The sequence below is a fragment of the Lagopus muta genome, chromosome 11 (assembly GCF_023343835.1).
Source record: "Lagopus muta isolate bLagMut1 chromosome 11, bLagMut1 primary, whole genome shotgun sequence".
Lineage (NCBI taxonomy): Eukaryota > Metazoa > Chordata > Aves > Galliformes > Phasianidae > Lagopus > Lagopus muta.
The window spans coordinates 7,200,366-7,674,493 of NC_064443.1; the positions used below are offsets into that span (position 1 = coordinate 7,200,366).

General features: G+C 35.6%; 2 protein-coding genes across 10 annotated transcripts; one reads left to right on the forward strand and one right to left on the reverse strand.

Annotated features, from left to right (window-relative positions):
- The first annotated feature begins 1,001 nt into the window (after positions 1–1,001).
- CACNA2D3 (calcium voltage-gated channel auxiliary subunit alpha2delta 3) lies at positions 1,002–467,112 on the forward strand. 9 transcript variants are annotated; one of them, XM_048957969.1, is made up of 38 exons: positions 1,002–1,108; positions 71,122–71,203; positions 153,538–153,654; positions 193,005–193,064; positions 227,026–227,188; positions 247,692–247,823; positions 249,166–249,226; positions 249,317–249,467; positions 257,967–258,041; positions 267,502–267,591; positions 269,619–269,732; positions 317,271–317,349; positions 324,406–324,539; positions 344,954–344,971; positions 355,104–355,175; positions 355,956–356,036; positions 359,834–359,908; positions 372,255–372,338; positions 377,512–377,583; positions 377,836–377,897; positions 379,665–379,732; positions 381,512–381,557; positions 381,705–381,802; positions 382,598–382,691; positions 384,097–384,192; positions 385,454–385,575; positions 386,166–386,246; positions 419,409–419,470; positions 420,353–420,397; positions 426,090–426,152; positions 429,746–429,816; positions 438,836–438,911; positions 442,003–442,055; positions 443,634–443,689; positions 447,260–447,371; positions 464,621–464,733; positions 465,532–465,614; positions 466,484–467,110. In XM_048957969.1, exons 3-38 carry the CDS (start codon positions 153,616–153,618, stop codon positions 466,574–466,576), a joined length of 2,994 nt encoding a protein of 997 aa, XP_048813926.1. In that variant the 5' UTR covers positions 1,002–1,108; positions 71,122–71,203; positions 153,538–153,615; the 3' UTR covers positions 466,577–467,110. The 9 variants fall into 9 exon arrangements, 7 of the variants coding, with proteins under 7 accessions (XP_048813926.1, XP_048813925.1, XP_048813927.1 ...); XM_048957968.1 differs by lacking the exon at positions 1,002–1,108 and adding an exon at positions 1,242–1,446; XM_048957970.1 differs by lacking the exon at positions 1,002–1,108 and adding an exon at positions 17,196–17,239 and having other exon boundaries at positions 466,484–467,111.
- On the reverse strand, positions 393,521–401,724 carry LRTM1 (leucine rich repeats and transmembrane domains 1). The gene is made up of 3 exons (XM_048957974.1): positions 401,172–401,724; positions 399,154–399,750; positions 393,521–396,377 (listed from the first exon to the last, which is right to left on the reverse strand). The coding sequence occupies exons 1-3, from the start codon at positions 401,176–401,178 to the stop codon at positions 395,944–395,946; spliced, it is 1,038 nt and encodes a 345-aa protein (XP_048813931.1). The 5' UTR covers positions 401,179–401,724; the 3' UTR covers positions 393,521–395,943.
- Positions 467,113–474,128: the final 7,016 nt, after the last annotated feature.

The window sequence follows — 474,128 nt, forward strand, 5'->3', positions numbered from 1 at the left end:
AGCTGTTGTACAAGCTGTAGATACGTTTGCCAAGAAGAGCATGAACACAGGGCTGATGGCAATGGGAACATAGAGGCAACACTGTAGTTTAGACAGAAACATGGTAGCAAACATGAATTAGTAATTATTCCACATGAACTTGTACTCTTTATGCGGTTGATACTGGCCTGCACAAACTCTTCTAACAACATTTTGAACAGCTCATTCCTACTTTTTAAGTATTGATTTCAAAAGGAACATGTTAGTCCTGTGGAAAGGAACAATGTATTTTTTGTTTTTCAAATGGCAACAAAACAAGCACAACAACAAAAAAACAAATGGTTATTTTTAAAAGGTTAAATCGCATGTGAGGTGATCTTGGCTTATTTCACTAACTTACCATCTCAGTGTCATAAATTTAGATAATTGCAATACAAATGTTCTATGAGAAATGTGTTTTTGATAAATATAAATCTATTAAAGAAATACATTTTTTGAACTCAGATTACTTGTCGTTGTGTATTCCTAGTGTAGACAAATTTTGTCAGCATATCTGGGTAATTAAGAGTGGTAAAAATAAGTTGCCACTACATAAAATGATACGTGAAAATGTAAGCATTTGTAACAGTTTTTGTTCAAATATGCACTAATTTTTTATTTATGTACATCTTTGAGATTTAGACATGAAAATGTGACATTTAAAAGGTACGGTTAAAAATAAATTGTAGCATAGTGTTATTAAGCATGCTACCTGTTGGTCTGTGTTTGGGTCAAGAATGGATTAGAGAATAGGAATGTGAGGAATTACTTGTGTTTTGGTGCTGCCGAGGAAGCATACCGAGACAAAAGCTCAGGTTGAAACTGTTTAATGGTGGCTGCCCTGCCCTCGCCACCTGCTCACAGCAGCTACTCCCTCCTAGGGTGGGCTCTGGGGAATCTTTGTTATGTTACAACTGTTGCCATGCCTCTGATATTTTCTGACCCTCCCTTGTGCTTTCACTCTGTGTGCCTGGCATTGGGGAGTTCAGAGGACAGCAGCAGCTGCAGCGCACCTGCTCTTGAAACACAGCAGGAGGCATTTTTAAAGTTCTAAACAGAAATAGAAAACTGTCAGATTGCCTTCCTGAACGTGAGTACAGCTGTGCAGTGCTTTGTGGTTGGTGTTTTTTTTTTTTTTTTTTTTTTTTTTTTTTTTTTTTTTTTCTGGCCTGTAGAATCTCTTCTCGTCATATAATTTAAAAGGAAACGTGTAGTGGAACTGCTGAGTCACGGCCTGAACCAGTGATTGAACACCTGGTGGGAAGGCGGGGCCAACCCAGGGGAGCTCAGGAGTATGCAATGCAATGCACCTGAGTGACTAGAAGGGATAAAGCCAGGATACACCCCTTCCCAGACTTCTTTTAAGGGTTGGCAGTGGAGCTAAGGGTATTTTGTTGGAGATCCCTGTATGCCTGAGGCCTTCTGAAGGTAAGCAGCTGTTTTCCTTTGTTTTTGCATCTATGGATGCTCTATTTGAGTAAGTTCTCACTTGCTGTGCCTTAGGACATACTATTCCACTGTTACTGCTATGCTTTCAATTGCATTTCAATGTTTCAACATGCAAAATTGACGTTTGAATTACTCACGGAAGAGCTGATTACTTTGTTGTACTTGCCTTTTGTATACACAGTTAATGCTTTATGTATTAAAGGAAGAAGGTCTTCTGAACACACGACCATATTTCGAATGTGGAATGTTACTTGCATCCTTAAAGATGAAATTTGGGTGATGTGTCATATTATTCTATTTTATTTAATAGCTTTCATCAGGGATAGATATATGCATCTATATATATATTTTGCGTGTGCATATGTGAAAGAACTAAAATTCTGTTTTCCTTAGAGCAAAATAACATTGATTTGAAGTCAAAATTTTAAACAGGTTACCTGTTTAGATAAGCTTCAGTTCTGATTAAATGATTAGAAAACTACTTTTTCTAATTTTTTTGTTTGCCTTAGCCAAGTATATCCTTATTTGTACTGTAGGGCTTTAGTTAAAGGGGAAAATAACTCATGTAAATTTCATCTTGAAGATGTGTTTTGCAAAATCAGGAGCACAAAAATCAGCCAAAATCAGTCAAGAAAACAAACTCCTGATGCTAAGAACTGTTTTTCTCCCCACCTGGGTCAGAAGCCAGGTGTTCCAGTGAGAGTGTGTCTGAGATCTGCTTTCATTATCCTACTTGTTAGTATCTGAGTAACAAACATGATGAGGCTTTGGTGTAAGATTACTATGGTTAGTGGTCTGAAAGCAAATATATTCTGAAGTAATGTCTAAAGATTGCCTTTATGTTTATTTTGCTGATTAGAAAGTAGCATATCTATATGTGTAGGAACACGTAACTTTCTGTAATGTCATGTACTTTTCATGGTAATAAAGCCTTGAGCTCTGAGTAATGTGAAATGCTTGGTTTTGAAGTTATTTGAAATTCTAGGAAAAAGCTTCCTTATTCTTCCACCCAGAGGGAACAGTCTGCTACGTGTTGTCTGCAGGTGTATTCTGTAAGAGGCCAAGCTACATGAGCAGTAGTGAAAAGAACACCCAATTCACTGAGGAGCATTGAGTGGTGGTGATACTTCAAATAGCCGTTAGGTGGCAGCGTGTCAAATAACACGAACTGCTTTGTCAAATTACAGAGCAAGTTTTCTACCAAGTTGGTAGAAAACATAAATTAGAAGCATAATATAGATATGTTTAATATTTTTCTTTTGAAGCACAGTAGGTAGGAAACATAAGCATCAGGTAGGTCTTCTGTAAGTAAAACTCGTTTCCTCAAAGTTATTCAGCAAACGAATGACAAACCCTGTAACAGAACTTTTTTCATCATTCATCAGAAGTTCCCATGTGCTATCATGGGGGTATTTGTCTAACTTCTTAGGACAAGTAATGTTGGATTCAGTTCTAATCAGCAGCAGTAAGCATCAGTTCATATCAATCTTATGAATGAAGTCAAGTGCAGATGTGAAAATGTAAGCATTTTGAACCAAAATGTGCCATGATTATCTTTATTAGTTGGGGTCAACCTGCTTCTTCAATCAATCTATGTTGATGCTATCAGGATAGCCAGGCTACAGAATCTATTGGAAATTCTCTAAATGATGTTGGATGTCATTTGTAAAGAGTGTAGTTGGCTGTGACTCATGAAGAAAATATTCCTGAGCATTTCCCATCTGCAACAAGGTTCTAGGCCAGCCTTTACCCAGCACTTTCCTTGATGTGTAAAAAAGGGAAGGCGATCAGTATTTGAATCTCCATACAGCTGCTAGAGTACACAAAAAACAAGGATGCTGCTCTTCACCAAGCAGAAGATCCCTAGGTGTGTGGCAGCAAGATAAGCAGGTGACTATTTGGTAATCAAGTTCTCTTGGGTGTTTCCTTAACTTGAAAATCCTTACTGATCCCTTCAAACTGTCACAATTTTTGAATCATTAAGAAGGAGAGAGAAAGGGTAAAGATATAAGATTCCTTTTTGCTTTTAGTTCCACCTGAAGTATTCTGGCTCTCTGTTCTGCCTGTTTTTCAGTTTCAAAAAGATTCATTCAGTCGTCTTCATCCCTAATGTTGGAAGATTTTCTTCTAGGCTGTTAGCCAGGTGCATGAATCACTGCTGTCCTGATCAGAGAAACGAGAATTAAAATGGTACGAAGGAAGCTTTCAAATCATTGAATTTGTAGTAGATAACAATGCTTTATTAGGCTAATAGGCTTTAGAAAGTACTTGTTTACAGATTACAGATTCTCCTCTTGAAGCACATACATATGCGAGTAGTTTTGGCCATCACTCACCACTCTGCTGCAGTGTGAGTGGCCCCACCTGACTTCACTTGTTCAATGCTGAAAGGCGTAATCTAAATTCTGGAACCAGTGAGCTATGTTTTGTCAGGTTGCTTTCTTTTGTCAATTATAGCTGTCCCAGAGAGACAGAAACTTCAGTAATAGCTTCTTAACGTTCTTTCTGTTACTTTGGTTTAGTAGCTGTCTGTGCCTAGAAAGTGACACTGTTGCCTTCAATTTGCAGATGTATTTCTTTGCTTGACAGCACTACGTTGATTTGACTTCCTTTCTTTTTCTTTGCTTAAAGGCTTATTTCCTATAGCTGTTTTTAAGATGACACCTGACTGCAATACTACACTTATTAAAATGAGATTTTAGTAGTAGTATATGCAATCTATGCTTTTGCATGCAAATTGTATCATTTGATACTAAACTACCTAATTTCTATAGCTAATAGTACACTCCTGCTATACTAATGAAAATCACATATACTTTGGGGGCACAACTGTAAATATCTCTTCATAGGCTTTTCTTTAACCAATAATGCAAAATCTGAAGACCTCTTTCATTGGGCAAATTGCTTGTGTTGTTCTGTATCTTTCCTGAACGTTAGCTTGAGCAGAATCTGGTATGTTTGCAAATCCTACATTAATAATATATCCAGCATTTGGATACTCATGAAGTAGTATTTCTGCAGAGAAGGATCATTCACAGAAATCTGTTCTTTAATAAAACTGACCTATAAGAAAAAACTGGAAGGCAAAATTTCGCTCTCCAAAACCATTGTTTGAGTCTCTTTCTGCTGAGTATATCTGCCTTTTTTTAATTCATGATTCCCTTTTGATGATCTTGAGGCAGCTCTTCCCTCAGTGTTTTTACAGGCAGAAGTGGTGATAGTGTACAGATTAGGAGCACTTAAAGATCCAGATTCCTGATTACAGCATCCTTCCCTCTCTTTCCATTAATTTTCTAATTAAGTTAGTACTGCATTTTTTGTGATTGTTGAAATGCTTGTGGTCAGTTCAAGCTATGTATAAAATGAAGTTAGAGTATCTAACTATGCTGTGTATTACATTTTAAGGATGAAACTGAATAAACTTGATGCTTCTGGCAAAAACCCGTTTCCTTAATAAGAATAATCAATTACATTTTTCTCTCTGCCACATGGGCAGACATGCAGAGCGTATCTTTCCACCTGAGTTTTTCTCATCATTTGAAAAACCAAAATTAAAACAGACAGAAGAGGGATTGCAGTCCTCTCTGCTTCATCATGCAAACTTTCCCTCTGTGCAGCTGGTTCTCTGGTAACATAACAGCTTCGGAATGGACTTGATACATATTAAATGTGAGGGGAAAGAACTTTAATTCTGTACTGTGGTTTTTGTTGTGGAGACTTTGTATTGTTGGAACTGATAGTCATCTCAGCGCTTCAGTATAAAACAAGATAAAATGAATTTCCTTACATCTTTCTGGAAATTTTCTGGAAATTGTTTTTTTCCTTAAATTTCTGTCAATTGTCTGTACAAGGTGGGTGTTCTTTGCAATGCATTATCTGTAATAATAAATGCCCTCCAAATTATTCTTTCCTTTATTAACTTATGGCACCTGCATATAGCAACTGGCAAGAATGAAATAGTTGGGGTAAGAAATAAAACAGAAACAAGGCAGAACGAAAGTGCTTTATGCATAAGTGTTTGTTAATGTCTGTGGTACAGCTACTTATATCCTCTGCTGCTGTGGATGGCACTCAAGTCTCACCTCATGCTGAAGTCTGTGGGCACTTCCTTTGAAGTAAGTGTCTGTATGGCTCTTTAAGCCTCCATGAGTAACTGGAGGATTTCTGTGAGGCAGTGTTGTGACTTACTGGCTTGTACAAGGAAAAGATAGATCTCTCTTGGCTGAAGAAGTTATTACATGTGTTACAGTTTTCTCTATGTTATGTAGACAGAGTAATTGTTCTAATTCAGAGTTCTTCAGGTAGGGTCTTTACAGAGCTCTTAAGTGTTGATCGTTCTTTCATCAGAATGTGTTACTTTTCAAAATCATGAGGGACTTTGAACTCCTGGGCCTGCTGTGATTGAAATTCTGTAGATTGGTGCCAGTGCTTTTGCAGCACCTTTCCCACTCTTTGCATATTGATATATTGTGCTCATCTCACTTACAACAAAATGCTGCACTAGTTGTAAAATGTTGTTATAAATCAGCTTTATGTTTTCAAATGTCGTTGCAAGGTGGTGGAATGACTTAGCAGAAAATAGTGCACTTGCTGACAGCAGATTCTTTCCTTTAAGAGATAATGCTTGCAAAAACATAATATGGTAGTGTAAGCAGAAAAAAAATCTGGAAGATGTGTGGCCTACTTCAAGTCTCTGACCTTGGATACAATCAAAAGACTTCTCAAGCGATCCATAGATAGTCCTATATACAATCTTAGCTGCCTTTATGAAAAAAGAGGTAAAATAAAGCAGAATCTGGACACTTGACATGAAAGATAACTACATTGTTTTTTCTTCTCAGGTTTGGTTTTAGTTTTTAGTGCACTTTGAGGTTAAACAAAAACAAATTTCACTTTTTAAATGTACCAGCTCCATCTAATACAGTGAACATGCAAAAGAAATCAGAAAATAAAGTTTTTCTTTTCCAAGCAAACCTTTATCTAATTAAAAAGGCTAAAGTTTCCTCTTTATTCTCTAAAACTACCTGTTTAATTATGTATATTATTATTAGTATATGTCTGTCTTATTTTCATTTGAATCTGTTCATTTAATCAGGGGAGATTTTATTAATCTTTACCTCTCTTCATTCTGTGAAGGATCCTAGTTTGTATCCCTACAGGCTGTGGCATCAGTCAGGTTATGTGAAGTCTCTTTCAGATTTTCCTAGCACATATCCTGATTGAGAAATCTTTATTATTATTAACTAAATGAGTTCTGAGTGCTGTCAGACATGATCTGTTTTTGTTTTATAGTATTCTAATATGGTTCAGATCTACCAAGTCTTTTCCATGGTTGCATGGAGATTAACAGGGCAGCACTATTTGTCTTCTGTTTTTTTTCTCACTGATCTCCTCATTCTTTTGTTTCTGGGTCTCTGAAAGAATTGTGGGAACTGTCATGTGTTGTTTGAAGTCTCAGGAGAGCTAGGTAGTCTTGGGGAAGGAGAAGATACGGGACTATAAATTTATTGGTATACTTAGTCTGAAATTATCAGAAGGCATCAGAAGCATCAGGCTCTTCAGCTGGCTGTGAGCAGCTTGAGGCTGCAGTGTTAATCATTAACAAGCTGCTCTATAACCACAGTATAACTGCACAAAATCATCTTGAAACTTCACACTTAAAAAAAGAACGTGTGAAACTCGCAGGCTGCTTTGACCGTGACAGAGCTGAGGTATGCATGGGGTTACTTCCTCAGGAATGGCTGCTGCTGCCTTCTGTCAGACCTAGCTCTTTTAGGATGACACTTCTCAGAAGAAGTACTTATATTTTAAGCAGAGTGCCAGCTATCCTAGACCAGTAGCACTGGATGACATTTTCCTTTCCTTACCATCTTATCCCCTGTCACTAATACCCTTGGGCCAGTACTGCTGTGATTAGGAAAGAGGCAAATTGCTTTTTAAGGATACTTTACTGAGTATTTAAAATAGAAAAAGACGACTATTCAGTTTAATAATTCACAATTAGCTGATAGCAGGGCAAACTAAGTGGTCTTGAAATTCTGGTTACCTGAAGATCATGAAAGTCACTGCATCTGTAAGATAACAGACAAGATGCTGTGTCAGGACATTCAGGGACAGTGTATTCACTATTCTTCAGTTGTCCAATGTAGCAATTAACATGATTAAGCTAGTGTCAAATCTGTTTTAAATACTACTGCACCGGATCATTAACTTTAACGCTGTCATCATGTTCTCCCTACTGCATTTACCTTATTTAGGGAAGATACTGATGCTTACAATTCACTTGAATCACAGTATATTAATGCTTCTTTAATTCTCAAGATATTACTCAGCTGTTTCTTGTACTAGGAACTGAGCCAGTAAGGGGGGGGAAAAAGATCAATCCTATATCCCTGAGTCACTTATAACTCCTACTGAAAAGGTAGCAAGAGTTTCTAGGTCCATAATTTGCAAACCTGTTGGTGGTTAGCCAGGTGTGTGTGTGTGTTTGCAGGGGAAGTTGATGTTTGTTTACTTTCCTGATGGATGTTCCTTTAGGTGACCTTTTGTCTGTCTGAAATAGAGAGAGCTGCCTATAGATCCTATAAAGGATATATTTTGAGGTAATTCAGAAGATTCTCAAAAGTTCTTATTCAAAAGGTTACTTAAGGCTGGCTTTTTAGTAGGAGCAATGGAGAATGGCTGGAAAAGGATATAAGGGGTACCTGAAGGTGCTCTGTGAGTCAACAGTAAAAAGTAGATTTAGAAATATGTGAAACTTTTTTTTAAAGAAATAACATAAATAGTGGCAAAAACCATAGAGAAAATTAGTCCATTGTTGAAAACTAGATTTTGTTTAGAGATCTTCGGGTGATCCCTGTAAGTGGATTTCATTCTATAGGACCTGGGGAATGATTCTGATGTTATTTACACAGTAATGAACCTACAGAAGCATTTATTCAAGTAGCACTTGGTGTAGTGGTTTCTAATCTTATTTCAAGTATATTTCATAAAGGAAGTGGACTTACATGTACGAAACCATCCTTATGCTAGGGACTTGCTGTAAGGAAAGAAATGCATCTCTTCGTTAACATAAGCACCAGTCAGGCACCACTCTCATCTTTCATATGTGGGAACAAGAGTAACAAATGTCTGAATTGAAATCTTAGTTTCAAATATCTATTTGCTCTTAGGAGAATAAGTACTTGGATTTCTTTTGAACTTAAAGTGGGAAGAATATGTATTGTATGTTTGAAGTAATTCCTAAAAAATTCCACAAGCATTGAATACACATTCCTGTTACTTTATTAAAATCTCCCAACTGAGATCAGATACAAAAAATCTCAAGGCTTTAAGTCCACCCACCATGACACATGTGAAAGTCTTTTAGGAACTAGAGTGGAAATTAGTCTGTAAACCCATTTCTGCTAAGATTAGAATATATTCACTACTCTAAGGTGGGAGTTCTTAACTTAATGATGCAAAAGCACAAGCTCCAAAAAATTGTACTCCTGTCATCTGAAAGAAATAGAGAAATTAATAACAGGGTCAGAGGAATGGGCAAAAGGTAGATGTGGGGATCATAAGGTTCCTTTGCAATGTGAAGAGGATGAGAACAGGGGAATTCAACAGGAATATGGGAAAGGAAGCAGAAAACTTTTACCATGTGGGAGCACAGACAGTTTGCAGCTAGCAGATTGTGTATAGGGACCTTGCAGGGAGGGGAGCTGAAGGAAGTATGTAAGTAAGCCACAGTTTGTGCAGTTTGCTCTGCAGTGGAACAACAAAATAGTACCTGAGTAATTAGGCCTGGAATGATTTTCAGGGGAGAATAATAAAGAAAATTTCTGGTTGTGAATTTTAGCTTGCTGACTTTCTATTAATACCTTGTATGTATCTTCATAGAAATCAGGATAGGCTGATTGTTCATAGCAAATTGCAAAAAGAGTGCTCAAACAGCTAGAGTGGACTGGTGAATGCTCTATTAAGTCCTTTCCCAGTTTATGTTCCATATGTAGAAAATCATGTAGATGTCTAATTGTGCTGAATTCCACCCCCTCTGCCAACCCCTGTGGAGTCAGAATGAATTGGATACAAAACTGTTGCTGTCTCCCCAGTGTGGCAGTAGAAATATTGTATTAACTTCTTTAATAGCTGCTTCATTCCCTAACGTATGTGTCTTGGAAAACCTATGGTAGTTTTAGGTAGAGATCAGCTTCTTTTTCCACTTTCAATTCTGATGCACAGCATAAACTACATTACCTTAATAAACTCTCTGCTCTAAACTTGTTTTTTTTTTTGCTCTTGGAAGCCTTTGATAGCGTATGTCTGTAGTAGTTTATATCTAGAAATAAACCAAAGAGAGAACTTTCACAGTTCAGTAGAACTATCTGACTTGATTTGTAGTGAAGAAGAATGAGTTTTTCTCATACGCTAGCCAGATGGGTTCCACAGACTCCATATTGTGAAGTCTAATCCATAGTTCTGGCAATAGTCATTTTCTGATGTGCAGCTTAGCTTCAGTTTTAAATTTGGGATGACTTTTGCTTTTTAAGTTTGTGTTTTTTTTTTTTTTAAGTGCACTGTTCATCAGCTCTTTGTTTAATCCCATAGCCTTATAGTTCTCAAAATTCCTTCCCAACACATTTTGTGTTCTATGATTTTTAGAGAGTGGGAAGGAAGAAAGTTTCTTACACCTTGGGCACACAAAATTTTTTACAGAATTGGAATCAAGAGTATACAGTGCTTAAAAATGCTTCTCTTTTAATGAACTAATAGTCCATGTCCTTGTCACAAAATTGGACCTGTTCTGGGCAAAATACTTCAGAAAATAGACTTTTTGGTATATTTATTCTTCTATCTTTTGCATCTGCCTCCAATAGTAACCAAATCTGTCAAGTTCCACGTTCTGTGGAGTATTTGCCACACAGAAAATATTCTTTGGATATTCCCTTTTCCATGTAGTTAAATGGAGAAAAATGTACTTTTTATCTGAAATTCTAGGTGGTCATCACTTCTGCAATACTTAATGAGAACTACAACTACTTTCACAGTTCAGTTCAAAGTATAGTAGTCTGGGCAGTGAACACTGGTGATAGTGCTGGAGGCAATCTGAATAACCTAGTTTATTCAGGTAATTGGCATTCAAATCTTTCTGAAGCTTTATGATGCCTTTAAAGGAAACAAAGGCTTTCCCATGCAGCACCAAAGGACAGAGTTAGAAATGTCTCAGCTCCTTAGAAGACCTGCTTTTCCTGTGAATGCTGAATTCTGACTTTCTATTTTTTTACAATGTACCTGTTGTGACTGATAGAGAGGGAAGGTGGGCTGGGGGAAGTGGGGAGGTGCTTGTCTACATAAGGGATCCTGTGAAATCTACTGATGCAAGAGGAAAAAAGACTTCTGTGAAAGTTCTGTGAGCTTCACTTTTGGGTAAAAGTAGAGGAATGATGTTAAAGCGCACCTCTCCAAGATAAGGTGGTATCAACCTGCTTTGTGTTTAGTCAGCTATCTGTGAAGCGTTATACAAATTCAGAGAGGTAAGAAGCATGTTGCAGACAGCAGTTATCCCAAGGCCTTTAGGTGGTATTTTCTTCAGCTTCAGTGAACAATTACCAAAATTTTGGGTATTACACATTTTCATAAATGAGCTCATTTGTTCCTCAAGAAAAATAGAGATCTCTGAAGATAAGAAACTTTGGGTCCTTGAGTAGAGGAAAAATTACTCCTAATGTCAAAATTTCAAATATTTGAGATGGAAGTCATGCCAACTGGGGGGAAAAAAATAAATTTGAAGGTTCTTAAACTAAGCTTTTTAAACTGTTATTCTTAATACTGTTGCATTCATTATTTATAATACAGAATCAAAGAGTGTTTGTGTCAGCTTAGACAATTTGAAGAGCAGTTAATGTTATTTGCAGGCAGTCACTGTCATTTAATAACAACAAAGTCAGTGTGCCATGGCAGAGGTTTTGTGGGCATCTATTGGCTGATGCTAATTCACTACTGGGGCACTGATTTCCTTCACTGGACAAATATGAAGAACCTGTAATCCAATTATAAAATATGACACTAAAGGAAAACCTGAGTTTTATGAATTATGCAACAGTGCTTTGGTTCTTGCTCCTATTACATTGCTTTTATTATCTTCTTAAAAAGAACGACTTCAAGCAGCTGCATTTAAGTTAAGGTGGAAGTAGGTTATAAGCAGAATAAAACAGTCATAATGTTTCAAATTAGTAAACAATAACTGTACCTTAGAAATGAACAAAGTACAAAATCTTACGTAAGATTGCTGTTTGCATTCATTGTTCCTTCATCATGAAGACCACGTCTTAGGGAATTTGCTTGCTCTGCAACTATTGTTAGCACTTTAAAGTGCATTTTGCCTTAGACAATAAATACAGTGGTATGTCTGGAGATTAATGGTTGTCATGCAAAACCTAGATTCAATAAATGGCATGAATATACAGTATAAATATCAATATGTATGTATAGATAACTCACATAATTATCATTAACTAACGTGGAATTATGGGGGCTCTAGGCACTGAAAGTAACCACCTTTTTTTTGCTTCTCTTAGTGCTTATTCTATGTGGAAACCATGGGTTCTTTTCCAGGATGCTTTTGTATGTGCTATTACTTTCTGTAATAGAGAACACTCAGAGAAAAAATTCTGAGAAATGGGTATTTCTCAAGCTTTCACTGATAATCCATATTTGACCTTTAAAGCAAGGAAGGAAAATTTATTATAGATCAGATAATTTCAGGCAGGAAAAATAAAATAAAGCCAATGCAATGTCTGTAATGGGTTTCCAGCAAATTAGCAGGAGTGATCTAGCATGAAAAAAATCAAATATACCTTGTGATATTTAGTTGATTTTGCAGTTAATAAATTTATTTATTTTTTTTTTAATTTTTTCATTCATAGTGAATACTTCTCTCATGGCATGGCTTGCCCAGCATGGATTTCAGTTGCATATTATTACATATAATGGATTTTGATGTGCTTGTTGGGACTTCAGAATTTTGTGGAGCAACAGTATTTCATTGTCCCATTTTCCCTTGTTGTGTTACAGACTTCTTTACAGAAGCACATCAAAGTCATCAGAAGACCCAAGCAAACAAAAACTGGCCCCAAGTGCTAAAATAGAAAGTATAACTTCATGTCAGTAATATTATCTGCAAGTGTATGAATACAAAAGCTACTTGTGGGCTATATTTTAAAATTCCTATTACAGAGCAAATTATAGAATAATCAATGAGGTAGGACAAAACTGTCAGCCCTTAGTATTGTTTGAGAAGGCTCGTGGTAATGATACTCTTTCATGAAGTCATTTCAGATATGAGTCACAGTATGTTAGATATGTTTCAAACATGAATAACTTATTTTCACTGAAAAATGACCTTTTATACTATCCTCCTCTGCTAAAACAGATATACAAGACACAATTTTTTATTTCAATCTGTAGTTAATGTACGTGCATTCACTGACTTGTCAATTGTAGCTGCAGCTTATTTCATAATCTCAAGGATAGTGATTCAGTTATTTACTAAATGTGCAAGTCATCCATGGCATCACTTATCTAACTGTATCCTGGTGACTTCTGTACAACAGGTTCACACTGCATGAATCATCTCCAAGTAAGTGATCAGTGATTTGTGTGTAGTACATGCTATAATAGTTCTGTTTCAGCACACAGTGAAGAACTAACTGCAGTTAATGTCATCCCTTTTGGTGTGGAAGAGCTGATGATGGCATTATCACTTGTTTCAATTGTTGGGACATACTGATAGCTTATGATTTCCTGCGGTTTCTCAAGGAGATGCAATGAACGGTTGGATGAAGATCTTTTGATAACTGAGCTTCTCTTGTGTAAGCTCTAGAGCTCCCAGCTTTAGTTTACTTAAATATGCTAAATGTTCAATTGAAAAAGATGTCCAAAGAAACAATTATTTTCCTTGCATTAATTCCAAAACCTTTACTGCTTTACTACTGCTAATGAATCTTACCTGTGAGTCTGTTTTTCAACTTTGCAGTGCACAGAGCAAAGTAAATTGTTCACTGCTGAATTCAATGCAGAGTAGTAATATGTGAGGGCTGGTCCAAAAGTAATGCCTTCTATGTTATTATGTTGGCCCCCAACATCAGTGGTGGATGTTGGTGGTATGGCAATAGAAACTGAGTTTTCCCTTCAATATTTCATTACATTTTGTTGTTCCATAACAGACAGCAGTAGAGGGACGGTCTGACAAATTGACATCAGACGTGGAAGTGTGTATTAATCAAATGAATGGAATTGAATTCCTTCTTGTGGAAGAAAATGCTACCTATTGATATTCATCGATGCTTGCTGAAAGTTTATGGAGATCAAACCTTCTTACTATAAGGGCAATAATGCATAATGGGCAAGTCTGTCTCTAATTGAACATGAGAAAGCATAAAGATATCACTTCTGGATCAAGATGTCTGAGCTGCAAACTGGTGGAGTTTGAGAGAGTATACTTAGGAACAGTCATTCCAAGTTATTATTTAGATCCACCCTTGGTATCTTTTGGAGGCAGGGTACTGAATTGGCTGCTTGGCTTAGTGCAAAGATTTCTGTGCTATGGCCTGACATTATGTAAAGGATTTCCACTAGAAAATTTGGAATTGTTTGCATTCGAACTCTCTTGAGTGCTTCAGTACTTAGCAGACAGGTAATAGCCACTGAAGAGAGGGTAAATCTGTTTATATCTTCTTGATTCCAAGTGTCTTTGTTACTGTCCCTTTGTTGTTGAACAAACTGAAGTTTTTCAATGTGGTCAGTGGTAATCCAATTGCTAACCTAGTATGGAATGAGAAGTAAAATGAATTATTTCATTTATCAGGTGGAAAAGCCAAATAATTGTAGTACAGATGAAATTCAACTGTATCATGCTGTCTCCTTCCCTGTGGGTGCTTGGACTTGTGACAGCATATTGCCTGGTTTCATCGGTGTGAAATCCAAAAAACTGTCAGGTTTGCATTATCACTATCTCTTTGGTACATGTGGTAGATTTTCAGTAGATGATTCATGAGAATGTGTTGTTGGAAAGGACTGCTCTGAAATGTGTGTGGCAGATGTCAAAGGAACATTTATATATTTTAAGCTGTTTCCAGTTGGGCATCTTTGAAGTGTAAACATCCTATAGCAAAGAGGAATAAAGTCCTGTGCTCATCAAGTTGCTTTACAAATGGCTTTCTGGAGTCAGGCTGAAGTTTTTATGATACTGACTATATCCAAACCTTTTTCTGATAAGGGACAAAACTAGAATAATGACTGAAGCCATCCTTCTGAACATGATTCTGAATCACATTGCTGCACTTCTATGCTACTTTGCAGCTTTTGCATAAAGGTTATGTCTTCACTGCCTTTAGTTATTACTTATTAAATGTGACAGTGTTTGGCTTGCAAAAACATTTGTGTAAGATGCCCAGTGTTTCATAAGCACTTTATAGATGACAAGAATAGTATCAGAAGTAGGAGGCATAAAGTGGAGATCCTATTGTATCAGCTAAATTTCCTCGTACATATATGTATATATGTGTATGTACATATATCTGTGCGAGTGTAACAGCTTGGAAAAGTTTATCATATGGAAATGTTCTCACTAATAGCAAGATTTAGTTAAGCCTTCCAAGATATTCGCTCCTTAATGTGTCTTGTAGACTAAAGTATCACTATGATGGAAGCTGTTTATAACAAACCAACCATGGAATCTTATCAAATGGTTTAGAGGCTCCAGATGAGATTCTAAGAGAGCAAGGAGGAAAACTGTATAGGCAAGGGCAAAGGGAAATGCATGCAAAAATCTAGTGTGAGAGTTTTTCTCTAGGGAGCGTTCTTAAGAGCCATAAAATGGGAAAGCAGAAGTGAATGAGTTGGATCAGAGAAAGAGTTGTGAATGGTTGGAGACCATTGTGTGTTGTCAAGAGCTTTGCCAGGTACCTGAAAATAGTGACAATAGATGGGAAGGAGTTATGGAAACTCTGCCAAGACTGTGTGAATTAGTAGGTTACCTCACATACTGAACTTGATCAGCTTGATTTTATTGGAAGTTATTCTTGCCAGATAACAGAGCTGAAATTTCTTTATTCTTAATAATGTTTAGCAAGCGATAGGACTGTTAATGGCACTGAAATGAAACCTTTTTGCTTTTCTGAGTCAGTAAGATCAGTTTTTCACCGCAAAATAGCAAGGGAATTTAGTGGAGCGGAGTAGAACTGCACTCAAAACCACCGTGATACTGAAGAGCAAATGTAAATGATGCAGCATTAAAGTAGAAATACACAAAATATCCAGGTATTAGAAAAAATGTCTAAAACACTTTTTAATTTCTCCTGATTGTAATTCCATGCCAATAGTTTGATAGACTTGCTCCTTCCTTCTGCTTCAGATGTGTTTTAGGATGACCAGCAACATTAAATCTCCATGGATTGTGCGTGAAAGAACTTGTCATAGTATAAAAATCTTTTAAATGTTCAGATACAGATTATCTGCTAATCTAAAAACATTCAATTCAAATATGACAAGAAACTATTAGAATAAGCAGCTCAGTCTTCTTGGACGTTTTTCTAGACTCCCGTAAGGAAAAATAGGTTTATACAATCCATAAAAGTTAAAATTCTATCCAAGTTTGTGCAGTGTATACTCATGAGAATACAGTAAGTGCCAGAGCTAGAAAAGCTGCTGCAATCAAGGCTAGTTCTAGCAGTGGCATAGCTGTTGAGCTGACTGCTTACTGTGGATCCAGTTTACATCTGTTGGAGGCAGTCACTAAACTTTGATTCAAATCTTTTGCTCTTGGATTTATCCAGAAAAATAAATAACACCAGAAAATGCAAAGAGTTCTCTTCAGCTGATACATTCAACTTAGACACGTTTTGTAGTTAGGTTATGTATGTTGTTATAATGGGTGTGAATGGAAACACTTCTCCTTAAATAAAGAAACAAAATATACTGCTTATTGTTTAATTAAGATGAAAGATTTTACATCTGGATCTTTGACATGGAATGTGTGTTGGTGGCTACCGTAGCAGCAACTCTCCCCTTTTATTAGCCAAGAATTAATAAAGAAGTGAATTAATTCTTTTTTTTTTATTTTTTTTTTGTAAGGAGTCAAGTTTTGTAAGAATTCTAGGAATCATTGTTTCAGATTCCTCTCATTCATCAAAATGGTTCTAGATGCCAGACAAAGTCAAGTCTGATACATTATAATTAAATGAAGAATTCAATGGTAAGATAACTGAATAAAGGCAGTAATTTTAAAATACATTTTCACTCCCAGTCTTGCACTGGGACTTAAAGAAATGTGTGAATGTGTTCTCCATAGTACCACCTTCAGTGATGGTCTCAGTACTGTGTTTTCTTCAGCAGCAGGCTAGCTTTTAATTTCATCCAAGATTATCTAGTCTTTTCACATAACTAAGACAACTCTACTGGTTTGAAGTATACGTAGGGATGTTGTAAAGGTGGCTTTGTTGTCTAACCTTTCTGTCACCTTAGTATAGTTATACAGGATATAAAACAAAAAATGCTAGGAATGTAATCATAGTGAAACGGAATAAAAATTATTTTTTACTAGAGAACTGAACTTTATATAATAGTCAGTGCTTTACTTACAAAGTGGTTAATGGAAGATGGGGCTGTTTCTTTAAGGAAAGGAATAAATGAGTGTAAGCATACTGTGCCTGCTTAGGCTTACTAAGCACTGGTACCAGCTGAGGTACGTTTCAGCAGGATGGGTGAAACCTGGGGGACAGTTACATCTGTGAGTTTTGTTTATGTATCTTGTTATTTGCAGTGAAATGTGTTTTATGGAGGTCATTAGCATGAGCTACTATACTGTGCACATTTTTATACCATGCATATATTTCTATTTCTCAACTATCTCTATTTCAAAAATCTTATTTCTTGCAGTGTCTGACTATATAATGATGCAATTTCTGTGTTTTTATGTTGTATAGACCATGCTCCAAGTAATGGTCAGAGAAATAGTCTTTCCTTTTGGTTTCTGTCTGCAAGTTCAAATGCGTTCTGTGATGTGATGCTGTCAGCTAGTTTTGTGCTTTCATGTATTTGCTCAAAAAGAAGCGCACTTTTGATGTTGCTCTACTTATGTCTCATCAAAGGTTTTGTGGCAGCTGCATTTCATGGTTCTCTGCAAAACCACCTGGAAAACATCCCTCCTCTGAAAGTGATATTCTTAAGAGGGCCTTGCAGACTCAGATTTGCAGGTTGCTGAATGCTGCTAAATTGAAAACGACCTTATTTGAAAGTAAATGGATGCCGTCAATCCTTTAAGAATATCAAAAGCTACAGTACAAACAGCTCACAAAATGTAATGGGTGCCTGGAGAACCAGCTGTAAAGCTGCAGTGCTAGTGTAATCTGTTGAATTCTAGTCATATAGAAGATTTTGCACATCTCATTCAAAATAATGTTATGCTGAATGCCTATTTTAAAACTTTACTGAATATGTGATTACTTGTGCTAATTGAAAGAGACAAGACCTACATTTAATGGAATTGTGGTTAAGTACTCCCAGTACCCTCCTGTTTCCCCCCATGAAGTTGCCAAGGAGAAAACCATATACATTCAGTTTTAATTTGCTTTTCCCAAATGTGGATAGCTGATAAAGGATCATCAGGATTTTCCAATGATGGTTTAAAAACAATTGATATACCTTTTAAAGAGGGATAATAAATTATGAATGTTCATGATAAAGTCGCTCATGAAATCTCACAGGGATCTGGACCTATGTTGTTCTGTGTCATTCTATACATTGCTGAATTACCCAGAAAAGGAGTAAACATACATCAGCAAATTTCATGTCTTCAATTATTTTACATAGTTAAAACTTCATTTGCCTGCAGACAGTTACAGAGATTTTTTTAGTACCTTTTATTTTTTCATAAAGTGCTAAGTAGTATGAAGAGGAAAACCAAGTAATTCTGCACAGATATGGTCCTCCAAAGATGCCAGCTGAATATTTACACTGGATTAATCCTAGTGGATTTAGAGAACATGCTTTTTGGTGAAACAAGTATCCTTTTGTAACAAATCAATTTTTGGAAGCGAAAAAAGCAAGCAAAAACCCCATCACCCTTCATTAAAACCATTTTCCTATCCGTCTCATTATTTTCAGCTAAATTACTCAAGGAAAATTAAGATGTAAACATACTTGAAATGAATGGAAAATTTAAGGTGTTCTGTTTTTCTTGTTGTGTTAATCTGCTATGTATTTCCATCCATCATTTCTAGTGACACTTAATGTTGTGATTCATACCATTAATTTATTCAAAGTATTACACATACAGCATGTAATAATTATCTGCTACATCCTCTATTATTGGTTTCACTAACTGCTGCATGAAAGGACAGATAACTCTGCACTGATCTGACATCTTTTACTCCTCAGGTGATGTAAAGGAGCCAGATGCCAGCTGTAATTAATAAGCAGAGATTTTTCTGTTGATGAAAAGCCCTCAGCTGGAATAAAGCACACAGAGCTGGCTGCTGCTTCTCATGCTTGTGCTACTCTGACATCAGAAGAGGGGCAAAATTTTAATCCCTTAATCCTGCTAATGTGTAATGTCCTATGAAAGACACGTGTTGCTAGGTCACTAGGGTGGTGTTGACTTACCCATGGAAGCATGAAGCTGCAGTTACTTCCTTGTTTTTCATTTGTTCTATTGAGATGAAGAATGTAAGGGAGAACATAACACACAGAGAAACTTAGACTGCATTGTTTTTCTGAGTAATGCTGGTCCAACTGGGGAAAGCAGAAGTAAACAGTATAAGGGATATATGAAACTTTTGTTTTCCAAAGTATTTTTTCTACATCTACAAATATGCATGATGATCTCACTAGTCATGAGATGTATAATAAGAGAGTACTTAATTTAGGAAAACTATTTCTTTAAAAATATTGTTTACATTTCTACACAGAAAAGCATCTCCTAAGTTGCCCTTCTCTGGGTCTCTCAGGCCAGCAGTGTGCATATGTTTTCTGTTAAACTGTTTCTCTCTTCTTGCATTACAGTAGAAGTTAAAGAAAGCAAGAATAAATTGGATGAGAAAATAGAACGAAAATTAGAATCTTTATTCAAAATGTAAAAATAAAGCATTCTGGGGAAAATTTTTATGACTGTTCAGAAAGAAGCAGCATCGGTTTTTAATTTATCTTTAGTTTTGTATAATCTATTCATTTCAAATCGCAGAGAAAGGAACGTTTCTTCAAAGGAGTAATTGCTCTCTAAGTTGACATGTATCATTTTTTTGAAGCATTGTTGAAGCCTTTTTAAACGAGTTTCTGAATCTCATGATTGATGGCCAAGTGGTAACAAAAATTTTTGGAAATTGCAGTGTAAGAAAAATTTAAACCGTTTTCCTGAACAGCAGCTTCTTACCCTTTGGATTCTGTGCTACCTGCATTTTTCCACTGGGTGTCTCCACACTACATAGGAAGAACACAGTGTTTCTTTCAAAGGGGAATGCATGAAGACAGAGGGAATATACGAATGCAGAAAAAGATCGTTTGAAATACAATTCAACGGCAGGTTATAGAAAATGGGCTTATTTGAACTAATCCTGTCTTTTCAGATTTGAGGGGCAGCTGACTTTTACCTTCGTGTATACTGGTATAGATACCCTATGTTGACCTCACTTTGAGAAAATGAGATCTGCCCTTAAGTATGTAACTTAAGTATGTAGTGCCTCCTATTTATTTCCCTGGAAATTATGGCAGATACAAAGAGCACAATAGTATTATTAAATATAACAAATTCTCAGCTTTGAAACTATTTTTTCAATGAAGCTACCACCATTAGCAGTGCATTTTTGACAGCAGTGAGAGCCTGCGTGCCCCTTTCATAAACGTGCACCAGTGGAGGTGCCTTGCTTTTGGTGCTGCTGAAACACGCCACCCACCACCTCACCTTGCCAGCATCCACTGTTTGATTCTCCATTAACAGGCAGCAAGTATTGATGAATGTCAATAGATGCCTTTTTTTCTGCATGGAAGAATTCAAGTACACACTTCTGCTTCATCTGTGCACTTCCATGTCAAATGTCTGGGGGGGTTAAACCATGACTGCCAGATTGCTGATGTAGGCATTTTCCTCAACCCTAGCTCACCTACTATCTCCAATTTCCTTTCTAATGAAAATGCATTCAACTTCCTATTAACTCCTCTTCAGATTCTGCCACCTTTCTCCCTCTGTTACAAGTACATAGCTAAAATACAGAGTTTTTCTGCCACTACAGTAGAAGTTGCAACGGAGTTAGTGTTAAGAAATGTGGAACTTTTTATTTGTGTACTTTCCTGTGTTTTTAATTGTTTATCTCTTGCAAGGATACCAAAGTGTTTCTGAATGACTTGCTCAGCTTGAAGCTACTTCCCTATTGCTTTGGTTACCTTCTTGTCGCTTCTGTTGTGCCAACTGGGAGACAGCGTTGTCTCCTTTTACTGACTTAACCAATTAGGACACAGAATACAAAAAGTATTTTTGTTTATATAAGCAAACATCTATATAAAATTTTTTTCGGCAGTATTCATATCAAGACAATTTTCCATGTATTTCATGCATGTTCATGTAAGAAAAAGCAGTTTTCAGCTAAGGACAGTTATTCATTTGCCCCCAAAATGTACAATGCACTCTTTAGATGAAGAGGCAGAATAGATTTCTGTTGGGAAGCCTTTAATGGTTGGTTCTTTTCACTACGCACTGTGAATTGATATGAGAAAATTTATTAGCTTCAGTACAATCGTTTTAACAGGAAGTTTCAGGGTGCAGTATCTAATTGCTAGATAGATGGATTTATAGTGAATGTGATGTACTTGACACACAGCAGATATCTCATGCCTACTTTGACACAGATCTCCAGCTGTATGCTGCCAGGTTTCTTATTCCAGTTGATGGACACTGTCTTCTGAGGTCTCTCTGCATGAATCAATAAGGAAACAAAATCTTGCTAATAGTCCTGTAATTCAGTTATAATTTCTGGCCCTTCTGTTCAGCTATACTAGAATAAATTGAGCAATATTTGTTTTTGCAAATTCCTTTTGTCCATATTCAGTTGGATATCCACTGAGACATGCTTGATGTAAAAGATGTCAGTTGTAACCATATTCTTATTTTACTCATACCTAAGAGTACAGCATGTATTAAACTTAGTGTAGAACTTCATTATTTCACCAGCAGTGCATGACAGTCTCACACACAGCATTTTCCATTCAAAGCCACTAGAAGTCTTCTAACTATTACTATCTATTTCTAAGGAGAATAGTTTTAAAGGAATGCGTACTGCATTATTTTGTTAGGTATCTTAATTTGTTAACATTTATTTCTATGACTGTATTATGGCTCTCATAAATCGTTCTGTCAAAATATTGCTTCCCTGGGTTATTAAGGTTTGAGACATTTATGCTGGGTAGTCCACTTGGATAAAGAGTCTACTCCCACTCGAGGAATACTACTGTAAATGTGGAAGCATGCAGGCTTATCTGGCTTTCTGTGTTTGCTCTCCTATCAAGGCAAGTAGATGATCTGGGTTTGAATTCCGCACTCTGGATTCTATAAGCTTCTCAATTTAGCCTACTTCTGCTGTTCCCTGTTTTTGTCCTTGCTTCTTGCCAGGAGTACCAGATCCAAAATCAAAGTATGTTACTAATTGAAGCCTCACCTATGTAAAGTATTGAATAAATTACTGTAATGTTAATAAATGTAGAAAATTTTGTTTTAAAATCCGGACCACGATGTGATGCAACGGAAACATTAAATCAGGTTCAAGGAAAAATTATTCGTGTATGAAATGGGAACAAAACTAATTGATATGTTTAAGGTACAATTCTAGCATTTCAAAGGAATAGTGGTCTACAAAAATGTGCTAGTATTAATAAGTCTACCACAACAAGAAACATTGCTGTCCAGCATGTTAAAAAATATGCCTAAAATTTTTTTTGCTGTTTGACAACCATCTGTATTCTGTGGTGCAGTTTTGCTTTAGTTCAAAAATTCTGCATAAAATTGACCGTATTTCACTTCTAGTCCAGGTGAAATGTTTGCATTACGATTTTGAAAGCTGCTTCCTTCTTCCTATACCTTCCAAATAGTTATAATGTTTTTATAAGGTCCTTGAGGTTAGAGATGACTGAGTCATTAGATTTTGCATCTTCAAAGATGTGAAAGTCTGTGAAGTCAGCTGCTAGACTTCATTGTTTCTATTTGCTCTTTCCTTAAAATTTCAGCTTTCTCAGCCTTCCCCAGACATATGAACTACAGGCTGGTTTTCAGCTCTAGCGAATTCTTCAACAGCTGCTGCTGGTTAGTCAGCATTTTATAGATGATTGTCATTGTATGATATGGCAGTAAGAATGCTGTGTTGAATAATGCCATATATTGAATAAGTGTAGAACTTCAGCAGGAAGCATTTAAATGTTTCATAAAAAAAAAAAAAAAGCTTTCTAAATTTCATCTGTTGTACCTACAAAAGATATGCATAATACGTTCTGAAGCATCTCTTAAAAATTTTTGTAGTCTACATCCATAACCATGATTTCCAGTCCTGCCTTACTGGACTATTCTGTGTTGAGGTGCTGTTAGTTCATTAGCTGCTTTTGTCATGGAGAAAGCTTTTATTTCACAAGAAGATTGTGTGTGTGTGGTTCTCTTGCAATGAGCTGCAAAAGTAACTCTGTAATAGAGCATTTCCCAACCTTAGGATCAGAACTGACAACACCTTGGCTCCAGTCCTCAGCTGCACTGCAGGCTCTTTGCACCATGCCAGCAGTGCAAGGTGACTCTGACGCCAAATTAATTGGCCGTGGAGGGATCCTCTTAGCATAAGGGTTCTCCCTGGAGGCTGTACAGTGTGTGCGCGTTTGGGCCTTCCTTACAGAATTGCCAAGCTGGCTAGAGCAAAGCCTTTGGGAGCATTGGCAGCCAGTGTAAATCTGATTAGAATTTGGACAGCTATGATTTATGTGAAAAGACTGGGCCAATTAATGCATGGCCAGCCCACTCCTCAGCCAGTGTTTGCGGAGAAGTATTTACTGTGCACTCTGGTACACAGATTGTTTTGCATTTTTATTGTATGTGAAGTCCATACCATGTTTAATACATGATAGTTTCCATTAAAATTGTGGAAAAATAATTTAATCAATGAATTTCTATTGTTTTGCTGTATAATTCTCATTGGAATAGAAATGTCCCAGTTTATGAATTTAACCTCTAAGTTATTCATGGCTAGGGTTAAATATAGCCCAGTGTAGAGAGCTCCTTGTTCCACTGGAAGGAGTTAAGAGATGAAGAACAAGGGATGTGCAGTTAAGGTATTTGCATGAAATTGTTAGGAGAGTTGTGGGAAGCATTTTAATTTTATAATCTTTCATAAATTATTCATTTTTTAAATAGCATCACAAATTTCAACACAGCTAAAAGGTACCAGGCGTTAGAGCAAATCACAGCTTTTGCAGTCACAATGGGAAGTGTGCCCTTTCAGATTCTTATGTTTTCTCCAGCCATTTGTTAACAGAGAAAGAGTAAAGGAAAAAATATTCAAGCTTTTCCCTTTTCATTTACTCCTCCTACCTAGAAAATTATGGCACTGAGTCAGAAGGATATTTGAGAATAAAAAGAATAGCTTTTGTTTACATTCTTTTACTAGTTTTCAGAGCTCTTTTTTATATTTCAGAATTACTTTTTTTTTTCTGGTAGTTCTGAGACTATATTTTTGCAGGCTACTCACACTGCATTTGTTGATGATTCAAAGCCATTTGCTTTTTGAAAGGTTAGGGTGTTTTTTGTTAGTTTTTTTTTCTTGTTCCTTCAGTCCGTTTTAGATGATACTCATTAACGTGAGGAAACAATAATATAAAATTTTCTTGTGACTCTGTACAAGAAAACAGGGCTGTGTATACATGGGAAACTCCATATATATATTTTACGTGTACTAGAATGTAAATGGAGAATCAACTGTTAGTTTCCCCACTTCTGTCAAAACTGTGACAATGCAATTGTTGGTATAGTAATAGGATATGAGACTTGTCACTAATTCAGCTGTTTTTACTTTGCCCATAGTTGATCAGAGTTGGACTGCTATGTAACACCTGAGTTGGTGTTGTTGTTCCAAACTGTGGCAATATATATCTTTTGGATTTCTAAACCTTCAGGTAGACAAGTTACATGCTTATTTTAATAGAAAGACTGGGGACTAACCAGTAACAGAAATGGTTGCATCCAGGCACTTAGTGAAGCATAAGATGCTAAGGCAGCTATGGCTGTTTCCTGATGTAGGACCTATCATCTTAATCGTGACTGTTAGTTTGCATTCTTCTCCATAAAATTCTTCTTCTGCAAAGTAAACTCCATTAATCTTTATAAAAACATGTCTATTGAGGGGAAAAAAAGTTATATTTCTATCTGTGTACATAACCCAGCTGGAATTTTTGCTTATCATGATGTAATCAGTTTTTTATTTGTCTTCTCAAATAAAAATGTGAAAAACTCCTCCTACAAGAGATCCAAACAAACAAGGGATGGAGATGCAGGTCATGTTTGGAGAAGTATGCTGATAAAGAAGGGTCTGAGAATAGCCTGTTTTAGTTGCAGAACATGAACATCAAAATTTTCTGAGCAAAATGATACAGATCTTTGCCTGGACATTGTTTATCAATCACTATTTCTCTGTTTCAGCAATATGTTTTGTGACTATATTTTTCAGTTTTACAATTTGACAGAGCATGAAATATTTCTGTAATTGCACTCGTGGCAGTATATTCCTTCAGTATTCCTGTTGTTGTAGTAAAAAATAAAGCTGTATGTTTTCTTTTTTTTTTGTGTATGAGAACTTAGTACTGGAAATTTTGATAACGTATGTTAAACCACATATTTTTTTCCTTTTTTTTCAAATTGAATATAAAGCATAATTTGCCATTTTATTTTAGTTTTGACTTCTGTCCAAAATAGTGATGCAGGGGTTTCTAGCAGACATTTACCATGTGCCTTTTTTCACATTCCAATTCAGAAAAAAAGCATTTATCTCTTAGACATAAAATAAATGATGATAGCAATGGTGCAGTTAGCATTATGAGGGAATAAAAGGGTCTCTAGTTTAACAAACAGCTTGGTTCACATTTTTCCTCTATTCTCAAATGCTAATTGTGACTTCCAGTTGGACCAAATAGTCCAGCAAAAGATGTAATATTACCTGAAAAATATACCCCTGTAACATTTCATAGTGGGGAACACAGTGGTATGTGAAATTAAAGGTACGTCACAAACTGGCACATCAGGCTTTGTCACTTCACCCACTCTGTAGCACTGCAGACTTTAGGTGACATGCCACAGTTGAAAAGCCAGCATGTGACAAGCTCTTCATTTAACTGAGTATGCCAGATGCTAGGAAATACTGCAGTCTCCACTCATCTTTTGTATAATCAGCTTTCCTGCCATTGCGCTCTTTCAAATCTGGTGTTTTGAAACACCCGTTAGGCAGAACAATGATTTTCTATACTTTAAGTATGCATCTGGAATAAAAAAAAAAAATATGAAAATAATCCTCTCCACAAATCTCTTGCCTCTACATCTGCAATCATTTAAACCTAACCACTTATTTCAGGACCCTACATTTGCCAGTGAATGTCAGAAATCCACATGACGTCCCAAGTGCCAGATTTTGTATTTAGATCTCTGATTTAGATGAATAATGTGTAAAAGTTCATGAGGTGTGAAACTGCATATAGATAGTTCCTCACTCGTTTATGCACATGAGGACATTAAGGTTTCTTCCAAGGTCAGTTTAATTTATGCTCACCAAATGCTATCAGAAATGTCACTTGCCTCAGAGATAGGAAATGACTAAGCATTTTGTTCATATTAATTTACTGTTCCACCATGGCTGCTTTTGGACCTCTTTGGAAATACAGAGGGTGTAAAGGCAAAGCTGTCATGATATGTTGTCATTGTAATTAAGAAACAAGACTGCTATCTATTGTGACAATCTTAATTTTCCATACACCTAACAACTATGGACTGGAGTTAATGTTATAATTTAGTCTTTAAACTATTTAAAAAATAGTCACAACTGTGGAAGGTATACCTATACAGCTTTTCACAGTTGTTTTAAAATCAGTCAATTTTTAATTGGACTCAGCCTATTATTTGGTTTACAGTTTTTTAATAAAATGTATTTTATTCTCCTGTTCAAAGCAATTAGTTGACAATGTAAACTTTCTCCCAATGTAAATTTTCTCCCAAAAAACTTATTGTAATTAATATGATTGTTGGTCTTTGAGTATAGTTTATAACTGTGAAGTATTGGAGATACTATAATAAAGAACTCTTAAAATGCAGCTGTACACTGAAGAACTCTGAACACATGCTGAAGATTGGATTTGACTAAATTGGTTTTGGTTTAAAAAAAAATAAAAATGTGGCTCACACAAGGTAGAAGCTGACCAAAGGATGCAAGAAAATTAAGTGGTCATGAGCAACACAAGATAAAGGAAAATATTCATTGGTGGAATCCTAAGAGGAGAACTCATTCCCTTTTTTTTTTTAGTTTTTATGTATTTACTATGCTTAATTTTATAATTCACTGATTCAAATCTGTTACAGAGACAGATGATTATTGACACTTGAAAAATTCTAAACCTACTCTCGTGTTAGCAGGCCATAATAGTTTCCTTATCTAAGTTTTAGATCCCTTGCTCATGACTCATCAGAAGTGCAAAGATTAGCAGAAATAATAAAGATTTATGCCTTTATCTATGAATGTTTTCTGAAAAAGGATAAAACATGCAAATCTCCAGCAAATGTGCATAGGGAAGCTTTTTCTTTGTAAGTGATCAGGTACACGTGTCACAAAATACGAATACTAAGAGAACTCTAAGACTATGTGCTTTGTCTTTAGTCAGCATTCTTCTTGTGCCTGCTGATAACGTGAGAAAATAAATGTTGCTCTGTGCTGGTCTTCTGTTATTTCATAATCTGTGACAAGTTCTTGATGGGAACAAATGATTCTGAAATTCTGATTACAGATCTTTGTGACCACATTCTCTTTTGGAGAATGGGACATGAGGACTAAACCAGTAGATACTACAGTGAAAGAAATGACCAAATGAGGCATTCTTTATGTCTCACATAGTCTATCCCAGAATCACAGATTTTTCAAGTTTGGAGTGGGACCTCTGGAGGGCATCTAGTCCAATCCCCCTGCTCAAGCATGGACACACTGACTGGGCTCCATATGCCCATGTCCAGCTGGATTTTGAAGATCTCCAAGCAGGGAGACTCCACAAGCTATCTGGGCAACTTGTGACAGTGCTCCATCATCTGCACATCACAGAACTGCTTCCTCATGTTTTGGTCATGCCTCTTGTGATCCATTTTGTATGTGTTGCCTCATATCCTAGCATCACCAAAAAGGCCTGGCTCCATCCTCTCTGCACCCTCCACTTGGGTGTTTATACACTTTGATAAGATCCTCCCTGAGTCTTCTCCAGGCTGAAGCTCTTCTCCAGTCTAAGCTCTCTCAGCCTCTCCTTTTTGGTGACTCTACATTGGACTCTTTTCAGTATGTCCATGTCTGTCTCTCTTGTACAGAACTCTGGACATTCACCCTTTTGGGGCCTCACCAGTGAGTTGGTAGGAAGGATCACTTCTTTCCTACTTTTCCTCATGCAGATGAGAATATCATTAGCTGCCTTAGCAGTGGGAACTCACTGCTGATTCATCCTCCCTGCTGTTAAGTCATGTATGTTGGTTACCTGCTGTTTTAGTTTAGTTACCTGATACTTCTTATTTAGAGAACTAGATGAAAACAAGGGCAGAAATTAGGAGAATTTCTTGGGCGGTGCACCTGTCACAGAGAAGGAGCGTGATTCTCTGAGAAGTGAAGTGTGTTATAAAACAAATGGACGTGGTTTAGTGGCGAAATATTGATAGCAGGTGAATGGTTGGACTGGATCCCTTTGGAGGTCTTTTGCAAATACGGTGATCCTATGATTCTATGAAATATGAATCATATTGTGGTGTCTACTGCTTAGGGGCATCTCAGGAGTATCCTGAATGCTGTATGCTTGCAAACACTTGGGTGAGATACGTTCATTTTGGATTATTAATCCAAAGTTATTAATATGTATGATGATATATATGTTAACTAAGATGTAGTTTTTGCATGTAGACAACAACGTGTCCTGTATACTTCACCAGAAGCACAACATTGCTGATGCAGTAGGACTAGTTTTTAAATTGCTCAGAGCCATAGCTGTAGTAAAATCGTAAGTTTTTAACATATTGAGATATAAGCACACAGTCTATCTTATACTAAGTTTTTAGTGTTCATAATTACAGACTTCTGGAAAATAGAACTGTTGGCTTTCTGTGGAAATTTGTTTTTGGATTTATTCAGTTATAAGCATATGCTGAGAGTGCTGTGCCACGTTAGCATTCTTATCATTCTGAATTTTGAAAGACTTGTACTTGAGCTACAGTGATATGAACATGATGTGATGATTCAGTGGAGATGCAAGTTTCTCTAAATATAGGACATGTTTTCTATTGCTTTTCTTGGTTTCATTTTGCTTCTGTAAAATGATTTTTTTTTCTCTTATATTGCTATCTATATTTTCAAAAATACTTGACGTATATTTCAAACATATGGAAAAATAAATAAAATATCGTTTTGATCAACGCTTAGAAGAGAAACAAAGTTTCTATTATCTAGATTGCATTTTTGTTATACTTCGGGCTGAAAATAAGTCCTTTAACAGTATATGTGGACTGAAAGTTCATGTTTCTCTAGCCGTTTTCTTAGTTCCTCAGTATTCTGAGTGGATTTTTAGTGGATCTCAGTGAGTACTGAGGTAAGAGATTGAATTCTGAAATTTGAAATCTGATTTGAAATCTACTGATTGGTACCTAAATGTAATGCCATTCAGAAGGTTAAATATCAGTATGTCATACTGAAGCAAACTATTTCTATGGTATAGACATGGGCGTCTGAGCTTGTAAACTCTACTCTTCTCTGTTTAAATTCCATGTTTTTTTCCTTCTGGAACATCTACTTTTTTTCTGTTGTAATCTTTGTCAGATGTTGACAATGACACGTTGTTAACGACCTTCTGAAGAGGCTTAAATATGCATAACTGAAATTAATGTATTAGGATGACCATGACTTTAAATCCAGATGCTTTGTGAGTGCCTCTTTACCGAATATTTATGAGTCCAGAGATGAAAACTAAATGGAAAGAGAGCAGCTTGAGTTTGCACAGAAGTAGACCTGGGCAGAAATTATCTCATAAAACCCCATTCTATTAGAAAAAGGTACATTGTTAAATCAATATTATATGAAAACTTTTATTGTAGGCCTTTTGCCTCTGACTGTTCAGATTTGTCACAGAGTTGGAGACTGAGCAGATCCAAGACTTGTCCTCGTCTATATCTTCCCATGGTTTCCCTTGCATCAGTGCTGATGATCATGTGGCTGAAGGGATAACGTTTGCCAAATCAGCAAGTTCATCTGACGTGTCACACAGCCACATAATAGCTAATATCTGAGCCAGCTAAGGGGATGGATTCATATAGCTGTGAATATTAATGAAGACTGCACTTGCCCTTCTGGCTGTTGTTTTCCAGAAGTTTTAATGGTGAAATGTTAGCTCAGGCTCCATAATTCATTACTTCATTATTATTATTGTTACTGCACAAACGGTTAAAATGTTAATATTACAGTGGCTCTGTTTTAGAAAAAAACTTAAAAATAATAATGCTACATTTAGTACATTTTTTTTCTAGTTTTGTTAACAAATATTTTGAAATGTTTGAATATAATATATATATTCAAATGATATATATTATATAATCAGTATATTTATATATAAATGTATATATATAATATATGAATATTAGAATAAGACGATGCACAGCAAATATTTTCTGAATTTTAAGTTAGAATTACAGAATGGCCCAGGTTAGCTTATTAGCTCTTGAAAGAAAGCTTTGAGAATACAAACAGAATCCTCACCAGTGTGATGGCCATTAAAAAGCTGACAACCTACATAGTAATCATATATTTTTAAGGAAGTGGATTTTCTCCTTACCCAATCACCACAAAATTTACGATGAGCTTCTGAGCCAGATCTAGAGCAGGAGTTCTAGGGACTGAGAACCCATTGCTTAGGATCAAATCATGAATGCTTTGTACCTGTTGTTGTTTATTCCTATCGTTGATCATGTTTACATTTTTCCTATGAAGGGTTTTATAGCAAGGGATAAATTTATGATTTTTGGTCTTCTATAGTTATTTCTTCAGCAGTAGGTGTGAACTGAAAGGGTACTCATTTGATATACATTTTTGGGCATATGCAGGCAGTTCTGTTCAAGTTTGAAGAGAATGGGAGAAGAGAAAAAGGAGGTTAAAAATACTGCGAGCATAAGACATGAAGATTTCCCCTATTTTTCTCTAAATACATATTTATCTGTACCAGTTTTTTTAATACTTGAATACTTGAATCTTCAGTATTTGGCTTCATTTTTCTATTTGCAGTTGTGAAATTGCCTCATATGCTAAAACCTTGCCAAAAAGGATATAGACATCCTTCCCATAAGTAACATATGTAGATGAATGTAAATTAATTTAATTGTATGAGAGGTAGTTGCCTTTTGGTGAAGCTTCCTCTGTAAACTTGCAGTGTATATTAATCACATTTCTTTGACTCTCCAGCAGTTAATCTGTTGTAATTCTCTCATATCTTTTGTGGTAAGCTTTTTTTCTTTTGTCAGAAATAATTGCTCTTAAAATAATGTACTGCTCTAAAATATTCAGATCATCCAAGGTGAATTCTTTTGTGATGATGCAACCTGATACTCTGATGAAAAACTGTAGATGTGGCATTTTACACATTAGGGAAAAACAGGCTGACTGTGTGAGAAAAGGAGGGGTGAGTCAGAAGAGGGAGAGATGAGTGACCTTTTCCTTTTTTGTTCTACACGTTCATCTCATACGTGGGAAACATAGTCATCGTTTCAAGAGGATATAAAGTCACCAGCTAATTAATTCAATGTAATGTAGAAATGATTTCTGAAGTGAATAAACAGCATTTGAAAAAAATAATTGGGATTAAGAACTTTAACAATAGTGGTTTGTATGTTATCAACAAATAATGTCACACCAACATTACTATAAATCAATTATTTCAGTTTTCAGTCAAAAAGTCGTCTGCTCTTTGTTCAGGAGCAAATTAAAATGAATGCCAAGTGGGTCTGCATTTTCTTAAATTCCTTTTCAATGGAATAATTCTTTGCCATCAACAAGATAATTGTGACATCCCAGAATGGACTTAGTTGTGTAAAAAGAAAATCCAGTCAAACTAATTGTACGAAAAGGCTGAAGCCAGATTCTTTTCACAGAATCACAGAATCACAAGGTTGGAAACGACCTGCAAGATCATCCAGTCCAACCACCTCCCATTCCTATCAGTGCCACAAGCTACTAAACCATCTCTCGTAGCTCCTCATCCAGGCACCTCTTGAACACTGCCAGGGATGGCGACTCTACCACCTCCCTGGGCAGCCATTCCAGTGCCTGACCACTCTCTGGGAGAAAAAGTTTCTCCTAATATCCAACCTAAACCTCCTCTGGTATAACTTCTTGCCATTTCCTCGGGTCCTACTATTTGCCTGGGATAATTTTGTGATAATAGGTTCAAAAGTTGGTCTGTCTGAATGTGAACCAATCCTGAACGTTTGACTGTGCAATGATCCTACCCTAATTTGCAAACATCTGGAGTACCTGTGACAACAGAGATAGCTTACACTGGAAAATATTAGAAAGAAGTTATCTGGAACCACCTTTTTATAGATTCATACAGAGCGATATCTTAATGCATGATGAATGATCCTAATGATTAGGAACAAGTGTCCTTTTTTCTTGCTGAAACTTCAAAAGAAAGACTGTGACTGGACTTGTATTAAACGTGGCCTCCAAAAATATTCTTTAGGATTTTCTCAACTGTTCAACCTTTAAGAGAGGATGTAATCTAAGTTCCTCATTTATTAATAAAATGTTATGGGAGACCTGTATTAAAGTCTTAGATAAATAAAAATCTATCACATTTACAGTTCTCTCATGTCCATCAGGTCCCAGCTTCCCTACACAGGAGGAACGTGACTACCCTGTGATTTTCTTATATCAAAGATGCTGTCAGCAAAGTAATTGTCTAATTCTGAGATTAATGCATTCATCATGTTTGTTTATGCTAACTTCTGTATTCAGCCAAAAGTAAGCTACTTGTCCTTTTTCAATAGATAAGTTCTGTTTCCACTCATGATGTTTTCAATGGCATTTTCCTGTATAAGTTTTGGATAGGCAACATAGGGGATGTTTTAAAGAAGGCATTTAGTGTGAGGAAGTCAATATGTAGAAAAAAAATTGCAAAACATTTGAGGTATCAGAAACTTCAAGGTAAATTGAGGAAGCCTACTATCTTGGTATGTTTCATCACGATTCCAGAGCATAAAGTAGCATAAATTAAATGATTTTTTGCCTTAATCCAATTTAGAATTGTTACTCAAATCACTGCCAGTAAAACCTCCACTGTGTAACTGTAAATGTTTTGGCTGTGGACTATTTTGCAATATCATTGCAAAATTGATTTAGGTTAGATATATGGAAAAAATCTTTTGCACAGGGAGTGGTGAGGCATTGGAACAGGTTGCCCAGTGATGTGGTTGATGCCCTGTCTCTGGAGACTTTCAAGGCTGGATAGGTCCCTGTGGTGTCCCTGTTCATTGCAGCAAGGGAATTGGACTAGACGGCCTTCAGAGGTCCCTTCCAATTCTGCAAATTCTATGATTCTATATGTGAAAATCATTTGATACAAATTACAAAAAGAAATCCATACGTATGCTGATTTCCGAAAAAGTCTTGTAAACATGCGTAGTTGAGAATGCTGGAAATTGAATTGGAACGTGTGTGAACATGCTGGGTTTTGGCTGATGTTCCGTTACTTGGTTTATGGTCACTGCTAGGCTTACGTAAAGGTTAGGTTAAATCTTGTTACTGTTCTAAAATCTACCTATGTAAAATTAGAGTAGAAGTGAAGCATGGCTAAGGGGCTGCACACGTGAATAAAATGTCATTCTTGAATGATCTTATGAAAAAATGTATGTTCTGTTGGATGTATATGCTCTGTTAGTAATGATCCTTCCTCCTCATGTGGATTTCTGATGTTACATTGGTTGAATACAATAAGAATATAAATGCACATAACACAAACCTTTGCAAATAAAGCTTTGAGATACTTCCAATTAGTATTTTTTCCTTAATAGTTGCATCCTTCAAACAGTTGAAAATCTAGCTTAAGAGCAATTCGTAGCGATACTCTCTGTTAAACAGTTTACACAGATAGATTCCAGTGATTTTATAAAGGAAATTGCTATCATAATGTTGCCTGTATTCTCTTAGTAGTTTTTCCCAAGGTGTGTGTATTGTTGAAGAACTCCTGTGAGATTCAGAATTCTTGGAGAAGCCATTGATACATATAAGTATGTGTCTGTGTACCCATACACCTGCACACAATATGCACTGAGATATCCAAGGCATCTGAAATATGTCTGAATAAGTTATTAGACCTTTCATATGGTATTAATCTGACTAGCTTGAATGTTTGATTTAGAAGAACTTGATGAATTTATCATATTGATAAATGCATTTTCCTTTTATGTGGATGTTTTGTATCCATAGGGAAATACATGAGGTTGCCAGGGTAACCATGAATTTTTCTGAAGTTCTAGGATGAGCAAATATTTCAATAACTTTATGGCTTTGTATGGTGTGAAAAGTATTCTATTTATGGTCATTTTGACAAATTCCAGGATAGAGGGCATCAAGTATCCCTTATAACTAGGTATGTACTGACTAGGTCATAGAATCTCTATCAGACAGGTGATGGTTTTGCTTTGAAAGTTATTTAACAGACAAATCTGATAGAGTCTGCCTGACTTTACTTTCTCTGAACGAGGTTAACTTGCTCTGAACTCAGCGTATTGCAGCCAGCAGAAATGTGAGCAGATCCCAGAGCTGCTCTGATGGTTTGCAAGAGTGCAGACTGGCTACAATGAGCAACTGGTGATTTGCCATCTTAAATTACAGAGAAACCACTTTCATGTATTGAAGTATTTTACTGCTTTTGGAAAAAAGCAAAGAAAACACCAGAGGTGCCTAATGAGAAAGATTGAAAGCCAAAAAATTGTGAGCCTTAAATGCATCTTGTGATGGGATTGTCAGTCTCACAACTCTGCTTGGCTGGGAATTAATGGGAAAGCTTTTGCCATGTAAACGAGTTAATGAATGTAAAGACTAGCTGCTACCAATATCCATAATCATAGCTACTGCTGTAGATCTTACTGATGTTCTTAATTCTATGAAGGTAATTAAACTTTCCAGATCTAAAAATATTTTGTTTCCCAAAACCGTGTAAGTATTAGCCTTGGAACATTTACATTTGGAAATATGAAGCAAGACAGTGGACATAACTGCATTTGCACATTCTGTGTAAAAAGGTGAAACCTAGCAATCTTGAAGATGGAAGTTATGATATATCATCACAAACATTTTCCATAGTAGTAAAAATTCAGGTTTAGGAAAGCCAGATTTAATGTATTATAAATATTGGCCTTAAATTTTTGTGGTCTTTACAAAACATATTGGTGTAAAGCCACTGCCCAAGTTCATATACATTACTTTATACTGATGAGACTGCAAATGATTGACTCTGTTTTCGTTACCTTTGGTTGTAATACAATGCTAGTGCAGTTTGGAGCTGTAGACCTAAAATGGCTTTTTTTAAGAGTAGTATTAGTTACTTTAAAAAAGTGATGCAACTCTAGTAAGAAGGGATTCAAAGCTGTCTGTCATTCTCATCTCTGAGATCTAAGCAAAGTTAAGAATTTTATCTTACTGCATAATTTAGAAGCCTCTCTCTAGAGGAAGTGAATTCAGCTTTAAGATGTTTAAGACGTTTTAAAAGATTTAAAATGGTGGAGACCTTTGTTTAATTCTCTTTGGACATCTCAAATCTGCACAAATTAGGAATTAATTTAATAATGTGTTTAAAACCTAAAACTCCATTATAGATGTCTCCTATGCTATTTTGCTTAATTTTATTTCCTTATTCCTTCTTTTGAGGGATGGAATCTTTTTTTAAATGCTGCCAAGCCGTGAATGACTGATAAAACTTTGCTATTTTGGTGAAATACAACATGGCCAATTTGAATAAGGAATATCACATGCTGGTTAAAATGCTCTGGGATGGAGAAGAAGGGGAAAGGAGAAAGGCTGGATATTGGAAGGACTGTGGAAACTTTGTTTTCAACTTTGTTTTAACAAAACCATAATAAAATGATTTGCCAAGGTCAAATACTTCATTATAATATTACTTGGAATATTTCTAAAATACTTCAATGAAGTTGTGTGCAAGTCTAAAATAACTTCACTCCTCTCGTGAAAGTTTTACAGTGAAATAGAGGATGATAAATCCTTAAGAGAAAGCACATCAGAAACAAATCTATAGATCTTAATATATATATATATATATATATTTTTTTTTAAGCTTATTCTACTAAGAACTAGAAAGACTTGATCAAAAGGGACTTTGTCAATTTTTTACAGTTTCCTAGCTGGATCTGTGTGACTACATTGGATGGCTATTATTTGCAATGATTTCAGATATTTCAGCACTGAGCAGTCATTGAATGCTGTGGCAGGTGTTCATGCATTTAATACAGAAATTTACCAAGTATTTGGGGCTGATCTGAAAGTAATGTTATAATTTTATGGCATTGGCCCACAATGTCAGAGGCAGATATGGTGGTATGGCAGTAGAGGCTGCACCTTCCCACCAGTATTCTGGGATGTTTTGTTGCTGTGTGACAGATTGCAGTAGAGAGGCAGTCTCACGTAATGGTGTCTGTGGCATGGAAGTGTGTAGGAGCAAAGGTGTGAAACTGAATTCCTCCAAGTGGAAAAAATGGCACAAATTCACATTCGTTGATGGTTGCTGAACATTTATGGATACCGAAAGGTAAATATTAGCACAGTGAGGTGGTGGCTGGTGCATTTTAGCAGTTGCTAGAACAATGTGAAAGACAAGCCACATTCTGAATGACCACATGTAGCTGTCACACCACGAAATGAAGAGTGTCTAGGACTGTCCTACCACACACACCACACAGTCCAGACTTAGTATCTTCCAGCTTCTGTTTGGGCTGGTGAGCGATGGACTGCAAGGGCAAGTTCTTCCTAGCAATGATGCTGTTGAAGCAGCTGTGATCACAGTGGATCACCTCTGTCAGTGAGTATTTTTTTTTCAAGCGTGGCAGACTCTTGTTCGTTATCAGCGAAAATGCATAGCCAGTGGTGATCACTATGGTGAAAAATTGTATTTTGTAGCTGAGAATTTGCTCTATCAAACTGTGTTATTGTGCTGTTTGTGTCAGTTGTAGTTTCTCTTGAGATAAATAGGAGACATTACTACATAATTACTTCATAATTCCCACCTGTATCCACTCCTGAGTCAGATCTTCTCTTGTCAGTGCTTTTCATTGCGTATGTGTTTTACTGTAGTATAAACATTCAACACTAAAGTATGTTGTACTTCTATAGGATCTTGCTCCCAAGAAATCTCATCATAGTGCATTATCATTAGAATTAAGGTATGTCTAAACAGAGCAGTGGGGTATCATGTGATGAGCCCTGAGCAGGCTGATAATTCCTGATAAACCAGGAGAGAGTCATAGTTTAGCTTCCATTAATCATCTGATATCTCTTTATCAAGATCAACAAACTTGTGAGATGTCAATATAGCTGTGAGATTTGATAGAGAATGTTTTAGGTAATACATTGAAATGTGAGTTGTATGAAATATTGTCCTACTGTATATTTAACAATCAATACCTGTTCTGTGCCAGTCATATGGAATACTTTTGACAAGTCTCAGCTGAATTGTCCAGAGTTCATAGAAACTGAAATCACTCAAGTTTTCTTTGACTCCATTCTTGTTCGTGTTATCATTTATTCTTTAGGATTTATGTTTTATGTATAAATACAAATGCCTTTGCTGCTATGCCTAGGCAGGTGCAAAAGGCAAAGTAGAATTAAAAATCATTAGAACAGAATGGAGAATTTCCAGCATCTTCCCCAAAAGGAATTTTCTGAAGAGAATAAATTAAAACCACTTATTTCTTCACTAACGTCTTTGTCTTCTCCCCTATGCCATTTCACACCCAGTCTGTGTTATCTTCTGAGGAGCTAAGCAGCACTGAACTTGTGCAAGAAACTGACAGTGACACAGTGTAGGGTCTGCATTCCTTTCATCTGGCTCACATCAAGCCATCACTTATCTCTGAGTCTCTCTCTGCCCTGCTCAAATCTTTTTTCAGTTTTATATTAAAGCATTTGAATATCATCATCATTTTATGAATATTTTCCAAAGACATATTTAAAACACAGCTAGTGATGCAAGTCTCTTGTGCTTTAGGAAGTGGGTGAGAGTAACTGTGATTTAATCGGGTTTTCTTTTCCTAACATGCATATTTCCCATCTGTGCATCTTTTTTTCTTTTTCTTTTTTTCCCTCTAGGAGTTTAGCAGGAAGCATAGTGTACATTTGAACACTACTAGAGCCAAATAGTTTAGTAATTTCTATTCTGGTCACATCATAAATATTCCTCTGAATGCCTGTGGAACACTTACTAAAGGTGTTTGGGAACAATATGCACAACTGGTGATCTTGGAGATCTTTCTTTCCTAACCTTAGTGATTCTGTGAGTGTACACAGTAGTGGTTGGTTGATGGTTGGACTTGGTCTTAGAGGTCTTAGCCAGCCTTAATGATTCTAGGATTCTATGAACTGTGTTGAGTGGAATTGATTTGGAATCACTAAAATACTATTAAGCCAGCATGCTCATAATTACTTCTCAAGCTTAAAATTTTGCTGTTATCTATAACCATATGGGAGATAGAGATATCTAAGGCTATCAGATATACAGTAATGAACAATGGCACTGCATTGCACTTGAAAAGCCAATTTCTCTTATGGATCCCATAGAGGTAAATTAAGAGAGGTCTCATATCTCTCTGTGTTGCATGCACATACAGAAGTGACAAAATGAGACACCAAGCCAGAATTAAATATTATAAAATATGAACACCTTGTTCATAGTAAGAGCCAGAACCAAGGAGCAGAACTACGTACATCTGAATACCTTAGAAAGGTGAGAGTGTCAACAATAAATTTAAATTTTGTAATGTGGTGACTCTACCAAGGTATAACCTGTAAACAATAGTATGTATCCTTTTTAAAATGGCAACTAATTCTATAAAAGTTGAAATAAATTTGAATTTTATTTGATTGGTTTGGGAAATGAAAACAAGGAACATGAAGAATCTCAGACTTGTACAACACCAAATATATCTTGGAGAGGTCAGTTGAAATATTCATGTATACAAAAAGATACATTCAAATACTTTTTGATGTTTCCATTCTTGCTTTAATGATTGCAGCAGATGAATTTGAGAGGAAGCCTTATTTTTTTAGGGGTTGTAACAGTGACTTTGACTAAGGTGTTAGCTCTCACATTTCTTTTACTTTTCTTTTTTACATTTCTTTTTTAAATTTCTTTTTTTACATTTCTTTTGCTTTAAAACTGAGAAAAAATAGTAAAATATTTATGTTTAATTCACTGATAACAATCAGGAAAAAATCAGGAAAAAATCAGGAAAAAAATCAGGAAAAAATCAGGAAATCTTGTTTCAGTGCAGACATCACATTATGGAAGATTTAGGGTAACACACCCATTTAAGCTTATCATAGAATCATAAGATGCCTTGGGTTGGAAAGACCTTAAAGCCCACCCAGTTCCAACCCCCTGCCGTGGGCTGTGAAGGGCCTTCCAACCTTGCATTAAAACCCACCTCCAGAGATGGGGTATCCACGGCTTCTCTGAGCAACCTATTCCATGCTATGGGTAAAGTATATCCTTCTAACATCTGAGTAGTTCTTGTACTTGAGGTACTGGTAAAGTTGCTTAATACACATGTTGCACACAAAAACTAAAATCAGGAGATCTAAATGCTGTTGAAATAGTTGAGGTATGTGTATTAGACGTTAAGTCGTAGATGTCAGTTCTCTCACATACATACGATGTCTTCGGATATTTTAATTAGAATTAACTGAAATATATTTTTGATTTATTCAGTTATACTGAGTGCCAAATTATATATTTTATGCATTTTTGGTGTGCCCTGTTTTCAGCAGCACTTTAAGATAACCCACATTCCTGAGTTCAGATTACTCATGTTCATTATAGTAGTGCCTAGGGACCAACATATAGCAGTAAAAATGGTAGAGATAATATATTTTGATATTTTATCACACAATGCAGTTGCCTGTCTCTGCCCTTAAGCTGCCTTTAAGATCTTACACTGGGTCTTCCATTAGAAGGAAAGATTTTTTTCTGCTTTTTAAGACAGAGGACTCTCTTAATTATTCAGGACATTCAAATTGCACCTTTTTAGTAAGATAAGTAAGTAAGTAAGACAAATTGCAATTAAAAACAAAATCTTCACCTGAAGAAATCAAGAAGGTTGCATCCTTTATTATCCACAGTGTTATGAGGTAGGCTTTTTAGTATATAGTATCTCAGCCCTCAGCATCCTGGCAGTACAAGTGAAACAACACAGTTAGCTCCCTATGATCACATGTGTTGAACATCCTACCAAGAGCTGAAAACTGTCAGAAGTTTTAAGGGATGTTTCTAAAATAGCCATTAGTTTAGAACATACAATACAACATTCACTTAATCACAAGAAACTTAAATACAAGTTTACAAGATAACTAGCAGGGATAAAATTTGTAGTAAGTAACACTTAAAAAGGTACAAGTTTATAAAGGATCTTGTAATGAATTCTCAGTTTCATGGCAACTTAAAAAAATAATAGATGGGCATCATTAAGTTGAGTGCCTCAATATCTTTTCCATTTGGAGGCCAGTAGGTACAGGTGCTCTACAAGCAGTTCAGGTATCAGGAGATGTTGAGTATAGAAGGAGAACACACTGGAACAGAAGTTGAAGAACAGAGACTATAGCGTGTAATAGTTAGGGCTGGCTGAGGTCTGTCTTCTTTAGTCTTCCTTGTTGTAAGAAAGATGCCGTCTTGTGATATGTGAGAGTCCTGCCTGTAGGTTAGTACAGATTTTTTATTATCTGCAGTGAGGGTGTATATTCTGTCTTGATTTATTTTGTTTCCATGGTGTTTAATGGTGTGTTTATGAAGCTAAGTATGCTTCACATGTATGCATGTAGTTTTCCATTAGCATTTATAGTACACACATATGCAGTTAGCAGAGTATCTAGCAATACACCTGCTTTTTTATTTAAATACAAGAAATAGTTACCCAGTGGTCATTCTACAAAGATATCTTGATTTTGCTTCCCTACATGTCGATAGTAAGAGCATGAGCTTGGCCTGAAAACTAGGCTTTATATAACAACTTTAACTTTATACTGGGAAATAGTGTATCTTCATACTGGCAGTCTCCAGTTGCTACTTCAGGCAAACTTCATGTATCAAACTGTAGCTTTAACTTACTGTTGGACAAGGTTAGCTCGAGCTGAATCTAAGAGACTGAAGGTACCTCACTTCAACCTTCGAAAATCAGATGTGCTTTTTGATTTTTTTTTCTTTTTTAGGAAGTATTCCTTTAAAGCTGAACTCTGTAGAGCATCAGTGCTGTCTACCTAGACTTACGAGACCTTACTAGAAGGTTCTATTTTATCTTAAGCAAATTAGGAGAAGTTGAAAATCTCTGCTTAGACCTCCAGTATTTTGTTTCTGATGCAGCAATATAAGTTAAGCAGACCGGATGTCACTTTGCAATATAAGAAAATTTCAGTAATTCATTATTAACTTCTAAGTGCTGTTTATAATGATAATTCTTTGCATTTATGCAGAACAAAAGTGTAAAAGACCAGGCAAGGGAAAATATTCTGAGGTTTTTGGGAGTACAATATGTAGGTTTGTCACTTTGGTGCAGGTCAGACGTTACCCCAATAGCCAGCCTCTTCCTTCCTTAATATTTTTTGGCTTTGGATGAATACTGTGTTCGAGTCTCCCAAACCATCAGCCTCCAAAAGTAGAACTGTGCTGTGTGATTGAAGTACAGCGCTGACAGTTCCAGTCAGCTGTTACCCAAATCTTTATGGGGTGCAGTGTATGCGTATTAGTGCAGAGCTGAGTCTTGGCTAAACATTTTGTCCCATACTTTTTAGGCCTGTTTGGAGATGTTTCTTACACCAGTATACATTAACTGCCTATCTAGTTGGGCTGTCTAGGGCATTTCCTCATTGTGCTCAATGCCTTAATATGATTTAACTGTGGACATATGCTTCATTTAAAATTTCTCCACAAAGAATGAAGGTTGATAGCATGATACTTCTCACATCCTTTAGTAACCATATCCTATCCACATCTGCTCAGTGCTGGCTCTGCATGGAAAATAGACCTAATATCTTAGTTACACCATGTACCTTATGTCATTATGCACTGGAAATGTGTATAGAACAGTGGTTTTGGCAGGCAATTAGTGGGCAATTGAAAAGTAACTGAGGAAAATGTAGCAACTGTCAGTAGGCTTGTATGTGCTGTATGGGGAGTCTTTTGAATGCATCTGAAAGTCGCTGATGTGCACTGAGGTGCACTGATTTGCCCCTGAACAACTTCTTTCTTGCAGTCTTCTTAGCTGCTCGAAAGCCCTCTGGCTTAGGCCAGAATCCTCTAGGGAATATCTTCTTCCTCCTCTGCATATAGCTATCCTGCTGAATCACAAAAGCTCTTATTCTCTGGCTTTTTCAGCTGATGCCCTTCTTGTTTCTGAAGTGATAGGAGCTCTTTTTATTCTTCCAAGTGATAGCTTCCTTTCCAAAATTTTCATGCAGTATATTTGCTCTGAAAGTCCAAGAACCCATCCTACTGGGTATGTAGTTATTCCCTTGTAGTTCTGATATGCAAAGCTTGTCTTGCCATTAGTTATAACCAATTTTAGTGTGCTGGAATGCATAACCCGATGCAAAATCTAACACTTGGAATTCAACTTTTACCTTTTAAAATATTTTATAGCAAGCCATCTGATTTAGTCTGAGCGGTAAACCACTTTCTCTTCTTCTCCCACCTCTCCCAGTGCTAATTATGTCTCCTCCTAGAAGGATCTGTTCCAGTCTGAGTCCTACTGAGGAGGCAATTGTGGCTGCATTGTTGTTCTGTTATTATCCTCTAACTGCTTGTACTGCTGAATCATCCTGTCTCATCTACTAGTGCCTTTGCTTGTGGTCAGGTGTTGCAGTGACCTTGGCACCTATAGGAATTTTGCTTTGAGTTGCTGTGGAAAATACAAAGTTAAATAGAAGTTAAAGCTTCTTTGGTACAAAGATGTGATCCACATACTGGACAAAGAAAAGGATTTGAAGCCTAGGAAGCTGTAACAATACCTAGCTTATGCCTGGCATTTAACTCCAGTTCTTCTTACCTTTGGCATCCCATGTCCAGTTCCCTGGGGACAAAATTACAATCTGCTAGCTGCAGGCTCTGACTCTGTTAGATTACTGCAGCTGACAGCTGCAGAACTGAGGACTGGCCATTGAGCCAGCAGCAATGAGTTTGCAAACATACTTATGCTCGGTATGTCTTAATTTTAACATAAAAAAACCCCATGGGCAGATAATACTTTTGGCATCAGTGATGGCTGAGTCTATCTGATATAAGGAAAGTGGATATACCTGCATGTGTATGCACATTTTTTCCCCCCATGAGGTTGATTTTATCTTGTTGTTGGTGGGTTTTTTTTTCCTTTTTCTTTTTTTTTTCCTCAGAGCCCAAGTTCTTGCACTGTCATCCCTTTATTTTCAGGTAAATGAAAGGATGACATGTGCAAGAGTTGAGGGGAGATGGGGGAAGAGGATAGGTAAACTGGAAAAGCATGATTTCTTAAACTTTGGAAATGACATTAGGAGTGAGTACATGCCAACATATGTCACTGTCTTAGCATCTACAAAGGAAATTTGAAAAGTCTGTACCATGCATTACTTTGTATGAGTAGAAATAAAAGCATGAATATTTTTAACTTATGAAGGAAGCAGTCTGGTTCAAAAATTAGGAAGTTTTGGATTGAAGATAATCTTCTCACATACCTTTACTGACTACTGTGTATGCATCCTGGTACAATGTTATTTCACAATTTAACTTGTTTTTAATATAAATCATTACTTCATTATATCACTAGCTTTTTAAAAAATTACTCCAATATATAGTGGGTTCTTTTGCTTTTCTTTTTGCTTTATTACAATTAGTAGTAGTTTGAAATTTGACAAAAATGGCTGGTTAGGTTTTCATCTAAAGATAGATACTTGAAAGACAGTATTGTGTTTGTATAGGAATTGCTAAGTCATGGCCTGAACCAATGATTGAGCACCTGGTGAAGGGACGCAACCAGCTCTGGGAGCACAGGTGAAAGCAATTCAGGTTCCATCCCTCTCTAAACCCAGTTTAAGGGCTGGCTGCCCCAAGGGAAGGATCTCTACTTGGAGATTCATCCTTTTGGAGTATCTGATGAGCCCTGATGCTTGGAATAGAAGAGCAAATCCTTCTTTCTTTACCTGGATTGTGACCATCGCCCTTTTTTTGGGTAATTTAGAATTGGTTATCTGCCATCATGCTTCCCTCCAGTTTTCATCTGTCAGTAGGGAAGTATTCATTCTTCTGAAATCTGTCAGTATGTTAAGTGCGCTGTGCTGAAATTACTCTGCTGTTTGGGATGTCCCAGAGTAGTGATTGCTGGCATTCTGTCTGTGCTTGGACTTTTCTCTCCTGTACGTGTGCACACACTTCTACCTTTAAATAAGATGAAACTAGTGGAATGGTACTATCTATTTAAAATCCTTTCTTCCAGTTCTGACTGAAAGGAAGCTGGTATAAGAACTTAACTTACTCATTTTTAGCTTCTTTATTTGATACATACATCTTGTGGATTTGCTTTGATGCCTTTGAACGTTCTTGTTGAACTCTTTCTAAAGCCTGTGAGCTTTGTTTCCCCTCTAAAACAGGGGAAATGAATTCATATTCTTCTGCCTGGAACGCATGCTGTGTATTTACAGTCACCTATATGAAGAGTAGTAGCAGTAGTGGAATGTGACCTGCAACTGTTGTCCACTTACTGGCTTCAATAGCCATGCCATCTAACAGCTGAAATAATGGTAACATTGAAACCAGAGCAATAGCTATACTATTGCTATTCACCATAGAGAAAGTATTCAAGGAGTTGAGGGCAGCTTTCTGGAACTTGAGAATATCTATTGCTTCACTGAGGAAGGAAGAGCTGACTTCTGCACAACTTAGAAACCAACGCCTGAAAACCTTGCAATTAATATGATTCTGTGTCTGCTTAATTTTCCTTTTAGTAAGTATGCTTCAAATCTGATTCCTTTCCTTTTGTTGTTTTTGCCTTTGCAGTTTTCCTACTTCCCTTTTCAAAAGATTGCTTTAAAAAAGAACTAGTTTAAAATTTAAAAAAAAATCCTTCCAGTAGTGCCAAAAATATGCATAAATTCCATTTAAATATTAAAGTTAAGACTTATTCACATATTCATCATTCTATCTTTGCTGCATTTTTTTTTTCTACCGTTGCTGAATTTTGACCTAATATGAGAAATTGATCCGTCTCTCTTGATTTGATAGCTTTATAGATATTAGATAAGGAAAAAATCTTTTCAAATACTTGTGTTTTTTTTTTTTTTTTTTTTTTTTTTTTTTTTTTTTTTAATCCTTGGTCAGTCTGGATGTATATTCTTCAAAGCTTTGTTCATCCTTTTAAATGACTGATATTGAACAGCAATGACATCAACATTTTACTACAAGATAATCAGTGCTATTGAACTGTAGCTAGTATCTGATATTTGTCTTTTTATTCTCACTTTGAAAACTGTATGCCTTTTGAAGGATACTAGCTCTTCTTCAGTGCACTGATTCTTGTCCTATCTGTGGCTTCTCCATTTCCCTCTTACACTATTTATATCAATGACATTTTTTATCTTCATTAAAAAAATGAAGAAAATAATAGATAAAAAACTCATCTGGAGCACAAAAACCTATTCCAGGGAATAGATTTAATAACATGCTTCAAACCTGTGGATTTTTTTAGGCATCTCTAATGGAAAAAATATCAAGTCCCTTCTTTCCAAAAGTGATCTCTGGTACTTGAGATTCTGTAAATGGTTATAAACCACAGGAATCACTGACTTTTCAATTATGAAGCTGTAAGAACATTTTGTTCTCCTTTGAAGCTTGAATAGCTTTCTGTTGCTGAAAATAAAGTGAGTTGTCTTCTTAAAGGTGTTTTGTTTTGTTTGGAAATAAAAGAGGAAATATTCAATAATAATTTGTAGCTTGACAGGCTGAACCTTGATATTTTAAATAGGACAGCAAGCCCTGTAGTAATGGAACCTTTAGCTAGCCTTCTTATGAAACATCATATGCCATAGGGGATAATGCTTTCCTAAAATTGACTTGCTACTTCTATTCCATTTTTTCCAATTTTTTGCTATCTGGAAAACACTTCAGTCTCTTACTTCTCTTTTTAATAAGCGAAGGTCTATGGGCCAATGCTAACTAGAGCTGAAAGAGTAAGATCTATTTTTGTTTCTTAAAGTGTGAGAGAGGAGAAATGTGTAACAGACTGTAATTTTCTTTGAAAGGTAGGTTAAAAAGGTTACAAAATGTTCTCTTACTGTCATTCAAAAAAGCTAAGCTGTTTCTGTGAGTAATGTGGAAAATCATGGTTTAGTTTGGTAGACAGTATTATCAGTTTTCCTAGAAATCACGTGTTTTTTTTTCTGTACAATATTTAGTGCCTTAGAGACTTCGTATATAGCTGGCTTCATTTTTATTATAAATTAAAAAATGAGAATAAAAACCTTCTCTGAAATGCTAATAGCCTGCACAGCTGTAATTGGCCTGGCTGGGAGATATGGGGGGAAAGAAGAGGAACGCACACAACTTTAGTAGATGGGTGTTTGATTTGCAGTACTCATGAGGAATCTGGATATCATGGAATTCTGAGTAAAAAAAGGAGAAGGGTGTTATGGTTTTAATTTCTTAGCAACAGATACGGATCATTTTGGTTTTTTTGAAAGGCCTACAATTAGTGTGGAGGAGGAAATGGTATGTTTCAAAATACTTTCTGGAGATTACTTTAAAGACTGGTAAGTGAAAATCAAGTACAACAGACAATAGCTTTTATACGGTCTTGGAACTAAAAGTGACTCCATAGGCATGTTTTCTGTTCAGTTAAGCAGTTGTACTTTACTGTAAAGACAACAATAGCCAATGATTGTAAAACATTATTTCAAAGGTCCTGCAACTGCTGATATTGATAACTTTAAAATTTCTGCTTTATCTACAATGTTAAATTATTAACATTGTCTACTTAATACTTCCATTTATAGTTTGCAAGGCATATGGTATGATATGTAATAACCGGCTTGTGTCTCCTCACAGAAAAACTGTGATTTAAAGTTTCACATAATTCAAGTAATTAGTTAATGCATGGGAACTATATTTGTATATCAAATTAAGATTTGCTATCTAATTTAAAAAAAAATCCATCAAATCGGACAAGATTAGATATAAGGAAAGGATAGTTGAAGATGCACATTTTAAATGGCCAGTTGAAAGAAGCAAATGTTAACTTCCTGGAAGTGATGATGGTGGAAACAACTTATGGATTGTCTTGGAATAGAAGAAAACAAATGCTGAGCAATACAGGTAAACAGAAGTAGTTTTTAAGTTCCTAAGTATGAAGTGGAAGACTCATTCGATGAAAATAAAAGAGTGGAAGCTAAGTATCCAAGTGCAGTATTGTTTAAAAGGTGGCTTAGATCTATGTATGTGGGAAAGAGACTAAGAAGAATGCCAAATGATCTGTTGCTAATGCACATATATTCTGTTCTTTGGTTCCATATGTTAGTAGGGAGCATTTTGCACTTCTTTTTGCAGCAAGAAAAAGATGGAAAATCTGCCAGGCAACGTTTTAAAAATGTAGCTAAACAGTAAAAAGATCCCTGACCTGCCTAAAGCATTTTCTTGTGTTGTAGTATTTCATTGAGTTATGTAGGTCTTTTGGTGGCTTTTTGTATGAGGAAGTATACCTTTGTAAGGAGCAATCACCTACTCGTGTTTGACTTCTTGAACCTTATATATCTTCAAGTCCTTGTTCAGATATTGAACATCCTTGATTTGTAGAATGTGGCTCCTGTTTGAGAAGCACATCTACAAAATAGTGCCTTCTGACACATCAAATCAGCCTCAGTAGTGATTTTGTAGAAGGTAATCATTGAGGGTAGTCATTGTATTTATTCTTCATCTAGACCGTTTTAGACGAATTAAATATCTAACAACACTTTTTGGCTTCTTCTACTCTAGTTTTCAGTAGTAATTTACTGAACCTAGTTTAAGAATTCTCATGACATCTATTAGCTGAGTTAAGAAGGCAAAATATATTTCTTATTAAGTGAGCGTGTCTTCCTGCTTAGTTTAAGATTGGAAAGTTGCTTTTAAATTTTTGCAACTTGGTTATCCTAGATTTCTTTTTAGATTATCTCCAAACAATATAAGGCCAAGATTATTAAAGTGATGTATTTGGCCCATTGCTTGTATCAAAAGAAATGAAGGTAGAGAAATTGAATGTTTGTCTTGCTACTTTCCAATAGCAGTTTCTAGTTCCTCTTATCCTATCCTTTATTTATCTTAATCTCTTATTCTGAAATGAAATGAGGTGGAGTTCAGAATAGAGCTTGCTTTTTCCCTTTCCAAAATGAGTATATTCTACAAATGAATGCACATAGTAAGCTTTATCAAAACTCTCTAACCTTGAAATCAAAGGTAAATGCTGTAATGCTGCACTCAACATGGATGATTCCACTGCAAACTTGAGTCTTATTTTTTCACATCTTGAAAAAATGTGAGAATAACAGTGGGTGTAGGTTTGTTTTTAGGGCAATACTAGCTGTATTTCTTGCACTCGGAGGTTTCCATTTTCTTTATGTTAACTGTATTTCTGATTTTGGGCAAATTACTATATTTCAGTGTTGAGGTCAAGGAGATGGTTGTAAAGTTTTCTGTCTAATTAAGGGACTCATAATAATTTAGAGACCTTTTTCCTGATTGCTATATGGATGACTGCAATGGAAATGAATTAGACTGTTTGTGATTCAAGTTTTTATTTCAAATATCTAGAGATTCAACATCACCATTTCCTTTTGAGTGATTACTGAAACTGTGTATTTGATCTGAAATTAGTGGTTCTTAATTCAGGTGGCTCTTCAGTGATACCAGCTGAGGGAAGCAATTCAGGATGATAATCAATTCTCCTGAATTCAGAAAGGGACATCGTGCCATCATTTGGATGGAGAAATGTTAAGTTATGTGATTGCTCTTTAATAACTAAAAGCATGAGCTACTCTAAATATTTTGCAAGAATGAAGGGTTGCAACTTCTGCTTCTGTCTGTGGTTTCACCTGCTTGTTCTGGTTCTTGACTGTTATGTGCTAGCCAAGGGACACGACAGTACTTGCTCTTGGTTTAGTACCCATTAGTTTGTTGTTTTTGTCTCTTGTATGCTTGTTAAAATAAAGAAATTAAGTTAATCTGACCATATTTTGAAACAAATGGTAAATTATTTTATTTACATCTTTCTGAATCATCTTCATTAGGGGAACGTTAAAATGTTAAAATCTTTACTGAGAAGCATGTTTTAATACAGTGGTTCACTAAGCTTTAATAGTTTCTTGCTCCTGCTGCTTTGGATGATTCCTGCTTTCTCTCTCTTTTTTTTTTTTTTTTTTTTTTTTTTTAAATCAAGGATCAGGAAAGCACTGTGGGCTCTTGTATTTCTGAACAAATTTCCATATTTCTCGACTTCTGAAATTAAATCATTTTGAATTTGTTTTTCATCTTTGTATGCAAGTAGTTGAATAAGTAGTGGCTTGAATTCCCATTAGAGAATAGAATCTCAGTAACAGGCTTTCAACATTGCAGGGCTTGTGATGCAATCATTAATGGGGACATTTTGATATGTTTCTTTCCATGACAGGCATAAGCTGTAGCCACGAGCGGCTCTTCTTTTTTTGTTGTTTGTTTTAATTCTTGAGTTTTCATGTTTTTGATGAATGGATGCTGCCTTTGGATCATTTTAATATATACTGGAAACATTAAAACACATTCAAGGTCTCTTAAGTGGAAAGAGGATAAAATAAAGCATCAGAGCATTTTTTTTTTTTTTTTTCTGGAGATGTACGTCACACCTGTTGTGGCATTAGCATTGTGAAACTTCAGATCCATTTCTGATGAGGAACTAGAAGCTTGCAGCTGGTAGTGGAGAGTGGTTGGTACAGAGCTGTCAGGAAAGAAGAACTGGCATTGAGCAAAGGGACTGCTTCCTCTTGCTGTGTTCAGGGAAACAAGACTTTATGCTGTCTCACTGAGGATGAACAGGATTGCATCAAGAAACATTTGGCTCTGACATCTGTTTTGCTTAAAAACAATCATCTCCAGGATTCTGTAGTTGATATCTGGCCCAGGAAGTTGTTTCTGTTCTCTGGTGTTGTGATTGTAAGTTGCTTTTGAAGCCAAGCTTTGCAGCTGACCTCTCAAATTTGAAGTGTTGTCTTCTGTAGCAGAACGCAGTACTCCCTCTACCAAGTAATACTGGTTCATTCAGCCCTGTTTTTTCTGTTTTGGGACTTTTCTAAACTTGTAGTCCACTGTAAAGAAAATAGAAAGAGAACAAAGTAGTGCAAAATACTTTTAAAGAATCAAACAGTGCTGTAAAATTATTTTTAAATGTTACTTAATTCCAGTTACAATTATTTTCTAATTGTAGCATCCTTAGAGTTGGCAGGTACCTTTAAATGTCATCTAGTCCAATACCCCTGCAATGAACAGGGACATCCAGAACTAGATCAGGTTGCTCTGAGCCTGTAATAGTTAAGTTGGCTGCACTAATTCTGTACAGGTCAGTTGTAATGTGAAAATAGCTTCTGTCTAGAATTTGAATCTCATCTGACTTTTTCCATTTGGAGAAAATGCTGACTACAGCAGTAATTCTTCTGCTCTGCTACCTACACCTGGTAGTGACAAGTGGTAGATATTTTGGAAAAAAAAAAAAAAAAAAAAAAAGTATGACAAAATAAGCAAAACTATGTTGGGAATATTTAAAGCAACTTTCTCTCTGAGGAATGTGTTCTAAAATACATGCTGATGTGGAAGGAAAAGAATGGAGACCCTAGGGCATTCAGTAGCCAAGATCTGTTCTTACCTTCTTGCCAAGATTTGGTAAGATTTACAAAGAAAACTGAAGTAAAAATTCAGGAGCCAAATCTGTATCACCTTCTAAGAGGTGGATCCTGGTAGTGTACAGATTTGACTCACTGTAAATGAAGATAATTTTTGTTACTACTTGCTCTACAAACAGCTAATGAACTAGCTGAAATGTATTTGTGTAAGAGACAAGTATGAACAAATGTATTTTTCTGGGATATGGGGGTACAGGATGTGTAGGGTGAACATATGTGTTGATGTTGGCTAGTACAGTGTATAGTTATTGCTATTCAAATATATTTTTCATGCATACGGTATTAATGAAGGTGACTTGCATTGTTTTGGAAAAAGATATTGAGTTTACAGCCTGTTTTTCTTTCTGTGTGACACTTAAGATGAAAAAAGAATTACTACTCTGGGTGGGAGATGCTGGCTGCTGTTTTATACATGGAAAGCAATTGTAGTCAATTCTCACCAAGTACAGCATCTGAGCAGATAGATGCTTCTGAAAATCCTAGCAGATGTTTATCTCTATTTATAGGTGCTTGAACAACATTTCAGAATCTAGTCTGAAGTTAAAAAAGAAAAAACAAAAGCCAACTCTAAAAACGTTATAGGGATACTTAAATCCTGATTTGAAAATGGTGATTTGGCAGACACCTTGTCTTTTGCCTCCTTTGGTTTAAACTCCTTTCTAAGACGGGAAGGAAGACTTAGGAAGAGAGTGGAAAATTTTTAGGCCTTGATATGTGGTGACTGACCTCCACGATGAAATTGATTGATGTTCTGGGTAATGCTGTCCAGAACTCTCTGCCAAGCAAACCCTGGCCATTGTTCTACAGGAAAGATGGGGGGGAGGGGTGAGGGAAGAGAAGGCTTGGGGGTGAGGTTGAATAAGCTAGATTGTTGATTTTTCTTTTTTTTTTTTTTCTTTTCTTCCCATTAATAACAAAGAATAACAAAATGCACAGAAGTAAATCAGGTATCTTTTGGGGAGTGATGCCTTCAGATGAGTTGCTGTTAAGTATCTGTTGATAGGTTGTCAGCCCTATACTGTTCACTAGATAAGTCGTCTAAGTTTTATCCTACCAGAGTTGAAGTACTAGTGGTATAATCAAGGTCTGCTTTGCAAGATGAACTACAGCTGAGAATACTTGTATCTAATTTTTATGTGGCAACAGGCAATAACTGTATGGGCTTTATGCAGTACTTAGCTCATCACCATGAAATCCCACTTCATTAATATGACTAACTTCTATTTCCACCAAGTCTCCTGAAAAAAAGTATAAATTTCTAGCCTTCCTCAGAAGGAAGAATTTAGTTATTTGTTACTGTGGAAAAGGCATGAGAGGTGAATTAGAGATTGCAGTTGTATTTCAGTTCTGTGAAAATGTGAGGCTAGGGAGAGGAAGTCACTTTGTCCTGTGGCATATTCAATAAATGTGTATCTTCTTCTGCAAAAACTTACCTCACCTACTATGAGACTAAAACTCCCATCTTGCTTTACTAGTGATAAAGTGAGGGGACTGTTGAGGCAGCATTCATAAAAATGGTTTATGAGATATAGCAGACAAAAGCCCTTTAAGTATTGTTTGGTCAGCACCATCTAATAATGTGAAGCATGTAGTTTACAGTACTGTTCTGGATATTTTAATAAAGCTTCTGTCATTATGCTGCTTAATAAATTTAACTTAGAGTCTACATAATGACGAGTTTTGGAATGAACACTATGTATGAAAATATATGGTGAATAACCCCTTAAAACCAGGCTGGCTAATTCCTAAAGACCAAAACAAGCTATTTTCGAGTCTTTTTGTGTCGCTCCTGCCTTTGACTTCCTTGTTACATAGAAAGAATGTCATGAACAAGTTACACTTATTTCTAGCTGATTGGTAGAGGTCTTTGAATGGGATGACTTACACCTATGGTTAATGTTCTTGAAGACAGCCAAAGTCTATGATGAATCTTAATAGGATATTAAGTGATTAAATGTATGTAATGGCTTTTACATTTTAATATTGTTGCTTGGAAAGATTTATTTCAATATGACATAAAATTTACAACTTGTTAGTTTAAAACTCTAGAGGGAAGTCTGCTTGCTTTGTATGTTTTCTGTAGCTGTAGTAAACAAGGAACTAAAGCAGATTGAAATAATAAGAAATACAGAAATTACAGTAGACTGGAACTTTAGCAAAATACTGTTGTTTTTCAGCTATAATTTTTGCATATAGCATTTGAGCAGAGAGTTTAAATAAATAAATCAGTAATGTCCACAATGTGAACATAAATGTGAAGGTAAACAGAAGGTAAGTAAAATGTAGGAAAAGTGGTTCCAAAAATTAATGATGGGACAGAACAGACAAAGAAGACTCAAGCCCCCAAGCCAAATTGTCTTAGCTTAATGAAGTGGGCAACTGGGAGCAATGAAGTTTAAGTCAGAAACAAGACTGCATGTCTTTTTATTTTTATTTTTATTCTCCCAATATGCTGGATCAGAATAAGGTACTGGCTTAAATTTACAAGGAAAATCCAGAGATTAACAGTTTTCGCTTAACCTTCAGAACTACTGAAATAACTTCTTGGCAGTTCTGGTTCTGTGCTTCCCTAGGAGTTGTTCTGTGGAAGCACTGCACTATGAGTCTCTTCCATTGCTAGTGGTTGCAATTTTGTTCCTTTAATGGAATCAGCATTTCTTAATCTGCCCAGAATACACAAATGTGGGAGACTCCACAAAAAATAGACTGGACTTGCCTTTTAAATAAAATTCCTACTTACAACACATGTAGAATACACTTGGTATGACTGCTGTGCTGCTTAATTACCAGATGGTTTAAAGAGCAAATTAATATCCTTGGGACTTGAATACCTTATCTCAAAGTGTTCATGTGGTATATTGCTTTTTGACTCCTGAAGAGCAGGAGATGATCGGGAACTGCAGCCTGCAGTGATTCTCTGAGAGATTGCCTGTGGCTTTTTCTCTTAACACATGGTAGGATGGGCTTTTTTGAATGTACCTGTCCTTTATGCACGTACGTTTCATAGCACTTTCTCTGCTATCTTTCTACCTCAGAAGAACTGTGAAAGCATCAAGTACAAAGCATCCATTTTCTTTCTGTCTGAGTCTTTAGACTCAAAAGAATTAGAAATAGCTCACTGGTGTTGTAAGAAAAGATTAAGTTGCCTTCCTAAGCAAGTCCATTGTGGCTGTAGTACTGAGGTTTAGTAACCAAAAGTAAAAATATGAAATCCTTGGAAAGGACTGTAATTTTGTATTTAATATACTTTTTCACTTGGATTGACACTTTGTAACAGCAAGTTTTTTTCAGAAGTAAATATTTCCTTTGCTGGTTTCAATATCAAAAGTTTTAACTAGCATTTACTTTTGCTGATACTGCAATTTTTTTTCCTTTGCTCTGTTTAAGCAGTAACACACTTATCCTGATAGCTATTGATTGGGTTCTGGTACTCCTTCCAGCATCCTGGTTCACATATTTAGTGTCCAACTGGTAGATTATTCTGCATTTTGTATAGTGTCATTCTAGAATAATTTCCTCCTGAAGGGACTCGGCTATTGAAATGAGAAGGTACCATGAATTTGCTAATAGTAAGTAATAGGCTTTTTTCAGTCCGAAGGTTTACTAGCCTGTTCCTTAGAGACTGACAGCTCTGATTCGTCTCCTGCAGGCATGTAACTATTACTAAGATCGCTGTTTGCCACTTTACAATTTAATTAACACAAAGTTGCCAAGTTTTTAAGTAGCTTAAGGCTTCAGCTAAGACGAAACATGCTAAATATGCTCTACTAATGCCACCTGCTGATGCTTAGAGTACATATCTGCTTGCAGTTTCATTTTATGTGAAGTTATATCCAGTATCCATTCAATGAATAACTTTTTGCATGCTGTCTTGGTGTTATTCTAGTTCCATAGTAATGAATTAGTTCTGCTTCTTATTGTAGCTTGCAGTAATTTAGTTTTAGCTAGAGTACAGCTCCTGAATTATAATTCTGGCTGTAAAAAAAAAAAAAAAAGTGTCCTTGTTCTTTCTCGCTGTGTAGTAGCTGCATGCATTGTTAAACAGAAGAGTTAGCGATCCTATGAAACTGTAAGGAATTGTTCATTGTATCTTACTATCTATCAAAGACTGTGTGTGTCTATGAGCACGAGAACATGCTTGTAGCTCTTGGACTTGTATGCAACACTAAGTAAAATGTTTCTGTAAGTAACTCAACATTTTGCTTTCTCTCTCCATAGTAGAGAGCACGTGTCTGATGTATCCGTGATGATTGATATCACGAGTGCAGCATAAAATGGTGATTTTTGGGGGGAAAAAGTGATAGACTAAAATACATTGTGCATGAACTTAAATTACTGCACAAGAATTCACACCACATTGGCAAGAAAAAAAAATTGAAATAATGTGAATAATGAAAAATTGAGCTAAGCAGGTGTCATTTATTGGATGATTTATTGTTTGGATGGTTTTGTGTATCTGAAGAACAGTACTTTTTTTTAAGTATGCATTTTGGAAACTACTGGAAGTTACTCCATGTAAATGTACACTGAATCTGACACTGTAAGGCTGTCACTTTTGGTACTTAATCTGCTCTCTGTTGGGATGGATACTGGATATTCCTGGATCTTCTAGCGGATTAGAGGAACATGTAATCAGGTGGCTGCTCAAAGCAAATATTACAACTGATCTGTAAAGATGGAAGTGGGTGTAAAAAGTGAAGTTAGAGATAGGTGGTAATGATATGGCAATGCTGCTTTTTTAAGGCATCCTTTATTCCAGTTTCCCATAAATTTCACAAATTCTGTTCTTGTAAAATATTCTCTTCTATCATCTTTGATTGTCCTATGTGAAGTTTCTAGTAATTAAGAGAGAAATATCCAGACTTCTGAGTTTTCCTGAGCTTTTCTTGGAAACACATCTTGCGGCTTAAAGTTCAAGAATGGGTCAGGACTTCTGATGAGTACAGTACTAAATCCCTAAGTACTAAGTCAAACTGAGTGCTTCTTGTGTTGGTCTTACTCTGGGGCAAGGTGAGTGTATTTAACAGGGATATTGAACTTGTGCTATAGTGCTTGCTCTCTGAATTTGAAAAACACTTCTGCTGTCAACAAAAATAAAGTAATGATATGAGTTAGACATTTTCTTTGTTACGTTAAAATTATAATTCACCTCCCCTTTTTTGAGAAGAAAATAATTATTTTTTCTTAATTTTTCATCTTAGCGCTATTAAATTCTACTTGGCAGATGATTTCTTAATTATAAGTTCAGCTGTAAATCCATCTCTTAATTTCTGAAAGAAAAGGGGCTGAGAGAAGGAGGGGAAAACTGAATAGCCTGATTTCCTTGAAGTATCCTGAAGCTGTTTTTGGTTGCAGATTCTTTATTAGAGAAGTTGATTCTGCTGCCTTTTAATTTTGTGAAACCCCAGGCAAAATTAGGAGCAGTGTCTGCTTGTCCCCAGCTGTATTCCTTTCTTCTGCTTGATCACCTCTTTCTGTCAGAGAGGTGAGAGTCTACTGCTGGTCAATATCGGAATGCAGAAATGTATTGAGAAGATAAACTATTCATCTGAATTTTAGGCCAGATGTTAGGATAAATTCTTTGCTGTGAGGGTGGTGAGATACTGGCACAGGCTGCCCAGGGAGGCTGTGAATGTCCCCTCCCTGGAAGTATTCAAGGACAGGTAGGATGGGGCTGTGAGCAACCTGGTCTAGAGGGAGGTGTCCCTGCTTATGGCTTGGAACTAGATGATCATAAGGGTGGTCTCCTCCAACACAAATCACTCTATGATTCTATTAATTTAGGACTGTTGTGGGAAGGGAACATATCACTGACTTGGAATCCTTTCACAGTAGTTCAGGAAAATATGGACTATGTGGTACAGTAAACTGACATCTCTATTAATGTCAGTTGAATATTTGAAGCTAACTTAAGTGCTTGACATAAAGTATACTGAAATTCTTGAACTGTGGTAGCTGAGGATATAGGATAGTAGAAGAGACAGATGGGTACATTACCAGAAAGTGTAGTTTCTACCCTTTCTGATGAGAAGATCAAAGAAACTTGTAGCAGGGGGAAGGACCTCCTTGTGACGCCACACTCAGAACCAACCCTGACAGCTCTCAGCTTAGTGAGGAACAAGGAAAGGAAAAATAAAAGTAAATGGGAAGGATGGCTGCTGTAGTAGTATTTCTCTATTTTAGTTTAGTGTGTCGGGTAATGTGCATGTGTGGACCTGACAAGCATATGTTTGTGGTTTAGACATCCATGCCTACAGCTGCTCATGCTTCAGTTCACTCTGACCTGGAACATGTGCTTGCCTTCTGTATCTGTCTCTTCTCCCCTTCACTGTCCCCCAGCATGACTGAGAGTCACTGTGCTGTGAAATGCTGTACTAGCAGTTAGATAATGTCGTTACAAGAAATGTGAGGAGAGGAACTTGCACTGACAAGCAGAGAGAGACTTTATGTGTTTAGAGACCTGCTGCACCCTCACAGGTACACTGCAAAGATCAGGCTGTTTTAAAACACCATCATAAGAGAAAATTGATGCTGAATGATGGGTTCTGACTCTAAAGAGTATAATTAAGAAATTCAGAACCAAAACTCTAGACATACGTGATTCTTGCTTTGCAGTCTAATGATGGCTTGATTTTTTTCCTCTACATATCTTGATCTTATTTTTCTTTGCTGTAATAGAATACACAAGTATGGTCTTATTCTAACAAGTAAAACAAAGGGGTTTTGTGTGAGTTTCCCTGTACTTTTTCAAGAGAAGGAGAGATACTCAGTGATGGGGTAAAAGGAAGCCATGTCTGATCTGCATGCACTTCCTAGAGAATGATGGTTGGATTCTGAATGCACTGTTGGAAGTCCAAGGTAGAGTAGAGATGTGCATATCTAACTCGGAGGTCACTCAGATGTATACAGAAAATTGAGCAAACTCCTAATCCAGAAAGATTAAGAGGCAGATTTAAAATATGCTAACACAACACTTACCTCACCTTACTTTGCCTGTGAACTTTTGAACTGAGTAGGAAGAGCAGACTTTCTACTGACATGTTTTCATTAAATTTTAAAACACATAAACAGGTTTGTGGTGTCAGCAAAGAAAACAATTTCTCCTAGCAGGATTCAGAGTCGGGACCTTGAGATTTGAATAGGTATATTGCTGCTCCTATTGTCATGGTTGTGTTTTTATACTGCATTATACCTACTAGCTAGGAGCTGAGGGCTGCTCCAGTACAGGCATATTTACCGTGTGTGTGTAATCTTTGAAGTTCATGATGACTGTTGTCACAGTATTTTTAATAGAAAAAGTTTCCCTCTCCACAACAAACAGCTTGCGAGCTCACTGCACATCTCTTCTTAAACTCTTGCTGAGCCTTGGCAGCCTGGCCCAATGCAGGTTCTGCAGCTGTTTTTCCTTAATGACCTAGAAATGGCATTATATGGGTGCAGACTTTTGTTAACCCATGATTGATGTGTTATTTCACTAGGTAACTTCCTATGTGTGTATTAGTGCAGAACAGATATGTTTCACTGCACACAATAGGTTCATTCTTCACTAGATAAATATAATGTGAGTAATTGCAGTTCATTATGTAAATACCCCCATATGAGGTTTTTATGGAGTAATAATGGATTTTGCAGAATATTTTCCCCCATAAAGGGTATGATTCCATTGATTTTTTTTTTTTTTTTTTAATTAATTTTTTTTTTTTTTAAGCAATGTAACAGTGACTATCAGGAGAAAGGCTTTCAAGCCTGCTGCTTTCATTATAACTTGGTTTGACTTGATTTGAACTGAGTGGAACTGTTCTGTCTATTCAGACATTTAACCAGCTACTATTTGGGGGTGGGGGTACAGGAAAATGAGGCAGTCCTTTCTTCATAGCTTCTCAGTTTTTTTTTTTTTTTTTTTTTTTTTCAATAAACAGATCAGTGGTTCAATGGGGGAAAAAAACAGAATTAGATGATGCTTTTAAATTTTGTAAATAATACTGATTGAGCAGTGATTATTGGTTAAAAAGACCAAATGAAAGTCTGTTTGGTGTTGTAAAGACAGTGTGTTGTAGTATTTTTGTTTTTTATTTTATTTTTTAAGTACATAGATCTTGAAAAGAAGAGAAACATTTCCCTAAGCAAAGAGAAAGAAAGGAGAATTAAGAGAATGTGATAGAGAAGAAATGAAGGTCCAAGAGGTGCAACACCAAAAAGGGTATTTCTTTTAACCTCAGATATTAAAAATGTATATATATTTTTATACAGAATAATTTTAATTGCAATCTTCTCACATTTTGTTTCATTTAACTGCAGCTTTCTGGCTAGATTTTGCTTGCTGGCATGAAAAAAGAACAACCACAACAAAAACCATCCAAATGAATTGAAAATAACGAGAGGCCAAACACCCATTAAAAACAAACAAAAACACAACAAAAAGACCCAAAACAAAAAAGAATCCCTCCAAACTTGCTTGTTCTTCCTTTAAAGCTCTTCTGCTTGTGTAATGTAGTAGCATGTTCCTGGTTTCCTGGGCAATAAAAACTAAATAAGTGAAAATTTACTTTAGCATCACTTGTATATTCCTTTGTTTTGTAAACAGAAAAGTGGTGTTGTCCTTACACTTTCCAGTAATGGAAAGATGCACAAAAAATGCAGAAGTTGGTCAGCTCTGTGAAAGGGATGATTGCATGTTTTTTTTGAAGACAGATTTTTGTTGTGTCATGGAGAATCCCAGCCAATACTGTCATGCTTCTGGAGAGCTCTAACATATCTCTGAAACATCAGCGCATACAAAATGGAAGCTTTGGTATGCTTTGCTATGTCTAAGTTAGTTACATACTGAGCAAAATCTATAATGAGAAAAATAGTTCAAACTGACTTATAAAAACAGTTCAAGTCTATAATTGAATGGAGAAGCCAAATAGCACAGCTGCTTTATGTAATGGCTAGCCTGTCTTCAAACAACTCGGCTGTGAAATGATGCAAGCCTTGAGATTATTACTTGTCCCCACTGGCAATTTGTATTCTCGAAGTGTGTGTGCGCATGCACTTCTGTATTTTGGCCTTGGGTGGGGGAGGCAGGTTGCTGGGTCTTGCTTGCTATGCCAGTTGTGGTAAATAAGGCTGGCTGGAACGCTTGAGATTTTCTAAATAAGTCTCCTAGTCACTTCATCTACTATTTTTAAAAAATGTAAAACTCTGATTCTCTTGGTAATGCAGTTAGGGCAAGATGCCCAGGAAGATAACATATGTTGTCTTCAACTACTGCAGTTCTATGGTCTTACATATTTCTCGAAGCAGCAACTGCTGCTCTAAGGAATGCTGCTTGAGTTGTGGAGCACTGCTTCTCTGCGATAAGAGAAGTGTGTTATCAGATGTTACCTAGGACACTATGAGAGATGTTTAGCTTTGCTAAAGCATTGTACTGACTGTATGCATCAGTAGACTTAAGGCTGAACACATGCTGATTACATCCACAATAACATCACACATTGTCTCGGGAAACTGATAGCAGTTTTTTGTTTACCTGATTTTGGAGAACTTCTCTCTGAAAACTTTGCAGTTTCTCAGCAGTATGGTGGCTACTTTTCCTTACTTAGGGTCAGTTTGTTTGATTAACCAACTGAGGTGAGAGTAGATCCACTAGCATTAGATTGTAACAAATGCAATACCATAGGTTCTCCAGTTGTTCCTTTATTGATGTCAATAGCTTGAATTAAAGTTAATATTCAGAAAAAGCATTTAGCTGCAGTGTTTTCTTCCAACATCTCTTGCAACTCAGTGTTTGTGTGCAATCACGTCTCCTTTGCTAAAATTTTTTGATCACTTAGTAGAGTAAGAGAAAGGATTAGAGAATTAGTGATGCTAACCATTGCCCACTCCCACATGAAGGGAGCGTGATTTTGATGGAGGCAAGCTGTCTTAGGAGTGCAGTATTTGCATCAGGACTGAGCAGCCTGGAAGCTTGTTATCTGTAAGTAAGAGAACAACACAAACCTTGTAGAACGTGGTGTGCAGCATTCAGATAAAATGCACCAGCAAAAATGCAAACTTAGCAATGATTTATGTTGTTCAACTGTTACGTAGATTTGTGTATGTGGGGAGCTGAAAAAAAACATTCTTGTCTCAGTCTGTTCAGCGGCACCCATCTGAGATGTATTCTGTTTAGCAAGCCTTTGTGGTTTACAGTTACCAGGATCACAGTAGTAAGAGTAACATGTGGTCGAGTAACCAGAAGAAGCTGCTTCCAGCTGTAGCTTCTTCTGGCCCTCCAGGTAATGATTTGTACCTGCAAGAGAGCCTGGAGGAGATAAGAATGAGGCTGTATAAGCTCAAAACTCTGACAGCTCCTCCTCTCTCTGATTAAAAACTGAGTATACATATGAAGAAGGTGAAGATTGGTACTCTGATGTTGGTATCAAGGAAGTCCCCTTTTCCTCCACCAAGTTGGCCAATCTAAAGAAGGATTTTGGCTGCACGCCTGGAGAATCAGAGATAGAGAATATATAGAGTGTCTCTTACGGGGGAAGACCAGATCCTGTTGGCTGAAAAGGAAGTGGAGTGTTACAGGGGACCCGGGGTGACTTTACTACTGGTAAGCACCGTGCCCTGTAGACCCTAACTGAAAGAGTTGCTTATTGGGAAGGTGGATTAAATCTCCTGAAATGTGAAGACCCCCTCACTATTAATGGGACCATGGACTAACTAGTGGAAAGTGTCCAAAAGGCAGCCTGCCTTCAGAAGTACGATAGGGAACTCTGGACATATCAAGAATCCCCTGTGATTATGCCTGTGGATCCAGACACCCATTTTATAAGGGAACTCTTAGAGTCGTTAAAACCAACCGGCATACAATTGCAGGGTAAAATACAAGTGATGTCCCAGGGAGAGAGGATCCAGGCAGGCCTGGTCACTCTCAGTTCACAGTGCCTAGTTAGGAAGGGATGGACATCGGGAGAGGTAGAGTTGCAATTGATCAGTTATGGCTGAAAATATGATTATTGTTTTTACAAGAAGGAGTAAGAAGAGCTGTGACAGGGACCTCAACCAACCCTCCTGGGTCACGAGGAGATGGGTCCAAAAATGCCTCATTTGCAGTGAAGCAGAGTGGCAGAAATATTGACCAAGTATGTACGTAATGGCCTTTGGATCTTGGGATGATGAAAGGGCATTCCCAGGGAAGTTTTTTCTTTTGTTTTCCAGATGCTAATGGATGCTGTTCTTATCGCTGTGCTTTGCAAGTTCCCTTGTCACCCTACTCCTCTTCTTAGGATACCTGTGTGTTGCCAGCACCACTGTTTTGGGCAGGCATCTTCTTCAGGTTGATTTTAGTAACTGCTCATTCTGACCCTGTTACACACACTCGGTGGCCATGATCCTGTGCTCATGTTAAGCACACTGGAAGTATGTGGCTGCTTTCTAGCAAAGGCTTTGACCCTCTTAACTGTGGTCATGCATGGAAATGAAATATACTTGGAAAATGAATGGAGCTGCGATAGTATTGACTGACTCTGCCATCTCCTGGGGAGAGTTGACTTCATGAAAATAGAGAGGGTCCATTCAAGCAATGAATGAGATTTGGAGGGCTTGAGCATTGTGCTTTTCTAGTGCATCTTTTTTTTTTTTTTTTTGAGAGAGCTCCTTGGTGAGTGCCATATCTTATTAACTAAATATCACCTTTGTGTTAAGGATGGTGTCACTGGCCTTTCATAGCTCTTAATAAAACATAATCACTTTGCTCATATATATCAACTCCTTTATCTATGTGTAGTGCATTAGTCTTCACATTTAAGAAAAAATTGAAGATTAAATGACTTCTAATGACACACTCCAAAAAAAAAAAAAAAAAGGCAACTCAAGGCATTGGGGTAGGCTATTGCTTTTAATGTTCAGAAAATTTGACTCAGGGCTTTTTCATGTTCTTTGCTATCGCCTGCTTTATATTGGTTGTTAACAATTAGAATCACAGTGGCAAAATGGCATTTGTTTTTTGCAGTCTTATGGAAGAAGTCCATATTATGACCTGAGCTTGTTCATCATATAGTTTAAACAGAGGCTATTTTAGAAGTGATGAGCATAGCAGCCTGAGTGTCTTTCTTGCAATGTTAGTGACATTATAATGCATTAACAGCCCGTAAAATAGAAATGTGTGCTCTTGCAGTTATTTTTTCCTTTCACATACTTATGTATTAATTTTGCTTTTGCGTTATATCTTTTAAACAAACACCTGCTTTAATGTATTTTTCAAAACTAATAAATCTACTACTCTTAGGAAGTAAAGCCTGAACTTGACGTAATATGCAATATTGAGCACAGAAGTGGAATTGGACCACTAGACACAAGTCAGAATCTGAAACACCAATGCGAGAGACTATACTGTAGTTTTTCTGTGATAGGGTGGTGTTATTCTTTGTGATAACACAGGGAATGGCTAAGTTTGGCATTTCTGCGGACTTAGGGTATTTGAGGTGTAGTATCCTACTAGATCTAGTTCAGTTGTTAGAGGCAGCAAGGTTTCAGCTAATATTCACTAGGATGTGTAGCCTCCTGTATTGATGGGGGGAGCCAACCTAAACTCAGTCTTTGCCCATGGTGAAAGTAACTGCTGAAGATGGGAAACCTGATTCACATAAAGCAGTAAGTCTTAAGTAGGTTGTATCAGGCTGGTGTTGTGAACTTGAGGCAACTAATGAATTGCCTATCCTATTTTATTCAACGATTAAAAAAATTATCTTAAATGCTGCAGAGTTAAGAAATGTATTTAGCACTTTCTAATATTATTTTAATGCAATTAGAGCCCATTTGCCTTTTGATACTTCTTTGTTGTCTTAATTTGCAATTGTGATCAGGTATTCAAGAAAATCTAATATCTTCACTTTATGAAATTTTTTGTTGACTTTTTTTTTTTTTTTTTTTTTGGCAGTTAAGTCAGTGGAATTCATTACCAGAATGCTTGATTTCTAATGTATGCTATTTCCAATAGTATTTTAAGAGAACTTCGCTTTTTCAGGATCAGTGTTTATGGTAAATAAACAAGACACATCAGAATGAAAGAGCAGAATTATATCACAATTTATCAAGTGCTGCCATAGAATTATACAAAACTCATTTTCTGTAATATTCATAAGAAGCACTGCACTGAATAAAATAAGAGCTCATTGATCTGATATTCAGGACTTCAGAAAAGTCATGTTTCTACCTCAAATTCATCCTTGCAATTAATGAGAGCGGCAGAACTATAAGCCACTGAAGTGCTTATGGCTCTCTACATGATCACTTGGCATAGCACTGTCTTATGTACATAAGGCTGCTATGTTTCAACTTTGTAGTAAGGAAAGCATTTTGAAGATAATGAAACATTAGTCTGAACTTTGCATGTTGCGTTCAGCTGGGTGGTTGGAAGCATACCCTGAAGACAATGGATCAATAGATGCCATTTCACCCTTTGGTGCAAAAGAAGCTGTCTTTGAAAGAGGCTGCTCAGTATCGCTTTCCTCTTTCTGAGTAGGTTTCCAACCAATCATAATTTTTGGTACCCGATGTCTGCATCCCTAATCCTGCAAAGACCTGAAGTAACAGCAATGCTTTCCTTTACCTTTGAAGTCTATGCTTTGGATTCAGAGCCAATCTTGGGGGCCCTTTCAGAGAAATTTACAAGGTTTAGATGAACAGTCACAGACCATTGTAGCTGCAACTAAGGGTTTCATTTCAGTGTATAGACAGTAGTGGATTAGCACTGATATACATTTTGACCTTTGATCTCCATTTGTATCTTCAGAGGAAAATGCTGGTTTTGTTTGTTTCCATAGTATTGTCTCTATTATGTTAGCATTCTCAATTACAGTTTCTCATTTTTAAGGTTCTATCTTCAGTTTTGAAGTATTTTGAATGCATTGAAAGCACTAACGTTTACAACCTAGCAGTAGCCTTGGGAGATAAAGGGTAATTTATTTGTGTAGGGAAGAGTTCATTTCCTAGACTGATGCTCAAAAGAAACCAAGTGCAGCCTTTGTCTTAATAGTTGAAAATTCAAAATAAAAAAGAGAGCTTGTGAAAAATGGCCCAAACAGACTAGAGCTACAGTGGACTGCAGAAATTGGATTTGGTTAGCTATAAACATCATTAGCTGAAAGCATTCTAGCTTACCATGCGGTGTGAGCTCTCATAGGCTGGGATGTGATAATGCTTTGCTCTTTTACGTTTTAACTCCTTGTGGAGATGCTAAAAGCCAGCTGAATATAGGCTTTGTAGAAGCTAAATTAACCATGCATTCCCTGAGGGCTTATGGCAAACTGTGAGGTTTATTTGGTGGTAGAGCGTGCTGAAAATAACATGACAGCAACCTAAAATGCTGCTTATTAACTGTATTAGAATTTTGAGTCTTTTGAGGTTGTATTTATTTGTGTGTAGCAGATTTTGATTACCTGTAAACATGGGTTGTGTATCCTTCATATTGTGAACTATTATTTTTTTATTTGATGTAAATGGTATAAGCAAACTAGATGGTGACATTATGAACTTGCTTACAAAACACTGATGTGGTTTAGAATTTTTGCACCATTTTTATTTTCCCAAGGCACTAGCTCATGCACATAATGTGGAATTGTGTTCATTTAGTCCACTGGGTAACATTACTTGACCTCAATCTTTGTCGTAAGTGGGTTGGAAATAGTCAATAAGCAGGCATCCCCATACCAATGAAACACTTAAATTCATCCACATGGGACCTTCGTAAAATTCAAAGAGGACATGTACATCTGTGAAGTCTGTACAGAATAGGTCTAATAAGGGGCCTCTTGCTCTCTGTGTACAGCTCACTCGAAGCCAGTAAACCTGCATTCTCACTGCATGCAAACACTACTTGATGAATGCCTCCACCACGAGGTTGTTTCCCAATCTGGAGCGTTCAGATCTTGCATTTTATCTGACATTCTTGATGTGCTTTATAAAGCTGAGATGTCCTTTGTTATTCCACTATGTCTCCTATCTTCATTTTTTTCTTTGTATATAAAACATGCTAAGAAATAAGGGGAAAAAGTGCATACAGGTTAAAGGCTGGAAGGATTTTCAATAGAGAACATATTTAATTGCTTATTGCATAGGTGGCTACTTCCCCTTTTTTTTTTTCTATCTCTTCTACTTTCTCTACTTAAAGGGTCAATATTTTTGAAAAACATTTCAAAGGTGTAATTTTGGGGGCACGTTTTCAACTCTTAGCCCAAACAAAAAAATGCACTGTGGTGAGTAAGTCGGTAGATTTGAAGCTTGGTGTTTAGAACCGCTGTGTAATACACCACAGAGCAACTAATAACACCATCACATGCTGTGTAGTTAGGGCTTGTTTGTCTGTGTTTTGCAGTAATTGAATTTCATATATATGTTGAAGATAGCAAAACTGATGCATTTCCTCCTCCCCCACTCCTCCTTTTTTATTAATAACTTTCAGTAGATATCACTTGCATCTTCAGTAAGACTTTCAGCACTTCTGCATTTATTTTCCTCTTTGGTTAAAATTCATTGTAGATAAAAAGAATCCAAAAAGAAATACAATAAACATTTGTGTTAATTATATCATTTCCTCCTACTCTTCTCCCCTGCAACATATGTTATCCTCTCTCTATGCATCTCTATTGATTTTTTTATTATTATTATTATTATTTTTATTAGTGCTTGCTACATGTGTAATCAAAGACCTCAAATTATGCTCTGATGCTACAAATATGACCCTATTTCTGCACTCTTTTATCAGCTTAAATATATCTAGATGTAGGCAGAGGAAGTTACTCTGTGCATCTAAATACAGGACTTTCATTTAGTCTGCGTTCCCTACTTCAGTCTGAGTCAAATCTCATGTTATCCTTTGCACTGGACCTGTTTTGCAATTTTTTATTTAATCCTCTGGTTATTTCTTGGAATGTGATCCATAGCAAAAGCTCTGGAGATTCATCAGTGTTCTCTGACCATGCCTGTGACTTTCTATTACAACACTTGGTATTTCATGCATCCGTGTTTTTTTTTCTGCCTTCATGGAGAAAGCAGATTTCTCCATTTACTGCAATACTAATATAATGATACTTCATCAACAGAGAGAGTGTGAAATGAGGTGACATTTTCCCATTTTAAAAATGGGAGTGGGGGATGAGGTTCATATATGGGGCTGAGGTCCCTGGCAACTAAACTTGCCTACACGCACTGCTAAGATGCCACTTCAGTTTTGGTGGAATCACGTGCTTGATCAATTATCTATACATTACACCTTTGAAATGTTTTTGAAAAACACTGACCCTTTAACATTTTTTTTTTCTAGTGGGACCTGCACTCACCTGCTGAATCAGGAAGAATATTTTCTCTAAACAAAGCACAAGTACATGATAGAAAAGCTATATTACTTCCAAAATAGAAATTAATTATTATACTTCTCCAAAACTCAGTTTTCTTCTGACTTTGTTCCATGATATCTCAAGGCTATGCCTAATAACTGCTACAACCCCATTATAAAGAATTAAAAATCTTTCAGCATTAATTTATTTTTTTTTTTTCCCCCTCTTCTGTTGATATGCCTTGGTCTTGCTCATGTACACGTTAGGGGAAGTTTCTACATCTGACTCGTGAGGACATCTTGGTGGAGGGGCAGGGTGTAACGTCAGCTTTGAACCTGGTATTCTGGCTGCTGTGATCTGCATACCTGATGTAGCCAGTAGTAGTCAGGCCAGGATGCGATATGAGCCCTCTTCTTTTGTGACAGGAGATGCTGCCACTGCTGGAGGCTTATACATACATGCGTTAAACCTCTGCTGTGGCATATGGTGGCTTTTCAGTTACTGAACTATTGAAAAGAACCAAATAACTGCCTGGAGTTACTAGTGTGTGTCAGTGAAAGATGCAGAAAGTACTCTGTGGTATAATGCCTACAGTCAGTGCTACGTGTGGGGGCTGTTCTTATGCTGAATTCTATCAATGTATTTTTCAAGTTTTTTTTTTTTTTTTTTTTTTTTCCTGAGATTAGTGAGTAGAAATAAGATCTTTAATATAAAGTATAGAAAGGAATGCAATTTACCAGTTGTACATGGCAAATGTATAAACTGTGAATCTGACATGATATTGAATGTTCACTAAATGCAAATACTGTCAAGGTTGGACAAGTGCCTGTTGTGTTTTGATGACAATAATTAGTGAGGGTTCTAATGTGTGTTAAATCTCTCTGGCTATTGAACACAGACACGCTATATGTGCTTTCAGAAAGTTTCTAGAACTTCCAATAATTCTTTGAAGTATGAAGTTAGCTCTTGCTGGTCATCAGTGAGCTGTATACTGACCTGAGGCAGATAAAGAGTTATCTTAATGTAAGAGAACTTGGTGTCTCACAAGTTAGCATTACACATTTCTCTCCTGACATAGTTTTGAAAATATATTAAGAAAAAAAAAAAAAAGCTGAACAGCACAAGTGGTGAGGCAGCCCACTGCTCCTATTTCATCCTCCTCCTGAAAAGATAGTATCTCTTATATAACACATTCAAAGGAGCACGTAATTCATTATGTATGGTTAGTCAGCCATGTGCATTTTTACATTTCTGCCTGTAGGTAGGCTGAACACCTGGTGACATGGCAGCATATTTAAAACGCTGTTTAGAAAATCCACAGCACAGCTCTGAGCACTTTCAAAATGGTTGAATAATAGACAAAATAACCCCAGCATCCCTTCTGACAACTTCCTTCATAGGAAGGCATTAGTATGGGGAGAAACAAATACTTTTTGTCCCTGAGAGATGGGCAGCGTGTGCTGAAAGCTGCAGCATGCTATCCGACTCTTGTTCTGTACAGCAGTTTACCTAAGACAGTCTTTCTGTCTTTAAACTTCCAGCTTCTTTTGAGAAAGCAGATAGCTTTCATCAGCCAGGTGCTGAACAGAGGTTTTGATGTTTTAAAGCAAACTGTTCAGTGCTCTTAAAAAGGGTAATGTGGGGAAAAAATACAAGTATCTAAAGACAGAAAATGTTAAACGAGTACAGCATACAGAGGCAGAGTGAATATTTTGAGGAATACTCTAACAGGAATGGGAAGAAACAAGAATCCTGGAGCGGATGCTGGAGCAACGGGTGATGTAAGGATGACTCAGCCCGCGTTCGGCTCATCTCCAGGTTTTGCCATGCTTATTTACATTAAAGTTCAATTGTGCTATTCTTAAGTCTGTGTGTTTAGTGGAGAGGAAGGTGAGAAAGAAGCAGAGGGAGAGAAGAAGAGAAAGGAGGGAGGGAAGGCTTTAAAACGCGACAACAACAAAAATACCTGGACCAATCCCTCCTGCTCCCCACGCCGCTCGCTCCGTGGAGGAGCTTGTCATCCTATGCTCGCTCGATCGAGGGGATTCTTCTGCGAGCGCAAATTAATAATTTATTCACAGGCTCGAGTCGGTTAGCCCGCATTGATTCACTTATGCTGCGTTTCTTTTCATTCACGAGCCTTCGCTAGTCCCCATCTCTCGGATAGTGCCTCGCTGCAGCGCTCCGGCGTGGGAGGAAGCAGCGAACGTGCCGCCGTGCACAAGGACGGGCCGTGCGGGACGCGGTTCCATGTGCGAGCCTTGCCTAGAACCGGGGCCCGCCTCGCTCCGGCATCCCGCTGCCTGCCGGCACTGCCGTCTCGGCGGGGCTCGGCGCTCCGCTCCTGGCAGGGCGCGGGGTTTCAGCCCAGGGCTGGGCGGGGGCCGAGCACAGCCGTGCTGCCCGGCCTGCACCCGCCCGTCATGCGGCGCTGCCCCGCCTGAATTGGCCGCGTCCCCGCCGGGTGGGCACAGCCTCCCCCCCCTCCCCCTTCAAGCCGCCCTGGCTCAGCCCCCGGCAACGTGCGGCGTTCTGCTCTCCTCTCCTCCCTGCAAGGGCTCAACTCCACTTTCAGCACCTTCAGACTTTGGCTGCTCTTGCCATCCGGAGGCTCCCTGCCGCCGGTCCGGCTCCTCCTGTGCCTGCCTCTCTCCGCGCTATCCCGTTAAAAGGCTGCAGCTGCCGCTCGCTGAGCCAGTCGTTGGTTGACTCCGTCTGGGATGAAGGCTGGAGGTTACCGGCGAGGGAAAGGAGACCTCTAGGCAGCTTTCCATTTGCAAAGTGAGCGGTAATTGCGAGGAGACAGCCTCCCCAGTTGGAATCAATAGTCTGCTTTCTTGCTGCTAAGGGCACTTTGGAGCAGTAGTAGGTCACTGAAGTAACTCCAGCACGCTGCTGACTGCGGAGTTGTAAAGAACTACGTGCGAGTGGCTGCAGGAGTGCTGGAAAACGCGTCCCTGTTGCCAGGGACGGAATAGTTCTCAAGTCATTAGAGCTTCTGGTCCTCTCCTTCCATTACACAGAGAGGGTCACTCCTGGGAGGGATGAGGATGAAGCAGTGATTTCTCCAAGTGTCGCTCTCGTGGAGGGGCTTAAAGCTGGCTTGAGAAGCCACCCCCTACTGCTACTAAATTCAGATTTACCTGAATTGCCCCAAATCTCTTCAAGCACAATGCTAGAAAATCTGAATCTTCTTCGGACTTTTGGGGGTTTTTTCTTTATCTTCTGGACAGCTTTTAACACAGCCTTAGTGGATGTGGTTGGATCGGAGCAGCAGATCCCCCTGTCTGTGTAAGTGTTTTCATGGTATTTCTCTCAGGACTGTGCTCAAGGATGAGAGTTGACTGCTCAAGTTCCTATTTCTTACTGCAGATACTTAGCTGTTCGGGGCACCTTTGCTCCTCTGTCATCTGTTTCTGAAATTGGGCACCACTTTAAATTTATTCTAGTGCATGTGTTGATGGAGTGTACCGTAGTAGAGCTTTATTTTAAACACTTCTATTTACCGAAGTTCACATTGTTATGTTAACTCATTGTTATGTGAGAAGTTACCATTCAGAACCATTCTGCTGTTTTATCTGCTCCTTTCATTCGTGTGCAAACACATTGTGTCAAAGTGTGTTTCTGGGCAAGTTGATTGTTTAAATTTTAAAAAGTGCAGCTTGGGTGGTTTGGAGTCAGAGGCCTCACCTTGGCAGAGCATCTAGCTTGTGCTTATACTTGAACAGCTTTGCTAATCTTTTGCTGTGCCTAGGTTCCTTTGTGAGCTCCTCAATGCAAAATTGCTTGAATCCTTATGAGTGCAGCTGAAGCAGCTACAGTCTGTGTTGCTTGCTATGACATGTGTATTACATTTCTTCCTGCCTCTTTTTTTTTCTCCCTCACAGTGTGAAGCTCTGGGCCTCAGCGTTTGGTGGGGAGATCAAATCTATTGCTGCCAAGTACTCGGGTTCCCAGCTCCTGCAGAAGGTAAGGATCTTTTTGCTTGTAATAAAGAAGGTTGTAAAAGGGAAGATGGAGGCAGATTTAATTTTTTAAATAGAAAAGCAGAACAGTGCATCCTTTGGTCTAAGATCTATTTTTGTATTGCATACTGGTCCCTGATGACTCTTTGCATTGCACTGCACTGTTTGGAGACTCCTTGATTAAAATGAGTTGGTTTTGAGAGGTGTGGGTTTTTTTGCTTTCATTTGAAAGTAAACTCTGATGTGTTTTTTTTACTTGTACTCTAGATTGCGGGTATTTTGTCTGGTTGCTGCATTGTGATGATCGTGTTTCTGTGTAGAAACAGCTGCTGCTTATGAAAAACATTAACTTCATTCAAAGAGCAGAATTAGGGCATATTTTATTATTTTTACCCTATGCTGTATGTATGCAATTGACTGTATTGGGAGAAGAAGGCTGCACTGTTGTTTGTCATCTCTGCAGTTTTTACAATCCCATTATTCCCCAATCATCTCAACCCAGTGCTGGGATGTATTACATCATTACAGATAAAAGGAATGAATGTGGTTATCTTCTTGCTCAGCTGCACAGCTGGGTAATAAGCTAGTGAAGTATTGCGAAAACTTGAGAAATTGGCATAAGTCTACATAATTTGGGCAGAAAGGGATGAGAAAGCGGATTTGAGTATTAGGCATATATCAAAGACTGCATCTAGACTAATTTAAACGTGCAGCCAATAATAAAGTTCTATATTGTAGGCCGCTCATTTTTATAGCAATTGCTGAAGAAAGCATTGTGAAAGACTGAGGGAAATATGTTGAAGTTTTTAAGATTGTGATTTTCTGGCATTTATTGTGATCCTTAAAATGTGGTGTGGAAATGGAAAAATTTTGAGATGCTCTCTGACTACAGAAACCAGTCATTCAACCCATATGTTAAATTTCTGCTTGTTTTAGAGGTGATTTCTGGTTTTGAATAACACTTGTTTGTTTTTGTTTGCCTATGAAGGAAGAGCTTCAGCTTGTAGCACTTATTTTGAAAGGCTTGTATACTTGTGAGATTATGTAATGGACAGTAAAGGTAGCAGTTCACATAAACAGCTTATGCTGTCTGCAGAAAATGAAGCAACTAACTTAATACTTAAAGGCATGGGAGATCCTCAGTATTATGCCTTCTCATTGTTATGTACCCAGGATTGTGAAACCTGTCCTTAACTATGCTGCAATACAGAGCTATTAAGAACATGAATAGTTGAGGTCTTTCAATACTTTCAAGGCCATTAAATAGCTTCTGTTGAGGAGAACTTTTAATCTAAAAATGAGGACATTTAATATTTATTGTATTTTTAGCTCGTGTTCTTTAAAATCTTGGTGTAGTCTTGTATCTGTATAAACTCTTTAAGTTCATAATGCAGATGGACCTTTCAGTTTCAGTTAGTATCTGATCAGGTATTGTTAAAAGGCTTAAATTTTTTTTTCGGCCCTTAACAAGCAACTACATTTATTTAACTTTGGAACAGCTCCATGTGCAGCCATTTTTGAACTAAAATGACTTAAAACATTTTTGTCTATCAGGAAAATATGGAATATGCTGTGTTTGACAATGGTGCTAAAATCCACAAACACTAAGTATAAGATCATGCTTCTATTCCTCGTAGTAGATACATTGTAGATATAGAATATATGGTTAATCATTTCTGTAATGTGCTTTTCCCTTTGTAGTATCCACATTCCTCCCTATAGGTTATTATAATTGTAGGCAATAGGAAGCTATTCACTTTACGTTTTCATCAGCATTCTTTCTGTTTCACTAACAAAACCCTATTCCTGTTTTTAAAGGTAGACAGTATACATTTATTCCACGTTATTTTGTTTTTGTTTCCTGCATTTGTTATGGTATTTCATCACAGAATTAAAGGAGAAAGATGGAATGCAGATTTGAGGGTGTTTTGAATTCATTTGTTCTTCTATTGCATCCTCTACTCTTTTTTTTTTTACCTCTGTTCTTGCCTTCTGATGATAATAGTTTGGGGAAAACTCTGGTACCTTTCAATTTCATTGAAAAATTCCATTTGTCTGTCCTTTTAAACTTGCCATTTCTTAGTGTTGGCCATGTCAGATGAGTCTGGATGACAGACGATTTTAGCATGAATCTTTTTGTATTGTTGTGAAACATATTTATTTTGTAAGCTTCTATGAATAAAAGCATATCAAACTTGAAGATTCGCAAGCATTTTCATCATGTGAAGTCAATGGCAGAAGTTGTCATAACAATTCACCACAGTGATAGCACATTAGTGCTGTAAATCCAAGCATGGTTGTTTGTTGTTTTTTTTCTTCCTCTGCCACTAGCCAGACATGAAGAATCCATTCGGTGTTTACTGTGTGCTGAGTGATCAGAATTAATGTCTTCTTAAAGGCAAGATTCCACTTGTAGAGGCAGAATGACTTCTAATGTTAAGTGGATGAATCAATACTTTTTGATCATGAATTAAGCATCATTAGTGAATGAAGATATAAAAATGTGTATAATTACGTATTGGGCAGTATGGATTTATTAATTATCAACTGCTTTGCAGTGCCATTTAGTTTAATAAAAGCTTGATAAATGAAAAATTAATGTAAAGACTATTTGGTTCACTTTGTTAGCATAGATGATGTGTGCTACCTTCAAAGGAACGTGTGATAAACCGAGGTCCTATTGGCACAATCTTTTATGCAAATGCTTTACTCACTAAAATTCATGAGACCCGTCTTGAGTTTTCATTGAGAAAATGAAATTATGTGAGATCCTCAGTTAAAAAAACGGTCAGATTGTAACTCTGAGTATCGATACAGGTATTGCAAATCCTGAGTATCGCTGGGCTGTGAACAGAAAATGAGTAACCAGCATTGCAGTCCTGTTGAGTTTTGAAATGTGTAAGAATATTTTCATCACTTTTTTAAAAAAAGCAACGTTGTTTATCTCAACTGAGTGTTTTTATAATTTAATTCTGTTGTAATAATCTTCTCTGAGTACGTCGTTACGCCTTCTAACGCTGTGTGGGATATACGACTTTTCCTGCAATTGGCTTTAGATAAAATACAGGGACTGTAAATGCTTCAGAAAATAATAATAATAGCTCAGTAAATATTTTAGAAATGAAGATGAGATTTTTAAGCAAATTTACACTTTTAAATGTTTTATTTTAATGCTCTATTACTTTCAGAGTGAAGGAAGGCCATTCTGTGTTCAAAACACCAAGCATAAGAAAATAGGACAATATTATTCGTAAATTAGCTGGTTTATGGAGGTTTTACAGTTGTCATGTAGATTTGGCAACATAAATGAAGCTGTTTGGTGCATGCTCTTCACCTGGCTAGAAAATACTTCTGGGGCCTAAAATCTATTCAAATTTTAATTGTTTCTTAGGTTACATGTAGCACAGTATGACAGAATTTTTTCTCCTCATACTTGGAAAAGGCATCTGCTTTATTTGAATCCTGATGCACCTTCAGACTTTTTTTTTAAACACTGATCATTTTTTAGTTTGAATGTTAGCACAGCCTGGTGGCAAAGCCAGGCTTTTTAAGTATAGGATGAAAGCAAGGGTTAGGTCCCAGGAATGGATTCATTTCACTCTATGATTATTCCTCCAAAATTCTATGCTTAGGGAATGCTATTGTTCACGATACAGTGTTCATGATAATGATGTGTGTTCAGTTCTATATGCTATTGCAGAGTAATAGTAGCAGTAAAATGCAAGTAGGAAGTGGAGGTAATTTGCCTTCTGTTAATGTTAAAAATAATTGTCATTTGTGCAGTAAATCTCTAATATCAAATAAGTCCAATTATTTCTATGTGTGGTGGTTTGTGCTTTTAGATTTCTCTTGGAGAAAACCATGCATACTCTGAGAAATTCTTGATTTGGTCTTGAACAGTAAATAGTAATTTATTACTACTATAGGAACACTTAATAATTGAATATGAACTTTTTTTTGAGAGTTCTACCATTAAGGTTTCTTGCTGAAACCTCTTGCTTTTTAAAGCCCTCACAGAATTTCCTTATGTAAGTTACTTAAAGGAGTCTTCAGTGTTATGTAAGCACTTACAGCCCTAATTTCAAGCAGTTTGTCTGCACATGCCCACTCATTTCAACATTATCTTCATTGTATGAAGAGTTCTCAAATCCATTGTAGTTTCTCCAAGCAACTCTTTCCATCAGTACAGAATCCCTATTTATAAAGGTTCAAAATTACATTTTGACTTACCACCTAGTGCTGTATCTTGTTTCTTACAACTATGAAAATGTCAGTACAAAGCTAATAGAACAGGGTGATTTAGATCATTTTGCATTCAGCTGGCGTATCTGATTCATGTGGTACAGTTATCTTTAGTTTTAATATGTATAATAGTGACTTAAATTCTCACAGAAGTTTAGTACCATCATCTTGACATTAATTGCTTTTATTCAGCCTGATGTTTTTTCTGGTCTTTTTAGGCTGTTTTTTTTTTTTTTTTTTTTCTTTGCTCAAGACTCTTCAATTACTGCTGCTGCCTTTGAAGGAAGGGTCAATAGAATTGGGATGTGCATTTCAAGCTGCAGATATGGACTGCCTTTTTGATTATTAATTTAACTTTTGCCAGCTGAACTATTAATTTTAATCCTGCCAAAAAGTGATAGAAGAAAAATCACCTAATATATATATGTGTGTATGTATATTCATATAAATGATAGAAACAAACCCATCACCAAAACCCACAACAAACCTGTAAGACGTCTATGATTTTAAACAAACCGAAACAACAAAATCTAGCCAGGCAAATCATATTAAGCTTCTGAACTTTGGATTATGCAAAATGTCTCTTATCCCTGAATTAAAATCAAGCATTAAATGATAAAAGAAGTTTGCGTCTTAAAACACTTAAATTCTGATGGTTAACACAATGCTATTCTGCAGCTTGCAGGTCTTAAACCCTTTTCCTCTTCAATTTTTCCAGGCCGTGTAAATAATGGAGTTGTTCCCCATGTCAAACTAGTTGCTGAGTACGTTAGTGTTTTGGCTACGCACTTAGTATTATTATGTGAGGATACAGAGATAAATTATTTTGCATAGATATCTTCTTTTTTTCTTCTTTTTCAAGAGGAAAAAATGTGGTACTGTGTGGGGAAACCTGCTGGGTCCAATCCCGATTTTCAGTTAGTATATTGATCTGGAGAGAAAAACATCATAGTACAATCTAACTTTCAATAATGTGGTTTCCTTTTCTCAATAAGTTAACTGCAGTTTTCCTTCTTTCTTGTGATGAAGTCCTGCCTTTTCTGAAAGCATTGGGTAATTTTGTTTTGCCTTTAAGTTGGAACAGCATCTTGTGTGTACTTACTCTCATCTCTTGTTCGAATGTTTTTTCAGGAGAATGAATTTCTTAGTATGCTTTCAAGTACATGAATTATCAATCATCATTTTTAATATTTCTTTTTCTAAAAAAATGCATAGCCCTGCTTAAAGCTGTGTTGAATTTGTGCTCTTCTCCTACCAATACTCTGTGTTTTGTAGAATTTTTTTGTCTTTCCAAGTTTTGCACGTACAGCATGATCCTCTTGTATTATTAGAAGTAAATATTTTCTATTGCTGATGTATAACACAAATAGCAGATGACTTCTGTAAGTATGATAAGTACCTTCCACTTTCAATCATGTTTTTTTAATGTAGAAATTGAGCAGGCAATCCAACTGGAAAGCATCAGATCTTGAAAAGAGATGAATGCTAATTTCTGTACTTAATGCTTTTAAGGTTGGTTGTTTTCTCATCCTGCCTCAGAAAGTGCTTGCATTTCAAGGTGAAAAGTGCTGGTCTCCATGCAGATTGTTTTCACAGAGAAGGTAAACTGCTATGAGTTGAAGCTGCATTCTGATGGTGATTCACTTTTGAGCAACTGCTAATCAATACTCTATACTTTCAAATGTCATTACTGTTCTGTAGGGTACAATTTTTTGTTGCTGATAATAAATGGTTACATGTTGTACAATACAAATTATAGATTGGTGGCATAGACAGTATTTTTTTTTTTTTTTTTTTTTAGGTTGATGTAGACACTTCAATAAGAGGTCTTCATGAAATACCTTCATATACTATTCTCATGAAATTCCCATCCTGCTTTTTCTACGTATAAAACTTTTTTCCCAACTGTGGACGTTCTTGTGACACTATTGAGCATCTTCCCAAAGATTAAGTACTTATTTTGTGAATGACAAAATCATTACAGTCTTTGCAGTTGAAAAACAAATATGTGCAATAAAGCTTTTTTAAAAATAACACTTAGAATTTGAGAAGGGTCTTGGGTACCTTTCTAGGAGTGATAAATTCCAGGGACAGATGCTTTCCTAAAATATCCTGCCTTCAGATTCTAAAGGAACCAACAGAAAGCACTGTCAGACTTTCTGGGTTGTGCTTGGCATATCTTAAATGCTTGCAGTGCAAGGCTATTGCCATGACAGCCAGTTGAAGGCTGATATCAGGAAGTATGATTAAGTATCATATCCTGCCCTCTCAAAAAGATAGTCCTGCTTCTTACAAGAAAGTTTTGGCTATAAACTTACCTTTGACAAACTTGTTACTGTGAGCTTGGTTGCTCATGACCTTGGCGTGGTGTACCTGCAAACTTAGCAGGCGTAAGGGGATGCCTGAGGGAGACCCTGGGAGATTGTTATCTTCTTCATCTTTGTATTTTTGGTGGTTGTCATTACTGCCTATTGGTTTGAGACTATGACCTCTGGACAAGTGTGCTTACCCCACAGCCCTTCTCCAGTGCCGTAGGCCGACACTAGAACTCTTCAAACAGGCCTTCTAAATAGACCAGTGATCAATGTTTTTCCTGTCCATTTTTCTGACTCATTCTTTCTCCATTTTTCTCAGTTTTCTTTTTGCTCACTTTTTCTCATAAAATTATCAAGTAATTGCAGAACCTATTTTGGCTTCTTAAAACCCATTTGTCTCATTCAGTTTAGTTGTAAAGTTGCAAGGCTTATTTCAGCTCCCTTAGAGTTATGTTGTTTAGCCACAAAGTTTAAGTTAGATTCTAAGTATTAGAGTGCCAATATTTCAAGGGTAATTATGCGCCAGTATCTAGATTCTGTAGTATCTAGATGCTCATTAAAATTGATAATTATGTGTGGACTTCTGTATATGTCTATATGTATATATATTTTTACCTTAATCTAACTTGAGGTATTTGTGAATCTAGTCACCCCTTTCCATTCCTTATGGACAGGATCTGACACAGAACTCTTAGAACTTTACAAAAGCACTTCCATATCTTACAGCTCATGACTAGCACTTTGTTTCAAAGGATGATATTACAGTGCATGAAGAGATTAGTCAGGAGAGACAAAGGCTTGCTCTTACAGGTCTTCACAAATGTTAGAATCAGTGTACCAAGTTTAAGCTGGAAATGAGTAGTAGAATCCAGAGCACAGACCAGCATAATACTCTCTTACATGAGGGCTGGCTTATTGCACTCTTCAACTGGATCTTAGCTGCAGCTACGAATCACGGGTTTCTGCAACAATCTAGGCTTGGATTTACCAAGGATAGCAACTAAAATAGAGAAAAATCTAGATAGAGGTCTTAAAGCACCCAAATTAAAAATGAGAGAGATGTATACACAAACTCTTCTTGAGCCCATTAAAAAACAAAACATGGTGACCTAATCTAGTTTGTAAATTGGGGATATAGTACGATAAGTATGTGTATATAATTAAGTGTTTTAACTGAAGCATGACAGATGCTGACCTGAATGCTTGGGTGTGATCGATAGCAAATTTTTTTTATCTAGACTTTGTTTCTGGTTCATAGGAGAGCACTGAAAATATCTTTGAGCTTCTATTAGCCTCAGAACGTTTTCCTTTGGGGTACTCAAAATGTGGAACTGACAGACTTTCCTGAATTTTGTGCAGGTGGCAGTTTGCATTGATACTTTTCGAATTTGAACATTGAGTAGATCACTGATTAATATTCCTCTGAATACGTTGATACTGAATTTAGTTCTTGGGGCTTCATGACTCTGCCAAACTTGTTTTGAAAAAAAAAAACCAAAAAATTCAGCAAAACCCCAAACCAAAGAACTCCTTAATCTTTCACTTCAAGGTGTGAGAGCTATCTTCCTCTCTTCCACGATGGAACTTTTAATAATTTATGGGATCATGGAATAATTAGTTGTGGAAGAATGGTTTAGAAGGTCATTTAACACAACTTTCTGCTTAAAGTAGGGCCAGTGCTGGCTTGAGGGCAGATTTCTTGGGGCTTTGAGTACGATGTCCAGAATCTTCAAGGATAGAGATGTTAAAACCTCTTACTCCAAAATTTGACTCAGGGTGGAAAATTATTTGCTTAAGTTGGAACCTCTCACTTGAATTCCTTACTGCTGCCTGTCTCTTCTGTTGTGTTATGAGTTCTCCTCACTACAGCTCCTTACTACCCATTCCCTACCTTGAAGAGCTGCCCTAAACTGTTATGCACCATCTTGATGGATCTTATCCATCTTCATTTACAAAGGTCATTAATAAATATGTTAAAACCAGAATTCCACAGTATGCACGCTTGAGGAGCTCTCCTTGCAAATAGGCTTTGGGATCACTGTTAATGAGCATTGCCTTTTGAGCCTGATTAGTTTTTCCATCCATCTAGCTGTCCTACACAGACCATAGTTGCCATAATTTGAATACTGTGATGCTATGGGAGACATCAAAAGACATTCTGAAATAAGGTAAATAACATGTACAGCTCTTTGCTCGTTGATAGGTATGTTCTTTTTGTTGTAGACGGAAGTCAGGCTGGTTACATGATGCTGTATCCTTCAACATTAATAGAAACATCTACGCAAGCAGTTTTAAGCAACTCTACTAAGATGTCACTGGCTTGTTGCAAAAGCGGTTGCCCATGTTTTATTCAAAGGCCAAATAAATTCAATTTGAAATGTACTTGTTATTCTCTCTTATACCTTTTCCTCTTATATTGTCAGTCTGGAAGATCTATATGCTTTACATTATCTATGGTATATTGTACTATTGCCTTCCTTATTGTGAAATGCCCACAAAATGTAAGGCCTAATAAAAATCACAAGAAGTGCTGTGAAACTTAGCTGAAAAATTGTCAACTACAGTAAACAAATGGAAAACTTAGTGATTGAAATTTTTGTAAAAGTTTTTTTGATTGTTGAATAGCCATTGCCTATGTGTGTTTGGATATAAATTTGATTCAGTGAAGGGAACTTGTATTGCCACCATTCTCTTCTCTCTATCGGATCTGAATTTCAGCAACCCAAAAATTTGACTCTTGAATTAAATCTCTACATAGCAAAAAATAAGCGTTTGTCTGAAGTTTACTTTTTTAGTAGACTTACAAGGGAATTCTCAATTCTATCAGTTAGGATTTCAATTCTATTTCATTTGATATTTGTTTCTCCCAACTCCTAGTTGTCAGGGCAGGCTTCTATTAGGCCCCAGTCATAAACCATATTGTACAATCTTTTAGGTGTTTTAACAGATTTCACCATTTTCTTTTCAAAATCATTCTTTCAAAATACTTGCATTAATATTACTAGTTCATAAATTAAACTCTCTTCTGTCTAATATTCAGGTGGACCTTTCTTCCACAGATACTCCTCATGGTAAAGCATGTAACGCTTCTCGTGGTTATGAAGCTTTGAGACTAGTCTCAACTAACTTGATTGCAAGAACTGGAAGGCTTTTTTTTTTTTTTTTTAATTTGTCATGGTAACACGAGTACTTCCCTTGTAAGGGAAGCACTCCTTAGCCTTCCTTGGCTAAACCAAATTCCAGCTCCTAGTTACCTTGCTCCAGATGTTTTGTTTTGCTATGTTTATCAACCAGAGTACCTTAAATGAACTTGGTGTCGCACAGAAATCATTTGTCATCTGGTAGAAGGTTTAATACCTCGTATGTTTTCACTCCAGATTATTCTGCTGTAGCTTCAAGGAGCTTCTTCGTGCTTGTGCACAAACAAGAATTTGACTTGCTTTCCTTAAAAGTAGGAGTTGAACTATGCAGTCATTGTATTTCCAGCCTGCTAAATATAAGATACTGACAATGTTATTTGGAAGGTATTGTAAACAAATTTGGTCAGACAACAGCACATACACTTCCTATTGTTCCTCTAGGTTGCATTTGAACACTTGTTTATTCAGTAAACTCCCAAGAGTTTATCAAGCTAAGCTGCTAATTTTCAAGACATAAGAAAAAGGTTTATGTACTATGGATATTAAAGTTTGATGTGTTGGGAACACATCATTGGTCACAAAACCAGATAATTATCTTCTAAAGTGACAAAGCTTCAAAGATGAAAAGCAGGAATATTCAAACTTCAGCTTTACAGCTTTACCTTGAAGCAAAATGACTATCATTTTATGACAGCTGTGCCAAATCTGACTGCTGAGCTGTTTGTACATGATGCTATCATATTACATTAATAGAAATTTTCACTGATAATGAAAACTGTAGGAGGCTAAGAGTAAAGCTTTATGTTATGACTTGCAGCCATTGACTATCTGCATCCAACAGATTTATTACCCCCTACGCACATTGTGCCTTTTACAATATCTTCTGCAGTTTTCTTCAGTGAAGTACAACAGAGAGATGATATTATAGATGGCTCTGTACAAGAAGCTCCACGTACTCCACGTTTCGGATGTCCCCCTATCATTACAAACTGCAACATGATTTCACAGTACAAGTAGAGACGAGATCTGACGTTCCTCTGGAACTTACTGTGCAAAATGCTGAGTGAAAAATAAAAAACACATGAGGATTTCTTTTGACCACCTAAGCTTTAAATTTCCTGTTAAAATCAAAGTAGAGGCTGAGATTTCATCTGGATGTCTTTTTATCCTAGGTCTATGATAACTCCTTTGATGGTCTGTTCAGGCAGTGAAGTGATCAAGCATGGCGTTAAAATACACCCACAATATCGTACGTACGAAGTTCAGGACTTGTAGTAGTGATGCAGTTTTTTTCCAGAATGCCGTAGACCTTCTACTGAAAACTAGAACTGAGAGCAAGGTTTTCCACAGATCACTGCCCCTGACCCAGTGCAATCTTTGGTGAATTAAATAGAGCTGGCTATACTGTCCTTTGCCTCAAATTTCTAAATGTTAAAGGTCCTTGGATTGGGAGCAAAGTGCTTTTTGTATGGGGAAATTTATGTGGTAAAAAGAGCACTGCAGAGGTAAGGCTGAGTGTATGGAATTGGTCAGCTCTGAGAACTACAAAATGTTAATATGACAAAAGACTTTAAATAAAACTGCTTTCACTACTCAAAATATGTGTGTCCTTGTGGCCATAAATAACTACAGAATGCCCAAATACACTTTTTTTTTACTTCTGCTGTTGATTTTTATTATCTGTACACTTAGTTGTACCCTAGATGGCATGTTGAGGAAGAAGAGATGAGACTCCTTCCGAAATTAAATGGAAGTTTTTTGTTGTAGCACAAGTAGGAGGGTTTACAGCACTGTTCTGGTAGGACAAATTGCAGGGATTACTCACTGTCAAGGAGCTAAAGCAGTCTATGTAAAACAACTGAAGGTGGCAACAGGAACACATAAACAAAAACAGAATGCATTTGAGGGGCAAAGGAGCAGAAAAGTATTTTTCTCTTCAATGCAACTGGAAAATACATTTGTGTGAAATTCAGTTAATCTCTTTATTATGGTGGTTATTGGTTATTTTTCATGAAAATGTTAACTGAACAATTTTCATATTAAACAATTTTCGTATTAAAAACATTTAAGCCATAGAAAAAATTGTTATTTTTTCAAATAGATGAATGCCATGCAATTTTAAAACTTTTGTAAAAACTGGAAGGAAGTGGAAATTATGTGCTAATTTAGGAAAGGCATCTGAAGTTAAACTGAATGCTGCTGAGTAGAGAGTTAGATTTACCTTTTCTTTAACTTAGCTTCCCAGATGCTTAAAATTTGAATGTTTTCAATTTTTTTTTTTAAATGCATGACTTCGAATCTTATCTGCTGAAGTTATAATCTGTGCGCTCCAGTGTAATAAGAGTTCAAGTGTGTACAAAATTTGGCACTAATCCTGTCCAGTCCACCTTAAGCATGTTATTAATATAAATATATGTTTGCTGAATAGAATTTTCTCAGTATTACGTCTGGGGAGTTTCACGTGAATGAGAGCTGTAGAAAAATGTCGTTAGAGGTCCCAGTGTATGTGTTGGAATAATCCAAATGTTACTCTGTAGAATGATCTACGGCCATACTTCCATGATTGTGCTCTATCTTGGATTATGAGCATGCAGGAATCATGTAACTGAAAACTGTAATTATTCTGAATATAGATTCTCAGATAAAAGCAGCTGCAAACTCAATTTTTCACAAAAATCTTCAGTAAAACTGATGTTGAGAGGTGCAAAAATTCCTGTTCTTCACACATATCTTCAGTGACTATCAGATGTTTTCCTCTTGCTAGTCTAATAAAATCCTATGGCTTCCTGTTGTGAGCAGTAGAACAAGAAATCCAGGCAGGTCGTACCGTGGTTCCCATTGCATGAACTTTACTCATTTAATAGCACTATTTCCAATGGTGTCATTTAGCTCTTTAATTTGTCAGAGGTAATATTTTTATATTTTAGTTACTAACGTGAATGTTGATATGTTTGATGGCTAGCTGATGCAGTTGTTAAATGGAGTTGAATAATACCAGTTCTGCTTTGGAAATCTCCAAAAAAAGAACTCCCGTGGTCCTGGTTTTACTTCTGACCCATTGACTGACCATGTGCACATCAGTTCTGATATATCCATCGCACTTGGTATGCAGAATTTTCTACGTTGTTTTCTGTAGCATGTTTTAATGTTTTTCATTTTAAAAATCTAATATTTGGATGGCAACTTTATATAAAATTTACTTCATAAAGATATTAAGACACTTTCTAATTTGTATTGATTGAATGATTCATTGACTGACTAAACAGGTCTATTTTCTGAGCCATTCCATATAGTAGTAGTCCAGTCAAAAACAGGCTTTAAAACTTGAATGAAAACAAAATGAATGCAAACTTAATGCTGTTATTTCAATTTAATTTAAGAATAAACTAATTATCAGAAAATTTAAATTCACATTAGTTGAGGAGTAATTAGTTCAGGAGATATTTGTTCCTGTGAGTGGCACTTCTGCAGTAGTTTCGCACCTCAAATAAGGCCATTTTTGGTAAAAGCATGCATTCTTTTAATGAAAGGTACTGGCATAAAGTATTGAGTAGCACAAACATTGTATAGAAAAAAAGATGATACTGCATTGACCATTGTGTGCTGTCATGACTGTTGTCATAGGGTAGGGAACTGAGGAAAGGAATTTCTGCTGCACTGGCAGCTAGGTATGGTGCAGTCAGGTAGGTCTGTATCTATTACAATTGCATGTTTCTAGCAAGCTTTGAAAACAGTTCTTAGAGTGCTGACTATTGTATAAATCCCAAAATGATTTCTTTTATATTCACAATAGTCACGCATAGTAATTAGACAGCTATCTGTAATGAGACTGTATTCTATTGAAGAGATGCAGACTGTTTGAGGGTACAATGTTCTTCAGGCTGGAAAATGCTGTAGTTTTAATATGAGGAGTAATTATAAATCTCCTTGATGGTTTCATATTAACTCAAGATGTAATTTTCTTTAACTGCAAAAGTGTGCATTCTTCTCCAGCTTTTACTTCTCAGTGGATAGGAAGTTAGAATTCAAAGATTGCTTATCTTTCCTTGCTTATTTGTCTAAAGAGAAGAGTAACTAATAGAAGCACATTTCTTGTAGGTGAACAGTAAAATAAAATTGTCACCTAGTGATTTCAGTATTAGGGTTCTCTACTCTTTATTTCCATCCAAAGGAACGTGAAATCACTTTGTGACCCCAGCTCTTCTCCTTCCTTACGACATGTATGAAAAATTGTGTTTTTCCTTTTTATTAAGGAGTGGCTTGATATGTAACACAAATTCTAGTTTGTGCTCATTCTTTTCTTCTTTCTGATATTTTTTCATTTCCTTCTCCATCCACTGTCCCCACTTCAGAATTCTGATATTGCAATAAGTAATTTTTTTTAGACTGCAACTCTACTTAATTCCATTTTTACGTTTACTCTTGTGTTTTAATTTCTGTGCATGCATGCATTTGTATGTTATGTATTTTAAAGATTTATTAATGCGTCTTGTTTTACTGGAACAGTCTCAGTTCTTGAATATGTTTCAGTAGTTATATTTTAAGAAATACAGTATCTAATCTTAATGTTCTTGGATCTCTGTATCTCTAGAAGTCATCTTTTGCCTCTCCCGTGCCTGTTGCTTTTGACTAGAGTTAGTCTGCAACTTCTTAGTTGTAGAATACCGTCTCCTTTTGGAAATGTAAATGATTCTCCATTTGTTCATAGTGATCTCTTGCATACTGCCACTCTAAATTAATTGTACAATGTTTGATATGCCGCTGATATTTCCAGATAAAAGAAATGAGAGTTGTATTTTCATGTTTTACTATTTATTGCTCTGTAAGCTTTCTAAAGCTAGAAGAATTGCTCAGGATATGGGGTGATGTGGGAGGGTGGGATGAGAAGGAGAAGCATGAATAAAAAGGAAGATTCTGAAAATATTTTGAAAGATACTCTCAACAGATAAAATGTTCCCCAAATTTATCAAGGGCTTTTCTTTTTTTTTTTTTTTTTTTTCCTCCTTTCCCCTTTCTCTCACTACCAGCTTCTTAGTAGTAGCCTGTTAAATTTCTTGATTGATTTCTTGATTGCATTTGTCAGATCCAGGTTCTGTTAATGTGTCACTGGAACTGTTGGGTAAGCTTGAGCAAATGGCTTTTGTTCTTTAGACATCCTGTGTAGTAGTAGTAGCATCTGTGAGGCAGTCCTGTTCAGTTTGTGTAAAAATAGCTCTCTGCATCTACTGCACAATTGTGAAGGCGTTATCCAAACTTTGTTCTTTGTGCCTACAACTCTATTATCAGAGAGACTGCAGCCCAGTTCTCCAGCATGATTCATTCACTGTCTCTTGTCACTTGTTGCCAAATTTCTGAACCATGAAATGATTCCAGCTTTGGATAATTTGGATTAATTTGGATTACAGGATACACTTGCTTTTGTAACCTAGATAGCCAAATTATTACAGAACAAAAAATAACCACAGAAAAAAAGCCCGTAGAGCCTTCCCCACCCTTCCATTAGAAATGCAAAGATTTCTGTACCTGTAAAGGGATAAAAACACCCAAGGAAGGTGTTGCTGTGTAGGTGAAATTCATACAGACATGAAAGTATGTCCCTTATTCTGGCCTTCCTGAACTGTAGAGAAGGCATTGTTCTGTTGAAGAAAGAATTGTTCTGTTGTACTAAACTACAAATTAATATCTATTATATAATTAGTCTATTATAAAATGTAGAAGTAGCAGGGAAAAAAAGGCAGTAGGTGAAATTGGATATGTGGGCCATTATGCAAGAGGAGCCAAGTCTATTGTAGTCTGACCTTCAAAGAGCAGAATTGATTGATTGATTTGCTTTTATTTTAAGTTCCTTTGATCTTTCAAAAAATTCCTTTGCATATAAAAAAAAAATCGCTATTAATTCCCTTACCAAAATGGTGTTATATTCTTTTTAAAATAAAAAAAAATTACAGACCATTATTGAGTTAAGCTCTTTTAAGAAATTGCTTTCCATACATCAGTAAAACTTTTCTTTTTGTTTCTTGACATTTAAATTTTATAAAGTTTTCCAGCAAAACTAGCTGTCATATGGTAAGCATTCAAGGTATTCAAATAGATTGAATTCTTTTGTAGTTTCTTTTAATCGACAGTACAGGTATTTTGACTTTCTCTTAAAAGAAAGCTTTTGAATCCTTTATTTAGTATGCTGTCTATTTTTTAGCATCATTCAAGATGCTCCATTTGGGAGGTAAGGTTAATTTCTTTTAATATGTATTATTTTAAATAGAAAGTGATGTTTAAAATTAATACTAATGTTTCTGTTTCATTTTTTTGTGAGCAGGTTTCTTAAGCAATTGAAAATAATAGTGATTAGATACTTAGACCAGGAACATCAAGAAATGTCTTAGTGCTTAGCTTCTGTTGTAAGGAATTGCCTGGCCTGGAGCTGCAACTGTATGGCATGCTTAGGAGTGAACTGAAAATACGGCCCCTTCTCAGTAGTGCACTTTGGCAGAGTATAGGCAGGTAGTGTTCTCATTTTTTTGGTACGTGGTTCAAACAAAGAGTCAAACTGAAAAAGAAAACTCACAAGTAAATCAGACTTGAGGAATTACTACCTTGCTGAGATTTGATGTGCAGCTGACCCCAGAGGGAAGGACTTCTCAGTTGTAAGAATGGAGGCGTAGCCAGGTGCAGTTCTCCATAACTCTACTTGTGATGCTTCTGAATTTAGTCTTTGCCCCAAACACTGTTGAATCTGAATTTACGTATGTGCTCAAAGGAAGCAATTTGATTTGATTACAACTTTAATCAATTTAATCAAAGGCTGATTATTAGTGACTAATTATATGTTCCTGATATATTCTGCCAGTTATCTGTCCTACATGTAGATGGCAAATTTTAAAGACTGCCGTGTGGGTTTTCATTTCTTCATCTTTCCTCTGCACCAGCTTTGAGACACTGAGAGTTAGTCTGCTGCTGTCACATTTCCATGCAGGCTTGGAGTCTAGCCTAGGAAGAAAAGGCTGTCTCATGCTAGAGTACCTGGAAGCTATAATGTGTCTTTTGGCCTTTTTTGGATCAAATGAAACCTTTGGACACTTTACATTCTTCACTCTGAGTTCTTTGCTCTTGAAGTTGACCTATTTGCAGGTTGCTTTTTGACCCTTACTTAGTTCACTTTATTCATGCTCAGTAAACTTGCAGCACAATCCCTTCTTTCTGGATTTCTTGTTTATTTCAATCTCACCTTTACATTGCTCACACTTCTGCAAGATGAGGCCTCTTTTAAAGTTTGATTTCATTACCAAAATATCTTGAAAAGACATGACAGCACAAGGAATAGGTTAAAAAAACACAATACTTGCAGCTTTCCAAAATTTTTGTTCTGGATAGATGAAAACGAACAAAAAATGTAAGTTTCAGAGAAAGCAAATGATTGCAAAATGCTTTACTAACATATTGTTTAAGAAATGTACAGACTTGTTGCTGTTGTAACAAAATCACGCTTGTTTTTTTTCTCCATAGAACTCCCATCCATTTCAGTGTTATCCATCAGTAGCAACCTTTACACTGGTACCTGAAAGAAAAAGTACTGGATTTTGTTTGAGGCTTTGACAACATAGTGGGGGAAGTGGAGAACTTTCCATAGCAGTAGGTATCTGCCTTGCCATGGTTCTTTTTTCCTCTTGTAAAGAGTTGTCTGTTAATAAGCTGCTAATACTAGGAGGTAAAGTGTGACTGTGCCAGAAAGCATTAAGTCACACTGGGAATCTTAGTTGTACTGACTGGTAAGACTGACAGTCCCTGCAGTGAGTCCTTGGTGTCTGGCTCAGTCTAGTCCACGCTTGGTCTATGAGCAGATTTTTAATTAAATGCCATCAATTTTATGCTCATGTACCTGGAATAAAAACAATGGCAAAAAAATTTAACCCTCCTCCTTTCTGGGTGAGCTGCTAAAAAAATTCCTGCTTTCAGATTTTGCTGTTCTTCGTGTGCTGAGCTCTTTTCCACCTCAGTAGAGTAGTAAGCAGTGATAGTTACAAACCACACTTGTTAACATGCAACAGATATTTATGAGCACTTTACAATTTACTTTTTCCAATACTTTATTAATCTGTTTTTTTTCATTCAGCTAACTTACCTGTCTCCAATGAAGGGACTGCAAATTTTCAAGCATCCTCTTCCATCTTTCAGAATGTTTTTCTTAGCCAGTGCCATGTAGAAGGCAGGCTTTCTAGGTAACCCATCTTGTCCTATTTTCAAAAATAACCCCCTCAGTGTTTCTGCAGTTTCTTGAGCATTTTACTTCTGTGATCTGTGCTTTTTCTTTTTTTTTTTTCCCTCTTCTTTTTAGTCCTTGTTGGTGGCTCTGGAATTTGGCAGTTTCCACCTTCACTGCAAGTCAAAATACCTACAGCCTTTTTCAACCTGCCTTGACTCCACTAGCTTAACAGCCTTGTCTTTCTTCTTGAATAAGGTATAGGCTCAGTGACAGCCTTATAACAGGCAGCCCAAAGAGTGGCTGTGAGAGCAGCATGGCTTGCGATCTGTTCACTTTTCCATTTGTGTGCCTGCATTGGAAAGCAGCCTGCTTGCACCCTGCCAGTTCAAAAATCCTGGGCAGTGCACGAAGGCACTGAGCCATACTGTACCCAGAGCTGCCAGGTGGGGGAAAGTGGTCCAAAGGTATTCTCAGCCATATCTTCAAGCTGGCTGTCCACAAATCTAGTCTGAGAACTTCTCACCACACAGGATGTGCACAGTTGAATGGATGCATGCCTGCCGTTCTGCTTGTCCTCATGTTCCCTGAGGAACCATTGCCTGTGTTTTATCTTATTTTTTTTCCCCTGTAAGCTGTGATGTTATTTCAACCACTGAAGAATCTGAGGAATTTGTAGGAAACAAACCAAGCCTGATACACAGTTTAATGCTCTTATCCCTTTTGTCCCTGTCATTTGGTCTCAGTATCACAGCTGATGTGCTCATATGGAAGGTAACCTACGTTGCTATCAAGTGATGAAAATGCACAAACCCAGTGCTTTTTCAACGTGGTGAAAAAATTACAACTCCAACCTTTATAGAACTTATTACTACTTATTTATCTATTTATTTATTTATTTTTTTACGAAAGGTCAGACTAATGTTTAGATTTCCCTTACAGCTCAGTTCCAATTTACATCATTTCATGTGTGATGGGCACTATTTCAGCGTTTTTATTTTCTGATTCAAGGGTAGTTAGAGTAAATGTCACCTGTTACATTGCTGCAGCAGAGAGAAAGTACACTGGATCTCTAATAAGCTCTTATTAGCTTGACCTGTTTTGTATTTTTTTTTTGTTTTGGGGCAATTTCTGTAATGTTGTTTTTACACTATTAAAATGAAAAAGTAATTACACAGCTCTTTAAAGCATTGTGTTTTGAACTTTCATGATGCAAGACTTTCTTCTGAGCTTTACAAAAAAAAAAAACAGCCTGACATTTCTTAAGTATCTTGATTCTTTTGTTTCTCTCTTATGCAGAACTTTGTTCTTGCATCTTGCATTTACTGTTCTTTGTCACAGGATGGCAGCATGAGTAAGATGCTAAGAAGGTATAGTGGTGAGGCCTTGTTTATATGCTGTGAAGATTTGTACAGGGTTCACATGTTGCTTTTCAAGGTGAGGTGTCAGATGTATGTGGGTTGCTGTAAAAAGAATGTCTCCTATTCATTTTCATGAAAACTACAACAAAGAGCAAAATAACAGTCTTTGATAGAGCAAATTCTGAGCTATAAAGCACTATTTTTCAATATAGCTACCACCATTAGCTGTGTGTTTTCACCAGCCACAAATGAGTCTGCACGCCATGCTCCTAAAAATCTGCACCAGTGGAAGTGTGACCCACCGTTGCCACTGCTGAAATGCAGCATCCGCATAAAAACATACCTGACCCAAATGCCTCGTTCCCTAGACTTCATAGAAGTTTGCAGGCTGGATCCATTCTGAAATAAGTGATTTGATCACTGCCTTAATCGGCTCCTGGAGAAAAGCTCTTGCAAAATACTAGTTTGCACAGGACAGCTGTTCTACTAGTGATGCTCGTGTCAGGTGCAGTGATTGGATCTCAAAAACAAACCGCATTTCTGAAAAAATACGCAAGAATCTGTACATCTACTCAGGCGGAAAAAAAAGTTCCTGTTTTTCCAATGAAGTGGTTCTTAAACGTGTATTTATATGTTCAGATTCATACAAAATCACAGATCAAATTCTCTTGCCTTTGCCTTAATCCTTGAAACTGTAGGCTTAGAAACATTTGATATGAATTAAAGGAAGCCTTCTTTCCCTTTATGACTTAGCACTATTTTTTTATTGTTGTCACTTAAATCTAAACTCTTCAAACTTAATAGCTTTAATTTCCTCTGAATTATATTCCCTGCTGTTTTTGTGTCCTGCTTGACTGTTATATTTAGGAGCTTCCTAAGTGAAAATTCAGACTCTCAACGCTTGTTCCAACTCAGAGATACATTTTCCTTATGCCTCCTGGAAACTGTCTGGACTGCAGACTGAATTTTTCTCCCTAATTCCGTAGAAGAATTCAATAGAAAGATCTTAGGACATGTCATTTTGTCACAGTGCTATGCCTTGCAGAGGACCCAGACAATACAAAGAGCAACCTGGGTTCACCTGTGCTTTTAGAAAACAATTTGTCTGAAATAAATGTTTGCTTTCATAGCTATGTGATTTCTAGAATAGCTATGGCAGTTGTCTATTAGCAAATGATAGTTTTCAGTGCTGTGTCCACCAGTATGATAAAAGGACTTGTCTTCTTGTGAAATGTCTTTTCCTTTCCTATGATGTTTTCAACTGGAGATGAATGAAGCCATTTGTGTTGGGGAGAAAAAAAAACTGGTCAAAATTTTTCAAGGGAGATAATGCAAGAAAATGTAAGCAAGATTTTGGTGTATGATATGCAGAATTGACTCAGTTTATTTAGTTTCTATTATTTATGCATGCAGAATAACTGATTTTGCAGACAAATATTAGCAGTGGAAAGATAATATTGCTGTGCAATAGGTGGCAATCTCTATTTTCTTTACTTTTTTCAGAGGAATAATGATTATAATTATAGGATATTTGCAATTGAGAGGGAGGAATTGGTAAGATGTTAGACTTCTCATGAGTTTTGGGTAATAGATGTGCTAATATATCATTCAGTGTGATTCTGGCTGTGTGATCTTTCATCCCTTCCAGGCGTCTTTCATATCGGGTCTTCATTTGCCCCTGCAGACAGTTCTGCTGTAAAACACTTAGAGTAATATCTCACATAGAGCTAAATCAACCACAGAGCTAACAATGTCTTTGATCAGTTCTGTGATGTTTATTAGTCACTTTCCTTTTGAGAATTTTTGTGTCCCTTTGAAAGCGTAAAAGAATTCTATGATAATATCCAATCCTGCATCCAACCGAGACATCACTGCTGCTGAAGAGGTGTAGGGCTGGCAGTTACCCTCTGTCTCCCCAAAGATGCTGTTGGTGCTGGTCCTGAGTCTATGGAGGAGTTCAGCAAAAAAGCAATATGGAGCTTTTCTGCTTCTGCTTGGGATCTAAGCAAACTTGCTCTGTAATGCTCCCAGCTGTCAGTAATTTTTAGAAGCTTTAACTATATTGCTCACTGTGCAGATTTACAGTTACAAACTTTGTCCATTTTATTTTGAGAGTGGTTCATGTCACTTCTATTCATTTTTTGTGTATTGAGTGTTATTTCAGCTCTAATTTGTTTGACGTTCTTGCTAGTAGTATATTTGTATTCACAGAAAAACATGTGAACAATTTCATCTATTGATGCTGTACAATGCTCCTATTAGATATACAAGTAGCATTTGAATATATCCCCCAACCATTGTTAGGCCTCTTCAAATGATAATGTGGCCGTGTTCCTCTATGAGGCTGATGCTGCATAAGAATGAGTCTGCAATCTTCAAGGACCTGTGTGTTGTGCTAGCAGTGACCAGAAATTGAAAGTAATTGCTTCCATTACTTACACAGAGAATAGCGGAGAATCTGTGGTTTCATTATGTTCATTAGTTTCACTTGTAGATCAAAGCCATTAGCAAATCATAGCATTTCAGTCCAACAGGCTGTGCTGGGGAGCTCATCATGTTTCCCATGATGGTATCACAAGCAGAAATAGAGCAAAAAATACTTAGCCATTCCCTAGATGTTTCTACATGAAGAGGTTTGGTATAAATCAGTATGAGTTTTAAATCCTCTAGTTGTTCTATATTAGCTCCACTAAAAATGACTTTGTGCAGTGCAACTTGTTATGCAGTGGTAATATATATATATATATATATATATATATATATATATACACACACACACACAAATCTTATTGGCTTTTTTTTCTTTCTTAACAGAGCTGTTTCTGTCTGTTTGCGAAGAGGTTTGCATAGGAAGATTTATTTTCAATTACCCAGGGAAGAGAAATTATGCTTATTTTGTCCTTTTTGGTTAAAGGATCAAACAAGCAGTAACAAATTATCTTACATAAAGGCGATCTCATTGTAGCATAACTAGAGAGCTGCAAAGTTTGTGTATTAAGATCCCCTTGAAGGCAAGAGCTAGGAATGACAAAAAACACATTAACATTTACATCCTGATCTGAATTTTAGGCATGTCTGCTTCCTTTATGGAAGTAACTGGCAAGTGCTCTGTATGGAACAGCCAGCATGTGGGAGTCTCAGCAGGATCACAGTGTGCTACCAGTAATCTCACTAAAAAAAATAGTAATGAAATAAGAAGGGAAGCAAGTATCTACTGGTAACATATATTCTAGTGAGTGAGTTATTTGATATAAATAGTTCAAAGGCATAACGGTTCCAAAATGGAACAAGATTAACTTAAATAGAATATTAATTAGGCATCTACTTTAGGCTTGTGCAGCATCTCACTTTTGAGGGAGAATTGTTGAATGCAGGGTTCTTGGGATGTTTCCTTTGATTTGATTCTGGCTCAATGAAGTCAAATCCATTACTGCAGAAACTCTTGAAGACACTTTTAAATTAACCAGGTTAAAAGATGCATGTTAAATAGAGAAGGTAAACTCGGGGATGGTTGAATATTTAAATTAGTTATGCAGTTTTGGCAAGAAACAAAAAGTCAAGCTGGTATTGCAAAACATCTGAATGTTGCATTTTTACCCAACAGGTGACAACAGTAGAACTCAGTGCTCAAATTGCTAAGCTCTTTTGCTTATAGGGGAATGTTGAGTTATAAAGTGGGCTGTGAAGTCAAGCAATAAAAATAACAGAATTTGCCTTCTCAACAAAAATCTATCATAATTTGTTTCCAGCAGTCTTCTCCAGAACCTTCCTTCCACAAGTACTTTAACCAGAATGCCATTTTCAGATGTTCCCTGTGATTCCAAAGAAAATTAATAGCTTTGAATTCTGAGCTCAAAATTTGCCTTTTAATTAAAGGGGATGGACTCCATAATATTTCATTTGCTGTGTAATCGGTGGTGCCTAACAAATGCTGCTGTTAGTTGGCAAGTATGGAGAACAGACTTTATCCTTCTGCAGCGAGAAATGGTGGAGTGTCACTTGTCTCCTGTCCAGTAAGGTGAATTAAATGTTTCTGGCTTGAGAACTGATATTTCCTAGTGAATCTGAAAAGGAAGGAAACAAGAGACAAGAGCCTGTCAGACTAGTCAACTTTGTAGAGAAATACAGAAAACACATAGAAAAGGGAATTGGAGGGAAGAAGTAAAAAAAATAAAACGTGCAGAGGATGTACAAGGACAAAAAACCATAGCAGTGTGCGCTGCATGTTTTGGGTACTGTTTGTTGGGTGGTGAGTGTCTGGGGAAGAAGTGATCTTATGTGGAAGGCCAGTTCTTTGATCTTCTGACCTGAAAGTCCTCCAAGACCTCCACCACTCTCCTTCCTCTGCAAATATCCAGTGCCATTGGCTGCTCGTTTATCAGTGCAGATAAGTGACAAAGTGGAGGAGAGTAGATGTTGCACCTTGCTCACAGATGATGAGAAAACCAGCTGCTAAATGCTCTTTTAGTGCTCGCCCAAAGCTGATGTGAATAAAATATGTGTTACCTGTGCTTTAACATTTAGTTTTTATGAGAAAAACCTTAAAACAGACTGCCCAGAGTACAGGGGAAAAAAAAATTAAGCTCAATTCCTAGTGTAACTTACAAACGGATTAACTTTAAAAAGTAAATGAAGTAATCTAGAGGTGTCCTTTTCAGAGGCAGTAAGCTGCTACAGAATGAGTGATCCTCTTTTGGTATGTATTTGTCTTCAGAGGTTGCATTGATTTCCACACTACATTTATTAAAGCACATAGTGCACTTAACATTTCCTGAATTATATGAAAATTATTTAATGTCAGAGAACTTATATCTTGTCACAAATTGGAAAATGGGATCATCTGTTCAGATTTCCCTTTTTAATTGGAGAATTTTCGCTGAAAGCTATGTGAAAAATGTATGCAAAACAGATTAAATGTATTACTACGTCACTTTTCATATTGAAATGTATTAGAAGTGAAAATTGACACAGTTAACACTAAATTTCTTTGCTTATTTCCACAAAAAGAATTGTTGAACTATATAGTATATATTAAAATTTTTAATATAAAGTGATCTGAAAACTATGAATGTTAATTCTAATAATTTTATTCCTAAAGGTAGTTTTGTTTTTAGTAAAACCTAAGATGATACTTACTAGTGATTGGCTTTTTATTTTCCTAAGAATATTTTCCTTTTAAAAGATTTTTTTTTTTTTTTTTGTAATCTCATGAGAAAAATAAATCACTTTCATAAATTTTGAAATATAAAATTCTCGTATTCTTAATTCAATTTAAAGAAGGTTATGCAAAGAGAAAATTCTATTTCCTCATGTACTGGAACAGTTGAATCAGAATGAAGCATTTAAACATTGGAATTTATTGCTGAATGTCACTAAAGATTAATATTCCACAGACTTGCGTGTAAGTATGTTGTATTTTGTATGTAATTTATGTGTGTATTTAACTGCTGAGCAGTAGAATAGACTGTATGACTTGAAGTACTGCGCAGGATGCAGTGCTTGCTCCCGATGCTGCAATGCCTTTTGTGAATAGTAAATGGAATAACATCCTTTTAAATTGCGCATAGCCATCACCCAAGGGTACTAAAATCAGTAAATATCACGTGACTTCACTGGACTTTACATCAGAGTCATAATCTTTCAAGCTCAAAATTTGTTTGATCTAAACATTATTTGATTTGAATTACAGAAATAGCATGCTTAGCTAGTAATATATGCTTAAAAAGAAAAAGCCAATGCTCTGTGTTAGGAATGGGGAAGGTACTTTAATGGGCTCTTTAGGATAGCAGCAGTGAATTGCCTTCTCTGAACAGTTGAGTCCCATTGTTGTAAACTGGTGGACAGATGATCTAAATTGCAGAAGCAAGTACATGAATTTATTTTGTCCTGGGCATCTGTTATTCCAAAGGGCAAGCCCAAGGTTGAGAAAGTCACTTTCTCGTGCTGTGTGTGCGTGTTCCAAGGATCATTGGCAGATTTCTTTTATCATGTTCATTCATCCATATATTCTATGAAGGATTGCAGTGCTAAGTTGTTAGACTCTACACTCAATACCATTAATCTTGAGTGCGTAATTTAACTTATTGTAGGTTATTAGCTGTTCACCTTGAAATTCTGTGAATAAAGAGAAAATTATCCCGATGTCTAGCATTATATATTAATTGAAAAAGTGGTGACTAAACTCAGTAATTGTCATTAACATCAGAGAGAAGACAATGTCATTCATAGTATTGTTTTAGATTTCCTATTACTTAGTAACTGAAGTAAATTATACAGCTCGTATTTCGAAGGGGAATTTTCTCTCCTTCCTTTTCTCATCACATACACCAAAACATTTCAGTGTCTATCTAAGAAGAGTTATCCGCAGCCTCCCCATCGCATCTTGTTCATTTTGGAACAGTGCTCTGTGTTGCATTCTAGAAACAACTGCTTACTGAATTCATCAGATTTCTGGGAAAAGAATTGTCAGCTCTTTTCTGTGTTGCTTTCCTGTGTTCACAGGAAGAATTTAGCATCTCTACTATCAACCATTCAAAATTTTCATAAGAAATAATAAGTTATATACAATGGATAATGCCTATTGATTCAAAGTATGAAGGTAAACTTGTGAATTTATTAATATAACAGATAAATTAAAAAAAAAGAGAACTCTTCAGAAGAGAACGGGCATTTAAAAAGGTATTGTTTAACTTACATTTTAATTGTTAGTTAAATCTGTTCAAACTTTTTTGAAATGCCTTTTAAAACAATTCAAATTGACATAATTATTGCAAATCTAAATGAAAATCTTGAATTAACTGGTCTTGCTTTTTCCTTGCATTTCAGTTTCTGTTTAACAATGCAACTTCTTCCACATACTTAAAATTCATGAGTTCTGATATTTGATCATACATGCTTTTCAGTTATAGAGTATGACATTGTATTATACTGCAGTTATCATATAATGGAATATAACTGACTTTACAGTTGTTATTTCAGTCAATAAGAGATATGTAAGGTTTGCTTTTAAGGGTGTTTTTTCCCCTTCTTTCCTCCCTCCTCCTCCTTTCAGAAGGAAAGTTAGGGCATAGAAAATAACCATGGCCTGCTGCTCCTTCCTACATGGACATTTACTTTCCTGACCTCTTCTTGTCATGAAGTGTTCTGTCTTGACAGAAAAAAGTTGAAAACCTCTTACATCTCTTGATGCTATAGCAGTGATTGTAATTATTAGATAACAGTTTGAGCTAGAAGAGTTTCATGTAAGTGATTTATTTCAGGTTACTAATTTTTCTCCTTACCTCTGTTGTTGTTATGAGTACATGAAAATTTGTAAAGATTTTTTTCCTGAGTTGTTTGAAAACTGTAAAGCATAGCCATTCTCATGTTCTCTACCATAGTCTTACATAGGAATTAACCTTAAAAGCAATTTTTAGGATCAGTTCAGAGAAAGCAGGGAAAGGTGGTAGATCACATAATGTTGTTCAAGATTTAGAAGAGGCTTCTCATATCCATGGTATTTCCAAAGCTAAATCTAGTCACATTTGTTTGCAGTCTGCTGTACTAGGAAATCAAGGTTTTATTTCCACTATATATATTGTAGATGTACTGTTCAATATTTTGGAAACTACAGAAGGTTCTGTTATCACTGATGACTAGAACTCAACTTATGTCAAACCATTATTCTCCAAAAATGCTGTTGTCTCTTGAATGATATTGTTCCAATTCTGTAAAGGTTTTTAATACTTCTGAATCCACTGTGAGCTCTCCCTACGGAAAAGCCTGACCCAAAGTATGAGGAGGACCTCATGTTTACATGGAGCAATCTTACTGTTGCTTTGTCCTTTTTGGAAGGACGTGTTTTGTTATTAGAGATAGGCAGTGAGTCTGCAGTGCTCCTACATGTTGTGAGCTAGAAGTCTTGGAAATCTGGGTTCCTGCAGTTTCTGTGGCATTTGTACAAAGAATCCACTTGTTTGATAAAAAGAAAATATTTTTCTTTCAGGGATGGTGAAACTGTTTGGGACCTAAGCTTTTTCCCATTGTGGGAAAGCTTTTTCCCACTTTGTCTTGAAGATTTCACTACTACTAGAGTTCTGTCTTCCCCACGCATAAAATGCACAACTCACCAGACTTCTGGGGCAGCTCTACCTGAGGGTATCACGTGTGATTTCAAGCTAAATTATTGATAGTGTATGGTATCCAGGGACGTAGCATTCTTGGTATTTTGTTCAGGTTTGTTCTTTGTCAACAAGGATGGGAACTATGTTGTGGACAAACTATGCAGGTACTTTTACTTCCTTGTACAAAGCACCTGTTTCTTTTCCATAGTGCTGTCTCCATTGTGAATGGATTGCTGGCTAGACTGTCCCAATGTATACTTGCTCTTTAGGTTAGATTTCCATTTGTTTGTTTTTCTTACATAGTGCAAAAATGGAAGGACAAACAGTAAATGATTCTAAAGGGGTACATAAAGGCTCTTGAAATTTACAGAAAATTGGAACTACTCATGGATTTGTTACGTAATGTCATACTACATGGGGGTTATTTTTAAATTTCTTCTTTGTACACGAAAACATTGAGTTTTTGAAGGAAAAAAAATAATTCCTTACTCAAATGAATTTTAAAATATCCAATTTACTACTTACAAGAGAAGAAATTACAGGAGTCTCTGTTTGAAGATAAAAATTCTTAAAGTGAGGTGGCTAAACTGCAATATTAAGGGATAGTATAATGTTAAAATATGTATCTGATCATACAGGAAATCCAGAGTGAACTTTAAAATTCTTTCTTCCTCTAAACTTAATGACTTTAAAAAACAAAACAACACCAAAATCAAATAAAATAAAACAAAACAAAAAAGCAAAAAAAAAAAAATTCCAGCATATTTTCCCTAAAGCTTAAATATTCTGGAAACTCATTAGACAATGAAGCAATGTTTAGACTTGGTAGTTAGTAACTCAATATGTATCTGCAAAAAGCATTTGGCCTTCTTATCTGATCTTATCGTGGTTTGCAGAAATACAATTATCTTACAAAAAGGCAGTAGTCATCAGTGAAATTCTACCTCTAGGACAGAGTGATTTAAGACAACTTTGTGAATTACAGCTCGATTTCATGATAAATCATCATAATTAACATCAATGATTTACCATTTATTTCTAATGTTTTCTATATTGATGTAATTGTCAGGATGTAGCTTGGATTCTCCTCCAAGATTAGAAAACAGTTACTCTGGGATTCTGTCATTACATGTAGGGTCCTTCTTTAGATTTTTTGGGGTTTTGATTTTGATACTAGCAGAGACATGGAACAGCTGAAATGCATCAGCATGTTGCATGATCATCTTCCAATAACAGAGCAGATTACTGTTCATGTATTAGAGAATTATTCTGTTATATGTAGCAACCGTTTTCTATGGTCAAGCTGGTAATGAAATACTTCCCCTTTTCTCCCCACATTTCCATAATTTATGCGAGTTTAAAAGTCAGTGCTGACCATTTAAAATAAATGTTATTGGTTATTTTTACCTCTTGGAAAAAATTAAAGATCTGGTAGAGGATGAAAATCCACAAACGCTTCTGCTTAGGTAAGTGCTGGAAGTCTGATGTTAAATCAGACATCTTAATGTTTGAGCCATTTCTAATTCATTATTTTCTTAACATTTAAGCTCAAGGGCACCAGTATGACAGACAGAAATACAGTAAAAATTGATTATTTAAAAAAATAATTTCTTAATATTTGTAATCTTTCACTGTTTGTTCCTGGATTCAAAATATTATAGAAATGGAAATGAGACCTAACAACTTAGTTGTGTTGTGGACTGAGTCCCATCAGTTGCATGAATTAGTGAATGAAAAGGTGAATAAATTTAAAACGAGCTTAAAAATATCTCATTGTATTCCTTCAGCCCTTCTAGTTTTTTAAATGTTATATTTATATTTAAAAATTAAATGAGAACTCTTCCTTGGAATAGCATATTTCATAAATCTGAAAAATTTAAAAAGAGGATGGTTTTCTTTCATGAGCTTAAGATTACTACCAAAAGCAATAACTCCTTCAGGGAATAGTTATATGGGATAATATGAATGTGACCAAGAGCAATTCAGTGCAGTTGGTTATTAGCTTACGATTGAAAAGTGATGTAGTATGTACATTTTTTCAGTCACTTAGTATATCCTAACTTATTGAATATGACCTAGTTCATGCATCTCCTTGTTCCTTAGATGGTTAGAGCTAAAGTTGGGTCAAAAACCACAGAAGTGAAGTGTTACACTGCAATACAAATTCTGTGAAATTACATTTGCAACACTGAGCTGATGCTAGCAGGTTTTGCAAGACTTGTGTCAGCTCAGTAAAGAGGGTTGGTCTTGGTCTCTGCCTTTTTATAATTCCATGCAGGTAGCTTGCGATGGGGAAAACATGTCTTTGAGGGAATACTGAGAAACTGCGTGTTTGAAGAGAATGCATTACTACAAATGTAAAAATGAATGCAATACCTTCTCAAACTTCTAATGTCCTTCTCATCCTCTTACTACCTATGAATTTTTAGAAAAGAGAATGACTGGTGGTCCAACTGAGACCAATAGAATCATGCTTTATGCTGACTAGAAGTCAAAATTAGCAAAGATTATGTTGGAGATCATTTTGACCGAGACAAAGAATGGAACAAATTATCATGCTGTAATATTGATCTGTGTTTGAGCTCAAATCTGGAATAACGTGCAGTGCTGAATTTCTCTCTCGATAAGGATTCAGTAAGATGAGAAAAGATAGAGAATCAAATCTGTAATCTGCTGGAAAGGGACAACTTTGCAGGAGAAGCTAAGGCTAGCAAGATGAATGTACAATAGAAATGAAAAGGGAGGAGCTGATGGCTTGAGAGCTGTGTAAAGTCACTGTCAAGAACGAAATGATCAAGAAATTGCTCACTGTTTCTCTTAATAGAACAACTGAAGAGCATTTAAACATGTTGTTTCCATTAGACATAGTTAATCTATGCAATTCCTTTTCATGAGATATTGCTAATGCCAAAGTATGAATAAGTTCAAAAAGCAATTATATAGCAGTACAAAGGAAAAGTTTACCAAAGAATATTGAAAATTAAATAGATGTAAAAGCTTGTTTTATCGTAAGCTCATAAATCACAGATTACTGCTGCTTAGGAGAATATATCAGAAGTATATTAATATATACTTGTTTTATCTTTATGGCATGTTTAAGCATCTGCTGTGGGATGCGATATTGGTGAACACTGTTTATCCAATACAGTTATTTGTATGTTCATAAAGATTATTTCTTGGCTATGCAAAAAATGCCTTGTTTAATGCTATAGGTGACAACACAAGGTGTGATTGTTTCAAGGCAATAAATCATGTAGGATTTATTATGCCAGGCACTACTTCCTGGGCTGAACAGAAACAAATCCACAGTATGTCATTGGATCACTGATTTATAATTTGGTATAAGTACTTGTGTGTTAGATTATTGAATGGAGGAAGCATGACTTCAGCACTGTGTTAAGTTTTGGTAACATACTAGAATGAATAGTTTTTCACTGATGCACACCTGGACAGAAGAATGATTTGTTTGCATTTCTTTTCTCATGACTTGTATGTGGTAGTCTTTAACATGCACGAAAGTAAGGAAATTAAAACAGCTGCTGACTGTTTTACTGTACCGAACCATTTCTTACTGCTGCTTCTTCCAGTGATTTGCCATGTCGTTGTGGTTTGTATTTGTGAGTTCAGATAGATTTAAATTCCTTGATAAAACTACTGGTTAATCTGAGTATTTGAAAAGGTGGATTAAAATTATTTAGCTGTAGAGAAATCAATTGACATCTGAAAAGCTGTTTGAAGACACCCTTAAAGAGTTTGATTCAGTGACAAAGCTGAATATGTACTTAGATTTGAAAATCTAGCCGCAGGATCCTCCTCCTATTACAGCATTGAATGGGAAATGCACTGCTTATCTGCTGGGCATGCTGATGCAGTGGGAAGTGTAGCACGAGTGGAGAATTCCGTATCTGAATGTTCAGATGTTTCTTCTGTTGTTTCACTGGAGTTCCTTACTATGTATTGCTTACAAGTAGTTTTTGGCTTAAAAAAAAAAAAAAAAAAAAGCTGATATGGGGAGCCTCTGGTACATCATTAAAATAATTTGCTCTCTGTTGCTCTAAATAGACTAATTAAAGTCATGCCATTTTGCTGATTAGATGTCAGTAGTTTCTTTACATTTTCCTTCCAACTTGTAGCTTAAATAGCAGAGCTGTGTACACGTAATATTAATTAAAGAATAAAAAAGAAACAGCTTTTCACACTGTGTACACTTCAGCTCTTTTACAGTTTGTTAGTGGTGAAGAGTAGTAAATGGACTTGAAGCTGGGCTGAACAACTGACACTTAAAATACTTACGCTGTGCTTATTGTGTGAGAAACTCACTGTAGCATCATTAATCAAGCTGTCAGGTACAATCCAAAAGTCCTGTATTTATTACATAAAGAGGAACTCCATAAAGAAATGGATTCCCTATGATGAATAGGCACTGGACACCAATTATTGTGGTGCTATTAATCATTATAACTATAGTTAACACAGACTGGAAGCTGTGCACTTAAACTTCGTGAGGAAGAAATGTGAATGTTCACGTACGTATATACAATTTTGTGAGCTTTATAACCTTAAAGGTTCATTTGATGAGATGACAGCTAGAAGCGAATGTTGCCAGGCTAACTTAGAAGCGCTTTAATGGAAACTGTGATGAATGAGGAATTTTCATGCCATATGTCCTCTGTGAACTACATGTATCACAGTAACTTTGCCTTTCACAGTCTTCTTTGTGAGTGCTAATTTTATATTTTAAGGACAGATTTCTAGTATTCATTCTTAAGAATGATTTTATTTTGGTAGTTGAAAAAATCCTCAATGTATGCTTACAGTATGAAAAGAATACACTCCCAAATGACAGGAATGGGATGTAATGTATAATCATTTTTTTCCAGCTAATAAGTAAATTTGCAGATATTCTTAATGAAACTCTACAATATTAATTTGTAATGAATTTTCTTGTTCAATAGCAATCATCATGGCTTGCAGTTTTTCTGGAGGTTTCTGTACATAGTTTGGCGGCAGATACTTGTCATGTCTTATTCATTCATTCTGTAATTCCTGGAACTTGCCTGAGTGGTTTAGTAAATTCAAAAATAATTTGAAAAATAAAATAAATTTGAAACAAGTAAAAAAACTTGTGGGCAGTGCTTCTACTGCTGTGTAGCATGTGTGCCCTGTAAGGCAGTCAGTATTGTCTAAGTGATGTGTAATGAGAAAAGTGTGCTTTCCACTGAAAATGGAGGAAAAAAAAAAAAAAAAGACCAATATTCAAATAAACTGCAGATTTTCCAGAGAAACCTTTGAAATGTTTGTGACAATGAATGAACCAGCCTTTCCTCTTAAGCAGGAACTGTGCAAAATGGTTTAGGTTGCTTAACAGAAGATCTGCATGAATTGTTTCAGCTCTAAAATATGTATTTTAGCCATGTATTGTGCTCCAACAATAGCTTTTAAAAGCCTTTTTCATATATTAGTTTTTGAATTATTCTTTCATTTGCGTAATAGCAGAAGTATCAGAAATATAGGAATTTTGATGGCCACTGCCATAAACCAAATATTGAAGCTTAAACTCTCTCCAATTTGACTGCTCATCCTTCTCTAATATTTTCACAAATAATTCTCTGAGCTGTGACAGAAATCTGGAGTTCAATTTTACTCTGATATACACAGAACTATACGTCAAGCATCCTCTTTTTTTTTTTTTTTTATCAGGTTTTGAGTAGAAACTCTTTTCGGCTGCATTGCCTGTGCTTTTCAAATTATCTCTTGAATCCCAAAGAGTTTTTAGTTTTTCAGGCTGCTGAAAGCAAATGTTGCCATCTGAATGTCTCGCTGCAGAGAGGAAGCCAATCGCACGAGGCCACTTTCTGAACAATCAGCCGCGGCGCATTCAGCCAGAGCTGAGCAAAGCCCCAGTCAGAATTAATTGCTAAAATTATATAATTACAGCTGCACTGAATGAGACTAGACCACAGCATCTGTTCCAGCCTCAACTACATTTATTCTGGCTTTCGGGGGAAAATTGCAAATGAGGATATATTCTTTATTGTGCATATTTTGTGAATTGCTAAATGAAATAGCGTTATATTTGACAGGGTATTCTTAAATAAAATAGGTATTTTAAAAACACTCTGTGGTGATAAGGTTACTAAGGAAAGAGAAAATTTATCATTTAAATCCTGAAGGGATTTTAGTATTTATTTTCTTTTCTTGTTACTCAGTTTTCAGATTGCTTTTTGTAACTGGAGATTACTTTTATGTAATCATAAAATAAAATGGTGGCTTAAAAATGAAGACTCCCTACATCCTGAGTCCAGATGAAGCCCTATTACTTATAAGCATGATAAATTGAAAGTTTAAATACCAAGTGAAATAGAGCACGATAGGATGCTTTTGAATATACAGTGAGAATATGAAGAAGCAACTAACCAGGTTGAGCTCATGCTGGGCTTTAGCCTTTCTGAGATTCTCCCTGCATAAATGCCTGCACATTCCTTGTACTCTATGTGAGTTACACGGTCCCTCTTCCACTCTCTTCTTCTCCCAGTGTCTCAGCAAAAGTTCCCTGTTCAGCCACACTGGTCTTCTTCCCTGCTGGCTCATCTTCTGGCACAGAGGAACAGCCTGCTCCTGTGCATTTAAGATTTCCTTCTTAAGGAACAACCAGCCTTCCTGGACCCCTTTACACTTCAGGACAGACTCCCAAGGGATTTTTCCTACCAGTGTCCTGAATAGTTCAAAGTCTACCCTCAGGATAATCAAGGTAGCAGTTTTACTGAACCCCCTCCTAACTTCACCAAGAATACTGAACTCTACCATTTCTTGGTCACTCTATCCAGGACAGCTCTTGGCCACCATATCCCCAGCAGTCCTTCTCCATTTTGAACAGCAGGTCTAGTAGGGCACCTGCAGTGGTGGTCTCTCTTACCAGCTGTATCAGGAAGTTATCTTGCACTCACTCCAGGAACCTCCTAGACTGCTTTCTCTGGGATGTATTTTATTTCCAGTGTGTGTCAGGAAAGATGAAGTCCCCCATGAGAGCAAGGGATAGTGATAATGCAAATTCTTCCTGCTGACTGTAGAATGCCTCATCCATCTCTTTATTCTGGTTTGGCTGTCTATAACAGCCCCCCACCAGTGTGTCCTCCTAGATGGCTTTCCCCTTATCCTTATTCATAGGAACTTGACCTTATTGTTCCCAGCCCAGAGTTCTACAACACTGAAACACTTTCTAACACAGAGAGCCATCCACAATCCTGCCTTTGCTGTATATCTGTTCTGAAGACCTTTAGCTATAGCAACACTTCAGTTGTGGGAATGATCTCACCATATAATGGCAACTAAGTCATAGTTTGCCGTTTACACAGTATCTTCGAGCTCCTCCTGCTGCCCATGCTGTGTACATTGCTGTAGATGCACTTCAGCTGGCCTCACTGCCAACCCTGGTATCATTCACCCAGACTCGACTCAAATGGCATCAAACAGCTTGAGATTTGCAACGATGAATAAGAAAGCTTGGTGCACTTGGTTTAGTAGCATGCACTATTGAATCCCTGTTGCTTCTCTTGCTGTGCTAACACTAGTTTTGAGGATATTTTTTCACCTATTGGATTTGCTTATAGCCTGATCTTAATGTCTCAGAAACTAAACTGGGCAGAATGTGTGAGGCTCTCATTTATTGCCAGATATCAAGTAAGAACAGCAGCATCAGTTTTGTAATTTCATTCACTGCTCTTGCTAAGAAGGCAGTTTTTTATGGTTCACATGTGTAATAAATGTTGACAGTATTTGTCAAAAACTTGTTATTAAATAGGACAAAGAGATAAAATTAGATTTCATAATAGAAAGAGCAATCAAACAATCTCATTTAGAATGTATAATCTTTTTTGCACTGCCAATCTGCAGAGCTGTTTGAATGGTGATGAGTTCTGGTTACACGAACAAGGTATTTCACTGACTGAATTGTTAATGTGCTTAATTTTCAGCATGCTTTGCAGATGCAGGGATGCATGTTGTGGAGTTATAGCTGTTAACGTGCACATTTGTGATACTTTCTTGATCTCAGATTCATTTTCTATCCATATGTTAACTTCTTCCTACAGAGATCACAATTCTCTATGACCTGCCATTATACAATGGTGAACGCTTTAAACTGAAGTCAGAAAACAGTGTTTAAAATGATAAATAAACAATAGTTTTAATGTCATAATAATATTTCTACAGCCTGCCATAATCTGTACACCTGAATATGTGCATATTTGAGATATGAAGATATGGATAGGGTAGGAGGAGAGGAGATCAGTATACTAGGTTTAGGTATTTACCTACATATTTGTTATAGTTAAGTAGTTCTTAGGAAAATTCATTGTGTTTGTTATTGGGAAAAGACCACAGGCTTTTCTTCCTACTCCTATCCAGCTCCTGCTTTTTCTATAGCAAGGTCAAAGTCTAAGGCAAGAATTAGTGGGTCAGCTCACAGGGAAATGATAAAAGGTGAAGAAAAATGTGACACACTTGAGATTAAGGGACATTTTTAGGACATTTGCATATTCTTCAAAGCGTCTATGTCTATCTGTGTGTAACTGATCACATGTTCCACAGAGATCTTCAGTTCATACTTCAATCTGTTTTTTGCATAATGCTTTGTATTTCTGGATTAACTGGCTGAAATGTATTAACTCTTTTCAGCTGTAGTTATTTACAATAGAGTACTCAAAATTATTTTGATATTTAAGTAGATAGAGAACAGTTTTGCCTGAATTCTAATTATGATATTAATATTAGTTTTAAATTGTCTGAAGAAAAACTGGCTAATGTGGGTGGATATCCAAGAGGATATATAGGTCACAATGTAGATATGTAAGTCACAATAAAGGACTGTGGGCTGTCACAGACATTGGCTTAGAAAAGAAGTCCAGGGATTGGTTAAACATTGACTGACCTTTGAATGTCAGTGCAGATTTGCAGATGTGTGCTTCTTGAAGGAACTTAAACTGCCCTGAACTGCAGTTTGTCTAGGCGTGGCAAGAGTATGGCACTTCAAAGCAGCAGTGCAATCAGCATCTTGGAAAGTTACAAGGATTAAGTGAAAGATGAAGTCTGAATATTTTTTTTTCTTTCTCTTTTTATTTTTTTTTTTCCTTCTATCTTCAGGATGTATGGCTTTATAACTCACATATTTTAGAATGCTTCATCTCTCCCCCCCTCCCCCCCATCTTCTGTTGCAATTGCTTTGTTTGTAACTATGTTCTCAATTTGTGAGAATTGGTGAGTTAGTGACTTCAGTTGTGTCCCTTAATGTCATTGTTTTGCATAAATGGATAACAGGCATAATTTTTCTTTGACATATGTGATACTGTGCAAGTTTAAACAAGAGTCTGTAGTAGTTCCAATTACTGTCAAAATTCTTTTTTTCCTAAAATAAATCATAGGAACCAGTGCTTTCTCTAAAAAGAAATTTTGGAAATACTATAAGCAATTTTGATATGAGGCATTAGTCTTGTATTGTATAGGTATAATTGTATATTATAATTAGTATATGGTTCAATCCTTAAGTGGAACATATCACTGTATGTGAATTAGGGACTTTTTTTTCTGGCTTTCTTTGTTTTGAGTTGCTGTACAGCAGTGATGTACAAGCATTGGAGACCACCCTAGTAGAGGCAATTTCAGGAGTATGTTCCAATAAAAAAAAAAGTCACAAGTAGATTTGTACCTGGAATTTGCAAGAAGCAGATGCTGTGTGTGGATTAACAGTTTGATTTATCAAATGTTGGAAAGGAAATCCCAAACTCATTGAAGTCTACATTTCTAAATTTTCTATTGACTTTCCTGTAGTCATAAGGATCTGAAGGAAGATCATCTTCTCCACATCTTTATTTGGTCTCTCCCTGCAGGAATGTAAGCTCTTGCATTAAATTTTCTCAGTTTCTGTGAGGCAAATGTATATAGGATATCTAGAACTAGCAGTGTTACATTAATAGGTACATTCCTTGTGTCTTAAGGGTTAGGTAGGTTGTCACATAATAAGAAGAATCTAAAAATAATATATAATAGAGTCAAAAAATGAGCTCCTATCCATCTGTTATATAAAATTAGCTAAAGTACTTAAAGGCAACTATGAGGATAATAGTTATCTATTCTTTAACTTTCACAGTTAACAGTAAAATTTCTTTAAAGATGTTTTTAGCCTTTGTAGATTCCAAATGCTTCCATGATGGCTACTCTCTTTTTTATGAAAAATATCTCCCACATCCCAAATGACTTTTTCTTTGTGAAGATTCAAAAATCACACTGCAGCTACTTGACTCTTATTGCGTGGCCTGATATTAATCTAATACCAGACTAATTAGTCTATACAGAAGTCAGATTTTTGCCATAGAGCAAACTGTAAGGTACTCAGAAATGGTTCAGTAAGGCTGACTCCAGTTGATCGCTACACTCTTGAAATTAATATCTGTTTCTGTTTGTATAACTATGGTTAGTTCTGCCAAGAATGACAGTATAATATTCAAAATGGCATACATTTTGTTTCTTTGGCTTAGTTTAATTTTTCTTATTTGATATTTAACCTTTATGGAAAGGCAAATATTAGAATTATCTCCATTCTAGCTTGCCTATAATGCCAAGTCAGTCATTTTTAGGCTTTGGCGATCACTTTCTCACATATGACTGTGGAGCTCTGGAGCTCTCAGGCATAAGTAACAACTTGGTGACAGATGAACCTTTCTATGTGGAAAGTTTGGATCTGTTGCTGAGCTCTTTCCTCACCCTACCCCTCCCTTTTTGTTTACCAAAACAGTGCTACTGAAGATTGAATTCCCTGTTTAGCCTTATGGCCAGAAAAGTCACACATCCATGCTCCTGGTCAATTCCATATCCTACTGTTTTTCACTTTCAGAGGTTTCAGTACCCATTTATTTAGTAGCTGGGAGTTATTGACAGAACTCCATGGTGGTGGAAAGCCAATTAGTGAAGGACCTTCTAACCACTAATTCTTTTATGTTCTCTTCAGACATCAGACTATTTGGCCTTTGTCTTTCAGTTTGACAATATGTCTATAGTTCAGAGACAACAGCAGTCTACAGCACAAAGTTTTCACAGACATGCTTATTTAGTGCCTGACATTTATCCTGACGGTGTAATTTTCTGTTGTTACGGTGCTGCTATGGTTTTCCTTTTCTTCGCAGATTATGAAATTAGGTTTTATCTGAACTTGACGAATTGTCAGTAGGCATTTCTAGTGTTAAAGTGATTCTTGTTTTGATTGGGAGTCTGGAGCTGGAGATAGGTCTTTGACATTTTATAATGTCATGATGAACAAATGTAATCTATATTCTATTTTGCATGTAATGATTTTATGTTTGCATTTTTATTTGATTCATCCATTAATAGCTTCTGATGAAATATAGATGTTACTTATTTTCTGCATTATTAATATTTAGAGGTTGAGCTTCACATGATATCTTCCAAATCAACACTGACAATTAAAGGGAAATTAAACAAGTAAGAAATAGAAAACTGCTTGCAACTAACTGGGAGTCTTTTTGCTGGTTCAGATTCATGACTGAAAGATCTCTCGATGGAAGCCTTGTTATGATGTTATGTATAATTAAATTATATTATGTCATCCAAACTGTACTGCCCTCATAATGTATCTGTAAATTGCCTTTGTGCTTTTTTGCTCTTTGAATCTTTGGAGTAAGGGTCCTTCTTTCACAATGAAGGTTCATCTTTACCCACGTAATATTTAAAGTAGATACAATTCCAATCCAGACTTAGAAAGTTCATCTAATTTGCTCTACTTATTGCACTGATGAAAATGTATATATCCATATAAAAAAAATACAATTCTGTGATGTCTTTACAGAGTCCTAAAAATTTTAGTTAGCAAGAATAATTTTTTTCTTTTTCCTGATTAAAAGTGATTTTCTGTCAGTAGGAGGCTTCATTCAGCATGTATCTCTCCATTGATGGTTGTATTCTAGCATTCTGATGGCTTTCATTTAATATGGTTTGAATCCATTTATGACTAACTTGTTTCAGCCAAGTAAGCGTACTGGCTTTGGTCCTACACAACTTGACTTCCTTGACATCAAAAAGACAACTTTCCATTTGAATATTAGGCAACAGAAAATGGAAGGATAGATATTATAATGTTGCGGTCTTTCCCTACATCCTTTTTGTAATTTGACCAGGCCGAATCAATGAAAGCCTTCTCCATCCCGCCATGCTGTTGCTCAGGCTTTTCCTTTTGTTGGGTTGCTGGCATGTTTCATTAAGTGGTAAGCTGAGCAATGCTCTTGGCATTCTCTTCTTTCAGAGTGAGTCATGTTTCCATCTAAGGTTTGAAGAAACTGAGACACAGTTGGAAACTGGTCTTGCAGTAAACATTCCTGTACAAAAATAAAAGAAAGTGATTCTGGCAATTTGTATTATCTTTCAAAATGAATCTCAGGGGTCAAGTAAAATAATGTGAAAGAAATAGTTCTTGAACTATTTTTACATTTTCTATCCTCTAGAATGCCTTTAATGTATTCAAGGAGATAATTCATTTTTATAGGAGGTCATGCGAAGTAAGAAAAAGTGCTGTTATTCAGATGACGATGTACAACAAAAGGATGACAGAATATATGTTGTAGCTATATGAACTAGAGCCTAAGCCTAGTAGGTGAGTGGACTCCTTACATGTCTATAGTAATCATACAAGCATGTATAATAAGGGGAATCTAAGGAAATTAATACAAGTGTCCTTTAAAAAAAAAAGAAATTTCTGCTGACTGTGCTTCATCACATGCTTAATGTGGGTTTCTTGGAGTCCTCAAAGATGGTGCTTGTCAAGTTGTGTGAACTTCCATTAGATCACTTAAATAGATGACACCAGAATGATAAACTATGTGAGAAGGTATACGTTTCATTTAAGTTGTTCATATGAAATGTTATGTTTAGGCATATTTATTTTGAATGTGAAAACTGTCCTAGCCATGGACAATACAAGATCTATGGAGAGATAAAGTGTATCAAGTTTTGTAACCTGTATTGTTTTGAATAACTGCCAAACACTTTTCAGAAAGTTGAAAAAAACAAACAAGAGAAGTGAGCTTCTAACAGAAATCTTGTTTTATGTGCAGACTGAATCATCTGGGGATGTGATAAATTCAATTCCTTCTAATTTGAAAAAGGTAAATTGTTACATTTTAATGAAGATTAAATTAACTGATTTATCAGGCAAAATTAAAAAAAAAAAAAAAGAAATAATCTAAGGAAAACATCAAGCATGTTCTGGGTTATGTACATGCTACCATTTATTAGGAATTAGAACTGGTTAATAGAGATGAAAGTACCTGAGGCAATGGTGTTTCAATGAAACAAACCAATCCACCCACACTGAGTGCATGTTTGTGTTATGCTAGGATAGCTGCAGTGCTTTTCCTGTGATGGTAGGTGATTTCTTGAAAATGCTAGCAAAGACAAGGTTTTTGAGATGTTAATTTGCTCTTATGCAAATTAACCTGTCAGTAGTGCAGTGACTGTGGAAGACCCAACTCTTTTCCTAAAGTGGTTCCTATGGTTTCTGAGGTATGCTTTGTCAGTTTGGAAGATATGAATATTTATGGTGTACAGAAAACCTCTCTATGTTGCAGTTTTGATAATATTTATTTAATTTTACATTAAAAGATGTCATTTCTATCAATTGCATAGGTAAATTGTTTCATCAGCAATCATTTTATGCATGCAAGAGTTGGTCTGATTTACAGAATGCAAAACACAGATGGGTTTGTTCCTAATGCTCTCTGGTAGTTACTGTAGGAAATAGTGCACAGTATATGCCTAATACATTATTTACTGAAGATAAATGCCAGACATGATTATGGTAAATTAGACCTCTTGAATTATTTATGAGAGTCGGTGCTAAATGTTTTTCTCCTCCTTGTGTTACTATAAAAGCTGTTATATAATTGTTGGTAAACACTTTTTTGGTTAATTATTCAAGATACAGGAAATAGAATGTTTGGTTAAGTGAACCTGTTATTCACTTACAGCCAATCTGTTTTTGTTTTTGTTTTAAATGTTGCAACGTTTATCTATGCTTTCTGAGGTAAAAGATTAGTGTGTTAATAGATAACATTCCTTGTAGTCCTGTCATCACCTAGATGGAGAAACAGAACTGAAAAATAGCACTGTGTGGAAGATAGAAACAAAACAAAGCAATGCTTTTCTTCAATCATAATACTTTCAAATATTTTCATTACTCATAAGTGGAAACATTTTCCATGTATGAGTAGTAATCCTTCATTGGGTGGATGCAGTTTGGTACTTCAGCTGGTGCCTGGCCTGCATGGTATTTGCCTTCCTTTCCATTGAAACATTTGGTTGCTGGAGAAAAACAGGTCTGTGAAGTCCCAGTGCAGTACTTTTTACACTGCACTTTCTAGCTACTTTGATGGCTTCTGGTAAATCACCAAAGACAAATTCTGATCCTGAATTAAGTATTCTTTACAAGGTATTCCTTCTCCAGCCGTATTAATGTTTGTGGGTTTTTTTTCTAATTATATTTAGAAATTGAAATTCCAAGATGCCATCATTCCCTAAGGCCAAAAGCACATAATCTATCTGACAGCAGACTGGCTTTTGTCAGCAAGGAGCACACTGACAATATGGGCATATACATCTTTTGTCAGTTTTTATTTACCATGCAAAATAGATTTCCAGTGCTGAGAATACTTCTGCAGCAGTCTTAAAGCTATGCTAGTGAGAATGTGTTCAAGTCTCATTGCACATTTTTCATGGAGAGCACACTCATTTATTTATTCAAGCTGAAGCATCTTTAAGATTCTTCGCAATCATTCATGCACTTTTTAAATTCATTTTTCTCTATTTTTTCACTTGATTAAGACAGCAAAATTCACTTGTTTGCAGTTGTTTGTGCATCACATCTTAATCTACTATTAAAAGCTGCAATTCTGAGATGTGGCTTTGAGAAAATTAATTGTAGAAGAATTCTGCTTGTAATTAGGAGAACAAGATATTTTGCAAAGCTCATCAAAACAAGTATGAATGGAGAAATGCTCTAGCTGTACTGAAGACTGTTTTGCAGCTTTGGTCCCATTTGCACTCTCCACATTTTTGGCTGGCAGCTGGAAGGAAACCCATCTGAACCGATAAAAGGTGGAAAAAGTTGAGTTAGAAAACTATAAGGGTAATACACTTCTGTGTATTATCTTAGTATTCTTAGTGTTCATAAATACTAAGGTATTTATGATTCATCCTTCTTGTCAAATCAAGAACAACACAGCTTTCTTCCCAGCTAGGCTATTCTGGAAGGCTGCTACTCATTCTTCCTTCTCTGTTTATTTTCCCTCTAGTATTTACTGAATTCGAAAAGGCAAAGTAAATTCCATGACAGCCTGCAGTTTTCTGATAAACAACTGGTGTAAGGTTTTATCTAGTGGGAAAGGAAAAAAAGGCTTAGAAGGTATCTTAGCTGGAAAATTATTTTAAATGAAATTGTGAAGTAATGGACCCAGGGGGCATGATGATTTAAAACTGCACCGAGCAATAATTATGGTAAGGTTTGTAAATTGAAAAGGCATCAACATTTACAGGTTCAGACAAATGATAATTTATTGCAAGTGGTTAATTTGTGTTTTAAGTTTGCTTGAAATAAGACAGACAAGGCTTTGTGGCTGAAAACAGCAATATCTGCAAGAGTTGTGATATTTTCATGGGCTTTTTTTTTTTTAACAACTTTCTTTTCTGTATAAAAGCAACAGTCAGAAACAACAACAAAAACAAACCAGGAACAGCGTGCAGGGAGATGCTGAAGATCACTTCTGAGTGGCTGATAACTTTCAACTTGCATTTACCTAAAAATATGTTGGATGTACACAGCAAGATGTGTATTTGGAAAGAAGGTTGACTGGATGATCTTGTAGGTCTTTTCCAACCTTGGTGTTTCTGTGATTCTGTGAAGTGTGTTAACAGCTAGCAAGAAATACAAGGGAAACAAAAACAATCATCATAGCTTAGTGGTATAATTACACAGTAGCAATGCTTCTGGTTACCACAGGGTTAACTTCTCTCCTGCCCCCAGCAGTGCATTAATAATGCATTTAAAATTCCTGACTGGTAATTTTATCACTGGTACTGTGCTGTAATGGAAGTGTTGATAAGAGTCTGTGTGGAGAGGATAACAGCCCTTTTCCTGGGTGTCTGAGCGTGTGTGTGTGTGTGTGTGTCTGTCTGTCTGTGTGCACGCACATCCCTGCACCATTTTGGGACCCCCACGTAGGTCAGACCCTTAGTGCTACAGGGAGCAGTGGCAGCCCCCAACTTCAGCACTTCATCTAACTTCTGCAAAAGTTGTCTTCAGTGATGTTCTGTGCAGATGACCAAAGTTGAGACACTGAATATTTTTGTAACAGCAGTACCTATTCCTCATGTTCTATGAACGCCAGTATTGCAAGTTAGGTTTTTCCTACCATGTTCAGTAAGAAAATTCCTTTATTTCAATAACAGTTTCATTATAGAGAGAAGTAAATATCTGTCCTTCAGCATGTTATATAAAGTGAGGAGACTTAAGTTCAGTTCAAAATGCAGGAAATGTAAAATGTTTACATAATTTCTAATCTTCTTTTTAAATTATTTTATTTTGCATCTCCTCAATTAATTCATGAATTTTAATTTGAAATATTATTACAGTGGAGACTAACCACCAAAGTTTTGCCATTTCTTTTGACAATTATGTATTTGGATAATTTAGGTTTTTTACACTTGAAAATGTAGATTTTCAAAAATGCCTATATTTTTCCTTTTATATGCTGAAATATTTGGAAGAGCATGGATAAATAACCATTGTGAGTAAATTAAAAACATGAGATATTTGCTTTCTCTCCTGGAATGAAGACAGTGCTTAGCTATTTCCAAATTACTTCTGACTCTTCATCTAGTTGCATAGAAAATAGAGACATTCTAGAAAAGACGGATAATCTCTTGTAGACATCAGAATATTTGTAGTAAATTGTTAGGTGAAAAACTATTCCTAATGATGACAAGGGTTGCCTTCCATGCAGTGCTAGATTAAACTGAGATTTGCTGTATATGGGTTGCCACCCTCGCCCTAAGCTTTCCTTAGAAATTGCAGCTCCTGCAAAGACATAGAAAAAGTGAAGTAACACATAATGTCCTTTGTATAACTTTATAATTTCCCATCTACGTTAAAAACCTGACTGTGATTTGTGGTTGTGAAGGGTATTTGTGTGTCTCACCCAGCACCCCTATGGATGGGCAGCTGGAATCAAGCATCATTTCAGCCCTCTTTCTACTTTACATTCTTGTTTGCAGTGCCAGCCTGAGTGTTGCATTTGGATGATGGTATGGAAGTGCTGTATGTTAAGAGGCTGTTCTCTTTCCAAAACCTGAGAACTCAGCAGAACTGAGTGTAACCTGGCTTTTACTATGCTAAATTCACATTTCGTAGCTGTCATTTTAGCTGCTTTCAGTCTGTTTCATAGGGTGACAGAAAGCCTGCACTGACTATTTTTAAAGGCTAAAATATTCTTGAGTGTATTAGAGTATAATTGTATGTAAATGAAATAATTGCATCTACCTTGATTACAGTTAGTTTTGAGTTCTAATGTAAGTCAATCTTTACACTTGTTCTGAATCATCGCTACTTTAAATGAGAGGAAAACTGGGATGAAAACAGTCACAAAAATGCACAATTTTATAAAGACAGTCTCATTGGCCCCAGCAAGAATGTTGAAAGGGTTAGAGATTGAACAGATTAAGAGCTGAGTGATGTAATGTAAGGCTGCATTCACTATGTGATCTATAAAGCTCAGTTTCTGCTCCCAGTAAAGCTCGTAGAATCATTGGCAGCTCTTACAAAAGCATCTGCATCTTTTAAATCCTAACCACTCACAATATAAAATAAGTCCTGAACTAACCTAAACCCAAAAATCTAAAATCCACAAAAAAAGAATCCTACTATTTGACACAGGACTTTACTCAAGTTCAATATAGCTGAAAATCTGATGCAGAAAATATGCAGGCAGTATCACAAGGAGAAGCAACATAGATACCAGGAGACAAAATCACTTTGACTAGGTCTTGATTTTAACAAAATAAAACTGCTAAGGGATTGTCTTTAGTTTTTAGTAATTGCGTTTCCTATTTAAATATGGAAATCCAAAAAGTAAAATGAGAAAAAAAAAGAAAGAAATGCGACAGAAACTGGATCTTGCCAGTTTGCATCAGCATGTTCAACTTGCAGAAAGTGTCCAGAGGCCCCATAATGCAATCTAATAGAATCATAGCATCGTTAAGGTTGCAAAAGACCATTAAGGTCATGCAGTCCAACCCATCCCTGCCACGCACACTGAACTGTGTTGCTCAGTGCTACATCACCATGTTTCTTGAGTACCTCCAGGGATGGTGACTCCACCACCTCTGGGCAGCCTGTTCCAAAGCCTGACCGCTGTTTCTGGGAAGAAATTTTCCTAAAATCCAGCCCGAACCTCCCTGGTGTAATTTAAGGCCATTCATTCTTGTTCTGTCACTACCTGGGAGAAGGGACAAAACCATTTCACCACAACTAGGTCGTTATAGAGAATGATAAGGTCTGCACTGAGCCTCCTCCAGGCTGAACAATCCTAGTTCCCTCAGTTGCAACTCATAGGACGTGTGTTCCAGACACAGCTTTGTTGCCCTTCTCTGGGTGTGCTCCAGGGTCTCAGCACCTTTCTTGTACTGAGGGGAAGGGCCCAAAACTGAACGCAGTACTCGAAGTGTGGCTTCACCTGGGTATTTGTTGTGCCATAGAGCCAGACCTGCATGTCTGTTATATGACTGCAAAATGCTGAAGCCAGCAGAAGGAAGCTGCTGTTGATTAACTGCCGAAGGCGTGTGAGACATTAGAATGGGCAGGATGCACTGTAATGTCCAATGTAAAATACTTGCTCAAAATGAAACCCAACTTTTTAATTTTTCTTTTTTTTCTTTTTTTTTTTTTTTCCCCTCTGAAAAAATATCAGTGTAATGAAATGGTAATGGATGATTTTTAAATTATGCTCGGTATTTTTAGTGATGTGCAGTGTTTCCCCTAATCCATTTTAATAGGATTTACAATTCTTTTGATCACAGGCTTCGAGCATTTCTGGGTCTTCACTAAAGCTACAGTTGTAGTAAAGCCAAAAAGGGTTCTATGAATTTGGTTTACAGTCTCTTGATAGAGATTGTGTACATTCTCACAAAGTGAGTTACCCTAGCACAATATTTCTGGTGTGGAGCAATAAAACATACTTCTTTTTTTTTTTTTTTACATTATTTTTTTATATTTAAATATGTTTGTGCATCCCTCTTAATTCATTAGAAGGTTTTTGTGCTTAACGTAATATTTCTGAGATTCATCAACATACAAAAATTCATTTCCAGGTCCCAAATGTCAAAACTGAGTCCTGTTCAGAGTGTTTTACAATGAGTCTCTCTCAAAATCAGGGAGTGCCTCACAGTAGGATATTTCTTTTGCCATGGTTTTCTTTTTAACAGTTTTCTCCACTTTAACCTTTGTAATTAGATGTGAGCACGCAGTCTCCAGGGGACTGGGCCAAATAGAGGCTTCTATCAAGAAAATCAGCAATTGCACCAACATAAAATCTTTGACACGGATAGATCTGACCTAATGGTCAAGTTTGATCAGTGTGTAAACTCTCAGTAGCGATGTTTATGTATGAGCCAAAGCATGTTCTTGATGTGATGTAAAAGTCTTCTAGCAACCTGCATGTATGGCATGTCCAAAACATTCCTTTTTACTGGGTTTGTTCAGGAGAGAAAATAGCCTTTAAAAACTGACCTTAAAAAGATTTGTGAACACATAAATCTATTGTGGTATGAAATATTTGACCAGACCCAGGTTCAAAAGCTTCCTGTTACACCTATGAGGAGGAGTCAGATAATTAGTCTAAAAGTTACGAATTTGGTGCCGTGTGACTTTCCACACCTTTTGACCGCATAAATTCTTTCTTTTATTTCTGCAGATGTTTAAAATAGCTTTAAAACTATAAAATTACTCCTAGCTTCATTCCAGATAACAACCCTGAAGCATCATACAAAGCATGGAAGCACTACCATTCGATATTGAGTACAATGGACAGGAAAAATAGCTATTGCTCTTCTTTTCCAAACAGGAAAAGAAGAAAACCTCACGTCTGGGTTTATTCTTCTGCAAGTACTTGCTAAGAAAATGAGCTTTGCATCCTTCTATGAAACTCAGAGCTTCTAGTTACTGAGTGAGTCATTTCTGGGATGCTGGAAATGCCCTGGAAATGTCCTGTTATCAAATCTCAACTTTTATATCCTCCAAATGGTGTTGGCAACACCTTCCCCCTTTCAAGTTACTATAGTTACACTGAGTGTAAATTCATGAGCTAAACTGATGTTCACTTTGTAAGCATGTCAATTGCAATAGGCCTCACTGAGATACCAGCACAAGAGTTTGATTTTGTTTAGACTGTGGGAAGAAGTAGTTGGAGTCCAGGCATTGCAGCATGTCAGCTAAGAGTCGAGGTAAATCATGGGGTGGAGAGCATCCACACCATGGCTGGCAGTTTTGAGAACGTTTGTGCTATTGACTTACACAAGAGGAGGAGGAGAGATGGCAGCTTTTGAAAGAGAGCTTAGTGCATAGCTGCTGCAGGAAGGATCAAGGAATGGTCAGCCAGGGTAGAGATTTCTGCCGGCTGTCTTGTCCTGCCTTCAAAGGGAGGATTTTGTATCTTCTTCGCTTACAAAGAGGATTATATTTAAGATACCTGACTTGACCAGATTTTCTTATTTGGAAAAATAGGCATTCTTTTCCTTAGATGTTGAGTGTGTGCCTTTGGCCCTTCATCTGCCTAGGACACCCTTAGGATAGATGGTGAGTTCCATAGGGTGTTGCAATGGAGTAGAGCCCTGAGTAATATTATATTTGTTTGCTTGTTTTCTGATACTTAAACATTTTTACCATGTTCTATCCAAGGTAAATACAAATTTCACTGCAACCAGACTTTCACTGTTGGCTGATTAAAATATTTGATTTTTATTACTTACTGTAACAAAATTCCTCATTGGCAACTTCAGAAATGCAAAGACAGAGGATTATGACTGTCTGCTTCCTTGGAAATGCTCTAACTAACAGAGACAGAGGCTTTGAAAGAGCAGTGCAAGAAAAAGATATGGTAATTTCAGTGGTGTTTTTTTTTAAAAAAAAAACATCACCCCACTTTCTGTTATTTTAATCTACATGGGCACAAAAAGCACTGAGATGACTGTCATTAAAGAATTCTATTCCCAGCTGTGCCAAGCTTTATTCTACAAATTCTTCCTATTCATTTGGAGAAAAATTTAGCCTGATATTGGATGCATTCTGTAGAAAGAATGAACAGAGGAACAAGTGGGAAAGTACTTTAGAAATAATATTGCAAGCCAAGAAATACTGACAGCTTTTGAGGAATACTAGGATGAATACAAGGTTACTACAACACTTCAAATAGAAAAGGTTCTAGTGTCTAATCTAAAATAGGGCTCTAGTCTATCCCCAACATAATTTTCATTTCTTTTAGAGGAAAAGTCCGTAGGTTGCTCGGAAAGTAATGCCTCCTATTTATTTCCATGGAAACTACAACAGATACAAAGAGCACAGTAATGCTATTTGATAGAATAAATTCTCAGCTACAAAACGCTATTTTTAAACATACTCACCGCTGATCATTTTCTGAGTAGCCCTTGCAAATAAGCTGTTGCTGGGAGAAGTTGTTTTGGAATCTATAATCTGCTAGCGAATTCTTTTATTGCAGGTTGATATGGTAAACTAGAAATTCACTGTATCCTCTATCATTAATTAACAAGCTTGTCTCGCATGAACATTCTGTATACTGCCTACTTTCCCATTTTAAGCAGCAAGTTCCATGTTATATTTGGATACAAATAACTGTTCCACGTTGAGGTCAGTCACAGTATGTTGTGAAGGTACTTTAAAATCTCATATTTAGCTATTGGAGAGACTACACGTGTGGTCTCATTAAGCACATATTAGTTCAGAGTAGACTGTTTGAGAGAATACCCTGGCATCATATATATATATTTTTTTTTCAAAGAAAGCCATTCTAGATTAGTATTGTATGGCCGTTTCTAGATTTTACATTTATAGCAGCGTGCATCAATTACTTTTATTGTGTAATTTATCCACTCTGTAGAATTCTATAGTTAAATGATTTAACTTGCTAACCTCTTTAAAAGTCATAAGTTAAATAAATGCAGAATGTATGCCAGTGTTGAACTGTGGTCACTTTAAAAGATCTGTCTCTAGCTGATGCTGCCAATGATTATTGAAAAGCATTTAAGAACATGGGAAATTAAGTGCTGAGAAATCTGAAATTCTGAAACAAGATTTGAGTCACTGAACTGCCCATGGCTGCCCAGTCACAGCGTCTGAATAATGCTGCAGAAATGCAGTTGAGAGATTCTATTGGGAAAGCAATTAATCCCTTGAGAAAGATCAACTAATATGCAAATGAGGTTCATGACATGGTCAGCATGTTTAAAAGGGTTGTGTGTCACTAGCAGACACTTCCATCAGGCTGAAAAAAGAAATTTGCAGGAAAAAGGAGTTGTGAAGAAGGAAGCTTTGTTGTGTAGAAGATGATGCTTCCAGAAGTGCCCATTCTCTGCCTCTTTCTGACTGCCGTGGCAACATGCATATTGAACCAGCGTGCGCTTCTGGCATGAGCGCTGTCAGGTTGATGTAACTTATTCCTGTGGACACTTTGGCACCCAAAACATTTCAGAGTGCTGAATCTTGTACTACTGACCAAAAGTCAGGACAGATACTATCTTACCCAGGCAGATTTTCTGTGGTAGAATGGGACTTTGATGCATTAGCACACAGCCAAAGACTTTAAGGATGGAAGACAATTATCTGGGCTACCTGTACTCATTTGAGAAGTCTTAACATAGAAAATGTGTGTGAAAGGAAGCACAGAGTTTTGGAATAAATGATATTTCATTTCCTTTTTAAACATGTTTTGTAATTATAGCTCTAAAACACTTTCTGGAAAAGAAGGGAAAAAAGCCTGTCTGTCTACAGTGGAGTAGGTATGAAAGACATTGCTTTTGTACAGAGAATCTTAGAGCTTCCAGTAAGCATGTTAGAGTGGGAAGCAATGGTCTGAAGGATTGTATGTCAAGTATTAAAGGAAATACCTATCTTGTGCTGTGATACAGAAATTGTGTTCCCATAACAAAACACTTCTGTTTTCAGTAGCACTGGAAGAAATTCAGTACATCTTACACTGCTCCCATAAAATGTCAAGAGGCTGGGAGTGAGTTGTTCACATTGTGCAACTTACCATGGGAAAATAGTTCCTCAACCTAATTTTATGGATACAGTATTTCAACTATGATTTTATGATAGGCTTCAGCCTATATTGAAAAATAAGGTCTTAAAAGATACCAACACTTGTGTTTCTGCTTTCTGAACAGCAGCAACACTGCATTTTTTGCAGTAAAAGTAAGGAAGGTGCTGAGTGGCTGGGAGATGCTGGATTGGGTATCCGAAATTGCTGTCTTTGAATTTGTATAAAATAAAGTGAGTAAATAGCTAATTTTCATTGGCAGCAATGGTTGACAATGTAGTGAATGTACGTAATTCATAGGTAAGACAGGATGATTTGAAAATAAATGTTAGAAGTTGTAAGATGTGCTTTTCAAAATGCTTTTCTCAAGTATCAATATTTAAAATAATGAACAAGAAGGATTAGATTTGAGTTTTTTCTCCCTTAGAATACTTCTTTATTTTCTTCTAGTCTTGTCATACGAGTCATATTTTGATATGAAATGATGATTTTGTAACGTAGCATACTTGAATAATTTTCAGCCATATGCAGTTGTTGAATATTACTTCTTTAATACATTATTTGAACAACACTGATGCTATTCCTATGCTTTACAAAAGGAGAAGAGGTATTCTAGTATATCAAACAATGAAAATGTAAGAGGGAAGAAAAAGTCATTTGAATTATAATGAAGTGGTATAGAATTCACAGTACATTAGTTTTCATCTGTGGGATCTTATAATGAATATTATTCTGCCAGGCTAAAAATTAATGTTGTGAGGAACTCCCCTCAAGTGCTTTGTGGTGTTTCATATCTTTTCACTGTGTTAACCATCATAGGGTTTGACCCCAAGTTCCCAAATGTATCTAATTAACACAGAGACTTTTTGCTTTAGTTTGTGTAATAAAATCACTGTAGATGATTGTTTGTGAGTTCACCAGTAGAATAGGAATCTGGAATTTTTCAAAATGTTATTTTATTTTATTAATTAAGTGTATCTTGAGAGCATCAATACTTGCTATAGTAACTTTGGTGATTTCTCCAGTATTGGTGTATGAAATTTTAGATTGCCTTCCCCGCATTTCTACTAGTACAAAACTGGGAGACAGCATCCTGAACCTGAGTCCGAATCTACTTGCAGATTGAGTATTTTCTTTCAAGAGCACAAAGCCACCTTTCAGTCATCTTTGCATTCCCAAATTTCTTGTGTTGTCTTTGAAAGCTGAAGAATCAATCTAGTATCTCTGTACAGGTTGTAGAAGTTCTTTCTGTGAAAGTTATGCTGAATTGTGGAAGTTGATCTTAGTGGGTAGAATCAAAGCACTAGGCTTCTTTTGTGAACAAATAAGCAAAGGCACAGCTTTAGCTTTTATTTACAGTAATTTTCAGCTGTTGGAATTAGTGTCTGATTTTCTGTGGTTCTCTTAATGATTCAGATCTATGTCTGGAGCTATAAAATGTTGCTGCTTCCAGAGAAATGCTTCCTTGATGCAAAACATTAGAATGGCATAGACATAAAAGTGCAATTAAATATAATAATTTTGCATAAAAAGCATCATTAGAATTGCAAAACTGTACATTTGAAACCTTAGTTTGTGAGATTCAGTACACAGGGTGGCCTCAAAGTCACTGATCTAAGGAAGAAACAGCACTTACAGCTTGCTTCATAAAGTATTTGCATTAGCAAGTGCAAATGCTTTTGCAGATATAAATCAAGCTTTTCTTAGTTCACAAGTGGTCAGCTGAGTTGTTTTTTGATGTAGCTTGTTTGCTTCTTATTTCCCTGAGGGTTTTCATTCACACTTTTTAACGATAAAGCAAGATTCTCCCGTGTCCAGTTATAATTGCCCTTTGTTTGGATCAAAACGGTTGCTTCTGCTTGTGAGCACTCAATTTATAGGACTGATGGTATGGCAGACTTTGTCTTGAGAAGGCACTCAGCCAAGGGAAACAGACAGGCAGGAGCTGCGACCTGTGCACTAAGCTAGTGTGGCCGTGTGCTGATCCCACCAGCTGACTTACCTTGGCTCTTTGTCCCTCTTGTAGAAGTCCTGGTCACTGCCAAATGTTCTCAAGCACTCTATGGTGGTGCTGGTGGTGGGGGAGTCAGCCAAGATCAAGTGTTTTTCACTTGTCAGTGTTGACAGACAGTAGCAATTATAATGGCAAAGTTAATGAGTTTTATTTAAGGAGACTGGAAATGTGTTTCTGTCTTTCTACTGTAGAGCTGGATTTAGTTTGTTTCCTTTATGTTCATGAGATTGCTAAGGCAACAGTGATATAGCATCCTTAAAAATGCTAAGTATTTAATTATTGCATTTCCAGGATGTTTTGGAAAAGTCAAAATCTTGTGTTTTAACATATCAGAAACTCAACCTTATAAGTATCTTCACACATGCCCCACTTCTGTTTCAAAATTGACGTCTCTGTTTTGTTTTCAAAATAGAAGGAAAAGAAGGTGATAATACGATTTGACACAAGATGCAGTATTTAATTTAATGACTGAGATGAGAAGTATTATTTGTGCAACTTTTGGTGAATAACAGTAAAGGTGAATAACAGTACTGCTGACGAATTTGAGTCAATGCAAATGAAAATTTTTCATACAGTGTATATTTTATTAAATGATTCTAACTTGTTTTAGAGCATTCTGGAGTTCAGTTGTGTATAATTACCAGTGGGCAATGAGAAGACAGTATTCTCCCCTGAAGTCTGCAGTTTAAGTGTAATGTGAGAGAACAGCTGGACACTGCAGCAACATGGGTGTTCTAGGAGAGTGGAAGAGTTGAATTAAGTGTAATAATTGGTGGTCACAGCACACCATCTGTCTCACCAACATGAAGCAACTTCAAAATGGATTAGATATTCATGAGTTTAGATTCTGTGGTTTACTGTCTTAAAGCTTACAATTGACTTTATTACTTGTCAGATAAGTAAATGAGAAATTATTAGTGGCTGAGATGACATGAGAATATATCTTGGCAGCATGGTTTAGAAGAGTCTGAAGATAAGAGGATGACAAACAAAACTATTTGTGTCTTTAGAAAAAGATTCTCTGAACTAGCTGACTTAATCTGCACTGGTGTGCACTTCATAGAAGCACATGATATAGACTGGAATTGGAAATACTTTTATAAAGGTAGACTTAAATGTAGTGAGATAGCTTATTTAACATAAGGCTCTATGTAAAGAAGGAGAAAAAAATGATTTGTGCAAAGCTTTGCTCTTCCATGACATGCTGCAGTTCGCACAACCATGGTTATAAATGCCTGGGTTGGCCATGTTTAGTTATTGATGTTGGGGATTAAAAAAAGTCTTCCTTTCCTGGGATTCCTGAGGGCTAGTCTTAGCATTACAGATTGAAGCAAAGGAAGCATTCAGAATCTCTGCCTTCTCAGCATCCCCTCTTACCAAGGCACCCACCTCAATTATGAGGGGACCCACATTTTCCATAGTCTTCCTTTTACTGATGACGTATTTAAAATAACCTTTCTTGTTATCCTTTACTTCCTTTGCAAGGTTTAGTTCCAAGTGGGCCCTAGCCTTCCTTGTTGCATCCCTACAGGCCTTGACAACCTACCTATACTCTTCCCAGGTGGACAGGAACTTCTTCCATATTTCATGGATCTTCTTCTTTCCTTTCAGTTTATCCATGAGTTCCTTGCTCATCCACACAGGCCTCTTGCCACCTTTCCCTGGTTTCTTACTTACATTCTTAGGGATGCACTGACCTTGAGCTTGGGACAAGTGGTGTTTAAGTGCCAGCTGGCTCTCATGGGCGCCCTTACATTCAAACACTGCAGCCCGCGAGATACCTCCAAGTATCTTTGCTAGATGCTGAACTGATGACAAAAAAGGTCATCTCAGAAGGCAGTTGAAGTAAAGCACGTGTTTTATAGTAGAAATTGCATTAAAAATATAATAAAAGTAATCAGTGCCAAACTTCTTTGGTAAAGAAAAGCTGCTTCTCTTGTTTTGTATGTTGGTCTTCAAAGTGGAGGTTTCTGTAAGAATAAAATGAAACAAAAGAATCCAAGGTCTAGTGAAATATCGCACAAACTGAATGTGTTCCCACATAATTTTTAATAGCTTTTTGTCTTTTGAAGCTCTGAGCGATATCTGAGAAAGGTATTTTACATTCTTGCTTCTAGGTAATTTCCATACAAGGATGGGAATAAAATCAGCATGTCTCTTTATGTTCAGCAGGTTTTGTCAAGGCTTGCTCCATGTTTGTGAATCACAGGCTCTGTATACGAAGGAAGAATCCTCAATGATCAAGCATTTCTAAGCATCTCTTGCTTTCCAATTTTTAATATACTTATATATATTCTAATACCTATTCAATTATCTGTGATATGTCTGCTAAAAGTGCTTAAATTTCATTGGAAGACTATGATAAGTTGTTACAGAACTTAACAGTAGTGCCAATATTTGGCTAATCTGGTACACAACCTCAGCCCTTGGAATAGACAAGAAGAGTTAACATGGAGGATGCAGCTATAGTAAGTGGGTTACTGTGCTCATGCCCACTGCCTAAGAAATGCTTACACACACAGTGCTGCTATGCCTTTGGTCTCATCGTTTCTGATGGAGAGTTAACTGGTGGCAGAACTGAAGTTTATTTAAACTACGTGTCAGTTCTTCATATGCAGTACAGTTTGATGACTTTAATGGTTACTGTACTGCAAAATACCGATGTCTTTGCATCTCAACATTTAGATAACATTTGAATAACAAGTTATTAACATTCAGTTTTTATCTTTCCCAGTCGTTGGAAGTATTGGTTGTCCACTGCATTTTTCTTTCCCTCTTGCCATTGCCATGCATACCTAGAGCTCTGAAGCCAGGACAGGGAAGGTATTTTCTCTTGAATATAGCAGTGTCATATCAGCTGTGCCAAGTGCTTAACTTTTTACCTCAGCCATGTTCTCATACAAGTGGTATTTTGTGCCCATTGTAGAACAGAGTAATCTTGCTCTCGTTTTCATAGAGGACAGTCAGATCTTAGTGTTTGCAGTTGTAGTGCTGGCAAGTTTATCAATTTTTAAGGTTATTTATGCTGTGGCTGAGCAGAGACTTGTCAGATTTAACTCCTGCTGGCTTGTTGTAACAACATGATGTGTTCATTCCAAGCCAAAAGGTTGTTGCACATTTCAAGCCCCAAGGAAACAAGTGGTTTCTACGAACTTCTTTACCATAGTGATGTGGATTTTATGTACTTAATGAGCTATTGTTGAGTCAGCATTAAAATCAACTTGTCAATCAGCACAAGTGTGCACGCCTCTGCTAGAACTGTATCATTAGACAAAGGTTAAAGGAACAAACTGTTGTGGGAAGATAAAATTTTAGTTATTAAACAGTGTCACTATTCTCCAAAGCAATAGAATGAGACTGAATCTATAATATGAATTCTTGAGAAGCAGGGCAATTAATTGGAATAATAACCTGTCAACTAATTCTAAAGCTCTTAAATATTTTCCCAATTGTCACAATTTCTGCATAGATGTACACAGCCCATAGGTGGGCGCTCCTCAGCACTGACCCTTTCTACACCATGGCTTCAGGGATCTCTGCAGCCTATGTTGGCTTGGATTGCTGTCAGCAAAACCTTGCTTTAGGAGAGCATAGTTTGGGGGCTTGCAATCCATTTACAAAGCCGAGTTGCAACTGTCTTCTGTGAAATGCAGTTGAGCGGAAGGTGGTAATGCTATGAAATTATCTTTAGGAATTAATTACCTCCAGAGAATTCTGGCCATTTGGAATGAACAGAAATGAAGGGCTGTGGGACAAAGAGCTGCTTCAGCTCTAGGGAAACTGAATTAATTTGCCGTGTTTTAGTGAAGGTGGCTTTGCTCAGTAACAACCTGCGATGGTAGCAAAATACTCAAAGTACATCTCCGTGCTTAATAATGCTATTTGTCTTTATCAACATTAAATGCTGCTGTCAACACTTTTATTATGACTGTTAATGTTCAGTTTTAAATGATAATGATATAAATTGCTCTTTTCAATTCTAGAGCATATCAAGGAAAAAACATGTATTACTTTGGCACACATATATTGTTTTCAAAGCGTGATTTGTTGAAACAGTGAACTAATTCTGCATTAGTGGTGGCACGTGGACACCTCGGGCATCTTCCGTTGTTTTTCTCTGTCAGCTGTTTTGAGACAGCAAGGATTGCCTGACATTCATTCACCAGCTGTGCACAGCTTTTGCTTAAGGAAGGTTTTTTAATATTATGATGCATTAAAAGTGTAAATTGTAAAGACATAAGGATGCATATCCTGAATGCAGTGCGTGCATTTGATTTACACCTGAAACCTGACCTTGTATGAGTTATCCTATAGATTGTAAGTGACCTATAATTTATAGCTATCTCACAAGATTCTTTATTGTAGTATTTTGAAAGCTTTTTTTTTTTCATAAGTTCTTACCAAAATTTACAGAATAAATGTTCTTACAGTTGCTTTTATTCCTGTTTGAAGAGCCTGGGTTTCTCAAAGCTGGTCTTGCACACTGAGGCACACTCTGTGCCCTTAGCACAGGATAAACGTGTCTGCACGGTGAGCACTGCAGAAATACTGCTTCACAGTAGAGCTGCCATCTGTTCCATCTGATTCTGTGTTTGTGATATCTGTAGGGTATGTTTTTCAACTTAGTTTTGTACATTTTAAGCATTTTGTTTAGAAAGGCTTTTCCAAAGCCTTTTTTTTTTTAAGGATGCGAGATGAGTGGAAACAGCATAAATTGCTGATCGTTCACCTTTGTGACTGTAGGTTTAAAAAATGTGATGGTGCTTGTTAGAAGGTCAGCGTTTATCAGAACTGGTCTGGTAGTATCTGAATAATTATAGTTCTTTTCTGATTAAAATTTACAAGACTGTAACAGCAGCAGTGTCTGGTGGCTTTTGAACAGAGATTTCGAGACGATTTTAGTATCGCACTGGACAGTTTTTCCCAGCTGTTAGATGCAGGAAATGATTAAAGCATCTTAGACAAATGTAGCTCAACTTTCTTATGATACCATTAAGGTGGAAATGTAATCTCCTTGAGGAAAAAAAATCTAAGACAGCATTAGTAATACGGAACTAACTGGAGCATAATGTAGAGGGTATAAATAAAGCAATAAGGAAAAATTGTTTAACTAGATTACACTTAAAATATTTTGTATTCTTACTAATCTGGTGTTTATGAAGAGCTCTATTTTATAAGGCCTGATCCAAAATGTGTGAGAGAAAAAAAAAGAAAGGCAATTCCTCCTGAATTCAGTGGGATCTGAAACAAGTCCTATGCAAACTCATTTTTTTCATCGTTACTAATGACAGAATAAGTGGAGGCTATTATTTGAGATAATAATTGCTCCTTACTGTTCTTGCTTTTCAAAATTTCGTTTATTTTAACCTAATCATCCATGCTTCAAAATGTTCCATATTATTAGCTGCAGTTCTAACACTTTTAATGGTTTGCTAAGGATGTCAGAAAGAAAAGAGTCGGAATTCAGCCATGCTGTTTGCAGTCGTTACCTTTTCACGTTTCAGTTCACCTTTTCATGCCTGGAGATGCGCATGAATGTATGCTAACCTTGTTGGCAAAGTATTTTTTAAAAAGGTAATCTGGATTGCTGTCATTTCCTATGCTTTTGCTTTACCACTGAGAGTATTGGAGTATTGAATTCAACCTCTGTATTTAGCCACTGCAAAACTGGAACATTTAAGGTCGGCTGCTGTTTGAGGTTCTGGAAAATCTATTATAAGGCAGAGCATTTCATGCTTCAGTAAGCTCCAAATTAATTACATTGATGGTACATGAATATCAAAAGAAAGTGAGCATAATTAATGCTACTTCAGCAAACATCAGAGGAAATATTAGTGATTTCCAATTGATGATAATGCTAATGTGTTATATAAAATATTTTATTAGAAATGGTATAATACTGTCTCTTGCTATGCCTGTGTAATATGCTAGCTTATTAATTTAAAGATGTTTTTATTGGCAATTTAAGATTATATCAGCATGCAAATATATTTTAATATAGTCTTAATTAGCTGCTGTTCGTAAGACAGTTTAGATGTGAGGACAAACAAATTTAAAATGGAACAGGAATGTGTTACGAAGATGTCTTCCAGGGCTTATGGGGCAGCACTGGAAGCTGATACCACCCCAACACCATCTGTAATTTAGTGAATGACATACAAAAATATCCTGTTAATGGCATTATGCCCTCTATTGTTTACAATTTGAACGTTAATGCATTCCACCCTACCTATTGTGGAGTGCTGTAAGAGCAGCCACTGTAAAATGAGCTGTCGGCATCCAGAATGCAGTTTCTCACCCAGAAACAATGTAATAAGAAATATAATTAGATTCTCTGATTAGCAGAACACAGTGAAATTATATAAGGTGTTTCTGAATTTTTTTTGCAGACGTTAGCACTTCATGAATTTGCATTGGAATCTTATTTCAGCCACTGACTGACTTTCAAGCAACAGTAAGCAGGGTATAGTTAACCACTGAAGCAGAAATCTAGAGTCAATGAGTAATTATTAAGAGCTTTCCAGAATATTAGCTGTTTCAGTTGCTGCAGTGATGGAATAGTCCATTAGATATTTCTTTCTGGCAACTCCTTAGAATTGATTCTGATACGAAACAACCAGCCATTTTGATCAATACTGTAATTACTCTTATTGATGGATTGTTTTACAATGATAGTCATCATTGCAATATGTCTGCTCAGGAGGCATCAGGACTGTCCGCTACATGCAGTAATGCACCACAAATATCTGATTCAAATCAACACACTATTGAGTCTGGGCTGACAAGCGTGAAATTAATTGTTCCACTTCATGTAAGACCTGCATTCTTCTTTTGAGAGAGTAATTTGTTGCTGTATGTAACTTGGGAACAGTACAGCCTCAGTGCCGTGTTAGGTGTGGCTTTTTTGGTCTTTGTCTTTTTCCCACAAGATTGCTTCTTTCACCCTTTTAAGCATCATAAGTGAAGGAGTTCATGACTCAGGGGCTCTGACACAATTCATATCCTTTCTGGTTTCTGAGGGATGGATTGTGCATCTTGGTAAGAGAAAAATAGGCTTTGTGATCCAAGTTACTGAAAAGCTTTAAAATACAGAAATACCGCTGAGGCAAGAAAATCCCAAACTCTTGTACGTAATCATCTAGCAGAGCAGAGCGTGTGTGGATGCCTACTTTTTGTTTCATCTGAAGTGCTCTATTATTGCTAGGTTTGCAGATTTTTTTTTTTTATTTTATTTTTTTTTGTGTGTGTGTGTGTCTGTGTGTCTGTGTGGATGTTTATAGTGAAAATATCTTCAGATTGCCTCAGTGGAAATACAGGGACTGCATTTAGTGAAATAAAACGCTTACAAACAAAATAAATTGATGTACTGCATCATGCCATTGGTCTATCGGTTGTTGAATGGCCAAAAGGCTTATTAAGAAATGGAAACTAAGTCATCCAGTGTTTATTGTGATAATATAGTGATAGTTAATAGCACATTTCACAAAATTATCTTCCCATTACCACCCTGTATATTTCTACTTTAATACTGCTTTATTTTTAATCTTTGGGTTTAACTAAAGAATATTCATACTCTTAAAATACCTGAACTTAAGTGTTTTTAACGTTATTGTATTTTGTTTTCTCATTTTCTTCTTTTCTTATATTATTTTGTGCCTCACTGGAAAGGTGATGGTTATTTATAACAAACTAGCATAATGTAAATGCATTTGTACAGTTACTAAATCACTTCTGTTTAATGTTTAACAAAATAAAATAGTCATTGGGCAAGAATGAGCTAGAGTTTTATTATGAAAAATTTATAAGTGGCTATGGAAGTCACTGGCTAATTCTTTATCTACCATACTATTAGTGCTGGTCTTTGAGGATGGTGCTAGTATTTCCATTTTGGATACCCAGGAACAGCTCTCCTGCAGAAGTAGAAGGTCCAGCACACAGTGCCAGTTTATTTTCACAAAAGTGAATATCTGTCTCTTCACCGGAAAAAAAAATCCTGTGGAAAGACACTGAATTCTCTCACTAGCTCAACAGAGGTTCAGTCTTTCTAAAATTCTGCTTATCTCATTGACCTCACTGTGTTCTATGTGATGATAAAGTTGATGCTTTAACAACCTTTGACACATTTTAAAAATAATTCCAAACTGACTTGTTTATCTTCTTTTCATGTTAAAATTTTGTTGATTTCTTACAGTATTTCCACAGACTCTTCCAGTGATATATCACTATCAACAAAGTTTTGATGTACCCTAAGCAGATGCACATAGATGGTTTGTTTTTCAAAGATTATCACTAAACAGGTCTTGTCCAGCAAAGCTTTTCAGAGACCTGAGTGGTACTCAGTAACTTCTATCATACAGATCCCATGAGGCCTCTTCTGTGCCCTGTGCCACGTGCTTCAACATCTGTCACACCGTATGTGTTGGTGATGGGCAATAGTGTTGAAATGTAGCACAATCCTGATGCAGTCAGCACCAATACTCTTCAGTGCTGGTGATCTCACAGTATCTGCAGTGTGTCCTGGCAGATTCCATAACTTCACCAAAGGATGTCATCTAATCTGGCCTTACTTTGTCCCATCCAAATCCTGTTCCCATTGTCTTTTGTAGGAAGCGTTCAGGTCAGTGTACCCCTTGTTCATGGTTCTTTTTTTTTTTTTTTTTGGTAGCTGATTGAAACCTGTATCTGAGTTAGGTTGCGAAGTTCTACATTGTGGAGATGGCAGTGAGGAGCACCAGTGAGACCAAACGTGTTCTGAGAGCAGCTGAGGTCCTGTGCCCCGAGAATGGCACCAAGCTGCTTATGCTTGGAATTATAAATTTGATTTTGTTATGTAATTTTAGTTGTAGATCTATCAAAATTCGTGCTTTCTTCTAAACAGACATGGATAAAAAGAAAATATTGTTGTGCTTCTATAAATTAAGAAATTATAAAAACCAATCAAACAATCAAAAACAGCAAAAAAACCACATACCTAATCAGTTTTCCTTTTTGAAGGTTATTGTTTTCAATTATGCTGAATTTCAAGGACTGTTTCCTTGAAACTGCTTTTTGCAAAGAACACACTGAAATCTTGAACTCATGTGTAGGCTGAGTACAGAATAAAGTTCTTTCCTTAAGGTAGGTTATGCTGAGTTAACAAACAATCAGACTGTTCTCTAGGTCAGAAACTGATAGCCCAGCTTCCTGATGACCATCCAAAGTACAGCAGGCATTCTATCGACCTCTCTGCTCCTTAATTACCATGATCCTGTCTGTTTTGTTACTGTTGAGGTATGTGATGTGCGAATGCTCAGGTTTTATTTTATCTACTGTATAATGCACTCTCAGTTTCTTATAGTTCTAAGTTTGTTTCTACATGTATTGATCTTTAGCTTGTTTTATTAAATGGTAAGGAGAAGAAATTCAAGAGTGTGTTTGATAAATGTCTTACAATTGCAGTTTCTTGTAAGAAAGAAATATCGGCTACACAAAGTAGGGAAAGGAAATCAAAGGATTGGTTTGTCCTTAGAGGCCAGAGCAGAGATGGTTGCAGGGCAGAATAATAGGCACGTTGGACCAAGCTTACTTCAGTAGATTGTTGCCCTAGAGATACAGATAATAACTATTTATCTTCACTCTGGACAGCTTTACCTGAGACAAAAAAAAAAAAAAAAAAATTCGCAGAGACTGGTTGAATTTCAAGCAATGCTTTCCATTTCTGAAAGGCAGAAACAAGTTTTTGTGTTTAATGTCTTTGAAACATTTGCTTCTGATAGTCATGTTTTGTTTGAGCCACATTGCACAGCTAGTGCACTGCTTCTAATTTCTCTTTTAGGTGGGGTTTCCTGACTGTTTGTATGTCTGACAGTATACCTCTATTTATTAGTTGGATACTCTTTTATAATAAAGAATTGTTCACTACTTAATTTTGATATATACTGTTTAAGTGATCACTGGCAGTGGTACTTTAAGAACTGAAAGTCAAGACAAATTTAGGCATTATAAAGGAATAATGGTAAGCTTTGTCTGGTACTATTACTGTTGCCATTATTATGACTATTTATTGCTTGAAATCAGTATTCCATTTAGTTAATGGCTATTTGTGTGTAAAAAATAAAAATAAAATAAAAAATCCACTTGTAGCTAGTTTTAACAAAAATACTACCAAGAAAACATTTATTTTTCATGTGGTTAAGACTCAGCTTGTTGTCAGTATGCAGTCATTGATTCTTAATTTGATTAACTCTTCAGACCCCTATTGCAGTGAAAGCTACATATCTTTTAAAAATGTGGTTGCAGTGATGATAAAATGTGAAAATAAAATTGAGGTGCTGATTATTTTCTGTAATTTCCAGAGCAAACTGACAAATCAAGGAATCTGTGTGAGAGCTAGGCAGGTGCGCCCTGACTTTTTTCCTGCTATGGTAGTGCTGCAGTCCATTCTGCACTTTGATACACAGAGCGGAGTGGAAGTGCCCCCTCCTTGCCTGCCTGGCTGCCTACTGCAGAGAGATGCTTTTAAAAAATAAAGGAAGGAAGCGGCTATATAGAAAAACACAAAGCTGAGTACTGTTGAGTAGGAAACACTTTGACAGAGGGTTTTTTTTTTGTGGTTATTGACAGTCTGGATCTGGTACCATTATGAAACTTGAGTGTCTTATTAAAAATAAACCTAACACTGCCTTTTAAACCAGAAATTTGTCTCCATCTGTATTTGAAACAGCGAGTGCTCTGTGCTTTGATCTGATTAGAAGATTTGAGGATTTTATTTGTCCATTTCTGAGATGGAAAACACTTATTCTAAAACAAATAAATGAAAGCCCTGCATGCCTGTGTGTATATGTTAGTTTCTCAGAAATTTTAGTTTATTTCCTTACTCATGTTTTAATACAGGTGAGGGAGACATGCAGAATGCATAGAGAAAAGCAGGGGAGGGAAGGATTTTTTTAATTTGTCAAGCTGAAATACAGATAAATGTATATGCACATGATGCATTATATGAGTAAAACTTGTTTGAAATACGGCTCTGTATTCTGCTTTCATTGGCTTAATTCAGCCGCCATACCTGTCATAGGGGCACTGGTTACTCATCTGCCTTGGCCACAGAATATCCACTGTCAGCTGAGAATTGCTCGGCTGCATCGAGTTCAGTGCATAAAGAAGATTAATGTTTCATTTCTCCATACCTTTCTTCTTAGCACATTTTGGGAATAAAGCTAAGATGACTTAGGCTTGAAAAGCAGAGAAGCGTGCTGGAGTAGTTGAACATGCTAGTCTGCTATAATCCACTGGACTGCCTACACTATGAATTTAAGCTGCTCCCCAGTCCGTTCCAGAATGTTATTTTTTGGTTGTCTTAGTGAGCAACCAACTTGTTCCTTGCAGGATGAACTGTGTGCACTGGTTTGCTCTAGGATCCCATCAAGGGTTGCAGCACGCTGTGCTGTAAGAGAAGGAGGTGCCTCCACTTCGTATGGTCCTTCATGGTATCCCAGCAGGTCACGTATGCCTGGATAGTCCCATATACTCAAAGGGAACACCTTCAGCTTGATGCTGGAAAACTGGTTTGTTCTCCTGCACTACAATTAACAGAAGGTTGATGATCTGTCAGGAGCTGAGAGCACATGTAGGGTGAACAAAGCAATTTACCACTGCATACTGCTGGATTTAATTGATTTGCATTTACCCCAGTGTTCTGCTCTTAAATTGAGCAGAAATTTTGAATTCTTTCATATACTTTCTCTGGGCTGGAAATAGTGCAGCAGATTCTAAAATAGTTATGTCTTACGTATCTGCAGTATTAAAAATGATCCAAACCCAGGACTTAAGCATTTCTCCTTTTTAGGAGTGGAAAACATGAAGTCTTAGAGCATGATATGGACAATTTACACTGGAAATTTGAGGAAATATATAAACAAACTAAATGTGGAAATGAACCTGGTTGTTATGTTTTGAAAAGAAGCCATTGTGCATGTGTGGGAACTTGTTTCCAACACAAATTTTTCAGTGGTGGATTTATTGAGCAGAGCACAGTGCCAAATTGTCACAGTAAAATGCAGTCACTTATTTGGGTCTGGATCAATAATCCATATATAAAAATAGGTGATTGCCTATGTGCAGATGATTGAATTTTCAAGCTAGAATTATATGGAAGAATTAATCTGTCTTGTCACGGGTTTTTCAAGCAAGGGACTGTTTTGATACACTCCATACCTGCAGTACCCAAGTAATATTCAGTGCAATGGAGCCACAAGGAGGGAATTACACTATCAAGTCGTGGGGAAAAAAAGTTTCCTTGTTTATGGATTAGCCCTTAAAATAGTGCTAAAACTGATTTTGTTTTTGATTAAATAAAGTACAAATGCTATCTATAAATGTAATTGGGGAATCCTACTGCGCTTGATTTTCAGATTAATAGAAATTGGTGGTAGCAATCCAGTCAAGATACTATTTAGTACATCTTCAGCCCCAGCAGCAAAAGTACTGAATTCTCCTCCAGTTGCGAGACATGGGAGAATAATTGTGGGTTATTGCAGGCAAACGGAATCTTGAATCCTCTCATCTTTTCCATAGGCTGTAGTAGGTGAAGTCTTTGAATGTGGTAGATAAAATGTAAGTTTTTAGCAAATATGATCAAGATAAATGTTTCTGTTATCCCTCTGTCAAGTGCTGTTCTGCAGGTCTGGGGGTTCCCTTTCTTTAGTTGCAGCAGTATTTTGTTCTTTGTATTGTATTTGTATTGCATATAAGCCTGATACTCACTATGTTTGAATTATGGGTTCTTGTATTTCATACTACTTTTACAGCTTTTCAAACTCCTTCTTTCATTCTGTCTATGTGTACATTTAAACTGAAGCTCTGTGTGGCAGCCCCTGCTCCTGTGAGTGCTGTTAGCGCAGGCAGGAGCTGCGCTGCTGCTTTGATCATGGAGGTGAAGGAGGGTTTGCAGGAGTGTATCAGCTGCTGTATTCAAATCTCTTTGAGCTTAAAGTGATTTACAATTCTTACTTCTAATGCATTCAGCAATAAAATTTTCTTCACCTTAAAAAAAAGAAAGAAAAATACAGCCACAAAACCAGCTCCAATCTGCTCCTACCTTCAATAGTTCCTTTTTTTTTTTTTTTTTTTTTTTTGCTAATTAAATACTTTTTTAATTTATTCCTCTTTCTCTTCTCACTCTATGTTAGTATTATGAAGCTGGTAAAGTTGGGATTTTTTCAATCTATTTTAATAACATTAGCTTTACCTCTGTACCTCTTTCTCACAGAGGATTTTATCTATGGTTAATAAAAAGGCACAGTTTCTTTAACACTGTGGCTTATTTCGAAAGAATAGATGAAGCTTTTGCCCTTATTTTTGGTTTACTTTTGTGATCATTTCCAAGAAATTGAGTGAAGCTGGACATTTTGTATTTCTAAGTGGGAAACTGTTGGAAAAGTGAACAGTTTGTGTAGAGCTTTCTGTATTATTTTTGGACTGGAAAAATCTGACATACAAGAAAATTGCTTATGCAGTTAGGTTTTGTCGTTTCTCCATTAGGATGGATTCCGTAGTTCACCGTAGGGGAAAAAAAAAAAAAAAAAAAAAAGATGATTTATGCAAGTACATAATGGTCAGGGGTAATGAGTGCAAAAGCACTTGTTCTGTGCAAATGAAATCCAGGCAACCATAATGTATAGAATAAATAGTGAGAACACTGAATTACAGACCCATAATTCCACTGTGGACTTCTGTTGATGACATACCCTTCAAATGTGAAGCTCGAGTGGTTTGCATTGCTCCATCGCTGGACCCCAGAAGAGGAATTAATTCCAGTGCAAGGTCAATAATTGCAAATTCAAGTGATTTTCTTTTGTTTCTCAACATGTGAATCTCACCTCCATCCCCACTGTCAATTGTCTCTCTAAACATCTTTCTGTCTTATGGCAGTGCCCCACTCCTTACCTCTCCCATTTCTTTTTATCTTTTAACCTTATGAATAGGAACAGAAATACCTCTTGTTTTCAGTGTTCAGACTACTGAAAACTAAAATCTAAGCTATAACTAACATGTTTTAAATGTGTTTTTGAAATATCCAAAGTGTGATTACTTGTCAGTCAGCTTAAAGTCTTTTGACACTGTGCTTGATAAAAGCTTTTAGCTTGATATATTCTTGATTTTATAGAGTCTAAATAGAGAATAAGTGTTTTGTGATTGTAATTGCAATTAATTGAGCTTCTATTTCTTCTGCAGTTTTACAATAGTGGTTGGTATTTTCATGCTATGCAATTGTTTCAAGTTCCTTCTTGGAGGGAAGCGAAAAAAAGATAGAGCATTTATGTTTAAAATTGCTGTTTTTATTTTTAAGTGATATAAAGACCTTGTGATGCTTCATGATAGTTATTTACCATGTGCTTGAGGAGTGGATAACTATTTTTACAAACTGAGTAATAGATTATGTGCATAAACATTTCATGGTAGATAAACACAGAGCATTTCTCGTATTTGTCTGAATGTATCGCCGTACTTCAGAATGACAGGTATTTTGTGCTATTGCTACTTAAGAAGTGTTGCTGTAAATCTTCCTTGCATGTAAATTGTGCAAAGTACATTTTATGCCATTCGTTTCAGCTTTTACCCAAAATTCCATATTTCTTTCACTTTTCAGATATATACACCGAGCTCTGAATATACAGTAATGGATTTAAAATAACCACTATTTGTCTTTTGAATTTTTATGTTTGAAGGTAACTAGGTAGGTTTTTAAGCAATTGCTTTAATAAACCTTTGCCTTTCATGCACATACACTGTATATGGCATAAACCTTATTGCAGGAATAGTAGTTAAGCTGCAGTGCAGTTGTTGACTGTATCTATTACTGGAATTCATAGGGTTTACGATGATGCTTGAGATTACGCAGTGCAAATGAAGACTGGTGGCAAGTCTTCAGAACAGAAACTAATTCCCAATCCTGGCACAAATTGTTCTTGGGACTGAAGTACCGGATTTTGTATAAATCTTGTTTTCTATCTGATCTGCAGGACTGATACCTGTAAAAGCAAGGTGGAAACTAATTACGGAAATATTATCAACTTTGTTTAATATCTTGAGAACATAGGAATTAAATGACCAGTTCAAGGTTATGAAGAACTCTGTGGCAGAGCTGGGAATTGAGCCCAATTCTTTTGAGCCCAAGGTTAATCTCTCAACCACCAGACCATTCTTTCTCTAAGAATATAGCCGTTATTATAACTCCAAATTTCACTTATGCTAATTTTACTGCAAAACCCAAGTCCCTGTGACTTGTATTTTCCATCACTGCCCTCAAAAAGAGGGGATTTGAAACTGCTTCTGGAAAGTCTTCTTGACAGTGAAGCAAAATAAGTGATTTTTGGTAAAATAACTGATTTTTTTTTTTTCCAAAATGCCTTTAAATTTAACTAGTGAGATTTCTTATACTGTCAGTGAGATTTCCTTTCTTCTGTTCACTTATGGTACATTGCTTAAAATTATATAGATCTTGTTTTTCCCAGAACTGTTACAAAGCATAGTTTTGAAATAAATAGAATGAAGAAATGTATGTAAAATGAAGGCTGAATTAATAATGTGGTAGTTCAGTATTGTAAAATTTAAAGCCTCTGTAGCAGAACAATGAATATCAGGCGTGATTTATATTGTAGTCCACATTTTAAAGAATTCAAAGCCCTGTGCACAGGTAAAAAATGAAGCATAAGGATTTGCTGCCTGTCTAGAAGGTGCTTTATTATAGTGCAAAATACTGATTTCCTTAAATTAAAACTGTGGAAAATAAATGTGGAATAATGTGAGATTTTTATTTATTTATTTATTTTTTTTGGCAATTCAAGGTGACAAGTCAGGACTGATAAACACAAGACCAAGAAGTAATTAGGAGACTAAACATACCTGCTACAAATGACTGGGAGCAAAACAGAAATGTTAAGTCTAAAAGACTGTATACCTAGTGAGTATGTGTTGTTTAGAAAAAAAAATCTGCTCTTTCTATTACCAAGGTGTTTTTGAGGAAACTTGATTTTCAGATATACCTTCAAAGGTTTGGTCTCTTAGTTATACTGTTACAATATCCTACTGAGACAGAAATAAGTTTAACTTTTTGACTATTTATTCATTTATTTTCAGTTTATTTTTTAAATATATTCTAGCACTGGGTCATCTTAAACTGTTTCAGGAGACATTAAGTTTAAATATCATCAGATCTTTGTAAATATTTTACCGAGTGAATGAATAATATCTTTTAAATGTTTATACACCCTTTCAATACAAGAATGATAGTAATTTTGGCATCAAGCTATTCCTGTCAGACTGCTTTATTTTATGAATGAGGAAATGAAGATGGAAGTTAAAGTAATTCTGTGAGAAGAATGCTGCAGTGCTGGGAAGACTGCCGGAGTGCTTCGATGAGTTTTTTTCCCAATTGCCACTTGGCAAATGCTTCTTCTTTGTCTCTAAGATAAATGTGCAAAATAGGGGACTCTTTTTGTCCATATACACCCAGCTAAAAGAACAACAAAACCCCTCGAATGAATCTCAGTTTCTGGAACCAGAACAGCTCTTCATGGACTACCTGCAGAAGTTTGGCTTCAGGAGTCGTGGGAAGGGGATTTCTTTTCTAAATTTACTTATCTTTTTGTGTGTAGTTATAGTAAAAAGTATCATTTGGGAACTGTGTTAGAAAGAATTCCAGGCAAAGTCAAAGATGATGAGCTGATGGTGATCTTGACTCATTTGTTGTTATTAAATGTGTAAAATGTTTCTGCTTGTTAGTTAAATTATTATCTGGGAACAAAGACTTTTTCTGGGAGGATTATAGCCGCTGCATGCTAATTAATGGAACAAAGAGTTGAGGGCTACAGAAGCAATAACAGTAAAATATCCAGGAACAGTTGTTGGGGACATTATTTTCCTGTCAGCTGTGCTGCTGTGTGCTTTGGCATTTCTCTTGTCGTCCCACAGTAACCAGAGACTTCTGTGAGGGCCTCTCAGAAACATGCTGTGTTCTAGTCCTGTGGCTTTTCTTTTCCAGAGGGTAATCTTAGACACTGGGTCAACAGAACCAGATGGGGAGAAAATAATAGTCTAGTGCTGGTATTCTTAGTGGGAAGTTAATGGCTCACCAGAAGAGATAGAGGTTGGGTGATTTTGTAGCCACTAATTGAGGAATAAAAGTTTGTGGGGAAATGCGTCACTCTTCAGTAATATATACCTGGTGACTTTGGTATGCTCAGTCTTTTATGGCAGAAGATCACAAAATGTAGTGGAAAATATTTTCCCAGCTATCAGAGTCATCAAAGAGTTGTAATTCTGTAACCAATAGTTACCTTTTACAGGAAAGCTTGAACATGAGATAAAAAATTAGTTTGCTAAAAACTTGTGTTTTTATGTAATACTAACTACCAGAGTTTGAATATCCAACATTATTCAATTTCTGGTCCATCATCTTCAGTAACAATGGCTTCTTACTGGGGCACTGTTGGCTTTTTGCAGATTCCATACTATTTCACTTTTTGTGACACCTGAACAATTTCTACTTACTTAACCAAGTGGGTTCATTAAATTGCATACTTCTTGTTGCGAACAAACTTCCATCAACCATGTCTCCTCTAAGTCTATTGCCAAAACTTTTCATTTGAAGTAAAAATGTAAATGGGCTGGAGTGAATGGAATATTTTCATGCTTTGACTTTTTGAAGGATGCAGTATTGACAGAAAGCCGTAGAGTTTACAGGAATCAAATCAGCATCCTTTAATGTAAGCTGTTACTGCAAAATTATCTGATTTCCTGCAATAAATGTACCTTCCCTCTTTGTCTCTCCCATAAATGTATAATTCTATTTTCCTCACTTGCAAGAAGTTAGCGATGAAGTGATTGGCAGTGTTCGTGTGGTTTGACTCTTAATCTCCAGTTGGAAAACTGGAAAACTTTGAAGAATGAGCCAAAACCAAATTTCTTACTACGAACAGTGATTTTTAGTCTGTTTTTGTTTGTTTTATTTTAAGACCAGAAAACATTCCAATTTTATCTACAGCACCTTACAACATAGGCCTGCTCAGTGTGTTCTAGAGGCATCTAGAGACGTAAGATGGCATCATTGGTACCTTTATGGTATTGATAACACTCAGAAATCCCTACAGGTTTTGTTGATTATAAAATAGAAAAGTATTGCATGCAGCCTTTGCCTGCAAAAGATCATTTTCCGTTTAAAAAATCCCTTTAGATGACTTTTGGTGTAGATTATATATGAAAATATTATGTAAGCCTATTTGGGGAGAAGAAACATACAGCTTGCACGTTCCCAGCAACATTGAGACCAAGCATATCTGTACAAAGTCTTCTCCCTGTTCCTGTCTATAGCTCTCAGACATCACTGTCTCCTAAATGTGCATCTCAGCAGTACCTGTGACAGTAATCTAGAAGCTGCATTAGCCCTGCTACTCTAGAAGAAAATATGGTGGGCAACTGTTTTATCCTTCGACAATAACTGGAAGACAGGAAAAGGCTCCTTTAGCTGATGATAGAAATACTGCTCCATGTATGTAAATTTTTGGATCTTATTCCTGAAATTAAGATCCATGAGGTATCGTGATCTTGAAAACACAATTGTGTTGCTAAAAAGAAATGTGAAAAATGAGAAATTTATTTTGAACAAATCAAAGGCAGCATTCTGTCAGTGCCTTTTTAAAAATTTTTTAAAATTTTTTTGACTATTTTTTGACTGAAATGGAGCTCCTTGTTGATTTGCTTGGTGATGCCCCAAAACAGTGGTGAATCCAAGGTTGTCTTTATTATGACATAAAATTTGCATTTACAGAACCCTTTCCAACTGTGATACTGCCATAATAACGCAGGCTTTTTCAAAGGTAAGAATTTCAGTGCAAATATTGAAAGTTAATTTACAGTACATGAACAGTTTTTTAGTAATGGAATATGTAGTGACAGTACAAGGTAGAATCTAGTATAAGAATAGTAGGTAGCCCAACCAGTAGTTAAAATGGTGCTAGTGGATCGCTTTCAGTTTGCCTTTGAAAAAAAATAATGCTAGTGATCTTAGAAAGGCTTAAAGGTATCTTGTATCTTTGGGTATTGGCTATTATGCATTCAGGCACCTCTGGAACAAAGAAATGACAGTGAAATGGATGGCCAGGGTTTAACTAAGTAGGTGATGGTACAGATGAGGCCTGATAAGCTTAACACTTCATCTCTGTGCTGCCACTGCGGTTTGCGAGGAGATTAGAACTGTCTGACTGTGAGGAGGGCAAGCTCCACAAATTCACTCATACATGGCAGTTCTGTAATGAGGTGATACTTCATTCCTTAAACTACTGAACTAGAACTGCACAAACAGATGTATGCCTCTGGCAGTCCTGTGCACGCAGCACATGCTCTGTTCTACCTCCAAATGCAAACAGTGTCCAGTTGCCACAATTATATTTTATTGATGCACAATGTTTTATGTGTGTTCATAGCAATAAGGGACAAGTTGTATTTTTGTGAAAGAAAGAAACCTGCAAATAAGTTCAGAATTTTTTTATTGCAGAATGTAATTTGACAAGAATTTAAATATTTTACCTTCTCATTAGTTAGTATGATAAAATCTGATGTTGGAAATTAAAAGATGATTTTGCCCTTGGCTATATGCATTATTTCTTAAACAGAAAAGCTATTTCAGAAATCTGAGGGCCCTCATTTATGAATCTTTTACACAGTTGCTGGTAAACAACCAAAGGTCTAGCTAAGTCTTAAAGATTTTTGAGTTTGATATTACTTCAGTAAAATTGCTGAAAGCTATAAGTGGCCACTGGCAACCTCAGTGATAAGTAGATGGCTTTAAGTACCTGGCTTATTCTGCCTGCTTCAGTAGGAGCCCTGTGATTTTAACTTAAGTGTATGTTAATTACCGCTGTCTAAGAGATGTGAATGCAGTTCACCAGGGTCAGTGCTTTGCGGTGAGCAGGGAGGAATTTATCAATAGATTGACTAGTCAGCTCATGCAATTCTGGTGGTTTCCAGGTTCTGAGGGCTAGGCAGTTGTGGGAAAAGAATATTTCTATCAAGCAATGAAGTAGTAATGGATTGCTGACTGCAGTTTGCTGAATATTGTCATGGAGACGTATCTTAACAATGGAAATTTTAATTTCTTTGTCTTTATGAACACATTAATGGCAGTTTAAGTTTTAAAGTTTGGTTTGTGCAAAAATAATACTTAATGGAATTCCAACAAAATGGCTGTTAAAACTCTGCTTCTCAGAATATAATAAAACTATTTTTAAAGCCAGAGAACCAGGAGTTTTATCTTGTTTGCTCTTGCAGAGGCTGGCCAGCCTAGGGAAAGTCTCTTGAAATAACAGGACCACTTCTTTCCTTACAAGGAGAGATTGCCACTGCTAGGTGCTGATCACTTAAACCTGTTCTTTTTAATTTTAAAATACACATTATTTCATTAACCAGTGGAGCTGAATAGGACAAGCTAAGCCTCAGTGTAAGTGAATATAATTTCTCTGTGCTAAGGCTTTCTGTTGCATTATAATGAACCAAATCATGCTTAAACTATGTCTATACATCTCTTTCCAGTAGAGTATTTGTTGCAGAAATGTGACTGTAGACATCATCACTTGTTTATGATAATGAACATCCTCACTAGAACAAGATATTGTATTTAAGGAAACAAGCACTCAAGTGGTTGTACTGCAAAACATCACTCAGTATAGGCATATGTTCCTAAAACACAAGCTGTTTTCTGTAGATGTGTGCAAACAAAGTAATACTTTAAGTGCTTTAAGCATATGAACAGAAAAAATATGGTAGGGAGATACCACTATGTGTTCTCTTTCTAATTAGAAACTTTAATGTGATTAAAATGTTCCTTTATTAAGTTTCTCTTCTGTATGAAAGGAGAAAAAGTAAATTAATTACAAACAGGAGAGCACGCTGTATTCTTTATGACTTCATAGTATTGATTTGGCTATTATTCACAGCTTCTGTTCTCTGCTATGCAAATTGATACATCTTTAATTCTTAGGCACATTATCATCAATAGTGATCCACCGACAAGCAAAACGGAGCTCTTGCTGGATACTTTTTAGTACAAAAGCTCAGTGTCTTTTGATAAATGTTAGTTCATGCGTTCTATTATAGACTCTTGTGTTAAATGTTTTATTTCTATGCATTATGTCAATAACCTACATGTAATACACTGTTTATTTTTGGCAAGATAAACACTATCACTAATGAGTTCCTAAATTACAGGAACATTTTCTAGTTCTACAAGAACCAGTCAAAACCTTGGTAAGCATTTCCATGCTTGTGCTTGTAGTATTGAATTAACTGTATGTAGAAAGCACAGTACATAGAAAACGCTGTAAATAAAATGAACGTCCCTCACACTTCATGTGAGGTTCAACTTGGTTCAACAAGAACAAGTGCAGCATCCTGCACTTTACTCATGAGGAACCCATCCAGTGTGACAGGCTTGGGGTAGGGTGGCTGCCCAGAGAGGTGGCAGAGGAGTCACTGTACCTGGAGGTGTTTGAGAAATGTGTAGATTTGACAGTGAACAACATGGCTTACTGGATATTGTGCTGACAGTTGGACTAGATGACCTTAGAGGTCTTTTGCAGCCTTCATGATCCTACAAATACATCAGATTTCACTTTAAGAAAGTGTGCAGTATAGCTAAATGGTCAAAGAGAATAAAGATGTGGGCAAGATCTGTTGTACAGATTGACTAGTATCACATAACAATCTTTCAAAGGTATTTATTATATGTTGGATTGGGAATTGTTTAACAGTTGAACTCTTCATTTTTATTGCGTATTTACGTTTAGTTGTGGAGCTTTGAAAGAAATCATTGTGAATATGCCCTTCTAGACTAAATATACAGAAAAGCTACTCATCCTGTGCAGTTTCTTGGGAACTTTTACAAGTGACTGAAAATCACACAGGAAAGTGCAGAGCATCGTTGTCATGCAGTGCTTGTGATGCAAGACAACAAATGTGCATTTACACTTCCAGGCAGTGCCAAGTGCAATACTTTCGGTTTCCAAATTCTTAATTTTTATGGTTAGCCTGATAAATTCTTTTCAGGACATCAGCATAGAGACAACGTGGAGGTGGTCAAGTTTTCAGAGAGTCTGAGAACATATTGATATTGCTGGCTTTGATACAACAGAGAGGAGTTTAAATTTTTGTGAAGGAAATCATTTTTCATCTTCAGTAATTATAGTGAAAAATTGGAAGCCTAAATTTGGATGCCAGGGTTCAGCTATTCAGAAGTGACGTTCTCTGTTGTAATTAGGAGAGTCCACTTTGATATATAGTGTTCTGGTATCTGTCTAAAAAACGAAAATCAATGTAAATACTTTTATCACGTGGATACAGAAAAGTGCAATGATGAGATATTGCAGCAGCAATCAATGCCATGTCCTTCATAGGGACAGTCAACAAATTAAAACCTGTTTAGAAGTTAATGTCAAAGGTACCACATAATACAAAGAGTAAAGGTTTAAAAGTATTATCTGAGCAGATGAATGCTAGCTCCAGAAAGCATTGCAAATCATGAGCAGATTTTCAGTTTCCCAAGGAGTTGAAATTGCGTGTTTTTGTTTTGTTTTGTTTTCCTGAGGAAAAAATTACCCCTAGCTATTTTAAAAGACTGGCACCTTTTCATCTTGCCATGAGGTGTGAGATTTGTTACGCAATATTTCTCTTCAGGGTGCATTTTGTTTTTCTCTTTACTCCACCTTAATCTCTTGCTTTCTTCCTTACTCATTTTATTTTGTAACTAATTTAGGGGCAACTATGGAAGGTGAGGAGATGACTATCTAACTTGTTTTTTTGGAGTGGAAAATAGGCATTGTCTAATAAATGTATATGGGGATACTGATACCCAAAGCAGCGCCTGCGGATGAGACAGACATAGGTCTGCCAGAATGGAACAAAAAGGAGATGGACAGACACACTGATAAAAGGAAGCATAATGAGAAAAATGCTATAAAAAAAGCCTGATTGAATGAATTACCTTGTAGATGTGTCTTGTGACCTTTCAGCACAAAGCAAGCTATCTCTTTAGTTGTCCTTGTTTCCGGTAGCCATAAAGGCTTTCAGAGAAGGATGATACAGTTTGATGTGCAAAAGAAAATGTTGCAGTATGTTGTCCCAGCTGAGAAATGGATGTAAATAGTAGGTTATCAGGTTCCCTGCTTCTCAATCAGCAGTGACTCAGATCAGCTGTCCAGGATGAAAGGGCACATTCTCACACTTCTTCAGACTTTTGTGAGGAGCAGGTGAGATGTATGTGCTCCTAATAGTTGCTTTCACCTGAAAATGGTGGCTTTCCCTTGGATGACATACCCACTGAGTTATACTGTGGTCCTTCAGATTTATACCTATGTTTTTTTTATTTCATGTTTTTAAGTATTTCATGTGAAATACTGCAGTGGGTTTTCAAGAGCACATCTATGGAAAAAGAAGTCTGCAGAACAGTTTCAGAATGTTCCTTTTTGGAGCTAAATGATGACTTGACATTCTCTTCTAAGACAAAATAAAGGTGTATATAATTACGAGAATAGGCTCTACAAGATAAATTTCTAAAGCAGCTTTTAATGATTGTTTTTAACTGGCTCTTAAAACAACAACAACAAGAAAAACAATATCTACACTTTTCAAGTCTTCCAGTGATAACAAATCTCCCAGGTAAGCTGAAAGCTGATCTTTGGTTACTGTGTAAAATGTATAACTCTGTGCAGCTGATTGTAGTAAAATAATGTACAACAAATGTTTCCGTACTTCGCATTTCAAAGTGTACATTATTTTATGAAGTGGCTAAACTGGAGTTTGAGGTAGCAGGAGTTTCACCATAAGTGACAAAGGTTGAACAAAACAGGCTGGTGTAGAGTTCCTTGGAGTCATTTGATGAAGTGAATAAAGATTTCCCTGTAGAAAAGAAAATGAGTATGCCATCACACTGGTCATTGCTGATGGATTTCATCAACACAAAGAGGTTCAGTAAAGGTTAATAGGAGTGTGTAATGTGGTGTAACACAAACTTCCAATTATCAAGGAGGTCTTTAATGTCAAGGTAAGGAAAAATATGCCATTGTGACTCGTACTTCCTTATAGATCAAGCTGGAGTTAACAATGTTGTCTGTGGTCTATCAGGCAGGGCACTGGAAGAGTAACCAAGAGAGCAACTCTTTGTTGCTGTAAAGTACTGTGGGACTTTGGGCATGTTGCTGAATTTATCTGTCTCAATATTTTCATGTACAGAATTGAGGTTGTTAGGCCCTTCTTTTATAAAGTCTTCAGAGATCTGTGAATGACAAATCTTATACAGGCTTTAAACCAAAATGTTTTTGTTCATAAATTCTCAGCAGGCATTGGCTGCAAAGTAAGGACAAATCTAATATTGCTTATTTTGTTAAGACATTAAATCTTGCTCCACCAAGTTCATTTTAAAGTGAGGAGGAGCAGGCAATAACTTAACAGCGATATTGTTTAAACAAAACTGAAAAAACAACCCCCCAAACCACCACCCTGAGATTACTGCAATAATGGAGAAATACAGAAATCTTTTACTAAGGAGAGATTCACAGATGAGTCTATCAAAGGAGTGCACCATCTGTAGTTGATGTCTCTGCTGTGGTAGTGCCATCTGAGTACCCTTCTGCTCAGTGGAAATGCTCAGATTCCCACACTCATGCACATATAATTCTGGAGACTGCTATTTCATTGGCTTCAAATTCAGGTTTACTCAAACAGTACGTATTTAATTAGTGACCCCTCACTTGTAATGAAGGATTTAAAGACTATGCTTTGTTTTTTTAAATCACCTGCAGGAAATTGCTCTGTGAGCTCTTACATATAGAGCGGTTGTGTGCTAGTACGAAAGAGCACTGCAAGAGCTCAAGTGACAGAAGATTTGAGCTTTCCTGAGCTCTCCAAGTTTGTGTCTCTGTTCATATCTCCTCTATCCTCCATAGAATTATTAATGGTGGAAGGCAGCACATAGTGCAACTACATTGCCAGTCTGCTCCACAGTAATGGTGGGGTTGGAGTTTTATGACTAAATACAAAATAACTAAAAAATGAGTAAGAGTTTTAAAGCACCCTGAATAAATGCCATTTAAATTTTGTTCAGTAGAGCTAACAGCATGCATTTCAAAAATTCTTATATGAGGAAAACATTGAAAATTCAATGTGAGCTTTGTGTGTGTGTTTCTATAATCTCATTTTACATTTGAAGTTTTGAGACTTGAACATCTGAATGTGTTTTTGGTTTGTGTTTTTTATGAATGACATCGAATAAACATTTTTTTTCATGGAAGCAATCAATTGAAATGTATAGTTCAACTTTCATTTGCACGTTGGTTCTGCTTTTCCTTTATAAAATAATAATGCACTCATATATCAACCTGCAATGTATGCGTGACAAAAACACTATCTCAAATAGCCACATTTATAATTATGTACAAATATGTGAGATATAGTTATGAATACTTCTCAGAGGCTTATATCCATTCCTAAATATGCAACACAGATTGCTTTTGAAGGCTTATTATAGAGTTGGCGTTGAGTAAATATACTTCTTTAATCAGGATGGTGGTGATATTTGCCTCCTCTGAAGATCACTGGGAGTGGGAGGACTTTTCATCATAGATGGTTCTGCCTGTGTTCAAAGCACCCACATGTACAAAGAGTGATGCTGAGAGCTGCTTACACACCTGTTAGTAACTGGAAATGTTTTGGCATACAACACAATTATCTGGATTTTGATAAAAGTTTATAGGTAGATACAAACAGGAACACAATTATCACATTTGTCCCAGAAGAAAATAATTCAAACTGTAGCTGGTCTGTGGTATCTTTCTGAAGTTGTCTTTCTTCAAGAGAGTATTTCTTTTCCTTCTTATTCACTCAATCTGCATTTTTTTAATTTAAATCATAGTTAATGTTGTTATTGTTTATTTGGCGTTTGTTATACTTCAGTGCCAAATGCTTGGATTGCATTAAGTGATTCAGACATGCATTTTGTGTGGACTCCTTTATGGTATGCTGATTTTAGATGAATGCTTACCATGCAAGTGGGGGGAGGAAGGAAAACAAAACAAAAAAGACCCCTAAACTAAATCCATGAACAGCATTAGAAGTTCTGACAGTGAAGTGCTGTCTGTCTTTGCCTGGTACTTATGTGAAATGATGTGGCAAAACAGATATTGCAGAAATAACTTATTTTTTGTCTGCTGTGTCAAATGATGAATGTTCATGTCTCTGTGGAGAATTTCTTAGCAAATGTGGATTTTGCTAACAAAAAGAAACAAACCAGAAGTTGCTTAGTTGTATCTGCTCAGTCTTCTTGACAACTGGAAGACTGCTTATCGAAAGAAATGTCCAACCATGACTTTAACTTTTGATACATTTTTGTGGAAAAATCAGTTATTTACAGTTTACATTTTTGACAAAGGAGAGAAAATGGCTGATTTAAAACACTGTTTGGAAGAGTTATTCAGAGTGACTGTATGAAGGTAGTTTGCAACTAAGCAATATTAAGGATAACCCAGGCCAAAAGCTGAGTATTTTCCACCAGCATTTTCCCAGTAGTTTTTTCCTTAGGACTGTGCCAGTAAAATTGCAATTGTTTTTTTCAGGATTACATTAAAATAAAATAACTGTATTTTAAAATTTGTTTGAATTTATTTTGAGTGAACATCTGTGTTGTTTTAGCTAATTTATTTAAATTAAAAGCAAATGTATACTCTAAATTGTACTGTCAGGAAAACTATGAAACCCTGAAGATCAGACAGCAGTAGGAGTGGTGGGAGGAAGAGGATCCATTATTAATGACTTTTTTTTTTTGTCGCAGATTTATTGTGTTGGTTCTTTCATATCTGGTTTGATTTAGATTTCTTGTGTTCATACTTTTGTTGGTCAGCATCTTTCTAGACTCAAACAAAATTACCATCTTCCAGAACATTCAGTACTGAGAGGAGGTTCATGGATATGCACGAATGAAGCTGGCACCTCTCCCCTCCATGAACAGTCACTAGAGCGAAAGAATTCTAAAACCAGCTGCTGTTCTTTCTGGCCACATCATTTCTGCTGTCTTTGAACCTTCCACTGATGGCTGAATAAATAACAGAATTGTTTTTATGGCAATGAAATTCTGAATATAAAATACATATTAAGTAAACACCTCAGTTGCCAAAGTCTTGCAGATCAAGTAAATACTCCTGGCTTGTTGCAATTGCTCTTTAAGTTTTCCTACAATTGGCTGGATGAGCACTATGCAAGATGTGTGGTCTTTTGTTGTTATAATTTAAACAATATCTCTTTCTTCCCCTATATATTTTTTTTAATGCTGGAACTTTGGCTTTAAGTTAGGGAAAAATGAATCAATGTACTGAGTAGTATCACACTTATTTTGAATATAAACGACTTGTTAATTATCAAATAACAGAAGTTACTCAAAATTGAGAAATTTGAGTTTTTAATATGTTTCCTCAGTAACCTAAGATACTATATGATGCAATTCTCTGTGGCTAGAAAATGTTGACTTTCATTCTAAAACGTAATTTTCCAACAAATGCAGTGAATAATCTGATTTTCTCCACTTAACAGCAAAGCTTAAATCAATACAACTGGAGACCTGAAAACAGCCTCTTGAAGGGATGTATTTTAGAATACTTTCTAAGAATTCAAAGATCAATACTGCAGGGAGCAGTTTTTATCAGACTCTGATATGTTGAACATGACCTGTGCAGCTTGAAATAAATGAGTCAAATTTGTACTTAGTCCATTGACATAATAAATATGATGTTCATAGCAGTGCGTTTTGTCACTTGTTTTATATTCTCCAAAGCTTCTAATCCTGTAGGACATGAGCAGACTTTGAGATCATTAATTAACTGGGAGTGTTTTCAATTTACTGTTAATCTAGTCCATTTTATCACATTTCATTGCAGTAATATTTACCTCCCTGTTGTTTACTGCATTCTATTGTTTTCTCCAATAATCGCAAAAAAAGATTTATTTATTTTAGACAAATCACCATGCTATCCTATATGTCTACCTATCTATATTTCAGAATGGATAATAGAAGTTGAGCTGAATTTAGTAGTGGACTTGCAGAGTTGAAATAAAAATGTTTTTAGGCATGTGGAAAAAAAAGGCTAGAAAGGGGAAAAAAAAAATCATCCTGCTTTCCTCCAAAGAACAAAATGCAGGCAGTCTGCTTGAGGCTTCATAAATATTACAAGATTAATATTATATTAATCTTGTAAAATAAATAAAATAAATAAAATAATCTCATAGTAGGAAGCAATGTAAAAGTAAATAAATTAATTACCAGAATAGGAAAATTACAGAATACGAAAATTCAATATCCTAAATATTTTTGATGATATTGTTAACCTTCTTATGGCATAGTCTGCAAATGATATTTTATCAAATTTTCCTATCAAAACATGCATGCAAGCTTTTACAGATAAGTATTCAGATTAAAGCTGGTTCAAAGTGTCATTTGCCTTGAAAATTAGTTGAAAGAAATGAGAACAATATGCATAGGAATTCTCTTACAGTAAATTCCTTTCTTCTGTCACCTGCCAGGACATGACTGGTCCTTGTTCATTGTTTTGATCACTAAAATGTTCATCCTGATGCTTTAAGCCATTTTTCTTCTATCTCCTTATTCTTCCTTCTCTCTAATGTTGCATATGTTTTGGAGAAAATCATTATTGCAAAGGCAAATGTTCTTCATGAATTTACTTAGTATTACTGTCTTGGCACTTAGAGTAAAAATATAGTGGAGTGACGTGAGTAGGAGAAACAGTCTCTGTATTAAACACTTTGAAATTTGGCTCCAGAGAATATTACACTTTTTTTTTTTTTTTTGTACATTATATTCTTACAAGGTTCAATTATAAGCACTGATTAAAAAAACGGTTGTTTTGCAGAAAATAAAGAGGATAAAAATTGAATGTATTTTCAGTCTAAGAGTTATGTTGTGAAAGAGACCATAAGTTAATGCTCATCCATATTGTGCAAATGATGCTTTGCATTCAAATAAGGGCACATATTTCCGTGGTTTGTTGACGGGTTTTCCTTGCAAGGAAAGTTAAGGACATGTAGACATGCTTATAGTGTAAGTATTCCTAATCTAGGGATTTTGTAAACCACATAAAATAGATATTTGCAGGATCTTCATTGGCGAAGGAGGTTTCTAAATGGTGAAGACATATGTGTATCATTGGTTTAAAATACTTTTGAATGGAATACAGAGATTTTTTTCATCAATATTTTGATGTTTGGTTGTCTGGAGGGGTAATTTAACTGTTGTGAAGGAAAATATATTCCTACTATGCATAGCATAAATATTTCTATTGTATTTTCTTAGCAGAGTTCTGATACTAACCCCATTGTTTCTTCTGAATGTCAGTGTCTTTCTGCCTAGCAGCATTCTGTCAACAAATAAACATCAAATAAGTAGAGAATATCAGCAACAGCGTAAAAGAAACCAATCATTAGTTGTCAAAATTTCAACTGGTTCCTTGAATAATTTTTTACTTAACTCTTTTTTTTTTTTTTCATTTCTTCCCTCAGAAATACAAAGAATATGAGAAAGACGTTGCAATAGAAGAAATCGATGGCCTTCAGCTTGTGAAAAAGTTAGCAAAGAATATGGAAGAAATGTTTCATAAAAAGTCTGAAGCTGTGCGGGTAAGCAGCAGAGCTGTCTGATATTTCATTCTCTAATGTCAAACTAAGCATGGAATTTAGGCTCTGCTCTGGAAGATGTACAAGCAGTTGAAAATGAAATGGAAACACTAAAGTTTTTTTAGAAGTATTTTTAATGCGGAAGTATTTTTAGAATCAGTTCTCCAGAGAATATATATAAATGTTTTATAGCATCAATAGATAAACACAAAAGTGTGTAGCAAGGTTTGGACTACCTGTTTCCCATATGGATTGGTAAGCTATCACTTGTGTTTGGTAAAATATATCTATTACAAATGGTTGTGCATTATTATATTAGAATTCACATAATCAAACCAAAGCAGACTTCATATTATTGCTTTCTAGTACAAAAATATTATTGGGAGAAACTTCCGATTTCAATAGCTGTCCTCTAGATCAAATCGAGGAAAAGTTGAAAATGCTTTTATTTGTGGTAAGTAGTACATAGCTGTAAAGGCAACTTATCAACAGTCTATAGTAGCTACCTACTGTATGTACTTCTGCACGCCTGAGTAGTTTGTTGTTTTTTTTTTTTTAAACTCCATTCTGACACCTTATTTGTGCTCAGTATTTTATTAGATTTACTGTAGAAAAAGGAAAAAGTCTGACACCTGTGTTCTTCTGCATTAAATAGGATTTTATTTTATTTTTTGTAACACTTGTCCTAAAGAATATCAGGTATTCCTGTTCTACTCTTCATTTTACATTATTCTTTGAAATTTAGGTGGCTGCCTATAACTGTAGTTCCTGTTGTATCAGCAGTGTCAATGAGCTGACAATCTGCTGTGGTGATGCTCTGTGCTGTCATCTACCTTGCTTTTGGTCATATGTCTGTTCAGTTGAGATGGAGGTCTCAGCATCTAAACTGTGAAGCTAAAGGCATCACCCAAGGAAGGGAATTCCATTTGCGTAGCTGCAAATACAATTCAGCCTTTCATTTTTATTTTTAGTGCAAAAGGGAGGAAGGAATTTGGTGCTCTTTTAGAGGCTGAATTTTCTGGGTTGGCAGCAAACTAAAACATATTTCGGCTTGTAAACTGAGCATACTTGGCAGGGAAGCAAAGAAAGACAAAAAAACATGGAAACCCCACAGTGCCATTTTAATGTTCTGTTTTTCAGAGGGAAAACTGCACTTTAAGGTACATGCAACAGCTTCCAGAAGCCTGCAAGTTGCCTGCAGAGGTACACTGATTATATAGGGATGGTTTTCCGTATTCTCTAGAGAAAACTAGTGCCCTGATGTTGTAAAAATGTCCAAAAGTGTTAGAGCAGTGATCCTCTAGAGCTAGAAGTGACAGCAAGCTGTGTAGAGTGGAAGAGAACACCTTTTCTATAGGTGTGGAGCACTGTGGGGAAGAGCACTTGTTCTCTCAGTTACAGCTTTATAATGAATGTTTTCCAATGGTGGTGAAGTGTATAGAGCTGCTTTGGCCTCTTCACATAGATGGAGTTTTTCCACTCCTCAGGGAGGAAAATAAGCAACCAAAGCTTCCTGCACCAATATAGGCTATTGTGCTCTGTGTAAATCTTAAAGCACTTGGATAGTGCTATCTGAACGAACTTCAGTGCCAAAATAACCCGACTGATATCTAGAATGTTCTTAGGACAGTTTCCATCTTTGGAAAAGCATTTAGAAGCTTGGTTTGAACAGGGATGCTTCATTTTAAAGTTAATTTCTCTAGCATATCTTTCAGGAAAGTTACTTTTTGCAGAAATACAAGACAGGGCTCATCTGAGGTGGTTCTTTGTGGGATTCAGAGATGGAATGGGTGACTGCCCACGCTCTGGTAATAAGTTCAAAACCTGCAAGAGTTCCATTTGACAGTAGAATTTACTATTTTTTGTCCTGATAAGTTTTGACCAGATTCTTTCTTTGGCACATTACAGCTCACTTTCTTATGCCTGTAGAAGTGAGGTATATATAGGACTAAGCATATATAGGACTAAGACCTATTCTACAGTAAGACAAAGCTGTGCTGAATCCTTCTGCCTCTAATACGGTAGAGTTTTGACCTAAACTTTGAGTGGAAATGTTCTGAGCACTGAAACCTAGAGATTAGATTAATCTTTTAGATGATTAGGGGTTAATATCTGGTAAGTAGCAAATGAAGATCAACTCCTGCCCAAGGAGGTTGTGGATGCCCCATCTCTGGAGGCCAGGCTGAATGTGGCTCTGGGCAGCCTGGTCCGATGGTTGATGACCCTGCTCATAGCAGGGGGGTTGAAACTCAGTGATCATTGTGGTCCTTTTCAACCTAGGCCATTCTATTCTATGATTCTTAAATATCATTCTGCCTTAGAAATGTGGGGCAACGATTGAGAAGGAATGTGTGTCACTCCAGACCACTGGTTGAATTAGCTACAGGTAGATCATAATCCGTAGTGTAGTGTAAAATACTTTTTAAATGAGGCACTTTAATCATTGCACTTTCTCAGCTTTTAGCATATGCAGCAAAATCTGACAACATTTCAGGAAGCTGCAGTCATACAGAATGTTTGATTTGTGAAATAGGTCAACAAGAAAGATTAGGAGATACAGAAATAGCATGGCATGGAAAGGTCATTTTTTTTGTTGTTTTCTTGTTTTCTTTCTTTTTTTTTCTTTTGTTTTGTTTTCTGTTTTGTTTTGCTTTCTACTTTCAAACACATTAACTTGTTCTGAGGTACTAATCACTACTGGATTCTCTTCTCCCTCCTACTCATTTATGGTTGAATTTTTATCTTTGTCTCATCGCTTTTCATAGTGATTAGTTGGTTCAGTGTGATTTTTATCATATTCATCCCATTTGAATTACCCTTCACTATGCAATTATCCTATCACAGAATGTCCTATTTTTGTGCTGTCAGATACATAAAATAAATGGAAAACTGAAAGTGCTAAACCAATTATGTAACCTTTTGTCATCTACTTACTGATGGAAACCCTTGCAAGCAACTCCCCCTACTCCCAGTGTTCACTATTTACATTAGATTTATGTCAGATCAGGATATTCCTGTTAACTGTTTCTTTCCTAGCACTGCCCTACTTAATGAAATTTCAGACAGGCAATTTGCAAATCTGATTTTTAAATATTTGTGACAGGGTTTGTGTTAATACTATGGACGAATGGTTTTAATTCCAGATTGTTAACACTTACCTTTGGTTATAACTGGCAAATGCAGAGGTAAAACTACGGCATTCTGATTGGGAAAAAAAGTCTTACTGCCCATGAGGTGGGACAAGTGGAAATATTTCCTGAGTTGTTTGGCAGTAGGTTTAATTTTACAGCCAAACCCAAGTAATCAGTTGGAAAGCATTGTGCAGTCCAATGTCACTTGTGATATTTCTTCAGCCATCTTTCCTGGACTTTTACTGATTTCAGTCAGGGGAAATGGGCTTGCTCAGACTTAATGTAAAGTTAGCTGTGAGGTTTTTTTATTGTAAGATTTTTAGGAGGTATCATGACTGTCTCCAGTCATTGGAAAATGAAGAGAATAGAGTACGATGGCATGGTGCTTACAGACAAAGGTCTATTTTAAGAAACTTAGTGGCAGAAAAGAGGTAGAATTAAAACTGTTCATTCGCTGTTTTTATTTTTTTCTAGTTAATGCTGTCATAGGAATAAAAAAAAGGCAAAGAAAAGAGGGAAGTGAAAAATAGTAGTATGAAATATAAATTGCTAGGGATTTATTTATTTTTTTTTAAAAGCCAAAATTAATTAGCTAGGTAGCTAAATTTTCATTTTCAATAGTATCATTCTTCAAGAAAAGAGGATCCTATAAAAATGGTTGTTGATTTACTTCTAAGATGGTGAATCAAATGTTAAGGATTATTTTTCTTTCAGGTAACTACCACCGCTACAGTGGAAAATAAAAATTAAAGAATATTTTATTAACTTTCTACCGTAGCTACCTGGTGTTTGTTTGGAGCTGATTCTCATTATAACTGTGCTGTGAGAAGTAATTGCTGTTGTACAGTAATTCAATTTCAGTGCATTCATGCATCAGTAAGCCAGTGGGGCTTATCTCGAGAAAGCCGTGACTTTAAAGCTTTTTATCATGAAATTCCACATGCAGAGAAATGATCTTCCAAGGAGTAGAATATCAGCATTAACATTTAACAAACATTTAAAATGAGGAAAAATAGATTTTTATTTTTCCTCACAGGTGCTTTTTACACCCGTCTTCAAACTGTTTTCATATACTGTTAGAGCTGTATTGTTCATACATGGATTCAAATACACATTACACTTTTTAAAAAATGTTTATGTTTATTCATATACTGTCTGTTTGCACATTTTATTTTATGGATGTGTACGTAAGTGTGAGTACATACCTTTAAACACATCGAGGTTTACATATGTAATATTAACAGGTGCAGTTTATTGATTTGCATGTGTGTGTGCATGAACTAAGTAAGCAATATGTTAAACTCCAACATGCTGCCTGACAATTACTGATGACCCTGATCAATAAATCAATTTTGTTTTGTATATGTATAAAGGCATTCATGCAAATTATAATTTATGTTGGGAGGGCAAAATGAGCTTGCTTAGATGAACATAGAGCTGTGAATATACATATTTTTAAGAAAACGAAAGTAATCATACTGAATAAGCTAGCCAATGAATGTAGCTTTACTTACAAACTGCCCACAGGTACTTTATTCTTTCCTTGGCAGCATGTAGTATTTAACTTTTCAGGTGTGTTGCTTAGAGGGGAGTGCGTCCCCATTTGATCAGACACATTGATCGGGGAAGGTGGTGTTTGTTTTCTGGTTGGATAAGGGTGATTTTTAGAATTGGATTTGGAGTTAGCTCTACCAACTGCTGAAACACCTTTCCATTCAAAGAGTTATTCCAGTCATTCACTTTAATGCTTCCAAATGATGTCACTGGAATCACACAAAAAGTAATGACTGAAAATTAAATACTAACAAAAATTAGAAAGTTACTATTATTTTACATTTGCTTGTTAGTTTTGAATAAGAAGTTTTTAATATAAAGTTTTGGGAGCTTTTTTGGTTTTCTTATGTGTAGGTTGTTTTCAGTGTCTTCTTCACTTGAGATTTATTGACTACTTTTCCCACAGTTTGCATTTGTCTTCTGTCACTTTCGATAGATGTTAAATCCTTATGGGTGTTACAGAGTGTGGCCTCACTGATGAAAGTTAGAGAAAATTCAATCATAAGAAAGGCTTGGAGATTAGAGGAACCTAAATGTTTTTGTTTTGGGAAGCTAATTGAACTAATGATGGGTAAAACCAAGAAATATTATGATAAGATGATGTATTGAAAATGGATGCCTTCAGCAAGACAAAAATCCAAATAAAAATAATAAGCAAAAATAGCAAGACCCAGCTACCTTTTAAATCGAGGAAACAGAAGATGTCCCTGTTATGCCAGTATGCCAGTTCAGAGCATTTACTGAGGACAGGACGTTCCTGAATGGTGCTGTTTTTCATCTAGATTGTATATTGTTAGATTGTGTATTGTTAACTTGTGGTTGAAACATATTGGCTTCCAACAATATATAAAGAAAAAATTGAGGCTACAGTGAGGAATATTCCAGCGAGTTTTTGAACAGGTATTATTTTTAAGAGACTATTTTGAATGTGCACTTTCTACAGTGTCCACTGTGGGTTTTATTACTGTTATTTTTATTCTAATTTTCTATCACTTAGATCAAAGCTAGATTGAGAATGACATTCTTGAGAAGGAAATGGTCGTCAATATTTCATATTCATATAATAGAAGATGAGAAGGTCCTACGCTTCAAAGCTTATTACTTTACAGGCCTAGCTATATTAAAATGTATAATAAACACATTTCTACTGTCCATACTGTTCCCTCATCAAGCTAACTTGCATCTGTAGAAGTACAAAGGAAAATGAATATCAACATACGCTACTTAAAGCTGTGCTGCACAATGGGTGCTGTTTTGATCAACAGATGAAAAAAAATATATAGAAGTTCCTGAAGGAAAAATTTGTAAATGATTATGGGTGGAAGGAGATTATGGTGAATCATCCCAATGTCACTATAAATAGTTTCAAATAAATAATGAAGACAATGTAAGAGATAGCTACAACTGTGTTAATTACTGGCAACAAATTAATACTTTTCAGCAGTATTTTTGCACTCACATTTAGTGTTTTAATGTAATTGTTGCCAGTTATTTCTGCTGTCATCTGAATTTTGCTCACAGTTTGACTGGTTCTTCATACGTAAGCGTTGAATTTCTGTTCTGAAAGCATTAAGGGCTTTACTTAATTTTTAGCAAAGTAGACTACACTGGAAGATAATAAGATGGTTAATAATCCACTGACAGCCAGAAGATTATTTAGAAGCATAATATGTAGTAATCATAACTTGAAGAATATTTAAAGACACATTTAATATTTTTCTTGTTTGCTACCGTTCCATTTAACATTTGCTTTTCTTGATGTGCAGAAACTGAGATCTTCAAGAAATATAGTATTAGCAAGCTTATTTTAGTTCAGTTCAGGTAGATCACATATTGCTTCTTTGCTTTTGAATTCTCTGAGTTTTCCAACATGTATGTACATTTATAAACAGGTATTGCTGTGACTTCTGAGAGATAATAAAGAAATCATGAAAATCATTATTTCATTCTCATTGAACAGCCAGTAGGCTTCTCTTAGCCTACATTCCTATTAAGGAACTGCAGCCTGTCCTTGGGTACGTTGCAGGTGAATGAAGGGGAAAGCAGCAATCAGCTGATTGCACACCTGTGGGACAGAGCAGCTGGGTGCTGTGGGAGCTGGGAGCTCTGTCTGAAGCACTGAATCAGAGCAGGGAGCTAAGGGTATTGACCAAATCGCTGTCTAAATCTAAAATTTCTTAAAGCCTGGTTTAGTTGAGACTGTGGAAAACTGTTTGACTGGAGGACGACAGGGAGAGAGAAACAAAACCTGGCTAACTCAGTTGTTTGCCTTTTCTCACACGTACAAAGTTTGAATGTTTAACTTCCATAGAATGGAAAGAAATCCAACAAGAACTTCACTGATCCTTTACTGTCTGCTTGGTCATTTATTTTTAATAGTTCAGGAATGGCTTCATTACAACAACTAGGAAAGTCAAAATAATTTTGTTTATCAACCTTTCTTCATTGGTCAGAAAGAATTTTCTACTTTCAGCCTCTGTGTACTGATCTGTATTAAAGGTAGAAACTATTAATTTGGTAAATCTATTTTTAAGGAAAGGACAGTGGTTTCTATGATTATTTTAGGAGATTTGAGGAATATGTATCTCCTTAGATTTTTAGAGTCAGCAACATAATCTGGCACATGGTGCCTCCAGGAAGCATTTCCTGTATATACCAACTTGCATGGTACTACTGCAGATCTGAAGCTCTCGTTCTGCTGCAGCTTGAAATAAATACCCAAACAAAGTAAACTTAAACTGGGCTTTGAATTTTGTCTGGCTTTAAAATTCTAGGCAATTTGTCTGCTCAATAAAACCAATCTAACTAGTCCTAGTGAATTCAGTGAATTTCTTTTGCAAGTTTAAATTTAGGGAGAAAAACAAAAAAGACAAAAAAAGTCTTAAATACGAGGAAAGGGGAAAATGAAGAGAAATCTTAAAAGCATTTTATGCTGGAAATGATTATGATAGTTTTATCCTTACTGCTGAGAAAAGAAGTGAAAAGTATTTAAAGATAGCGCTTTCAAATCTAAAACACTTATCTGAAAATACAGGCAGAGAGAAAAATCAAACCAGACACTTCACAGAATAATTCATTTATTAAACTTCATTGCAAAAGTATATAACATTAAATGTTTGCCATCAACAACATAAAATAGCTTTTCTCACAGCAGGAACAAAAAAGTAAAGTAGGTTTGGAAGAATAAACTAGGAGAGGTTGGCCTTATGTATCCTTCTTTCTTATCACTGTTTGGAGAATTACCATATTTTAATATTTAACATTATTTTAACAAAAATAGTTGTATTTTCAACTTGATGTTTACCATCTGAATTATACATATAACTTCAAAGTTTTATATAGTGTGTTTAATTTCACTTGTATGTCACCTGTTCCATTATTTATAATTTTTAGTTCATTTTTTTTAACATACATATCATTAAATCTATTTTTTGGAATGATAAACACTATTCTCAGACATTGTAAGCATGACATGACAATGTAATTAAAAAAAATCAGGTTCAGCTCACTTAGGTTGTTTCCTGTTACATATTATTAATTGACTACTTTAAATACTCTCTTGAGAGAATACCCCATGGCCTGCAGTGCTGTTTGTATAATATTAGCCTGTTTTCTGCAACATGACACACATTCAGTGTAACGCTCACATAATGAACAAAGGTAACTTCTTGGAGAGAACCCTCTGGGGCATGCCCTGTGCTTGTCACAGCACAGCTGCTCATGCTGCTGTCTTTTCCATTACAAGATCTGGAAGCAAACTGGTAGCAAATTTTTGGTGATTGCAGTGTACATCTTTGTCCGCCCAAAACTGTTGTAGGTTCTCTTCCACAATAGCACATTTCAATGAAACATGCTCTAAGGAGAATCTATTAGTATTTTTAAAGGAAATTTACTCCTGGCTCTGTTCTTGCTTTACACTTTTGTATGGAAACTGTTGAGTCCTGGCCTGGAGCACTGATTGAGCACCTGAGGAAAGGACCCGGCCAACACCGGGTGCACAGGTGAAGGCAATTCAGTGTTGGGTGCACAGGTGAAGGCAATTCAGCTGTGTCACGGAAGGAGTGGAGCCTGGATGCACCTCTTTTAGACCTCATTTAAGGGCTGACTGCCACTGGGGAAGGGTCTCTTCCAGGAGATCCCTCCTTTGTGGAATTTTGCTAGCCTAGATCTTCAGAGATGGGTAAGTGCTTTTACTTTTTCTTTGTAATACCTTTCTATCCTGCCAGTCCTTTTGCCATTACGTCTCCTGCGTTACCATTCCATCACAGCGGTCTTTCTATTGTTCCAGCTTGCCATGCCAGATCAGCCAGGGGCTATGGCCCAGCCAAGATGGCTGCAGGAGCACCATAGAAAGGGAATGTCCTAAGGAAAGAGCTGAGGCAAATTGATTTTGCAACTTTTGCAGTTAAAATTAATCTTTGGCATATTGATGAATACTAAGAAAAAAATCTCATTCTATTTGTTTTGTTAACATTGAATTTTTTTAATGATCCTAGCCTATACTCTGATATGCTTGCAAATTGGTACTGGGTTCTATGATTGAAGGATTATTTAGTGCAATAACAAATGAACCCCAAACCCTAAGCTGGTAACCTGAAAGAGTCTTTCTTTTCCTTAAATAAACTCAGATTTTGTTCATTGCATGAGGTGAAAAGCCCATGTGAAAGGAAAGCAGAGGAAGGAGACAGGAGTGAGCCACATCAATTAAATTTACTTTGGGTTTTAATTTCTTTATTCGCCTTATTATGTGGCTTAAAACCACATCAAAATATCATCCTATCTGATTAGATGTGTGTCAGGTACTCTGGTGAATGCCCCAGTGTTTAGGGAAATTTCTGATCATCTGTGTGCAAATCAGTTGCTTCAAGCCTGATACTCCATATTGCATGCTGTACTAGCAGGTTAGCATCTCCTGTTCCAACTCATTTGTAGAGCATCAATTTCTTCTGTATGATAGCTTCAGGAAGTTGAACTCTTGAGCTCAAGATGTAGAGTTCTGATTAAAAGTGTTTTAAATTAAAAAAACTGAAATATCAGGGAAAAACCTTGAAAATTCACTTTTTCTGGGAGCAAGGCAGAAGTTTACTCTCCTGCTGAATGAAACGACTTTCAGTTTTGAGGCTTCTGCTAGACAGATGGGCAATATCATCAGCTCAACATAAACCTGCTCAACCCTGAATCTCATGGCTATCAAATTCTGTTGGTATTTGAGCCTTGGACACTGGAGATAAAGCAGCTTTAGAGGCGATAGAAACGATGTAAAAAATCCTATTAAGAACACAGAATTGCTGTTGATTAATTGACTGATTAATTAAAGTATGCTTTAAAATAATCTGATAAGGGATTTTAAATCACTTTCAAAGATGATTTTTGAAAGTGGAGTTTCACAAAAACGTCCAAGCAATTCTTCTCCTGTAGATGAATTAAGATCTTAAAACATTTATGTTGTCGAATTAAGATCTGCAGAAAGAGCAGCTGAGGCCAAGAGCTCTGCAAAGCTGTGCTGCAGTGCACTGGTGTAAAAGCAGGTACAGAGAGCGATGCGTTCGGCGTTGCTCTTCTGCTTTGAGATGACACCCAGAAAAGCAGAAATGTGATTTTGTTCTTGTGGCATTTGAAGTGTTTGAAAGAGAAAATTGCTGATCTTTTCATTTTGAAGTGTCTCCTTCTCATTGTGTCATTTGGTGCTTTTTCTTCTGTACTGTGGCAATAGTCATTTATTTCAGGTAGCGTCTTGATTTCAGTATCACACTATGATTATGGCTTGTTAGCAAATGTTTTAATATTAGTTACACATGGAAAAAATAACAAGTTATAGAGAAAACTATAACTTACAGTCTGTAAAAATAGATATGGCCTTGTATTCCTGGATCGAATGCATGTCTTTGTCCTTTTAGCTAGCAGAACATATCGTGGACGATTGCTTGCATAAGTACTGCAGGAGGACAAACAGTCTGAGCAAAACATAACAGAGAAAGGTATTTCGTGGAAGAAATGAGCGGTTCCGAAGCGATACTGTAAATTGAAGATTTATTGATGAAGCTTTTTTTTATTATAAAGGCTAAATTGCAGGAATTAGTGGGACACAATGCGCTACAGAAATATTGTGTTATAGAAAGTCTTGTGCCCTTCATTTCTGATTCCAGTAGGATGGAAAAATGCACCAAGAAACTTATTTGCAAAGGAAAAGGAAATAACTGCTCGATACCTGTGGGTGTATTTGTTCTAAGAACGAGCTGGAATTGGAGAAGCAGATTATACTGCAGCAAAATGCAGTTACACTGCACTTTTAGATCTCGTGCATTGTCATGTCCCCTTTGCCAGATGTGCTCTAGAACCTCCTGAAATAACTGCAGCACAACTTGCGTGTCAGAGCTCAGGGGGGCACATGTGGTCAGTTTTTCATATAATTCTTATGTGTAAAGGTGAGACAGTTTAAAACCACTTTCTGTAGTTCATTTGAAATAGCTGGCAAGTCTGTGTTGCAGACAGAGGGCACCTTAAGGGAGAGCAGTAAAAGACTACTTTGCGTTTCACAGTGTTTCAGCAGCAGATTGGGATTGTTGGGTTCTGGTACCCTTTGGGATTTTGTCCTGTTTCACACACTCAGCAGATGAGAATAATATCTGTAATTAAACAGGGTTGGCTTATGTTGAACTTTTTCCTGACACTGAAAAAGGATTTTTGTTAAGAAAATCATTATTATCATTCATTTCCCATATCTTGTGATGAGATGGTAATTTAACACTTTTAAATCTGCCAGTAAATTAGTAATTCTAGAGTTATTAATTTTGAATTTATCTTAATTATCTTACTTTTATGGATATTTATGAAGTGTTATTTTTTTACACATGGAAAATTACTACTGTTATTCTTAAGATGTGTCTAAAAGGAACTAAATTGTCCTATTTTAATGCAAATATTTCTGACATATAAAAATGGAAATACTGGCTTGGTTTTTGAATTAAGCAATTTTCATTTAAATGTCACTGAATCATTACAGAAATGGGAATAGTTATTTTCCTTTTGCTTGTAGATAATTCCATTCTCATGATCTCAAAATTAAATGACTAGACTCCTGGTCTTTATTTTTGACTGAAGTTCAATAAGGAATTAAATTAATAAAAGATAAGTCCACAGGTGGCTAATTAACATGCTGATGGACGATGTGTAGTTCAAGAAGTCCATTAAACACTTTTTTAAGTATGCATTGCTGACCACTGCTGGGGAGAGGCTTGGAGCTATGTACGAATGATTCCTACATGCTGACATCATGTGGTGTGGTGGCATACACTTGTTGCTGTGTTTCTATATGCATCATGAAAAGCTGAAGTTAAAATTCATTAAATCTGAGGTATTTGGTTTTTGTTTTCTTTGGCCATTGAAGCTTTGTTTGATATAGAACAAAGCTGTTAATGCTGGATTAAAAAAGATGTATACATGCATTTACTGTAATGATCCAGTTTTGTTCACCTCTTTTAACCTGTTTATATCTGTGAGAATGCAGGCAGTACTATGCATTTCTAGCCTGGATGCAGGTGATGACAGATTTGAACTTTTACCCAATACACTGCTTGAAAACAGTATAGATTGATAGAAATACATTTTATTACTCTATTTCTCTCGTGATGCCCATAATGCAGGATAATCACAAACACTCTGCAGACTCGCTTGCTGTCTTTCATGACTAAGTAGGTGGAGTGTGTAGTGAAAGCTGGAGGGATGGAGATTGGTTAATTACATTCAGCAATTCCATGTGACAGCCTGTGCTGAAGGAATTAGCAATGCCTTAGTAGACCTTACTTAAGCCAGAAGCTATTGTAATGCTCTGTTTTGGAGATTCGTGGAAATTATTTAATTACCTTGATTCTTCCCTCTCGTTTGTGTCCAAGTTCTCATTAAAAGAAAGAAAAGAAAAAAGTTTGATCGCTCTTTTGTGGTTTTTATACTAAACTTTGAGGCAATTACTTCACTTCTTCTGTGTTATATCAATACTCTCCACTACTTTTTTCCCAGTTCTCTTGTAGTCTGCCTCCTACCAGCATACTTACTATTTTTTTTTGAAGAAATTCTACTGTTTTTCTGCTGTTTTATATATATATATATATATATATATATATATATATATATATAAATGTTGTTTTATATATATATATATAACATATTATCTATAAAATAATTACTATATATATAAAAATTTGGGACCACATATTAATTTTTCTTGTTTTCTTGAGTCTTCTGAAAACTTTTAATCTTTATTAAGTCTACTTTGCACTGCTGCGTTACTCACTATGTGATGCCACATCTTACCTTCTAATCAGTTTTCTGTTTGTACTTACTGTTCCTTAAGTACCATTAAACTGGGATGGTGTACTTTCTTCTTTCTTCCATAATTAAGACAGTAATGTCTTTGCTGTTCGAAATGCAATGAAATCAGTAGATTGCTTACCATGTATGGTTTTTCAGGACAGGTACTTGGGAGGTGAGGAGGGGGAAGACTTTCTATCATTGATCATTACAAGTTGGCAGCTTTTCTTTCAGTCAGCAACAACGGAAGCGCTGGAAAATTCACAAGATTTTTTGTTAAAAATATACATCTGTTTTTGAAAATGTGGGTTTGAAACAAAGCTCCTGCCCTTTCGGAATGATGTCAATGATGATTGCAAAAAGACCATTTAAGCTAAATGATGCTTGTTGCAGTTGCTTTTTTTTTTTTTTTTTTTTTTTTTTTTTTTTAATGCTTCCAGTGTGGAAAAAATGCGAACCATAATCCTTTGACTTCTTTTGAAGAATCAGCTTTTGTAATTAGTGTATTCAGGGGAAGGCAGTGGGAAGGGGTGGGGGAGAAGGCACAAACAAAAAGAATTGTGAATCTGGAAAAGATTCCAGCCCCTGGATGATCATTATTTGATTTTGCACTTTTTGATTTTGCACATTTTTCAGTTACATTGCAGGTCTGCTGCTATTTGCAGCATGCAAACTACTTCTTGTGAAAGGAATAATAAGAATTACAGTGATCTAGGATTCAAAGGGAGAGGAGAAGAGTTTGTTAGAATATTTTAGATTAGTTCTCTAATGACAGGATTTGAAAGTTGGTTATTACACAAGTTTATACAGCCAAATGATGGCATAGGAAAGAATGTGGTTTTACTACATTATCAAAGTAGGCAAGGGTAATTTAAGAATGTTTTAGAAATAAAGTCAAATAATGAGTTATATATCACATTAAAATTTTTAATGTAACATATTATTAGGTAGGTCTGTAGCCATATACATTTTTAATATATTTTGAGTGCATGGCTTCTGTATGATCAACCTTACCATGCACAGATGCAAAATCATAAGCATCCAGTTGGTCTTTCTGAGGATTATATTTATTAAAGGAGATAAGACGTAGTCAATGTAAACTCTAGACTTTCTAATAGCTAAAATAGCTAAATATTTTTTTAGCTATATATAGCTATATATTTTTTAGCTATATTTTTAGGAAATAGATAAAATATTTCACCTAAAATAAAATAAGTAAAAAATTAGAAGTGTTTCATAACCTATACATGATTTAAAAGTAGTCTTAAATGGCTCATTCCATAGCAGAAAAGTTGAGAATCATGGCACAAAAGAGTGTGTCATGGCACAAAGATGAATTTTCTTACAATATTCTTATATTTTACACATTATTTTCACACATCTTAAAAGGCTGAAATCTTTGTGGGACCAATGTAGGAACAGAAAATATTCTTTATTTCTTCTTGCATGGTGTATAAATGTGAACTGTGAAGACAAAGGTAGATGGGATATTAAAAATCATAAGCGCTAAGCTGTGGGTTAATTTTAATTTGCTGGAGTAAAAGTTTTCCAATGCAGCTGGAGCGTCAGGGATGTTGATGGATGTTCGTGGATTGTGATACTGTAAAAGCTGGTTTTAAAGCTCTAGAACCTCTTGTGTTGTATGAGATGTAACGTTAAGGCTGCATGCAACAATTAGTTGCTTATTGTGCTTTGTGGGAGACAAACAAGTGTAGCCTACTGTCATAAAGGCAGCCTATGAAATTTTATAAAAATGTAAAATGATTTGTCTACCAACTTTGTAAGCTTTCTTTTTTGTTGCTTTATTTTATTTCTAACTTGCATTTAAAAGGACTTGTCAATCTCAGTATTTCAGCCCATGCAATTCTTCTTTGGAAATCCAACTCTCCTGTTCTGCTTGTTAATTATTTCATATGGTATTTATTCATTAGGTGTTGCAAATACAAAATTAATACATGAATTTTACCCCTTTATCTAGCTGTCATTGTGTTAAGTGCTTTTGTTATCTGATGTGATGAGGTAAATTTTATTAATGTTTTTGTGCTGTAATCACAATAGTATTAAAAGAAAAGGAGTAATCCTTTTGATTTAGAACAAATAGAATAAATCTAAGTTAATCATTTCTAGTTTGCTAGACTGTATATTCACTTGGCTTCTCTCACTTTTATGTATCTTAGGGTATCTTTTCAAATGTTTAATGTGTTAACATTTTTGTGGTTAAAAGCTGTTAAATTGTTCCCCTTTACCTTTCTTTCATTGGGGAATTCAAGTACTCTGAGCCAAAATTAGCACTCAGGTCATTACAAAGACACTGCTGATATTGTATTTCATACTTAATGAATCTTTATTGGCATCTAGGTCTAACCTTGACTATGCTCAGCGAATCATAACTTGGCAGTAGGTGTGCCAATGTCCTGTCTAATTCCAGGGAAAATAAACTTGTCTTTTCCAAGTATTGGCAATTTCATAATGAAATGCTGTTTTGTGCTTCTTTTGAAGAAAAGCATATAGATCTATGCTTTGTGAAAGCCTTGTTCCAAAAGCAGCTGAACAATGCTCTGGAGATGCAGTGCTGGCCCAGATGGGTTTCATAATCTGGGTGCTGCTGCCAGCTGTAGAGGGGCAGTATTTAGTCTTGCTCTAGTGTAGTTACAGCCTGAAAAGCCTAGACTTGGCACCTTGCTAGCAAAGATCTAGATTTCTTTTCAGGAGTCTAATTTAAAAAATTCAGATCTCATAGATTTCTATTGCAGGGAAAAAAGTAGAGGTTTTTTTTTTTTCTTTAAGCTTTAAGGCCAGCTCCAAACTCTTTGAATAAGGACTAAGTAGAAACTGAACACAGTTTCTCAGATATTTGAAAGAGAGCCCTCTCTATCTGTTCAGAAATCTCTTTCCTTTTACTAGGAAAGCTATTCTCTTCTTCCCTGCGTAAGAAATCTGCCAAGCTTTTGATCAACTTAAAAGTCACCTTTGTCCTTTTTATTTTTTAAGTCAATGCTCTATTTCTAAATCTGGGGACTATTTCCTTTTCTGCAGTTCTGATGCATGTGCAGCTCATGTACTGATAGATTCTAGGGTTCTTAAAGGATGTTTTTGCTTTTTGTTTTTTTCCTCCCCAAGAAATATGCCTTTGTCAACTGCAAGAGAAACCATTGCAAAATGGTCCCCAGGCAGTGTTTAGGATTTTTTCTTGTTATACCAATTAATCCAACTTTTGCCATAGGGTATAACTAATATTTGTTGCCTGTGAACATACCTGATATTTCAGAGCTTGTCATCTCTGCCATGTAATATAGAAAGGGGATGTTGAGAGCAAAGGGTTTTGTGAGACTTATGTGAAAAGTGGGATACTGCAATCAAGAGAGAATATTTAAATGTCTCACTTAAACTGTCAGGCAAACTAGATATGCAGTGATGCATATGTTCTGAGAATATCAAATCTGCTGTATGGGGTATCTTCAAAGAGAGACTTTGAAATAGAAATTACAGCTAAAGTGAATTCTGTATAGCACTCCCCTGTCTTCTGGAATTGACATCAAGCTTGCCTCAGAACATGATGACCAAAAAAAAAAAAAGAAAAAAAATTCCCACAAAGGCCACCTGGGAACATAGAGAGCTTCTAGAAATGTTAACATTATTACTGAAGTTGCAGAGCAGCCAAACTGGCAATATAATTCACTGTATGCTTTAATTTTAATGCCTCAATCTACTCTATCTGGAAATAACTTAATTAAAAAAGAAAGAAGAGAATACCTCCAATGCACTGATTACTTTTGGGGTAAGCTGTGTGAAATCTGTCAGAGTTCACAGTATTTCTGAGCTTGATTTTCTTTGGATTTGAAAATAAACCCTAAACCTCAAGGAAGAAACGCCACCATGGCTCGTTTCATTACTCCTGGAAAATAATAAAATAGAATTAGCATTTTCTTCCTGTAGGCATGCTGGTATTCTTAGGTAGCTGTCTTCAGTGAGGGCAGGGCTGGGAGCGGTGATCTTTTTCATCACTGCAGCTCTCTTCTCACTGATATTAGCCTTCATTTGTGTGGGATCTGCAGGTCTTTGTGCTGGCCTGTGAGCACTGCTGGTTGCTGAAATTCCGAGAGTGCACCTACAGAAGATAAACTGAGAGTATTTCTTTGCTTATATTTTAATGAGGGAGAGTACTATTCCTTACCTCCCACTCCCCTGCTTTGCAGAATACTTGATCTTCTGTGTGAAAGGGCAGCTTGTTTGGTTTGATTTTGCTTTCCTACATCCACAGTCAGAGACAGTAACTCTTGGGTTTTTTTTTTTTTTCCTTTCTAACTAAAGGATTAATTGGCTTTGAGGTTTTCAAGCCTGTACTTTACAAAGAGTAACTGTGGAGAGAAGCCTGTGTGGGAGACAAACGGCTCTGAGGCAGAGCAGTGCTGTTTGTGTGGCCAAGCTCTCTGAAGTTCTCCATGAAATTCTTGCTTAGAAATTGAAAGGTAAATTGGAACAATTTCTGTGCCTTTGACAGAGCTGGCTCCTCTCTGTGCTGCTACAGCATTCATACTGGTGATTATTTTTATTCTAGTAGCTTGTAGGAAATACTCAGAAATCTTTATGTACTGATTTCTTTCTTTGAGAACCAAAGCGCGTGAAGCTTTAGAAACAAAACAACTGAGGAAAAATGCTGTTCTCTTGAAAAGACTTAGCTATACACACATTGTGTGCACTGATATCCACTGCAGGACATCAATTTTCTTTCTTTTTTTTTTTTAATATGGAATATTTCAGAATTGCTTGCATATTCAGACAGTTGTGTGCTGACTTGCTCACTTCCAGCAGTTGCTCAAACCTGAGCTGCCTGCTTGTTGCTCAGGCAGGTTCTTTCAGTTTGAAATTCTTCCAAAAATAGAAGATTCTCAGTCTTTTTTCAAGAAAGTGGCTTTTTTTTTTTTTTGGCTTTCCTTCATCAGGAGGCAATGTAAACAATATGAAGTTGAACTGAACTGAAGAACTGACCCAAAACAAATTGAATTTCCAGAGATGGGAAAAATCACCCTCCTGAACCCAGAGTTCTTCAGTTCTGCTTGGTGCTCCCGAACTTTTGAATCTTGCTTTAGACAAGAGAGAAGTCAAATTTTTCACTGAAAGTGCACTGTAGCTGATCCTGACCAGTTCCTTCTGCTGTGTAAACTCCTGGGGTGGTCTGGTCCAATCAGACAGAGTGGCAGTGAGTCCTCAAATGAGTTAGGACTATGGAAAGACAGTTCGCAAATTAGTGTAGAGTTTGGAAAATGAATGCAAATAAATATGTAATTCTGTTGAGGAAAGCATTATTAATGCTGTCATTTCTGTGATGCAGTGGACCTTTCCACAAGAAAAAAGCTGGTTGGTGATGAGTTTACCTTTCAGGAGGGAAGAATCAGCTCAAACAGGAATGCCCTCAAGTTTTTCTTTAGAGAAAATCTTAGAATGGCTTGGGTTGGAAGAGACATTGAAAGTCATCTAGTGTCAGCCCACCTGTCATGAGCAGGGCTTCCAACCACTAAATCAGGCACTAGGCTCTTTTGTCCACTCCAAATACAAAACACGTTTGTTTGCCCTTGCTTTCTCTACTGTAAGGAAAGTTAATGTGTATGTTAGGAAAAACACTTGAATGACTGAAAATTAACAGCTAGGAACCAACACCAACTTGGAGAATGTTTCTAAAGTTGAAAAGAACCTGTCACATATGTATCATATTTTAGGAGGAAAGATGAATATTTGTGGCAAGTGGGAGGCTGGGATATTGCTGGCGTTTATTGTGCTGGCATCACTTCTGAGTGGCATCTCTGGTAGCCTAATAGCCTGATTCAAGTCTGAAACATGCTGTTTGATCCTATTCATATCTGAAATAGTTATCATCTCTCAATTTGTTTTCTATCTTCCTTGAAACACAAATTGGTCACAGGTTTGCATGAATATATTAACATTTTTCTTGCAGTCATTCAAAATCTGGTATAATGTATTCCTTTAAAACACAGGGCTTTGCTGTATTAAATTCTTAAATAAAAGGTTATTAAAACTTTTCCATACAGTGATGTGCAAAGACATGATAGATTGAATAAAATATGCTTTCTCATTGCAAAATATGAAATGCTCCTAAGAATATGTATAAGCGTGACAGTTGCAGGCTGGTTGGGAATATTTATAATATTTGTTTTCTCTCTAACATGAAAAAAATATGATAAACTGTGAAATTCTAGGCAATTTTAATTGAGGTGGAAAGAATGTGTGTAAAATCTGTTAAATGAACTGAAAAATGAATGAATCCTATGATGACTTCAAAGTACGTGAGGGATGTAAATAGTTAGACATCTCAGCAGAACAAACCATGCAAATTTTCAAGGTTTGATTTTTCGTATGTAAACAATATTTGAATATAACAATCAACGCTCAAACTCAAGAACTTAATACTGCAATTTGTTAAAGTGACTGAAAAGACACATATAGCATTACTAGTATACCTGCAGAAAATAGCTGCCTTACAGTGCTAAGGTAAGGCTTTCTTTATGAAGCTTCCTGCAGTTGTTGAAGCTGAAAAACAATACTATTCAATTTTCTACAAGTGATACTCCAAGAAATTTTTTAGCTCTAGTTCAATTAAGGCAAAGCAGAGCTAAACACTAGAATATGAGCCCTGTTTTTTCACTAGTTTGGCTGACTAATGTGATGCAAAGAAGAGTGGCTTTTCATGATATGAGTGGTTCAGGGAAGTTGAGTGTGCTGCCAAGGTTATAAGAGAGTTGTGTTTCACCTGTGAAGTGTTATCTGCCACTCTAGTTTATTTTTAGCATATTCTTTGACACTTCTTCTCCTAATGTCATGAAAAGAAGGCAAGACAGAAGTGGAAGTCCTACAAACAGTATTATTATATGATCGCATGATACACTTTTGTTTTTCTACTGTCTTTTAAATGAGAAAATGATCTTTGAGGCAGTACGAACCTTTATCACAATGCATATGATTGGACAAACTAGCCCAAGCAAGTATATTCTGCATAAATCCAGATGTTGTTTTTGAAATTGCCTATAGAAATGGAATGAAAATGCTCAAAATTATTACACTGAGACTTTCTATTCAGGTCTAGGTCAACTATATTCCTCCAAAGTATTATATCAGGTTGGATTGTTGCATTGATTCCCTTTATCGGAAAGAAGGAACAAGGGAGTAAAATTAAAGATATACTTCTTGCCTGGTACAATGCTATGGACAATCTCTTTTTGACGTAAGGGACTATGAAGCGGATATCTGAATGATGATCTCCCAAAATGGGCTGGAGACAAACAGTTGGGGCTTGCAGTTTTCCATAGCGTGTGTTTTTGCAGCTGTTAGAATTTAATACATACAACGTTACACACATGTAAAGTTTAATTAAGATACTCTACTACTCTTCCACCTTGCTCATTTCATCAGACAGTTAAGCACAATGGTGGTAGCGTAAACTTTGTATCCAAAACGTGATTTGAATTCACTTAGTAACGTTCATTTTTATACCTGGGAGTGCTGTGCTATACTACTTACCAGCATTGTACTGTTTTATTACTGTGTAAGTTTATGCATCACCACTTTGATGTTTGACTGTGTAAGCGAGGAACTGAAATATATTGCTAGATATATCTATGGAGATCTCTGGGATTCAGTGCCTCCTTTTGGATATCCCTGCTGAGTATCTGTAGAAGAGAGCAATATCACAATTTCAAAAACCTGGGGATTTAATTGCCATTTATACGGTCTGTTGCACATTTATGTAATAAAATTGACCTTGCAAGTTTTATTGGTTTGTGGCTTAGTCCACATTCCTACTTCTTAAAGATTCATGGGAAACACCTTATGTATTTTTATTTAAAAATAGTTTTCTAAACAGTCAAAACACTGGGGGAGAGAAAGAGGGGACATTGTACTGAAGCAGCAGCACATATAAAAAAGTAAAATTAAAGAATGCTCAAACTGCCAATAAACTGACAGTGTTCTATACTGCTATGCTTAGTCTTTCTATGTAACAGACCTAAACATTTTTCTCTTAACCACCTCAGTCTGTTAAAAGCTATCCAGGGAAGGATATTAAAGGCATTAACATGCCAACAGGACATGGTTTGGAAAAGATTGTTTTCTTCAGCAAGTGGTGTAATATGTGCACTGGGAACATGGCAGTGCCCATATGGAAGTCCTACTGATAGTAGCATAATACTTTTTAAGCAGTATGTATTACCATACTGCTCCAAAGACTGCAAATTTTGTGATGTGGAAGCCTGTACCTTATCTATCCCTCCTACATCTGTGCCGGAGGGATTTGGTGCCAGACAGGTAGTAGACTTTGCTGTGCTCTGCTACCCTTCATCTGCTTTCGTAAGTCCCACTAGTAAAAGCAGAATTATGCCACGGAAATTCAGTGAAATCAATTGAATTCCATATAGTATGAGGTTATTTACTTGTTTTCAAAACAACTAGCCCTTAAAGGAGGCTGACTGTAAATGTGAGGTTATTTAGATTCTTATGATCAGTGGGAAAGCTCTGTTAAAGTTTCTAATTTTAACAAATTGTGGAGTTTTTGAATGTTTGTACAAGATACATCACCATATTAAATGTGTGTGCAATGTAACTGATTTACAATATCACACTTGAGCTTAAAGTTTTCAAACGCTGTTCCCCAGCATCAGAATGCTTCTGTGTAAATTAAATACATTTTTGTACTTTTATTATTAAAATTGGCATTTTTTAATGTTTGAAAAATTAACTCAAACTCCGACTGGCCAAATAGCCCAAGAAAGAAGTTGATTTCTTGTTTCCCTCTTCTTGGTAACTTGGTGGCAAGATTACTCACACCTGGTGCTTTTGTTATCCCTCCGTACTCTGATTGCCTCTTGAAGCGCTTCAGAATTGCATTCTTCTCCAAATGGCTCAGCTGTCTGGGTGGTTGTAGTTTGCTTTTGTGAATCTCAGCACTGAGAAGCTCAGTAAAATACTCTTTTGATCTTCCCGTAGTTGCATTTGTTTTGAAGATAAATCTGTCTGCAATTTTGTGTCCATTCTTTGACAAGATTTCAGCATGTTTTGACATCCTCACAATTTAGTTTTGTATTATTAGTGCTATCTAAGTCTCACTTCTGTGCCACCCTCCGTATGCTCTGGCTTTTCATTCTTTCAAAAGTTTCCTCTGGCCCTCCTTGTCACTTGTTTTTGTCCTTTTGTGACCTTCTCTTGTCCTCTGTATTTCTTACATCTTTTGGATCAGGGTATTTGGTATCACTATTTCCCAAAGATACTGTAGACTCTTCTAAAAATGCAGCCTCTTTTCTAATTGTTCTCCCAGGAATTTTATGTCTGTTTAAGTTGTCTGTAAAGGAGGCAATTCTATTCTAAAACTTTAACTGTGGTTTACATTTTCCAGAAGGAATCTGAAGAACAAATAAATATTTGTTAATTTCTTTATTGTCACAAGCTTTTGCAACACATGACTACAACCTTGACAGAGCAATAAGTTTGATTTCAGATATTCTGTTTTTTTTCCCTTTGGTGATGAAGTATACGTTTAGCTTTGGTACTAGTGGGATTTCTTGGTACATCTGGACATTTTTGGGCATTTCTTTAAGCCTGATGAAGCAATTCTAATGAGGATGTAGCATAAGTTCTTATTGTTCATCTGTCACAAGCAAATGGTTAGGAAATCCATTCACTGGGAAAATCCATTAACTAGAAAATCCATTTTGTCCTCTCTTATTTTGGCTCAGTCTTTTGTTGTTGTGGTTACTTAGTTCCAGCGGCAACATATTGATGTAAAGGTCTTCCTGTTGGACCATGCCAGTGTAACTGTGCCGAATGATAGATGTTAATAGCTGACATAAAATGGGGCAAAAACCATATATCTCAAATTCCTAAATTAAAAATTTCGCTTCCAAGTTGAAACACTGAAAATATGGGAAATACCAGAATTAAGGTTGGCAATAAATTATTAGCATGATAAAATTGCTATTTATTTAATCATTTTTCTGACCTTGTACATAGAGCAGACCTACTTGTAGGTTAAGTCAGTGCTGTGGATAAAAGAAGATTTTGTACATAAGAAAAATTCTTGTTTTCCCTCTTTGTATTTTTAAAGAAATGAGATTTCCTTACGCTACTCAGTGCTTTGTGTAAGACTATCAGTGGCCATCAAAAAAATAGCTGTGTTTTTTTGTTTTTATGTGAAGGTACATCGCACTATATATAGCAGCTCTGGTGGTACATTTTTCTCATGCTGCCCTTTGCTGAATCATATTTTCTTCTTCAGCTCTTTTTTGCTTAATGTAAGTTTCTAAAATAACATAATAAAATGTTTACTAAGGCATTAATTTGTGCAAGAAAACAGACTTTGTTACAGACTATTGCCAAAAGGTGGCAGCCTTTGTCCCCAAAATTCTGTGCTGTTTAATTTCCTGAAAACGTTATGTGTAACAACCAGAATTTATTCCTATACTAAATTATAAAAAATATTTGATTAGTAGATAGAAGGAAAAAGCAACATGTTTGAAAGTTTAAGGATGACATAGGTGTAGTTACACTTTGTTTTGACAGAGGAATGTTAAATTACGAGTCTGGGGAGAGAGAACAGTGGTGGGGAAAGAGTACTTCACAGGTAGACTGCTAGTGAGCATGAACTACTTATGTTTCAGATTCAGTGACTTAAGTATTTTGGTTTTGGAGACGTTATTAGGGTCTGGCAGATCAGATCGGTAGGTTGCTATGTTCATCAATAGCACAAAGAAGTGCATCGAATGCACTAAGTAGTCAAACATTCATACTGCAATATTTGATTTTTCCTCTTCACGTGTTCAGGTGGATCCCTGCAAAGCACAGCTTATTTTCTTATGAATTACTGTTAAAAAATGACTGAAGATAAATGATTGCCTTTGCTGAAGACCCACAAAAAGTTTGGATTTATATTTTGTGTTTTAAATAATTAGTGGTTTTCTTTTTCAGATTGGAGAATCAGTAGAAATATTTTTATTTTAGGAAGTCTCCACGTTTGCAATCATATTTAACTACCTTTATTTGTATGTATTTAGAAGGCTAAAATACTATATTAAACCACTGACTAGGAAGTAACCAAGAATGAATCTACTATTTACCATAAGAAATAAAAATTGCAGCTTATTTTTAGGGAGAGCTGAGCTGAGGATTGTGCTGTTATGATGCTGACAGCATTGGTGTGACAGTTTCAGCTGTGGATTTGACTGTCCCCCTCACTGGCTCCTCAGTGCTCAGGCATCTCATGCTTTGTGCAAGGACTGCACTGAACCCTGCTTCTTCCAGTCTGCCCCAGCAGCCCTGCTGTGAGGCAGTGACCATGCAGCAAAACTTGGACAAATTCTCCATGCTCAGATGGCATTGCACTGAAGCCTTCTAACAGAGAGTCCAATGCTGAAAAGATGCCAGCCTGCTCTCTGTTCAAGCAGGTTGCTTGGAAAGGACGTATGTAGGTAGGATTATGTGGGACCTAAACAATTGCTTTTAGTTAGGTCAGGGGATACCTGAGTAGTCTAGAAAACTTAGGGAAGTTAGTAGTAGTATGTCAGTTTTTCCTAATGCCTTTGTTACTGAGTTAGAAGTAAAGCAAGAAATTTACATACAAATTTAGAAATGTAATACTTCAATTTCAGCTCTGTGGTAGGCAAATTACTCACAAGCAAGTTGAAGGTCATAGAGAATCATGGAAAGAAGAGTGGGAATTATGGTAAACTCACTGGTAAAAAACATGTTTTTCTCTTGTAAATCTGTATTATATATGCTGCTAGTATAGATGTGCAGTATACATTTCTTTATAAATTTTACGGAGTAGTTCTTGAAACTCTTAGTAAATAATATACAAGAAGTGTCTTGAAAATGACACTTCCTTTTGTTACAACTCCTTGTCAGTCTTCCAGAATGTAACAGAACCTGAAAAGATTTCTAAATACCATAGCATTTAAAAAATAATAATAAATATAAATATAAATATATATATATATATAGACATATATATAAATATATATATATATATAATTTGAGTTTGTTGATTGTTAAATTTTTATACAGTTACAGCTTGCTTTCATGGAACAAATCAGTTAAAGACGTAGAATTATGTTATGCGGTGTTGTAAATGTACTATTTGTACATGTACCACTTGATTGCATCTGGTGGTAGTGCAGATGCAGAGGAAGAACTGCAGAATTGACCTTGTTATATGATGGTCGGTGTTCAGTTATGTGAGTTTGTGTAATCAAATGATTGAATTGCGTTATGTTCATCTTTTTTTTTTTTTTTTTTTGGTACCTCAGAATTTAGAAGAAAATTCAGATACATGCCCTTAGTTAACAGTAATTTGAAATGAGAGATTGAAGCAAAGATTCCCATTTTATTCTTTTCCATAAATAGGAATTGATTATGTGGGAATGGTGAAAAATTCTAAAGTTGAAAAACGTGCAAGTCTAAAGAAAATTGGGGAAAAAAGCACAAGATTTTCTCTAATGAAAACTTCCATGTGAAATGCTGTACAGGGAAAGTAAGCGAGAGGCTCTTTTTAAGATCTAATCTCATTATTTTTTGTCAGTGATTGTGATGGAGTCCAAGAAGGATGATTGCATGATGCAGCTCCTCATTTCAGGAGTTTGAGGCTGGGAGACAAAGAGGGATCTTACAAACATACAGTTTATCATACTGCAAGAAATCAGGGCATCCCTTGAGTACTTAAGAGCGATGTTGAACCTTCATATGTTTTGATGAACGCTTCTTTTAGAGAAGAACATAAACTATAATCTTTTCAAATTGAATTTTTCCAAAATGTGGGTCTCGTTTGAGTGAGAGAAAACCTGCATCTCATTTCTGCAGCACTAGTTTCTCTTTCTAAAGGATGAGGTGAAGTTGAACTTTCAGTCACTCTTTGAATGTTTGCAAAGCGGTAAGGAAATGTACGTGTTTAAATAGAGGTTATTTGTTCATGCTTGAGCAGTCTGGTTCATACCTGAACAGGCAGATGATAAAGACATTGCTAGCGTGAAACTTACAAAAAGCTCTTTGACAAAAGCTTGCATTTCAAAGCTCTTTAAATGAATTTCTTGCATACAGGGATAAAACACAATATAAACTATGGCTGTCTTGCATGTGTTGTTCTGAATGTAAAAAGGAAATATCTCTTCTTAGTGACATTCTTTTATTGACAGTGGATATTGGATCATATTGGATAAACTACTAAAATCAATATGAATTATGATCTTTTAACAAATCAGAAAGCCTCTGCTGGGTGAGTAATTTTACCACAATGGCATTATCGTACTCGTTTCTTTACTCACTGCGCTGATATCTATAAAGAGATTCAGGTACTGCTTGCAGAGTACTTTGAACGTGAAAAAATAGCATTATTACACTGAATCGTCCTCCCAAGGCTTTTCAATCAATTCTTATTTCATATCTCCTACTGATAGCTGTAGTAGAACACCGAGGAATTTTCTGATGCAAGATGTCATTGCTCTGTATTTTTCCTTTTTTTTTTTTTTGTAATTGTAATTACTCCTTATTACTATTTTACATAATTGATATGGTCTTTCATTGTTTATATGGATGGTCATGTATCAGAAACAGGAAAAAAATTCCATCTGGCAAGAACTCATTCTGAAACGTGGGAGTGTTGTTTATCATTTAATTCTTTATTTTTTTTCCCTAGCATCTATGATAAAAACCTAATTACTTAGCCAGACTTGAGTTGTCTTCCTATCCCCATGTAGTAAAAACAGTGATTGTTTTTGTTGTGGACTAAAATGAATATTTTCTACATGTCTACAGTGACAGTTATTAAAAATCACTTTTAAATTAAATTTATTATTCTTGAATAGATTATTACTGCTAAAAGGTTGTGACAATCTTTTTAAAAGGCCAGTGTACTGTGGAAGTCTTCAAGAGTGATTGCCCAACAGATTTCATAACCAATGGGTGAGAAATTTCAGAGTCTGTCTCTGCACGGATATTTATCACAAAATCCCTTTTGATGATATCAGTGGGGTTACACAGAGGTGACATCTGAGGCTGGCCCTATGTGTTTGCCTAACGCGGTCTTGTTCTGTCACCATACAAATCGTGAGCTGGAGGAAATGCAACCTGTTTCCATACCTGGCTCTGACCAAATTTTGCCAGTGTGAGATATACACTTATTGCAGTGTACAAAATCAAGGTGTCCACAGCCTTCATAGTGTAGACAGCTTTATGGAATAAGGATTTAACACATGGGAGATATACCCCTATGTTGGAAAAAGAGTTAATTCAGTGTTTCCCATCCTTTGTGTGTCTCATTTTTGTTGTTTAGATTGGAAAGACAAAAAAAAAAAGTGAGCACCTACAGGACTTTGGGGCTTCACGTTTTGTTGGGGAAAAGGTGTTTTGCGCAGATTACTCATCATCACAGATCCTGGGAGGCTAGCTACTTGTAGCAATACTTATTTTGATATTTTTGTTCTTGTACAGAGTTTGAAGGTTGGAACAGAGGTTGTAGATACAAGTGCAGCTGCCAGTCTGTGCTGGTGTGAGTCCTTCCGCCAGTGGGGCAAACTTCCTCAGCAGCATCGGACTATGGTGTGCTCATATAAACCAAACTAAATGGAAAATTAGTGTAATAATTTACTCACTTCCTCTGCAAACATAATGTATTTGTATTTGTCAGTAGGGTTACAGTCTTTGCTTGTCCCTTTTGAATCTACAGGTGTTAGCTATGTGAACATTAATTCTGCTCCCCAAATGCGCTTAAGAATATTTTGAGTATCAAGGAAAAATGGAGAAAAATGGTAATGCTCCATGATATTAGTTCCCTAGGTCACAGAGTAATCTAGAGACGTGTGGAAATGAGGTGCTGTGTTGCATATTTTACTTCATTTTCCAAATAAAACTGTGCATTAATTAAATGTTGAATGACTGATAAAAACTAATTAAGACATGAAAGTATAGCAGTCTTTTATTACTAGGAGAATACAAGTTACACGGCGTAATAAAAACAAGGAACCCGCCGGAATTGAACTCATTCCCTTTACAAAGTAAAGCAGATAAGGTTCTGAGTGCAAATCAGCATTTCCTTTGGGTTTGGAAATTTGCAGATGTTCATTTAATTACAAGTACAGTTTAATACAGTAAGAATTTAAGTTTAAATTGACTTTTATTACATGAAGAAGTACAGACAGTTGGGGTACATGTATTCGTGTGTGTGTGTAGAGATAATCTCTATGTAAGCTATATTTGAGGAAAATTGTGCCTTTTTTTTTTTTTTTGAGGCTTCAGCATTATTTCATAATTTCATATGAGAAAATCTTTCTTGGTCAAAATACCAGTGTCTAGTTACCAAGTGTGTGGACTTTAAGATCTCAGGATTAATCAGCTAGATAAATTTGTGAATAGAGTGCTTCAGTGCACTTTTTATTATCAAAGCTGAAATACCATAAAAAATTATGAAAGACTAAATTATCTTCTAGTCTGAAGTTACATTTGTAATTAATACTAGAATCTTCACTTCATCAAGTCTTCAGAGTGATGAAGTGTGGTCTTTAGTCTCAAAAAAAAAAAAAAAAAAAAAAAGCTTGCTTTCAGGAGATTTAAAAAAAAAAAAAAGCTTGGAATCTTATCTTTGCACTTCAGCTGTTTCCAGGAAAGAAACTAGGCAAAACTGCATCCGTTTAGTCTTTTTAGAATAATTCTGATGTTCTTTTCATTAAGACTATAACACTCCTATACTTGAGAACCGACTCTTGAAATTGGCAAGGATGTGGCCTTGACGCAAGGTTTTCTTGGAAAATCTGTTCCAGCTGGATCAAGTTATCATTTGGAAAATCTGCACTTAGAGGCATATGGCCATTAGAAAACCTATCAGAAAAAAAACTATCTGTAAGTAAAATCACTGAAAATTCTTTACACTGTGATTTTTTTCAATACGTAACTGGACATGAACATAGTTGAGCAATTGCACCATTAGTCCGTCTTAGCTTGAATCAGCAGCAGGCATTGGAAATGAAGTCTTCGTTGGCAGATTGTCAGTGTGTCCATATGCCTACTAATCACAGGAGAGATTAAGAAGGTTTAAGAGGAGAGATTTCTTATCTTGTCTGTCTCTGTGTTTGAGTGAGAGCACTAGAAAATGAGTCAGCAGCAGTAGAAGTTTGTCAGTGGCTCAGGAGAGGCTGAAGACAAGGAGAACAGAGAATGATGAGATAATTCCCAGCGTCTCTTTAAACTGGATTGGAATGCTCTGGGATTTATAAATATGGCATGAGATACTCTAGGTGTGGCCAATGAGATGGTATACCCAGGAATAGGAAAAAATGGAAGTATATGTTGGCAGAGATAGGAATGAGATATTGTCAGTGGCCTGGGAACTACTGGTCATGAAGAGAATGTTTGGCAGCACGGGAGCTAGAGCTGGTATGTGAAGCACCAGAGAAAGGTAGAGAATAGTATGAAAATGTTAGTACTGGAGTTTGGGGAGAGCACGTGAGCATACTGAGCTCAGGATTTAGAGGGAGGGATGGAAAAGAAATATTAGTATGTATAGACTGTAATCAAGTATGAAAGGAACAGAATTAAATAATGATTATGATTGAAGGCAGAAATGAGTACGTTTAAGTATTGAAGTCTGCCAAGGAATCTGTGCCCGTATAACCTGAGATGTGACACTGAATTTCTAAGTCTGAGATGAATGATTGCATGGTTCAATTCTGGTTAGTATAAAATACCTGCTGCCATTGCTCTGTGAGGACTGCAAAGGTCTTGGCATTTATCAGCATTCTAACCAAACAAAATCATATGGACTAAGTCATGCACTATCACATTGATAATAGTATAGTATTACTGAGATTGAAATAGACAGTTTCATTCTGACGTGTTCTGGTATTTATGAGTTTGGCTTTACATTCATAGCAGTGATTGAAGTTTCTAGCTTGATTTTTTTTTTTTTTTTTTTTTTGTTATAAAAGTATAGAATCGTAACAATGCTAACATCGGATTTGTTTAACTTCTCAGGTCAGTTGTTAGGAAAGGTGAAATATTTGCTACGGTATCCTCACTGTATCTGAATTTCAAACAAACTCCATCTGTTGAAGATATTCCCACCATCTTTCTTCATGAAATGCTTTTTTCCTTATCCCTTCCCAGTAATACTCTACTCACCTTAATATCTAGCTTAGAGCATCTTTATCACCCATTCTGCTTGCAGCAGGGAGGTGGGTAGATCTTAGTAGAAAACTGTTTAAATTTGATTTCTTCTTTTTTTTGAGTTCTTTTTAAGTTTATTTTTAGTCTATTGGCAGTTGAAATCCTGACCCTGTGGAAAGTCAGTAACAGTGCAATTAACCTTGAGAAAGAGTGATACCTTCTGTTTTCAGAGCTTAGTTTGAAAGTAAAGACAAGTCTCTGTGTCTCATGATTGAATGCTGGGCTAAGGAATTGAAATAGGTCCTGCAGACTGTGAAACTGACCTTTGTTTTGAGTGATAAATCCTATGGACTTTTTGTTGTGTTATAGAATCTGGTAGGAAGCTAGAAGGAAGGTACATCACTGCTGATTTTGCTGAAGTGGGCCACAGATTGCAAGCTGGACTCGAATTAACTTGAGAGAGGTGAGCTTTAGTGCAGAGATGAGGAGAGAAGCAGAAGGGGAGGGAACAGAGCAATACAGTTGGATTCACTTAGTGCTTCTACATAGAGCGGGAGCACTTTAGCGTGGTGGCTAATCCCAGGGCTGCTATCAGGACACAGTGTTACCTCAAGACTTGTTCGGTAAGCATAGGAATATTTCCATATTTCTTTAGCTCATTTATGCGGTACATATGGTGTGCGACTCACCTACCTTAACTTCAGTCATAAAAGTTAAAAATCTAGTATAGAAAAGAGTGAAGGGAAAAGCTCCCAGTATCTTACTGTAGAAACTGGAATTTAGAATGGGACGAGCCACCCTTCAGTGTTTTGTCTCAACACATGGAGAATGTTTAGTTCTCTTCTGTATTGAAATGCTTAACTTTGAAAGTGCTAAGGTTAGGTGAGATGAATCCTACCAATAGAAAGTTTTAAGCAAACTCAAATAAAAATAATTATTCCAAATCTTCCTTCCTTCCTTTCAGTGTCTAAAGGGAGACTATAAGAAGGAAGGGGACAAATTCTTCAGAGGAGTCTGTTGTGATTAGATGCAAGGGTATATGGTTTCAAACTAAAAGAGGGCAGATTGAGATTGGATAGAAGGAAGATTTCTACAATAAGGCACTGACACAGGTTGCCTGGAGAGTTGGTGGATGCACAGACCCTATAGACACTCAAGTTCAGGCTGGATGGTCTCTGAGCACCTGATGGAGCTGTAGGTGTCTCTGTTCATTGCAGTGAACTTGGACTAGGTGGCCTATAAATGTTCATTTCAGCCCAAATGATTCTATGATTCTATACCTGTAGAGAATCCAGCAGTGGTGCTACAAGCTGTTGGAGTAGAAGGCAAGCTATTTTTGCTCAGACATGCTGCAAGTCTTGACAGCACTTGCATACAGGAAGGCTGGTGTCATCCAAGTAGGAGCATGATGCTGAAGTCAGCAAGAGTGACCTGTGATGGTTTAAATGTGTGAACTGGATTAACAAATCACACACTTGAATTTAAGGATGTCGTATAGGGAACAAGAATAAGAGTCCTAATGATACTTCCAGGCTACTTTTGAGTATGTGTGTGTATGTGCAGAGATGCACATTTAAAGGCATGTGTGTGTATGCACACGCAGACTAACTCTCCTTAATTTTGTAAGGTGTTTGGCAAAGCGATGTTATAGGTAAAATTTGAAAATTCCATGGAAGAAAGCAACGTGACACAAATTTTTAACTGAAAACAAGATGTTGCAAATGGGGCTGCCTTATTGCAAGTGGAATTTTAAAAAATTATGCAAAGGCATTTCCAGGGATTGACCTAACTGTAGACAAACAGATGATGTGGAATGGTGAAGAATGTTTCCCTTGGCACTGATGTAGGAGAGAGGTGCCTGAAGTAATTGCTGTACTCAGGGCAGGTGCATCATGTTGTAAAAACCCCTGAAGCAGCTCCAAGTTGCATCTGCAGCTGAACTGATACCTTAATGACTGGGAGTTATGGAATTAAAAGAATAGAAGAAAACTATATTAACCACATCTTTCCTTTCTGTTCTATTAGGTATAATGTGATAGGAACAGATTTCATAGTCTTTATATTTTGTTTGATCTACTGGCTTTACACAGCAAAACACAGTACCAGACAAATGTTTTACCTCTTCATCTGTGGTCTTCTTCTCTGACAATCTCAGATGGCAGAACTAAATATAGTGTTGACCTAGTAAATTTAGAAATGTATCTAATTACGCTGTCCTAACCACCATTCTGGTACATGCAAGATTTATGTACTTTATCATAACTAATCCATTTACAGTTTCATTGCTGTTTGTCCAGCTCTTTGTCAAGCTGAGCTCTTTGTTGCTTTTATTGCTTAAAAAAAACCTAGCTAACTCTCTAACATCAATCAACCTGAAAATCCTCCAGCCCTGAATGAATAAATGATGATAATTTAAGTTGTTTACAATAATTATATATTCTAAGCTTTTAACTTATTTTTTCTTAACTTATAATTTGTGCTTTGACTGTGCATTGATGCATCGCTTACTGTGACTGATCATTACCTAGTGAGTTGTTAGAATTGAAGTTGATAGCCTTAGAGCAGTCTTTTTTTATATGATGTTATTTGCAGGATTGGTATCTGTCTCATGCCACAAGAACTAGAAGTTGTCTAACATCAAGATAACAAGCTAAATAATTTCCAGTGTCTGAAGCTCAGCAGCAGCAATTTTAGTGATGGAATTTCATAGAAAGTACTGTGTAACTGAGAAAAACAGTGAAATAGCATCTGTTACTGCACTTTCTGAAAGGAAACTTTTATTCTCTTCACCTCCCTGCTCTAATTAATACAAGAAAAAACAAATTGTACTGCTGGTGTTATTAGCCTGTCTAAAGACTCGTGTGTTTCTGTTGGTAACAAGTGTTCCTTCAAGGTCAGCATCAGCCTCTGCTTCCTAACCTGTATCACGGATTATGGCAAGTGTATGCAGTAAAACAGCAAGGGTGAGAGCTCTGTTTGCAGATTGGTGTGTTCATCAGCGCGACATATGCTGTCGTTTTTGAGCAAAGAAAATAATAGGGTTACTGATGAGCACCACCAAATGTTCTCTGACAACTTCTTTGCTTTCTCCACCAGAAGAAACTAGAAAAGAATCAGATTTCAGAACTCTGGTGGATGTAAGAAGGGTTTGCAGCAGAATTACCACCCACACCAAAACTATAGAATTGCAGGGTTTGGAAGGGTCCTCTGGAGGTCAATGAGTCCAACCCCCCCCACTAAAGCAGGTTCTCTACAGCAAGTTGCAAAGGAAAGTGAGTTTTGAATATCTCTGGAGAAGGAGACTCCACTACCTCTGGGCAGCCTTTCCAGTGCAGTCACGCTCACAAAGAAGAGATTCTTTCTCACATTCTGATTGAACTTCCTGTGTTCCAGTTTGTTCCCATTGCCCCTTGTTCTGTCACTGGAAAAACTCTGGCCTCATCTTTTTGATAGCCACCCACTAGATATTTATTTGATAAGATCTCTTCTAATCTTTGGGCTGAAGAGTCCCAGGTCTCTCAGCCTTTCCTTGTAAGAGAAATGCTCTAGGCCCTGGAATTATTACCTAAGCTAATAGGTAATAGGTAATCATGATAATAAATCTTGTTGTTTTCCAAAACCTTTTTCAGAAGTTATCAAAGTACCTGCTCCTTCACTGGTTTCCTGGAAAGAAAGTCGATTTTCATTCTGAAATGAGCCCCAAAATTGGGAATTCACAGGAAGGTAACTGGGTAGTACTTAACAGTTTGGTAATCTATTACTGAGTGTTCCCACATGAACAGCATAATCTTCTAATGAAGGAGCCAGTGAAGAAAATTGCTCTGATGATTGAAATGCAAGTTCTGATTTCTCTCTGAGGACTGTACTCAACTGTTGAACTGTGTTTTAAATAATTATCTAGCTGCACTTTAGGAAGTATTTTTGGCAGGTTCGCACCTAAATTACTGTTAATTTTGATTGGAAATTTGATGTTCAAATCAATAAGATTATTAAAGATACACAAAGTATTTCACCTGGAAAAAGGGTAACTATTAGTAGTTATCAGTGTTTTCTATTATAGAGGATTGCTGTTTTGGTGGGTTTTTTTGCTTGTTTCTTTTGTAATGTAACAGAAGATTTCCTAGAAAATATGTAAGAATTATTTTTTTGAAGAGAATGAGATTACTTTTCATTTTACTGCCTTCTGTCTTTATTTACAAAGTTTGTTTGCATTTGGTTGAGACAGAAACCCTGATTACAATATTGTACAAAGTCTGGTAGACAGGTTTTGAGCTTACATAAATTCCTGTTTTTTCCTACATGCAGTTGTTTTTCAGCATGAACTTCTGTTCTTAGAATGTTCTTGAGTTTACGCTTTTTGTTGTGTTTTTTCTTCCCTTTTGTTATTTAATCAGAAAAGCTTTTAATTACTTTTCACCTCCAAAACATATCTTCAGTGCACTCTGAAGAATTATACAAGATTTCAGGGGAGGCTCAGGTTGGATGTTAGGAAGAATTTCTTCCTGGAAGGAGTGGTCGGGCATTGGAACTGGCTGTCCACAGAGGTGTTTGAGGAAAGGGTAGATGTGGTACTTGGGGACACGGTAAATAAGCAATGTTGGTGGTAGGTGGACAGTTGTACTAGATGATCTTAAAGGTCTTTTCCAACCTTAATGATTCTATGATTTGTGTAGATGGTGAATATCAAACAGGTGTGCTGCCATGAGGAAAAGATGAGGAAAATATATTGAGTTGAACCTTTTTTTTCTTTTTCATGTTGTAATTGATATATTTAGATGCTAAAATATAAGAGCCTCCTACAGATTTATGCACACATTTATTTATTTATTTATTTATTTTACTTTGCTCCACTTCTCAGGGCAGTGTCTCTGGTTTAAAGTATCCTGCCTGGAATTCTTGCAGACTCTGGATTTTTCACTGTGCATCACAGTGTGGAGGTAGCAGCTCTAACTGGCAACGTACTGAAGGAATTGTTAAGATGTAGTCTAGTGAATTTGGAAGAATGTGCTGGTAGAAGGTGTTTGATGTGATTTAACAGACAGAAATCATGCTGTGCTCCTTGGGTACTTTTTTAGCTGTGAGGCAAGGACTGAACAAAGGAGCATCTACGATTGAGTGGGTTGATCTTTCATATCCTATTGCTTTGTGGTATTGTGTTTAAATATCATAATATAGCATTTTTTACTGTTTTGAAGTGGGTTTTTTATCTTAATGTTATGGAATATAAGCTATGAATGCTATGGACTAAAATAGTATCAGTACCAAAATGGTATTAGGAGTATGGTAGAGCAGTCTTCTGTTCTCCTTTGAAATTTGTGGCAGTTTGATTTGGAGAAGGAAGAAATTTCTAGCTGCATTTCTGGCTCTATGCATGGCAATTGTTTTACCTTAGAAAAAAGAGAAAGTAATCAATCAAATAGAAATGTGTTTCTTCTAGTTTTGATAGCTGTAGAGAGAAAGGAATGTAACGTCAGGTGGCTTTTATGGATAAGTTTAGTGCTCAGAAGTTAAAACAGGTACCCTACCTGTTTTCTATTTTCTTCATTTTTTTTGTAAAAATTGTAATTTTCTCTTCTCTTTCTTTAAGCATTTTCACCCTTTTCCTCTCCACTCCATTTTATCTTGATTTCTGTTGGCTTCTGTTTTTTTCCCTACTCATCCTGTCTCATTCACCTTTGTCAAGCAAACAATCCTGTTCAGAGATAGCCAGGGGAATTTTTTAATATTAATGAGGAAAAACAATTTTTTTTCTCTCTATCTGCTCTACATTATTTGTGATACAAGTAGCACTAAAAACATCTAACTTTGGCTTTGTAATTTGGTGAACATTTTCGTGTCTTTTTGGGGGTGCAGTTTTTCTTCCATTCTCTATTTCATTCCCCATTCTTATGTGTGATGCATTTTGATATTTTAGTTAAGTGAGTTCATCTTCCTAAAATTTATGTATTTGGAAATTCTAAGAATCAGCCTTTTAACATGTGGTTCTTCAGATAAACTGTGCTGTACAGCATAAAAACTGCTCCTTAAGTATTATATGATGCCTTCGACTTGTATGTGCAGGGTAATCACAGCTTGGTGAGCATTTATTCCCTCTCGCACTGATTTTAGAGCATGTTTACTTTAATAAAAATATATAGGCATTTGTATTAAGAGTATCATTATAAACTGTTAAAATCTCTAATCGTGCAAAATGTTGAGCTATCTTTGCTAAATAACTGTTCAATCATGAAAATACTTCAAAAGGTTATCATTGGCCCTAGAATAAGAATGTTTCAGTGTTATTTATACAAATTTGTATCACTCAGATTTCTCAGTCTCCTTCGTGGTGGTGCTGTGATATTTAAAGGAACCTTTGGAATTAAAGACTATTACAGAAAATATATACAGAAAATATTATAGAAAATGCAATACATGCTTGTTGTCTACCTTCAGTGTACCAAAATATAAGTTTTCTTGTTAGCTTTGTAAGGGTGAAGCTCATAGTGTGCATGTATGTTTATGTCTGTTTGTCCAAGGGAATGAGTCTGTAGAGTGAACATTTGTTTGCTCTGTTTCCTACAGATTGTTGTACTGAAAGAATGCTGAGAGGTACATAACATTTTTTCACAACAACAAATACAGCAACTGAAATTTAAATGAAAAATCAATAGAGTATCAGTTGTTACTTTCCATTTCTGTGCTGCTCTTCTTGCCAGCTCTTTTTGCTATTGCTTCTCTTTTTGCTATATGCTTCTTTAGCTGTTTCTTACATGTGGGTATGAATTATAGTTTATATTTATTTCACTGTGGCAAAAATGTAATTGAAACACATTGGGATCAATTCAAATTATGTATGAAGCTGTGAATTATTTTTCCAGCCTACTAGGTAATGGTATTTCATTAAATACTATCATAATTTTTCTTCTGTTAAGTGTGTGTTTCAGCACAGAAAAGGAAACATCCCTTTTTCCCCTGTATTTATTTCCGTGTTAAGATTTTTTTTTTTGGCCTTTATTTCACTTTTTAGATCTGTTGCATTTAGAAAATACTCATCAGTGTTTTACATGTGCACAGAATAGTAATGCAGCTCTTGGTCTTCTATGAAGTGATGCATACCTCTGGAAATGTACTGGAGTATTTATTTTACATAAAATGCCTTCCTTGTAATTAAGAAATGAAGGCTAGATTTGTTAAATATTATCAGATCATTACCATGCTAAAGATGAGCTTCTGAGGTCAATGAAATGTGTAAGCCTCAGTGCTCTGAGGCTTCCCTGTCAAATGATCTTTGACCCAAGCCATTCTGTGATTCTGGAAAAAAATAATAAATAAATAAAATTGGACTACTTTTGTTATTATTACTTATTTGTAATGCTTAAAAAAAAGTGGGTCAAATTAATATTTGTCAATTTTCCAAGTCACAGGGTGTGATTTTACTGTTAGTCATATGGCATAGAGCAACAATGCCATAGGAGCAGTTGGAGCACTTCCATAGAACTTGATGTTATTTGCACAGTTATTTGCAGAACTGTGTCATGGCTTCCCCTCACATACCCTGGTGTTGCACTGTTATGTGTTGTGTTCTGCCTGTGGGAAGGTGAGCCGATGCACTTCTCAGTTTGATTCTGGTTTGAATTTGCTGGCATTGAACTGCTTCATCTCTGTTCTGGATTAGGCTAAAAGAGTTTAGTAAGAAGCAGCTGGGCTTACATGAGACAGGACTTTTTGCAGTCAAATGAGAGCTATTCATTGTGGGCTTTGTCTTTTGTCTCTTGCTCTTCTATATCAACCTGGGCATCACTAGGGTTCAAATTTTCTATCTTCTCTTGGGACATATAACACTGCACTAAGGTAAAAGGTGTGAAAAACCCTCTGGGCAGAATACAGTTTGCAAGCTGTGAGATGAGACCCAGATGGGGAAGGCAAGGCTGTGACCTGTGCTGCATGCAAAATTAACCAAGAAGGCTCTGCTTTAAACATTCACTTTTTGTTGTAGAATTATTTATTCTGATTTGGCAATCAGAGATATTTTTCTTACTTTTTGTTATAGTTTAAATTGTATGGTAATTGATATGAATTCTGACTGCTTTTTGGTTTATATCCAAAGACTTCAGAGAAGTGTGTGCATGAAACTGGAAGCAGAAGGGTGCACAGCTGTCCTTGAAGTGCCATGAACACCAGCAGTCATGAGCAGTCGAGCTCACTTGCCTTGTGATTAAAAATATGTATATATGAAAATAAATGTTCATTACTGGTATCTGATACATCAAAGAAAATAAAATGATTGGAATATTCTTTGACAGATCAATCTGATTAATTTTGGGTTGTACATGGATGAATTTTCGGTTAACTGAAATAAAAGACAGATTTAAAATACTAGAAGGAACCCTGGGTAGAACATCCTAGAAAGGATATTATCTTTTTTCAGAAGAGAATGTCTGCAGTAAACCCCTGTATGAATTAGTTTTCAAGTAGCTATGTTCTAATACAAACCTTATTTTGTCCTTCAAAAGTACAGAACACAGTAGAGAGTTCTGAGTATTAAGAATAAAAAACACAACTAAATTACTGTCATTCAGTAAACATTACATCCATAATAGAAAATTCTTGTTGTGATTATACACCATGTTAAAGTAGTATGTGCAACACTTGAAATTTACTAAGTAGATGAATTTGATCTCTATTTTTCTATTCTTCCATACTTGTGTTATTTTAAAAAATATTTTTTATTTCAGTTGCTTGTGATCAAGTACAGTATTAAGAAATACCTCCCACTTATTTAGATTGGAAAAAGGCTCCTATATGCAAAATGAAGTCCAGAGTGTTAAAGCACCTTTGTGTTTTTTTTAAAAACCGATATCGGAATGAAAGCTGCAGGATGCTGAGCAGTTGTGGGGGGGAAGGGGAAATGGCCAAATAACATTTATTTTTTTCTTTAATTCTTAGTGGTTGAGCTCTTTTGAGAATCTTTACCACCAAACATGGATGCTGAAGGTTTAGAAAACCTGGTCTCTGTTTTTAAGGTCTGGTTCATCGTTTTTTTTTTAATTATTATTATTATTTATTCATTTTTCTGATTTGAACGAAGTCCTATAGCAGATACCATATGGAGATGGGGAGTTACACAGTTCTCAAACCCATTTTCTTGTCATACTGGAAGAAATGCTTCAGTTTAGGCATTTTATCAAGTATTCCAAACATACACCTTTTTTTTTTTTTCCCTTTCTTTTCCAGCGTCTTGTTGAGGCTGCAGAAGATGCTTACCTGAAACACGAGTTTGATGCTGATTTGCAGGTAATTAATATTTGCTTTTTCAATATTTATCATGAGTATGCTGTAAAAGTTTATGCAGTACCTCATGTGAACTGAATTGCTGTAGAAAGACAAGTATGTGAGTAATAGAAGGATGCTGATTATAGGAAATGGAGCTAATGAAATCTGGCTCAGTATTTTGATAGATTACAGATTCAGGGTCTGTGTTGGGAAACCTAGCAGATAGGTTTTACTCTGAGAGATTTCCTTTCTATTCTTTGTGTGCCTGCCTAGGTCAAGTTATTTAAACCCAGTAATTAGCAGCATGTTTCATCCTTGTAGCATACTGGCAAGGAACTGTTCAATAGGGAGCTGAAGTTGCAGATGAGGTGGGATCCTCTGGGATGGGATTAACATGACCTTGATTTATGCAATTGGTCTGTGGTTTGGATCTGTGTCTAAAACAGGCAACTTTCTTTTTCCTACCTGGAAGCCTTCAGAGCCAGACCACTGCCTCCAAATATTGCCTTTAGGATTAATATGGCAGGGAAAAGTGGTGGCAGCTCACAGTTGAAATTGTTAGAAAGAAAAGCTTCTACTTAAATAAAACAGTTAAAATGAGATTATTTAAAAAAAAAACAAACACATAATCTAACCTAACAATGTGAAGTTTAATAGACAGTGTTTCTCAAGAGTTATATGAGTAATGGTTTTCCTACCTTCCATGAATTCCTACATCCTTGGTGTCCTGAATATCGTGTTGGGTGGAGCTTTGTTTACTTTGACATTAACTATCTCAATTCAATTTTAAAACTTCCTGCAAGTATTAGTCATGTGTCTATTGAAATCCTGAGCTTAAGCATTAAGAGAAGCAGATGTTTTTTTTGTAGGCTTTCCCATATATTTAGCTAATTAATACACAAAGTCTGTAAGTTCTGTTTTCAGAATTTACCATGGTTACATCTAATAATCACAAAACATTTTAATGAAAATATGATACAAGTAACGGTTTTCTGTGCTGCAGAGAGGAAAAAAAAATGTTAACTCTTAAAAGCTAGGGATGAAAAATCGAGTGTAGCAGGCTGTGATGCTGGGACCTGTCATTGCATGTTGGAGTAAGGAGAAAATGAGGGCAATGAAAGTGATATTTCATATTATTGTTGCGTTCAATGAATGCTGACTTCTGTACGCCAATGCTTTAGAGGTGTATTACATTCAACCCTGTTAGAGGTATGCTGTTTTTTGAACTTTGTCTTGAAGAAATAGAAGCTATTGTCTGGATAAATGAGAAACACACTTTATAGAAGACTTTTTTTTTAGAGATCTCCAGTAAGTACTTCTTCACTACAAGATAGTTCTCACTTTGACAAAGTCCTTCATTTGCTGAGGCTCTGAAGATATTAACGCTTTGAGGAAGCCAGCTAAAAGCCATTTGTGTCAGCAGCATTAATGGGACAATCAAATCTTTGTGTAGAGCTCTGTTGTTTATTACTGTCACGGTCCATTAAAGCTAATCAATTGCTAATCTTGGTTTCAGCGACCCCTTTGCAACCTTTGTTGAGTGATTGTTGTTCTTTATCAAGAATCTCATAATACCATCTGCTCAATATAAAACAATGGCCAGAATACTTCACTAGCCTACCTTCAAGTGGATGTGGATAGAGGGCTTAAGTAGTACACATTCTGTGTAATTCCACTATCAAAGAGGGCCTTCTTAGTTTGTATTTAGTTTGTATTGCCTCAGCCAATGTGAAAAACAGGATTAAGTGTTTTGAATTAGTGATATATGATGCAGCTTCAGTGATGCAGTTGGTTCTGTGTGCTCAGATATTCTGAAAATTCAGGAAGCACATAAAGGAAATGCTTTTGTGCCTTTTATTGGTCCAGCATCACCTCCTATGTCTTGAAGACAGTATAGTTAATATTGTGTCAGTACATAAAAATGATAGAGATGAGAAATAAAATTATATTAATATTTTTATTGACTCTGAAAAAAATGCTAAAGAAAATAACAACTGGAAGAGTTCATCTTTTAGATTGCTTGTGTTGTATTCAGCAAAGCTGAAGACTTAGTCCCTTGTAGGTATTATTCTTAGGAAGATCATTGGTTTTGTCCTTAATTATTCTATAGGTATTCTGATTAATATGCTGTATAATTGTCCAAGCTTAGAGCTATTTGTTCCTGTCCTGAATCTATTGATGCAACAGCAACAAAACAAAAACAACCCTGTAGTTAAAAACAAACAAAAACCAACTCCCAATGAATTGAACAATATAAATCAAAGTAGGTGATGTGACTCTAACTCATCAATATTATATATTTAATGTTTGAGAAATGACTGAACTAGAGCTGGCTAAAAGGAACAACCTGCAGCGTTTCACATTCAGAATTTTTTTTCCCTTTTAGGGAATCAAACTAAGATCTGTACTGGTTGCAAGTTATGAGGAAATGATGCTCGAAGTGTCACTTATTTCAGCCTTTAACACATACCAGAGTTTTTCTCACTATTGGCTATGGTATCAAGCTATTTTGTATCATTAAAGACTGTGCAAATGGCAACTAAGTGGAATAAATACGTCTTTTTGTGTTAAATCATGTATTTGCTGATGTAAAAATATATTACCATCTGTATTACCATAGCAAGTTGCCTGGTCACAAAATTTCTGCAGCTTTTAAGAATTGCTCATCTTGCTTATACAGGGACACTGTCTCTGGCCTTGCCTCTGTGTAAAGTGCAGTAAAGTATGCATCATTCATCCTGATTCTTTAACATGATGAGGAAAGAAATACAGGATCTGACTGCCAAGCACTGGAGTATTGGATACTTCAAGTTTTGAAGTGATTGGTTTTGTTGATGTATTCTATGTCAGAGAAATATTTTGGTGACCAAAACAGAGCATAATATAGTGTTTTGACTGAATTGATCTATTAGAAATAAATGTCTAATAATTTATCATCACTGTTAAGAAAAATTTTGCTTCCGTTACTTGTTCTGGACTTGAGCATGTGCTACTGAAGATATCAGCATTCTTGTTGGGATTCAGTGGAACAGCATTGTGAAGTTGATTGCCAGACCCAAGGAAAAGGTTATGAAGTGCAACACTTTTCCCTGGAGCTGTCATATACAAAGGAATTTGCTCTATTTGCAGCTGACAAACACGTTTTGCATATTGGTGTGTAAAAATACACTAATGTGATGCCAAGCTGATGCAGTTAGGCAGTTACTGATGAGGTGCTAAAGCACATTTAAATTGAAGTTCTGCGGTTTGTGATGGCACCTACATCCTCTACAGTATTCTCCTATTTATATGGTAATATCTGAGCTATTTCTCAGGGTATTACAGAGTGTTTCTGTTTGAACAGAGTGAGGGTAAGATCTGTTATGGTCCTGTATTATTTCAGTGTTTCACAAACCTCGAGAATGCTCAGCAAGAGAGCTGATACTGGACTGCTCAAAGGAGCCCTAAATTTAACTTTTACTTTGTTTCTTATGAACTTGAAAAAATATTCTAATTTTTTTGCTCAGGAAAATGCTTACAATACACGATTCCTTGTCAGTTTTTATACTTCTGATATCAATTACAAGAGGAAATTATAAAATGTTTCATTATTACTACTGGTTTATTTTCTAGATGGTTTCATTACACATACTTGCAGGGCTATTCTTTTATTTTCCATGTTAGTTGTATCAGTTGCATTCCAGTTGAGTTTTCCCTCTGTGTGATGTGACAATATAAATGCAAACTTACTACTTTTTAGTAGAATCAAGTCTATTCCATAACTGACATTACCTGAAGTACTAGACATTTTTCAGATTGTTGTAATTTTACTTTCTAGATAGTGTAGGACAGTTTTGTGCCAATGCATTAAGATGTTTGACATTCTAATTTTATGTCACAGGGCTAGAAGATGGTTAAGCAATTAGATTTTTTAAATAAAAGGTTACTTTTTAGAATACACTTAAAGTTAATTTAGTGGAATAAAAAGAGGAATAATGGCATAAAGCTGATTTTTATTATTTCTTTCTTGAATCTGTAATGTATGACAGAGTCCTAAGGACTCAGGTTTTCAGCCCTACACACACCAGTTACATCCTTCCCTGCATGACTTTGAAGGACCAGTTAGGTCCTTCTCTGTGTGATTTTTGCCTGCTGTTAGCTCCTAATTGAACTGTAGAATCCTTAGGAAGGGACCATTAACAGTCATCTAGTCCAACTCCCCTCCAATGAACAGGTAGGTGAGATGCTCAGAGCCCTGTCCAGCATGGCCTTGAAAGTTTCCAGGCATGTGGAATCCACCACCATTCTGGACAACCTGTTCCAATGTCTCATCACGCTAACTGCAAAAGACTTTTCTTACAAAGAAGGTAGATTTAGGCTGGTTATGTCTTAAACCATCTCCCCTCGTCTTGTCACGCAGTCCCTGCTAAAGAGTCTGACCTCTTCTTTCTTAACAGCCTCTTTTTAGATACTCAAAGGCTGCTATCAGGTCATCTTGGAGCGTTATCTTCTTCAGGCCCAGCTCCCAGCCTGTACTTGTAGGAGAGCTGTTCCATCGTTTCTGTGGTCCTCTAGACACACTTCAATAGGTCCATGTCTCTCTTGTGAGGCCTTACCTTGAGTACTGTGTTCAGTTTTGGGCACCTCAGTACAGAAAGGACATGAAGGTGCTGGAGCAGGTCCAAGGAAGGGCAACAAGGCTTGTGGAAGGCTTGGAGAATATGAGGAGCGACTGAAGGATCTGGGGCTGTTTAGTTTGGGGAAAAGGAGGCTGTGGGGAGACCTTATTGCTCTCTTCCAACATCTGAAAGGTGTTTACAGCGAGATCAGGATTGGTCTCTTCTCACTGGTGACAGGATGATGGGAAATGGCCTCAAGTTGCAACAGGGTAAGTTTAGGTTGTATATCAGGAGAAACTTCTTTACTGAAAGGTCTTCTGTATTGATCAGAAGATAGGGGAGATCAAGGAAAGAGGCTGTAAGCATGGAATTCAGAGTATTTTCAGAAAAACAGCAAAGCTCCAAACTCCTAAGAATTACACAGCAGTCTGAGGGCTTAAGATGAAGGAATAAGTGAACAAAGCCACAAGTATCTAATGTCAGTGAATTACAGTGCATAAGAGGATGCTGTTAAGTGATAAAAAACATTTATTAGTGTTTTTATTCACTTACAGTGTTTCCTTTGTTTAATAATCTTTTATCTGGAAAGTGCTTCTGTACTTTTTACCGAAAGGAGGCAAGCAGTAAAGAAGAAAAACTCTGGTTCCTAGTTCTGGTTCCTGATTTTGCTTTACTCCTGTTAATTTCTATGTGCTCAAAGCTATGTATTCTCAACTGTTATAATACTAGAGATGCAACAAACCGTGTTGCAGACTTATAGCTCTAAGGATAAGTCCTCGCAGTGTAGAGCACTTAAATGTCTAGAATGCAAACCACAGACTGTAGTTCCTTTTACCTAGCTACAATTGTTAGTGCTATTCTCTTTTATTTTTGCTTTGTACCAAAATGAATATAATTGCGTTTTATCAGTTCAATCGCACTCTTCAAGTGCAAACACAATACTGTTGCTTGTTCATATGTGTTATGTAACAGGCAAAATCTGAACTCTAATACTGCTTTAGAACTGTATGACTGAGCAGTTAGTTTCAATTGCCTGACATTTTTCCATCTGTAATTTTGTCCCTTTACTATGCTTGCTTGCTTGCTACCCGAAATGAGGAGGAAATACCTTTCTCATCCCAAGAGCATTTTCAAAATTTAAAGTTCTCCAATTAAATAATGAGCCATCCCAAAGCTTTTCAGAGCGATAGAAACCTCAACCAGAGAACAACTTATAATCAGATAGGTGGGGCTCTCGGTGAGGAAATGATGCCTGTTCAAGCTGCTTCTCTAGTGAATATTAAATTATGTATATGATGTGAAACAATTGCAAGAGAAGCTTGTGAGACACTCAACTTGGAAGACCCTGAAGGATAGGCCAGTCACTTTGGTTCTCAGAGGCCCTCGTCTGAATCTCTTTTGCTTGGTCCACATCATGGTTCTGAGCTGCAGCATAAATCTTTTCCCCTCTGCTGCAATTCTGCAAAACTTTCCAATACTAGAAAGAATCACAGGTCAGGTCTAACAGCAATAACAAGATGGAACAGATAGTATTTACACATGTATAACGCATATACACCATTCCCTTCCCATCCTCAAATTATCAACTGTTTTCAGGTTGCTTTTTATGCTTTCTGTAAGCATCTATAAGAATTAGAGTTGTGTTTAAGAGAAATAAATGCTGAAATTCTTGCATGTTCACATAAATTCACCTACTGAGTTTATAAGTGAAACAGAAGTTTTCATTAGAATGCTGATAACTCACTGTTTGCAGCACTGAATTTTTGCTTTTATTGTTTTTCCAAGGCAAGTCTTTATCATATTCCAATAGAGCAATGAGCTAACATTCTTCAGATGAAAAGATAATGCGTGCCAGAAACAGTGATTAAGCAGATATGTTTGCTTCTACAAGAGGGGGGAAAAAAAAAAATCGGCACTAATACTTTATGCTGCATCCCTAACGTGGTGATGTTGTTAGCCCTAAAATCAGGCTGAAATTTCTTGCATGATGGAAGGAGTTGGGGTAAGCTCGCAATTCCTGTAGCCTTGGAAAGTTTTCTCTTTCAAAATGCCCAGCATTCTTTTCAAAAGTGCCCAGTTTAACTGGCAGAGTGAGAATAGCATGTGATCAGAGCTTGCCAGGATGGGGAGCAGGCAGGAAGTGTCTCTCCCTGCTTTTGGAGGCACCTGCACAGCCCTAGCTCTGTGGGTCTGGACGGGAACAAACAGCAGAAGGTGGAAGGGAGAGGAGAAGAAAACAAGGTTTGTGGGATGGGGACAAGGGAAGCAGCAGGAGAATGCAGCATCCATGGAGTAAAAGAAATAGGTGTCAAAAGATTGTCAAGTGTAGGAAAGAAGGCTGTAGAAGGAGAAACAAGTAAGTACTGTGTAAAGGCAAAGCAGTTAAGCGTTAATTGCTCTGTGTTTTAAGAGTACTGACAGTAATCTTTTTGTAAGTCTCTCAAAAACCATTACCTTTCCTCACAGTGGGGCTGAAATGGAGAAATCATTTTCAGCTTTTTTTTTTTTTTTAACAAAACTTTTTTCCACCCTCTTCAGTGTCAGGCAAGGCAATTATGTAAACAGTGAGGAGCTGTCTGCCACAAGCTTCATTAAAACACAAAAGAAACCCTCAGAGAATAAGTGGGTAAGGTTCAAATACAATTTAAAAATGAGTTTGGGAGAACTTAGGCAGAATAAGCATGAACTGCATGAGGGATGAACGCTGCATCGATATGAGTGAGCCTACCACAGTGCTCCTGGAGACCGCCGCAGACCTCTGGGTAATTTCTTGTAACTGCAGATAGAGCTGGTGTGTTTAAATGTCTTTAGCTTATCAGTTTCCAATTCTGACACATCAGAAAGACAGGTAAAGAGCCAGAGAAAAGGAGGAATGACTGTGTGAAGTGAAACTAAACATGCCAAAAGTTGGTGATTGGTGTGTTGGTGACAGAAAGCAGGAATCTGGATTAAAATCTCTTTTAGTCGTAATTGTTCAAACTAGTTGTCAAGACTTGCATCTTAGAAACTGGATTGAGTTAGTGATACTTTTGCCTTAGAAAAATGAACTGAGCCCTGTGCTGCTGTTGGGCGCTGCAGCCCCTGAGAACATTAAGCACAGCACTGTGCTCCTATAAGGGTTCACTTTGAGAACTGCACCTCTGGTTTAGCATTTCTTTATCTGGGGATGTTAAGCTCATATCTGCTGGTGCAAGCAGGAGATGATGCGCAGTGTTGTTTCCTCCTTTGCTGAGACTTCTGCACAGAAAATGCTCAGCTGTATCTATAATCAAAGCTCTGTATTTGCTATCTGGTTTTGCTAGAATGGTGTGCTTTCTGAGCTTTCCTGGTAAATATAGTTTAAAGAAGTTATTTGAAACACGTTTAATGCTGTATGGCCTTGCATTATTTTGCACGTGCATTTAGATTCTGACGTGCTGTGAGGCAAGATGTGAGGGCGCTCAGAGGAGCAGCAGTGCTGGAGTTAACGTTTGTATTTATAAGGCTCATTGGTCAGTGATACTGAGCTCTCCTGCAGGAAAAAGTTCCTCAATTCACTCTTGCAAAATTCAATGCCCTATTGTTCTCACTTTTCTGAAGTCACTGTTTATAACATTTCTCTCCTTTCTCCTCTGAGGAATAATATAATTTATTGGAGCAGTTCATTCATTGACTATGTGATATCTATCTTCTGGGAGAGAGATACCTTCTGCATGATGTATGCACTGTTAGCTTCAAACTCTTCCTGTTTGCTCTTTGTGAAAGGGTTTGTAATCAGGAATATTTATGCATCCTGGTACCCAATTGTGCTGTGCTTGCTGTTTTCTGCTCTTCATAGAAAATTAAACTTAGGTTTTTTTTATTTCTTTTTGGCTTACACCTACCTGAAAAGAAAAAGATTTTAGAATATTACCCTATGGATTTATGATTACCAGGCAGATAGCCAATAATAAGCAGTGATATCTGATACTACAGCCCAGACATACCCTGCCTTTTTCCACCTTTTTCCCATTATCTTTAGGTTTAATAAACTATAAATGGGAGAAATAAATGGCAGACCATCTTTTCTTTTCGTCCTTGTTTTTTTTTTTTTTTTTTTTCTTCCTTGGAGGTGCTTGGTGATGAGATTAAGCTAAAGGTCATATATTCTTCTAACGTGGTATTTAGGAATAGGCAAATTATTGAAAAGGGTGGAAGTAATCTAGGGTTATTCATTTTTGTGGGAGAACAGCTTTTTTTACTACACAGCCATCATTTTCAATGGAAATAACAGTATTATAGATAAAGATTTAATGAATATATATGAGAAAGGCAAGTCAATAAGCCGTTCATAGCTGTAGGTGAGGTCACGTTTCTGGCTTGTGTAGTATGAAAGTGAGTAAATCGTAGAAGATCATAGTGGAAATATTTCCAAGGTATAGATACTGCTTATTGTAGGAAAAGTTATTTTCTTGCCTTTGGCTTATAGGAAGGATATTCTCTGCATTTGTGCCTTAACATTACAACCGTATGTATTGTTTCTTTGTTTCTGAATCTCCCATAATTACTGATTGCAAAATTAAAATACCAATCTCATTATTTCAATCATGAGATACAACTTGCTTTAGTCACATGTTCTGTCTGTAATTGGAGTGTCTGTGTGTTGAGCTTCATTAACTTGAAACAGAAGGAACCCCTGCTTTTGTGTTGAAGTTAATTAAAGCTGGTAATGGTTATTGTCTGAAAATTTTCTGGATTTGGGGAGGTTATTTTGCCTCTACCTCTATTTTCACACATCATTTCATTGATCATGAAGTTGGTCGATTCATAAAACATAGGATCTGTCTGAATTCAGTGAACAATGATTTTTTTTTTACTATAAAAATGCACTTGCATGTTTGTTTAACAGTTAATTGAAAGCTTCTGCTTATGAAATAGTCACTGATGACTTTTAAACTCTTTTTTTGAGAAAATTACTTGCAAAAGAAAAAATGATTATCTTTCCATGACTAATGAGTAATTGCACAAAACAGAATGAGCAGAACAATGTCAAAGGCTGTCAAGGCTTTTTAATATAAAAATGAAAAATTAAAAATATGATAATTCTCTGATAATTTGTAAAAACATCAAAGTACAGTCTTCTAATCTGTGCTCCACATATCTAGCACAGTTTTGACCATGACAGTAATATAAAATATTTAGATGTATGCATGCCCAGTTTAGGATTTGTTTTGATCCATATTTGTAAAGCTCTGCTTTTCAGCCTTATATTATTGTCTGATGAACAAATCTTTATCACTTGTATTGTAGTTTGTGTTGTAGGATGAGTTCTGTCTAATAAAACAATAGCAAAAATGAATAGATGAAACAGCAGAGTTATACTTGCAGAGGAGAAAAGATTAAAAAAAACCTGACTGTATATTCACAATAAAAATCACAGAGGATAAGTTTCAATAAGTGCTTTGTTTGCTTTTTTTTTTTTTTTTTTTTTTTTTTTTTTAAAATACAATAACAATAGTTTGATTTAATGTTACATTTTATATATTTCAGATTGAAACTAACAGACAATAGCTAAAGCTTTCAGGCCATCCAATTTTGTTTGTTGGAAAAAAAAAAATAAAAAGGACTTGAGATCGTATTCTGGGATTCTGGGTCCAGTTAGCTGTTGGAAATGAGGAGCATGTGTTCAGAGAAATATTATCGTGGACTGAACGTTCTAATCAAGGATACTAATGGTATTTTTAATGGCTGTTCTGTGACTGTGCGAAGCTCCTGCTGACAAAGTCAGCTCAAGACTTCAGCATCGTATGCAAAACTGAATTTTGCAGCAAAGTAGGGTCAAGCTTGGGGGAGAAGGTTTGTTGGAAGGGTCAGTAGAGGTTTTGGGTATGGGGCTGGTGAATGCTGGCTGGTTGGCAGTGAGGAACAGATCTGGAAGATTACCTGAGTTTGTGAAAGGCATTGGAGGTTTTGGAGAGTTCACACACTTCAAGGGCTTTTCCCCAGCCCACTAGGAGACTTTGCCACCCTGACACGGTTCTGAACTGCCCTGCCTCTGCTGGTCTCCATTCCTGCCACACTTCTCACTGTGGTGCTCAAATCAGCTCCCCTTCCCTAGAGGGCTGTGCAGGCAGACTGGGGTCGGCTCTGGAAAACTGTGCGCTACCTGAACTCATCTTCACTCCCATGCCATTGGTGATATAGACAGAATGCTGTCCTGGATGACTTTGCATATATTTTGCATGGCGGCTGGCTGTTGATCATATCTTGAGCAGACATCTCTCATAGCAAGCTCTGCACTATTTTGCACAATGCTATATACCACTTCAGATCCATCTAAGTTTTATCCCAACACAAACATCGTGCTGTCTTGTGCATTATGAGATAGTCTGGGATCCAACTGTTTCCTGCAGACTATTTAGTAGTCCCATGGAGTTTAGTGTCACTGGTAGAGGCAGGGGTGTTCAAAGTTGAGCTGAGTGCTCACCTCTTATTGAAGAGGTAAATCCTGTATTGCCTCTAGGAAATTGTCATGGATTTTATTAAAGTTCCCATACAGGTAAATGGCTATTGAGGTAGCTCTATAGAGGTCAAGTAATCATTGTTCTACCAGACAGACTCAGATTTTTGTTCTTCAGTGACCTGTAAAATGTCAATGAAATGAAAAGACGTAGTGAGAATGGGAAATAAGATGTTCTGAAAAAATTCTTCATTTTCTATACTTGTTCCCCCAGAACTACAACCTGCTGTAAATTTAATGAGCTGTATGTTCATTGGGATCTAATATAGGTTACTGAATAGAAAAATCTCTTGAAGATTATTTTCAAATTTTTTTTTAAATGTTCTATGTTCTTATTAAGAACATTTATAGAACATATTAAGAACATTTATAGAACATATTATGTTCTATAAAACATGTGAGTCTCAAAACATTTGTCATTTTTTGTCCAAACTCTATACTAAATTGCACAGAACATCAAAAAAACAGCAGCTCAATTAGCTCAATTAGTCCACAGTTATCCCTACAGACAGATAAATAACTTTTAAAAATTCCTTCTGATCTGTTTGTAAATAGCTTGCTATATGTTTTCTTTAAGTTATGTGTCAGTCCTTGACCTTTTTTGCACATGGGCAGTGCTAGTGCTTCTCCTGAGCAGGATTTGCAAAGTTTGTAGGGTAATGAAACAGTAATGAGAGAGATTTTGCTGAGAGAAAGCAGTGGAAACAGCAAAATCAAACTAAGACCCTTTGCAGCCTTCAGTGAAGGCTGGTAATGCAAGTTTTATATTTTCTCATTCACTTTAATCAGATGGTGATATTTTCAGTAGAAATTGGGAGTGGATGAAGCAAAAGCTATGCAGCCCTTTGTAGGTTTGTTGGTTTTTTTTTTCCCCGTTCAATGGTGAGAGCTTTGTTTGATTTTATTTATTTATTTATTTTTTAAAACAGATATTTTGAGAACTGTTCCTTTCCTTCATCCTCCCCCAGCACAAGTTTTCTTCTCATCTCACTGTTTCATATGTCTGAGAATACAAAACTGGGAAGGGAGGATGTCATTGAGTCCAAAGGACTGCAGCTGATGTGACTACATCTTTCGTGGGTGAATGACACCCACAGTGCTTGTGTGCTGTGAGCCACAGGTAACCTCAGTGTAGCAGGGTCAACCTGGACACAGAGACAAGAGAACTCCTGGACAGTGTAAGGGTGATTTTGTTTGAATGAGGCCTTATAGTAACATGAACAGTGACATCATTGTATATACATACAAATATATAATGATGAATGCAGCAAATACAGTCTTAGGTGTTGGCTGGAAAATGTGTGCTCCAGGCCCAGATTTAATATGAACTTTCATATTCCATCCTTAGAGCATAAAAAAAGCATTTTTGTCTATTTCAACTTCTGCAATAATAAAATGAGGTCAGGAAATCTGCTAAAGTTTATCTTTAAAAATGTTTTCAACTCAGTCACATTGTTTTAAAAATCATTTCCGTTTGTGATCTGCACATTTAAGTAGACTGTGTTTTCTCATGATGGATTCTCTGAAGGAAAGCATTAACAGATTCCTGTAATTGATTATACTTTAATGATACATAATGGCAAGTTCTGTTTTCCATTATTGTTACTCTACAGGGTGAACTGTAACAGCCCTGATACCAGAATGTATATTGATACACAGTTGATTTAGTAACTTTTTATCAGTTGAACTGCCTTACATGAACTAAAAACACGTCTGCCTGTCTTCAGCACTATTGGTCATTCCCATGTTCAGGGCAGACATCCCTCATGTCTCTGCAGACAATCTGATCTGTACCTTCAGCATGCAGGAGTTGGTAAACGACAAGACTTCTGTTACAGGCATTGTTTCTGGGTTTCATAGATGACTACAGATGGGATTTTTAGTTCTTATAGTGTTAATTACTTCAATTGCACTTTTTCTTCTTGACTATGTTTTTTCAACAGAGGATCCTTTGCTGCTCCCACTCCCACCCCAGCCCCTCCCAAATCACTGCTGGCAAACAAGGTGGTGGATGGTGTCATAGTGTCAGCATTGCTTGCTGTCGTGCCAGACATTATGCGATTATTTACTGATGTCCCCTGTCCCTTCATGTAAATTTCTCTCCCTGTATTTGGACTGAAATCCCCTACAGCAGGGATAACTTTGCATGCATGCATGTGTTCATGTGTGCATTTGCAATAGTGATTAGCACTTTTGAGTCCTGCCCTGTGTCTCAAGCCCTTGTGTTTTCTTTCTGATGAACAAACAGTGCAGTTCAGTTGCTACTTAGCTGTGCTTTAGCTCTTGAATGCACTTCTTGTCCTAATGATGAGCTCACAGGGAAGGACCAAGGAGTGATGTTGTGTGCGTGGTTGGCATGCTTGGGAAACCGTGTAATGCTAATTTAAAGTCTGAGTTTTGTGGATGTGTCAGAAAGGCATACAGCTGTTGTCTTCCGATACTCACAGAAAAAACACAGAGACCTTAATAGCTGGAATGCTATAATGATCTAAAATTAATGGTTATTAGAAATAGATTGTATACTGACTAAGTTTTCCACAGCTGTCTATGTTTTAAACCTTATTTACTAGGAGGAGGATCGTACTTAAAGCATTTGATTCTGGCAAGTTGTGGCAATAAAATTTATTTGTTGTACTGTATTGTAAGTCAGCAGCACTATTACTGAGGTGGAGGAAAATAGATAAGGGTTACACAGTCCTCACTTCTCATATTTTCAGAATTATTTCCTTATTTTCCAGAGAGATTTAAGTTTAGGCTTTTGCGCTATTAGCCAGAATAATGGTGTGAGCTTTCTTAACTAGTAATTTAGGGAAAAATTTAATGCTATTTGGACTTACTTAATGTCAGTGGTTGTCAGAATAGAGGTCCTTGCTAAAATTTTTCAGTAATTGTTTATTTCTGTTTTAAAGCTGCAAATGAACAGACCTCTGAGGTATCAACATGCTTTGGTAAATTGAGCTCTGAAACAAGAAATTACCACCAATACACAGATCTTTGTGTTGTTCCATGTTGCATTCTTTTTTAAAATTTTAAATTGTTGTTTATAACTGTGTTAGTACTGAACACATAAATTCTTTAACTATAGGTTAATTATAAGTATTATTTTAACAGCTTTTTGTATGACATTGATTGTAATTGAGATCTTCTTGGCATGCTGTTCTTAACTGCTGATCGTAATAGTACTTGTAACGTTTGCTTTCATTGTTGTCCTAGCTGTAAACAGTAATATCAATTAATAGGTGCTTACATTTGTGTGATTGTGTTGGCCAATAATTGTTAGAGAATTTAGTCTTGCTGTCAGAGAACAGCTTCAGAAAGGTAGGCACTGCAAATACAAAACAAAGTTATTTAGATGGCCTTTTCAGCAGCAATATATGAAAAATCAGCAATGTCTGTAGTATCTCCCACTCATTTTGGAAAATAATATGCAATTTCTTTTCTTCTTCATTTGCTGCTCTAGATAAGCAGCTTCTGGACTGTGAAGTAGAATTTCACTTCTAGGTATTATGTATTCTTAGCTCAATCCCAAATCCCAAAAGCAACTTCTACACATTTCTTTAATTTAGAAAATGTAAGTTCCTTCCTAATTAGGTACACAGAGACTTTGTTAGATTTTTTTTCCAACTGCAAAATGATTAATAATGTGTAATTAAAAGTGAACCTGGATCAAGAGCTCATCAAGTCTCCCTAATACTCTATCACCATACCCTTTCCTCAGCAAGCAAAGTGATATTGCCCCAGGGGAAATGAAAGACTTGCATCTCAGGAGGAATTTCCAAAATTCTCAGTTGGGGAACTTTTCCAATACTGTCACAGTAAAAATAAGCCATTCATGAAAGAGTATTAAGTGAATTTTTGAAAATGTAACCAAAGATGTATTTGATATATGAAAGTACTGTGTTAATATTCTTTATAGTTGAAAGTGCTGACCGGACATCTATGTATGGAAAGAACAGACCACTATTAGTCAACAGCTGTACTAAGTTCAGTGCAATTTCTTTTCTGGTTTAAAAAGAATTTTCCCATCGAGTTGCTTCTAGACAAAGTTGCAAACAAAGTGCAGATAAGCAGAGAATAATACCTCTGTATTTATTCCTTTATATGTTAACCCCCCTTTTTTTTTTTTTTTTTTTCTTTTCTCCAAGTTTTGCTAGCAAGATACTCACCAGATCCTCCATTACGGTCCAGACGGGTGTAATGAATACTGTAGAAAAGCAGGTCTGGAACATATCCCAGCTGTTCAATGGGAATAAGTACCATAACACTGCAAGCCACTAGATGCCACTCTTGTTTCATCCCAATACAACCCTGAGAGTATTTATGATTGTTTAAAAAACCTAACTATGTTCTTCCACCCCAAAGCCCCCTCTAAAGATGTTCCTTTAGTATTTTAACTATTTTGAACTTTTTAAATTTACAGTATTACCCTACTGTTTATAGTATTCCTTCCCCCTTTAATGATGCTGTAGTTGTTTATAAATATCTCAGTTATCTCTAGACAATCTCTTGTCTTGTCGTGGGCCTCTTGCGTAGCTGCGTTGTGCTGTGCCTCTTTGGGTGGAATTCACAAACTTCTGGCATGTGTATTTGTCTGGTTTTCCAATGGATTTCACAGGCACTTATGATATGAGAAAGCTCCAAGTGGAACTTTTAAAATTCTACTAAGTGTTTAGTCTTTGCATTTTTTCTCTAGTAGATTCAGGAGGAAGTTCTTGAACTTCTTGTAGGTTCGAACTTTACCACTGGTGACATTTGGCACATGACTAGCATGAAAGCTGCCCATCCATAGATTCCTATCTTTTAATACACATCTTTCAATTGTTTCCTGGACAGGTAGTTGATGAAGCATAAATGTAGAGGTGAAGAAGGCTTTTGAGACAATGCAGGAAAAGCTCTTAGAATTAAATAAATAATTTTTTCAGCAACATTTAATGTAACGAAACTTGATGTTCTAATTCTCTGCTCAAGACATAATATAGACCTGGCCCTCAATGTACTACATCTGAATTTTTGTTCAATCTCATAAAAGAAAGCACTGAACCACAGATGGAGACACAGTTAAAACAGTAAGTTTTTCTTCTGATTCCTCTGTTTTAGAAAGAAAATACAGTAGAAATCTGACTATTTGTAAAAGATTTTTTTTTTAATCTTAAAAAATGCGTGGAATATAATGGTCAGCTGTTTCTACAGAAGTGTTTTCAAAGTCAATTGTTTTACAATTACGACTCTAAATTTAGTAAGCATGTTTATCTTGTAAACTTGCTGTCTCAGAAGGAAAACCAAAATAAGTTTGTTATAGAGGGAGTAATGTTGGACAAATGAAACCTCAGGTTGAAAAGCTCAAAGGTAAGGTTAAGTATATTCTCTTTCATAGGATATATTTCTCAAGAGAACAAAAATCTGTTCTCTAGTTGGCCTGAAGTATTATATAATCTTTAATTATGTAATTTTATACTGTTTTATGTATAGCATCAAATATTTTTATTGCTGCTTTAAATATAAGATAGCTCCAAGTGCTGTGAACTACATGTGTGCCAGCCAGAGTCAGTGCAAGTCTTCTACTTGAAAAATACACAGTATATTTTGTACATAACCTGCATCAGCCTGTGTGTAACCAGACAAAGCAGTGATGAAGGATTATACGTATATAAAGACCTACTGTGCATTAAATTAAGTTAGATTTAGATTTGAGTACTTTCTGGGGTGCATGGAAGGATTGATAGCAAAAAGCAGAGGGATGCATCCATTGCAAAAGCCCTTTATCCCACTGTTACGTTCCTAGATGTGAACATTGCCAGTGGGGCACTGCATAGAGAAATGTTATTGGAATATCAGCATGGCTAAATATAGGCAAAGGATCTTTGTGCATAAAAATGAGTTTGTAAGAAGGAGACTGTGTTATTTAAATTAAAATAGAGCTTTCTACAGAGTTTGAAAACTTTGTGCAGATAAAAAAAGTATTATTTTTCTCTTTTCAGTTAAAAAAAAAAATAGTGATTTATAGCAGCCACACTACATGTTGAGAAAAATTCAGAGCTGAGGATGCATGTGGAACCTTAACTTTATTGCTTCCATATCACTGAGTAACAACTGCAACTTGAAAGCTCTTTTTAGCCATTTGTGAAGGAACGATTTAATATATTTAAGTTTCTGTGATGAACACTTAATGTCTTACACATGTAGGGCAGGGGATAGCTTGTGACTCAGCGCTCGAGCCTTGTAGCAATCTGACTGCAACGAGGAAGCTGTTTGTGGTCATTAGCCAATGCTGACCTCTCAGTTTGTATACATGGTCTTGGCTATGCAGCCAGGGAAGGGCATGTGAAGGGGATGCACTTTTATTAACTCATGTGGAACCATTGCAGTTATTTATTGAAGGTCACTGTAGCTCTTTTCTCCCCTGCAATCAGACCTTCCATTTGTAATCTGTTTTGAATGAACTCTCCATTACTTCCCCTTTTCTGTGAACATTGAAGGAAATGTGATAAAAAAGAGTCTTTTTATCAGTCTTTTCAAAACACTTCTTTGCATAGCAGATCCATTGCCTTGACCAAGCAGCCTCCAGTCCTATACTCACACAGAAGAGGTAGTGGGCATCCACTAGGGCTGGAGTGTTTCTTATGCAACACTTGGGCAGAGCGTACTGGTTGCTCCAGGCTGTGAGAAGACTTGCATTGCATGGTTAAAGGGAAGTCTCTTGTCAAAGAGGGGGTTGTGCACATATTTCTGCCCCTAATTAAGCTTTTCCCCCTCTCTCCTCACAATATTAAGTTAGAAAGTTCTCCTCAGATGTAAAAAGGCAGACACTTTGATGGAAATTAATTGTAATCCAATAAAGCCTTAGAATTTGCAGTAAGCATAAACTTTTATAATAGAGTCAAATGCAATACAATGTAATGAGTTTTGAGAAGTGGGAGAATAAATGGCCAAATGTTTTTGGGGTCATTTTTTTTTTTTTTCTTCCCTTTGAATAACTGCTGTGACAAGGAGCTCTCTTCCACACCAGTGCAGGTATAGAAGAGAGAGGTGGGTGAGTGCCAGATAGATGTGAGCTACAAAATACACATAAATATGGCTAAGAGCCAGACTTTATTTTCAGAGTTTTGATACTCTTTAGTATGTAGAACCTGATTAAAAATACTTATTAGGTAGTTTGTCATTGTATTGTTTTCACGTGTGTATAACCGATAATCTATGTGCTTTTTAGCAAATAAGTTGGATATTAGAAAAGTGGGGATAATTTTATACCAAGTTTGAAATAATAATGCTTATTATTTATATTATATATTTTAGGCTAGGGAATTGTGATTACAAATCAGAATCATGTTGTAAAATAATATCCAGTGTTATTATGTGCCATTGAGTCAATTGTAAATTCTTTTTTTTTCCTCCTCCGAAGATGCCAGTGTATGGAATGACTTCTTTTTAGGGAGCCAAGTAGCAACAGAGCCTGGAGGGAAAAATGCCAGCTGAGGGCGGTTGGGTTAAGCATTAGAAACACCTGTGTCTGGTTTTTTCTGAACCATCATTGTTGCAGCAATGTAAGATGCTGGTCTATCAACTCAGCCAAATAGAGTGCTGTCAGAGGACTATCTGCTCTACTCTGGAAAGCAGGAGGCCTGCTCTGTATGAAGCTGCTCCTTATGTGAGAGGCTCTTTCCTAAATAAAGCTAAAGAAGCTGGGGTAATGCTATGCTCGCTTATGTCTGAATTGAGAGTTTCTGCCCTGGGCTGTGTTATACACCATAGTTATCCTTTAGCATGATTTTCACACCAAATTTAAAGCCAAATGCAGCATTTGAGAATGAAATTTAAATAGTTAAGTCACTTGGGAATATATCTTTTCCATTTTCAGATGGCATGTGCAGTGTGGGGCAGAGTAGGACGCAGGTCTATTATCAAGCATTCCTCACATCCTTGATTTTTGTCTTCCCGCTTTCACTTAATTTTAGTGCAGTGAAATACAGACCAAATTCAGTAAGTGTACATATGCAAATGAGTTTACCTGAAATAAGGTAACGCTAGTAAAAGTATGTGTTTGTCAAAACTTTGCAAACCTTACGTTAAACTTGTGCAACCATGCCAAGCATTGATGGACTTGAGTAATAGTGGAGGACTAAATTTCCATGGGAGTTTTTCTAAGCTTCACAGAACTCTTCAAGCAAACTTGAGCCCTGTTGCTCTAATCAGAGGATTGGTTTATTGTTCTGTACCAATTTCCAAGATTTGGTCTCATCTTTTCACTGTTACAAGTAAATTTCAAAGATTCTGACACATCTCAGAGCAGAATCTAGAGTGAACCAGAGTAGAAACCCCAAAATTCTTCTCAGATCACTCTGATGGATCCTGCAGCTTTTCCTTAGAAGTCTGTATTGTGTGCCTTTGAAAGGACTAATAATATTTCCTGTTTATTTTACAAATGTAGGCAAATAAGACATGGTAAACAGGCTTATGAGAAAGCAATGAAGAATAGAATGAAGGAAAACACTTACAAAGAACCTGTGAGCCAGCCAGCCCAGAACCATACTGCAAAATGATATGGCTAAAATATGTGCATGGTTAATAGTGTGACACAGAAAAATGAAACATTACATACTATAGCCAGAGGAGAAAAAAGCCAGTTCCTAAAATTGAGTTCTGGCAGTGTGTTCAGAAAGTTGAATAGGCATCTGCTTGATTGCAGTTTGGGTGGGGAGAGAGGACGAGATCTGCATAGCACTATTTCAGTTTTTTTAATATTTTCCCACAGTATGAATTAATCACATTTAATGCTAACTATATACTTACTACGTTCTAAATTCCTCCATAAACTGGGGAAAAATATGAAGACATTTCCAAGTCTGGAGTAGCTTTGATAATGAGTCTGTAGATGTGCTTTTGCAATTGTCTGCTGTGCGTCACATTCAAACACAGCTACGTTCTGCAGATTTACACTTGTGTACTTTGATGGTAATTTACACTCCTAGGGAAGCAGTTGGGTGAAACCATGTCTCAGAAATGTGGAAGCTTAATATAAATAAATTAAACACAGACGCTTGATTGCAGTGAATTGCTGCCATTTGACATTTATAATTTCGAGACATTATTGTCACCAGCAAATCAACCTCTGTGCCTCATGGTTGTGCTTAAGCCATTGGCTTGCTAGAAAATGTAAGAAGTGTTTTTTAGCTATTCTAGGATGTCTTCTGGCCTGAATCCATGCCGTTGACACTATTTCATAGACATGAATGACATATTAGGAAACTGCATTATAACTTTTCTTTCTGACTTAATGATCAGTTCACCTGTAAATAAGTAGGTTATCTGCGGAATTTCTTCTGTGCTTTGCAAAGCTGATTGGGAAGTATTTTGTTCCTGCTAAAAATACAACCAACAGCTGACTCTGGTGAAATGATTATTTCAACAGGTAAATCTGTTGCTTTTGCCTGGGATTAGACAGTCAACCATGTTACTGTGTGAAGACTTCATTCAAAGAGAAGTTGTTAGAAAATTGAGTTTACATGATCATGAAATTTAAGCAGAACCATTGAGCAGAACCATTCAGAATGTTATTTTAAGTGCTCAGATGGGAAATGGAATCTGGAGTGTTGCTCTGAATTATTGTAGGCAGCGTATATTAGATTTGTTAATATAGAAATAGTAGTAATGCTGTGGAGTGTTCTTCATCTGTCAGTTTCAAACTTGCAAAAATCATGTCTGATTGTTCCCATTTTGTAGATAGGGAAACAAAACTGATCTCTCTCCTAGGAGATGCAAAGTGTTGACTCCAACTTTCTGCTCTTTTGAGCAAGATGCTTAAAAATCATTATCTGCTGGGGAAAAAAAAAAAAAAGTAAAACACTGCTGCAAGATTTCATTATGGAAGCATACAGATATGTTTGACTGTTTTCTAGATCAAAATAAAAATAATTTGCTGTTGTGTTGGAGTGAAAAACTTAAAGTTTCAGAAATAGTATTTTAGAATTTGATGATTCTTTCTTGAAGTGCGTTGACCTTCTGATTTATAGTTAGTAGCAAAGCCTCAAGTGCTGAGTCTCCAGTAAGATGGATATAAAGAAAGAAGTTTCTAATTTTATCTGACTTGCCCAAGGTTTTACTTCTGGCTCTGTGGTAATAAATATGTTTGCTGCTTCAGATAGATCTCTGTTTTATCTAAACTAAATTTGGGAAGAATAGCTGTAGGAAAGAAACAAGTGGTTGATGTTCTTTACCTTTTGTCGCCTAATATGCCTTAAGCAAGTCTAATGTAATACCAAGCAACAGCATAATGAGAAGCATAAGTACTGCCATAGGAAATACAAATGTTTGAGAAGTGCAAATATTGGAGCTAACCAGGAAAAAGTTGGTGAGGTGATCTTTTATTGCTTTCTGTGGAGATCTTCAGAGGGCTGTCTTCTCTTTTCCCATTAGTCAATATTTGACTTACAAAGGCCTAGCCTTCAGTAATTACTGAGAGGCTCAGAAATCCCAACTTCAAGCTTGAACTTTGACAGCAAGGTGTCGGTGCTGTGTGTTATATTGAGCAGGAAGCACAGAAAAATTTGAGTATATGAACCTTGAATCATCCTGTTCTCTTTCTAGATGTCCTTAGTGGAGGCCAGGAATGCAGTTTGCTCTTTGGCTACTGCAAATGCTTGAAATGCCTAGAAAATGTTAGAACTACTGTAGCACAGAAGCACTGAGCATCAAAATCATTTCAGCTTCAATGCACCCTCATGCAGAGAATTTGGGGGTGGTATGGGGATAAAAAATGCAGTTGGAAACCCTCTTAGTTCTTCTGTCCATCAAAATGGCATATCAGATCAGCTCCTTAGTCCCATACATGTATAAAGGTCATAGAATAGAAGGGTCAAGTTGGAAGAGACATCAGAGATCATCTAGTTTCAACTCCCAGCTGTAGGCAGGGTTGCCAGCCACTAAATCAGGCACTATATCAGCCTGCCCCAGACTCCATCCAGCTTGATCTTAAACAGTTATAGGGATGGCAACAGCTATTGTTTTTAGTTGCTGCAACCACTGTCACACTGATTTTGGAGTTTCTGCATGGCTGTAACAGAGACAGTAAGTCATCTTGCTATTTCTTCTTCTTCTTTTTTTTTTTTTTTAATAATGTTTCATTTCCTAAAAGCATTTATGGTTTGTCACTATCTAACTGAAGCCAAGATACTGACAAATGCACACGTCAATTGTAAAGTTAAAATACAGGATGTCTCTACTTACAGATATTTAAGTAGAGACTTTCCTCTGATTAGAAAATAATTCTGTATTAATAATAAGTCTTCCTGTTGTAAAACTCTTTCTAAATACAGTAATATTCAAAATGGGAATTGGTGAGATTGCAGAGATGCTGTTTCATTATTCTCAATCAGCTTTACTGTTTACAAACCCTGCACATTTTCAGCCTCAGCATAGAGCATGAGCTCAGGTAAACCTAAGCTCAGATTTGTGCTCTAAGTACCTGAATGTTTTATCCGTGGTATATTTCTGACTTAAGATATGTGCTATGTTGATCATCTGAATGGTATCCATTAGTACAAATCCTTCTGCTTTTAAAAACATATTTTGTCACCAAAGTTTATAAGTCTGGTTTAGGTCTCTGTTTAAACTTCAGATCAGGAAATGGTTGAGATGCGTATTACATTTCAGGGCTTCTTCATGATACGTTGTATGTATTGTTCAAATCCCTGTGTGGTCTAGTCAGTCCATATATTATGTCAGTGAAATAGCTAATGATAAGCTGCTTGCAAACTAAAGTCTTTCATAGCGCCTTATGTAGGAGGGAGGATCTTCTTTCTGGCAGTTGGTGGAGAGCGTAACAATGTCTAGTCTAATTTCTCCCTTGCAATCTATGTAGCATGTCATCTGTGTAGTAAACTGAAGTCTGGGAAAACTGAATGAATGATCTCTGAGTCAGCCTTGTGAACATTTCATTATTTAAATACTTTCTCCAATTGGTGGCGCCTTTTTTAGATGACACTAAATTGAAATGGCTGTAACCTGTCTTTTTCAGGGAAGGCTGTTAATATTGCATGTCATTATTGACATAGATGTAAAGTCAAGAAGGTATGGGAATAAATATCCATTAGAAGAACCATTTAGAACATTAAGTACAATTATATTTTTAAGAATATTGGTTTAGCTTTGGTGACGAGCTCAGAGCCAACACTTCCAAAACTGGAGGATCATTTTTAAAAGCATATACATTTACAGTAATTTTTGTTTCTACAGCAGAAGTTGAAAGGAAATAGAGGATTGGAACAGGCTGCCCAAGGAAGTGGTGGATTCATCGCCCCTAGGGCTTTTCAAGAAAAGAATAGATGTCACTGCGAGAGATGTGGTCTGGAGTGGTCACAGGTGTGAGCTGATGGTTGGACTACATCTTAGTGGTCTTTCTAACCTCAACGATTCTATGATTCTGTGATTTTTCTGTAAATCATAATTAGGAACTTTTATGGTCTTTTTACATTCAATTCTTCTCCATCAGTGTTGTCAATCACAGAGGAATTTATGTATCTATATAATGTCTTTTCCAGTAGAAGGTTAATAACAAGTGAGGGGAAGAAACTGTGTGCATGTCCTTAAATATTGTTCTTTGTATGATGTCCTGGTAACAAAAGAAATGGAGCCTTAGATAAGCATCTGGTAAGAATGAAGGACTCTTCATGTTTTTTTTTCTTGTTTTTTTTTTTTTTCAAGATGAGCATTTTAGACTCATTTGTGTCTGAGCAACATATTCCCTCTCATATCTTGTTTTCAATTTATTTTTTTTTACTAGAGACAGGATGAGAGCAGTAAAATAGGAAATTGGGATGTTTAGAAAGAGTATCCAAGGATTGCTACAAACTAGTTTTTAATTTGTTTAGATGGCTGAGGGGCTGCTATGCGTGTGATCTATCCTGTCCAGCTGAAGGAAATGCACAGACACTATTCAGCCTTCCAGGGCTGCCCCTGCCCACTGCTGCTCTAAAAACCTCCGCTGACCACTTCATGTAAGGCCCTTCCCATCAGTGTTTCCTTCACAGTCCTTCGAAGATGTTATCTATTAGCTTGCATTACCTACATCTGTAAACAACGTGGGAAGCCTGCTGGATTGTGGGATAGGTGATTTGCAAAACTGCCATTTGCCCCATCATCCAGATGCTTTTGGTTGCCTTGCTTTACCTGACCAACTTTTCTAAGAGTGTTAATTCATTTTAATTCAGAACAGATAAAAATGCCTCACAGATTTCAGCTGGATTGTGGAAAATGGTAATGGTTCTGAAAATCTGAATGGTCTTTGTAATTGCTTTCAGAGAAAAGCAATAGCAAAACCAGTGTGCTGTGGTTTGCCTGTTACCTCTGAAGTTTTGTATAAGAGTACAACAGCAACAATCTGCAGTTCAAATAGCTTACCCTTAAATTGTTCCATGAATAGCTCAGAATTTAATATAGAGGAGAAACAATAGTACAGATTCCAGATAGCTTCATGATATTGCTCTGACAAGCTCAATTTATATAACACATTTCATTATTGCTGCTGTTATATTTATCATTATTAGTCTGCCTTTGCATGATGTGGAAAATGGTTAAAAGCTGAAAATATAAAGATCTATATTTCATGATCTTAGCCCTTGGACTGTACCACTCCCTTATCTGCATGAATTAGGGAAATGGGTAGTACATTGCTGTTTGTTTTACCCTGCAATATTTTGCAATACCCGAAATGTTAGTGGACTCCCACTCTTCTCCACCGGCAGTTCTATCCCAGCTTATTTCACAGGCTAATGTAAAATGGTATTTTATAGTTTGTATAGTCCTGTTTGTATAACTGGAACTCATGCTTGTTGAATGAAGACAAGAAAAATCTTTGAGCATGACATGTAAAAGTATTTTGTTCATGTATCTTTGTAAATTTGATTCATGTGATCAAAGTAAACCAATACTGTAAGGAAGGGGAGAAGTGTTATTTGCACTTCAATAGTAACCCCATCATAATGTACACGGTTCTTAGCGTAGCCTGCAAGTTTGAGGAGTTCTCATAACACAACCTGAAATTTGTGATACTTTGATGTATTTGCACATAGGAGGAAATTTTGCAAACTGTAACTATGCTTAGTTTATTCTTTTTATTTTTTCTGCTTGTGGAACAATTATTTTATTGACCAAGTTTTTCTTCATGCCGTTTTTTTAAAATGCTTGAAGTTCTCATTATGAACAAACTAGATGCCACTCTTCCCTCCCCCCGCCTCCCCCACCATCTCCTTGAGAACTCTGTGACTCTGGAGACGTGTGTTTCTTTTATTAAATTAACTCATCAACATGGTCTTGTTATTTCAACTGAGGGCTTAGCTGACCAAATTTCTATTTTGCATGAGAGAGTCATTAATCATTTGAAGAGGATTTGTATACATTCATTTGCTCAACATCGCATCTCTCACTTTACTCCCAAATAAATTCAGTAATGTTGCACGTGTTCTTTTGCTTTCCTTTGTGTAGTCAATAATATTAATTTAATCTCCTGCGTGTATGGTAGGTGGTTGGGAGTAGCAAAACAAATCTTAGATTGCAGTGAGCCCCATGAAAATTTGTTCTGTTCTAGTTCTTTGGTATCTAATTATTTTGATTATCCCCTGTTGGTTTGAAAAAAAATCTGGTGAAGTACAAGGTTTAATTCAGCCTGAGCTGCAGTTCATGTTCAAATGTTGTAGACTGCTGTGTGTAAACTGCCTGTTACTTTCTGTTTTGTTAGGAATAGTTATTAACTTCCTACCTAACACTGTATGTAGGCTCTGTACTATCCCCAAGCGTGGCTTCAGGAGACAGTACAGCTCTCACTGAGAGCAGCTTTACATGCATGCCTTAGACTAGGAAGGTTCTGAGTTCAAGTTGATTCTCATGCAAGATAGAGAAGATGCAGAGCTTGAGAAATATTTTTTTCTTCCTACTTGGAAGTTGGAATGAGGCACTTAGAGTGTGTGATTGCAGAAGGGCACACAGAAGTCAGATATGTCCCTGCTGATAATTAGAAGCAGCCTTGAGGTTGTCATCAGCCTGCCCGTGTCAGATGAGCTGAACATGCACAGAACTACACCAATTTCACTTTAAACTTTTCACCTTATATCTTGTGAAACAGTTTGCTTTTCAAAAAAAAAAAAAAAAAAAAAAAAAAAAATCTGTGGCATATTCTAAATTGTTTGGAATTTTGTTTAATGTCACACATTGAATGTCATTAATAAGGTATCTTATAATAAGCTGGAAACCATTAGCAAACATTACTGTGGTGATTTTAAAGCAATTCTGCCAATATCCTACTCTTCTGTGTAATATCCTTTTACTGAATTATTTTATAGAAGTGGTTGATTCTTGCTGGTTCACTAGCTTGATGTGATCTATGGGGAGTTCAAGAGAAATGGAGGAGGCCTGTGGTTCTAGGTAGTGAAGAAAACTGTGTATTAAGTCTAGGAATTGGGTTTGGTTTTGTGGTTTTGTTTTGTTTCTGTTTTAATCTTCCAGGATGCACAAATAGTATAGCTTGTGTAAAGAGGTTAGTCCCATGCAACCGATTTCAGGAATATTTGAGTTAGAAGACCTTAGAGAGGAGAAATCCGTTGACAATTGGCTTGCTCTGTGCAATGCAAGCTTTCTTCAGAATTGGATTCTGAGGGCAAATATAACAAACTCTAAATTGTACTTCATGCTCTTTTTAAACGTGCCAACAATCTTCAAAATACTGTTTAAGTCTATAACATGCATAACCTTATACCCTGAGCATGGCCAGAAGAAGCCAGAAGTTAATCCTGTTGTAAAAATTGCTCAGGATTCATTTTTTACTTCTTTTTATTCCCTAGTTGCTGACCAAGAATGAATACTTCTCCTTACCACCACCTTTTTAAAAATAAGTATAGAAATGCAGAGATTTTATGGCACTCTCCTCCCTAGGCATCCCAGCAACATGCCAGGATGCCATGCTTTGAACCTGAATTTTGGTCTCACCCACATCAAAGGGGTGGTACTTTTAATCTTAGAATGAAATAGGACATAGTGAAGGGGGGTTCTGATGTTTTGAAGTACACTATTAATGTACTCAGGGTTTACTGTGTCAGTTGTATCACTGTTTTCCAAATCTGCAAAGGGGAGATCATCACTACTGTAGGGGTTGAAGTAATGGCAAGCTTGATACAAATGGTTCAGCATCCTCAAGTGAAACATACTACTGTATTTTGCTTTGCTCTTACACAAGCCTTGTCCTTTTGAAAAGATTGCTGCTTCTTCCAAAGTGTGGCTTAAATAATGCCTGACATTGTTCATGTTTATTAGCAATAAAAATGAACCTCTGCTATTGGTGTATTTCTGAGCTGGAGACACGGAGAGGAGCTCCCCATGGCCCTCAGCAGTGGGATGTGCTGTGGCTCCTCCCAGCAGTGCAGAGCCAGAGCAGCAAAGCTGGAGGGGGAGCACATCAGGTGTGCCCCAGCCCCAGAAGGATTCCTGTCATTCTCACTCAGCAATATGTGCCACATGATAAGCCTTATCAAACAGAGCCATGCTGCTGTACTGGAGGATTTTCCAGGTTGGAGAATTTTGCTCTTTTACTGTTTCATGGTATTAAAGTATAAGCTCATTGGCAGGGAATAAGGCTTTCTGAAATCTGTGGTAATTATGCAGTTCTGAAACACTCAGCCTTCACAAATGCACAAAATTGGCCATTTTTATATTCTGGTTATAAAATGGTTGCAAGTTATGAAATTTTTACTTAAAATTGCTCTAGAAATGTTCAAGTAATTGCTTCCATGGCTCACTCTGACTCTGTCCAAGCATGATAACCAGCCCTGAAATTGCTCATCTGTGTAACTGCTGTCTTTTAACACACATCCATAGACTTGGGAGAAAAGAGGAGTTGACGCAGAGTGGATATTTGTTGTGCTGTATAGAAGAAAATATTCCCTGGGAGGCTTTTATGCATATGAAAATTAACACTAAACACTCCTAGAGAAAGTAAAAGCATTAGATCTCCAGTAAGTCTTGTGAAGCAAAGGTTCCAAGTTTCAAACTGAAAGTCCAACGAAGGGCATGAAGTTTTTCATCCTTCTTGTGTTTATTAGCTTCAAGAGTGATCTTTAAAGGAAAGATTTACCATCTGAATCATACAGTCACAGTGACTCTCTTGAACTTCAGCAGATCATTTAAAATAGCCATCATAATTACTTGCTATTTGCCATTTTCAGTGAATCAGTAAATTTTTACAAGACCTCTGAAACCTTGTTGCATTATCAGTTTGCATGCTGGTATAATTGATTTTTTACTGTAATAAAATGTTAATTATTTATCCCATTTTAATACAATTTTAATGGCATAATCATGCTGGGGAGGAATGGACAGCCTGGGGAAAGGTCATCTTAATCTGATTGTGTAGGAAAGTAGGCCAGTTGTTTTTGTGAGGATCCAAGTAACATTTCTGTATTCCTGCAATTAGAGAGAGCACTCTGGTCACAGCATTTCAAATCTCAGGTGATTTCTGAGCTTTGATGTTGGATAAAGGCATTAAAAAGAATAAATAGGCATTGGAGGTCCCTCCAGAGAAGCAAGTAAGAGGGAATAATCAGAAATGATAAAGATTGTAACTTCCAGCAAATGAAGGAGATGCCAGCTCTCTCAATTTTAAAAGCTTTTTAAAATTCAGAGCAGGTTTTAGTACAGGAGGCAGTTTGCTTTTGTGACTTTTATGCTTTTTTTGGTAAACATCAGACTGAGTACTTGAACGCAAGAGCTTTAATCGCATGCTTTAAAACAAATTCTTCTTAGTGGACAACTGTCAAAAGAGACTTTTTGAACTCTGGAAGTTAATGTGCATTGAAACACACATTGAGTAGAGACTGCTGTCAATGCGTGTTCTGTAGTAGAAAGTCTCCCTCAGATAGAATGACTCACTTCATTTTGTATTTTTGTTTTTGCATATCTGTGCTTTCAGAGAGAGCTTCTGCTTGTCAGTCTTGAGAAAAGGAATCTTTCGTCCTTTCAATTTATGATAGTACCTGTTGTGTTGAAAGTCTCATAGATATTCAAATGTCTGTGCCATTTAATGCCAATTTTCTTCTTCAGTTTCCTTGACATTTGTTCCTTTTTCACTTTCTCTGCTATTTGAGGCTCACACAAATGCCGTAACTGTTCCTTGATTTAGTATCTTCTAGAGACCTCCATCTTTGCCTTTACCTGAATGATATGTTTGCAGAAATGTTGTAAAAAGGATTCTTGCATAGTTAAAAATTATTAGCGTAACCCAATATTGCTATAGTTCTGAACCATCGGTGCAAATAATTTCTCGTAGCATTCTCAAATCTTCCTCCCTGCTCTGTGAACAGAGGATTATACGCTGTCTTTCAATAATAATTTCTGTATTACAGGAAAAAATACATCAATCTAAAATTGTAAAGTGAATTGTTTCATACCAATAAAAGCAAATTCATTTTGCTGTTAGAAAGAGAACCATCTGAAAAGTGTTTATTATTATGTGCCAGGTAGTCTCTGATTCACAAAGGCAATTTGCATCATAATGTGTCTTTTAAATGAAACAGTAAAGATTTACATTTGAAGAAATATATCCTCTGTACAATCTTAAAAAGTGTTCAATTAATAACACAAGCATCATGAGGTATGGATTTACAATAAGATAAACATAATTGGAAGTAGGGAACGTCAGTCTTTTAAAAGTTTGTACAGGTCTACATTTATGCATGACAATATGTTGGTTTTTTGGTATTATACTTAAATTACTGATGTATTGTCTCAGCAAAATATCCATTACAATCAAGGAGCTTATTTAGTTATTAGGCTGAACTAAGTGGCTAAACTGAAGCAACTGCCAAGTTTGCTTTTGCTTTAGTGATCAATTCTTCCCTGCAGCCTAACCCTGAGGTTCTGTTTGCTTGCTGAAACTCTTGCACTTCCACTTCTGATAGCTTTTGCAGGAGTTAATTTTTATCATCCTTATCCTGAGTTTGTGACAGCTATCCTCAGAAAACAGACTGCGCGTATCTTTGTATTGTGGCTGTCACATGGTGATTTAAAACAAAGCTTGCCTTTTCCAGTAATTCTGAATGAACCTGTAAAATGATTTTCTGATTGACCTCCTAACAGTCCCCCAGGTGTCTGCCTCCTATTATTATTTCACTATATCAGAGCAGCCAGCGTTCTGCTGTCTGTGTCAGCAATATGATTCTTTGTGATGTCTCTCAAACATACCCAGCCCTTTGCTAAGGAAGAGTGATCCAGACGCTTGCTTTGAGCACTGGTGAGCACTAGTGATCAGTGCAGATTGGCTTGCATGAGGAGACTTTCTTCGCAAGGGTAAACGAATAGTGGCACATGGGAACTGAAATTCCCAGTTCTCCCTAATTTTATGTCTTTGATCTAAGTCTTGTTCAATTACTCTATCAGGGGATTTTAAAATGTTTGACAAAACATTCAGAGTGATGACGATGCTGTCAGGGACAGTGCTTATAAAAATAAACAGAACAACGGAATCCAGTGTGCCTGCTTAAGTGCAAGTTTGAATATATGTGTGTTCATATTCAGAGCTTGAGATGTGTGTGCTATATTATGTGAATGAAATTTTCTTCGAGAGCTTTTTCTTCAGTTCACTGCTCACCACACAAGTCCGTGCATACAGTCAGTGTAAGCTCATCTGTTGGCCAAGTCACAGCAAAGCCAGGATGTGCTCCTAACCTAGATAATTGTTTTGTTGTTATTTATTAGACTAATATCTTCTTGGCATGTAATACTGTGCACACTCAGAACTCACTGAGTTAAGGTTACATCAAAGATTGACCTCAATTGACAAGATTAAATTGAAGTCATTTTCTTTTAGAGCTTAGCAGGTAGAGTATTTGTGTTGTCAGCAAACAGGACTTTATCCTCTTTCCCTTGGGCATTATCTTAAATGCGGTGTCAGATTGCCGGATGGATTTGCTTCACTACTTTTTCTCCAATTTTTATTTTTAATTTTCCTTCTACTGCCTTTCAGCTGTCACAGTCAATAATTTCCTTGGAAGCAAAACATGCACTGCAAGGCACTGTGTAAGAGCTCTGCCTACACACTGAACTTTTTTCAAGAGGTATTTTTTAGCTGTGTATATTACCGAGTGTTTCAGAACTTTAAGGACTGTCTGAAATTTGTTATTTTTTGGGCAAAAAGGAGGGGAGGGGATTATAATATTCTCCTTGTTTGTCATCCTTTGTCTGTTATAAAATTAGGATGATTTTGTGCTATGATTTATTTTAAAAACTCAGATAATATAATTCTATATATGGTTATAGAGTTGAAAAGAGATAATACAGTTTTGGACCAAAAGGTTGGTGAATACTGTATCAATTAAATTAACAATCAATTCTGAATACTCTTAATTGTGAGATGATTTATATAATTTATTTAAAATATAATGATCTTTAATACTTGGTTAGCCTTGCCACTTACAGAACATGATGAAGGAAAATGTCTACTAACTAATTCCTTTGGAAAAGGAAATAACCAATGGAATGCAAGGAAATAATATTCTTTAAGAGATTATTGCTATGCTTTACGTGTAAAATGTACTCTGACATTCTTATTTGAAATTCGGTTTATCACTTTACTCTCTGTGCCAGGTTTTTTCAGACTTACTGTACAATCTACTACAATACGGAAAAGCTATGCGGCTTTCTTTGCTTAGTGTGGGATTGTTGTTTTTTTTTTTATAGCAGACATTAGTGCCTGGCTTAATGTTGAACTAATATTCTATTTCCTACTGAGATTGGAAATCCGAATTGGGCTTTCAAGTCTTCTGCTAGCTGTCTCTGGCTTTTGCAGAAAGGGAAATTGATACAGCTCCTGTCACATGTGGGAAGCATGCATACAGTGTGGTTTAATCATCCCTGGTAAACTTGGGTAGGAAACATAGGTGGAGAAGGCTTCTCCCAGACAGAGTAAGAACTGTATTTCTTGTACACTATCGTATTTCTTCATCCTTTTGTTGTGGGAAGAACTAAATGCACAAACGTGATATCTTCCCAGTGGTGGTAAGTGGGTTTGGGATAATTCTCATAATGAATGCATTAATTCCCAAAGTTTATGAAAAGACAGCTTTAAGCAAATTATATTTACAGTCTTTTCTTTATCAGTACTTCGAGAATTGCAGGGCAGGGGCAAGAACAGGATAACAACAGTAACAACAAATAAAATACTGAAACTAAATTTTTCTGGTGTTCCCCCCCAGGAATTTAAGTTTCAGTAGTTGTGTATATTTATGGCATATATGCAGCAGATTATTATTTGGTTCATCAATAAAGCACTTAAAGTAAAATAAATTTAATCGTGACAGATTTTTTTTTCATTAAGATTGATTTTCAAATATTGATACATTTTGTCCACTTTGTATGATTAGAGAGGGGGGAATATTAAGCTTGTCTGTATATTTCTCTTTCACAGGCACTTAATATCTAGCTATAGGATTTCTTTTTTTATTCTGCTTTCATCTGAAGTACCAACTACGTCCCTGGATGTATTTGAAAACCGTTTGGATGTGGTGCTCAGGGACGTGATTTAGCAGAGGGTTGTAAGAGTTAGGCTAGTATGGTTAGGTTGCAGTTGGACTTAATGATCTTTAACATCTTTTCCAACCTGAGCAATTCTATGATTCTATATATTGAACACTGAAAATAAAACTGAAAAAGATAAGGAAATTTTGCCATAAAAGTCTCCACGTATTTAATGGACACATACTGATTTTTAAGATTTTTCGTAATTTTTGTTCAGTAAAATGAGTTGCATATCACGCTGAGAAGCAGTGCTCATGAAATGCCTTTGAAGTTTTTGTACTTGCTGGTCTGTTCTAGCCTTGTAAATGGTATTGTATATTTATCCTTGTAAAAGTTTTGTAGGTTATGTGCAATCTATGATTTTATATTATTTACTTTGATTTCCAGTCAAATGGGTAGTTAAGGCAGACACTGGGATTTAAGTTAATGAGATTCTTCAAAGACTCTGTCCTTTGGTCTGTTTCAATTAAGAAATAGATCATGAGAACTGTTGCCTAGTGGTTTAAGGACATTTGGGAGGTTAAAAAGTACTCTTCTCTATTTGTTGCCTTCAAAGCTTGATAGAATTTTTGTAAATCTAGGTCATAAAAAAATCAATAATTTTATCTAAATTGCTTTTGCTTATCTAGTTGTAGTTCAGTACAAAATAGGCCAAATACTCTCCAGGAATCTGTAAATAGTCAAACAATAATTTTGTGTTCAAAATAAGACACTGCTAAGTTAATGCACCCATGTTAGAGAATGCATGACTTTACAAAACCCACAGTGATGCGCATATGTAAGGTTCAGCACAGAGTGAATGTTTTCCATTAGGAAACATCAGTCAATACACATTGGGTAAGCAGTAACAGTTTGAGGAGACAAAGGCCTATGAAAAATTGTTATCACTGGTTTAGTTAACATTCTTGTGAAGTAGAAATGCTTTTAGCCTGTTAAGGCCCAGGTTCTGTTTTGATAGCAGTTCTTGAAATGATGAAAATAAGCTGAACAGTTAGATAGCTATCCAGCAAATGATTTAAGTGTAGAATCCTTTGTGTTAAAAAAGTGCATACATCATCCATGTTCAAAGAGTTAATTGGGCTGCTTATAACATTTTCAGGGCAGGCAGAAATCTAAGGTAATCATGGGGCTTCTGTGAGATGTATTGATAAATCTCTAATTGGTTTCAGAAATATACCTGTATGAGGAGTATAGAGAGACTCTGAGAGGTAATAAAAATATCTTGGTTTTCAATTCTAAATAGAGATATGCTTAAACATTAATCAGTGGATTAATGCATACATTAAAGTATTTGAGCTTCCTTATATTTTTGTATTGATTGCAAATTCAGAATACTGAATATGGGTTTCTGTTGCAGTATGAGTACTTCAATGCTGTGCTTATAAATGAAAGAGATGAAGAAGGGAACTATCTGGAGCTGGGAAAGGAGTTCATTCTAGTGCCAAATGACCACTTCAATAACTTGCCTGTAAATATCAGTCTGAGTGACGTCCAAGTACCAACCAATATGTATAATAAAGGTAAGATAAGAGTTGTTTTATTTTATCGTTCCTTTGGCTAACCATAAGTTAGGAACTTTTTTTCTTATAAACTGAAACTTTTAATGGGCAGTGTATTGTGTTCATTTTATGCTTTACAGTTGTTCTGAAATCTTAGCAGAAGAATATTAAAAGCATGCCACGGAACAAAATATTTTACAAAACTGTCAAAGTCATTAGCAATTTAATATGGCCAAGAGTTTGTATATTAGACTTGCATGAATTCTCCCATACAATATGGCAGAATGTTAATTACAAATTACTTTTCAGTTTCTTCAAATCAGTTGAGTGGTTCTTACATCCATGCTTACCAGTTGCATTCTCTTTCCTATAAGCTAGAGTATCTTTTTAGCATTTTGCTTTCAAGCAAGTGGGAATAATTATGTGTGCATTTGACTGTATACAATAGTTGATGTGAGTTTTTAGTTCATATTTAGGGATAATAAGCTATGCTGAAATTTCTGCTACTTTGGTTACTTGTCATAGGTGCTGTATAGTACATGGTACTAACAAAAAACTGCATTCGATGGTTTTAAGGAATGATGGACTTAGGCCTGAAACTGGGAAAAAAAATAGAACTCAGATACATGTGTGCTCATTTTCCTTTTGCCACTTCCTTCAGATCAGGAAACAAAATGTAATTTTATGGCACTTACGCAGCACTTGTCTATTTTTTGCAATGCACACAATAATAATAAAGAAAAAGTGAAGCACAGATGTTTCTAAATCATGTCTGCAGAGTATTTGTCATTAGTCAGTAGAGAGCTGCCTAATCTCATTATCTGGTTCCTCTTCCTTCTTTTAACTATGATAAAATACAGCTAAAAATATATTAAATGTTTTCCTTGTAATTCAGTCCAGGCTAGCAATTGTATTAATTCCTGCAAGGACATTGTGTATCAGAAATGGAATGAGTAGTAGTTAGGTAGGTTGGGCTTGCAGAAGTGATTAAAATGGCAGTTTGTCTTCTAAATTATGAATCTCAAACAAGCCAAAAATTGTGCAAGTCTTCAAAAGAATGCCTTAAAGTAGAGATTCCCAAATAACAAAGCAATAACAAAGCTTCCTAGTGAGCTTTAGAAAGTCTGTGAAATGATTAATATGGAATATTTTTAGATTTAGAAAATGTTTAAAGGTTCTAAAACTACCAAGTTGTTTGTGTTGTGAAAACTCTATTATTAGCTTAATAGAGGTTGTCTATAAATTAATCCATTCTAGAATTTTTATTTATACGTATTAACATCCTTACTAAACAAAATCAAAAAGGAAAAAAAAAAGATATATATACCCTTTGCAACCGTTATGTGTGTGTATATATATATATATGTATGTATGTATATATATATAGGCAGTCATACTCTGGAGAAGCAAACTAGCTGATGCTATGTGTAGAATCCATTTTTATATGCTGATTAATTGCAGATAAGGGCAAAGGGCTTGTTGCATCTTGTTTTGGCCTCTAATATAGGGGCTGCCTTCAGAGATGTGGGAGATAGAACTCTGTGATGATTCCTGTTTTCACTTCATCTAATTCAAACCAGCCATAATCGTTACTTTAAGCAGCTGCAGAAACACATTTTTTATCATTTAAACGTATTCCAACTGCTGAAATCTGGTTTCTTGCTGACGTTTTCCATATGTATGGACATGATGGTCCCAGTTCGGAGACTGAAGATGTCTGGAAATGTTGGCCTTACTATGAAGAAGAGGGCTTCTACTTACATTTTTCATTGTCCATTTCTCAAGTTCTGTAATGCAGTGGTATGATAAAAATTTAATCAAATCCTAGCTGTAGGGTACAGGAGGTAGATATTGATAGGCTTACAAGTATGTATCTGAATATCTATTACTCTAGAAAATGTCTGTTGTTTGTTTCCAAGTTATGTTACATTTTATGTAATTAATAGGCAAAATCACAGCCAAAGCTTATAGTTTAAAGCAGTGTGATCCTTGAATTTTTAAACACAGGACTCTCAAATCAGCCTAGAAAAATGAGTTTTGTATTTGTCAGCTAATTCTAAACTTTGTTGCTTTTCTTTTTTTGTATTTTGCTTTGTGTTAGGAGGATAGTCAGAGGACTCACCACCGAGTTGCAGAACATGCCTTAGTCCAAAAGACTTCTAGAGCTCAGTTATTTTAACTTAGACGAGAGATAATTAGAAGATTAAGTAGTTGATTTCTAATAAAATGCAAATCTGGATGCCACCATTTTAAAAAATGAAATTGGACTCAGTTGAACTATGGAGGCATATTTTTTGTTATTGTTTTTATGAAGATAGTTAATCATTGAAACAATTTGCAGTGGTCTATGAGAAGGGTTGTTTTGGTTTTTTTTCCTTCTGTCTGGAAGATCTTAATCAAGACCAGATTCTTTTTGTTTATTATTTAAATAATACATTGTCTAGAATTAGTTTAGGGAAAAACTTTGGCCTGGTCAGCTTGCGTGATCATGATGATCCTTTCCAGCTGTAGGATCACTAAACTGAATGTTCACAGTCCCTGACTAAGCTCTAAATGAGATTGGCTTAAAACCATGGGACATAAATACAACTGCTCTTATTTAAATATCTTCTGACTCTTTTAGTATCTGCATAGAAAAGATTAAAAATATGAATAGTAACAAGACAAACAATTCCTATTCTAAGGAAACAATCAACTTTAGGCTCTGAAAACATAAAGAAAAAACAAATTTCATGACATGATTATGAAATCAAGAAAGTTCAAATGACATAAATATCATAGGTATGAAATTAAAATGCAATATGGGCTTTTTTGAAGGGAAAAATGAGCTGAAACAGAAGACTGCCAACTAGATTTGTCATTGTATTAATAACTTCGGTGCCATCTTTGAGTAGAGATTGCATGGGCCTGCTATAGGCAGAGAAGAAAAAGTAAATCACTCAATTTTGCTTCTCAGTACTTTTGAGTTTGACATGACTGTAAAATGTGAAAAGTTGGTCTGATTATTGACGTTTTTTTGTGTGGTCTTATGCTGTTTAACCTTTCTCCCGTAAAGGCAGGAGGCTCAGAAAAAATAATTTTGACATTTCCACAATGACAGTATACTTAAGGAGTTCGGGGGGGAGGGGAGGGAGAAGTTGTATGATTGTGCTTTACAGATGAGTATCCCGTATCCCAACATTGAGAGACCACTCCCAGCTCAAAGCTGTTTCACAGCATGGCTGGAGGTTCATTCAAATTGAAAATTTTAATGAAATTCAGCACCTTCATTTTTCCTGAAAACGACTGCTTCTGATAATATTTTTGCTTTTGAAATACTGGGATTCTAAATCTACCAGTACATTCTGTTTCTCCACTTTAAGCATGGGTGTATTAATTGCCTGTAGGCATAGGATTTGCAAGGCAGTATTCTTTCAAGCAATGAATAAATAACTAAGATTAAGTAAGAAGTTCTGCGATAACTGTTTTAGCAAACAGTAAGCTGTACTTCCATCCTGGAATTTGGTGAACATCAATTATCAGCTGTGTATAGATTTCTGACAAAGCAAGAGTAAAAGTTCTTCAGTGAATTGATCAGCTGTATCATATAGCATTCATTGATAGAGTAGGAAAGAAGGAAAATTTAAAAGAAAAATTTTCAGTTTTGGAAAGAGCACATTCAATCTGAATCCCATTTGGACAGTGCCTTACCAAGTGAAAAAGCCAGGCATGAGTACAACTGTGTATAGAGGGCTGCCTAATTCAGTTGTTGAGTTTTTTAATTACTGCTAATATTTAATGAAGTTTATTTACATAGGTTATATATTTGGTATCAAAGCAAGTTTTCATCTCTTACATTCATTGTTTAACACTCAGGTGTTAATTTAGAGTGTATTTGAATATAATTGATTATCTTTGGAAGTATGTATCTTTTTACATAACAGTTGATGTATTTTAAACTGCAATTAGGAAACAAATTAATAAAAATTATTAATGATTTTAAGTTTACATAGTTTCAACATTTGCTTAATTACTTTCTGATATGCTAGCAGTGTGTTTGGAAGAACCTGGGAATGTAATATGTATACATATAAAATTAAAAAATAGTTGGAATGTGGGTTAGGCTTTCTGGCATCCATCCATGAAGAGCACAGTTTCTGGCAATAGGGTTGCCACTAGCAAAGGTGCGGGATTCTGTACTGGATTTATGTATGCAAGGAGATGATAAAGGAAAGTTTCAGAAACTCAAATCTGATATTACATTGCGAATATATGAATATAGAGGAAAAATATATCAGAATCTTATCTTTTGTTAGTATAAGAATGCAGATAGAAAGTAGAATTTTAAGTGAAGACTTTGTCCAAAGTATATGCTGTATCTGAGCTGAAGAGTATATTCATTTTGATTTTCCTAAGTCTAGATCACACCATATTATTTCCTTAAAGTTTTGCTCAGTAATTACATAGTTTCTTCTACTGAGTTTATGCTCAGCATGCTCAGAATTTTTTCCAGCTCTTGGAACAGATTTATAAGCACCTGGCTAAATAATGTGATACTGTTCCAACTATTTTCCCCAATCTTTTGGATTGCAGAAGAATGCATATGAAAACCAAAGCCAGAGTGGATGTATCCTGATGACACATGCTTAGAAAATTCTAAAATATGGGACCTGTTGAAAAGTGAAGCATAGCACAGTACTGTAGCAGAGGTTACGCTCAGCAGGATTTCAGATGCTCATGTATTGCATAAAATCTGCAACATTCAGGAGGATGTTGATAAACATATTATCTCAATATCAGCTGAAATCAGCTCCCTAGGAATGCTACAGGAGACTATGTAGACATATCCGAACAGACACCCATTTGCCTGGAAGACTTGTTCATGTTTTTACATTTCTGGAGAATTACTCCAGTGGTCCTTGAATGTTTCTGAGATTTGAAATTGCAGAACATTATCAGAGTAACTCTACAGTGTAATAATTATTACTGGTTTATAAGGACAATGGATGCATCATGTTTTCTTAAGTGTTTGCTTTGTTTTGCTTTTAAACCATCTCTAGTTATTATTATAACTAGGATTTTGGATTTTAAGAACTTCAGTGTTTGCAGCCACTGGTTAGGAATGACAGAGATAGTACGAGGTTTAACAAAAGCAAGTGTAGAGTCTTGCATCTGGGGAGGAATAGTTGCATGCACTGTTACAGACTGGGGGATGAGCTGCTGGAGGGGAGCTCTTTGGAGGGGGACCTGGGTGTCCTGGTGGACGACAGATTGGCCATGAGCCAGCAGTGTGCCCTTGTGGCCAAGAGTGGTCAGCAGGTCAAGGGAGGTGATCCTCCCCCTCTACTCTGCTCTGGTAAGGCCTCATCTGGAGTACTGCGTCCAGTTCTGGGCTCCCCAGTACAAAAAAGACAGGGATCTCTTGGAAAGAGTCCAGCGGAGGGCCACGAAGATGGTGAAGGGCCTGGAGCATCTCTCTTATGAAGAAAGGCTGAGTGAACTGGGTCTGTTCAGCCTTGAGAAAAGAAGACTGAGAGGGGACCTTATCCAGGTCTATAAATATCTAAAGTGTGGGGGGCAGAGTGGTGAAGCTCTTTACAGCAGTGTGTGGAGACAGGATAAGGGGAAATGGCCAGAAACTGGGGCATAGGAAGTTCCGCACAAATGTGCGCAAGAACTTCTTTAGGTGAGGGTGAACGGAGCACTGGAACAGGCTGCCCAGGGAGGTGGTGGAGTCTCCTTCTCTGGAGATGTTCAAGACCCGCCTGGACACCTGCTTGTGTGACCTGGTGTAGGGAACCTGCTTTGGCATGGGGGTTGGACTTGATGATCTGTGGAGGTCCCTTCCAACCCCTACAGTTCTGTGATTCTGTGAGTCTTAGGTGCATACCTCTCTAATTTGATTGCATCGACTAGTTTGTTTTTTTTAAATTGGTAAACAGGAGCTGACTCAGATCTCTAGATACAAATGAACACAATGAAATGTGAAGTGATGCATGCAGGCCTTTTACAGTGGAAACAGAATAACAAAACTAAATGTTTTATCACAGTTGGATAGAAAAGACTGTTCTGTCTTTGCTGAATCTCTGTTTAGCGTGTATGTATTTAGTATTATTGTTTCTTCTCTGAAATTTAGAAATTTAGGGGGAGACTTCTGTGCCTGAGGTTTTCCAACTGTAAAAATACTATTTATTTCTAAATATGTCACATCATAAAATATTCACAGTAGGTCTGCCTCTGAATGTAATCAAGATTAAAATACCTCTCTGAAAGGAAGAAAACCTTTATGTCTTCTTGGGAAGAGGAAAACCAACATTTTTAGATGAAGTCTGTTTCACTTTTCTGGTTGGGTATCTACTACCTCAGTTTCCCGTGTTTTTCTCCTCAAGATGAAACAAAGATTGAACAACATTCTCCAGGCCTACTATTGTACCAACAAGGTGAAGTTGCATAATTGTAGTTTCCTCTTCATATAGATCCTTTCATTTGTTCACTAAAAGGGAACAATTTTTTCCTGCCAACAGGAAAACCTGTTTTCTACTCTGAAATGTCATCTTTATTTTCAATTGGAACTAGGTCTAGCTTGAGCTTCTCTGGACTACAGGTTATGTGAAGGCCTTCTTTATTATTTATTTATTTATTTATTTATTTTGAAGATGAATAAATATAATGAATTGTCAAGTGTCTCAAGGTATAGATGGATGTTTGGTGTCAGCTGCAGCTTACTGGGGATAAGAAATTCTTGCCCTCTGCTACTTGTCCTTCCTGGGTATTACTGCCCTGGTTCAGACCAGCTGTCATAAGATGTTTGTAGGCTTTTCCCAAAGCTGGTTTAATTAGTCAGATTAGCATTTTTTCCTAGAAGAGTGAAATTAGAAGCATTTTTACAGAACTAGTGTGGGGGTGATTGGTGACTTTATTGCCTACCTATGGGTAGTAGTTTTTGGGAGACGGCAGAGGAGATGGATGTGCCAATGGAGGTTAAGCTAGGGAAAGCTGTGTTCTCTACTGGGATCAGATGCATCTTGAGCAGTATGTCTAACTCTGCGCTAAAGAGAAACAAGAGAAGACAAATAATTACTTTTGGCAGTAGAGAGGAAATAGGCTTACACAAGTTGATTTAAGCTAATGGGAGTTTTTCCTTTGTACTCATTTCTGGTTTACAGTATATAATCTTGTTTAACTCGCTAAATTTTATAATGGAGGAATACTTCCTAGAGGATAAACCTTCACTCTATTAGCACAGCTGACAGGGGAATTAAATGCATTCTACAGCTTTGCAAGAAGGAAGAGTCCAAACTTACTACCCAGATAAGCAACACATTCCCAACTTCTAAGAGCTCCTAATAATTTTTAATATACCTTTGTGTACATCACTACCCAATGTCAGAGGAAATGACATACAGGTACATCTGTGCTACATGGTGGTAAGTTGTGTAGTCTGTTAGCACAATGGATCTTGGCACATGTGCTTAATTCATTGGAGTATTGCATGGAAATATGAACAAATATGGTTATATGAGCATGGTTCTGCAAAAAAGTTAACAAGACCTGACCCTCAATAATTGTAATTTATTAAGGTACAGCACAAGGTTAATGTCTTTATTTTGCTTCACATCCAGAGACAGCTAGATTGCAGCTCTGCACTGTCCTCCTTTTGTACAGTGCATGACATATAGCTTTCAAGAGACATATTTTTGTACGCCAGTATTATAGTGCTTGCTTGTTTTCCCATAGTTTGCTTCCAGTGAGATTCCAGCACGTAGCCTGAGGCACAATTTCTCATGTTAAACTCTGTGACCCTTGCAACAGTTTTAGATGAGACTCGGTAATCTGGGACTCTTCAGCACAGCACCTCTCCACAAACAGTTATGTTCCATTGATTTCCAGGGTCTTAAAATCTAATGCTTGCTAAACTACTGTTCTATGTGTGGGGAGATGGAAGGCTATGCTTAAAAGTTTGTGGAACTGCCATCTACATTTTTAGCTTGGGCTTTTCATGTTTTACTCCTACTGAACTACTGGGGTGAATGTTGCATGAATACTTAAATGCTAGTCTTTCTCAATGCACACAAGCTGAAATACCTTAGCTGTACAAATGAGTAAGTTTGTTCTGAACAGATTCAGTCTTGGAAAATTTTATTCCTTGTTTGATTTATAATGATATCTGTTCAGATTAATTTGCTCGGTAAAATGTCCACTTTTATCTTGAAATAATTAATTCCTAAGACTCTGGGAAGAGAATTGATTGCTGTCTTTGAAATGTCCCAGGTGAAATGACGATTGGCGTACGGAAAAGCAGGATGTAGGGAGAACGCACAACAGGGGCATATTAACATGACTGTGTACAGTAAAGTCTACAGTAATTATTTTCTAAATGGCTTTCTGATCCAAGAAGGCATGTAAAAGAACCTTCCTACTTGTTGCTCAAGCTGAAATAAAATGTCAGTGCCTGGACATGAGCAGATAGTTATTTAAATTTTTCCTTCTGTAGAGACTTGATATCAATAACTGCCCTAACTAACAGGCAAAGGATTCTGCTTCAGGGAGAAAGTGTGCTCTGTGCAGGAAGAAGGAAATGTGTTAGAATCAATTACTGATTTTAGTAAAGATAGGTCAAAAAAAAATATAAAATATTCTCAGAAGTGTAAGGTCTGGAAAGTTACTCTCCAGCTTTCATTGCTTTCGTTTATAACAGAGAATGGGATTTACACTATTGCACTATTTCAACTTTTTCCTTATAGAGTGCAATTTAATTTAAGGAGGTTACATGAACTTCTAGCACACTCCTTACCACAGTTTCCTTTTAATGTTGACATTATTTCTTTTGAGTAGATTTTTCTTGGTATTTTTGTACAACTTGTCAGATATTTCATTACCATCTTCCAGTATAAAAAAAAAAGATTTTTTTTTGACACTGTGGGCCAACATCATAAAATAGGAAGGAGCTACTTTAGTGTGATGAAGTCATCTGCACAAATTAGCTAATGGTTGTGACTCTGTTGAAAAACAGTATTTTGCAGCTGAGAATTTTCTCTGTCAAGTAGTGCTATTGTGCTTTTTGTATCTGTTGTAGTTTTCAAGTAAGTCAGTAGGAGATGATACTTTTTGTAGCTATCCACATGCTTCATCACTCATGGTTTCATGGTTAGATTAGGAAATGTATTTTAAGGGATGAACTTCTTAGGGAAGCTGGGAAATGGCTTGGACGTGAACATGTAAAATCTTCATTTCTTGAGTCCTGGTTATTTGAGGTATTTAAAAATCATACAAAAATATAAATAAAATGATGACCTTGGATTGCAGGTTGTTGAATATCTGCCCAGGCATGTTTAGATAATGAAATAGCCTTAGTGCAAGATGATGCTGTGTCTTCACTCACAGAGTCTAAGAACAATAACAAAATAATTACAACAAAAATTTGTGAATTTTTATAAATTATACACAATCCAAGAGATAATCTACTGCTTTGAAAAATAAAAGCAGTTCATTTTAACCTAGAGAAGTCTGTATGTCTGTCTTCTGTCTTTTGGACTTTCTATCCTCGTTCTGTGGTATAGCTGCTGTTTTTCTCTTTTTGAAGTATAGGAAGGGATTTTATTAGTACTTTCCATAACTGCAGAGTTCTTCTGATGGATACTGTGGACTATGAATATTTTCAAGCATTTCTGGCAACATGGGATATGGTTTATGTCAACTAACAAAAATACAGCATGTAAATTGCTGCTGAGAGTTGCAAGCTGTGTCGTCAGCACATAAAAAAATAAAATAAAGATTCGTGGATATAAATTACAATTAGAAGTTCAACAGTATGTGAACAATGACAAAAAAGCATCCTTACCTTACTTAATGTAGCCAAAATGTTTTTTTTTTCCTATCATTAATAGCTGTCTGAGAATAATTCTGTGCCACTGGAATTGAAATACATTTAATTATCAGCAATCCTTTTGAGTCTAATAGTAATCACTCCTAACTAGTATAGGTTTATTAAAGTGATTAAAAAATGTATTACATGACCTGAAATATTTTTTGGGCTTCACTCATTTTAGAGTCAAGGCTAAATATCCTATATTTTTCTATGTACTCATAGTCAATTTTTATTATTGTTCTCATTATTTTCACAGTTCAGGTGCTTTACTCCAGGAGAGCCTAGACTTAGCATTCTTCCATGATTAAATACATTTATTAATGTATTTTTTTTTCACACTGGCTCATGATACACTTCTGCAAAAATAGGCTTTATCTCTTTCTCTCAGAGCTTTGGGCATGACACAATTATTTGTAAGATGTCTGTCCTGTCTTTTGTGCCTTTCTTTGTCTCTCTCTATGATCTCTCCCTATGATTTTATGGCTGTTGAAATTAGAGGTTGTATCATGTGACTTAAGCATTTGTTTAAAAGCTTTGTGCCTGATGATGATTATTATAGAAAACAGAGAAGCAATTATTTGTATGCTCTCATATTATTTTCTGAGTTGTAGATGTTTTCTTCTTGCAGTTGTTTCTTCATTTCTGTCTTGCAATCTTTATACTTAATTGCATCGCAAATACTTAAATGATTTACAGAATGTATGAATGCAATGCAGCTTTGAATAATTCTGAACTTGGTATCTGTAGTAACAAAAGCATCACGTCTAGTCTGTGCTTCTCTGATTTCCATGTTTACTTCTCAATACTAGAAGCACTGCAAAAGTAGATTTCAAACTCAGGCTTCACAAATTTTCTTCAAGTTTTGCTTGATCACTTAAAAGACTGGTAAAGAATATCATCTGTGTCAAATAGCATTTTCACTGCATGATTTTAGCTGCATGTCAAAAGATGAGTTTAGGCACTACAAGTCAATAAATGCAGGCTGTTACCAAAAGTTTTGATTGCATAGGAAAAAGTCTACTGCATGTAATAGAGCCTTCTGTAGAAGATATTGAAACATGATGAACCACAACCATTTTTGATTAAGAGACTTTTTCAATTTGCTACTTAAAAATAGCTATGAATATTGCTCAGTCATACTTTCCTATCAACTCCTTCCAAGAGGCTGTCAAAATCAAAATTACCTATTATCTGGAATATTAGAACCAAAAAAAATTCATTTCTCAAGTGATGCAGAAAGGGTATAATCTGCAACTAGCAGATACATAAAACCGCTTTCCCGCAAGGTGTGAAATTAAGAAATAAAATCTTGTCTGTCACTGTCGTATATGATTTTATGGACTATGCTTCTGAAAATTCAACATCCTGGAACTGTTATTTAAACAGTGATAGCCACATATTGTCCTGGGCCACTATATTTATGTTTTGAAATCCTTCCCATGAATTGTTTGTCTTCACGTTTTAAGATCTTTAGGACAGTGTTTGCACTGTCTTCCTAACTTTGGTCATTGTTTAATTTAAAAGGAATTTTGTTAGTCTGATTTAGTCAAGGTTGCAGAAAATTTCCTATCTTCCCATATTTCTTTGTTTTAACTCTTACTGGCTATTGGACAAAGATACACAGACTTCTCTACTTGTTCCGTCTGGTTTTGCTCAAATTCTGCCTCAGATCCAATTCCCAGAGTCACTTTGGGCTGCTGCTTTGTTCTTGCAAAAGGCTTTTGCTTCACATATATAGTTTTTTAATTCCCTGTACTGAACAACAAGCCTTTTGGAAATGCTGGCATCGCCGTGCAAGATGTGTATTGTGCTTTATCTTTCTTGTATCCTAGTCTGTGTCTCTGGCTGTGGATCTAATCTATACATTTCTAGTACATCCACATCACCATGGCAACTAGATGTCAGATACAAGCTACACGGTAACATTAGGTTTTTATATTAAAAGCCCTATTCTCTACCACTCCTTATTCAGCAGCTGTTGCTTAGTTACTTGGGGTTGGGCTTTGTCTTGACAAATGTGAGCCTGTGAAGGTTTGCTAATGTGCACTATCTTAGATATAGTTTTAAGAGACTTTTTGACCTAAGAAACCTCTATTAATCATGATGTCTTCCATACGTCCTTGTTACTTCCTGAAGCAAGACGGTAATAACAATTTACCACTGATCTATAATGGTAGAAAATTACTCGGTCTTCTTTCATCTTTCCATTTTCTTTATTACGCTTTTTTTCTGCTGAGCATTAGCTTGTCTGATGGTTGGATGGAAGCTGTGGAGTCAGCATTTCAGCTCCTGTGGTAAAGAAGTGGAAGCAGGAGCTACTTAATGCTGCTCCTACCATTCATTTGGATCTGTGTTAACCCATATATGTGGTAACTCATATATAATGGCACATCCACAACATGCATTGCACCTCAACTGAGAGCATTAGCAAGGCTCCTGCAGATAATGAATCTTGTTACAAGGATCCTTGTTAGCTTATGCTCTGCCATGCTAGTTCAGCTCATTGACTTCCAGCACCAGAACAGGTACCTTGATATTGCTATGCACTGCACGTACCTGGATATGTTGTATGAATAAGCTAAGTGTGAGCACAGGGATCTCTGTTGCCTCAGTGTCCATGACCATGAACTCCCGCTGGGTTCCGCTGATTTACCTCTGCAGAAAGTATCTCAGGTTTGTATGTTCAACTTGAATTTTTCTCACACTTTTTCAACTAATCTGGTTGACTTTGAGATAATGTGGTATTGGAATGACCAATGGCAGTGACAGAAATGGCACCTTTACCATTTGCAGGGCAAGAGTGTGAATTTTATATATATTCTTGGAAAATATATATATTTTCCAAGAATAAAGTAAATGAAACTCAAAAGTAAAAGTAACTGATGATTGGATGAGAATGGATGGATAAGAAGCAAGGTATTGGCAACATCTCTTTGAATCGATGATCTGATGTTGCAGAACTGACTGAAGTAAGATGCAATTGGTTGAGACTTCAAAAATAGTTTTTAATTCAAGCAATATTACTCTCCATAATCTCAACATCGCTGATTTGGGGGCATGACATGTTTGGGATGCTAATTGGAAGTGAGTTGAATAAGTTACTTCAGCTTCACTTTTGATTATCTTGGAAATTCCCCATTTTACCCAAGCATGCCTCAAGTCAGACAGGTTCTCTCCTGGCCTGTTTACAATCAGCATCAGTGAATGAAAAGCGTCTTAAACATCTTAACTCTCATTTTGTGAGACAGAAGTTTTTTTTGTTGTTGTTGCCTTATACATGAGTTTCACACCTGAAGCAGAAGTTAGTGCCAAAGCCAGGCATTCTTTGTTTAATGAATCTGTTTGCAGAAAGATACAGAATTCTTTTTCCATCATTAGCAATAGGAATAAATTCTACCCAAGCAACTTTCAGAAATTTCAGCAAAGGTGCTACTGTCTCACCCTGGAAGCAGTTACTTTGTCTTTCTATGGAGCATCTCTTGAAGGCTTTCATTCTTCAGTAGCTTCTGGTGTGGAAACTGATTCCCTCTCTTTTCCTGAGCAATATACATTTTAAAAAAATACACTGAAAATGAATTATAACAGATTTGTTCTCCTTCAGAGCACTAAGTTTTCTTACTTGTAAACACAAGTTTTTCATTATTTTAATGATAATAAGCAACCAGAATATGTTCTGTTACTGACTTAAAATAACAACCAGGAAATTTACTGAAGGTAGCTTTCAGTGTGGAGTATATTAATGAAAAAAATTTCATTATTCAATACATTCAGTGGATACATTAAATATAATTCAATGGATTGAGTTTACCTGCTATAAATACACTGGGGAATTTATTTTTCATTTTGTTTTCTTTACTTAAAGATTTTTCAAGACTTCATTTCTCCCATGAACCATGTTGGGAGAACGTTTTTATCTTTACACTTAAAAGTAATTGACATAATAGGTCTGGGTTCCTGAAAACCTTTAGTGCTGAATATTAGAAATCATTTGATTAAATGGTTGTAAAGAAAATGGAAAAATTGTAGCTTTTTTTCAATATGGAGTAAACGAGATTGACATTTACAGAATCATAGAAGTCTCTCCAAAGATGCATTTTATTAATTTTGTCTAGTATTTTATAATAGAGTAAATATTTCCCTTTCTATCCTGCCACATAACACAGATTAATCTTAGATTTTTCTTGGATCTGTTTTGTGTGAAGAGGAGAAAAGGAGGCCTGCTCTTCTGGTCAAGTATTAGTACGCTTGGCTAGAATGTAAACTGTTTCAGAATACCATTTGGCTAAAATCCTACAAAGATAAAGATATTTTTACACTGTAATTTATTTATCTAGGTGTCTTTCTGGCAGCTTTTATTTGGCACATTCCTAAAGGAGCAAATAATGTTAAGAATCCATAAGTGTTTTTGTAGTGTATTTGTCCCAAGATGCATTTGTTCATCTGCTCAGTGTTTTCAGTATTAGGTTTTAATGTCAGCTTCAGAGGTATTGAACCAAACTTTCTCGTATCAGTGAGGCTTTTTCCAACTTTTTGTTTGAGTAGAACTTCCATTCCATTCAAATGATGCAAATGTTAATTTCTGCAAGAAGAAAGAATGACAAATGGCTCTTATAGCAGTATTAAGAGAAGATTGACTTGAGAGAGTGAAATGCAATTATTTGTCACGATAATAGGTAACTGGTCTTATTGGTGGTAATTAACATATTCATATTGTGTTGATACTCCCAGGAACGTATCAGTAGATTTTTAAATTGTTTAGTTTGTGGTTGTAATTTTACAGGCTACAGCATTACCCTCTGAAGTTTCTCATGCCTCCATTTGTTGTACACAACAGGCATGTTCTGGTGGACGGACTTTAACAAGGACTGTAATTCAAACTCTTATTATGGGACCTCCTTGCATTGTGTGGTGTAACTAAGTTAGCCTGTTTCTGTAGTTCTATGTCTCTCTCTGGTTATCAAAGCAATAGAAATTTTACATGTATTGTAAATTGTAAATTTACAGTTTGTATGGCCAATTTTTAAACAGTTTTAGTAAAATTTTGTGAGCAAGTCTATCCTTAGGCAGTTTCTGCAAGGATGACTTCTATTTCAAAGGCTGTACCTTGGCTTTGTCATATATCACTTTGACAACAGCTCTGCTACAGTTGCTTCTTCTGGTATGTTGTGCATTAAACATCTTACAGCACAGTTGGCTTCATTTAGCAGCAGTCATGTTTGCTTTCTTTTCCTGTAATTTGCAATATGTTCCACTGGCTTCCTGTGTTGTTTGTTCTGATGCTTTTTCCTGCCCTGCCACTTGTATGGATTTAGATTTCCTGATCCATCAGCCTCTTCAGAAATTTCTTCTTCCCATCTGTTCAGAACTGGATGTTTTCTCATTCTTTAATTTTGTGTCTGCAATTAAATTGTTGTATCTAGAGGGTTTCCATTTGATTTAATTCCCATGATCTGAGCACTTGTCTTCTCTTTCCTACCTGGAAAATTTATTTCTAACGGCATTTTTTCATGTGTTTCACTTTTTCTCAGTCATGCCATGGCATCCTTCTGCTCTGCCAAGTGTTATTTTCTTAACTGTCTTCCAGTTTTCATACTTTTCAATTAGTATCCTGCAGAAATATGGAAAGGAGTATGTTCTTTTAAAAATACAGAAATACCCTGTTTTCTGTGGTCGCATCAATTTATGGTTTGATTCTCTCATCACTATGGGGCTTCGAATTCTCCTAAGCTTTTATGGCTTTTTATTAACTTAAACTGTATTAGTGATAACAGTAACTGCCCTATGTGCTCAACTTGTGAGACAGCAGCACTTACAGGAGAATCTTGGTAGTTCATCTGGGGGGATGGACAACGTTTGACTTCTGCTTCAAAAAAGAATAAGTAAATAATAATAATAGTAATCGTTCACTTTAAACATTTACCTTCCTACTGGTTGCTTTTAGCTGTTATGTCTGTTTTAAGTTAAGCAGGGCCAAGCCAGGTCAGGCTCTGAATGGGTATCCTCAAAGGTAGTTGTTTTGCTGCAGGAAGTTTCTTATAATTCAGTAGGCAGCAATCTCTTCTAAACGAGGACTGAAACTCTCCTCCAAAATTAGTGTTGGGAGGACTTTACTACTGTACTCCTGTATTGCAAGTGGACTAAAATTGAATGTCAGATCATCTTGTTCACTCAATAAATAAATTTAAAAAAAAAGAAAAAACAAAAAAAAAAACAACCAAACATCCACCAAAAAACTCAGTGTGAGAATAAACACATCTGGCAATATTCCAATTCTTCTACTGCCATTTCAGAGAAGAGGGGAAGTGATATTAGAGAAATGTTGGAAGCTGAAACAACTACATAGCTACCACTGTGTCTCTATGCAATCATGCTCTTGAAGTCTTTACTGCACCATGTATATATGAGCAGAGAGTGTGATTTTTGATGTCATTGATTCATGGGTCTCAGCACATGAAGCAAAATAGGCAATCACTTTCTTTTTTGTCTGCAGTGCTTTGATGTGTGAGTTGATGCATCCACAGTACCCAGTAGAGGGGGAGGCTGGCGAAGAATGAATAAAGCAAAGCCAGTTGCCAAAATTGGCATCCAGCCCCAGCTCTTGAATATTGGACCACCCTGAAAAGCATTCATATTAGGGTTGAGTAGTATAATTATTAGATTGTTGGTCTATGTCCCAGTAAAGTATGTGATTTTGTTATTCTTTAAAATATGACCAGACTAAATATGTTGTCAGTGTCATCAAAACTAAGCTAATATTGTCGCTATCTTTGAGCCAAAAGAGTGCTGGATTTTGCATTCTTTTCCAGTGCTTGGTCCTATAGGCTGTGCTTGTACTGCTTCATTGTATGACAGCATTGTTCTGCAATGTTAGGGGCTGTCCTTAAGGTCAGATGCTGCAAAGAACACCATTTTGGATGCCAGAATCTTTGACAGTTTTCCCTGAGAAATTAATGATCACATTACAAAGGCAATATGCTAAAGGAAAAAACAAAGAATTACTGGTAACAATTTTTCTTTATAATAAAGCAGACCATGGGAAGAAAGGGTAGTATTCTGCATTTTCTTCATAGTAACTGAATTCTGCAGCTGGTCTTTTCCATACAGAAAAAAACTAAAGAGCAAAAGGCATTATGTGTTATTTTATTTCTGTAGCCTTATCTCACTGTAGATATTTTTACAAATTCTGTGTATTAAAATACTTTCTGCTGTAGCATTAACCTTTGTCATGCTGTTGTACATCTTTCAGTCTGCACAGCTTGGTTGCCTTTGTTGAGTCTTCAGTCCTGTTTCGTAGGGTCAGCAGTATCTGTGACAGCAGTTTAATTGTTACATGCAGTTATACTGTTATTTCCCCTTTATATTTCACATTCCTGTCAATGTTCCTATTTTCTTGAGGCTAGTTTTTATTAAATATCTACACAAACAGCAGTGGAACAAAACGGCATATAATTGCAAGCAAACCTATCTAAGATGCCAGGGAAAAGAAATACTTGTATTTACCTGTTATTGCCAGGAAGCACAAACAGAAATTCTGTTTCAGGATGTGTGGCAGGAACTGTTTGCACTTATTGTCTTTGAAACACCTCTGTAACATCACAGAAATGATTTTGCATTTGTATTGTTTTTTTTCTTTTCTTTTTTTTTTTTTTTTTTTCCCCTCCCCAGATTCCTAAATATTCACAAGCACTTAGTTCCATGCCAATGTTGGTAATGATTTTGGGGATACAGATGACATTCACCTGCATTATGAAAACAATGCTGTTTTCAAATGAAGTAGTCGGGGTAATGTCTGTAGAATTACTAAAACTTAGAACTGCCTAGAAGCACATAATATAATAATGTATCTGTTATTAGATAATATTTTAATGAGGCTATAAATTGAGAGCTCAGATGCGTTTCGGATTGTACAAATCCGAAGAGATGCATTCATCAGACATAACCAAATTTACAGCAATAATTTTGGTTTGGAGATCATTCTACCTGCAGATACAGCATCCAGAGAGAGATGATTTCCACTTCTGGGCTATCTGCCTGCAATTGGTGTTCTGGATAAATTTTTTCCCCCACTCTATTCTTTCTCCAGTATAATAAGGATTAAACTGTGACCTAATTTATTTATTACCAAAAAAAAAAAAAAAAAAAAAAAAAAAAAAAAAAAAAAAGTTTGATGCATAAAATGTGATTTATAGATTGCTCTTGGCATATTGTAGAAATAACATCCAGTATAATAGATATGCAGGTTGTAGGAAGGTAGTGAATTGCCACCAGGATTAATTTTAAAGGAATCTGGTCATCACAGATTGCATTTTAATTGCACTCTCTTGTTTAATATGCTTGCTTAATGCTCCTTTCAGTACAAAAAAAAAAAAAAAAAAAAAAAAAATCCTATTAGTTTCAGTGTCATTGAATTAATATTTTAGGTGATCAGCAAGCATTTGGATGATTAGTGCTTAGAGCTGTCAACATAATGCAGAATATAAACTCAAATAATCATGTTCAAGGAAAAAAAATTATGGTTGTATTTCACTGGAGTTCTCTAATTCATAGTGTGTATATATATATATATATATATATAAACACAGTAAGAAGCACCTCATGGATGGGCTAATAAAAGTAATCTGCTACCATGGTGCTGTGGATAATTTAATATAAATGCATTTTAAAAATAGCTTTATATATATATTTATTATATAAATGTGTATCTTAAATGCCAGTAGGTGGATGTTAGATTCAGTTGAAAGCTTAACAGCATGGACAGTTAAGGCTTGTCTCATGATCTGATGGAGATGATGTGTACATAGAATTCAAATTAAATAATCTTTGAGTGGGGAGTCAAAGTGAAGGTTCTGCTTAGCTGAGGACACTGTGGCACAGATCACCTAGGAAAGGGCATTAATGCTTAGCCTCTGAGGAATACAGGATAGAAGATACCTGATCTGCTCAATATTGCAAAGAAATATTGTAAAATGTGCAGTGTTGGAATGAGATTCAAATACAAATTGCAAAAAAACACTAGAGATTATTTTAAATGTAAGATAAAGTGTAATTATTCAATTTAGGATCAGTGTGGCTTTTCAGTCATACTGGTAACTGAAGGGTGTATGAAGAACTTAATGCCCTATTGATTCTGAGAACAGCTTCCAGTTCCTACAAGAAGCCTTTCCTAGAAACACCTCAGCGACTCAATTTCTCCATCAGAAGATGTGAATAAGATTGCAGTGGACTGAGAAAGGGATTCTCACTTCAGAACATCACTTCTCATTTAATGTTTAAATGCTGAACAGTGAATCTCAGCCCAATCAGTATTTTGAGGTGCTGAAATATTTCTGAAAACTGATGACAGATCACACGATAGAAGTCTTGACAGTTGATTCCTGATGTCTCAATCACAGCTTGTTATTGGAGACTTGGAAATACCCAGACAATGGTTCTTGCCAACTAGACAAAATTGAAGAAGTACATTGGACTGATGACATTTGATGCATTTGATTGGATTTTAAATGTATATTTCATCTCCTAGATAAACAAATAACTGTACAAGACATACTTTAAAAACAAAATCTGTTTTCTTGACCTTGACTTTTCTTGACCAAAATATTTAGATGAAAGTAACACTTAAAGATATGTAGATCAGATGTTTCACTTTCTGTACTGTTTTTCTTGACGAGTGTAAGGAAAGATAACAATTTATCTTACCCTTACTCCATTCCATTAAAATCACATTCTGATCAGTCTTTTTGAAATGAGTAAAGTCCCATTATTTCATGAGTTAATGAAAGCATTATTTCAAATGTTTGAACAAATGTTAGTGTGCATGTACACTTCTATAAATGAAATAATACATCTGTGGTTTTAATTCTGTGTATTGCTTTCTCCATTACTGATTTGATTTCATGTACAGATTGAATTGGGAATGCAATATATCCTAATTGCTTCTCATCTGTCAACTACATTTGACATCACAGTTTGAAGTTGAGTAACTTCCTTAGATGTGTTCATTTACTCCTGAAAACCAACTGCAACATAAAAATGTACTTGAGCAGTCTGGGTTTGCAGGAATTGCTGCCTGAGGGAGTTACTAGGATGTAATAAACAGAGATAACTTATTTTCAACATCAAGGGTTTGTTATGTACTTCTCATTCTCTCTTTCCTTCTCTCTCTGGGGGTCAAAAATAATAGGATGTTGTTGTGAAATCTGGGTCCAGTGCTTTCCGAATACAATTAGTGTTATATGCTATAAGATTTTGTGTTTGGTGTATGCCATTAATTCACCCAAGTATGAAATAAGAAGTATTTTACTTTATGTTCTCACAAGTGAACTTTCAAACAGAGTAATACTGACCTTGCAAAATTGAAGATTAAAAGAAATGTATAAAATATTGCTATGAGACATTCTAAGCATTTAGGGAAAATAAATAAATAAGCAATCCTTAGGTTTACTCATTTAAGTTCTCCAAAAAAGTGATATAAGAGTTCCAAATAAATGGCCTACTTAGCAATTTTAAGTAAGTTATTTACAAAATGTACATGGTTTCTATTTGTCATTTGAACCATACTTCCACGATGTAAGTATTTGGAATCTCTTAAATGGTGCAGGAAAGTGAAATATTTTGCATTTACGGGATTTTTAGGGTAACGAATAAGCTGAAAATGGTAAAGTTTTTTTCTCTCCTTAGATCCAGCTATTGTAAATGGAGTTTATTGGTCAGAATCCTTAAATAAGGTCTTTGTTGACAATTTTGATCGTGACCCTTCTCTCATCTGGCAGTACTTTGGAAGTGCAAAAGGATTTTTCAGACAGTATCCAGGTAAGAATAACAGAGGTTACAGAGAAACAATAAAGAATGTATGGCTGCACATTTCTATGGATCACTGTCACAATTTCACAGATACTTGGAGGTTCAGTTTTACTTGCGTAGTTTTCAGAGAGAGATTCCTAATCAACATTTTAATGTTCCTTTTTCTGCTAATTTTCATTTCTAAATGTAGCCCCTCACATAAATCTTGCATATTCTCTATTCGCATATACACAGGTGACTGACTTCTAAATTGACTGTAGAGAACAAAATAGACCATTTGTATAGCACTGAATTTAGATAACATTGCTCTGTCAAGACAAACAATACAATTTAATTGCAATTTATTCCATTCTTGCATAGATAATAATGTGTTGTCTTGCATTTAAAGATTTCAAAAGTTTTTTTTAAAGTTAATTCTACATAGCTTGTAGTAAAATGTGACAATGCAACTTATTTCTATGCAGTAAATTAAATGAATATGAAATATTATGTTTAAATAAAACTGCATATCGAATTTGCTACATGCTAAATACAATAAGATGCTAAATAAACTGATCCTCAACTTCTACAACTTTGGGTCAGGCTGATAGATGAAAATGTTCTTTTAGCTGACAGTATAGCAACAAACTGTTGGTTGGTTTGATTTTAGACCTGAAATCTCAAGTTTAATTTGAGCCATACTATACTATAAGCCTGTATGTCTCAAAGTGGCTGAATTGAATGTATGTTATGTTCGTATTAATTTTAGATTATGGCTGAGTTCTCAAGCTGGATGATACTGAAGAATAGAAAATGTCTTTATTTTAAAGGCGGTAACTTGTTTTTAAAAAAAAATTGGACTTGTTTTTACCATATTTTGCTTGACTCACAGCCTCGAGGTACTAGACGTAGTGACTGGTCAAAACACAAAATGTGCAGCCTGTAAGTGCAGCTGCAAGCAAGTACAAGCTATTATCAAGGTAGCAAGTATAACTGTATAGCAATACCTGCTGAGATCACCCATGAACTGTAAGTACTCAAGGCTTGAAAGGAACTTGGCCAGCCTGTCTAGAATCTGGACAGCACTGGAGACCAGGTACAACATTACTTCAGTGACACAAATATGGAAAGCATGGAAAGATTAAGAGGTTTTCACCTTACAGTAGGCTAAAAAGGAGTGAGGAAGCCATATTGTTTCTAGCAGTCCTCTTTCATTACTGTTTTCCAGCATTTTCTATATTATAATAGCATTGACTGTGAGATTGATAAGTATGAAAATGTTAAATGCTGTTTGCCACAATATCACAGAGATGTTTTGAGCAGTTACAACAAAGTGTTGTAATTTAGTCTTTTCATCTCTTTGTCTAAACAGGAATTAAATGGGAACCTGATGAGAATGGAGTTATTGCATTTGACTGCAGAAATAGGAAATGGTAGGCAATTGATGTATATTATATTTAAGAAATGGGGAATTTAAGAAGTTCATTATTTTAAGGAACAAGATGTTTTGTATTTTGTATTAGGTACATCCAAGCAGCAACTTCTCCAAAAGATGTGGTAATTTTAGTAGATGTCAGTGGCAGTATGAAAGGACTTCGCTTGACTATCGCTAAGCAGACAGTTTCATCTATTTTGGATACCCTTGGAGATGACGACTTCTTCAATATAATTGCTGTGAGTGTCTCGAATTTTTCTTCCATTATTTTTTTCCATCTTTTGTTGCTATCCATTATATTTTACATCACACAGTAAACTTGAAAAATGCTGCAGGCAAGTGATTGTTATAAGATGGCATTTGTAGCTACTGGACAAACTGATTTTCTGATGCAAGCCTCTTCAGGTGATGACAGTGTTTTCAAACTCTTGTTTTCTAGGAGTTGCAATCCAAAGCCCCTTAAGCTGTCATAAGATTGGGAGCAGCAAAGAACAGCAATCTGTTTTGTAGTTTGTTTGCACTTTTCACATTACCTTTTTAATTTGGGGATTTCTTCCTCCTTATCTCAACTGTTTTTATCTTACAGATTCTTCAGTAAAGTGCAATATACAAAATGGTGATTGTGTAAAAATTAATATAATTAGATGTTAGCTCTTGCTGAAGCTTGCATAGCAAGATAAAATGTAAATTTACCTCCCAATTTTTATTTTTTTTCTCAGTGTGAGTTTAAAACGTGTTGTATGTGTACTGAGTTAATTGAGTTTCAGAAATGTGAGATGCTCCTGAACCACAACTCTAAAGCATGCTAATGAATATAAGAAGCCACTGCATGCCACCATTTTGCTGACCTATTTTAAATCTACCATTTTTATTTCTAATATTCACATTTTTCTTCTAATTATAACACAACACTTAATATTGATAATTAAGTCAATCCACATGCTACTGCCCAAAAGTGCAGTTTAACCATCGATAAAATTGTCTGAAAAGCGATGCCTGATATTTAGCTTTAAAGATTCATTAAGTTCCAGGACATTTTTTTCCACGTTGATGCTATGATATGACATTATTTTGCAAATAACAGCAAGGGTTTTTTGAAGCTTTATGGAGAGGTATTACTGCTGCTTGCTTAAAGTGATAATTTAGATCATAAATAGTACATAATGTTTTCATGTATCAAATAGTATTCACACATTTTAAATAAATAACAAGAGAGTGGTTTTACAGCTATTTAAGCATAATGAGAATAATGTGGGTAAGGGTGGTTTGACCATGCCCTAAACTGACATCACAACTGCAATTTGGCGGGGGAGGAATTAATGGTTTAATAATTTTCCCTTTGTGGATATTGTTTTGCTTATAAGCAGTAAGATAAAACAATTGATTAGTACATGGTTTTTTCATGCATCTAAATCCTAAGAATGTTTTTAACTATCTTACTATCAAATGCAAGGATTTTGGCTTTCCCTTGTTGCAAGGGAAGCATCTTTTATATTCTAATGTAAATGATACCATTAATATGAATGCAAATCATTGAGATTGTCCTCCAACACAACTGTGATTAGTGTTAATTTAAAAAGCCACCATAATAAGAAGTAGAAACATGTCAACTAAATAATTACTAAGACATTTGACTTGCCATTTTTAGTGCATAATCTCTGATTTTTTTACAACTCATAACAGTTATTGTAAGCGATGTGGAAAGACTCCGAAATATTTATGGGAAGAGGTTTTCTTGTTGTTTTGTTGTTTTTTGTTGTTGTTGTTGTTTGTTTGTTTTTTTTACTTTGGGAAAAACAAAATGTTCATCTACAACAAAGAATGTGAAGCAAGGACCCAAAGCAAACCTTCTGCTGAAATAATAGTACTATGTACAAATATTTCAGTATGCTTAAGTATGAAGGAATGTCATATCTTTTAAAACTGTAATTGAAAATAAACAGAGCTGTGCTTAAAAAATTGTTCACAGTGGCACAGGGCAGCTTATGGCCCCCTTCCACAGCTCCCAACACTGCAGCCCCTCTTGCTTGGTAGTATAGGAAATTCTTATAAATAGAGATGTAATTACTATGATAATTATAGCATGTGTACTAGGTGATTTCTTCATCTAAAGGTTTTGGATTTTTTTTGTCTATTCTATGGCCTCTTTCAGGGTAATTATGTTTATTTGCTGAAATAAGCAGGAGTACTGGCTGAGAGTGCAATTTTATTCTTATCAGCTCAGATGTTCAGTTTTTGTAGGACACTTGTGGGATGGTTGCTGTGCAAATATGGCCCTGCAACTATTCACTTTTCACTATTCACAAAGAGGTACTGCAGAGATGGAGGAGGCTGTGACAGGATTGGCAGCGAGTGGGAGAGGTGTTATTTTGTCATATGGAAGAAGGGTTTTAAGGAGTTGTTTTGAACTAAATATCACAAAATAATCCTTGCTGTCTCCTCACAAGGCAAAAGTGATAATTTAAAGAAAGCACACAATTTGTTTGCTTGAAAATGTAACAAGCTGTTAACAGCAGTGCTGTAGAGAAGGCAGCCGACCTTTCTGTGAAGAATGGCATAGGTAGGCTGGCACTGCATTACAGACTCCTTTTAAAATGTGATGTGTTAGAGGAAGGTATACTGAGGGTCTGCAGTAAAGCCAGGGGTACTGTGACTAGTACTCAGCAGAAATGACTTCTGAAGCACTGATAACAGCCAATACCTGAAATGCCTGTTCAGATGGCTGCTCTGTGAGACCTGGGACAAAAAGTGCAGTATCTCCTTCTCTTCCCAGGTCAAATTGTGAGGCAGAATAACTCTGGACAAGCAATGCATGTGTAAGATTAAGTGAAAGTTTTGAACCTTAACAATCATATGGCTTTACTATGCACAGAGATTAATGGAGGACTCTTATGAGGAAGTGTGTCAGGAATTAGGAGTCAGATGGATTAAGGAGTTCACTCGCCCTAAAGCATGCCTGCATTTTGAAGGAAAAGAAGGAAATAAAAGGAAAATAGCGATGAAAGATGTGATAGAGGACTTAAAGATAATCAACAGGCAGAATGAAGCTAGCAGAAGGTTTACACAAACAGATGAGAAACTTCTGTGTTTGTTACAGGAAAGAAGGAAGAACACTTTTAAGTTTACCAAAAGAGTAGATGAGATTAGGGAAAGGCGAGATGTTTTATAATTTATCTGTTGAAAGAAGGCAGGCCTTGTTTAAAAAGTGTCAGGGTTGATAAGTGAGAAAACAGAGCAGCATTGTGGGAGCAGGAATGAGTTACCTTGTAAAAGGCAATCGGGTGGCAAAGATCACACATCTCTTATGGAGCTCAGTCTCAAATCTTTGTTCTCTGCAAAAGTTGGACTGCTGTAAGCCAGGGTCAAGTTTGGAAAGAAATTGAGCATTGAAGAAATAGTTATATATATCAATAGAAGAATGGGGAGTGGAGCTTAGTAAATGGAAAACTGAAGTCTGAAAAGCATTTGTGCAAAATTTGTGGTTGTCAAATCTGTTAGTTTTTTATTCTCCCTTTACAATATTTCACTGTACAAGAAGTTTTTGAAAAAAATTTGAGTGTGCTTTTTGTGTTGTCATACAATTCTGCATTCTGTACACAAAAAGAAATTGAGAATTCTCATTAATGATAATGGGAATTATGATCAGTACACACTAACATCGTTAAAAATTCAGTTAACACTTAAAAATATTCAGTAGAGAAACAAAACAAAACCTGCCAATCCTGAAAGTTACTAGCTATACATTAACTGGTTGATTTATGTCCGCCATGTCCATTTGATTTTTCACTAAAATACCTTTCTAACTTTATAAGTAAAAGAAAGCAAAATTCAGTGCAAGTCTTTCCAGAGAGTAAGCATAAAAACATAATGTTGAAAATCATTTCAGTTTTCATGTTCAGTTTGGAAAATCTATCTGAAATTGATGGACTAGATGATTGAATTGCAAAAAAAAAAAAACAAAAAAAAAAACAAAAAAAAACACAACAAAAAAAAAAACCTGTTGAAGCACAAGACAAATTTTGTGCTGCCTTTGTTTAAATTTAAGGTCAGTTTACTGGTACATGAAAGAGATGCTGGCAACAAGAGAAAAGGCATATTTTTCCAATTCACTTTGAAGCATAACTCCAAGTCATGCATTAAATTAACAATATTATCATAAAAGAAGTACTAATTCTGTTTAATGTTGAAATTTTTCAAATGCTTTTACAAAAAATGTAAACTCTACATTAAAAGAATGAAATATTAACTGAGCTGAGAATGCCAAATCAATTTTAATGCTGTTGTCACACCATATTAGGAAAATATATTAGAGGAGTATTATTTGTTCATTCAGAGCACAGTAGCGTAGTTCCTGGTTTCAGTTTGCTAAATTTTCCATTGTAAGTATTTTCTGTGTCGTCCTGTTTAAGTCCTTGCATTCATTCAGAATGTTTAAACCTATTTTTTTAACTCACCTGAGTAATCAGATTCTGTGTAGGTAACACAGCAGGAGACTGAGCAAAGGGAAAGCAGCCAATTGTCAATCTCCATATAACTGCTCCAAGCCATGGGCTGTGTTTGTATGTGTGTGGGAATGCTAGGACAAGCTTGGAAATACCTGAACAAGAATTAAAGGAATTGGTTTGGCTTCGTTGTTTGGTCTTAGGGTGGGCTGAAATGGATATCTTGAGTTGTGTGAAATCTTTTATCTGTGTTGTTGCACAACACAATATGAAAGTTATTTTTTTCTGTGGATCTTGTTCCAGACTGCTTTGCTAAAGAATAAATATGCAAAATGCTGAAGTAAATGCAAACTACTTACATAGGTTTAGAGCCACATCTCCTCATATTTTCAGAGTATGGATAGTATCTGATTATACAAGATAAATCAGCAGCTATCTGTGATTCTTCTTAGTTTGGCCCACTCATTCTGTTTTATGCTATGCCAAGAAACAACTAGATTGGCAAAATAATGTAAATTAATAAAGAAAATAAATGTAAATAAATAATTTAATACTACTAATAAAGTAATAATAATGTGTCCTCAGGTGTTTAAATTATAAGAATACTTAAAGCAGACTTAGGTTTTAAGAGGAGATCGTAAACCATGTTAATTCTTCTCCCTCCTTTCTTCAGTGGAGCACAGGCTGTACACAGATTTAACCCTCTATGCTATAGCAGTGCAGATATCACATCTGCAATGTGATAATGATTTCCTATGGTTGCATGTATGGATATGGTACTGTGTAACGTTAAGAAATATCAGAAAAGCTGAATGTAGTCTTCTACTCAAGTAGATGAATTTTGTAGTAGGTTATATAAAAATTGAGTACTCACAGCTTTGAACTAAAGGAGAATCTCTATTTCAAAAATCTCCTTGCCCAGGGATTAACAGATCTGTATCAGGTATTGCTGGCAAAGTCAGCAGTTAGTAACAAGCCTTTTTATTGAAGATCAAGAAGCAAATTCATTTAAATATGAAATTCTACATGTCCTAGAAAAACTGCAGAACTGAATTCAAATTGCTGTGAAAGTTTGTGAGAAGTATGTGGAGGTTTTCTCTAGATTGAGAAAATTCTGGAATGCCTTTTTTTTCCTTCTACTCTGAAAGAAAGTTTGATAAGTTTAAAAAAATTATCACTAATAATACCGCAATATATTCTACAAAAAGACCAAAACCATTTAACATGTGCTTGAAGCACAAGCTGAGTATTCTACTGAAGCTGACAGTTGAACTAGAAGTCTTACTAACCAAATGTGCCAGTTTAAGCAGCAAACTCTTCTTGAATGGCTCCACGTGTTGTATCACCCTTTTTTCGGTTTTTACTGAGTTAGGAAGATGTTTGCTGTTTGGGGAATTCCTTTGGGAACTGAAATGATTTTGTTCAGTAAATTTTTCTATCTAGTAGTATTTTTTTAATATATATAAAGGGAAAATAAAGTATATAATGCAGATAGCGTTTTTCTTACTGTGCTTTTATTTGTATCTGTACAAGCACTGGCAAATGGAGCACATCCAGGTTATTCTTGTTACCCACAGAACACTACCATATAAAATATTAATTCTGCATAACTGCATAATTCTTTTTTTTTTTTTCCATAAATAGCAGATTACTTAGAATATTCTACAGTGATATTTGCAAGGTGAATTAGATACTACAAGTGCAAATAGTGTCACAATTTGGCAGGGTTTCAGAAGGATGAGTATAGGAAGAAAGTTGTGGCCACGTTCTGTCTGTGCAATTGTACTGCTTATGTGAGAATGAACATTCTTCTTCTTCCTCTTTTGATTCTGTAGAATGGGACTGCTGAGGGACTTGAAACATCTTTCTGTGACAGTATGGGCATCCTTTATACTATGCAGCATAATAATGATAAAGACATTGGGTGAAGATACTGGGCATCTGTCTGGGTTATGATGTGGCTGGGAGCCATGCAAGCTGTATGTCTGTAGAGATAGCCTGGTGCTGAGAAGTCTGGACTATTTAATTATAATATTAAATTAATGAAAAATAATTACTATTTAATAGAAATTGGGCAGAATGAAATTGTGCTACTTAAGTACAAGCTCTGATAGAGTAGGAACTTGTGATTCATCTGTTTGCTGATGATGATAGATCTGGAAAAAAAGGGCAGTATTAATACAGCATTTAGAACTAGGTATTTTGCTGTTAAATGTGAGATATTTGAAATGATCATGACTGAGAAAAAAATAATATAATTCTTTATTGCATTTTGGCTGACTACAGACTGCTTGGTATCATGTAAGAAAAAGCATGCCTTTGTTCTAGCTTCCAAAAACAGCTACCAAAATCATGCTAAAAGCCCAGGTTTAATCAGGAAATACACTGATTGAAGAACATGCTAAAAAAAAAAAAGGTGTGAAAGTAAGAGAAAGCTTGGGAGTAGTGCTTGGTGTGCCAGTGTGTTACAGGTTTTCAGTGTGTGGTGTAGTATTGGGATTTTTTTTGTATTTCAATAGTATGGAAGGCAGTTTTTACTTTGGTCTATAGTAGGAGTTGCTTTGCAGATTTTGCATTACTATTTTGCAGTGGCTGTCAGGAGATGGACTGGAAAGCAGCCTGAAGAGAAACTGCAGCTAAAAGTATATCATTTAGTAGTCAAATGAATGGCTATGATGCTGGGGTGCACAGAGGACATTTCCAGTGACTCTCAAGTGTTTCGGTTGTCACTGCCTTGTGTTTTCATATTAGCTTTGGAATAATAGACGTGTTGGCAAGCTCTCATATATTGTAATAACACTGATGGGAATAAAATAATTGGAGAAGTATGCAAGTCTGCTAAAGAATTTTTGCATAAATCCCTTTCTAGAATTTTGGTTTGTTTTTAAACATTCAACCAGCTACTTTGTAGATGTAAATGTTCTACATATCCAGCAGTAGGAAATAAGTTTCTCTGGGTATACACTTCTTTATAGTTAAGGACTGAGTCTGACACAGCATCTCAAGAATAACTTGATGAAGTTCTAATTAAAAGCTCTTCCCTTTGCAGCAGTAATTATGTAATTAATTAATTAGTGTGGCAAGCAGTGCATTGTTCACATGAATGGTGATGACAGATGTCCGTTGTGGAACAGGTTGCAGCGATCTGTGTTTATGCGTATGTTGTACAGACAAAGGAATGGTGTTAAATTGAAGAGGGAGTCGATCAAATTCACAGCCACAGCAGAAATGAGGTTTTGCAGTGACCAAGAACCTTGTGTAAGCAACAGTCAGAAATGAATTGTTGCAAGACTTTTTTTTTAATTCTTGTTGAGATGGAGGAGCAACTGAATAAATGCATACGTTAATCACTGGAAATGCTGTCCCTGATTGTTTTTGGCTTAACTTCATATCTTGTCTGCTATGGATGTTCTGATTCACTTAATGTCTGGGAAAGAGTGAAAACAAGTGGAGCTTAAAAGCAAAGGCTCTTTGATCTGTGGTAACTTCCAGATTAGATCAAATTAATAAGAATTAAGTGAAGATCACATCTTTACAAGGGATATCATAGAGTTTTTGAAGGCATCAATTAATCTGACCTGCATTGAAAGGTTTAAGATTTAAACAAGTCGATTTTCAATTAAATCACTAGAGTATCAATAGTTCTGTTAGATCTACTGAATGCAAATGAGGCTGTTCATTTAAATTCTTAAGATGCTTCTGAAAATGAATCTGGACTGTCTAACTTCAACCTTGAAAGAAAAGCGGAGAATTCTTTCAGGATCTATGACAGCTTCATGTATCATTGTGCAATGAGTTATTTTGCTTGACTTAAATTCTGACTCTTAAATCCTGATGTATTCAGGATTCAAGCTCACAGACTTTTTAGCATAGTTATTTCGCTATTAACCTTCCAAAATGTGTTAGCCAATGCTTCAATTATTTGTCAAGTCTTTTATTTAATATGTAACAAAGAATTGGGAATTGTGACTGAGATGCATCAAATCCGAACCCTTAATCTCTTAATATTATCCAGATTTCAGCTTGAAGGGTATTTATGCCAGCTAGTGTGTATAGTACACATTACCTCCACCCAAGCTGGCATCTGTTCCATTGAATGCTCCTTTTAAAAATTCTAAACCTCTGAGATATTAAGAAGCATGACAAAGAAAAATGTCTTTGGTCAGTTTTTAAAAATGAACTGAATCCAATTGTTCTTGCTTTATATGCATGCTTCCCTCTAGTTCTAAATCATTACATTGTATCTTTCAAAGCTTTTAATTAAATTTTCATAATACTTTTTATTTTTCTGAATAGTATAATGAAGAACTTCACTATGTAGAACCGTGTCTGAATGGAACATTGGTTCAAGCAGACAGAACCAACAAAGAGGTAAGGAATGAAAGGAACAAAACAACAGAGGCTGCATTGCCTAAAATGTGCTGTGATGACCTTTTCCTAGTATAATGGATTACATTATTGCAATTAATAAATTAATTATTCTACTTCTGACATTTCTAAGGAATCACGTGCGACTCAGTATGAAGAAAAATATCTATCTAGCTGTTTAGATTGATTAATCCTAATTGAAAAATACAGAAATTACTGAAAACACACTTAAAAAAAAAAGACTGAGGAATAGGTTGTGTTCTTAAGTCACACTAATACTAAAGTTGAAACAGATATTATTCTATATGAATTGAAAGTGTGACTATTCCAAACAGACATGTCAAAAGAATAATGTATTAATCCATGAAAATTCAATGTGTGTGCAAATGCATTATATACTACTGACTTTTTTTTTTTTTTTGAAATAAAAATGCACTGTTTATTGAAAGTGTTCTTTGAAGGACTATCACATAATGAATCTACAGTTTAAAGCCTGATTTATTGCCTGCCATTCAAGTGCAGTTGCTCTGTAGAAGCAATACTGCATTGCAAGTCTTAGAAGGTTAAGATAGGATGGTTTGTACCAAATAAAATTATTAAATTCTGGGTTTAATAAGATAGTTGAAAAGTTCTTGTATATTGAAAGGCTGTTAAAGCCATACCTGTAACTACAGAACTTCTCTGGTAATGAGTGTTGCTTTTGCCTAGACGATACAAAGCTGCTGCCGTGTCTTAAAAGTTTGTCTGTGTCTTTTCTACCAAAGACAGACCAAAGGGTTTCAGCTCAGCACTGAATTGCACTTAGGGTTCAGCTTGACAGTTCATTTTTACTAAAACAGTCAATGAGGCATTGCAGGAAGTAGCAAATATAGCAATGAAAACACATTTCTAGGTGTGTCTATCTTAGATCTTTTCATGTACGCCAAGATGAAATTAAGTTGGTCTGGTCCTGCTAAACTTTATTGTACTACTCACATGGGTTCTTCTTATTTCACCTAAACATATACCGACATTCCACAGGAATTATTCTTCAGGGGCTGCTTCGTTAATGTGCTTGATGTTCTTCACTTTTGATTTTTAGGATATCTACATAGAATTTGGTTGCTGAATGGAGCAACGTGAATTGTTGCTAATCATTTCCTGTTGAAGGCCCTTGTTTGTGAACTGTTATGTAGTTTTCTAAAGCAGCACTTTATGGAATTAACCATATGAAAGCTGTGCGTGTTCTAGACTAAAAGCTAAAGATTTAAATATATTCCCAAGATGTATTGTCTGTAATTAATCCAAATACTGATCCTTCCTTCACTCTGCAACTGATCAGAATGCTGATTAATATATACCCATATGTTACTTAATGGCAGATTTATTTTAAATCTGTTTCTGTGCTGCTTAGTTTCTGTGCTACTTAGATGCTCAGATTTTATGAGCTGAGTACAATTTCATGTTCTTCAGAGTAAGCTGCTACATCCTTTCCAGTTAAGTACTATTTTTTTTAATCTGATGTCAGTTTGTGTTTTCCTTTGCCTTTAAGTTGAACAATATATTCAAGGGTTTGGAGAATAACTAAGTGTCATCTTTTTCCATCTTGACGGTTATCGATATCTTTCCCTTGAAAATAAACTTGAGATAGATAGCAGGTCATAGTTGTATGTAATTTTCCCTTTCCTTCCTTTCCCTTCGCTCTTTTCTTTTCCCACAGCCGTTTTAATGAATTAAGGTGATGAGTTGAGTTTACTCACTTATTTCTTGATTTATGTAATAAAGGAGCCCAAAAGTAAATTTATGAACCTGAATTGTTTTATTAAATAAGCAAAGTAGCAACAAAGCGAAAGCATGAGAAATATACCTTTGTAACATTCAGCTTAACCAAATAACTATTTTGGAAAGACATACAATTTTCATGATAGTTGGGGTAGTGAAAGTAGGCAATATTTTTTTAAATGCCCCATCACACTCATGAGAGTGACTTGATCAAGATCACTCCTTGATTACAGCATTATTATCTGTTGCATTGCGGTAGATTTTTAAAGAGTGTAAAGTAATTTGGATATATCATTATATAATACATAATAAATATAAATTTATAATAAATAATTTTAAAATTTAAGATATTCATTTTTACTATGGAAAAGGAAGAAGAGCTGGATAATAAATAGGTTTTCACCTAAACTTCCAACACGTTAATAATAAAATTTTTTTAAAATGTTTTCTTTTGATAAGGAGTGAAGATACATTGATAAAAGAGATGATTCTAAGCACCTAAATCTGTTCCTTGCCAGCTTCAAGAACTGCACATACTGCAGTTTTGAGTTGTAAATCTTTGTGTAACAACTTCATTTTTTTTTTTAAGGTTGGCTTTTTTTAATACTGTCAACAATCAACAAGGAAAAGTTACTTATGTTTAGAAACATCCACTGGTCTTGATCAAGTTTTGTTTTGTTTTGTTTTTTTCCCAAAATCTTTGATTATATGAAAGCTTATGTTACAGCTTTCTAAGCAGTGTGGATATAATCGAATTTCTGTCAGCTATAACTTCTGAAAGCATACCTCTTTTGAGAAGCCTGACTGAATCAAGTCAATTTTTGTATATTTAGAAAAGGCAAACTTATAACTTCATGTATAACTGTGATGTGAGTGGCATTAATATATATACACCACAAGTTCTACCAAGACACAAAGCAGACATCCCCGTCCAAGGCTTCTTCCAACATATAGTGTTTCTGCTTTCATTTTTACAATGAAAGACTATAGTAATTCGGTTTTGAATTATAATTTACAAGTGATATGGCAGGCATCTGCTTCTTTCAACTTTTTATTTTTTTTTTTTTTTCCAAAGCACAGCACTATTTTTTGTGAAAAAAAGTATACCTGCCTTGGAGGTTCTCTTTGGAGATGTGGAGATGTACTTTCAGAATTTTGTAATCATTCTTGATTTGCAGAACTTTCTTCAAGTTCTCTTTATCGCAAAGATTAAGTCTGTATGTACACTGGGTAGCATAAATGAGGTAGAAATTAATCTGTGACCCTAAATGTGGCTTAGTAACGTAAAGCATGTAATATGAATTTGAATTTTACCGAACTAACTTATAATTTGGCATTAGCATTAAACAGCTGCTACCTTGAAGTGTATCAATTTGCTATACATATATTTAAAAAAAGAGTGGGAAATAGTTCAGACATTGTTCTGTCACCGTCTGCACTTTCTCTACAAATTACAAACATGTGGAACTGCCTATTTTAATACTGGTTTTCTTGGGCCAAGAGGTTTTCATCTTTGAGGAACTCCATGTTGCAATTTACCTACCCCAAAGGAATCGGATGACAATCTGATTTAGTGTAACTCCAGATTTAAAGTAACAATATTACAATATGCATTCCTTTTTTATATGTTTTTTTAATATGCTATATATGGGTTGAGGACATTTCTCTATAAGCGTTTCCATATGAGATATATCATCTTCTAGATGTACACATAGGCACAATAACTCCAAACTAAGTTGAGAACTTACCCGTGCGTAAATTGGAAGACAAAAATAGACAGGCGTTGCATTTAATTTCTAGTAAACTTTTACTAGATGCAGTTAGCAGAAAGTAAATAATTAGAAGACTAACTCAGTAACAGGACTGGGTGAAATTCCCAATAAGGGGCTGGTAAATACAAAATTAGCATATTTATTATTATTTAAGCATGCTTAATTGTCTATTTATCTGTCTTAGATCTCCAAAAAGGATTGCTGACTGCATTACTTAGCTGTAAAAAAAAGAACAGCAAAATCCAATCCAACCCAAAACAAAAGAAACAAAATTCACAACACCAAAAATGGAAAGGCTCACATTTAATTCAAAAATTAAAAATCGATTTTAATTTTTTTATCAGATGAATAGCCGTTCTGGACCCTCATAACTTTCAGCTAGCATCAGACCGTTGAAAGTGGCTCTGAAGTTTTCTATTGCAGCTCCAGGCAACTAATTTGTTTAACAGGGAGCTTGTTTTTAATTTGCTATATTGAATCTTGAGTTCTTTGACCAACAAATCAGCTTCTAGCTTTTCATATCTGGTATTTGTTTATATGGAAAAAAAAAAAAAATCAGCCTACCAACACAACATGCTAGGGAAAATGAGTGATTGGATAATCATCAACAGCATGCTAACCTGTAATTGCTCTAGCAACTAATCTTAAATAAGATGCTTATATTCATTTTACAGATGTTAATGCAGATTTATCAACTGTTTGTGTGGGTAGGCTTCCCTGTGAGGTACCAGTAAATGTCACTCTGTTTTTTCACTGCTTTATATATTGATGTAGTTCCTCCTCACAAATCTGATAAGTCATTACTGAGTATATCTCAAATATTAACATGCATGGATGAAAATAGGAAATAATAGTTATAGTGCAAGTCTTTGCAAGAATTAGTAACACAAAATCTGGAGAAATCTTTAACTCATTAACAGTATTTTTCTCTAGGAAGTTCACCTTTGTCAAACAATAGTATTGTCGTTAGGTGATGTAAATGTATAAATTATAGTGCTTGTATCAGATGTGAACTTTTCCTATGTGGAATCTGTAGAAAACACTTTATTCATATATGCTTAGACTTTTAGACTAACTATGGTCCTGCAACCCCATCTAATTATGTCATTCTAACCAATGGTAAATTATTTCTAGTAATCTCAAATCAGATTGATTAAAAGATAACTCTATAGTGGACTGCAAATATTGAGTAGCATCTTGTGAAAAACACAGTATTATTAAAACCAAATAATAGGTTTTAATTAAAATGTTGAAAACTTTGTATAATTGGGAATTTAAGCATAACTCAAGCTACTGATGCAGAAGCCCTACAATCAAGAAAAAATAAGATTGCTTTAACAAGGTAAACAGTAAGGTAGAAGGTGGATGAGGAATTAATTTGTTCAGATGTGTACATCAGTTAGCTTACCAATACTCCTGACTGAAACCTCATAGATACATGGAAGGACCTTACGTGGGCTGATAGACATGAGTGGATTTTTCTTTACTCTCTTTGGGTTATCTTAGAACCCTAGAATAGCTTAGGTTGGAAGGGGCCTTAAAGATCACCGAGATCCAACCCCCTGCTATGGGCTGGTTGTTACCCACCAGCTCAGGCTGCCTAAGTTTTCATCTGGCCTGTTCTTGAGCACCTCCACAACTCTGGGCAGCTGTGCCAGTGCCTCACCATCCTACGAGGAAAGAATTATTTCCTAAAATCTAACCTAAATTTCTCTTTTAGTTTAAAGCCATTCCCCCTTGTCCTGTCACTATTACGCTGCGTAAAAAGTCTTCCAAGTATTGGAAGGCTGCAATGATGTTTACCCAGAGCCTTCTGCAAGATATGTATTTCAACTACTTCTAAAATGATTGTAGATACCTCTACAGCTGAACACATCCATGCTTCTTTACTGTAACTAGACGCATCTTCTTCTGTTGAGCTCTGGCCCTATAATTTTGTAATCAGACATCAGAGTCTGATTGTCATAATTGTGTGCCTAATTTGCATTTAGAATTACCAAGATTATGCATGTCAATTAGATATTTGAGTCCACAATTAGATATTGCACGTTATGGTAATTGCACATGGAAATTAAACATACAGTTGCGGGCAAATGCTTATGCACACTGTTAGTTGAGATACTGAGTTCAAGCTTTAGATAATTCAAATACAAGGTCTCCAATATGACAGTAAAGAGAAAGTGAGATGGACTAATATTATTGCTTATGCAGTTTGGTATTAAGTAAGTTTTTTAAAATGAAAAGATTAAATTAAAACATGGTCTTTCTGAGTTTTTATGAGCAAGCAAACCTGCTTTCTGGGATCTGTTTTGTTTATGGAAGTTACTGAAAGTAAAATTGAGGAGTTTGTTATCTCATTCCAAAGTCATCTATTGTTCTTTAAAATGATGATTCAGTGGTTTAGCTCCTGTCATGACATTTTTTGCAGTAGTACATGGTTGAATTATAGCTGTCTTGCAGGACATCTGTAAGTTACTAAATTATTGGATGGCAGTTGCAGATACCTGTCAGCAGGTTATCCAGAAATTGTGACAGGCATACCAGGTTGAAAATTTGGTATTCTCATATTGAAATGATACAATGGTTTAAAAATGCCTTGGCTTTCTAATAACAAAAGGAGCACTATAGCATGGCTGGTAAGTGTGCAGCAGTCTGCATGTGCGGAAATGCGCTAGTCCATTTTCATTGTTTACAGTGAAACAGCCTGAGCTAGATAAAGTGTGGACTGTCTGAGGAAGTTAGTCTTTGTGTTTCCTGAAAAATGAAACATGATGTCTTTCAGTGTGGTTTCAATTAATGCCACGCACTTAGAGCGTCTGGTGTGATAAAGAAGGAAACAAATGTTAATTGGAATGTTATGCAATTTTTTAGTGGACATACAGTGCTGAAACTCTTGGGGGGAAAAAAAAAGATTTAAAACACTTCAAAGATAGAGAATGGAGTCAATAAAAATACACATTCATTTTAGTCACTAGACCTTTTTGCAGAACCACCTTGTCTAGCATTCATCTGTTCAGAAGCCTGGGGACAGCAAACAATTATTTGTTAAAATTCATACTGCATGAAGTGGATTTTTAACATTTTTACAATTTTTATATCAAACAAACATTACTATTTTCAGAATGTGTGTTTGTATACATATGTAAAGAGAGAGAGCACTGTAGCAAGAGAAAATATTTATTCTTCTGACATATAATGTGAACTGACTATACACTGGAGATTTTAGTATTTATGAGTGATTTTTGCTAATCTGTTTATTCTGTATTTTCATACTTGATAATGTATATGCTTTGTAATAAGTATTCCACAGTGCCTACTGCTGAAATACTCAAAGATTTTACACATAAGTCTAATTTTCAATAGCAAAGTAATTCTCGTTTAATTATGAAGCAGTAAAATATTTCAGAGAGAAATGTGTTTTGTGATAATTATTTAACATGCAAGATTTACAAAAAGGTAAGATTGGAAACTTATTTCCATGACAAAATTTGGTGATTTTCATTTTTCTGAAAGCTCTGTTTTGGGGTCAGTAATTGTGTTATTGGAAGCATCTGTGACAACTGTGAACTGATCTTAGTCTCATGGATCTTGTAAAGACAGGCTGTAAGCACAGACTGCTCCCACAGCTTGAAAACTTCTGGTCAATGCTTACACTGGATGTTTTGAAATAGTTTTGGACATCAATGGAACAGAAGTGAACTGCTTGTTTTCAACATTTTACTTAGCAGCAAACTACATTTTCTGGTTTAAAACCATCAACTATATGTGAAATTTGTTTTGAAAGGATGTTTCCTGGAGAATTTTATAAATATATTTCAGTTTTTGAAGAATTTCTGTGAACAATTTTAAAATAATATATGTTTAAATATTTCATTAAAAAAGATATGTGCACTTTCTAAGTTTCTGTAAAGCTTCATTTGCTGAAAAAGTCCTGTTTCTGTCTGTATGCGTAGAAGTCAGTGGTCTGTGAGACTCAGTGCAAGTCAGTTGTGTTTTGAAGTAGTGATGGAAAGCACACCGTGTTGTGCTGCTGACAGCTGACGTAGCCCTTGTCTGGGAAACTGCTTTCTGCATCGCTACTCTCAATTTCCAGTCTTTGTTAACTGAAGTCAAGAATATGCCTATATTTTATGTGAGCTTATACCTAACTTTCAGATGTATTTTGAAGTAGGATACGGAATAAGAAGAGGTTAATGCATTTCTTGAACATTTGGATATTTTATATTCATTCATGTTTTTATTATTATTTGTAAAAATACGAAAAGCGTGATGTAAGGGGACAATAGGATTTTAATTCTTCTGCAAACATAATTAGTTTTCTTAGATATATATTAATGTTTTGACATGGCTAATGAAGTGACAAATTTTCCTCTTACTAACTTATTGAACTGACCTTTTTATCCATCTGTGGGATCTTAAAAAATGCTTTCCTCGTTTGTTTTTTTTCCCCACTACGTGTGTCTTCATTTTCTTAATCAAAATCATTATGTTTATAAATTATACTTAAAACTGTGATTTGTATTACTATGCAATAGTGATAGAGTTTACTGAAGTTAGCTGTGTTTAAGTTGGCAAAAAAAAATCGTTTTGCAATTTAGGTATGTAGAGATTAATGCTATTGCTTTTTATTTAGACAAATAAGACTGTGCCTTTTGGCTGTTCAAAGCATTGAGCTGCAATGAACTACGTTTACTAGGTCACTGCGGACTAATTGTTTTGAAAAAGCAGCCTGTTTTTGTGGCAGTAGTGTATGCTTCAAAATCGCCTAGAGCTAGGATGGAAATTTTCCTCATTTTGACAGACTGAAATTTATTAATGAAATAGAAAGAACTCTGCCTTCCAATATGCAGAGTAATATCTTTTTATTCTACAAAGGAAGATATGTATCCATCAGATAAAATCAGGGGTGTCACGCTTGCTAGTTGATATTTCATTCAGTGTTCTTCTTTTTATGTTGGCATGACTCATGAAACTGGATTTTATCCTGTGTAATTCCTTAAAAACCTAAGAGACTTTATTTCTTCTCTGAACATTATTTGCAAAAGGAAGTGCTACCATACTTTTGAAAATGTGCTTACTTAATCTAAAAGTTAGAACTACAATTTAATATTTGTATTATAGTATAGCCCTTTATTTTTTGCTGAGTGTAAAATTTGTGAAATTGTTCAAACTTCTGACATATCTGGAGAAATAAAATATGTGACGGGAACTGTTGGAACTGGATGATCTGGAGTCCCTTCCAGCCCAAGACATTCCATGATTATATGATTCTCTGTTTACTGTGAGAGGAATATAGGATGAATGCTGACGTGCGTCAGAATTGCTTGCCAGAAGATTTTACCAATGCTTATGGACAAGCAATTATAGCAATGCATAATTGATGAAACATTTAGAACTGCAAAAATAAGGCTTATGGCTATGCAACATAAACATGAAGATAATTGCCAATATTTAGCAAGACCTGTTCTTTTAATATTATGCTGACATTGATAAACAGCTTGACCAGCAATGGGCAAAACAGCTAAACAAAACAATAGGATCTACCAACTTTTGAGGAGACATAACACAAAATAGGACATGAAAACTGTCAGTGAATAATTATTAAGTAGTATTTCCTGAGAGCTAAAAGTTGAATAACTACAGTAAAAAATATTATATGAAGATATGTATATGAAGGTATGTATAAAAACAAACTAAAAGGCAAATAAAGAACAGTTTGAATAACTGGTCAAAAAAAGTCTTGTGACATTTTTAAGTTATTATTCTAATATGTCTATACTTTGGTGTGACTTTGTCAAAAACATTGAGCAGGAACTACTATGGTTTATGAATTACTGTATGCAGTCCTGGTAAGTCTCAAGAAAACTTTAATCATTGTAAAAATATATATAAGAATAATCTGACAAATAAAACATTCTTGTTCATTTCAGCATTTTAGGGAGCACCTTGACAAGCTTTTTGCAAAAGGAATTGGAATGCTGGACATTGCTTTAAATGAAGCTTTCAACATGCTCAATGAGGTAAGTTAATGCTTTTCAGGTTTGCGCTGCTGGTGTTTTTCCAGCTCTTTAGCAATTACTGTCGATTTTAAGGTAATAAATTAGAACCAACTCCAAAACTGTCATGACAGTAAAATATTGTCCATAGAACAAGCAATGTTTATATGTTGGGAAGGATCGTTATATTTACTAACTTTATAATTACAGTGGTTTTTTTGTTGTTGTTTTTGTTCTGTGTGTGTATATACAGTATGCACCTTTATGTGTCTATGTATTTGAATAAGTTTATTTCAGTTGCTGCTGGTAGGTGTTAAAAATATTAGGCTAATATGTAAATTTCACAGTTTCAACTATCCTTAAAAGAATACTGCTAACCATTTTCAACTTCGTCTACAACATGTGACCTTTATATGCCAGAAATCTGTTCACGTGAACTTTGTCTTAGTTAAGGATGTCTGGGTTACACTTAAAAAAGAAAGTTGGAGGGGAGGCTTCATCTTACACTGATAGTCTTATTGAGAATCTAGCTGCGTTTTCAGAATGGTTCAGGATTTACAGTAATTAAACTCACTTAATTTTGTCTTGCAATTACCTGTATTTCAATTTCTGTATTTGCCTGGGTTATTAAGATCTGAAGATGTTGATACCGAACATCTTTGAAATGCGTGTTTAAAATCCACTTTCAAATTCTTTCCAACCACTGATTTAAGCAGGGTTCATTAGTTGCTGTAAGAATACAGAAGTGGTTGGTAGAGCAGTGAGGCACCTACGTTGTCATGTGACAACTGCAATTATCTCTTTTGGCGACAAATGTAGTCTTTGCAGTGATTACCTTTTTAAAAAAATCAAAGCCAATTAAATAAAATTCTGTGACATTTCAAAGACTGCTAATCACAACCAAATGCTCTGAGCGTCAGGATGCATTGAAATTTTTGCTGCTTACTGATGAATCACCGAGTTAATTGTAGTTCATCATAAGTCCCTTGTCATTGTTGTTATTATGGAAAACACTTTCATCATTCTTGCTATTCAATAAAATTAAAGTTCTAGACAAATATGTGACGATATTACTCATCAAAGCATTTGAATTTCATCTCATTCTTACAAATATTCAAACAACTGTGTAGATAATGCATATGCACACAGATTAATATTTTAAAATAGATATATGAAGGCATTCCCCTTCATTAATTCCCGTTTTACTATAACTTGTGCATTTCAAAGTATGTTGTTCATATGAATGTAGAGGGTCTATTTTATCAGAGGTGTTGTGATAGAACAGGGGAGAATGGCTTTAAAGTAGAAGAGAAAAGGGTAGATTTATAATGGTTTTAAAATAAAATAGGCTACATTTAGCTTAGATACGAGGAGGAAATCCTTTACTGTAAAGGTGGTGAGGTATTGGAATGTCTACAGAGATGAGATTTTTATAAGTTAAGAAGTTTTTTACAAGAAAAGTTGTAGGGTTCTGAGAAGATCAGCAAATAAGTGAGGGTAAGTTGACTGCAGCAATTTCAGTGACAAAGGAGTTGCAAACCCACATCAAACTAGAGTATTCTGAAAACGAATCCAGACATTTGGGTTTTTTTGGGCTGCTACTCTGCACAGGTAAGCTGATAAGGTGAGACATGGTAGACAGGGAAAATTTGTATCTTTCTCAGTACCAAGAAAAGAATGGTAGGATGAGGACTTGTCTAACTTGATAATGTATCTGAAATTTAGATAGGAATAGAACAAAGAGAGATTGTTTATTAGCATGTATTTAAAACTTAGTACAACCTGTAGAAACAGAATTGTGTGCAGTGCTACAAGTTATTGGCCTTTTCACATTTTTTAAGTGTTGTGTTTCATACAGAGTAACTGGAAATGAAATAATCTTCCAACTTTGTATTTTGTTGCTAACACCAGATAAACATTTTTATGAAAAATATCATATGATATGTAATGTGGAGTGAATACAAATGCCATATGAATAGCATGTCTCTAACTGGTCTATCTTCTGTATCTAACAGAATGTGTTGTATTTAAATGAACTTTTCCTTTCACAGTTCAATCACACAGGACAAGGGAGTATTTGCAGCCAAGCCATAATGTTGATTACTGATGGAGCTGTGGACACATACGACACAATATTTGCAAAATATAATTGGCCAGATAGAAAAGTAAGTGTTCTCACCTGTATTTAATGGAAAAATGAAACTATCTTATGCAGTATGAAGTATTATGTCTATTAAAAAGTCAGTAGCAATCCTTCTATTCACCTAAAAATGATTTTGGCTAACTGAATGTTTCATTAGTGACAAAAATAATGCTTGTGTGATATTGCTTGAGGATAAATGCAGCCTTTTAATGTAGTAATTAACTTGGATAATAAGATATTGTAGAAATATTAACCTTCAAGGTACATTCTTGGCTATTGTACAATGCTCAAAATTATGTTCTAGGCTGTTTCCTTGATAGGAGGAATATTTGCATTCTACTCTTTATTTTATGAATCTCTATCTCCATCACAAAAAAAAAAACATCAATTCACTGTATTGTGTTAATACTTTCTACTGTTTAAAATGCAAATCTGGTAGATTTGTTTGTATACTTTGTTTGTATGACTACAGCATGAAGCTTTTGCAGCTCAGTAATATCTCTGCCTGTTGGAACACTCATGTTTTTCCTCTTTAATATTGCTTTTAATAATATGTTCAAATACACTATTAGAAAGTAAGCAAAACTCTTCACTTATGTATTTCAATAGATATTTTTAATTTAAAATCGTGATAGGACTTTTTTGTGTGTGTGTTTTTTTTTTTTTTCTGGTTTGTTTGCTTTTTTGTTGTTGTAATTGTTTTTGTGGAGGGGAGGAGATCGGGGAGGAAGAAGATATCAACCCTTCAGGTTTGCTTCCAGAAAGTGTCAGAATTATAGAACGTCCTGGGTTGGAAGGTGCCTTAAATATAATTCATTTGTATTTCTGCTTGTATTTGGTATAACTCTCAAGGAATCCAATAACATATCAGTCTAATTTGCCATCAGTGAACTTCTCCTGCATTACTTAAAACCAAAATGTGGGGAGATGTTTTTTTGTGAAGTTAAGGGTAATTGAATCTTATCCTTCAGAGTGCATGTGGGTTGCCAAAGGAAGGATTATTGCTTCTCATGTACATCATTATATGACTGGCTAGAATCATGTACTGACTGATGCTTTCTGAACGTTCTAGGAATTTTGGTTGAGATGACCATTTTAACACAATGTCCATGTATATCCAAAGTGCCATTGCCCTGGTAATGTTTGTCATATAATCAGGGCGAGACACAACAGCAAATTAACTATACGTCATACAGAATAACTAATAAATAATGCACAATCAAAAGGGAGAATAATACACAATCTGAAATAGATTGTCTAAAGTATTTTTCAGGAACTCGTGATACTAATGACACAAAAATCATAGCTTTTGGTTGTTTAAAAAAAAAAAAAAAAACAGAAAGAAAAAAGGTTTTTAAAGATTATTTCGTGCATTTTGGAGACATAAAGAAAGCATTCCAAAATTTAAGATAAAATGAGTGTGCGTAAGAAATACCTAGATGAGTATGAAATATCTATATTAAAGGTCCCATTTCAGAGGAAAGTCTAGGTGAAAAATGTGATTAAAATGACAAAACTTGAGTTACTCTGAGTCATCTCTGTTTGTCACAATAAGGATATAGCAGAATTACAAGACTGCTTTCTTTACAGATACTTTCTGTTCATTGCAGCACAAGATTAAGTGAAAACTTCTGACTGTTCACTGATTTTACAGATGAGGAAGAGTGAAAACTTAATCTGTGGTTATTCTCAAAGCCTGTCTTAGGTCTCCTTTATTGCCTTTGGAATATACTGTAATAAAATTTCAAATTTCTATTTCTTATTTTTTTTTAGAATGCAAATTAAGCCAGAACCAAACACAATGTTATATAGTGGACAAGTATTTATGGGTTTTAAGATTTGTTTATGTCTGACAAGAATGTTTACAGTTACATGTGGTAACACAAGCAGAGGAGAGTCCAAACATGAGGCTTAAATAAGAAAAAGATTTATGGCATATTTTCCTAACCAATTGGTCAGATACAAAGCTGGTCTGATGAGGTATGGCAATTCCAGTAGCCTGTGAGTAATTGTTAATTACCCTGGAAAACTATAGACTAGCACAAAGAAATAATTGTTTTCAGACTTTTGTATCTGGATGCTGAAAGTATTTCTACCTATCACTTTTCTTTTAACGACATCCTCATATAATTCTATTTTATATAATTCTTACTGAATTAAAATAAGCCATCATGTGTTGTTTCGTTACATACTGAGGCTTTAAGTGAAATTCTGCTGGGTATTTATATTGAGTTGAGAAGGTTGGTAAATTGCATGTTTAAATATCAAATCTCAAGAGATGTTTGGAAAGGGAATGTTACAAAAGGAGGAAGTTAAATGTTTGGTATAGTATTCTCTTGCTGGCATCTTATTACATATTGTGAATGGTATTTCTTGCTCATTTTGCTCTGAGAGGCCAAATTCTGCTGGTTTGAAACTATAACAGACATTGTTTATATATGAAATTGTTATTCATACATACCATTTTGCCAGAGAACCTCTGTTAGCCTTCGTGGTGTCTGGCTATATAATAATCCAACAATACATGCACATATATCGACATGGTGTGGAAGATTCATTACATGCAGGAGATCATAGATGTGTAGTTTAGTGTTCATTTCAGCAAAGTGTTTACATATGTGAATTATTACATCTCAGCTAACCGAAGCAAGAGATTCAGGCATACATTAAAGAGCTTTACTGAATTAAGAACTAAACAAGTTATTCCAAACAATCCCCTCTTTAGAACTCTGTTGTGGGTCTACTTGAGCCTTTCTGAGTAGTTGAATCTTGAGCTGTTAGTGAATCTGCATTTTATAGAATATCCATTTAGAGCATGCTTTGTTCATCTCAATCTGTATTTTTATATATATATATATATATATATATATATATTTAAACTGACATAACAATATTACCTAGAATCTGAGACTTCTGAAGAATATGGTTGTCTCTGTCAATATAACTTGTGTTCTGTTCTCATGTGCAGACATTTGCTGCAATACTGATAAAAACCTATTCTTCTCTGTGAAGTTCCAAATATTATCATCTTGTAATCCTCTCTACTATCCCTATTGTCATTTTCTCAGTGCAAAACTGACAGATTTGTATGTCTGAATGAATATGTTCTGTTTTAATGGGATAACATTTGTGCATTGACTTCTGTTAAGACTTAAGCTCAGTCACAGAGGTTTCCTCTTACAAGCAGTTGAAATCTTTTTTAAGGAATTTTAACAGTGGAGTTCAATTTAGTGCATTGACAAATGCCCTAGAAAACTCAAGTTCTTATTCTGCCATCTTACATCACTAGACATTCAAATCTTGAAAAACCATGTAGGATTTTAAATCTTTTGGGACTAATTATTGAACTTATATTGTGACAATAAAATATATATCCCAATGGTTGCTGGTCAGCAATCCATTATGAAAATAGAAGCAGCTGTAAATACTGCAGAATAATTTGATTTTTTTACTTCTGACTTCTCTATGAAAATCAAGACAATAGCCACTGAGAGTGCTCTTTTCTTAAGGATTGTGCATCTTGCAAACCTTACTGTCCATTTTCATATCTGTAATACTTCAATAGAATCTCGAATTATTCAGTAACTTGTGGTAACATTTTTATGCTTTCTTCAGTTTTTTAAAAAACAGATAGAAACAAGTTATACTCGTTTGTTGAGGAAAAATCACTCCCACAAACACCCTGAAAAAGATGACAACTGTATGTTGTGAGGAAGCTTAAAGGAAAATTTGGAAGTGTACATGAACCGAGGCAACATACGTATACACTACACAAGCTTCTTGCCTTCCTCTTGTTAAGAAGAAACCAGGACTTTCTATTATGTTATTCTATCAGCCTCCAAAGCAGGAGAATTTTTATTTTTTTTTTTTAATAATAACAAGGGTAGCATCAGTTATAGTCTGTCTTTTCTGTCTTTGTGGTTTCCAATTGCTTTAATAATATAAGACAAAACAAACAAACAAACCATGAAGAAAAATTTACTCATTATGGAGAATAATGGCAAAAGATAAAATAATACCGTTCTCACAATTAATAATTTACATTTCAGTCACTAGAAATAAACTGAACAACATATTCAGTATGTCAGATAGGAAGCAACGTGCAAGTTTTCAACTCAAGAATATCTGCTCTTGTTCTTGTAGATTTTCTCTTCCCTGAATACTACATAAAATTTATGCAAATAAGAAATGGGTGGAACATGCTGTAAACTGCGGTAAATCATCTGAAAGTTATTTTTTGTTATAAATTTGCATGAAAGGTTGCAGGGAGCTATCATTGTGTGCAAATGGGGTTGTCTAAAGCCATAAATAAATGTTGGATCTGAATATGATTTCCAACATGTACTGAATTTAAGGCTGCAGCTGATCTCCCTTGCGATGTCCCTTACATTCCCAGGTACACAAAGTACCCATCATACAGTGCTTAGTTATATGTAGCGTGTCACTTATTCAAGATTCCAATGTGCCTCTTCTGAAGCGCGTGCCTCTCCCTTATTTTGCATTGTCAAAAAAAGCCAAACCAGAACAAAAAACTTGACCAGCCTGAAAATGACTTAATTGCAATTGCCCTGAAGTAGGTGTGCAGTTGTTTTCAATTATTTTTACAAATAAATGGAAAAATCCCTAGGCAGTTCATCTACTCTATTAACTTAATCTCCAAGAATTAAATTAACCGAGTATACATTTATTAGTTTTGCTCTCACTGTGAAAAATAAATGGCAGAATTTTCCATAAAAGGAGAGTTTTGTCTAAATACTGCTTGCTGAAACATCTGTGATAGAGATAGGTGAGCACTAAACATTTGCCTTGGGTAAGCTTATATCAAACTTAAGGTTTAATTTTCATCATTTACTCATGCTATCAAGTCTTATAGGCACAAATATTCATGGAAGATGAATTTAATCCTGTATGCAAACATGGCCTTGGTTACATTATCTTTCTATCCTGCCATTTCTTGTCATTTGCAGTTGAAAAAACGTTTCTCATCCCACCAATCTGTGGGAGCACCATCAATGTGGCATTTTTGTGGTTGTACTGCTAGGAATTTTGATTAGGGACCATAGGATCTGACCGGGGAATATGAACAGTTGAAGATTTCTGCTAATTTCTTGAGTATCATTTGAACCTGACTTTATGGTTTATATTCCAGTGAAAAAGAAAAATCAGACTACCATTCAGAAATGTATTTAGAATTTTATTGATTGCAAATTTTATTCCCTATTTCCCCCATATCTCCTGTTGTGGATGCTCCGTCCCTGGAGGAGTTTAAGGCTAGGTTGGATTGCCCTGGGCAGTCACATCTAGTTCTAGATCTAGTGGCTGGCAACCCTGCGTGTGGCCAGAGGATTGGAACTTGATGATACTTGAAAACTCTTGCAACCCAATCCATTCTAAGATTCATACACTATAGTGTCAGTACTGCTTGCATTTTTTTCCATGCGGAGTTGGGAATATATTGGTAGCATCATACCATTGTGTAGAAAGTAGAGATTAGTGAGGTCTAAAATCTCTCTTAGGTTTAACAGGAACCACATCTACCTTTAAAAGGCTTCAGACTGTTAGTGCGCTTCACAATTTCTGCCTCTGCTGAGTCTATACTGGGGGCATCCTGTACCCAGTAGCTGAGTTTATCTTGTTTTAATAAAAAAAATCTGTGTTCTCAGCAGTGCTGTTCCTGGGTGTCTGGAATGTAGGCAGCACACACAACCCACCAGAGATTTATCCAGTGTAACAATACTTTCTTCATCCTATCTGCCAAAAGAGTTTCTTTAGAAAATTGATCTATTTCGGAGACCCCTAGGAATTCCCTTTTCTTTGTTTCCTACATGAGGAGAATATTTGCCAAGAGTAAAGGGACCTGTTAGCTGCTTTGTGAAATCCCTTTTTCCTTTTGTTATATAAAATCTGTTTATAGCATCTTGTATGTTATTCAGTAGAATTCCATCAAAATGAGTGTTATCTGCTCTTCTTGGGCTATGTATCTAAGTTATCTGAATTTCATGCTGAGAAGTACATGGCATCTATAAAGAGATTGAGACTGTTCAGAAATAAAAATAAAAAATGGGTGACAGAACTCATTCTATAAAAAGCATGATGGAAACTTAGCAGTATTATCATCAGTATGATTGTAATAACTATAATAGTATTTTTTCAATATTTTGATTCGTTTGAATAACCAGAACCAAATTTGTGCAAAATATTCATATACTTATACTAACAGCATGAGAAATTTGTGACTGCAGAGATATTAGCACCATATCTGATAATACTGAGTTTTTGGCTAAAAGCAATTCTGGCTGATTAAGTATATTTTGACATATGGCACCCCATTTTGAAAGAAACTGTTTTATTTAGGCTGACCTAAATTCTCCTTAAAAGGTTATGTATGGAAGCTAGAGATGAGCCAAACATCTGACGATGCCTTTGTGGTACGTCATGTTTGTGCAATTTCAACCAGAAAAAAAATGTATTTGGCTCTACATTTGCAGCAAGAGTGACATCTAATAAGCCATTAGATCAATGTCCTATGAATATATGTTAAATACAATATTCTGAAACATGAATCTCGGAACTCTCCTTGTGTGCGTTCTACTTGCATAAAAAATAGGAAATCTAAATAATTTTCAAAATTGTTTTGTTCATAATAGAATCCTCACATACTTTGCCCGTATTAGCAGACATGACTAAATTGAAGTTACTCCATTTTTGGTCACATAGAAGCAAGCATGTAGAAAATTTTTGTCCTCTCTTCATAGCTTTCACAAAAGTTGCTCAAAATTGTGTCCCCTTTTCATGAAGGGAGGTGACAGTCATTAATTGGTGCCAACCAGCCAGAGCAAGCATTTCAGTTGAAAAGTACTGACACTTTAGGAAAATAGCAAATTTCTTTCCTACAAAAGTGAATCCCTCCATCAACCTCCTCAGTTCAGCTAAGAAACTCTGGTAAGCACTGTGCCTCTCTACATCACACTGAGCAACTCTTAGATGTCCTCTTTGTTGCCAGTTATTCAATTCCATAAATACAATAAGTTAACAGTAGGAACAGCTGTCTAAAAGAGGTGTTCAGGAGCCCACTAAGGACTCTTAGGAAAATGGTAGGAGTACAGCAGGCAAGTTCTTCACTCCAGTGCTCACATTTCTGACTTGCAAATAACTACTGTCCAGATTATCACATTAAGAAAATGTAATAAATGTTTCAGCATCCAATGCTACTATATTCTGTATTTTTATGTTTAAATAATTTTTTATAGGCTACGGCATTAATTGAATAGTTTGAAATAACACGTAGATTTGCAGAAAGCAATCTAGATAACTTTACAGCATTTAGTGAGAAATAGATGGGAAAACACTTGGTTTAGTTCACAGCTTTTTAAATATCAGAACATTTAATAGCCATAAGGGAATTGTAATGTAAAACAAGCCATACAAGCAAGTTAAAAACTCAACCAATGAACTATTTTTTTTCTTCTAATGAATGGATTTAGACTTCCCAAAAGAAAGTAGCTCAACAAAACATTTGCCTTTTTCTCCTTCCTCCAGAGTGACTTATTAATGGGTTGTTGAGTGGCAAGAGAACCTGGCCTTCATTCCTACATTTATATTTAATCAAGTGCTAACAGTATCTACAAGACCCAGAACTACTCACAGGAACTGTGTCAGTTCAAAGTGTACTTGCCCTCTGAATGAAGCTGGATTATTAAATTAGAATCACAGGCCAAGTTATGATGCCATCATAAGCAGATACTCTTGTATTTTAATTTGCTTAATTAATTTTGCTGCTATTCTAAAAGCAAAATGTCTTATGCTGGTTTGATCTTTTGATTATGACTGCTTGTATTGTTATATATTGTTCTGTTAGGAAGTTTCTTTCAGTGCAAGAAAACCTCTTGCAAGAAGTTTTCTGAAACAACATTCTGAGATTAGATTATTAAAAATTCATCTATGCTGTATGTCTGAGTTTTGGAAAAAGTACATGACAAAATTATTTAACGAGGATTGCAAGAAGGAACTTCTGTGTAATTCTTATTTAGATGTGTAGATTTTTAATTACTTGTTTACATTTCTCCTATGATACATTAATTGAGTGTGAAAATTATTTGTTGCTTCATTCCTGAAAGTGCAGAAGACAGTTGATGGTTGCAGATTTGGATTCAGTTTTAAAATGTGCAGCTTGAATGCTAGTGCCAGCAAACTGCACCGGTGTGACCATATAAACATCTTCATGGCCACACTAGAAGTCAGTGTAAAATTATTCCTGTATTGCTGAAGTGCTCTTTATCCTTCTTAATGTGGACAAAGTAGCTGGTGTATTGTATTCAACTAACACATAAAATTCATGAAAGACACGGAAAAGCTGTTTCAGTGTTTCATTAATGCTTATTTTTCATCATAACTGGCTGTAATGTTTTAGGAGCTTTCCACTGCATTAACTGAAAACACAGGCAAGGTCTGTGATGTGAGAAAAAAAGCATACAAAAATCTGTACCAACTAACAAAATGTAGAGCTTAAAAAAAAAAAAAAAAAAAGCCCAACTAGACTATTCTGGAATTCAACAGTAAATTTCTCCTTGAAAGATAACTTAAGACTTAATTTACGTATCCTGCAATGTACTAGTCTGGATTATAATCTCATTATTAATAAGAATTTGAAAGGCATTAATATTTTAGTGTATTTAGAAATTCTATTGCATTTCATCTGTCTGCACTGTACAAATTTCAAAAAAGTGAAGGCAGTGATTTTATTTAAATGTGACATTGGCTAATCTGTTACATTATCCCCCACAACTGCTGCAATCCGTGCTGCTGGTGTGATTTTCTGTGATAGTGCCGTTAATAAATTAGGCCCATTGCCTCTTGATGGCAGTGTATTTCCTTCTCAAGTTCATAGGCCTTACAGAACATTTATGTCTCATTACAGCCAGTGCAGCAGTTTGTGCCCTAATAAATCAGAGGAGCTTTGCAGAGATGATCTTGACAGTAATGAATCTTTCTGTTGGCATTTTCACTTCACAGACACAAATAATGAAGCAAAACTGCCCCATCTGGCCACTCAGTAAGAGTCAAATCACAGCGGGAAGCTGTTTTCTCAAGCATGACAAAGGTCATTGTGTGCAGCAGGAGTGAGCGATGGAAGGTTGTGCTGTGAGTGACAGTGTAGAATGAAGCCATTTATGAGCTTTTATCATTATAATTACAATTATTAGCTGTGCAGCCAAGGTTCTCCCCGCCCTTCTACCAGCTCTGTGCTGTTACATCAAGAGGCTACCTTAACTGATTTCTGCAGATTTACTGGGAGAGATGTTGGTTGGCTGTTGCAAAGGAATTGATTCAATCAACTCAGTCAACCATTAAAGTGGTATTATTAAGGTCTCTCTTAGAATTTCTTTTTAAATAAATCTCTGCGAATTTACTTCCTTGAAAGTGCAAATGCTGGCAAAAGTTGTTGTATACCATTTATAAGCAAATAGATAATGCGAATTCACTCAGTTTTAGGAACATATGTCAGAAATACAGAATATGTCATCTCCAATTGGCCAGTGGGTCCATCAAGCCTACTGCTTAGCCTTTGGCAAAATGCAGGTGATAATTCCACCTGCTCTAAAATCCTTAGTTTTTAGGTCTGACTTCATTGTCGTACTATTCATTTATCAGTGGATACACACAAAGTATCAAGTTTTTCTAATTGCCCTTTGCAGAGGTCTGCCCACGTTGTAGACCAGCCCTACATTCAACAAAATGGCACATAGCATCTCTCTTCAAACTTTGTGGCATATTTCTTATCTTCTTACTTTCACCTACTTGATATCTCTGTTGTTTCTGATTTCTTCCTTTTCTAAGATGAAGTATTTTCTCCCAGTTTAGTTTACTGAATGGAGTTTCTACATTGCATCAGACAATAGACCTGGAAAATGGCTTTCTTCTGCTGGAGAGAGGTTCGGGATAGCTTTTTCTTTTCTTTTTTTTTTTTTTCTTTTTTTCTTTTTCTTTTTTTAATCTGTTCAGTGTTCTTTTCAGTAGCAATCCAATCCTGAAAAAATCACATGGTAAGTAAAACTAGCTGATGTTTCTAACAGCTCTACCAGGTGACATTAAACAGATGTCACCCAGATCCCCTCAGTGGCACACTGCTCTTCTTTTGTTCTTCCATGCAATATTTTGCAATGTTTGCTAGTGTCTGTATTCACTGTTCTGCCTGCGTTGTTTTCCCTCTAATTCTGAAATGCTGTTGTTTCAGCAGTCGTAACTCAGCGGGAAATTCAAAAGCTATTGGAGAAGAAAGTTAGTTAATGATAATTTCTGAAATGGGACAAACTTTGTGCTAATTCTTCCTTCAACTAGAGTATGCATTTCCATCTTCTATTTACATAATGATTTTAATCCAGGAAAGTTCACGTTTACTTTACGAATTATATATTTAGAGTACATTTATCCATCACAGAAATGTAGATATTCATTCTATGCCAGCACTACGGAACAGATATATATATATATATATATATTTTTTTTTTTTAAGAGACAGTCCAAAAATTATTTTTTCAGTTGAAATTTTACAAGGGTAATTTCACACCCTTTCCCCAAGAGAGAATGCAATTGTCTCTGTACAAATCTTTCTACAATACAGACACAGTAACTGCTTGTTGAAAGTACCAAATGATCCAGAATAACCACAGATAAGTAGAGACTCAGTGTTATTTTCCTAACCTTCATAGTTTTACATAATGGTATTATTATTAACAACCCAAAGGCCCAGACCAGTTCTATCAAAACTGAACTCGCACCCTGTACTTCTTATCCTTACGAAGAGTTATTTTTTTCTTATTATCTGTGGTATTCCTTTTTTCCAACTTGCAAGCATGAAACAATGCCTAATGAAAACATATATTTGATCCTAAAATAGGAATGAAGGTCTAGGGGCAACTTGTGCCAAATGCTGCTAAGATTAATAAATTCTTCTGCATTAGCTGGACTGACTTAGCAGCCAGAGCCTGTAAAGGAAGGGAGAGGAACAAAGAACATCCAGGTCCATAGAGGCAATGGTGGTGTGAGGGAAGGGGAAGGAGCCTGAAGAAGCAGTTTCAAGTAAGATGAAAGGTTAAGACAAGTGAGACTTTGAGAATGGTGGAAAGGAGCAGTCAGTGAGTCAGGCTGTAAAAGTGTTCAGAAAAATGTACAAGAATATGCACTTTGAAACTTTCTCTACACAGATTCACGGATCTATGTAATAACGTGACAAATACATAGGTTTGCTATGAAATATAGGACTGTTTTGAAATGTTCCTCTGTAATAGGAGACAGCTTTATTTTAGAGTTCTAGCTGTAGAACAAGGCAGTTTGAAAATATCTACATGACCCTAAGAATGGGTCTGTGCAGTGTGCTGTAGAGGAGGGCAGCAACTCCCTTCTGGTCCTTCCAGATCTGATGTGAGTAAATCCTTATGTTTTGGCTGAAACAGCTTAGCTAAACCTTGTGTGGTTTTTTTCTGTCCTGTCAGAAGTACCATGTAGAGTACACTGTATTCTATTCAGCTCTCTCACTGATAGCTATGGGCTGCTACTGAAGCTTGAGTGATAAAGCAGAAGTCATTTTCTTTCCCAGTACGCAGCCAGCAGGATCTGACATTAACACTGCCATATTTTCATATTAAAAGAAACACATCTAATTTTCCATTCAGCTAGTGTTGTGATATCTGCCTTTTTTAAAAGCTAAATTATCACTCTGCTGGCTGCTAGTGTTAATTATATTGTTAGTGGGTCACAGTTTTATGCCTTACCAAAAAAACAAAAAGAAGTTGTAACGGTGTTGAGGCAATAATGTGCGCACATTAATCTTACCAAATGAGAAGACAAAATACTCAAAGCACAGGATGGAACAAGGAGGTTCATTATTTCTACAAGTTCTTATGCTGCTGATATCTCTCACTTTAGTCAATGCTGCAATCAATAACCAAACAAGCAATGAAGTCGTAGGCTAGCTCAGCAACAGTCAAACCAGACAGGCCACCTAAAAGAAGTGTTGCTTAGAGAATTATTCTGAATGGAAGTGTGAGAAATAACCCAAATAAATAAATAAATAAATAAAAAACAAACATCACATTATTAAAAGTTGAGGGAGACAGAATGTGAGAAGGCCCTAGCTAATGTCTTGAAAGCTTGTAAGAAAATAGCTAAAAGAATAAAATTGTAACATTTTACTTATAAAAATAAAATGCCTTGGAGATTATTTGCATAATAATACAATCCTCTGCTGATCGTTGTCACCTCTATTCCAGTTGGCTATCTTGATGAAGAAGAAGAAAAAAAATTAAATGACTGAACTGAAAATGTAGCCCAGGCAGTGTTAGTGGTGAAGTGTATTAATAATACATGCAAAGGAAAGAATGCATTTCAGTGAGATTGAGGTGCAGGTGGATGGTATCTATGAAAAGTAACATCTAAGAATGAAGGAGTTATGTCTATATGTGCTGTTCAGAGAGGAAAATAGAAATTTCATTACAGAAGAAAAAAAAAAAGAAGAAACTTTAATGGAAAGATTGTTTTTATTCAGTTGAGGTAGTAAACGCCTTCCTTCTCAACCTGCTGCAGGAAACCTACAGGGGGAGCTGGACTTGATCTCCAGAAGTCCCTTCCACCCCCTATGATTCTATGACTGTATGAATGAGCTTGATGAGTACAGTGGAAGCATTACGTGCGCATAATGTCAATTTTAGTTCTCAAATATTATTTTTCCCAAAGTATTTTAAATCAAAGGAATTCTCATTTTTATCCTCTTCATTGTTACATGTTGTATCTCTTAGCATAGGCTAACACATATTTCTCTTACAAGTTACTGATCTTGGATCACAGATGAGCATATGAATGTGGAAAGAATAAATCTGAGCTCTGCTGGTTGCCTTGCAGTTAGTTTTAAGTCTGCTTTTTCTGTGCTTAGAAATTTTGCCAACTTGACTGTGCCTTGCAGATGCAATAAGGATCTCTTTAGCTACCACTTCATTAACATCTTAAATCTGTGGCTGCAGTGCCATTATAATACTTGGTAACGCCTACAGTCATGTTCACTATGAAGTGGCACTGTATGGTTGTTTCATCTCCATTTCACTGCCACTAGTTTTTTGAATTGACAACACAGTAAAAACCTCCCTAAAAAAAGAAAGATGGCAAGAACGTAAGAGCATAGCTCCATAGTTTAAATTGTCTTAAGCTTATTGTGATATCATTCTGGATGAACTTTATTAGACTAATGGTCCGATCTGGCTGTGTCAATGAAGTGGGGACTTCTAGGAGCAAGGAAGGAGGAAGGTGGGGTTGATCTCTACTTTGTGTCTTCTGTCTTGCTCTAGCGACACAGGCTAGAGGCAGAGGAAGGTATGCCAAACAGAGGGTCCAGGTGCTTCTGGTGAGCAGTGACACCAACGGTGGCACAAGCAGGAAGTGGTAGATGTCTGTGCATCTCAACACAAAAGCTTTTGCTGCTGCTGAATGAGCATCTCTTCCTTCCCTGTTCTCCTTTCCTGTTCAAGTTCTTCTAAGCTCACTGTGAGCTCGCAGACTGAGTTCAGATATCCGAGCAGACATAATTAACCTTGCAAAAAGAAAAATACTTTAGCTTCTAGGTCAGAACAGGAGTGGGAGGGAAGAGAGGGAGAACCCTTGTTATTGGAAAGCTTCCTAGCTCTTGTTCAGTAGCAAAAACCTCCCTTTGTTTGAGTAGAATGTTCCCTCAGTAACAGTAATGTTATTCCTGGTAAAATTCATTGTGTTTGTTGGGAAGTTTTTATATAATATAGGGAAGTTCCTGTGTAATGCAAAGGCAAATTATGTGTATTCAAATCAGTATTATAAAAGAGAAGTTTTAGATAACCTTTCAGATAATTTTTGTTTTAAAATAACATTGACAAAAGAAAGGATATTAATTTAGAAAAAGAAAGGCAACAAAAAAACCCCAAAAAACAGAAAGGGTGGGGCAGCATGGTTTAGGTTGTGTAATAAGAAACAAAATGATTTCATTATACATAAATTAATTCATTACCACATATTTTTCATCTTTGTTTCCGTGTTGATTGCTTATATTATTTTTAGTTTCTTGAATGAAATACATATGTAAGAAACTATACAGCTTGGCAGCATTAAATGAAGTGAATTAAAGCCATGTCATTGAATGGTGCTATTAATTGGGTGGAGATTTTTCTAGAGGAAATTATATTGATTCTAAACTTAATCTTGCTTTCACTTGCCTTACCAGCCACATTCCTTAGCAGTCACATTTGGTACCCAAATTTAACCATCCATAAATTTTGATTAATGTGTACACTTGCATCTTAGGAAGGAATGTATTTTTAAAATGGAAGTTTGAAAAAAAAAAAGCAGATGAAAAACATCTTAGACTCAGGTATGGATAATGCACAATAACTGGGGAGTCCTTCTCACATGTAATGGATGTCCTTCAGCTTCAGTGTATTACCAAGCTTGGCAGTCTGTGGTTTTAAAGAGTAATTGTCTGCTGACAAGGTTAGCAATGTCCGTGTTGACTTCAGAAAGTTTTATGTGCCTCTGTTGCATTAAGATGTTCTGTTCTGTGGGACCTGAAAGTAAAAGTAGAATCTGTCAAATCTTTTGACAGTGGATAAATATATTTTCTCCTAAATTTAAGCAAACTTTGAGGACCTGTTTGGGAATGTCATCATTAAGTAATTAAGAAATGGTAAGTAAAAATTAGTCAAACCTGAAACCATTTGCAGGAATGTATAAAAATGACCTGTAAGAGAAATGCTGATTTTATTTAGAGGACCTGCTATTTTTGTGATTGTTTTTTGTACTAGGCATTTTGAACTGAAAGTCTCAGATTTATACTAGGTATAGCACAAAGGGGCTATGGTAGGTATAAAGGCTAAGTGGTGAAACTTATCTTTTCTGCTCATTTGTTGTATCGTGTGTGACCCATTTGTATTACTGTAACTGCTAAAAGGCAACAGGCTTTAGAATTGCTTAGTTTTGACTAAAAGTCAATTCGGAGGCTACAACCTTTGCTCGTAATTAGAACATGGCCTTTTAGCAGTCAGCTAAAGCACTGCATTTTGCAGTTAACATCATCACTAACGGCACAAATATAGAAAGTTTCTTCCCAGGGGTTTGTGAAGTGGCAAAAAGTGCTGAGTGAAAGGTTCAATGTTAAATGTGGGGTCATAACCCTAACTATCCGTGTTAGCTCCTATGCTCCAAAATGAGTGTTGGTTGGCATAGCTAAAGAGCATCAAATCTTTAGCAGCCAGCCAGGTGTTCCATTCAGAGATGTTTTAACCACAGACTGTGTGCCTGCACTAGATATATCCTGATTAACTCCTGTTAACTCATACCCTGTAGAAACTCATTTAACTTAATGAACTTCTTAAAGTGCTATAATTAGAAGCGTATATTATATGTGTAGGTCACTCAGAGGGTTGCCTCCTATTTATTTCCATGGAAATTACAACAGATACAAAGAGCACAGTTACACTGTTTCACAGAGCAAATACTCAACTACAAAACACTGTTTTTGAACATGGTCACCATTAGCTATGCATTTTCAGCAGTGATGAACAAAAGCCTGCATGCTACACCCATAAATCTCTGCATGACCATCTGGAATGTAGCTTGTCTTTCAGTTGCTGTCACACTGCTGAAACACATCACCCACCAGCTCACTGTGCCAGCATCCACTCTTTGGTGGGAAGCTTCAAATTCTGCTGCTGTCACACCAACGTGTGGCTCTGGTGTTGTGGGCCAACTTAACAAAATAGGAAGCGTTACTTTCAGAGCAGCACTTGTGCTTAATTGTTTATATAATATGTTATGCATTTCTATATTAAAAATATACATATTAACTATATAACTGCTATTATATATAGAAAAATAAATTAAGTCCTGATCCTACTATACTGCCAAGATTTTCCCTACTGGTATTCCACAGCTCTGTTTTTAACTCTTTGAGTTGTCTTTGTGTAAGGATAAACTCCAGGTAACCTCCTTGTCTGCTTTTCATTTCTAATTTCCCTTCTGCTGATAACGCATACAATTTTTGCATATTTGAGTTTTGGAGGCAATCTGCTCTTTCTTCACTGAGATGCACAACCTGCTGTCAAAGTTCAGCTCAGGATCAGGGCTGCCAACTTCAGAGGGACGTTTACAAAATTCCCCTTGACAGATAAGTAAGTTTTTCCACAGCTGACTAAAAGTTGTCTTTAGACACAGAAAAAAAAGTGTATTTAGATACAGAAATAATTGATGGTGAATGTTAGAGCAAAAAAATTAAACTGAGAAATAAACAAGCCAGTGTATTTGGTTTGGTTATTAATAGTAAAATAACTCATGCCATCCTTTAATCTTCATTAGCCTTCCTTTCCTGGGACCTTCAAATTGGTGATGCTTCCCTTGGAACAGAAATGCAAATGATGGAGCCAGGGCATGTCCTCTGAAGAGCACAAAAGTTTCTGCCATGGCAGAGTTCAACTGTTCATTGGAAGCATTATTGAACTGCTTCATATTAAATGAACGTGGACACCTGCCTTCATTTTACCTGTTAGCTCAGGTGATGAAGTTTAATGTTTTTTCCAACCCAAGCCATTCTAGGATTCTATGATAGTGTGATAGTACTTTGTAGAGAGCATCCAGCCAGTCCTTCTCTTTTCAAATGATATACTTGCATGGTATTCAAGTTGGGGAAAGTTATGCTCTCAAAAAGTCTTGCATTTCAGTCAGTTTTTGTTATAAATCTGGCTTCTATTTCTTTTGGATTATATACTCTGTGAGAAACACATTTAATTTAACACTGAGACTAGCTGTAGTCATAAAGCAAAATCAAGAAGGAACCAGATTTAATACACTGACTGTCAAATAATACATATGAATACAGCATAGCCACATAAGAGCTATGCTGTTTTATCTTCCATCTGTAAGGCTTATGAAGATTTGCCTAAATAGGGAAGTCCTCAAACTTTTTCCATTTTCCTCAATTTTTGGAACTGAGGTTACAGAGAAGTTTTAACAGGCTTAGAGATGTCAGCATGCTAAAGTGCCACTGTGCAGTGTGAGAATGTTAAATATGGCTGTTGAACACATTTCTACAAGAGCACTGCTATGCAGTACATGTCTGGAAGTCTAGGAAATGAGTATGACAGGTTGCTAGTTCCCAGTATGTAATTTTTTCTTACATTTTGAACTGATTTCTGTTGCGTTTGGCAAGTGCTTTGCTTTTGAGTATGGAGTACAGGTTTCAGCTATAGTGTGTTCCCAATGTGTAAGTCTTTAAGCAAAATGAATAACAGAATCATGTATTCTTTGTTGTATTCACAAACCTTCGCTTCAAGCTGTAGAATGCTCTATGATAGCACTGTAATGTTAGGGAGATGTCAATAGCTGCATCTTACTGCTTTAAGTTGCAGTCAGTCCTTTAAAATGGCTTGGACATTTTGGTGCCTGTTTGAGATCAGAAGCTAGAAGACACCAAACAGGGCCATTGAGATAGTGTTAATTTAATCCTGTCTCTTTTTCCTAATTAAGCTTACTTCCCTCTGGTTTAACAGAAGAAAGATAGCAACAGAAACAATTGTGTTTGTCCTGTCAGAACTTTGGGCTAAGCAGCCCACATATGGTCTTTCCCAGCAGTGCTATGCAGAGCATCTATGGTGTTACAGAAAAGACAGTTTTCAGCAATTACGAATGCTGCATGTGTTCACAATTCTGTGCAGTGGCTAATCAGTGCCCTAATGTGCATATAGTCATATTTTCAAAAACTCTCAGGTGTTTTACACAGTGAATGTTATTTTTGAACGTCATAAGTCATCTGGTACCTTTAAAATCTGGTTTTTAATTCAGAATTGGAAATTTTATTCTTTCATCTTTTTCTTGGAACTTAAATTGAAAAAAAAAAAAAAACACCCACCCCACCCTTTATTTTCCTTCCATAGGATTAAGGCACTGATGTATTTTTAACTGTGCAAATGTTTTGAGTTTCTGCAACATACTTTAAAATGTTGTTGGAACATAATGTATTAATTGACAGCAGTATATTTCTTTTCCTTTTGAAAAAGTATCATACCATAGAGAAAAAACCCATACCTCATCACATGCTGTTCTAATAATATGCATGTGTTTGAATATTTAAGGTTTCTTTGACTTGTGGTCTGGCATGGGGTATATCTCAGTCTACTGTGTAAGAAGCAAGGTATTTAAATAAACAGTCAATATATGCATGTCATTAAACATGCTAGAAAATGACAGGGAGTGGCTGTACAAAAGTTGAAAGAGAAGTACTGACATGGGAAGAGGAGAGACTGGAATCCAAAAAAGGGAACGAAAGCACTGTCATGACTATAAGGACTGAACACATAGTCATCACTTTCTTGATGATGAGAGATCCAGGAATGACTTCCACTCAAGCTGTCACATCTGTGCACTATTAGCAAGAGAAGGAAGAAACCTGAAGGAAGATGCATTAAGAAAGGGGCTTTTATTTCTACTTAGACATGTATGTTTCTCTGAAAATTGGTGCACTGTATCCTCCTGGCTTGGGCTCTATGGACAGCCACTGCACTGAGTCCAGCAGTGAAAAAGTGATGGCTGAAAATAACTTCTTTTGTCACTTTCCAACTGAAATAAAGTACAAGCAGAAAAGAAAATAAAAGGAAGTCATATAAAATCTTCAGAATTTTGTGAAAGGGTTGTGATAGAGTACAGTTCCTTTTCATGCACTTCTTAACAAGCGTGAGGTTTTGCAACAGTAATGTAATTAGTACAGCTTAAAATAGCTCCCTTCTGTCTGTTTTTCATTTTATTATAGCCAGACTTCAATTAATCCTGATAGAAATGGCTGTAGCTGGCCATTGCTATGTTACCATTTTTAGAAATTTGTTTGAAATGCTAGGTAGTAATTGTACTTGCTAATAATTAGTTACTATTTTAAAACAAAATCAACTGTGAGCAGGTAGTGGGTTGATAATATGTAAGGGATTTATTCTGTGCATGGCAAAATTTGTAGCTTTGCTAAGAGAATCTAGCCACAACAATAATTAATTCTACCTTTGTACAATCATAGATGAGATCTATTCTCAAGTATATAAAGACTGGCTATGTATTTTCTCTTATGCTACTAATTTAAATTGAGTTTTAAAAGCAAGGGATTTGCTGACTTAGAACAATGAGACATAGTTTGTGGAAGAGAGAATTTTTCTGATGTTATTTTTGTGCCCATGTTCAATTTATTAAGAATTTTAAGTCCATTAGCAAAATAAATTTTGCATAGGATTACAGTAGAAGTTTGTCATTATTAACTTTAGCTGATGGGTAACAGTCACCTGGTATGCAATTGAAGTGGCCAATTTTTCTGCACAGATGATGACTTTGGCCTACTGAGTATCTCCTAAAATAGTTTGGAGTCAGTCTAAGAGCGTATAGTCTGTGTCTGTGTGTGTATGTGTGTTTACTCTTGATTTCAAGAATAGAAATAGAACAGGCTTTACACATTTTTCATATGTTCTAGGAACAAAGACACTTACGCCAATTAATTTTGAATGTGAGGCTTATTCAATTTCCTTCAAGTGACATATTTTAAAAGATACCAGAACTACCCCTGGAAGACAAGAAGAGAGAAGAGAATATTTTCTTAAATGCTACATATAAATTGCAGATAATGTGTAGGTGCATGTATCTTCATATTTATAGCCAGTTATTTTTCTAGCAGAAAAAAAAGTGAATGTGAGTGAATGGAGAAAAAACATAATCCAGTGTTGGCAAATCCTATTTATTCATTGATAGAGGAAGCAACTATTTCTGGATTATGTATTTAATATCATAGCTTTCCATGCAATGCTGTGCTACAGCAATCAGAATTGTATTTGCAGAACTTCCTTTAAATTACATTTATTTTGATGTTGTCATGTTTCATTGCTTAATTTATATATTAACAGTTACAGTCTTTAAAATATTATTATTTATTTGCCATACCATTTGTTTCTACTGAAACTGTTCATCTCACTGAAGTAGGTATGAGCTAAATAAAGAATTACAAGAAAAATTCATCAAATGGAGCACTGGAGTAAATATCTAAATTTTCAATAGCTTCTTAGATTAGAAATTCACAAAGGAAGATATGAAGTTCTGACACGCTGGAATTGTAGGACGTTGGGGTAGAAATAAGGATGAGCTTTAACTCAACTTGCCTTTGGAGACGTTGAAGAGAATGGCTATCTCACAAAAAGAAATAGAATGCATCATTAGGGATCTGGTTTCATGATCTTTCCACCCACTTTGATAGGTTTATTGGAAAAAAAGTTGGGCAGGAGTCTGCAAACCCTTTTAGCATTATGTTGAAGATTCTGCTTAGAATAATCTAATGTTGTGTCATGTGTCCTTCCTGCCACTCCACTGTAGAGTTTGAACATGCACAAGGAAAACTAAAATTGCTGTAGGAAAAACATTTTAAAAAATCATATTTTCTCATTACCTATATTTTTTGAGAAAAGAAAAGGATTTAGAAGAGAAATGGAAAGTAGGAGAAAAGATGAGATAGTTGACAGGAACGGTTCCCTGAAGACAAATACCAAAGACAATCCTGAGGTGTATCTTTCTACGCTACTGCAGATGTACTGTAAATTCTGGCCTGAAGTTTTCTCTGCTGCAGCCAGGGAATAGGCTTCATTCTAACTAACTTACAGTCCATGCCTATGAACTGCTTCAGTCCAGTGTGAGTTGATGTCATTGAATAGTCAAGCAGGTAAAACTCAATGATCAGTGAAGCAATACCTTTTAATGTTCTTTATTTTAACACGTTGTATTTCTTGAGAAGCCTTGAGCCCACCAGCTATCAAGATATAGATTGGATAGTTTCCCACTAGCTACTGTAAGTGCTATTATATTGCTCCATATAATTTTCACCTTCTGTTTTTTTTGTCATCTTTTAGATAAATTCAAATAATCCAGATTGGGAATTTATGGTCTGTTGTCCCCCTTGCACTGTTTATTTCTCTTTTGGTAGAGAAAACCTTTGAAAATTTTTGTAATCTAAGAATTGTATATATGATGTATGGCAATTATGCTATCACAATAAATGAAAAATTGATAGGGGTTATCCTCATTCATTATGAGTAAAGTAATAATGTAGACTGTCGAACAGAGTAGAGAAAAGCAAACTGACTATAATAAATTGAAAAATTTTTCAGTGGTACCTCCACTGTAGAGTTCAAACTTTGCATCAAATGTCTGGCACTTTGAAGGACTAGGAGGGCAGAAGGAAGTGACTGTGTTAGTACTTAGTGTTGTCACTAAGGTTTTATCCTAGAACTGTTTTCATAAACCCTTATAAGATATAACTTGTTAGTTAAATGCTGTGGGATAGAGGGAGCGCTACATTTTTCTAGTGGCTGCCTCTAAATAAATAGTGCCCTTTCTGTCTAAAGTCTTCAAATACACAAGATGTATTTGATAATTTATTAAATACATTGATTACATCGTGATACAGTTAACAGGAGATTTTCTCTAAGCAGTGTTCTTGTAATTGAATACAAAGTGATTTTACTTATTTTTTTATTCTTTATATTGGTCATGAAGTAAATGCTGTCTGTGAAACAGATTGTGTTTTGTAGCATTGTCAGTGTGAAAGGAAGACATGAAGGAAATTTAGAGTAGCAAACAGTGTTTTAGACCTTAAAGGCAGGTCATTTTTTGATGTTTTTGAATTGAACTTGTGCTACTAGGCACTAAATCTTTCCTCAACCTCTGATTTCTTTCTTTTTTTTTTTATTGATTACTGAAAATCTTTCTTCTCTAGAATGTGGAAAAAAAAATTGGTGGCTCTGACTTTCATATGACTTTAACGTGGCTGTTCTTAAAAAGTTTTTTCTTCATACCAGTTACTGGTAATACTTATGTCTCTATTATCCACTTTGATTTAAAGGCATGATTCATAAATATACTGCTCAGTGGCATGTTATGGTGGATGCCATTAAAATGCATGGATCGCTCATCCAAAATGCAGTAAAAATATATCTTAAAATATACTACTAAATTGCTGCAGTCAGTGGAATATTAACCAGTGTTGAGGGATTAAGTCCACTGTAAATTCAATTAATTATCAAGTAATTTGGAGAGAAACACAATTAGTGTTCCTTTATTAGTCATCATTATGAACAACCATGGTGAGGCACATCATAACTGCAAAATGAATTACAATTGCTGTAGTTCCAACTTTTTTTGAATTCTCTTATCTTTTGGTATTGTCTTCTGTTTTCTGTCAAAACGTAGCTGTGATCATGAAAGGCTTAAGTATGTGCTAAACTTTGGGCTAAGAAAAATAGAGAATAGTGAAGTGTGAAGGCACTTGAGTCTTCCACATAAATAAAAACAAATTTTGTGACATAAACCTTTTGGACAATAAGTTGCATGATAGGAGACTATGAATTTAGACTAAGGTCTGCCTAGTTCTGTCTGTAATGTGGGCAGTGTTTTTTCAAGTTTCAGGTAGCGAGTTTTAGAAACCACCCATTGGCATAAGACGCACGTGGGGCACCCCAAAATGTCACTGCAAAAAGGATAATTCACATGTCTTAGACTTCCTGAAAAACTTCCAAGTGGTCAGATAAGTAATACTGGGTGGTGAACGCATGTTTCTCCCATGTAGGCAGCAGGAGATTTTCAGGAAATTAAGTATTTGTCTGTATCTGTTCAGGAAATCAGGGCCTGAGTTTAGAAATTCATTTATGTAAAGCTTCGTTCAGTTGCCTTACAACATGCTTTACTGTCAGTATTTATAATAATGATTGAATAGTATTCATGTAGTTGCTATCTTTCCTTTTCAGAAAATTTCTCAGTTTTGTTTGTGCTCTAATGTGTTTCCTGAAAAATCCTAGGCAAAGATTGGTCTACTTAGTTTCATAAGCTTTATTCAGGAGCCAGAAACCACAACCTATAGATTTTTTTAAAGATAATTCATATTGAAGTTCCCCTTTGTTACATCATTACTGTGAAATACCTTAAAAACTGGAGCAAAAATTACCAGGAAAATATGTTTTGAAAACTTGATTTTGTTCTTCTCTGTAGCTTGACACAGATATTTTCTGTTGCAGCATAGTTTTTCACATGTGAATTGCTCTTTGTATCCTTCATGTACATTTTACATATGAAATCTGTTCTACACTTAAAGCACTGTATATTTGGAGAAAAAAAGCAATGAATGTCATGGCTCAAAAATAAGAAGATATGAATTCTCCCCTCTCTAGTTTAAAGGACAGAAGTTACTCTACTTAGTCCCCTGGAAATTTTGCATGTCTTGGTTCTTTTAAATGAGAAAGTGAATTAACCCACCAACTTCTGTTGTTTTTTTTGAGAATTCTGCCTGTATACGTTCATTCTGTTTAATTGCTTCGTATGCCATTTGAATGGGAAATATCTGGAAGGTCTTTTTTAAATACAGTAGTATATACAGTCCATTTCAAGCCAGTCAAATTTAGACCTACAAGTTTTAATACAATATGGAAATGCATAGATAGCTGTAGAGTTTAGTTTAGTGTGCCATTTGATTCTGCAGTATCTGCAACTTCCAAAAACAAAAATGACCAAAAAAAAAAAAAAAAAAAAAAGGCAAAAATAAACCTGTGTCTGAATGGATAAGCCTGAACAAAATCTCTTTGATTGGGGCATTTGGGATAGCTGCCAGGCTGGACTTTGAGTTGTTTATAATAGGCTATGCGTTGATTGAGGAGAGGGGTGTGAAAGGTACAGTTTTAGCACCCTTAACCTCTGCCAAAATATTCAGGAAAGTGAAGACTGCTTTTTGGACAGGGAACAGATCAATTACATATTTTAGGACAGGATGCTTTAAAATGCATGTTTGTAAGTTAAGATATAACCTAAACATTTAAATCGCAAGAGATTCTGAAGTTTTATCCACCCACTGAGTTCTTGGTGGGGAATCAACATTTAAACAGGCTCTCATAGGCCTTCAGCAATACATTTCTGTTCAACTATAGATTTTGAACTGCTGAACATTTAATTCATTCTTGTCCCCTTCTAATTATAGACTTTAAGGAGATGTCGCAATGCACCTTTTCTTTCAGTTTCAGATCAGACAGTTCAAGTTTGATTTACTCAAATTTTGAATCCTTTTAATGTAATAAGTAAATTTTGGCAAAATGTCGTGGTTGGATTGTAATCTTAAATAGAAATATATTTTTTACTTTTTGATTCCCGAAATCCTGAACAAAATTGTCAATCAAAATGGCTGATTATTAAAGAAAGAGACAAGACACTAACAAAGGTAAAAACCAAGGATAGTTACCATTGTTGTCTCTGACCCTCACATATCAACAACTCCCATGTTTTGGTTGTTTTATTAACTTTAAAACCTGGGTTTTAGCTTAGCTGTAACACTTATTTTATAAAGCGGGTCTGGAGTTATTAAAGGAAAGCATGATGACATGTTAGTAAATTAAAGTTTTGCCATAGGAATTTTTGGTATGGAAATAAGGCACACTGAAGTAGATGGAAGAAGTTAGTTGTTTGGAATAGCAGCGATACTTGTAATTTAGAAGATATAAAATAACATTTGACACAAGAAATATACACTTGAAAAATTATTCCCTGCACTGTTTTATGCTATCAGCACTGTTTTCCTTTCAGTAATATTGTTTCAGGCTATCTTTTGGAATTTGAAGTAGTTTTCAAGAATTATAATTTTGACCATGCATTTTATTTTTAAAACTCCTTAGGATAATTGTCCAGTTTTTGAGAGCCCTGTTCTTTCATCCAGTTCAGGAAAGCAAGTGCTTAAGCAGATTAGTGTCCTGCTATGAGTGCTCATCAAGAGAATTTGTTGATGAGATGATTGTTTATGAATAAGAGGTCTCAATAAGTGAAGGAACAGAGCTAGTGCAAAAATATAGATGAGGCAAATGGCCTGTCCAGATAAAAGCAGCACTAGATAAAGAAGTATATCAATTTTAACAGTCCTTCTTTGTTGGTAAAATTAGATTTAGTAGATTATTTAGAATGAATCGGACAGGATCCAAGGTCTGCTATGAGATTCTAGAAATAAATGAAGGCTGAAGACTGTGAGAAAAATGAAATGAACTAAGAAGTTCCTTTTAAAAATATCAAAGTTACCTACAAACAGACAGCAAGCTCAACTGCTTTGTTAGCTATCTTAAAACTTAAGGAAACTCTATTAAATTAAATGAAAATCAAATTTTAAAAATAAATTACTGATTGGTGCTGTAGCAAGCATCAATAAGTGAATGGAATCCATGACTGTTTGTATAGAATACCTGGCAAAGTATTAAAAGAGAATGTTTTTTTTTCTAGACTCATCCAGATGTGATCAGTCTAAACTTCAAACTCTGAAGTGCTTTTATCTTTTGGCTATTGTAATTTAATGGAATTCCTTCAAGTAAAATTTTGTTCTTATGAAGAATTAAAAGAAAAAAGAAGACTGTTATTTACAAACTTAGATAGTTATTAGTTTGGATATATCTAGTGTGCATGAAAGCAGGGCAATAATGACATGAGGTAAGCCAGAAATGACACCAAGCGTTTCTTGTAATGCATCCTTCTGCTGTAATATCCAACTGGTGTATGTTTTAGTAGTAACATCTTGTTGTGATGGTCACACAGTACAGACTCGTAAACTCTAGTTCATTCCTGTTAGTATTTTTCCTATGTGTTAATCACTTTGTGTATGCATAAGAAAAGAGTCTTAAACTGGAAAATTTGCTCTTCAGTTACTGCAGTTAGACTGCAAGTGAGACAGTGAGCAGGCACTATGGACATATTTTCTGTATGTTACCATCACAGAAAGGAATGGATTTCAGGTCTTTGAATGCCAGATCCTTGCATTATTCTCTAATGTCTGGGTGGAAGCCACAGTTTCCTGAGTGACTGAAAGCTAAACCAGTGTGTCCTGAGGCAAAATGTTAATGAATTTACCTATCCAATTATTGGGCCTTCTGTAAAGTCAGTCTTGCCTTTTTATTATATAGATAATAGTAAAATGCCTTGGGCAACTTTGCACAAAATAGCTATGCCAATATTACAGCAGAAAAACTCTTTTGTCGTCTACATGGGTTTGTTGAAGAACTTCACTTGTTCCGAGTCTCCACAAAGACAGTTCTTGTACAATATTTTTATGAAGATCAGTGCTTCTGGACAGTTTCAGTGTGATGGAGTCTGTTCCCAAACAAAGTGTTTCTAATAGAAAATACTTCAGTGCCATCCTGTTTTAAATTAAAGGCAAGGCAGCTTTCAATAGTTTTAGGAGAGCAATGTAGGTGAAATATTGTTCAAATTATTTTTTGATAGATTCAACCTTCATGATAAGGGTAATGTAGGAATTATATCTGTACTGGCTTATATTTCTAAATTGAACCAAAATATATATATATTTTTGTGGAATATGTCACCTTATTTTTACATTTAGGGAAAAAAAAAGTGATCATAGAAAGAATGACATAAAATAAGAGATTGCAATTATTTGATTCATTGCCCAAAGCTTTTCTGGGCTCAGCTGCTGGTTCCAGAGCAGCTGGGGCACTTTGTGCAGCGCTTGTGTTGGTAATGTGCATAACAAATGGTAGTGAATACAGGCTGTATAAAAAGGAAAGATATCATTTTCACTATAATAGCTCACTTCCTTAGGTATACTGGCATCGTTTGAGATTTCTCCTGATTCAACATCAGCCAGCTAATTGTCAGCCTTATCCTAATCTCCCTCTGACAGTGGCCCAGGCCATCAATAGCACTGTCTGGATGAACAAAGACTGAGATCACTGTAGACCAGATCTTCTCATAAACTCTCATAATAAATTGTTATGCAAAAGAAGGGAAAACAAAAGAAAGAGCACTCCACATGATAGTGCAGGTCCTCACATCTGAGGTATAAACATTTTCTGGACAGTCAGAGACCTTTTGAGCAGTTAATTATTTAAGAAATACATTGAATTGCATTTTACAGTTATATATGCTAACTACTTCTGATGATACTTTAAAGAAAAACCCTGGTACAATTTATCACTCTACATACAGTGAGATTATACTTAAGGAAGTATGCTCCTATGGGAAATTGCATAATGCCAAAAAACTTCCCCAATTAAAAAAAAAAAAAGTTATATTTGGCAGTGAAGACCAAATGAACATCATTGCGAGATGAAGTTCAGAGACAGGAACAGAAATGCTGTAGGAAAAAGCAGCTGGGAGTGAAAGCTCATGAAGAGCTTTTCAGGAAAAAGGTGCTGTGGAAAGTGCTTGCATACTTGTGTGGTGCCTGTGTTTGCAGTAGGTGCTGCTTAAATAGGCTGGCTTCATGTCCATTCAAAACCATGTCTGTGGGGCCATTGGATTGATCTAAGAATGAAATCTGAAGTGGCAGAGTTGACAACCAGAAACTGAGGTGGTTTTGTGCCATTTCTTTAGGATGAATGTACTGTGAATTGGAAGTTATAGTTATTCTCTTTTATTATTCAGAATCTGAATCCCATTCATTTTGTTTCAGAACGGTGGACCTCCTGTATGTAGTTTTCAAAATATAAAATTTTATTGCTGTGTGTAATCTTCAAGTAGATTTTTTTCCACTTTGATTAAATGGAAATGAATTTTCTAGAACTAAAGGGCTGTTGAGCTGGACACAAGACAGGAAGGAAGTAATGGACAGGTGGGCAAGTTAGCTTAGTGAAGCCACAAATTCCTTCTGTCATCTGCCAGAATTCCTGGAGTTTCATCGCCCCCAGCTGGCCAGTGTTCCTTCTCTGGTACCCACCTGCATTTCGTCTTCCCCCCGTCAGACATAGAGCGCAAGGAATCAGCCCTGGGGACTGTACCCTTGCTCTGTGACAGCTGTCCCTACTGCAGCACCCATGGGACTGCCAGACCCTCAGGCTCAGCTGAGCAAGGATTTAATTCCATGTGTCAAATGTTGTCTGACTTAATTAACCTTCTTCTACCTTTTGATTGAATAACAGCCTTTTCTTTTTTGACTGTCTCCATTAAAAGGCTGAGTAAAATCTGTCTTAATTTGTTGGACATTAGATTTCCATTTCCGAAGGCATATTTTTTAGAGCAAATTTTACTCATGCTCACATATGCACACATTTTTTCCCCATACCTCTTCTGTATTTTTTTGTGTGCTCTGCTGTCTTCTTGCTCTCCTTTTTCAGTACAGCCATGTGTTTCTTTTTGCTAGAACATAAGGTGCAGTGGGCTTGTGTCTTTATGGTATCATTAGTTTCTCTTGTCTCTTCATTGAGTGTTTCTTCCCTCTGTTACCTGATATTGCGTAAAAGGTATTTATTCTATTTCACGCAGCTAGTCTTCAACATAGTTTGTTGGTTTGTTACTCACTCTTTTCTGAAAACTCCTGTTTATTCTGCTAAGAAAACTATTCCCTTTGTAGTTCTCAGAAATGCTGCCTTCCCTCTATTTTAAACTACTCGTTTCTTTAAAGCTATTTCAATTTTCTTTCAAATATTTTTTTTATTCACACTTCTACTTTACAATGAGAATACATACTTCATATTCTTCTGTCTTAAACTTTTTACTGCAATAACCTTTTATTTTTCTGTTCAATTTATTTTCTTATTTCGGAAGCATCTTTTTTCTATGATTGCAGAGATACTAAGAAAATAAGCTTACTGCATATTTTATACTAAACTGAAGATAATTGATTACAGGGACAAATTTGTGATCTCCCGACATCCGTCTCACCAGAAGGGCACTCATGATTCCTCTGGAGACAACAGGATTGCGGGTGGTTTATTCTAGCTCATTTGCAATGATCAGCTGAAAATAACTTAATTAAGGAAATCATGAAAGATATTAGATGCCTGGGTTTACATTTCACATGCTGGAAGCTTAATTGAAATTCAGTAGTCCTTCCTTTATCAGCTGCTGATGCTACCCTGCCATGTAGAATTGATATTAACATTCAGGGCATGTGAATTTATCGTTTCCTAAGAAGTCTTAATCTTTTACTTCCGTTCTGCACTGTGGTAAAGAAGATGCTGTCTCCTGCAGTGTAATGCCATACAGGGGAGCCAGAGCTTGTGTGAATACCATGTTTTTCTGTCTGATCCTCCTTAAATACAAACCTGAATTTGGGAAGATTTTTTAATCTTTTGCTGTGTTGTCAAATCACCCCTAAGATACATTTATTATTACTTCTTTGTGGTGTCTGTCATTATGTGCTGAAGGGATAGTGGCTTTCTGATAATATTTTCACTTGTACATGCCATTATGATTCTACTTGTAAAACATCTTTGTGATTGGGCCCCAAAGGTAGCACCAAGCAGCCGTATTCAAAACATCCTGAAGGTTTTCTAGATATTTAAAACAGTGCAACATACTAAAAATATCACAGAGTTCTGATTTATTGCTCTCATTTTGAATCTGTTAATTGATGGTAGTGGGAAAGGCAACAAATAGTCATAAAAGGTGTTCTTTGAATTGATTCAACTATTTCCTGAGAAAGATTGCCACTAGGAAAAAAGAAAAAAGCACGCACTGATGTAGTATTAGAAACTTTTCAAAGAAATGAGTTGCTTAGTGTCAAAAGTCCTCAAGGAAAATGAGTTATTCTTTTCTCCTGACTTTGGAGTTCTCCACTTTTCACTGCTAACTGTGCTTTCCTGTATTTCTTGATGTCAAATGTAAGCCTGCTGATGCTCAGTTTTTGTTTTTTTTTAAACCCAGTTCCTCTAAAAAGAGGAGGAAGCCCTTTATTTAGACTACATGTTCTAGGAGCGAAGTGTGTTTATAAAGTATTCATCTGTTTTTCTTGTCCATGATACATATGGTGACATCACTGCATGCTTTTATATGATTTGGACAATGCAAAACCAGCAGTGAAAAAAGGAGAGAGCAAACAAGCATGTTTGTTATAATTAAGTACAGAACTTAGAGCATAGTTTGTGAGTCATGTTTAAAAAAAAACCTAGGCTCACTGTGAAATCAAAGGATGAACTTCCCTGAGCTGTTTTCATTTAGTGTCCAAAGGAGTTCTGCTCCTCATTCTTCATTCTTTCTAGTACCAGGTTTAAAATATGCAATCATAGTAGTTACTTCCAAACACTTCAACTGCTGTCATTGATATTAATCAAGTGTTGAAACATGAGTGAATGCGAATTGACAGATAAAAAACCTGATGTTTCGTCAATATTGTAACAGAGTTAGTATGAAGACAGATATCTGTAGCTTGGTAACCATAGTACCTGGTATCAGTCACAGGTAAAGTCACTGAATGACTGATTCAGGATGCAGTCAGTAAAGAATTAACTAAAATGAAAGGAATTTTTTTTTGTTGTTTTTAATATTTTATTATGACCAATATGTTATAATGTACATAGGCTTGTCTGCTATATGCTCTAACATTGGATAGCATTCTGCTTTATAGAGCTGAGATTAACCTTGATAGCTAATGAGAATTAAAAAAAAAGAATATTCTGGATATGCAGCATTCCAGCTTTATCAAAGACCTTTCTATCAGCCTCAAGCTCAGCACTCTACTACATAGTCTAGCTAAAGTTTGTTGTTTTTTTTTAATTTTTCTGTTTCATAGTTAGAGCTGAATAACGCTCTTTGTCTTGCATTGATGTCAAGTTCATATTGCTGATTCTTGCAGACACATAATGATTGATACTTGTTTCTATTTCAGTAACTTCATTTTGATCCATAATGCATTTGTGGCACTTCCTAAAATCTAAAAGTTTATCTGGTGCTCCACTAGCAATTTTCTCAACTTTTGTCAATACATTAAAGATTTCCATCTTAATTATGTACTTATTTGAGGTAGATTTAGTCCCATTTATTACAGACTATGTCTTTCACAAAAATGTTCTTTTGACTTCTGCACTGCAATGTGCTTAGAACACCTTTCAGCTTTGCATCATCTGCTAAATTTCTGTGTCCTCTCCGGACAGTCATTTAATTGCTGAATTGAATTCTTACCTTGTGTTCAATCTGTGCCGGATCATTCCCTCCCCTCTAGAAACTCTCTTAATAATATTCATAATATCTTCATAATCTTCATATACCTAATTTGAGAGCACAGCTGCCTGAAACGTGTATTCACCTTATGTTGATTTCATTAGGCTAGTAATTCTTACAGATTCACAATATCCCTGAGCAGATAACATGCTGAGGCTTGTTTTTCTGTCAGTCCCAATTAAATGTTTCTGTTTTACTACGGAAATGAACAATACTGAAAGCTCTGATGGATGTTATGCTGCCCATGTGTCACAGATTGGTGGTGATGAGCATGCTTCTCTGAAAAATACTCACAGAATTTGACAAAGGAGTATCTCTCTTTTGCACTATAGTGTGCTTGGAGGATACTTGTCATAAAAGGAAATGAGATTGGCTTGACAGAATGGCTCTTGGGTTGATGCTGGCAATTTCTTTCCATCTTATTTTGTTGTACATGCTTTTGAACTGTTTGTTGAATCACTTTTAATAGTGTCTTTCTATGTAGTAAAATCTAGGAAATAGTTGTACAGTTTTTTCTTGCTTTTGGATGTCTTTTTAGTCCTTTTCTAGTCCTGAAGGGCCAAGCAAATCTTGGGGAAAAAAAATCACTAATGGTTTAAAGATTGGTTTGATTAGATCCTTGAATACTGTATGGGAAATTTTGTCAGGCTTTATTGATTTGAACACATCTAATTTATCTGTTACCTTCTTCCAAATATGATCTCAGCTCCTAATCCCTTTGTTAAAAATACTTGTGTCAAGTGACTGACCAGAAAGCTTAGTTGTGAGCGAGGTTAAAATAAATAAACCATTGACTACTCAAACCTTTTCCAGGTCCCAGTTATTTCAATGGCTCTGCAACAAACACAGTAATTTTCAGGTCAGTTGGATTACAATAACATTTTATAAAACATTTCAAGAATGTGGTCTATGAAAGCCAGCATCATGGTGTTTTTTTTTTTTTTTTTTTTTTTTTTTTTTTTTTTTTTTTTTTTTGGAAGGCAGTCAACTCTATGGAAACAATCCTATACTAAATAGCATTAAGCTAATATTACCTAATATTTTCAATTTAATGCAGAAGTGAGTTTGCATGCTCTGTATGTTAAGGCACAGAAATGTAATAGTTTTCTGTTGTTTTCGCTCTACAAGTTTCTCTGTTAAACAACAGCAAAGTATCATTTTCACAAGTTCTGCTGTCTGGAAGATAATGCTTGTCATCACTGCTCACATTTGGAGAGCAGGAAACAAAGCAAAAATTTTTGTTTGTATTTTTCCCATAGTAAAGTCCTGACAAATCAGCTGCCCTTTCTGAGACATGAATTGCAGTGTTTAATGTGATTCCTCTGAATTTACCAGTTCTGCAAAAGAAAATTAAAAACTTTCCAAGATTAGACAAATAAGGAAAAATAAATCAAAAGGTGAAAAGGCCACACTTTTACATCCAGAACAACTGCAAATTTTTGTGACCTGGTCTAATGAAAGGGTTAAATAAAGTATTATAAACTGTTTGCTGTCTTTAGGCATTTGTTCTGTATCCATGGACTTATTTTAATGTAAATAGGCACCTCAACAGCTGTGTCCCCTTAAGCACATTTTATTTAGCAGCTGGGTTATACACGTCACTTGGCAGCCATGGATTTTCAATTTTTCTCTGTGCCAAGGGGGCAGCTGGAATAATTTGAGTGCTCATTAATTTGGGAGAAATATGAGCTGTGTAAGTCAGACAACACGAGTCTTCTGTATGGTGTTGTACAAGGATAAGCGGATCAGGGTAGAAGCAATTTGCCCTGTCCCAAGGGGGCCTTCATTTTTTAATAAGCTGGTTATGAAAATTCTATTTCTTTGCAGTTTGAAGAGTCTAATTAGAGCCTGTAATTTCTCTCATATAACTAAAGTGGATGAAGGTTAACTTTAGGCCTCCAGAGTCTTTTCACATTCATTTACAGACTTAAATCAGGTAATAGTTTGTAGCTAATTAGAATAGTGTATTAAATATTTAGTTTGACTTGACTTTAACTGCAAGAACGCAGGAATGCTGTAGGGCTACAAAAAACGATGAAGGAGAGCTAAATTTAATTTTTAATCTAAGATAAAAGTAGTACAGTAATTTTAATACTGACTGGTGTATTATGATAGTAAGAACAGCAATTGCCTTCAGTTGGTTGAAATGTCAGAGGAGCAAGATGTCTATTTAATGTCTTTGCTATAATGCTGCAGTTCAAACAATTCATGGTGAATGTGCATATGTAAAGAATGTGAATGTCTAAAGAACAAAACGTATTTCAGCATAACATACAGTTTTTATCTAAAATCTCATTTATTTCTTCATTCACCAACTCAGAAATTTCAGAAGGAAATTCTTTCAGAAATCAGAGAGTTTCTTGTTACAGAAGTTTCTGATTACCCAGGAGGTTCAACAATAAGCACACATTCCTACTTGAATTTGCCAAACAGTCAGTCTGTTTTTCTATCAGAACAGTATCTGCATTTGGAACTTTTGTTGATTTTTTTTGTTTGTTTGTTTTTTGTTTCAGTGAATTAGTAAAATAATCCTAGAATTCCATGAGTAATTCTTAATTTTTGCTGTTCCTGTAAACAAAGCCTTCAAGTTTATACTACTGTGCTTGTAATTTTCATAATTTGTAATGTTCTGTAAGTGGAGTTCAGTTTTCTATGCTAGATTACAAAACTCCCCATTGCTGGTTGGATTGCTAGTATTTGAGCCTTTTTCCGCTGAAGGTAGTATAAAGCATGTGAAATTCTGTTGTGCAGAACCAAACATGGACTTTGAAATTGGAGCTCAGCACCAAACTAGCTTATACTAAAATGTTTAGCTCAGAGCCCATGCAGTGATTTGCATCTACACGTTGTGAAGGAGTGCTTGCTCAAGTTATGTATGCCTTGAAAGAAGACAGATAGACATATTCTGACTCATGAAATACAGAAGCTCACTTCAACACAGTTCTGTAGAACTTCTGTGAAAATAGATGATAGTTTATTCAACAGGACATTCTTGGTAATGCCTTTTGATCAGAGCAGTATTGGCTATGGTTATCACAAAAAAGAAGAAAGAAAATCAGTACAATGTTTTTTTAAATTAAATAGGTAGTTTTTGACTTCTGCTGCTATCATGCTATATCAAATGGTATAGCACAAGTATCTGTGCTGCGGTCCTGTCAGAAAGCATAGGAGGACCTTGTTTGTGATGACCTTTCCAATTATCTTCTCACAGTTTCAAGTCTTCCAAATCATTATGCCTTATGTGATAGAACTTAGTTGTCAGACAACCGTTGTGTTATTATATTTTAGTTGGTGGGGGTTTTAAAGACTTCTTACACATGTATAGAACAGATTTTATTTCCAGTGAGAATTGTGCTTATTAATTTATTTTGGCTATGAGTACTTTGGTACTATTATGTGTCTGCTCATATGTTAATGCTATTGTAATCATACTGGAGTCACAGTGGCTCTTCTCCTTTCTAGCCAATCCCATAGTTTCAGTGAACTGATTTCCATGAACTGAGTACAGCTCCCTTATATCCCCAGCAATTGCTCCTGATAGCAGTGAAGATCCTTCTTCATGAATGAACAAGGCTGTGGATCTAAAATACTTCAACATGAAAGGGGAAGGATGCTGATAAAGAGATGATTTAGTAATTGAGACAAAATAAAGATGAAATGTACTGTTTATTTAACAACAACGACAAAAAAAGAGCATCTGTAACCTCAAAATAGTCAAACTCTTCTAGCTGTAAGCTTATTCAGTCTCAGATTCTTGGCTCATAATCTGTAGTTTTAATCTCAAATTTCCTCTCCAGCATTTTTTGGATGCTAGAAACTCCATTACAGATTGGTAGAAAATCTGTGATAAAACTTCTAAACATCACCTTATTTTGTTACACTGGTTTCTCAGTTGTCAATTTTTATGAGATGGTTTATGAATGCAATAATCCAGTTAAAATCAGCTGTTACGGGAGATAATAGCCAGTTGTCAGAGCATTAACCACCCTTGACTTCACTTTGGGCTATTACGTAGCAAAAGAATGAATTGGTGGTAAGGTTGCCAGGTGTATTAAATTATATGATGAATTATAGAGATTCTGTAATGGGGATTAGTGTCCAAAAGAGACTAGTGGAGATTGCCAAACCCATTATCTGATAGGAGTGTAGACTGGACAGAATCCCAAGGGTGAAAGGCCGGCATTTTATCCATTATGTCATCCTGTAATCTGCGTCTGCGCCACGCACAGTGAAGTACATGGTAAATGAGTTGCCATTGTTCAGTGCTTCATCCTGTAACTATATAATAACAGAAGTGGAGTAGTTGGCAGTATTTGGTTACTTAGAATTTAGTCTGATTTTGATCTTCTCTCATGGACTCGTCCAAAATAAATGATATACAAGAAAGCTAAATGGTATACTAGCAGAAATTGTATGAGCCTGTTTTTTCCAAAGAAGCTTCAGCTACATCCAAGAAAGTTAGTTACGTCATGGTTTCTGCCCTAATCTCTTCTCATTCTCTCCATTCAGACAAATTAATTTGTTTAGGCTGTTATTTTGTGTTTTAGTAAAACAACTGTTGTTCTAGATTTTACCAAATTCACTTACACATTGAAGAATGAAAATATATAATTCATTAAGGGATAGCTAAATTAGCTGCTAGTAGATCATCTAAGCTTGGCTGTTAACTGTAATGACATGGAATCTCACATATCAGGACTGGAAACAAAGATTTCTTTAGCTTCTGAGATGAGAGCACAGAGCTTATTCCTACCTCCTATAAATAACACCACATTTAACTTTGAAATGGTAACATTATAATAATAGAAAACCCTTATCATGTAATTTTTTGAAGTTATAAATGTGTGAGTTAAAACTTTCCTATCCCTCTATATCCCATATAGTTGCTCTCTCATACTATGGCTGTCTTTACCTGTGGAAAGATATTAAAAAAAAAAAACAAACGGCAACAAAAAAATCCAAACCAGCTATATCTTCAGTAAAACTGTGTGGTAAACACACTACATTTGGAGATGCTCTATGAAGATTTTATTGGCATTCTATAGATATATCTAACATGACATGTAAGCCGTTTGTTTTAAAGTGATTTGCAAAGGTAAGAGAAGTATTAGAGCTTTTGTTAAGAATTAAAGCTATAGTGAAGGTGAGAAATTGGTTGTTGGTAATCTCCTTTTTTTTCAAATAATAAGAACCTTTTATAAAGCAGTCTTTGAGTTGAAATTTTCCAGTTGTTGTTTTAGTCCCAAAGATTAATGTTCCCAAAATCTGGAAATTTGCTGTTATTTTAACTGTTAAACTTCTAAGAAGGATTTAATATATTCAAGGCCTATTTTGTGTTTTGCTGTTAAATTCCAAATCTTAACTGCTTATTTAATGCAAACTATTTGCTCTGCCAACTCTCTACATAAAATTCATCAGCAATATCAGCCCTTGCTGCTGAGCTGTTCAATCCTCATCTGCCTGTGAGGGAACTGGTCTTGCCCAGTTCTCTGTGACCAATACTTCAGTAGTATAATGCAGCTAGAACTTCTGTCCCATAAGAGGCTTAAGACATTTTGTCCCTTTCAAAACTGCCAAGTATTAAACTCCTTGAGGGAAGCAATAAATCTTGTGCTAATTAGAAAGAACACTTTGTAATCACCTGATCTATCCATGTGCAGTGAAAATAGCAAAATCCCATATTTCTCTTCTAACACTATCTCTGTTTTATTGGGGAAATTTCTACAGTGTGAAATTATTCTTTATTAATCTTGAGTTGCCTTTTAATTTTCTATAAATCTGCAAAGGATGTAAATATTTTACCTCTGCTAGAAGTCTTGGTAGCTTTGTAGATTTTCCGTTTCTGTGAAGTTTTTTTGTCTTCGTTTAGTTTATAAGAAAGAAAACAAACTAAAGAAACCTCACCACGCTGTGTCCTGTATCTTGTTTGAATTTTCTAAAACTGACCCTCAACAATTCCGGACATAGAGGGTGGGTAGATATGATTCTCGCAGGTGAATATAACATAGTAATCTTGTTCCCTGACCACAGGGGATTAACTGCAGCATCAATTTCCTTTTTTCTTGCACGTAATTTCTGAGGTAGGTCTATACAAATAGCTGCTGGGGAGGCAGATGTTTGGGAAAACAGGGCTCAGCTGCTTGAAGATCCCCAGACAGATTAAATGTTTGTCTTTGTTACTGTTTTTGCTTACGGAATCTTATTTTCCAGCTAAATAGGCCGATTAATTTGGGGTGGGGGATGGGGAGATTTTTTTTCTCTTTCTGTTCAATGGCTACTTAGGGTACAATGCAGAGTGTTTAGGACATCATTATAATAGAAGACACTGTTATAAAATTGGATACAGCATGCAAATACAGGAAACAGAAGATATGAGGAAATGTGTAAATATAAATTTTTTCAAAAAAGATATTTGAAATACTGAAGGAGATAAAGAACCTTTTACTAAGTTACTTCTAAAGATTTGGCCTAATGAGGCAATGGTTTTAATTTCATGGCTTCTTCTCACTGTGTGGTATCAGTTGAGCCTTCAGTACCTTACAGGGTTCTCTAACAGGGTAGGAGATAATGGAGCAGTGCTGTGGGCTTTGTGGCCCTCTTCAGTATAATTTTATTTGCTTATTTGAAACGCTCCCTTAGAGTTTCCCATTGGACTATCAGTGCAAGTACTTCCTTTACTCCTATTTTCACCACTTCACAATAGAAAAAATGAATAAAACTCAGCAAAGGCAGACAAAGATAATATTTCTTGACGGAATCACTCTAGAGTAATTTTTTTCTGCTCTTTTCCCATTCCTGTTCATTGACCTACATGTGATGTTCTTTGCAAAAAGGTATACTGGAGTGCAGACTTGGAATATGGTATTATTTTGGGATAGGTGTATGTGTATGCCTTTGTGGACTAAAATCATATGTTATCCTGAATCTCAAAATTTTATGTTTTACAAACTCATCATTTTTTTTCCTTTTCAAATTTGAAAAAGTTCCTTGTGCAAAGTCATGGCCTGTTCAGATTTTCTTCCTTTCATTTAAATGCCTATGTTAGTGATCTTTATGAGTAGATCTAGTGTGACTCCCAAAAATCTTTGACTGTATTTAGATTGTTTCTTAAAGGCAAACCTACTGCATCATGCATTTTCCCTTTTTCCCCTTGATGTCTTCTGAGGTAGAGCTGCATTAAAGGACTGTCAGAGGAGCAGGAGGATGGGACTATGCAATTATGGGAGAAAAGCAGCAAGAGCACAAATAAAACCTCAAGTTCTTTCTAAATTGAAAGTAAGTTTAGGCTACTTTGGGAATGTAAACTTAAAAAAGGTCAGAAATTATAAAACAGCAGGACCCTAAGAAAGAGAAGCCAGTTCTGATCATCTAAAGGACGAAAAGCTTGATTTTATGCTGTGTAACTAATTTTTAAGAACACTTTAACTACAGCCAAGCATAAGAAGAAATGTGTGTGAAAAATTCCTGATCAACAGTAAGAGGAACTGGTTACAAAGAGACAAGTAATTCATAGCATAAAACTGAAATTACAGAAGAACAGAATCAAAAGTTAGCCCTGGCAAATAAAGATATAACTGTTAATTCTGCCACAGAAATACACGTTGTAAAGTTAACTTCTGCTTATTTTTGTTTCAGTTTTTCTGCTTACTTAATACTTGGTAAGCTTTCTAAAGAATAGACAACCTCCCCAGAGCAATTATTATGAAGAGAAAAATAGATCTGCCTGGAAGGAGTGCACTTGAAAATTTCAAAGTGGATCTTTTTCTTTTCAGTTTAAGGCTATCTACCATCTAGACAGACTCTCTCTCTCATTGTATTTTTTTGCTAATACTATATTTAGTAAATCATTTGTTCCACCTCAGATTATTGCTGTTGTTTTCAAGTATTTTTGGGGTCCCCTGTTTCCCCTTTCCTGGAGGTGCGGATCTGCAGATCCCTCCGCCCTGCTGGTCACGGAACTGGGCCGAACCAGCCCGTAAACCGTTGACATTCTTTGGTGGAGAATGCGGGCATCGAGGCAGCGGGATCGATATAATATAGTATATAGTATAGTATAATATAGTATTAGCAAAAAAATACAATGAGAGAGAGAGAGAGAGTCTGTCTGGATGGTAGATAGACCTCACCACAATGCTGGGGTGAGAAGTGCAGTCCAGTTGAGTGACTGAAGAAGAATAGACAGCGAAGTGCAGATGGCGAAGTGCAGACAGCGAAGAGCAGGTGAAGAAGAAGGATCAGGTGACCTTGCACGGAGTTATATCTCCTTGCTGACCGCAAAGCCTCCTGGGGAAATGTAGTTCTTCTCCATCGGATGAACATTCGGCAGATATCGAACCCCACCCCCCAGTGCATTACATGATGTTATGGTGTGGAATACTGATGACCAAAAATCATAAAACCATGACAGTTGCCCAGATTCTCCAATCAAGTGGTTAATCAACACTTTCAAATACAGAAATAGTGCCTATCAGGTGATGTGGTCAGAGCATGAATTGCCTGGAGAAATAACCCAGACTGCTCTCACCTGCAGAACTGAAGAGTTCCCATGACAAGCCAGTTCTTTATGGTAAAGCTTTCTAGGAGTTCTGGTAATCATTCAGTCTCACAGTTCTTCCAAATCAATTCATTTTGTGATTTACAGAGAGGCTACCTGGAGGATTCCTGGACCACCGTAACTTATGTAGATAAAGTGCAAGTTTTCATAGTTATATCCTGCATATGACTTAAATTTCATAGCTCTTGCTACAAGGCTATTGCTGTTTCTTGCTAAGCTGGAAAGGAAAGGCTGTTTCTCTGAAGGTGTCCATGAAGTAGTTTGCAGCTGCAAACATGTCTCCACTGTTATCTGCAAGCAGAAGTCCCATTTCTCCTCTCACATCGTATTTTAAGTCTCTGGAAAGACTATTTTTCATCTTGTTTGGCATGAAGATACAACTTCACAGTTCAAGCATGTAGAATTTTGCAGATCAACTTTTCTCAACACAGACAGAAGACTTCTGTTCTCTGTGCTGCTAGTCAAATGATGTTTCTGAGGTGAGGACAGTTCATGGACTGCAGACTAGTCTATTCATAATGTATGAAACTGTTAAGTGGGTATTTCAGACCAAGTGGTTAGAACTGAAATAGCTGTCACTTAAATTGTCATTCTTTGTTTTCCTTACTAATGCGTGAGTGTATGCATCTCTGAGATTATTATATAATCTATCTGTCTGAAGTATAAAGGTTGAAACTTCAGAATATTTTATAAGCAAGAAACTTATTCACAGTATTGTCTTATTTTTCAAAATGATGTTTCTCATAGATACATCAAAAAATAGAGTGCAAACCATCCATGTAATCCAAACCATGATCAATGCCTAAGGCAGAAAGGGTGTAAAACATACTGAAAACCAGAAAAAAAAATAGATAAAAAATAATGGTAACTTATACAGTTAGATGTTTACTATTAATTTAAGTATTTTTCTCTTTCTGAGATTGGTGCTCAATTTTGTCTGCTGAACTACTGAGCTTTGCAGTTCAATCTTGTAATGTTCTGTTGTGTCATGGGGGTAGTTGCCAGTGTAATTTGTGACAACTGTTGATATGTTGTGCTGCTTCTCTGTAGCTCAGTGTAAGTTAGTGGTTTGGACCAGAATCTGTGGTGTTGCGCATAGAAGCTGACTGTCATAAAATGCACTGTTGGAATTGGTCTGTTTCTTAATAGGAATATAATTCTATGGTTCAGAATCATTTGAGCTTATGCAGCAATCTTTTAGTAAGAATAGTACTAGAATGGAGTACTCTTTCCCAGAAGTGAGCCTTCTGAGTCAGAAAGTTGCTATGTCTGTGACATAATAAGAAGGTAATATATGGAAGATTACTACAATTGCTTTTTAAAGATAATTGAAATGCATCAATCTCAATTTTTTTTTTTTATTTGCCCTTTAATTTTGCTTTTAAAAAAAAAAAAAAAAGAAAAATATGAATCGAGAAAGTCGAAAGTCCATGTCTGTCCAGTTCCATGTCTTTCTTTTTTTTGGAGGCTTCCGGCCTGGACACAGTTCTCGTACAACCAGTTCTTTATCCACTGGATAGTAGAGCATTCAAATTCATATGTCTTCAACTTAGAGATAAGGATATAATGTTGGACCATGTCAAAGGCCTTGCGTAGGTCCAGATAGACAACATCAGTTGCCTTTCCTTTGTCCACTGATGCTGTCACTGCATCATAGAAAGCCACCGGATTTCTCAGCCACGATCAGCCCTTGGTGACACTATGCTGGTTGTCTTGGATCACCTCCTTGTCTTGTATGTACCTTAACATGGCTTCCAGGAGGGTCTGCTCCATTATCTTCCCAGGCAAGAGATGAGGCTCACTGGTCTGTAGTTCCCCATGTTTACCTTTCTTCTTTTCTTAAAAATGGGAATGATGTTTCCCTTTTTCCCATCACTGTAGAATTTACCTTACAGCCATGACTTTTCAAATATAATGAAGAGTTTCTTGACAATCATGTTAGCCAGTTCCTTCAAGACCCAAAATGATATTTTTTCTTTTGGAATAAGCTTTGCTTTTCATTCAGTGGATCCGCTACCATTTTCAATTTTCAGTTTTGTAGATAGGATATAACAATACAAAATCAGTGTTTTTGTCTGAAAAAATTTACTTTCTTCACAACTGATAGTTAAGCTTTGAGATGGTCCATTTAATATTTTGAAGTTCAGAAGTTGAAAGTACTTTGATTCAGGTATTTCTCTTAAACATCTTATGAAGATTTTCAAATTTTCCAGAACTGAAAGTTTGTCCTTCTGTCATGGGCTTTTTCCCAGAGAGGTACTTCATATCCATCCAATGAAGATGTCTTCTTGGATGAAAAAGGTTACTTTATTCAGTCAAAGCTCTTGGATATTGAAGTGTTTTTCTTATTTTCTTTATATGACTTTTTTCAGTCAGTCTTGATTAAAACAGTGTTTGTATCCATAACAATTTTTTAGTATTGTATTGTACCAGAAGATACTGAAATAAGAGTATCATCTTCTATGTGTGTATATCATCTTATACGTGTATATAGTATATATACATTCTAAAGCTCATAGTTTCCATTGTTTTACTTTCTGCAAAGTTCAGTACAAAACCACAGAAGGAGAGACGCTTTGTCCTTACTCATCCATTATAAGTTAAAGAGATTTCAGTCTGATATCTCTACTGTATATATTTATCAGTAGACTATACAGTATCATTGTTACATCTGGATTATTTGAACAAAATTTCATGGAATTATTTTTCAGAGCAGAACTTCTCTGACACGCTCTTCCTTCAGTAACTTCAGAAACACAAATAAGAGAATCCAGTAGTCACTCCTAACAGCTTTTACCTAAAAACATTTATCTTACCTGGCATCTGTGAATACGATTGGATAATAAATCTGGCACTTACTGTCTACTCTGTTTGCAATAACAGTTTTTATGGCAACTATAACAAAGAGTCTGGTTTTGCAACATATATAAGCCTATCACTGCTCAGGTCTTGTCCACATAAAGTAGAAGTAATTTGAACTTATCTTGCAGAATTAATGGGATACTTCTGTACTGTTGGCTTATTTGTAGGTGTATGTAGATGCAGAAAACCATGGTTGCTTTTTCCCTGCTTACTGTTATCATACTATGGATGATTCCTGTGCATCTGGAATTGTTACATAAAATTTAACCTTATGCCTGTCTTGAAGAGTTAAAATAAGTGTAGAAGAGATATTTAGATATAAGTTCATTCTGAAAAATGAAATTAAGGTTGTAGGCTTATTCATGCAACTTTCAGTTCTAGCTTTATTGCTACCTGCTGGGATCTCTGACAACAGAAATTGATATTGCAAGCATTTGTTTTGTAGAATTGATTCCAGACTGAATGGTTAAGGATTCACGAGTGCTTCCTACTACAGGTGCACAAACATTATGTTTCAGGTGGTGGATTCAAAAAACTGATCAATGATTTTTTGAAGTAGTACAATAATCAGAATCATTTGCTATAAGAGCTGACTGTGAGAATTTTTCTCACTATCCTGAATACAGTATTAAATAATATCCATAAAAAACTGTTGATGTATCTTTAAAATTAGTGACAAACAAATAAATCTTCAATGTCTCAGTGATTTTTTTGTTTTTGTTGTTTTCTTTAATTAACTAAAATACCTTTCTACTTTATGTGGTTATTTTCTTATCAAGCCGCTGTGAATAAGGCATTCTATTAAGTAATGACCAGTAGAGAGATGGTATTTTACAAATATTGCTTACCTTAGATTTCTTTTTATAAAATATTTTGTACCTTATGATAAAGCTAATAAACATCATTTTTATGATGTATGCAGTGAGAAGTGCAGATATTAATATACAGCTCATTATGACAGTGAAGGATAACAGCATTTAATGAATTTATCTTCAGTGCTAGCTGACTACTTCGTAGCTTTTATTTTTACTGCTAATACCAACCAAATAGCAGTATTTTTGATGATGCTTAAGATACCTTGTAGAGAAACAGTAGATATAAAGTGAATAAAGTACATATTTAAAACGCACTCAGAAAAATCACTAAAATCCTTGAAATAGTATCGCAGAAGTCGTCCACTCTTCATGATGATCTATGATACCAATGTGCTGAAATTTTATTTGCAGGCTTAATGCAATTTTGTTGCTGCCTGGGCTTATAATCATGCTTATTGCTCATTCTTTCAGATAAAGCTGGTCTCCTTCTATTAGGAACACAGTGTAGTTTGATTCTGTTTAGATTAAAGAAGATGGTTAGATATAAATCTCTCAGATGTATTCAGTCTCATCGTAGGCTGTATTCTTGCATTGTTTTCAGAAAGATAAACTGTGACAGTGATTCATGCTATATTTTCAGAGTATAAACCATACTGTGCCCTTTCACTTGTGTTAGAGAATAAAGATACGTACATTTAATTAATTATTGGTTTTGTAGCTATCAGTAAAGCGTTCATTCTTTAGACTCTTGATGGGATTATGCATATTATTTGATTTGAACTAATTAATAATATGGCACAATTAGTGTATATATTTTTAAATTATGTAAATCATGATTGAAATTTATGTACTTTTTACCTTTTAAAGACTAGATAAGAGTTTGTTGTCAAAATATTATCTCTATATTATCTTTAGGCATGATAAATCAGGCTGTTCAAGAGTTTGTCTCTCAGGATGCAAGTTCTGCAGCTTCTCTGGGCAATGGTTTTTATATTTCATTGCCCTCATGATAAAAAGGGTTTTCCTTACAGCTAATCAGAATTGCCATTGTTCTGAGTTTTTCCTCTTGTCTTCTTGTCCTCTTCTAGTCTACATTCAAGAAGAGACTGGCTTCTTCATTATGTCAGTAAGTGAGCTGAAAACTCAGGGTCGGTACTCCAGATATGGTCTTGGAGTGAAATGGAGAGGAATAATGATGCTTGTTTACACCTTGCTAATACAGCCCAGTTTGTAGTTGGCATCCTTTGACTCAAGGGCCCACTTGTTATTCCCCAGTACTTCACCTTCTGCAGAGCTGCTTCCTATCCAGTTCCTCTTACCTGTGCTAATGCATGGGGCTTTTCTACATCAGATGCAGGACATTTTCATATACTTTTGTTGGACCTCAGGAAGTTCCTGTCAGCACATGACTAGAGCAAGTTGAGCTGCCATAGAAGGGTGATATGCCCCATGACCTTGTGGTGTGTGTTTTCTGCTCCACGGTCTTTGGGATGACTTCAATTTTTCTTTAACATAGTATTTTTTGCTAATGATAATAAGTAGATAACTTTCTTCCTACTTTCAGGCAATTTGTGAACAGCTTATTCTTGTAACGAATAACTCTAGAAGGATATTATTCTGATGTTATACATACTCTCTGCTACTGCCACTTTCAGATGAGAAGTGTGCATGCAGTTGTGTGTGTGTGAAAGCACTTATCCATAAAGATGAGACAATTGTTGCTCTCACATAAAGCTATTACTAAAGATATCTTGGTATTTAAAAGCCTTTGCACACAGTGATGCTTTTTTCACAACTAGAATGTGAAAACTGTTTTTGCATTTTGCAACAGGGCACATAACTGAAACTGACCAACCAGAAGAGTGATTTCCTCCTCAGAAGTCATCCTGTAAACTGAAAATCTGTTTATTTCTCTCATAATTAAGTGCAAGCGTTGGGCAGAGCAAAATAACCTCAATTTTTTAAAATCTTTTCATTTCTTCCAGTATCTATTCTGACACTGATAATATTTTGGATGTCATGGCCTTAATTATATAAATCTAATTTACTCTGAAATGTGCAGGCCAGATTGAAGACTGCAAGGGGACAACCTGCAGTGTACTAACTTTACTCTTTTTCAGCCTGTGAGAATTTTTATATTGGTACAGAATAGCATAAGGGAGAGTATCAGTAAAAACAGGGAAAGATATAATATCATACAAATCTTCAAAGATTTAGGTCTAATATGTGAAATCTGATATTTCTTGTGTATAATTTTTCATGTGCATCCTGGAAGAAATTTTCTCTTTTGCTGTGTGTTATATAGGTCATATGAAGTTATAGCTGCACACTCATAGAAGTTAAAGATGAATCAGTGATAATCTTTCAGATCAGACCCATTGCCCGGAAAGAGCAGAACAGAGTTCTTCAAACAGCAGTATGTCAGATACAGCATTGAGAGTAATAATGCAAAAAATGGAAATTAAAAAAAAAAAAAAAAGGAACTCAAGACTACTACCTTCCAAATAGCTTGCTATGTTTATTTTGGACAAGCTTGACATCTGTGACACCTTGAGAAGAAACAAGTATGTGCTAGAAATAACAGAACAAGAGACTAACACTGAAAATAACATGATACCCCTTTAAAACAAGCAAAAATAAAAATCCTTCAGATGTAAAATTCTACGTCTGAGCATGTATCTAAACCAAAGGACAAATCCTTGACATTAATCTTGGATTTTGTTACTTCAGCCAGCATATTTCATTAGCTGTGTGGAGAGTATCACATTGCAAAAGCCAGCATATAGTTTGCTATCATTGTTTTGTTAGTGAAAATTATATATCAGAAATAAAGAGCAGGTATTTTTAGCAACACTTACTAGTCGCTACACCACATCCTGCTTGTGCTGATGTTGTTTGTGTGAGTGCATAGGTAAGTCAGAAATATATCGAAGTACAAAAAAAGATAACAATTCAGATGACATAAGAATAGGAATGTTCTTATAGTTTCATTTTTTTAAATAGCAACTTTAAATAACTATTTTATCTTAAAAAGAAAAATTCTCTATTCCAGTTTATTCAGTCTAAGAAGACTGATAGGAGTTGCAGAGGTTTAGTTCTTAAATGTCTATCCTGTACATGTTTCTGGAGGGATGCTTTGCGGGCTGTGACTGTTTTGACCTCAGGGCTGACTCAGCTTTCTAGCTCAATGCCAACCTCTGTAGTGCCTTGAGGGAGGTGCAGGCTTCTCAGCACAGGCTGTTGTAATTCATCCTGTCCTGTTAAAAGCAAATAGTATAGAGGTGGTGTTCACACATAAGACAGACGCTTGCACTACAGGCAGTGTGATAAATTTGTGGTTGATCTGCTTGATTGGAAGGGCTCCTTTACTCATATCCACCTGAGGAGAAAAGTGGTATCAGGCAAATATTTTGGATGCATTTTTGCACTGTTTTATAATAGCTTTACTGAAGTGTCTGTATTCGACTGCTGTTTTGGAAAAAAACTGCTTTCAGAAGCAAGGGTAGCTGCCAGTCATGATTTGAGGAGCAGAGATATTTCACTTTAAACAAACATGTCCAAAGTTGATAATTTGATAATAATTGTATGTTTGTAAATTTGGTAACAATTATGACTTAAAAGATATGAAGATCCACCTTTTTATACTACAGGCTCTTGATTTTACAGAAAGGATTACCTGACATAAAAGGATGCTCTGTGTTATGAGAGTGACAGGATCTACCCACAATATGCATTTGAGTTTCTGAATTTATCTTCTCACACACATGAATGTAGCCCAACTGCGTGGCTCTTTGTACAGATGTTTCTGTTTGGAGCTGCACAACTTTAGGGCAAAAATTTTTAGTTCATCTCTTGGTAGCACTGTTGCTACCCATGGCTACTTACACCTAAGCTGACAAAGATATAATAGCATATGAACTATGAAAACTGAGGGGAATTTTCTTGATTGGTGTTTCAGATCCTTCATTTATAGAATTATTTACTAGTTAAGTGCCTCTTCCTCCACACCAAAGCAATTTTCTGAATTCATCAATGCAAACAGATATGCCTCAAACAAATAATTTTGTACTGTACTCTGATGCTTGTAGTTCACTCTCATTTGTTCTTCAGGCATTTAATCTTAACTTTATTAAATATTAGATATTAAAAACACCCAAAAAGACAAGTCTTTATGTTGCACTGAGCAAAAGCCGTATATTGTCATGAAGTCATTACTGGCTGTAAAACTTTCTTAAAAAACTCTATCCATACAAATTGCATATCTGTATCTGAAATTCTACTGTGTAAGTTTTAAATGACTGCAGTCTTAATTGACTTGATTTCTTCATTGTACTTTCAGGTTCGTATCTTTACCTATCTGATTGGAAGAGAAGCTGCTTTTGCCGATAACTTGAAGTGGATGGCCTGTGCTAACAAAGGTTAGTTAACTTTCTACTGTAAAAGCATAGCTTTTAAAGCTATATTACTGATTCTGTCTGCATACATGGTTGTATCTGCATACAGATATTGTGCCAGTGATGTCTAGTCAAAAAGGGTGTTTATTTTTTTCAAGGAAAAAGCTTATTTATCTGTAACATGCAAATTAAAATTTCTGAAGCATCTTAACTGTCTATTCTTAAAATTTAGTTCAGAGAACAAAGCTTAGATTCAAAGCATTTGTCCCATTATTGCTGTTATTACTCACTCATAGTTAGTTTGTCGTCTAAGAATGTTGTGTGTGAGCACTGTTGAGTCAGTCATGGTATGTAAAACACCAGACATCCTGTCCCTCAAGGAACTGACAGCGTAATTGAAAAAACAGATTTATTCTGTACGGAAAGAGCATTAAAACAAATAAGATGCTGAGATGCTGCAGTAAAAGGACTGACTAATGTAAGAATAATTCAGAAAAAAAAAAAAAAGGAAAGCAAAATTAATTAGTCTTCAGGTTTTCCTTTTCTCTTGGAAAAAGTTCTTTTTTCCTTTGTGCCATGTTATATTATGATGAATTGCATCAGGTGCTATCCATTTAGTCATTATTTCTTTAACTACTGTTATGTCCAGCTGATGGAAATTAGTTAGTTTGAAGTCTTGTCTTAATCAGCTAATATTACACCATAATTTAGTTTAAGTAATAGTATAAGAATCCTTTGAAGCATCTTTTTGAAGACAATTTAATCAACAAAATATTTTAGTCCTGCTCTTCAGATTCATAAAGATCTAAGTATAGCAACTCAGAAAACAGGACCAGGCAGTACAGACTGCCTTACTAGATCATCTGGTCCATGTCTTTATTCTCTGAGGGGTCACCTTTGTCATTTTTCAGGACTGCTTTGTTCTTTTCAGAGCCACATTGCTTTGAGTCAGAATCTTACTCATATGAATCAACTAAACAGTTAAATTACTGCTTCTTCTATACTTTTTCTTTTACACTCTACTGAGTAGATACAATATCTGCTTTCTGGTAGCTTACAATACAAAAAAAATCTTTTACCTCTAATTAGAAAATAAATAGTTTTTTTATAACTTTGAAAATCATAACTGGAAGCAGCATCAGTCATCATGTCAGGCAGTATGGATTTAGAGTTTTTCCGTTACAGTTTTCAGCTACAGCTCACTCATTTTCTTTTAGTGAGAGGAAGGATTACAGCACAGACAGATGAGCAGTATAGGAAAGCCGGTCTAAAGATTGCCTGAATGGCTGGACTGCAGTTTACTGCTTTCCTGGGTGGGCCAAAGTATGCTGTTGTCACTGAGGGTCAATGGCTCTAAAATCAATTTTCCTAGCAGTGATTTTCGCCTTGGAATCGCAACACAGAGGAAGGGTGTTTGGTGGGTTTCCAGCTGACTAGACTGTGGACAGCAGTCCTTCCCATCTAAACGGATCACAGGGGAAATTCATACCACCTTGCAAAACATATTTAGCTTCCAGATTCCAACAATGAATCCTTGAACGACACCCTCCCCCCAGCTTCATTTTCTGTTTCATTTTTGTGTATAAGTAGGGCATATCTAGAGGGAGTTGGCTTAATGAAGCAAAACACCAAACCATTTTAAATGCATTAAAACATTCAAGAACCCCAGTGTCCTGTCCCTCTAGAGCGGTTTGTGAAATTTGCAATGATTTACTCATCTGTACCATAAGACAGTGCACGTGAAGGAAAAGAATTAAGATTTACTAACATCCTCAGTTGCATGAAGGTAAAAGTTTCCTAATGCTCAGTATGCATGTTCCAGATTTTAAAATAAGCAGGCACTGCCTTTTCCTCAGCAGTCACTTCCAACAGAATGCTGTAAAATAAAGATGGGAGTTAATGTGTTACTGACTATCAAAGCAGACAGTAGTAAACTTATTATTTTTTTTTCAGCAAAATACTGTGTTAGCAATTTGACAGCCCCAGTTTTGAATGCTTATTAATTAGCCAGGATCACTGTGTTTAGCATATTGGAAAATGGACAAAGAGGGGGATTCATCAGTACAAAGGAGCAGAAGCTGGGAAAGCAGTGAAGAGCAAATGCTTTGCATATCAGAGGTCTGATAGCAGCTATCTAAGTGCCAGCAGAGGACAGATTAGCCCTGAGGCAAACTGTGCCCCAGCTGGAGCAGTTTATAGTCTATTGTATTAGCAGGGAAGCCTTGTGCACAGGAAGCCTTAGTCACATCCATTCCCATTAATAGCATGACCCCAGCACCTCCCGCACTGTGGGCTATTGTGGGGAGTGGCAGGCAGCCAGTTACAGGCTGTTCACCTGCTTGAGAGGCCTCCTAGGAGGAGGGGATGCATTCTCTGTGTGAGCTTTACAGCTGTGGTGAAACAATGAATTCCCTCCTTAGCCCCTACCCTAAGAGGAATTTTTTAATTCTGGGTATTTTATTAGTTGCAATAATAGTGCACCTACTTTACATATGTCCAGAAAATGAAAAACGTCTCACTCTATTTAAAAGTGTATTTGGGGGCATTTTTAAAAGTTCCAAGTCTGATGTTGGACAATTTAGAGAAAAACAAGCTGTCCAGAAACATTGCAACGCACTGTGTAATTATGCAAAGGCATAGCATAAGTGTCTCTTTAACCATATGATTATTCATATCTCATGCTTGTCATTACCAAATCCTATCCGTTTCTTTCACAATTTTTTCCCTGCTGAGGAGAAGAAAGTAGCACTAAGTGTAAGGAGCTCTGGGGTGGCGTAGTTCACACACCAGGGAGAGGAGAAGCATGTGTTAGAATGCAAAATGTTAAGCACAAGTTCGCTGCCATTGGTTACACAGCCTGGGCAACTCTGCTCAGAACTTCAGAGCATGTCTTTATGTGACGATTAAACCTCACTACAGGAAGGGTAAGATTTTAAACCCATGGGGTATCTCTGATCTCTAGGAAGGAGAATTTAACTTAACAGTGGAGGAAGTTAATTCTTATGAGGTTTGACATTAGTCACACATAGCTGCAAACACATGAATCATCAAAAAGTCTAAATATGGAGAGAAATTGAACTAAAAGAACATTGCCAAATGCTGTTCCTACCTATACTACAGTAATTTTTTTTGTAGAATTTTTCCTACAGGAGAAAATCTAAAAATGTATGTAAGAACAAACATCAAAAATGTAGGAAAAATAATTTGCATAGCTATTTGCTTTGCTATAATGGAAACTAGAACTTAAGGAAAAACCTTTATAGAAAAAAAAATAGATGAACCATACATTCATAGAAAACAGTTCACATTAAACAAATCATGGAAACTATGAAATCTTTGTTCATTTTTCTAATATGACATACAAGAGCACACAAACCGTATTTATGAGGACACAGATCATGTTTAAGCAGACAATGTTGAATGCAAGCAGCGAACTTTTCCAACAGAACTGTAAATGAAACCCACCCCCGAGATCACATTATGAAAAAACCTAGAGAGAACCCATATACTTGACTCCATCATATCATGTCTCTTACATATCGTTAGCAGCAATTTTGTATTTCTTTAAGTTCAGTTCATTGTAACTACCCAATTATAAGGAATAAAGTACCTAACGTACTCTTTCTTTCAACTTTTCTTGCTTTGCAGCTTGATGTGAGAATGCATCTGTGAAATATTTTTTTTAATTTTTCTTTTTTCCATACTGAGCTCATTTTTCTTCACTTGCTGACCTTGACTTCTCTAGCTGTGATGCTCACCAGGCTAGGAGCACTGCATAGCTAGCCTGCAACTACATGTGTGCCAGCATACATGTGCACATTTACCATCTGGCTCCTTCCAAACAGAATGCTCAAAATCACTTCTTTCAATCCAAGTGTAGCCGCAACTTTTCATTTGTCTTTGAGACTTTCATTTCTTTGCTAAGTTTGTTTGAAATGTATTCAGAATAAGCAATAGACTTATTCACTGTCTCTTTTAGTCTTAGGAAATTGGGCTAAAAACTGTTTGCTCTACTGTACAGCTTAGGGATAATTTGGTTTGCAAGTACTACAAAAAATGAATACATTTTGTGTGCTACCAGGAGACTTATGACATATTATTTAAGATGTTATGTGAGATACTAGAATAGGTGATCTTGGAAATAGTACAAAGAGAAGTTTTTAATATAGTACACAACCATATGCATGATAGTTATGAATAATCTGCTCAGGTTGGCTGTACCTGATCCATATTGGTCTCATCTAAATGAAAACAAAACAGCATTCACCATCATCAGTGTCTTGCAACATGTATTGACATGTATGCCACAAACATTCGGGTGTTAAACAGAAAATTTTTTTCACTTGAAAAATGGATATAAAATCTTCTCAGGAGGCAATTGAAGTAAATGATTATTCTCCAAAAAGGCTTTTTTTTTTCTATCTGAAAGGTAATTTACATTCTGTGATTAAATAATTTTCCAGGCAAAGACATCTAAGAGCTTCTTAAATGAGCCTTTAACATTTTGACTTTAATTGAAGCATTACATTAAAAAGTATTAGCTAACTGTGATTTCAACCTGTATGGATGTGAAAGTAATGTTTGATTAAAACCATCTTGTGACATTTTTTCATACCGTTAATCTGTTCTAACATTTTAGACATAATACATATTAAATATTGTTAAGGTATAAAACCAGTAAGTACAGCAGTTGGTCCTTTGTTCACTGTACAACACACAGTGCAAATATCTTTCCATCTCTAAATTTGCAGACTGCTATGAGAGAAGTATTGGCATTATATGCAGTGAAATTTTCATGAGCTCAGCAGAAAGAAAGAATATAGGGGTGATGATATAAAATCGCATGGAAAACACTGAAATAAAACAATGCTTAAATCTGTTATTTAACGCCAATTAAAGACTTGCCCATGGGGACAACTGAAAGTATGTGCTTGGTGCATGAGAACAGGGTTAGGTGAACATAGTTGGATATCTCCTGCTGCAAATCTCTCGCAAAGAAATGAGCAGTGTCTGTGTGCTCTTTGCTTTTAGTGGTTTGAGTCCTGGCTGAGCCTTTGCACACTAGGCTAAGTTGCAGGATGCAAGGCAAAAGGTTTAGTAGTTTATCTGTGCTTCTGCTTGATTTTTCTGAATTTCTATGAGTTGTTGAGGATGAAATTTGAGACATGTGAACAGAGCTGAACAAATGACCTCCAAATATTAATTCTCTTTTCTGCTTTCTGGAGTTATACTAGAACTCAGACACTCAGAACTGCTTAGGGAAAACGTAGATTATCTCCTGTACAATAAGAGCTCGGAAGTATTTGGAATCTTTGTTTAAAAGGTTTATAAGCTGCAGTGTGTAAATACACAAATGTATTTATAGATACAAAATTTGTGAAGTTATTGACAAATAATCATATTTTGATTAAGTATTGATGTTCATAACAAAATGCAGAGGACCAGAAAGTTAAATATATTCTAACACTCACAGGAGGGGATAACCTCATATTTTTATCTTGGAAACCCAGTTGCAGTCACAGAATTGAAGCAGGCAGCACATCAGAAAGAGAAAATAAGAATACTGATTTTTCCTGTAACTGTTCTAAGACAGTTACTCATGTAATCTCAGTATATAAATTTAAATTTATTAAATTAAAGTATATTTCTTTACAATATTTGCATAAAATTCTGCTTTCTCAAGTACAAATTCCTGTATTAAACTTATAACAATCATTCTGAAAAAAACTTTGAAAACCTTAGGAAAAAAAAATACACATCTGTCTTGAAGCAACAGTTAAGAACAGTTAAGCCTTGATGGTATACGTAGCTGTTAGCCTTCTCACAAAATACTGGACTGAAGGAATTTTTATTAAAATGAATACTGAATATAGGAGCAGCGTGAATACTATGCTATGAATATTAATACAATACTACTATGCTAGGAATATTTGAGTTCACAGTATAATCAAATTGATTTCTACTTATTGAAAGTATACATTAAACAATACTATGAATTGTCATTTGGCCATAACGGCTGTCTACATGTTGTCTTAATTCATGCATATGAATCTATTGCTGGTGTCAGGTAAAATGTATGTTTTGTACTGCACAGATCACTGCCAGGTGTGTTAAAGCAAAGTTCCAGCTCTCAGACAAGAGACCCCCCTTACAACCTTGCCAGGCTTTACCCTGCCTATAATAACCACGACCCAAAAGTTCTTTCCAGCTGCAGTGTTTTCTGTGGAAGGTTTCATTTAGCAGCTCCATGGAAGATGTGATCATATCAAAAGACTAAATGTTATATTGTTCTTTTTCAGTAAAGAAATGTACGTGAAAGACAATTGATGCGTTTAAGTAATGCCTGGTGAAACTGTAGCCTTGAAATTTGTCAGTCCTTTGTCACCCTTGCATGATTTGGACTCCAAAAGCCAAGGTGATGACGTATAAATATACTTGACATGCAAGGAATGAAGAGGAAGTGGTGACAGCTCAAATAGCTGTGGCCTCTGTTGTTCTCAGTGCTGTCAGGTTGTAGGTGAAGTTTTAAAGGATTAACAAAGCTGTGATCGCTTAAAAAAGCAATTCCTGTCCGAGTCTCCATTCTCACTGACCTGCCATTTGAAAATAACGTTGCTGTTGTTATCAGAGGTTTAGTCACATTCTACAAGGACAAATGTTTTAGAATGTCTGCAACCACTGTTTTTTGACTAGTTCTAATCATTAATGCTTCTTGAGACTGGACAAACTTAAGGTGAGATGGTTTTGTACAAACTTGATGGTTAACAGGGTTCAAAAAAAAAAAAAAAGTAGTATTTATTTACCATCAAGCAACAGGAGTTTTCTGGAAATAGAGAATTTGGGATTTGTGGTCCAGAAATTCATAGCAGTCTTGGGAACCCAGACTTTCAAGAATGGCCAACAGTTTTACTGACTTCTGGTTATTACTCTTTGAGGCTGCTTCTCATCAAATGTTCCTTCTTTGTGTTTCTCCTTTGGAAATAAACAAGCAGAAAACACAACTGATGTAACACATCATACTCCTTGAAATCCTTAATTCGTTTTGCGTGATTTATAACTTCAAATTGTCTGTTTTTACAGGGTTTTTTACTCAGATCTCCACCTTAGCTGATGTTCAAGAGAATGTCATGGAATACCTCCACGTTCTTAGTCGACCAAAAGTTATTGACCAAGAGCATGACGTGGTATGGACAGAAGCATATATTGACAGCACTGTAAGTCTGCATGAGAAGTCATGTAATGACTTTAATATAAGCTAACTTGATGAGGAATGTATAGGAAAAACTGTCGTTAAAAAACATTAGTTGTGCGTTTCTGTCACTGGAATGCTCCAATTCAATGTGAAAATCAGATCTTGACATCTTTGTTACAAGCAAGTAGTTTGAGATTACTGAACTTCACCAGGCATTTATATATTATAAATTACACAGAAAATAATGAAACAAATGTGAGTGATAGCAATGTGTTTGAATTTGACCTCTAACTACACATTTTTCTTAATCAGCATGGACATTGAACAGAAATTGGTTGGATTGAATAACGCTTTTTCTATATGCTTTCAGAGATAGAATATGAGTATGTCAGTGTAAAAGTTCAGGCTGACAAGGATCAATATTTTTAGTATAGAGATGCTGATCAACAGCTCAGTGACAATTATGCTGTCTTACTGTGAAAAAGACCAAATAGATTCTGTCTTTTAAAGTAGATAGAATGGGTGATCTGATAATAAAATTGTCAGAACCATTCAATTTTAACTTGATGTCCTTGTAAAACATTAGAGGTTAAAGGGATTTTTCTGTAATGCAGTGACTAAACATGCAAACTGTTTTTTAGTGTCATTTGTGGTAAATCTTCAGATTTGCAGATAAAAGTTAATTTTCATGAATTGATCTAAAATAGTTTTTCATCTATTTTCTTTATTGCTTTTCTTTTAAGCAGTTAAAATATTTTGATCTGTAAGTTATCCACAGATCAAGAGTTTGCCACAAATATCTGGCCTTTAGTACAAGGGATGCCGAGTTTTTAATCCAATGAATTGGAGATCACAGATTACTAATAGCAATTTTTTGAATTCTTTTTGTTACATTTTACCCTTCATGAAAGTAGGGCAAAATAGAAAATCTTGCCAGTTTCCCTTTGTGCTTTGTTGTTGTTGTTGTTTTTTAAGGGATTTTGTTTGCTTATTTGGAGAGTTTTTAATACTTCTAGGAGGTTTGGCTTTAAATAAGCAGAAAAATCTTAAAAAAGGAAAATACTGTGGAGAATTTTGCTTTTCATGTTTGCTTAAGTCTCTTTTATTCTTTAGCTGAGTGATATAAAATAAATACTAAATCTGTAGTTACCAAGTAAAAAACATTTCTTAGGAATGTTATTTTAAAGTGGTTTAATTATCTCAATTCTTTCTTATTTACTTATTTTTAAGGATGTGTTATTCCAGATTCCACTCTGTTCCCATTCTGTTAGTGGAACACAATGGTGAGAAGAAAACTAACTTATTAGTCAGTTCAGGGTGTCCCACAACATGGGAAGATTACTAGGGAAATCTAGTTCTCATTCACCTCTTGCTTTTTATGTGCTTGAAGTAATCAATGTGCATGTGTGCTGAAGGAAGTTAGTTTGCTAGGGAGAGTAGCAGGAAGAGATCCATGTATTTATTGTTTTAGTGCAACCCTGTTCTTAGCCTCTGAATCTCAGACTAAAAGTGCTGTTGTACATGAAGTATTTCTTTCTCAACACCCAAGTCCTCCCCTTTTTCTGCTACCCAAGTATGAAATGCTGCTTCAGAATTAATTTTATACTTTACTTTTTCTTTTCTTCTGTTAGTCTGTATTTCTTCGATCACTGCAGGGAGGAATATATTTAGAAAAGTTATGCTAATTTTTGGTAATTCTTCCATTTGTTTTGGAAAGTCTAAGGAAAATGAACAGCTTAATATAATGTGAAATTCTAGCTGAATACAGCAGGGGTGTTTAAACGCAAGTGCATACTTATGAATTCTAGAGGGTGTAAACATGTACTTCCATGCACACACATTTTTATGGATGTCTGAAAGCTCCATTAAGAGCCTTAATACTATAATAACTATTAAAACAAAAAGATTTAAAACTAGAATGCAATGATCATCTTAGTAGCAAAGTACTTTTCTCCTGCCTTCTTCTTATTGCCATAAATCAAAGCAAAGCATAAAACTCATAAACAAAGAACAGGATAAATTAGAGCATTCATATGCAAAACTTTGGAAATAGCCATGAAAGGAATCTACCTCTGTTAAGATGTCCAGCAGCTGTTTTCAGAAGCCTATTCCTTCTTGGCCATTTTGTTTCGGAGTTGGAAGTGCTACCCAAATGATCCTCTTCATTTTCACAGACAGTTTGTGTCTCTGCACCTCCATGCCTTCTGCTTAGACCTTGTTAGCTAAGAAATGGGAGTGTGCTGCCAGAAAACTTAAATATTCTTGTCAACATTCAGTTGTGTCAAAGCAGACGTGGCTAGATTGTTGGGACCACACGTGGGGTGTAATACACGTCACTGTTTTAATAAGATACTTCTCCTACACCCTCACCAAAAATGAGAGTTGACAAACTGCTGTTTCAGAACAAGCGACAAAATGCTGGAGCATACTAGGATCCAGACAGAAACATTATCAGCAACTGTAAGTCTTCTGATAAGGGATTGCTTTGACCTTAAGAGGTGTCATTGACTCTCAGAAGGACTTAACAGATTTCTGAAATCCTTTTTAGTTAGGTTGCTGCAGAACTGGACTTATTCGTCATTGCTCTCTGTTCAGTAATTTACTTGAGAAACAGTGCTTGAAGACTATCTTGAGTAATTCCAAAATCAGCTTCACAATAGTTGAAGTGCTGTTTCAGTAATAGGTTAGTAGTTTAGGTGCTGCCAATGCAATTAGACTAAGATCTTGAGATTTTAGAAGATGTGATATAAGTCCATCTGTATGTAGCGTCCTGATGCAGTCCTGTGGTTGCATATTCCACACCTTTCCTAGGTTATTTTAGTATAGAATTCCTTTGTGGACAGCATCTATTAACCTCCCATAATTAATAGGGCTTGACGGGGGTATGTTGTCAGCCTCTTTTCCATTTGTACCTCTCTACTCAGCAGTTTGATACGCGCTGGAAGTGAGTAAGCCTTGTTGCATCTTTGCAGGTCAGGGGGAAAATGAATTTGGGTTATCAAAGGTAAGGGGGCACGCAGATATTTCTTGATTGTGAAGTCTAATAGGAGAAAAGATCATCTTGCTACATGGTGTACATTTGTGTGGAGGCACTAAAAAAGTTGCAGATAGGACATCTGGTTGATGGGCCCTAGGTGATGGTGTCTGGATAGCATTCCACTAGACCAGTCTCAGTATAATTTTTCTGCTGCTTAACATCACTAGGGCCTACAAGTACTTAATGCCTCAGAAAACAGAATAACTTAATGGGTCCTTAAAAATAGAGTTGGATTTCTAAATGAAAGTTTCTAATGATACTCTTTCTTGAGTAGATAATAACTATAAAGTATGAAATTATTTCAGGAAAATAACAATATTCAATTGGTCAGTCACTGCTTTTAAGCATATATGCAGCCATAGCAGGTCAAGACAGGTGAATATACTGAGAGAAAATGACAAAGTGCCTGGGCACTGGGGTGTTTCAGTAATCTGATGTATAGAGCTGGTATATGGGGGAGATGGATAATTATCCATAAAGTACAGAAGCCCTTAATTCATTCTCTTGATGACATCTGGAATGGGGGAAACATTACTTTTATTTTTCTGTTAGGAAATGGAAAAAGAAAGACTGGACTGGCACCTGAATTCCCGCTGTTTAAATGCTTACAATTGAGAATTTGTTTATTGAAGCGTGTAACTTGACTTACTTGAACCTTTTCTAACTCTTTCTGGGGAAATTTGTTTCTCATAAGTATACCTTAGGATATTCTCTGGTTCTAATGCACCGTTGAGTTCATCTCCTTCAGGCTATTAGTTTCAAGCTGTGAGCACATTCAGATGTGCATTACCATATTGGCGCTGTTCACTTTCCAACTGGAGGATTGCTTTTCATAAAAAGGACAAATTATTACTTCATTTAATATTTTGAGTTGTCTAGTGCCTTGGAAGCTAAGAGTTCATTAAAAAACAAAAAGCATTGAGACAGATCATGACTAAGTATTTATGAAATGCTACCAATGAATATTGTAATTACATTACTACATATATGATACATCAATTTCAATTTAGTTCTCCTCATCCTTGTGAAATATATACTGTAAGTGTACTCTTGCAGGTTCTTTGTGTAAATTTAGTAGGGAGTATAGGAAGCTAATACTTCAAAGATACATCATATCAGTTTCCAATTATTTTTAACTGTGGAAACTGAGATTCTGGAATACAGCTCTTTATCAGTGGTGAATTCTGAGCCAGTTTCAGAGAAGCAACAGAGCTGTGCATGAGATTCTGTGTATAATGTGCAGATATAAAATGCTCCTACAGACTCAAAGCTTTTATGCTGGCATTTTTTCCATCTAAGAGTTTTGGGTGAGGTATTGTGCTGTTTAGTTTTTCTCCCATGCACTCAATTTTATTTCTGCTCAATGCACAGAAGAGCTTTTATGAAGTAACAAAAATAAAATACTATCCCATTTCTACTAGCTTCTGTTCCCAGAGATATCTTCAAACGCTTTTGGTAGCACAAGTTAATTGTGCTATTATAATAAGTAGATGTAATTAGCATTTTTATATGGTAAATGTTCCCTGGGCCTCTATTTCAAAGGTAACTTCTAGATTGTAGTATTGGAATGCGTTAAAGTGCATCAGGGCATTCAGAATTCTCCTGTATGTCTACGGCAAGTAAATACTGCTAATCACTGCAGAACTAAATGTCAGGAAATGCCATTAATCAGCAGCTGCTAAAAGAAAATTTACACAGAGGCAGTGAATGAATTTTTTTATGCCAGTTTCAAAAATCAGAGATGTGTGATGTTGTTGTGTAGTAATTTTTTTGTTTGTTTGTTAGCTTTGTTTTGTTTTTCCTGATTCTGTGTAGGAATGTATTATATTATCTAACTCTTCCTTTGTGTCCAGCATCTCTTAATCTCCCATAATTAATAGGTTTTTAGTGGGGTAAGTTATAAACACTAACTGGTTCTGATGTTCCCATGAAAATTTCCTTTTCTTTCTTTCACATTTATATGTATGAATACACTTAGGGGATGATAAGCCATGCTTGAATATTAGGCTTTCCACCAGGTAGGTTTGTTTTTAAAATAAGGTTCTTCAAACGTTGATTTGCCCACTATGGACCTGCAGTGATCTTTTAACAACAGAGATAAGAGAGCAAAATAAGAGGGTAGCCTAAAGAGTGCCTTCTCATCAACTGTCAGCCCAAATTATTTTTCCTGCAAAGATACAATAACTCCAACTATTTCATCTCTTCCAAAATTTCTGTAGGAGAATGATTACATTTTGAGGATTCAGACCATCTGCTCCAGCAATGATGGTCTGCTGTATTTGCACTGGAATCTTATAGATAGTGCTTGAAAAATGACAATACAAGAAATGTACGCACAATAAAAAAAAATATGCATGTATTTATATGTAGGTACAATATCCCTTTAGGCTGATGATTTTGGGGGTGTCTGTGGGAATCTTCACTGGCAATCCAGTAAAAAAAGTCTGCAAATCATGACTTTATAATTTCTCTGCTCCAAAATTTCCAATCACAGTAATTAAGCTTTCTCTCTTTTTTTTTTTTTTTACTGAACAGCTCTAATCTGTTTGTTTTACTGCTGAATCTAGAATAAATGAATTATCATTAACAACATTAACTGCTTCATATTCAGTAAGATCTGTGTCAACTGTCAAAACCTAATGAGTGCTCAAGAAAGTAAATGAATAAACCTCTCAACTGGATAGAATTAATGCATATTCATTATCTTTTAAGATGCAGCTCTAAAGAACAATGGATGTTGTCTCTTTTTGTTAGCAAATGCACATCCGATTTACTTATGTTAGGCAGCAGGGTGCAAATCAGTTCAGAGGCTGTGCTACTTTAATTTGAGTTTAGAGCCTTTCCTCACACACCAGCAGTGCAACAAACATGGCACAGTTTGTCCCAATAAAACACACAAGTTGGGAACCACTCCTCTTTCCAAAATGAAATGAGGACATGCACAGGAAAATAAAAGTCATATTGACCTGATAGGAATATGGATACTTTAAGAGTACGTACACTTACATTCAGAGCATACAAATTAGGACATGCCATGCATATACTTGTACGTATGTGTATACTTTGCATTTTTTGAAGTAAACTACTTTGATAAATTATGTGTTTGTTTTGCACTACTGCTAACGCTGGAAGTTATGCTAGTAGGGCAATTATCAGTGATTGCATTAAGCACAGAGTATTACTACAGAGAATTAATTGCTGGTTTTCAAAACCACTAGGAAAAAAATGTTGTGAAGAAATGGCAATATTTATTTTAATGAATTAACACTTTTCATGTGTATATATGTATATAGTATTTACACTATAAAATACTATATGCTGTACATCAAAAAGATGTTTGAAACATCAAAAACATAAGCAAAAACAAAAGTCCTGCACTTAAAGAGGAACATAAAATTTCCTGCTGGGGATGTGGAACATGGAATGCCATCTGTATTATATGGCACTGAGAAAACTGATTACGTTTGGACCTCTATTTCATAGCAGATGGGTTCATTAAATTTAATAGCCTCCAGAGCCTTTAGGAACAGTGTTAAAAACATGTGGAACATGCTGAGACACTTCACTTCTCGCCCCACAGTCATTATAACTGTGGCTCAGACTATAAATATTACAGTACTTTATTCCATTGAAACGGATTACTATTATAATTATTTTTCCTAGTGCATATTTGCATGAGAAATAAAGAATTCAAATCCTACTTTTTCAAACTTTGAGCTATGCAGTTGATTTCTTTATATGCATTTTACAGGTCTTTACACTTTGGAGGCTTTAACTTTTGATTATTCTGCGACATCGGCAAGCAGCTGTAAAGTTACAACAAAATTAAGTATTAAGAAGCTCTGCTCCAAATAAGACAAGCATTGTATTAAAGCATAGAAAAGAGATCAAAGTACCACTATATCTTGGCATTTAGCTGTATGTTGGCTCTCTTTTCTAGTATTTTATATGATAGGATAACTGACTTTGGCCTTTGTTCATCTTTCAGCATTAGCGCATCATAGACATTAAATATCCAATTTCAAGATGGGATTTTGCAGTTCCTGCAAAAGAGTTTATTTAAATAGGTTTTTAAAAATATTTTCAGAATTTGATAGCTAAGGGAATATTTTGGAGCTATTTACTCTTTTATTTTAAATTGCTTCAAATGAGAACATGGAAATTTTACCATTATAGATGTTTAAGGGCTAAGGCAACTGTCTAATGTTTTTCTACCCCTGCCTTTAGAAGTTGTAGTGTTTAGACTAACATATATATATTACAAAATTTGTAAAATTTGTTCATGATTTCTTTTTCCAGGAAATACAGCAGTGTCACAGTAACCATATCATATCTCCTACAATGCAGTTCTAAATAATCCTTCTGTTTTCTTTTGTACTGGATGATGTGGCCATTCACAGTATCTTCTGCTGCGTTCTAAGATCATCTTTAATTTGTGCTGAACATTTTAATGAGAATTTCCCCCTTCACATGTCCGGTGACAATTTTGTCACTGACCATTGCTGATACGATTGCCACTAACATCCTCAAGGGTAGATGATGTATAATGATGAGGATACCTCCTTACTATAATTTACGTGCATGCAAAGTATTAGGTAAGAGTCATTAATCGTTTAGAAGGAGCAGAGATGGTGGTGTAAAGAGAGTGCAGATCACCACTATAAGCAGTGGTCTGTCTATGAGATCTTAGGTGTTCAGGGTAGTTTATGAAAGTATGCACAAATGCATGTTCAAATCTTTCTTGGAATTACGTGGACAGTGTGGTATTTACAGCTCTTAAAATGTTTCGAAGAAGTTACATCCTCAAAGCACATTATGTGATGAAATTTTGGAAATAAAGAAACATTAACATTTAAACGTGAACATGGTTTTCTGTTTTGAGAGCTGTAAGATGTAAACATTACATTGCCATTAACACTTAAAGGGGTGGGTTTTTTTTTGTCACTTTTGCTGTAAATATCATGTATCTTGTCCTTCAGTTACTTTGCCTCAAATTACTGTTTCTTCTTAGAAGAAAACTGATTTGATGTATGTTAAAAAGAATCCATAGAATTACACGTATCTGTAGGGTTCACCTGCTGGATGTTCTCTCACCAGTTACTACAGCTTATTTACAGAGAATTGCTCAGCTACCGAACGTGATTAACAGGCATATTCATGCCAAAAGGGGTATTGGTCTCATTTGCAGACACCTGCATACTAGAGATAAAACAGTTTGGGACCGTCTCCAGCTGTGGTCTACCAATGACAATACAGTGCCTCTAGGTGAGGGGACAGAAAATGCTTTTTATTTCCAGTGTTTCACAGATAATTTTCTGTTTTATTATGACAGAAATGAAAATCAAAAGGTGACAAGTCAGTAACTGGAGGGAGAATTTTTTTCTAGGTCTCAATATGTTATGTTGAATATGACATTTAGGAGGATGTTTCTGTTCTTAATGAATTTAACTACCTAAAGACATTTGCAGCCAAAACTGTTTGCCTGTCTTTGATTTTATTACCTCTCTTCTGAGTGAAGTGTAACTATTTTCAGGGAAATTGTATCTATTTGGGCAGATACATTACCTTATTTTTTTCTCTGGGTATATGCCTTCAGTTTTCATGCAATAGATTATCTAAGGTAAGTAATAAAGTAGGAAATCAATGAATTTGGCATAATGTACTCTGATCTTATGTATGCCATTCTTTAACTGGAAAAAGAGGGCAGTGAAGATGTTATATACTTTATCTTCACTGCTGGAGTAAAACCTGAAATAATAAGAAAAGGCGCATTAAATAATTGCTGCTATTTAAGTTTTGCTGCAGAATTCAGAGCATAACTGAAAAGAAGAAAGAATAAAGGGAAGAAGTCTTCTCTTTTGTCTATTATTCTGCAGATATTGAAGCTGTTATTTATAGCTCCGATATTTTTGTACAATGAAGAGATTTCATACAACTCATTGATACATATAATGTGGTATCCACATGAAAGTTATGTTTGCCACAGTCATCATGATTAAGGTTTACTTTGAACTTAGTGATTTCTGAAGAAACTATTCAGAAATGCACTTTATTCTACAAGGAATAGAATGTTTCCTAATTATGTCCTTGCTGCTTGATGGCAAGGAGTTTGACCTTTCTCCACATCATTGGAGAAATATTTTATCAGATCAGATCTTTCCCAGCAAGCATTTCCATTAACAATTAATTCAAAGATGATCTATCCAGCAGGTAAATATCTGATCAGCAACGTGAGTATCAGGAGAAAGCTTAGAGCATTTCTGCATTTACTTTGGGATGCAGAACCACTTCACCTGCACTAATGTCAGATTTTTCAGGAGGAATATGTAATCACTCTAAAATTTACATTGACTAGTTCTTGGTAAAGTGCTAAAATCCCTAAGTATTCTAAGTATTCTGATCTCTAAGATTTTGTAGTAAGATTTGACATAAAAGTTCTCTAATAGCCATTCCATTTAAGGGTTTTTTTTTACATAATATGCATACTTTTTAAATAACTTTTCAATTGAGTTTATTTATTACCAGAAAATAATATTTAGAGATTTATCCTGGAAATGATTCACCAGTGTCAAGAAGATGTCTTAGTGAAAAAGCACCTAAACAAAAAAGTGTTTAAGTCAGCTGTAAACTTGCATTCCACATGGGCTACATTTTTTGATAATTCCTATTAAATTTACTCTGTGTACTTTCCATTTATGTACCTTAAGTGACGCTGATTTAAACAGAGGAAAGATTCAATATTTTAAAACTCAGTTAAAGGTTTGTACTTCTATAGGCTGATGGAATAATTCTAACATTTTCTTTGTTGGATCAAATCCTTAAAATTCAAGATTTTCAGTGAAGATGAAGTTGTCCTTTTATAGAAAAGAGAAATTTAGTTTTTCTTTTCTCCGTTCCTTTATCTTTGCTACAGTTTCATTTAAGAATATGGGCGTACAGCCCATTTTTCACAAGCTGGATTTTTGCAGTGTAGCTAAATACAAGATGGTGATTTGCCATATTTTAGGTCCTGACATGCCTAAATATGATCTTAGCATTTGCAAACAGTTCTAACTCAGAGATAGCTGAAATAATTTTGACTCCGTATCTAACTCTCCATTCAAGTGAAGGAACAAAGTGGGGTATTCTTTTTTTTTTTTTTTTTTTTTAACCTTCTTGATGATATAATAAGGGGAAAACAGCACAACACAATGAGGAAATTTGCCACAGGCTAAAAGCATTCTTCGGTCTAGATTTCATAAGCATTGTATTAAATAATAACAAACTGCATATCTGAAATTGACTCAGATCACCTAGAAATGCTCTCAATTTTTTTCTTCTTCCAGCATAACAGTCTTACCTTTTGTCCATCAGGTCAAGGTGACCCTTAGAAAGCATTGAAATTTCAAGTTGTGAAGAGTACAAACAGAAAGCTTCTTGCAAAATAAAATAGCACGAGAAATGTAACTCTTTCTACAAAGTGAGTGAATCTTAATATAGCCTGATGAATTCAACTTGCAGTGTGAGAAGTCCATAAAATGCTCCATGGCTTTCTCAATAACGTGTAGCTATAAAATCTCAGTGTAAAACTAGAATGGTGAGATACATTACCCACGTTTTGATTAAAAGGATATGGAAACAGTAACTGTTCCTCAGAACAGAGCTAATGAATAGGGAGCAGCATTGATTAGAACGCTTTATCTGTTTATGTCAGCACCAGACAAGTCTATGATACCAATCTTTCCACAGGCTGCTAAAATATATTCTTTTTAAATATCTGTTGATAGATTAGGAGTTTATCTAACTAAGAGATTTCATAGTGTTAAATTATGTAATCTGATTAAAGGTTGTTACTTTTTTAATTCTTTATTTCATGATATATTTTTAAACTAATGCTTCTAACAGTGACCTAAACACTTGCTGTCTGATCTTGTGCATCTCTATTAGCAGCTGCTTTGTGCTCTTGCATGAAGGCCTGAAAAACATGTTTCTGATTTGGAGGCACACAATGGCCACCTTGCTGTCAGTGAGTTTTAGCAATTGCTGTTTTCTAAATAAACATTGAACATTTGCTTCTTAAATACTTATAGCAAGCCTGGACACCTGCACAGGGTATACCACCTTTACCTGCAGAGCAAAAAAGCACATATACTCATGTACATGAGCTTCATTCTTGGGTTTCTAAGTGCAGCATTTATGCATTATTTTTTACACACAATTTGTTTCTTGTCATTAGTGTATGCTTCCTCTGAAGTAGTGCAGATGTTTCTGAAGATAAAGCAGTTTGTGTTTGCAAGTTGTTAAAAGAGAGAAAAGATGATTCCCTTCATAAAGCTGTTTGAAGCTTTTAATTTATTAGCTGTGCAGCTCATGCACTTCCTACTGCTTTCTGGACCTCTTTATCTGTGTCTGTGGATTTTTTTCTCATGAAATGAAACAGTGATAACACTTTAGAGCCTTCTTACATTTGAAATGTATCCCCTATCACTTATCAGCTCAAGTAATCTTTTGAGCATATAGTATGTACCTCATTATGCCCTCCAGCATACTTCTTCATTCAGAGCTGTTCTGGACCATTGCTAACTGACATAATCTTCAAGGTATTTTGCGGTAGCTAAATAAAAGTTTATGTAATAGTTTTGTATTTTAAAAAATGATAACTGAGGAAAAAAGAATAAAACATAATACTTTGTCATAATGCATGGTGCCCAGCATAGCTATGATTTTTAAGTAAGAGTAAAGGGCAGCTTTAATTTGTATCATTAATGTGTCTTTTAGGTAACTAACATGGCACATTTTTCCTTGTATAAAAGTGTTCAATATTTTATGTATAAGTGAGAATTAGTTCTAGCACTTAGGCATGTGCTGATTCTTGTCTTTGCCTCAGATTTCTAGAATCAGCTAGTAGATTGCCAAATACTTTTATAACAACAAATGGAACAAGAGAAGCTAAGATGAGGATAATGGAGAGCAAAATAATCTTAAGTATTGTGAGTGGGTTTAGTCTATGGATTTCAGAGCAAGTTTTTTGCAGAATACAATTTTTCAGTATCAATTCAGACTCTTTGACACATAACGATGCATAAATCTTTTAGTAGATGAGTTTCACCTTCATGCTTATTGTAACATAACAATTACATAACAAAATAAAATGACTTGTATGACTGACTTCTGCAGGAAACTGCTTGTAGTTTAGAATCTCTCTCCATTGCATGTTTTGCATTCCCACTCCAAACTGTACTGATCTTGACATGGTGCTCTTTGCATGTAATAAATTCTTATTAAATGTACATGCCACAAGGTTGTACAGACTACCTGATAAGAATCGTGCACAATGCAAACTTTCAAACTAGATCCAAACAAACTTTCATCATGGTATATAGTAACATAGCATTAGTGATGGTAAAATTGTATGAAAAAAAAATTGGTAAAAAGAGTGCTTTGGCATAATTCATGTATTCTTCCTACAACTGTTCTTTTTTAAGATATGCTGAGTGATTACAAAACACACTACAGAAAAATGCCTGTCTCAGAAGTTCAACTCCAATCACAGTAATATACCAAAAATCATAGACACAACTAGTAAATGTGAGTTTTAGAAGAAATTCTGGCTTGCTTTACACATTCATTAAGTTAAATACACTTTCATCCTTCTCTAGAAAGTGGTTATTCTTCAGATGTTGGTCTTGCATTGATATATGGGGCAAATAAGATCTAATACAGAGCAAGATCAAAAGTGTATTGAACTTACTGAGAGATTCTCATTGACTCTGATAGGTACTTGATAAGATCTTTATTTCATTTTGCATCAGGGTCAGAATGGACTTTATGGTGAGAGAAAGAGGATGTGTGTCTAGCTTCTAAGAGGATTTGTGATCTGGGTTGTTTTTGTCATTTTTTGAAGGACTGTCAAAAATGGAAGAGCATGTATGTGAGAGGAGTTGAATGAATATGTACATACGAACCTAACTTCTGATGTTGGTTCTTTTCTTCCTTCCTTCTATCTCTCCCTTTGTAATTCAGAAAAAATCTTTACAAAAATAATGACCTTTCTTTTGCCTTTTCTTTGAAATACAAGTACGATGTTTTCAGTTCTGATTTTACTACAGTTATTATTCTCATGAACATCCAGTATGAACATCTATTACTTGCTAGTGGAAAAACTCGCTCTGTTTAAACACATACATGAATAGAAAAGTTTTTTAATTTTTGTAATGGTGTTTGGAATTAATCTTATTAATCTTATTTCACGAATTTGTTCTGTTTCATCAATCTTAAGCTGCGAGGCTTATTTGTAAAATCTGCTCTTTTTTTTTATGATTACAGTTTCTAAGTATGAATTTAAATGAGTCACTCTAGGTATTTTTAATATAGTCTTTTCTGTAAACATTTTGTATTTATTGGGAAAGAATGCACTTATTTTATGCAATTAAGAGAATCATGGGTGTAGAATCATGGAAGAGTTGGGTCTGGAGGAACTGCCTAGAGATCACTTCGTACAATAGTGTGCTTGATCAGTTTCAGGTTGCCCTGAACTCTGTCCAGTTGAGTTTTGAGTATCTCCAAAAATGGAGACTCTACAACCTCCAGTGTTTAATCAACCACTATTACAATGAAAAACTAGGAATATTCCTCCAAATATAGAGTGTTTTTTAATTTAACTTCCACACAAAATGGAAAGAGCAGTTATAGACAGGTACAACTTAAATATTATAGCATTTGAGCATATTTAGATATGTTTTTTGTTAATGATTCTCCTTTTAGCGGTAAGATTGCTACACAGTGGATTAGAAAATATAAGAAATATTTACATTTTAAGATTGTATTTCAGAAAGTGCTTTAAATCTTTGAAGGGTAGCACCATTTTTTAGAAATGTTTGGGATGTATGTGTAATTTTTTTGTGTGTTCTACTATTTGTTAATTACAATCTGATGTTTAATTCTAATCTGATCTCTAGTCTGAAAGATATACTGTTTTCTCTTTTGCATATTCACAAGAGCTAGCATCTTTTTTTTTTTTTTTTTTTTTTTTTTTTTCTGTCTTTATAGAATTATTTGCAAAGAAAGAGAGAAAGAGCTAGGATGATAGTTTTCATGTATATTTTATGACTCTCTTCTCCATAGCAACATTTACATTTCCTCTGTCTGGAGTACTTTGCATGCAGTGCAGTCTATCCTTGACTGAACTGCTGTAGTTACTGCAAAATATGTGAAGGCATAGTAAAACAATTATGTGAACAGAGGAAGATTTGTTATTGAATCCCTTGAAATATCAAATGCATTTGCCTTACAGATGTTGGCCCAGTAAGCTGCAGGTTATCGTCACTCTTTGTACTTATACTGAAGTCTTAACATCAGGAGCATCTCAGTAGGAGGCTGAATTTTGTGTCTTCCTGTATGCACATAATTACCTGCGACTAGTTCTTACAGGCATCACAGAAGAGACTAAATGCATGGATTGTAAAAGAAAAATTGCCCAAATTGCAAGATTTAAATGCTGCATCTGATGGCAAGTAGAATCATTGAATCATATTTAAAGTAGAAAAAGAACATTTTCTGCTAAAAATTAAAAGAATTTGAATGTTCTTTCTCTCTGTGCTCCCCCCAAATTTCTACCTTTTTGGGTAAGATCTGTGGAAGCCTACCTAGCAATGCAGGACACGCATTGCATCTCTTTTTGCAAATGTGTAAACTGTTATTCACCCCTACAGTGAGTGATGCCATAAAACATGGCCCATATTATAAAGTCTCTGGCACATATATGCGCTATCATCTGTTTTTGTCTTGACCTTCTCTGATGAGCCTCACCGGAGTTTCTTTTTTCTATGGTGTTAACTGTAGTATCTACATGCTTACCACTATATTTCACTTTCCTGGAAAGGTATTTCTAAAAAGTTAAAGTTCTGATGGACACATTAGTTAACTTCAGAGTCAGTATGTGGAATGTATGGATTGAGTCAGAATACTGCTGTCAAAGCACCATAAACTTAACTATCTTTTGAATGGTCTGAAAGAGTTCACTGTATTTGCTGTGGACTCTGTCAAAAATAAAGAGCAATCACATCAATGAAAAAAATAAGTAAAATGAACAAATTAATTGTATGCAACTGAATTCACAGAAAATTTTTATTAAGTAAACATTAATTGATCTCATACTATTTTAGACTGGATATTAAGAGTGGAATATTGAGGAAATTCTCAATCAATCAGCATTTATACTAATTGAAGTAAAACATTCTATTTCTAAATCCTTTATTGACCATGTACCAGTCTGAAAATATATAAATATCACAGACACATTGTCTCTTTCTCTGGTTTGACCAAACTTATTTTTAATTTTTTATTCTTTAAATAGAAAAGGCATAGACCAGATAGAATTTAGAATCAAAGCGATGAAAGTAGAAACCTTTGCTGAAGTGGTGGATCTGGACAGATTACCCACTGAGTCTTTGAACTCATTTTTCAGAATGACTGACAGCTTGCTCTTTAATGCATTTGATAACATTTTCACTTTCTGCTTTGTTGCCCATGTTGATGAAGGACACACAGTGAAGATCGTAATGGTGTATGAGTTTTAAATGTGCTTTTTACTTGGAAACACATGTAAGCATTAGTCTGGCTCAGGTTATGGCCACATAAGTAGCTAGTTACAAACAAACTGATTCACTGAAGGCATGTTGGGCTAATAGAAGCCATTCTGCAGTAGAAAACATGAGTAAGCATGAGTCTGGTGCAGTGTACCTGGCTGAAATTTCAAGCATGTTAAATGATTTCACTCTGTAGAGAAGCCTTCCATTAAGTAAAAACAATAATATCTATTTTGGGTATTAATTAGATTTTGTGATCAATGTCATTTAATGGATTACCTACAAAAACCTTCAGTTGTAAAGTCAGTGAATGTTTACACTACAACACGTAATTCATTTCATTTTTTATATGAGTACACCTGAGTTGAAAATACATTTAGCAGTTGAATCAAGAGAAAATCTATTTGACTGTTCTTAAACGTTACCTTAAAATATTGATGAACTGTTGGAATCAATGTAAAAACCAATCTGTTTTGCAATTGCAAATGTCATCACTGTCCCTAATAGCATATAAATAAATTTATTTGGGAATACGTTCTTTTTAGTATGTTTAGAAGTTTGAAATCCCTCTGTAGAACTATTTAGTCTATTTGTAATGTATTATGGGAAACAACAGCCTGAGACAAAGGGTCAGATCTGATTGCTATTCCTGATGGGAATATCGTACTGTATTCAATACTTTGCTTACTCAATCCCTTGCTTTCTTTCTAACTCTGATTCACCTGTGCTGTCTTGTCATTTGGGGCTTAGATGTTTTTGCTTTGACTGCAAGCATCATAAACCAAAGGGTTTTATTTTCCGTAACTGTAAGGAAGTGTTAGCAGAGATCCTAGTCAATTCTTGATGATTTGATTATAAATAAAAAAGTACTTTGTCACATTTTGAGATAACTTGATAAAAACACACACAGATACACAGATGCATGTCATGCAGGTACACTTAACTGTTCTTTATTTAATATTTTAATAAAAAGAATTTTCTTTTAGAATTTTTCAGTAAAATATTGAATTCAAAGTCATGCTATATTATTTGGGACACAAAGAAACTTCTTAGAAGAAACATAGCTGACTTTGCCCCAGTGCAGCTAGTAGTTGGTTGTTGCCACTGCTTCATCGCAGGTGTTTACAGAACTTCTTCCTCAAGCTGGCATGCTACTGGACAGAAACATTAGAAGTTTGTTAATAACTGAGAGATTATTTTCCTTTCCATATATATGTTACAAGATCTGGCAAGTTAAAACCAGTCTTCCACAGATTCTCAGCTTTGTAGATTTGAATTCCTGCTGCTCATTTTTCTTAACACATACACAAATTCCTTCATAAAATAGTAGTTCTTTCAAGTGTTTTACAAGTGTGATGCTGAACAAAGCTGCTACAACTCTTTGCTCCCTGACTTTCTGTTTTGTTAAGGATGAGAGAGTTCTTTGAGGCATGGTATGAAGGAGTAATACTCATTAGAACTACTGGTCCGCTAACATATGCCTTGTGCATCTGAAGTCAGTATTTCAAATCTCTCTAACTTCTGTTTCTTCTGCTTATGCTGACCTCACAGTTATCTGATCTGAGAAATAGTTGACCTCCTTAGCCTGTCTTGACTTCTTCTATCACTTTAGTAGTGCCTGTGATTTTTCTTTTTTTTTTTTTTTATATTACCAAATGCATTTTCATGAAGGACTCAAAACAATACTGGACTGTTTGCAAACATGGGAAGTGTGACACAGTGTGCAGTAGCAGTATTGAAAAACCTTGAACAATTACTTGTTCTGTTACCTTTTGACAGGACCCTAAGATAATATGAACATAGAGGTGGAATTCTTACTGTCTTCCTGGAATATTGAGGGTTTGAGCTCTCTGAGGGGTATGTTTTTGTACTATAAAATAGAATATGAGAAATTCTTTGGTTAAAATAAAAAAAAAAAGGGGGGGGGGCTTCTGGGAAAGATAGATTGAAATGAAAGGGTCTGAAGGCAAATTCCCCTCCCTTTTCTTCACTGTGTTCTTGGGTCCTGTACACTAAGATTGCTCTTAGTCAGTTGTTTTTTTGGTTGCAGCAAGATTTACAGAGCTCCATTGGGATCATTAACGAAGTCTGTGTTTCTCTGTTTAAAAATCCTCTCAGGTTTTCCCTGGTACTTCTGTGTCTGCATGCTCCTGACCCTGCCACACCTGTAGTAGGAGGAAGGTAAACTTCCCCATCCCCCAAACACCAGAAGACAGTAAACAGCCATACCTCTTCCTTGCACCTCAGCCACAGTTGTTTTAACAGAATTGGTTAACTAGGAGCAAGTCGAATATATATATATATCCGATCATGTGTCTTCTTTTATTGTTGATCATCAGAAAAAGGAAGAGACACAACAGAAAAACACATAGAAACTGTGAGCTCTTTGGCATGGTTGTGCCTGATAAAGCTCCCAAAATAACATAGTTTACCATAGGTGCAAGTAGAATAAAAAATTCTGCTTCTGAGTTTTTTAAGGGTCAGGAAGAGATCACATAATTTACTGCAAAAGGGCCTCTTGGCAGGGCATAAGGCAAACCCCGGGAAGCAGAGGTACCCACTGGGTTTTACACAGACAGGCAATTTTTAGACTATGCAATAAAGGGACAGACCAGAGAGCTATTACTGTTATTGTTAGGAAAATTGTTTGTTTCCTATGGCCTCCCAGAAGGGGTAATGTCAGACAAACCTCCATGGTTTATTTCAAAGGAATTTGTAGCAATTATGAAAGTGAATTGCTGGCATATAGATCCTGTAACAGACAAGCTTTGAAAAGAAAACAGAATTAAGATTTATCAAGCTCTAGCAAAGACAGATTTTTGGAGGAAAAGATTGTGGATTCTGAAGCTTAGATGAAAAGAGATGAGAATTCTTATCCAGAAGAAAGCATAGTGGAATGTAAATCTAATCTGCTGTCCTTATTATTCTTAATCAAGGCTTGACGACTAATCTTTCAGAGCAAAGAGGTATTCTTGATTTTTATAAAAGGCTATAAATGGGACTGGCATACTCCATTCAGCAACAAATAGCATGGAGCTCTGTTTTGCCAACTCTTATTAATGTTCTCTTGAGAATAATCTTGGTAAAGGCAAGAGGACTAATTTCTTAAAAGAAAGTATGTAGCATCCTTTTGTGTAGTAATTATCAAAAGGAAATCCTCACTTGCATTTCATCTGACTGTCCAAGTTGTCCAAGTTTTGACTGGTGAAACCTCTCCAAACCATACGTTACTGAAGAGATGTGCTCAAACAGGAGTAAATTCAAGTTCTGAAAATGATCGATAAAAATTATATTGAGCATACTGGTATTTGCATGAGGGTTAAACTTACAAAGTCATACCAGAGCATTGTGTATGTGCATACATTTGTGGTTCCTATTTTTGATGAGGTTATTGATTTCCCACTACTACCTTAAATGTATCTGCACTGTATACGGACTTGAAGTTGTCTAATTTACTTTGAGTGTTATCTGGAAGTAATAATTTCTGCAGTGATATTCCAGAACTTAATATGCATATGTTGCCTCATATGCATTTACTGTATTTTAAGCACCATTTTGTAGAATATGATGTACAAATTAGCGGGTTGACAACCCCTGAGTTTATGTGTGCTAGCTTAAGCAAACTATAGAGTTCTTTGAAGTTTATTCTGAAGGTGGAAATTTGAATATTGTTCTTTATTGCAGCTGTCTTTACATAGATTCTGATGAAAGAATGCTCATGATTTTAACGTGTTATATGAGAAGATGGTATTAAAAAAAAAAAAAAAAAAAAAGAAAAAAAGAGGGAGAGAGAAATGTCTGTTGGAAGATCAGTAGAGATCCTGAAGGTCTTTGACATTTGATATTAACTTACCTGCCTGTTCTGTGTTCAGCCGATGCCTGTAAAGAAACAATTTGTGTGGGAAAATGGGAATTTTTGAGGTGGATTTAGCACAAGGCTAAATTGCTGTGTGTAGCGAAATTCTCTGAGGCTGAAAGTAAAAAGAGAAGAATTTTGAAAAATTACAAACATATTGTGATGATAATAGTTTATTTTTCTAAGTTCCTCTCCATTATCTGCAATGAGTTTTTTTTTCCTTAAGTGGAAACAGAACTCATTTTATACTCTGATAAATAAGGTGTTCGGATGTAATGGAGTCTAATGCCTGCTCTCCATACTCTCTTATGTGAGTTGTTTTTGTAAATACTTTGTGTACAACCAGTTATAGGGTAATCTTGCTTAAGAACATGTGTCATGTGAATAGTCATATATGCATAAACATCTTGTGTTTGCATATATGTGTGTCTAATCATACTTGTTATACTATAGACATGTTCTTCTATGCATAAATTGTTGTACTGTATGCATGTATGATAGAATGTTTGCTAAAACAGGCACTACTGTCATTTTGTTTTTCTTTCCTGAGAATTCAGCTACTTCAATGCAACAAACTTCTCCTAATGTCCACTTTATTCTTAATAACTATAGATTCAGATCTTTACAAATAAAGAGTGACTGGTTTTAAATTGAAACTATCTTTATGTTGAATTATATTTGTGTACAGCAAGATGGAACTACTTCGCAATTCAAGTGTGATACCATATCTGATGAAAAAATAATCTGTTCCTAGTAGCATGATATTTAATAAGTTGATGGTACTTTTGTGACACCTAGCAGATAAGCTGTCAAATAATGAACTAAGTCATTATAAACCCTCAGTGTAAAGTTAATTTCCTTGGATTCTTTCTTTTATATTTTATTACATTTGTGATTTTATGAATACAACAGCTGAAGTAGCTGTTCAAATTTATTTAATGTATAATGATTGCTTGTTCTGTTTTGTTGTTTTCCAGCTCCCTCAGGCTCAAAAGGTAAAATATTTTACTCAGATCTTAGTTATTCAAAGTAATTCACCAGTCCTTCATGTTTCCATGGTGTCGTGAGTTTGGTACAGTAGTGATCAGTGAAACAGTTCACTGTACTGGGGCCCTGGGCATCAAAGCAATGCATTATGGCTGCTAAGAGCAGCTCTTCAAACACATGAGCTATTTGAACACAATAGGCATATAGCGGCCTACAACTTGAAAACAGCAGGGAAGTTATTTTATCAACAATTTGAATAATGAAAAAAAAATGAACTCACCCCATTACTGTATGTGAAACATCTCTAGATCATTTTTATTTCTATTATAGAGACAGCAGAACCCACATTATAGCTGGTACCCTTTCACTGCTCCCCACTGTATCTATCAACACCTCTTTGAATACATCTGACATTTGACTTCTCTAATAGGTTGCAAGCAGTTTTTATATAATATGCTTTTTAAACAACTTCTACATCGGTATGGTATGTTACCAGTCACTTCTGCACATCATGAAAGCACAATGATTGCGGCAAAATCTAAGAATTGCTTGATGCTTGTTCCCTCATTCTTGTATATTTCACAAATATAATCAAAACTTCTAGGAAACAGAAAACCTAGATGCTGTTTTGTGGGTTGTGATTTGAAGCACTGAAATGGAAAAATTAATTGAATATATTGGGGAACAGCAACACCTACTTATTCAATTAATTCTCATTCTAGATAAAGTACTTTTAGTATAGAATGTCATAGAAATTTAAATGCATTATTTTTCATAGCCTTTGAATGATGATAAAAGTTGGATTTTTAATGAAAGCTATAGATCAAGTGATTATCAGTGAATAGCTTTTGTGGAATGGGCAACCATGGACCTCAAAACTTTAGAATGGTTCCTTAGTGTATTCAATGTATTTTTTAATTTAAAAAGCAAGCAATCTGGCCATGGAAACTTGTAGCTTTATACTGCCATGTATATTTGAGATTTTCTTGCTCATGGATCTCAGAAAATCGTGTTTTAAATCTGTAGGTAGTATGGTAGTCTATCACACTGGACTATGTCCATAGTTTGTTCTTGTGTGCTCTAGAGCCTAGCAAATGTGACACTGTGGTAAGAAAATTTGCTGCTGTTATTTTTTCCTCTGGAAATAGGTGGATTAAAATTCTTTTGTTTACAGCTTTGTGAACAAATAGAAGTGCTAAAAGATTGGCTAAGCTTGACTTAATTCATGTTAACCTACTTGTTTATGCCAAATACTTCTAGCAGTTTGCAGAAAGAAGATACAGGGTGAGATTAAAATATGCTGTTGGGGAAATTTCTATCAGGCTGCTTACTAGTGTAATGTGATACTGTATATCAGATTGTAATGTCTACATTTCTGAACTATTAAATAATATTCTGATACAAATTATTCAATTGTGTAACCCTCAAGCAAATCAATGCAGATCTATAGTCGCATACTTTGTATGTGTGTGCCATAATATATACCTTCACGTAGAGAAAGAGGAGAGGGATGGAAAGGAACGAATGAAGGGGGACAGATAAAATAGTCTCTGAGGTTTTTCAATAATTTCAGGTAAGAATGAACCTTTTCTTAAACATAGCCTGCTTGTTATGTGAAGATAGTAGACTTTAAGGCAGGAAATGCTGATTGATATTTCTTACTGACAGGTTTACTTTGCTCCTAGCAGAATGATCTTTATGAGACTACTTATATGTGATTATGAAAACTTTTCTACTCTAGGAGTCTTCTTCCTGTCCCTCAATCCTACCTTTTTTGAATCTGTATTTCCTCTTGGATTCCCTTGCAGAGAATCACAGTGGCATTGTGCTAACAAAATCCAGTGCCTTAGCTCAGAATCTAAATTATCTCCTCTCTGCTCTTCAACCAACTAAACCTGAGCAAATGCTTCGTAGCTGTATTTTTCTCATATCCCTATCTGAGTTTATTATGCCAGCACTCAAACCTTAAAGTTCAGTTGAGTGCATTGAGATTACCGATATAGGGGCTTGCTGATCAGTCTTAAACTGGTCAAGAGTTAGCCACAGTTATACATGAAGCAACGAAAATTTTAATTGTCAGTTATTAGAAGCCAACATTTTCTTCCATTAGGTGCCACGCAAAAATATTGCTTAACATCCAAGTTTTCTTCCAGCAAGCCAGAATGTAGCAAACACAACACAAACACCAAGCCAAAGAATCTCTATCTCCCTATCTGCAAGGTGAAGGGAAGCAACACAGGACTGATACACATTTGCCTGTATGAATGACTTAGTCACTAGTGTACATGTTTTGCCATATGGCGTATGAACTTGAACTGTATTTTTGTTGGATTCTATGTATCATATTGCAAATGTTTTCTCTATAAACATTTCAAACAGTCATGTCTCTCTAAACATATTCACTTTAATCTTCTAGTGATCTGAAAGAAAAATGTGGCACTTGAAGTTTACCTTTACTGTTTTATATCCATTATAAATACTTGGTCATCTTGATGAAATGTTATGTCTTTTATATGAAACATTTGGATACAGTCTTCTCAGTGTTTAGTCAATGTTCTATGGTAATTAGCTATCAATTTTGAAGACCACAGGTTCTAGTCTGTCTTTGACGGTTGAATAACAAATTGTTGAAATGCAGATTTGGAGTGCAGATGTAATGAAGTATGAAGAGTTTAAGTTGGATGTCTGTTGAAGCACAATATTTGACCAGAAAGGAGCTTTGCAATATTCTCTATAATTAGAATAGATAACACTACAAATTAAAAATATTAAAATTAGTAATAATGATAATGATAAAAAGTTCACCATAATTTCAGGTGACAAAGGTGCTTTAATATGATCATGTAGCTTTCATGAGAAATTGTGTCTAGGAATACCCAGTGAGTCTCAAGGAGAGCCACTATCCAGACAAATAAATGAATGTGAATATCTTATGTCATCTGTATCGTTTTTCTGCATCTTTTTAGATAATCATCCTCCATGACTGTGAAAATGAAAATGATTATAATGAACTCATAACTCACATTTAGCAATTTTCTGATTTTCTCACTTTGGCTTCCAAAATGACCTTTATTATTGAAAAACATTTGAAAAGCAGTTTTTGTATTCATGGATGAACAAAAGCTATTCCTTTTTAATAGCTCAAAAAGGTGTTTGGTTTCCTAGCAGGAAAGCTTTCCTTGCTTTCTTGAACGAACGCAGCAGGATTCAAATCTGTTGTCCTTCTCCTGCTGTGATGTTTTGTTCTACTTAGTTTTTATGAACAGGTAGAATTGAATAAATTAGGCACATACATCAGAAGCAGATAGCTGTGTTTAGGAACATAGAAAAAAAAGTTAATGGTTCTCTCATGAATAGAATCGTATTTCCTCCATATAGAAATGTTTTGATGATGTTTGTTGCCCAAAAGTTCCTGACAGCTTTCTTCTCTCTTTCTGTGTTATCCCTTAACTTCTGTAAGTAGTGCTTTGCCCTCCTTTTATCTTGATGCTATCATCTTTCAGCCATTTGGAAATATCATTTATCATTCCTTGCATCATTTACCTTCCTATACTTTGAAGTGTTGAATTGACTGTCACTGGGAATAGAAAATAAAAAATTTGCAAAGCTGCTGATTCACTGAAGTGCATGGCTAGTAATTTTAGCATTTTTACAATTTTACAGAAGCTAAATTGAATCTAAAGAGATATAAAATAATCACGTAGTAAACATTTTGACCCTGATTTATTATTCCTTTGTTTCTGTTTCCAGATGAGGTGCTATTATCTTTCAATTTTATAATGTATATAAGGTTGAGTGACCCATTCAGAAAACTGCTTTAAGATTTCTGCATGCATGTTAAACAGGATCTTAAATTTAGTCTCCAGGTGTTTTCCTCACACTCCTCAACAAGTGACTTGATATTTAATAGCACTGAGTAAACAATTTGCCAGTTTTAACTGAGAAAGCATTTTAAACTGATGGTCTTTGGTGTTTCACTTTTGTGTGGCTAAACATAGACATATCCGTACAACTTTTAACACTCACACAGTTTCCTATATGGTCCTGGACCATAATTTATATCTAAACTAAAATAATAGCTATTCTTCATTCCAGTAGTCTATATAAAATAGTTAAAAGGTCAAATTCCAATTTTCTGATGCTACCAGCCTGTCTCGTGACTGCTCAGAACACAGAAGTACAATAGTCTGAGGGGAAGATGGCACAGGTGAAACAAGGCTAATCCTGACTGGAGAAAAGAAGGAGAGGGATGGACTGGGAATGTGTAGAGTTATTCAAGGTACTGAAATAAATCCTCCACATGAAACTCATATTTCAAGTACATCCCTATGGAACTGCTGCCTTATATGGATACAGTTTCAAAACTGTAGCAGCCAGTTTCAGCACTGATGCCTTGTCACAGTTTTCAGTGTTCCCATGCCCCAAATTTTCACCCTATTTTCAGTCCCTCTGAAGGTAGCAATGTTCTTCTCCACTTTTCAGCTTTTGCACAGGGCATATGGCTGTGTAGGCCAACAGACCTTCACTTTGACCTATTTCTCTGCCCTGTTCCCTTAAGTCCTATTTCCTTTCAGGTCCACCGACCAATGCTTCATAGGTCAGCATAGCTACACAACTTTCCTCAAATACTTCCTCGTATGCCTCTGTTCAGCCTCCTAAGCTTGCTTCTTCATATTGTTTTTTAATTCTGAATTTTAACTCCAAATTTAAAATCTGCCCTGTAAATAGGACAGTCTGGAATTTTTCTGCAATTCAGGCACTGTAAGTCAGTCAAGTGTGAAAATCAAAGCTGCTACTGTGGGATGGTGAAAAATCTAGGAGGTACCACACAGATCTAGGGAGATGAGAAATCAAAGGAATGTTATTGGGTTAAGATTAATCTACAAAGAAATTTGGTCATTGTTGTGGTTATTTTGTAGTTGCCGTGAATTGGTGAGAGATGGATAAATCTGACTTGACTTGATAATGTTTGGTGAAAGAGATATCCTGTTCAGCAGAACTGCTCTACTATTGTTGCAGTCGAATATTAATGCAGAAACAAGAACTATGTTAAGAAAAAAAATTAAAAAAAAAAAAACCACAAAAAAATTATCATTTAGAGATTCTCATCTAGATATTGTATAAATCAGGAAATGTAGGCTGAAAAGAATTAGCATTATGAAAGTTCACTTCTGAGCTGGGCCTGCTAGGATTTCATAATGTAAATCAGAGACATAATAGATTTTGTAAAAATAGATTTTTTAAAGTTTCAGATCAAGTATTTTCTTGGACAATTGTTTTTTTAATACAGTGTCAAATTCTAGAAACTCTGGTATTCTCTGTGGTTATCTAAAATACAAAATCTAAACTCTGAAAGATACCAAACAACTACAAGTTTACAAACTCAGAATTTGTTTCCTTTCTGTGGCTAACCATATTTCAAAAATTAGCAACAAAATGCAGAATTGCCCCTTCAAAGTAATTAAAAAATAATTTATATGTTGTTTATTTGGCATCTTTCATTTAGCAGTAACAATTAGAGAATACTCTTATTTAACAGGATTTTAAAATGTCACTTAAGAGCCAGCTAAAGTGAAACAGTACTGCATATTTTCTTTGAAGGATCTGAAATAATATCTAAAAAAGGACATGGGCTCTGATACTTGTTCTTCTGTCTCAGGAGACAGTGACTGCTTCCTCACTAGCACTGCCTGGCTTCGTTATATAAATACAAAATAACAGTAATATACATTAGATGTTAGTAGTAATAGAACACTAATAACATTGTCTTTGAAAATCTGGGCAGCTTGCTGTAGCTTCTCTTGCCTGTACACTAAATGGGAGATGTTGATTACTGCACTCATTAGCTGCAGGTCTCAATCAAAGTGCAACAGTCAGAAAATGGCAAGAAGAAAGTGAACTGAACATTAGGGACTTCTTTTGTTCTCTAAACTGCCACTCTGTTTTATGGGGCAGCCTATTTTTCCATATTTTTTTTTCCTCCATGCTTGCAAATTATGGAAAAACTTTCTTGAAGAAAATGTCTGTGGAATTCCTGTGTTATAAGGTAAACCTGGGGGGTTGTTTTGTAATATGTAAGGCCCGTGTATACATACTAAATTGGTCTTTGGAAAATTGAAACTCCTTCCTATTCAGTGGGAAATAAATATCTAACAGATTAAGGGGCATTTGAAAGGACAAGTATACTTAGTGCCATGCTGCATGTAATCAGAGTATTAAGCAGGAAGATGACTCCACACTTCTAGAGTTATTAAATAACCACTTGAAAGTGATCAAAGTGTAGTAAATGATATGCTGCTGAGTAACTAAGAGCTGGAGTTTGATGTCAGCCAGAACTTGGGTGCGTTAATGAATATGATGGCCCAGGTAAAGAATAACTAAGACACTTACTACAAATTGAAGAAACAGAAACTTGATTTATTAATACTATGAAGTGTAAAAAAAAACATTATTAAACATTGGAAAAAACAGTACAGTAATAGAGGAGAATAAAAAAAAAAAAAGAATTCTCAATGTGGTGGAAGAAATCAGAGTTATTGGTGGCTCTGCATATTAATTCAGATGACATTCCAGCATTTAGGTCAAAACTCATCCTTATTTGTGAACAAAATGAATCCACCAGCAACATCTTGTTTCAGCAGACACCTTATAAATAATAAACACAGTACTGTGCAAATATACACTTGTCATACCCTACCTGATTCCTGTGAACACTACCATCCTCTAGAATCTGTTGAGGTTGGTAAGGGTGAACCATGTAAGCTTAGAACATAGTTTCCAATTCTCAGAAGGATGAAATATGCCAAATTAAGCATGTCTTCATGGAAGTAGCAGTGACTGTTAGTAGTAGTTTGTTCTAAGAGATTGGATAAGGTAAATTCTAGTTAGAAATTGAGATTAAAAGTGTGTTGCTTCTGGCTTCAGTCATTTCCTAGGGTTCTCTACTATATGTAACTCTTAACCACCCAGCTGATGAGATTATTACATTATATTCAAATGAATACTGTTCTGTGTATTTGCCCACAACACTAAAAATCCCTGTTCTTATGTGTAAATGAGTTGTTACCTGTTTAGAAGTAGGCACATTGTGCTTATTGATTAAAAAAATCATACCTTAAGAGGTTTCCTGTAAGAAATATTTGGTTACAATATTTTCTTTTGCATGTCCCTACATGATTGTTTTCTGAGACTATGACATTGGCCAGTAAATAAGTTTGGAAATGAAAAGGGTTATCTACATATAGGGATAGGGAGAAAAGTAGTAAATAAGTAACTGAAGAGTGTATTACTCTTACTAATTATCACACAATAATATGAAATTCTGAATAAAAGAACAGCCACTCAGAAACTTTATGATTATAAATTGTTATTCTGAATTTGTGATATCTAATGTTTTACTTTAAACATTAACTTATAAGTATTTGGTGATGATGCAAAAAAGTAAAAAAATAATAATCCTAGTAAGTCCGATAATATTAGTAATACATGATTGTTATTAATATAAGCAGTTTAGGAGGTTTTAGCAGTGATTAGAATGTTTCTGTTTGTTTATTTCCCAGAATTACTAAGCTTTTTGAACATTTGCATAAGCTGTCACAGAGTTCTGTTGTATGTCAAAAATTGTCAGACTTAAAAAGAAGAATGCAGAATTCCTAGATCATGGCTTCCTTTGCAGTTTATTCACAAACTCGTGCTTTAATTGTCCTAGCAATAATACCCAGTGGCTACCATTCTACTATTTCAAAGTACTTCTGTCAAAATGTCATTGCCCAGGGAATAAAGTTGTCCTCCCCTGGAGGTAACTCCTCACAATCTAACAGAAGTGAATATTGCAGGATAAATTGGTAACTCGATGAAAGATCCCAAACACGAGTCATCGATCATCCAGTTATTTTCTGACTCCCCTTACAGAAGCAGCCAACAACCTGCCCATCTACCAAAAAAGAAAAAGTAAAAACCCATCAAAAAATAAAATCGCACTTCCATGAAAAATGATTGCATTAGCAATTGTAGATACTTGCAGACATCACAATTACAGGGCAGTAATTCTGTGCATGCTTCCATAGTTGCTTTTGAGAGTTCACGATCAGTTCTCTTAAAATTTCCCAGGAACTCCATACTATTCTTTTTCCCCCATTTAAAGAATTTCAAACACCCTAAAACTTTACTGACAAGTCCTTTGGCTGGCATCCTATCTGATAAATTGTTTCTAGTAATTCCTTGAGAGTAAGTAGGCTCACTGTAAAATAATTCCATAATGATACTTGACAAATTCATAATGTCAGAGATGAACAGCCCTGGGCAATCATATAAAATCTCTAAACGCTCCAAGATGTCACCTCATAATCAGCAGAACGCTTTTTCAGTTCCTGGTGTACATGTGTTCAGGACTATTGAACATCACTACCACAGCAGGCTCCTCTCCATACAAATCATGTCAGTGTGCTTAACTGTACGACTCTAGCCAAAGAGGGTACATTCTTGGGCTAGTTCAGCTGCTTTTAGCGCAACCCCTGGACTCGGTGTTTTGTTGGGTTGGTATTTCTTTTGTTTGTTTCTTAATGATTTACTGTTGTTTAATAGATCAAGATTTGTGTCAGGACTGGAAATTAGGTATTTATTAAAAGGGAAAACAAAACAAATAATAGAACATGATCATGAGCTGGTTCCACCTCATGTCCCTGTTGATTCCTTATTAGATGTAAACCTTGATCCTAAAACTCATTTGTGTTTGTGTGTTGTCTTCAAACATTCTTCCTCACCATAAGATAGTGCCATGCTTCAGTTGGGAAAACTGAAATCCTCCTGAAACAGATGGGGAGCTGCAAGTCATGTAACGTTCTAGATTTTCCTTGTCTAATTTATTAATGTGCAACATGATTCATGAAGTATTGTTGTAACAATATATGGGCTTTGTGTTCTGAAAATTTAAAGAGTTGATAGCTTTTTCATTGTTTAAAAAAAAAAAAAAAAAAGTATTGTTAGGAAAAAAAATTGCACTAATTCTAAAAAAATAAGTGTTTTAAAATACTGCCTGAGTTTAGAAAATATGATACTGATGGAGCAGCAGTAGGAGAATATCACTGTTGCAATTGGTATGACTCTCACCTCCAAATTTTTTCAGTAAGATTGTCTCTCCTTGCGAATTTGGCTAAACACAGATACAATTTAGCAGAACTTCATTGTCCTTAGAAATGATAAATCACAATAAAGTCGTGATTATAACTGGATATGTCATACTTTTAAAAGTAGGATAAGCTTTTTAAATTTTAAATGTCTTCCAAAATTATAGGGGCAGAAAGTGTTTGATAGTAACTCTCAACTTCCTCCTTGCATTATCTTTCATATGTAGATGATGGAGATTCACAAACACACAGAACAGTGCTTGTTGCTTGAGCGCTACAGCTAACACTTGCCTTATGGCAGAGATACAGTGAGAGATATAGCTAGAGAGCACAAAGAGACAATAGTCTGAGCAAAGCCACTCTGCAGTGGTCAACGATAAGCATGTTTCTCTTGAATGGAACCAAGGTCAGGAGATCTGTTTTCTTACTAAATTGAAGAAATATGCTGCAACCTGAAGTGTAGCATCAGCTAATGCTTCATGCCACCACTTAGTCCAGCAAACTGAAACCGGATGGAGCAAAGATGCTCTTGGGATCCTTACTGGCTGTCATCCTTTCTGCTGCAGTGCTAGCTGATGAGATCTCAATCTGAACCAGAAACAAAGTGCATGCAACTCATGACCTCTTGTTCCTAACTGGGAGAAAACAACCCAAGGCAATCTTGGCATAGCTGATACTGGGAAAGATGTGGAACAGAGCTCCAGCTGCTTTGCTACTGCACATGCTGCTTCCACAATCCACATTCCAGCCCCTTCGTGTCTCTCACGGGAAATTGCAGTAGGAATGAAGAAGAAGCATCTTTCCTGCCAGTCCAGATGGTGGGGTGGGCAGAGCTGCTATAGCTGAAATGGAGCAGGGTGGGGCTGGGCTGGACTAACTGCAATTCTAAATTGATAAGTATCATTTAGATAAATTGCCTTCTCTCATTTTAACGAAGAAAATGTAATTGAAAAATGCAATCACGCCTGCAATTATTCCTTGGTTCTTAGAGATAATATTTCTTTTTTAAATATAGCTTGCTGACGATCAGGGATTGGTGTTGATGACAACTGTTGCCATGCCGGTATTTAGTAAGCAAAATGAGACTGTAAGTACTCAGACTATTTCTGCTGTGTGATCATAGAGTGGCTGCTGGGAAGTTGCTTTTAGGAGCCTAACAATGTTTTAGCCTTCTCTATAAATTTTTATTCTTCTTATTTAGGCTACAGTTATTAACCCCATGTTGGCATAAAAATGTGAACAAATAATCCCAAATATGTATACCCTAGACACCATAATAAAATAATAAAACCCTATGTTTAAGACAAAAACGCAGGCAACAGCACTCTCTTTCTTTTATGTTATCCTCTTACAGAAGATAATCCATATATTTTTCTTCTTTGTACTGGTAGGCTTCTATTGTGTAGCTCCAGAATTTAATTACTGGTACTTATATCATGTATGTATATGTTTATTTTTGTTAATTTAACTTAAGAAAATTATGCATACTTTATGCTTAGTCCTTCTCTTTTGCCTACTGAGTGGCAGGATAAATTTTGAATGAAGGGAGTAACACATTGCAGCTATATTTTTTTCATTTGGAAACTATTTCACATGGGAAAATTTTCTGTAGAGGGACTGAGTAACTACTGAAAGTTTGATTACCTTTTCTGTCTGAATTGCAGATATAGTAGAAGGGAGAACCATTATTGACTAAATGACTGCTTGATTGGATTAACAATACCAGCCTCTGCTCCTCTGCTTTGCCTACCTTTCAAATGATCTCTCTGATATCTAATCACTTCTCTAGAGTAGCTACAATGTTAAATTACTGGTGAGAATGTTCATTACCATTGTGTTTCTCAGTACATCTTATTGTTCTTTTCAGAGATCAAAAGGGATTCTCCTGGGAGTTGTTGGCACAGACGTCCCAGTTAAAGAACTGCTAAAAGCTATTCCAAAATACAAGGTAATTCACAAATGTTGATATGTCGTTTTTACTCAGTATATGTGATATAATATTATTTATTTGGCATTTATGTATGCAAAATGAAAACTAGAGGGCAATTCCATGTTTATACTGACTTAGCTCCATTGTGTCACCCATTTTCCTCAGGAGTTTTACCTTTGTATAGCCAATTTTTCCTGCCAAAATTAATGTATAGCTTCATCTTTGATTTTCTGCACGTCTCAGTGTGCTCTAGGAGGTCATCTTTAATAAAACAAATGAGGCCATTCAACCACCCAATATAAGCAGAACACCACACAAAATAACAAGAAATCAGTGCAGAAGATTTGAATTTTTTTTTATTAAGAGAATGCAAAACTCTTGCCTTTAGGATTCCCCTCCATGTATCTTTCCTGTACCAAACTAAATTAGGGCAAGCAATGCATTCCAGCAAATGCCCAACCAGACCAGTGTTTCTTTCCCTCCTACACAGTCTTCATAAAATATTTTCCCGCTATGTAGTTTTTCAAAGTCAGCAAAAATTCTACATTAAATATTTTTTAAACCAAATTTGCAGAACATGCAGCACTTATTTAAACAACAACAAAAAAAGTAAAACTAAAAAAAAAAAGTAAAAGTAAAAAAAAAATTTCAAATCCATTCTAATTTTAATGCTCTGGCAATTAGCAAATGATTTTGTAGATCAACATGCCACATTTGGGTGGTTTAAATTAAATAAGAATTTGATTTAAAAAAAAGACAACATAAAATAATGAAAATTATATTGATATGGTGTATGGCAATAATTTCTTGAAACTTGCATCTCACTGGGATAGACACTATGCAAATGCAGAACAGAAAGGCTGTCCTAACTGGAAAGTAATTTGCAGAGTGTGAGAAGAGGCAGCAGATGACACCTTAGTAGCAGGATTTAGTGAAGAGAGACATTCCAGGTCAGGATAAATAACAGTACAGTCTCAATACAGGAACCACTGAGTTAATTAACTTTTGTGTATGCAGAATCACTAGAAGGTGGCAGAGAAAAGGATTGCATATGCTAAATCTGGAGCAATGAAAATCTTTGTTGTCCCCTTCCCATAAGCTAAGAGTAGAACAAATTTCATTTGCAATGAAAAGGATGAACAGTGTTGTAGTAACTGAAGGTACGACTGGTGAAAGCCTGGCTGTTCATGGCTATATAATAATGTCCAAATCACAGAGATATTATTCAGAAGGCTTCTGTAAGATTTGGACATATTCTGAATATACACAAAGTATAGAGTGAAGGCCCTGAATGACAGGTACTGCAGCAGATTTATTCAAAGTGATTCAGAAAAGGAGAAGATAGGCAAGGAGATTAAAATTTTTGGTTTATTCATAAGATATAATATTTTTAAAGACTTAGCTTTCTGAGGAAGTAATATACAATCCTGTTTCTAAATACAAGACTGTTTGAAAGTACATTTTATACTGCAGGATGTAAGGCAAGAGAAGATTATTACAAGAGGCATCAATATCATGCAATACAATTACGTTAGTGAAACCATTTGAGTTATAACTTCCAGTCTCACATACCATAAACATTTCTGAACAGTAAAAAGACCATGCAATTGCAAGAGCATAATCGCCCCTGGGACCCATTCCTGTAGAGGCAGTATGTGAAATAAAATTCACACAGGGATATAAAATGATTGGTTGGAAATAGAATTCTGCTGACCTGGAATTCTCTCAGCTTGGATGAGATGGGTTTTATGCTGAGGAAGATGAATAATAACAATGAGCTATTTTCAGCAGTCATTTTCCAGACTAAACTTCCCCAGATGTCAGTGGGAGTTTCTTCTTAATAAGGTAGGGTTGGATTTACTTTTCATGTGCCGTTTTACTGTTACAAAATTTTTTCGTTTCTCAATCAGTTTGTCATTTAGAGAGTTCAAGCTTAGAAGTGGCAACACAGCTGTAAGCAATACTCTCTCTCAAACCAAAGCATTTTATGTGCAAAGTATACAGTCTCATGTATTGCACAACACGCAAATACTACCCTTGCTGTGCTGGTATACTTCAAATTGGCAAATGCTTTTTATGCTGTGAAGTGTACCACCCACATTTGTTTTGTTACCTGACATCCATTGCTTGGACATCATTCTGCAGTTATCAACACAGGCAGTTATACTCAAGATCTGATATTTAGCCAACAGCTAGTTCACTTGTCATACTATAATAGGTAAAATATGTCCACTGTTATTATTTTGGTTCTCCTTCCTTTATGAAGAGATGCCAAGAACATATCACCTTCTATTACTTTCATAGCAGTTTATTGCTTTAGGAAAACTGCTAATTTATGAAACAATCTTCTCTATAGGAGATACAGTTGACCATATACAATCATTCACAGGCAGATATGGCATAAATCTACCCGGCATGTTTTTTCTATGACCTTGCCATAATGTAATACTCCATTATATATTCCCAGAAAATTACAGAAGCCCATAGAGTTGCTGTCCTATTTATCTCTTAGAAATGATTCTAGCTTGTCAACCTTTCTCACATTGCTTCATGCCAGACAAAGTCCCGAGGATCCACTTCAGCAAAGCATTTAAGAATGGAGTAAAGTATGAGGAAATAAAAAAGAAAGCTTGAATTGAATTTAAACATCTTAGTAAGGCATATGGCTGAATAAAGACAGTTTTCTCTTTGCTCAACCACATCGTTCATAGGGAACAAGGAAAATATTATGTTTTCAAAAGTTTGTTTGTTAGCAGGGAGAAACATGGAACAAACACCAAAGCAAAATACTTCTGGGTTGTAGGTTTTCCTTTGTTTTGTTTTGATACCTCAACAAATCAAGATGCTTACATAAAGATATGGCTATTGAAACTGAATCACATTCACATTGAGCAGTTTCACAGCTCTATGGAATGTCATATTATTTGGCTTCACAATTGGAAAGCACTGAGTGAGGATGCATAGCAAGCATGCCCTCAGCATGGCAGAAGGCAGTTACACACTGAAGCTGCAGAAAGATACTATATTAGCGTCACAGTTATGCTAAGAAGGGATGTTCGAATGACCACGTGAATGATTTGCAGGTATATTTGGGCACTCGGTAGGTGCACTCAGCTGTGTAATGGACGTATTGTTAAAAGAGTAGTAGCATTATTTAAATAAGTTCAGTGTTAAATTTGATTATGTATCCCGTTAGGCTTCATAAAGCATTTCATTGCTCTCGTATAATGTCCCATAATTCCACTTGGTACAAACATGTAAATTAGATTAATTTCTTATAGGTCCATGCCTTCTTCTGTGTCTCCCAATGAATCTGAATTAACAGAGAGCTAAATGTAAATATCATCTATGGCAGGTCACTGCTTGATCAGTGTAACTGTACTTCCAGTATCATTGATTTGAGTGCTTCTTTTACAACATCACTTGAACAAACGAGGCAAACCAAACCTAGCTGCTCCAGGGAATGTGTGAAGGTGTCAGCATACCTTTGATTTGATACACGTTGTATGGGATGTGCTGTGTATGCGTATATATCTAATTCACTCCAAGGTACATAGAAGCGAGTGTCCTAGATAACAAAATATGTCTGTGACATTTTAAAGTTGTGCTATATGCTGAATTCATCACAACGGCAGGTTCTCATTTGCAAAAATGTCAGGGATCAAAGCTCTGCATATATTATAGTGAAATACTGTGTGGGTACTGTTGTGAATATCATCTTTAAGCCCTGGATAACTGAATGTTTGCCTGCGTTTTGTTTAAGAATTTACTGTAGGCCATGCTAATTAGTATTTCTTTCTCATTTACTCTTACAGTTAGGTATTCATGGATATGCTTTTGCAATTACAAACAATGGATATATTTTGACTCATCCAGAACTTAGGCCTTTGGTAAGAATACTATTTACCAATTTATTTTATTTGGATGTATACATTACACTTGTTTATCTTTTAATGTGAAGAATATATTCTTTTTTTTCAAAGAAGCATCAGATGATGTACTTTATAATGCTTTATAGCACTTTGTAATGCTTGATAATTTACCTCTGGAAACAAAGATTAGCATAGAAAACATCATGGAAAATAAATATACTAGTTTCTGTAAGGGATGCAGGTCTCTGTTGCTGCAAAATGGCAAAGCCAAAAATTGCTGTAATTACATTCATTTTATATTGAAACGGAATGCCAGAGTGCTCTATTGCTGTGTAATAACCCTTATTTGCCATGCTAAGGTGTTAAAGCTAATTTAATATGTGTACAGAAATTTCAACAAAGCATACTTTTAAGCAAAATAAGGGCACTAGGGATATTCGTACTAAAAGAGAAGTAGCAGAAAATTCTGCCTTTAGTTTCCCTTATCATTGTCTTTGCATTAATCACGGTAAGAAAAATAGAAGTGCCTGTTACGCAAATGTTTATAAGCCTAACACCCATGAGAACTGGTACATTCTTGATTGCATCATTGTTTAGTAACAGCACGTGCAAGTGTTCCATCACTATCAACTCTTAGTAAAGCATTGGTATTAATGATTCCACTGCTGTGTACACATGGATGCCATATGTGTCATAATTTTTCTTCAATCAAGAATATTGCTCATGGTGCTGGTAGAATTTCTCACAGACGTGGAAAGGAAGACAGTATGTGCTTAGGATATGTCAAATTACTGACCAATAAGCAACATAATTCTCATAAATGACTGCTGAAAATTAACCCACTGTCAGAACCAGTCAGTTAAAATAGCATGCTTCAGTGACTATTTGTTGCTGAAATATTTTCTTACCTTCATGTTCCCTACAGATGATTTCCAGTAAAGATGAATTTTTATCCTATTGCTCTATGGGGAACAGGGCCTCTGCCATCCAAATATATAATGGCTAGGGAATAAAAAAACTTCCAGCCTCAGTAGAAGCAGTTTACTCTTAAGGAAGATAGCAAGCTCTGAATCAATCCCTAAGCATTTCCTCTCTTAATGCATTTTGTCTCTACAAGACAGTGCGTACATCTCAAGCATATACTAACAGAATCTTCTGAATCCAATTACCAGCAGCGTCCAGCATGAGATTGCTCCTGAGGAAGATGCAGGAACTGAGTAAGAGGATGTAGGAAAGTCTCACAGTAGTTAGCATAACTCTTTAGCTTCAGATAGGCTTCTGCTCAGAAACATTTGGTTCTCATTTTTAAACATTAAGGCCTGTTAGAATGGATACTTCTGTTATCCATACTAACATACTCATTTTTGCAGTCAGCGTAACTTCTCATAGTAATGATTTTTCCATATTGTAACTGTTTTATGCAGAAGTTTTATTTTTAATTCCGGTTTTAAATTTCATTAGAAGTAGTTTTCACGAACATGGAAAGCAGAAGCTCCTAATTTATCTTTTCTTTTCCATTTCTTATGTTGTGTAATGATTTGTAATGGATATCTCATTGAAACACCTCACCATAATAAACATCCAGTATTTTAAGTATTCCTGTAATATTTTTCTGTACTTGCTTTTCTACACAGTGTTGATGTATTCTCTCTATCTTTCTGACCTCTTATTTGTCCTTTCTTCCATATTCTTTGCTTTCTTGACTGCTGAGCTCTATTTGGTAACTACAGCTGAGCAGAAGCAGCAGTAGAGGCTGCACTAACCTATATATACATTATATACAGAGATTTTTAGCACACCTTCAGGTTTCTTCTGCTGCATCTTCACCGCTTTTTGCCTTACCCATGTCAGGTGGCTATAGTATAATTTTACTTTTAGCTCACATGCAGCTGTATCAAATACATAAGCTAAGAATTGCTTAAAAGAGCCAAAGTTAAGGGCACATGAACTAGATGAGATGTGACTGTACTAACATTCTGTATGTATTGCTAACATTCTTGTTACTTGAAATTTTTTTAACCTAATGATGCTAATTGTCCTCAGTGATTAAAATGATGAAATAGATGCTGTTTTGCTATTGCATAAGCTTTTCATATGAACCTTTCTCTCTGTGTGAAATACTATTGCACAGAGAAGTTGTCTCCAAAGTTTTGTAGCTGTTGCAAAGGAAAATGTGATGAGATTGGTTTTACTTCATGATTGGCCACCACTACACTCACAATTTTTTTTTCTTATCTCTGCATGCATTAAAAGTATTCATAGCGTTTTTGGCTGGTTGGTTGGTTTTTGTTGATGGATTTTTCCTAATTGGGCGGTGAATCCCATTTTAAAGTAGCATTCTAAAGTAGATACAAAGGCATTGGGGTTTTTTGATTGGTTGTTTTTTTTTTGTTTGTTTTTATAACATTCTTCAGTTTTCATAGTATTAAAATCATGACCTTATCTTGATTTCTAAAAATGTAAAGGCTTTTTGAAACCTTCAGGTATGATAGATACATCTAGCAGCCTATATTTGCAAATCTCTAGGTATATGTATTTGAAATTTCCCTATTTACATTACAAGAATTAGACAACACGCAATTGCTGTATTGTGCTTTTTTCTTCTGGCAACTTACTTCAAGGATTGTTCCAAAAATAATAGCATATATTCTTTGTAGATTTTAATATACAGAAGGTAATAAAATCCAGGAACAGTGGATAGTTTCAATTATACTGACAAAGACTGCTGTCTGATTTCCTTATTTCTGTTGTGGTGGCATGTTTTTATGAGGCAGAAGTTGGTTTTCTGTTACTATCCCTAGCCCCAGCATACGTCTTGAAGGCACTTATTTCATTACCTTATACAAGAGTCTCTCTTTACAAAATCAGAGCATTGGGCAGTCGCCCATAAGCTGTCAACTTTAGGGAAGTCATTGTGATATATATTCATGGTCTGTTCATTTCATTTTTTGGAAGACTCATTTTTACCTCTGTGTTCTGTCAGTAGTATATAATGGGAGTCTTTTTTTTTTTACTTCAGTGGAGTTTTTGAGAGTGAAGTGATTGCTGGCCTGAGCCCTTAGATTAATATTTCAGGACAAATCCTAATACCATTGTAACACTGGCAAAACACTCCATGAATGTTGTGACAATAAGTTTGTGAAAACAGGCAAACAAAATTAGAACTGGATAGCTGACAAAAGAGCTATCCCAAGATACAAGGGCTGCTCTGAAAGTAATGCCTCCTGTTTCATGACGTTGGCCCACTATGTCAGAGGTGGATGTTGGTGGGATGGCAGTAAGGGTTGAGCCTTCCCACCAACAGCATTATGTTTTGTTGCCATGTGACAGATGGCAGCATAGGGGGCAGTCTGACAAAATGGCATCTGATGTGGAAGTGCGTGTGAAGCAAATGTGTGTCACTGAATTCTTCCATGCAGGAAAAAAAAGCACCCACTGATCATTCATCAATGCTGGCTGAAAATTTGTGGAGACCAAAGAGTGGATGTGAGCAGAGTGCAGCAGCAGGTGGTGCATCTTAGCAATGGTTACTGTGACAGTGGGTCATCTTTGCTGGTGCAGATCTTTTTGATAACAGCATGCAGGCTCTTGTTTCATGCTGGTGAAAATGCATAGCTTATGGTGGTGACTATGTTAAAAAACAGTCTTTTGTAGCTGAGAATAGTGAGAAATAAATAGTGTTACTGTGTTCTTTGTATCTGGTGTAGTTTCCATGGAATTAAATAGGAAGACCCATGTACATAAAATCATTTTGAATGGGTTGGAGTTTATGTTCAAGTATGTAAATTACTGACTTCATCCAAGCTTACATGCTGATATATTTTCCTATGATGATATAAAGCCAGAACATTGCTAGACTGCTGAACTGCTAACCCCAGTGGCTGTATCTGCTAGGTCTGAAGCTGACATGCTTCTTCTTAAGAAATTGTCTTATGAGGCACTGAGCTGACGAACAAGATAGGAGACACTCACTTGGGAAGACTGCTTCCTGTTGGACAAGTTTTTCATCTTAGACTAACCACTATATTTAATCTAAACTAGCTACATTTCTTTGCTGATTATTCTGCTGGGTTTGTTTTAACGTGTTTTTCTTGGCCATTTCCTCTCCTATTTCTCCTGTTTCTTCTGCTGTTTCTTTGGTGTGTGTGTGTATGTGTGGTTTTTTGTTTGTTTGTTTGTTTGTCTATTATCTTTTTAAAATAAAATTGGCTTTCAGATAGGATGCACGGTTGCAGAGACATGATCAGATGATGGGACTAATCGCATTTTGGAGGTTGAGGTGGAAAGTACTTTCCAAGAGTAACACAGTTGTAAAGGATGGTGACAGTTGTAGTCTTCCAAGTCAGTGCTGGAAGTTTTCATGAGCAGCTATTGCCATGGGAGAACAGAAAAGGAATTTCAGTTGCAGTCTTCTCTCAAAGCCATTACTAGAGATATGAGTCTTGACAAACAACTTGTTAGATCATGGAATCACAGAATGGCTTAGGCTAGATGTTAGGTTCCTAAATTTCCTCTCCTTTTACTTTAAGGCCATTTCCCCTCATCCTGACACTATGAGGCAGTGTAAAAATTCAGTCCCCACCCTGCTTATAAGCTCCCTTCAAGTACTGGAAGGCTGCAATGAGGACACTCAGGACCCTTCTCCAACCTAAACAAGCCCAACTCCCTCAGCCTTTCTGCATAGGAGAGGTGCTCCAGCCCTTTGATCATTTTCATGGCCTTCCACTAGACCCATTCCAACTGCTCTTTGTCTTTCTTGTGTTACGGGCACAGTACTTATTCAACCAATTCTTTATACAGCAAATATACGGATTTGAAGGGTGGCCTCTCCTAGAGATAAGGATGTAATATGGGACCATGATAAAGGCTTTGCACAAGTCCAGGAAGACAACATCAGTAACTCTTCCTTTGTCAAATCATGTCATCGCTGCATCATAGAAGGCTGTTGCAAACAGCTCTTTCCTGTGCTGGGAGCCTGATAGCTAGGGTCATGATAACTAGGGAATAAGGTATCCATGGAAATAACTAGGGAATAAGGTATCCATGGAAATTCCTAAAACAAAACAAAACAAAGCAAAACAGAACAAAACAAAAAACAACCCTGTGAGGTCTTTTTTGTTCTACGATCGAACGCACTTTACCCTTATGCTTCATTTGCATAGAAACATGCTTTCTTACCCCTTTTTCTGCCCTTCTCTTCCCTATCACCCCTCAAACTGCGCCACCCCGCCTTCCCAACGGCTCCCGACGACCTTCCGAGCCGCCTCCCCACCGGGCTGCCGCGGCTTTGCCCTCCCCGTGCCGCCATCTCTCCTCTACGGCGGGGCTGCCCCGCTGCGCTGCCGGGCAGCGGCCATGAGGTGGCGCCCCAGCACCGCCCGGCGGGGCGGCTTGAGACACTTCGGGCTGCGGCTTGGGGTCGGGAAAGCGCTGAAAACTGCCCTTATCCCTGTGCTGCTCTATCTCAAAGCTCTTTCTTATTACTGTCATTTTTAATTTTGTTTTTAATTGAAGAACAGTTGAGTAAGTTTAGTTTTTACTTTTTTAACGTTATTTTTCATTTCGTGTTTAGTTTCAAAACTGACAAGTCCTTTTTTTCTTCTTCTCCTTCCCTCTTTTTCATGGTAATTCCAGAAACTATAGTTGAAGGTCATGTTTTTTCAAAAACAAATGCCAATAATGCCATATCAAAATGTAACAAGTCATTATTTTCTACAGAGAGTAGTGCTGGTGGTGGGGAGAGGTGTTCTTAATTATTTTCCAGGAGATAATTCTTTAAATCTTCTTTAAATCAATACAAATAGAGATTTTCTACTTAAAATGATGAATTTTTCTCAAGGAAAGAAAAGAATTCTTTGGGAGTTTAAGAGTGAATTTCTGAGGTTTTGAAGACAGTGACTTGGTTTGGAAATGTCCCTGCACATGCTTTAAATGTGCACGAGGACACTTTTTTTCTGTAACTGTTATGCTAGCTTTCATTGCCTATTTTTTTTTTTATATTTTGCTCACACATTGGTACTCCATTAGCAGTTAAGATACAAAATTTATCATGTTACGGATTGTCAATGAAATGAATGCATTGAAGGCAAAGGAAGGATAACAAACAGATGCTGCAGACTTTTTACATATACTTAAAAACAACTGCTGTGTTTGTTGTGGCTGATTGGTCCTTACAAAGCTGTCACTGCATTTTGTTAAATGAAGGTGCTGGAGGAAAATGCTGTCTGATGAAGGCGTGGTGGGGTTACAGGGAAGTTAAAGAATGCCACTGAATGAGCAGCGCCTGCCGGAATCACAGAGGGACACCTTTGTGAATCTGATCTCGTTATAAGGGCTTTTACTTTTGCTCCACCATCGTAATATTTGTGTGGTTTTCAACAAAGAATAGCAGGACTGCTAGTAGCTTTTGTGAAGTCTGCAGCTTTAGTGATTCGGAGCTGGCAGTAGGAGTTGTATTTCTGTTCAGGGAATAAAGAGGAATTTCATTTTCAGTAATTATCAGGTTCATTTAAGGTAGAATGCTCAGAGTTCCCAGCCAAGAAGCTTGGGTTCCTGACTAAAGAAAATGCACGTTTAAAGAAATACATCTGTTAGAGAATCAAATTGCTTATTTTATTCACATTCTACCATTATTTTTATAAAAGTAAAATGAGGACTGTTTTACCAATTACATGAGTCGATTATGATATCCCTTTCCCTAACCCAATAACATCAGTGATGGCTGAGGATTTTATAATGTTTCTGAATTGAAATTAAAGCTTTCTGTCCCCCCCCAAGGAAACTAAGGCAGATATTCCTAACAAGTATAAGATCTGGAAGACAAGTAGTGACAATTTTCGAATGGCTGTATGTGAATGCACTTTTTATCACTGTAAACCAATTGACAAATTGTTTTCTTTAAAATGGTGCACATCTTTATTTGTTTCTGATCAGTATTAATTGGGAACGTTACAAGTAGAAATCAAAGCCCCTGAATATATTGTAATGCCTTCAATGGAATACATTGGCAGTTTAGCTGCCTGAATAATTTGCCTTTTAAAACTTGTTGACTATCATGATATATTGCATTTAGCTGAAGGACTTGGGTGTATTTAAAGATCGCTAGACCAATATTAAGTCTTTTGTAGCTGTAAATTCTGGGAAAATTTGTTTCTCCTAATATAGAAAAACAGAGAAACGCGAGTCTCAGGGGAAACATTAATGCCCCACTTAAGCAGTGTTAGCCTTTCATAAGCAGCAAATCTCATTTCTCTCTGGGGAGTCCCGCCTGGAACGTAAGATAACCTACACTTACCCTTGCTTTATTCAGCGACTCCATAAAACTCTACAGCTGTAGCTGACAGCAGAATATTTAAATGATTTGAACAGTGTAAATGCCTCACGTTCATTTAAATAACTGAAGAATTCAATCACTTGAATGCCAATGATTATTCCTATTGGAGTTTACATTTTAAAAAAGACAGCCCATCTGAATCCCTGTGAGAGCATTAAATTGCTGTCTAATTAGAAGTGCAAAATTACATATATTTAAAAGATAATTAAGGGTTTGAAGGCTGTTGAATAACTAGTTGTACATATAAATGAATCACTGAAAATTTGTTAGCAATATGTGAAGCTTTCTTTTATACTTTGCTTTCAGCTTTGAAGTTAGGTATAACTGAGCTCATGGGTTAAAGTCTGGTAGTATTAAGATAAAGGCAGATGTTTTTAATTATTTCTACTCGAACCCCAAATAATTATAAGCAGCTGCCAGTTTTACATAATCCTGAATGATAAGGTCCTGAGAATGCAAATAAAATCCTAAATAGAGAGGTTGTTTTTTTTTTCTTCAGCTTAGTAAATTGCATACATACTGCATTGCTAGTCAACTGCAATCCACCTGAAAATGCGAGCTCAGCCAATGTACTCTTTGTCCAGACTGTAGATGTGTGACTTAAAACTATTTTCTGTTCCCTTGCTTTTTACCTCCTGCTATGTATTTCCATATGTTGTTTCATCGATTCAACCATTTCTGCAGTATCTGTAATGCAAACACATATGTTATGGCTGTAAATAGAGAAATACAAATACATGTGGCACAAGATCTTTATTTTTTTTATTTTGCTAGAAGGTTCTTCTGTGTATGTGGTACATTTGATTGCTCCTGCTTTTTCTCTTCCTGGAAAATTCAAGTTGTGTTATTCTCTTTACCCCAGTGAATGATATGGCTCCTGTTGTCAGCTTTTCTGTGCAGTGTTGCTGGAAATTTTATAGTGTGGCACTTTTTCACTACTATCTGGCATGAAAAACGAGTCCAAAATAACTGTTTTTCACTGCCAACCATAACCTAGAAACTTCAGGATTAATGACTTAAATAATAGGCTTATCATGAAAGTCTCCCTTTGGAAAGAGAAGTTCTTTTCCTAAAGAAATCATAATGTTACTTAAAATTATATATTTTAAAAGGACCTTTGTACAGCAAGCAACTTAGTTTCTGACATGATACCCATGACTGCTTTACAAATTTAAGCTTTTGGTTGTCTTATTAGATACTTTCTCACTATCATATTTTTTCCCAGATGATTCCACAAATGGGGCTAGGCAAGTTCACTGAAGTTTAGTGATGTTTTAAGGCAATGTGAAGTTGCCCTGATGCTATCAGAGCAACTCTCATACCTCCCAGTTATCCAGATGGAGCACTTCTGAGAAACTGCAATCACCTTAGACCCAAGGCTTGCAGCTGCTAAGATGTAGCTTGCTCCTTCTGTGATCAGATGGCTGTACTTTGACTTAATAAACACGTGGCTGTATTTAGTGCAGATGGTTTGGGACTGCTTGTGTTAAATATATATATATATATCAAAGAGCTTAAGAATGGCACATGTAAATGGTTGTATGGGAGGTGGTGAAAAAATGTGATTCAGTCCTTAAACTGTACACATTGCACATTGTTTGAACGACCCAGTGCTGTAACAGTTTGGCCACGCCTGAAATAAAAGGTAGTCAGTAAGATAAAGCTCATTCTGATTACCAAATAAAATCATTTCCCCTGTTCTTCCCACAAACAAAAGACTATTGGAGCTAGCACTGAATTCTGAGCAGACTAAAAGATTCTTTATTCGCAGTCCAGGTATTTAAAAAATTTCACTGGCTATCATATTTTTCAAGGTTTAACTACTCTATAATATCACCACACAATTTATACTGGCCTAAGTAGATTAACATCACACAGTCTAAATCTAGCTCTTTTCCTCATGCACTTAAATCAGTGCAATTTGGTAGAGCTCCTAGTTTCTATCTTTCCCAGTGGGTTCCTTACTAATTTGTTTCAGTGCTTTATAGTAATCTTGCGAATGGGATTGGCTTCAGTCTTCAATCAGTATTTTATATTTCACCCAGGAGTCTCAGACAGAGATAAAAGTGAAGCTAGATTCAGTATACTACCAAAGAAAATGGCATAGGTGAATGTCATTCTTAAAAGCTGGTGAATTGCTTCTATGCCTATACTGAGAAATTAGTTTAGCAGTAAAAGTAGAATGAAACTAGAGAAGAATGAATTGTAGTTGCATGAAATACTTGACATCTGATCTCCTTGCATTTATGTTTTAGGTCATAGTTACATATGAATATGTAAATTTACTGTAAGGAGTAATCTTCACAAAAAAAATAGATATGTAAGTAAAGATACCCAGATACAGAAATAACTGCTATTTTTGTTACCGGAACAAAATCCTGTCCTTGCTGGTAATTGAATTTTTATTTTCGCTGCCATTCTTTCCCGAACTATATCATAAACATATTCTTCACATATTGAACTCCTGTGTAGGAATTAACACTAGTCCCCTAAAGTGTAATAACAGATTGAGAGGTTAGACTTCTTAGTACTTTATTACTTCCTGTCCTAAATATGGTTTAAGATCTGCACTTTCAGTTTATTCAAGTGTGTATGGAGTCTTCTGCTTGCTTAAGCACTGGGATTTTGGCTTGCTTTCTACCTATCTGAATTTTTGAGACATGGATATTTCCATTTCTGGCTTTGCTGCAAAACTTTGAATGTTTTATGCAGCACTTCATTTGGATGCTTTTGGATTTTGTTTTTGCTTTTTGCATGCACAATATGGAATCTATATAATTGAAATAAATAAAGCCATAATCAATAAGATACAAACAATTTATTATATACTCGAAGCCCACTTCTGCCGTCAGACACACGAGATCAACTCTTATTGTCATAAGTAAGGACTTGCACATGTGTCTGAGAATGCAGTATAGCCCAGAAGCCCTTCCACATCTGTGGGTAAGGATGTAATTAAACATTGGACACAGTACAGGAGTTGTTTCACATTTGTTCTACTCAAATGATCGCAGTTAATTTCTACGTAACACTTTTCATCTCTCAGTATTTTGGATCTCTACTTCCACAATTCCTATGCTGGTGTAAATAAATAAGACCAGAGCTTTGCTTGGTTAATTGATGCAGCCACAGAGAATAGGCATAGTTAGTCCTTGTAACGATTAAAGATAATATTGATATAGCTGCAGCCACAATTAGAGGTTTGCAAAGCATAGAAAGTTACCAAAATGAAGTCCTGCTCATGAGGCAGATGTTATCCTCTCCTTTTTATCCTTGTGAGATTTAACTATAGGGGCTTCCAAGTTTTGTACTTTGGTACTTGTGTATAGTTGTATAAGCCATCAGAGCATAGTGTGGAGCAAGAATTAATTGCAGCCATGAGATGCTTGAATTCACAATCTGGCATATGGACATGGACTGAAATGAGAAAATCTTTATATCTCTGAATATCCCATCTGTTGAATAGCATCAGCCCAGAAGAGGACACCCTGCTTGTTCTGAGAATGCAAACTTGTAGTAAAAGGGGCAGTAAAAATGCGTGAAATTATTCTTCTGTTACATTCATATGAACTGTCAGAAGTCAGTCTGAGAGTTGTACCAACAGAGTAGCGAGGATTTTTTTATGAATGAGATTTTTTTTTATGAGAATGAGAATTGACTCAGGATTTTATCCCGCATAGATTCCCAAAAGACTGATCAGTAAAAATAACTGTTTCCAAGTTCTTTTGAGGGAAATAATTTTGTACTAGCAGAAATATTACTGTTGTTCCAATATCTCAAAACCTGTGATTACAATTCAGCAGCTTTGTCATGCTTGTTTTTAAATACTGCTACCCTACAAAATCAGTGGTGAGATTCACATGAGAATAATTTAGAAAGGAAGGTATCAGGATGGGAGTAACCTTTCAAATGCTCAGAGACCAGGTCTCCATGGCCTCTCTGTGATGTGCAGACCAGGACTGCAAGTTCCTGCTGCAATAACCCCAGTGATAAACAGTACTGAGCACTCAAAGCTTTGGTTGGTGGAATGGTTGGTCCTGCCCTGAGGGAGGAGAATCAGACACATATTGTTCCTTACTGGTGCAATCTCTATCCTATCGTTCTGTTTCTGAGGAGTTGCAGAATTGGAGTAATTCTCACAGTTCTCAGCACCTCTTGTCATAACTCATGGAAAGACTTGTGGTCATCCTCTCCCTTATTTGCATAATAAAAGATAAATGGTCGTTATTCATATCGCACAGATCTGCTCCCATTTTTAAACATTTCAAATAGATTCTCATATTTTTTCTTAACTGTTCACAGACCTTCCTAAATACTTTTCTTCTTCCACTGATCAGGGTTTTTATTACACTAGTGGGCTCACTCATTTGAATGTTCAGCAGAGGGCAGAATTTCCTATATTATAAATTCCCTAGTGTCAAATCAATTTGTCACTAGAATGTTTATTTAAAATGTGAGATTTACAGGGTAACAGTGACTAGTGATAAAAAAAAACCCTATAAATTATTAGTATATTACTTTTTTCCCATGAAGTTGTAGATAAAATGTAGTATCAGCAAATGTTAACACCACACTTCCCAAGACTTGCATCTTATCTTGTTTAAAGAGAAACGTGTAAACATTTTCTTGATAAGATTATAGCAAATATAACTTCCTGTACAGCTGAGATTGTTAGTTTGAGACATTTAACATAAACTATAAGAGGAAGGTCTCATGTAGGGTTCCATATGAGCTGAAAAGGTACAACTGCTGAGTTTGACTTCTCTGTGTGTCCTTCATAACAACTTCATATCATGGCAACAAATCACGCAAATAATCATGTTATGAAGTATTTTTTTAGTGCGCAGAGTATATTTTTCCAGCAGTGTTGTTCATTATCTATCAATTAAGCTGCCTACTCTTTTAGGCGTAGTATTTCCGAATAAAATCAACATACATCCAAGTTAAAAAAAAAAAAAAACAAAAAAACCACTTATGTTACAAAATTTTTGTAGAGGGTGTGCTAAACATTTCATTCTTTTTTTATGCCAGTATGAAGAAGGGAAGAAACGAAGAAAGCCCAACTACAGTAGTGTGGATCTTTCTGAGGTTGAGTGGGAAGACAGAGATGATGTGGTAAGCGATGTTTTAAAACCCTATCAGAAAGACTGTACGTGGAAATTGTTCAAGTAGTTATCAGAGCAGCCACTTGACTGCTCTCAGAAAGGGAAAAGCAATAGTCCACTTTACCTGGTTCAGAATTTCATAACTTTTTTTTACATATATATATAGGCTCTCACTTATATGTAGATGCACATGAACCTCTAACATAGACTCCTTGTATGTTTGGTAAAACTCATCACCCAACGTGTGTGCTCCACGCATCCTGTTGTATATTTTTACTGGACAACAAGAGAAAGAGAATATCTCTCTTAGGCCCGTCTAGACAACTGCTGAAGCTCAGAAATGAAAGAGAGTGCCTAACTTCTCTTTAGGAGATCCCGCTTTCCTTAATGAAATAATGAGAACTTTTTTCCTTAATGTACAAAATCCATATGAATAAGCAAATTGGATTCTCTGTTCAGAACAGAGTCGTAAAAGATTCTCTCAAAACTCCTAATTTCAGGCATATGAGTAGCTGCAGAACCATTCATTCCTTGTCTATCAGCTGTTATGCATATTATTCGTTCTGGTAACTCATTTTTCAGTGCTCCATCTACTCTGTGATTCACTCTTATTCTTTCTTATCTTGAAGACTTAGCTTTTTCTGCAATACTGTATCAAAAGCTTTCCTTTTGTCCATGGCTTAACCTTTGCCTGGTCTTTCTGTTATTTCCTCAATAAATCTGATCTGTTAGGCATGATTTGTTTTGTGTGAATCCGTGCTGATTGTCCTTAATTAAATCATAACTTTCCAGGTGTTCCACTTTCTGTCCTGTAATGTAGGCTTGCTTTTTTATTTTCCCCATCAGTTCCCTACTACCAAAGTCAGAACTGCATGTCTGTGTTTTTCATAGATGTTTCTCTCTCCCCACCCTCTTTGTGAATGGTGAAACAGTTCATTTATGTTTTTAGCAATGGCTGTTTCATCAGGTGATAGATTGTCCTCGTCCTTTCCTAGGAGGCCATCTTACTCCTTACTTAAACTTGGGCATTGGGTTGTTTTTTGTATAGTTTTGCATCATTTTATTTGCATGCATTGCTTAAGACTTCCTCATTAGATGTTCACGTTCTGTACCAGCCTTCTGTAATCTTGGCAATCAGGCTGACTTCATACCTTACCTTTTATCTTTGACAGCATATTACTCAATCAGTTCCTCTGCAAATGACCTTTTTAAAGTTTCTTCTCTCCTTTCAAATGTTATTGCAGTAGTTAAGTATGGCTTTTAAACCTTCATGAATTTGTTTTTCTTCTTGTTTCTCTTTGTTTTTGTTACTTTTTACTTCTTCCAATAATTTATCTGTTTAATTTCTACAGTTTTAATCATTCATTATTTATGATCTCTTAGAAATTCAGTGGTTTGGTTAAAGTAACATTTGAAGCATTTATCAGACATTGAAAATTACATTTTATTTATAATTGTGATTTGTTCTGAATGCACATGAAAGCAAGAAGTTCAGATTCAGCTCTCTCTAACTGTTTTCCTTGAAATCCTCAAGATCTGCCAGATTTTTTGAAAATTTCTAACATAAGTCGAATTTTTCAAATCTGGAAACCTAAAGAAAGTTAAATTTCACATTCTGATGAAAGGTACATACATGAAATTTACCTTTCCCTGTAACGTAAAAAAGTGAAAAGGTGATTTTTAATTTTGACATAGAAACAAACAGCAGTCCTAATATTTCATCCTTTGAATGAGAAAAATATTTATCTACATTCCAAGTAAACTAAACTGAGCATTGCATTTGTAGAAAGGACCTGCTCCAGTGTCCAGTAATTAATTTTAAAAAAAAGGAAAAAAAAAGATAAATCATAATTTAAATTGTTTTTCAGAAATATTTAATACATAATAGAAAACAACTAGATGTTGTAGCATTGGACAACAGTTGTTTTGTAGAAGCATACACATTTACTGTTTGATGGTCAGTGGCAAGGTGTTTTCTGTAAAAACAGCATGTTGAGTATAGTAGAAAAAGTCTTAGCATTCTGCAGGTTTTCCTAATATTTTAGCAATGCCACACACAAGTGGACACTTGATGTAATAATCCAAACAGGAAAAAAAACACAAGTCATATTTTTACAGTTATTTTTAAAAGCAAGCCTGGTATTATTACACGTGTTTTGTGTTTATGAAATAATATACAAGTCAGTCATTTATACCATGTTTCTAAGGCCATTGGAGAGGCTTACTGTCTGAAACACTAATAGCAGAATAAATGAGAAAGAAGAATGAAATAAAAGAATATCAGAGCTACAGACAGAGTCTTTAATGACATTAGATCTAGAGAGAGACTTTGTTCTTGTTTTTTTCCAAGCTTTAGTAGCAAAGCATTGTTTGTTCCACTGTAGAGGGAAAGAATTCATGTATTCATAGAGCTGCCTTTAGCAACATAGAAAACTATTGGTATATTTGTCTACCATTAAACACTTATGTAGAGGCTGATTAGGCTGCTTACTTTTTACTACATCAATTCAATGGTTGCATAATTTTCCAAGTATATAGAATGATCTCACATTATAGCAGTGAAACTAGATTGTTAGCAATTGATTGGAAGACATTTAGTTGAAAGAGTAGTAATACTTATCACTATTAAGAGGTGAATGAATGAATAGGTTTTCTCCAGAGATTCTATATGGAAAAAGTGGCAGAAATAAGTTTAGAAATTTTTTGCTATGAAATAGAGTATATATATTCATCTGTAAATTTTCAGGTTGAAGTATCTGCCATCTTGCTTTTACTTCATTTTATAACATACTATGATTTCTAGCTGAATGAAGGTTTGTTCTGGGGGCTCTTTTTGTTTTGTTTTTTGTTGTTGGTTTGTTTTGTTTTGTTTGCTTGTTTTTTAATAAAACACTATGAATGACTCTTTGGGTCTCAAAGCCAATTGAGGCATTACTTATTTTATGCACTTGAGAAGGAAGATGGGACTGCAGAAGAACTGAGAAACCAGATTACAAAGCCAAGAAATGTAATCACAAGCAAAAAGACAAAGGAAAGTCAAACTCTAAGTTCCACATGCAGACTTGATCTTAAACACTACTGAGAGTTGGAGGCCCTTTTCATAAATCTATGACTTGCCTGAGGCTTGCAAGAGGAATGGGTCTCAGACAACTGCAGGCACCAATGGGAGAAAAATGAAAACCATGTTAAAGATAAATGGAACTGTTCTGTAAATGTTAGAAAGTAGATGGTTAATTAAGACCAGCTCTCCAAGTACAAAACCACAAAAGTTAAAATGGGAAAATATTTCCAGAATTGCCTATTATGTATTGTTAAAAAAATCTGCAGTAAAATATATGCTTTATTTTATACATGCCCCCAGCTAAAATTATCCTTTTACACTCACTGTCAGAAGAGTAAGCCTGTTAATTGAAATGTAGATGCTCCAGAATTAAATTTAAAGAGCAGCAAAGTTTGCAGTTTTAGATAGGACAGCCATACACAACTTCATCATGAAAATAAAACCAGATATTTCACTGGCAATTTTGGGTGTTCTCTTTTCACTCTGTACTAACTCAGAAAGTCTGCAGAGTGCATTGGCATGACTGTCTTCACAAATTTTGATTAAAATCTGACTGAATTGCCCAACCTGGCAATGAATGGCACGAAGTGCAGGAAAACAAGAAATATTTATTTTGCAAGAACGCTATGTCCAAAATTGTGTTCAGAGAGATAAGCAATAGAAGAGAGATAAAAAAGCTTGTTTTGTTGATATTATCCTGCATTTTCAATACCTCTACCAAGGTGGTGGGAATTTACTAGCAGTATTGAAGGGTTCCTATTGTAATGAAAATTGTTGTTGTAGAAGATTTAATTTATAGATGTTTCTTACCACAAGAAGCGTCCCACAAGTATGGCAATATCACGTTATTGAAGATATCCCTTAAAAAAGGCACCTTAAACTTTCTGCTTCTTCCATCCATAAATCTGGGAGCATAAAATACTTTCATGTTTCTATGGTATAGCTGTTAAGTAGTATGTTTCTAATTTCTTCCCTAAAATTCAGAACAGGAAGGTGGACAAATTCAGAATACAAATACTGAGAATTTTTCAGAAACCAGGTCTTGTCGAAGTTCAGTTTCAGCCCAACATCCCCATTCTCAGATGGGCTATGGTAGTGTAGCCTGTGCACCTTGCTAGGTACACCTCATGATTTTGGTGCATAGTCCTGATGAACAGCGATGGCATGTTCCCTTAAAAGAGAGACTGTGCCAACTGATGTCCTCCGGGAGGAAACCTCTCCTTTTCTGGGGAACAAATAGGTGTGCTAAGGAAAGGCATTGTAGATGTGATGTCTAAGGGATTTGCAGCACAAAACCTGGAACTCATGCAGAAGCTGGCATAAAGTTACTGAAGGGTACAGGGAGAAGCCTTTCAGGCCTCACAGAGTGCAGGAAGACACCTTGGAATCACAAGTGACTGGACATTTGTGGCAGTACAAACAGGAACAGATTTAACCAGCAGAATAGAAGGTAAATCATTCTGTATGAACACTTTGAATATATATATTTTTTTCATAGCAACTTTGAGTTTTCTCTCTTTGAAGAATAATTGTGAGTAGATCATAGTGCCCTGGAGCTATGTGTTCCCATTGCAACAGGTTACTGATCAAGTGGGCTGTTGTGCTTCTACTATTTGCAATTTTTGATGCAATAAGGATGTAGTTTCTCATGCTGGTTTGGGATGCAACCAAATGTAGAGAGTAAAGCTGAAGCAGAGTGAATAATGAGGTCATAAATGGGCTTTTCTCTTTTTCTTTTGATATTTTATATATGACTATGAAGTATTTTAAAATGAACCTTGGTCTAACTCCAGGCACCAAGTCTAGTGCTTAACCCCCTCTATAGTAACGGCATATTAGTTTTCAGTTAAACTGTTTATCCTGTGTAAAATCCAGATTACTACAGGAAGGGTTATTTTACCATTAAGGATGCTGAGAACTGCTTTCACACTTCCACAGTTTGCCTGAAGTTCTGTGGCAGGAGCCTTGGCCTATGGACTACCATAAAATCTGTAAGGGGTTTGTTTCATGTCTAGCAGAACTACTTATAACTGAATGCTTAGGTCATATGAATGTAGCAAAGAGCTCAAAGAATTGCAGAATTTGTAAATAAAGCATTTGATACACATTTCCTTCGTTGTAGCTTCGAAATGCAATGGTGAATCGCAAAACAGGAAAATTCTCCATGGAAGTGAAGAAGACAGTGGACAAAGGGGTAATGTTTGAAATATCCTTCCAACTATTTATAAAGCAAGCTGTTTGTTTTTGTTTCTGTTTTTTTAATTTTTGCAACTTTTAGGATAGATTACTACAAGCGTTATTCACCATGGTATATTTTTTCACACCCTGAATGTATACATTGCTTGTAATTTTTATCACTGACTAACTGCTTGATTTTTTTATACTTTTCTTATGGCAAACTAACTGTTTTCCCCCTTCTTTTCTGACTTTCTTGTTCTGAATCTAGAAACGGGTATTGGTGATGACAAATGACTACTATTATACAGACATCAAGGGTACCCCATTCAGGTAGAGCCGACCATAATAAATGGCCATTTCATCAGACTCATTGGACTTGCATTTGTACAGAGCTTGTGAACTCATTAAAAGCTCATCAGCAAAAGCTGACAATAAAATATCCCTGGACAATGCTGGAAATAGCAAGGGAAAGGAGCTAACTAGTATTCCTTTCAGCTTTTCCAGGGATGGAAAGTTTGTGCAAGCTCACACAGGCAAACTTTCAGTGTTTGTCATGGCTTACGTTTCATTAAAAAAATATTCAGTTGAGGTTTACATTGAACGAAGGGCCTTTGCAAGTACATAGAGAGCTATAAATACTGTAATCCATTTAAGTAATTACGTATTGACCCTTATTTTGATTTTTTCAACAACAAAATGTAGTGTAAAATGAGGTAGTATTTCACTTCTATTTTGAGGTTTGGATATTTTGTTTCTCTGAACTACCTAGAGTGTATTTGTGTAAATAAAACTGAGCGAGGCAGCCATGTTATTTTGCCACGCTTCTTAGCAAAAATAAAAAAAGGCAAGAAGTTACTTTATAAACGCTCATATTTGAGTTAGAACTAATCCATTAACAAAATAATGTTGACTGAACATTATGCTTAAAGCAGGAGTCTGAGAATTAAAGTACTCAACTGAAATTTTCTTCAATGGAACCTCATCACAGAACTCAAGCTACGTTTTTACATAGAGAAAATATAGGCACATTTCTCATCTCTGATGCATGTGTTTATTCTTCTTAAAATCCACACATGTGTTGTTAAACTCAGTGTAATTTTTGTGGAATGTCATTTTTACTCTATTTAGTAAACAGATGTGTGACTACATATATGCGTGCAGTATGGCTTCTAATCCTTAGGACAGAAATAATAGTAGTAAAACTCTCATTTTTCAAAATGATCTGTATGTAGTTATGATGGGATGAGAACATAGCTTCAGGAAGACAGCAGGGGCAACATTTATTAAAATATATACTGAAATGTCAAAGATGTTTACTTTCTGCCTATTTCCAGATTGAGCTTTTGATTGCATCATGTGTGCTCTTGGATTTGGTGCCTCTACATGTCCTTAAAGGATGAACCCATGCTTTTCAGTTGTAATGATTACAGACAGGATCCTAACCTGAGATACTTTCTGGCATTCATTTATTTAAGGCAGTTATCCTGTGTATGTATTCCATATGAAGAGCCATGTATCCTCCATCTGGTTCATTACATTTGAGTTCTGTTAATGGTAGATGAAAAGCAACACAAAACAAAGCACTTAACTGTAAAAGTTTATGAGGCTAAAGTTATTGCAAAAATATTAAACTAGGAAAAAAATATGAATAGCAGAAGAATCCAAGAAGAATCGTGCTGCTGTTGCTACATATGAAATTATTTTCTTCTCAGTAGCTCCACTGATTCCAACGCTTATGAGTTTCTAAACATCTTAGTCTTGTTTCCTTCAATGTAAGGCCATAGGTATGTTCAAGGCTCAGCTGAAGATGTGTCATGCTGGGTAAGCTTAGAGGGGCACGTTTATTAGTTTGCAAGATAATACTGATGTACTGCACTTCTAAACACACTTAATAAAGGCAGTTGTTGTAGGCTGGTCAGAACAGATCCATCAGATCCTACAGAAGCAGCTAGTTGAACAATGTGATCAGTGAGGCTTTGGAAACAGTTTTTTTAAGTTAATAAACATACATAAGCTAGAAATGTTAGAATTGAAAATATCTCTGAATGTCTGTTTTTGTGTCACAGATTTCAAGGTCTGCTCTATTTCTCTGCACAGTTTAGGTGTGGCTCTCTCTAGAGGACATGGAAAATATTTCTTCAGAGGGAATGTAACTGTGGAAGAAGGTAAGATACTCTACTTCTCGTGTTCCTTACATAGTTGAACTGTTGACCTAGTAGACCTAAAGCTTGCATGTTTCTCTGCAGATTCCGTGAAGGAATTAGATTTTATTTTTAAGACCTTCTACTTCATGGGATTTTTTTCCTCGTTTACATTACGCATAGTGAGGCCTTGAATTTTCTTTAGATGGGCATCGTTTCCGCTCCTCCTCTCTCAGTGTTTCACAAACTTATTGAGCACCTCCAGGGATGATGACTCCATCACCACCCTGGACAGCGTGTTCCAATACCTCACCATTCTTTTTCAGAGAAGAAGTTATTCCTAACATCCAACCCAAACTTCCCTTGGTGTGGAACTTGAGGCCATCACCTCTCCTCCTATCACTGGTACTGAGAAGAGATTGACCCCCACCTCATTACAACTTTCCTTTATGGAGTGCAGAAAGCAATAAGTTTTCCTTGACCATTCTGTACATGGTGTACCTATCCAGTGGAGGAGTTTTATACTGTTAGGTGGTAAGGTTCTGGCAGTTCCTGACAAAATGAGCCTTACAGGAGAGGAAATGTATCTGATTTTATTCCAAAATCTTTGTTTCCAATTCTGCTTCTTAATTCAATGGTGATTTTAATATAGTTTTTCAGATCTTTGTTCCTCAGCTTTGTTTGGCTAAAAAAAGTTCATGTTTCTAGAAGATATATAAAAAGAAATGTTTGAAAGTTTATGAATCAGAAAAAAAATATGTAGATTAAAAAAAAATAAATAAATCTGGATATGAAGAGAGCACAGCAGGAAACTTGGAGCTTACTCTCCAAACTGCTCCCAACCTACCTTTCACAATTATCCATCTCAGCCAGCCACTCTGATACTTCTTTCAGATCATCACCCGCCAACAAAGCCATAACCAACCATTCCTTTTCTCTCATTCTTTCTTGTCTTTCTGACTGATTCTCTGTCACGGGCACATCTCTGTCCTCTCCAAGTAATACTATTGGTATTCTTGTTTTGAATTCCCTCTTTGCCCTTATTCACCATGGCTCTCTCTTTATGTAGTATGGGCTCTGGGGGTTAAACCCGGAGACTGCCTTCTGAACCATATTTGCTTATTGTCTATTGATACATGCTTTAAGAGTTTTGAAAATTGCCAAAGTACATTTTTATTGTGCTATATAGCTAATGATATAGTTCTTATTTACAAGCATTTGCGTGGCCAGTTAGAACAATAAACCTTTTCTGAACAATCTTGTAAACTGCTATTTGTGCTAATAGAGAGTATGCTTAGGTTTTGGGATTTGTTCCTTTTAAAGAAATATTATTTAAAAGAGAAAGAGAAAAACTCCCATAAAATGAGAAGTATACATTTTAGCATAAAGAACTTCACTAGCCACAAAGAACAAGGGAATATGAATAAGTGGTTTTGTTTTGTTTTTTGTTTGTTTGTTGGGTTGGTTGATTGGTTGGTTTTTTTTTTCTGCTTTTTTAGCATTGTGCATTGCTCTGTTCAGGTTTTCTTCTCAACTTCAAGTGCATCGCATGAACAGTTTGTATGAGTTAAACATGTCAATGCAAAAACATTTTTTCATTCCTTTTCATTTTTAGATCTGATTTAGTTGGGTTTTGCCAGTCTGTTAGGCTCTACAATGTATTTGAATAGTTTACTGTGATTTATTATATTGTGGTAATAATGCACTTTCCAAGAAGGAAGGGTTTATGTTATGGAGTGTATGTTAATAACCATCTGTTACCCAGACTGCTCCCTAAATAAACCATTATTATTCCTGTTACAGGTTTACATGATTTAGAACACCCTGATGTATCTTTAGCAGATGAATGGTAAGCCTTAAACAAAGCATGAAATTGGTGTCTGTTACCCTTCTTGGCTTCGTATTGTTTGTGCTTTCTGAAACCAATTCTTTATGTTCAAAGAGAGATCATGCTTATGCATAATAACGTTTTAATGTTTCGACAATATGTTCTCAGGTCCTATTGCAACACAGACTTGCATCCTGAACACCGCCAAATGACTCAGTTAGAAGCAATTAAACGCTACCTCACAGGAAAAGAGCCATTGCTCCAATGCAAGTATTTTGTTAAGTATACATGTAGTAGACTTTATCCCAGCTAAAAACTGTTACACTGTACTTTCTATACAAAACGCAAAGCTACGTAGTTTGATAACTTGAGATTGGATTGCATGGCTGATATCACTTTCAAATTTCATTTGCTTTTGAGCTTTTTCCAGAGGATCTGTAAAAATACAGATGATACAGAATTCTGGGTTTTATGGTAAACAATGTGCCTAAGCCAAATATTCAAATTTCTGTTCAGATGGTATTGCTATACCATGCAATATTATCATTTGGTTTCATAAGTTAAACAGAGTTAGTCTGAATCAATCCTTGGATCACTCCCCTAAAAAATGTACCAGATATTTCCAGAGTGCCTTAGGGACAATATGTATGAAGTTAGCATTTCTGGACTGCAAAACAGAATTAAAAAGTCACATAGATTAGTGCATATTTTCTCTGAGATCTTTTCATGAACTTGAAGCTTTTGTGACCTAGTGGACAGAATGGTTTTAACCTCATTTTATATGAAAATGCAAGCATGAGATATGTACAGGAATGTGTTACATGGAGTGGAAAATGCGTTTTTTGTTTCCTTTATAGTTATTAGTAATTGTTTGTGCATTGAAATAACATAAGAAAAACTACAGTGCAGTTACATATCATATAGTATTACATAGTAAATGCTTTATATTGCAAAAGGCTTGAACAAAATACAGTAGAGTCTAAAAAAACCATTGTTTAGTCATCTAACTGCAACAGAAATTATCTGCATGCGTGTTTACTGATTTTAATATAACATTGTAGGTGATAAAGAATTGATCCAGGAAGTTCTGTTTGATGCAGTGGTGAGTGCACCAATTGAAGCTTATTGGACCAGTTTAGCACTAAATAAATCAGAGTAAGTAAACTTTGAATCAGTCATTATGATCGTGATTGACATGTAATAGTAATGTGTAAAAACCAGTAAAATGCTTTGCAAATCCTGGTGTTTTGTCAGATTACCAAGATTTATTTGAATCAGATTTTTCATTCCTTTTAGTTTATTTATTCAGGAATTTTAATTTTTCAAATACATTAAAGAGAATTAAAAGAGCATATTAACCAATGTATCTTAAGTGCCAGCAATTTTGAATTCAGTATTGTTTATGTTGCACTGTACATCATGATGATTAGTAGCATAAGGTTACTCAAATTTTACAATATATCTAATGAGATCGTATATGAAGCACAGCATACAACTGAGACTATTTCTAACAACTGTTTAGAGTAATTGAGGAATTTAATGCATAATTTACCAAAACTGTTTATTGAACTGGTAATTTGTCTTAGAACAAATTATATACAACTATATGGAGAATTTATTTTATTTTATTTTATTTTATTTTATTTTATTTTATTTTATTTTATTTTATTTTATTTATTTGCAGAGCCAAGTGTTAAGCAACAAGATATATATGTTAGGGAAAGCAGATGTTAAGATTAGCAGTTTGCATGAGATGCTGCTGATAAAAGGCAATTCTGGGAGTTATCCTGATTAGCATTTGTTAAATTTGCATCATATTTAAAATCTGCAAGAAAAAGATATTGTTGGAAATACATACTGAATAAGTAAAATCAAATTCAATGAGACCTAATTCAGCAGGCTGATTCCCCAGTGTCCTCTTTGAAGATAAAGATAGGAAAATATTGCATGCTACTATGCTGTAGGCATCAGTTAATGTATATAAGAAGTTTTAGGCTTTTAGGAATCCTCCTACACAATGAATTAAGAACAGGTCCAGTAAAAACAAGGACGACAACCTCAGAGACATACTAGTCAGAGACTTGATCCCCTTTCATATTCTCATTTACACTAACAAGATAGGACATTTTGGAACAAAGCATGTGAGGCTCTTCTAGTCATACAAGAGCTAGTTTTTAGAACAGCTACTTTGGTCCTGATAGCAGTGCAGAAAGAGCATTTGGCCTGAACTACCTGACACATATTTTCCTAAGGTCCAGCAGGAGATAGCAGTCCTAATGGCAGCCACATTTGATTCTGAGCTAGCTGTTTAAATCTAGCTAAGTTTTTGATGCTGGAACAGCAGTGACAGCTATGGCTTGAAGTGTAGGTGTACCATCTAAATAACATTTCTACACTGTATATTTGCCACATCTAAAAAATAATATTAAGTACAGTTGCTTTTTTATTTTTTATCTTATTCAAAAATGTGTACGTTTGTATTTTCAGTGACCAATAATATAGCTTCATCTGCTTACTGTCTGGAAACATTGTCTTTTGTTTGTGTTCTGCTCTATTTCAGAAATTCTGACAAGGGAGTAGAAGTTGCCTTCCTTGGAACACGGACTGGACTATCTCGTATCAACCTGTTTGTGGGTCCAGAACAGCTTACTAATCAGTAAGTAACAAACCTATGCTTGGCAACTATGTGTGAAAACGAGAAAAATTGTTCATTTTTAGAAAGCATGCCTACTGTTGCTTCCAGGCTTTTGCATTTGTGCACTAAAATACATAGGACAAATTAGAAAGATTGAATAGAATTCTTGTATATTTACAGCCATAGATTTCATTTTCCCTCATTTTTCAAGTTAGCTTTATACCTTTTCTATTCAAAAGGGAGTTCAGAATATGCTACATCTGTAGAAAATATATATATTTATATTTAATATCTCCTCTGAAAAAATATTATGTACTTTTTAGAGTTTGTAACTTATTGCTGTGGATTCTTTTTTAAAATTGAAACAAAGCTAACAGGAGTGGACTAGGTGAAAGGATCATCAGGAGATCTCATCATTCAAAAGATTTTTCTTTTTTTTTTTTTTTTTTTTTTTGCATTTTTGAAGATGTGATGTAATGCAGGTACAGCTTTCTTAAGATGGAGAGCCATAAAATAAGGTCTGATAATTAATGTCTTTTTTAGTCAGCACTTTAGTAATGTCAGGCAAATATAGGCATTATACATGAGAAAAAAAACATGCGCTTTATGATAAATTAAGTTTATTGAATATAAAATTATATGATGCCTATCTGACCACAAACTATTGTAGTGTAAGTAGTCCAAGAGATGAGATCAGTAGCACTGCAGTTTCTTACTGTCAGACAACAAACCAGAACAATAGCTTGGAGACCATACTTGGTATTTATTCTCAGAGAAATTTTCCTCTGTCAACATTCCATGAAATCATTGACAAATTAAGTATGCAGTTTTCCACTACCTCTCCTTACCTATAATTTGGAAAGTAGGCTGTTAATTACTTTGTTAGGGTTGTTTTTTGGTTTGTTTTTTGTTTGTTTGTTTGTTTGTTTTCTTAGAAATAGATACCAATGGCAGCAAGCTATCAAACCTTCAGTGACTTTTTCATTGTACAATTCTCGTGTTCTGCTGTTAAATGATTCCAAATGAGCAATTTTATTTTATATCAGTAAAGGTGTATTTAGTACTTAGTTTGTGAGGTTTTCCAATTGCAAATCTGTTACGAATGAGTAGTAGGGACTTACGTTAACCCTCTCTTGTACAAATGATATTAGATTAACTGTCCAAAGTCATTTTATTTCCTAAAACATTGAGCTTTGTCTTTTTTTTCTCTTGTCTTTCAAATCTAGACATTACTGTGTGACATACAACAAATAAGTATTTTCTTTCTCTCTTCTTTCTCAAGAGATTTCCTGACAGCTGAAGACAAGGAAAACATTTTTAATGCTGATCATTTTCCACTCTGGTACAGAAGAGCTGCTGAGCAAATACCCGGGAGCTTTGTCTATTCAATCCCATTTAGTACAGGTCTATAATTTTGTCTTTATCTATGTTCTGAACCATATATGTTACCAAAAGGATAGCAAGTTTTTCAGAGCACAAAGGCTGTGTACTTAAGCTGAAATGTTAATATTAAAATACTAAAATATGCATTGAAATCTGCAGGTAGTTTACTGGTCCTTTGACCTGATACATCTTTTACAGGGCTCCAAGTGAAAACCCAAGATATTATGTAACTGTTGTTGAATATTTGCCTAAATTGAATTTGCAGCTTTGTATTTTAAGCAAGTCCAAAATTACAACTACTCGCATCTCTGAGAAGCCCAACCAGTTGTCATCTTTGTTGCAATTCTTATCAGAAAAGGCGAGATTGTCTTGCTAATGTCTGTGATTTAACCTTGTTGGGCTGCTTAGGAATTTTGCAACATCAGTGCTTGTATGTTCTGTTCATACATACACCATATTTGCTGTCTTTTAGCATATTTCCTGAGCACTGCATTCACTAAATTATTTTGAACTACAGGAAAAAAAAAAAAAAAGAAAAAGAAAAAAAAGGTGAATTTCCTTATTCTGAAATATGTTTGTTTGTTTGTCTGTTTTCTTATTATACCTTGTAGAAACAGCAAACAAAAGCAATGTAGTGACAGCCAGTACTGCCATTCAGCTTTTGGATGACAGAAAATCTCCAGTCGTTGCAGGTAAAATTCTTACAGTTTATTTGTTTTGTTCATTTTTTTAAAGCAGTGTATGAGTTCCTCACTTTTTATTTTAGTTTGGCAATTATATTATGTAGGAATATAATGTTTTGAGAAGAGAGGAGGAAAAGCTGCAGTTGTATGAGAAATAATTGAATCCCTTAATGTAGAGAACACTTAATGATTCCCCTGCCTAAAAACCTGATCTTTTATTAATTGACTATCCAAGGTCTCCATGAGCAATGGAGTTTAATAGAAATAACAATAAGCATTTTTTTGTGGATGCAATTCCACATAATCATAAAACAGAATCATAGATTCTTGTATTCTACTACATCATAAAACAGAATATCTTAGATTAAGCAAAAGGAGATGTAAGTAATGACTGTCTGTTGTGTAAGGATTCCACAGAATCCTCAGGTTTGAAAATCCTATTCTGTAATAAATACTGTGAAGTAATCAGTTTGCTTAGGTTATGCAAGTTGTGATTAGACCATAAAATATTAACTGGAAAACAAAACTCTACCATTTATCAATCAGCCAAGATTATAATCTATTAAATTATAATCTTAAGCATTATATTAGATAGATAAATTATATATAATAGCCTATTGGAATATAATGCTAAAATTATAATCCTAAAGACTAAAAAGTGAAGTTTGGCAACTGTAGATTAGACATAAAACATACAAATTGAAAAATGTATTAATTTTTAATTGTTGGACATTGCTCACTTATTTTCAGATGCTTTTACTGCTCAGTTTTCTCAACATATTTACTGTTACTGAACCTGAAGTGGGAATTAAATTAAAGAAACTTCATGGCTTTTTCCAGAAATCAAGCCATTTTAGAGAAAATTAGGTAGCTACCACATGAAACAAGATCCTATTCTTCTCATATAGATTTTTTTTACTTCTCCCTTATATGTTTTTCATTAGGAGTGAAGGTCCTTTTAAGATCTATATAAACCATTTTGCATGAAAGTATCAGTCAGCCACAGCCAGTACGAGACAAATAAGTACATGCATTATTTTTGTCCTCTTTCGGATGAAGATCATAAGTGTACTTTGACATTTGTATTTTTTTTCCATCAACAACTCTCAACAAAGTACCCAGTGTCTGGCCCAAATTTTAGATTTGATTATAGGGTCGACATTGGTCCTTTTAAGCAAATGTGTCTAGGACAGAAGCTGTAGCAGAGGTAAACGGTCAAAGTTTGAAGGTTTTGTTTGCCAGACTTGAGAGACTGAAGTAGGATATATTTTCAAATGCTTACATTCAGGTTTAGATTTGGCTAAAATATCTCATTTTAATTTGTGTGAACTAAGTATTTCTCATTCCCATTTGGTCTAAGTGGATTACAGAAAGCAGAAGCCTGATATGCACATTTCATATAAAAATCACTGTGTTCCCAAGAGGGGTTTGACTGAAAGTAAAGCTGTGCCAGAATATTGTTTATTGCAGATAACTACAAGAGTTTAAGACAGGCAAAGAGAAAATAGAGCATTGCTATAAAATGGAAATGTGAGTTAGAACTGCCCACAAGAATGGAGGAAAAAAGAAGAAAACTAGCCCTTTCTGCACATTCTGCAACCATGTTTTCTTAATCGTTTTTGTTTGATTCTATACTTGTAGGTAATGAGCAGTTATAACAATATGCAAATTTAGATAAGGCTCATTGGAAGTAGGACAACTCAATCCTGTAATGGAGGCACTAATTCCTAGTGTTAGTGAGTCTCCAGACTTACTACAGGAAACTTGAAGTGATTTGTTTTCTAAAATCCCTCCTGTCTCTTTTGTTTGTTTTGTCTTTTCGTTTCGTTTTTCTCTGACGTTTTTCTTTTTTCCCGAGTGCAAGTTTCTATGGCAAGTGTGAAAGGAGATAAGTCTTTAATGTATTTGAGGTAACAGCATGCTTATTACTCTTTGCACAGAGTCCAATTTACTTGCAGGAGAGACAAGCAAAGCAGGTTTTTTTGCATTTAAACCATGTTTATGCTCAAATTTTTTTGTCTTAGTATTCTCTGTTATCATGCTTCCTGTATTTAATTTACATTATAATGATCAGTTTCTTCATACTGCCCACATTACAAAGCTAAGGAGAACAACAGATGGTAAAATTTTGTTTTGTTCTTCCAAGATCCAAAAGTTGTAGAATTACCCTAGAGAAGACCAGGCTGGAATAGACCTCAGAGATCACCTGGTCCAACCTTTCATGTCCAAAGCAGGGTCTAGACAAGGTTTTAATAAATCTTCTCTAGCTGAACCTCAACAGTCTCCAGTGTTGGAATGTAATATTAGAAGCTATATAAAGGCAATGTTGCTTTTAGTGGCCAAGGTAGCAGCAGTCTATATGGGATTTCTCAATCTAGTTATTATAAATGGAGAAAATTGACTGAATTAAATCTTCCGACGTTCATTTGAAAAGTAGTATGTCTATGTGAAATGTTGATAGCATTCAGCACAAGGGTTTTGTATTCTTTGATATTGCATGACGACCAAATTTAGTTCACATTCTTGATGTGATCATCTACTTCCAAATGCCTGAGGGCACCTATGTGAATGCAACATAGAACTTGTACAATCTGTACGTTTGTTTTTAGTTCCTTTTTGAACCAAGAAAAGTGATGGTTTCATTATCATAATTTTGTTAAAAATCAATTTCTAAAGATATAGACTGGTTATATACATGAATTCGTTGTACAGATGACCCAAAGTTCAGCCACTGTCAGTGTCTCATTGACTGAAAATCTATTTTAGTGATTCTGCCAATCATTAACATCTTGAACAGTAGTTGTGCTTTACATGTAGTCCTTTCAAGAGAATATATTTGCTGTTACTTTTCAGGATGATTAAAGATGGCCCTTTTTTTTTTTTTTTTTTTTTTTTTTCTTTTTTTTTTTTCTCATGGCCGTAATTTTCTGCTGGGAAGCACTTAAAAGATAAGAAGAAAATAGGAGATACTTTTTAATAATGACAATTTGTATTTTTACTTAAAGTCTTGTCTATCTTTAGGTATGTGATACATAAAGTTCTGGTGAAGCTGTCCTTCAAATACATCTCAAGTGCATTCAGTTCCATGGTACATGATGCAAAAGTAGCCAACAGACTACTCCCTTGTTTTCTGCCACAAAGTGATGCTGTGAGACCAATAGAAATAATTTATCAGAGAAAACATTTATTAGGAAGAAATTTGATTCAGCTTACATGAATGGAGGGAATAGCTTTTAAAATTGTGCTGCTGATTTCTGCTTAAAAAGCAGATCATACCTGTTACTTAATGTTTATATATCACTTACATTTAAAATTACATCAGAGTATATTTGTAAAAATATATCTGAAGCAGTTCTTTGTAATTAGGAGGAGGTCTTCTCCTCTGTGGATACTCACTCTGTCATCATCACTATCAGAATCATCAGTTTTTTAAATACTTATATTTAAATATAGTATTTTTTATATTTAAATACAGATTTTTAAATAATTTTACCAGAAATCCTTACTATGCAAACATAGAATATTACGTTTTACACCAGTAAATAGATTGGCCAAGGTAAAACTAGGCTCATTTTGCTTTCCAGTATTTAACTATTCAGATTGGATTCTTTCTAGAGCCCAAAGTTTTTGTCTCCAAACAGGAAATTATTTTATTCTGTGTTTAATATTCCCAAACGAGATGATAAATTTCTTCAGATATTTTGAATGATACGATTTGAAAATTTAGGTCCTCCTTTTTGTTTCCCCATCCATAAAATAAGTGAAATTTTTATCATACTTTCTTTCAGCACTAATTTGTTAAAAATGACATGTGATTTTGAATGCCACAGTAAAGTGACCCTGAAAATCCTGCTGTTTAAGCTATTTCAATCCGTGCCTTGAGGAAAAAAAAAAAGAATGACCTAAACTCTCACATTACTCTTAAAATACAAGTATGTCTGTTTTAGGCTGGTCACACTTCAGGTTTTTTTCATCTTTCTCTTTGAATCAGCTTCTGCAGTACAGCAGTTTGAAAGGAGAATCAGGAAGCATACCAGTTTTCCAGTAACTGAGACTTAGTTATGTAGGCTCTAAGCAAGCAACATCTTTTTATATTTTTATGGAGGAAAATGTGAGTATTGTATGGGAGACTAGCTGCCTTTAAATGACAAAACTTATGATCTTCATCCTCTTTCTGGTGTGTTAGCAATCGTATAAATGCTACTTTGAAATTCTATTTAGGATTTTTATTATTTTTTTTTTCCATGAATTAGAATGAAGTTCGTATGCACATCTCTCTTTGAGCAAGATCCAGCACATGTTTTGAAGAAGTGACTCCCATTAATTTAATTAAAACTAGCTTGAACTACTTTTATTTCTAGGAGTGGCAGGTATTGTAAATGTCTCACAAATAGTTAAGTCATCTATTGTTTCAACAGCACAACAGAATTGTATCTATTTTAAACCTCTCAGTTCTGCTTGCATTTTTTTTCCCCCTTTTTGCTACGTGAATTGCTTTGGTATTGCTATATTAAAAACATGCGTGCAAATGTCACTGTCATACACAGTCCTTAAAATTTATGGCACAATCCATAAAACTGCTTTTTAGTATGAAGGCTTAAGGGAAAATGAATATGTCATCAGAATGACACACCAACCAAATTGTTGAATCGTTCTAAAATAGATGTTTTCCTTGTCAGGCAAGACAGTGATTTACTTAATCTTTACTCCACATTGTAAGCCACAGAAGATTATATTCAGCAGTAGTGTTTAGTAAATCCCTCAAAATGCTTTGCATGCTTTGGTGGAAAACCACTATTTTATTTTTTTTCTGGAGTTTCTTGTTCATTTTGAATATTATCTGTGTACTCATAAATGTAATATTAGTCTATAGACTAGTGTTTTCAGCTTCAGGAAAATTGGAATGTGTATTTGTACAGTCTAGCATTAAATAACTGATGGACTCAGGATAAAAGCCATGACTTGCTTAGGAAATGTACTCTGTAGGTAATGCATGAAGACATGCAGAGTGCCCTACTGAGTGCTTCAGAACAAGTAGTCAGATTCTGCTTCTCACCACCACCCGAGCAGTGAATCTAAAGTTAGATGGTATACTCAGAATTCACATATTTGCATTCATTTCTATTTGTTCTCAAGTAATTTTACTGCACAGAATTAGTATTTGGATTAATCAAATAACATGGCTCTTTAAGATGTTTCTTTGCTAGTATTTGCTCCAGAATGTAAACTCTGTTTAATTCTTGGGCTCTCCTTAGCAGTTCTCTGGTGGATGAATTAGATCAATTTCCCAACCTGTATAACAGGACAGAGTAAATTCCACAGAGCATTCTTCACTTCTGCACTTTTCCTTTGCTTTTGGGGTTTGTTTGTTCATTCGATTTTGAGCTTAAGTAGAAGAATGAATCTTGTGATCTAAAGCAATCTGATTCTAAATAATTCTGAATAATTCTTCTGGCACAATAAATCCTTGATTGTAGTATGACACAGCAGAAAAGACGTCAGGTACTTTTAAAAAAATCAAATAACACAGCACAAAGATGAAACCCAAAAGCACTTTGAATGATTCTATGCCGTTACGTAGTATATGAATTCATTAAATCCAATTTAAGTACTGGGGATCAATTAATCCGTTTCCCACTGTAAAAATATTTGAAAACATTAGCAGTTTTACTGTGTGTTTGTTTTGTCTTGAACTGAGATGGTAATCTTGCATAAAAATTCATACCTATATTGTATACAGCCGTAAAACTATGTGGTATCCCTCAGTAATCAGAGACAACTGTGCCTTTCACTGGTTTGTTTATTATGGATTTCCAGTTCCTACTCCTTCTCCCCTGTTGTGGCTTACTGCCATATCCAGATGACTGATGTTGCTGCCTGTCTCATCTGGGGAGTGTACAGTCACATTTCAGATGATATAAGCCCAGGAAGTATTGAGACCTTTTGTGATTGTTATTACTGTGACACTTTTCAACCACGTTCAAAGATCAAAGTTGTAAAATTCAGCATGCTTTCTGTAAGCTTAACTAAAACCTGCACATCTTTGTCTTTGGGCCAGCAAAGATAAATGGTTATTAGTAGGCAACAGTTGGTTGCTTGTTGTTAATGCTGTTAATGATAAGCTATGTGTAATGTCATTCAACTCTACTTTGATATTCAAGAAGAGTGATCCTGATTTTGGTAGGACGTGGGAAGACTTATTTTTTTTTGCAAGTTTTGAATGGAAAGGCACATATGGCAAACAAATATGTTTCAATTTAAGCTTTATTTCTTTTGATGTAGTTTCTAAGGACAATTCCTGTAAAGAACATTACCATATTGTAATTTCTAAACTCTTCTAAATTGACATTTCAGAAGGCCAGCTTTTCTGAAAACATAGTAATATTGTTAATCTCTATATAATATTCAGGAATAAAACAATATATTTTCTTTACCTTTGCAAATACTGTGGCAAATAATGTATCCTGATTTTTTTTTTTTAATTTTATTTTGCTGAAAGAAGATTAGAAAAAAAAAAAATACTGTGCTTACCATAATACCACTTACTAGATTGCTGGAAAAATAACAAAGCTTTCTCAGCAACCTTTATCTGAAATATAAAGCTGTGCAGACAACTTATTTCAGCAGCAGATGTCCACTGCTAAGCTTCACAAATTAAGGATGCTTCTGTGGGGAATCCCTAGATCCCGTCTACTACGTTACAGTCAACAGTCGTTATGGACAATTTGTTATAGGCAACAAAATTGCACCTTTATATCTATTTTTTAGTTTGTTTCTTCTACTGAAAAATAAATATTTTTACATTGATTAATTCAAGCAATTAATTCAATATGTTTCTCTTTGTTTTTTGCATAAATAATTGGAATTTGATAACTGCAGACAGTTGTAGATTTATATAGTCTTGCCAAAGTTAAATGAGACATTTCTTGGGTGGTTTTATTATTATTATTATTATTATTATTACTATTATTACTATTATTATTATTATTATTAAAGAACATTTATTTTGAAAGTATAAATCAGGTTCTGCATGGATTGGCTTGCTGTACTCCCACAGCGGAGTGAACAAACAGAAATACAAAATACTTTGCTTTCTGGCCGAACTCCATATCAATTCACAACCTTATTTGTGCATAAAAATCCCCAAAGGATTTTAAATTTGACTTGGAAAGTCTTCCTTTAAATGTTGTTGTGCCCTTCATTGCCTCTTCCTCTCACTTTTCCTTTTTTTTTTTTTTTTAATTTTCTTTTTATTTATTTTATTTTATTTATTTATTTCTTAAGAAAAACCTAAAAGGTTTTTGTTAATAAGAATATTTTTTAAAGTCAAAGATGTTCTGGTTATTTCTGGCAGGGAAATATTGAATCCTTCCTTTGTTTGAATACGTCAGAGGTGTAAACTTATTTGTAATGGGAGTTGCATTGGTGTTAAAAACACTGTGGCTGCAATCTCCATGGAGGTCAGAGGTTTATTAGCTTTCATTTTAGGATCTGCCATATGAATGCAAGTGTACTCATTTCAGGTGGTCACCATAGGAAAGCACTGTTATTTGGCTTGGCTCTGAACTAATTTTTTGGCTCATAGGCAGTAAAATACTTCCCTGAGTTATTTCTCTATCTGAAAAGTTATGTTTTCCTTTGAAAAATAATATCCCGCTAAATTGATAAAAAGAGTAATAAATGTTGATCTCCACACTAGAATGACTTTGCTCTGAAAACAGATTGTTCATTAAACTTCAGAAAATATATCAACTGAAAAAAAAAAAAAAAAAAGAGAAGCACATTCACTTTGGAATTACATCATCAAGAGATCAGATTTAAAGAGCCTGAATATAAATATTCTCAGATTCCGTGCTGATAATGTCTCAGCTGTAGTAATATACCTGGCCCAAAGCACCACATTAAAAAAAAAAAAATGTAGAAAAACTGAAAAGGTTCCAGAGATTGCAGGAGAAAAAGTGTTTGAAAGATGTGTTCTTATAGGAAATTTTGAAACAGCTTGATTTATTTAGTACAAAACAGACTAACTATAATGTCAAGGGTGTAGTAATGCTATCCACAAAAAAAAAAAAAAAAAAAAAAAAAAAAAAAAAAAGAAAGCAATTGATTGTTTTCATTGTGTGCTGGATTTACATTAAAACTGAGATGCTTAATTTCTCCTGGACATGAAAGTAACTGCAGATGCAGGATTGAGCTTTAAAATTTACGTTTCAATTATTACTAAGTAGATAAGAGCAAGGGTTATATGACTTCTGCCATACAGCTCATTATTCAGTTGGGGCTGAAGTTGCTCTAATAAGACTTGGTCTGTGAATCTGTCTGTTGAAAGAAGATCAGAGGTCTCTGAATGCCATGGCACAGCTTTGTTTTATTCTTATTGGAGAGACAGCTGCTGTCCTCAAGTCTTCTGGCCATTAAAATACACTAGCAATATTTTTAGCAAAGCAGGTTTAGGGCAGATACTAAGAAAAAATCTGCAGACTACAAGCAAAGTCGATTGCTGCATCCACTTCCTAGGCAGAGTGTTAATCCATGTCATTGTAAAGGTTTAAAAACACCTTGGACAAACATTTGCCACAAATAGACTGGACGTTACTCAATCTAGTCTCAGAAAAGGTAGATGAAGTAGCTGATCACTTTGGTTGTTTTGAGACTATAATTTCTACAAATTATTTGAAAAATACTACTGCACATTCAAAGTATTCTTTGTGTTTTAAATTGGTTACTGTGGTTTTTGCTCTGGTATCCTCTGAACAGAGCTGCAAAAAGGGCAGACCCTTGAATTAATTCAGCTGGATGTTTTCTCTTTGAAAATGTGCCAACATGCAGCTAGGTGATCCTCCTTACTGAAGGGCAGCACACTGATCAGGACTTCATCCGTAGTCCTGAGGTTGTGTGGATCTTGAATTTAGGAGTTTCGGAAACGTCTTTAGCAAGCATGTATCCCACTGGATAACAGGTAGTGTCTCTTCTTATATGCAGTGCATGCTTATCTCAGAGCCTGAAACATAGTGTAGCATTACTTCCTCCTCCTATGATTTCTCAGCTCTCTTTCTTCTTCCTTGCAAGTACTTTAAAGATGAAATGTTAACAAGCTATTTCCTATTTTCTAAACTCCTTAATGGGGGCAAATTAGGAGGTGGGAAATAGTATTTGGAAACATTGCAACAATTTTGTAAGTTATCAGTGTATAGTCCGGCCAGTTCTAAAACTGATTATAAATTATATTTCTGAATACATACCAGATATTTTAAGATCTTAAACTCTCATCATTTATGTTTTTCTTTGCAAAAATCTCTCATGTTGAGTGCTAAGTGTAGGCACACCATTATTCGTATATTGTACTAATATTACATCAAAAGCTCGGAGTGAAGAATGGAATACTTGGAAATAACTGTGTTAAAATTTCATTCTGTTACACATTCAGCCTTACATTTTGGCTTCAGAATATATAAAGCAAAATATAAGTACGGATATATGCAATAAGTTGCATCCTGCTACATAAATATACCTTAATGTATAGTTCAAGGAACATATGTATGGAACATATATATATATATATATGTATATGTATATACACACAGAGAATTTCTTTAATGTGAAAAAGAAAATAAAAGCAGTCATAACTATTAAACCTATTTAGGTTCCAAGCTTTTAAACTGAGGTAAGGGCTCTTTATTTTCAAGAAACCAGAGACAAAAGTAACTCAAGCCAAGGAGCTATCAAATGGCTCTTTTTCCTCAGGAGTCCCATGCTGTCTTGCAGGGGCCAAATGTTCTCTGTGGTATTTAGCAGTAATTGCAGCATAGGCACAACCATAAACAGCAGCTGCCAACATCATTAGACACACAATTCCACAGACAACTCCAGTTATTACTACAGTGGCAATTGCATGACGCAAATTAACAGGCCTCGGCTTTGGTTTGGGTTCACAACTTAGCCTGCTGTTTTCCCCGTGTTCGTTGTGGTGAGAGTGCTTCAGAGAACTCCTGTGCTCAAAGCTGTGGTGATGAGTGGTGGCCAGATGAGTGTGAACTGTCGTAAGTGGGCACGCCCCAAACAGTTCATAAGGAACTTTGAGGAGGTCCTTGCCCTTCCGAATCCCTGGTGTTGCACAGATGATGCCATCACTTATTCCTCCTGAAAAGAAAAATTAAAGAAACCCAACAGATTATGATCTTAATATTTTGTGATTTCTGAATTCTCTTCACGTAGAGTTTACAGATACTCAAGGTACATTTATAGTCAGTGTTGACTTTATACCTTTAAAGGTGTCCAACTATATCTAGAAAAAGGGCAACAAGGCAGGTGAAGGGCTTGGAGAATATGCCTTAGGAGGAGTGACTGATTGAACTAGGGCTGTTTCGTCTGGGGAAGAGGAGGCTGAGGGGAGACATTGCTTTCTTCAAATACCTGAAAGGTGGTTGCAGTAAGAGTGGGATTGGTCTCTTCTAACTGGTGACAGGTGATAGGATGAGGGTAAATGGCCTCAAGTTGCACCAGTGTGAGTTTAGTTGGCTATCAGAAAAGACTTCTTTACAAAAAGGGTTATTAAGCACTGGAATAGGCTCCCCAGGGAGGCAGTTGGGTCACCATCCCTGAATGTGTTTAAAAACCATTTGGATGTGGTGCTCAGGGACATGATTTAGCAGTGAATTGCTAGAGTTAAGGTAGTATGGTTAGGTTGTGATTGGACTTGATGTTCTTGAAGGTCTTTTCCAACCTGAACTTCTCTATGATTCTCTCTTTTTCCAGTTAGATCAAAGGTAAGAATATTGCACTTTAACAATCGTAGAAGAAATTATTTGCAAGTAATAACTTTCATCAGAAATTGTTACAAATGCAAAAGTAAAGAGCAGCAGTCAAGTAAATGTGAGCAAGAAATGTCATAGATAAAAATAAGAGATATTGCTAACAGCAAATTCATTGCTTTCAAATTTGTATTATTACTTCTTTTTCTAAATTAAAAAAAAAGAAATTAATATATTAGTAAACATATTTTGAAATAACATATATTGAAATAACCCGTGAAATAATCATTCTTCTGACATCATGCGTTAGTTATAATGAAATAAAGTATAGTAAGTTGAGTACATGAACAATGTTTTCAAGGTTTGTGGTAAGAAAATATTCAGAGTTCTAAAGAAGTTAAGATTAATCAATCTATTACTTGTTCAAGTGGTAAACTTCATAATTGCTCACAGCCAGCTTCTGCAGCCTCTCAAAGTATGTTTTTAGTATAAACGGGAAATGAAGTAGGAAGCCTCAGTCTTGGTAAATCACACCGTTGTTCCTAAGCATGTAGAGCAACACACACAGGGAGTTGCTTTCAGAGTTCTAATTAGGCCATACATCACATCCTTAGGAGTATGGTGTGCTGAGGAGTCAACAAGGCCAAAACCAATGTTTACATATTTAAAAAGTTTAACTTAATCAAGTTAGTTGAATTTTTGCCCTCTTCTCTGAAATAATCCACCTTTTAGTTAAATCAAGGCACAGAAATTTTTATCCTTAAAAGATTTTATTTGAGGAAGTAGTGAATAAAAATGGACTCAGATGAAAATCTGGAGTCTACTTCACCAAAAATATTGAGGATATTCCAAGATAGAGATGAGTATAGTAGGTTGTCCTGCTGAAAACTCACGCTGAAATTTCTTTCAGGAAACAGTTCCTGCATAATGCAACTTTAAGCCCCGGGACAGTGTAATGTTTTATCACCCAAAATATTAAGATTAAGATGAGAGGAGTTTAGGCTTTTGTCTATTCTAAAACATTATTTCTGGAAGTGGTTTTATCTCCTAGAAGACTTTTTCTATGTCCCTGTGTTGACTGTATAGTTTTCCAACTAGCCTGCAGACTTCTGATGCTTGGAGATGGCAGTACATCACAGGCAACATGGACTGTCTTCTCATGTTCCATGTTACCTTCAGGTATAGATAGTTCATCACGTTCAAGCATCAAAGCTTGATTTAGAGAAAAGTAAATTGCAGAGCAGTTTTGAATTTTGAGAGTCTGAACATAACTCCTGGAGAAAGAAATTTGCTTTAGTGCTTAAAGTCTTTCCTGCATTCATTGTAAGTAAAATGGATATGAATGAAATACTTTGGGATGATAAAAGCTTGTTTTCTTTTTTTTAATATTGTAAAGTTTCTCGGAGCTCTGGAAGCAAAACAAATTCTTAAATACGTAGAATTAGATCATGTTCTTTTTTATAAAGCATAACTCTAGAACATATTTGAAAGCAAGCGTGAACAAAATATGAAACTGCTTTACATATAAAATTTCTCAGGTGGTGGTATTCCATATATCAATCAGGATTTTACTAGTAAATTTAGTACTACAGCAAATTAGAAAGTAATATCAGACAAGAATAGGCTTCTATAAGATGAAACACATTTTTAGGTAAGTATTCTTATAAGGAAATACCAAGTTGTAATTTGAAGAGAAATTAGAATCCCAAGTTCTCTAAATTGGTACTGATACCTGTGTTGATGCTTAGTCTCATGCATCAGGTAAAAAGCTTCTGGATGTTAGGTTGGTTTCTAGCAAAAGCATTTTGGTAGTATTAAGACAAGTACATGCGCTCAAGTTATGCTTGTTTTATATGTAGATACAGATATGGATGTGTATATATATATATGTATATATACATTCACTACAGACATGTATTTCTAGAATATATGTATGCAGACTGTAGTCTCTCTCAGTGTAAATGATCCTCTAGGATTCTAGTGGACCACCTGTAATTATGAGCACACCTATATTCTGGGCTATGCATAGGAATGTATTTTAGTATGTTTATTTGATAGCATGATGCAGGAGGAAAATTGGTACACTATAGTAGTGAAGATCAGTTAGCTGCATTTGGAAGGTTGTGTTCTCATGTGCATCGTATGTAATAAGGATAATTCCTTACCTCTGTATAAAAAACTCTCCAACCACAGTTTCAGGCCAAAGACATTGCAATTACATAGCCAGGGATTATCCTTGAAAAGAACAACTTTCAGGTTTGGAAGTGACTCCAGCAGAACTCTTTCCATTTTCTGAAGCTTGTTGTGCTTCACTGACAGTAATGTAATATTCCCTGTGCTGTTTCCAAAAGTCTCAGGCAAACGTACAATGCTGTTGGATGACAAGTCCAGTTCTTTGAGGTGTGGGAGGAAACTGAAGGTCTTGTTTTCTATATAATGAATCAAATTTCTAGTTAGGTTTAGAACCTGTAGGTACCGTAATTTTTGTAAAGCACCTGGTGCAAAACTTGAGAGAGAATTATTAGACAAGTCTAAGATTTTCAGCAGTGGTGTTCCAGTGAATGCATTTTGGTTGATTCTCCAAATGCGATTATTCTGCAACAGCAGTATCTGAGTTTCAGGTGGTAAGTGCGCAGGAATTTCAGTAAAACCTCTATTCTTGCAGTCTGTGGTCTTTGAAGCCATATGGCATAGGCATTTTTGAGGACACCCGTGAGCTGTGTGTGCTGTGAAGACAATGCTCAGCACCAGAAGCCAGTTACCTGTACCACAAATGAAAGCAGCAATAATGCTTTGAAATTATTATAAAATATTTGTCTTTTGACAGTACAGAAGTCGATAACAAAAAAAAAAAAGCATATACAGTACATTCATAAGCCATAATGTAGATAGCATAAATATAATTCATAATTTTAACAGTGCATGAATAAATCACAGATATTATTGAAATATTTTTATACAATGGAGTGAAATAAGTGCTCCCAGCATCTTTAAGTGAAGTAGTGCTCATGGCTTTAAGTAAATCGCTTTCAGGAGGTTTTGCTATCAGCAAAGAAGTAATTGAAGGGAATTGTGTGAAGTTTCTAAAATTACTAAATTGTAATGTTCCTCTGTGTGCAGTAGTAATAACTTTTAGCTATCTTATGTCAGAAGAGTCATTTTAATTTTTATTTTTAAAGTTTTACTACCTAAAAAGAATTAAGTTAACGTACTATCAAAAGAGTGACAAGCTTTAAAGGCATTTCCATAAAAAACAGTTAACAGTACTTTTTCAGCAACCTTTATATTTGTTCTTTAAAATGTCTATGTTTACAATTACTTGGATTCCAGCTGTACTTCTCATAGATACACGTTTCTACTCTCTCAGCAAACATTTGTCAAGAAACTATTATAAAGATAAATGAGGTCACAGGAGTACTTAACACTATTTAGTATTTATCATTTATAATTATCATCTGTTCCCTGATATTCAGGTCAGCCCTAACTGAAAAAAATATCATTTTTCTTTCACGTATTGCTAGTGATCTTCCATTGTATAGGAACGTGCAATTTTATGCAAAGCATGAAGTTAAAATAAATAATCGAATGATGTTAAGTGATGTGAGTTTCTCTGAATAAAGAGAGTCAGTGATAAATTCTTTTTTCACGTTGGTTTTGAGACACCTCAAACCATTTTTACTACTTGCTATTTCAGAATGAAAAATATTTTGGTCAGTTACTACTTGAAACCTTTGGAAATTAAAGGATACATTGGCTTACAAAGATCAAATATTAATTAGTAATAGGGAATACCATGTGGAAGGAACAAATATGTGATTAAAACATTGAATATAAAAAACATATACATGAAAATATGAATGAAAGTTTAACTTTGAGGGTGCAGTTTAACTGATAAATTCCTCATTAATTTTCCCTGTAAAATGAAATTGCATTCACATTAAAATTATAAATAATCCCCTGCCATCCTTGAATTCTATATTGTAAAATTCATTAGAAAAAAAACAAGAAAGCATACTTGTAAATAGGTTAAGCATTACATTCAGTTCATTACATTGTTCTGCAACAGTTGGTTTCAGAAACTGACATACAGCTTCCAACATGGCATTAAAAATAAACATGAGTCAAGGAAATGCCTAAAGAACAGAATAGCCTCATTATTAGTCTGAATGCATCAGTATCTCACCTGTCATTCTGCTTTGCTTGTTTCCCACCTTGAAGAAGACTCAGTCCAGTTTTCTGAGGTAGAACAGTAAATGTACACTTGATTCTGGTTCCTCCTTCAAAACTGTAACATGCTCATCCAATTTCTTCTGCTTGTTTTATTTTTGTGGTGTTGTTTTTAGTTTTTTTGTTTTGAGATTGTATCCTTGGCTTGAGTAGAAGTGCTACAATTTCTAGTGAGTTAATCCATCAGCCTTTGTTTTTTTTTTCTTTATCACAATCTTTTTTTCCCTCAACGTCCATTTCTGGCTCTCAGAGTCTTACCCTGCTTCTTTTAATCTGTCAGCAGGCCATGCAGAGAGTGTCTGTCAACTCTAACTGGACAGCTGTAACATACAAATCATGACCTGATAGCCCCGTCTTTTTGATTATTTAATCTGCCTCACATGGAAGGCAGGAAAATAAAGCTGCCTTTTAAAATCCACTGTAGTTTCTGAATTGTGGTGGATTATTAGCTATGCTGTGTCAATTTTTGCAAGATCAGATGACTCTGAACAAAGATTCTGATTATCCTGAGCTGTGACTGGAGGCAGTGGAGTGTGTAATATTGCCAGGAATAGTCATGTGGGTTGATGATATGGTTTTGACAGTGCACTTGTTTGCTCTTCTAAGCTTATTCATCTGACATCCATTAGTTGTGCTGACAGGCTTTTCTTGCATGGGAACACAGAACTGGTGTCTCATTCTATAAAAATGGCAATGGACACCAAAAATACTGAAGAAATTTATTTCCAAACATTATTTGAAAAAAAAAAGGAATGTGTTCTTACAGTGCTTTGATTTGCCTCCTTCATACTACTACTCATTCATACTGTATCAGCTACAACAACAACAACCAAAAAGGATTAATGACTTGTGACTATGAAATAACTCAAAGGTGTTTCAAGGAATTAACGATCTAGTATAACAGAGTCTTTCATGATCATATCATCACTCTATCATCCATTACCTTTCTTTTTAGTGGGGAAGTAGTGCAATCAAAAGCTTTCAGGACAGTTCTGACATGTAGCATGCTAACTTTGGTCCAAATTCTTCTTTTATGTGATTTTGAGAAAGTCTAACAATACTCATTTTCTACTGCAGAATAGAGGGAATTGTATGCAAGTGGAGGTTGAAAAGGACATTTAGAAAACATCTGGTCCAAACTGTTGTTGAAAGCAAAGCCTTACATGAGGTTACCCATGTCCTTGTCAAGCTGAGACTTACATGTTTCCAGGAAAGCATCTCCAAACAGCTCTCATGTCTGCTACTTTCCAGCAGCCTTAGTCCTGTCTCTAACTCCCAGATCAGCCTTTGTGTTCCTAGCCTTATCCCTTACATGCTTTTTTTTATTTTTTTCACGCTACTCATCTCATATGCCTCCCTGGTCAGTGTTTTGTTTGTGTGTTTGTTTGTTTTTATCACATTGGTTCTCCATTCCTCTCAGTCCTTCATGTCTCCTCTGTCTCTCAATCCACTCTCATCCTCTGCAATGGGCATCTTTAATCGCCTTTTCTTGGTTTGAGGAAGAGATTTGATGTGCTACTGTAAAGGCAACTGTATATAGAACAGTAATGATTATAGCATGCTTTGCTGAATTGATTCTGAGACTTTTCAGAGTACCGAAAGAAACAATGAGTATTGTGAAATGGTGACAAAGGATGTGGAACAAGTGGCATTCTGTAAATAGATGTGAGTATTCATCTCAAAGATATTAGGATTATTGCTGTGAATGGTAGGTCTATTGCCTTTAACTCACATGAACATCGACACGTCATCCTGATTCAGCCTGAAAGATTTCAGACTAGCACAGAGAAAATCCATAGATGTAGATTGCCAGGTAGCAGCCATAGTAAATAGCTTCAACTTTCCAAAGGGAGAGGAAGATGAATGTCAGGTTAAAGAAAAACACTTCTCTAATCTTTGTTGCAAATCATATTTTTCTGTGGTTTCCCAACTCATGTGTGTGCATACACACATTGAAGAAACACAGAAACAGACCTATCTGAAATAATAGCACTGAATCATTTTAATGAAGACAGAACTAACTGTAAGAAGGGCAATTATTAAATACAGTAATCCTTAGAAATTGTAGCCTTTGTAGTTGCAGATGCTCTGCTTTGTTCTTTAAAGGAAGGAATTTAGCTCAGGTGCTCGTTGCTACAGTTTCCCTCTGTCCTTGACATAATCCATATCTTGTAACAATAGTAGCCCTTCTCATGACTGTTTGTTATATTACAGAAGGTATTAGCTATGCTGCTGTTGTGTTATGATAGCACTTTTTCATACTTGTAAGTTCTCTTCAGAATCTACATTTTTATTTTTGCTCATGAATTTCCAGGTCCACAGAACTGTGGAGGTTGGAATGGACTTTTGGGGATCATCAAATCCAAATTCCTGCTAAAGCAAAGAGTTCAAAGAGTTTAATTCAGTTTCTTTTGTAACTAGTTCCTCTTTAACTAACGTTTGCTGACCAGGTAGGCTTGCAAGCTCCCACAACACTTTGTATCATCTAATGGTAGCCTTAAAGAATGTCTCCTAACTGCCCCTCTTATTTTAGGTAAGCGTTTGCTGCTATAATTGTATTATTTTTAGCACTTGCAGTATTAAAGAGATGTTCATAGGACAAGGTCACGCAAAGTTAAGCGCTGTGGGAGGTTCAGATCCAACAATAATGCAGAGGTTGTTTTATGTATTCTGAATTGCGGTACAAGAAGTTATTACTCTTTTTAAAAAAATCTTCATGCTGGATTCAGATTTGGAAACATATGATTAAATCTGTCAATTTGCTTTTCATGTAGATGTGGCCATTTCGTCTTCACATTGAGAACTCTGAATACACATATTTTGTAAACAGAATTTTCCCTAACCTATAATCCGTTTCGTATTCCCATTTATTAGTAATAATACTTTGGTTAAGACGGAGAAGTTTGATGTGGTGAAAATTACAGCTGTGAAACAGGTAGATTTGCCAGAAACAAAATAACTCATGAAATTTACTCTACTTCTGGGCTTTTGAACAACCAGCATGATTCTTTTCAGTTGTCTGATGTGGTGCAGCAGTGTGTTATTGTGACTGCTTAAATTAACTTGTGCCTTGTTGCAACAAGACACGTTTCCCTTTGCCCATGGCAAGCTAGCCTGGTAAACTCATGTCCTATCCATTTGTGCTGATGGGGCACTTCACTGTCAGATTGCCAGAGTATACTTTGTTACAGAAGTTTATTGCTTTGTGCTTCAAAGGAATGTACAAGAATCATCTCTTCCTGCAGAACACTGTATGAATTAGACTCTAGCAGAGAGGGGAAAAAAAATTAGTACGTGTATCAAATACTTAAAGTCTATAGAATTCTGACTACACATTTAGTCTAGACAGACGTGATTATATGAAAAAGAAAAAAAAAAAAACAGCATTCCTCAAACTATGACAGAAAATTCCTGTACATTCTCTCGTTCTCTCCATTACACTTATTTTCCTTCTGCTTTTGGATGGGGAGATATAATCTTACAGGGAAAATGGCATGAGCTTTCTCCTCTGAAGGAGGAGCAACTAAACTCTTGTTGAAGACCTAAACGCAACTCAAGGCAATGGATTGGGATACAAACCAATCCTTATCATGGAGTAATTATGGAGTACTATACTTTCAATTCCTCATGTATTTCTCTCTACAAAGGCAGTCTCTGTATCCAAAGAGCTCAGGACCTTCACTATGGCTGTCAAGGAACTAGATTTTCAAAAGTAGACAAAAATTAGAGGAAGGCATTGGTTCCTATTCCAGGCCACCTTTCATTAGAGAAGTATAAGCCAGTAGATCAAATCAAATTTGGCTTGAAGAACTTTACAACCTTAAAATGTTGTCCATAATTCACAGAAGATGTCTGTGTAGATTTCTTCAGACATCTTATTAGTTAGGCAGGACAAGGGAAGACTAGTAACATTCAGAGTTTAATGACATCAAATCCTGATTATCACAACAGAGGAACCATTATTACATTGTTATCCAAAAGTTGCTCATGCCTGCTCATTATGAATTGTTTGTTAGTAACTCTGAACATGAGAAACAACATTTTGTAACTCCAAAAATAAATAAACTAGTAGGCAGCTTTGATTTTGTTTTTTGGATCACTGAATTGAAGGAAAGAGCCCCATTTTCTTCTCTTTTCAGTGGCTTGTTTCACCATACATAGATACATCTGGTACATGTTTATAAAATACATAATTAATTTGTGAAACACAGTGCTGGAAGTTATCCTTGGGCCAAAAATTAGTAAGATTCATACATAATCTGGAGCCATAGTTACCTCATGGGACGAAAAAAAGAAATCATTTAGAGAAGATATAAACTTTCACTCTTAAGGGTTTTAATCAACTAATGATACAAGTTATGGAGAAAACCTTTCCCTGTGGGCAAGGTTTTTCTTTTTTTTTTTTCTTTCTTTCCATAATTATTATTTATGGGAATTTTTACACCATTTTTACACGCTAGCTCATGAGATACAATAGATAAAATAGATACAATAGATAGATAGTGAAGTAAATGAGCTGAAATACTCTGCATTCAAGGTGCAAATTTACAGTGGGGGAAAGAAACAGGATAGTTCAGAGGGACTTACAGACTATTTCCAACAACCTGCAAACCAGCATGGCATCTGCCACTGAGTCGGATGGTGTCATTTATCATTGTAAGTGCCTGGTGAGGTCAGGACTGCATTCATCCCCAAACTGTTATTTTGGTTTGGATGAAGAAAAATCTTTCAACATTAATATCCAGGTAATCTGGAGACAGCTGTTTTGCTCAATCCTTTTCAGATTTTTTTCACTTTTTTTACTTCACTGAGGGGATGCAAGACTTTCAGTCCAGCAATATGTAGTGATATTAACACTAACATAATTAGTTTCTTGTCCGTTTGGCTTACACTTCTTTCCCCATAACTAAATAATCAGTATTTGAAGGTTTGAAAGGGTTTCCTCAAGAATACTTGAGCACCAGCCCTATAGTATAAAGTAGAAAGTTCATTGTATGGGATGCAAGGCCTTCAGAATCAGAAGAAGTGCAAAGAGAAATGCAAAGTTACTTTTCCTTAAGTGCGAGCTATGTTAAGTCGTATTTGAAGGCAGATTATGTATCAGTATTCATTCTGTTACAGGTAGAAGGAGGGAGGGGAAAACTGTTCAGACATTTCCCAATGAATGACTACCACCTGTTATTACATGCTGAGAATCTCTGTGTGGAGCTAAGAGATATCACTGACATGGTTAATTAATTAATTGATTCATTTTGCTACTACTGTAAGGAGAAATGTATGCTGCTTGACATGGAGGTAACAGAAATCAAAATAATTCAACTAGGACAAAGGCAAAGTAAATATAAAAATAAGGACAGGCATTCATTTTATTTAATCTTGACATTTTAGATCCTTTTTGTCCTCACTTAAACATGCTGAAATTGAGGTCACTTTCACGATCATTCTAATTTATCCTTCTTACACTGAAGACAGAATTATTTTCTAAACTTTTCCTTAGGTGTTTTGTTGATTGTTTGTTTAATGTTTGAAAAGACTTTCTTTTTATAGTCATACCTCACCTTAAATTCAATCTTAAAGGAGAAAAGAGTAAATTTTCTGCACTTCCTGAACGGTTAGAAATCAGGACGTTGTTTTCTTGAACAAACTTGTGTAGAAGCATTTTGAAATATTCTCAGTGTAAGAAGAAAGATTTTAAATGTGGTAAATGTTTCTTAAGCTGGTGTGGTGAACAGTTAAAAAATAGAACTCATACTTCATTAATTGTTTTCATGCTTTTATGGCAGGACACTATTATTTAAATAAAATTCACTGATGAATGTTGGGATTTCTCATCCTTCAAGTTTATCCAGTTGTACTGTTTGCAGGCATGATAAAGTCTTGGGAAAATTCTTATGAAGGATCCTGATGTGTCTGTTCAGAATCTGTAAAAAGGCCAGTAGGAGATCTTTTTTCTCTAAAAAGAAAGGGGAAAAAAATGTATGGAGAAGAAATGTCTTCCTACAGAGTGTGTTTTATTAATGAGAATTACAATACTGGAAAATCTGGTGTAGATTAGCAAAGAACAGTAACAACAGGAACAGTGTATCCAAATGGAACTGGTTGGATAATTAAATTCCTTTAATAGGTACTGAAACTTAAACCTCTTGATCCCTCTGGATCCCTCTGACGTAAGCCATACTCTTAAAAGACATGGAACTTGATTCTAAAAGCGTAATGAAGGAGAAAAATATTGGGATGATGATTAAGGATTTCAGATACCCTGGGAGGAAATTTATGCAGGGATAAAACAATCTTCATTTAAATAGAGTAACAGAAAAGCAACCAAACAGCAACAAAAAGCCCATGGCTATGAAATATAAAAAGAAGCTTTAATAAAAGACCTTTTATAGAGGTGTGCAGTTTATACCAGCAATAATGAAGCAATTTTATTGGGATAACCCAATGGCAACTAAAGGAAACTGAAGATTGAAATCTTTAAGTAAAACCCCTTTTTCTCTGTTTCTGTTCTGTTTCTTTCTTTCTTTTTGCTTTGTTTTGTTTGTTTTGCTTTGGTTTACTATTTTCATACCCAGAATCACAAAGGAGCCTTGTTTTATGGTTTCTTTCTTATCACTATAGTAAAATTTATTCAATAGTAATTTCAATTTAAAAATTTGTATCAAAAGGGAACAATATTGTCCTTTTCTCGACCTGGTAAAAATGCAAATAATTTATTGAGATCTACTTTAATACAATTATTAGAAGTATCATGCCAAATAGCTGACATGCTGCTTGCTAGGTAAGGAGGAAAAATATATTAATAATTTTGGCATAAATGTCAAAGTCCTACCAGTTGTAAAACTGAGCCATGTCTGCTGGCATAGGTTGCTTTGTTTGTTTTATTTTGTTTTTGTACTAACCAAAGTTATCTGCAAGCTTGTTACTATGGTTTCTATTTTACTGTCCCTTAAAATGCTGAAGGATTAATTTTCTGGGTCAAGTAAACGCATTAGTTATGAGGATGAAAATATTATAACAGCACTTGAAAAGCCTATGTATAGGCAAGTATAAAGAAAAAAAGTACAGTATAAAAGTAAGTCATTACTTCTGAAGCTGAGGAAACATTTAAATGTTAGTCTCATCTTTTTATCTTCAGTATTAGCATATGACTTCCATGTCACTGAGTAAGACTATGAGAACTCAGGCGGTACATATTATCATTTAATGCAATACAGCATATCTCTTTTTATGTAAAGGTACTTTTATTTTATTACCATTTAATTTAGGACATAATCTCCACGTTCCCAGCCTCATTGATCCTCCTCTGTCCAAACAGCTATGGCTATCTTGGTCAACATGAGCATATTATAACCTTTATTTGCTTTCATTCTGCTCTGCAGTAAGTTATTTTTGAACATAATGGCAGGGCTGACCTTGATTACTCATGTTTTGGCTGAAACTTTTCATCTTTTTCCCTTCACAAAATGACAGTACGTTTCTCAGCATCCATTTTCTCTCTGACTCTGTGTTTCAGCAGAGTTAGAATAGATAAGTTCAAAGAACAATATTACTGCCTTCTCTGCTTCTGAAAGTAGTCATTGGGAGAAAGTAAGCTACCATTTTTAGAAGCTGAAGAAGTTAAGCATTATGTGCCTGGTTTATAGAACTAATCATTTCCATACCTCTCCTTTTAGTGTCTGTAAGATCTTAGGTTTTCATTAGTTACTGCTACAAACTGTCTTTCTCTAAATTCTATAGGAATAGGAAAAAGCAGGGAATTCTCTTTCTCTCTGTAATTGTTAGTTTTTGATGATTAGGGGGTTCTAATGATCCAAACGTGGGCTTTGGTGGGCATTTGTATTTTGTGCAACTGAAAGGAGCTGAAATGTCCAATACAGGCTTGTGCATGGAAAGTAAACACCTTGTCTACTCTACTATATGCCCTTGATTGGTCATGTTTTACATACTGACATTTTAACTTAGGATTTAAAGGGATACTTAGTTTTGTAGCCTGCCGTTTCTTGAACTGGGTACCTGAAAGCAGATTTGTAAAAGAAGCAGACATCAATATGCCAGAAGGAGTCACACAATGCACGATTCTCCCTCACTTTGATTGAAACCTGGCTAAAATCAGTAATGCAGAACAACATTCCAATTTCATCATTACACTGCAAAAGATAAAAATTTATTTGTCTCCAAACCTCTTCAAAAGTATTTCATTATTGTTGCTAAGGCATGTTTTTCAGTTTTACATAATCAAGAGTTTGGGCCTGTTTGTTATGTACGTTTACAGATCACACCCTAATGTGCAACATGTATTTGTAATACTTAGCTGTTACTGCTTTCATTCATTATATTGTAATCACTTTTTATAGATTGTAAGGTGTCCTTTGTCCCGTTTCACTAACAAGGAAATGGAGCACAGAAAGGGTAATTTGTTCAAAGGTTGCACTGCAGGCAAACTGCAAAGCAAGGAACAGAACAATCTTCAGAATCTCAGTTCTTAAGCCAGTGAACCACCCAGTCTTCATAGATGTGTGTTCTCTGATAGAAGTTCCTGTTCAGATGCTGTAGGATAATGTCCTTATGTACAAAGAATGTAACGTGTGAACAATGTTGTCATTTAATAAGGGATTGTTTTATAAGACCAGTTAATGAGTCTTGAGTGTGATAAGCATTGGTAATGCTAATGCTTCCCATTTTTCAGAGATTAAGATGGGTTGAATGATGGAGGGTTTCCCATGCTAAAAAGTCCTGCTGTAAATGTTCCTCCTGCTAATGTAATTAGGAAATATTGGCCTTGGTTAATGTAACTTAAAGAAAACATGTTGTCTTCATCAAACTTTTTCAAGTTGTTAAACAGGCATCGCCTTGTCTAGAAAGAAAATGGGAGCATATAGAGTTTCCATGGAAACTCAGTTAAAATGCTGATTTGTGGAAATGGTCATAATCAGTACCATAATCTAATCTTATTGAATTAAATGGAAAAAAAAAATCTTAGTTACTAAGTACCGAAGAACAGTGTAAGTATCTCTGTGCATGCAGAAATCATACCCCTCTTCCTCTAGTTACTTTCTAAGTGCAATTAAAATCATGGAATAAAGCAGGGAATTTCTGCTAGCGTTCTCATTTTCCTTCTATGGATAGTTTTACTGTTTTTTTAAACATAAAAATCAACATACAAATATAAATCTATGTAAATGTACTTTATTTAAGTTGGTAAAAGCTTAATGCATTTCTAGTACATGTCTTACATGTTATTCTTTAATGAAAGGAAGGGGGGCTTTTCCCTTGGAGTAGGGCACACCTGCTCTGTAAAGTGAAAAAAATTGAGATATTCTTTTCTTCCCTCACAGACATACTGAAAGCATTGTTGCTGATAAAATGCAGAGCTGATTAATTTGACTGTATTAGAAAATGAAATGTTCTAGTAAATACATTGTAGAAACATATTCAAGAGAGCCTCTGTAGTTTAGAGGTGCCTACTTTTTGAAAATTGGTGATTCAGATCTATTCTGTTGCCTACTAGTGTTGGAAGAAACACAGTAGAGACTCTGGAAGAACTCCCATACATACACTAATTGCAATGTGAGATAAGAGCTCCTGCAAATCCCAGTAGTACTTGTCTGTCCTTATAGGTGTGTGTGTCCTAACTGCCAATTTAAGAAACTGCTATGAAATTTTGGCCTTTGGAAGACTGTTTTTCATTAAAAAAAATGTCAGTAATACCTGAACCTTTATACAACAACATTATTTCTGAAAATTCTTATCAAAAGTATTCTCTGAATGGATATTTAAGGGCTTTTTCTATTCCTATCATACACTGAGCATCCCTTAACTTTCACAGACCACAGTGAGCAGTAGTAATACTCAACACCTTTTAGGCATAAGCCCCAGTTGCATTTACACAGATCTCACAACTTAGTAGAGATAGCAGCTATTTTGTGTGATAAAACCTTAGTTTAATGAAATGTCAAGGACAGCTACCTTTCAGCAAACCCCCCTGATTTATTTCAAAGCTATTCCTTTAGAGAGGATTAGAGCTAGTATTTGTGATACTGATTTACCTAAAAAATATGAATTTATTCTCTTAAAATATGCTTTACTTCTCTATTGAAAGCTAAATTCTACACATTATTAGGAAATAAATTGAAGTATACTTCTTGTTGAAGCATCTGGATAATAGATTTTGTAAAGTATATTGCATTTATACTGCTGTTGTGGAAAACACGCCAGCACTTATTCTAGTTTTAGAATTTAATAACTCACAGATAAGTTCAAGAATAGTCATAACCTGGTGCACAGATCTCTCGACAGTGATGAAATTTTATCAAGAAGTTTTAAAAATCTCAGTGCCTTTTGATTTTATTGGTTTTAATGTTTTTGACATTTAACATTTAACATTTGTTTTCTTGGAATATCCTTTAAAAGCATTAATTAAATATGTATTTGGAAAGAGACAAGTCAGTAGAATTTTATTTGTATTTTGTAACACCAGGGAGTTGCGAAATGCTTCATTTATCTAATGAAGTAAATCAGTTCTTGGCTACTTTTTAGCAGTGTGAAAATCTCTCTCAATTCATGAATATTCAGATCAGCCCTAAGCAAATATTTCTGCTGAAGGTTACCTGAGTTTATCTAGAAATTCTGCAGATGCTTTTTCTTTTTCCCAACATGTGATAAGACAGAAAAAAATGGAAAGTTGTTATTCTGTCCCTCAGTGCGTGACCTGTTCGTTGCGCTGTTCTCCAGTTCACACACTTAAATGAAAGAAAATATAAATTTATTTCTCCAATAAAGGTAATTCCTAAAAGGAATAATTAATGTATCTTGACAGAGTTTTGTAACACTAGAATTCCTACAAATGTAAAATAAATAATAAAGCTAACTAAATGTGAAAGTATTCAGATCATTGCCAATCTTAATCCAGTTCTAAAAATCGAATACATTTTCATGGGAAAGTATGCTGTCTGTAGCTTTTACCATTGCTGCCTTTTACAGTTGTTGCCTTGTACAGACACAAGCATAATATACAGGGTTTGCAAAACCACTATTACTGTTTTCTTTATACTTTCAAATACAGAATCCATAATGTTTCTAATGTGTTACTTCAAGTCTTACAGCAATTCAAAGTAATTTGATAATCACAATAGAGTGCAATTTTGTAGAGAATGTCACATTATAACTCAGTTATGAAGGAATCCAAGTCTTATTTTTAGTGATATGATGATTTTGATAAAATATTGGTGTTTTCTTACTGAATATACTGTCTGTTTACCTAATAAGATTTTGTATATTCTCAATAGCCATTCTGAAATGCTGGAATTCCAATTTGGGAGGGATAGACCTCTTTTGTAATAAGAGCAATGAATATTTTTTCCATTTTTAAAATGAGTCTTTTTCACAATGCTAAAATTTGTTGATAAGAACTTTATCTTTCAACTGAGTTAGGTAGTAGCCAGGATCAAATCTGAAAAAATGAAATGCTATCAAAGTTTGACCACAGTGTGTTTTAGTTAAAGCAGAAGCTGAGAGCCTGACATCTCCTAAGAGAATCTGGTCACAGCCTCCAAGAGTTCAGATAAAGATCCTGATTTCTGGATGTTTTTCTGAACTCCAAGTCTCTTGAGATTCATTAATTGCAAACTTGAAACCACAGCTTGTTGGCTGAGATGTGAAAGAAATACTAGCTAAACCACACTAACTAGTAAGATTAGGGCTTCAGCTATAAGGAAATAAAACTACTCAATATGCTCTTTCTCTCTTTCTCTTTCTCTCTTTCTCTCTCTCTTTTTTTCTCTCTCTTTCTTTCTCTCTTTCTCTTCCTTTTTTTTTTTTTTTTTTCCCTTTTCCACTTCTCTTTTCTCTCCCTAATGCAATGAAACAGGTGTCAGTATGCGTCAGATATATCCTACAAATCACAGTAAAGGATTCTCTAGACACCAGACAGGGCTTAACCATGCTCTACTACACTCTCTTTAAATCGTACAGTTTAAACCACTTTTATACTATCAATGTTCTCCTTGTACTTCTCAGGAGCAAGGTATATATATTTCCAGCAAAGTGCACTTACTGTAATTTTGTATGCCAAGGAGTTACCTCCCTCCAGGAATATGAAAGATTTTTTTTTTCCTGGAAAAATTACAAACGCATTCCCAAGTAGCTCCCTTGAGCTGTACTCTGGGTGCAGAGAGTTTATCATGGAGTAAAATAGTAGATTTTTTGTGGGAGCCCTTTGTTACAATGTTGGCAGCACATCTACTATCTTGTAAAGTTTGAAATATGGCATAACTGTCTGAATGATAATTTACAGATAACCTGTTTTCCTCCAAGCTCCTCAGTGAAGCCTCCTGAAAAGTCAAAAGACTTTCAGTCAACAATGTCTATATTTTTTTATGTTTCCACTCAATTTATATCCTTCCTCTGCTTCCTCTTGCTCCTGCTGCTACTTCATTAGTCCTCCAGAAGGAAGATATGTGTCGGGGAGTCAAAGGGAGTCTGGTTTATGATGATGTTCACAGACTGCCCTCCGCAGTTCTGTTTTTCAGGGATTGGCTGCAAACCAAGCCCTTCAGCTTTCCCCCGTGGTTTGAGTTTGGATGAACTTCGGCATCCCAGCAATCATCATCCTGCTCCCCTTTCAGCTTGGCCTCACATCAAGTTCCCAATATCTCCTCCCTTTCTGCTTAAGCTTGGCCTCCAGGAAATACCAGTTGCCACTGCCTTTGCTGTATCTTGGGAGTTTCCATCCAGACAACTAGTTTCCACCACTAATTCTAAACATATTCTGGGAGAAAATAGTGCGTTTAAGATCTATTAGTAAAGGGGGACATCTTCAACTGTCCATTTTCCATTTAAGAAGAATGCATATGTTTACATGTTGCATCTCAGCACACCTGCTGGAGTATTCTATGCATTAGCTAAGACCTTATGACATGTTATGAAAACTCTATTGTCTCTCATAACAAAGCTCTGACACTGATAAATACTTATATGGTACTTAGAAATGTATGTGTATGTGTGCAATCATCCCACTTATCTGAAGCTGAAAGGATAAAGATAAAATACCCATAATAACACTGATATTTTTTTTCTAAACATTAGTTAAAGTTCAAAAAAATTCCGATTGTGATTTTTTTTCTATTTCATGTTGTATCTAGGTTAATAAAATACTTGTCTTTGGGAAAATCAATCGGTAAGTTTTAATAAGGCGCCAGCTCAAATTTTGGTGCAAAAGTATGTGTGCATTTACAAGGATTTTGAATGAACGTAACACTAAAGCATTTTAAAAATATTTTTAGAATATTATTAGGATAACTTAAGAGTAAAGAAATATGTAGTAGATTCAAGTGATAGGTCTATTACTTTTTGCTGGTTTGCTTGTCCAATAATTTTTGTTTTGAGCCAATACAGAGATTGTCAGCCTCTTTTCAGCTATGAAATATTATTTCTTGTCATTTTTCTATTGTGGAAAAAAAACTCATACTATTTATCATGAAAAATGACTGCAGTACAGTATGAAAAGTTCCAAACAAAGAAACACTGATAAATTTCACTGATAAATTTCTCCTTAATATTGTTTCTCGTTGTAAATGACAAATAAATATAAAAAAAAAAAATAATAATGACACTAACCCCTACTCTACCCTGCTTAAAGAAAAAACAATTATCAAACAAAAAATAACCAACACACTGCAGAGGGTATTTCATGAATTGTATCGCAATCCACATGTCCAAACATGTGATATTTAATTTTCCTTGGGTAAGAACTGTCCAGTTTGTAAGAAAAACAGAAGGCAGCACACAATTACTTAATATTTTGGCCCAGCATTTTTGTAATTAAAACTTAGTGTCCAGTATCCCTGAAAAAAAACCATCGCTTTTTCATGTTAAATTTCTGGCCATCTTTTTTTTTTTTTTTTTTAATAAAGGAAATGAAAATGATAGATAGGTATAGATTGAATAGAAAGATCACTGAGATCAAGAAGAATATTGAATGAAGTGTGAAGTTTGGAAGACTGAAACTGAATTTTACTGTGCTAGTAAACTGTAACTGGGACTAGAGGCAGCCTGAGAAGTACACATTCAATGAGTGCTAATTCATTTCTTGCTTAATGTAACCTGAAAGAATTAATATTACTGAGAACATAACCATAATTATATTACTACATATTACCATATTCTGTTGAAATACCTTTAATTTATTAGCTAACCCTTTTTGTATTGAGAAAACAACTAACTATTTTTAATTATAATACCTAAAACGTTTTGTACAGAACCTAACATAAATATCTTACAGATATTTGTAAATACTTAGAAAAACATCAGCTTTGGATGTGAGATACTTCAGCTAATCTCTAACAGAGGTACTTTTTGGCAGTTGTGCTGCTTATTGCTCAATATTGTACCATGGAGCATAATATTCTGCCTCTTAAGCTTTGGATAAGCCGAAACTAAAGACAGAAAGATTTCGAACTGAATCAAAGACTTAGATTATAGACAAAAGAAATGCAGTCAGTTTTTTTGTAAGTAATTAAATCTGTTCTAGAATAATTCACATTTACTTTTTTAGGTATTTTAATTGATATTAAGAGATAATAGAAGTAGTTGGAAAGAAACAGATCTTAAGGAGTCTCAGCTTAATGCACAAAGGTGGTACAGGTAAAGAAAAATAATCCTGCTGCAAGTCTGTCTCCAAGATTTATTATTTTGAAAGCAAATTAAGCCTCCCTTAAGATAATTCCATCAGAAAAAGGATGTCCAATTATCCTTAAAATGTTGAGCATCTTTTATGTATGATAAATTACCTTAGGCTATCTATACTCTACTGTGGAAAAAGGGAATAGATACTTTATGATATTTCTTTAATCTTGCTAATCTTCTGCTTTTGTATAGTGTTAAGTTCTATGATATTCTACAGAATGGAAACCCTTTTACATTTTACTGCTTTTTCCTTCAGTCTGTGGATTTGATTATCTCTCCCAGGTTTATAGGGAGTTTCATCTCCTCTCATGCTTGAAATAAATCAGTCTGCTCTGTTTTCCTCTCTCATTTTAAGTAGGAGTTGGGCCTTTTTACATAGAGTACAAGAACTCTTATAATTCCCTACACAGAACAAGACTAATTTATTGAGGGAGGATTTCCTTATCATTCTGTCTGTTTGCTTAACCATGGAGATTTTGAGATGAATACAAGCAATTCTGATCTATTCAAATAATTTATTTGTTTTCTTAGATTTTTTCCTTGATACTAAAAGGGCCTGAGTTCTGTGGAAGTTGAGCCCTTCCCAATAACTTTATTCTTACAGCATCCTACAAAAAACAATGAATTATTACCTTCAACCTTGGAATAAATGCATAAGGAAATGGAAATGGATTATTTAAAAATTAATGGAGCCAAGAAATTAAATTGATAGTTCTTAAACTTCTTAATTTAATAGAGTATGTGCTACAAAATACCAATCACTGTATTAAACAGAGGAAAAAAATGTCGAATGTCTGCTATCCATGCACAGCATTAAAGCTGCTTATTGAAGTTGCCTAAGTAAATTTGATAGTATGGTTGACACAATTACTTGGATTTGGAGTATTCATATGAAATGATACATTTTGTGTTACAGAAAATTGACAAGTACGTGAAGAAAGAGCCTTCATGCCTCTCTGGTAGCTCCCATTAGCTGAACATGTAGCCAGCTTATAAAACATAAATTTAAATACAAAAATAAATGCCAGCACAAATATTTTGTTCTGAAGTTCTCAATGCTGATGAACTAGAGATTATTCATAAGAACATATTGGTTCTGAAACCAAAAATATCCTGCACTGGAAAAGCTCAGAGGAAAGCATGTGAAGATGCTTTAGTATCACCTTAGGAATTGAAAAAAAATGTAGAGAATATGTAAAAAAAAAAAAGTAGAATAGAGATGTTAATTCTTTTAAATAAAGGTTAATCCTATACTTACTAACTGAGTTACAGAAAAATAAATGTCATTTATTATATGTCACATAAGAAATATAGAAGTTATTCAGTGACATAAAAGTTGTGATGTCATATTTTTCATGAAGGGGAAAAAAAAAAGGTAAAACAATGGTGAGATGAAAATCTCACAGCAAGACACCCCTATTCAAAGCAAATCCCTAATGCTGTCTTCACTGTACAATGTATATGGGAGATATGTTTTCTCCTCCAATCTTGAAACATAGGTACAAATCATGTAGCTGTTCATTAAAAAACAACAACAACAACAACAAAAAACAAAAAACAAACAATTACAAGGATTGCAAATCTATCATATGGGAAATACATATTTTGTTGTGTGTTATACTCAGAAAGTTGCCACTGTGACTGAATGACCTTGAGCAGAGCAGGCAAAAGTTTAAATTTTTAAGTTTACCTCATTCAGTGATATTGTACCTGAGAGATAGATGATAGAGCTCTTCTGGAAGTTAGGTATGGAAATAAATGGAATCAATCTTGAAAAAGGAAGGAAGGAAGGCAGTAACTGGTAAAGTCTGGACTCACTTTCTACAATAACTACATTACTCTTGAGAGTGTGTTTGCTTGAGAGAGAGCGAGTTCAGTATTCATTCCTGGTCTCTTATATCTCATCATAGTTTCCCTAAGTATCAAAATTCATAGAGCTAATTTTGTGAAAATAAAGCTGTAACTGTCTGTGTCCTCTCATTCTCATGAAGAAGGATGCTCTACATTTCACAGAAATTAGTCCAAAGACTTCAGCTGTCTGTGCTACAGCATTCCATCATGCAACTGATTAAAACATTCACATGGAATGTTTTACAGATGAGCTTTCTTGTAAATATCTTGTTTCTTTTCAGAATTTGTCTCGTGGTATGAAATTTACACTGGTCACTGGAAGACCTTTAGAACACGTTTGTTTTATTTAAGAGTCTAGACTACATAGTTAGCTTTTCACATTTTAGACTTTATTCTAAGAATCATAAAATAGTTCAGATTGGGAGGATTCTCCTGACGTCCAAACTCCTGCATAAGGTTACGTATACATACAATTTAATTACATGAGAAATGATATTTTAATGATTTCTTTACAAGTTTGAGGCTTTGACTGCTCAAGGTAAGTCTAGGCTTTGAATCAGCATGATACCTACTTCTGTATCTGTTGATCATGCAGTTTCTTCAATGATTCGAAAAGAAATGTTCACGTGTGTAAAACAAGACATAGACTGTGCTTGATGAAATCTAGGAAATACAAGCTGGTGTGTTTACATTAACTTATAGATGCTGAAATGCATGTCTACAAGTGTAACGTGAGATTGAAATTTCAAATACTGGTATAGCAGATATTTCTGTGTTTGAGATGTATTTGTGGAAACTTCCTGAGAGTATGCATTTCCTCCATTTCAGAAAAAGGAATGAGATGTGCAGATCACCTGCATACTAGGAGTAAACCTAAAGGCAAAGAACAGATGTAGAAAACATGTGTTGCATGGCTGTCAGACAGCATCTCCTCATTGACTGTAAAATAAATTACTAGACAATAAAATGCAGTTGGAGAGAGTTTCTTCTGGATTTCATTCTAAAGAAGAGATGGATTTCTGTCCTTACTCTGTTAAGCAAAGACGTCAATGAGTTATTGATAGTAAAAAACTATTTATAACCCACTATGCACATACCTTTTCCTGCCTGCTAAGACAGAAGAAAAATATGTTCATGACATCAGCATGTTTATATTTGCAAAAAAACAATTACCGATGATAAAAAGGTAAATATGTTTTCTTATGATTCTTAGTGTGGATCCAATATAAGGAATGAGAAAATGAAATTTTGTTCAAGTTTCCTATACATGATCACTTGAAATATTAACCAAGTCTCCTGTTGTTTTAGCACATTTGTGTGTTTCAGCACGTAGAGCTGAGAGTGTGTTCCTACAGCTGTTGTATTACCATCAGTAGAATATTAATTTGAGATAGGTTTGAACATAAATATCTTCAGCTTGTGCTTCTTTTGAGTAATATGGAGATGTCTGTAATTTCAGTGTTTTCCTTGTGTAATTGTCACATTGTATTAGTAATATTTGAAATATAATTATGTGCTCTCCTATTTAATCACTAGTGTCTTTTTATTATGGGACTTTCTTTCCCTCTTTATTATAGGAGTATTTCTGCTTTTGATTTATTTCAAATCATAGTTTTGAAGCAATTATATAACATACTGTTTTTATTTATGTATTTCCCAGCTGTAGGTATACAGATGAAACTTGAATTTTTCCAGCGTAAATTTTGGACAGCAAGCAGACAGGTATGGAAATTTTCCTTGTCACTGAATTCACAACATCTTTCCAGCTGTGTAGTTGATCCACAATTACTTTGTCACAAAATTGCTGTAAAGCATTTTATTTGAAATATACCTCACATAAGTTGTTACACTATATTATAACCTTCTAGTTAATTGCAGATGAAAAGGATGTTCAGTATGCTTGATTCCATATTTGTGGAAACAAAGAAAACAGTTGTTATATATAAGGAGTTGCTTTGTTGATCTGACACATGTTAATTTTCTCCTTCAGATAAAAGGAAAACAGCAGACCAAGCTGTGATACCTATTCATTTTCAGTAATAGCAGAATTGAACCTTCTTGCAAACCTAGTGCCTTTCTTCTGACATTGGGTTAATTGCAGCATCACCTAAATCAGTCAACTAAACGATGTGACTGAATTATGCTTGGCATCTATAGTATTTGATAAACTATCGCTAAGATGTTTAGGATATATAGCATGTGTATTCAGTGAAGGGAGTAAACATACACAATCATACACTTCCTGAGGATTCCAGAGAACATCTCCTAAAATGCATGTCCAACCCCTCCCTTCCTCCTCCCACCCCCCAATTAGAAAACCTTGTATTCTTACTGATGAATAATTTCCAAGCTTCTAAACAAAAGGAGATGATGATGTTTAAAACACTTGAAAGTGATACAGTGTGAGTGCAAACAGGAGCAGAAAAAGATTGGTGAACAGATATAACACTTTCCTTCTCTTGCTTTTAGAACAACTGGGGCCTTTGATAAAAATGTAATCAATTTCAACACCATTATAATAGCACTCACCTTATTCCTGAAACTGTCATTTTTCATAATCATCAATCTGGAATTGAAAATATTTATTTTTAATATTGTCTCTAGTGTGCATCTCTTGATGGCAGATGTGCAATAAGTTGTGATGATGAAGTAAGTATTTAACAGCTCTTTATTTTCCATTTATGTTTCCATTGCAGTAGAGCATGAACTTGATTATATGTACAGTGAGAGGTTCAGACAATTTCTGATGTAATTAGGCATTGCCTTCTAATTATTATGCAATTTATATAGTGAAACTCATTTTATAATTCCTTGTGAACATCCATTTATTTATGAGATTGACAGCGATACCTGAAATATGCATTGCAATAGATTCTGCTCAGGAATCCAGTTTTGGAAGTCACATGAAGATTCTCAAAGGTGTATTTTTATCTTCTTTGTTGTTCACCTGAGGTAAAAGCTAATCTAATATTCACGCTAGTATAAAACATGAACTTTAAGTTGAGCCTATGCAGAATGGATACAAAAATAGCACTTCAGAAATAGGAAAGAAGTAGTCTGAGTCAGTAGTTCTTAATTAATGCACCGAAGGGGTTGTTTAAGTAACGTGTATTTTGGTAAACTTTGGTAAATGAAAATAATATATTAGGTATCTTACGTATAGATTTCTGCAAAGCATATGATATCCGACTATATGATCTTTTGATTAAGCAATTTATCATAAGTTAAATGAATCAAAAAGAGGTTAACAAAGCACAAGCTGCATTTATATGTGTGGAGGAGTTAGATGCATGAGATCATAGAAAATCAGGGTTGCATTTTTGTTATTGTATCATATATAGTTCTAATTGGCATTTTGGAAAAAAAAAACATAGACTTTTACTGATGACAGCCCTGTGTGATCTCCAAACTGAGCAATGGTGGAGGAGACCGGGATCACCAGATAACTGTGCTAGAACAAAATACATTTATTTAGGTATGATGAAACCTTAATTCGTAGGACTAGAAATAAAAACTGCAGGCTGTAGTTGTATAACTCAGAAGCACTACCCTGAAAAATGATGATTCTAGTAATTCTAGAACCACAGGAGATAATCAGATGAATAAGACATCCTCTTTTTATACGTGCCCTAAAGAACTATTGCAAAACACATGTAAAAAGCAAGCGTCTGTTTGCATCTGTAATTTGTGCTGATGTAATATTTTTTACAATCTTTTTTAACATAGAATAACATTTTTTATACAACTGTAAAGTTTTTATACAGTTTTATTCTGTTTTGTTTTATACATGCTCAGTTGTTTTCAGGCCAGCTGCTCTTAGTATCACCAGATGTGAGCAGTCAGTGCAGTCTCAGTTTCTGCTGCCACTTACATCCTTCTCAACAAAGCGCTACATACAGTACGCGTCTAGCAAACTGAAATACTGTTCTGCAAACTCTGATGCTTAAACAGTCCCTCCTCATCTCTTCTCTTGAAGCTGTTTCTTCCAAAGATCTTGAAGTTCTCACAAGTTTCTGTCATTAATTATTAAAATAGGTACCACAATGTATTATTTGTATTATTCCATAAGTCTTTATTTTTTCCCTTTTTCTGCTGTCGCTTCTTTTCTGACTTCTAGTCTCTACGTAACAATCTCTTTCTGACTATTTTAGATATTAATGAGACTTTCCATTCTTTCTGCAGAGATGCTGCATGTCCTATATTAATGTATTTTTCCTAAAATCACAGCATTTTCCACCTCTACCAGTGTCTTGACTGCACTCCTACCTATTCCATAGTAGATTCATTGGGAGTATGTTGTCTAGCACTAAATTTATTCATGGCTGTTTAGCACATAAAAAAAAAATTAGTGATGACAAATATATTTACATAAAGTGAAATAACTCCTATGGTCAAAAATGTTCACAAATGTATTTGAGGAGCTCTTTCTGACATTTGCTATTATTACTTTCTCTCTCTCTCTCTCTCTCTCTCTCTCTATATATATATATATATATATACAAGGCAAACAATTTCAATTTTTGGATTCGTTTGGTGAAAATTCATGTATAAAAAGTTTAAATTATGCATAATCTCTATTAGAAATTTCACTGGTACGATTCTACTTCATAACTCCAAATACTTTGATGCTGAAACGTGTTTTATTGAAAAACGAGTCCAGGACATAAATTTGTAAATTCAATTTTCTCGGAGACTTTCAAGGCAAGGCTGGATAAGGCCCTGGATAACCTGATCTAGCTGTGGTGTCCCTGTTCATTGCATGGGAGTTGGACTAGATGCCCTCAGAAGTTCCTTCCAACTCTAAGGATTCTATGATTCTATGATATGAAATTCACAAAAACCATTCCAGGGATGAAGGTGAAAGTTGAGACATCAGCAATTGCAAAAGTTGAGCACTGACTTCTTCAGCAGATCAAATCAGCATACCTCATATACCAGAACCTCTAACAGTTGGAAGTCAGAAATAACAAGAAATAATTGGAAAATTTTGCAGTAAGCCAAACACAGAACTATGACGATCATGCCGTCTTTGGCATGAAATAGACCTTAGTCCATTTGTACCACAGTAGTGGTACACACTTTCTTGTGTAAGGCATTCTCTCAGCAACATGTTTAGCTGCTCCATCAAAACAGGAACTTAAGGATATTATCATGACTGGAGAAGTATTTTTTGTACGTCATGACAAAGAACCAAGAATAAAGTAAAAAAGATTTCAACATTCTAAAAATAATCCACTTTTTTCTTTTTATTCCTTTGTCTAGTTAGTAAAAATAGGCATACTTTGCTGAGTATTCATGCAGAACTTCCTTTGGTATGCAAAGAAAGCACAGTCCGTTTAAAAGCTATTCTGCTATTCAGCTGTTTTCACTTGACACCAGCAGGAGCCACATAAGCAAAGGGAGAAATTCAGTAATAGTGTGAACCTAGGTAATGTAGATGTTTCAAGATTTTTATTGCATTTTATTTTATATTTTATTGTATTTTATTTTTGTAATGACAAAACATATTATTAATCTGACAAATGCTATAGGTATTCTTTAATATTTCAAAGCTGCCTTATCTCAACAGTAAGAAAATCTCTGCTGAGCAATTACTAAACAAATTAAAGCACTTAGAAGTATTAAGAAATGAAATTAATAGAAATAGATAGGCACAATATTCACATGAAACTAGCTGACGTGTCCTTGTAATAATTTTGATTGTAAAATACAGTAGCATGACAGATTTGCAATTCCTCAGAAATAATTTTTTTTATTCTTTTACAGCTTTGGATTTGCTCTTTTTTTTGTTTGTTTGTTTTTTGTTTTCCAAGTGCCTCACATTTTATTTTAGTTTTTTGTTTTCTTTCTTTTTCATATTTAGTTTTGTAATCCATATAGCATTCCATTACTGTTATATATTGGAGCTGTGACAAATACATAGAGGACTTGAACTTGATCAAAGTTACTGTGCTCCAAATGTGTTCTCAGACCTCAGTCAACATTCTTGGTGTGTTTATTCTGGACTTCATGCCTGCTGTATTTTACAAGCTCAGGGACTCTCTACCTGTGGAACATTCCCTTGAAATCTCAAGTTCATTGAACTTGAACCTTTGGGCAAACCTGTGCATAGTTCACTTCCAACACCTGTGAGCCATTGTGAATTAAGCCTTTTTCATACAGCTCTAGTCTATGCAAATGTTATTATCCTATGCATTAATTTTGCATTTGACATTTTCTGTTTCAGATTTGCTGAAAGTAAATGCACCCTACTGTGCTTTGTCAGTGCTAAGTTTCATCTGAAAATGATTCTTTAATGCAGTACTGGATAGCAAAAGTTATTTATCTTGCTGGTGGGTAGATGAATGAATGGCCTAAATTTCTCAGTTTCTAAAATGGGTAGAAGTAGAAACCCTATTATCTTCACACAGCAAAATGCAAATTCTTCCAACTGCCCATATGAAATAGCAATTCTAAGTTGTTAATATAATTTTGAATTTTGGAAAATACTAATTGCATGACTATGGCATAGAGATTCAATACATGATTACTAATTCTTTTGTCAGGACAGTGGTTTTCCAGTTGGATATAATCCATGAGCTATGAAATGATGTCCACGCTCTCCTGTCCAGTGTAACTACTCTTCAACATTTTCCATGCTGTGCAGAAATACTATTTCTAATGCTCTGTCTTTGGATTAATCTTTCATCCAAAGACAACTGCAAATATGTATCCTTGAAAGAGGTCTTTGTTGACTTAGTTCCTCTCCTACGAAGTTCGTGGGAGGTTTATGGTTTACTTAGGGGATAGAAGTGTTCTGGAGTTACAGTCTACTTCTGAAATTCCACTCTTCATACACCACTGAGGTTAAGTAGTTGCCTCTTCTGAATGCATTAGCTCTACTCAGATCTTTGCCAGTGTCATCAGCTTTTCACATTACGTTTGCCAATTTTTGGTTTTCTGGCAGATCGAAGGTTGGAAATTAGTTGTTTCAGACTTCCTTTTTGACAGGTTTTCTGCCACTGGGGTGGTTTGAAGCTTACGTTCCCCTATTAGAACGCATATCCTACACTTGTGTTAGGGAATTACATTCTTTTCAAACTTTTGCCTGGTTTGAGTTTCTTTTAATATTTTTTTTCCTTTAAAAACAACAACACAACAAAAGCTCAAACAAAAATAAACAAACAAACAAACAAAACAACTTAAATTCCTGGCAACATTTCTTTAAAACAATTCTGTAAATTCCTTCTGAAGTCCCATAGAACAGAAACAACACATGGAACAGAGTCAGAGTCAGACTCACCCAGAAATCTTGAAAAATCAAATTGTACAAGTGCTGCTGCAGGATCACCCACGCTTTTCTTTCAAAAACTGCAAAGAGATTTTACTGCATGCACAGAGTAGCACATTTCACCATCTTTCTGTTCAGCCTCTTCACAGCAGGAAAGGTTTTGAATTAAAAGCAAAGCTATGATGATTTCTGTGTTGGAAGCCATCCTATTTTTTTTTTTTTTTTTTAACAAAGATGTCACTAGAAACATTAGCTGATTTAGACCAATGATAGAAATATGTTATAGATTTAACACTGAGGTAGGTTTTTGGCAATGATGAAGAGAAACTGAGTTATATCATGGTTTGAGTTGTACCTTATGCTTAAACTCCGAAGCACAGTAATTAAAACTTTGCCTGTAGCGAATAACTCACTTGAGGTTAAAATAGAGTATGAATGTATAGAGGGAAGCACTGATTTCAGTTTATCTTGCTATATGCAAGTTATAAGTCTGACCTACGAAATGCTAACAGTCTTACCTCTGGATCCAGTTCCCAATTAAAAACACAATTTGAAAAGCTTTAGGAGACCTGTGGGGCCTCTTATGCAGAAGTTTCTGGTTCCCTCCCCCTCTGACCAAATTAAAAAATATTACCTGGTCCCCTGTTAGTCCTCCAGGCAGACACTGTGTTTTCATTAATACATCATTAGGGTAATGACATTGTGCTGATGTTTTTCTCCCAACACAGGATAAGCAATCAGTAGTAGCAGCTCTGTGCCTTTGCAACTTTGTTACAAGGAATTATTTTTAAGAATGAATTAAAAAAAAAACTATGACCCTGTTCTTTTTATATTTGTTTACAGCTTATCTTACATCCTCTCTTTCTATATACATCTTTTTGTTTTGCATGAACTATATGCATAAAAATCTAGATCAGATAGCATCCCATTGGTGGAGACTTAGAAGTTAGGTTAGCCATTAGAAGGACCTGATGGCTTTATTTGTTTAGAATGTCATTTGGAAGTAAATGAAATAACATTACTGCATCCCAAAACTAACGTTAGAACTGAATGATGGTATTACTTTTTCAGGCAATCAACTGTTACCTAATAGACAACAATGGATTTATCCTAGTGTCTGAAGACTATGGGCAGGTAAGTGAAAGATTTTTATTCAGCCCTCTCATGTAGCACATTTATGTAATTGTTATTCTTAAATAGGTCACTGTCTTAAAACGTTAAGTAACTAGTAGCATAACACTGAAAACTTCCAACAATAAAATGTGACAGAAGCTCAGTTTCTATCTCCCACTGGTGTGGGTTCTGCTCTTAAACTCCTAAACGTTCCTTCAGAAGGCTTTTTTTGCTGCAAGAAGGTCTGCCTTCCATAAGACCTTTTTACCCCCAGTACAAAGAGTCTCTGTGGAATTTTGCCACCAGTAAAGTGTGAGAAGAGAGTGAGAAGGCTGGGGATGTAGAACTCTTATATTCAAACTTCAGATAATTAAATGATATGCAGCTGTTTGTTGAATTTACTTTCTGAGTACATTACAGTTACTGGTGGATAAAAACTAAGCACGACAATATATAGGACAAGGATCATGATTCATGGAGACCATTCAAAACATTTATTTGCTCTGCTTCTTGGAAAGTGACTGAAGAATGTATAGCAGTTCCATTCAGTGAGCTGTATGAAGAACCCACCACTATCTTCATTAACTTTGCCTGGAAATAGTTGGGATGGTGCCCCAGTTATGCCAGAGTTTTCTGAAGTTGAATTTCTTTTATGTGTTGATACTCTGAATAGGATTTACACATATTCTTACTTAGCCCTTAGGTGAATTAAATTTGTTGTGACGAGGTTGGTTACTGAGAAACATAGCTATCATAAAGAGCTCTGGGTGACTTAGAAGAGTGACTTGAGAGGAGAGCTACAAAAAAACAAACCTCTAAATGGATGGTGAAAAAGAAGCCAAACTGCATTTTGCTTTTAGATTTAAAACATGAAATACATCAACTTTAAATCTAACATTTCTGAAAGTAAAAAGGTACGGATTTTTTTTTCATAGCTCTGAAGTAGCTGGATAACATTTCCTCAGTGTCCCTCTGTACCTCGTTCCATTTTGGTTGATGCTTTGAAAAGTGTGTTAGCAGGTAGTAAACAAGGGAAGCAAACTTATTCTGAAACGTTTGTTCTTCCTATACTATACTAGAGCATTAACTGCTCAACAGATAATGTGCTGTGCTTTGAAGTAATCATTCTTCACAATATGTTGTCTTCATGCAAAACCAAGGACTGAAATTTAATATTTTGTTTTACTTTATTACATACATTGCTTTATCGTTTTGGAATGTCAAGCATGTTGTGAATATAATTCCAAGATGGACCCATAAAATTACATGAACCAAAAATATGATGTTATTTAAATGTTATTTAAATGTTATGTTAGAAACAGTGGTGGTGGTGTTGTTTTTTTTTCTCTACCTATTAAGTACGTATTTTTACTTAGTTAAGCCAAAGAGTAACACTCATTGTAGAATAATCTTGATGCACTGAAAACTTTTTATCTGGTTATTTTCCCAGATTATTGTGTGCAAGTGTGTATACAATTGCATACAGTATTTTTGTACCTCATTTGCTAGCTGGTAGTTGGCTACAACCAATAAATATGATTAGGAAAACATTTTCCTTTGGTAGGTCATCTGATACTAGCCGGTACATTCCCTTGAAGAACCTATTATGGACAGATGCTGGGCAAACATTAGGCTAGACATGTGTAATGACTTAGATTTCAAGTTGCTACTGGTAAAGCATCAAAAATGTATGTGAGTCTAAAAGCCAAACTAGCATATCTGCTTTCTGGGAAAGAAGGAAAGTATCTGAGAATCATACACTGCTGACAGAATGTTAGGAAACAGGTGATAAAATGCAGATTTTTCAAGAACCCTACTGGCAAGATTTATGGAATCTTGTTCCTATGTCACTGCCTCCTGATGTACATATATAGGGAGAAAACCTTTCTGCCATATCATGGCATAAGGTGCTAATTCCTCTTCTGCCATATCCAGCACTGGTAGCTCCTTCAAATATTTAGCTGCTTAACTGCTGTTAAACTCAACCATTAGTTAGGACAGATCTAAGCCACAGATGGTGAGTTTTGTTGATGTAACACTGAAGTTAATAGTATGATAATTACAGTCTATGCTTTTTACACACATATATCTATATATATGTATGTACACACTCTTTCTTTGTTGAGGAAGGAAGGAATAGGGAAGTGGGATGATGCTTTTTCAGTTACTCACCTTTCTGGGCTTATTTCAGTGCTGTTTTTCTTTGGACTTGCCAGAAATGGCCTGAACCACTCTAAAAGTCTTGTCCTGGGGCACTGTAATTCTTCATCTGAGTTACCACTAAATCCAAATATATTAAAAAATAACAATTGTTTGGGTGTTACTACTTTGGGGAGAACTAGCATTTACAAATGGAGCTTTTGTGGAAAGAACTGTCACTGAAATGTCTTCATAAGACTGAAGCATAACTTAATAAATCATGTTTATTGCTATCTAAGGTTATATAGTCATTTATGGTTTGGGCTTTTTGACATTAGCTGACTGCCTCTCCCATAGTTAGGATAATCTTTCTTCATCAGTCAACCAGCGCTATTGAAGCTAGTATTTTTAGTCATATAAACTACAAATGTTCCTCTTGTTTCTAGGAGATTTTGCACACCCATATGTTTTGGAAAATGTTCCAAGTTTCCCCTGAGTTTAAAAAAAGAAAAAAAGGCAATACTTGCTTTTTAGGTAGAGGAATGCATTTTCTTGGCTTGGACTGTAACTTCTCTGCCTGCAAACTCCCAGGTGCATACTTGAGGTCAAGTAAGTTCCTTGTAATGGAATTGGCGTTTAGTTCATACAAAACCTATGGAATTTGTGCAATTTGAGAGTGTAGTGCCCTTTCCACCAATAAATTGTGGGATTTCTCCCTTTAAACACGATGGAGAACTTATCCGATCCTTATGGGAGTTGGGGTCCTCAGATGAGAAAATGTCTTCCCAACCTAGAAAAAAAAAAAAAATGCTGTACATACAAGATTTTTGAATTCCATATGAATGGCTACAGAAAATGGAGTCACTTCCATGTTGCATACCGAATTCATAATGTGAATGTTTGCTTTCTCAAAAGAGATTTATTTTTATTAGTCCACATCTACTGAACAAGGATAGAATGAGTAATTCATCAGGCTGAGTGGTTTTAAGTATAAAATGACTTTGAATGAAGTTAAAATTTCTAGGACTGATGAAATGTACTGTCCTGGTTCCTTAAACAGGTCATGCAGGAATTATAAACAATGCTTTTTTATGACCGCTTATGAAATCCTCTCACAACCTGTTTATATCTTTCTGAGTAACATTTTAATCACAAGGGTTTGTGATCAGATTAATGTGTTTCCTTTGCAAGCTTTAGGTTGGGATGGCTTTTATTTCCGGTATTAGATGTTATATAATGTCCCTCAATCTATTGTATAAGCTCTCACATCTGCTCAGGGGTAATAATTTAGTCTGTATAACTTGCCGTGACTATGAAGTCCTCTTCAGTTTTTATGTAGCAATAGTCATGAAAACCTATCTATGTAGCTGTCAAACCGACTCTTGTCAGATCATAGAATATGCCAGTTTAAATTATATCCATTTTTGTTTTGCATTTTTCTACATCTGGTAATTTTTTGTATTTTTCCCTTGCAGACTGGTAACTTTTTTGGGGAGATTGAAGGGGCTGTGATGAACAAATTACTAACAATGGGCTCCTTTAAGAGGTAAGAATTACATCAGTGTTTTATCTCTTACAAAATGTTTCAAAAAAAAAAAAAACAAACAAAAAACCAACAAAATAAAACAAAACCAAAGTCATATAAAGAAAGGCCAAAATGGACAGCTTGGCTGGATTCTCATTATGCCTTTTTTTTCTGTATTCTGTATGATAATTTGATACCATACACATTTCATTAAACGTTCTGGAGACAGTCAACAGGGAGTTCCTTTTTTATTGGACTGTGATGCTAGAACCTTGTGCCTCTCCTGTTCCCACTGTGCTCAAGTGGAAATGAGATTAGACCATATCTACTACTGAACAGTTCTGAATAGCTCTAGAGCAAATCACTGATGAAGCATTAAACATCTTAACCCGTAAAAAGTTGGAGATTGCTCAAATCACATAGTGAATGATGCCCTATTGTTCTAAAAGTGTTCTGCCAGTAATTCTTCACCTCATATGTTAACTGACCTTTGAACATTTCTGTGACTATTGACTTAATCTTGCTATCATCATGACAATATAACTAATGGTGATTTGATGTGTTGTCCTTTGAAATAAATTAAGCATACTGGAAAAGTAAGAAAACTTTTCCTTGTAACTCAGCACCAAAGTCTTCATGGCTTTCACACATCCTGAGAACTGCTCCTTATCCCTTTGTCCCCTTCCAACTCATGCAAGAGCATGAGAGAAGTGCAGTCCATGTGCATAGCCCTTTTCACTTTTCTCTTACTGCACATTCTAGCATTAAAAAAATGACACATCGCTGTTCCCATCAACCACTGAATTTAGTTACTGCATGCAGGGTGTACACAGAGGCTTTCAAAACAGATGGCTTTTGTGTTTCCTGGGTAAAGCAGCTGTCTTAAAGGCAGAAAGCTTTCCATGTGTGTTGTAGGCAGAAAGCTTTTACTTTGTGCATTATAGCTGAATACCACTTGCAGTAAATGACTGACCTGAAATAGAAAGATCTAGCGCTCACTAAATCATCCTACATCCTCATTCTTTGAGGGTGGCAACCTTTATGTGTTTAGCATTACATTCTTAACATGTGCTATAAAAGGAAGTGAAGTAATACCTATTTATAGAATGAGCTCTACAATGGAAAGATCTGTTTATACAAAAGCTGAAGAATTTTATTTAATGCAAACAAAATAAAAAGTGCAGCTAAAATCAAAGGATAAAGCTATAATTAGTCGTCCCCCCCCCCCCCTTTTTTTTTTTCGTCCTGCCTAGAAAGCCTTTCAAACAGTGTATCTACTGAACAATTGATGGTGGTGAGCACCGCAACTGAGAAAACAAAGGCTACGCTTCTTGAGTATTCCACCTAGGCTGTGGTGGGCAGCAATTTGAAGTGGATCATTGGCTCAGGATATTTCTGGTCTGTAGCTATGAGGGAGTTACAGATAATGAAACCACTAGCTCCATGAAACAGAGCTGCAAGCTAAAGAAATGAAAACACGATGAGCCAATTATTTAAGAACAATAAACTGGTCATTGCCAATCAGTTAAAAACAGGAGAGAATCAAAGTGGTGTAATTGCTCTAAATGAGCCACCTGCTTTTCCTGCTGTACAGCAGATAGCTCAGTGCAGCAACAGAAAACAAAATGTCTTCGAGCTGTGCTGGATGAGATCTTTAAAATAAATTATTCCACTAACTTGAATGAAAAATATTTGCTACCTCTAATGAATAACTCAGGCACATGTACTGAATTTTTAAGGTTATTAATTGAGGGAAGTTGTGTTTCCAATATTTATTTATCTTATGGAATAAGAGAAGAGAAAAAAAGTAGAATGGCGCAGTGGCAAAATATATTATCTTGAAGGCACAACAGGATATACATTGCATTATCTGTGTCAATGCTGCTCTTAGCATGAAGGCAAAATGAGAGACCAAGCTCTGATCTTAGCCGTTCATTCCTGAGCCCGTCCTTCCATGCAACTTATTTCTAATACGAAATCTACCAACCAACAGCTGAAATAAACCTAACATTGCCCTCTCAGATCTCGTCTTGCTCCTTTTTCATTTGTTGTAGAGGTAGAAGGTTCCACAGTGCCTGATCTTCTCTGCAGAAGAGTTTCCTGACATGCCCCATAACTGTGGGGATGGGAGCCCTCTTCCTTTGCTACCAATAAGCTGAGTAGGAGTGCAGATACGTGCTGCTGCCTCGCAGATTCATACCGGCTTTCGGGCTCTCTGGCCACAAAAGGAATGAAATAACCCTTTGTGAGTTCACTCAACTACCACTCATTCGGAGGGATAGAGAAGTTCTTTTCAGGATTGAGCTGGAGGTGTTAAACAAAAGGGGGTTGTTTGCTCCTGACTATGTTTCTTTTCAACCTGCAGCAGGATGAAATTCAATTTTTGTGTTAGCTGTTTATTTTTTAAAGTGAACTTAAATACCTCCTTCCCTCCCTAATTTCTTTAAACTCAGTACTTCTTTTGAATTCTATTTATGTATATACGTGTGTATATTTTCTTAGTTTATGGATTTTATATTTAGAGGAAAAAATGGTATCAGTGTCTCCACAGCAACGTGACGTTCCATGATTTCTTTTAGCAAAATAATGTTTACCTTATACCCTGAATATTGCATACAATTAGTTAAAACATGATTTAAATTCATTATTAAATAAATTAAGATGTGCTTATGGAAAAGTATCTGCTTCACATAACAGAAAAAAATGTGTCTTTATTGATTCCTCAATACTCTGCTTATGTAAAAACAGTGGGGGGAAAAATGATGGCTCAAAGCATGAAAATATAAAGAAAAATAATAACATTCAGAAAATCAAGAGCCATCAAAGTAGTGAGATTCCTAAATAAATGAGTTTAGTAAATCTGTTATAGAAAATTTAATCTCTTGACTTGAAAGCAGCTTGGTACTTTCCAGTACAGAGAAACCCAATCAATTCCATAAGACAAATATGGAAGCAGCATCATTTCCTCTTAACAGTTTTGCTTCCACCAGGAGAAATCTGTGTTTTGGTGTCTCATGGTGTTAGGATAGTTGACAGAAATAGTGCATCCTCAAGTTCCAGCTTTTCCAGATGCTACGGCTCACTCTAATAAGCTCTTGTTGCTCTGAGAGCTTCCCTGGTTTCTTCCTTTTTCATCCTTTGTTCCTTTATCTTTACTCACATGTTTCCTAGTGAATAATGCATACTGTTTATGCCCTTATGGCACAATGCAGTCCAGTTCCTTCACCTGTGTTCTCTAAATGCACTTACATAGGGGCCGACTTTCATCTCGCTGACTTGACTCACTTCATACTCCAAACTTAACAAGTGTTTTGCCTCTGGGTTATAAGAGTATACAAAAATTCAAAACCCTTTGCTAAGCCACTCCAAGAGAGCAAAACATTTCTAAAGCCAAATTATGAAAACAGAAACTGTTTGATCAGGTTGCTAATTCCCACTGAGGCAGCGCAGCCTCCAAATGAAGGGTATTCTTCTGTTTAGTTTAGGCTACTTTGTCTTATTTAAGCATTTGATTCAATTAAATATTCTTGAAATTGTGTGAATATGACACTGCTGTATTTATAAATTGTATTTATTTTCACTTTGGAGAAGATCAGTACTAGGGTAAAGGAACAATTCCAGAAGGGTTTACTGAATCTGTTATTGGATAAATGTCAATTATAAAGATTCTATTTTTAGTAGTAATTTATTTTGTAAAAGTGAGCTCAAGATATACCCCATGTTTAGGGCATAAATACTAGAATCACAGAATGATTTAGATTGAAAGAAACCTTTGAAGCTCTTGTAGTGCTACCCTTCTGGCATGGGTGCAGACATCTTCCTCTAGGTCAGATTGCTCAAAGACCATCCAACCTGACTTTGAACATTTCCAGTGATAAGACACCTACAGCTTCTCTGGGGGACCTGTTCCAGTGTCTCAGCTCACTCATCATGAAAAATTTCTTCTTTATATGCAATTTAAGTCTACCCTCTTACAGCTTAAAACTGTCATTTCGCTATATGTCCTGGTAAAAAAAACTAATGAGCTTCGCAATTTATTTCCTCTCAAACATTATTATCATCTCCTGTATTAACTGTCATCTGCACTACAGAGTATTTATTAAGCATACACACTGATTCTTCAATTTCTAGATGAATAATATGTAATTATCCTACTCTGAAGAGTGACTTTCCATTTTCATCAATGAAATAGCTGTCAAAGAGAATAATACAGGAGACTGTCTAGTGCAGCATTACAAACAGACCTTGTTCCTAGCTGCATGCTGCTTGTAGGTACAAAATAACATACTTCACTGCCCTCTTGTCATCACCAATGACAAGGAACTAGACCTGATTTTTTTTCACATTTGCCAGATGTACATCTTGTACTCATGCTCTAAAACTCTCCTCTTGCTGTGTGGATGTTTTCCACTCCTATCTTGTCCTTGTGACATCTAAAATTAATGTCTCAAAACAGTTTGGTTGTAATTTGAATTTACATTTCTGTAAATATTGCTACTAATTTCATGGAGAGAATTAGTATTTTGGGATCCTTTTACCCACCTAAGGAGAAACTCAGACTTGTGCAATGTAAATGAATTGTCATTCTGTAAGCTGAAAATGCAGACTGAGTTATGGGTTTTATACATTTTATGCTCTGGAGCACTTTGGCAACTAGGAATAGTTGAATTCAAAGCAAAGGTATGTGATGACAAGTTCATTTTCTCAAAATGCTCTGATTTATTTTTAAGCTTTTTTTTTTTTTTTTTCATTTCCTTGGTGATGAAAAATATTAGTTTGACTGCTTCTGGATATTAATGATTTGTAAATGAAAGGAGAGCCAGAAAAGAAACAGTATATAACTTCATATGCTGTGCTGCTATCTCCCAACAGGGACCCTCTCTAGTCTTAAGACATAGACTTATGCTTCACAACATTCCATACTGTCCCTCCTTCTCCTCCTTGCAAGAGTATGAGGCAGGCTACACATCTTGTGTCTGGATTAATGAACACCTTACAACCAGAAGTAAGCTTTAGTCGCTGTTAATTCTCACATAGACCACTGGGAAACAGCAGCATAAAAAAATTAGGACTTCCTTTATCATGGGCTTCCTATGCTTGTTTTCTGCGCTTCGTTTCTTATGTTTATAACATAAGAAGTGTATTATTCTTACAAATTATTTGAAAATCCCCAACTATCTTGAACTGATGACAAGGTATTTGAAATGTTTGCCTTGAAAATTCTTCAGCTGTTATCAGTGATGATATTTCACACTGCCACCTAGAAATCCATAGGTATGCTGAAAATCTAGCTGGAAGCAATAGAATACATCTGTTGGTATAGCCTGTACTGTTGGCAGGTCTTAATTTTCTTGAACTGGATTTGCACTTTCTTGTTGCAGAGTATAAAGCTGGAATTTGCTATATCTGGAAGTTAACACTGAAATGTTTTTTGCTGAAATCTATTCGTCTCCTGAAGTTGCACACCTCATTTAATTTTGAGAAAGTTATCTTCCACTAGCTCAAGACAGTTGCACACAGCTTGGGTTTCTCCTATGTCTGATGTTGAAACCTGCATAGACTTCAATGATGAGATGTGGGAATGGGAATGAGGGCAGTTAGCAGCATCCGTATGTTAGAAAGCCCCAGTCATGTTGCCTTTAGCAAAGCTCTTCTGTGGAGTGCTGTAATACACAGAATAGAATTGGGCGTCTAGATGGGTTTAAAATTAGATTGTGGGAAGCAAGCAATTATGTTCGCTAAGTATAGTCAGTCGAAAAGGATACGGGTAGCTGCAAACAGTTATTTAAAACTGTAACACAATCACTTCAAAAAGGGTAATCTGGAAGCCTTTCTTTCTGCAACAGTGAGTTAAGTCTGTCTGAATGAGAGAAAGATTATTTGGTAAAATCTCAAAGACATTAGCAATAAAATAACACTCGAGAAATGACACCTGAACACAGAAGCACTACAGTCTCTTAGAGTACTGTTTTGACTACCAGTGCTGTAGTAGCCTTTGCAAGGAATAAGGCTGGAAGGCTCTTACATTTACAAGTATAAAAACAAAACAAAGCAAAACTGTATTTGAATTTGTTAATGCCTTGGAACTCGTTTATACTGAGCTTCAATACCATTCACAGAGACAGAGAGTCTAGAATTGATTCAATATGTTGTAGTGTTCAGATTTCAACATGGCTATGGGCTTCATCCTCTGATCTTTGAAGTGTAGTGCAAAATTCCTTTTTGTTTTTAGCACGAAAGAATCAGGTCTTTGTAAGATCGTTTGGCAATAGTGTTTTGGCAGGTATATTTTGTACATTATGTATTACAGTAGTTTGAGTAGTCTTTAGAAACTTTCAGATAGGTGTTGAACCTGCCCACTCTGAAAGTCACTGACATGGGAATACTTGGTTAAAAACTAGAACTCTTTCCAACTCTTCCAGGCTTTTTTTTTTTTTACATCTGTCATGCACTTTTCTAAAGATTGGCCCTTTTTAAATTTTCCTCTCTCTTTTTTTAAATTTTTTTTGCAAACTTGTTCCTGAACCAGAATCTTCACAGTGGCAATACCTTCAAATGTATTTACTACAGCTAAGCTTGTTTTATCACCCGTAGATGACATTCAACCATTTCCAAACAATGATGTTATAGTGTTCCATACTGATGTTGACATTTTTCTTACAACTGCTCTTCTCCTCTATCACTCAAAACTTTAATATTTTTTCCGTTTTAAGTGAGGTGCTATTTAACTACACAAATTTTAACATCTTTATTCTAGTTACTCATAATACAGTTCTAGATTTTTGTCTACTCCATGCAGTACAGTACAATAATACACAAATCTAGCATGTTGTGGCACAGTATCAGTTATATTTCGGATTATCTGTGTGAGCACAAACTTCAGTCTTTCATGTTTGAGCATTTGAAGAAACTATTCTGTCTGTCTTAACTGTAATACTAACAGGCATAAATACTGGGGGAGGGGAGAAGGCATTTTTCCAAATATTAAATATCGGTGCACAATAATAGCATTTGGTTAACACTTCTTAACAGGATAACAAAGTTCACAGATTGACCAAGTGGTTTTAGTGTATGATCTGAAAGTTGAGAAAATGTTTATGTTTTCCAGTACTAAATGAAAGGTCACCAAAATTATTATGAAACCTTTTACAAAGAATGAAGACAAAGTTGAGTGCTATTCAACTTGTTGCACTCAAGATTAATGAGACCATATCATCCAAGTATAATTCTTTGACTGCTTTGCAGAGAGTGTGTTAAAATCCTTAAACTGTCTTGTATGTACATGTATCTCTTGCCACCATCACTAGCACGTCCATGTGGACATACAGTAGAGTTCTTAACAGTAGAGGAATGAAATAGTCAAGTCAGGACTGGAAAGGCAAGCTGTAGAGATTACCTTACAGGGGTTTTATTCTGACCATGGCTAAAGGGAAAAAAAAAAAAAAGAATGCTAGGGAAAGTGGTGTATTACTGCATGCCATACAGGCAGCACAGCTTACACCCTGTACTGCTCTGTTTGTCTTGGCAGATCTGTGTGCGCGGATCTGGCTGTGGGCGTGATTCTGCCAAAGATGGTCAGTGTTCAACTTACACCCATGTTTAGGTCTCTAGTTATGCGTTTGTCTACCATGTGCCTCTCTCTGCCAGTCCACAAAACAATGGCTTCCTAGCCATTTCTGTTCTGAAAATAAGATGAAATGAATGATGTAAGCTCTATGACTAAGTACTAAATGTTTAGCTGAAGCTGCAAGATCCAGTATATTCAGATATTTTGCTTGTAAGCTAAAAAGAAATATAGTGCATAGTAAAGAAGATTTTAGTGATGGTTGCTGTCACAAAATTAGATCAGAAGAAATTGTATACAGTTTCTACCATAATAGTTTAAAATGTTTTGTTGGTACAGGTTGCTATGTTTCATGGCATGCAGTGCAGAATGCCTTATGGTGGTACTGAATGCATTTCATGACCTGGTTTTGGCAGCTTCTGGGACATCCCTTCCGTAGCTGAACTTGTGTGCGCTCCTTTCCACTTCACTTAGAAGCAAGGCACACATTGCAAAATGTTGAAGTCCCATCTCATACACCTTTAAGACATATATGTCCAATTGTATTCTCTTGTCCCTCTGGTGATGCAAAAGTCAAACGGATATATTCAAATAAAGCTAGTAACATTCATGTATCTACATTCATTGTAACTTATCAGCTACAGATTCTTTACATCTGCTACTGATGTTGACTTCTTTTATGTATGGATGCAATCTGTTAATTGTTCTATGGACGGACAGATTTAGAGAAATAATCACAACTCCATATGCTATCTCTGAGTTCTGGATTTTACATTTAGATCTCTGAAGTGTGTCAATGAGTAAAAGCATAAGCAGAAACTGCCATTTATTATGCATCTGAGGAGGCTTCTAGCATATGTTGATTGCGAGAGGTACCTGACATGAAATACTTGCCCTTGTGAAAAGATGCAAAAGGAATCCCAACCTGCCTCTATTGTCTGTCCCATGAATACACTGAAATATCACTTCTCTCTTTGGAAGCAACACTGTTATTTCAGCTTCGTGATGTTAAAACTGCAGAAGTGACATTTTGTCTTTTCTGGAGTTTGAATGGTCTGTTGTGAGAAGCCCCTCAAATGCATAGGTTCTTTCACTTCCTGGGGCTAAATGTGCTGATCTCAGTCCAGAACCAATTGTTTAAGCATCATGTTGAATGTGTATTCTCCTCTTCCTCACATTGTTTATCTCATTGTGTGTTACACTGTATGTGTATCTTCCCTTTTTTTCTCACAGTTACACTTTTGCTTTGTTCTGCAGTCTGATAAAATCCTTACAAAGTTTTTAACAGTTTCTCACCTTTATTCTCCTTTGTGCAACATGTATTTTAATAATCCCCTTCTGTCTTTTCCCTGCTGCCCTTCCTTTTTTTTCCCTTTTTTTTCCTGTCTACTTTGTGAGCAGACTATTTCATATCACCATGATTACTCCACTGTGTTTTCTCCTTTTAGTCAAGCAGTTTTCTGTTCTTCTCTGTAGAATTACACTTTATGACTACCAGGCCATGTGTAGAACAAACAAAGAGAGTAGCGACAGTGCCCATAGCTTACTGGACGTAAGTACAGTGAATTTTATGAGCACCTTTTCATGCACTCATCAAAGAAAATTGTTGCAAATATCTCATGGCCATTCTAAGCCCATTATTTTAATTTGGAATGCTTAAAACTCTTGCGTTTATCATAGTTCATACAAGGAATGGTTCATTATAAACCAAAAGGAAGCGTTAAGCATTTTTAAGTTTAAATACTTATGCAATCTTTCTTACCTTGGACTCCCATTTCTGTCTGACATTCCGTCAGATTGTCCATTGCACCATGTAAGTCTACCTCAGGACTTTTTGAAATTGTGCTTTCTTTAGGGAGCTGGAATCACACGTGTCTTTTCTGTGTGTAAACACATACACACAAACAATGATGGAATTGAAATTTAAAATTTATTTATGTATATATTTATTTATATATACATAAATGAAATAATTCGTTCATTGATGAAGTATACAACTCAATGATTTTAACTTTTTTTTTCCCCACAGTATTTGAAGAAGATATCTTTTAAAATAAAATGTCAATGATTATTTGAACCCTTCTTTAGCAATCAGCTCTGGATACAAACCCTGTCTCTTTGCAAGGCCTGACTAGCATAAAGCCAGGCCTAGCAAGGATGACAAATCTTTCTTCCCAAATCATGTCTAATTAATAATCCAAGGGTATTTTATATATGTTACTGATTACTTACAGTAGTCTGTCAGTTAGAAATAGTTAAACTGTAGATCTTGCATATTAAACAGGATTTTTTTTTAATGGCAGTTTGATCATGAAGAATTATGTAAAAGCATAATATGAAGCAAAATACTGCTTCAATTTTACCAGTCTAGAAAAGTTATCTGGTATTATTTTTAAATAAAGAGGGATCCAGCTTGAAAAAAAATAGCCTGCCTACTTAAACTCTTGAGGAAATATCAAAGTTCTGGCAACTTCCAAATATTTATAAATATATAGCATCTATGATTTGTTTAATAATTTTGGGATGTTTCAGATGACCCCATGCTTTTTAAATACCTGGAAATGTGGGTTTACTGCACTTACCAGACTTATTCACTAATGCCTGAACCTGAAATAAGATTGGTATATCGTGAAGTACTGTGCTGTGCAATGAGACTTACACTGTTGGTGAAATAGTGCAGGACACTGTGATTCACATTTGCACAAAAAAATTTAAAATATATTAACACTTCTAGCAACAACCTTCCATCCTGGGACCTGGGGCTTCAGCTAAGTGGCATGTTCTTTCCTTATATTATTAAATAATGAAAACTCTTCTTTCAATCCTCAAGGATTGTCAAGTTCAACTCTTCAAAAGTTTTTTTTTTTTCCTTTTGTTTTACTCCCACAGTTTTGCACACATAGATTAGGTTACAGGGCAGCATTCCATTCACATAAACAATGCATTTGTTCCCAAATATTTATAATTCCACTTGAGAATTACCATTGTATAAGTACACTAGTAGATATAGAGACTGAGAAAATCTTTAAAAAGTTCAAACACAGATATGAATGCTTTAAACAGCAGAGAAGTGGAATATAAGTATGGAAGCCCATGTGTCAGCTGTCCCACAGCATTCTGCCACAATCGTGGAATGCAAGTCAAGGACTGGACCCTGGTGTCTGGTATCAGTGTTCAGGTTGTGGAATTAAAACAGTAAATTAGAGATGGACAAGATTTACAGATGGTTTATTGATTTTCTTTACCAGTATAGGATTGCTTCTTAAAAGACAATCTGTTAGTTTGCTATTTAGCATATTTTCTTGCTTCAAATTATTTAAGTCCCAGATAAACCTCCACAGAACCACTTGGTTGCAAGGAAATCAATGCCATGGAATCAGCCAGCTCAACTTTTGGCTCTCAGTGATAGCTGAGATACATACAAAGAAAAAACCTGGTTGCAGTTGTTGAGGGAACAGTCCTTGAGTGTGAAAGGCTGTCTTGATAAAATCCCATATCATGAGAACACGTTTCTAGCTATGTAATGAATTCTTTTCTGCTAAAATTCCAACACATTTTTCTGATTTTGTAGTCATGATTTTGAAACCTTTATTTTTTTTTAGATATATTCAAAGTTATTTCATTTTCTTTCAACTCTCATATTGAAAGTTACGTTTTTATAATACATATTATACTTTACATATATTAGTTACAAATAATAAGTACATGTTATTTTCTATTATATAATTTGGTATTATCTAAGCAAAAGTGTACAACAAAATATTTAATTACTTGTGTGGGAAATGTCAAGTTCTCTGATTGGGAATTAAAATGAAAAGGATGCTCCACAGGGCTGAAATTTTGTTTTCTCTTCATCCCTAGGTAATTCTTACAGCTGTTTTATCTTCTCTGGTCAGACAGTACTTAATTGGAGAAAACCTTGACAGTCCTGGGCTGCGTTCTGCTGGCTTGTTATTTCAGAATTTCATGCCAGTGAACAATATACTTTCATAAATCAATAATCTTATGGATATTCTGTTTTAAAAAATAAACCAAAATTTTATGATTTATCTCTATTATTCATCGTACTGTAAACACAGGATTTTAAAAATATTTGCTTTATTGTAAGTGTTATAATCCAGCAAAGTAAAAGATTGTGGAAGGATCTTAGAAATTACATTCACTGCTTAAAAGTGAGCCTTCACTATGACACAGATGACTTTGTTTAGGTAATTTCAAATGACAGAAGCATTTCCTAGTCTCATTAGACGGAGATAATGAATAGAGATTTACATTATAGAGAGGCAAGTCTGTGAGTTGCAGCCTAAGGAAAGCCCCATATTTTCTAACAGAACTGTTCCTCCAGCATTAGCCTGGGAAATAGGAACCCCTAGAGGTTAAATATTTAAGAATAGTTCGCAAAACTTTCCTTTTCCGGCTGATAATCTGTGTGTCCAACCAACCACATTAGAAGAAAATTTCATTACTGTATATTTTGCTATTCAGCAGAATGGTATATTTTCTTTCATAACAAAATTATTGTTCTTTTTCTCATGCTTCCCATGCAATTTAATATCCATAACATTGTCTTTCCATGAAGAATTCAGTTAAGATATAAATACTGCATGTTTTGCCCTTTTATTAAATGAGTTGCTTCTCTTCAGCCTTATAATGCCTTCTTTGCTGCAGTAAAATGGATTATGACAGAGCTTGTCTTGTAAGTAATTTTTTTCAAGAGTTTAATGGATATTTATACAAATTAATGAGTATTTGTATTTTTAATGCTTAATGAGCATTTGTACTTTTTGTCATTTATGTATACTGTATTATTTTTATTTTATTATTTTCAATTTGGTAGTAGTTCTCAATTTTTTCAGTCCAATTTAGCACTGTTAAAATCTGAAAAAATCCCAGCTATATGAAGGTGCAGTTGCACTTCTATTACGTTATTCATGGTTGTCACTTCTATCTGTATGTCTTTGCTTAGTAAGCCTAGCATATTGCAATATACAAACCAAATTTATTATTGCAGTTAAATTGAACGGTGAATGTTGTGTTTAACACGAGTGTCTGGTTGTAATGCTGCTTGGGCAGGCTGTTGTGAGTACAGCAAACTGTTTGAGTGATTCATTGCGGAGTTCATCATCTCCTAAATTTTTGTAAGATGGACCCTTTACAGCATATGCCAGATAAAGCATACTCTGTAGACTGTATTCAATTTCCATTTGTCTAATTCTTCTAACAATTGAAGTTAATATAAAATGAGCATTGCCCTTAGGAAAGTTTGTCAGTGAATTCACAGAGAAATACTGTATGAAGAGGAAGCCTATAAATTTATTGAATTTGTTTTACAGTGTTTATCAGAGAGCAAGCTTGCAGATCGAACTAATTTTATCTCCCTTGAAATAGAATTAATCTTTTTTCTTGTAGTCAGTTTTTTTTTTAATTGCAAATTATATGAACTTCCCAGAGAATTTGGATTAAAAGGTAAGGAAAATCAACTGGGTGGCTATTGCTGGAGGGCAGAGATTGATCTTAATAGCAGTGCTCAAAGTAAATATCTGGAAAATAAATTGTGTTAAAATACGACTTTGATGCAAACCATAATAACTTCAAAAAATTAAGGAACTTTCTGTGGTTAGAAATGTTGTCGTTTCACGTTCCTATGATAAACTGGATATTTGTTTTACGTTCCAAACTTACAGTAACTGATAGACAGATATGTTTCAGTCCATTCTTCAGAGCAAATCGAAGTATATTTTAGTGGGGAAAATGCATTCATTACGTGTCTATTCAGAGCTGGTTAGATACCAGTTAATCAGTCTTTGCTGCTCCTAGAAATAAAATAATTGTTATTATTTTAAATTCTGAAGTAATTGTGGGAATTATTTTATTTGTTCTCCTTGTGGTAGTGAGGGTAGTTATCAATCCTATGAGATTTTACTGGAGAGTCAAAATGCATTACATGGTGAAGGGGAGCTTTCAGTAATGTTCACCAATAAAAATACTGTGTGCTGCCATGCACTGAGAGCTTATATGGGCACCAGATAAGAATAAGAATGTAGTTCAGCAATAGGGAAATCTATGATTTATTAATAGGGTTTATTTTGGAATAAATTCCTGGTGGTAAGATACAACAGAAGCAGAAGCTGATAACCCCAGACTTACGTTAGCCAAATGAATTTCAGTTCTGCATTAGCTTCTATTTAAAGTGGGATTAACGGTATCGAACTGCAGTCAATGTAGTGTACTGAAAACATTCCTTGGGATAATTTGAAAAATCTAATTTCTTTAGGTTCCTTGTGGAGTTTAATCTATGCAGTTGGTGGCACTCTGATCTAACAGCAAAAGGTAAGTGTGAATTCTGTTTTACTTTATTTTTAAATTTAAAGGTACATTAAAATTTTTGATTAAATAGTAGACTTTTGAATAAATGAGTTTGCCTTTTGTTTCAGCATTCGCTTCTCTTTTAATATTTCCTAAAAAAAAAAAAAAGGAGAACTGAGATCTTCTATGAATAACCAGAGTGCTCATGTACTCTAAGAATGCAGTGCGCTGCTATAATGGAAAAGTTAAAATAGCAGAGAATGGAATAGTAGATTTTCTTTTTCCTCTAAAATAGTTCTCTTCAGTCTAAGACGATCTATGAGTTAAGCAGTTACACTGCCTTTTTCTTCTTAATACTATGTTTCTTCTGGAGGTGTTATAATATGTATGGGGTGATTGTTCTTCAAAGTGCCATTTCAATGTAATAATAAATTTTATATGTTAAGATACTAAATTTTATGCTTTTACTTTTAAACAATACAAGCTAAAAATATATTTTGTTTTATTTTACTGTTCAAAATTCTTCTGAAATAACAATGAAATTTTAAGAATCCCTAAGAACACTAAGTTTTGAATTTCAGTTATCTCATATTTTCACAGATTTTTTAATGACATTTTAGAAGTGCTGCTCAGAATTTAAGAGCTAATTTGCATCAGTGCTAGTCAATGGGCTATTTCAGAAGCCGATTGTGTAGCACAGCATTTATTGGTACAATGATTTCAAGTGATTTTTTCAGCCTCAGCTTTGCAGTTTTCTTTACTCCTCAGCAAAGCAGAGATCAAACGTGTTGCTTTATATTTTAATTCCTATTTGCATTGGTATTAGGTTGTTTTTATGCCAAAATAAGATCCTGGCTGAAAGTAGAGCATTGGGAAAATTGAACAGCCTGATGCCCTAGAGTATTCCACTGTCCTCTATCAGTAAGCAACTGGGCAGTGTAGCAGTAAATGGCAGAGCACTTGTCAGCTTCAACCTGATGTATGTACTGAGCAGAGAGAAAAGAAGGCTGATATGGATGTCTGCTGGAGATGAAAGTTTCTAAGCATCAGCTTAGAGCAGCATTTCCCGTACTGATGGAAACTGTGTATTTTTATTGCAACACTGCAGCCAATTTTTCTGTTGTGTGAACAATGAGCTTAGTGTAAACTGAATGCACATAGAGAAACAGATCTCCATGAGAACCAGCTGTTTCATTATCAGCAGTTTCTATATGGGTCATCTGAAAACCACAACTCACTTTCCAGTGATGTCCCTAACCATGATGAAAATGGATGACTGTGTAGGACAGCAGGATTTGCTGTGCTAGTCCCAGGAAAGGCAAATCTGTTCCTATATTTGAAGAAGAATGGCGGGTGTGCCAGCCATCACTCTTACTGTTTGTAGAACAGCACAAAGCAGCCTGAGTAGGGAATAGTTACTTTCTTTGGTGTTTTTTTCAAGTGTAGCTTACATGTATGCCTTAATATATCCCATCATGAAGTATCCAATGACACTTGAATTATGTGCTAGGGGAAATATCCTCTAAGGGCAGCATCCCTCCTCATCTCTTTAAAATAAATGTCTGTTTTGGTTTTTACACACACTAACTACAAAAGGCAGCAATTAATAACTAGCAACCTTTCATTTCCTGAGGACATCACTTTATGTCACTTTAAATCAGCAGAGTGATTGAAGGATTTTCATTCAAGTTTTAGTTGAAAGTGAAGTTTTTGCTACACAATTCCTGTGCTCCATTTCTTTGATGAGTAAGGATATCCAAAATACCCTCTCATCACACACACTGGAATATCATGGTTTTATGGCGCTGCTTGGACAGATCAGATGTGATTAGGCAGTAGTGGTAGTTTGGAAATCAACAAGTATGAGCAAAGTGAAAGTGAAGGAGATTTTACAGACAAAATTTAGCAGGCAAGAAAAACATGTACTTAGGTTTGTTCTTCTGTAGATGCTACATTGCCACTATGAGTTGTAAGAGTATGACTTCAAACCATGAAAATAAAACCAATGAAGTCACAGATTCAGTTATTTTTACTTAATGGTGCTTAATAAAGCACAGCAAAATTTCAAGTCTTTTAATGGGGACATTGCTTCCTGTAATGATTATGATATTAATTGCTGTCATGACATGTTGAAATCCTAGACCTTCCCCACACATGTCAATTTATGAAGCCATGGTAGGAAGAATATTCTTGTACGTGGTCTTGTAATGTTAATCATACTTGTAAATGTGAGAGAAGAATCTGATGTCCTGAATCTTGGGCAACTTCACCATCTTCTGGACTCTTAAGGGCCTGAGAGGCTGCCTTTGGCAGCCTCCATTACAGGACCCTTGTATTGATGTAAATGAGGGCAAACACAAACTTACAGGTGAGATAAATTTCAATCATTCTTAGCAGCAGGCAAGGAGAAAAGAAGAGAGACAAGGTTCAGTGGAGCTATTCAGATAAATTTTAAGAACATTCTAAGTTGTTAAAGTGTTTGATGTCCATAATGGAAGCATCAGAAACAACAAAATTTTCTTCACCAGTTTTATACCATTCTTGAGGTACTCTTTGGGTGAATATTTATTCTAATTAAATACGTTTCAGAAACAGACATGATTGCAAATGCAGTTTTGTTCATTCCACTGTCAGTGTGTAATAGATACACCACTGGCTCTGAAACAGATCGTCTTGAACGGAAGATCTGTGGAGTCCAAGAGTCTGTTTAGTGTAATCTATTTTTGTCATCCTTGGTCTTGTTTTCTCACTTAGCAATTAGTTTAAGATATGCTTAACATTTGTGCTGATGTGCAAGTGTATCTCTGTGTTAAGGAAGAATGAAGGGGTGTAGAGGAAAAGGAAGGAATGAGGGAGAGACAATGTCCAACAGATGCATCAGCATGAGAGTCAGAAGAGCTGCCTGAAGTTCCCAGCCCTGCTGCTGTCCTGTCATTTGACCTTGAACACTCACATTTTCTTGTGCCTTCATTTCCCCACCTTTAAGGTATAAATAATGTCCCCTCCTTGACCCTTGTGCTAGTGAAAATTGTCACGGTGTTTTTATGATTACAAATTTGGGAAGCAGATTATAGGCATTAGTTCTAGACAAGGTAATGCTTCTGTCCTCTACCCACAGAGTTATTTTTACTACTGAAACTCTTTAAAGATCTCCAAGTCTTAACTCAAAAAAAGTATTTTTGGCTTCAGTAAAATCTATCAAAATTTAGTTATCAAATACATGGAAGCACCCATACTTAATGAGCTAGTGATGCACAACATCACTGAAATAAAAGCAACAGCAACTCCATCCTGATTCCATGGAGAAAGAATAAGTAATCGTCTGTAAATATAAACAAGTGTGGCAAAGGCTAAACCATAGATAACTACTTTAATGGTTATATGTTAGAAAATTACATTCCATTGATGGATTTCTTTTTTTCCTTCAATTGAAAAAATAGTGTTATGCACTGCCTAGGAAATCTCACAGGGTGGCAGAAGCTGAGTTACATTTCCATTCTCTGTGCTCTGTAATACAGCTTCTCATCTTGTTCAGAATTCTGTCTGCTGTTCTTCCCATGTTAACTTCAAGATATGTTTTTGCTGTGCCTATAGCGCAGAGATTGAAACAAACCCTAGAGCCCTGTGATACTGAATATCCAGCTTTTGTTTCCGAACGCACTATAAAGGAGACCACGGGGAATATTGCTTGCGATGACTGTTTCAAGTAAGCCCTTTTGATTTTTTTTTTTATACAATTTTGTGGCAAAGCAGTAAAACTGAATTATTGAAGGTTATGTTGAAGAACGTACAAGTCTGTATGTTTTATCTTAGATAATGACCACTGTCTCTTATTCCACGGGTCATTTACAAGTTTAATACTCTGAAATTAAATCAGTGCCTATTATTTTCTTTTTTTAAAAAATGTAAAACCAGTAGAAACTTTTGTTAATTTCAAAGAATACTGAAGTCTTCTCCTGGGAATGGGCAGCACTCTAAGGGCAAATTTTGCGAAGATTTGGCTACAGAGAAGTTAGTACTGTTAGCGCTTCTACAGAGGAATGGAACTCTGCTGGGTGGGTTACAAATTCCCCTGTGCTATGGTGAGATCTGGTTGTTTTACTTGCATGCCAAATGTTTCCTGCTTAGAACTGTTAGGCTGAAAAGAGTGGGAGAAGATTAAACCTATCCTTCAAACTTTCAGTGCTAGGAAGCTGAGTTAGTAGTTACACATCTCTCATGTCAGTGCTGTAACCTTGTCAGTTCTGCTGGTGCTACTGTAAAGTTGCCCGTCATAGGGTTAAAAGAAGAGAATGACTTTCTTCCTTCATTCCGAAAATGTCTCTTTTGTATTTCAAGCCTTCGTACAACAACATTTGTACTGCAGTTATGCTGCACCCTAATTGGAGAATTGTGTAGGTATTGAACATGAATATTGTTTATGCAAATTTCTGTATTTCAATAAGTCTCTTTTAATTAGATTTCCTTTTTGCTGAGAGGTCATAATCACAATGGAGATACATTGCAATAATTTGTCTAACAATATAAATGTCAAGAATGTATAAATCAAACAAAACTTGTTACAGCTGTCCCCTTCTGGAATAAATCAATGTGGAGATAGAAAAAAAGGTGAAAACATCTTTTTGAAGTTAATAGGATTGGCTGCTAAATTTTCTCCTCAATATATTCACTATTTTCAGAATAGAAAATAAGAGTAAGTGCACTGGAGATATCATTCAAGCACTGATATAAACTTTTTATTTGCTGTTGACCAACTTTCAATTATATGGAAATTATTAAAATCTAGGTGAATAATTGCTCTTACATGATAGCTTTGTAGGATAGAAATACAAAAGTTCTTTGTAAGTCAATCCGAGGGAACACTTTAAGTGTCTAAGTGTTCAGTTCCACTGACTGAAAAGAACAAACACAACAAAATCAAGCTATGGCTTTTCCACTTGACAAGTGAAATACAATGTACATTGCACTGCTTTGGGTGCTTGATGCCAGCTCTGTAGAGTTCAAGCAGTTCTGTGCTCATTTAGCAGAATAGTACTGAAAAGCTGTGTAACAATTATCTTGTGCTTAAATATTGCAAATAGGCACGTTTCTATAAAAGAAAATTAATCTAACAGGACCAGGTTTTCTCAGAGGAACGCAGATTTCAGTCTGTCTTCTTAGGTAACTTCAGGTCAAAGGAAATAACTTTCAAAAATAACACAATTCTGCAATGCTTGGACAGCAATGAGTTGGAAACTGCGTTGAGTGAAAATTATAGTATTTCAAAAATAATGCGCTAAGATCTTTTTCATAGAAAAACATGTTGTGTTCCGCAGTGGAACAAAAAAAAAGAAAGAAAAGAAAACCCTGTAAGTTACAAACTGATCTCAAGGCACCCATTATTCTTCTCCACAAGCAATGGCAAAACCTAAAGAAATAATCCAGAAGAACTGTTAGATTCTCATGGGAAAGTTCTTCATTATACCATTTACCCACTGTCATTAATAATCTACAAATTGCATCTAAGATTGCAGACTACATTAGATTCCAAATATTTTTGTTATAACCCCAGACACTTTCCCGCAGAACAGCTAAGGAATTTGACCCAAAGTCCTTTGTAGACCTACATCTTCTGACCCAGTTTTCTGTTTCGTGGTCTCAGTATCAATAAATATTTTTACTAGCAAGTGTATTGCTTAACACTTGTAATTTAAGAATGATGAGCTCAATCACTCAAAATTAGGGTTCAGCCTTATATTCAGTGAGATGTGAACTGATGCTTTGCTCTGTGATCACATCTGAACAATGTCTGTTGTGTATGTGGGGCTCAAATTATCTCCCTTTGAGACAGTGGAATATTTTTATGTGCCCACCTTGGATTTCTGTTACAGTTTAATCTATTTGTCATGTATTGCCAACATTTATTAGTATTAGAAGAAGAGGTATGTAGATATTTAGCTGAATATTCATCCATGCTAATATTGTAGGATAACCACTTCCTCTCAAGAATACTTCGTAAAAAGTCCGTATACTGTGAACTGGTTTGCAGCTAGAAGTTGTACAGTACTCTGCTGCAATTTTTGTCATAGGTTACTTATTCAAGTCACTATCTTGCTTTCCTATAGTGTCAGGCACAAGAGAGCCCTTGTCTGAAAAAGGAAAATAAAGGTAGTTCTAGAGCAGAAATAAAAATGATGACTGTTGTTAATTGAAATCGTAGAGTGTTACTTAGATAAGACATCTTGGAGTACAAATACTGTGCTATTGCTAACAAAGTCAAAGCCATCATTAAGAGGGTCATGTGGTGAGAGCCAAGGTCTCAGTTTAACTCAAAACCGAATTTGCTATTACTGGTCTTGGTATACTCAGCGCTTCACAGTGCTTAATCAAAGGGAAACAGTAACCAGCTGTAGTTAGGAAAACTAAGCCTTGCTCTTATAAATACTCTAACTTTTAATGATGGATGCTTAAACTTAAAGTATCTTCACAAATAAATCACACTCCATGGTTTATGCTAATTACTTCATAAATGGCTGGATTACATTCGCAAGTCATCACTCAAAACTTATTCTCAAAACTTATTCTAGAAATGGAAATGCACCTATAGACTGAAATGGGCTTGAGTCAGGCACTGAGCGTATAAAGATATATAAAGTATACTCTCTACATGTAAACTTATCTCTTCCTCACAAAAAAATAAATGCTACTTTGAGATAATTTGCAGTGTTTAAACTGATTTTCAAAAATATAGGTTTTATTAAGAAAGCAGGAACCTAAAAGAAAATAAGAATTAACGTAAGAATGTCATTAGGGTCAGGGTTTGGCTATCCAACCCCATAATTTTTTGTTATTCAATATCTTGGCAATTATTAAATTAATCTGTTATTTAAAGAACAATCAAAAATAAGTCAACCCACATTTTCTATGTGCTGTCAACAAAAGAGAAAAAAAATGGGATTTTTTAAAAATATGAATTGCTTTCATATTTTCCAGTAAGCTAATCCCTTTATAGCAAAAAAAAGAAAGAAAGGAAAAGAAAAAGCAAAAAGAAAAGAAAAATAAACAGAAATGGAAAAGGAAAGAGAGAAAGAAAGAGAGAAAGAGGAAAAGAAAGAGAAAAAGAAAGGCAGTATATCAGAAAAGTGAGATGATGGACTGATAAATGTTCCATGGCAGCTTTAATTGCTAAAGAGTCAGAAATACATTTTGGCTAATGTAGCATCTCAGTGCTTTTGCAGTTTTATGAGGTATTGCTTCAATGTGTTAGCCAACTTTTAATGCAAGTATGTCAACTAAAGTTCTCCAGCAATTCTCACTAGATACATGACCAGTTTTTGCTTTCTGCAGCTCTTTGCATTACAGAGTTTAATTGCTGATATTCAAGACCACTAAGAATTATGATTTTTATTATAAATTAGCAAGGATTATTGTTAATCTGACCAAAATCAGTTACCTGATGTTTTTAATGTATCGACTTATCAATTTTTAGAACAAACAGAAAAAAAAGTTTTTTCTAATTGCAAATCTAATTTTTGGAGAATTCCAATATTTTCATTTAGTTTCAATTGGGAAAGCACCATTAATTGTATTGTTAACTCATGAATGTAGATATAAATATTCTTTTGTAGGTCCAGCAACTTACTAAATAAAATAATCAATTAATGCATTAAGTATGGGTATTAGAATTGCAAGGAGTCATTTGAGTTCAAGCTTGCCGAATTTGCATGCGCAACCCTAGAAGTTATGAATGTATAAATCAGACAGCAGTCCCACAGTCAAATGTTTTAAAATCTGCCCTTCTAGCCTCTCATGTTCTTGTGTGATGACATGCTGGACTTGAATGCTGATCAAAAATCTGGCCTTACTACCAGTGACCCAAAAGGCAAGTGCCCTTCTGTTTGAACTGAAGTACTTACAGCTCCACTAGGTCAATACCATAAACACAAATAAATGTTTTGCTTTTTTTTTCCAATTGATTTTTTTCCAATTGATTGTTTGCACATTAATTTAAGACATAAAATAGAAATAAAAGCAAAAATCAGAGAGGTATATCCTCAGTATAGAAACAAGGAAATATACAGCTACAATCATCCTAACCTGAAGAAAGAGTTCTGCACTAGTTTTATTTATGCAGGATGAAATATGAGTGTTCCCTTTACTTTGCTGTATATCACATGCAAATTAACTGTTAAATTCATAGGAATTGCCTAATTAATTAAACACTGGCCTAGGTATTGCAGTTTCACTGAGCATTATGTTCTGTTCATTGTCAATAAAAGGAGGTCAGTCATGATTGAATTGTTGGTCAGGATGATGCTAAACCCTTTGTGTGAATGTCAAGTGGGAAATTTAAGATTTGTCCACTGACTGCATTTATTTGGCAGTAAAAGATAAATAACAATACAAATTAGATTCAGATTGTTTAAGGCATGAGTGTATTAGTGACAGGAATGGAGCAATCTGTAGACATTAAAATGGTAATGGTTTTTAAAAACCGCTTAATCTTGAGCTATGCCATCATTTGCTAAAATGTTTCTGCATTTGTTCCTCAGTAGAAGCTTGCCAAACTGCTGTACTTGATCGTGTTTAAAATGTGTAAATAAATATGCAGTTCAATTTCCCATGAAATAAATAATCATTTGCCTTTTCAGATGTAGCTAGTTTACTTCTAAACAAATCAGCTTGCCACATAAAACAAGCAAAGCATCAAGGGCCTATTTCTTCTCATTTGGAGCTTTATATACATACATCAGAATACTCCTGCAGATTTCCTGGAGTAGTTTGGGCAGTAAATTATAATCAGTCTTCTCGAAGACATTTTATGTTGTATTCATTTTACCGTATCCATCTTATATGACCCTGAAGGAAAGCAAATGTTCTCTGTATTTCACTATACTTTATGTTTAGACTGTATGTTTTTATATGGCTGTTTTTCTGTAACCATGCCAAGTATGCATGATACCATGCACATAAATGGTTTTGACCTATGCCCATTTGGAGTCAAAGGTGTGCTGTAGTTACACTGACCGTGGCAATGGTGGACAGATCGTAATCTCTGAGTTTTGTTTAGATGTTTGTTGAAGTCAAGGAGCATCTACAAAGAAAAGTCAATGTTTCACATACCTCAGTAGTTGTTGAAATCTCAAGTGCACCTCTGAAAATGGGACCTTCCAGACTTGCAGAATATTCATGTGTTAAGAGGTCTCTGCAGCAACATCAGCTTTTGAAGAACCCTGTAGTAACCAAAACCCTCAAAATTTAGGAGACCTCCAAAGACTGGTTGTTTTTTTTGTTTGTTTGTTTGTTTTGCTTTCTTTGCGAAAAGTATCAAATTATGCAATCTAGACTGGTAGAATTCTTTATTAAAGGTCTTTATACTTAGTGTAAAATCCTATATCATGTTACCAACATGTCAACAATCGTATGTTGTGTAAGTTCCTCTTCACTCCAAAAGCAACACTGATTACACTGTTTGGCATCCAGGTGCAATTTAAAGCCGCTGTGTGGGTAATTTTATCTCGACCCCTCAATAATATATATTTTTAATGACCAGTTTAGGAAACACCGTAAATTACTATTTATTTTAAGAAACTGGATATAGTTATTCATTATTATTCTTGGGTTTTATTTGTGTCAGAGCTTTCCAAAAGGAACAAATACCTTGGAGTTTGATTATGTAGTTGACAAAGCTATGCACATCTCTATTTGCTAATTCAGTTTCTCTCTTGCAATTTATTTGGCATTGTAGCAGTCGTGAAAAGGCTAAAGAATAAAAAAATCACTGTGGACCAAAACTTAAAATAAAAAATAAATCTGATCACAGTAATCTGCTTTTTCAAAGGATGTTTTTAATGACAAGGAATATGTAATGAATATGATGAGGATTCCATAGAAGAAAGAGAAAAATGAGGAAATGTTGAAGGGTCTTTTCTTGCAGTTAATGTGAAACGTTTTCATTGGAGAACTTCATAGCACTGGCCACGTGGTCCATCTGTAAGTACTTTAAAACCCTGAAGATGGATGGGGTGACTTCTAGCAATTCCATCCATTGATGTTCTCATTAGTATCAATGTCTTTTTTTTTTTCCCCTGACAAGTAGGATGAGATGCGCTCCACCTCTTAGCTCTTCAGTTCCATTCTTATATCTTCCACATAGCCCACAGTTGAACTGCTTGAGATGTTTACATATAAAACTTATGCGTGGGAAGGTGGTGATCTCCACTATTCGGTATTCATAGTTAAGCTCAGTAGTGCTATAAAATGTAAATATTACCACTGCTTAAAAGTAATAATTTTACACTTTAAACAAGCAGTAATATATATTAAACAAATGATAGATAGAAGCTGACACAGTGAAAGGATGCTTTGTAATGACAGGAGGTTTAAAAGGTTGTATGAATGTCATAATATATTCAGCCAAGTAGTAATATACATATCAAAGATGATTTGGAAGAGGAAAACTTATTAAAATTGGAAAACACTGCTGTGAATTTTTAAAGCCAGGTACACTTGTGAAGAATTGCTAACATTAGGAAACTCATATCAGTTTGTAATGTATTTACAATATAACACAGCTTGATTGATGAAAAATGATACAAACGTAGCTTAGGTATCTTTACATTTACCACTTCTCTTTATAGTGAACTTTGGAGTTTAATAGATCATGAATCTAGGAGACCATGAATCTAGTAGACCATGAATCTTAGTAATTCCATACAAGAGAACACTTATACATTTCCTTAAATAATACAGAATTTTAAATTTCCTTAAATAATACATATGTGGAGATGATGACAGATACTGCATATAATTCTTTCAGATGTGGTCATCCCAGTCATTGCTTCATATCTATACAAACAACATTCTTGTAAAGCACACTGTGGAAGCATCCAATGAGCATTTTAGTTCTAGATTTTATTACATTTTTTTGAATGAAAATCCTGGTCATCTTTGCTATTTGTACTTCAGCTTCATCAGGGCAGTCCTGGAGAATGCCAGCTTGATTCCTGCTAGATGAAATTAAATCAAAATTTATTATTACCACTAATGGTTGCTTTGTTCAGGCAACAAGAAAAGCAAATTTGAAATACACCCCTACAGTGTAAACAAGGTAGATGTTAGTTCTTTATTACTGCATGTTTCAAATAGATCTGTTACTATTGTGCCACCTTACTTGCTAAAGTAGGGATAGCCAGTACTCATCGAAGTTGTATTTTTCTTATGCATGTGATCTTATTATTTGTAGATATTCTTTACAAATCCTTTCTCAGAATTTCTCTCTTCTGTATGTTTATATACAAGTAGAAATGATCAATAAACAAAAATTTTAAGTACTCATGAAGAAAATACTATTCAACTGACATTGCTGTTATTACATTCTGTATTTCTAGAATTCAATTCTCCCAGTAGCTAAACATCATGGCATTGAGGCAGGTGGTTTATTTATACTGGAAAAATAGTCTTCAGTATAAATTGCTTCTTTGCAGCTTGGTAGTGTGTTCTAGACATAAAGCTGTGGAAAAGAATAGTTAGCACACATGCAATACAACAGTGACTTTTGCAATATTGTAATATTTATGAGCCTTCACGAGTCACAGAAATCAACTAAGTTTTCAATCTTTATATTCGGAATTCAGCTTAGACGTTATCTAACATTTTAAAATATCTGAGATGTTTCTTAGTACAAACCACAGCTACTTGAATATGGCTCAAAAGCCCTACTAAAAAGCACACATTGCCTAACACAGAAATTATATTATCTCATCTTCTCGCTGACTGTCAAAAAGCAATACCTGAGTTATAAGAACCCTCTGATATGATTTGTTTTATGCCCATTGTTTTAAATAGTTATCACAAAATCGGGTACCCACTTTGCCTCTGGATTCACTGTTATGCCACACCCTCAAAAGTGAGCTCAGATTTATCCAGACATCAGCTTTGACTAATATTTAAAGTCTGTAGAAATTCTGAGTTTGATATCTTTGCAAAAGATTTGCAGTTCACTTTAATCCTAGTGATCTGAAATTCTATATTATCACATACTGTCACAAATGTGGGCAGCTGGAATAGAAGCCTGAGGGATGGTGTCAAATTCATTGTTATATAAAGTCCTTTTGTAAAAATTCTATGTATTCAAAACTTGTGAAGGTTTGCAAAGTTTCTAGTGTGGGATTGGTAAGATACTATTTTTCAAGCTGTAGTTATTTATGAGAAACCATTTCCTGATAATGTGAGATGAATGGCCTTTCTGGAGTTTCCTGTCTGAAAGGGCTGACAGTTGGACTAGATGAACTTAGTGGTCTTTTTCAACTTTAGTGATCCTGTGATTCTATGAAACAGAGTAGATACCAACGATGCAACAACTTTCTGGTGTTCTAAGCCTCCAGCAACAGTGAGGATGATACTGTTCATTTTCCTTCTTCATTCTGAACTTTGCTTTGATTAGGTGTGTTTATAGTGACACCAAGTTGTTCTCAAGTCAGTAAGGCTATATGTAGTAGTAGCAATATTTTAGCTTGGGCTCAGGTTACAGGCCTGAGCCAGAGAGCTTATCTGTCTCTTTTTATATGATAGAATGACTAGGTCTTTTTTTTTTTTTTTTTTTTTTTTTTTTTTCATACAGTTTAACTGCTCTCAGAAATGTTATTATTGGCATACGCATTATTTTTTATAAATTGCATTAAAGATGTTCCAGTCTCTAACACCATTTATTTTTGGTGGAAAAAAAAAGCAACAACAACAAAATACAAGTAGCCCAATGTGTGAGTGTGATATAAACATTTCATTCATTCATTTAAAAAATATGATAAGTGAGAGAAATGTGGGTTGAAAATGTGGCCAGCATCCTGGAAAGCACATGATAGTAGTTGGGCACATATCTGCATTTCAGTTGAATGGTTAAAGTTTGTTCCAGGCCATTAGGGTTGAACATTTGCAACCAATAGTTATGTGAGTAACAGATATTTGAGTGCAGAATGCACAACATTTTCCACTTACTCTACCCTGGTGCTAGTATGTTTTTTCTTTCTCTAAAAAAATAGGAATGATCGAATTTGACATATATGAAATGTAATCCCAAAGTAACAACTAATCTTGATCCAAAACATACAAACTTCTATAGTGCTGGTCTGCGCTGAAAAAAATACACTGAAAGGCCTGGAGGGAAATGGCTGAATTTACAGAGATGCTCAAGCTCCCATTTGGGGCTGAGTTGAATACCAGGGAAATTCAGAATATTTTTTCAAGTCTTTGTGCATGCATTTAGGTTGCCAATTTGAAAATATTGCCCTAATTGTTTTCAGTTCAAACAATCATAGTGAAATTCTTCCAGACTTTGTAGGCTTCTTCTTCTTGGCCAAAACAACTGCTAGCTAAAATATCTTTTTTACTACCTCCTAAAAATGATTGATATGATTGTGTATTGGCAAGAAATATATGCTAACACAACAATGGGATTTTATTCCAATCATAACTTGACTGTAAGTCCCACAGTCATCACTGTGACATTAAGTAATAATATTAGAATTCTTGCCATCATTACAGAAAAATAATTAAAAAAAGAAGTAAAACATACATAAAGGATTTTTTTCCCTTGAATCAGGCTGTTAAAGCTCACTATCATGAAATTGCATATGAATCCAAACAGCCATTTAAATGTTTATAGGATTAAAATCCTACCTAAGCCATATGTTTATTGCGATCATGTACTTGACTCCTAGTGTCTGTCATCATAAGCATGGGCATAATAGCAGCATATTTTTGTAAAAAGATTTTTAAAAATTGAAGTCGATTGTAAAATATGCCATATAGATCAATAATTTTAGATCTGAAGGTATGTGGCCTAAAACAAAGCACAACAGTGCAGTATTTCTATGATAAAACAAATTAAGTTTTCACTGGAAACATGCAGTACTGTATTTAAATAAACTGAATTGTGTTTAATGTTATTGGCATACTCAAATTATCTCCAAATTTCGAAGAAACATTCCATACTGCAGAATAAGGGGAATATACATTTTCTACTTTTTTGTTTCCTCAAACATAGTCTTGTCCAGTATCATTATAGTTCTCTGTTCCTTGTCATTCATTTTGTTCCCTTAAGCATTTTTCAGTATTTGTCGTCTGAAGAGCAAAAGTGAAAGCTGATCTGAAAATCAGGGATTGCTGAATGCTACTCAAGAGATTTATTATCTCTTAGTCATTGAAGCAAGTCCTGTAGCAGTGTCCCTGGCCATGAAATAATGGCAGCATGGTTCTAAGCCAGGAAATGAAAAATAGTTCAGCCAGTGATGGCATTTGGGATTCCAGTAGACAAAGAAATAGATTGGCTGTCCTGCTTGGAAATACAGAGACTAAGCCAGTTTAGAGTGATATTGATTTCCTTTAATAGTGGATGTTACAGTCAAACAGTGGAGACAGAACAAACATTAAGCTAGCTTAGCTGAAAAAGACATTTCAAATTTCAAACCTTACCTTTGCCTGTTATGGGTGCACTTATGTTAGGAAAATGTTTCTGGTTGAAGCCAGCCTAAGAGAGAAGATGCTAAGCCTGTGGTATGCAGAGCTTTGTAATTCAGGTGGTCATGAAGCAATGTCCTGCCTTAAGCACTGATGGCAGTAAGTGGCTTACTGAAGAGCGTGAATTTCAGGTTGGCCAGAGAACGTCTTCTTACTTAAAGATGAGTTGTTCTGTAATCCCTTTCACCCAGCTCTGAACATCTCCCTCCTTTCCAAGTCAGTTTGTCTCTAAGTTGCCTTACTAATACTTTGCCACCTGAAGGATTCAGTCTCAAGAAAAAATAGGATAAGAAAGAAGCACTTGGTGTGGAAAAAGGCTTATGCAGCAAGGGTGGTGTTCACTCAGTCCCTACTCCACTACCCTGAGTGTATTTTCTAGTTATTCCTCTCTAAAGGAGAAAGTAACTCTTATATGAAGAAATATAGTTGCAGTTTATGAAATGAGTTGATCAAATAAATAAAAAAACAATAACAAAAAAACCACATTTTTTTTTTAAGAAACAATATTATATGTAATAAATATAACTGTATGAAATTTCTCATACGTACAAGCAAAAGGAAGAGATTCAAAAAGGAAGAGATTCAAATGTAAAAGAAAATCAGGTTTTAATACACTTTTCTCGATGTTTCAGAACAAGTGCTGTGGTCTGCATTTTGCTTTAGGCATCACATTTCACCAAGTTCAGCTTGTTCTTCTTTATAGGGTCAATATTTTGCCATTAAAGAGGGAGGAAGACAGAAAGGCAAGGATAATCAGATCACCAAAGCCAAGTTCCTGGTCTGAATTATCCCTGAATTGTTTGTGCGTCTGCACGTACACTGTTCAGATTGGAGACTATTAATGTTCTAACATAGGCACCTAAGTCACACAAGCACTCAGCACGACTGCTCTCCAAGTTGTGAATTATCAGTTCTTCTGTGACGCTTCAAAAATTCCAGGCCATCTTAAGAAATTATAACTCACTTCTTAAAAGCATGCTTTATCATGCCTTCATATGTGCAACTATTGCAAATATAATTATGAATGAATTCCAACTTCCTGTATTTCATTCAAGGAGTAGATTAATATATACTTTCATACTTGAAAAATAAATTACCATTTCGAGGTAAAGCATGGAGCTAATGCTTGAGGGGAGAGCAGTGGATGTAGTCTACCTTGATTTCAGCAAGGCATTTGATACTGTCCCCCATGACATCCTTATAACAAAGCTGAGGAAGTGTGGGATAGATGAGTGGACAGTGAGGTGGGTTGAGAACTGGCTGACTGGCAGAGCGCAGAGGGTCGTTGTTGGTGGTGCAGAGTCCGGTTGGAGGCCTGTAACCAGCGGTGTTCCTCAGGGGTCGGTGCTGGGTCCGGTCTTGTTCAACATCTTTATCAGTGACCTTGATGAGGGAATAGTGGCCACCCTCAGCAAGTTTGCTGATGATACGAAGTTGGGAGGATTGGCTGACACGCCTGAAGGCTGTGCTGCCATTCAGCGAGACCTGGAAAGGCTGGGCAAAAAAAAACTGGATGAGGTTTAACAAAAGCAAGTGTACAGTCTTGCATCTGGGGAGGAATAGTTCCATGCACCAGTACAGGTTGGGGGATGAGCTGCTGGAGGGGAGCTCTGCGGAGAGGGACCTGGGTGTCCTGGTGGACGACAGGTTGGCCATGAGCCAGCAGTGTGCCCTTGTGGCCAAGAGGGCCAATGGCATCCTGGGGTGCATTAAAAAGAGCGTGGCCAGCAGGTCGAGGGAGGTGATCCTCCCCCTCTACTCTGCCCTGGTGAGACCTCATCTGGAGTACTGTGTCCAGTTCTGGGCTCCTCAGTACAAAAAAGACAGGGATCTCTTGGAAAGAGTCCAGCGGAGGACCACAAAGATGGTGAAGGGCCTGGAGCATCTCTCCTATGAGGAAAGGCTGAGTGAACTGGATCTGTTTAGCCTTGAGAAAAGAAGACTGAGAGGGGACCTGATCCAGGTCTATAAATATATAAGGTGTGGGGGGCAGAATGGCAAGGCCGGACTCTTTTCAGTGGTGAGTGGAGACAGGACAAGGGGAAACAGCCAGAAACTGGGGCATAGGCTGCACAAATGTGCGCAAGAACTTCTTTACAGTGAGGTGACGGAGCACTGGAACAGGCTGCCCAGGGAGGTGGTGGAGTCTCCTTCTCTGGAGATGTTCAAGACCTGCCTGGATGCCTACCTGTGCAACCTGCTGTAGGGAACCTGCTTTGGCAGGGGGTTGGACACGATGATCTCTGGAGGTCTCTTCCAACCCCTACAATTCTGTGATTCTAATTTTACTTTCCAATTCATTTTGTATGATATATGTGCAGATGCTCTATATGGACTGATACAGAAATAAGTTAGAAAGGAAAAGATAAAATGTGTGCAAATGTGGAAAGTGTTTTCTAATGCTCTGACTTAAAATTCAGACTTTCTTGCAAGCTTCCTCTCTACTCTTAGTTTTTCTTCATTAATAAGATATTTTGGTATGAATAGGGTTTTTTCCCTACTCCATTCAGGTATCAAATTTCTTTGTTCCTTACCTTCCCCTTGAAAGCAAAGAGAAGAAGCTGCTTATATTTGAGCCTATTTTGAAACTCTGTACTGGCACTTCAAATAAACGAAGCCAGTTCCTCAGTGAATGAAAGGTGGAGTAAAAATTATTAATAAGGTTCTTATTGACTCAGCGTGGCTTCAACATAACAGGAACCACAACAGCTAATTACATTTCATATACGGAGACTTATGCAAGGTTTTTGCTATGCAATGACTGTCCAACGATGATACTGTTGTAAAGGAAAAAGGCTCACACCAAAAGATTTACTTAACTTAAAAAGAGCTTTACTCTTTAAACAAAACATTCTCCATAAACATTAAATATAGGCATTAAACATAGACTTCCTTTTATTTAACGCAGCAATAAAGTTCAAGAGGAGTCCTTAGCCTATTACTGATTGTTTACTCCCATATTAACAGAGACACAAAGGACAATTTCAGCCAGCAGGTGTTCAGAAATGCTTATTATAATATTAAGAGACTCACAGTGGAACTTACTGAAAGGACAAAACGCCTTTCATTACTTTGTCAGTAGCTTTATTTTCCACTGCAGTCATGGAGGCTGTACACAGTGACATATTTTAGTGGAATATTTCAGTATTTAAAAGAAAGATTTTTTTCTGACTGTGTATACATTATACACATATACATACACATTTTCCGTGAATGTTCAGTTCCTGAGACTTGCTGGCATGTTCATTCTCTCAAAATGAGTTTCAAATATGCAAGTGCATGTCAGCATGGAAGCTGAATGTTGAAAACCAAAAGCTGCTGGGAGGATGGTGGGCATGGAAGCAGTGTCATGTGAATTATCCAAATAGTTACAAAGCAACTGAAGAGTCTAATGATTGGAAGGAACTTCTTTGCCCATGATCTAGTGAGGGTAATATCTTGTGTCTGTGAAATGATCTTAAATTAGAGCAGCTGAAAGGAGTATCTGAAAGAAGTATAATTTGCTTATACACAGTCTATTACTAGAAAAGAAAACTAAATTAGACTTTGTTTTTTCCTAATTAGTTGTTCAACTCAATCTCTGCCTTCAGTCCTCTGTCTTCACTTGGTGATATCTGAATCCTTTGCCAGTGACCTCACAGTCAATGACTGGTGAGGACATGCACTTGGCTACACAACTTCATTGAAAGATTAGATTTGATAGTTGTGAAAGGGAAAAACATTCATTTACTTCTTGTGAAAGTTAAAGTTTTCTTTTGAATTTGTCTCTAGCATGGTCAAGGAGATGTTCCAGAAAAAATATTTGTTTAGATTTTATTATGTGCTGTGGAAAAAAATATTTGTGAGCCAACAGTTTCATATTTTTATAGTTCTTTAGATGACAATCACATGTTCTTTGGCAGTTACCAAAAATGTCTGTAAAGGGCTATAGATACATATAATATGCAAAAAATATGTATGAAAAATATAATAGACCATAGATTTGTAAAAATATCCAATATTTGGTAAAATGAACCAGTGTAAATCGTAGATATCTATCTTTTACAATTTCAATTAGAAAGGTTTATTTTTTTTTTCTTAACCTGATAAATTTAATCCTTGCAGTTCAATTTTTAATTTCTATAAATCCATATATATACACCCAAATTAATGTTTCTAGCAAAATTTTCTGTAGAATATAATTCCTACTAACCTTTAATAGCTTCTGACCATTTTGTCAGGGAACCCATGTAGTAACCTACTCAGCATCATAATTCTGTAGTGAAAATTTTCTTCTGAATCACAGTGCTTTCTTCTTTTCATTCCAGCTTGGTGAACTGATAGAAACATCAATATCCTTTTTATTTTTTCTCCTCATTTATGTGGAAGATGTACCCTATACTGTACAAGTCTTATGCCACCCTCGTCATGTGAGTGAAAGAAAAAATGAAATGCCAAATGGGGAATGTCTATCCCGTCTATTAAATGGCAGCATTCAGGCTAGCTGTATAGTGCACACTTTCTGACATGCTTCAGTGTTTAACTGAGGGCCACAAATGGAGTTGTTAGAAAAGGTCTTTGAGCAAATCACACATTGGGTACAACAGTATAGTAGTTACTCCTGAGTTCTCAAAGAGGAGTGAATCATTTAGAAGTTAATTGTGATGACTTTATGTCTTTCATCTCCTTTTCTGAGCTAGTTTAAAAGATTCAATAAATACTATAAATATTATAAATATTTCTAAATGCACAGTGTTCAAATAGAACCAGTTTGGGAATAAAATCAAATTAGTTTTCTTTGTTTTTTTTTTTTTTTTTTCCTGTCTTTAGAGGTTTCACTTATTCATAATAGTTTTGAGAAATTCATTCAGTACAATTCAGAGGTTGTTCCCTGTTAAGAATTTTCCCTCCTTTCCTTTTATTGGCCCCATTTCTCCCACACACAAATCCACAGAACCACAGATGCTCCATTACAATGATGTCAGTCTTGCTACATGCTCCAGCTGTTTCGTAGGTGCATTTATAAAGTTCAACCTTTTACGTATGCCATAAATGTATATTTCATGTATAAACATAAAGCTAACACACTGCAGATCACTCTAAGTGTAATTTTAATGGAGGTTTAGTAAGTTTAAAAAATACTGAGAAGTGTTTAATCTTTCTGTTGGCAACATTTTTATAGCAGGTTTTCCAATTTTTTTTTTTTCTTTCTGGAGCTAAGTTCAAATATTCCCCACCCCTTCCACAGTTTCATTTTATGTGATTTTTGGAAGATGCAGGCAGTTATTTTAGTGAGACAATACATATTTTACATAACAATATCTGAGGAAAAATGTTTCTCTCCACATCATCTTGGTCCTCAAACCCTCAGTCAAGATTCTATGCATTTAGCAGTATACCACACTGAAAAACACCTAATTCCTGGAACATTCAGATTTCACAGATTCTTGAGTATTGGCAGAAATTGTAAATATTGCATATAAATTCTGATCAAAAGTTTTAAGAAATTATTAAAAATTGTCTCTGAACATTAAAGCTTTTTTTTTTTTCCTTGTGTTCTGAATTTCAAAGAAAGGTTTAAACAGTGCCTCTTTGGCCCTTCAACCATCCTCTTTTCTCTTTGTGAGTGCTGAAGAATTCAGCTCATTGCAGCTATGTGGACCATTAAACTGTGCCCACAGGTTCCTTCCCTGGTCTCCCCTGGGTGCTTTCCTTCTTAAAACCAGTATCTTTATTTCTCTCTCTCTCCCTTTCAGTTGCATACTTTTTCTTAATTTGATTGTAGTCCTGAGTTATCACCATATTTGTACCATATAATTGGCATTATTCTAAAATAAATCTCCCCACTTATAAAGATTTTGAGGTTTAATCTCTGTTTTATTGGCCTAGAAATAAAATGAGTCTCAGGAGGCCAGATGAAAGCTGTTTCAACAATTCATGTTGCTTCATTCCATGCAAGATGCAGAGTGAATAAAGCCCCTGACGTGATTCTAGAGGTGATAAGTGGGACTTGGAGCTATTACCATCTGGTTGCAGAAGAGCCTTCTTTATTTTTGCTGATTGGTTTCATGTGTACTTGATAATTCCAGATCATAAATACATAGCTAGTTTTTAATTATGGAGAAAAGATTCAGTATCGAAGGAAACAAAAAGAAGATAAGTTCCTTGGCTATTCAGCTATGTTCCAATTCCAGGTATTAGGCATTAACACAGCATCAGAATTAACCTGTCTGTTCCATTCCACCTGTGTACCAGCCATTATGTGCGTCTCAAAATGCGTGAGTATATTCCATCAGCTGAGCAAAGTATTGCCCAAGACTCTCTTCTTCTACAAGGTTTAGAGATTTAGTACAATATGTGAAGTCAATGAGATTTGTGACTGTAACACAGTATTATTGACAGGCTTAAAATACCTTAATAACACTTGTTGCTAAGAAATATTGAAAATATTACCATTAATAATTTTTTTTTAATTTGCAGGTCCTTTGTAATCCAGCAAATCCCGAGCAGCAATCTCTTTATGGTGGTAGTAGATAATGAATGCTTCTGTGATTCTGTCCCACCAATTACCATGGCACCTATAGAAATAAGATATATCCTTTTATTTGCATAGTTGTCAAGAAGAGATTCAAGATGTAAACACTGAAAATGTTCTTCTTACATAAAGTGACTTAAGAACTTCAAAGAATGCATCACAGCTGGGGCTGGTTGAAATTAAGCCAGCTGAGAATGCATTCTTACTTACTTTCAAGGAGAATTCACATGTTTAGATATTTAGGACAGCCAGTAAAATTTAAGCAAGTACACTCATATGCATTTTTAAGTATCAGAAGGTCATAGTCTCTATTTTTAGGCAGTGGGACTTCATTCACTTTATGAACTAAGTACGTAAGTTCCTTCTGAGAGTAGAAATCCTGGTATTAGAACTTCTGAAATCTCTGATTGTATAAGCATTTTAAGACTAGGCTGGAGCATTGAAACCATTTCAGAATCCTGCTTTCCAAATGTATAAAAAATTAACAAACTGAAGATAGCAATTGATTTTTAGCTGTCATACTTTTTATTCTGTGCTGTTCTGTGTACTTCAGGATTTGTTTTTTCTAATGAGTTGGAATTTATCAAAAGCAGTGTGCTTTTATTACAGATGTTATTTAAAGATAGATTAATAGTGTTAGTGCAAATGATACTGTCTGAACAACGGACTGCTGAGGAGAAAGCCATAGAATTACATTATTATTCTTGTGTTGACCACACACCTCACCTTGGATCTTTGAATGAAAGAAAAATGTGAGGAGTTGAAAGATTTTCCCTGCATGCATTTCAAAGCACTCAAATGAACTCAGGATATTTAAATGCAATGTTCAGAAGATTTCTCCTTAATTACATCATACATAATGAATCCCTTAAGTGTGAACGTTTAAAATCTCAGAAGATAAGAAGACGCCCAGAATCTTGCCATGGATTTCACCCTGAAGTAAGTTTCTATTTTTTTTTTTATTATTATTTTAGTCTCTAGTAGAAGTTGTATTCCTTTTAAAAAAAGGCAAATAGGAAAGCTGTCTTATAACATGAAACTCATCAGAAAATATTTGGAGTACTCAGAACACTTTACTAAAGGAAGCAAGTGGTATTGTAAGCGTAGAAAAAATTTTTAGTACTCCTGTAGACAGTGTTTTGTCTTGTTACTTTTGTAGACTGTTTTATGTCATGTAATAGAATGTGGTAGACATGAGCACAGATTGGTAGCCAGGAATATGGCAGCTAATTTTGCCTGAGCACTCATTGCAGGATTCCTCATTAGAGATGGCTGGGAACCTTAGTTAGTGTTAGTTAATTAGTGTTTTCTATTTCGGAAACTAACTCCACAATATCAGGTGTGATGGAATATTCATCATATTTACACATAGTATTTCTTGGGACAGGTCACTACATTTACCACCTTGTGTTCTCCATAGCACTGATGGAGAGTAAGGAGATCTGATAGAGAACAGGACACAATTACAGTGATTTCTGCGGTAGATGAGACACCTGTTTTACACAAAAGTAACTTTTTAGTGCCTCTGGTTCTGTAATGGAATGTAGAATGAGACCTAAAATGTTGCATGGAGGACACTGTATGATTCTTGTTGATCCTGCTTGCTTTTAGTCTGCAGCTTAACTTGCTGAAATGAAAATGATACTTGTGTTATTTTTTGAGTGTATTTATTTCACGGTTTTTGTAGTTTGTATCAATCATCTTCTGCTTATGCAGTTTCATAAATTCTCATATATCATAATTGGAAGTCTTGGCTTGTATTTATCTTTTTTCTTTTCTTTTCTTTTCTTTTCTTTTTTCCTCTTCAGGAAAATGCAAGAGAATGTGGTGGTGTCCCAGGTCTTAGTGCTAAGCCTCCTTTTGTTATTCTTCCTCTGCTATTGACAATTTTCTCAAGGTGACATTGACTGATGTGTTCAATTGGCATGCTAATACATGGATAAACTGTGAACTGGGAAATGGTGCAACATAGAGGATATGAAATATAGTCAGAGCATCAGCATTTCATGATTTTAAACTGTAGGTGATATAAATTCTTAAAGATGTGTTGAAAAAAAAAAAGATTTATCTTTTTACTTTGCTAGTCATGCAGATGTGAATTTGGCATATGGTAGTTATGATTCATCAAAAAAGGACTTGGTAGATAGAGATGATCATTGCTTTGTCCCATTGAAAATAATTTAAAATGGTGTACTTTTTCAATAAAGTATATTAAAATCACAGTTTCAGAGTGCATTTTAACTCCAATAATACATTTGTTCAATTAATTGATAATGGGAAGGGAAAAAACTAAGCCAAATATGTTTTTCTTATGCTCTTAGCCTCTTTCTGAAAAGATAACAAAAAGAAAATGTGGAGTTAGCTTTTATAATAAGGCAGAATAGCTTTTATTAAGTCAAGGAAACACATGTGCATATATGAAGCTGAGCAGGTAATAGACTGTGTTGATTTATAGTGAAGTTTTGCTTTCTGGAAATAGCTATAAAATATCTTAGTCACATTTTAGAGAGTGAGCCAAAGCCCGATTAAAGCCTTTTCCCTAACTTGGGCAAGCTTTACATCAGATCATTTGATTTGGTTGCATATGGCAAAATTAAATACTTTCATCTGTTACAATTTGTAATGTGTATAAAAGGATGATACTGTTCTGTTAGTATTCTGCCTTACAGAGAGCGAGTCAGCTAGGACTTGCTGGAAATTCATAAGCAGAGAAAGCTTGACTTGCAACGCATCTGTGTCAGCAGAAATTGTTATGGCTTTCACTGAGAATCCATTGAGGCTTAGCCTCACTGGGCAAAGACCAATCTTTCTTAATTCTTGGCCTTATGTTCTTCCACATAAGGGAAATAAGAAGATAAAGGAAACAAGTTCTTGCTGTCTTTAAAAGCTCTGCACAAAGACTGCTATTTATCCTACCCATCGTAAAATGATTTTTTTCTTGCTGTTGGTAGTAATGTCCCTATTACGGATGTGTTTGTTGAAGATCTTGATCTTCGAGATATGTTAATCTCTGGTTTATGTTTGGATTTTTATCTGAGGTAGAGCTCTGTCAAGAGAATAGCCCTGCTCAGCCATCAGCTTCTAACAGTGCAATGCATTAGATACAAAATAAAATGATGCTGTTCTAAATCTGATCTAGAAAACTGCAGTTTCCTAACTGGAAGTAAGAATGCTTTTAACATTAAGCTATGTATTCTAGGTGAGAGCAGGGGACAAATGTTGCTGGGAGAGAGACTTTATCTTAAACATGACCACGCTGCTAGTAGGAGGAAGACTAGTAAAATAGAATTTCCACTGAATGCTTTAATGGGTTCAAATACACTGGTACTTCCCTCTGGGTTCTGTTACTGATCTGCAAAGATCAAGGCATTCTCTACACTCGAATTGACACAGATATTGTGCAGATATTTGTTGTGTTTTTTTATCATCTTCCATTATTCTCTCAAAAATTAATCTCAGTACTTTATTAATAGTATTCCAGTTTCTGATCTTCCTTCTGAGTTTCCAGAATGCACGATGCTACATCTTTCTAATGTTTTTGTATGTCTGATCCTTGTTTTTTCTCAGCGCAAGTGAAATGGGTAATGCTTATATAGGTGGTTATTCCTTGTTAGTAAAAGTAAACAAGAAATCTTTCTTATTAGAGACATTGAAACATTCTGCACAAAAAATGTTTATTCTGACTGATGTGCAAATCATCATTGCTTACAGAGAAAAGAAAGCTATTGTAGGAGAAATTTTATTTCTGCTGGACCAAGATGGAAATGCCTAATATTTTATTCTTTAGTTTCAGAAAGGGGAGACAGTTTTCTAACTAGGATGGAGCAAGAGAGTAACAAAAGAGATTAAGATGTGACAGTGTTATTAAAGAGATGAAAATATGAGTGTATAAATGAACATTGCTCAGAAAAACTGTGGCAGTTTATTCTCATGAAGTAAGAAACTTACACAGGCAAAATGTACTGGTGTACAGAAGTCAGTGTTTAAACAATGATACAAAAAAATTGGTAAGTGTAAAATCATATTTCATTAGTTGTCATTTCTTTGTTAATGAAGACATCATTCTAATTTTGAATTAATTCTCATTGAACTTTATGAACCTGAATTTACCATGCATCAGAAAGTCAGTGGTTGAAGAAGATTTTGCTTTGGGTTCAGATCTCTGGATCCTTGCATGTCCCTCTATTCAGCTGAGCAGGACTGGTCAATAACATCTAGGTTGATTTTTGTATTGTCACCATCAATCATGAGTGCATGAAACAGACAAACAGAAGTATGGTGATAATGCTGTGAGATCTCTTAATTATTTGATCTAATTGGCTGCATCTATTATTAATGTAGTACTTAGAGATGTCTCAGCCTTCAGCTCAGAGCAGCTTCCATACAAACTGCCTATGTCCAAACACAGAAATGATGATAATGAGTTTTCTGGGATAGAACTAGCTGACACAGGCAGAAAGCATGCCACGGGCTATTTGAATCAGGTTTACAGAAAAGCTGATCTCATTTTAATGCACAGGAATGTTCCTGTCTGTTGAACTTACCCTTCTGTATGTGGTCATTAGCTCTGAAACATGGAGAAAGTGTGAAGATGTGGTGAAGTGGTTCTGTGCTGTCAAACCATTGCTTATAGCAGGTCATAGAAGGTGAAATTAGATTTCATAACCTCACTAATCCTAAATGCTGCTACTTTCAAATCCTAAAAATGTCATGCAAGGTCTGATCCAAAGCTCAGTGCAGTGAACAAAAAACAGATGTATAGCTATGCACATATACAGCTGCCTATATGAAACTCTATGCATTTTTTAATAAACAGGAAATTCAGACATCATCCATAGTTTTTACCTCTCTAAATCTGAAGTCAAACCCAAACAGAACCAGGAGAACTGTACAATGTGTTTCTACACAGCAAGAGGCATAGTTGAAAGCTTTGGCTTCTACAGGGGTTGAATTCTCTTTTTTTTTTTCTTCTTTTTTCTTTTCTGCTCTCTTTGGTAATGGCATTGATTTTCAACTTATTAACCCCAGCTGCCTCATCTTCCTTTAATCTTGATACAACAAAAGATGTTTGGGAGCTCAGGACCAGGCACGGATACACCATTTTCAAATGGCTTTGTGTGGGGAAACTGACTGCCCATAACTGTCAGTGCTGCAAACACACCTCTAAAATCCTGTAAGTCAGAGAGCCTAGGGCAGGTTTTTGCAGCTGTGCTATCTCTTCTCATTGTCTCCATGACACTGAGACTGCCTGACCCACTCCATTTTGCTGCCAGGGCTGATTCTGCAATATATATGCTCGGCAAAGCAGGTGATTGCCTAAGGCAGGAAGATATTGAAAGCAGCGGTGATTTTTCCCCCCCTCATTGTGTAAATGGCTTCAAGAGACTGGTTTGGTTTTCTTCTGATAGCAAGAGCCCCAGAACAAGGCACTGGTCTGTTTATCCCTTTGGGTGCAGAAGGCAAGTTTGGCTCAGAAAGTCTGAGGCTAGAATAAGGCAGTTATTTCCATTTGCCTCTGGCCTCCAAGGACTTTTTACATCCTGGCACTTTCTGTGCCTCACAGATTCCCACTCATGCAACTTTAATGTAAATAGGCATTCACAATTGGAAAGTTTTCCACAGAACAGTGCTTCATAATCTTGCAACTGTGGAAAATATTAAGATTACTTTATTTTCCTGCCTGATTATTCTGTTCCCTGAGCTGTCCAAGATCCTTCCACTAGTATGTTTTTTTCTTCTTGTCCAAATTCTTCCCCATGGTTCTGAATTTTTCAAGTATGTATTTAGCTGTCTTGCTATTTATCTGGTTTACAACAGTGCACTCTCTGACAGGCCCAGCTCCCATGTATGTACTTAAATGAGAGATATGGTTCCCATATATAGCATCTACAGAAGATCTCACTGGAGTTTATCACTTACAGTCCACTCTGAAGGCAGTTTTCTCTCATCATTAGCTTTTGGCCATTAGGCTCAGATCCTATTTCTGCCAATATAACATTTTTTTTTCTTCCTGTAGCTCCTTGGGAGGATTTACATCATCTTCAAAAGTCAGCTCTTTGTTTCTTCCCAATGGTATTCTTGAAGCTGGTTGTTATAACTTGGATATACTGAATCATACTGCAATTTTGTGATGCTCTGAGTGAAAGGATATGTTTCCAGTTATTTCAGAGTTTTTTCCTCCTCCTTCCCATAGTGACTAGTCAAAGAATTAAATGTTATTTTATTGTTTGTATTTCCAGTAAAAGTTATTTTAAATCTCCATAGCTCTGACTAGCAGATGTTTTGAAGAATCTCAAAGCCTGCTGTTCATCAAGAAGCCACTGACTTTCTCATTGACATTTTTTCTATCAGAGGTGGAACTAGTGGCACTTTTACATTATACTTCACTTAGATCTAGGTTAAAGCCTTTCCATAACAAGTATCACAAAATATATGCAGTATATTTTAAAAATCATACTATTCATAATATTTGTGGAAAGCTAGATGACTTTCAATAATCAGTTTTAAGAATATGAAACTTCACTTCCAGGGTTAGATATAACTGAAACTGAAATTAGAGTAAGCATGGTATGTTCTTCCACTGTGAAGGTTATTATATTTATCTATATAGGTATTTTACTTATCTAATCACTTCCTTTAGTTCTTTTTTTTTTTTTTTTTTTCAAGAAATCCTTAAATAAACAGAGAAAAATAATTAGAGGCTGGTATCTAAATTTTAAATGATTTTCTGCAAAGTCTGTAGGTGGCCATATTTATGACTAGCCAGTAGAGATTTGAGCTGATCTGACCATCCAAGGTATGAAATGTTGAAATCTTAACAATACTTTTTCCATTTCCTCATTGTTAACAGATTTGGTCATTGTTTTGGCAGATAGAGCCAGGCAATTGTGTTTATGCCAAGCTGCTGTACAACACCTCACCCACCAAGTGTCAAAAGCTCACTTGTTCTCTGCTCTGCTGCTGAGAGTTTCTGGCAACATAAGAATCTGTGCACAGATTGTCTATGCACAGATTTGTAGCTACTGCAACACCCCCCCCCCCCCCCCCCCGAATTAACCAAAAAGCATTAAAGAAAAATCAGTGCACGATCAAGATAAGTGGCATGAAAGCTGTTGTATTTCTTGTGATAATAGTAATTAAAAGGCCTGTGTTATATTTAAATGAAATTGAGGCTAAATTTCTTGTTATGTCAAAGCAGTGTAGAATCCTCACTGCTTATTGGGGAGCTCATTCAGGAATGGTTATCTCTTACTGAATTCTTTTACAAAGGGTTATAAGGAGTTGACAGCTATTAGGGCCTCTGTAAGATCAAGCTCCAAAGCTGGCATCTTTTTTGCTCCAAATGTGATCTTGAACTGCACTTACATATGTTTAAAAGAGCCTTGTAAGAAGGGGTTACTGTTGACAATTCCGAGTCAAATTTGAACCTTAACACTAGAAGTTCAAGTGGTTAATGCTGGGTTTGTTTGACTATGTTAGGATTTAGTTTGCTGCTTTAACATGCTGCATATTTCACTTACAGAAGAAGTGGAAGATCAGATTTCAGTTCATAGCAAGAAGTGTTTTGAATCAGCTATTTAAATGTCTTAGAAAAAGTGCTAAATGTTTGATAGAGAATGACTAGTTGGGGCTAGTTGGGATGGCTGAATTAATCAAGAATGCTTTTGGCAGACATGCAAATGTGCAGATGGCTCCTGAGACAGGAAATAAAGAATTGTTTTCTTTCATTTCTTTGTTAGTGTTCTGGCACTGATCAGTTTGGTTTAACTGGAAAATGAGTTTTTTTCATTTGCTTATGTTATTTGTGGGGGGAGGTAGAATTAATTTGTAAGCTTCCAGCTGTGTTGTTGGATGTTCTTATAACATTTCTGAGGCATTGCTGTGATATGTACAGTAGGTAAGATAGAATCTCAAGTTCTTGTTAATATCCTATTATCAGCTATATCTAATGAAGCAGTTTAGGTACATCTGTCTCCTGTGTACACATAAAAGCAAAATAATTTGGTGAAAATGAAACCTGCTTATATTGCTTCTTTCTAAAAGTCCAAACCAAAATGAAGTCACAATTAATTTTGTAATTTCATTTTCTCTGACAGATTTAAAAAGCAGGACACAAAAGCTAGTGATTAACATTCTAATAGAGACTTGTGATTTCCCATCATTAGAACTTTGTGGTTTTCAGAGAGATTTTTTGGTTTAAAGCAGACATTCTTCCTGCTTTTTCTTCTTTGCTCTTCCAAAGTTCAATAGATAATTTCAAGAGCTCAAAGGAAGTCTATCATCCAGCGAAACTGTGAAGAAAAAGTTTTGAATTCTGCTTAAAATCTGAAGTTAATGTGATACACTAAAATTCATACATGGATTCAATAAGAGGTATTTAATTATTATCCTTTATGTCCCCATCATTATATGAGCAGAGATCTCAGAAGGAGAATTGCTATTTTTCACTGATAAAACCTTTCTTGGCAGAAATCTTCTGGATTTTGTTTAAAAGAAAAAAAAAAAAACTTAAAAACTTGTTTATGAGGACTTACAGAGGCATTGTTTAAGTCTACTTTTTAACCGTGAAATCCTTTTGTCATATGGCAGTCATTATTTACATCTGTTTATCTTGAAAGATTTTTTTCTAATAGAAGATACTTAGAAGTTTCACATTTAAGGTATCTTTCAATAATCACTTGAGAACTTCTTAACAGTAAACAATGGTCTTAAATGGCCTTGCCAAGCATGTAAATGATCTACAACTCCTAATGTACCATTTTTTTTTTGCATATTTTCAACTCTGCATTTGGGACCTCTAGGCAATGCTGTTTCAGATTAGGGCAAACCATGAATTTCTTAACTGTTTCACTTGAGAGAAGGCTTTATCCTTGTAATATTCATGGCAGAAAACCTGGAAATTTGTCCTACTCATTCCTTTCCAAATACAGCAACCCTATCTTCATTAGCATCTGACAGATTTAAAAGTAGTGGAGGATACCCTAAGCAAAAAAAAAAAAAAGAAACATGTTATGTAAAAGAAACATGAAAAAAACCTTTATGCTTTATCCACCTTTCCCTGCCTTCTAGACCTTGCCTGAGTCTTGCACAAAAAGCAATCTCCCTTGTAACACAGTTGACTTAAGAAGGATTATAATATTTTGAAAGAGAAAAATGACATATCAGAGACAGTAGAAATGTCCATGTTACATTCTTTGAAATATCCTTGCTATTATATAGACCTAGTGGTAAAACTACCAATGAGCAGATAGGGCATGTAAGATTCAGCTTATCAGAAACCCTAGTTTCTCCTTAGAGTTCTTGAATTGACTCTAACCTGAAGTATAATATCTAAAAGTTCACTTCCTGGAAGAAGAGGATATTAAGCTATGATAAAAGCCTGAATTTTGTAAGTAGCTTTGTAACATTACAAAGTATTGCCAACAAGCTTTTTGTTCCATTTGTTAATGAACT

What these genes read in the sequence shown, in the direction of transcription:
- CACNA2D3 (XM_048957963.1), top strand. Translation starts at nt 70,407, where the DNA reads ATGCTAGAAAATCTGAATCTTCTTCGGACTTTTGGGGGTTTTTTCTTT. An exon ending in CTCTGATCTAACAGCAAAAG is followed by an intron (nt 443,690 to 447,259) that starts GTAAGTGTGAAT and finishes CTGTGCCTATAG; the next exon opens with CGCAGAGATTGAAACAAACC. An exon ending in GCCATGGATTTCACCCTGAA is followed by an intron (nt 465,615 to 466,483) that starts GTAAGTTTCTAT and finishes TTTCCTCTTCAG; the next exon opens with GAAAATGCAAGAGAATGTGG.
- LRTM1 (XM_048957974.1), bottom strand. An exon ending in GGAGAGTTTTTTATACAGAG is followed by an intron (nt 396,378 to 399,153) that starts GTAAGGAATTAT and finishes TTTTCTTTTCAG; the next exon opens with GAGGAATAAGTGATGGCATC.